At 35.5% G+C, this 576,716-nt stretch overlaps 22 protein-coding genes and 1 long non-coding RNA gene across 34 annotated transcripts in view; 12 read left to right on the top strand and 11 right to left on the bottom strand.

The window, feature by feature from the left end:
- LOC137407024 (glutamate receptor 2-like) overlaps positions 1–3,407 on the top strand; it is a 52,812-nt gene extending 49,405 nt beyond the window's left edge. Inside the window, exons 14-19 of the mRNA XM_068093628.1 lie at positions 101–269; positions 677–752; positions 1,645–1,759; positions 2,196–2,336; positions 2,505–2,642; positions 3,162–3,407. Of these exons, the coding sequence (XP_067949729.1) occupies positions 101–269; positions 677–752; positions 1,645–1,759; positions 2,196–2,336; positions 2,505–2,642; positions 3,162–3,407 (885 nt within the window). The remainder of the gene's footprint in view (positions 1–100; positions 270–676; positions 753–1,644; positions 1,760–2,195; positions 2,337–2,504; positions 2,643–3,161) is intronic.
- Positions 3,408–3,854: 447 nt separating this feature from the next.
- LOC137405899 (sterol regulatory element-binding protein 1-like) lies at positions 3,855–15,271 on the bottom strand. Its single transcript, XM_068092348.1, has 17 exons — positions 15,130–15,271; positions 14,538–14,617; positions 14,284–14,436; positions 14,017–14,172; positions 13,687–13,927; positions 10,653–10,870; positions 10,281–10,449; positions 9,936–10,125; positions 9,671–9,815; positions 8,765–8,912; positions 8,362–8,609; positions 8,033–8,194; positions 7,492–7,748; positions 6,858–7,071; positions 6,563–6,685; positions 4,656–4,934; positions 3,855–4,264 (listed from the first exon to the last, which is right to left on the bottom strand). Exons 1-17 carry the CDS (start codon positions 15,146–15,148, stop codon positions 4,073–4,075), a joined length of 2,994 nt encoding a protein of 997 aa, XP_067948449.1. The 5' UTR covers positions 15,149–15,271; the 3' UTR covers positions 3,855–4,072.
- A 2,933-nt stretch (positions 15,272–18,204) lies between these two features.
- Positions 18,205–36,987, bottom strand: LOC137407023 (BTB/POZ domain-containing protein KCTD16-like). Its single transcript, XM_068093626.1, has 4 exons — positions 36,721–36,987; positions 21,726–21,950; positions 20,413–20,578; positions 18,205–18,359 (listed from the first exon to the last, which is right to left on the bottom strand). Exons 1-4 carry the CDS (start codon positions 36,985–36,987, stop codon positions 18,205–18,207), a joined length of 813 nt encoding a protein of 270 aa, XP_067949727.1.
- A 14,683-nt stretch (positions 36,988–51,670) lies between these two features.
- On the bottom strand, positions 51,671–71,525 carry LOC137406430 (E3 ubiquitin-protein ligase E3D-like). Its single transcript, XM_068093013.1, has 10 exons — positions 71,387–71,525; positions 66,323–66,431; positions 65,877–66,049; positions 64,945–65,066; positions 59,170–59,301; positions 58,386–58,476; positions 57,805–57,913; positions 55,731–55,840; positions 54,705–54,843; positions 51,671–51,912 (listed from the first exon to the last, which is right to left on the bottom strand). The coding sequence occupies exons 1-10, from the start codon at positions 71,473–71,475 to the stop codon at positions 51,874–51,876; spliced, it is 1,113 nt and encodes a 370-aa protein (XP_067949114.1). The 5' UTR covers positions 71,476–71,525; the 3' UTR covers positions 51,671–51,873.
- Positions 71,526–73,816: 2,291 nt separating this feature from the next.
- On the bottom strand, positions 73,817–138,663 carry LOC137405640 (inverted formin-2-like). Of its 3 annotated transcripts, XM_068091965.1 has the most exons (21): positions 138,549–138,663; positions 133,697–133,789; positions 129,933–130,000; positions 126,463–126,585; positions 122,579–122,748; positions 120,804–120,967; positions 119,248–119,363; positions 117,416–117,581; positions 106,467–106,621; positions 105,579–105,655; positions 103,556–104,478; positions 98,196–98,341; positions 94,284–94,448; positions 87,771–87,855; positions 86,687–86,859; positions 82,182–82,363; positions 79,383–79,557; positions 78,127–78,240; positions 77,540–77,642; positions 77,214–77,230; positions 74,307–74,406 (listed from the first exon to the last, which is right to left on the bottom strand). In XM_068091965.1, exons 1-20 carry the CDS (start codon positions 138,601–138,603, stop codon positions 77,226–77,228), a joined length of 3,258 nt encoding a protein of 1,085 aa, XP_067948066.1. In that variant the 5' UTR covers positions 138,604–138,663; the 3' UTR covers positions 74,307–74,406; positions 77,214–77,225. The 3 variants fall into 3 exon arrangements, with proteins under 3 accessions (XP_067948064.1, XP_067948065.1, XP_067948066.1); XM_068091963.1 differs by lacking the exon at positions 77,214–77,230 and having other exon boundaries at positions 73,817–74,409; XM_068091964.1 differs by lacking the exon at positions 77,214–77,230 and having other exon boundaries at positions 73,817–74,406.
- A 576-nt stretch (positions 138,664–139,239) lies between these two features.
- On the bottom strand, positions 139,240–150,272 carry LOC137406307 (cytochrome b-c1 complex subunit 8-like). The gene is made up of 3 exons (XM_068092862.1): positions 150,208–150,272; positions 142,839–142,999; positions 139,240–139,467 (listed from the first exon to the last, which is right to left on the bottom strand). The coding sequence occupies exons 2-3, from the start codon at positions 142,990–142,992 to the stop codon at positions 139,373–139,375; spliced, it is 249 nt and encodes an 82-aa protein (XP_067948963.1). The 5' UTR covers positions 142,993–142,999; positions 150,208–150,272; the 3' UTR covers positions 139,240–139,372.
- A 270-nt stretch (positions 150,273–150,542) lies between these two features.
- On the top strand, positions 150,543–160,508 carry LOC137406143 (mitochondrial import inner membrane translocase subunit TIM14-like). Its single transcript, XM_068092674.1, has 6 exons — positions 150,543–150,635; positions 151,680–151,839; positions 152,186–152,317; positions 155,507–155,583; positions 156,401–156,471; positions 160,216–160,508. The coding sequence occupies exons 2-6, from the start codon at positions 151,837–151,839 to the stop codon at positions 160,281–160,283; spliced, it is 351 nt and encodes a 116-aa protein (XP_067948775.1). The 5' UTR covers positions 150,543–150,635; positions 151,680–151,836; the 3' UTR covers positions 160,284–160,508.
- Positions 160,509–160,560: 52 nt separating this feature from the next.
- LOC137407022 (adhesive plaque matrix protein 2-like) lies at positions 160,561–168,499 on the top strand. Its single transcript, XM_068093625.1, has 8 exons — positions 160,561–160,612; positions 161,367–161,511; positions 161,777–161,904; positions 162,401–162,503; positions 162,893–163,044; positions 166,144–166,305; positions 166,974–167,159; positions 168,405–168,499. The coding sequence occupies exons 1-8, from the start codon at positions 160,561–160,563 to the stop codon at positions 168,497–168,499; spliced, it is 1,023 nt and encodes a 340-aa protein (XP_067949726.1).
- Positions 168,500–170,276: 1,777 nt separating this feature from the next.
- On the top strand, positions 170,277–172,721 carry LOC137406008 (uncharacterized). Its single transcript, XM_068092511.1, has 4 exons — positions 170,277–170,383; positions 170,685–170,777; positions 171,867–172,040; positions 172,343–172,721. Exons 1-4 carry the CDS (start codon positions 170,298–170,300, stop codon positions 172,719–172,721), a joined length of 732 nt encoding a protein of 243 aa, XP_067948612.1. The 5' UTR covers positions 170,277–170,297.
- Positions 172,722–172,935: 214 nt separating this feature from the next.
- On the bottom strand, positions 172,936–190,830 carry LOC137406007 (xaa-Pro aminopeptidase 3-like). Of its 3 annotated transcripts, none has more exons than XM_068092508.1 (11): positions 190,725–190,830; positions 188,977–189,296; positions 188,594–188,701; positions 187,907–188,109; positions 182,278–182,381; positions 180,352–180,478; positions 177,221–177,308; positions 176,665–176,799; positions 175,488–175,678; positions 174,338–174,458; positions 172,936–173,136 (listed from the first exon to the last, which is right to left on the bottom strand). In XM_068092508.1, exons 2-11 carry the CDS (start codon positions 189,182–189,184, stop codon positions 172,973–172,975), a joined length of 1,449 nt encoding a protein of 482 aa, XP_067948609.1. In that variant the 5' UTR covers positions 189,185–189,296; positions 190,725–190,830; the 3' UTR covers positions 172,936–172,972. The 3 variants fall into 3 exon arrangements, with proteins under 3 accessions (XP_067948609.1, XP_067948611.1, XP_067948610.1); XM_068092510.1 differs by having other exon boundaries at positions 190,813–190,830; XM_068092509.1 differs by lacking the exon at positions 190,725–190,830 and adding an exon at positions 190,478–190,595.
- Positions 190,831–190,926: 96 nt separating this feature from the next.
- Positions 190,927–196,092, top strand: LOC137406342 (leucine-rich repeat-containing protein 51-like). The gene is made up of 6 exons (XM_068092912.1): positions 190,927–190,968; positions 191,402–191,542; positions 192,357–192,463; positions 194,508–194,630; positions 195,125–195,265; positions 195,712–196,092. The coding sequence occupies exons 2-6, from the start codon at positions 191,437–191,439 to the stop codon at positions 195,862–195,864; spliced, it is 630 nt and encodes a 209-aa protein (XP_067949013.1). The 5' UTR covers positions 190,927–190,968; positions 191,402–191,436; the 3' UTR covers positions 195,865–196,092.
- Positions 196,093–197,660: 1,568 nt separating this feature from the next.
- LOC137405609 (helicase POLQ-like) lies at positions 197,661–253,815 on the bottom strand. Its single transcript, XM_068091930.1, has 21 exons — positions 253,703–253,815; positions 252,207–252,342; positions 249,357–249,505; positions 247,775–247,949; positions 245,194–245,372; positions 244,356–244,556; positions 243,287–243,359; positions 242,849–242,946; positions 232,141–232,248; positions 224,182–224,327; positions 217,785–217,883; positions 212,422–212,559; positions 207,617–207,758; positions 205,982–206,086; positions 204,048–204,246; positions 203,294–203,451; positions 202,580–202,678; positions 201,891–202,061; positions 201,324–201,437; positions 200,368–200,502; positions 197,661–198,147 (listed from the first exon to the last, which is right to left on the bottom strand). Exons 2-21 carry the CDS (start codon positions 252,301–252,303, stop codon positions 198,058–198,060), a joined length of 2,676 nt encoding a protein of 891 aa, XP_067948031.1. The 5' UTR covers positions 252,304–252,342; positions 253,703–253,815; the 3' UTR covers positions 197,661–198,057.
- Positions 227,128–242,302, top strand: LOC137405610 (uncharacterized). The gene is made up of 5 exons (XM_068091931.1): positions 227,128–227,255; positions 234,672–234,912; positions 237,128–238,496; positions 239,636–239,818; positions 241,176–242,302. Exons 2-5 carry the CDS (start codon positions 234,719–234,721, stop codon positions 241,206–241,208), a joined length of 1,779 nt encoding a protein of 592 aa, XP_067948032.1. The 5' UTR covers positions 227,128–227,255; positions 234,672–234,718; the 3' UTR covers positions 241,209–242,302.
- Positions 253,816–256,131: 2,316 nt separating the features above from the next.
- On the top strand, positions 256,132–261,222 carry LOC137406664 (uncharacterized). The gene is made up of 2 exons (XR_010979935.1): positions 256,132–256,230; positions 260,696–261,222. It is a non-coding gene; the product is annotated as an uncharacterized lncRNA (long non-coding RNA).
- A 5,488-nt stretch (positions 261,223–266,710) lies between these two features.
- LOC137406062 (2-Hydroxyacid oxidase 2-like) lies at positions 266,711–274,745 on the bottom strand. Its single transcript, XM_068092583.1, has 10 exons — positions 274,683–274,745; positions 273,441–273,558; positions 272,169–272,320; positions 270,168–270,282; positions 268,714–268,827; positions 268,453–268,595; positions 268,210–268,313; positions 267,916–268,074; positions 267,667–267,736; positions 266,711–267,392 (listed from the first exon to the last, which is right to left on the bottom strand). Exons 1-10 carry the CDS (start codon positions 274,684–274,686, stop codon positions 267,325–267,327), a joined length of 1,047 nt encoding a protein of 348 aa, XP_067948684.1. The 5' UTR covers positions 274,687–274,745; the 3' UTR covers positions 266,711–267,324.
- Positions 274,746–275,958: 1,213 nt separating this feature from the next.
- Positions 275,959–285,256, top strand: LOC137407021 (2-Hydroxyacid oxidase 1-like). The gene is made up of 10 exons (XM_068093624.1): positions 275,959–275,986; positions 277,705–277,822; positions 278,619–278,770; positions 279,961–280,075; positions 281,061–281,166; positions 281,578–281,737; positions 281,858–281,961; positions 282,782–282,940; positions 283,072–283,141; positions 285,189–285,256. The coding sequence occupies exons 1-10, from the start codon at positions 275,959–275,961 to the stop codon at positions 285,254–285,256; spliced, it is 1,080 nt and encodes a 359-aa protein (XP_067949725.1).
- A 15,890-nt stretch (positions 285,257–301,146) lies between these two features.
- On the top strand, positions 301,147–303,515 carry LOC137406484 (uncharacterized). The gene is made up of 4 exons (XM_068093065.1): positions 301,147–301,336; positions 301,783–301,968; positions 302,479–302,547; positions 302,933–303,515. The coding sequence occupies exons 1-4, from the start codon at positions 301,187–301,189 to the stop codon at positions 303,143–303,145; spliced, it is 618 nt and encodes a 205-aa protein (XP_067949166.1). The 5' UTR covers positions 301,147–301,186; the 3' UTR covers positions 303,146–303,515.
- A 24,850-nt stretch (positions 303,516–328,365) lies between these two features.
- LOC137405946 (serine-rich adhesin for platelets-like) lies at positions 328,366–343,839 on the bottom strand. 2 transcript variants are annotated; one of them, XM_068092426.1, is made up of 9 exons: positions 343,589–343,839; positions 341,742–343,432; positions 340,496–340,765; positions 336,113–337,136; positions 333,199–333,295; positions 332,847–332,978; positions 330,521–330,652; positions 330,298–330,366; positions 328,366–328,589 (listed from the first exon to the last, which is right to left on the bottom strand). In XM_068092426.1, the coding sequence occupies exons 1-9, from the start codon at positions 343,729–343,731 to the stop codon at positions 328,488–328,490; spliced, it is 3,660 nt and encodes a 1,219-aa protein (XP_067948527.1). In that variant the 5' UTR covers positions 343,732–343,839; the 3' UTR covers positions 328,366–328,487. The 2 variants fall into 2 exon arrangements, with proteins under 2 accessions (XP_067948527.1, XP_067948528.1); XM_068092427.1 differs by having other exon boundaries at positions 341,754–343,432.
- On the bottom strand, positions 343,791–357,855 carry LOC137407019 (centrosomal protein of 63 kDa-like). The gene is made up of 11 exons (XM_068093623.1): positions 357,821–357,855; positions 356,818–356,913; positions 353,019–353,163; positions 351,542–351,639; positions 349,995–350,020; positions 348,662–348,714; positions 347,991–348,525; positions 346,672–346,779; positions 345,534–345,628; positions 343,995–344,769; positions 343,791–343,870 (listed from the first exon to the last, which is right to left on the bottom strand). The coding sequence occupies exons 1-11, from the start codon at positions 357,853–357,855 to the stop codon at positions 343,791–343,793; spliced, it is 2,046 nt and encodes a 681-aa protein (XP_067949724.1).
- Positions 357,856–365,890: 8,035 nt separating this feature from the next.
- Positions 365,891–373,287, top strand: LOC137407362 (cyclin-C-like). Of its 3 annotated transcripts, none has more exons than XM_068093993.1 (8): positions 365,891–365,956; positions 367,394–367,502; positions 368,424–368,530; positions 368,672–368,756; positions 370,296–370,365; positions 370,451–370,594; positions 371,598–371,754; positions 372,188–373,287. In XM_068093993.1, the coding sequence occupies exons 2-8, from the start codon at positions 367,471–367,473 to the stop codon at positions 372,397–372,399; spliced, it is 807 nt and encodes a 268-aa protein (XP_067950094.1). In that variant the 5' UTR covers positions 365,891–365,956; positions 367,394–367,470; the 3' UTR covers positions 372,400–373,287. The 3 variants fall into 3 exon arrangements, with proteins under 3 accessions (XP_067950094.1, XP_067950096.1, XP_067950095.1); XM_068093994.1 differs by having other exon boundaries at positions 365,909–365,956; positions 367,458–367,502; XM_068093995.1 differs by lacking the exon at positions 370,451–370,594.
- Positions 373,288–373,711: 424 nt separating this feature from the next.
- LOC137406665 (collagen alpha-2(IV) chain-like) lies at positions 373,712–471,030 on the bottom strand. Of its 3 annotated transcripts, XM_068093275.1 has the most exons (42): positions 465,944–466,006; positions 463,916–463,975; positions 462,043–462,198; positions 460,189–460,275; positions 458,366–458,500; positions 457,282–457,399; positions 454,613–454,807; positions 452,607–452,809; positions 449,464–449,580; positions 446,933–447,097; positions 446,332–446,536; positions 444,867–445,015; positions 442,939–443,071; positions 442,674–442,852; positions 438,816–439,016; positions 434,069–434,257; positions 433,544–433,634; positions 430,354–430,559; positions 429,533–429,629; positions 426,929–427,072; positions 426,552–426,740; positions 425,427–425,570; positions 420,753–420,896; positions 417,051–417,217; positions 415,593–415,746; positions 414,698–414,787; positions 407,216–407,395; positions 406,378–406,569; positions 402,477–402,674; positions 401,916–402,179; positions 400,653–400,796; positions 394,699–394,860; positions 394,444–394,548; positions 388,566–388,697; positions 387,920–388,072; positions 385,828–385,961; positions 384,961–385,090; positions 384,371–384,532; positions 382,613–382,759; positions 378,206–378,362; positions 375,561–375,690; positions 373,712–374,557 (listed from the first exon to the last, which is right to left on the bottom strand). In XM_068093275.1, exons 3-42 carry the CDS (start codon positions 462,157–462,159, stop codon positions 374,288–374,290), a joined length of 6,279 nt encoding a protein of 2,092 aa, XP_067949376.1. In that variant the 5' UTR covers positions 462,160–462,198; positions 463,916–463,975; positions 465,944–466,006; the 3' UTR covers positions 373,712–374,287. The 3 variants fall into 3 exon arrangements, with proteins under 3 accessions (XP_067949376.1, XP_067949378.1, XP_067949377.1); XM_068093277.1 differs by lacking the exons at positions 400,653–400,796; positions 401,916–402,179; positions 402,477–402,674; ... (2 more) ...; positions 463,916–463,975; positions 465,944–466,006 and adding exons at positions 470,590–470,668; positions 470,929–471,030 and having other exon boundaries at positions 394,699–394,878; XM_068093276.1 differs by lacking the exons at positions 373,712–374,557; positions 375,561–375,690; positions 378,206–378,362; ... (8 more) ...; positions 463,916–463,975; positions 465,944–466,006 and adding exons at positions 395,425–396,204; positions 397,597–397,883; positions 399,705–399,869; positions 470,590–470,668; positions 470,929–471,030.
- A 602-nt stretch (positions 471,031–471,632) lies between these two features.
- On the top strand, positions 471,633–576,278 carry LOC137407402 (collagen alpha-1(IV) chain-like). Of its 3 annotated transcripts, XM_068094050.1 has the most exons (41): positions 471,633–471,732; positions 476,822–476,884; positions 482,099–482,233; positions 482,532–482,576; positions 483,645–483,707; positions 487,236–487,316; positions 488,044–488,115; positions 490,977–491,048; positions 498,106–498,183; positions 499,973–500,060; positions 501,754–501,852; positions 503,821–503,991; positions 505,474–505,560; positions 506,031–506,171; positions 506,632–506,791; positions 509,904–510,058; positions 510,152–510,330; positions 515,973–516,162; positions 516,760–516,936; positions 517,017–517,121; positions 521,234–521,448; positions 525,014–525,155; positions 525,440–525,556; positions 527,710–527,880; positions 529,146–529,280; positions 529,442–529,654; positions 534,262–534,485; positions 536,167–536,311; positions 538,747–538,758; positions 539,765–539,926; positions 541,082–541,309; positions 541,475–541,489; positions 544,688–544,830; positions 548,094–548,238; positions 553,834–553,992; positions 557,858–558,038; positions 559,603–559,715; positions 561,935–562,096; positions 562,942–563,072; positions 573,874–573,976; positions 575,502–576,278. In XM_068094050.1, the coding sequence occupies exons 1-41, from the start codon at positions 471,667–471,669 to the stop codon at positions 575,648–575,650; spliced, it is 5,292 nt and encodes a 1,763-aa protein (XP_067950151.1). In that variant the 5' UTR covers positions 471,633–471,666; the 3' UTR covers positions 575,651–576,278. The 3 variants fall into 3 exon arrangements, with proteins under 3 accessions (XP_067950151.1, XP_067950152.1, XP_067950153.1); XM_068094051.1 differs by lacking the exon at positions 538,747–538,758; XM_068094052.1 differs by lacking the exon at positions 541,475–541,489.
- Positions 550,938–552,626, top strand: LOC137407403 (uncharacterized). Its single transcript, XM_068094054.1, has 4 exons — positions 550,938–551,009; positions 551,244–551,583; positions 551,833–552,006; positions 552,160–552,626. The coding sequence occupies exons 2-4, from the start codon at positions 551,344–551,346 to the stop codon at positions 552,331–552,333; spliced, it is 588 nt and encodes a 195-aa protein (XP_067950155.1). The 5' UTR covers positions 550,938–551,009; positions 551,244–551,343; the 3' UTR covers positions 552,334–552,626.
- Positions 576,279–576,716: the final 438 nt, after the last annotated feature.

Genomic DNA, 576,716 nt, shown 5'->3' with positions numbered 1-576,716 from the left:
TCATGCATAATGATACTTGTAGTTGTTGTAGGCAATAATACCAGTATCATTGGAGTTATTGACTGTTACGCTTTTAGTCAACAGTTCCTTTTGTTTACAGAATTCAAAATATCCAACATATGCAAAGATGTGGAACTTTATGTCAAAGTATCCAGAAATGGCAACTTCATCCAATGATGCTGGTGTGCAAAGGGTGCGCGACTCCAATGGCCAATATGCCTATCTTATCGAATCTACGACTAATGAGTACATCAGCAATCGACAGCCATGTGAGAAGCCTTGCCTTGCAAGTAGTCAAGTCATTCTAGAACATTCTGCATTTTAAGTGAAGGCGATGCGATCCAGTGCATATATTAGCGATATATTTACAAGCAATACAATAAAGAAGTAGCAGTGTATATACAGGCAATACAATGAAGGATTAGCTATGTATTTACAGGCAATACAATCAAGGATTAGCTATGTATTTACAGGCAATACAATGAAGGATTAGCTATTATTTACAGACATTACAATGAAGGAATAGTAATGTATTTACAGGCAATACAATGAAAGATTAGTTATGTATTTACAGGCAATACAATGAAGGATTAGCTATGTATTTACAGGCAATACATTGAAGGATTAGCTATGTATTTACAGGCAATACAATCAAGGATTAGCTATGTATTTACAGGCAATACAATGAAGGTAGGAGCCAACCTCAATTCACAAGGCTATGGTATAGGAATGCCCATTGAGTCGCACTTGAAGTAAGTGATGATCATCTCTTTACACAGAATGAAAATATATCTTTGTGGAACAGATGCATTTTAGTATTCTGTTGGATGAAGAGACACCTCTTTGGAACACAGGCTTATTAGAACTATGTAAGATGAGGAGATATATTTATGAATATGAAACACATGTTTTCCAGATCTCATAAGATGTGATCGATAGAAGTATTTCCTCTATTGAATGAGAAAATACTTCTATGGATCACATCTTTTAGCATTCTGTAGGATGGGAAGATATCTCAATAGATATGAAACCCGTTTTTAAGATGAGAAAATACCTCTATGAATATGAAATGTTTTTATAGTTCACTCCGGTTTGAGTGCTTGAGGCTAACGCTTACGATACTCATGGAGCGATTTCAAGAAAATATCCTGATAGCGTATACAGATTTATCTAAGATGCTAAAGTTAGATAGACAATGCGGTAGGGCAACGTTTAGCACCAACAATACAAAATAGTTTTCCTGAAGATTCTACTATCACTTTAATAATTAATAATTAATTAGATTTAAATTACTTGAGCATTTATAAAAATTAACAAAAACTTAAGTGTAGCAGTCTATTTTAGGAATAGTATTTAAATACAATAATTTTTGTAACCCAACCAATATGTAAATTGTTCTATTTGGCTCTACCCAGATACCCTGACAAAAGCAAATCTGAAAAGTAAAAGAATAGATACAGTATGAGCTTATGAATTCTGTACACATTCTGTAATGTATGTACAGTGTATAATATATGGCTTGGTTGATGAGAGATAATGAAAAATAACAGTGTATGTACATACTGTTTGGCATAAATTCGTTACTGAGTATGTGGACACTAAGGGACAACTCTCAAGGGAAAACAACTACCAATTTTGTTTCAGAAATAAGATAAACATAGCAATTCTGCAGCTGAGAGAACAAGGAAGGCTGGCAGAGATGGAAAAGAAATGGTGGCAGCAGGTTGGAGAAGTGTGCGAGGAGGAAAGCGCGACTGTGGTTAGATTTTCCTATGTCTATTCTATACTATTCTTTCTGTCTATTTAGACCCCACATTAAATTGATGCATCGCAGTTGAGATTTGAGTTAGATTATATTGTAGTGTGTTAGCGACAAGCAATGCACTACTTCAAGCAGATAAAACCCTTTTTCAAAACTATGGTTTTCATTTCTGTCGTGTTCTGATTTTACTACATTTAGGTGTTGGCACTGAATTTTGGTGCTAAGGATATTGTGCTTATCAACATGAATAAGGTTACCATATTAAACTTCGAAGTTGTTTTTATTCATAGTTTTAAACTTTACATAATTTATTTATCATGCTCTCTTATTAGTTACCATTAGTAGGGTGGTCTGAATCAGTCAGATCTATTCATCTGTTCACCTACTGACTCTTTGATCTATCTAATATATTTTAAAGAACTTTGGTTTGCAGGGATTGACGAGCAGACTGACTCTAGACAAGATAGAGGGTATTTTTCACTTGCTGGCTGGTGGAATGGGTGCCGGCATTGTTATTGTCATATTTGAGCTTCTCTGTACAGCTAAAATAACTTCTATGAAATCGTTGGGAGAGGTAAGCTACTAAGAAAAACTTTTTGGAGAATGCTTAAAACATTTAAATAATTTAATAAAAAGCAATAGACCAATTCATACCATAAATAAAATATAGACTAGCAATAAATCATTGTTAAAGAGTAGGCAACTCTTTGATGTAATAAATCTAGTTTTTACTATGTTTAAGATGTCCTTCAAAACTTCACTGCAATCTCACTTGTCACTCTTTCTCAACAACAAGCGAGGAAGCACTGGTTCTGGAGCCTTGAGTAATGACAAAACCGTACCAAACCAAGATAAATCCTACGACAAGCCAACAGATATGGTATTATAGTACTCTCTTTGCTCTTCTTCACATTCCAAGGAATGACAACTCTGTAGACAAAGAATGAACAAACGAATAACATAGAAAAATTTTTATACGTAAGACAAATCCGGCAACCATTGAGCTGCGCAATTTAACAACACTAAAGTAATGGCTCTGGTCTCACGAAAACTCAACCCTACTTTGACCATTTAAGTGCACCAGACAACATTTAGAGTGGTCCAACAAAAATTTATCTCTATAAGCTAACCAACAAATATGAAATGTTTTATAGTGTGTATGTCAGATTTGATTAATACATCAACTGATCTCCATAAGTTGCCATTTGTACTAGTACCTACACCTGAAAAAACCACCAGTGTCACAATAAAAGCATTTTTATTTTGCCAAAAGTTAGATTAGAACCTGATTAAAAATCACAATTACTATGATTACCAATGCCAGCTAGGTATGCAATGGAAAGCATGAATATTAGAAATAATATAATACATAATTTAACAATAATTTTGAATATTTTAGAGAAAGACTAGAGCCCAGTTTCTTTCTGTGGATGATGTGTTCAACTCTCCAACCTCATCTCATTCTAATTTTGTGTCAACTGTCGGTAATGAAACGAAAGTGAAAAGAGCAAGAGACAGCCCCACAATCTCTGATGCACAGCCATCTCCAAACCACAAGCTAAATGGCTGTGCTCCTGACCCTCCACCCCAGTTCAGAACTGAGAGAGGAAAGAAACTGGTTCACCGTAACCAGGTGGACATTTAACATAGACAGTATATTTAAGGGTCAACTACTAATCTCTGAACTAGTTAATCCTCAAGTAGCAACGAATGTTACACTGTGTACCAAAAACTACTTCATATTGCATGTTTATTGTACTATTGTTGTGCTCATTAGACTTCAGGGAGTAACAAAATATTGTTCATTGATACAGGCAATATCTTAATGTCACCACAGGTTCTACCAACTCCTATTGATTGCCATATTATTCTACTTGCTTGGTAACTTTATGAATGTATTCATGGAAGCCGAAGAAAACTGGAAAAGTAAGCAAGCCATACATCCTAGTTGCTTATATTGGTGCTACTATGAAAATGATGGTACACACCTTACTGGTTTAAAACTAAACAGCATGACAGAAATGCTTAAGGCTGATATCTCTAATCTAACAGTACGCAAAATAATGTCAGTATAAGATACATGTACACTGTTATCACTATTATCCAACATTAAAGAAGACAACTCCCAACAACAAACCATGGCTTGTGCATTTTTATTTAGGAGTAATTATAAGACTGCAGCGTTTAGAGTGAGATCATAGTGTATTATCAACAAACTATACAAAAGGCCATAATATACATAATAAATACAATTTTCTAATTCAGAAACTCATATTGAAGGAAAAATAAGTATCTACAGATAAACCTGAGCTATGAATGCAATGCACCAAGAGTCGACTTATTAACTAGCTGTCGGCAGCTCAGTGCGGCCTGTGCATTACCACACAGCTCGTATGTGTTGGCCGCTTTGTTGAGCAGGTACTGTCTGCTGTCAGGCCGACCATGCTGACTGGCTGGTATATATTTTGCAGACATTTTATAAGCTAATGCCTGAGTCATCGTCTACAAACAAGAATTGACAGGTTGTTGTTATACATGAGTACAAAAATAAACAACTCGCAGCTGAACTAACAGCTAAACGCTTGTATTACACTGATGAAGATGTCTTGGAATATTAAGGGAGATATATAAGATTGCGTTTCACTTAACTTTCGTGTTTAACCAAAGAGACATGCTAATCGTAAGACATAAATATAATGGGATTATTGATACAAGAGTTGTCTACTCTTAACGAAAACAACCATGTAATGAGAACGCTTACTTGTACCAATACCAATACAACCAAAACCAACTTGGAAGCAGTGTTAAAATATAGAATGAAAGACCAAAGGCCTTGAATAACACACAGGACAGCTAAAACTAACACACTGACCGGGCAAGCCAGAAAACCAACCTTGCTATTTTTAGAGTTAGCAGTTGCTGCGGAGCTGCTCTGTTTTAACAGCAGATGAGTTTTGCATGGGTTTGCCCCAAGCATCATTCTCAGTGTAGCTGTGTGCAGGTAGAGCATTTCCTTTGTACCCGCCATATAGTTAGATAGTCGCTGAAGAACATTGAGGTCATGCTTGAAGCCAGCAGCCGATTGAGGGGAAATAAAACCACTTGTCATCTCTTCTTCCCACAATTCTGTGCGTGTCATGAGTAGCCAATCACAAATGAGCAGCTGGAAACCCTGCAGAACAAGTAAAAACATCAATTACCGAGTAAGCGTCTACCGATCAAAATTTGGTGAGGTTTATATAAACGATGGTAGGAGGGAGACCCAGCAATTTTCATCTACATGTACACTGGGATCTGGAGATAAGAACTGCTCAACATACAAATTTGTTGGAACCCGAACCTAAAATCAACCTGAATGCTTGTTTGAAATCCAAGCTGAATTTAGAAGCACAAGCTTGGTTTGACTGACAGTTAGTGGAACGACACGATTGTTTTATGTCAGAATTTGTTCGCTAAGTTGTCAACATGTATCTCTCGCAACTGGTTTGCATTTGTTATCATCAATCGTCTATTGCATCGTGATCGATCGAACATTTAGAAAACCTTTCATGTTGCATCATTACTCCTAAGAAGAAGCCTATAGAGAGACTATCAACAACATTTTAATGACAATAGTAACGATTATTTAACGATATTTTTTAGCAGCATTTTCGTAATATCCTAGTGAGCAGGTAAATGCAAACATCTTTGCTAGTGTATTCGTCTGTTTTGAAGTTAAGAATACAGTAATAATTTTTGTTTGTACGAATAACTTATTATTTTTAGTGTAAACGTTTGGTTGTAAGTATGTTTCGCAATCAAATCTACTGTCCTTTAAAGGTCATACAACAGTCATTATGGGGTGGGTTAGGAGCGTTTTAAAAGGGTTCAAAAACTATCTAAATCTATTTCCTCTATTTTAAACGGGCCTTGATTGTAGTTATTAAAACTGTTTTAAACCTGCTGTTTAGGTGTGAAAGGAATTAAGTCCGTATCTCATGGTACCACAGTATATTGAGGCATGAACACAGGAGAACTACGCAAGCCAACATATAGAGATAGAGCTACAACTTAGAACCATGAAACAGATCGGGATGAAAGCCATAGAGCCGTCTATGAAGAGAGTCATAGAGATACAACAGTCATAGCTAAAATACTGTGGCCTGTCAAGTTGCAATAAACACTTGTGAGCAATATGCAAAATTCATGGAGACAAATTAAAAGAGATAAACTTTTGTATGATAGCTACATGCATGCACTAAAACCAAGATGTCACACATGAGTGTTGATTTCCCTAACACAACAAGAGCCGTAGGGTTTATAATAAAACCCGCACAAATGACCAGGAAGGGCATAGACTATGTACACAAAGGGTCACAGAGCTATGTGGTGGTCATTGTAATCGGAAGTAACATCAGTTGAATGAATGATACAAATGAAAATGTTTAATAATGCAATGGAGGTAGTAACTAAAACCAACCATAGACCTAGAGAGTCCTCCCCGGCAACAGCTGATCCGGCAGACGAGATGACAACTCGTCTATGGTTGCATTGCAGGAACACTGCATAGCGAAGGAAATGCAATGCAACTACAATGCACCACAGCAGAGTCTGTACCACAGTTTTGTCAATACAGGTTCAACTCATTCTTGGCAATCCAACCATCTCACACATGACGAGGAGTCCACTCAGTCCGTTACAGGAGCAATCCATGATTTAGAGAGAAACCATCTTTAAAATCAGCTAAAGACAACTCCCTGACAAGGCTAAGAAGTTGTCTTCTTTCACCGCACAAGGCTTATATAAATACACAATGCTCACCTTGGTCAGTGCATCTGCTTCTTCGATGGCAACTAGACTTTGTGCCAAGTAGTTGCTTGCTGTCTCTATCAGTTTCTTTGTCGCGTGAGTGCAGTTCTTGGAAGTCAAGTAGCCAGAGCGCGCCTGTGTAAAGAAACAAAGCCATCCTAAATGAGCTAGACACGATCGATAATTTGTATGCTGTTTTAGACATTTGGAGGTAGCATTCAAGACATGCAAGTAAACCAAGAGACAATATTTCATTGCTTTGACCAACCCTGAATATGCAATTGCGTTAATGTAATCTGACAATCACCTTGTAAGCATGCAGCATAGCTTTGGTGAGCGTATCTCCACGTATGTCCATGGGAGCTGAGGCTAGCAGCGTTGAGTATTTATCAGTATCAGATGTATTGCCGCAGGCCCAGTCTCTGGCACGAAGTACCATGGCTGCCCACCACCTTGTCCGGTCGCCGGAGACAGAGCAGTGTGACTGAGGAGACAATTCCAACGAGGCCAGATTGCTCTTGCTAAAAGCAGTAAATTTAGCGATATACGAGGTTCAGCATCTTTTCCATGATGATTGATTATGACTACTTTTACATTTCACATAAAAACACAAACTAGACTATAAATATATATAGTGCATGGCTTTTATAGCGCATGGCTTTTATAGCGCATGGCTTTTATAGCGCATGGCTTTTATAGCGCATGGCTTTTATAGCGCATGGCTTGTATAGGGGGAATTTGGCTGTCTCTTCCCAGTTCAGTAGAAATATGTGACAGATTACACTGTCTGACGAACAACTAAATCATTCGTACTATCTGGCAGAACTACTAAAGAACCTCAGCAGAAATATACTATATATAATGTAACACTTCAACAGCAATATACTATATATAATGTTACAAGAAAAGTAATAAGGAAATAAAATATGTAACAAGCTTACATGTTCAGAAAATCCTTTTGACATGACAGATGGCTGTAGAGGGCAGCAGCCAGCAGCTGCTCTTCGTAGGCTCTCGTTATGCAGGCAATTGGGTCACACGGAGCTCTGGGCACAGAGAACAAGCTCTCCTTGTCACTAGGTGAAAGCGTAGCGCAGCTCAGCAAGTACCTTTGCCCATCCCTGGTACGTAACCAACTCAACTTGCCAGCCGAATCGTGTCTCTCCCCAATTTTCACACTTTTTCCAACCATGTATGCCTGCATATCAGTGAATTAGTGCAACCACCAGTCACATGTCAAAGCATTCAAAGTCTAACAGCTAATCCGTTCATTTATTTCAAATTTTGATACTCCAGCAGAGGATTTGAAATACAAATATAGCATATGCTATTTGAAATAAAATGTTAAAAAGTGACCAGCCATATGGAAATAATGCTCAACTACACCGAATAACTACAAAGAATTTAGTTCTTTACATAAAAAACCAACAGAGACCTGACTCCTGAGATATCAGAGAGCAGCAAAGAGCAGTCAAGACGTACCGCGACGAGCTTGAGATGGGAAGACATGTGCTGTCTAATGGTGATGGAGACCAATAAGTAAACCTTCATGAGAAATCCTTTGTCTATCACTGGGTAACTCGCCTCCCCCAGATTTATGGCACACAGAGCCAGGTTAATCGTTTCTAGCTCCGTCATTCGCACCTGCACGATAAACACAGCCGACGTACAGAAGAGACTACAAGCGGTGTTAACCCAACACCCCAAGTGACATGACCAAGATCACACGGTCAGGCAAATCTCTGTAGATGAAAACTTGTGTCAACTCAAGCGCGTGTTCATCTTTCAAAAGAAGAATCAGTCGTGCATACCTTTCCTGTGAGGGCAAGTTCGAGCTGCTTGCAATAGACAGTCGACGCATCCCGTGAGCACTTGGCCACGTCGGGACAGATCTTGGAGGCCTGCCTGGCAAAGAGCCGTGCGATATAAAGCCTGTGCAACAGCTGTCTCACAGACTGCCAGAATACGCTGGTCCAGAGCTGCATCTTGGTTCTAGGTGGTGGCCGCCCGAGGGCCTGTAGACACTCATCCAAATTTGTGAAAGCCAAGTCATAGTTACCTGCGCAAAATCAGGAAATTATAGTATCCGCAGTGAAAAGAGGTCGTACTTTGTTTTGTAACATATCACAGGCATTGTAGCTAGCGCCAAATTGGTGAGTTCTCATGAGAATGGGAAAATAATACAAAGCTATTAGAATTCCTTCATATGCAAACCTGCATCGATATCAGCATCCGCCTGTAGCATGTGTCTCCAGTATTGCTCAGATTCCTTTCCCGTCGATGGGGTTACGGGTTCACCAAATATGAGAATTCTTGCGAGGATAAGGGCTATTATGGCAGCATTCAGTAACCATAGCAACACCTGAAGTACAAGGAGTGAGACATAGTACAGATTTATCTAATACATAAAGATGGGTTGACACTATGAAAGTGCACCTTGTAGCAAAAGCGAAACAAAATATTTTCACCTAAAATTCCTTTATCACCGTAATAATTCAAATAATGAGGCTTAAATTGCCTGAGCGTTTATAAGAATTAACAAGAAAACTTAAAATAAAAATGTATCAAAATTCTTTCACTAGTCTATGAATGAGTTAATCACGTCCGTGCTGAATACAGTGAACTAGTCTGTGTAGCAGGCAGTATAGCCTGAGCTTAACCATGAGAAGGGAGACCATACACAACTTTCATCTGGAACCGGTTTCAATGATCTGGATTAAACATGATAGCGATTCAAGTTTTAGTCTAATATGACTACAAAAATCAGTCTTCACAAACTTCATCAAAATTATTCTTGCCAATTGCTTCTCAACAACACACAATTTCAGACTATGAATAATGAATTATTTCTCATGTTGTGAATGCATGAGCGAATTACAGGAATGTAGCTCTAATATGAATACTATTTTAATAAAATAATTTTTGTAGACAAAAGTATATCTGTAAACAACAGGTATAGATAACATCCCTCATTCCGTGTGTATAACAACAGTTGTTTCAACATTTTTCTAAAGGTAAAACTACGGGCGGCGCACATATTAAAGCACAAGATCGTTGTGAGTTGACACTGAAAATATATCTACGCTATAACGCATAATAAAAAAAAACGGAGACACTTACAATTGAGAAGATAGACTCAGCCCCAGCTGCCATCCACTCGACAACCGAGGGCAGGCTCTCTTCTACCCCTTGTAGACTTCGTCCAGGCTGTTTTGCTGCATCCACAGATGCCATCAGCTCTGAATTAGCAGAGCCCATAAGAGAGCTACAGGAGATCAAAACAGAACATCTTAAGAAGGTTCCAGAAACTATCAGAGTGACAACAGTATAAGTGAAAGAAATTATTCCGTTCCAGCGTCACAAGGTTTTAAAAAAAAAAACAAACCTGAAGGGGTTGACGAGGAGGACAGCAAACATAAACATACACATCAGAACGCGTGAGCTGTCAACCATGCCGCTAGTGCTAGATGGGTGAGTGGGGTGGGGGCTCCCTCCGTCTTCACTGCTGCCCGAGTGGGAGGAAGGGCTGAATGAGTTGTCTGTGTCACTCTGGGGTGGTGTCAGAGGAGAGGCGCCTGCAACAGAAAATGCAACAATGTGAGGATTCCAACCGAACTAAATAATAAGATAAATCATATCCATATCATAGCGTCTGGTGGGGGTCACATCCAGCCCACAAGACGCTCAACAAAAATATTAGGGAATTGACAGCAAAAGGATATAAACTTACAACTCTCTGGTGCTGAGCAACGATTTGTAGCAATAATCTCATCAGGGTTGACTCCGAGTCTCTCCAGCGCCGTCCTCAAAATTCCATTCTCCTCTGTAAGTCGAGTGTTTGTACTACGTAGTTGAATTATATGGTCTGTCGCCTTCTTCAATACAGCTGACTTGTTCAGCTGCAATTACAGACTACACATTAAATCCGCAGATATCGCAAGGAATGACAGAGAATTACAGTTCATACGTTGTATGAGCAGAACTAAATAAAAGGAGTGTTAAGACAGAAAACCGGCTCGCGTACCCTCAAACTTCCATGTTTGGTTGTTCATTACCCCCGTAACTAATGAAACATTTAATGCCTTGGCACTACATTCTTTACCTTTGCGGAAGGCCCTATGAGCATGTCCTTGAGTTCGACAATCTTGTCATTGATGCTGAGGCGGTAGCGTTTCTCTATAGCATTGTGCGCCTTGTGTTTCTCAGGTTTCAGCATGACCGGCTCGACTGCTGGGTAGGTCATCCTGCTGATGGCAAGCTTGTCTGGAGGTGGAGCTGCCAGAACGTGGACTGGCAAGGCTGAAGAGATAGTTGAATGGGCTGCAACACAAATTATCAGTCAAATATTAAACAAAGATCCTATAAGTTCCATATTGACAAGGCCTAGCATTGACAAGGCCTAGCCACGATTACACATAGTGAGTCTACCTAGACAGGCGATCACAAACAGACTGTTCATCATCTTGTAATGATACTTATAAACAGAGAACAAGTTGCCGGATGAATGACATCTTTGCAAGCTTGCTCGGCCACTTTTAGAGTTAAACAAGAAGGTCAAAGCTGTCAAAGGTCAAACATCCGGTCAGAGCTGAGTGATTTTTAGAACCATAATTTGAAATATTTGAGGTAAAATACAATTGACTCAAGTCTTACTTCAAAGTAACAAAAACTATTAAACGCGGGATCTAAAAAAGAATACAAATCGGGCGAAATTGTGAGCTACCTGCCAAGCAGTGCCACACTGTTCGTGTAAACCACCTGCCAAGCAGTGCCACACTGTTCGTGTAAACCACCTGCCAAGCAGTGCCAAACTGTTCGTGTAAACCACCTGCCAAGCGGTGCCACACTGTTCGTGTAAACCACCTGCCAAGCGGTGTCACACTGTTTGTGTAAACCGAAAGCTTTAAATAGCTAGTTGAAACCAAATCCTTTCTTTATAAAAATTAGATTCTGTAAGTTTTCTGTGTAGTAATAATACGCAGTTAGTCATTTGTCGACCTCGAACGGCAAAAACTGAAACGGCTGCCTTTGTTCAGCTCAAGTTTTATACGATAGTAAAATAATTTTCATTTGTTTGCCTAAACTTAGAAAAATGAAATAATAGCGCCTCTAGAGATCTTTTTTATCATTAGTTACAATATAATTTGTCCACACATGTTATTGTACATTGATTGAAATCTGCATTAGGCCTGAAAAGACTGGCAGGAGGCATTGATTTTACCAGTGAATACACAGCTTATGACAGCACCCTGTCTGAATCCATAGAAATATTGAGAAAACTGCCACAACCTAATACAGTAGACCAGGGAGTGTCAAACTCATTTTCACCGAGGGCCATTTCAGCGTAATGGCTGTCCTCAAAGGGCCAGATGTAACTTATAATTGTAACGAAATGTAATCGAATAATGTAAAATAACTTTAACTAGTCTTTGATATTAAATAACTCTGACTTTATTACCTAAAGTATATTATTTATACATATACAGTTAGTAATGAACATGAAAATCACGAAACCCAATTTCGAATCTTTCCTCGCGAGTATTATCCTTCAAAGCACAGCAAATCTACATCCCAATATAACACAAATAAACTGTCATAAACATGTTTCAAATAATAAAAATATGTTCAGTAACTTTGTTATTGACTTTTCAGACTTCAGGGGCAGCTATAAGAATCAATATGATGCTATCGAGATTGAATGATAACTTTAGTCTGACTACGGCTGACAGCCTAAAACAGGCATTTTTATTCAAGCAATGCAGTCTTTCACTGTTTTACCCCTTCTGAATCTGCATATTTACTTCTGGAGTTGAAAAGAATTGATTACGAACAACAAATTTCAAAGTGACCGCGATGATTTTTGGTTTAGCTAGATGTCGAAATGGGTGTAGTGTTTCAGTTCTAACTTTTTCCAGAAAAATCATAGAGGCATATTTGTACGTTTGCTTGATTAGCCAGAAAATTTTATTTTTGACTAATCAAAATTATTCCTATGTAATTTAAAAATAACGATACAAGGAATAGATAAATGTTAGAGGCAAGATAACTCGCGTTAGGGTCCTAGCAACGTTATAAATACGGGAGTTAACTCCCGCCGCTAATGATTAATTAAGCTCTCGCGGGCCACATAAAATGACGTGGCAGACCACATGTGGCCCGCGTGCCATGTGTTTGACACCTGTGCAGTAGACGCTCCTATAACGTAAATAGTCCGTTCCAGGAACGTTTATGTTATAGGGAATTTACGTTTATGGTATAGGGAATTTACGTTTATGGTATAGGGAATTTACGTCATAAGAACATGTAAATTGCCTAATCCGTTCCATGATCTTTCCAAACTCATCTCCTTAGCCATGCAAAAAGGTAAACTTGACTCTTTTAATTTGTGGGCTGTACCGTAACTGCAGAATTATTGGTTTGCATCAACAACTTTTCTCTTTTTTATGATCAATCTCACTAGTTTTATTGACCCTGATTACGGTAAGTTTACAACAAGTTAATAGGGACTGCACATTTTCGACATTCATTTACAACGATTCGCTTATTTTTTTGAGCAGCAAAGTTTATTCTGCAAAGTAAAGCTAATAACAAATATTTTGTACGTCTACAACAAGACAACAAAATATATTTTCTATAAAAAGTAGTTCTACCTGTTCATCGTCTATCACTAACCAGTATTCAAGGTTAGGATAAAGATAATTTTCGACGATACTTCGACTAGTGACATTTAGATTGGTATACCGACGCTGTAACACCTGCACCAATCGATCGCCTTCGTATTTATGAACAATTGCGCAGCTATCCTATTTGCGTTCTTGTCGACACATTTAACGATCTATTACGATGAATAATATATACATAAATATAATATATTTATATGTATACAATAAATATAGCGCTAAATACAAGGCGTTTTTTTTTCCGCAAGTGTAGTGAAATAAACTAACATTCATATCAATTTTAAAAACTCACCCGACTTGACATTATATGGAATGTTTTTATGCAGTAGGAAGCAAAAACTTCACATAATTTTACGCTATCTGGAATTTACATTATAGGAGGTATACGTTATAGGAGCATCTGCTGTAAATAAAGACAGCAAACAAAAATACCATGCTGTGACAAAGTTGACTCACTTGGTTTGGTAACCAATTGATGAGCCATCGTTGAGTTATTTTGGAGTTGTACTCCCGCCGTAGGTCCAATGCTTGTTTGCACTATAACAGTTGGTTCAGGAGACGGTTTCACAGAACCCCCAAGTGGTGGTGGAGGGAGGGCTTGGGAGAGAATCTGTTTGAGTTGATCGACACTGAGTTGTCCAACCTTGACTGAAGAATCCTCGGCCGGACTCCGCTGCACTACTCCACTGCCGCATTTCTACGAGTTACAATTAGTCTTATAAACAGACTATCAACAAAAAGTTGCAGCAAATGTGTGAGAATATTCAGAGCGCAGATATGACTTACAGCCGAAAGCTGAGCACGAAGAGCTTCATGTGATTCTCTAACAGGTTGAGCTGATCGATTGTGAACATTGGTCTTACGACAGCCTTGCATTTCTACCAGCTTCTGACGGCTGTTATTTGTACATACATTATTACCAGCTAAGTGCTTTTCCTCTTCCTGTAACCATAATTTTGCATCAAAAACACAAATTCACAAAAAATGACATCTATATAATATAATGCAAAAAATAATTGAATTCTGCAAGAGTTGAAGAATAAGAGTACTCACTGAAGCCACAACGTTACTAGATCCAGTAAAAAGAGAGTCAAACAGATCATTGGAATCAAACATTCCCATCAGATCTGATTCATCAATATCTTGGTGTCCATAATCACTCAGGAACTTGTCATTTGTGGAACAAAGTATATCATCCAGCTCCATCTAAAGGTGAAAATAAACCAAGTTTGCAAATCATATGAAAACAGTAAGCCACCAGATACAACATATGGTGTGCAAGTAGAAGGTTGCTCCTAAAAACCAACCTTGGTTTGTAGAGGTGGCTCTTCATAGAATCCAAACATGGCAGACTGAGAGCCACTCACGTTGCCTGGTGAAAGAGCATCTGTCAAACAATTTAAAGATTGAATACCTATTTCGAAATTCTGCTCTATCCTTCAACATTCAAAAGTCTTTATTAACTACAACAAAGCCAGACAGCTCATAGGCTGTAAAGCGTTAGATCTTACTTCATAATCCCAGTAAAATGGTCAACCAGAGTTACAGAATAGAAACTTAGCTTAATGTAATCAAACAAATAAAATTGCACGTTCGTTGCAACATACTAACCATATTCCTAACTATCTTATTCCAAAATTAGCTCGTAAGCGACGCCATGTAAATGTGTCATGCGAATATTCTCGAATTCGTACCAATACTCTAAACGTAAGAAAGCTTTTAGGCAAAAATTAGCAAACTACTCAAATATATACCCTTATTGTTGCGCCAAGTTAATAATGAAGTCTATTTGGCGGTGTGAAACAGCTGACATGAAAGCAATCGCTGTCGAATCCATAAGGAATAAATAGAGCACAAAGGTAATGGAGTTGCATTTGGCAAAGCAAGTTTTAAAGTCACCTTTGAAGTTCTCCTCCATCGTGTCTGATAGATACTTAATATGGAGCAAGCACTACTATAAAACAACCGTACTTCTCAGCTACAAAAAATACATAACCGATAATGTCAGAACACAATAAACGTTTCCTCTACAAGTCCAAAGTTGTTTAACGCATTCGGCTTACCACATGGCGTGTAGCCAATGAGAAAGAGGCAAACGGTGGGGTGATGTAGACCGAAACAAACTCCCTTCAGGACGTATTCACTGACAAGTTTATCCTTTGGATATCGATGCGAACTAATCGTTCGGCATTGTTTGTATATTAAAATGTTTATTAGATAAAGAACTTCGAATCGGTATTAGACTTCGTATTATCGCTTCTATCGACCATCGTGCGACTCACATAACCGGGCTATACGCAAGTGGCACGATCCTACGCTTATGCATTTGCAAAGCAAAAATCATGGGAAAACCTAGCCTATTATTGACATAAAAACAGGAGTTGCTGTCACTCGTTCAAAGTCCACGCCAAGCGTGAATGACACGATTCAAGTTAGACTTGTTGCAACGATCGATCCAAGTACCGTATAATTCTAACAGCGTGCTGGTGTATACGAACCTGCGTTACGGTTGTCAAGTTAGTCCTACTGCAAGGATCAACAGGCTTTATAATGTCCAAGTCATAAACCTATTAACTATATTATTAGCTATTATACTATCAACTATTATACTAGCAACTATAACTATTATAAATTATTGTTATTAAACTATTAATTATTGTACCTATTAACTATTATACCAATTAACTACGTATATGTATAGTTAATAGATCTAAGGTCAGCAAAGTAGTTTACTGACGACCCATCTTTACAGCATATGAGAAGTATATATATAGCATGGTTGCTAATCTATTGGTTACTTGTTTACTTGATTGTTACATATGTGTAGGCATATTAGTTAGCAGGCCCTTTTCAACGCTCTTGGATGCTGTCCTGAACAGCTCACACTCCATGTCTGTATGAAATGTATGCGCATAAATGCTAACTCAAAATAAAAAGTTCCAATTATTTACTCATTTTAGCTATTTAACACAATTTGACAACTCTTTAACTGCATTTCACTTCAAGATCTACTACTGGACTTGTGTTATTAGGCAGAGGTATGACAACTTTACAGCCGGATAGCCTAGATAGTCTTCTGCACTTCGACAACCACTCCTGTTATGGGAACTCGTAACATTTCTTACTTAAGAGTAGCAAAAGCACAAGTTTAGCCAAATTATCAAATGTCTACATAAGCTGGAAGAATCTTCTTCAAGCAGTTTAAAAGCTTGTAACACTGCGTAACACAGTGAAAGATTCCGAGTTGTCTTCTCTTTGAGAAAGAGTTGATAGCTTCAGCCATACAGACCTCACCAACAATGTACATCAACTACAAGACCACAACATCTTGGGTATACTTAAAAAAATTGCACTGTAACTAAAGATCACGAGATATTTTGAAAGTTGGAGAGGAAATTGTTTACAGAATTTTATAAAAGCATTGCGTCTTCAATTCTGACACACAGGAGCTAGCGCATTAAGCCAATGCACTATCACACAATAATTAGATGAATGTCCAGCTTTGCTCAGGAAAAAAAAATTTTTCAGAAAATTAATTTTTAATCAAAATTTACAACATTCACCATTCTAACCTTTAAATGAAGGTGTTGTTTATGTTTGTGTGTACTATAAGTCACATGCTATATACAAATATATTTATAGCATGTCAGGGAAGTCTGGACACATATTTGTCTACTAGTAAATTAGTTCAAGCACCCTAGTTGAAACATAAAGCATGAGTATTTTAAGCAATTGCCATTAAAGATTGGCAGGAGTAATAAGTATGTGCACAAATATTCTGCAGTATGGCAAGTAGGCCGTGTGCCATAGTAAATAGCATGACTGTATGCAAAACCTGGATTTCCGACTCTAAATACAGTGCGAAGCCAGCCTTTCATTCCTATATTTTAATCGCCATAACTGGACACACGTAAGACAGAAAAACAAACACAGATGTATATACTTAGGTATTACACTTCTACTGTTCAGATCCTTATTTCCACTGTTTCCTGTATATACATTTATTACTGCTAATCAAACGTCTCTTATTATATGATAACTGTTGGATAAGAAAGTCAAAAACTGATACATTGATCAAAAGAATTCGGCGCAAACCCATGGAAGTCTGTCACTTTGTTACATGCCAGTCTTTTAAAGTATGTATCTTCTCTTCTACACACAGCTTTTTGTTGGAAAATGATATGTCAAAGCTGTGAATGACTACTCGAAGCTTCACTATGCTTTGCATAAGCAAAGAAGGTAAAAATGAAGTGTAACGGTTATAGCAAGGGCTTACTTGAGTGAATGTTTACTAGGGTGAATAGTTGCTTGTAAATTTGTGATTAACAACAGTTGTTTGGTCAACACACTCACTGCACAGTCTCTGATACTTACAACATACAGTCTCTGATACTTACCACATACAGTATCTGATACTTACCACATACAGTCCCTGGTACTTACCACATACAGTCTCTGATACTTACTACATACAGTCTCTGATACTTATCATATACAGTCTCTGATACTTCATACTGTCTTTGCCAATTACCATATAGTCTCTGGTTCTTACCACAGGCAACTTTTCATACTTACCACAAACAGTTTGTGATGCTTACCACAGGAAGGCACTGATTTGTTGAGCATCAACATTGATTCATATTTATTTTGTCTGCAGCAAATGAACAATTTAGCTGAAGGTTTGTACATTTACTTGATATCAAATTAATGACTTTTCATGGAATATTAGATGCCTACCTAAGCAGATTTTATATACTCATACTATTAGCAGACAGCAGGTCAGAAATATAAAGAAGCTTGTTTTAGCAACAATTTAAATAATTTATTGTTAATATTGAGGTGTTTGTTACAATATTCGTGTCAGTTTTATGTGAAACAATATGTAAGTAGAATTTTTGTTCACGTAGAATAGAACACCTTGAAAGAAAAAACAGCAACAACATGGCAGATGTAAAATATATAATATAACAGCAGTTAGTGAGATTTTGTCCAGACGAACTCATTATAGTGGTACCACCTGCCTTCTTCCGACTCTTGGTTCAGGACCTGTGGCACACCTTTGATGGCTATGGACGCCATGTTTAAGTTCTGTTGCGTGCCGTCATGGGGCTGGGAACTAGTTCCTGTACCTGCAGTAATTATACCAAAACATTTAAAGCCATGCTTGGTAAACTCATACTGAGTGTCTACATAACACTGGTCTCAGAGCTCACCATGACTTCATGTTAAACCTTAGCAATTGTATAGTCACACTACTTGCTTGGGTTTCAGCAGTTTCTTCAGTCATATAATACAGGTCAAACACATTTGTGCTACAAAATCAAGTCCTAGAATACAACTCAAACATACATTTCCTGTCAAAACATGCCATATGATTCTGCTCAAACATACTTGTGCGGTAACAACAATCCAGCAATGTTATACGTAGATAGACTCCACCTTAAATGAACACAAAGGCCATATTTGAAAACAAATATCTGTTGAACTTTGGTAGATGATGTTTAAGTTACCCTATCTAATCTCAATATGCAGTCGAATTTCAACATATGAAATTAATCTATTCTTATACTTGAATCCTACATTAAAAGGGTCTTATGTTGAAGCAAATATTCTTATACAATTACATTGTATTGTGTTCAATTTATTTTAAGGATGAAAACAGTGAGAAACACTTCAAGCAATTGCGTAACACATTAAAAAATATATTGTACAAAACTGTGTACGCTGAACTTGAATTAAAAATTAAATTTATAAAGTAATAATCAGTAAGAAGGTGTTTCTATTGTTGCATTACCTTAGAGAGGTAATCGGTGGTAGAGTGAGTGATAGAGATACATTACCTTGGAGACGTGATCGGTGGTAGAGTGGGTGATAGAGATACATTACCTTGGAGACGTGATCGGTGGTAGAGTGGGTGATAGAGATGCATTACCTTGGAGAGGTAATCGGTGGTAGAGTGAGTAATAGAGATGCATAACCTTGGAGACGTAATCTGTGGTAGAGTGAGTGATAGAGATACATTACCTTGGAGACGTGATCGGTGGTACAGTGAGTGATAGAGATGCATTATCTTGGAGACGTAATCGGTGGTAGAGTGAGTGATAGAGATACATTACCTTGGAGACGTGATCGGTGGTAGAGTAGGTGATAGAGATACATTACCTTGGAGACGTGATCAGTGGTAGAGTGGGTGATAGAGATGCATCACCTTGGAGACGTAATCAGTGGTAGAGTGAGTGATAGAGATGCATCACCTTGGAGACGTAATCTGTGGTGGAGTGAGTGATAGAGATACATTACCTTGGAGACGTGATCGGTGGTAGAGTAGGTGATAGAGATGCATTATCTTGGAGATGTAATCGGTGGTAGAGTGAGTGATAGAGATACATTACCTTGGAGACGTGATCGGTGGTAGAGTGGGTGATAGAGATACATTACCTTGGAGACGTGATCGGTGGTAGAGTGGGTGATAGAGATACATTACCTTGGAGACGTGATCGGTGGTACAGTGAGTGATAGAGATGCATTATCTTGGAGACGTAATCGGTGGTAGAGTGAGTGATAGAAATACATTACCTTGGAGAGGTGATCGGTGGTAGAGTGGGTGATAGAGATGCATTACCTTGGAGAGGTAATCGCTGGTAGAGTGAGTGATAGAGATGCATCACCTTGGAGACGTAATCTGTGGTAGAGTGAGTGATAGAGAGGCATTACCTTGGAGACGTGATCGGCAGTAGAGTGAGTGATAGAGATGCATTACCTTGAACACATTATCGGTGGTAGAGTGAGTGATAGAGATGTGCAGCTTAGCTTGCATTAAATATAATTTTTATTATCTGTATGTTTTACTTTCCCAAAGTTGTTTAAACTTTTACTTGCAAAAGTTTTAGCAAATTTTAGACATTTCTTTTTAGCTCAAACCAAGTATTTGCAAAAATTTTGTGTTGTTTGTTTAAAAACTTGCGTGTATGTCCAGGTTTGATTGTGCATGCAACTTTGAAAAATGGATACCTTGTAGGTAATAATATTACAAGTTGCGTTTATAGATAGCGATTCATATGTAGACATTTATAAGTAGGCGTTCATATGTAATCATTCATACGTAGACATTCGTATGTAGACTACATAGATTCATACTCAACAGTTGTATGATACTTACTGTTGGCAGACTCTGGTACTTACCACAGGCAGCCTTCAGCTCAAAGCCCGCATCCATGAGCATATCAAATGCTTGTTCTAGGAAATTGTGTTTAAGGTAGAACCTGGCAGAATATCGGTCATAGTCTCCCCTGTCAGCATCCCGTGTCTCATTCAGCGTTTCCCTGAAAACTGATCTGCAGAGGTTCACCTGTGGCAGATGTAAAGATGCTTTGCAGACTATAACCTCCACACTGTGGTTGATACCGCACTAGCTACATATAGCTATTAGGTACCAGCTGAAGTCAACTGTGGCATGGTAAACATAACTTCATTAATAATTTATGGTCTTTATATAGTTTATTCAGAACGGAATGCTTAATAAATTAGTTGTAGTTATTAGGTACAACGCTAAGTTCAATTGCCGTAAGTTGATTACCGGTATGATGTTATTATTTAGTAGCATTAACTAGGCATTACCCAGAATGCCTTTCATTTTCAATCAGATAGCTTGCTGCGCTCATTTAGATTTTTAATACAAATTGCTACACTTCATGATAACAATCCATGAATGTATTCATAGAGGAAACTTCATTGAATGTGAAGGGGTGCGCTTGAGTTTCTAATCAGGTGGGTGTTAAAAAGGTTGGTTCTCAGGAACCAGATGGAGTTTTAAAACCCTGCTGGGAGGCACAGAGCACATGCGTGTGAAGTTTGAACAGAATTCGTTTAAAAAAGTGGAAACTTAGAGTTTGCGTAGACTAACAGACCGACACACACGATGACAAATTGGTATTTATTATGAGAGACTAATTTTTGTTAGGCATTTATTTTATTTAAAACACTTAATTTATTAGCACCAACGAAAAAACCTTTCAAAGTGTGTACAGTTGACTAGGTCTATACACAAACTGTCAATCTTTGCTACCCAAACTGGTCATGAATGGCTTCTGAACTGCCTGCCTTGCAGTAGTAAGTTTATAAAACACCAACCAGCGCCATTTTGACAGATAGTAACCTGAAATGCTCAGGAGCACACAAGCTCAGTGCATCACAGTACATGCCACGTTAGGGAAACAATTGTTCGCAATGCTTTTTAATGCCCCAACCAACAGACTTAACCGGAATTTTGAGAACTATAAAAGCAAAAGAGTGAAATCATAGCAACACAAAAGTTGTCCGCTCTCTTCAAGTTAATTCCCAGGCTACACATGTACATGTTATGGATGCTTGTCAAGTAAACTAATTGTTTTCCTGATGTTTAACTATTTCCAAAAAGCAGCTTGCATTTTCGGACAATATTTCACCTTCTCAGTAATGACTCAATCAACTAATCACATGTATAAGGAACCACTGACCTTTCCACAGACCAAGATTCGACACAGCTTTCTAAATTTGACATCGGCCAGTCCATCACGCCCAAAGAAAAAGGTCCCGCGATAGCCAATAGTGATAGTGCCAGTTTTGTCCTTTATGTCGTGCATTGATGAAGACTTTTTCATAGTAGAGAGAGAAGGAAGAATGCCTGGTTTGGTCCTAGTCTCTAAAATCTTGCACATCTCTGGTAATCTGTAGTATTCTGCCTAAAAAATTAAATTACTATATTAATTATGACTACTAATATTAGGCAAACAGGGAATCTATATACATGTATATAAATCTCAAAGCCTGTGGGTGTAGTTCAGAATCTTTGACTATAGCTATTAAAATATTGGAATGAACAATCTGTATCATGGAAGATTTGATCCCATTCCCCAGACAATATGCTAAACCATTGAGCTACGCAAGGCTGATGGACTCATTTGGCGATATTTGTCGCTATGTGGGTGAAAATATGCATACTGCTCTGCATTATGGCGCAACGTCATTTTATGGTTGCTCTCACGGCTCTTATTAGTAAGTTTAGCAATACTAGCTTACTCAACTTAGTCATTGACAATGTGCCAGTCTAGTGGCAACTGGCAGGCAGCTACATTATCTGCTACTGTTTACAAGCTGTTTGTGATACCCACGCAACGCCAGGTGTTCAGCTAGTTTTTACTATAGCGTCAACTTCAGTATGTCTATTAGTCTGCCCATCTGTCCGAAGCCAACCTAAGAGTGTAAGGAAAAAGGATTGCACAACAAGGGAATCAAACCTGGACATTCAGATACCCAGCCAAGCACACCACCAGCTGCACCACTCAACCACCTTGCCACATGTAAGAATAATTATGCAAATAGCTATTACACATGAACATTTCTCACGACGCACAGGAATGTCAGCATTCTCAGCTTTACTGCAGTAAGGGCTGTGTTCGTCTGTCGGTCAGAAGCCATGACTAGAGATTCGTAAAAAGATCCCATCATACAGGACTCGAACCTGCAATAATTGGCTTCACCACCAGTTACAGCAATCATTCGCCTTTCAGGAGTGTAGAGTTATTCCGCAACATAGACCTATTAACTATAGTTAATAGGTTTATGTTGTGCATATACATGTACTTAAACTTTGTGGGTAATGGGCATACCTAATGATCATCCATGGTACACTAGTCTGTCAGAGTACTAGCATGTATAATATATCAATAGAATTAATAATGTCTTTACCATTTAGTTTTTAATTGAGCAATTATAAACTGCTGGCATTTTTGTTCACTACAAGTTTTACTTTTACTGCCTATAAATAAACCCACCCAATCCATTTATTTTACAATATTCAAATAAAATGAAAATTGTTTTCTTTGCGGAGCATATTTTGCTCAATAAAAGAACAAATGTATTTTTACAAATTAACATAATTATGTGTGAGTAGGCTTTTTGGCCTTGACCTTTGCTCTTTTACAACTAAAAAAAATTTGTTAGCTGCATCATCATTACTCAATTACTCATTACTCATTACTCGTTAGCTCAATATGAGTCAATGGCTTTTAAGTTAATAGCATCCAATTTTCCAGAAAACCTACTTCATGAGATTGCAAAGCAGATGATTTTAGAAGTTTATTTGAAAAGTAATATTTAATATTTATAGTTACTGGATTTAAAATTTAAGGTTAAGTTTTAATTATGTGTGAAAACGATTTTAGAATATATGTTTTAAAAACATAAATCATGTTTTGGACAACGAAGTTTTTTAATTTATAGATACTTTGTTGTCCAAAACATGTTTGGAAAGCTAGTCATGGTGCTAGTAGCAACAACAAACAGTTGCATTCTACTAGCTTCCTGCCCAGCCTGTTCTCTTCATCCTATCAGATTCCCCATCCAAGCCAATTTGCCAATCAGCAACCACTAACATCAAACTTAGCAAGTCATGAAGTATTTGCATGCCATTTAGATATATAAAATCAATACAGCCTGTATTGATACAACTATCAATACAGCCTTTGGCTATTAGGTAATTTCTCATGACGATAATATTTTGGTATTGCACCCGTGGTGATTCTATAGTGTATATGGTATGATGATAATATGTTGGTATTGCACCCTGGTGATTCTATAGTGTATATGGTATGATGATAATATGTTGGTATTGCACCCTGGTGATGCTATAGTGTATATGGTGTGATAAAAATATGTTGGTATTGCACCCTGGTGATTCTATAGTGTATATGGTATGACGATAATATGTTGGTATTGCACCCTGGTGATTCTATAGTGTATATGGTATGACGATAATATGTTGGTATTGCACCTTGGTGATTCTATAGTGTATATGGTATGATGATAATATGTTGGTATTGCACCCTGGTGATGCTATAGTGTATATGGTGTGATAAAAATATGTTGGTATTGCACCCTGGTGATTCTATAGTGTATATGGTATGACGATAATATGTTGGTATTGCACCCTGGTGATTCTATAGTGTATATGGTATGACGATAATATGTTGGTATTGCACCCTGGTGATTCTATAGTGTATATGGTATGATAAAAATATGTTGGTATTGCACCCTGGTGATTCTATAGTGTATATGGTATGACGATAATATGTTGGCATTGCACCCTGGTGATTCTATAGTGTATATGGTATGACGATAATATGTTGGTATTGCACCGTGGTGATTCTATAGTGTATACGGTATGATAATAATATGTTGGTATTGCACCCTGGTGATTTTATAGTGTATATGGTGTGATGATAATATGTTGGTATTGCACCCTGGTGATTCTATAGTGTATATGGTGTGATGATAATATGTTGGTATTGCACCCTGGTCATGCTATAGTGTATATGGTATGATAATAATATGTTGGTATTGCACCCTGGTGATTCTATAGTGTATATGGTATGATGATAATATGTTGGTATTGCACCCTGGTGATTCTATAGTGTATATGGTATGATAATAATATGTTGGTATTGCACCCTGGTCATGCTATAGTGTATATGGTATGATAATAATATGTTGGTATTGCACCCTGGTCATGCTATAGTGTATATGGTATGATAATAATATGTTGGTATTGCACCCTGGTGATTCTATAGTGTATATGGTATGATAATAATATGTTGGTATTGCACCCTGGTCATGCTATAGTGTATATGGTATGATAATAATATGTTGGTATTGCACCCTGGTGATTCTATAGTGTATATGGTATGATGATAATATGTTGGTATTGCACCCTGGTCATGCTATAGTGTATATGGTATGATAATAATATGTTGGTATTGCACCCTGGTGATTCTAGTGTATATGGTATGATGATAATATGTTGGTATTGCACCCTGGTGATTCTATAGTGTATATGGTATGATGATAATATGTTGGTATTGCACCCTGGTGACTCTATAGTGTATATGGTTACCTTATTTTAGTTGAAATGTAGCTGCTTGACATTACTTGATTTAGCTCCATTTAACTTTACTACTAATGAAACAAGGTTAGATTAAGTTTCCAACACTAACAGCCTTGAAGAAAAGTTTGAAAATTGTTGAAATATTGATAATAAGAATAACAATATTGATAACAGTAGCACTGATCAATTTATATGAGGAAAAAATTGAGACGCCTAAAGTACAGTTTGTTGCCTTCTTAGGGCTCGTGAAAATACTTAGATATATCTTTAATCTTCTAAGTTAGTTTTTTGCCCGAGCTCCAAAAAATTTATAGTTATCTAATTAAATATTAATAGTATTAGAAAGGCTAATAAATAATAATTTGTGATAGTACAGGATAAATAATAATAAACAACTCACATGTACTGGTGCTAAATGCTAAAAGCATATATTATGATGGTGGTTTAAAATTACTTGTAATAATAATGACACACTCAATAATAATAATACTAGAATAATAATAGTACTAAAATAATGATAGCAGTAATAAGATTGATAATAAAGAATGATAATAAATGCATTCTTACTGATATAGTTATTGTAGGGGATATCCATACTCTAGACAAGGGAGATTATCATATATAAAAACGAGACGACCTTGAAAAAAATGCTCAAGTTTTGAAGCTTGAGGACAGCGACTATCCGTGTTGTTTTCAAAAATATTGGTAACTTCTTTGGCATGTTTAGAATAAGACAGCAATTTGAGACAATACATTTATCGGTTTTTTTTTATTAGCAAATGTATGCTGAGAAGATTTCTAGAGAAAGAAAAACTTAACGAAAAAAAATCTTTTAGTTTCGCAAAAAAACTGGAGGTTGGAGAGGTTGGGGGCTCAGTCAATTTTTAGTTTCACAGATAGAATAGTTATTGCAATAATCATAGTAATAATAGCTGAGAGACAAGGACAACACCGAGTTGAGATATGTACATGTACATATCAGATGACAGAAACTTAAAGGTTGACTTGCAATAAAGTTCACATTACAGTTATTTGGTATCAAAAGATTCACTATGTCTTACTCTGTTGTGTTGTAGGTGCAAAATGTGTGGAAAGGTGACTACAAGCTCTTAAAAGTCCAAAAACGAAAAGCCGCCGCAGATTGAAATCTCTTTATTTCGATGACGTAGCCATGAAATTTGGTTATCGTCTTGTCAAGTGATGTTCTCACATGAATTAAAAGGCCAATAAAATGCTCAATATAAAACTTATTGTAGCACTAGTTTATGACAAACACTTCGGGTTTTACCGAAGACCCCGTATCAAATATAGATGCTCACTACTTTACAGTTTTGTTTCGGCATTATTCAATCGTCAAGTCGTAATCTGATCATGTGACCCAATACTTCGCAAATAATTTCTGCAGCACTTTTCGATTATCCCAAATGACCAACAGGCTCGTCATGATTATCAGACAACGATATGTATCCCTTCAAACTAAGGCTAAAAAATTAAACAAATTTTTACGGTAAGTTATAAGATATCACTGCTAAAAGTGACAGCATTACGATGACGATAAAACAGACGCGTAAGAACAATAGACATGGTTTTATTCAATGCGTGAAGTATATTTGTGAAAATATTTCGACGAATAAGGTTTCATGAAAGTGTAAACAGAAACCATCTCCCACAACTACGTCACATTTGAGCCGTTTTGAAAAGAAAATCCAAACTACGGCGGTCTCGTGTGGCTGCGATTTTCTGTTCGTTTTTGAGCTTTTAAGAGCTTTTGTAATCACCTTTCCACATATTTTGCACCTACAACACAACAGAGTAAGACATGGTGATTCTTTTCATATCAAATAACTGTAATGTGAATTTTGTTGCAAGTCAACCTTTAAGACTAATAAGATATCAGTTTAAAATATTTCATACGCCTGGTCAGAACATGTTCTTGGTGTAAAGAAAGCCAACTGCCTTTCCTCCACCTCTCCAAGGAAAGCCAGATGGCCTAAAGTATGGAGCCGATCCGACATGATGCAGCTGGCTAGACAAGGACCAGCCAGCCTCTATGACAGAAGGGGCTGAAGCGAGAAGTATATACAGACAGCTGCACCTCTGCTCAGGGAGACAGTGAGAGAGACGGGAAAGAGAGAGCGAGCAATACAATGCAGAATGGGAGTCAATATCAATGCTTCTATTTTACATCGACTACACTTTTGGATCTATTAATATATACATGTAGGTACCTAATTGAGCTCGAAACTGTTGGTATTTTGGGTGAAGATATGAGAAGGGTAGCTGAGGCAGACATAATGGTAATGCAGAGTGTAATGAGGTTTGCAAAGAGAGATGTAATGATTTTGAAGATTACACTAACACTGTTTCCTTCTCGTAGTCTGGTGACGCAAAGGAGGAGTAAATTATGCATGGGATAAACAGAGACTTGAATGCTTAACGATGTGTCAACTATATAAAAACTATTGAAGGAAAGAGTTGAATAAGCAAAAAATTTTCTCGTTATCTAAGACTATTGGAGAAGCTGTAGTCTCAGTCGATTTCTAGTTTTCCTGAACGAATGCATAACACAACAAGCACAAAAGATTGAGAGACAAAACAGAGTTGAGATTTGTACAAAAGGAGAGATTACAGAAGTGTTATGATAAGTTACTACAGAGTCAGTATTTTACTGGTCCCGAAGAACCCGGCAAAATTACAAAGTCATGATAATGGTTGATAACCATATGGTAGGTCTAGAGATGGCTGTTGGTGCCAGCCCTACCGACTTAAAATATTAAAATAGAGATAATTGCCAAGCTATTAGCTATAATTAATGTAGACTGTGTATCAAGCCAGATAAGAAGACGTTGGGCTTCCTCAGTTAGTGTGAAATTTAACACAGCTTGGGTATAAAAAGATAAATGACAAAATTGCTACAAGCATATGCTGGAAATTGAACAGAATTAATCTATTTATCCGTACTCGAAAATGGTATTACCACTGAGTGTAGAGATATTTAAAAGAGATATGAAAAATTTAATATTTAAAAAGAAATAAATAAAACTTTAAAATTTTAAATTTAAAGTGTAAAAATTTAAAAGGTAAAATTGGTAAAAGATAAAAACTTTAAAATAGTATTTAAACCATATGTAAAAATTATTTTGTTCTCTTTGGCTTTTTTATTTAGGGTCCACCACTGCAAATAGTATATCCTGATACAGAATTTATAGTGATTATCTGCGCGTGGGATTTGGCACAGGGGTGATAGTAGCTGGATGCCCTGCCTAACACAACCGATGGTCCTTCTGTGATTCGAACCACTGACCTACTGATTACATACCAGCGCACTAACCACTGAACTACGATGTTGTTCATGCTATTTCAATATTTCTATGGTAGAATGATTAAAACAAGGAGAGTTGACGTAGTTGTTATTGACAAGCAAAACGCTGTAACAAGAATTATCAATAAAGCTTTAGCGATGTACTACAGGGTGAAAAAAAGATTAGACAATACCAAAGTGAGTAAAGCGAATAAAAATAGCAATTATAGTGGTTGGTACAGTAGGAGCTATCCATCACCCGAATTACTGAATGGGGTTCTCCTCATTGACCAAAAACAGTTGTGTAACTTCTAAAATACTTGTAAAGATCACAAAAGAAGTGATACGTGATAAGTTAAACGTATGGAGTTGTGGTTCTAAGAAAACAGGCATAGAGATCAGGAGAATTATGAAATACCAGTTTAAGATATTTTACACATTTAATAAGGATATGTTCATGGCTGATGCTATGAGCAGACATAACACTAATATAAAGTGTAAGGATGTTTGTAAATAGAGATTTATTGATTTTATACTAACAGTATAGTTCTTTGTTGTTCTATGTTGACAAAGGAGGAGAAAATTAGTGGGACAGCAAGCAAGCAAGCACAGAATTGAATTTTTAACAGCACATCAATTATATGAAAGCTAGACTGCCTAGTAAAGTGGGAAACCTGTCTAGAGAGCTGATAGCGTGAAAGACTAACTATGTATAATGACTTATTATCACAAAACTCTATAGTATACATAATCACGTCTTTGACATCTAGATATTTGGAGGTATGTGTCAGGGTGACCAAAGAATTACAAGTGTTTTATGCAAGTGCAACATCCACTGGTAGCAGCCTAGTTTAGGTGAGACTATTGCAGATTTTGTTACAAAGTGCAGTAGGCCCTACTAGTATTATGAACTCTAAGGTTAAGTATTAACAATGGTTGAATATGGATTCCCTTCTAGACCTTGAGAGATTATTAGTTTTAACGTAATTGGTCTCAACCTTGTTGGCCGCACTTAATCTCATCAGTTTCTCCAAACACTTCTTTATTGAAAAATAAAATATGTTTTTTTTTTATTCAAGACATAGGCTTATGTTTTACTGGTGCACACAATAAACTGTGCATTAACATCACTGTGTTCAAAGATCAAAACCATTCCAATATATGAACTCAAAACAACTTACATATCTTTTCATAAAAACACGACCTTGTAAATCAGTGTAACTTCTGCTATTGCCTTTTAAAGACCCCTTATGCATTTTAAATTTTGCTGAACCGCTGAGACTGACTCAGTGAACCCTGATTAAACCCACAAGGCTCAGTGAATCAGAAAATTTGCATTTGAAGTAGAGTTTATTATAGTGACTAATAGACTTGGCTGTCTTGCTTTGAATAAGTTGGCTAAAAACTGGTGAACGACTATCTTTTTGATATGGTCTTCAGGCACGATTTTTTATCATCTTTGCAAGCCATGTTTGAGAGTCTGGTGGGTTATGAACAGTTTAAGAAAAATGAAATAAAAGTTAAAAAATGCTAAAATGAAATGGGACAAAAAAAACATAGAACTTCAAGAATTATAACCAGATCAGTTGACTATATCAAAGCTAATGCTGATAGCGGTATACAAGGAATTATTGTTAGACAAGTTAGTTTACTCAAGAATTATGGCGCACAAGTTTGCATGAGTGAAATGAAAAAAAATTGCACACTTTTGTCTGAGTTGACTCAAGCAAAAGCTGAATTATTAACTGACCAAAAGCATGATAAGTAGTTGTCTTCTCATCGATTTTGGTTTTTCAGGGAAAGGCGATTATTTAATTAATGATTACCTTGTGTCAAATGAATGTGATAGTATTGCTGATAACAGTACTGTTAATGATGATCTTATACTTTCTGTAAGACTGATCCTATCAATGGTATGAATGCTGCTGTTTAGCAACCGGCGAGTAGTCAAAACAGATGGACTCCTGTACCAATGCTTGAACTATTTGAAGAAAATGTTACTATCACAAGAACTGGTCAAGCTAGCCACTCGCTGACAAAAGATGAGCTCTTAATAGAAACTTGGTTTTAAGTTTTAGATTAACTGTTATGTAAGGTTGAGTTAGACAAGTGTGTAAGCAATCCCTCAAACATAGAGTATATGTTCCCTCAAATATAGAGTATATGTTCCCTCAAACATAGAGTATATGTTCCCTCAAACATAGAGTATATGCTCCCTCAAACATAGAGTATATGTTTCCTCAAACATAGAGTATATGTTCCCTCAAACATAGAGTATATGTTCCCTCAAACATTGAGTATATGTTCTCTCAAACATAGAGTATATGTTCCCTCAAACATAGAGTATATGTTCCCTCAAACATAGAGTATATGTTCCCTCAAACATAGAGTATATGTTCCCTCAAACATAGAGTATATGTTCCCTCAAACATAGAGTATATGCTCCCTCAAACATAGAGTATATGTTCCCTCAAACATAGAGTATATGTTCCCTCAAACATAGAGTATATGTTCCCTCAAACATAGAGTATTTGTTCCCTCAAACATAGAGTATATGTTCCTTCAAACATAGAGTATATGTTCCCGCAAACATAGAGTATATGTTCCCTCAAACATTGAGTATATGTTTCCTCAAACATAAAGAATTTGTTCCCTCAAACATAGAGTATATGTTCCCTCAAACATAGAGTATATGTTCCCTCAAACATTGAGTATATGTTTCCTCAAACATAAAGAATTTTTTCCCTCAAGCATAGAGCATTTGCTCCTTCAAACATAGAGTATATGTTGCTTCAAACATAGAGTATATGTTCCTTCAAACATAGAGTATATGTTTCCTAAAACATACAGAACTTGTTCCCTCAAACATAGAGTATGTGTTCCTTCAAACATAGAGTATTTGTTCCTTCAAACATAGAGTATATGTTCCTTCAAACATAGAGTATATGTTCCCTCAAACATAGAAAATTTGTTCCCTCAAACATAGAGCATATGCTCCTTCAAACATAGAGTATATGTTCCCTCAAACATAGAGTATATGTTCCCTCAAACATAGAGTATATGTTCCCTCAAACATAGAGTATATGCTCCCTCAAACATAGAGTATATGTTCCCTCAAACATAGAGTATATGTTCCCTCAAACATAGAGTATATGTTCCCTCAAACATAGAGTATTTGTTCCCTCAAACATAGAGTATATGTTCCTTCAAACATAGAGTATATGTTCCCGCAAACATAGAGTATATGTTCCCTCAAACATTGAGTATATGTTTCCTCAAACATAAAGAATTTGTTCCCTCAAACATAGAGTATATGTTCCCTCAAACATAGAGTATATGTTCCCTCAAACATTGAGTATATGTTTCCTCAAACATAAAGAATTTGTTCCCTCAAGCATAGAGCATATGCTCCTTCAAACATAGAGTATATGTTGCTTCAAACATAGAGTATATGTTCCTTCAAAAATAGAGTATATGTTTCCTAAAACATACAGAACTTGTTCCCTCAAACATAGAGTATGTGTTCCTTCAAACATAGAGTATATGTTCCCTCAAACATAGAGTATATGTTCCTTCAAACATAGAGTATATGTTCCCTCAAACATAGAAAATTTGTTCCCTCAAACATAGAGCATATGCTCCTTCAAACATAGAGTATATGTTCCCTCAAGCATAGAGTATATGTTTCTTTAGCTTACTGCTAGCAGAGGCTGGGGGTATTTTTAAGCCTGTTTTCAAGTGTTTTAGCTTGTGTTGTCTGTTATTTTTGTTTGTAAGGGCATGTTAGCGAGACATGGCAAGTCCAGTAGCAAAAAACATCAACGACTGAAGACATGTTCAGTTGCAGTGAGCAATTTAAGGTTGGATGTCATTGCTGTCATCGGCAGTTGCCTTGTTTGGGAATTGAACCTTGACCTGTAGTTTGTAAGTCAGGTATTCTAGACCACTAGAACACAGTTCAGGCAAAAAATAGAGAAGAAAGAAAGTACTTGGTAGTCCAGGTGTGTTTGAGTCTACTGTGGCAGCTGCTCCAGACTCTGGAATAGCTAGTGGCAGCTCTCAGAACCTACACATAGCCCAGCAAGCGGAACTAAATCTCATTTAGCACATGCAAGGGTTTGTTCCAAGCTGATGGCCCTGCTGAGCTACCCTCAAGTTATTCAATAGAAGACGGCTCCAATGGTTTTGGTTGTTTGATAAGACCAATGTCAAGAGGTCAAGAGTGCATAATCGGTATACGTTACAGTTAGACATATGCTTACACTGAACGAAAGTGACAAACAGGTCAGACCCAAAACCCCAACCCGCTGCTGTATAAGTAAGTAAAAGGAATAGCTAGGTCAAGACAGAATGGAAGCCATATGACTCTACGCTTGCAAATAGGGAAACAATGGACGATGAAAAGCTGTTAACCAACATTGATGAGACAACTCCAAATTTCAGGTTATAGTAAGTATACTAAATTCCCCTGAAGATGTGTGACAGCGAAACAAAGATGACCTCATACAATTTTTACTATAATAAGAGCCATGTTCGTCATTCTGTCCGTCTGTCTGAAGCCATGCTGAGCGTTAAAAATGCATCATATAATCAAACTCTGATATTCAGCTAATAAGCCTAGCATACGCCACTCGACCATTTTTCTGTATATAGTAATAACTGTGCACATAATTACTACACCTGATGACCTACCAGCGTACTAGTTTTATATAATTTTAATTATACAAGTTTCCGCACACTTTTATGGAGTGCTAAATACTGCTGGGCTTAACCATATTTCATTATACTTTTGCGACTCGAGTAAACATGATCGATGTATATGTCATTTAAGAATGAGCACGTGATATAACAGTAGTATTTGCTTGTACATAACATGAGACTTGGCACTGACATAGACATCTAGCTATGACATGGAATACAAAATAAGGTCGAGCTGATGCAAGCAAGTGCAGAAACTAACAATGATGTAACAGGATGTTATGCCTGGTATATAGGGCACAGTAAACTGACAATCGACCTAATATATCTCTGCACTTATATTAAGTAGATTGCACACAGCGCAGGTGGTGCAGAACATAGTTTTGCATATTTAATATATTCCGGAATAACTGTGCAGTTAATATTACACTGAAAATCTCCCATGGCACGCCGGTCTACAAGGTTACTGATAAAAATAATAATATCTATTATTCTGAACCCATTTGGGAGTGATACAACCGGTGAGCAGAGCCAATAACTGAGAGCTGAGATATGAAAATTCTTTTGGGATTACAATGGCTTGATATAAATGTTGTTGGTAAGAAAAATGAATTATTGACTCTGTTGTAGCCAGGTTCCACAGGATGAAGGAACAAATATGGAAAAGAATGAAAGCATCAATATCTAATGATTGAAGTTAGCAAAACACACACAAAAAAACTGAAAAACAAACGAAAAAACACAGAAAAAAAGAAATAAGGTTATACTGATCATGATTATCATACTTGTGTCTGTTCGTCTGAGTGATTGAATGTGAGTGCTCAGTATTGACCAGAAATAGCTGAGCAACCTTTACTTTTAGCAAACTGTCTCACTGGTAGCCGCAAACATTCTAAGGAAGGTTTTGTCTAAGTTTTAATACTACGGACAGTTAGCAAAGCAATTAACAGCACAAACTGAAAATCTTTATAATAATAATAGTAATAATAATGACAGAGATAGTGATAAGGAATAATAAGGAAGATGAGAAGATTGGTAAATACAAGGAGCTTGAGTTTGAGATGAACAGACTGTGGAAGGTGAAGACCGAAGTGATACCAATAATAATTGGTGCTCTCGGAACAATATCAATGAGGCATATAGCATACTTGGCCGAAGTGGGAGTGAACATGTCTTTTGAGACTATAGAGAAGACAGCCATCTAGGAACAGCTCACATTTTGAGGAAGGTCCTCTCTTAGTGGAATTGAGAAAGATGTTGGATCCTTTGGCCTTTTGTTAAGACCCGGACTCAACATGGACAACAGCCAGTCACCTACCACCACACGACTGTGAAGAAAGACTTTTACAATAATAATAATAATGATAATAATAATAGTAATGACAGTGATATGGGAATATCTATGACAAGAACTTTAAACTTTAATCATGTAGTTGAAGACCACCCATCGCATCTATTATCATCTTTACACAGGAAGTAGAAACACCTAGAAGGTGAACAAGGCTGTTTCTTTGGTGGAGCTTGTAATAAGACTCTTGCAGGAAATTACTACCTTCACAATAATTAGTGTGTTATGAACTCAAGGTGAAGATAGCCTCTACCTATAGAAAACTTGCTACAACTAGGATTCTGTTGTTAGATATATCCATCTAACTTACGTTTTTGTCTTATTTTGTAAAAAAAAATTTAATTTTCTTAGCTATAATTTTTTTTATTAAAAGTTATAGCTAAAGAACCTTTATGCAATATTTTTTTATTAAAAGTTATAGCTAAAGAACCTTTATACAATTTTCTATATTTAACGACGACACTCTTTGTAATTGTTCTGGATGTATCGTAGCGTTACAACTTTGAGTAATTTCTTGAAGTTGTTCTCTCTCGATTCAGAATCTTAATAAATAAACAAGATTCTATTTATTGCAGGCATCTTCTTTAACTTTGGTAGTTCATATTACAAGCTTTTAAAAGCAAATTGAAATGCATGTTTATAGCTAGCAACTCAACTTACCATAAAACCTCTAATTGAACGCCACCTTTATTTGGCCGCCTTTAGTTTTCAGTGTTTACCTGAACTTCGGTGACTCTCAATTTGGCATAGCCTACAGTTTTAAATCATTATACACTGCTGTTTATGTACTTATAATAAAAGTTGACACCAAAAGTTTAGAAAACATCTCTGACAAAGCCAGCAGCATTTAGCCGGTAGCGGTTAGGCATAGCTGTGTATTTAAATAAGTATGCTAATGATACACATGAGAGTAGACGACAATCAATAACAAGCCAGGTTATAATATATAGGCGATTGTATGCTGCACTCAAGTTAATGATTAGCAATTATTTAACCTTATCCGAGATGGAACATGCCAGAAGAACTTTATGCTTCCCCAAGTACTTTTTAAACATCTATGTAAGCGTAGACATAGTAATAAATACGGAGTATGTTTCGAAATCCACCTGTAAATCGTGTCAACCAATAAATAGTCGATGGCTCAGAGTGTTGCTATAACAAGTTTAGCTATAATAAGGGTCATGTCTGTCCGTCTGTCCAAAGTCATGAAAAGAGTGTTAGGAAAAAACCACCCCACACGGAAATAAAGCTCGGATATCCGGCTTCGTGGACCAACACATTAACCGCTACGCCACTCGGCTGCAGTGACATTTTTTGGAATAAATGTCGATATAATCATTACACATGGTCTCACAGGGCACAGACTGCCGGCGTACTAGTATAAATTACTATAATAAGAGGTTGTGTCTGTCTGTCCAAAGACATGATTGCCGGTTGGGAAAAGATTGCATCAATCAGGTTTCAAACTCTTGACTTCGGCGTTGTAGAGTGACACTCTAACAACTGCACCACTCAGTTATACTCAGAATAATTGTACATTTAGTTATTAAACCTGATGATCTCCTACACTGCAAGAGACTGCCAAATTACTAGTATTTATTATAATAACAGCTGTGTCGGTCCATCTGGCTGTCTGTCTGTCCGATGCTACACTTGGAGGATTATGGAAAAAACGCATTAGTGCAAAAAATTCAAAAACAACGCACCAATCCAAAAAAACTCAAAGATCCTAGATTTGTAGTTAAGCCCACTACCAACTGCATCACTGGACCACCTTGCAGCATCACAGAAATACTGTGCAGATAGTGATCTGCACTCTCTCCTGGCGCAAGAGACTTCCACGGTACTAATATTAACAAAAATGAGACAGTTTTCTGGGTGTTGCTCAACAGTACCTGGGCCACATCAACAATTTGACTCTGAATTTTTACTACAATAATACTCGTGTTTATCGATTTGTCTGTCTGAAACCTAGTTTGCCGGTTGATAAAAAAGATGGCCGCCTACAAGTATTCGAACCCAGAAGATTCAGTACATCTATCCGGTACAGTACCACCTGCACCGATGGTATGGTTTCCAGGTTTTTATAACTGCTGCGCTTGTAGTTATTCTGTGCACATAACCTTGACACATCTGACAATCTCTCACGGTGCACCAGACTGTCAGAGTACTAGTGAAAAACAACTAACTTTGAAAAGTTCATTGTTAGCGTACACAACTCACCTCCAACTTAAGCCTTGAGATTTCTGAGAAGTTCTCAGGCAATATGAGTCGACGATTCCTCAGATAGTCAAGAATGTAGCGAAATAAGATACCATCTCTGTCGAGGAACCATCTTCCTGATGAGTCTTTCCCTAATTTGCATGAGCTGCTATTCTCTTCACAGAAATAGGATGCCAGCAAACTGTCCTTGGCAGATGTCAAGGTTTCTATGGTAGTTGTGTAGCATACTCCTCCCACATTTATTTCGAGAATGTCCTGAGGGCCCATCCTGCCTGCAAGAAAAATTATGCTAAACTAAAAACAGGTTAGAAAATCTAGTGTTAAGAAGGCAAAAGATGGACAGGCCTGTATAGTTGGTGAGTTTGTAGTAAACTGTCTGTGTACACATGAAACGGGGAAAAAACACAACCCTGAACAGATGGTTAGCCAAAGGTACACAGGTAACCATCTGTTCAGAGACTAGGCACTAAAAGTCTTGACTTGATACTGATGACAATTGACAATGGCAATTGGCAATGGCAATTGGCAACGGCAATTGGCAATGGTAATTGGTAATGGCAATTGGCAATGGCAATTGGCAATGGTAGTAGCACCTAAAGGATAAGAACAAAAGGAAGTAATGGTTCTGTACAGATGGTAGATAAGTTTTCAGAGACAGTACAGATGACAGTTCGAAATACAGGGTCTATGAAGATTGTAGGCAAGAGTACAAATGTTGAATATATTGTAGGTAAAAGCACAAAATCTGTACACATAGTAGGTACAAGCATAATAAGGTTCTATACGAAAGGTAGGTAGAAGTATTACAGGCTCTGTACGAAAGGTAGGAGTATATGGTCGGTGCAGACTGTAAATAAGAATACAAGATCTGTACGGACAAGTTAAAGGACTACTGTAACAGGCACTGTACCAATGATAATCCAAAGACATGCATGATCTGCATAGATGGTAGGTCAAATGAGTACAAGCTCAGTAGAGCTTGTAGGTGGAAGAACAAAATCTACACTGATAGTAAGTAGAGGAGTAACAGGCTCTACTCAAACAGCTGATGAAAGTATAACATTCTTTGTACAGATGATGAAAAGAAGTAGATGGTTTTTACTTGTGGTAGGTAAGAGTGTATTGTCTGTACAAATAGTAGAAGTGCAGAGTCTGTACATACAGCAAAAATAAGTACGAGGTCTAGACTGATAGAGGAAAAAGTACAGGGTCTGTACAGATAGTAGAAAGAAGTACAGGGTCTGTACAAATGGTTAGAAGAAGTACAGAGTCTGTACAGATAGTAGAAAGAAGTACAGTGTCTGTACAAATGGTTGGATGAAGAAAAGGTTTTGGCAAAATGGTAGGCTGAAGGAATATAAGATGTGTACTAGTGCTGCATAGCTGAAGTACACTAGTTATTGATTAACACTGACGCTCACGTTTCAACAACCCTTATAAGGAGTTGATTGTTTCTTTAGAAGAACTCAGTCTTTTTTAGTTATAAGTAAGTATCACAGAATGTCAATTAATTAACTGCTATATGCTGACACTCAACATGAATTGTTAGCAAAACATTTTTTGGAGGCAAAAAATCCATTCTCTCCTCTTAAAATTACTGTGACTATATATTGATGATGTAATGCAATATTTACTTAGTAACTATAATATTTATTATAGTAGCTAAATATTAAACAATATGAGTTGATAAAGTCTACAAATTTTCTAGTTTATAATGCAGAACTTATAGTTTTTCATGTATCTTAGAAAGCATATGCATTTTAATGTTGATCAATATATGTTTTTATGCTAGAAATATGCAAATGTTAATATTATTATTTAAAAATAGAAAACATTATTCTTGGCTTTTTAATTTTATAAATACATTTGCTAAAAATATAAATGGTGGCAAGTTATGAATAACAAAAATCTAAACACTACAAACTTGTAGTTTTCTTCCTGCTGTTGGTCTTGACCAACTACTTCAAACTGTTCTAGTGATGTGTAGAGGTAAAAAGGTTTGAAGGAAAGGTTCTAAGGTCGATTGTTTGTACTATATATGATATACCGGCCTATGATATCTTTTCAGAGGTATCATAGTGGCTGGTATATCGTTGATAGTTTAACGATATATTTATAGACTAGTTTGATACTTCTCATTGGGCTTTTAGTAGCCATCTTTAAAGTATAAATTGTTCAACATCGTACTAGAATCTTGTTATGCAGAAAAAACTTCAGATTGATTTTAGCAATTGCCCACAATTCGTTTGACAGTTTTAAAAAATTATTTGTTTGAACTCCAAAACAATTGTCAGATAACAAAAACTTTTAATAATTTTAATTCATTTCAAGACTAGAAAATAACTATTTTTAAGCATGCTTACATTATTTGCTCAGTAAACTGTTTATAATGAGAGTAGATTTCAGAGCAAAAATGTCTTAAACTATTTATTTGAATTCTGACTTGTTTGAGACCGTAGACATGAAATAACTAAACTAGGACAGTACTTTGCTTTAGTAAAATGATTGATGCTATCACATCTGTATATCAAAGTCAGGCCATTGCATAGTCTGCTATATTAACCATTACGTGCCTTTGACTAGATGAGTACATACTACTAGTATTGCGAACGAGTTCATTTTAAACGGGTTTGCTGTGCTAGATGACAGCTGGAAGTATCATAAGGCTGTATATTAATATTCAGCCTTTAGACAAAATGGACAGTAGGCGTAAATGAATAGCCAATGTAATGTGGTTGCTTTTCGTATTTGCTCTTTAATTCTACTAAGTGAAGGCTGTGGAGTCTAACCTTTTACAGACAAGCAAGTCCCACTAATACTAGATAGTATTAACAAGTTTCCATCAACTATGAAAGGACTTAGAATAGTACATATCCTTTGGAACTGAATATTATTTTGAAGCTTTCAGCTTGTAGAACTCTATAAAACAACAAAAATCAAATAAAGTAAATAGTTTTTTCTCACTCTTCAAAAATGTGATGTTTTAGAGGCAACTAAAGAAACAACATGATTGCAGTACACTGAGTCTGATAGAGTCTGTATATTTGTTATGTACACTGAGTCTGATAGAGTCTGTATATTTGTTATGTACACTGAGTCTGATAGAGTCTGTATATTTGTTATGTACTCTGAGTCTGATAGAGTGTCTATATTTGTTATGTACACTGAGTCTGATAGAGTCTGTATATTTGTTATGTACACTGAGTCTGATAGAGTCTGTATATTTGTTATGTACACTGAGTCTGATAGAGTATGTATATTTGTTATGTACACTGAGTCTGATAGAGTCTGTATATTTGTTATGTACACTGAGTCTGATAGAGTGTCTATATTTGTTATGTACACTGAGTCTGATAGAGTCTGTATATTTGTTATGTACACTGAGTCTGATAGAGTCTGTATATTTGTTATATACACTGAGTCTGATAGAGTCTGTATATTTGTTATGTACACTGAGTCTGATAGAGTGTATATTTGTTATGTACACTGAGTCTGATAGAGTCTGTATATTTGTTATGTACACTGAGTCTGATAGAGTATGTATATCTGTTATATACACTGAGTCTGATAGAGTCTGTATATTTGTTATGTACACTGAGTCTGATAGAGTCTGTATATTTGTTATGTACACTGAGTCTGATAGAGTCTGTATATTTGTTATGTACTCTGAGTCTGATAGAGTGTCTATATTTGTTATGTACACTGAGTCTGATAGAGTCTGTATATTTGTTATGTACGCTGAGTCTGATAGAGTCTGTATATTTGTTATGTACACTAAGTCTGATAGAGTCTGTATATTTGTTATGTACACTGAGTCTGATAGAGTGTATATATTTGTTATGTACACTGAGTCTGATAGATTCTGTATATTTGTTATGTACACTGAGTCTGATAGAGTCTGTATATTTGTTATGTACACTGAGTCTGATAGAGTCTGTATATTTGTTATGTACACTGAGTCTGATAGAGTCTGTATATTTGTTATATGAATACTGAGTATGATAGAGTCTGTATATTTGTTATGTACACTGAGTCTGATAGAGTCTGTATATTTGTTATGTACACTGAGTCTGATAGAGTCTGTATATTTGTTATGTACACTGAGTCTGATAGAGTCTGTATATTTGTTATGTACACTGAGTCTGATAGAGTCTGTATATTTGTTATGTACACTGAGTCTGATAGAGTCTGTATATTTGTTATGTACACTGAGTCTGATAGAGTCTGTATATTTGTTATGTACACTGAGTCTGATAGAGTGTATATATTTGTTATGTACACTGAGTCTGATAGAGTCTGTATATTTGTTATGTACACTGAGTCTGATAGAGTCTGTATATTTGTTATGTACACTGAGTCTGATAGAGTCTGTATATTTGTTATGTACACTGAGTCTGATAGAGTCTGTATATTTGTTATGTACACTGAGTCTGATAGAGTCTGTATATTTGTTATGTACACTGAGTCTGATAGAGTCTGTATATTTGTTATGTACACTGAGTCTGATAGAGTCTGTATATTTGTTATGTACACTGAGTCTGATAGAGTATGTATATTTGTTATATACACTGAGTCTGATAGAGTGTATATTTGTTATGTACACTGAGTCTGATAGAGTCTGTATATTTGTTATGTACACTGAGTCTGATAGAGTGTATATATTTGTTATGTACACTGAGTCTGATAGAGTCTGTATATTTGTTATGTACACTGAGTCTGATAGAGTGTATATTTGTTATGTACACTGAGTCTGATAGAGTCTGTATATTTGTTATGTACACTGAGTCTGATAGAGTCTGTATATTTGTTATGTACACTGAGTCTGATAGAGTCTGTATATTTGTTATGTACACTGAGTCTGATAGAGTGTATATTTGTTATGTACACTGAGTCTGATAGAGTCTGTATATTTGTTATGTACACTGAGTCTGATAGAGTCTGTATATTTGTTATGTACACTGAGTCTGATAGAGTGTATACATTTGTTATGTACACTGAGTCTGATAGAGTCTGTATATTTGTTATGTACACTGAGTCTGATAGAGTCTGTATATTTGTTATGTACACTGAGTCTGATAGAGTCTGTATATTTGTTATGTACACTGAGTCTGATAGAGTCTGTATATTTGTTATGTACACTGAGTCTGATAGAGTGTATATATTTGTTATGTACACTGAGTCTGATAGAGTGTATATTTGTTATGTACACTGAGTCTGATAGAGTCTGTATATTTGTTATGTACACAGAGTCTGATAGAGTCTGTATATTTGTTATGTACACTGAGTCTGATAGAGTCTGTATATTTGTTATATGAATACTGAGTCTGATAGAGTCTGTATATTTGTTATGTACACTGAGTCTGATAGAGTCTGTATATTTGTTATGTACACTGAGTCTGATAGAGTCTGTATATTTGTTATGTACATTGAGTCTGATAGAGTGTCTATATTTGTTATGTACACTGAGTCTGATAGAGTCTGTATATTTGTTATGTACACTGAGTCTGATAGAGTGTCTATATTTGTTATGTACATGGAGTCTGATAGAGTCTGTATATTTGTTATGTACACTGAGTCTGATAGAGTGTCTATATTTGTTATGTACACTGAGTCTGATAGAGTCTGTATATTTGTTATGTACACTGAGTCTGATAGAGTGTCTATATTTGTTATGTACATGGAGTCTGATAGAGTCTGTATATTTGTTATGTACACTGAGTCTGATAGAGTCTGTATATTTGTTATGTACACTGAGTCTGATAGAGTGTCTATATTTGTTATGTACATGGAGTCTGATAGAGTCTGTATATTTGTTATGTACACTGAGTCTGATAGAGTGTCTATATTTGTTATGTACACTGAGTCTGATAGAGTCTGTATATTTGTTATATGAATATAAAAACAAATAATTTTAATGTAAAGCTCTTGTTGAAAATACAAAAATCTCAAAACAGAAATCAAATAAGGTAAATCGTTTTTTCACACTCTTTCAAAGTAGTGATGCTTTAGAAGCAGCTAAAAGAATTTGATGTTTGTGGCTTATTTCTCCGTCGGTCAAAAGTGCTTTCAATATTTTGCCGATTTCTCAAAAACTAATAAGCCAATCAACTTGGATCTCCAGAATTATATCGAAACTTTATTATGCAAAAAAACGACCCAACTTTCGTAATCTTACTTAAGCTAAAAGTACAGAAAACAAAGAAAAACTAAGCAGATGAGTTTACTCGGTTGTCGTATCAGGTAGGAAAACTGTTTCCCGTATCTCAGGCTCAGGCATCAAAGTATTAATCGTCAACTGCAATGATGTTTGTCTTTTATCAATAAAGAAGATATTGCCTTATTCTCCCTTTTACTATTACTACTACTCTTACTATTGTTATTGCTAGATAAGATAGCCTAAGGACCTAAGGGCTAACTAGATAGATGAAGAGGAAGGAAAAGCATAGCGAGTAATCGAAGCATTGAGCTAGCAGCTCAATAACGATGCCTTTGCTAAAACCAACACTTACTTTTGTGTGATGCAAACCTTCGACTTGTTGATTGTAGATCAAATACTCTACCCTCGACCTTCTCTTTATATAATTCTTTAAATCAATATACATACGCCCTTCTATTACGTGTTTCTTGTCAGAAGTGATGCGACCAAATGTATTATTTGCCGCAACCTGCTGTTATCCGTTAATCAGTTTTTTTATAGAAGTTTCAACAAAGAATATTAAAACTGAAAACAATACATTAAATCAAAAGTTAAAATATTTACACCGGAATGCGCGATTGTGATCAATAAATCAACACAGAAACATTACAGCATACGACACTATTGACAATGGCTAGTCAATGGCGTATTGTTCATTGAAATAAGCAGACAATGTGTAACGGAATCCTCTTGTTGAAATGCTAAACATCATTTTTCGAAGTTTAGCATGGCATGGTGGGTATAACCTCAACTTCGCTAAACCGTTCTTATTTATAAGTATGTTAAGTTTTGAGCTTAATCATGACATGGACCTTGCATAGTCAGCTTCATAGTAGCTGTAAGTAGGTGATGAAAGTTTGCTGATGGTAATAACATACATGTAGGTAGAGCAACTACTTGTGTAAGTAATTACATTTGAGAACTGTCCACTCATGGTTTTAGAGCTATCTGTCTTATGTTTGTCCCATTATTAAACAATAATAAATTAAACTCGATTGAAAATAAACATGGTCATTTCTTTATTTCCTTGTCTTTTGCGAATGAAATGTATATCAGAACCCATCTCGTACATTTCAACATAATACATGGCGGCAGCAGTTTAGTAAAAAAAAGCAGATGCAGAAGATGAAATTGATAAAGACTTGAAAACAAAAAATAAATGATATGTCATTCGTTGTTTAGTTCGCAAGTCAAACCCATCTAACACATATCAACATACAATAATATACTTCTAACACATATCAACATACAGTAAAATACTTCTAACTCATATCAACATACAGTAATACACTTCTAACACATATCAACATACAATAATATACTTCTAACTCATATCAACATACAGTAATACACTTCCAACACATATCAACATAGAGTAATACACTTCTAACTCATATCAACATACAGTAATACACTTCTAACACATATCAACATACAGTAATAAACTTTTAACTCATATCAACATAGAGTAATACACTTCTAGCACATATCAACATACAATAATATACTTCTAACACATATCAACATACAGTAATATACTTCTAACTCATATCAACATACAGTAATACACTTCTAACACATATCAACATACAGTAATATACTTCTAACTCATATCAACATACAGTAATACACTTCTAACACATATCAACATAGAGTAATACACTTCTAACTCATATCAACATACAGTAATACACTTCCAACACATATCAACATACAGTAATAAACTTTTAACTCATATCAACATACAGTAATACACTTCTAGCACATATCAACATACAATAATATACTTCTAACACATATCAACATACAGTAATATACTTCTAACTCATATCAACATACAGTAATACACTTCTAACACATATCAACATACAGTAATACACTTCTAACACATATCAACATACAATAATATACTTCTAACACATATCAACATACAGTAATGTACGTACTTCTCTAATTTGAAATAGTAATTGAGACGGTTATCTTAACAATGGCATTGGCATGAACAAAACATGCTTTTAGCGCCTTTCTAATGAAAAAAATCAGATTGCAGTGTTGGTAATCGTCTAGAATTAGAGGAACATTAAGGCAAGGATTAAAATGAATCAAAATGGTTGCTTGAAAATATTTTTTGCATGAAGTTTTGCTCCTGGTCACAGTGAAAGGTGTGACGTTTAGTGAATGTAATAAACTGACTGTAAGTAAGTTACTGTGTTTCTGTAAATCTCGTTACAGAAACACAGCCCAACAAATGAAACTACAAATCTAAACTAGTAGCGGAAGGATCAGCAACACAAACATTTCTGTTGAGATGCATATATCAACACATATAACGTCTGTACGAGCTAACATATGTATGCAAATGGTGGCTTCACAATATCTAATAGCCGCGATATTTAGCGTACCTGCAGTTCTGAGGCTGTACTGTCCAAAGTATCTTCAATAATGGTTTTTAATTCTTGTTTATTATGCAGCAAGTTATGGTCACGGCAGATTTATGTTTTTTTGTAACTTGTTAAATGCAAAAATGGTTGTATAAATAGGGTTAATCCCTGAGACGCCGCGAATAATACAAAAAAGTTTCTTAACAAACATCAACGTTGTATGCGAAATGCCATTGAAGGTATTTGCCAAAAGGCCGATGCCTGCATAGCCAACCCTGAATGTGTAATTTTTGTTAGATGATGCTCTTCCTAGAGAACTGAGGTGTTTGTATAGAAAGCACCGGAGTATTAAAATGTTGGAGTTATGGGGTTCTGGTGCTATGAGGATTTGCTGCGACGTCATTACTACAATAAAATACCTCCTAATCAGTGTTTGCCTCGTAATACCAAAGTGGGTAAGAGTGACTTTAGAGTTTGGAATTTAGCCAATCTACTAACAGGTCTATAAAAACAGCTCTTTAGAAAAATTTCCATAAAAACAGCTCAATAATAACAGTTCAATAGAAATAAATGTATAAAAAAAGCTGTATAGAAGCATCTGTATACAAACAGCTCTATAGAAACTACTCTTAAGAAAAGGCTCTCTAGAAATAGCTCCATAGAAACAGCTCTATAAAAACAGCTCTATAAAAACAGCTCTATAGAAACAGTTTTATACAAACAGTTCTATACAAACAGTTCCATAGAAACAGCTCTATAGAAACAGATCTATACAAACAGCTCTATAGAAACAGCTCTATAAAAACATTGAGCTATGGAGGTTTGTCGCTTGTTGTGGTGAAGACTTAGCAGAGGTTACTGATAGGTTATAGTTGTGATATTATTATATATATTATTATATATATACTGTATATATACTGTATATTACTTGATTGACAATAATTTTAAGGGTTCAACGATTAAGGTTGTCATGCACTGCGATATACAGAAGACAACACGGGAAATAGTTTTGTCTGTCTGACACCTTTTCTTTTTGTTGACAATTTTTGTTCCTTCAAAAATGCTAGTAGTGACTAAATGTGCTTAAGATCTAGTCACTTCTATCTCTGTCATATTTGATAGTTTCAGTTAGTCGTGTAACTTTTTTATCTTTATTTATAATTTAATTACAAACAGAAATGTTTTCTAAGTTGTGCTATACAAGAATCATAAAAAGGGCAACAGTTAATAAATAAAGTTATTACTTTAATTTTTTTTCTGCATGACATGATTAGCTTTTGCGGCATTGGCCGGTAAAATAAAGTTAAAGATCACAACCAATAAATGGTTTGGCGTATTGCATCTAAAAATACCTGTTTCTGTTCAGAGAAAAAAATTATGTGGTAGAGCATTGATAAAAGAGCTAGGAATAACATTTTAAAGCATTTATTAGAGGTTATATGAATTTGGTTCAAAAAACGTAAGCTGAACTGAGGTGAAAACCGGTAAATGTCATATAGAAACGCATTAAACACTCACTTCAACAATTTTCCACTATTCAGAAGCTTGAATTGTTGCTAATATTTGAATTCGCTCCAAAATTCTGTTTGAATTAATAAATTTTAAATTTATAAAAGTTTTAAAACAGAGTAACAATAGCTTCCAAAATTTTACTGCAGGGATTAGTGAGCCAACCGAGTATGAAGATTAGTAGGAATTTACATGAGAAGCAAAAAGTCATCTACTTTGCATAAAATCATCATTTAGTCAACTTCGAATCTTAACCTTAGGGTCTTTCTATGACATACATGGCAGTGCATCTGTGGCATGGAGTGTAGTTTTTTACATGACATAAAATACAGTGTTTCTGTGACAGAATATGATTTTGTTTTCATAACATAGAGTGCAGTGCAAAAAGCGATTACACAAACTATGAAAGATCTTAAAACCTTTAGTTGAGGCTAAAATTAACCTTTATCTTTAGCTGTGTCAGAAGATGCAAAGGTTTGTATAGGCTAGATCATTTTTTGCAGTAAAATCTGTCTATCAAAATATGGTTTATAAAAATATGGTTTTTAGAAATACAGTTTTAGAGAGTAAAAGGCACTCTCAGCTGCATTGTAACTGTTTTGTATGTACAGTAAATCTAAAAAGAATTATTTTATTATGACCGCAATCTGTCGTCTTTAACAAAAAGCTAAATGTCAGTCAACCAACAAGCACAGCTCCTGAACAGAAGGTGAGATCGTTACATCGTGCATCTGTTACCTGAAAGTCATCAATGTTTTTTTGAACTTTGACTGTCACAAATAATTCAGAAAATATGAAACTATAAAAAACATTAAACAGCTAACAGAAAGGATCTTTACTATAGTAAGAATCGTGTCTATCGAGAAAAACAATTGAATGCTGGGAAAACATATTGCATCACGCGGAATTCAAACTTGGGCATGCAGTTTAGCAGCCAAGCACGCTGCCATATTTTGCACCACAAGACCACCTTCCCGAATTCTAGAATAATCGTGGAAACAGTTCCTACACATGATGATTTCTTAAGGCACGCTGACTCACCACTGCCAGGGTATTACTGTAAATACTAACAAAACCAGCTTGTATGATTTTAAATAATATTGTAGTTTAGTGAGAGTTACTAACAGCAAATGGATACAGATGATAAAACAAGCATCAGTTTTCAGCTACAGCTTTCTTTGTACACCATCAGCTATCCTAAATAATAATGCTGTGATCTTTAAATAGAAAATAGAGATAGGCCTACAGCTGATCAGCTTTAAATAAGATATCAGACCATTTCTAGCAAGATCAGAAAACAGCATATCTGTACGACTATCTCTGTTACTCACTGATCATTTTACTAGCGACAAACAATGATTGTGCCTAACAACTAATTAAACATTCACCAGAGACACCGCAATCAGAAATGCTAGTTCTAGTAAAATATACTTACGATAGATTTTAACTATTTGTTAATGATTGTAATTTCTAGACTTTGTTTGTACAAGGCTAATAACATTTAGAGCAATATTTTCAATTAACTTGAATCAACACTGTACTTCTCAGCCTTACCTACTCTCTGTAGCGCGCGCCGTCTAATGGAAGCAAAAGCCAAGCGCAGACTGGAGAATCAATAAACTTGCACACAACTCATACCATGCGGGTTATAAAGTAAAACAATATTCCAGCATTTAATATTTTTAAGAACTCTTGCCAGATCAGACATCACTTGTATGAATTATTTATGCTATCATATGCCTGTTAGAATTTGCATGATATCGTGACATTCTATTGATTTAGGAGTCATAGCATTAACAAAGGCACTAGTTAAAACACGAGTCAATAATTCTAAGCCTGCTTTTTATTCTTGTACGACTTACTCGAACAGATTTGCTTCTAATCGCATATGAACTTATTCCGTCGTGGATAAAAAAGTTTGAACTTAACAGGTATCAGATTTTCATATTCTGCAAAGAAATCCCAGCTAAAAGGTAGTATTTTACTTGCCGTCAGTTGCTGACTTGCCGCGCTGGCTTCATTAATTTCAAAATTTACTTTATCGATAGCAACAAGTTGGAAGTTCCTAGATATTGTAAAAAATTTTTAACTCATTTGCATTATGGTGTTCACCTTTACCCTCTAGTATTTATGTTGGGTGAACCCGTAGCTGTCTGCTATTGCTGAATATTTGGTGACCAGTGTTTCCGTCAAAAAACTAAGCAATCTGACATTATACCTGACCTATATCTAATATCTTGTAGCAATTTTAAGCTGCTCAATGAATGTAAATTAATCAACATTACTCGCGCAAGTGACTATACTGACAATGCCATAACAAAATTGCAGTTTTAGCACCAGTGTGAGGTGATATGGTTACTTATCCCCTAACAGCGGCCACTCAGGTTTACATTCCGTATTAATAGTGCTAGTATAGAACAGCCAAAACAAACCTAATTACAAACCATGGCACTGGCTTACAGCCAAGTCAGCCCAACTGACAGACATATACAGTATTTATATAGCAACTTTTTCTCACTACAATCTAAAATATAGCAAAAATGTTAGAGTAAAATTACTTATTTTAATTGTAAAAGCTAATTATTTAAAGAAATGCCTAAATAATTACAAATGTTGATAGTTGACCTTAAAACATAATCATTTAATTCAAACTTAAAAATTGACTGCAAACGCGATTGTGTTTATAAATGAGAGCTTGGCTAATCAACCACTTGAGCATTTTTGTACCATTTTCAAACTAGTCACAGACAAAAAGAGGACATTTTAAAACAGACAAAATGTAGTTTCAATAAGAAAAAATTATTACCTGTTTACCTATTCTATAATTATTCAATAAATTTGAATTACAGAATCATCTCATCTTCATCATGATGAAGAAAGAGCAGATAACTCTTTGTTTCAGACTGTATATTATGGAGTTACCATTGTTATGAGTTACATTTTGTGAAAGTTTTTTCAAACTCATAAATCTAAAGATGATTTGGTTTGAACATTTGGTGAATGGGTCTACAGGAAACGCTATGAAAGCAGGACCTGCCTCACCAAGGTACAGCTACCGGCTGATGAACACAACTGTTATCAACAAATGCTACGAGAACAGTTCACTACGAGCGTTGAAGTACTTTCCACTAGTTGGAAGCGTACTCTAGTTAACCAGAAGCACCTGGTATTGACCTCATCGCTGGTTGCTTGTTGCACAAGGCGACAGTATTGGCAGGATGACATTATTGACTATCTAATTACATAAAAGTGTAGAGCAAAGCTTGTTATAAATATAGACAAACGAGAGAAATAATTACTATGATTAGGTAAGCTCATTTCCAGTTCAATAGATGTTTATGCAATGACTCGTAATGAAGACTAAAAACCCATAGAAAATATTAGTGTAGAGTCAATATAATACTGTAAACTAGTGGGAAGCGTTGTTGTCAATGTCCCCTGTCAATAATGGCTCACATTCCATGAGTTTGTAGTTTACAGGTTTCTGGAACAATAATTGCCCCACTCTATGAATATGTAGTTTACAGTTTTCTGGAGCAATAATTGCTCTCAGTCTATGAATATGTACATGTAGTTTACAGGTTTCTAGAAAATAATTGCTTTTACTCTATGAATTTGTAGTTTATGGGTTTCTGGAACAATAATTGCTCTCGCTCTATGAATATGTAGTTTATTGAATTCTAAAAAATATATTAAACCTTACATGAAGTCTTAGGTATCAGATTTATCTGCTACTCAAATACAACAGGCTCTTGATTCCAGCAAACCAAGTATTTGATGGGGCATTCTGGCTACGCATTTGCTATACATGTAGAAATAGAGATTTTGTAAGGTAAACTGTCTTTGTGCTAATTATCTAAAATTTCATTATAACCAGGTAATTAGATTTGCTGAAAGCTTGATATAAGTAACAATAATGTGAGCTGAGGCTATACAGAGAATAAAGTCTACAATAACTAATGGTTGACACTAATGACTTGGATACATGCTTTTCAGAGCCAGCATGTCAGAATACTACTGCATCTCTAGCTTTTCATTGGCTAGTACAGGTATCTCCAATTGTGTCATTTTTATTGATATATATTGTTAGAAACATGCCTACCACTAAAAAAATGTTTTTAGCCTAAAAGAACAAAATCCTTGAGTGAAGCCTTGAGAACTTGCGTTCAATGGACAATATACTTCCAGCACTGATACCATTAAAACTGAGTAATTAAAGCTTACCAAGGCCATAATCAAATTAAACTACATGTACAGGAGCAGTGTTGCAGGTAGTAAATAATTTAATAGATTATGATAGTTTTAGAGGCCATTAAATCTTTGTAAATTCATTCATTTATTTCTCCAGCATCCAGATTGTAAGTTTAAATCAAAAAACACAAGTCTCTGACCTTATATAGAATAGAAGCGATTGCTACAATTGTGGCCTTTTTTGCAAGAAATGTAGAAGTTTTCCATGTTGTATTAGGTCAATGATCCTGATATATCAAGAAGACAACCCTCAAAATTTATCTTGACTTTGAAGGATTTAAAAGATGTGTGTAGCTTGATTGCATGCAAGTGTGGTTTTATGTATGTGTAGCATATCTGTGTAAGCAATGTGCCGTGTGTACAGATGTCATGTGCAATAAGACGTATGTGTGCATTGCACGCGCATGAGTACGCTACACGCTGTGATTGCATGCGTTGAGACTTTAGAGTAAGCGTGGTAATTATGTACTGTGTGTGTAGGAGTGGCGCACAAAACAATCAATCAGCAAAGAAACCTAATAACTAAACCAATCAGTGGTTAACTTCAGCTCTGCATGATTGAGTCATATGATGGAAAGACTCACTCTACATTGCACAAGCTGACAACTCCATATAATAAAAAGTCAAGTGTATTTTACAGACATCCATGTACAAAAGAAGTTTACAGAGCATATTGACAAAATAGAAACTATATGACAAAATGTTGCCTCGAAAAGCACCTGTAAACTGATGGCACTCAACGGAATAGAGTTGTAGGATAATATGCCAGGTTATGGTGGAGTCCTAATGAAACAACAGATAATATCATGTCCTTATTCAGCTCCCTTCCAAATGCTCCTGCCTTAGAAATCCAACCTGCAAGCAAAACAAGATGGAGATACTAAAAACCTAATAACCAATGAGAAAGGCCTGACAACAATCAGCAAGTGCAAACCTATAATCCCACTAAACTTGGTTCAAACAATTCGGTAATAACTGAATCGAAGGGCATATTGACTTTATCCGCAGTCTATATGACATTTTTATCTAAAAAAACATATTCGAGTTGCTGAAGCTAATGTGTTTTATAATCTGGTGGTCACTAAAGAAAACTTAGTGAGACCTCAGTCGAATCTCAACTTACAATCACTTCAACATACAGTCAAACCTATACTTAGAATAACCTCAATTTACAGTCAAACCTCTACTTACAATCCCCTCAAAATACAACAAAACCTTTGCTTATTATTACCTCAACATACAGTCAAACCTTTACTTACAATCGCTTCAACATACAGTCAAACCTTTACTTACAATCGCTTCAACATACAGTCAAACCTTTACTTACAATCATCTCAGCATATAGTCACACCTTTACTTACAATCACCTCAACATAAAGTCAAAAATCTACTAACAATCACCTCAACATATAGTCAAACCTCTACTTACAATCATCTCAACATACAGCCCAGCCTCTACTTATTATCAAGTCAACAAACAAATGTTGCAACATAGAATGTAAAATTTGAGCAAATCTATCTTATGTAATTCGTAACCAATAAAATGTCACCTCAGAGATGTAAAAACGTTGGTAAACAAAACTAAAAGATTAAAAAAATACAATAATAAGCAAACATCGTCAACTAAGTTTGTGAGACTTCAACCACTCTAAGCTACAGTAGGTTATTCTACAGGTTAGCTACATATCTCTATCACCCCTACTACCTCTGAACCCACACCTCCCTTTACTTACATACATACATCTTATTCACTATTAGTACATTAATAATTTAGTTTTACCTTTACTTTTAACATAATTTAACACAATCCATTTTAATATTATAAGTAATTGCTTGAAGTATTTATAATTAGGTCTTTGGGCTTAAAAAACAACATACGGTGTCTCCTTGTCAGAACATTCACTCCAACATGCAAAAGTTGTGACATACAAATGAAATCTCAAACGCATAAACTTCCTATGTTGAGATTTGACTGAGCTGATTGCTACCACAAGCCTGCTCTCACCAGTCATATCCCTATTCTAACTGATAGCAAGAGACTAGACCTAATTAACATGGATTGATAAGTCCGGCAGCACCCTAATAATTACATATTAGTTTTGCTATAATGAGAGTGAGGCCCAGCGAGAGTTTCTCATTAGCTTATATTATCATAGAAAGCAAATCGCATATTTCTAAGCTAAGTTTACGAACAGGAGTCTTGTTGAGTCAAATCATATATGTTTTCAGGTGTTTCAACAACAAACCATTTCTGTTCATTGCATGTTTGCAAAAGCTTTTTGACCTTTAAAATACCTATTGAAGCAATAATTCTTACTTCTTTTTGTGTTCTTTATAAACAGCCTGATATAATATGAGCGAAGACTCATGGGAAAATTCAGTTTACATAAAATTGAACAAATTTAAGTTCTCAATAGAAATGATAACAACAGATATGGCGGAACCATAAATTAGTTGCACGCGAATAATGCATACCAAACTATTGAGCCGTGTGAAGCTCATTTAGGAAAGAAATCTGGGTGCTTCACATGAATTTCCATACAGAAATATTTAGAGTTAGTTTCTCACATTTAACTTCAGTATCACTGATACTAATATCAACAAGTAGACCTGAGGCTATAGCAGCAGTGAAACAAGCTGCTGTTCAGTTTATTCCAACAATAAATAACAAGACTAACTGCCTATCGTTATTCTTGTGAAATATTTTTCAATTGCTTGAGTTTGTCAAAAATCTGAGCCACTTTATGCATTATTCAACAAAGACACAAGACTCAACCCAAAAAATCTATAGTTTTTAATCATCAACATAAAAATGAATGCATTTGCCAATAACAAGGCCTTTAACCAACTTTTTAGTTAAATACAAAACATCACCAAAAAATTTTTTTTCATCTTTTTGCAAAGCCAAAAATCAAAGTAATTTTAGCTATGTTATGGAGAAATGCGCTGGGTCACTGAACTAGTAATGCATTCATTGCATCAGCTGGCTACTTATTGATTGAAATAATGAATAGTATGCCAATTAACTATGCCAGCCCAAAAATTGCATAGACAGCGATATTCAAATAAGCAAGAGCCAGTTTTAGTAAAACAAAATAATATGTCCTATAGAAGAAATACATAACAAGTAAGTTGAAGTAGGCCTAAAGCAAAGGTTATTCAATTCAAAACAACCGAAGCCTAGTTGAAAAACAAAATCTTGACAACCATATTAAATGGCAAAATTTGTCATGTTTATAAGTATATAAGTACTAATGACCTTTAGAACGGTCAACTCTCACAACTCGGCAGTTGAAACAAATAATTAGTGTGGTATAATTATCCAGTGCACTGCCTATAACTATGCCTGATTGAACAAATAAAACTTTTCTTAAATTTGAAAAAAGATAAAAATAAACTTTGAATTAGCTACTAATGAAGACACTATAGATGAAAATCTGTGACCTTGTGACCTAGCAAGAACTAAACTTCAAAACAAATCTCTAAACTATTTTATGGTATAAAAAAAAGCTTTTCAACGCTCGAAACAAAAGTGATGAGAGTTGGTAGATGAAGATTAAAAATATAGCGAGGACACCAGGGAAGGAGGGGGTAATCATGATAATTACCGCAATAAGCAGATATGCGATTGTGACAAAAGGTCTAACCTTCATATTGTTAACTTTTGAGGGAAGGTTGGATAGGCACCCTTGGGACTCTAGCAAAATCCGTTCAGTCTGCTCACAGGCCGATTGTGTCATCACGATTGTATTGACCTTGTTGTCTGCCATCCAATCAGCCACCATTCTAAAGAAGACTGACTAATTATTGCGAAGTTAAAACGTATTGCAGCTTTTAAAAGACAGTGCAAAATATACTTACGACTATGTCACTCTATCAACAGCTGTGTATGTCATACAGTGCACCCTCGGGATACGATTTTAATCCATTCCAGAGTTGGGATTGCAAGGCAAAAATTTCGTATAGAGGGTATAGAAACCCATAGTAAATATTTAATACAAACACCACTTGGTAAAAATCATCAAAGTTTTATATACATACTGTACATATTAAAAAGTAAAAACAAAATAGCATGTTAATGTTAGTAATTATAGTTATCTACAGTAACTTTAGTGTATTTAGTGGTTTTGATCTGCAATAAAATGTAACATTACAATGTACTATGTGCAGATTTAGTAATTTACCTTGCAGACTTACTTTACCTTACATTGCAATTTACCTTTGAGACAGACAAGTCGAGACTTGTGTTTAAAATTTACCTTCATTTCAGTGCTTTCTCAGTGCGTTATTTAATAATGTTGAGTGTCTCACACACTTTCCACTCACCATGTGCAGATTTAGTAATTTACCTTGCAGACTTACTTTACCTTACATTGCAATTTACCTTTGAGACAGACAAGTCGAGACTTGTGTTTAAAACTTACCTTCATTTCAGTGCTTTCTCAGTGCGTTATTTAATAATGTTGAGTGTCTCACGCACTTTCCACACACTACTTTGTGTACTTACTGAGGGCCAGCTTCAGTAGCACTACCTCGTGTACTTACTGAGGGCCAGCTTCAGTAGCACAACCTCGTGTACTTACTGAGGGCCACACACTACCTCGTGTACTTACTGAGGGCCACACACTACCTCGTGTACTTACTGAGGGCCACACACTACCTCGTGTACTTACTGAGGGCCAGCTTCAGTAGCAGATATAAACAAGACCTTGATGGCATCAAAGCAATCTATATATCCCTCAGATGCGAACAGCAACCTCGTGTCTAGCTCAAGCACCCAGATCTGAAACAGAGTGCGCATAGAATATACAGTAACAATATACAGTTCTGACTACAATATGAAGTTTTATCACGTGTATAATAAAATTTCATCACCAACGAAACATTTCAGAGATAATGCTTACAAACTGGTAATAATCATACCACCTGTAGCCATATCCAATAAGCAATAATCACACTGAGTGATAGCAGCTACACTGTGAGGGCTCACGGAGGGGGGAGGTATCACTCATGAGTTGGCAGCATCATAAACCAGCAGTAACTTCACACATTTGGCTATAGTCATACTAATGGCATCAACACAACTCATGAAGCAGTAACCATCCATCTGATAAAGCAGGAGCCCCACCAACAAGCAGTAACCCACCTACTAGCAGTGACCACCGATCACCAACAGCAACCTCGCCCACTAGCAGCCCGTCCGCCCACTGTCCACCCACAACAGTAATCTCGTCCATCAGCTGTAACTCACCTACCAGCTGTAACACTGCCCACCAACCACAACTAGAAGCACCTTCACTGTTATTTGTGTGTATTAGCATCATACCCTTTCTATGATTTAAACATTTTTCATGAAAAATAGCCACACCAGAAAATGTTTGGTAGGAATGGCTAAACTAGCAATAGGCCAGCATTATCAACTAGCAATGGCTGCCAAGGAATATGGCTGAGAGTCAAATTGAGGCAAACGCTTCTTCCCAATCATTCAAAGGCAGATGAACTGACAACAAACTTTTCAAGAATATCTACCCTTAAGTCAGTGAAATCTCTAATGAATAGAATTTAGAAAGAAATGCGGATGTGTTATAATGGCTGGAGAGAATCCAATCTAACTTTTCCCAATCAAAAAAAAATACTAACATATTAAAGTGGAAGTTATTGTACAATGAACAAAAACTGTAGAAGTGGACCAGGTGCAAAGCATGAACTTATAGACTATCCCAAATATATATTTTTACTTTTGGAAATTTGTTATTTGCAAAACTAAGTTTTGCAAAGGATATAAATAAAGTGTGAAAGTAAATACAAAACAGTCACATTAATTTACTTGAATAATTGCTGCCAGAGCTGGCAAGATGAGCACCAGTCGTGCATGCATTCACATATGAGAGAGAGATATTGTGAGACAGAACTGTTATGTAAATTGTATGTTAATTCAGACTTGAACAGTTTCAATTTTCATTAAGTATAGCGCATTGTGATATTACATTAAGAAGTTGCCTTCCTATAGCAAGCTGGCAACTCCAAAATTGAAATTCTCCGCATTAGTTTATTAAATGGCTGGCCCAAGGGATTTAAAATCTCGCAGAAACATCAGCTCACTTTCCTTAGTAAAAGATCTATTGCAACGCATTTATATGCCATACCTAACAGTATAAACCACACATATTAACATAGGCAACAACTATCTAGATAAGCCACACCTATCGGAATAAACCACACCTATTTCTATAAGCCACACCCATCAGTAAAAGCCACACTCATCAACATAGGCAACAACAATTAGAATAAGCCTCACCTATCGAGATAAACCACACCTATCTCTATAAGCCACACCCATCAGTAAAAGCCACACTTATTAACATAGGCAACAACAATTAGAATAAGCCTCATCTATCGGAATAAACCACACCTATTTCTATAAGCCACACCCATCAGTAAAAGCCACACTTATCAACATAGGCAACAACAATTAGAATAAGCCTCACCTATCGGGATAAACCACACCTATCTCTATAAGCCACACCCATCAGTAAGAGCTACACTTATCAACATAGGCAACAACTATCAGGATAACCCATATCTATCAGGATAAGCCACACCCATAAGTATAAGCTACCTGAGTATCCCTGAGTATAAGCCATACCCCTGAGTATAAGCCATACCCCTGAGTATAAGCCATATCCATCAAAAATGGTAATAAAAACTACTGAACAGCAATTACAGCCAAAAATAAGCTGAACTTACCAGCAATGAGACGGATGCTTTCTTACACGACTTGTGTTCAAGGAGGAATTTATAAGTCATCATCGTCTGGCACTGTTCTATGATAGTGGAAGATAATGACTTCTCCACGCTAGCCAGAACATGAAACATAATTAAGTTGTTCAATTGGTCCTGTAGAAAACTCCATTTACTGTCATTCACTAAATACGCTTCTCGTATTCGAATACAAGTAAAACAATTTTAATTAGCATGAAGCATCCTAAGCCTCCATTAGCATGAATGTTATCATCCATCTCATCCATGCTCAATCTTACAAAAAGTTGACAGAGCTTCGTGTTCACATTGAGAAATTATGTGATATGACTGTTTGCTAACATACATGTAGATCCAGTACATATGAACAACTGCATGTAGTTGAGAGTAACTAATGTGACTGTCACAATAGGTTAGTAGTAAGATAAGTTGATAAACAAGGTTAGGATAGTAGACACATTCTAACTATAAAAACTGAGAAAACATACTTTTAGCGATTATAGAAAAAGTAAAGTAGCTATCAAAAAAAGAAAAGAAGAGTAACAGAAACAATAATAATAAATATAGACCTGATGAGAGGAAGATGATCTTTTTCTGACTGCTGACTCTGTTGGTAGCTGATCTTGTCATTATGTAACTCTACTTCTCTCTCCAGTCCATCTCAACAAGTAAATATTAATACTAGTGAGTACACAGCACTATATGAATATGCACTGTTACGCATGGGATTGTCTGCCCTTATCTGTATATGCACTGCTACGCATGGGATCGTCTGCCCTTATCTGAATATGCACTGCTACACATGGGATCACCTGCTACTATCTTAATATGCACTGCTACATATGGGATCACCTGCTATTATTTGCATGCAGCACATAACTTTATTATTAGAACCTAGTTACACACACATCCTACAGAGGTATGTTGTGTAATTCAATATCCGCTTGCAGAAAGAATTCCGCCTATCTGATGTATTGGAACTTGTACTGTGAAAGATTACACCTGCATTTAAGTTTTACGAAGTCCATTTGTAATGTTAAGGCATATGTCAGAGCACTTCTAGTCAAGTCTGTTCAATTGTCTAGATAGAGAGCTAGAATGAAGTAACCAACTTCTCATCTTGTCCATTTTCCTCATCACTACCATATGATGAGGAAAATGGAGGTTATTTAATTTAGTAGAAAATCTCCTCCAAGAAACTCAAATTGAAAAACCTGTAAATCTTCGAACATTTACAGGTAAATGGTCATGCAAGCCACAGTAACATGATTCACACTAATTTTAGAGAATGGATATGTATTGCTGCAATAGATATTTCTCCTAGGATGACTAACATTGGTATCAAGAAATTACCTGTGAATGGTAGAACAAGTTCTCCTACTGTTGAATTGCAATGTTGGCACCTCAGGGTCGAAGAGTCAAGCCTTGTGTTGCAGACGTGTGAGAAGAGAGTGAGACATGAGAACACTCCCACTAGTAAGTCTCCTACCAAACATCATACAGACTAGTATGCTTGGCAGTTCTGTGCACCGTGAGAGATTGTCATAAGTAATCAGTATTTGCAAACTTAAATCATGCAGCAGCAAGGCGGCGGAGTGGGGTAGTGGTCAGGGTATTGCTCTATGATATGAAGTATTCAGGCTCAAACCCTGTGCCAGCCCGATTTTTTGTAATGATCTTATTGTGACTTCAGACAGATGAACGGACATAGCTCTTATTACCATAAGGATTTTTGTCAGATGCAATCCCTTGAGTATGTCTCATCTCCTTTGAGGTCACATAGTACCACACCAAAGTCAGGTTTGATCACAGACGAGTAATAGAACGCAACATTGCTAATTAACTAGCAAGAAAATATTAGCACACATGAGAATACCGTACATTTAGAATGTTTAGCCAGCTTTCTTTTTCTACATATATATATAAATATACTATAATTATATCAGATAATAGTACTAAGCCATCAGCTTTATAAAATAATTTTATAGCTTACACATTTTAGTCATTCTACCTGAAGATTGCATTGCAATTGCATGAAACTAATAGTAGTAATGATTTTAACCTGTAGTTTTTAATAAACATATATATACAGTATGTGTATGTATGTTTGTGAGTACATATATACATATGCACATATACATAAAATGTACTAGCTGATGAATGCCCGGCGTTGCACAGGTAATAAAGTTTTAGCAGAAAATGTATGTTTAATTCGTCAAGTTTCTTTACCCAATGAATTTGACTAATTTAAGCTAGTCTAAATCTATATACAGTCAAACATGGATAACTCGTCCACGGATAGCTCGAACACATGGTTAATTCGAACATTTCCTTTGGTCCGTTCCCACGTAATGATAAATTGCTATAGATAACTCGAACTCAACACTGTTAATTCAAACTGTTTTTTTGCCCAACGGCTACCGAAACGGTTGTTATCGCTTTAGAAAATCACTTTATTCAAAGCCATAGAGGTAAACTTCATCTTTTCGTAATTCATAAGCGTCGTTATTACCACCATCGGCAAAATATTTTTGTCAACGACTTTTCTAAAAGTTTGGTGAAATTTGATTTATACTGCGATACGATGAATAGCACGGGCTAGCCAGGTCACGCGTGCAAGGATTTTCGCCACGCACATACAAAACAAAAATCGCATGTTGTTTTTGTTTTGTATGTGCGTGGCGAAAATCCTTGAGTGCGTGGCGTAACCCAGCTAGCCCGTGATGAATAGTTTTCCAACGTTGATTCCGTGTTGAATCAACGTCGGAATGTTGAATGTTTAAATCGTCTTAAAAATTCTTGTAATTAAACGAATACGTTGTCTGAGCTACAAAAAAACTATTCATCGTTTGACTTAAACACAGAATACGTGTGTACATTCAATAAGTATCTATTAAAAAAGCGTGAGTGATATAGAATGTACCGTAAAACCTCGTAAAACTTCTAATTGAACTGCCTCGGAGTGTTGCTTTTAACGAATCCCAGGTAAAGTAAGGTAATCTGCATAAACTTCAAGAAAAAACGGCAAAATTGATCGTGGGTAAAACCCCAAAAGAAAAAAATGTCTTTTCTTTTGAGCATTTCAACAACGATCAAGTTTTGCCAATGTCAATCTAAAAAACGTCCTGGCAATAACATCACCTCAAACAACAAACCAATCTCAAGTGATAGAAAAATCTCTATACTTTTTCATGAAAACGTTTTAAACTTTACATTAGAAGCATTTAATTTGAAACAAGCCATTTGTGCTTTTGATTTATATTATAGTTTGTATATGTACATGTATCTACTAATAGATAAGTAAATATATGGACTTGTGACAGTGCTCTGATAACTTGAACGCTCTGATAATTCGAACACTTTTGTTCGGTCCCTTGAAGTTCGAGTTATCCATGTTTGACTGTATATATAAATCTCAAAGTTTGTCATTCACCTGTCCAGCTATAGCGATTAAAACCTAGAAATGAAAAATATCTTCGCACTGGATTTGAACTCATGCAGATCTCCACCACAAGTTTGTAAACACAAACACCTAACCACAAGACTAAGACGTTCTTTCTATTCCCATTGCTCTTATTATATGCTGTATACCCTTTTCGTGATTGCACACTTAAATTATTAATTAATACAGTGCACCCTCGGGTTACGATGTCCTGTTATAAGATTTTTTTGCTTTACTATATGGAACACGATGTTTTTCCGTCCTCTCCAAACGAGGACAAATTATTGCTTGACTTTTTTCCCGCCATACGATATCAACAAAGACTTCTCTCAAAATTTGGCAGTCGGTGTACTGATTATGACGAAATAACAAAAATGCCGATATGCTATTAGCTGAAATCCCTCCCACAATGCCTGAAAGAGATATACGATGCTTGCTATCTCAGTTCAGCGTTATTCGTTATAAGTTATAGTGAAGACGAATTCGAAAATAGATAAGTGATAAAATTATAGCTTATGACAAAGTTGAAGTTTAGTAAAGTACATACTAAAACTTAGCTGTAAGTATGTGTTTAGTAAGCTAAATTCATTTAAGTTAAATTCAACGTTTATATTATACATCTGTCTCGAAGGTAAGTACTCCCCGCGGTACGTACTGCATGTAGTGCATTGTAATGTTATATTTTCTTGCAGATCATAACCTCTAAACGCACTAAAATTACTGTAGGTAACTATAGTTACTAAGATTAACATATTATTTTGTTACTAATTTTTAACATGCACAGTACTTATATAAATTTTGATGATTTTTACCAGGGGTTGTTTGTATTAGATAATTACTATGGGTTTCTATACCACTCCACATGTCTATACGATATTTTCATCTTACGATGCCAACACTGAAACAAATTAAGATCATATAATTGTATACCAAATAATTTTTCATTGTAATCATAGCAAAACAGACTTTATTTAGCCATTACTTACTAATTATTTCACGTTTACATTTAAACACCTTTACAGTTGTTTTATTTTTCTCATACTTTATTTCAACAAAACCACTTTTTTCATGATATGAAATTCAAAAGTTACATTTGTTTAAACAAGTTTGAAAGCTTTGTTTTATTTTTTCTCTCAATTTATTTGAACTGCACAAAACACTCTTCTTATGATATGAAGTTTGAAAGTTAGAATGGTAACTGTTGTTATATGTTAAATAAAAACAAATTTCTGTATAAAGATTTTTTTTACTATCCGGGGCATTCAGCAAGTCTTTGCTATAATAAGAGTCGTTTTCGTCCCTCTGAAGGCAGCATTAGGAAAAATGATTGCGTCATGATCTCTCACGTAATCATGATCTTCACGAGTGCTAGCTGAGATGTGCTATTTCAACCAATCAGCATTAAGAATGGGCAGGTATAATAAGAATGGTGCGCACAATTATTCCATAGTATGACCAGTTGGATGTGTAGTGTAATGGATAGTACATCTGTCTGCAGAACTGGAGAGTCCGAGTTGAAGTCCAGTACAAAGTGAATTTTTTTTCCTAAAACTTTATCCGTATAACTGAACATACGGAAGACAAATGACAAACACGATTTATAGATGTAAGATGTATATATGTATATACATGTATATAATAACCTTGGAGAGAGAAAATGCGCAGGAAAGCTAATCTACTCAAGCCATCGTAACCTTTAGTTATTATATCCAACAATGCTGAAGAATAATTTAGAGCTCTCCCAGAACATAAAATCAAAATTGGTTGGTTTATGCATTGCTATGTTGCTGAAACTTTCTCTGAGTAAGAAGAAATGCAGAGGCAATGCATTTAAGAGAGGGCATCAGCGCAGGGGCTGCAAAGTGAGAAATCAGTGACAACCCAAAATGCCTTAAATGAGATCACATCTCCTCACATCTCCGTTTGCTAGTAGAGAGAGCAATAAAAGGCAGTATAACCCTCCTGCACTACTGTGGCCTTTCAGAACTGTGCAGGTGAGGCACTATACGCCATGAGGCTGTTTGTTACAGCTTCATATAAGTGACTAAAATGTACCCTCGTTTATCTATATATATATTTCTCAAAGTTTGTCCATGAATATGTTTGTAGGATTAATTGTCCGGCTATAGATCTTAAAATTTTGGAATAAAATTTCCGTACTGAAGAAGATTCGATCTCAGACCCTGCCATTTACCAGCCTGACACCCTACCCACTAGACTACAGGAATCAGATTGCTAGCTAGCCAATATAAGTCATTATATGAGAGCAAATACCTAACTGCTTTGCATACGCTGCGGGTCATAGCATAACGTCACGAGAAGCTGTTCGCTCACATTATTAAACTGGCTAATAGCCCGCAGGCCAAGAGCAAAAAATCTCACTACTTCTCATTGTTTATATGACAAAACGCTTTTCTCATGATACAGTATGTAGTTTGATAGTTGAATGGCCAATGTTGTTATATGTTAAATACAAATCAATTTTCTGTCCACATACTTTTATATTACCCGGGCAATGCCGGGTATCGCAGCTAGTTATTACATATACTGTACACAGGGGATATATTACTCTTCGAATAGCCTGTGGCAGATTGTTATAATGTAATTAAGCAACTGCAGGATCTTATGGATATTGCAATTCAAATAAAGCCCATAATTGTGTCCATCCAACCACTAACCATTGTGGCAACTAGTGAACAGGCTACATTGTAAAACCAATACTATCTGACCTAAGTGAAACCTGCATCACGATGGAGATTGTTAAAGGTTGACTTGCAACAAAATTCACATTTCAGTTATTTGATATGGAAAGATTCACCATGTCTTACTCTGTTGTGTTGTAGGTGCAAAATATGTGGAAATGTGGTTACAAGCTCTTAAAAGCTCAAAAACGAACAGAAAATAGCAGCTACACGAGACTGCCGTAGTTTGGATTCTCTTTCCAAAACGGCTCAAATGTGACATAGTTGTGAGAGATGGTTTTTGTTTACACTTTCATGCAACCTTAATCGTCGAAATATTTTCACAAATATACTTCACGCATTCAATAAAACCATGTCTATTGTTCTTACGCGTCTGTTTTATCGTCATCGTAATGCTGTCACTTTTAGCAGTGATACCTTATAACTTACCGTAAAAATTCGTTTAATTTTTCAGCCTTAGCTTAAAGGAGTACATATCATTGTCTGATAATCATGACGAGCCTGTTGGTCACTTGAGATAATCAAAAAGTGCTGCAGAAATTATTTGCTAAGTATTGGGTCACATCATCAGATTACGACTTGCCGATTAGACCAGGCCGAAACAAAACTAAAGTAGCGAGCATCTATATTTGATATGGGGTCTTCAGTAAAACCCGAAGTGTTTGTCATAAACCGGTGCTACGATAAGTTTTATATTGAGTTTTTTATTGGCCTTTCAATTCACGTGAGAACATCGCGTGACAAGACAATAACCAAATTTCATGGCTACGTCATCGAAATAAAGAGATTCCAATTTACGGCAGCTTTTCGTTTTTTAGCTTTTAAGAGCTTGTAATCACAATTCCACATATTTGGCACCTACAACACAACAGAGTAAGACATGGTGAATCTTTTGATACCAAATAACTGTAATGTGAATTTTATTGCAAGTCAACCTTTAACGGTGGGCTGCTTTGGAGCTCCTGTGTAAGACTGCCTGTTTACCGTGTTTAGGGGACAGAGTTTGTGAATGATCTGATGTGGTACAATTGGGTTGGTGGCAGTACCAACTGTCGGCCATCTCCATCCATCCTGAGGAAGGAAGCGGCATCACCCTCTCATATTTGCTATCAATATCAAAAGGAGAAGCTTTCAATGCTGAGCAGTTACAGAAGAGCAGTGTTAAGTTGAATACATGTATTTGAATATCTGTAGAATTATTTTGGAATATCATCTTTTTAATAGAAATCGTCAAATGTTAACTATTTTGCAAATATTAATTTGTTTCCAACAATTTTAAATAGTTAAAAATTTCAAATATGTGAAAATTATTACCTTTTTTATTTATTTTTCTATTACCGATAATTTCATTTCGAACAGAAATTAAATGATTTTCGAAATTATGCCATAGACGAATCACAAGGGTAACAGTAAGTCAATTTAAATAAAGGGTTTGACATAGTGTTTAAAATTCCTTTTTCTGTGAAGAGACTGAATATCAGGTGAAGCTTATAAAAGGAGCTGGCGATTGTATGCAATTTGCTCATATCATAGAAAGTAAATGAGGTAGAAACCTGTAATTGTCATTAAAAACCACCTTATACACCCACTTTTACAACTTGCGATTTCATGTTCAAAGGCCTGAGAAATTGACATCATTTGAATATACGCGTTAATATCAGCATTTACTCAACACTTAACCTTAGCGTGTCTCTATGACATGGAGTGCAGTGTTTCTATGACATAAAGTGTGGTGTTTCTATGACATAGAGTGCAGTGTTTCTATGACATAGAGTGCGGTATTTCTAGGATATATAGTGTGATGTTTCTAAGACATAGCGTGGTGTTCCTATGATATAGAGCGCAGTGTTTCTACGACATATAGTGGGGTGTATAACAGCTGACACCTAAATAAAGAGAGTTAATTCTGTTAGCACCTGCTATCTAATAGAGTTGTTTGACAGAAGTTGCAAACAACCTCTTTGCCTTCCTTCAGCAAATCCACAAGCCTCGTCTGGTACGCAGTTAGAGAAATGACAGGAAAAGGTCTCTCGCACTGTTCTTCCACCCTGACAAGCACTGATAGAACTTGGTCACCATTTAGAAGTTTCTGGAAACATATAATAAATTTAACCAATTAAATACACCTTGCAAAAGCAAGGCTAGTGTATGCCAGTTCTTCTAGTAGCTGATGCAACCGAATTGAGCCTAAAGATTAGCTATCTTACCATCAAGGTCACAAAAACAGGATGCTTTTTTAACTAATACTTTTGAATCCAATGATTCAAAACAGGCTTGGTTTCATACCTGGTTGACTGGATCAAACACAAACATTTGTATGAGTTACAATTTATTAAAAGGAGGAATTCAGAAAGATCTTTACCAATGGAGGTTGGTCTGTGGACAATTTATACTCGAGTAATGACAGATTCCAAGTCAATTCTGCATCTTTTCTGATAATACGGATGCTGTTTGGAGTAAGTTCCACTTTGCTAAAACAACCATCATATACTTCCAACTCATACTTCAGGAGCTGGATCCAGGCATTTACTAATATTTAGTACACTTTCTTAAAAGTTGAATACTACATCAATCCTACATACTATCAGGCATAAATTCTCTGCGATTGTTTAAAACCAAACTACAATCGAAGCCTTAAACGTAATTGGTCGCATAAACTAAACATGGACTACAGCAAACAACATTAATCTTATAACTTAAAAAAACTTGGCAGAATGCTTTACTGCGACAGATTTAATTAGAATAAAATGCTGTCTTTCTACGAGCCCACATTCTTTCGCAAAACTGACAAAACTTCTTCTTGGGCAAAGCCCTACATGTAAAGTTATGCCTATCAACACTTTAATTTAATAATAGTAAGGAAAAGATACAATTATATAATAGAACTTGATAAGACCAATCTTCCTATACATGTACTCAAAACTAAGATGACGCATCATCAACATCCCTTACACTGTTTTGAGTTGTTAGACCAATCGAATGCAGCATTTGCTACTGTCTAGCTGACCTGTCACAAACAACAATGAGAAGGTTCCATCAAACACTCTACTACATAACTCTATGGATTATTATAAAATGCAACCTAACCCACTTGCACAAATAAATAATGGCTTTTACCAAACCAACTTTCTCTTGTAAAACTTTACATGTGTCATCTTACTTTTGTTGTACAACCAACTGCCACAGCAAGGAATTGATTTTATAAATTTGCTTGAGATAATATGCAGCTAGTGTTCATCTTTTTATATGACCAGCTGAATGCCCTGCATTGCACGGGTAATAAAAAACAGCTTATAAACATTACATTACCTACTATATTACTTTTACACTGCATTACCTGCAACTGTTTATAGACTGTATTGATTACCCGCGCAACGCCAGACATTCACCTAGTGAGGCTAGCTGGTAATCGTTACATGTGACGCAATGTCATTTTGTGTATTTTAACCGCTGTAATGAATATCTTCACCATTATTGATCGTGATGCTTAGTTAAACGCATAGTCTAATGGGTAAGCTTGCCACCTCCAGAACTAGAGTTCCCGAGTCTAAATCCTCTACAAAGTGGATTTTTCATTCCTTAAACTTTGTCGCTATAACTAGACAGATGGACACTGAGATTTATATACAGTGAAACTCGGATAACTCGCCCTCGGATAGCTCGAACACATGGTTAACTCGAACGGATTTGTTTGGTATGTTCCTATGCAATGATAAATTGCTTTGGATAACTCGACCTTAACTTCTTAACGCGAACAGCTTTTTGCCCAACGGCTACCGAGACGGTTGTTATCGCTTTAGAAAATCACTTTATTCCAATCCAAAGAGATAAACATCAACTTTTAGTAGTTCTTAGGCGTCATTATTACCACTATCGGCAAAATATTTTCGTTAACGACTTTTCTAAAGGTTTGCAAAAAATCAAATTTTACCAAACATCCGCTTTGGGATATCCCTTCGAAAGCAAGGAGAAGCGAGGTAATCTTCGGATAAACTTACATAAAAATCGCCAAAATTAGTTTTTGTTAAAGCGCTCAAAAGAAAAATATGTCTTTTTTTCTTAGCGATTCAACCGCGATCAAGTTTTGCCTATTTTAATCTAAAAACGTCCTGGCAGTCACACCACCTAAAACAAAACAAACAAATCTCAAGTAATTTAGGAAAATATTTATACTTTCTGATAAAAATTGTTAAAACATTACATGAGAGGCCCCTTAACTTGCAACAAGCAATCCATACTTTTGATTTATACATAGTTTGTATATGTACTGATAAATACGTGCACTTGTGACAGTGTTCTCATAACTTGAGCGCTCTGATAACTTTCTCTCGGTCCCGTGAAGTTCGAGTTTCACTGTATATAGATGGACATGAAAGGTTGGCATAAAAGATGTGATTCCTTCACTAAATGGTCATGCTTATAGATTATTACATCAAAATTATCAGCAATTTCATCGATTGAAGATTTGACTTTTTGAGAAGTTTTATATTATGTGGTTATATTGTGTGAACTCCATAACGCGCTACAACAGCATCAAAGGACTTTGGTATACCATGCCTCACAACTTTCATGAAGCTTTTTTCACAAAATGGTATGGATTTACGATTACATTTGCTCAAACCAATATAACCCATATGCTGTGCATCTTTGAATTGCTATTACACAGCATTAGATACAGCATGTAAAAGCTCTTTCTGGTCTAGATGGGCAGTTACTTAGCTGAGAAATTACAAAATTGTAACCAAAATTAAAAAACAAAATCTCATGTATATTCCCATTTGAAGATGACGTTGAATATAGAATCGGTTGTTAGTTTAATGCTTGAGGCAACAGTGAGTCAAAACCTGTTATCTCTTTCAGTAATCCCAAATATACTCATGCTATATTATTATTATTATTGACAGATTTATCACATAGAGATCACAATTCTGATAATCTTGTATACCTAACAGACATATGTGAACACCTTTCAGCAAACTAGTACCTTGTACATAAAAACCAAATGGTTGCCAGGATACACTAAGAACTTATCAAACAATGAAAAGAAATAGAAAAATGTCCACAAAATCGTATTAATGATGAATCATTTACAATAATAATAATCTATTCTCTCATTGTTCAACTCCAAAGCTTTTCATTTTTTTTGTTAAAACTTTGAAAGCTTAAAACCATAGAAATAATAAGTGTCTCAGGTTAATAGTAGTTCTATGTTAAAGGTTTACTTGTAACAAAATTTACATTACAGTCATTTGGTATCAAAAGGTTCACCATGTCTTACTCTGCTGTGTTGTAGGTGCATAATATGTGAAAATGTGATTACAAGCTCTTAAAAGCTCAAAAACGAACAGTTAACCACAGCCATCACAAAAACGCCGTAGTGTGGAATCTCTTTATTTCGATGACGTACTCAAACATTGTGGTTATTGTTTTGTCACGTGATGTTTTCATGTAAATTGAAAAGCTAATAAAAGGCTCAATATAAAACTTCTCGTAGCACTAGTTTATGACAAACACTTCGGGTTTTACCAAAGACCCCGTATCAAATATAGATGCTCGCTACTTTACAGTTTTGTTTCGGCTTGGTCTAATAGTTTAGTCGTAATCTGATCATTAGACCCATACTTCCTGAACACTTTCTGCAGCATTTTTCGATTATCACAGGTAACCAACAGGCTCGTCATGTTTATCAGACAATGATATGTACTCCTTCGAGCTAAGGTTAAAAAATTAAATGAAATTTCACGGTAAGTTATAAGATATCAGTGCTGAACGTGACAGCATTAAAATGACGATAAAATAGACGCGCAAGAACAATAGACATGGTTTTATTGAATGCGTGAAATATATTTGTGAAAATATTTCGACGAATGAAGTTGCGTGAATGTGTAAACAGAAGCCATCTTGTACAACTACGTCCCATTTGAGCCGTTTTGGAAAGAGATTCTAATCTACGGCGGTTTTGTGATGGCTGCAATTACTGTTCGTTTTTGAGCTTTTAAGGGCTTGTAATCACATTTCCACACATTTTGCACCTACAAGACAACAGAGTAAGACATGGTGAATCTTTTCATATCAAATAACTGTAATGTGAATTTTGTTGCAAGTCAACCTTCAACAGTTTTTGTTTAGTATGTGCATTCAAGAAATTCCTATGAGACTTTTAAGCATCAGTTGGAATACGCTACATCTTCAAGTAGCACAGTAAAATAATCCCACAAGAATAATTTCATGGCAACTGCATTTCAGAAATAGCATGATAACAAGAAGAATTTCGATTTCTGTATGTAGATTATGTGATTATGAAAATACTGATAAAAACCAAAGCTGGGAACTCTCATAGGATATTGCGTCAGCAATTACGGGTGGAGACTAATCCTATGCTAGCTGCAAGCTGCTGTTAGCACTCAATCACTGCCTTTTAATATGATGCCTATTAGTGCAGCGGCTGACGCTGGCTTAGCAGTCATACCGGTGATAAGTAAATTTACGTAACCCAGTACAGTAAAGGTTAGTAGAATGAAAGTTAATTGCGCTACAAACCAAACTATACACAAGCAATCCGAATTCCAACCTTGCGAAGTGCATTGTAATTTTTAAGGTAAGTGTGTTAAATGTTTTTGTTTATAAAAGCTATTACCTCACATCATGCATTTCAAATGAAACTCTAGCATGGCATTATTTGATTACTTTTTACATCTTTACGAATCCAGAGATGCATTGAAGGCTGGTATATGTATAAGGTTAGGTTGTATTTGGACATTGTAAACGGTACAAGAAATTAAATAATCAATTTCTAGCAGTGGCAGTTGGTTAGAGAACAAAACTACGATGACGGATATAGAGTTCTGCGAGAGAAAGTCAGTTTGTTACAAGCCATTATTTTATTTGTGCAAGTAGTTTAATTTGAGTCTTATGCAAATCCACTGAATCATGTAGTAGAGTGTTTGATTGTATTTCTCATTGCTGTTTGCGACAGGCCAGCTAGACAGTAGCAAACGCTGCATCTGATAGGTGTAACAATCCACAATATGATATTGCCTCGCTATCATTGATTTGATTGGATCAGGTCACAGACAGTTTCTATTTTGGCTCATCAACGCTTAATAATAATAATCAAAGAAAGGTACAATTAAACACTAGAACTTTACAAGCCCAATTTTGCTATGCTCACAACTATGATCCCTTCTCTCCTCAATTTAATGTACTAATTCATACCACTAAACTAAGCCATCCGGATACACCATAATAAAAACATCTCTTATAATTGCAATCCTTCCTTCTAAAACTGATTAAATATTATTTGAAAGCATATAGCTGTCCCGACAATGGCATTAGCAAAATCTCACGTTGTTAATCTTACTTGCAGATGCTAACAGCGTCGATGTTGTGAACAAAAATACGTAACTAATATTTAGACAATAATAACCTGTCAATAAAATTTCCGCTGTCAGTAATGAAAAAGCAATTGGCCTTCTTTAACACTTTTTTGAGCTCGACATACAGGCGAATGACCATTATTTTTGAGATTCTTCACTACTTTCGCATGAGGTTTTCGCACCTCATGCGATTGGATTGCTGGAGAACTTTCAGCACTTGCTCAAAGATAGGGCTTTACGGGTTTTCCCTCCAACATTGTAGATTATTCATGAATTTAGCTTTCTATCAAAATAGACCAAAATCTATGTACAATTTTGACATCATTAGAGGACACTAAAGCATCGCCGGGAGCGTCAGTTATCTAGAAATGAAGAAACATGAGTGAATACATCCATTTAGCGAGTCTTGTATTACTTTAAACCCGCCTCTAAAGTGTGCCGTAAATCTCACTATTTTTTGTACTCGTACTATACTGATGTTCCATATATGTAATTAAAAACAGTCAAAGCTCACATCAAGAATAAACGCACGTGAGCTATTAATGGTGCAATGAAATAATGCTCAAAATATTTTGCAAACATAAAAAAGCATAGATAAATGTCGTTTTTAAAGTTTTCTTTTTCGCAGATGAGACATGTGTTGACACCAGCTCGTTCTGCTACCTTTGTAACATTTAATATTTTGCAATTATGCAGTTCAGTCTGACATGTTCACACACCAAGGGGAACTTTTAATATTTTGCGATTATGCAGTTTAGTTTATGTACACACACGCCCAGGGGAATCGGCGTACAAACTAGTTGTAAGAGAAGACAACGTCTCATATAACTATTCAGACAACTTAAATGTTCATGACGGCTTATGAACACTATAAAACTATTGAGCACTGAGACATAAGAAAGAGTCTCTACAAAATAAAGAACATAATTACAATCTATAAGTAATGTGCCTAGTCATTAAAAGGTTTGGCTTGGTTAAGTGGCCATTTCACGAAATCTCATGAAAAGCATATATAATCAGAAAAGATATACACACTTTCAATACAATGGCGAATTCACAAAGAACGCTTGCTGAAAAGGATGCACTCTACTGTAAAAAAGTAAACTTATTAAAACACCAGAGTAGTAAAAGAAAGTCATCAACCATTATTTAGTATCCAATGCCTATTCGATACACCCAAACTTAAGGATTAAAGACAAGTTGTAAAGAGAGGGAGAGGCAGAGAGCAACAGAGACACGCAAATAGATGCAGAAAGGGAAAGTGATACAACGAGATAGGCAGAGAGGGGGGACAGAGATTAAGAGAGAGGGAGAGGAGAAAGAGAGATTATTTAATCTCTTTCTTGTTTAAAGCACATAAATTACATAATTTTTTTTATTGTATACTTCAATACATCAGAGTCTTAGCTTTCGAATGAGCTATTGTTTGCCATGGTGAGACAGACAATGGTTGGTGTTTATAGGATTTCCCCAGAGCTCTACCGCAGAAATGTTTACTGGCATAGGCTCGGAAATTGTGACATCACAATTTTCATATGTGGTGTTGTGTGCTCTTACCACCTATTTTATTGCTTACCGCTTATATTTATCAACTACGATAATGACGCTAGTGTCAGGCGAAGACAGGACAACTCCAGAGAACAAATGAAGATGACAAAGGAATCAGTGTCATTAGTTCTCCATGTACAGATTATTTCTATGATAAATAACTCAGATTCCAAGCACCATACTGTGTTTTCCCAATGATATTATGCACTAGCCCTCTCATTTTATTGTGATGTTGAGGGTCGCGACTGAGACTAATTAGTTTCAAGGATTGCGTGATCTCGCGAAGGAGCGATTGACATATAGTCCTAGGGCCACACAACCGCAGGTCACAATTTAATCGATGTGATTTCATTACCTTTATCAACGACAGTACATTTATTGAAGCATAATTAATTAACCCAGAACATGTGTTTGTATTGGTCGGGTGTTAGCACGATCTCGGGCATTGTTGATTATCTAGAATCCTAGTTTATTATTAGCGCTCTCTGGGTTCAACAGTACCGGTTGTCACAGAAAAGCGCAGCCTCAATGGCAGCGTAAGGGGTCGACTACCTAAGGCTAAATAATAATTGTGACATCACATTTTGAGAACCTGAACCGAGTGTTTTTTTTGCAGGACATACTTTTGACACCCTGTTTTTCATAGTTCTATTATTCTTTTTGTATTGAATATAGGCTCATTCGAAAGCCAAAACTCTGATGTATTGAAATATGTAATAAAATATATAAATAATAAAATTTATTTAGATATAACGCATACTGCGGTGCTTTATATTATAAATATATAATAATATATTTATTATTTAAAGCACTGCAGTGCTTTAAATAATAAATATATTTAAAGCACTGCGGTGCATTTAAAGAACCGCAGTGCTTTAAATGCACCGCAGTAGCATCATCAATGCATCTATATAAGAAGCAGTTGCTTGCGATCATAGCATGTTAAATTTATTATTCAAATGATCTGATGTATAAACAGTTATAAAAACTACGAGACCAGAATTATATGATTAAAGACAAATTAGTAATGAAGAAGCAACTAAACTAAATGACAAGTATAAATGGCACAGTTGAATTATAGTTGAGCTTTAAAAAAAAACACTAATCAACAAAAAACAACAATATAAACATGAGCAAGAATACAAATTGATTTTGTAAATATTTTGACTGCTAAATCATATGGAATGTAGAATCAGAAATTTAGATAAAAATGTTCAGCAGATGTGTGCAGTTGGATTATATTTCAGTGTTGAACAACTTATCTAAACAGCCTAAATATCACTAAACCATCAAATCATTATGACTTCTAGTAAGATTATATGAATAATAATTCTACAGTTGATGTGATACAAGTATTCCTCATTTAAATTGTTCAGTGTTAAAAACAATGATCAAGAGTATAGTCTTTATCATGTAGATGTCTGCTATTATTCATCGTGACGGGCATGACGAAGGTTTTTAAAGTTTCGTATCTCACTGAGCAGCTTATCTACAAGGTCGACCTGCTCTACTTCCTCTGCAGCTGCTACAATAGATGTATTCTTTGCAAGGGCTATATATAAAACAGGATAGAGTGTCTAGTGAAAATAACATATTCATCACCAATAAATTTTAACACTAATTTAATTTTAGCTCACTTTGCACTGTTATTCTCAATTATATAAAACAAAAGAAAATATACTAGATTTATACACTATCAGCATTTAACATGTATTCCTATTACTTGAATATATGTTTTATTATTATATTATTCCATTTTTTAGCGATTAGTAAGCGGGTTTGTTTCGTGCTTTTATGGGCTAGGTCTCACTCCATAGCTGTTTTGCAGTGTAACCTGTATTCCACAAAATCTATAACAAATTCCAACCATGAATGTGATGCTATCAATAATGTATAATGTGCAAAAAAACACTATAATATTGGCAGACAAATTTGTTTCTTTTTACAATTTTTTTCTTTCCTATTTGCCTTTTCCTTATTTTTCTCAAAGACAAAATGGCCAACTAGTAAAAAAATAGACAAGGTTCAATAAATGTTCCAAAAGTGTAAAGTTTTAAGCAAACAGGTGCTACGCAGTTAAAACTAGCCTGTCTTGACAAACTGTTGTTTTTGCGGAGTTGTCCCCCTGTCGAGCGGGCGAGCAACGCAACAGCTTGCCACAAGACGTACTGCACTTGATGCATTAGTTGCAGTAATAGGGAGTTGTTCTCTTCCGTCTATGCGGCTTGGTTGGGATGTTATGTCGGTCGTTCCATTGGTAATCATAACAGATTTCGCGCAAATATTTATGGGGGTCCTCCCTTGTTTTGTGACGATTCTGACGACCCGACGACATTTAAAAAGTGACAGACGAGACGACCATTTATCAATGTAGGTGACGAAGTGACGATGATTGTGTAAGTAGGATTACCAAAGGTACAGCTACACGTAACGAATTTTTCATTGGTTCTGAGTTCTGGCTGAGATCACGAAAAACGCAGAATTAATCGGTCGAAATTCACAGAATTATTTGAGCTGTGCATGCCCACAAGTTCGTCGACGAAACGCTTTTAACAGATTAAACAAATTATTAGTGAGCACGATTCTAGCAGCTTTAGCAATTAGTATAGTCCAAGACATGTACCGCGACACACAATAAAAGTACGGAAGCAATTCAACATAGAACACACGATGTAACTGTTTAAGTTGCGCTATTGTTGGTGAGCGAGCACGACTCTAGCAAATTTTAAGATATATATGTAGTCCGAGAACATAATGCGACACGCAAGAAAAATATTACAGAAATTCACTATAGTAAATACGATGCAACCGACTTGATTGCGCAAAAGATGGCAACATTTTCTACCACAAAACTTTTGCTGCTAAAAAGGAAATAATAATTAAAATATAAAGAACTTGTAGCTATAGCGTCCAAACAATAAATACATACAATAACGCAATCTAAGCAGTTGCATCGTGTGTACTATGTTGAATTGCACTTATACTTTTATTGTGTGTAATTATACGTCTCTTGGACTATACTAATTGCAAAAGCTGCTGGAATCGTGCTCGCTAGCGCCACTCTAGAAGCGCAGAATAATTCTGTGTGTTTCAATCATTTCGTGATTTTGGTTAGAACCAACGAAAAATTTATTATGTGTAGCCGTACCTTTACTAACTTATTATTTGTCCATAAATCAACACGTTCAACAGAAACTTCACTAGTTTTGGTTTGAAGCATCTGGCCCAGCATTTATAAACTGCCAAATAATTAATGTAAACAGCAATGAAATGCCACGACATTGACAGCAAATCCGTTTCCAAGTCTGTGACTGACAGTGATTATTAAAGACAATCTCGGTCTTATTTCAGTACAAGAAATGTAGCCCTAAAAACCTAAGACGGCTGTCACTCTTAGCAGAGTAATCAGCAACGCTCCCAAACATCACTAATAAGTTTGTGAAGGTCGCTGGTTGAGCCATGCTTTTGATTAGCAGAAGTTGAAGCCGAGCAAGTTTCAGGTTTTTAACGCAACCCAGTGTCACCAGAATGGATATTTGTATTAAAATAACGAATGTGAAGAAAAAGGTTGTTTTGGTTACCAACTTGAAAAAGGTGACAGTGATTTTAAAAGTGACGACAGTGATTTTAAAAGTGACGACAGTGATTTTAAAAGTGATTATTCCGACGACAACTTTGTGTGGTAGGAGTACCATTTATGTAGAAAAAAATAAGATTACAACGTTTACCCTAACCAGCGACCAGTCTCTGCGGTAAACTTTAGTAGAACTTGAGAACTTACGCAACAACAGCGATTAAAAGTGTCGTTATTTGTGCGCTCATGCAGTTTTATTTCTATTTTTGTATCAGTCAGTTTTATTTGTTCTTATGAATTTTCTTTTCAATTTATTTTATTCTTAAGTTTTACTAAAGTTTACAACAGAGACTGGTCTTTGGTTAAACGTTGTAATCGTTTGCGCGAAATCCGTTATGATTACCAATGGAGCGACCGCCATAACATCGCAGCCAAGCCGCATAGACGGAAGAGAACAACTCCCTTTCAGTGCAGCTGATGGATCAGGTGCAGTGTGTCTTGTAACAAGCTGTTGTGTTGCTCACCCGTTCGACGGGGGGACAACTCCGCAAAAACAACAGTTTGTCAAGACAGGCTAAGTTAATACATGTACACAAATGCAACACTCATCATGCTCTATATTTAAAATAGAAAATACAAGGGGTGGGATACGGGATGAGGTAGGTATCTTGTAAAGCAAACCTCATGCTAGCGGTAGCTTCAGCAGCTAAGCAAAAGACAAACAAAGTACTGGCTATGAGCTGTGCGCTACGTACTGAACTATGGAATTACTCTAAAAAGATTTAAAACTTCAACGATCAGGATTTGTACCAAGAGCCACTTTACACCCAAAGCTCACAAGTTGAACAACAATCTTCAGCTGGATGATATTTCAAATAAATAAACTCATTCTAGTGATCAGTCATGTGAATATATTTGTATCTGTCTAGTTGCTTCAAAAATTATGTCTGTATCTTCCTCTGAAAGATTTTCTCTTCAGATTGATGCCAATGATAAGTACTGTGTCCATTCACAGAGATGGCAAAACAAACACACAGATTTGTACCTATACATCTCATCTGAACCCAAATGTTCCACTTACTGTCAGTGTGTTTCTTAGTTGTGTTCTTGAGCGCTGCCGCCGCCTCTTTTTCTTTTTTTCTTTTTTCATTTCTGATTTCTTGAGCTTTTCTTTTGTCATTGTCCTAACAGCAAATAAAATTTATAATATTTAATAAAAACTAAACAGAATATGCTGTTCATTAGGTTCAAACAACTGCAGCCCCTGAAAACAATGCCTCCTTCCCTTATTTGATGTTTTTATTTAATTCCACTAATGTAATGTAGGTTATACGCTGTTACTATCTGGGGTCAACCTACTCTGGTCTGTTTATTAGTCAATCATTGATAACTAGAGGACTTAGTGTTTGGCTTGCCAGATTTTCAAGCTAAATTCGACTACTTGTTGGCATGTCTCGTCTAAATTAGACGACCAACAAATTAAAATGCTGTAAGATAAACAAAACCTCATCGGAATTTTACAAGTTTGTTCACTTGTCAAACTCATATTTTACTCCCTCCCATCAAGTGCTGCCACTCATCAGTTAAACTGTACCAATCAGATCAAGCGAGTATAACTTGTTTAACACATAAAGATTATAATTCTAGTATACACACAGAAATGCTCACCTCCGCAGCTTGTTGACATTTTTCAATAAAGTTGAGAAGTTCTTGAAAAAACTCATCAACGCTGAATGTTCTTTGATCAGCACAAAAGAACTTTGCTAGGTCTGTGATCTTTTTCTAAAACATCACATTATGACTGCGTCAATTGAGTTAGAATGTACTTAATATAGTCAAAGTTATTTTATGTTCAAGTTAAACTCTTCAAAAGAAAAATTTAGAATGAAAAAGGTAAAATTGAATTTGTTTATATAAAGAACTTGAAATGATCACAAAATTGTTTAAAGTGGTTATCAACCATCATTTATAGTCTTACTACTGAATGTTCGGCGTTGCACGGGTGATAAAATAATTACGCAATGAATTTGAGTAGCTTAAGCTTAGTCTAAATCTTTACTATAGTAAAATCCGTGAAGCCAGCTTGACGTTACAACGTCAATTACGTCAATTATACTAGCGCTGCATAAGTATGTTCACAATTATCAATTAGAATTGCCAGTTGAAGTGGGTAGTGTGTCTGTCTGGAGAACTGGTGGTTCTGAATGCAAATCCAATGCCAAGTGTATTTTTTATTCCTAAAACTTTATCACTATAACTGGACATCCGGACAGACAAACACTGAGAGATATAGATTATAAATGTAGTATGAATTAGCAGTTTATAGTTTATACAGTGTAGCAATGTCTATTATTAGTAACAGGCCAGTAACTTAGTTTCAATTATTGTTATTCATCCTCAGTTGGTAAATTATGTTATATTACTTTATTGGCAGTAATTTCATTTTAAACATTGTTTTCCAAATTATACCATACACAAATCCTAAAACAAAAAAGAGCAACAGTTGGCCAAAGAAATCAAATGCATGTAATTATGGTTTGACATGATTATAGTGTTTAAAATACCTTTCTCGGCTAAGAAAACAGATATTAGGTGGAAAGTTTTTAAAGCAGGTAGTAATATTTTCAAAATAACAGTTAGATGCAGAATGCAATTTGTTCATATCACATAAGTTCAAAAGAGTTGAAAACCTGTAACTGTTCTGTAAAAAATGAGGATACAAAAGATGAAATATCTTGAAACCATCAATTCACATAAAATAAACATTTATCAAAGGCAGAATAAGAAGCTGCATGTTGTACGTAACATTTTAATTCAAAATCAGAAGCAAGAAAACCACGCTGACTGTCTTTTGCTACGATCAATCAACTCCTGCCTTTCACCATTTCTGTAGCATTTAGTGTTAATGTTTATATACTGCTTACCTTTACTTCTGTTAGAGTCTCATAAATATCTTCTATGTTCTTTTCTGTCTGTTTGATAAACGAGCGATACTGTTCTTTTACAGAGTCATCTTTTGATTTCTTTATACTCTTTGACATGCTTGATACCTTTTCTTTCAGTGTCTTCAATTCCCCTTCAAGACTATCTAGTGATTGTCTACAAAGTGCGTTAGAGTTACTATAGAGTTGGTTTGAAGATGACATGTTACTATTCTCATTTAGTTTTGGCTGGTACCACGAGTTCTTCGGTTAGGTATACACAGCAATTAAACACTTGCTTTACAGATTTGTGGCTAAATATTACAGCTATTTGGATGCTAAAAATAACTCATTTTTAGTTTTACAATAGAAAACAAATTTTTAAATAATCCTGGGCTATTCTTAATGAATTCCTATTCGAATTCACTATATGTGTATATTTAATCGATCAAATGATATTTGATCAATCAAATCAATCAATCAAAAGTTAACGAGTTATGATAAAGGGTATGAGTACAATGTAGGTGCATGTGTCCTGGGCTGTCATTCTCTCCTCTGTGTCTGTACATTGAGGGAAGGCATCGAGGTTTTGTATATACAGTAGTTTAGCGCCACCTCTCAATCCGGAGAGAGGTTGGCTGGTTATTACCCAACCGGCTGGTCTTTGTCTGGTTGGCCTTTTCCTTAAACCAACTAACCTGAGGTGATGGCAGGCCGGCTGGCTTCCATCACAATTCAACCAATCACAAAAATTACAAGATATGCTAATAGTCATTCTCATTAAGATTGGTCCATGGTCCTTAGCCATTAATAAGAGCAGTTTGAATATGAAAGTTTTGTTTTTTGTTTACTAATACATTTCAATAATTTGTAGCAATGCATTTATGGGAAGTAGGGAAACGGTGCAAAAATTAAATTTCAAGTTTTATAATCACTAGCTAGGGCTTGGCATGTAACCTTTAACCTTGCTCTAGGGTTTACCTGAATTTAAGACTATAAGAGTTTAGACAATGATGTCATAGCTGGTTAGACGTGGCGGTGGAAATGTCACGCCTCCAATTGATAACATATTACCGAGACACTAACTTTCACCTTCCAAAAACCCATTTCAAAAAGTAGCTAGGGTTGCTTAACCACCACAATTTTGCTTCTCCAACTTTTACTTTGTTGGTGATTCCCATATATTAAAAGTTTTCCTTTCCTTGATGTTTAAAAAAATTCAAAATTGTATATCAAATAATTGGTAAAATCCACTTTTTGAATAATAATTAATCTTTTAATTATTACAGTCATACTTCGACTTACGAGCTTAATGTGTTCTGAGACAGCTCGTATGTCAATTTACTCGTATGTTGGTGCAATTTATTTATATATAGAACAATTAAATATATATTGATTGGTTTCCATACTCTAAAAAATTCAAATAAAACACTCAAAACAAGATATTGTAACAGATATAACATGTTGGTTATTGTCCTAACTTACCATATGTTTTCAAAAAACAACAAATAAAAAATAATGCAAAGAAATGTGAGAAATTGAAATGTAAAATTAAATACATACAATAGCAGCTAACGCAAGCATTTGCCAGAGAGGGAGATATAAGTTATCCTTCATTACAACAGTTGACTTTGATAAATTTAGATTTTGTCAGTCTTAAAAGACAAACTTAGAAGCAAATCTAAAAGCAAACTTTCATTTTTAACTCAACGTAATTAAAATTTCTTCGGCGTTCATAGTTTTATGTTTCTCGCTGGTTAGCTAATTTTTCCTTTGTTTCGCTTTCACCGCTAGCCGGCCGTTTTATGATGAACCTATTTCAAGACGTTTGCTTTTGTCGCCCTTTCAACATGTTGCGATTAGGACGAACACAGGTGTCGCACAAAGGTTTAATGCACGACCACTAGCCAACTTGTCCGAATGTCTTTTTTTATCATTGAACTTAAAACCCCGGGGTTTTAAGTTCAATGATTTTTATAGTTTTGATAGATAGCACAGGCCTTTTCAAATAGCGTCGTTTCAGTTACGCTGTCACCAGCCAATTGTTTATCTTTTATCTAATGCCTGAGCGGTCTCTCCATCAGCGGTCGTGAAGATCGCTGCGCCGTTTAGAAACTATGGTTAGTCCTTTTGCGAGCTAAATGCCCTGAATATAATCCTTCAGTTTGATAATTGTGGATGTATTTCTGTCATATTTCTGAGCTAGCTCAATCACGCATACACATTTCGCATATTTTTTCGCATATTATTTTTTATTTTACTGGCAAACTTTCGGTCTACGCGCAGTACATGTACTTTTAATTCACACAATTTTGCACTGAAAAGCGCACACAAAAACACGGTTACAAAAGTATAGTCTGAGCAGTTGAAAAATACAGATTGATGCTGTTGTCATAAAACATCTCGGACATACTTGGCAACTGACTCACGTGCTCGTATCTCAAACATGGCTCGTATGTTAGTGCTAAAACTTGCTTAAAAGCTGGCTCGTATCTCAAGTTTCTCGTACGTTGGAGCACTCGTAAGTTGAAGTATTACTGTATTAGAATTTAAACTTCTTTGTTAGTTAAGACTAATATAAAAGTCCTCCAGTGAATATTTTTTAGCATTGGTCTAAGCTTCAAAATGTGTAAAAAAAATTCAGCTCAATGCAAGTGTATGCATATTTTCTGAACGTACGCTGACACCAGAAGTGATGCTTTATATAAAACAATGTTTACACGATTGTCTATACTCTTCTATGTTCTACTCAGGGGTTTACTCCTGAACAAGGTTATAATAGTTTAACAAGCCTTTACTGACCTCGAAACAGCCTTCAGGACTGGCTGAAGTTTGCCTACAAATTTCAGCACCCCTTCATCCTGTTCCTTGATCTCTTCTATTATGAAATGAAGGAGAGTGACTCGTGGTTGATTAGCCCTGGTATCTGTAAGTTTGAGTAGGGAAGACAGAGTGAAGCCCGCAGCATTTCCAGAGAATCGTCCCTATAAAAAATTTGAATCATGTTCATACATGTTTTTACAAAAATTGTTTAGAAAAATTTAAGATAATTTATCCAAAAACAAAACCCAGAAAAAGGGGTCTAACACAACAAAGAATAAAATAAGCTATAATGTAAGTATAACTTTTGATTGGCATTACTAATCATCAACAAAATGCTTTTTCATTACATGGCAAAACAAAAATTAGAGGACAGAAACCAGGAAGTGAGTTGAGTGAGTTGAACAAAGGTGTTTTAAAAGTTGGTAAATGTTTTAAAATAACTAAATAAATTAAGCTATAATGAGATAACAAGACTGTTCAAAGTGTGTTTTGTGATAACTTTATAAAGCTTACAGTTAAAGATTATTTGAAAAAAGAATAAACAAAAAAAGATTAAAATGTAACGTTATGTTTGGATATGTGATCAGCAGCAGGCTTATAATACATTATTTCTATTATATTATTATATGCTAAAGCTAATTGTCTAGACAAATTTTTGACACTTTTCTTATCAAGTATTCATCACCTGCTATGAATACTACTAGAGAGCTTAACACCTACAGATTAAATAGAAAATTATATAAAATTTTAGTAATGGTAAAAACCAGAACGTCCACAACAATCAGAGATGTGATAAGGGTCAGCAGGGTCAGCAGACTAATGTAGTGCTGCTAGCTTTTGTAACTTTCAAGTTCATTTTTTAAACTTTTAATTTTAAGAAGATGTTTAAATCCTGATTAGTAAGCCTTGTAAAGGTCTGCTGTTTATAGATACACTTGCTACATGGTACTATATTTTAAGTTTATTTCGTCCATTGCTAAGATTTCCCTTGCATTGAAGGCTGATAGTAGGGTTATTTTGGCTCCTTTCTATGCACTAACATTTAATCTATAATAATTTAATCTATAATAAAATCATCTGAGTGAAGTGCAATGTAACGGACACATGGTAAACAATGCACTTACCTAGTTGCAGTTATCTAAGCAAAACTAGGAGCATACCGTTTGGCTGTCCAAAGAAGATATAGTTTGTTGCAATATTTTATTATTTGAGTATAATTATTAGTTCAACTTTAACCTTATATTAATTATGTCAAATAATGTAAAAAGGAATAAGTGAATATTAATGTATTCTTTTTATTAATGTCTACAGCAGATCAAACGTATCTATTAACTTCTTTATTGAGGTTTTCATTCAAGTATATAAAAACATGTCTTTACAACTTTTAGACCTCAAAACGCACCTACAGTTATGACCAGGGTTGTTAAAAAAATTTTTTAAATTGATTTTTTTTTTTTTGATTTTTTTGTTTCAAAAAGATGTTTTGTGTTCTAAATTGCAAATTATTGCTATCAATTTTGAATTTATGATTAGCAGGGTTATTATGTAGTTTTATTACAATTAGGAAATGAAAAAACATTTACACAGTTAACACACGACAAAGAGAACAGCATAATTTATGCGTTGGACATTAAAACCCAGAAACGAAGATGAAGAATCACAGAGAACAGATCACAGAACCGAAAGCATTATTACATGTTAACATTGACATTCCCAAGTAAGAAACCAAAATACATAGACCTAACTCCTTAGTTCAATAGCAATTTATCTAGAATGCATCAAGTCTTAAGAATTTAAAGTTTTGAACAAAAACACTAGTTTTCCGGCCTTCTCAGTTCCAAGCTTATTTCCGAGTTTGCTATGTACTAAGCCAAATGATGAAAAAATTCTTTCCACATTCGCACTACTGCATATGGCACCAATCATTCTCAGAACTGCCGCTTTGTGTTCCTGATCTAAACCGATAGCCGACTTCCACCAAGTTACTGTGTCGACTGCTTCGACAACTCCTTTCTCAAACGGGTAAGCTTGAAATGGCCCAGTTCTGGCTTGGTAATTCATCACCATGGGCAGCAGTGTTAGCCATTCATCAGAAAGAGATGTGGTCACACTCTCTAGTACCTCATCAGAAAGCGTAAACGAGCTGGCATACTCAGGAGTAAGCATGTATGCCAAGTAGTGGTAAGCTGTTAAGTTTTTAGTCATTCTTAGTTTCAGCTTCTGCATTTTTGCTACATCAATAGCTCCCTCTAACTTCTGCTCCAATGACAGCCAGATTTGAACACCGTCAGCTATGGTGCAGTTTTTGGCTTGCGCTTGATCGATGGCTATCGCTACAGGTTTCAGGAAAATGATGACATCTTCGACATTCCGTTTCATGGACATGTCTCCTACTTTCTTAGCTATCCCCTTGTCAATCTTGATTCGATGCTTTTTGCACACTGCTAAGAGCTTTGGCCAGTTTGCGATATAGACCTCCAACGTATCTATAACACTGTTCCATCGAACATCGCAGACCATAGGCAGTTTCTTTCCACCCGCTGCTTTATAACAAGCATTGGGAAGATCGAAGTCATTAAAGATTGAAATCATTAAAGATTGAAATAAATTTAGTTATCTACCAGACGACTTGTCTTCCCTTCCATGAGTTAACGAAAGGTGCAATACTGTTTATAACCTCATCGTTATAAGCTATGGACATTAGTAGGCTTCTAACCCTTCCCTACCCACTGTATTGCTGCACACAATGAGCTAGATTGCTAGAATGGTCTGCAAAAGAGCCTTCAGTGAGCTCAAGATACATAGCAAGGTTTCTTTCAAACATATCTACCGCGTTATAGAATAAAAAGCAAAAAAATTGTGATTTTTTTGGGCGATTTAAATCAGATAAAAATCGCCTGATTTAAATCGGTTGATTTAAATCGTAACAACCCTGGTTATTCCCAACCCAACCACTGGCCAATTCAAGCAATAAAAAATTAACTAAAAGATGTCTAAATGCACATTTACTATGTTGCAGTGATGGACAAAGAGAGCCGCTATAATAAATAAAGAAGTACCCAATGACTTCATTATAGCTAGCAATGAAAAGGAAAAGGTGGAGAAATATCTTCCACTCGGAGAAGAAATTGAAAAGTGCTGGCATGTAAGAGCAACTGTATAACACTATAATACCCATAACTGTACAACACACATAACAACCTGCAACACCCAATAACTCCTGCGCATAAATTGTGGCTTGGCCAAATACCGGCAATAATCAACACAAGTGAGTTGCAGAAAAGCGCATTATTGGGGACTGCTAAGATCTTGGTGTGAGTGTTCAAACTTTTAGATTTTTAGTAGGAAATTCTGGTAAGCCAGGGTGAGGAAACAACTTTTTTATGTATATATAACACATAATTTTTTCTGCCATCCCTATTTCAAGAGCTATGCTCCGATTACTAGAGTTTCCCCGATTCTAATATCGGAATCGGTGCCGATATGGGTGTTAAGTATCTGAATCGGTATCGGCCGATCTTTTCTTTAAAAATCGGAAACTTCAGATACTTTTTACAGGCCAACTATTTAGCAGAAAACCGTATTTTAGCCTGCTACACTAACAACAAATCATCAGCTGCAAGTTCCTTCTTTTTACCTAATGAATTCCGAGCCTGTGACATAATCTATTTCATGCATATACCCTAATAAACATCCACACAGCTGAGGAATATTTTGGCTTTAGTCAGGACGTAATCACAAAATGCGGTATTTCCCAATTACAGCGATATGATTTATTGCAGCCAATCACGAACAAAAGAACAATCATGAGAAACAAGAATGCGGTGTAATGTTTCTACTTACTAGCATTACGAAAGTAATTTGAACAGCCGATGCATAAAGTTATCTATCTTTCTCCTGTATCGTTTGTATCGCATAAAATAACCTCGGTGGCTTATCAGTATTTAGCCTGTCCTCCATGATCTGTGGCAAGTGAGTCCTTAAGTACTACTGGCTACATCGATAGTGATAGAAGATAAAGACTGAGATAATCGAATCACTATCGGTAATTAAACGGAACATTTATTTGCTCTAAACAGTACAGGCGCAGCAGTTCGTTCAGCAGTAGAAGAAAGACTTAATTATCACAGATAAAGCTGTACCATTAACAGTAATTACCATTATTAATAACATATTTCAATAACCATGGACTGTTTTGTTACTAGATGCACGGTATGGCAGTATGTGAATGTATATACATGTATGTTTTTTCCCATAAATACAAACAAATAATACATCAATATTTATATTTTTTGCATTATATTTACATAATAAAATTAACAATTATCTATTCAACCCAAAAGATCTGAATCGGATTATTTTTCAATGAGAATCGGTATATTGAATCGGTATCTGAATCGGCTGGTGAAATTAGAATCGGAGCATCTCTACCGATAACAAAAGCTGTAAATTTATATTGTTTGACAAAAGGCACTAGTACTTACTTTATTCAAAAAGTTGCCAATCCGAAGGACAAGTCGCAGGAACTGTTCTAAGGTGATACTGCCGATGGTGAGGTCAATCGCAGACTTGTAAGCACCCAAAGCTTGTGTCATTTCCTCCGAAGTAACGCAGAACTCAAGCTTCAATATCATTGCTTCAATTCTAACTCGATAATCTAATAATTACAAAAACAAGTCAAACTCAATAAATTCACTCACATCTTGCAAATACAGCAGTCATACTCGGTGACAAATCGTATTCACAGTTTGGTGTAAGTTTGGAGAAATTAATACAAGCTAGAAAGAGAAACCACGAAGCAAAGATAGTGCAAATGTATTCGAATATAACCAATGAAACGGGTCTAATCAAGAAACACTGTTATCAAGCACTAGGAGCTACCGCGCAGGAAGATGGAAACTGCAGAAAATGGAGGAAATGAGGGAATAAAGGATGATGGAATAGAGGAAAGAAAATGTCAGGCACTATCTTCGATAGGAATGCATCAGCTAGATTGACAGGAAGGGTTTGCTAGACAGCATTACAACCGACATTTTGTACAACTTAAATACGACAGCAACATTGTACATCATGGATATGACAGCGATGTTGTACAGCGTGGATATGGCAGCAATGTTGTACAACATGGATATGACAGCCATGTTGTACAACATGGATATTACAACAATGTTGTACCGCATGGATATGACCGCAATGTTGTACAGCTTGAAAATGACAGTATTGTTGTACAGCATGGAAATAACAGCAAAGTTTACAGCAATATTGTACAGCAAGGATACAGCAATGATCGGATGACAGGAAACAAATCAAAATCAAAAGTTCAAAATAGTAGAGCTTAAAATGCTCAAGCTTGTTTTGGGGTGACAAAGAATGAACAAGATCAGGAATGAGTACTTCAGCAGGCGTTGAACTGGTGGAAATGAAAAGGAGACAGAGTTTAGTTGGTATGAATGCTTCGTGAGAAGAAGTGAAGTGTACATAGGAAATTGTGTCAAAAATGTAACTTCGCGAGACAAGGGAAGAGGGAAACTTGATATTCATAACGTATCTCGTCTGTTCTCTGCTCACCTGAAACTTTAAGTAGTTCTAGAAAGAAGGATTCAGCATTGCCGAGTTTTGTGATATCTCCATCAAATCCCTTTATAGTCTCTACCTATATAAAGAAGAGGTCATTAGAGAGACTAAACATAATGGAACAGTATGTATGTATAGCTCGTTATTAACATTACTAATCATCAACATAATGATGTTTTTTACTACATGCCACAAGAAAGGAAACAAAGACATGAGTTTGACAGCGTGTAGCAGGTAGATAATCATTATCATTATTGCATAGAATGCTTCAATGTGTGCAAGCTCAGTACACACTTTGGCGTGAACCACATGGAAAAAATACCTGAAATGTTTTTAATGCACACAAGTCATTTTCCTGAAAGACAAGTCACTTGTGGCTTGTCCTTCATGAGAAAGGCGTGAAAGCGCCTACGCTCTTTAGTTTACAAGACAGTTTGGTAGAAAATCACAGGCTATTTGCAATTTATAATCATAATTAAGAGAAAGACCAGATTTCCAGTCACTGAAAGTAATGACAACACTGCAATATCATGCTAAGAAAGAAACTATTGTGCGTTGATCTGCCATGATTAGCATTTACTATAAAATTATCTACTTGATATACTGTAAAGCATTTAATTGAACCCCACGGTGCCCTATTTTTCAACTCTTCCTCTACAGTGGCGGTCAAATAGGGGCTGGCGTTCAATTAGAGGTTTTACGGTATCTCCAAGAACCACTTTTTTTTTGTTCATGATCACAGTTGAATGATCAGATACCCAGTTGATGAAATAAATAGTAATAACAATACTAAGGTATTATGATAAAATAATAACTATAATTATCAACAATATTTAATATTTATAATGAGAATATGTCTATGTTATTCACACAGCTTGTTTCAAGTTTATTACTGGCTCACGCCATGTAAGATCTACCTAATAAGTAGATCAACCGGAGACTTGGTAGCAAGCATCTCTCTGGAGTTCCATGCAGCAACATATTATAACACAACTAATTTAGATGGTAACCTTTTTTATGTGCATCAGCCCTTTGTGGTATACATACTTTGATGTTAGGCTGCTGGGAAGCAGTCATACCTCAGTTATTTGAGGTATGACTCTTTAGGTTTTTACAAATTTCCTAAAAGGCCTGTTGAGAAATGATATAAAAGGTTAGACTAGACGTTGCATCAAGAGCATCTTGCGTACCATTTGAGATATGATTAGAAGCAATTAGTGAGCTTTATTAAATTGCTATGTGACACTCTGTAATGGTTATGTATGTGTCAATACTATTTTAAATATGGTCAATTTTTTCTTCAAAGTTTTTGGGTAGAATTTGTTAGCATTTCTGAAGATTTAGAAGATGACTGAGCTGAATCTATAATGGTGCTTACGTGCTTACTAAATTGTCTTCAAAACTCTAGATAGCACTTTTAGCACTGAGCTATTCAGTGTACTGAAACTGTTTTAAATATTTTGTGTTAAAAATATATAGTATAGTATAGTTTACAGTTATACAGTACAGTAGAACCTCAGTTCTCGACCATAATATGTTCCAGAAAGTTGTTCGAAAACCCAGTTGTTCAAGATCCGAAACAATTATTCCCATTAGAATTAATGTATGTAAATTTTAATCCGTTCCAAGTCGAGAAAACAACTTCGGTAAAGTATTTTTGTAACATTTTACACCATAAACTGTACTGTATACTACATACTATAAATAAAAACAGGTAAATATAGATCGCGTTTAATTTTAATAAAATATTTTCTATTTATGATGATTAAAAAAGAAAACAAAAAGTAAACATTTGGTATGTTTTGCTCTTAAAACATCGAAAACATTCTAGGTTAACATACAATACCAAAAATTGCAGAAACTGATAATGAAACAGCAAAAAATACAACAGATCATTGCCATCAAAAATCGTGTGAAAAGGAAATTATAAACAGCAATGGCACGTCTACTTCATCTTTGAAGGAGAATCCTCCTCCAAAACAATCTAGGATAACTCGACTGAAGGAGTTGTCTCCCTAGCAAATCTCTTCAGTAGAGGGACATCGTCCCAGATGACTCCTTCCTTCTTGTAAAGAATTTATGAAGCGTAACTTGCTTTTCCTTTTGTTAACGAATGTTTTTATGCTGTTTCCGGAACTGTTCCGAACGTTCAATTCCAACGCGCATGCTCTGGTTTGGTCGATAACCGAACTTATGTTCGAGATTCGAGACGAACAAATCTCCAATTTTTTGGTCGAAAACCGAACTGGTTGAGAACCAAAGCATTCGAGAACTGAGGTTTCACTGTATATATATACAGTGAAACATGGATAACTCGCCCTCGGATATAGCGAACACATGGTTAACTCGACTGGATTTGCTTGGTCCGCTCCCACGCAATGATAAATGGCTCTATATAACTCGAATTCAACACTGTTATAACGAACTGTTTGTTGTCCAACGGCTACCGAAACGGTTGCTATCGCTTTAGAAAATCACTTTATTCCAAGCCATAGAGGTAAACCTCAACTTTTCGTAATTCATAAGCGTCGTTATTCCCTCCATCGGCAAAACATTTTTGTCAACGACTGCTCTAAAGGTTTAGTGAAATTTGATTTATACTGCTATACGATGAATAGCGCGGACTGGACCGGCCACGGGCGCAAGGATTTTCGCCACGCACATACAAAACAAAAATCGCATGTTGTTTTGTATGTGCGTGGCGAAAATCCTTGAGTGCGTGACCCGGCTAGCCCGTGACGAATATTTTTCCGAAGTTGATTCCGTGTTGAATCAACGTCGGAATGTTGAATGTTTAAAACGTCTTAAAATTTGTTTTTGTTAAACGTATACGTTTTCTTAGCTAAAAAAACTATTCATCGTTTGACCTAAACACAGAATACGTGTGTACATTCAATAAGTATCCATTCAAAAAGCGTGAGTGATATACAATGTACTGTTAAACCTCGTAAAACTTTTAATTGAACTGCCTCGGAGTGTTGCTCTTAACGAATCCCAGGTAAAGTAAGGTAATCTTTCCATAAACTTCAAGAAATATCGGCAAAATTGATCGTGGGTAAAACGCTCAAAAGAAAAAGATGTCTTTTCTTTGAGCATTTCAGCCACGATCAAGTTTTGCCAATGTCAATCTAAAAAACGTCCTGGCAATAACATCACCTCAAACAACAAACCAATCTCAAGTGATAGAAAAATCTCTATACTTTTTGATAAAAACGTTTTAAACTTTACATTAGAAGCATTTAATTTGAAACAAGCCATTTGTGCTTTTGATTTATATTATAGTTTGTATATGTTCATGTATCTACTAATAAATAAGTGAATACATGGACTTGTGACAGTGCTCTGATAAGTTGAACACTCTGATAATTCGAACACTTTTGCTCGGTCCCTTGAAGGTTGAGTTATCCGAGTTTCACTGTATATATATATACATACAGTTTATAATATATATATACATTATATATATATATATATATATTATAAACCAGCCACTCAACTATTATCTAAGTTTAGTTGAGTGTGTAAAAGCTAGCAGCTGCAGAATGCTTGGCCAATTCTATGCTGCCGACTAAGCTGATATTCCGCTATAAAATACGGTGGCTGGTCCACAGAAGTCAGCTGCAATTAGACAATCTATCTTATATCTCTGATCTTGTAATCTTGAAACCATCTTGCTAACTAAAAATACTTCGTAAAAGTTGGCTTTTACTTTGGTCTCGATCTCATGAGATTCCGCTTTAAGCCTCACACTCTGCCACTTGCGCCTCCCCTTATGTTATTACTCCGAGAAGTTATAGTAGCAAACTCACTATGGATTATTTAATTTTCAAAAGCAGGTCCACTTCAAGCAATGCCGGATTCAATTGGCAATCTTAAAACTTTGGTTTTCCGTATAAATGTCCATCCTATGATTCATTTGATTCGAAGCTCAAGAATCTGTCTTTGCATGCATCAAAGTACAATTGGCCTCAATGAACATGTTCATGGATTTTGTCGCAAAACAATTTGTGTTGAAAATGAAAGAGATAACGAGCATCCATGGGTTGGATGCTAGTAAAAACTAAAACTAAACTGAGCTGATAGCAATTGAGGAGGTGGTTGTTGTGACACTTGTATAGTAGTTGCGTTCAGTTACGTTCAGTTACCTCGTGCGGTAGTTGTACAAACAGCTCCCATAAGTATTTAAACCATTCTTGATAGAACTGAAGCAGTTGTACTATCATAAACAGTGAAATGACGCCAAAAATACTACAAGGTTTAAGAGCTACATTTGTTTTATGCTTTTTGAATGATTTTGCAAAAACGCGAGTGTCGTATCGATTGTATCTGCAAAACTTGTTAGTAATCCATCGAGCTGGGCTGAAGCAGTTTGTGTAAAGGTAACTGCCGGCTCCCTTTACTGCTCCACCAGAAAAAAGACCGAGTGTAAGCAACGAGATGAACATATATTTGCACAATATGTATAAGTACATGTGATCAATGTGTGCGCATTACAATGAACAACATGCAGAAAGACTGCCACTATCTCTGGCTTCTTTCTCTCATCTGGGCTCTTTATGTAGGCCAGCTCATGCATTAGGCTCTGCCCCTTATGTTGGCTCCAGTCCTTCTTTAGCTCAGTTAGCCAAGCTGGTTCGCCTACAACTGAGTCTCCTGCTGTGACAAGACTCAGCCCGGCCCTGGTGTCAGTCGCAGGACCAAGACCAACTGGGCAGCCGGCCCTGATCTCGCGCTTTGCCGCCACATTTGCTACATTGTATCAAATGGCAAATATTTCCCTAGTGGTTATAAGTTTTTATTACCTGTATTATTGTGTAACCACATCTACCAGCACGCTCAGTCGGCTAGCAATTTAAAATACTGAGCATTGCATATTTGCTAGCTTTTGTTGTTCCATGATAAGCTCTTCTGCCAGCCCTGAATGTGACAAGTAACTGTATACAGCTGAATCACATGCTCACATGTATAGTGATTCTATTAGACTGAACTGCCAAAATCTTATGTCACAATCTCCTAGCATAGCTCCTCCTTGAAACAGTTCTGGGTAACTACCCTAAGACACTTATATTTCGCTAGTATTTAGTTTCGTGAGTAGCTCACAGAGTAAAATTTCGCAGCAACTTAATTTCGCAGCTCTGATGAGTGCGAAAATATAGTGATGTGAAAATAAATGCAGTGGAACAAACATAATTAGATTTCTCAGGTTCAGTTCACCGATAAAAAAATTTCAATTTGCGACTAGTTTGTAATTGTGAACCGCAGGTAGAATGGTGTGGGCAAGGTCGATAATGCAAGTTGATCGCTTGCTGCCATTTGTTTCTTGGACTATCAACAGGCCCGTTTTCTCTGGAGCGGCTGGCCGGTTGAGCCGCCCCAACTCTTTGAGAATTTTTTAAGGTAAGTGCAGTCCAACTCGAATAACTCGCCCTCGGATAAAATGTAACGTTTTATCTCAAACACAAGGTTAACTCGGACGGATTTGTTTGGTCAGTTCCAACGCAATGATAAGTTGCTTCAGATAACTCGACCTCAACATCATTTATTCGAAAAGTTATTTGCCCAACGGCCATGGACACGGTTTTTATCGCTGTAGAATATCACTTCATTCCAAGCCATAGAGACAACCATCAACTTCTAGTAGTTCTTAGGCATCATTATTATCATCATAGGCAAAATATTTTTGTTAACGACATAGAAAAATGTTGATACTTTCCGATAAAACTTTTTAAAACTTCACACGAGAGGCCCGGCTGAGGCCCTACATGAAAGAAACCTGTTGGGGGCTTACACCGCCCCCCCTCCACACCCTAGGTGTTCATAACTAGCCGCCTAAAATTAGCCACCCCAACTTGCAACCAGTGAATACAGGCCTGACTATCAATGAACAAAGCTATTTAGTTTCGCTTTTTCGCTCGTTTGTTATGATAGTTTAATTTCGCGCATGAAATTTTCGCGAGAGGATGACACCGCGAAAACGCGAAAGTTAGATGAGGCGAATACATAAGTGTCCTAGGGTACATGTGTATGTGCTAGCAATACCTCGAAAATGGAGTATGATGTCTGCTTAGCTTACTGCAATCAGAGGCTGTGCATGTTTTTAAGAGCCATTGTTACACAAACAATGGTTCTGTGATCTTGGTTGGACACGTCCTAATCCAGTAGCAAAGGAATCTCAATAACTGGAGACATTCCCAGCTACACAGAGCTATTTAAGGTTGGATGTCATTCCTGCCACCACCATTTGTCTTTTCTGGAAATTGAACCCCGACCTGTTGTTTGTAGGTCAGGTATTTTAGATCACTAGATTGTAGGTCAGGTGTTCTAGATCACTAGATTGCTCTCATGTGTGTACCATATGGTGCAAAACAAAAGTTACCAACCTTTGTTCTGTAAACCTTCAACATCACTTATAAAAAAATTGTGGTATTTTAATTCGCATATAGCATTATGACTGCATGCAGCCCTCAGTATGAATTACTATGTTAGATAAACTTTTTTGTAAAGTACCTCATCTGATTCTGGGAGTATTTTAAGGAGTCCAGTCAATCGTTCCGGACCAATTTCTTTGTCTGCTCCATCTCTGATGAGTCCAGCGAGGGCTTGGTTGTCCATTTTAAATTGCTTGAGAAAGATATTGATATTCATGCTTCTCTTACCATCTATCAGCGCTATCTGTAATTATATTCATCTGTCAAAGTTACAGCCATCATACTGGTTATATAATCATTCAATACTTATAGTGATACTTATCTGTAATCTATAAAGGTGTAAGTTGAAGTCATGGATTTGCTCAAGTCATAGATAGCAAGAAGACCTTCCTTCTTGCTGTGAGCCGTTAAGGCCATGAAACCATGCAGCCAGTTCGTGTGACATTACGCGTCACACAACATCATTATACGTATTTTAAACGATGTATAAATGATGTGTATCGTTATTCCATTGATCACAAATACACCGTGTGGCTCAATGGGTTAGCTCGCCTGTCTCCAAACCTGGAGGATCCAAGTTCAAATCCACTACAAAGCAGATTTTTCGCTCCCAAAACTTTATCGCTATAACTGGACACACGAATGACAGACCAACAGACAAACGGCAAACATTGAGATTCATATCTTTCACTGTTACTATATTAAGACCAGTGTCGGTTCAGAGCCAAGGGTGAAAGATTGGAAAAAAAATTGCATCATACCGAGTTCAAAATCGCAGCATCCAGCTTAGTAGCCCGACATGTAGATGTGGGCTAATTGACCGCTTTGCATGTTTCTAGAGGGACAGTACAGACACTTAGTCTTTGTAATTTATCAGCACACATGACAATCTCTCACAACACACTAGACTACCAGGGTACTAGTATATATAATGGAGATACCTCTATATATTATACAGCTACTTATTCTCTGTACTTTATCAGCACACATGACAGTCTCTCACAGCACACTAGACTACCAGGGTACTAGTATATATAATAGAGATATCTGTATATGTTATACAGTTACTTATTCTCTGTACTTTATCAGCACACATGGCAATCTCTCACAGCACACCAGACTACCAGGGTACTAGTATATATATTAGAGATACCTCTATATGTTATACAGCTACTTATTCTCTGTACTTTATCAGCACACATGGCAATCTCTCACAGCACACTAGACTACCAGGGTACTAGTATATATAATAGAGATACCTCTATATATTATACAGCTACATGTACTTATTCTCTGTACTTTATCAGCACACATGACGATATCTCACAACACACCAGACTACCAGAGTACTAGTATATATAATAGAGATACCTCTATATGTTATACAGCTACTTATTCTCTGTACTTTATTAGCACACATGACAATCTCTCACAGCACACTAGACTACCAGAGTACTAGTATATATAGAGATACCTCTATATGTTATACAGCTACTTATTCTCTGTGCTTTATCAGCACACGTGACGATATCTCACAACACACCAGACTACCAGGGTACTAGTATATATAATAGAGATACCTCTATATATTATACAGCTACTTATTCTTTGTACTTTATCAGCACACATGACGATATCTCACAGCACACTAGACTACCAGGGTACTAGTATATATAATAGAGATACCTCTATATGTTATACAGCTACTTATTCTCTGTACTTTATCAGCACACATGACGATATCTCACAGCACACTAGACTACCAGGGTACTAGTATATATAGGTAATAGAGATACCTCTATATGTTATACAGCTACTTATTCTCTGTACTTTATCAGCACACATGACGATATCTCACAACACACTAGACTACCAGGGTACTAGTATATATAATAGAGATACCTCTATATGTTATACAGCTACTTATTCTCTGTACTTTATCAGCATACATGACAATCTCTCACAGCACACTAGACTACCAGGGTACTAGTATATATAATAGAGATACCTCTATATGTTATACAGCTACTTATTCTCTGTACTTTATCAGCACACATGACGATATCTCACAACACACCAGACTACCAGAGTACTAGTATATATAATAGAGATACCTCTATATGTTATACAGCTACTTATTCTCTCTACTTTATCAGCACACATGACGATATCTCACAACACACCAGACTACCAGAGTACTAGTATATATAATAGAGATACCTCTATATATTATACAGCTACTTATTCTCTGTACTTTATTAGCACACATGACGATATCTCACAGCTCACTAGACTACCAGGGTACTAGTATATATAATAGAGATACCTCTATATGTTATACAGCTACTTATTCTCTGTACTTTATCAGCACACATGACAATCTCTCACAGCACACTAGACTACCAGGGTACTAGTATATATAATAGAGATACCTCTATATGTTATGCAGCTACTTATTTTCTGTACTTTATTAGCACACATGACGATATCTCACAACACACCAGACTACCAGAGTACTAGTATATATAATAGAGATACCTCTATATGTTATACAGCTACTTATTCTCTGTACTTTATCAGCATACATGACAATATCTCACAACACACTAGACTACCAGGGTACTAGTATATATAATAGAGATACCTCTATATGTTATGCAGCTACTTATTTTCTGTACTTCATCAGCACACATGACAATCTCTCACAGCTCACTAAACTACCAGAGTACTAGTATATATAATAGAGATACCTCTATATGTTATGCAGCTACTTATTTTCTGTACTTCATCAGCACACATGACAATCTCTCACAGCTCACTAGACTACCAGGGTACTAGTATATATAATAGAGATACCTCTATATGTTATACAGCTACTTATTCTCTGTACTTTATCAGCACACATGACAATCTCTCACAGCACACTAGACTACCAGGGTACTAGTATATATAATAGAGATACCTCTATATGTTATACAGCTACTTATTCTCTGTACTTTATCAGCACACTTGATGATATCTCACAGTACACTAGACTACCGGGGTACTAAGTCATGATAATAATCAAGTTCAGCTTTGGCAAAGGGATGCCCAAATAACATCGATGATGGTGCGCGGCAAAATCTTCTGAAAATTTAAAGATCTACTATGACTTTGAGCAGAAAATTAGAAAATAAATATGCCAAGGTACAAAAAACTTGAAGAATAATAGGTTAAAATTCAGATAACAATTTAAAAGGAGAGAATAAACTGGTGAATTTCAAAGATGCAATCTGAAAACTTGAAAGAGCATTTGAACATGGCTGCTATGGACCAATAGACCCATTGTCTTGTTTATATGAACATCATCATGCACAAAATACGTTCAGATATTTATGAGTGATATTTATAAGTTTACAAACAAGCTTCCCAATGTAATTCTAGCCTTCAAGCTTAAAAAAGCTGTTTAATTGCATAAAAGTTCATTTTACTAATTTGTTTTAGGCAACGCAAATGATGTAGAAATACAGTTCATAATGTTTTGCACAAAAACTGAAAAAACTGATAAATAAAATATATAGATGCGGCAACTCCAACGAAGACATAGTTATGCATGATAAGGAATCTGTCAGCAGTGTGCAAATGTTGGCCAACTGTGCATACTTTCCCCACAGTAGCTTTTTTTTTTTAAAAGAAGTAACAACACAAAAACAAGTTCAAGTGATGTAAATGTTGCTGGGTATAATAATGTTGTGTCGAATAATACACATACTCATAATAACACAACCATACAGCTTATGAATAGTCAGCACTCCTCCAATACATCTCTACACAATATTCATCACATTACCTGTACAATAACACAAGCTCTTTACACACTATGATGTCCTATAGACAGCTTCTTTCAATCTATCATATTGGATATACATGTACCTCTAGGAAATAGCACGCGAAGCTGAAAAATTATGTCTACATTTTGATTCCGTCTAAACAGGATAGTTGAGGCTCTTACAGTTTCACTTTTCTTCTTCGCATGAAGACCTGAGGACTCGGCAGCAACAAATGTTTTCTGACTGAACATATCCTCAACAGCGTGGAAGTCTGGGTGGACAACATCTGGGAGTGATGAGACCTTTGTCCAGACATTGCCTTTTGACTCTAAGGACAGGAAGTGAATACTGATTGTATTAACTTGTTGCTAAGGATTAATATGTTAGTTACGTACTGTAGTACTAAAATGATACAGCTCCAAATTTAAATGAAACACTGTAAACACAGGATGTAAAATAATTGAAATAATATTTATTATCTTTTTTGTTTCATATAAAGTATTATTTACTTACAATTTTCAACCTAACCCTTTGAACCCTAGCGGGCAGTTTTCCGGCCTTGCGTAGGGTGTGTCGGAATCCCTAACTGCCAGTTTTCCGACCTTCACATGGCTTTGTTTACAAAAGCTGTTTCTAAGTAACAACGTAAACTATGGTGGCTGATCGCGGCTATTTAGAAATCTTGTAATCTTGACCCACAGATGTTCATGATCTTGGGTCGAGAATTTACCGAGGAGGGGCGAGGTTTTAAGTCACTGCAAATGTTTGATGCATGATGCAAATGCATGATGTTGATGAGAAATTGAGTCATTATTCTTTTTGTTTTGTTCAACAAAATAAAACATGTATTTTAAAGGCAAATCTTTAACTAAAAATATGAGATCTTTCATCAAAATAACATGACGTATTTACATAGCTGTTTATCGTAGTTTTTTCGTGTTAAGAAGAAATAGTAACATGCTCACGAAACGGAAAAAAACTTCTCAAAAATACACCATTAAGTTTTCTGTATCCATTTATATATGATAAATATCCTACATACGTTGTAATATGATTGCCCTTTTGTAACGCGGTATTACATTAAATATTGACTCATTACGATTATGATCCGAACAAATAAAATGCACATTAAAACAGTTGTCCACTTTGTTACCATTATGAGAGCTTGGGAAGATTCTAGTTCATTTCACTGTAACTCTTTATGTTGCCGTCTCGTGAGGCATTGATTGTGAAAAGGAAGGCAACAGAAAACATCTCATATTTTTAATTAAAGATTTGTCTTAAAAAATGCATGTTTTGTTAAACAAAACAAAAAGATTACTGACTCAATTTCTCACCAACTAAACATTTGTACTTCCGTATTAAGCCCCATCCCTCCTGGGTAAATTCTCGACCCGAGATTATGAACATCTATGGTCGAGGTTACGAGATTTCTAAATGGCCGCAATCAGCCACCATAGTAAACCAATTAAACCAATTTTTGCACAGGATGTTAGACCAAAAATCTCACTTCCATTTGTAACAGTTTTTAAATATCTTTACCTACTTCTTTCGTTTTAATAACAAGTCTTATTAGACCGATATCGCGAAAAAATCGATACGACTCGTTTGTTAGTAGGTCATAAATGATTTTGATGCAATAAAAGAATTTTATGATACTAATTATAATTTTCCAGTATATTTTGAGTAATGAAATGATGATGAACAAGAGCTAAATGGATAAGCTGCTATTGTAAATGTTTTTACGAGTTTTGTAAAGTCGAACAAACTTTTAGAGTTTTAGCCCGAATAATGGTGAAGTACTGTTTTTTTTTCTGTTTGATGACATTTGCTGTGGGTTGCCCAACTTTTTTACTAGTGTTTTACCAAATATCATTGTATTATGAACACGTTTAGATATATTTAATACAGGTTTAAAAACTTTGGATCATTGGACAGATTGCCCAGGGTTACTGATACGAATTGAGAAAAACGGCGAGGGTTCAAAGGGCTAAAGATTGAAGCAGCTGATAAAAAGAAGTGTTCTTTAGCAATATTTTACATCATTATCTCAAAACTAAAAATAAATACAGTATTATTAGTTATATTACCCTCACCTACACGATTACTAGCAAGTATCAACACTGTCTACATATAAATAAGGCAACAAATAAAGTATGTACATATATATATTTATATATCCATATTTCTAGAGTTATATATATTTATATATATGTATACACATATATATATATAATATATATATATATTAAAATATATATATATATTAAAATATATATATTTTTCAATCTCTTGGAGAAGAGAATGAAAAATGCTGGAATGTAAGAACAACTGTAATCCCAGTAATCATTGGGGCACTGGGCGCAATAACACCGGCGCATAAAATGTGGCTTGCCCAAATACCAACAGCAATCAACTCAGGTGAGTTGCAGAAAAGTGCGCTATTGGGAACAGCTAAGATCTTGAGGCGAGTGCTCAAACTCCCAGGTCTCTGGTAAGAGACTCGAGTTAGAGCAGAAATTACCACCCATACGGGGTATCCGGGGTGAAGAAACAATTTTTTTTTATATAAATATATACATATATACAGTCAAACATAAATAACTCGCCCACGGATAGCTCGAACACATGGTTAATTCGAACAGTTTCTTTGGTCCATTCCCACGTAATGATAAATTGCTATAGATAACTCGAACTCAACACTGTTAATTCGAACTGTTTTTTGCCCAACGGCTACCGAAACGGTTGTTATCGCTTTAGAAAATCACTTTATTCAAAGCCATAGAGGTAAACCTCATCTTTTCGTAATTCATAAGCGTCGTTATTACCAGCATCGGCAAAATATTTTTGTCAACGACTTTACTAAAGATTTGGTGAAATTTGATTTATACTGCTATACGATGAATAGCAAGGGCTAGCCGGGTCACGCGCGCAAGGATTTTCGCCACGCACATACAAAACAAAAACAGCATGTTGTTTTTGCTTTGTATGTGCGTGACGAAAATCCTTGAGTGCGTGACCTGGCTAGCCCGTGACGAATAGTTTTCCGACGTTGACTCCGTGTTGAATCAACGTCGGAATGTTGAATGTTTAAAACGTCTTGAAAATTGTTGTAATTAAACGTATACATTGTTTTAGCTAAAAATAACTATTCATCATTTGACCTAAACACAGAATACGTGTGTACATTCAATAAGTATCCATTCAAAAAGCGTGAGTGATATACAATGTATCGTAAAACGTCGTAAAACTTTTAAGTGAACTGCCTCGGAGTGTTGCTCTTAACGAATCCCAGGTAAAGTAAGTAATCTTTGCATAAACTTCAAGAAAAATCCGCAAAGTTGATCGTGGGTAAAACGCTCAAAAGAAAAAGATGTCTTTTCTTTTGAGCATTTCAACAACGATCAAGTTTTGCCAATGTCAATCTAAAAAACGTCCTGGCAATAACATCACCTCAAACAACAAACCAATCTCAAGTGATAGAAAAATCTCTACACTTTTTGATAAAAACGTTTTAAACTTTACATTAGAAGCATTTAATTTGAAACAAGCCATTTGTGCTTTTGATTTATATTATAGTTTGTATATGTACATGTATCTACTAATAAATAAGTAAATACATGGACTTGTGACAGTGCTCTGATAACTTGAACGCTCTGATAATTCGAACACTTTTGCTCGGTCCCGTGAAGTTCGAGTTATCCATGTTTGACTGTATATATATATGTACTTTGAGAAATATATATATTTCTCGATGTTGGTGTGTTGTTCCAGCTATAACTATTAAAATCTTGGAATAAAGAATCCGTATCGCAGAAGATTTGATCTATGACACTCCGGTTCACCAGTCCGACTGCCTTACTGATTCAGCCACACAAGCTTGATAGATTTATTGAGCGATATATGTCGATATATCAGAGCAAATACGCAACGGCTTTCCATTACTATGTAGGGTGATGGCATAACGTCATGAGAAGCTGGCAGTTCTTATTAGTAAGCTTACTCAAATTATCCATTGGCAATGTGCCAGGCTAATAACAAGTGGCAGACAACTCTCATTACATCTCATTGTTTATCAGCTAATGTTTAATACCCAGGCAACGCCGGGTAGCACAGCTAGTTTATAAATATTCTTTAAATGCACAGGTGTGTCAGGACTGGAGGTCATTGGTTTATTCACAATTCTTACACCATGTGGATTAATGATATCATACGTAAGAGACAGTTGTTGTTGCCGACAACTGCTCGGCTGATAATAATTTTGTGGTCTGAAACCTCTTATATTTACTGCAGGAAGTATGAAATAATATGTAGTTATAAGATCAACTTATAGCTGCAAGAGTGAAATCCTTTGCATAACTAACGGCTGAGCTTTTACACGTTAATATAATTATTGTAAAACCGCTAGTCACTCTGACTATGAGCAGGACACTGATGCGTGATGCTACTGATTATTTCAGCTAGTGCAGTGTGTTGCCATTATTAATAAAGTTACCACAATGCCAGTTGATAAGGGTGAATGACTCTAAAGCTGTTAAGATGATATCCAAAACCGGTTGGGGCAATAAAATCATAAACGCTGAGAGGTTAAATTACACACATAGCATATAGAGAGTGTAGTAAGTACAGCATCTACTAGGATGGCATACACAAACATAATAGCTAGTACTCAGGGACTAGTACTAGTATGTGTGTATATATATATGTGTACACGCATATGTGTATATGTATATATATATATACATATACATAATGTATATACAGTCATACCTCAACATATGAGCCTAATGCATTCTGGGACTGAGCTCATATGTCAATTTTCTCCTATATCAAAACAACATTTCCAATATAAAATAACTAAATACAAATCACTCCACTTTTTTCATCTAAAAAACGACCTAAAAACAGGTCATTTGATGGAGAACATGTTTTTAATTGTTCTAATACACTACCTACGCTCACAAAGTGACAAATACCTGTCTGGTGGTAATGATAGGCGTAGCGGCTAGCAGTGATATGAGAGAGACTTAGCGGCTAAACGTTCGGCACACTACGTTTTTATGACACTACGTAACATTGCATAAACTTTAAATTTCACTTGAATGAATTTAGTTTACTAAACATACACATATAAATAAATTTTAATCCTAAAAATCTTAATGCTAATGTTGTCTTCATAGCCATAGTTTTCGTTACCTTTTTCCGGTTCAGTGCTTTTCGCTTTTCGCTAATGCTTTTAGCCAGCAATTTTAAAACTGATCCGGCGAGAAAAACTGAGCGATGCTGTTCTCAAAAATGGCCTCTTACATACTCGGCCACTTAGTGGCCGCATTGAAAACATTCTCATATGCTTGTATCTCAAATTTGTCTCGTATCTCAAGCTAAAGTAATGCTCAAAATTCTGTTGTCAAAAAAATGTTGGGGCACTCATATGTCCAGGCATGACTGAATGTACATGTCCAAAATTTTGCTTTAATAACTCCAGCGATTGGTAGCCTTGAATTTTCATCTGCTACTAAAAATAAAAAATTATATTTCTCACCACGCAGTTTTCTGTCTTGTATTTTGGTCCAGTTATATAACTTCATCTTTTTACTTGGTGTTGGTGTTGGAGGTATACTGATAGTGGGAGGAGCTGTTTGGTAGGAAGAGCTTGTTGTTGGCATTATCAAACCTGGTGGAGGCGGAACGCCTCCTGGAGCTAATGGCGGAGGTGGAACTCCACCCGGAGGTGGAGGCGGTGGTGGTGCACCTGGTAATTGTGGTGGAGGTGGAACAGCTCCTGGGAGAGGAGGTGGGGGTGGAGCAGCTCCTGGTGGAGGTGGAGCAGCTCCTGGTGGAGGTGGAGCAGCACCTGGTGGAGGTGGAGCAGCACCTGGTGGAGGTAGAGCAGCTCCTGGTGGAGGTGGAGCAGCTCCTGGTGGAGGTGGAGCAGCACCTGGTGGAGGTAGAGCAGCTCCTGGTGGAGGTGGAGCAGCTCCTGGTGGAGGTGGTGGGGGTGGAACAGCTCCTGGTGGAGGTGGTGGAACAGCTCCTGGTGAAGATAGTACAGCTTGTGGCAGAGGAGGTGGAGATGGAATTGGTCCTGGGGGATGTACCACCATTACTGGAGCTGGCGGAGGGCATGTGCATCGAGGTACAGTCAGCTCTGGTAGTTCAGATGTAGGTGGTACTGCATCTGTGTTTGTAGCTACTTCTTTTTGTGAAGGTGCAGCCATTTTTGTCAAGCTTGAGAATTCTGAAAGAGCAGTCTGAGTTTCCGCACTCACCAGAGATTTGGTAGACACATTCTTTGTCTCAATAATTGTTTCCCGTTCTTTGTCTACAGGACTTATATCACAGTCTAATTTTTCTTTTATTTTGTCTGTATTAAGACGTCTATGTTCAAGCTTTCGTACGGCTTCCTCATCTTCGCATTGAGATAGTGCAAGTAAGAATTTGCTGAGCACTTCCCACTTCTCGTCACTAAAAATATTGAAAGACGTTAACTTTATAGGCATTCATCACTCACTATGCATGCTCAGCTGGTGAAAAGAAAATGATTGATAGTGTCTGTTTGTATGGTCAGATTGATAGTGTCTGTTTGTATGTCTGTCTGTTTGTATGGTCAGATTGATAGTGTCTGTTCGTATGTCTGTCTGTTTGTATGGTCAGATTGATAGTGTCTGTTCGTATGTCTGTCTGTTTGTATGTCTGTCTGTTTGTATGGTCAGATTGATAGTGTCTGTTCGTATGTCTGTCTGTTTGTATGGTCAGATTGATAGTGTCTGTTCGTATGTCTGTCTGTTTGTATGTCTGTCTGTTTGTATGGTCAGCACTTTTAAGATGAACTTATACAAAGTTTTAGTAGATTTTACCAAAAAGTATCAGTACTTTTTATCCTCCGCAATGGTTTTTTATGTTTGAAGGGATCTGACTGTCAGAATGTTTTAAGATAAAAATCAACATAAGTTGGTTAAAACGCTTAAAAGAAAAATAAGTGTAAAATGACGTCACTAGCTGTTATCGTTGCGATAGTTGATATAAACTATTGCATTCAAGTTACAGAGTTACTCATCTTTATTCTGTCAATCTCTTTGCAACTATAAACATCATAATTGCACTTGTGATTGATCTGAGCATTTTACTTGCGATTAAGTTTTTTCGATTTTAATCATGAAAAATCCTGGCAGTCAGATCACCTCAAACATCAAAAACAATCGCAAATGATAGACAAATACCGATACTTTTTGATAAAGTCAACTAAATTTTTGTGCACGTTTATTTTTAATTAAGGCTAGTTCCGTATTACCGTATGTCGGAGTTGCCCTCTTAGAAATTATGTGTAGACTGCGTGCACCATAAAATGATAATATCGCGGAAAAAAATGTGTTTCCTGCAAATTTGCTAGCTAATTTTTACCATTCTTGCAACCTTTTATCAAGTTCACCTATATATATTCAATCTTTTACAGCTACTCTATATTTATCTGTATTTTTATGTTGACACTTATCATATTCACCTTAAATCAATACCGGCCATAGCTTCCATGTGATTATTAAACTGTTGACACGTGTCATATTTACCTTAGCTCACTACCTGCCATGGCTTCCATGTGTTGAAGAGAAGCTAAGAATTGGTCTGCTTCAGGAAAAGAACATACCTAGAAACACAGATGAATAGAGAATAGCTGTAAACGATTAAATATACATAGGTCAACTTGATAAAAAGTTGCATGAATGGTAATAGCTGGTAAAAATTAGGTAGTGAATTTTAAAGGTCACTAAAAACTTTGAAAGCTGGAAAATAATTCAACATTATCTCACTTGTTGCCAAAGATTTCAACAAGCGCCAAAACGTTGACAAAGCAACCAATTGTGTTAAATATTACACAAATATGAAACAGTTCACGCATTAGAGATAGACTATGGTACAGAAACAATTGGCCGATTTAAACTAAACCTAATGGATCATTTGCCATCTAGCTGGCACCCAGACCTGCCAACCCAAGAGTGGGGCAATGCGTGAGATTTGGTTTTGGGGCAATTGATGTATCAATGATAGTATATATAAAATCAAGGAAATTGGGGCAAAAATCTCACGCATTTTCATTTTTTCCTTTGGAGTCTCACGCCCAATGCGTGAGAGTTGGCAGGTATGCTGGCACCATCAGAAAAATGCTCTTGCTAGTAAGTTGCTAGCAGAGGTATTAGGCCCTGCTTACACAAATCAATAACATTCACTATGATTTCTGCACTGCAAATATTTCTATATAATTTGTTTCACTATCAACTTGATCAACATTTATAAATGATAGTAGAATAATCAACAAGTAAACCACAAATGCTAGAAAATCATCTTTACAGAAAATTTAGAATGTACTCCACATCAATGGTTTTCTAAGAATCAAAGGTTGTACGTTAAATAATGCTGCAATAGAGGCGTTTATTTCTTAAGATCGTCATTTTACTCACTTGTTTGTAAACTTTATTAAAAACTTCCACATGCTGAATATCAGAGGAGTCGTCTTGTATTTCACTAATTAGGTCGAGTAAACTGAAGGATTGAGAAGCTAGTTCATCATCTTTGCTGTCTATCAACTCATGCAGAGTGTCCAGTAGATTCAGGCCTGTTTATAAGCATTTAGACAATATAAACAAAGAGACATGGCACTTTTACCTAGTTTTGCAAACATGAGCTTAAACAAAATTTTAGTAGATTTTTTTTTAAGTATCAGTATCTTTTACCGTTTACAATCGTTTTTTTTTACGTTTGAGGTGATTTTATTGACAGGATTTTTCAAGATTACAATCGGTAAAACTTGACCCTGATTAACACACTCAGATCATTTGAAAAACTACAAACAGCAAAAGCATTCATAAATGATAGAAAAATAATGATACTTTCTAGTAAAATCTACAAAAAATCTGTGTAAGTTTATTTTCAAGTGAACATTCACGAAAGTTACGATCCAGCAGTTTTAAAGGTACTTTATAAAATAAGAACTTTAAACATATTTAGCGTTCATTCATAGTTAGGATATTTTTATGTCATTTTATGTCATTGTATTTCTAAAACATCTAGATATATTCAAACATACTTAGTTTCAAATAAATGTGGTATTATATAACCTTGCTAGAGTTCTGATTATTTAGATTACTGTGCTGTGAGAGACCATTAGGAGTGTCAATAAAGAACAGAGAATAAATGTATGCACAATTATTCTAGACTCTATAGCTATGGAAGGTAAGTGACCATACCTGCCAACTCTCACGCATTGAGCGTGAGACTCACGCAATCACCCCAAAGAAAAAATGAAAATGCGTGAGAAATGCGTGAGATTTTTGCCCCAATTTCCACAACTTTATATATACTATCATTAATACATCAATTGCCCCAAAACCAAATCTCACGCATTGCCCCACTCTTGGGTTGGCAGGCCTGTAAGTGACTAGTGATTTAAATACTGTAGCTTCAAATAATGTTTTAGGTCACACCCAAGCCACGTATAAATATATTATAATATCAGACTTTTTTGGCAGTTCTACAAGAACCTTTATTTTTGCTAATCCTCTGACAGTCCAGTGCACCGTGAGAGATCGTAAGGTGTCACAGCTAACTGTAGTATTGGCAGTATTATTCCAAAATATGGGGAGGTGGTTGATGGATATAAATGGTGTCAGACTATGAAACCAAAAGTAGCGAGATCAAATGCAACTGACACAAAGTTTTTCTAACCTGTAAGTGTGGCTCCAGACAGACAGATAAATACGGTTATTATTAAAGTTAAGACTAGATGAATGCCAAGCTGTTGAACAGGTAGTAAAGTAATTACTGAATGAATTTGGGTAACTTACCTGGTAAGCTAGAAACTTGAAGGTTGGCTTGCAACAAAATTTACAATTCAGTTACACGGTATCAAAAGGTTCACCATGTCTACTCCGGTGTGTTGTAGGTTCAAAATGCGTATGTGGAAATGTGATATGAAGCTCTTGAAAGCTCAAAAACGAACAGTTAAAAAACGGCCGTACGTTGAAATCCTTATTATTTAGTTTTTATTACTCTCAAACGTGAAGTTATCACGTGAAATAAAAGGCTCAATATAAAACGTCACGTAGCACTAGTTTATTACAAACATTACAGGTTCTATTGGAAAGCCCTTATCGACTATAGATGCTCGCTACTTTACGGTTTCGTTTCAGCTTGGTCTATTCAGGTAGTCATAATCTGATCATGTGACCCACGTTTATCGCCTAATGGCGCGAACAATTTTCGCAGCCTTTTTCTCGAACTTTTTCGACCATCACATATGACCAACAGGCTTTTCATATTGTGATGGATTTACTATACTAAGCTGAGCTGCTTTAATTTCCATAAGCATTCAGCTATTCTCAGATTAGCCCTATAATTTAAAAGCCAGTTTGCGCGGAAAGCCCGTTGATTAACACTCAGCCCTTGCTATATTAGCAAAGGTGCTTCAGTGTTAAGACGGGGGAAAACAAAGAGCACAGAGCTAGCGATACAGAGTACAACCGACTGAACTAAAGACTGAGAGTTACGTTCTTAATCTGCATTAAGAACAGTGCGGTAACATTAACTTACCTTGTGCAGCTTTGTATATCTTTGGTAACATATATATTGCTTAACATTCTTACATTTACAAGTGTAACTGTTTTGAGGATTTATTATTTAACTCATTTCAGCATTACGCTTGATTGTAGTGAATTGTTCTAATTGTTCTATCTTCTCATGTTTATAGAGCTTGTGTGAATAAAAGCCATTATTCACCAGACACTTTGTTTGCAACAATTACAGTTGTGCATGAGAGCTATTACTCATTCGGTATAAGACAACATGTACGCAGAACCCACTAGCTAGTGGCTAGTCAGCGCTGACATCCACAACATTGGTGGCAGCAGTGGGATATCTGTAATCCTGTTGCTACTGAAAGTTTAGCTGTACGCACAACCTAGTGATTGTTGAACAGCTCTCTGGAAAGAGATGGCTCAAGGCGGAGACTCCAGAATGTTTACTAATCCATTTCTGCCGATAAGTAAGCCATTCTTAGACGCGACTAATCCATTTACTGATACTGATGAGAAACAGCCAAAGCAAGTCATGCACTCCGATACATCAGTACACGTTGATGGGACGACCTTCATTGACGATATGTACCGGAAATATGTTGGAACTGCAGGACAGACAGGCTGCCAGCAGTCGCATATCTTCTTCAGCAGCAGAAGGACTCCACAATTTGGCACATCCTACTGTTTCCACTCCCCGACCAACAGAGCAGCTACAGTCAACCAGGTTGGTCGAGCCTACTTCAAAGAAGGCTGAGGTTCCTAACTCTACACTCAGTGGTCGAGTGGATCTCAGGTTACCACACTTTGATGGGCATGGAGATGTAAACTTATTTATACAACAATTTACTGAAATTTATGACGTAAGCCGATGGGATGACCGAGTGGCACTAATACAACTAAGATCCTGCTTAGAGCAAACAGCCAAAGACTGTGGAAGAGCTGAAACGGTTGCTGAGGTAAATAGGAAGCTGCTACAGATGTTCGGACTGTCTGCATCCGGAGCAAGAGAACAGCTGCACTATTTACACCAACGAGCAGGAGAAGATTACCTATCATTGGGTAACAGAGTAGAGAGGCCGTCAAAGTTAGCCTATGGTGGTCTTGGGTGTGCTGTCGAGAATGAGATGGCCTTAAAACACTTCCAGCGAGCCGTGAATGACTCTGCACTTCGGCGGCACCTGCTGCTGGTCAAGGCTTCAAATCTGGAGGAAGCCATGTCCGCAGCAAAACATTATGAAATAGCTGGGCGTCAACCAGTACCCTCAAGAACTAGAAATCCTCCAAGAGTTACCCAAATAAATAATCCAACCGGTACTAGTGGCAAAGCTGCAGAAGACAACTCTGAAACGGATCTGGCTGAGGCTCTGTTCTCCATGTCATTAGAACTGGAAAAACAGACAAAGCTTATAAACGATCAGTCTGCCCGGATTGCTGCTCTAGAGCAAAGAAGTGTTGACACAACCAATGTCAAGTCTCATAGAGCCAGACGTTGCTTCATATGTGGAGACTCTTCCCATCTGATGCGGAGTTGTACAGTACGGAAGAAAAGACCACCACCATCCACAAACCCGAATCAGGAAAACTGGCAAGGTTCACTCCTAAGATTACGGGTAAAGTGGGTGGACCGGTGTCAGATACCCGTTACAGAAAGCCAAATAGGCAGGGCAGGAGAGAAAACAAGGGTGAGCCAAGCAGACAGTCCTGGTGAGTTGTCACAATTAAACCCAATCATTAGGAAACCTGATTTGCTTCCCTTGCCTCTTCATTGCTCTGGAGATGCTGCGAACCCTCCGGTAGGTCAATCTAATTGCAGTACTAGGGTTGATGCAGAGCATCCTTGTATAAATTTTGCAGCCACTGCTTCTGCACTCTATATTCCAGGAAAAGTTGAGAGCTGTTCAGTACACTATTTAGTAGACAGTGGATGTACCCTCAACTTGCTGGCTAGGAGAATGTTTGATAGGCTGCCACGGAAGTTTCTTGGTGGATTGCTGGCATTTGGACACACTACAGGCACTCTGGCAGATGGATCTGGTTTGAAATTTTATGGGCAGATAAAATTAGCTGGCAGATTAAGGTCAGAACCAATCGAATTAGACTTTGTTGTTGCAGATATTGAACCAGATGCTATACTTGGAATGCCCTTTCTAGTAAGCCATAATTGCTTAGTTAGTTGTTTAGACTCTACTGTTGTGATGAATGGTAAACACCTTAGATGCACCAACCAGCATGGTATAGATTTTGTTAGTAGGGTACAGGTAATCGCTAATTAATCTATTCTCGCTAAATCTCAACAGTTGGTCCGGTGTCGGTTGTTAAATAACATTTGTACCCCTGTTGGCATAGTAGAAGACACAGGGGTTGCGGCTAAGCATGGCGTAGCTATTGCTGCTAGTGTCAGTACATGGAGTGAAGAAAGGAAATTTTTTGTTAGATGCATTAATCCTGCAATGCAAGTATGTCACCTTAATGCTGGATCTATTATAGGGCAGTGTGTCAGCTTGGAGAAGGGACAGATTGTCAATTCATCTGTTCATATGATGGATGGGAACCACAGGAAGCGTGTCTCAGATGAAAATATCCCTGCTATTCCATCTCACTTGGAGAGCCTATATGAAGAGGCAACTGAGGCATGTTCTCAGCTTTCGCAACGCAAAGCGATTGTCAAGTTGTTGCATAGCTTCAATGATGTCTTTTCAAAAGGTGACTCTGATCAAGGACTGACTTCTTTAATGAAACATTCTATCCCTGTTAAGGCGATATCAAAGCCAATTAAACAGGCTCCAAGACGTTTAGGGGTGGAGAAAGAAGCCGAGGTCAGCAAGCAAGTTCACGAGTTGTCAAAGCAAGGTCTTATTGAGCCTGCATATGGAGCATGGAGCTCTCCTGTTGTACTCGTAAAAAAGGAAGATGGCAGCTGAAGGTTTTGCATTGACTATCGCAGATTAAATGCTATTACAGTCCATGATGCTCACCCCCTGCCTCGTATAGATGAAAGTCTGGAGGCCTTGGCTGGCAGCAAACTTTTCTCCACACTGGATCTCATGAGCGGCTATTGGCAAATTCCACTAGATGAAGATGCTAAAGATAAGTCAGCATTTTGCACTAGAGAAGGCCTGTGGAGATGGAAAGTCTTGCCATTTGGTTTGACGGCAGCTTCGGCAACATTTCAACGAATGATGGAGCAAGTGCTACACGGACTGCATTGGAAGACTTTGCTGCTATATCTAGACGATGTTATAGTCATGGGTAACAGCTTCGAAGAACATTACCTCAACCTTGAAGAGGTCCTATATCGGCTTCGATCGGCCAAGCTCAAGCTTAAGCCCTCCAAATGCCATCTCTTTCAAGAAGAAGTGGCATATTTGGGACATATAGTTAGTAGTAATGGTGTAGCAACTGATCCAAAGAAAATATCTGCTGTTGCTACTTGGCCATCTCCGAAGAATGTGACCGAGCTACAGTCTTTTCTTGGAACTGTTGGTTACTATCGTCAGTATGTCCAGGACTTTGCCAACAAAGTCCGACCACTGACAAAGCTAACCAGTAAAACAGCCAAGTTCGAATGGACTGAGGAGTGCCATGCAGCTTTTAACATACTGAAGCAGTCGCTACTGACGGCCCCAGTTCTGGGTTATTCAAACCCGGCCCTTGACTATATTCTGGACACAGATGCTTCTCTTAATGGGGTTGGTGCAGTTTTGTCTCAAATCCAAGATGGCCAGGAACGGGTAATATCCTATTATAGTCATGCTTTGTCACGTGCTCAGCAAAACTATTGTGTGACTAGAAGAGAACTGTTAGCTATTGTTAAAGCCGTTGCTCATTTTCGTCCATATTTGTATGGTAAAGAGTTTAAAATTCGTACTGATCATGCTTCACTTTTATGGTTATGCAGGAGGACTACGCCTTCTGCCCAAGTTGCAGGATGGTTAGAGATCTTGAGCGAATTCACCTTTGCCATAGAGCATCGACCAGGGAGAAAACATGGGAACGCTGATGGGTTATCAAGGAGGCCATGCCACGACTGCACCAAATGCGACAGTCACCAAACAATGTGGAGGACCAAGCATGGGCCAAATTCGACATGAACTATCAAAGCGGGCACAAAATGAAAACCCTGTGTGTACTAAGATTGCTGGAGAGAAGTTGATTGCACAAGAGTGTGCCGATGACTTATTGGATGAAAACCGCATTCATGAAGTAGTTGGTACAGACTGTAAAGCATCAACAAGAATCAACAATCTCTGGATCCAGCTATAGTCAACCTTGGCAGTACAGAATTACGAAAGCTTAGCACCATGCTCTCTTTAATGCGAATAAGAGAGGATCAAGTGCTGGTAACTCGTATACTTGTTGGAAAAAGATCTCGGGAGGTGATACTTTGTCCTATGAACATGCGGAAGCAGGTGGTGTGGAACACACATACCCTTTCTCATGCCGGGATAATGAGGACCCTCCGGAGACTTAGACTGACATGGTACTGGCCTGGAATGACGTTTGATGTTCGACGTATAGTGAACAGCTGCGAAATGTGCCAGCGAGCGAAGTCTGGAGGGTTGCATCATTCTTCAAGTCATAGACCTCTGGGTTGGCCGTCCTTGGCAAAAGGTTGCGATTGACTTAGTTGGACCGCTGCCTTTGACCCCTCGAGGAAACAGATGGATTTTAGTGTTGACAGATCATTTCACCCGTTGGCAGGATGCTGTACCTCTACCTGATGCTACAGCTCCTATAATTGCTGAAGCTTTAGATAGTCGCATCTTTTGCTACTTCGGATTACCCAAAGAGCTCCATAGTGACCGAGGAACACAGTTCGAAGGTGACCTTATGGCAGAACTCTGCGTCATGTGGAGAATCACTAAAACTCGGACAACTGCCTATCATCCCCAATCTAACGGGGTGGTGGAACGTGGAAATAGAACCTTGGGCGATTCCCTTCGCCGTCTTCTACTTAGTCAGATGGAAGCGCAAGAAAACTGGGACATTGTGCTACCACAGATCATGAGGGCCTTTACGGCAACCCCACATGCAGCAACAGAAGAAACTGCAAACTATTTGATGCTAGGACGGGAATGTAGGCTACCTGACCAGCTAATAGGTGGGACACATGATGTCGATGAGACTACACGAAGTGAATACGCCTCCCATATGCAAAACCAGTTAGATACTGCTTACCAGTTGATTCGCACTCAACAAATGCTACCTCCTAGATTACCTGAACAGGAGGATGCAATCTTCAAAGAAGGAGATCTGGTGTTAGTGCAAAACAAACGGAGACGTAAAGGGATTCACCCAAAATTACTACCAAAGTTTAATGGGCCATTCATTGTAAAGAAGGTCTTTGACAACGGCACTTATAAAGTTGCTGGACAAGGAACCATCAATGAATGTCGTCTCAAGCTTTTCACGCCGGCATCTGATCCAGCTGGACAACTGAGAAGCCCAAGGACCAGCTCGGAGGTTGACCAGTCGAGGAATGATTCTCTCAGTGATATAGAAGAGCATATCGGGCTTGAAGAGAATCCAGCATCACCAGATGCTGCACTCGATCAGCATTTTGATGATTTCAGCATGTCCTAGGAAGAACAAGTTCCGCTTCTTGAACGGCCAAGGCGAGCCTTGAGAAAACCTCCCTGGTTGAAGGATCATGTGTTATATTGAGCTTCGAGGCCTTAAAAGAAGATACTGGTATGTCCGATGACACCAAGTTTGGAAACTCACTTGGGAAGTCTCGGATGCCTTTATCTACGGTCTCGAGCCTTGCTATAGCATCAACCATCACTCAAAACATTCAACTCACTCGACCCAGCTGTATTATTAGGACAACTAAGCATTGTAACCTAAGGTTACAACAGGGTTGTCAACATTGGAGCTGGATCCCTAATCCATCCTTTATCGACGCTTGTGAGCCAATATTAAAATACCGGCACTGCATCTAGGGGTGGAGAATGTGATGGATTTACTAAGCTGAGCTGCTTTAATTGCCATAAGCATTCAGCTATTCTCAGATTAGCCCTATAATTTAAAAGCCAGCTTGCGTGGAAAGCCCGTTGATTAACACTCAGCCCTTGCTATATAAGCAAAGGTGCTTCAGTGTTAAGACGGGGGAAAACAAAGAGCACAGAGCTAGCGATACAGAGTACAACCGACTGAACTAAAGACTGAGAGTTACGTTCTTAATCTGCATTAAGAACAGTGCGGTAACATTAACTTACCTTGTGCAGCTTTGTATATCTTTGGTAACATATATATTGCTTAACATTCTTACATTTACAAGTGTAACTGTTTTGAGGATTTATTATTTAACTCATTTCAGCATTACGCTTGATTGTAGTGAATTGTTCTAATTGTTCTATCTTCTCATGTTTATAGAGCTTGTGTGAATAAAAGCCATTATTCACCAGACACTTTGTTTGCAACAATTACAGTTGTGCATGAGAGCTATTACTCATTCGGTATAAGACAACTTGTACGCAGAACCCACTTGCTAGTGGCTAGTCAGCGCTGACTTCCACAACAATATTTATCAGCGGATAATATGCACCCCCTCGAGCCAAGATTAAAAAATTAAATTGATTTTTACGCTTTTCGCGGGAGTTTGTATCATTGGTTGCATCAAAGTGTAAACGGAACTACATCGTGTTCAACTACGTCCCATTTGAGCGTTTTGAGAGGGACTTAAACCTACGGCGTTTTCGTGATGGCTGCGATTGACTGTTCGTTTTTGAGCTTTTAAGAGCTTGTAATCACATTTCCACATGGTTTTAACTTACAACTCAGTAGAGTAAGACATGGTGAATCTTTTGATACCAAATAACTGTAATGTAAATTTTGTTGCAAGTCAACCTTTATTTTATAGTAAGAGCCGTGTTAGAAGCTAGCTTAATAAACGTTACGATAATGATCAAGCGTGCTAGTCAATAGCCAATAAGCAAGCGCTTTAAGATTGCATATTTTAATCCATGTAATGATTATACATACCTACAGGCTACATACACACTATTATTCATCGCTACTGCCATTTGGACACATAGTTTTACGGATTGGTTCACCAGTCTGCAGACCTACTAAAGGTTCCGAGATCAAATTTTCCGGAAAGCAGATTTTTCATTCCTAAAACTTTATCGCTATAACTGAACAAACTAACGACAGACAAACACTGAGATTTATATATACCGTAAAACCTTTAATTGAACCGCCACCTCGATTTGAACGCCACCTATATTTGTCCGCCACTTTGAGTGAAGAATTGAAAAATAGAGCGCTACCCTCTATCTTTGATCTTTTTGAATCCATAATATTAAGTGATCAATAGAAAAGTGTCCAAAATAATAATGAATCGTTTACATTAATAACAATCAGTTCTTTCATTGTCCAAGTCCAAAGCTTTTTGCTGTTTTTCATAAAATATTGAAAACAATACCATAGAGATAATCAATAACGGTCTCAGGCCAATAGTAGTTCCTTGTTTAAAACAGTCTTGATACTTCGAAGGTAATACCTAAGTTCAGGCATATAAAAAACGATTTAAATTTACGATGGTAGATGAACTTTGAAAGCAACACCATAGAAATAATTAATACAATGTAACTGTCTTAGGCTAATAGTAGTTCCTTAACTAGTATTAGCTTGAGCGCGTTAGTGGTTTAACGTGGGCTTAATATTTCGAAGGACATGCATATTTACACGGTTTGCAAGTTTTGGGTCAAAGGTTGCATTTAACGAGCAAACTTCTACGCATTGCATTTATGCTAAATGCAGCACATAAAAGCTTTGCTCTGCCAAAAATTGTTTGGACACTAATATCGACTAGTTCAGCTATGCAAAAGAAGAGTTGGGGCTAGAAGACATTGTGGAAGGTATTGGACAACTAGAAGATGTTCGCTCCATCAAAAGCAACAATCAGAACGCAGCTATCCAAGCAAACGATAAAAATATTTTTGTTTAAAAAACGTTAATTTTTTGTTTTTGAATGTGGTATAAGTATGATTCGCTTTTGTCATTTTTTCACTTATATATTTTTGTAGCATTAGGTAGATTAGCATTACATAACTTATAAATTTGCAAATTTATAGCATATTATTTGATAGCATCATTGCGGTAATCTGATCATACAATTGATCGACGCTTGTAACTCCTCTTCTATTGCACCTAATAAGCTAGTTTTAGCTGCTAACTGTAGTAAACATATGAGTGCAATGAACATTTATGCAACATTGGCAAATGAAAATACAAAATGAAAATATGTTTTTAAATTTAGAATGAATTAAAAATCGAAAGTGTTAGCAAATTACAAAGGACACAGGTTATAATATTATTGCAGGTCAATTGCGAGCATTAGATATCAACTGGTAGATATTTCTCAGTTTCTCAATGCATATTTATTAAGAGATCTTTGATGAGTTGGAGGTAAGTTAGCAGATTTATTACATCCAAATAGTTTAATATCGCTCCACTGGAGAAAAAGGGCAACATATAGGTGACATTCGCTTCGCCCGTAATAGTGCTAAATTTTCCTTCCCAAAGTTTTGACAAGTAAATTTGAAAAATACACCGCCAGCCTCTATTTGAACGCCATCTTCAATTGACTGTCACTATAGAAAATGGATTGAAAAATAGAGTGCCATGGCGTTCAGTTATGGTTTTTACAGTAAATTAGATTTGTACTAGAAAAGTCACAATTAGAAAAGGCGATCTTTGAGATCAAGCTTGACCAGAAAAAATATATTTCTACATCGAAGCATTATTAATCTTTTAATGGAACTTTACTGCTGGGTATGTGTCTATGTAATTATTTTTATTAGTAAGGGCCAACAGTGCTTGTCTCCACCTACCAACAAATTCATTGACAATAAGCAGAGCCTGCTCTGGTGGGAGTTCTTCGTGTCCATCCATGAGGCATGTAATCAGACTAACAATTGATGACTTGTAGGGATTAAACTCGCTGTTCTTCAGTTCGTTCACAAGAAGACTGAACCTGTAGCGTCCATGTTTAGTTACCTACAGTTGTAACAACAGCATATGAGCTGAATGAAATTAACTGCATGTTAGTGGCTACTTAAAGCGGAATGTGATGTGTGTTAGTCGCCTAGTAAAGCAACAATAGCAGTTAGTCACATAATGATAAAATAATGGCATGTTAGTCACCTAGTGACGCAACAATAGCAGTTAGTCACATAATGATAAAATAATGACATGTTAGTCACCTAGTAAAGCAACAATAACCGATTAGTTAGCCAATGACCCATTAATGGTGTGCTAATTAACTAAAATATAAAGTAATGCATGTTAGTCACTTAGTTAAAAAAAAACATGCTACCCAGAGAAAAACCCATAACATGGTAGTTATTTAGGTAAAAAAGTAATAGCAAGATAGTCACCTAGTGAAACAACTCCAAAATATTAATCACTGAATGAAAGAAAGTGACATGTTAGTTAACTAGCAAACTCACAATGGCATGCTAGTCACCTATTAAGAGAGCAACAACATATTAATTACCTTGCAAATGTCAAGTTCACTATGATGCGATGAAACAAGCATATTCTGACACTTGATTAATTACTGTTGCAGTAATGATATGTTTGTCACCTAATAAGCAATGACATGCAAGCAAGCAAATTGGTAATAGCTTGCTGGTTGCCTAATTAGCAAATAATAATTCCTTAGCAACCTGAGAAGTATGATTGATATATTGCCTACTGGTTTATCTACAATTTTGTTAAGAACAGCGGATGCTTTCTAGACATCTTAAATTACTTTGCTGTCGGATTCAAACTACTGAATAGTTAAACTCCTTCATATATCACTGATATGTTTCAATTTTCAAGTACCAGATATTCACAACATAACGATTTTTTTTACTTGCTAAAAGATGCACTCAACAATTGTATTGCTAATTCTTTTAATCTTTCGTCAAAAGAGATAAGATGCATGCCTAAACTTGGAAGTTTTAAGTCTTGTATAAATTTTAGTTCCTGCTTTTATGACACCACCATGCAATACCCTTCTTTCTTTTCATTTTTCGTTTATTAAACCTTGTTTCTATTAAAATAATTATGGACTGCCCAATACAAATATAGGTTTTATGGACCTATTCAACCAGTAGTAACATTTTATTAGTCTAACAAGCTTGCTAATGCGGTGCTGCAATGAGAAGGTCATTGCGTATCGAGAATCAAATATTAGGATATGAAATTGCATTAAAAATTATAGCTATACTGATTTAGGTTGGCATGAAACGTTACAAGGCAAGCATTTTTTTATGCTTTGGTTGTCTGTTTTATAACAAAAACAATCAAAATAATAATAACAAGCTAAGCTCTCATGTAAATGGATATTAATATCATATTGAAGTATTATAATATAAATTTTTCATAGTTATAAAATTATTCTGTGCTTATCTTACCATACATTTTCATGTACATTTTCTGCAATAGAGACTTATTGCTATTTACTAGTTCTTAAAATTTTAAGAACGGTAATTACTGTACTTTTAGCTCCTTGTCTGTTGCATCGCTGCTTTTGGGAATGTTTACATCAAGTTTATAAGCCTTCATTTGTTTTTTAGGGTTTTCTAAGCCTCTAGTTTGTTATAATATGGTGTTTAATCTAGTTTTGAATAAAATTAAATAGCTAAAATGATTTTATAAAATTTGTCGTAGAAACCTTGTAGAAGTAGAGCGCTTGCAGACAGCAATAGTATCCTTCCACAGAGTACCTGCTCATAGCTGTCAGTAGCTGCACCACCTGCCGCTTGACCATGCTGTTTGTTGTGTCCATACCTAAATTACATATATAAGCCCAACATCAGGCGCCGTAAAAGGTCAGTCATCAATCTCTATGTCGATCTACATGTATATATTTCTTAATGTTGGTTGTCTGTCTGTCCTTCGGGGTGTCCAGCTATAGCTATTAAAACCTTAGAAATCAAATTTTGCATTCTGATTGATTTTAACTCACGGAGATTGCAACCCCAAGTTTTAAATCCACACGCTCTACCACTGAGCTCTACAAGGCGTACTGACAGCATATACCGTATAGCGTATGCACACACTAAATGACATATTATTTGAAACTTTATGAAATCTATTAACTGTATGAAATATGATGCTTTGTTGTGTTTTCGTGAACTTCTACATGTATATCCAATTTTTCGTAAAGTTCAATTGCTAAATTAGGGTCAAGGCTTTTTTACGCGAACAATTGTATTATCTTTGTAGAAAAAGCCTCGACATTCTCTTTCCGTTCGGTCAGACAAAGACAGTACAATATCTCATTTTTACATCAGTACCAGTATCGCGTGGTACCAGTGTCATCGTATTTAAAGTTTTGATGGATAGCTTTTGGTAGAACAGTAACTTTCTTATATACACACACTTCTATGCACAAATTGTTATTATTAATTCAACATATTCAGGATTTTTATTTTGTTTTCTCAGTTCCTATTAATTGTATCATTACCAAATCATCTTTTGTTTTAATCGTAGAAAAACCGACTTAGGGCTTAATTTAACTATTTCTTGCTTATTATTTACATTTACACCCTCTTATAGTTGTTTTATCTTTTTAAATTCGTATGACCTGCACAAAACATTTTCTTTGTGATATGTAGTTTGAAAGTTAGAGCGGCAAATGCTGTTATATGTTAAATACAAATCAATTTTCTGTCGAAAGACTTTTTTATTTCCTGGGCAACGGCGGGTAGTACAGTTAGTCTATATATATATATATATATATGTATCAATCTCAGTGTTTGTCTGTCATCTGTCTGTCATTAGTGTGTCCAGTTATACCGATAAAGATATGGAAACGGAAAATCCACGTGGCACTGGATATCCACTCAGAACTTCTAGGTTTTCAGGCAGGTGTTCTATTTACTAGGCTACATTGCTATGCAATTGAATCATTGTGATCATACTCATTACACCGATTGAAACTTGCACACTTAAAGCATTCACAAAAATTCTATCGGTTGCTAAACGCTTGAAGATCATGATTGATCGCATGAGAGATCATGATGCGTAACTTAACGTTTGCAAACTGACTTCACGGCTCTTATTATAGTAAAGATTTAGACTAGCTTAACTTACTCAAATAGAACGCCTTTGAGTAATTATTTTGTTACCCCTGCAACGCCAAGCATTAAGTCGTACATATATACATTCAGGTGACCTAACCAAAACAAAGTAATTCAAAAAGTAACCACAAGTAGGCTGTCAAACCTTTTATAAGGTGCTGCGTCGCTTCCATGTCTGTGATAAAATATTCCAGGCCTTGCGCGTTGTTCATTATAGATCGTATGCATTCTATGACAGACAGTAGCTGCATTGTTTCCATCAGACCTGTGACTCTACCATTTCCGATTGCATCCACAATATCCAATAGCCTGTCAAAAAATTTACTAGCCAGTAAATCCAATAAACCTTTACACAAGTTTTGTGATTTATGATATAAAAATTTGCCATATTTTATTTGAAAAGTCATCCAACATGGTTTTCTAGTGGCAGCCATATCATTACAAAATGGTGCTTATATACAGTGAAACATCTGAACCTTTTTATTTTTAATAAGTTTGATCATTGGGCTTGTCTACTCATGAACAATTAGCAAATGGACAAAGTTTACTTTTGTATGTTGTTAAAGATATGTAGTTAAATTTTTATGTTAAAACCATTACTAACATTTTTGCATTTGAATGCTACGACATTGATTGTTACTTAATGGAAAAAAAACCTAAGTGTATTTTTAACATAATATAACGTAATAACATAACAAGTATGTTTTAACTTTAACATGATGACATGGCATGTATTTTTTAAATTCCAACAAGCAATTAATTTGTGTTGTAATGCACTTGCCTCTGATTGCTAGCTTTACTGTTTTCTTGATCCCAATAATCTCTTCCCAAATGAACAGAACTAGTTTTACACAAGTAAGACAATTATTCTGAAGGTTTTTGTGTCAAATATACTTTCCGAAGTCTGTAGCTGGCTTCTGTTTCTTATACAATCCTACCTCATCGGAATTCAAAAGTTTTCGAGAATTATAATGGTTCTTGTTGTAATATTGACAACACATTTATAAACTGAGCAAAGAGATCGAAGGTGACTAAAAAAGTGCCAAAAGTTGAAAATCTTTTACAGCAATGCCTTGACATATGGCTGTCGTGAACTATGAGAAATTAGAGATAAGAGGAAAATTCTGTGCAAATTTGTGCCTCGAGATACGTGACAAATTTGAGATACAAGCATATGAGACATGAGACAGTTCTCAATGAAGCCACTAGGTAGTCGAGTATGCGAAAGGCTGCTTACGAGAACAGCATTGCTTGGTTTTTATCATCGGTTAAGTTTTAAATAGTTTTTAAAAATCTGAATAAATGTGAAGATAACAGCAAGTCAACAAGCAAGGCAGAAAAGGGCCAAAGCGGAAGAAGAAATGTTAAAAACTAAAAATGGAAACAAAGTTAGAATTAAGTTTATTGTAAAGTAAAATTAAAACTTATTTTTAAGTGTGTATATAGTGAGCTAAGTTCATTTTAGTTTAGTGTGAAGTTTTTGTTATGTTACATCGTGTCAAAAAAGTGTAGCACACTGAAAGTTTTGCTGTGAAGTCTCTCACACCGTCATTGGCCACTACTGTCTGCCGCGAAGGTAAGAACTCTATACAGTGTTGTACATAATAATGTTACGTTGTATTGCAGATCATAACTGCTAAATAGGGACTAATAGATTTGTAACTTTGTGGGCATAGGTGGTAAATTAAAACAATTAAAAACATGTATTTCCAATGTAATATATTGTTTTGAGAAAATTCTTCAGAAGATGGGAGCGGATTAATTTGTATTTAGTTAATCTCTACATAAAAAATGATTTGAGATACGAATTAATATACAAGCTCGGTCCCGGAAAGCATTAAGATCATAGGTAGAGGTTTTACTGTATTTTAAAATTTGGCTTGTAATGCCGAGTGGCCATGTCAAAAAGTTGTGACTTGCCTGTTTATTCCTTGTTCATCGATGAATCCTTCAATCCACTCATTTGAGCAACTAGACAACTTCTTTTTTAAAGAGACAAGGGCTTTGAAATTTGCTTTGTTGGTCAAGATGTTAACAGCCAATGAAGGGCTACAGTCTGAGAGGTCTACCACTGTCAGTTTCCGCTTGATCTAGTCATAAAGTTATTAAATACATAAAACAATGATAACAATAAAAATTCATAGAGAAAGATATTTTATTCCTATTATTATAGTATTCCTATTATTATTATAGTAATTTTATTCCATAAAGATACTTTTTGGACAAAAAATCTAATACCACACCATAGAACCATACCGACTTTTTCATCATTCGGGTAAAAGTAAGTGTTGTTGAAGATCATTTTATTATATTATGTTGTTATTATATTTTACTATATACTATATTTATTTTAAATTATACATGATATATATATTATTTATTTTAATTATGTATTATATAACCAATATATATAATATTATCTTAATATATATTATATATAACTATTATCTCACGACCAAACTCGAGCGAAGCAATTGGTTGGGAGATTTATGATAAATGCACATGTGCACACAACTCCCGAAAATTATTCATTATTGGCTGTCGCAAACCCTTGTACTGAAATCTCATCAACAAATTTAACCATTTTTGTGTAGAGTCGTTTAAATATAATAACGATACAAAACACATATAAACCTATTTAAATATGTTACCAAGTCTTTGAAAGGATACCGCAAAACCCTATAACTAACCCATCTGATCGGATTATGCATAAATAGACAGATTAATTCGGCCTTAAATCGAAATAAAAAGTTTACAAGCCCATTGTAATTAAAATTAAGACCGGCATATGAAACGCCGATAAAGCCGTGCGACAGAGAGTAGAAATATTAAGTCGCCAGCATTTTATGAGGAAAATGTAGACATTTCACCAGTCTATAGCATTGTTTAATTGCCGAAGGTTTGTGTAATTAACGTAGACTGTCTGAGGCGTAGACCGATTTACAGGTACGAAAATGTGGTACACAGTTTATCAGCCTGCGTATTTTGTCCAGTTAGCAAAGGTTTTTTAAATTATCTAGAACATTAACCAGATTTCTTTACTTTTTATCTAAAAGCTAGGGCCGAACTACAATGCCCCTTTGTGACAATAATATTTCTTTATTTCACTCCAGTTTGCAGAAAACTTCCAGACGCGTGAATGCTAATGCTTGCTTTCTGTTACATATCGCTGTCAAAACCATTTTACATTCACAACACAACCAACTTTCAAACTGTATATTACACGGCAGCTTGCCGTTTTACTTTTAATATTGTATTTCAGAGATATAATAAACATATTTCTTATTGCTGTTGTTAGTTAAATTACGTACAGTAGGTTTGGTCTACAGCTTGAATTAATATTTATTTTATTGTTGTAAAACATAGGTTTGAGATAGTAGTAGATTAGGTCTGATTTTTATACAACCTTTTGTTTTGCATAATTGACGTTTTGAATTTCATTTCAAAACAACTTGACAACTACCATGAACATACAACCTCCCAGAACACTACGTCGTCACATTGGCCGTCCACTTGTCTCCCAATTATTACGGAGGAGGAGGAGAAATAGAAGGTCCTCACAGCAACCATCAACATCAAATGCTAATGTTCAGCAACACGCTACTCAAAATAATAACAACAACTCATCTGATTCAGAGAATTCTTTAGTAGATGTTGTAGGCGAAGCCTACAACATCTAACTAAAGAATTCTACTTTTGTAGAATTTTGACCTTTTGTAACTACTTTTTCAACAACCAGCACTACCCTTTCTTTTTTTCATTATTACTTTTGTCGTGGGCTGTATGACAGGGGAATTTCTAGTATATTATATTAATTATATATAATTAATTATATAATATATATATAATATTATATATAATATATTACCATACATTATTATGTTATTATTATATTACGCTATCGTATTATGATATATTGTACTATTCTATACTTTATGATTTTATATAGTTATACATTATATAGTAATATAGTATACCATGTTATATTATAATATATTGTGCTAAACTATATTACAGTATACTAGACAATCTTTGACTATACTATGTTTTGCTTTTATGTTTGATACTATGTCATATTATGTTATATTATGTCATATACATTAGATCTCATTATATCATAGCTGATTATATTGTATTATAGCATTGTATGTATGCTATGCATACTGTATATAAATACCTGTATATAATGTACATGTACAGTCATACTTCGACTTGCGAGCTTAATGCGTTCCGAGACTGAGCTCGTATGTCAATTTACTCGCATGTTGGTGCAATTAATTTATATATAGAACAATTAAATATATATTGATTGGTTTCCATACTCTAAAAAATGCAAATAAAACACTCAAAACAAGATATTGTAACAGAAAGAACATGTTGGTTATTGTCCTAACGTACCACATGTTTTCGAAAAGCTACAAATAAAAAATAATGCAAGGAAATGTGATTAATTAAAATGTAAAATTAAATACATACAATAGCAGTTAACGCTAGCATTTGCCAGGGAAGGAGATATAAGTTATCCTTCATTACAACAGTTGACTTTGATAAATTTGAATTTTATCAAAGTTTTAAAAGACAAACCTAAAAGCAAACTTTCATTTTTAACTTAACATAATTAAAATTTCTTCGGCATTCATAGTTTGAAGTTTCTCGCTGGTTGACTAATTTTTCCTCTGTTTCGCTTTCACGACTAGCCGGCCGTTTTAAGATAAACCCATCTAAGGACGTTTGCCTTTGTCGCCCTTTCAACATGTTGCGATTAGGACGAACACAGGTGTCGTCACAAAGGGTTAATGCACGACCACTAGCCAACATGTCTGAATGTCTCTTTTACAGTTTTGATAGATAGCACCCGGCCTTTTCACATAGCATCGTTTCAGTTACGCTGTCACCGGCCAATTGTTCGTCCAATACCATCAGCGGTCGTGAAGATCGCTGCACCGTTTAGAAACTATGGTTGGTCTTTTTGCGAACTAAATGCCTTGAATATAATCTTTCTGCTTAATAATTGTGGATGTATTTCTGTCATATTGCTGAGCTAGCTCAATCACACACATTTTGCATATTTTACAATAATTTTCCGTTTAATATCAATTGTTATCATTCGCTTTTTCTTTGTATTATCATTCATTTTACTGGCAAACTTTTGGTCTACGCACAGTACGTTTAATTCACATAATTCTGCACAGAAAATCGTGCACAAAAAACACGGTACAAAAGTATAACCTGAGTAGTTGAAAAATACAGAATGATGCTGTTCTCATAAAACACCTCCGGCATACTTGGCAACTGACTCACGTGCCTGTATCTCAAACATGGCTCGTATGTTAGTACTAAAACTTGCTTGAAAGCTGGCTCGTATCTCAAGTTTCTCGTACGTTGGAGCACTCGTAAGTTGAAGTATTACTGTATATATACATGTATATACAGGTCTATACATGTATATACAGATATATTCATGTATATATGCTAGCTGTGCTACCCGGCATTGCCTGGGTTATAAAAAAGTCTTTGGATAGTAAATTGATTTGTATTTAACACGTAACAACATTTCCCATTCCAACTTTCAAACTACATATCATGAGAGAAGTGTTTTGGCACATTGCCAGGCTAGTTAATAAACGCTAGGTTTCTCAAGATGATCCGCCATGACATTGCATCAGCATTGTCCAGCTACACTATTCTAATACATGTAATAGCTAGAGATGGAAGGACACACATACTTTCACATTTATATATATAAAAAAAGATATATATATACATATATAGATATATATAATTTGGTTCTTATTTACCCTTACCACTTTACGTAAAGCGTTTGATTTGGTCTCAAAATCTTTTGTCTCATCATCTGTGTTTTTAGCTTCTACTGTTGCACTCTTAGGAGGTGATAACTCCAGGGTGACATCTGATTCAGCCACTTCCTGTAAAACGACATTATAGCAATGGTTAGCTTAGTTCACAGATTATTTCTCTTATTTACAGTCCATTTTTACATTTGAATAATAGAGGTGAAAAGTTTCCATTCTAGATGTAAAACCTGTTTAGGATGGAGTGTGAACAACCTTTTATAAATGACAGTTCATAGAGAGAGTTATCTCCACTAGTACCCTGGCATTCCCAGGTGCTTTGAAAGATCCTCGAGTGTAATAGCTATGTGCCCACACAGTAACCTTTTTATACACACACTTCTATGCAATAATGGTTACATATTCAGGGTTATATATTGGTTCTACATATTCAGGGTATTTATCTCGTTTTCTCAGTTCGTATTAATTGTATTATTACTAAATCATCTTTTATTGTAATCGTAGCAAAGCCGACTGAAGTTAGCCATTACTTGCTAATTATTTCACATTTATATTTAAACACTTTTATAGTTGTTTTATTTTTTTGCTTTATTTGACCTGTAAAAAACATTTTTCTCATGATATGAGGAAACCTGAGTTTAAAAGTTGTTTGTCAAAGTTTGAAAACCTTTACAGTCGTTTTCATTTTCTCTCCTAATGTATTTCAATTCCACAAAACACTTTTCTCATGATATGTAGTCTGAAAGTTAGAATGGCAAATATTGTTATAGGTTAACTAAAAAATACAAAGAGAGTTGGTTCCCAAATTTTTTGACCAAAGACTTTTTTATTACTCGGGCAAAGCCAGGTAGCACAGCTAGTATACATATAATATATGTGATGCATATTTTGGTAGAATAGCAAATAAATTAGTCAGTTTTTATCTGCAAAGATATCTATAATAACAATTGTGTCTTTTATTATTGTAATACTCATATGCAAAAGTCTCAAGGGTCAAAATGACTGCAAATATATCTTGGCTTCTCAAATGACTAAATTCTATAACTGTATGTTGTAGCCTACATTGTTTACTATAGTAAGCACTAAGCAACGCTCTCGAAGTTTTGATTTATTTTCGTCAACAATAGTAGTTGAACAAAAGAAAAAAACTGGAACAGTGATGAAGCCGATAATACGCAGTAGTATTAGCTAGTCGCTGCATCGGGTTTGTCGTCATCGTGTAATCAAGGTCAATTTTATGGGTAATTAGGTTTTATTCACTTGTTAAAAAATGTAATTTAAGTTTTCTTGAAACTGGTCACCTTCTCTATGCTTTTTGAAATATTAGGGAGTTAAGTCCAAAAAATGGCATTTAATCTACTTTGCGATGGCCTGCACGGGAAGAAGATTGTGGGAAATTTAGACATAAATTTGATAATCGAGTTTGATATATTGTGCGAGGGAAGCAATGCTTGTTCTTCTCATGCTAAGATAACTCTCGTAGCATTTATTAACATACTAAAAATGTCACCCGCTGCATTTGTAGAAACAACATAGGCTACATCGATGAGTATTTCGAGGATGTAATTCCATTTCAACAGGCCTTTTGGCTCCGACTGGATACTTTATAACAAATCATTGACATAGATAAGACTAGCGTTATTGGGTACCATCATAGTCAAGTGAAAGATCACTAACCAAGTATCTTATTTAGCAGTTAACTCTTATCTCTTGAACCGGCTTTTCTTATAAATCCAGCTAATAAATTATCTTGAAGAAAGCAAACAATGTGGTTTGGACCAGCAGTGACGCGCGTGGAAGGCTTTTTATAGCAGAAGACGAGTGTGATAATTTGATGAAATAATGCCTGTACGAATTTGGATAGAGCTAGACTTTTGATGCATTGTTTTGAGAGACACATGTTTAAGCTCTAGAAGTTAAAGTCAAAACTGAAGAACTAAAAATAAGATGTTGCATTATGTTGGAATAGGAGATCCAATCATGTGAATCTTCTTGCAGAGACTAGGATTACTCTTCAAGATCATGATTGAGTGAGAAATCATGACGTGTAGCGATTATAAGTACAATTATTCTTAAGTGTAGCAAGGTGGCTGCATGGTATAGATGTAGTACGCTTAACTTTACCATCCATGCATTCGAATGCAAGGGTTCAATTCTTGTAAAGTCTGATATTTTCATGGTCTTTACAGTGCATAGGACTGCAAGCGAGTGTATTGTAACCGATCGCTATTAACTGGACATTTAAGAGACAAACAAACACTTAGATTGATGTATATAGATATACATATGCAGCCGAAAGCTCGACGTTGCTCGGATAAATAATAATTACCTGATGAATTTTAGTAACTTACCTGGAAAGCTAGATCTTCACGGAAACATTAACGAAGCTTGAAGCCAGCTTATCAATCATTAATCATTGCGTAATGGTCAATAGTGCTAGTTATTAACCCCAGACAAGAGCAGTAAGTTTGAGTACATGTATCTTAATCAATGTAAGGGCTATCTGCCAACTGAATTATATTTCGTGTAGCTTAATGGCTAAGTTCGCCGCTTTCAGATCCCAAGGTCAAATCCAGTGCCATGCGTATATTTTATTGCTAGATTTAAATTGCTATAACTGGACACAGGGGTAAACAGAAAGACAAACACTGAGATTTATATATATAGATATATATCTCCTATAAATTTATCAAAATTGTATGTGTTTGTCCAGCTATGGCTATTATAATCTTATAATAAAGAATTCATATTGCAGAAGATTTGATCTCAGACCTCTCTGACCCTCCCCTCGCCAACCCAATTCCTTACCAATTAAGTCCGAGATCGTGATGGATTCATTTGACGATGTATGTCATTATATGGGTGCAAATAAGCTACCGCTCTCCATTACGACGCAACATCATGAAGAGCGGTAGTGTAATTTTATGCGCGCTCAATCGTGAGAGCAAGTAGTTAACTCTTATTAGTAAGCTTACTCAAATTTTCCATTTGCAATGCGCCAGGCTAATAGCAAGTGGTAGGTGACTACATTACCTCTCATTGCGAGTCCTTTTCTATGAGTTTGTTGATGTCCACTGAATTACACCCTGATCAACAATGTAAAGACAAGATTTGATCATGACTTTTTTACAACAAAACTTTTTTCATACATAAATGTTCCAAAGAATCAATAGAGTCTAAAGTAATTACAATTGATTAGATAAGAATAAGATTAATAAGAAACAGTAGGCGTTTTTGTTCTTAGTTCACTTACTGCCGTAGAAATACCTTCATCTTAAAGGTCTAGATATGAAGGTATTTCTCTAACGGTCAGCGAACTAATGCCTACTGCCCTTCCTCAAGTTCAGTACCTTCTCTTTTAGACTCCAATGAGGTTACAAATATAGAATACTATCAACGTTTATAACCACCGTTATGCTCAAAGCCCGCATTCTTTTGCAATTCTCTTAAGACCTGCTCACCTCAGAGATAACCGGCAAAGGTTCATCCAAGCATTTTGCAGGAATCTGTACCAGCTCACTACTTCTATCTAAAACACCATCACATAGATGTACACATAGATGTACACATAGATGTACACATAGATGTACACACACATAGAGTTACACATAGATGTACACACACATAGATGTACACATAGATGTACACATAGATGTACACATATGTCTTTCGCGACTATTTTAGGCTATCGGGGGTGAATTAATTCATTTATTTTATTTATTTTCTATGCTTCCATAATACAGAATAAGGCAGTCTTTACAAATAGAGAAAGGCCAGTGCCTGTATTATGTATGATGCTGGCAGAAGCATTTGCCTTTACAGAGTCCTATTCCACTATATAATGTCTGGCAGTTGCCATGACAAAAAAATCGTTAAATTCGCTCAAATAATTTAAAATAATGACAACCAACTACGAGTACGTTAGTTATATTCTATAATAACAAAAGATTTGGAGTATTTAGCAGTCATAAGCGAGTAAAATGAATATTTACCATTTGACGAATTGATTATTTTTCGAGTGTTACTATATTACATTTTACTATTGGATGAAAATGTAAGCAACTAAGCGCAATTGACCAACCATAGTTACCCTTACAAAAAGACATCTTTAAATATGACATTATCATCGCTTTGTTTAGTTGAGCGACAAACATGAAAAAACAAAAAAAGACTACCAAAATATCATATTAATAAAAGAATGAGCTGCAGACGAATCTAATAACTTTGTTATCTGACAATGGTTTAATTACTGTAGCTTACAAACATACATGTACACTATATTTAATGATCTCAGTCTATAGCTTTTAGTGATGCAGTGAAAAGCACGCGTTTACCCGCTGTCAACAAAGCCTTCCCCAACGCAGTTATCATACACCGACACCACTAAAAATGTAAAATAAAAACTAAAATGACTAAAAACGACTAAAATGAGTAAAGTGAAAACTACTGGAATTGCTCTATGATCGTAAAGACAACATGAAACAATTCTAAAATTTACAAAGGGAGTCATAAAGCACCCATATTCTATTAGTTTGCAAATGCTCTTAGGAAAGAAGAAGAGGGCAGAAGTTTACACACCGTGAACACGCTTTAAATGGCCATTACACTAAATTTGACACTTGACTCAAGTAGGATTCCAAGGCAGTGAAGTCATCAGCTAGTTCTATAGAGACGAGTTCAAATCCTGTACCCCGCAAACCTTTTTTACAACCTTACCTTTGGACAAACATACTAGCACCCTAGCAGTCTAGGGCTCCATGAGAGACTGTCAGATGCAATAACTAACTACACAATTATTCCAAAGTTCGGCAAGGCGGTTGATTGGTGGAGGTGTTAGTGTCTGTTTACCAAGCTGAATGTAGCGAGTCCGAATCCTGTATGATGCAACCTTTTTTCCCAACATCCGCCCGTAGCTTCGGACAGACAAACAGACCCGGCTCTTATCATAGTAAAGAATAGTAAGCTGGCAGTTCAGCGTGCGGTGAGAGATCATCAGGTGTAATAGCTATGCGCACAATTATTCCAAAAAGACAACAAGGCAGTTGATTGGCCAAGTGGTAGAATGTCAGTCTACCGAGCCGAAAGTCGCTAGTTTGAATCCTGTTGACAGCAATATTTTTTCAACCTCCAACCTTCGGGTGGATGGAGGAATGGACACTGCTGTTATTATGGTAAAGCAGACTGGTGAAGGTGCTTCAGGTCACTAATCATGTTCAATGAGTAATGATCTGTGAGATCAGTTTCATAAACTAGCTGTCCATTAATAGGCAGAATTGCACTCATAAAGTCGAGACAGCTGCAGACCTCACTCTAGCTATCTGTGCTACTGTGAGACTCTGTCATGGTCTAGTTACTGTTATGTTGTATGAATTAGCATTGTCTGGGTAGACAAACACAAACACTCGTTCTCTAATGAGTGTAGCATACCCAACTGATTCTATATAATAGATTATTTTTAGAAATGTGAGATTGCTTAGCCAAGCGTTTCCAGAATGTATACTGTGAATAATCATTGTACAGGCGAGTCAAAGCCCAGTTGATAGTTTTATGGATTTTAGGCTATATTATAATCAAGGAATTTCAAAGGTGTGGGAGGAGACATTAGCTGGTCACAAATGTGTAATATACCTACATGTATAAGTAGCAGCCCTGAGTGAGAGATAGCAATAACTTCTAGAATGAAATGTGTAATATACCTACATGTATAAGTAGCAGCCCTGAGTGAGAGATAGCAATAACTTCTAGAATGAGGCTTTTAAAAAGATTATAGCATATTACATGTCATTACTTCAGCTAGAGATCTCCATGAGCTTTTTGCATTGGCTCCAGCTATATATTTCCAAAAACCAATTATTGTATTCAAAACTACGCCAGAGATTTCTAAGAATTGAATAATGTTTTCAAAACTCCATCAGATATTTCCATGAACATGTTTGTGTCAAGTCAACTGTAGCCTTGCATAAATTACTAATTTTAGCCAATTCTCCCAAAGCTTTACGAATAGCTTTGGGAGAATTATCAGCAATGACGAGTGAAAGGCCAATTAGCTACTTGATCAGAGCAGCTTTGGCTTCTAACTCAGTCGGCTTCTGTCACTGCACAGCGAGTTCCAAAACTAAATATTTATAACCTCTATTAATAAATCTCACCCCTGTCATTAAGTGTGTGTGTGCAGTGTTGTGTGTGTGCGTGGGTGTGTGTACGGTGCTGTGTGCGTGTGCGCGCGCGTTCGTGTGTGTGCGGTGTTGTGTGTGTGTGCAGTGGTGTGTGTGCATGTGTGTGCGTGTGTGTGCATGCGTGTGTACATGCGTGTGTGCATGCGTGCGCATGTGATGTGTGGTGTGTGTGTGTGCAGTGTGTGTATGTTGTGTGTGTGTGTGTGTGCGGTGTGTGTATGTTGTGTGTGTGTGTGCGGTGTGTGTATGTTGTGTGTGTGTGTGGTGTGTATTGTATGTGTAGTGGATGTGTGGTGTGAGTGTGTGAGGTGTGCACGCGGTGTGTGTGTGTGGGGTGAGTGCCAGTCTGCTTGTCAATCTGCATATGAACCCTACACATCTCTACAGCTTTTGCACAATTTCATTCAAACTCATAAGCAGATGCTCTGTGCCTTCCACCAGGTCGCCAAATTTATCTTGTTTTAAAACTCCGTCTAGCTCCTGAGAATCAACGTTTTTAACACCCACCTGATTAGAAACTCAACCACGCCCCTCCACATTCATTGAGGACAATTTTCCTCAATGAATGTGTTCATGGGTTGTTGTCATGAAAGCAGTGTAGCCTATTGTGTTAAAAATTTACACACGTGCTGTCATTTATTTGATTTAAAATAAAAGAAATCCCTGGCGACTCTACTACATGAATGTAGTAGAGCGTTAGTCAAATCATTCTATGGAATATTCCAGGATTTACAAGCCTCATAAACGCCCTTTCAACACTACGTATAACCGTCATTGGAGTGAAACAAGCTTTTTTACAATGTAACTGCTACAATGTTGAAAGTGAATAACTTGAACTCTATAAGGCCTCCTTCACCACCAGGATGTTGATTTAGGTTTTGAAAACAAACTACTCAAAATGTTTTGTTGGCTTCTCAGCTCGCAATAAAGCAATTTTCATCCAAGTCATTTTAGAAATCGGCAAATGTTAACTTGTTGGTATGGGAACCATGATTTATGACATTTGTAGATGTGGATGATAAGATGAAGTGCATAAACTAAAGACTTACCAGATGTTAGTCTACCATCTTTTTCATCACTTCCTGAACTCAACTTATCTTTTTGTGACTCTTTGCGTTTCACAAATTTGTGTTTCTTTTCCTCTAGAAAGACAGATTAAACAAAGTTCTAGTGACCATTGCTTACATTAGCTTCCTTCCTGCGGAGGACAGCCATGGAAGAAATACAAGGTGGGAACAGTTCTTCATTGGTACACCTATGAAAGCTGCTAAGATGAGAAGGGAGGGAATACATGTATTACTGAAATGTGCATAGCTAAAAATTTAAACTTTTGATTTTGATCAGTTTCATCATTCCAAGTGACATCTATAGCAAGTGACATCTATAGCAAGTGACATCTATAGCAAGTGACATCTATAGCAAGTGACATCTATAGCAAATGACATCTATAGCAAGTGACATCTATAGCAAGTGACATCTATAGCAAATGACATCTATAGCAAGTGCAAATCTGTTTGACTGACTTACAACTTTTTATGTGAAATGCAATCTGAATTTGCAAAGAAAATATTTAATAAAAATTGATAAACTTTCTCTACAATTCTTCAATCTTTCTAACTTCTACACCCAGGAACATCATTTAGTTCATGGTATATACAATGTATATTGCTATATTATGATGCCCTAACATCAAAATCAACTACCAATAACTAAAAAGGGAAGGTTTTATAAGAAACACTGTTTTCCTCGAGGCTAATTTTTTCCTTTACAATTTTTCAACACCCATTCATGCTGAATTTTGATATACGAAAGTAAAGGCCTTTATACTCAAAGCGGTTCTGAGATATTCTTTTAGGTAACATGTGGGCTGCATGGTATCATAGACTCATGACTGGTAACCAACCATAGAGGTAAAAACATGTGCTAATAAACTTAATGATGTGCATAAACATCTGATCAAAAGTATAGGAAAGTCAATGAAGTGATTGTGAGCTATAGCTCATGGTATAACAATCTGAGTTTGTACATTAGGTTAAACTTTGTACTGCAGATACAGTAAGTCACATGGGTCTGACTCAACATGGTGCTAAACTTAGCATCAACCCTATTGAGTCTTAGTTGATAAATAAATACAAAAGTCACCCCAAATATTTGTCTGCAACTGATCACACATATTTCCTTGAAGCTGCTGATGACTCTGATGAGTGCCTGTTATTCTACTAGCTGGCAGGGAGATCATCAAAAACTGTCAGGAAAAATGAGATCATAAATCAATTAAATGGAACATTTGGACTGTTTTATCAGTTTGAAATCAATCTTATAGGCTGGAGCAACTGGGTCAACTGTAACAACAGCTGCTGTGTTCCACCCAGCAAGTATCCACATACATGTAGATACTTGCTGGACAAGTATTTAAAATCAATCCCATTGTATAAGATTGATTCTAAACTGATAAAGCGGCTGGAATGCTCCATTTAGTTGATTTATGATATCATTTTTCCTGACAGTTTTTAATTATCTCTATTTTGAAATATTTACATACTATGTACATATGATACATCTCATATCTGTATACTATCTAGCCCAACTACATACCTAACTAGCCCATCGCATATTCTCATAGTATGCAGATATGGTATGAGCTAGGGAAGATGTTTCTTTCTGTATTAGCCCATCCCATATCTACATACTATGTAGATATGAGATGGGCTAATACAGAAAGCCAAAAAATAAATTTGAATTTTTTAAACTAAGAGTATTTTGTTCTTATTGAAATTGTAAAAAATGCCATGAGCTTGCTCAGAGTCTGATTTTGGAATTCTAAAAACCTCAGTCAAAAGATGATAGGTCTGTTTGTCACGCAAATACTTTTACTACAATATGAAAAATATTATGATAGTAGAGAAAGAAATCTTAGCGATCGAAATGTCAGATTAATGTGATTGGTGAATTTACACCAGCTGAAAACAGACACATTTAACTATGGTCAAACTTTTAGTTACAAATTTAAATTGTTTGAGATTTGCCTCAGCTGTTGAAATGGTTGTAGATTGGGGTAAATAATTGTGTATGAATGCAATGTGACTGCTTTATTCATTCCAAGGCCTAGAATGATAGACCTTTAATAAGTACTGCAGGTAACTAAATACACAAGCGCGTAAGTAGTAAAACAAATTCATAACACGTGAAATAATAACAAAATATCATCAAGTTAACGTTGTTTAAAAACAAAACTCAATTAACTGAATAATCATCAATAAGAACATATTTTTATGGTTTCTGTACTCTACAGATTCACAAACAGATGATGAGTAAGTTCAAAGGTAGAGGTGGTGACAGAGATACAGAGCCCAACCTTCTCCTAGCTTTAACTAGGTAAAACTCAAGCTAACATCTCTAATATATTTTAGCATTATTGATAAAGTTTTTGCTACATTTGTAATTTTGACAAAATAAAATTTGGTCAAAATTTTACACTCTTACAAAACTGCAACGCTTTGAGAAATTTCGACAATCAATAAGGGATGCTACTTTAAAGCCTGGTTTCCATATGACAGCGCAATGATCGTGTGCAATGCATTGCTTGGGCTGCGATGTAGTGTTTCCATAGCGCGCGTAGGCGCCATGCTTGCATTGGACAGAGTGGGTAATTTTCTTACTTTTTCGTACGGGAGACAGATTTCTTCGGAAAACAGACCTTCGTTTGAATTGTGGGATAGGTTGAAAAGGTCGAGCGGTGTATTATGGGATACATCATCGTGCGCACCCATCGCAAGGATCCATTCTGTTGGATCCTTGCGATCAGCGTACGCACGTCGCGCGATCGTCGTGCATTGACGTTTCCACATCACAACCGGCCTACGTACAACGTCGTGCGCCTTGTTGCGCACGTTGCGCTGTCACATGGAAACAAGGCTTAAGTGTCGAGGTATATATTTAGTCATACTGTTGTATGTTGTAGAGTTTGTATGTTGAGGTGATCATAAACAAAATATGACTGTAGAAACAAACTATCATAAAACGGAAACTGATCCAATTATTAATACAACTAGTAGCAGTTCGAGTAGGGAATTCTTTTGCATGCCTTCAGAGTGTTTCAGAAATTTAAAACTGGAATTCCACAACCTCTTAAGTATAATGACCTTGAGCATATCTTATAACCAGCAGACGTGGGAGACTTGACAAGTCAATAGCGAGTACATAGTAGGACTGTGGTCAAGTTTGCACTAGTCAGCAGTTCTAGTATTCCAAGAATGAAATTTGTCTGATGTAATTTGGTGCATTTACCTTTCGACCATTCTTGTTTTTCTAGCAAACGAAGAGAATTGTTAATGCCTATTTAACGATTTGAGGTATCTGGCAGCTTAGCGGTTTGGTCAAAGGGACAACAGTGACACGACATGAAGACACAATGTCAGTGTTGTTATTCTATGTCTAACGTTTTCTCATTCAATCAGACTAACACCCATTCTTTAAACAAGCCGCACGGTTTGACTGCCAATTCTCAGTTGGTTAAAATAACAATTAGTGGAGCACCAGATATTATACAATCATCATGGAAAGGAAATGGTATTTCCTCATTTCAGCCTCTATTCTAGTCCCTAATATTAACACTTTCAATCCTAGTCTTGTAAACACAAGCAAGTCTCCTGATCCTAGACAGCATTAGCAACATTCCATCGACTGTAAAAGCACTTAAAATAACACAATTCCTGTTGAACCGAATATCGTTTTGAAGCTCTACACTGGCAGAACTAAAAAACAAAATGAAACAATTAGTTGTTTTCACAATCTTTCAAAGATATGTTTTAGAGTTAACTGAAGAATCATAATGATTGCAGTACACGGAGTCTGATAGAGTCTGTATATTTGTTATGGACAGAAAAATGTGAATAATTTTAGTGTAAAGCTCTTGTTGCTGAGGAGGACCTCTCTGGCTTTGTCTATGTTTATCCTTCGTGACCACGAAATTCAATCAGTATGTCATTAGAAACTGATGCTTTGTTGGCAGCCATTTTTCATGTCTCGGTCAGTCAGAAGTGCCCTTGGTATTTCAATGATATCTCAAGAAATAACAATCTATCCTAAATTAAATTGTGGAATTACACTGAAAACATATTTCCCATTAAGTGACCAAAATTTCATAATCCTATATAAAATGGAAGTAGAATTATCTCGAGCTTGGGGCTTCAAAGTATTAAACATCAATTTTTGATAATTTACTTTTGATCTCTGGACTAAAGTGTTTGTTTATATAGAGCTGACTCCCGAGGTTACTAGCTATCACGTCGCCGGCTGCCAGTGTCAATATTGTTTTACACCATCACAATCAAAACTATACTACCTCTCTGTGTAATACAGTGCTAGGAAAAGCAGGCTTCCATAATAATAGCTAGAGAATGGAAAGCTAATGTCTGCATGCTCTTCATAGCCCAAATTACTCAACACCGGTTGACTTACATAGATAAGAGCCTTATTATCACCGGTAAATTTGGTTTAAAGTAAATTAGACCATGATACTTCATAATAAGCAGACAGGTAGCGCAGTAACATATCTGCAAATTCTTTTGAGATATTTTACAATAGAATTCCGAAAGCGTGAACTGTGTGTAATCATGCTGATTGTAGCGACAGCCTGTTTGAAATAAAATTGAAATGCTGGTAGACAACCAGTTGAAACAACGGAAACATCTGACCGCAATTGTGTCTGTGCTCAACATGCAAGCAGGTGTTAGCTAGCGCGACTCCTGACTGAAACACTAACATTGTTTTATAACATCAAAGTATTGTCTATTAGGCTGCTAAGACTGCACCGACTCTCGTCTTAACAAAATCTTCCAGATTTCAGCAACCTCAAGTCAGCAAAAACAAAATATTGAATATTTGCAAGCAAATACTTACCTTTTGTGTCTGAAGTTGAAGATTTGCCCCTACAAGCATCTACCTGGTTCCCCATGCTATCTCCCTACATGCTCCACTAGCCACTAGTAGGTGTAGTAGACCTAAGAGTGAGGGCAGCTTCAAGTTACTGATTCAAATCGAGTTGAGAGCAAACACAAAACAATTGATAAGATGCTTTTTATAGTCTCGTATTATGATAGAGTTGTTACGCTTGAGTGGAGCCGAGCTACTTCCTTCGGTAGAGCATTGGTATTTATGTATGTTCAATTCTCGGAATTCAATGTCAACAGAGCGTGTAGCGTGACAATTAATTATGGATATCAATTTAATTCTCAGGAGTAAAACGTCTTATTGACAGTTGGCCTAAAGTGCATTTGCTTTAGTTTGGTAAGAAGTGGGCTGTAACTACATACTATAATAACAGTTTTGAAACTAGATGCACCTAGACGTGAAGAATACTTTTTGTACCAATAGAACAATAACCTGTTTTGTAGTGGCTATAGTTACAATGCGAGTTCATTCGGTTTTTAAAACAATTTTTTTGCAATTTGTTAATTTAATCCAGCCATTGTAGACAATTACACAAGCATTGATAGGAGAATTCAAGTGAGTACCCATGACTATCTATCAGCGCTACCACTAAGCAAGCAATAAATCTGTAATTAATAGCCTTGGGTTGTGAAAGAAAAAATAATGACAACTGTATTTTATTAGAGGAAATCTTGATGATTTATAAACTGTTAAAACCAACACTAACGCAACATAGTTTGGGCTCTCATATAAGATATTATCCAAAAAACACATAAATAAATTCTATTCTGGGCTCATGAGTCATTCGCAAAGTCAGCAGGATTCTTCCTTGAGACCCGGGCATTTTCCTGCTCACACCAGCTGATCACCATGTAGGCTGCTATGAAGGCTGCAACAAAAGGCACATGATAATAGCCATAATCACTTGATAATTCATACATATACATGTAAATCTCTATGTTTGTCTGTCATTCGTCTGTCCAGTTATAGCGATTAAGTTTTAAGAATGAAAAATCCACTTCGCACTAAATTTAACTCGAAAGCTCTGGGTATGCACACACTGTCACTACATTACATTGTCCTTGCCATACTATGGATTAATAGGGCACATACTTATGCAGTGCTTGCGAAAATACTATTGGCCAGCTTGACATCAAACTTGCTTTACAGCTATTATTATAGAAAAAACATAAGTCACTAGCTTACCAAGTAAGTTAATTAAATTCATTGGTAATTATTTTACTACCCGTTCAACACTGGGCATTCAGCTAGTCTTTGCTATAATAAGAGCCGTGTCCACCGGTCTGTCCAAAGCCACGCATAAAGGTTAGGAATAAAATTGCTTTCAACAGCAACTTTCAGCTTGATAGATCAAACTCGATCACCCTCGCCAATCAACCGCCTTGCCACACCTTGGAATAATTATGAAGTTAGTTGTTACACCCGATGATCTTTCATGACGCACTAGACTACCAGGGTTTTAGTAGCCATCATAGCAAAGGCTGCAACAACCTATAAATGTACATTCACCTTGTCTGCATATTGTCTTTAGCTACAGTATAGTACACACGAGGACAAAACTTCACAACCTAGGATCAAACAAGAACGTTAGTTTTGTCGAGACAGTCGCATTTCAACAAAATGTTTCTGGCTGTTTCATCAGACTTACCGACTCAGCCAATGATAAGGCGATCTATAGTGGGGAGAGCCAGAACATCATGAATGTCCCGTGAACACATGAGCAAAAACATGCATCTAGCTTGATCCAATAAGAGGTAATAAAAACCATAACTAACCAATCGTATCGATCCTCCCCTGTAATAACTTTATGAAACCTCAAACTGCTTGATTGCCACAAGGCGTTAACAGATTCATTGTTTTGGCCAAAAAAATTGTTACAATGTCGAGTTGAAGATTCTGCGTAGTATTTCGCCAAGGTTTATCTTTCCTCCAGCCTCCTTTCTCAAGACACTTGTTTACGCCAATGAAATTCTATCCTCGTCCCGATAGAAACTCTAAAAACTATGCTTTTAGCTCAGCAAATGGGATGAAATATAACTACCATATGCATGGCTATAAGGCCTAGTTAACAAACAAGCATATAGTATAACTGAGTCGTTTTGATGCAACCTCAATAAATGAAAGTGAATGTTCACTGATTCTGCCACATGAACTGCTCACCATGACGCCCCGGGCCATCCTTAGAGATGTCGACAAATTTCTAGCACGTAATCGCAAATTTTGTACGAGTTAACATGGCCTACAGTAGCACCTGTTCTAGTCATGTGATAGGTCAGCAGATTGTATAATGCGAATATAATTACATAAAATTTTTTTTTGCTTTTGACAAGGGAATCGGTTTCTCCAAAAAAGTAATGACTCCAACGATCCAAAAAAGTGTAAACACACCTGCAGACAGTTGTAACTAGAGCCTATCTGAGAGCAACTGTACCAATTTAATGCTTTGTAATAGCAGAAAAACCTAAGAACACTGATGGCTAATCTATGAGAAACCAAACGGATAAGTGTCACTTTAGTTTTTGTCTTTTCAGGTGTTGAAAAATATGATATTGCTTATAACACCAATTCTATAACTACTAGATTTTTATTAATAAATTTGTTGATTTGATTTGTTTAAACGACTTGAATTACTTTGATCACTCAAAACTGAAAGATTTTATCAGTAGATGTCCTACTTACAAAAGCTGCACAAGCCACTAATGTGCTTTTGTACCACTATGCAAAGGGGATGTATATGTGACCTTCACACGAGGTGTTTGAATTTCTGACCTGTAAAGCTCACAGTTTTAGAAAATGTACAGTGTTTTTGTCTTGATTGCAGTGCCCAATGGCGGCCAATAACCGAGTTGGGTCCATTGACAATGGTGTAGCAAATTAGCTTTGCATCACAAGAAGTCATGGAAATTTTTAGAGCTATTTACTATTTTTATGATATGTTAGCCAAACGTTTGCTTTATAGCAACGGTGCAAATATGTTCTAATGGAATCATTTGCGGGTCAATGACTGAAGGATTGCACTATGTCTATCCCATATCACTGATAAGACATGCAGAAGATAACTCCAAGTTTATCACCGCGTGTTGGACTAAACAAATCCTTATAGCTTGTTCCATTCATGAACAAATATTCTGGGATGTTTGTCAACCGGCTGCTCCCTGGGGTATGCATAGCGAATCCAGAGATGCTTTAAGTCTAACACGAGCATGAAAAAACTTATCCGGGTAAACTGATAAAGAATAATTTAACTTATTGTGAGGGCAAAGTCCATGCGCTGAAGCGGAAGCCGTCTCTGAAACACCGAGACGGCAATGCTGGTTTGCATGAAGACGTTATCGCAGTTTGCTATCTGAACAATATGCAGCATAGAGTGTATTGCAAATCAGAAACAATAACTCAGACCACTGTATCTAGTAAGTACACATGATAACCCAGACCACTGTATCTAGTAACAGTACACATGATAAACCAGGAAGTGAAATGCAGTAGAACCTCGGTTCTCAAACACTTCGGTTCTTGATAAAAAAAATTGAGATTTGTTCGTCTCTGATCTCGAATATAAATTCGGTTCTCGACCAAACCGGAGCATGCGCATTAAAATTAAACCTTCGGAACAGCTCCGGAAACATTTGCTAACAAAAGGAGGAGTTACGCTTCATAAACTCTTTAAAAAAAGGAAGGAATTATCTGGGACGACGTCACTCTACTGAAAAGATTTGCTAGGGAGACAACTCCTCCAGTCAAGTTACTCTAAATTGTTTTGGAGGAGGATTCTCCTTCAAAGATGGGAAGTAAACATTGCTGTTTATATTTTCTTTTTCTTACGATTTTTGATGTAACTGATCTGTTGTATTTTTCGCTGTTTCATTATCAATTTCTGCAATTTTTGGTATTGTATCTTAACCTAGAATGTTTTCCATGTTTTGAAAGCAAAATATAGGAAATGTTACTGTTTGTTTATTGTTTTCATCATCATAGAAAATATTTTATTGAAAATAAACATGCTCTATATTTACCCGTGTTTATTTATAGGATGTACTAAACAGTACAGTTTATAATGTAAAATGTTAAAAAATACTTTACCCGAAGTTGTTATATCGGCTTGGAACTGACTAAAATTTACATACATTAATTCTAATGGGAATAATTGCTTCGGCTCCCGAACAACTCGGTTTTCGGACAACTCTCTAGAACGGCTTATGTTTGAGAACCGAGGTTTCACTGTAGTGAAGAAGCACTTACGAGGCAAAACCTTGAAGAACTGTGAGTAGACTCTGCCGGCAGTACGATTAATACCCTTGCTAATGACACCATGGAATACCTTCTGTTCATAGGGTGAGAGAGTGTAGCTGGTTTTCCATCGGACGTAGCCAATCTTGCCCCAGATGCGACCCATGCTGATGCTGGTAAAATACACACACACACATGCGTATAGATATGTAGTTATATTAGAACTGTAAACAATTATACATGGTGGTTCATCAGTGAATAACAACTCCGACAATCTTCTGTTTCCATGACAAGTAAAACAACAAATGAATGTGTAAGTGTATAGTTTAGTTAAACGTCAAATACGTAGATGATGCACATTAATGTCTTCAAGACCCTCACTTGATAGCCTGATGTCTGTCAGACATTCACTTTGTGATCTCATGAGTAGGGGTACAGTAGACTTTTCATAGTCATAGTCTACTGTAGCCCTACTCATGTGCGACAGAGTGACCAACCCTACGATAGTGGCAGCACTATGAAAATTAAACTACAGACCAGATAGTTAAGTTAGGTACAGTAAACAAGTTGTGTATTTCAAAATACACACTCAATTTTGCTTAGCTGGATGCGGTAAAAAGACACAAATATATTTTGATCAAAACTTGGTATGGCAGACAGAGTTCATCAAGCGTAGAAGAACTAGTTTTTTGTCCTTACCAAAATGTTTATAAAGCTAGTCATATGTTAGCCAACATGGCAGGTAGTATGCATAGTATGAAGCTAGATTGTGACCACTACAACATTTTTGTATGTTGCCTGTTTCACACATCATTTAACACATCATTTAACACTTTGGCTGAAGAAACCACAAGACGGTACATACTTTTCAGCTAAAACTGTTATGCATAGGCATCACTCCTACATAAAGCAGTAGAGAAAATTTTCAAAACCATGTTTTAATATCTCAACTTATTGTTCGACCTTGAAGCAACCAAAGTTACCTGTATGGAAGGAAATGATGAGCAAACAATTTGCCTAAAAAACTAACTGGCTTCTGCAAAAATCTTTTCGGATGGACACCATAATCAACTTCTTTTTCTTATGATAACTACAGCAAAGCTATATTTAGAACACATTTCAAATGCCAGAGTAGATTAGCCAAAATCGCATTGGTCGTGTTTTAACAAAATTGTATGTCAAATACAGTGAAACTCGGATAACTCAAATTTCAAGGGACCGAGCAAACGTGTTCGAGTTATTAGAGCGTTCAAGTTATCAGGACAGTCATAAGTGCACGTATTTATCAGTAGATATATGTACATATACAAACTATATATAAATTAATAGCATAGATTGCTTGTTGCAAGTTAAAAGGTCTCTAGTGTGAAGTTTTAAATATTTTTTATCAGAAAGTATAGATATTTTTCTATCACTTGAGATTTGTTTGTTGTTTTAAGTGATGTGACTGCCAGGACGTTCTCAGATTAAAATTGGCAAAACTTGATCGCGGTTAAAACGCTCAGAAAAATACATACGTATTTTTCTACAGAGCTTTTTAACCAAGATCAATTTTGCAGTAAGTCAGTTATTACAAAACTGCTTTACTATTACAAACCCATTATCAATTTTGCCGATTTTATTTTAAATTTATCCGAATTTTACCTCGCTTTTCTTGCCATCGCTAAGCGGATGTTTGGTAAAATTTGATTTTTGCAAACCTTTAGAAAAGTCATTAATGAAAATATTTTGCCGATGTTGGTAATAACGAGGCCTAAGAACTACTAAAAGTCGATGTTTATCTCTATGGCTTGGAATAAAGTGATATTCTAAAGCGATAGTAACAACCGTCTCGGTAGCCGTTTGGCAAAAAACTGTTCGAGTTAATGGAGTTTCGGTCGAGTTATCTAAAGCCATTTATCATTGCGTGGGAACGGACCAAACAAATACGTTGAGTTAACCGTGTTTTCGAGTTACCCGAGGGCGAAATATCTGAGTTTCACTGTAATTAAAGGCTTACCGTAACTTTTTATGACATCCCAGAAGATAACTTGTCTAAAACGAATGCTAGTAAATAGCTAATAAGAATCTCCTGGAGTCACTTTATGCAAAGGTTTGAGCTGTTTAACATTTGTTATAAAATTAATCTAAGCACAAAATGAATGCGCAATCTTTATCATCTTGAAACTTTCTCATCTTGGTACAAACTGATTTAAGTCTATTGAATAATAATGCTAGCATTCAAGAAAAATATCAAAGCATTGACAACTTTATGAAACTTGAAACTAGTTACTGGGTTATATAAAAACATCAACTTTTTAAATTCAACGGTGTTGTGTATGGTGAAGGATTTAGAAAATTTGCAACATACATGTACAGGGCAAGGCCAACCATTGTGTCACACAAAGGTTTTTCTGCCTTTTGCAAGTACAGTGAAACATGGATAACTCGCCCTCGGATATAGCGAACACATGGTTAACTCGACTGGATTTGCTTGGTCCGTTCCCACGCAATGATAAATGGCTCTATATAACTCGAATTCAACACTGTTATAACGAACTGTTTTTTGCCCAACGGCTACCGAAACGGTTGCTATCGCTTTAGAAAATCACTTTATTCCAAGCCATAGAGGTAAACCTCAACTTTTCGTAATTCATAAGCGTCGTTATTACCTCCATCGGCAAAATATTTTTGTCAACGACTGTTCTAAAGGTTTAGTGAAATTTGATTTATACTGCTATACGATGAATAGCGCGGACTGGCCCGGCCACGGGCGCAAGGATTTTCGCCACGCACATACAAAACAAAAATCGCATGTTGTTTTGTATGTGCGTGGCGAAAATCCTTGAGTGCGTGACCCGGCTAGCCCGTGACGAATATTTTTCCGAAGTTGATTCCGTGTTGAATCAACGTCGGAATGTTGAATGTTTAAAACGTCTTAAAATTTGTTTTTATTAAACGTATACGTTTTCTTAGCTAAAAAAACTATTCATCGTTTGACCTAAACACAGAATACGTGTGTACATTCAATAAGTATCCATTCAAAAAGCGTGAGTGATATACAATGTACTGTTAAACCTCGTAAAACTTTTAATTGAACTGCCTCGGAGTGTTGCTCTTAACGAATCCCAGGTAAAGTAAGGTAATCTTTTTATAAACTTCAAGAAAGATCGGCAAAATTGATCGTGGGTAAAACGCTCAAAAGAAAAAGATGTCTTTTCTTTGAGCATTTCAGCAACGATCAAGTTTTGCCAATGTCAATCTAAAAAACGTCCTGGCAATAACATCACCTCAAACAACAAACCAATCTCAAGTGATAGAAAAATCTCTATACTTTTTGATAAAAACGTTTTAAACTTTACATTAGAAGCATTTAATTTGAAACAAGCCATTTGTGCTTTTGATTTATATTATAGTTTGTATATGTTCATGTATCTACTAATAAATAAGTGAATACATGGACTTGTGACAGTGCTCTGATAACTTGAACACTCTGATAATTCGAACACTTTTGCTCGGTCCCTTGAAGGTTGAGTTATCCGAGTTTCACTGTATAATTGTCAGTTAATTAGCGAGCAAATATGTTCAGACATGTGGAAACACAAAAGTTTTCATAATGAAATCTTCTCTCATAAAGATATTGGGCATGCAAGTAGGTTTTTCCTGTATGGTGTGTGACGCCCGGGACAGTTTATCATATCCTCTCAAACTTTGCAATTCATTCTGAAATAATTTTTGCTTCCATTTTATAATCAATACAAGAGTAGATTTTCTAGCCCAGGTGTTTTTTTCCGAGCAGACGCAAATTTTTCCTTATAATTCAGGCGAGCAAAAATTAGTTTGTCCAGCGCGTTACAATTTAAGTGCATTCAGTTGCAACCTGTTCTTCCTAAGCTATCTAATAAAAAAATTCCTATCCAAAATTCGATTTTGGGCTGCTATAGTTTAGCCCAACTCGCCAATTTGCTGAAAATATGGCAAGTTTCAGTTTTATAGCTACATGGAAGTATTTGTGACGCGCGTTACATTTTTAATAATATGGTGATGTCTGCCTTTGTTTAGGATTTCTCTTTGATACCCTGGCATGTGAAAGTAATGTTAGATATTCCAAGTCTAAAAAGCCAGTTTCTTTACAAAAAATGAATTAGAATTATTTTATGATGCTTTGTAACTCAGAATATGGAGCTTGTCAATATTAGCGAAATATTAGAGAAATACATGTACATGTATTTCTCTTCCATCAAGGCTTAAAATACTTGCAGTAATTCCCATAGAACAGTTAAGATTTTTAAATAAGTTTATCAGGCTTGTAATGTGTTTTATGTCATATTTCTCAACATAAATTACAGTAAACACTTCTATAACGTAAATTCCAGCTTACGTAAAACCTTTATGTGAAGTTTTTGAAAAGTAAAGTGTCAAGTCAGGCGAGTAAAGTAAATCGTCGAATTCGATTTGAATGTTAGTTTATTTCGCCGCACCGGAAGAAAAACATCGTGCGTTTAGCATTAAATCTAATGTATTTCACTTTCGCGACATTCTAGTTCGTCGTAATAAATCGTTAAATATGTCGAAAAAAATTCGAATAGGATAGCTGCGCAATTGTTTATAAATACAAAAGCGATCGATTGGGGCATGTGTTACAGCGTTGGCTTACCAGTCTTAATGTCACGAGTCGGAGTAGTGTCGAAAATTATCTTTATTCTAACCTTGACCCCCGGATAGTGATAGATGACAAACAGGTAGAACTGATTTTCCATTGTAAAAAGATTTTTTTGTTTTTTTCTAATTGTAGACGTACAAAATATTTGCTACTAGTCATACTTTACAGAATACATTTTGCTGTTTAGAAAAATAAGCAAATCGTTGTAAATGAACATCGAAAATGGGCAGTCTTTATCAACTTGTTGTACATTTCCATCAATCATGGTCTATATAACCAGTGAGATTGATCATAATAAGTAGAAAAAGTTGTTTATGCAAACTAATAATTCTGCAGTTACGGTACAGCCCACAAATTAAAAGAGTCAAGTAAAGTTTTTCCTTTATGCATGGCCAAAGGAGTTAGTTTGGAAAGATCGTAGAACAAATTAGACAATTTACATGAATTTTACTGTTCTTATAACGTATATTCTCTATAACGTAAACGTTCCTGGAATGAATTATTCACGTTATAGGAGCGTCTACTGTACTGTGAAAATATATTCAGATTTTGAATGTTGCCATAATACAAATATGGCGTCACGCGAGGTATATTGAAGTTGTCACAAGTACTGTGCTAAACTCAAAATAAAACTGCTGAACTTGAGCAGACTCTCTATTAGACATAAGAAATTGCTAGTATCTAGCGTCGGCTATAATTAGTATTGGTATTGATTGTTTTAATTCATGATAAATATGGTTAAGCCAAACTCATAAACCATTGTTACAACTGGTAGCATTTAAAACTTGGATATAGTGAAGGCAATTGAATGTTAGTCTAAGGATAATAATATGTAATGTTAATATATTATAATGCAATGTTAAACGTTGACTTGCAACAAAATTCACATTACAGTTATTTGGTATCAAAAGATTCACCATGTCTTACTCTGTTGTGTTGTAGGTGCCAAATATGTGAAAAAGTGATTACAAGCTCTTAAAAGCTCAAAAACAAAAAGCCGCCGTAGATTGGAATCTCTTAATTTCTCTGACGTAGTCATGACAGTTTGGTTATCGTCTTGTCACGGGATGTTCTCACGGGAATTGAAAGGCCAATAAAAAGCTCAATATAAACTTATCGTAGCACTAGTTTACGACAAACACTTCGGGTTTTACCGAAGAGCCCGTGTCAAATATAGATGCTCACTACTTTACAGTTTTGTTTCGGCTTGGTCTAATGGTCAAGTCGTAATCTGATATGTGACCCAATACTTCGCAAATAATTTTTGCAGCACTTTTCGATTATCACAGGTGACCAACAGGCTCGTCATGATTATCAGAATATGATATGTACTCTTTCGAGCTAAGGTTAAAAAGTTTAACGAATTTTTACGGTAAGTTATAAGATATCAGTGCTAAAAGTGACAGCACTACAATGATGATAAAACAGACGCGTAAGAACAATAGACCTGGTTTTATTGAATGCGTGAAGTATATTTGTGAAAATATTTCGACGAATGAGGTTGCATGTAAGTGTAAACAGAAACCATCCTGTAACAACTATGTCCCATTTGAGCTGTTTTGGAAAGAGAATTCAAACTACGGCGGTCTCGTGTGGCTGCGATTAACTGTTCGTTTTTTAGCTTTTAAGAGCTTTTAATCACATTCCCATATATTTTGCACCTACAACACAACAGAGTAAGACAAGGTGAATTTTTTTTATATCAAATAACGGTAATGTGAATTTTGTTGCAAGGCAATCTTTAAAGCAACTAAAAGCAATGTGCCAGAGCACTTCGCAAACCTCGATCTGTTGATAAAGATAAATATTTCTTTACTCATAGTAATCACATGACCAGAACAGGTGCTACTGTTAGGCCACGGCAACTCGTGGTGACATATTAGAAAAACATGCCAACATGAGTTATGTTTTTCTCCGATGCCAGAAAAATGTATTAGAGCACAGGAGACATAGATATGACTGATAGTATTTACACCTATTGAATTTGCCTAGTGTAAGTGTTGACACAATTTGTCTGATTATAATTATTATTGTTACAGCGACGCATCAGTTTTCAATTTGCTTTTGGTTTTATTTATGTAATTTGAATAACATTTTAGTAACCTTTATATGTGACTATAACGATACTATGTCTTATACGATACCCCAAAATAGAAAAAGATCTCCCCATAATGACTTGACTATCAATTTATATATAATTCAAATACGATTAGGGCCTGTTTGTAAAAAGAATATACTCCATGTCTAAAATATTGATGTGTTTGTTTTACAGCAACATGCACCATTTAACGAACGGCCAGCACTGATTTAAAATGTGATATGTTTGATTATGCATACAACATCTTTAATCCTCGATCTATGCTCGATAGTCGGATTGTTGGTGTTTAGCCAGATCAGATAAAAAATTTTCGCAAAAAACCGGCTGGTAAAGGTAAAAAAATAGCAGAATTCGACTTAAAAGAATAAGCTAACTACGAAATCTTAGCACAGACTTCTCTCACCGTCTGAGGCCAAAATAAACATTTTATTTGGTAAAACAAATAAACTGAACACAACAAAAAGGATGTACATTGCATATGAAAATGTTAGTTTACGGTATGCTGTTTGAGAATGAGTATACTGTATATTTTTCATGATTGTGTAAGCCCTTGAGAAGCTAACAAACACCATTGAGACATACGATCAAAACTTTCAATCAAATATCCAAAACTATTACAATTACTAAATCTCGATAAGTACCCGTCTGAATGCGATGAACTCGGATACTGCGCAATATAGCGACCGGCTCTCAATTGCAAGGCTAGTAATTATACAAAAGGCAGTCATAATAAATAATTGACGTAGAAGTATACCATAGTCTGCCAATCCTTTTTGCCAGTCATTTATTAGGTTTATATGTAATCTAGTTTTGACTACCTACTAGGACTATGTAAAACAAAACAAAATTGCAATCGCTAAGATTAATAAGACTCGTATTATTGGCTACCAATATTACGGTATATATCAGTATACAACGCGCAAATCATAGTGAGTTCATAGAAAAACATCATAAATGTGTATTGTTTTTGGTTCTAAGGCTGACTGCGGGGAACTCTCCTACATTTCATCAGTTCTCATGCTCGTGAAAGCATATGGAATGGTTATCTGCATTTGTTCATAGGCTAGCTGTGAGATTTATTTTTAAGTTTTTAAACGAGAATTTTAAGAACTAAAAATCAGAAACATAGACCTAAATGCTAATGGATTTTTAAAAGCTGACTTTTAACCTGACGCATCATAGAAATCCTATTGACAGACTAGAAAGCATGCCTTCTTCTTCTGTAGGAATACGTGGGATAGACATTACATTTGTCTTAATTAAAGGACAATAAAGAAAAGGAACCGACTTCTGATGCAAGGTTTTTTTCGTGGCTAAAGTGCAGTCCTTAAAGCGTCTTTGTTGTTAGTTTCTATTCATTTAATTCTAATTCAATGATGCTAATTCCATCTCTAATTAAACTGAGTGTTACTTGCTAAAGCAAACTCAGATCAACACCTAATTTCTACTCGTGGGACCAATATTAAAGTTTGATGCTCAGTTCGCGGAATAATGAGATCAATAGAAAAACATTTTCATGTGGAATAACATGAAACCTGGCACATCACAGCCAGTTTTTTTTGTACCGGCCTATTTTTTATTTGATTTGTGACTTTATTTACATTACATTGTTGTCATTGTATGCATGGAATGTTGATTGAGTGAACTTTTTAATAGTCTAAAAGAGGAAAGCATTTAATGCAAATATCATTCAAATATAGTCAATGCGTGATACCTTGTTGACATTTTCTGTGTAGAGTTAGTGTCTATGAACACCTCTTTTTATATATAAGTTGAGGTGGGCAGTGCAAAAGAAACTGATTTGATGTTTTTATCAATAAAAAATATCTACTCAATAGTTATGCATACTTGGTTTGCTATGAATGCAAAAGGTGGTGGCTTAGGATTAGCCATCGATTAGATACCAAAATTTGATTTTTGTTATGGCATCTGGTAATGGGCAGGCCCTTTTTTTATACAAAACAGCTTGTTGGTAAGCACTTGCAACTAGATTAGGGTACTGACAGAAGTTATCTCTCTGATCCCTCAAGTTGCTACAAATTAATTCTGTTTAAAGATATCTATGTTTGCCAGTCTGTTCACTTAGATGTTTATGATCCATTCTTTGCTATAGGATGGGGTTTTGAACCAGACAAGACTCAGCTGTAATCCCCACATAGTTGCCCGTATTCCGCTTCAGACACCTGATATATTTGTGCCACCTTACTTCGTCACATAAAAAGAAGCAGTAGAAGCCTTTCGTTCACACTCTTCAACGTATTCCACTTACCATGGTACGTTAAGTCTAGGTGCATCATCCAGCTTTTCTACAACCGATATGTAAACTAAGATGCAGAAGGATTAGACAATTGTGTGATGTTTACTTAGTATTTGCTGTATTTTTAAATGGACAGCAAGATAAAGTTGGTGAGCAGCAATACATGGTGAAGTTATCAGGCTAGTTGATGTTTATTGGAAATTGTTAATATAAAGAGGACAAATATACAGTATATATATTTGTTACAGTCTGAAGCTAGGTGAGCCCTGCCAAAGCCTGCTACTTTGCATGTTCTTTGCCTTATAACTGTGACATAGAATTTCTCACTCTCTTTTTACTATTCTCTATATAATCTGTTGCAGTCATCAAGTCTGGTGGCTGCCGGTCTTGGACTGGCTGCCTTAGGGTTTGGTATGCGCTATATTGCCAGAACTATGCCTAAGTATGCTCGGGAGGCAGAGATGGCCATGAAAACTGGAAAGTTGCCTGTCTCGGTGAGTCTGATATATTGTAGTGCAGCACCTGTGTGTATTTGGCCAAAGTGGGGCTGTGTGTATTGCATATTGTTGCACATTTGTAACTCTTTTTTAGTACATAACTAGATGAATTCCCTGCATTGCGCGGGTAATAAAAAACATGTTATGCAAAGTCGTTATGTGTATTTTAACCAATTTGAAGTATTTTATCGCTATTATTGATTGCTACATACAATTGAATATGTAGTCTAATGGTTAAGCTTCATGCCTCCGGAACTGCTACGGGGATTCCGATATTGAATCCTCTGCGAAGCAGATTTTTTTGTCACTAAAAAATAATCTGCTACAACTAAACATACACACAACAGATTTTGCTATTTCTGTATATAGATTACATCGAAAAGTCTCACTTGTGAGCATCTGTATCGTCAGCAATGTTAGTTTAAAGCTTTTACCTGCACAGCGGTGAAGGAGTTGTGCACAGGAGGTGACACTAATTTGTCTATATGCTATCTTATGCGCAGTATGTTAGTTCTGTGTGAATAACTGCGAATAGAATTAATTTACTGGGAAGTATCCACAACCAATGTGTTGTACAAGTGACAAGTGTAAACTCAGACTAGCATCAATCCAATTGGACCCTTTTACACATATTATTTGTTCGCTTTATTTGCTTATTTAAGCAAATAATAATGTATTTGGCGCGGTCACATTTGTACAGGTTGTTACCTTCAATGATTGGAAAAAATGAAATGTTCAGTGTTTAGGCTACTAATAATTTTACGGCTTACATACCGTACTTTTCGGACTATAAACCGCACCCCTATATAAGCCGCATCTGCTTTATTTTCTAAAAAAAATGATAATAAAACAGTGCATAGGCTGCAGAACTCAGGGCGGTGCTTTTTAACAGGGCAGCAACTTTGCTGTTTACAACGAAACAGTGCCTAACGGCACTGTTTCGTACTAACTGACGCTTTATAACTTAGTGCCTAACGGAACCGTTAGGCATTGTTTCGTATTTTGTTTCACCGCTAGAGGCGCACTAACTGGAGAATCTGGTTAATGCGCCCTAGCGATGAAGGAAAAAGCCACAGAATAGCCGCACCCTTATATAAGCCGCAAGGCTCAAATCATCAGAAAAAAGTAGCGGCTAATAGTCCGAAAAGTACAGTATTTGAAATCAGGACAAAAGGAGGATTAATTTAACATGTAATTTATGTCTATTGACTAAATTTACGTTGCGTACAAATCTGTTAATGAGAGTTTTAGTTTATCAACAAGGTGGTCCAGTTGATTTCGCACTGCTATAAGTTTGTATGTCTCATACGGCGAGGTTCATCTACTCATATTACGGTCCTCCAAACAGCTGCATATGTTCGGCGTCGTGGGTCTAATTCCTCCAGATCATCTAAAATATATAATTTGGATTTATTGTATATATTGTATACAATAAATCCAATTTATATATTTTAGATAATACAGTATATATTGTATATATATTGTATTTATTCGAATGTGAGTCGCATTTTGTTGTACCAAAATATCACTCAGATAGTCAGGTGAGACTTATACATAAGTGAATTTTTGGAGGTATTTTCTTGCTATTGTTGCTTATGATCTATAGCACATGGCACACATACCTAATTGCAAAATGCCTTTGCATGGACTACAACGTTCAATTACGCGTGATTAAAGCCGTCAGAGACAAACACTTAATGAGCAAAATTTGCTTGTTGTTATGGTTTCTAAAGGAAAGCGTGCATGTTATGATGCTGCTTTTAAACTGAAGGTTGTAGAATTCGTGAAAGACTTTGGAAACATAGCTGCAGAGGGTAAACATTCCATGTTTTTGGATTGCAGTGAATAGAGGATTTAAAAAACTTGTACTGTTTTACATGTTAAATATAGCGGTGCGACTTTTACTTGAATAAATATGGTAGTTCCTATTATGTGGGGATTATTTGAAAAAGTTTGTTTGAGCTAACTATAATATTACCCTTTTTTGATTTGACTTATATTGCATGCTTTTTATACAGTTCTAAGCATTCATATATGTCTTATAGGGCTGCATGAGTCAATAAGGGATATGCAGGGGAGCCAGTGTAAACTATTGTGTGGAGTTGTGTACTCCTTTCACCACAGAGTTAACTCGTTCATGACATTAAAAAGAAATAGGATAATGTTTTCCCTCTATGTATGATTATTAGGTAATAATAGCTATTAACATGTTGACATATACAATAGAGCGAATATGTAGAATAATAACTACATAGAGTGGCGATAAAATAAAAAATGAATAATTAAAACGCTTAAGAATATTAACATTTAAAACTGCAGGTAGTAAATGTATAAATACATTGTATTGCGATGTGTATCTGTGCAATGGTCAGTTGGTAGTTGTAAACTTAGTGAGAAATAAGTTCAGGTTTTACATTTGGCATCTTGATAAGGATGCTCGCGTCCGATGAGGCAACTAAAATGATACAGGATAATTCCATCTGTAAACGGCATACCAAAACTATTTGTAATCTGCTATAGGAACGTTGTTAAAAGAAATAGGCACATTTATGGTAAGATGAGGAACTGCCATCCGCTACTTGCTTCAAACTAACAACTACTAACAGCACTTCAGAGTGTGAAAAACTTTATAGCTAAATATAGTGAAATTTAGACTATATCTAAATTTAGATAGTAAAATTTTATGATATTGTGCTTAAAATGAAGAGATTTTAATGAAGTCTAATTTACATAGAATAATAACAACATAGAGTGGAGGCAAAATAACAAAATTTAATAGTTAAAATGAGTACGATTATTAAAACGCGAAACTGACGGTAGTAAATGTATAGAAGGGTAGAGGTGAGCTTCCACATTCTATTTTGATTTTTTGACAGTGCCACGAATTATTGTTGTCATTGTAATGAAAAGGGAAATCGATGAAAAGGTCAAAGTTTTTGTCACCTCACTGAGCTATAGGAATATTTAGGCAAGTCAGTAGGTTTTGGCAACGTTACTTGAAACGAGTTAAGCTAGTATCAGTGTGTTCTCAGGTCATTTATTGAAAATACAAAACCTTTGTAACTCGGCTTTATACGAATAAATAATATAATATGAAGTGGTCATCTAGGTCTACTGGTGGTGGTGGTAGGCTTGCCACAAGAGAGGGTTATTCTCAGAATGTCTCATCTCTTTCCTTTTCTGCAGGGTATGAATGCGTATTATAAGGGAGGATTTGATACAAAGATGTCTAAAAGAGAAGCCGGTTTAATTTTAGGCGTGAGGCAAGTATTTATCACTCAAGCTCATACAGAACTTAACTCTCTGAAATATGACTTACATTGAATTGGCACCTGTATGTATCAGAGCCTAACATTCACTTATTAAAGTGCTGGCTGCATCAGCCTCCAGTCATGATAAAATGCTACTTGAAATTCTTTACTGATGCTGGTTCAGCTCCTTTTTCATTTGGTTTTACTATTATGTAATGTTTATCCTTGAACTTTGTCATGCATAGCTTGTTGGACATCTCCGTGGTTTTTCGTAAATGACTTTTATTTAACTTTGGCTCTCTAGTTTTCAGAATTTTTCCAACAGAGTTCTACACTGGTTCCAAAAGAGTATAGCCTTGGTTCCAATGGAGTATAGCATTGGTTCTAACATAATATTGCTTAGCTGTGTCTAACCGAATTTTTCTTTGGTTCTAACAAGTGTAGCATTGGTTCCAACAGAGTGTACCGGTGCTTCTAGCAGTGTTTAACATCGATTATACACAGTATCAGCAGAGTGTAGCATTGGTTCCAGCTGGGTGTAGCATTGGTTCTCATAAAGAGTAGCATTGCTTCCCATAGAGTTTCATATTAGTTCCTATGGAGTATGGAATTGTTTTTAATAATAACTATTGTTTTTCATCTGCTGCAGTAACTATCAGGCGCAGGCAAAATTTTACGAATTTGTCACACACTTGTATTTTGAATTCTGCATTTGTCGCCATACACTCTGGGATCTTAAAGAATCGCACTCCACATGCTAGTTGTGAGGGTGACTAGACAAAGTATCACTCATGTCTAGCTTTGTAATTACCGCTGTTATATCTTACAGTCCATCTGCGAATGCAAAGCGAGTGAAGGATGCACACAAAAGGATAATGCTGTTGAATCATCCAGACAGAGGTAAGTATCCCTCTACCATCAATACGTTTAATCCCTATGCATTCGCATTCTTTGAATTGCCCGTTCTCTGAGGAATTAGATTTACTTACACGTAGAGCCGACTATCACAATTCAAACTGCATTTCCTTCTTCTGTGGAAGAGGAAATGTAGTTTGGCAGCGCTACAAGTTCACACACTATTGGTTGCTGTACACGTGCTTCCCCAGTCAGCAAAACATGTAAAATATCTATCGGTTTGGGTGTGTTACGGCTCACAAAGTAAAAGGGTTTGAGATTATACAGGTAGTTTTAGCATCATCAAACACAGCTCTGTATAAATTAATTGTTGATCACATACATGTAGATCTCTGGCTGATTCCATTCACGCTCAAGTATTGAAATACTTGGTGCTTTTTTCCTTGAGTTTTAGTTAGTTGTTGTGGCTCAATTTATAGCTGCACTAGACAGGTGAAAACAGTTGAAGTTTTTAATTCTTTTGTTCATCTGCTTATATGAACCATTGCTTAAGCCAGACATGTCCAAAGTCCGGCTCGCGGGCCAAATGCGGCCCAGGGTCAATTTTCATCCGGCCCGCAGCCTCTATCATAAAATCAATAACGTCTGGCCCGCCCGTAGAATTAACCCTTTGAACCCTAACGGCCGATTTTGCAGCATTGTGTAGGACGTGTCAACATCCCAAATGGCTGGAATTCTGGCATTCACATGGCTTTGTTTACTAAAGCAGTTTCTAAGTAGCAGAGTAAACCAATCAGATTAATTCTTGCACAGGATGTTTGACCAGAATTGTCTCATCCATTTGTAACAGTTTTCAAATATCTTCACTTCGATTTAATAACAAATTTTATTAGAACAGTATCGCAAAAAAATTGATACAACGCGTTTGTTGGTAGGTCATAAATGATTGTGATGCAAATAAAGAATTTTATGATACTAACTATAATTTTCCACTATATTTTGAGTCATGAATTAATGATGAGCATGTGCTCAATGGATATGATGCTACTGTAAATGTTTTTATGAGTTTTTTAAAATCATACAAACTTTTATAGTTTTGGCCCGAATAATGGTGACGCACTGTTTTTTTTTCTGTTTGATGACATTTGCTGTGGGTTGCTCGACCTTTTTACTAATGCTTTACCAAATATGATTGTATTATGAGCATGTTTAGTCTCACGACCAAACACGAGCGAAGCGATTGTTTGAGAGCTTTATGATAAATGCATATGCGCACACAACTCCCGAAAAACTATCCGTCAAAGGCAGTGACCAAACCCTTGTACCAAAATCCCATCAAAAAATTTAACCATTTTTGTGTAGAATCGTTTAAGTATGATAATGATACAACACACATATAAACCTATTTAAATATGTCATCAAGTCTTTGAAAAGTTGACACAATATCCTAAAACTTACCCATCTGGTCGGATTATACGTAACTAGACAGATTAATTTGGCCTAAAATCGCAATAAAAACTTGACAAGCGTTTTCTAATCATAATTAAGACCGGCCAACGAAACGCCAATAAGGCCGTGCGACAGAGAGTAGAACCATTAAGTCATGCGCATTTCACGAGAAAAACGTTCACATTTCACCAGTCTATGGCATTGTCCAATTGCCGAATGTTTCTGTAATTAATGTAGAAGTACTGAAAAGTAACCGCTTCTTTTTTCCCGATTCTACCGGACTCTGACATTTTGGACACTTATAATGAGTACTTTGGTATTCCAACTGATGTCCAAAGCAGTGAAAGTAAAGGAAACGACGATGATATTTTTCTAACGATTCTTATAAAATTATTACAATATTCAATTGTAAGAATAATTATTCGATTTTATAAGGTTATTATAATATATAGTTGTGAGGATAGTCATTCGAATTTACAAGATCGAAGTATATAGTGACCGATGGTGTGCAATATGTTACTGTTATTATTTTTCTAAAGATTTTGTTGATGATACTGCGGCTGCGCCCAATATCGCGGTTCTGCCAAGCCATTTTTAATTTCTGCAAAATTTAGTAATAAGCCTACATTTTCTTATAGATATGCATCTATTGCTATGACAACCAGCTAAAATCTGTTTAGATTTTTAAATTCAGCAAAAATTTTTATATAAAAATACAGAAATCTAAATAAATATCACAACTTCTTGATATTGGTTGCTATGACCAATGATATACAGCCCCCCAGCTTTATATATAATTGTATATATGTATATGTATATTTCACAGCAGCTTGCCATTTTACTTCTAATATTGCATTTCTCCTATTGCAGGGAGATATATAAACATATCATCTTTTCCTTTCATTATTGTTGTTTGTTGTAAATAATAACACCCAGTACATTACAGTTACCATGGCAGCTACCATTGCAGCTACCATTGCAGTTCTCCTATTGCACTGCAGTGCCATTTGACGGCTAATATTGCATTTCTCAACTGGCAGTACCCTTTCTTTTTCCATTATCTCTTTGGTCGTGGGCTAGAACAGATATGTAAGCTGTGATGCAATAAATGCTGATGAAATCAAATGACTACATCACCTGCCCGATCATTATTTAAAGGTTGACTTGCAACAAAATTCACATTACAGTTATTTGGTATCAAAAGATTCACCATGTCTTACTCTGTTGTGTTGTAGGTGCCAAATATGTGGAAATGTGATTGCAAGCTCTTAAAAGCTCAAAAACGAAAAGCCGCCGTAGATTGGAATCTCTTTATTTCTCTGACGTAGTCATGAAATTTATTTGTCTTGTCACGTGATGTTCTCACGTGAATTGAAAGGCCAATACAAAGCTCAATATAAAACTTATCGTAGCACTAGTTTATGACAAACATTTCGGGTTTTACCGAAGACCCTGTATCAAATATAGATGCTTGCTACTTTACAGTTTTGTTTCGGTTTGGTCTAATCGGCAAGTCGTAATCTGATCATGTGACCCAATATTTCACAAATAATTTCTGCAGCACTTTTCAATTATCACAAGTGACCAACAGGCTCGTCATGATTATCAGACAATGATATGTACTCCTTTAAGCTAAGGCTAAAAAATTAAACAAACTTTTACGGTAAGTTATAAGATGTCACTGCTAAAAGTGACAGGATTACAATGATGATAAAACAGACGCATAAGAACAATAGACATGGTTTTATTGAATGTGTGAAGTATATTTGTGAGAATATTTCGACGAATAAGGTTGCATGAAAGTGTAAACAGAAACCATCTACCACAGCTACGTCACATTTGAGCCGTTTTGGAAAGAGAATTCAAACTACGGTGGTCTTGTGTGGCTGCAATTAACTGTTCGTTTTTGAGCTTTTAAGAGCTTGTAATCACATTTCCACATGTTTTGCACCTACAACACAACAGCGTAAGACATGGTGAATCTTTTCATATCAAATAATTGTAATGTGAATTTTGTTGCAAGTCAACCTTTAACTAAAGCTCTGTGCTTAGTCGAGATACATAGAGTAATAAGGAATGAGAAGTGTTTATAAATCAGAGCGCAAAATTAATATTTATGTGAACCCTTTGCGACATTTGTGTAGGTCGGCAATTGCTTTTATAATTTATCACTCGAGATACTCTCCAGACTGATTTTGACCAGATTCTACCACTGTCTGGTTGAAAACTTGTTGCTGGCTGTGGACGTAGTCATTCATCAGAACATCGTTTGTCTTTTCTTACTCGAAAACAATCAGGTGTAGCATAAAGTACAATGTAAGTTTTATCATCTTGTTTCAGGTGGCTCTCCATACCTAGCAGCTAAGATCAATGAAGCCAAGGACTACATAGACAATGTCAAAACATAATGCTCAAAACATCTTTAAAAAGTTATAATCCTTATGGAATTGTCCGCTCTTGATTGTTTATGTAAGGCCAAACTCCAAAGTGGCATTAGCCTGCAAATATTTTTCTACGATTAGGAATGAAATTATTATGGATTATGTTTATGGTTTGTTATGGAGTCCCTTGCTGTGTTCATTGCGTATAATTGTCATGAAGAAATACAATACAGTGCTTGGTGTGCGACGTTACTCTGAATTCCTCAGCTGCTGTTTGTTTGTTTACATAAAGCCTTGCAAAAGCATGGCAGCGCGTGTACTCTGGCTGTTGGTTCTCATCCCACCTCGACTGTATAGTAAGTACTTACTAATACTTTATATTTGACTCATTTGGTCCAGCACTGTATAGTATTGTTTAAAACTAAATATTCTAATCACGCGTATAGAACTGATGCAAGTATTTCCCTTCATTAATTCATTTTCCCTTGAGTAAGGAAATGTGAAGGATGTGAAAATCTTCTGGAACTATGCATTCAAGTTTTTTCTGTTTGAAGTGTTGGAAATTTATCCTGTAGAATAAAAAAGAATAATTGTGTATCCCAATTCTCCCCCAAATGCAAATAAATTTTCATTTAAATAGAATTAACCTCTTTTGTATCCTACTCGGCGAAAGACATGATGGGAGGTTTTTAGAATATCAAAACATACCTATTTAGATCTTGAAGTAGGTAAATATATTTAACTTGTCAAACTATCTGCTCAACAATTAAATGTTCTAAGTTGAGCGTTGTATATATGTATAACATTTTATTGGCTATCAATAAAATAATAATAAATATAATAGAATAATTTTATTGGTAATCAACAAAATAATGAGCAAAAAGCAATAAGCTATTTTGTTATAAAAGGCTGCCAGAATTTATAATGAGCTTTGAGCCTTGACCAATGCCTTTTCTGATAAAGTATACTGGCTCAAAAACATGTGTTTTTAACTATTGTTTTGGCATGCTTCTCAGTCCTAATTCTTTAAGAAAAATTCAACTCTAGGAATTATTTAATACAAAATTGCTCACGTGTTACTACCATAATGTCACACTGTTCACAATTCAGGTACGGCAAAGACATGTGATGATTTGGCATGCCCTACAGAGCAGACTTGTGTCTTGCTGCACAAAGCCTTGAACAGAAGGCCTGTACCATACTGTATAACACGAGATGACCTGACTACTGCCCTTGATACAAACACTGAGTGTAGGTATGCATGATAGTAAAATAGTTAAATGATTCATGTTTCTGCTATCCAGGTTAATACAGCATCTTGAAGAAATAGGTAGTTTGTCATAGAGATGCGTCTTATAATAGTTTAGACGAAGATAACTCCATATATATAGCTTTTCCACTTTATGTGGTATTTATAGGAAACACAACTCCAACTTTTTTAAAGTACATGAATGCACATTAGTCCTGGAAAGTTTTACCTGATGCAGAGCACAGATTTTTAGTCTATGTTTCTTTTACAGAAATGGAGGATACATAATGCCATGCTATAGCCCTGGATCAGACTGCCATGCCCCCAAACAATGCGTATGTCACCAGGAGTTCACCGGTGTCAACTGTGAATATAGGTATTGCAGCGAGAGCTTTGGAGGTAAGAGTCGTCTGCTTGTAGCATTTATGTACTGAATTATTTACTTTTGATGCTCTAACCAAATAAGTCATCTTACAATAGACTGATAATTCTCACTATAAAAGTTCACAATTAATCCTTGCTCATGACTCTGGTCAATGCATAGGTTCACAGTCTAGCTTACAGATACGAGTTGATCATCAGTAGATTTGACTCGCACAAATATTTTATTTTGACAATGCTGTGTTTAAAATAGTTTTACATAAAATCAAAATGAGTTTTTATACAGTTGCAAGTTTTTATCCTTTGCAATTCTACGCATAAAGAAACAAACATAAATTAACTAGCTTATTCGCCAAATGGCACAAAGATTTACACTCCTTAGGATGTTTTTTAGCGGGTGCATCGCAACCTTCATCTCTGCTTTCATTGTCATCATTTTTCACTGGCTACTCCAATATTACCTCTCACAAGTTTGACATAGTTAGTGAATATACACACTGATATAGTATTGTAGGAATGTGCGCATATGGTATTTGCGACGTTAAACTTGGTTGTCTGTGTTACCCTGGATACCATGGCAACCGGTGCGAGTATCGGATTTGCTCAATATCAGGCAGGTATGATATTTCACACATTGCTACTGGAAAAAGCACTGTGTTAATAGTAGAAAACATAGTTACATTTCCAATGTAAATAATGGCCTTACGAACATAAAAACTAGTTTCAGGTTTAGTGCAACCTGTTTACTCAAGTATCATTTTCTATGTGAGCTAACGTGTATTCTACATGTCGCATGGGGATGAATAAAGCTATCAACTTACGAACAAAAACCGTAGGCTATAATGATTTCATATCAGTAGAAGCTTTCACAGCTGTCAGAGTTGTTTTTAATCTTCAATAGATGTATCACCTAGGTCAATTGATTACATCAAGAGTCAAAGAGTTATCCCTTAATTATTATGTCGACAGGTTTTTTGGTATATTACAAGCTGATCTATTTTCATAGATGCGTTCATGGAAACTGTGAACAAGGAATATGTAAGTGTAACAGTGGCTATACATCCGCGTCGTGTGATGAAATTGAATGCAATGGTCTGACGTGTCTCAATGATGGTTATTGCCGCCTCGGAAGCTGCGTCTGCATGAGTGGATTCTTTGGTAAGAGTTTCCCATATACCGAAAACACTTTATAAGAGCTTCCTTGAGAACAATGTACGAGCCGACAACTTGATTTAAAAGAAAGAAAACTTTAAACTTGTAATGCCTACTCAACCTCGGAACAGTTTTTGAGCTGCGTGTGTGAGGATAAATGTGAGTTTCCATCTATTTAGGGATCTGTGCAGACACATAGAACACTACATACTTGGGTCATGTCATATTCAAAACTCTCTTAGAAAAGCATTATTATAGTTATCTCTTAGAAACAAATTGTTATAGTTACTACCATATCGTGTGATGAAATTGAATGCAATGGCCTGACCTGTCCCAACGATGTCATATAGTTCATATGACGTCTGTAGTAGTAACTATATGAACACTCTCTGCCATTATCTGTGTCAAAAAGTTACCATATTCAAATTCTACCATTATCTGTGACAAAAGTCACTGTATCAACACTCTCTGTCGTCATGAGTGACACAAAAGTAGCATATCAACATTAAAGGCCCAGATACATGAGCATGAAATGCATTATGTCAAATGAAAATTTTATGTTACAAAAACATGTGATTATACGATGTCGAAAGACGAGTTGTGTTCCAATTTGACCAATAGGGTGCAGCTCGACTAAAAATGTGAGCCAACTCCTCTACTAGTAAACTAAATTATCAAAGCAGGAAGACGATTAGAAGCGATTGTATATGTAGAAGACGATTAGAAGCGATTGTATATGTAGAAGACGATTAGAAGCGATTGTATATGTAGAAGAAGATTAGAAGCGATTGTATATGTAGCCCTTTAACTTGGAGCGATACAGAAAGAGCCTCCATGCTAATTTAGTGCCTGATTTATATCCCAGTAACGATGATGCGACCTCGCTATTTAGAATGTGCAAATAATGCTTTGATCATAGTTTATCATCAACTAGTAAGCTGGCAGTCCAGTGCACTGTGAGAGATCATCAGGTGTAATCAATATGTGCACAATTATTCTGAAATGCAGCAAAGTGGTTGATCGGTGCAGATGGTAGAGTGCCAGGCAGCCAAGTCGGTTCAATCTTTGCTGGTGTATTATGGCTATTTAATAAGAACAATCCTATGGTGACAGTAGGCACATGTATCAGATTAAAACATAATCTATGCATTTAATTAATTCAATGAAAATATTTTTGCTACATGAACAGAAAACAAACTCGGTGTTTTGATGTCAGGCGAAGATGCCATGCAAATTTTTAATACATTTTTCCTTTTTCATGCTCAGAGGCCTTTTATTTGTATCACAGATAAAAGCTACTCTATTATCTGTGATACAAAGTCACCATTAAACACTCTTCCACTTGTGTTGCAAAAACATATCAAAATCTCACATATTATTAAATTCTATAAGCAAGATAATTTGGTTGCTTCTCAAGTTGTAATTGACACAATTTTGTTCAAAAAATCCCTGAGAGTGCTACCCATTGATGCAGTATTATTTTGTATTCAGTCAGCAAAGAAATCCTTAGATTGACTTTCAAAGCTGTTCACTCATAGTGGCTTTGACCTCGTTTTCACTCTTCATTTGAAGTTCTCTTTTAAGAGGTTTTGGAGTTCAACAGAAGTGGTAGTCTAAAGGGTCTAAGTCAAATGTGTAAGGGAGATGGGGCAGCTCTTCTCACCCCAAGATATTGTTGGTTTGTGCTGCACAGCTGGCAGTTGTTTTGGCGAAAAATCACTCCGCGAAATTCCATGCCTCATCTCTTGTTCTTAATGTGTTTCATGATTTAGTTGTCAGTACCACTGTCCTCTAGAGAATTTGTTGTAATGGGATGTCTGTCTGGACAAACTGCAAACCTTACTATTATGACACTTCTGCCCTTTGAATTTTTGTGACTGAAGTTGCTGGGGGCTACTGCTTCTGCTCTGCACAGTGTGCTACCCAAGTTCCAATTCTGTTGAAAATAAAAATTTTCTTTTTTCCGGATTATTTTTATACATTTTCAAATGTTTATCGTTGTTTTTGAGACAGATTTTTAGCTCCTGCCTGCAGCTCGCTTTTGAGAATCCAAGGTTGACATGCAAAATGAAGTGCACCATTTAAATTGAGATGCTTCATGATTCAGCAGTTTCTTTAGATTTTAGCCTCCATCTGCGCTGACAAGTTTATTTCTGGCTCTATTTCTTCGATCTGGCTGCCTCTTTGGGTCTGCTTGACCTAAGCTTATTCTCAACCAAGGCCATCTCTAAAACTGTCAGTTCATTTGAAGACTACTTTAACTTACAGTTTCCTTTATATTGAGCATTAATTTTCCTGGAAATTTCACTCGGCCTAACACCTTCACTTCACAAAAATTTTGACGCTCCTGTCTCATTAACAGTTTAAGTAAATTTGACTCAAGAAAGCAGCCACTTTGAATTAGTCTCCAAGAATGTATAAGTAACTTCAAAGGTTAGTAGATGCTACCGTATAGATATGAAGATATTGAAGCTCTTGAAAGATTATAATTGTTAAAAATTAGGCGTGTTGCTACTATTTGACCTTTCACGGTGAAAGCCAATCGGACAGGCCAGCTGGGTGAAAGCCAATCGGACAGGCCAGCCGGGTGAAAGCCAATCGGACAGGCCAGCCGTATGAGCCAGCAGGCTAAGCCAGACGCGTAGTCCACTCCTAGCTAAGGGAGTAGATGAATAAAGCTCTTGGGACCGCCAGGAATATCAAAAGGATTATGTATAGAGTACAATTCCACCAAGGTGATGGACTAACCAAGCCTGCGACATATGCATTCATGTGTGCTATTTTCGTATTATATATCTATGCTACAAATATATTATCACACTATAACTACTCACTATTGCTGAAACGTTAGAAAAGTTGGTAAAGCAGCTAGATTCTAGCAGAGCAGGGTCACAAGACTGTCCGAAATTTAGATTTCCACTATAATAAACTAATAAACTTATTTTTATTTATTGAATAACCCTCATATTTAACAGAGTTAGTTATTACCAAAAGGCAAGTTTCCTACTTGTAAACACTTGGTTGGGCAGCTTCAACCAGCTCTTCATCATTGCTGTAATATAATTTTGGGAAGTTATCTTCACATGCATATATATGACAACGCAGGGCTCAATTGTGAGATGAAGATATGCCGTAAGACGCATTTGCCCTGCTATCAGGGAGACTGCTCGAGAGATGGTGCCTGCACATGTTATGGAGGTTACACCGGAGAACATTGCCACCACAAGGTCTGCTCATCCACAATTTGTAGCCAGTTCTCTATTTGTGGTGAGTTGGAAGGAGAGAAATGCCTATGTACCAGTCACTATAGTGGGTCTCTCTGTCAGATTGGTAAGTAGCCTACAGTAACTTGATATCTGATTATTTCTGTCTCTGCAAATGACAAACTGGAATCATCAAAATTTTTGAACAGAATTTTTCAGTGTATTTGCTATGTATGAATATTTTCTGTTCTCAGGCCATAATCCAAGTTTCATTGTTTTGTTAGTAATTTTACCTTTTCAAAAAGGACATAGTAATTTTACTATGATATCACAGCCACCTACCACTCATTCGATAGAGTTGCTATGGTGTTGTTTAGTGGCCACATGACAATCTTAGATTATGATGCTATGATGCCAAGGTACTGATCTTAAGAAAGATGGTAACTTTTCTAGCTGTAGAAATAATCCTTTGCATTACAAATTTGGCTTATAAAGTCACCAGTTATTGCTTCATTTGCATTGATGCAGTCAACCCTATTATACAAAAACCAAACTCACAACCTAATTAATTAGGAATCCTCCTAGTCTAACATAGAATAACATAATTCATGCTAATATTGATGAAGGTAATGGAACTTTGCTGGATAAAGGTAACAGTTCAGCATAATGTACATCCACATTACAACCAGTAAAGGACTGCAACTACAATTTTCAAATGTTCTCATGTCACAGAACCTGTACAGTGCGGCTCCAACAACTTCGTACCTCACTTTTGCCACAACGGAGGAGACTGCTTCCTCTTTTTTGAGCAATGTCGCTGCACAGATCAGTTCATGGGTGACTACTGTGAGACGAAGAAGGAACTCTGCGGTGGCAGACAACTCTGTCTAACTACAGAATTCTGCATCAATGGACACTGTAGGTCACAGTTTAGACTTGAAAGTTTACTGTTTATACTAGTAGATATTATATGTGCGTAAGTATTGCATGAGCTGAAACCACTCTAGTGAAAACAGAAACTCCTTCAACAAGAACCGAAACCACTTTATAGCAAACTGAAACTATGGTAGCATGAACCGAAACTAGTTTACTGCAAACTAAAGCTGCTGTAGAATGAATTGAAACCACTCTAATGTAAACTGTAACTACTCTACCATAAAGTGAAACTAGTTTGTGCAACTAAAAATACTATATCATAAACTGAAACTACACTATTGCGAAATGAAACTATCACACATGTACATGTGTGGTATATATATTACATGTGTGGTATGTATATTACATGTACGTTAGCAATGCATGAGCTGAAACCACTGTAGTGAAAACTGAAACTCCTGCAACAAGAACCGAAACCACTTTAGTGCAAGCTGAAACTATGGTAGCATGAGCCGAAACTAGTTCAGTGCAAACTGAAACTGCTGTAGAGTGAATTGAACCCACTCTAGTGTAAATTTTAACTACTCTACCATGAACTGAAACTATTTTGTGCAACTGAAGCTACTGTATCATAAACTGAAACTACACTATTGCAAAATGAAACTACACTATTACAAACTGAAGCTACAATTTTGCGAATTGAAACTGTTACTGCAAACTGAAACTACACTATTTCAAGCAACGGCAGTTCTATTTGAAATTTTATACCAAACAAACAAATGTAATGAAGACAGTTACACACTTCGGTATTATAGTAATGATTGTGACTGCTCAGTTTGAAATTATTTTCTTAAGTTAACTCACCACTATTAAAAATAAAGATACTGCTGAAAAAACTGAACAATTGCCAGTTGTTTAAAGCTTGAAAATTAGAAATGTTTGAAAAGAGCAAAATTATTCACACCAATGGGAACAGGATCTATGATGCTTTGGCTTTGTGCCAAACCAATTTTTTCCAGCGCTTTCGCAATGACACCACTTTTTATACAGTTGAACCAAACCGAAACACATTGGTATTTAAGCATAAGGTTTTACTCTTCTAAACAAAATTTGTAAGAAAGCCTGTGATAGTTGTGATACAAAGCAAGAGTGTGTTCCTACTGCATCATCAGTAATTGTTCTGGCTGTACTCTTTGGTAAAAGTTGTCTGAGAAACTGAACTAGAGTAAGACAGTTTTAAATGTTTATTAAATTTATTTTCCTTAGTTCTCTACCATAATATTTTAGGTTGCTCTGCTGACAAAGTGGCTGACTGCAAACCAGATTTGCAGAATGTTCCTATCAGCTTGCTTGCAGTACCAGAACCTAGCCTGCCTTGGTAAGTACCAGAACCTAGCCTGCCTTGGTAAGTACCAGAACCTAGCCTGCCTTGGTAAGTACCAAAACATAGCCTGTCTTGGTAAGTACCAGAATCTAGCCTGCCTTGGTAAGTACCAGAACATACCCTGCCTTAGTAAGTACCAGAACATATCCTGCCTTGGTAAGTACCAGAGCATACCCTGCTTTGGTAAGTACCAGAACATACCCTGCCTTGGTAAGTAGCAGAACATAGCCTGCCTTAGTAAGTACCAGAACATATCCTGCCTTGGTAAGTACCAGAACATAGCCTGCCTTGGTAAGTACCAGAACATACCCTGTCTTGGTAAGTACCGGAACATACCCTGCCTTGGTAAGTACATGTATACTCTCTACTTGTGTATGTATTTTAGTTCTGCCTCGGTATTCACATATAGGTATATGTACAGTTGTTACATGAATGTACACTCGCTACATATATGTACAGTTGCTACAGGCATTATGTGCACTTGCTACATATAAGTACACTTGTATGTACTTGTGTGCACACTTGCTATATATATGTACACTCGCTACTTATGCAAGTCTGTTAGTTCTTCCCTTATGTGTACATGTGCACTAACTATTTGTGATGCATGTAAGCTCAATCTTTCAATGTACATGTACTCACTACTGGTGGGTGTGTTAACTCATTCTTGGCATGTACATGTATATATACTATGGTTTGCTATTTGCACATCCTTTACACTGAGGCGTATATGTACACTCAATGCTTGTGAATGTATATTAGCTCTACATGTATTTATGCATGCACGATTCTCTCTATTATCTACCATCTGTCCAGCTTTGTACATCTTGCCTTCGCATATACATTCCGCCCTGTAGCGTACAATTTACCTACATTTCATGTAAGAACATTCTAGGATTAGTGTGTAAGCTCTCCTTTGATGTCTATTCCTAATAATCATATCAATCGTGATATTTAGTTCATGAACCTGGTTGTTTTTGACACTTCAATCCAGTATGTTTGACTGGTTTTACAGTTTGCCCGAAGTTTATATGCTGTATGTATAGATACTCTTTATTGCTATGTATAAACTCCATCGGTACGCCAACTTTGCAGACCTCACCTTCATACTGTTTCCAGCAATAATGAAACAATAGGATAGTGATTAATTAATGGTAGAGATAGTTGAAGTCACCTGAATAAGTGTTTACAAGTAGCAGTTTTATGTAGTTCTAGATAGCGGCTACCTCTGTCAAATATAAGATCTATCCAAAAATAATTTTGTGAAAATAATTTCATTATGATGTAAAGGAAATCTAGACTCCGGGCAGTTTTTTGACTCGGCTCTTTTGGAATCCAGATGCTCTACCAATGACACCAACTCTTGTTAACTTCAGCAATGGCTAATTTTCTGCAAACTATATTTGTTCTTTTTGTTTTATTTTAGTTCTTTTGCATTTACACAGCATTTCACTGTTTGTTTGACCAGCTACCTCTTATTTAAACAATGGTTGGATATTTTGTTGCTCATTCACTTGTATTGAAGGTCTTTCTTTATGATGGAAAGGTAATGCCACATGTCTCACCTTAATGCCCATACAGTTTGTGATAGCCAAACTTGTTTTCTAACTACTAATCCATATAAGTTATCCCAATGTAGTGATATAAATTATATTGACCATATTATAATTCATTATCTAGTAATAGTGATACTCTCAAATGCCCTAGTACAATCATGCCAACTATTTTTTAGGTACGTTGTATTGTTGTTCACCCTATTTCTCGTGACCTTATTATCTGTGGCTCTTGCGTACAAGATGGCTAATGGGCCTGCTGGTGATGACGTAAATGCCCAAGGTCAGCTTGTGCAAACAAACACTGAAAATAGGTTGGCATATGATGGGTAAGTACTTGAGTTATTTGAATTAAAAATTGATTTGGAGTTATTCGCTCTCCATTGTTTGTTTTCGCGTATGATCTGAAAGTACATTCAGAAATTGGCTTGTAAAGCTATTAAAAATGTCGAATTTTACGCGTTGAAATTTTAGCATTGTTGCAGTGCTTACCTGCAGTATCAGGAAGTTTTCAGTGTATTGAATAGGCTTTTGGAGTTATGTGCTCGATAGTAATTGATGCGTGTCGAGCATTCTGCTAGGCATTTTTGCAACAATTTTTTTAACTTATTACAAATTTACGTATTTTAGGATCCAGAGAATGCAGTCTTCGGTTTACCATCCGTTAAATATTGCAATGACCAGGTCTGCCTTCAGCCAGAAGTCTAGCGCCCTGTCAGCAAGGTAATGCTAAGTTTTACAGCAATACTAGGAGCATAGTGTGTCGAGAATGTGTGTATGTCTTTTGCAGTATTTAAGGCTTGAGAAAATACAGCTTAAAATGGAAAGTCAATATGTCATGCAAGGTTATGATTTGAACACGATTTGAACAATTTGTATGGAGAGCTTGCTGAACAATGAAGTATGTGTGATATTGAGCTCCACACGGAACAATGAAGTATGTGTGATATTGAGCTCCACACTGAACAATGAAGTACGTGTGATATTGAGCTCCACACGGAACAATGAAGTATGTGTGATATTGAGCTCCACACGGAACAATGAAGTATGTGTGATATTGAGCTCCACACGGAACAATGAAGTATGTGTGATATTGAGCTCCACACGGAACAATGAAGTATGTGTGATATTGAGCTCCACACTGAACAATGAAGTATGTGTGATATTGAGCTCCACACTGAACAATGAAGTATGTGTGATACTGAGCTCTACACTGAACAATGAAGTATGTGTGATATTGAGCTCCACACTGAACAATGAAGTATGTGTGATATTGAGCTCCACATGGAACAATGATAACAATAAAATTTAAATATATTAAAAGGTATTAAAAAGTATTAAGAGCAAGATCAATAGAGAAATGTCATTTTACATGTGTTATAAAATATAAAAAATACACGTACATGTATATGCAAATAAATAAATATATGTACTACATTGAAATGTACACTATACGTAATTAAAAAGTACCTTTAAAGTGTAGTAAATAAAAGGTTTGAGAAACCTGTAGAAATTTCATCATGAATCATCAAAAGATGGTTGTTCTAATGGTTCTAAGGAGATAATCCTAGAGTTTTTGGATAGTAATTTTTACCTTAAGAGTGTGAATAGTGGGGCTCTTCTATGTGTAGGTTGAAGAATTAATGGTTTCGTGTCAATGTTTGCTATGGTCTGTATTGCGAATCTTAATAACATAATCTTGATAATTTATGTCGCATCTGTTGACGACGATGCGAAAGTCATGTCTATGCTATGGAGCCCATTTTACGACAATATAATAAACCATGATGCTGGTATGTCTTTCTTCTGCAGGCTCAGCAGCATCCCGTCCTCTGCTCGGCAACCACCAGGCAGTTTCAGTAGAGCGAGCATGGAAAGCAAGTCCATACATAGTCAGAAAGAGGACAAGTCCACATACGATCACCAACCGACAATATCCATGCGTAGTAAGAGAAGTATCGACTCCTATAGTGCCAGCGAAACAAGGTAACCCATTCAACTACATATACCAGTAATAATAGTTTTGCAGCATATTTAATTATTTGCTGAATATAATTTTCTTTAGATCTGCCCCAAAACTTGTATAACTAATGGTAGGGTTCAACTTGCTTTAAGATTTCAACTAATGAAATATCTTTTCTGATATGATGCTTGGCCGAATTTCTTATAGCAAGAGTTGCTAGGCTGTAATTTACTGATTTATTCTACAGGTTAGCTTGCAAGGTAACTTTTTTCCAAAGCATCGCTGCATATACCACGAGACATTTTATAAAACTGCATTTTAATAGCATCCAAGAGTCTCATTCCAAACACTCCGCCCAGATGATCGACACCAACCACCTACTCAATTCACCAACACCATCCATTCCTGCTGCCTCTATTTCGGCAACAACAACTCCAGTAGTTTCCTCTCTGTCCGCCTCTATTCCACATCAAAAACAACCTAAGTCTCTCCCTGAAATATTCCTAAAGGCACCAACTGTGAAAGTGTTTCACATGCAAAACTCGGCCAAGACCTTAACGCCATCTTTAAAACGTGTAGCAAGAAAATCTTCAACAAAAAACAATCGCTCTAATAAGGCCAAAACAACCAAGGAGAATGGCAAGGAGAATGGCAAGGAGAATGGCAAGGAGAATGGCAAGGAAAAAGGAACTAAGACATCTTGAATTTGTATTTCCTTCCATGAAAATAAAAATCCTTTTGAGTAAGAGTGTGATCAACAATACCTCACCATGCCTTTTGCTATTTGAAACCCAGATCTTTGATCTGGTTAAATAAAGTTGACATTTCAACTCATTATCAGCACACATTCTTCGATTCATACCGATTTGCATATTTGGATTAGAAAACCTCAATAGCAATAAATTGCCTTTACATTGTTCTATTTATTAAAGTTATGCCCCCTTTCAAGTCCAAATCAGTCATCATTAAGTAGAGATTCAATCTCTTTGACTGAAGTAGGTAACATTGTGTTAAGGTTCTCATATCCATTCTCCGTGATGAGTATGTTATCCTCTATACGTATTCCTACACCTCTCATCTCTTTTGGTACTCTCTGGTCATCTTTGCCAAAATATAAACCTGTACAAGTCAGGGGAGAGGGAGTTATCAGCTGTTATATGTCTAGTAAAAATACATTCATTGGTGACCATAAGGTCCTTTTTGTAAAACTGGTAGCAGAAACCTTCATTTTGTGCGTAACAGGAAAGACATCAAACTTTTTGTTCTATTAATGCTCTGATCAACCAGATGATATTTCAAGTACCAGAGCAATAATGGTAGCTCAGTATAATCAGTATTTTGATGCAAATTGCAGCACAATAAAGCTTTCTTGCCATTCGAACCATTTTGCTAGTGAAAGTACTTTGAATAATTTTGTGTAACCCAAAAGACAAGCTATACCAGGCAAGGTTATCTGTCTATTGTTGATGAACTAAAACAAATTACTTTTAAATTTACCCTTTGAACCATGCTGACCAGTATTTCGGCGTTTTATAGTGTGTCAAAAACTGTGATGACCAGTTATCCTAGCATTCGCATGCCTATGTTTACATAATGCCATTTCAAAGTAACAGCACAAACCAGCCAAATTAATTCTTACATTAATTCTTGGGCTTCAGACCAAAAATTTAACCTACATTTATTATATATTTTTTGGATATCATCTTCCGTAGCTATTACAACTTTAGTGGGACAATAGCGTGAAAAAATTGATATGACTCATTTGTTGTGTGTGATAGATGATAGTGATGCGGATGAAGAATCATGTGATACTAACCACAACTTTGCTTTTGATTTCGAGTCAAAAAACAATGATCAACGTGTGCTCAATGAATATGATGATACTGGAAAAATTTTCAGAATTTGTTTGGCGAATAAATGAATTTGATGTTTTTGGTCTAAAATATTTTTTGATTAGGCAACATTTGCTGTGTGTTGTTGGACTTCCTTTCCAGTGTTAAGATTTAGATACAGTTACTGTAAGTTTCAAAATGCCCTACTTTTTGACAAATTGCCCCGGGATACTGACATGCATCGACTAGGACCGCCAGTGTTCAAAGAGTTAATAATTTCTTTTCATCATGTCATCGTTATCACTACATTATCACTATCACAACGTTATCACTATGACTACATTAAATTGTTAACGGTTTCAGTTTCATAATCTTGAAAATAAATACACTACGATTTTCTTGATACTTAGAGTGTTGAGAGAACTCTTGATAATTCCAAAGAATTATTTATAATATAAGTAATACGTCATACCTAACAAAACTCTTACCTGGTTCAATGCATATAACTTGGTGAGGTTGCAGCTTCATTGATCTCGAAACTGTAGGTGTGTCATGTACATCCATTCCTAACCAGTGCCCGACATGGTGTGGACACATCTTCTGCACTAACTGCAATTAACATAACTTAGCCATTAGTCTGCTGTGACTACCATGAAAAACGGGACATGCGCATAAGATGACAAACAACAAAAGGGATAATCAATGCGATGATCGGAAAAGATGATAACTGTGTAAAAAGTATATCACATGATCACATAGATAAGTTTCCTCATGACTACAATTGTCACAAGCAGAAATAAACGCGCGTAGGTATTTAAATGCTAAACCAGTTGAGACTTGACTGGTCTTTTGTTAGTCATGCTTTTAAAATGATCAGCAAGGTCCAGCTAGTATTGATCAGAATGACAGACAAAGACAATGATTTATATCCATTAGATAACTTCACTATTCATACTTGAGACGCTATAACAGACTTACCATGTTTTAAAGATGAACTTACACAATATTTTCATTGATTTTATCAAAAAGAATCGGTATTTTTCTACCATTTGAGATTGTTTTTGATGTTTGAGGCGATCTTACTCCCAGGATGTTTCGAGATTAATATCGACAAAACTTGATCGCGGTTAAAACGCTCAGAAGAAAAAGATGTGGTGAAAGACATAACTAGTTGCGCGGCTGTCTGCCTACCTAGTTATTAACATCAGCTACTGCGATCAAGTTGCAGCGGTACCTGTCTCCATTCTGCCGGTCTATTTACAACTATTAAAGATGTCATAATCACACTTTCGCTTGTTCTGAGCGTTTTAACCGCAATCACGTTTTGTTGATTTTAATCTTGAAACATCCGGGCAGTCAGATCACCTCAAACATCAAAAACAATCTCAAATAATAGAAAAATACTGATACATTCTGGAAAAATCTTTTAAAATTCTGTGTAAGTTTATCTTCAAGGGTTGAAAAGTTTAGATTTGCAATGATAGTAGATCATGTCTAGTTGTGTTGAGGAAAGGCATGTGTCCGCATTTACATACAAGTTAGTTTCCATCTGTGGACCTACTAAATAAGCTTGAACAACTACCTAAACAAACCCAGCAGCAATAAGCAGCTGTTAAGAACCTTCTGATGAGGCATCACCTTGGAGAGCTCATCATTTGATATGGAGCTTGTGACGATACCGAGTCGTTCAAGCTGCTGACCGATGAGGGCCATCATCACAGAGAAAATATCATTGAGAGAGTAAACTCCGGGTTGGCAAAAATGAAGGCAGCTTTTGTATACCTCTTCCACAGCTTCATACATCTCCTTTTGTGCTGAGCTAAACTTTCCTACAACACGCAGACACTCGAGATGGCGAGTAAAGGGCAACTTTAACCACAGCGTAGCATTTGTCTGTAATGACTTGTGCACATTCAAACCTCTACTTCCCCTGGCCGTAACATGGGCATTTACAACACGTAATTGATACTATTGTGTCAAAAAACTAGCCTTAGTGCTACAGATTGACAAACAAACTCACAGTTCTTTTCTTTAACATGTTCATAATAAAAATAAACTTTTTTAAAAGACTTATAAACCAGGCTTAGCTTTGTATGTCTTGACAGCCTTGTGAGCCGAGTGAAATCAACAGAAATAAAAGCACACGAAGAGCCACATATGTAACCTGACAGATATTGTATTTCATTGCACCATTGCTAGCATATGTGCTACAAAAGATTATTAGGTACCCTGCAGCTTACATATAGTATCATACAGATAAGATACACTGCAGCTTGCACATAATATTGGACAATTTAGATACACCACAGCCCTCGTACCCACACTACAGCGATACAGTACAGTATGATACACTACAGCTCTTGTACAATATCACTCATAACAGATACATCACAACTGTTGTATGATATCATAAATATTAGATACACCGCAGCGCTCGTATGACATCGTACAAATTAAATACATTCCAGTCTTCATATACATGTACTTATGTATATAGATACAATACAGCCTTCATACGATATGTTACTAATCAGATACACAGCAACTCTCATATGTTATCATATAGATCAGATATGCAACCTTCATAGTATACCGTGCAGATTATATTTTCTGTAACCCTTAAATGACATAGTATCTGTTGAATACACAAAAATACCTCCAACAGTGAAATATGGTGTTTTAAGAAGAATGTCTAGTCAATGTTTTACAAAATGTGAAAAACTAGCAGAAACATCAAAATTATGGTGATGGAATATGAGAGGTTAGCAAGAGTTAACGATCACTTCTATAGAGAGGAATAATAAAGACTACAAACCACTGACAGGCCAGGTACGAGTCACATCAGAGACATAACCATGTAGGTCACAGCCACAGTCGACTAGCACCATAGAGTCTTTGTCTATGTGTCGGTCATTTCTTATATAGTGAACAGCCAGGGCATTCGAACCGCCTAAAAGAGCACGACAGAACACCAGAAATTAAATACGTGATTTCTGATATTCGTATGCCAGAAACCAGCAGCTAAAGCAATGTAGACAGGCAGGGTAGATCCTACAGAATGTATAACATATGCATTATTTGAAGCATCAAGAAAAAAGTGTGTCTAAACAGCACATAAAACGTTTTTAGTGAATAAGGTCAAGTTATTTAAACGATCAGGTAAAAACTGTGTCTAAAAAGGTTTTTAGTAAATAAAGTCGATAGACATGAGTTGTTAGAGAGACAAGCTGTCATGTTTGTAAAATGAGTAGGAGAAATGTAGGTAACTTATTCAGATAATCAGATCGGTTAATTCAAGTAACAACTCATTTACAATGGAGGCAGTGAGTAAAGCATCACAATTTACCCTTTAACAACATAGCTGTACTCACCAGCTATGACAGGTAGGTATGCTAGGTTGCTAGCACCCTTTATCCTACATTCATAGTCAAACTTAGCAAAGAGTGCGTGTTCATGTGGCTGCAATACAAAAGATAAAGCCAATAGAATACTGAGATACTGAGCTAACGGCGGTGTGTACAAAATACGCTGATGAATGATGGGTATTCTAAACGGTAGTAAAAACCACTACATGGCAAATAGACAAACAAAAATAAATGAATGGAATAAATAATAAAATGAACAAAAATTAATTCAAAATTGTTGTAAATATGTTGTAATACCACAGTAACACCTTGAATTTAGGACCACAGCTAAAAAGAAAAGTAGTTACCTAACCCCTCTAACTAGATTACTTATTTATATATGTAATAGCACGCTACTCCAACTATGCTATCCTAAGGGGAGCTTCCCTTAGTAGCCCCGTTTTGCATTGAAATGTTGCTTCAGTAAAATAAGACGAAGTTCAAATTTACAGTATATTTGTTACAATATCACAAGCAGACGAGGCACGCAGGAAAACTGACACGCCAACAAAGGGTGGCATTGGCTTTGATATAAAAGTGCAAAACTAAATAGTTTTGGCTTGAGCCAACCACAATATTTGAGTAAGCTTACTAATAAGAGCTACCCTTATGACATTAAAAGAAACAGAAAAGAAACAGGCAAACGTATAGATATGTTCTTGTATAAACAAGTTCCATCATTAAGGCTGACAAGTTATGCTAACAAAGGTCTTCTCGGCATCAAATTAGATACATATATATACATGTGAATATATAAAAAAATTGTTTCCTTACCCCTAGTTAACCCATATGGGTGGTAATTTCTGCTTTAATTTGGGTCTCCTATCAGATACCTGGGAGTTTGAGCCTTCCCAGGTCTCTGGTAGGAGGTAGGTCTCTGGTGTGTGCATATACCCTATATATCTATATACCGTACTTTTTTATGACATTAACTTTAACATAACATAACAATAACATTACCGACTATTAGCCGCTACTTTTTTTCTGATGATTTGAGCCATGCAGCTTATATAAGGGTGTGGCTAATCTGTGGCTTTTTCTTTCACCGCTAGGGTAAAACCAGAATCTCCAGTTAGTGCGCCTCTAGCGATGAAAGAAAATACGAACCAATGCCTAACGGTACTGTTCCGTTAGGCACTAGGTTAAAAAGCGTTGGTTAGGCACTGTTTCGTTTTAACAGCAAAGTTGCTGTCGCGTTAAAAAGCATCATCCTGAGTCCTGCGGCTTATACCAAGGTGCGGCCTATGTATTGTTTTATTATCGTTTTTAGGAAAATAAAGCAGATGTGGCTTATATAGGGGTGCGGTTTATAGTCAGAAAAGTATGGTACATATTTCTCAAAGTTGGTCGTATGTATGTCATTCCAGCTATAGCTATTAAAATTTTGGAAAAAAAATCCGTAAAGCAGCAGATTTGATCTCAGTACCTCCAGTTCGCCGGGTTGGACACCTTACTAACTAAACCACGTGAGCTTGACAGATTCGCTAGGCAATACATGTCGCTATATTGGCGCAAATGAGCTACTGCTGTTGGTCACGATGCAAAGCGATGGCTTAACGTCATAAGGGTAGCTCATATTAGTAAGTTTACTCAAATTATTCATTGGCATTGTGCCAGGCCAATAGCAAGTGGCAGGCAACTCTCATTACCTCTCATTGTTTATAACCTGATTTTTGATACCCGGGCAGCGCCGGGTAGCACAGCTAGTACATACTAGGGATGGACAAGATAACGATAAATGATAGCGATATTCGATAGTTGTCTTCTCGATAATATAAATCGAAGTAAAACTGTCCTATCGTGTTATCTATCTTACCGGTAGTTTCTTTTTCTCATCGATTGTTCACACCTCAATATGTTGTTTGTCAATTTTTTTTGCAGCAGATTGTTTTGTTCTACAGTACATCCTTTCTATTCATGGATCACGATATCACGATTATTGTGGCTGCGATTTTGTTGCTGAATCAAAGGTAGTTTCATTATCCGAATAAATGCTGACTGAAGCCTAAACATCCAACTGAAACTTTTGAAGACTATTTTTCACACACACAATCTTATCATTTCGGTAGATCTTGTGCCATGACAGTCCTTGTTCCTTTGATAATTATTGAGATTTTTTAAATTCTTTTCTGTCAACTCAATGTTTTATTTGACCGATAGGTCAATAGTTGTTTTATTTTGGTAGGTAGTTGATTGCATCACCAATATCAGGTAGTTATCGGTAACGTGATATATCAAGAAGACAACTCCCAAACATAGGATATATCGTATCAGTATTCATCGTCTATCCGTAGTACATACATTGTATATATATTTATACATGTTTATATATAACACAGAACAATAAAATGTTAGAGTTCTAAATATATAAAACTCTAAAATGTTATTATTCTAATGTTCAAATGTTACTTGCATGTAGATAAAAAAGAGCTGATTAGAATTACTGTATGATAGAACAACTGTTGAGGTAATAGTTTAGTAGGGATGGTTTGATTATCAATTGTCATAGGAATCTACTTATATCACAGATATATCCCCTGAGCACATACAAACTACCCCTTTAAGTTCATGAAGAAACAATTACATTTCTCTAATCTTAATGTAAAATAGATATAAATAAGTATATATTCATGTCTTTAAAAAGCCAGTAAACAGGTAAAACACTCTAAAAAATTAAAATCGTGTAGCATGTTAAGGAGAATTCCTAGCAGTGATGCCATCAACTGTAAATGGAAAATACATGCTACCTGTTTAAAATGATTCCCAATGGCAATACCGTTAATGGCTACTGCAAATATCTATGTATTTTGCATTTTCAACAAACTATCAATAGAGCAGTCATAGAAAGCTAGAGGGAAACCTCTGTCATCAAGGATATGGCAATACTACAGATGTTAATAGATGTTGGATTTCAGCTATTTCGATAGCAGCACTGCAAATAGAAGCTATAAAAAGGAGTTTTATTTTTTTAAATGATGACATTCAGCCCTGGCCGATCAAATGAGCAGTGACATCGCTGATGTTATGACAAACAGTCAGTAGAGAACTCAAGAATTCGAAGCGGCCACATTGACAACGCAATCAAACAACCAACTCACATTATCCACAGAGAAGCGCATTGTTTCCATAAACATCTCAGCAGTCAAATCTCCACACTTTCTCATCAAATCTTCTTCAGCGGGTGACTTGAACAATCTTAGCCTGTCAACCGCACTATCCGCATTTCTGCAATAATCATCCCAACAGAGTTATCCATTTGTAGAGTAGATAACTCCTTAGTGTTTGTTTACTCTAAGGAACTGGTACAAAACTGTACTGAAACTGAATCTCAATGGTAAAGATGGACAGTCAGTAATCTTTTTACTTAGTCATTTATTCCAGTGTTTTAATCTGGAATATTGAATACTTAAAGATGATTGTAACACTATAAAGTTACAGAAAAAAACACAAACATAATAGAATGTATACAACAGCATTCTAAAGTGAGATGTAGAAGATATACAGTAGCATTCTAAAGCGAGATGTAGAAGATATACAGTAGCATTCTAAAGCGAGATGTAGAATATATACAGTAGAATTCTAAAGTGAGATGTAGAATATATACAGTCGCATTCTAAAGTGAGATGTAAAATATATACAGTAGCATTCTAAAGTGAGATGTAGAATATGTACAGTAACATTCTAAAGTGAGTTGTAGAATATATACAGTAGCATTCTAAAGCGAGATGTAGAATATGTACAGTAGCATTCTAAAGTGAGTTGTAGAATATATACAGTAGCATTCTATAGTGAGTTGTAGAATATATGCAGTAGCATTCTAAAGTGAGATGTAGAATATATACAGTAGCATTCTAAGGCGAGATTTAAAAGATATGGAGTGTTAAGTAGTACTCTCCGAAAGCACAGATGTCTGGCAAGTTCATCAACATTGAGATAACAAAATAAATGAGCTTGTAAATCTCAAGTAACTTAAGCTCTGTCAAGCTCTGTTCAAGACCTGCGACTTAGTTTTATCTCTTCAGCATTGTCAGCCATGACAGGTGTTTTCCTATACTATAATAGCATACTATGTATATAACACTATACAATAATAAACAATGGCCGTTGTTCGGCAGATGCAAAAGCTACGGGCTGAAGTAAACGCCTAAATAATATCGTACTAAAAAATTATCCGCTTATTTATTGGGATACAATGAAAAGTGCTACGGGAAGCATGAGCAGCATAGAAATTCTAGCAGCAGAAGAACAGCAATATACTGATCATAAGATCAGATACAATGTAATTATCTATAAAACTGCAAAGACACTTTTTAAAAACCAGAGTTTTTTAGTTAAATGAATACGACTCAATAAAACAGCTATAAGTGTCATACATTACAAAATAGTAGTGGCGATGTTAAAATGTAGCAAATCGCCTATTCAAGTCTTTTTTGAAAAGACAACATTTTATATTTCAGATTTATTTAATCCTTGCTATTATAAAAACTGTCTGTCTGTTTGTCTGAGGCCATGCTAAGAACATTAGGAATAAAAGATTGCCCGGCACAGGAATCGCACCAGAGGTATCAGATTCATAGGCAAGCGCGCTACCCTACAACATTCGGTCGCCTTGCCTAATTAAGTACGCATATACCAATGTTGGCATAGGCGTAAGGCATATACGCATATGCCTTACGGTCTCTCACGAGGCACAGAACTGCCAAGCGTAATACTATAAATAACAATAGAAAAGCACAATATGCTATAAGTCTAAATATGATAGGGAGATGGTGTTAATCTTAGATGTGCATGTTATTCCTTTCAAGTTCAGAAAAAATGTTTCTGCAGTCTGTAAAAATCTACTGTTTATTCATAAGCCGACAAAAATATCTGAAGTCAATAGTCAATTGTGAATAAAATTTACCATATCAGGTAATGAATCAGCTACTTCATTTTGCTCATTTGTACCTACAGTTGTTGTCAAAACTTGAACCGTGGGATATCACCAAATTACAGTAAGAAATAAACATATGGTAGTGACTCACCTCAGATGAGCTGGTGAGACTCTGGCAAGAAAAGGAAGTAGATATTTCTCATGTAGGGTTCTGCTGATTGGAGTCGTCTTATTATACCAGACCAAACTATCTGCCTAGGCAAACAGAGTTTCACGTCAGACCCGCTCAGATCAGCTCATTACTAATATAATGAGTAAAGACATTCTCAGCGTTAAACAAGAGGGAAAGAGAACATATATGATGATTCAGTCAGCCAATCAAAACAGTAAACATAAATACATAAAAATACAACAGATTAGCGTGTATTGAGTAAGCCTGACATTCCATGAACTCTTGGGCACACAAGCTCATGGGAAAAGATTCACAAATTGTAACTAAAACTTGAATTAATATTCAAATAAAACCAAAGAGCACAGCTCTTGTATTTCATATTGAAAAATATTATTGAGTCATTTGAACATCAAACTCTAGTTTTCATATACCTATTTGCATAGGTCTAATGGTGAACTGAAGCTCTCATACATCTATAATAGTTAATTCAAGCTTTCATCTATCCATGTATATAAATCTTATTGTTTGTTGGTTTGTCCTATGTCCAATTATAGGGATAATGTTATCTGACACAAAAGTACAAAACAATCGATTCACACTGACGTTGAATTCGGAAACAACAGTTTTGCAGACAAGCGTGCTATCTACTATGCCACACATCCTACTTGGGATAATATAGAATAATTAGCACACTAGAATGATTCTAACACGCTTGGAAGATCACAATTGCGTTAGAGATCATGACCCATAACGATTTCAAGTACAAATATTCCAACCTATGGTAGTGCGCTAGGTTTCACATCTGTCGAATTTGATTCTGGTGAGTTGCAACTTTTTTTCTTAATACCCTGATGTAAGGACAGGCACGGCTCTTATAATAAAGATTTAGACTAGTAAAAAAAACTTAGTCAATGGCAACTACGTTACCTGCCAGTGTTTATAAGTTGTTTAAATCTTGAACAAATGTCTAGCATAAAGAAATAAGAAATGTTTTTTAATAATCTGTTTTAGCTATGCCTCAAGAATTCGAATATTTGAATTATGTACTGGCTGGACACACACAGAAATATACAAATGCCTTCATTTAAAAGTTAGAATGATACATTCTTTATTACCCGTGAAACGCTGGGCATTCGCCTAGTATGTATATATATAAAATTAAGTGTTTGTATTTTTGTCTCGTGTGTATCCAGTGAATAGCAATTGGTTAAAATCATTAACCGCGGAGAAACTATTGGTTATTAAAATAATGGTTATTGCATTGGTTCGGCATATCAGAGTTGTATTACCACTTTTTGTAAGATAAAATTATTTTCTCTTTTAAATTTATTCGAGCTGTGATTGCAAGATACAAGCTAAGTATGTACTTTTTATTGCTTTTTGCGTTTGTTTTACTTTTCCGTTTCAATTTAAACGCCTTCAATTTCTTGTTCGACTTTCATTTGCATTGACTATCAACAAATCCCAAGGTTAATCACTGAAAAACTGAAATTCACCTATTACCACCTTGCTTTTCACAAGGACAGTTGTATGTTGCGTTATCTCGGGTAAGCAGTAAAAATGACTTATACATTCTGTCTCCATTCGGTCAGACAAAGAAAATTGTTTATCCCCGCATGCTTCAGCAGTGTATTTAATTCTGATATCTCATTTTTACGTGTGTACAATTATCGTTATGTCCAAAATTTTGATGGATAGCTTCTGGAATAGTAACCTTTTTTATACACACACTTTCATGTACTCCTTGTTATTATTTATTCTACATATTCATGATTTTTGTTTTATTTTCTCTGTTTGCATTAAATGTTTCAGTAGCAAATCATTTTAATAGTAATCATTGTAGTAGAACAGATTTTATCTAGCCATTACTGGTTAATTATTTCACATTCAAAAACTTTTACTCGCGCTTTATTTTTCCCTTAATTTATTTCAACTGCACAAAACACTTCACTGATGATATGAAGTTTTGGAGGACTTGTATTTTCATTTTCACATAATAAACTTTGTGTACAACAATCAAATTCTTTAGATATTACACATTGTATAAAATTTTGGTGGTTGATACACTACTGGGGACTGACCATCCTAAAAAATGGGCAGTGCACCTCTTGTCTTTAGCATAGGTGGGGTAGAAATGACAAACGTAAGTGTCAGCCAGCGCAAACATGCTGGCTAAATATAAAAAATAAAATATATAAATAAAAAAACACAAATGATGAACACTTTATTATACATATTTAGAATAGCTTAAGTTACTCAAATTCATTGGGTAAAGAAACTTAACAAATGTCAACCACATGTTTTGACACTGTTTGTAAGCTGTTTTAAGTCTCAAACGAATGTGTAGCATAAGAAGTAAGAAATGTTTTCCAACAATCTGTTTTAGCTATGCCTCGAGCTTTCCAATAAACAAATCCCTTCATTTAAAAGTTAGAATGGTAAATATTGTATATGTTAAACACAAATAAATTTTCTGTACAGAAATTTTTTTATTTGTTCAATGCTGGGCATTTAGCTAGTATATCCATCATGGTAAAATCAAGTTTTCATATATCTATCATAGTTAACTCAAGCTTTCATATATCTATCATAGTTAACTCAAGTTTTCATGTATCTATCATAGTTAACTCAAGCTTTCATGTATCTATCATAGTTAACTCAAGCTTTCATATATCTATCATAGTTAACTCAAGTTTTCATATATCTATCATAGTTAACTCAAGTTTTCATATATCTATCATAGTTAACTCAAGTTTTCATATATCTATCATAGTTAACTCAAGCTTTCATATATCTATCATAGTTAACTCAAGTTTTCATATATCTATCATAGTTAACTCAAGCTTTCATGTATCTATCATAGTTAACTCAAGTTTTCATATATCTATCATAGTTAACTCAAGTTTTCATGTATCTATCATAGTTAACTCAAGCTTTCATATATCTATCATAGTTAACTCAAGTTTTCATATATCTATCATAGTTAACTCAAGTTTTCATATATCTATCATAGTTAACTCAAGTTTTCATATATCTATCATAGTTAACTCAAGCTTTCATGTATCTATCATAGTTAACTCAAGCTTTCATGTATCTATAATGGCTAACTCAAGCTTTCTATATCTATATCTATCTGGCAAGCCACTAATTATTTCAGATGCTTTCATAATGAGACTATGCTACATGCTCGAAGGTGAAGGAGATGTCCGGATAACAGCTGATGAAACTGGTTATGTGAGACACATCTGTGCACGTATGGAAACTATGCCAGGATCAGGATTCCTCAATGACAGCTGTAAAATGGAGAGAGTGATCGAATTGCTACCGCAGCCTTTAGTCAACAGATGGAATAGATAGTCACACGAATAATGATAAAGCAAAGGTAAATAACCAGATTTTACAAATGCTGCAAACTTCATCTACAGTAAGGCAAACCTTTGGCGAACATTGATCCATACTTTGTGTCTTCTAACAAAAGAAGAGGCAACTTAATCTGTCCTAGACAAGGAGAACATGAACAAGGCGTAAATAAAAACTTTGAAATATCCAGACCATATACATGCCAGAACAAGAACAAGGTAAAGATAACTCTGAAATACCCAGGCCATATACAGCTCCAGAACAGGAACAAGGTGATCAGGAACAAGATGAAGAGGAACAAGGTAAAGATAAATACTCTGAAATACCCAGACCATATACAGCGCCAGAACAGGAACAAGGTGAAGATAACTCTGAAATACCCAGACCATATACAACACCAGAACAGGAACAAGGTGAAGATAACTCTGAAATACCCAGACCATATACAGCGCCACAACAGGAACAAGGCGACGAGGAACAAGGCAAAGATGAAACCTCCGAAATAATCCGACTGTATACAGTGGCAGAACAGAAACAACAATGAAAAGTCAACAATGAAATCTTTAACTGGCAAGTTCTGGAAATGGTGGGAGGTGGAGTACATGAAATCCTTACAAAGTAGAAAAAATTGTCAAAGCCACAAATGAGTCTTTCCGTTGAAGATGTTATAGTGCAAAGGAAGATGGCAAGCTCAAAAATCTTTGGCAACTGGGAATGATTGTAGCTGCCACTCAAGGCTCCGACAATCTAGTCGAAGGGTCATGGTCAGACTCGCTGATGGCACAGAGCTGAAAAGGTACTTTAGTGGAGTAGTCTTGATTGTGGCATGTAAGGAATAGTTGGTGGGATCACACCTACGGATGATCTGGAGAGTGTGATGAATGTATTTTGATCATGAGTGTGAGAGATAATTGCCCAATTAATTTGAGTAACTTAAGCTAGTAACTTACTATAAGTGCCATGTCTAAAGCCAACTTAATAATTGTTATGTTACAAGTATTGATCATGATTTTCAAGCCTGCAAGCCGAAGCGTGCTACTTTAACCAATCGGCATTAAAGATTGGCAGGTGCATAACTATGTGCACAATTATGCCTTTGTACAGCAATGCAGCTGGTTGGCCTAGTGGATTAGCCGCTTATCTGCAGACCTGGGGGTTTTAAATTCAAATCCAGTGCAAACTGGATCTTTCATTCCTAAACTTTGGCGCTATAACTGGACACATGAACAACAGATCAACCGACAAACACAGATTTATACATGTAGACGGTTAACGCAAGCCTTCATGCATCTATAATGGTTAATTCAAGCCTTCATATATAGTAAATTACGGGCAGGATTCTGCCTTGAGATACGACAAAACTTTGAGATATGAGCTGGTTCTTGATAGCCACTAAATGGCCAGGTATGCTAGAGACCACTTCCGAGAATAGCATAGCCTAGTCTTTCTCGTCAAATCAGTTTGAAAATAGTTTTAAAAAGGTCGGCTAAAAGTTATAGTGAAAGTGAGGCCAAAAGCGCCAAGCCGGAAATAGATAATAAAAAATTGAGACGAAGACAAAATTAAGGTCAAGTTTAGTAAAAGATTAGAATTTAGCTTCAAGTGCGTGTTTAGTAGGCAATATTTAGTTGGGTTAAATTCAAAAATTATGTTATGTAACGTAGCATCACAAAAGTCTAGTGTACCGAATGCATGTCTGTCAAATCTCTCTCACACCGCCGTTAACCACTACATATTTCTCAAAGGTAAAAATTCCATACAATACTGCAGATAGTAATGTTATACTTTACCACAGATCATAACCACTAAATAGGTATTTATTACTTTTTGAGCGTAGGTAGTGAATTACACCAATTAAAAACATATTTTTGCATCGTAATATCTTGTTTTTTGGTTGTTTTTCATATTACGGGAACATATTAATTTGTTTTTATTCGTTTATATAGGTAATAGTACTTTGAGATATAAAAAAAATTGTCAATATGTCAATTTTTTCATATCTCAAAGTATGAAAGAACTTGTTTCTCAAGTTTTGGGACTTGGCTTATACTATAAACTCAGTCCTAAACTCATTAAGCCCTTATGTCGAGTATGATTTCGACTATAATAACTAACTCAAGCTTTCATGTATCTATAACAGTGAGCTGTTGGGTGGCTAGTTTACTTATATAACAAGGCAGTGCGTTTAACCGTATAACTATGCTGTCTGCTGAAGCTGTCTACCACCAAGAGTCAACTTTTAGCATACATGCAAAGAGGACAGGAGATGTAGCTCTAAGTTCTTTATGTTATCTGTGTCATCAATCGCAGTGTGCTCAAGGGCACCGGCTCGCCCAGACCTCTCACCCTCCCACAGGTTCTCTTGTTCCGTATGTTCCTTCACAAAGAGAGTGCTTGTATGCCCAGACTTGTCTATGTTCATCACCAGTGCACTTTCATTTTCGAGGAACCCTTGAAAAAGAAGTTTGCTTAATTACAGCAAAAGCTTTTTAAATGTCCAGATTCCACAATTTTGACATGTATGACTTTCAATAATTGCCAGAGGCATGGCAACAGTAAGAAATAACTAGGACTATAACAAAGTCTTGCCAGTTACAACAATAGAGAAATAATAGACATAAGCCAACCAAATGCAAATTGAGGATTTCATAATGCAGCTCATTACCTGCAAGGGCTGTCTGATATTTTTAGGTACTTGCTGCACATAAAAGTTTCTATGCAGGTCTTTATTGAATAATATATCCGTTGGCGATAAAACAACATGTTTTTAATAAAAGTAACGAGCTTTATTTGTTGAATTTTCGAATAAAAGCATTATAACTTACACGAGAACAAATAGATTAATGGTCAAACAAAAATATTAAAATGTCTGACAAAATAAAATATTTCTATGCAATAGTTATTTGCACCGAGTTAATATTAAAAAAGACATTACCTGTTAGATACGTCATATTACTGTGCTGTCTATAAATGAAAGGAACACCAGCTGACATGTAACTTCTGTCATGTGATGGGATGATAACTACATGATCTCTCTGCTCATCTATTCAAAACAATATGAAATCAATTAAACAAAAGTTGGGATATGATTTGACTGCAAGGCTTTGTTAGGTTTATAGCTTAAACCTAATTCTGTGAATTTCAAGAATTATGAAAAAACTACACAGCAGGAGCAATTCGAGCAAACTAATCTTTTGTCCTCTGAAATTAATCGCAAAGGTCAAGCATTATATAATATCAACAAACTTAAATTTAATCTTGAGATTTGATGTGTGAATCCTAACAAAGGTCTATGGAAATGTGTGGTCTAGGACATACCATACGAACGAATAGCATTGGCTAGCTTGATCCTTCGAGACCGATATTCTTCTTGCGTAATCCTAGGCGTTACTTCCATTTTGCCGATTATATCTGGATGAGTGGCATGACATGGCTGGCCAAGTTGCGCCATAGTCGTTGAATGGAAAGACTGAACATTGATTCCTAGAGCTCTTTGTAATGACCTCCATGAGCAAACTCGTTTCATCTTTAGATTAGGAGTATGACAGTAATTCCGATGATGTATGTCCAATGCCAGAATAATTTAATGTCGACAGTGATATTGGAGTTGGTTAAGTCTTTTAAAACATCCTAGTTTGCTACAAAACAAATTCTAACTGTTATAAGCTAATGACTGATTGACAATCTATAATGCGCAAATATACAAAGAGTTGCACAGTATGACATTCCCATTGACAATTGAAATCTTCAAAAGAGGCAATAACTTCTAGCATGCTCTTCAAACATATTTTACTTCTTGCGTTTGTTCCCTGCTGGTTTGAAGCAAGTGTTTCAAATAGGCAGCCTTTTTTAACACCATCAATGATACTTTGCGACATTCAAATCCTGACTTTGGTGACTGCAGGGGCATACTCTAATTTCTAGGCCATTACTGCTCTATTTTGTTGTTGTTGAAGCTAGTTTTACTAAATAATCAATTATATAACTTCGTGGTTTTTTATCACAATTTACATTTTCATTTTAGCTTCAGCTTACAATTTTTGCAAAAGACCATCCAAGGAGGTACAAATTACACTTGTACTCATTTTATTCTAAATATCTATTGGATCTCAGTACGCAGTTTTTGGACAGTATGAGGCTAGAAAGAGCACTTAAGCTAGTCAGTTTTAGTAAAAGGTAGTTAGGAGTGGCTAAAATGAGTAGTAAATGCAGAAGACTTAGCCTCCTCTGACAAACTACTATCTCTAACCTTATCTCCTAATCTTAACTCCTCCAGCTATATGTATGTCAATATCACCACCCTAGAATTTTACTAAAACTATCATGACTAAGATTAACTCTGCCTCGCCCAAGGATTCAAAAAAATTAATTTCTCTTGGCTCAGTAAAACTAACTCTGCCTTTTTGTCTACATATAAATTTCAGTCCAATAATTTGAATTCGCTCTTATAAAATAATATCTTCTTTTAGGTAAGGGTTCAAAACCGTGCAGCCATACTCAAGACCAAGTCTAACCAGTGAAATATAAGCCATCGTTTTTGTCTTTTGGTCTGTATCTCTGAGAATCCAATTTATTGTTCTCAATGGCATTTAACTGTTACAGCAGCAAATTTCTATAAAAATTGTTTGTTATATTATACGTTTGTCTAAAAGACATACTTGAATCAATTCAATACTCAAAAATAATTTCAAGAAAAAGAGCATATAGGCAATTTAATGTACAATTATGCAAAGAATTAAGTTGCTTTGCTCAACACAGGAGGAAGTCGACGAATAACTATGACACTTGTATAAATAACCCAATAAATAACTACACTTACTACGAAATAATTTGGTTTTGTGGTGGCATGTCCACGCTCTTTGTCATTAAATACAGTTTTTTATACACATAGCTCCGCAACAAAAAGTCTAAAACACTGTTGAACACACACCAATATTTTATGACCCGCAAATACTTAGAGCGAATACGTCGTCACACTTAGAAATGCGTAGGGTTATTAATAAAAAAATTCAAATCACGAAACTGTAATATACGGACATGCAAAATTTTTACTATAAATAGCTTACCAAGTTCACAATTTTATTTATTTTAACAGTAAAAGAACTAGATTGAATAATAGAAACGATTGACGATAATCAAATGCAATATGCGTACCGTCGCAGAAAAAAGTTCTCATGTGCACAGAATAAGCGAAAGCTGTTTACTCGACTCGTCAATACGTATCTGCTTTTAGAACCAAGGTTAATCATAAGTACGCGTGCGTTGTAACCGTGACAACACTTACAAATGGCTGACACAGTGTGACATTGTGTGAGTATAACTAGTGTAGGATGCGTTTTATTGACGACAGTTGGTAAGCACTGAAACAGAAAATACAAAGTGATAATGTTAACTAAAACATAGAATTAACATTAAACAAATACCACAACCAATCTTACTTCATGTGAGACATAGCATTAGTAACACGGTAGTAAATAATTTTCCCTAGTATCAACATCATGATCAAGTTTGATGAGGACAAATCTTTGGCTAGTGATTTTTTAAATATTAGTTTGTGAAAAAAATATGATTTATAAAACATCCTTTTAAACTACTTATATTTGCTAACAACAAAACAATAAATTAACTTCATTTCTACGAACTAAGCTAGTTTGATGTAGATTATTAAGTACCAAGTGTTTGCCCAAACAGATGAATAATATGAAGGCTTGAAGTTGTATGTGTCTTTATATTTCTATTTTAGAAATGCAAATTGACCATTAATAAAGTTTGACAAAAATGCAAGCAGCAAAACCGCCAGCATCACCAAGGAAAAATATGGGCTACTCAACAGAGCTAGAGGCACCATTGGATTATTCGTTTTATGGAATGACTTCAGTGAATGGTAAATTTGTTGTCTTATTCTAGTTAGATATTTTGAACCAATCTTAAACTTAAAGTTTGTCATATATTAGGTCTTTAGAATTAGTTGTATACTAAACACAACAATGAGCATTTTTAATCAAAATAGAACTATCAGAAAACTGAAAGCTAAGCGAGATGGTTGCATAGCAGAGCTGATAATTGATTAAAAATAAATTTTCAATGCAAAAACGTTTTTATCACTTTTGCAACGCCAAGCGTTTAGCTAGTCTAACCTAAACTTGGTGTTGTAAAAGCACATCCTGGTGAACTTCAATGCAGCACTGACATTACATTTTAGTAATGCTTTGTTTTTTATACCAATTGTTTATGTTAAACATGTATATTGTTACGTTTGTATTCTCTAATCATTCCGTCACAGATTTCGAGAATTGGGAGCCCAGACAGGGTTACGCACCACCCCAAAGGAGTATATTAGAAACAGGTTATAATTTGCCCTACGCTGCTGTGCCGTTTGCTTGCTATTCTTCTGCCTTGTATGTTGTTAACTTTCCACTTGTGTTATTAGTTCCTCTTTCCAGAGTGTTTCAACTGCTCAAATTATTCCATCAGTTGTAGTTGTATAGCTTAAGTTTTAGTAACTTCCTTGAAAACAGTAGCAAACTTTATATGCATGCATTACTGGAATAGCTAGTTGCAAGAACACATTTAGCACATTTTGTAAAACTGCCCTCTAACTGACACGGAAGAAAAATGATAAGCAGATAGTTGCTTATTGTCAGCATGCATGTTTCAGCTTTGTACGTAAACATGTGATATGACAAAAATATTTTTAGAGGTACAAGAGAATGATGCTCGTCTTGGAGTCAAAGGAAACCCAATACTGCCAAAAAAATCTAGCCCATCAGCCAAACAGAAGCTTTCAAAGAGTAAATGTTTTAAGGTATGTAGTTTGTAAGGTAAGTGTCGTCAGATAGGAGTTTCTTATTGCCAAGTTTTTCTTTTTTGAATCCGGCTAGAACTACATGTGAATTTACTTAACTTGTCTATTACGCCTATGAACTGCCCATTGACCCTATGACCTGCTTATTGAACCTTTGACCCACCCATTAACCCTTTGACCTGTCTTTTCCGCAATGACAAACTTGGGCGTCAGTGACTCTAAGCATATATTTTTCAGCCAGCAGGACAGTTATTTATTCGAGTATATGTTACATCAGACAGTATCCATGTTATTTGGTTTAATATGAAATATTTTACTTTCAAGAAATTTTACTTACCCACTTACCTAAACAAACTATTAAAACTTGATTTGTTCGACTAGCAACTTTTATAAGAGCTATTTACTTGTTATGGAAGGTCTACAGCAGTGGTTCCCAACTACCTTAGAGCCATGGACCCCCTGAGCTCTTTATCTAAAAGTCATGGACCCCTTTATAAACATCATAATAGATGGTGTTTATAACAATGCATTGTAAATTGGCGTACATAATGAATTAGAATAATATAAGAGTCAATCGATTTGACATGTTTCTATTTATTTACTTATATAAAGCAGTGCTATACTAAATTGCTTTGACTGTTAATTTTCAGTTGTCAGTTTGTTAGTGGGATGGATTGTACTTCTTATTTTTCCCCAAATTCTTAATCTTTTGGTAAATGGTTGACAAAGCACATCGCATGTCGTCTTCAAGCCCCAGTCGATTTTGTCGTTTCGATTTGAGAACAACCGTGGAGGAGAAAGCGGACTCGTATAAGTATGTAGCCACAATTGGGAGCAGATCTCGAAGGGAGTGTTTGGTTGTTCGTGGATATGGATGAATCATGGAAGGCCAAAATTCTTCAATGGTTTTATCTTCATAAACATCTTTGGTTATTTTACCGATCTGCTAGTTTCATTTTGTTGTCAAATAAATATAGTTGCCAAATATTGTCACAATTATGATCATTCGGCTGCCATTAACAAGCATTCATGATATTAATAGTCGCCACTGTGAAATGACCCAAGTTTGGTCTTACATTTAGATTTTGAGTATGAAAACTACACAGCTTTGCCTGCTGTCCCATCTTATTGGTCGGGTCAAACAATTTATATTAGAGGTGGAAAAATATTAATTAAAAACTAGGGAAAAAAGGCCGTTTTTCAGGTGATTTCGGGTAAATTATATTTAAATTTAAGCATATATAAGACCCCTAAAAATCTCAAAATTGATCAAAATAAGTAAGTTGAAATGTTTTATTTTCCATGGATCTTAGTATATCGCAGATATTGAAGACGGAAAGAGAGAATTACGTGTTTGCTGGTTACAGGTTATGTTGTTTTGTACTACTAACCGAAAATCAGGTACTATCCAGCGATTGACGCACATAGGTGATAAAAGTATTGACTCAAAAACCTAACAGGACAACGCGACCACCCCGCGGGAATTGCATTAGCCCCGAAACCCAAGCTAGCACAATCCCAACAGACTTCGATTATTAAATCCCGCTCATATGATAGCCGTTGCCTATCCTTTTAGGGTTTTATATCATTGATCCAACCACTATGACAGAAATAGCTGTAAATATCTAACTAGAAAAACCAATACTGGCACCAGCCTGTGGGCACCCTCAAAACTTCCTGTGGACCTCTAGGGGTCCATGGACCACTAGTTGGGAACCACTGGTCTACAGGCTTATATTTTTTGCAACGAAGGGCTGTCGCTTTTTGTTGTATACTGCCATGTATTTCTTTTTTATAATCTACAAACTTGAACAGAAAATTATAGAAATGGATTATTTTAATGAATAAAACACAGAACTTGCATATTTAATTTCATACTTTCTTTAAAAGTGTCACTATTTGCATTAAAATTCTGAGTTATCTGACTAAAACAGCGATTAAACTGACAACAATGGCTGGTGGTTCTCAGCTATCCAGTTACCAAGTTGTGTGGTGTAATCTCATACCGGCCATAAACAACAATAATGGTGGTTTTCTTTTACAGCTAAATAACAACTGCTTGCCTCAAGTCAGCGAGCTCAAGGTAGTTGCTGAGCAACTCTTTGAGGACTGTGACAACATTGCTTGGATAGATTTGTCCTTCAACGAACTTACCAAAGTTGATGATGTAAGTAATAAGTACTATAGCCTTGCAGTAAAGTATTTGCTTTAACAACTTTTATCGCATATCCGTGACTATGACTACTACTCTCATGAATCAGAATAAATTTGTTGGATTGTACAACAGAAAGTATTTTAAGGAATTACCTTTATTGAAAATATGATGCTTGGAATACACTTAATAATAAATTGTAACGTGTCGACAGACTGAACAGTTTAAATTTATTTGTACTTTTTATAGAAACTGAATACAAACCACATAAATTATGAGCTGAGTTAATGACCTACACAAAAACCCAAAACTCTTAAAGTTACATAGTTACATGTAGGTTACATAACCTTACATGGGTGACTAAATGATTGCAATATATGTACTTATGGCAGACTAAATACAGACTGAAAGTTTGGTTTTAGGCTAAAGTAAGGTTATGACGTACTCCTCACTGTTTACTATGTTATTATTCTTTATTTTCGCATTTATTTATCTATTAATTTTTCTAGATATTGCTACACTTTCCGAATCTACAGATACTTTATCTCCATGGAAACCAGTTCACCGACATGGGTGAAATCGAAAAGCTTGCAAAGATTTCTTCTCTAAAGAAATTATCTTTACATGGAAACCCTATTGAGAACGACAAGGTAAGAGAAAAAACAGTTGTAAAAAAAGAATTCTTTTTAACTTTTAAATTAATAACATAGCTCCCATTATATATAGCAGAGCTAAAATGTTGCTGCCGGCAGGCATAATGAATTCACTATTTGCAGCTTAAAACAGAACTATATTGATAGAAGTCTGTCAACTGGTAGACCCCTTACCTAGCCAGTTTCAATGCAACAATGCTAGCTTAATGTGGGTAAGAAATTCTAAGCGAATATATTGCAGTGTGGTAGCGTTGCAGAAAGAGCATGGCCATTGGCCTAATAATAGTGATAATATAATAATAGGAATGATATAAATAATAGTAATTATAGTTGGGTAAAACAAAAACAATATTCAGTTTTTAATATTTTCAGAAAATAGAGTCTCACATAAGCACCACATATTTTAGAAATGTAGACATAACTTACAATGGTAACTATTTTAGGGATACAAGTACATGGTGATGGCAATGCTACCGCAGCTCGACACATTGGATTTTAGTCGAATCACGAAAGCTGACAGACGTACTGCTGCGACTCTCCAAGGAATGAACAAAAACAACAGAAAAGGAAAGCGTAAAGTGAAGAAAGAGGACTGAAGGAGTTTTTATGTATAGTCAGCCATATTTAAAATTTATTTTATTTTTATATGTATACGTCCGAATTCCTATCATTATTATTGCATGCCATCAGAGGCAGCGTATTATAATGCTGTTTTACAAATGAATGAGTAAAAATTGTTTTAGAATGGACACCCAACAGGTGGACAACCTTATTAATGTTTTCATATGTAAGGAAATTGTTTAAAGTAAATATTAAGCCCTATGCAACCCCACTACATCGACCTACTTATAGTTGTAACAAAGAGGTTGAATGGTTATAGCAGGAGTATATGACCGGGTCTACTATGCTGTCTTGTAATTACTTTTAAGCAATGTGTGTTAACGCTGTGCTGTCAGGTGTACAACCATGAATTTAATAATCACAATGGCTTTGCTGAAGTTATTAACTCCACCGATTATACCCTGGCTATTCTAAACAATGGAATTATTTTCAGGAAAATGTGTGCATAGAAATTAAAAATTCATAAAAATGTGAGAAACGTACAACAGGAATCATTGACTGTGATACAAAAAGTTCAAACAAACTTGAAACAGAAAAATAATATGCGTCCGCTATCAATGTGACCAAGAATATGATTATCAAATGATAAAGCAATAGAAGAAGTGTTAGTATGACTCATTCTAAGGTTCATGTCGGTGATTTCAGCAACCATAACATGTCGAATCTTACTGTATGTTACCAGTGTACATACCTCATTTTGTAAATATCTTCAGCCATTAAAAACTCAAGTAATTACAGGTGTACCTCTACTTACAAAATAAATATGTTCTGGAAATCATTTCATAACGTGAACATCTCTTAAGTAGAAATGATTTTTACCCTTTAAATACCTTGATCGGTTCGATGCCCCTTAATAATCGGGCATAAATCTATATATATATAAATCTCAGTGTTTGTCTGTCTGTCCACGCTGTGTCCAGTTATAGCAATATAGTTTTAGGGAAGAAAAATCTGCCTTGCTGAGGACTTGAACTCACAACCTCCAGGTCTGCAGACAGGCGAGCCTGGCTGTGGTGATTAATAATAGTACACATATACATTACATCGGTTAAAATACTCACGCTTAGAGTACTTGTGAAAATACTATTGGTTATTAACTAACACACTTGATCGTTACGTGTAATGTCACAAGCTGGCTTCCTATGTAGGACACGGCTCTTATTATAGTAAGTTACTAGTTTTACTACCTTAAGTTACTCAAATTTATTGGGTAATTATTTTATTACCCATGTAATCACAGGCATTCACCTAGTCTTTTACAAATTGCAGCAGAACCTGTAACAAGCACATGCAATAAATTGCTTCACATTTACCATAAAAATGATTGTAGCAGATAATACAAAAAATAAGTTTTTCATTTCCTTTTTACTTGCTCAAGCTGTTATCATTGTCAACTTTCACCTTCTTCAGTTCAGGTTTACTGTCAGTTGAGGGTCTTGCCTGACATTTTGTAAAGAACTGATCCAGAGTGGTCGAACATCGACCCTGGATCGGTTGGGACATCACAAATGTCCCATTATAAATGATGAGACAATTGTGATGTCCCATCATTTACGCATGTTGCACTTCATAGTTGCGGAACTACAATTTTGAAAGCAGTAAACTTTATATTATCTGAAAGCCAAGAAAATATGCATCAATTAATTCAAAGAATTTTATAATGGGAGCAAATGTGCATGTGCAGTTGGCATCAAATAACTCTAAATCCCATCATTATTTATGGACACGCCCATATGTAGCTTGGATGTGCACAGCACTCCAGTTGGTACAACAATGATTCAATGTTTTAGGTTACCCAGGAAAAAAGTCATGGTGACTACTAATATTCATATATGAAAAATAATTTATTATAGTAAGCTGAGAGCATAGCCATAAATAAAAATAGGAAAATAAATATATATGTTTTCAAATACTTTAAGAAATGGGTGTGATATAAGCATTTGATATTTACAATTAACCATTGTTAATGCACTGGTCCTACGCAATCATAAAGAATTGACAGCTAAAGCAGGTGCCTTACACCTAATGATGAACCACCAGTTGTTGCAGTTTCTTCCAGCTACTAATGACGAACCACTCGCGGCGTGTTCATCAACTAAGGATTACAAGGACTGATGCAGGTGCCTGCCCTAGTACTGACAGCTGGTGCATGTGTTTCCTTCTGCCTACTACGGACTGACAGCTGGCACAGGTGTAGGAAGAGCGATTACTGCATCAGCTTCTGCTCTCAGAGATTCAGACTTTTCATGTATCAGGAGCTGACAAAAAATAACAATAATAACCTTAGTCTTTAAATCTCAATGTTTGTTTGTCTGTCGTTCGTGTGTCCAGTTTTAACGATTAAAATTTAAGAACGAAAAACCTGCTTCACACTGAAATTGAACTTGGAAACACCCGTTCCGTAACAGGCTTTATATACACTACGCTATCATTGCTATATTATGGAATAACTGTGCATATACTTATTACACTGATTTAAATAAGCATGCTTGCCGAAAATATTATTGGTTACTATTAGCATGCTTAAAGATCATGCTTGCGTGAGAGGTCGTGAGAGGTCATGACGCATAACATAACAATTATAAGCACACTTATAAGCGCAAGCTGGCTTCACACAGACGGACACACCTCTTATAATGGTAAAGATTTAGACAAGCTCAAGTTACTAGCTCAAGTTACTAGCTTAAGTTACTCAAATTCATTGGGTAAAGAAGCTTAGCCAATAGCAACTACGTTACCTGTCACTGTTTATAAGTGTTTTAAATCTTGAATGAATGTGTAGCATAAGAGGTAAGAAATGTTTTTCAATAATCTGTTATAGCTATGCCTCAAGCTTTGAAATATTTGAATCATGCATTGGCAGGATACACGGCAATAAACAAACACATTCATTTAAAAGTTGGAATGGTAAATGTTGGATGTTAAATAACAAATGAATTTGCTGTGCAAAAACTTTTTATTGCCCGTGCAAAGCCGAGTATTCAGTAGTAACAGTAATATTGATCAATAAGTGTACAACTTGGAAAATATGAAAAAAAGAGTGGGTACCAGTTTAATAATTCGACTCCTACAAAACCGAAACATATTTTAATTTGATTTTTAGTAGAATATTAGTAGTTAGTAATAAGTAGTTAGTCAACTAGTTAGTAGTTAGTTGGACTATGTAGACTTTTAGTGAACGATATTGCTACTTGCCCAGCTCTTGAAATGAATTCATGTCGAAACACATCGCTACAGGTTATTCATGACTCAACAGTAACTAGCAACTAGTGTTGACTCCAGCCAAAACATGAAAGAGAAACGCAGGAGTATCCTAAACACAATTTTGGTACTTTCAGCCTGCTTCAAACGAGTTCTGATTAGTTAAGCTCTCTATTACTCTGTAGACTAAACGCCAACCAGAAACCGCTGAACAACAGATTGATTCAGTACAATTCCATTTAAGATTTTTACACACCTGCCTTTACAATTGCCCTTAAACAAATTATGTTTGTTAACACGTAAATAAAATAGTTTGGTCAAATAAAATGACAATCGAAAGGATAAATTAAGATTCAATATCACATAAAAACATTCAATATCACATAATAGTCAATTATTACAATATTTACCCTACGTTCTAAAATGGCTGTCGAACTGTTAATGTCTATTTTCACTTTTGATGTTTCAAATATTGCTAATAACAGATCATATTTATACACTCAATAGTGGATACAAGAACACTATGAAGCGTATGATCTGTAACACTTGCATCTCACACAAACTCTGAGTAACGATTAACGAATGCATGTAAATCCATGCAGCTTTACATCTCCACGAAAAAAAAAGCTAAGTATTTTCTACACCTATTCCCATCTTTTCTTTACGCGACTTCATCTATAAGTAGAGCACTCTCATTTAGAAAATACGTTATTAAACCTTTCTTTTTATGTTTCGTACTTTTATCCTTTTTTGTATACAAGTGGCAGAAACTCGCAGAATGCATCACACTGAATTTGTACATTTAATGCAGTTTGCAGAGTAGTGTGTTATCGACCTCCAATCCTAATAGGGAAACAATTGTACAACCAAATAAAGCAGCTGTATAAGGATGTGACATACATGTAGAAAGCAAAATATGCGCTGATGGCAGCTTATAAGAATAGATAAGTGTTGTCCAGACCACACAAGACTGCTCAACATTCACTCAGCATTATTCGTGCTGAGTGAATAAACTGCCACAAGAAGCCAACATTACAAATACTTGTGAGACATTATGATGTGAATAAACATAAAATTTTTGAAAGGAGTTAGCAGGTGCTTACTTTAGAGGGCATAAAAGTGAGATCACTGTTGGTTCTTTAGAATATCAAGAGATCTTCATAAATAGAAAAGAATGCCTGCTATATAGTGACTAATGACTGTGCTGTGAAAGAGGGAAGCGTATTACAAGTGTGGCAACGAAAGTTTCAGAAAGAAAAAATAAAATGATGATTTACCGTAGCTGAGGCCTTGAGCTGCCTAGCCTGTGCTCTGCTCATGTAATCAACTTTAGTGACAAGCTCTTGGGGTTCGGAGAAGGCTATTTGCTGAAGAGTGGCAAAGCCAGCCTTGTACAGAAGCCTCGCCTTGCCCTAGGATACACAGATGAAAGATTAAGTTCTGATGCATGCATATACACGTAGTTGTCTCCAATACAGAACGATCTTCCAGTTGAATAACATTGAGTTATATAAATCCAGTGAAATTCCTAACTGTGTCAAGAAACCTTTCCCACAATATATTATTACTGGCTATAAACATACGTTGTAGTCCTACCTGAGAGTTAGTAAGAGAAATAGGGATTTCCTGCTTCCCAATCAAAGTGCAGTGAGCATGAGAGTTACCCTTCCTCCTCCGATCTTCCTTGAAGATGAACTTTCACAAAATTATAGTAGATTTTATGAGAAAGTATCAGTACTTTTCCATCAGTTGCGATTGTTTTGGATGTTTAAGATTATCTGATTGCCAGGATGTTTCAAGGTTTAAATCGACAAAACTTGATCACGATTAAAACACTCAGAGGAAAAATATGTGCAAAATCACCTCACTGGTCGTTGTTGTTACTATTAATAGTTGACTATTGCGTTCAACTCGCAGAGTTATGCGTCTCTATTTTGTCGGTCTTTTTGCAACTATAGACGTCATAATTGCACTTTCGCTTGATCTCAGTCTTTTAACCGCCATCAGGTTTTGTTGATTTTAATCTTGAAACATCCTGGCAGTCAGATCATCCCAAACATCAAAAACAATCGCAGCTAATGGAAAAATACTGATACCTTCCGATAAAACTTACTAAAATTTTGTGAAAATTCCTCTTTAAGGACTGCCTACAACCGCCCCGCCATCTTACAAACCTGTCAAATGGTGCGGCGAGTGTGGTAGAAAAGTATAACAAACATAACTAAACACTTACTATTTTGACTCCAGGAAGTTCCATCAAAGCGTTTAGCTCAGGCCTTGCACACAAAGAAAACTTTTTCATGAACTGTTCGTAAAGAATTGAGTAAGCCCATAGCTGTTCTAGCTCCTAAAATAATAATTTGAATAACTTCTTCACCCAATCCTGACATGAGTGAAAATTACTAGTTAGTACTTATGAGAGAGGTAAACAATGCTTGCCAGTATTCATGAAGCAAGTTATTGAATTGAACCGATATTTTTTTATCAAGACAATTGCAAAAAATACATCATGAAAATCAGTGATGCTCCATGTGCACATTGACTTGGCTACTCGAGGTGCAGAGCTCAGTTGGCAGGCAGGGAGCAGGGCATGGACATGGATCACATGGACAAAACAGTAGTGAACGGTTCTTGTCAGTATTTGTGAGAGAGGTTAACAGTATTTATTGGAAGGTCTAACAAAAACACCAGTAGCTACAAGTAGAAGTAACTTGTGCTGGGCAGTTAAACCGACACCATGTTCCCTGCCAACCACTTGATCTGTCTGTCACTCGTTAAAGAAGTGAAGCTAAATGATTACCTTGCTGAAGTTATACACACAGCTGGCAAAGCTAATGGCTGACTGCAGCATGCTCTGTACGAAACCTCTGTTCTGGTGGTACTTATCAGCCACCTGCCACACGGGCATCTCTCTGTACAAGTCATAAAGCATTAAAGCTATGAAAAACCGTATGTGCACGTTCTCCAACTTCTGCAACAGTAAAACAGCATTTTAGCATAACTTTGTAGCAGGTATTACAATGACTTATGCAAAAACACTAAAAAATCAGTAATATTTTGTATTGCAGTGTTTGTATGACAAATCGAAAAAAAACCCAAACATTTTTTACCGCTTTCATAAGCTGCAGAAGATCAAGGTGATGTGATAAAGAAAGTTTGACCAATGAGATGCCAGAGTTCTAATTATATTTGTTGTTTGGACAAAGCCACTTTCATGCTTTTACACTTTTAAAGCTGCTATAAAAATATTGGTTACATCCAACTTGGTTTACTTACAGTAAACCTTATCACATTTCATTGGAAAACATGGCTTCCTTGTTTCATTGATCCACTATCACACAACAAAAGCAGTGCATAGCATTGACTATCAACAATGTGGTTTCTACTCATACTAAACTAGAGTCATATTTGGTTGCAAAAGAGGTCAGCACTCGTATGGATATTGACATGCAGATGGTAACTAAATGGGAAAATGAAGCAAATTCATACAAGATTCTTCTTTGAGTTGATTGTCATACGATGGAGGAATCGTTCAGAGACTCCTACTGCGTCTGCTACATGAGAATCAGGTTCACCTAACCTTCCATGCTAAAACAAATAATAGCCACGAGTAGATAACTACTGTAAGTCTATATTTGTACCTACAAGTACAGGCATGCTACAGGTATACAAGGCGATGAATGCATGTCTTTAATGTAAAAGTTAAGTGGCAATGAAAACCTTTTTTATTGATTATTATGCTATTTGCTTAGTTTTTTTTTACAAATAATTTAGTTAATGATGTAGTTTATATAATGCATTTGCTTTAATGTTATATATTATGAAGTATTTATCATTGGAACAAATTAAATGAAAGAGACTGCATGCTTATAAAAAATATTTGCTCCAACATGAGATGACTAACAAGCGGAAAAATCTCAGAACAGATTTATTTACGATTATATGATTATATTTGGAGGTTTGACAGAGATACATTAATAGTAAGTCATGCCTGAGATGATATGATCAATTATATTAGGTGATTCACACATTATTATTGAATGTAAGCAGGAGTTTTAAAAATACACACCCATGTGATAAACTAGATATGAATAATATGGCTACAAATGTGTACTGTATATGTCTAGATATAACCTAGACAAGCATATATAGACTCTACATTCATAAATTTGATATCCTTAAGTGGACATCATATATACTCACCATATCAAACATGAGTGACCAGTCCACATTCACCTGTGAGACAAGCTCATAAGGAGTTATAAGGTAAATAAGGTGGAGGTAATTCTGCACACTCAGAGCTCTCTGGGCAGCATAGAGATCTTCATATAGCTTATTGGCAATGTCAACATTTATAGTGCCTGTAATAGGGAAAGCACTATTGTGCCTTAACCAGACAAATAGGGCAGATAACTCTCATAGAGCTTTGCTATCTATTAGGAGTGTCAAATGCACCAACACCACTCTGTAAAATGACTAGTTTACCCCACAAAGTCAACAGCGTTAATGCAATTGCAAATATAAGAAAGTTCAACACTTTGCTCGGTAAACCAAAATGTGTATCTTATCTGACTAGTTGATATAGTTGGCTCTCTTTAAGCTATGACAAAAGTAAAAATCAGAATAAAATTAGAGAAGAAAGTTTTCTATATTTCCATGCTTGCTTATTACAGCTTTTCCTTATGACAGTACAAACGGTGTATCAAACACATGGCATTACTTAGGCTAGTACCAGCAATCCATGTACATGAAGCCACATCTATGTAGTTGGAAAGATACGCTATGCATGTTTGGAGGGGAAAGTTTACAAGTATTTTAAGATGCATAGAAAAGTAACAAGAGCAGGTTGAACTCTTGCAGTTGATACGAACATCATAAACAAATAAAGTTCTAGTCAAAAGGGAGAATAGAATGAGGGACTACCAAGTAAGGAATAGCTGAAATATGAGGAGCAAACCTTTGTAGGCAGCGATGCCAAGTTCAGACACCTCCAGTCTTGTTACACCCTCACTATTGCACTTTTGAATGACCAACTTGAGATCAGAAAGACTCGAAAGTGCCGCGTTACAAGCACTCAGCACTGTCTTTTCTTTGTGTTGTTTGGCATACAGAGTTGTCTGCACAGCGTCATACACTTCTTGTACGTTTGAAGCTAGCTAAAATAATCATAACCTTCTATGAGAGCATGCATCTATGAGAGAGCATACATCTATGAGAGAACATAAATCTATGAGAGAGCATACATATATGAGAGAGTATACATCTATGAGAGAGTATACATCTATGAGAGAGTATACATCTATGAGAGAGGATACATCTATGAGAGTGCATACATCAATGAGAGAGGATACACCTCTGCTATGATGAAGGTGAATTGACATGTATGATAGACTATCTTTTATAAAAGTGCATAAATCTATTCTAAAAAAGTGATATAACTGTGTGTACAACTATAATATAGCTTGTATCTATCAAGATCTATCATAGATCAGGGATTTATGAATTCGGATACATTTATGATAAAGCATGTAGCTATGTAGGTGCACAGACATACAGAATAGTTATTTATGACAACCTACACAATTCTATTGGAGTATGCATCTATAAAAGTTCATACATATTTAATAGAAAGCATATTTTTGAAAGTGAATCCATTTAAAAAAGTAAGAAATGTTTTAGACTGATATAGTGATGACATAAATCGCTCGTGATGATATACAATCATTTGGCAGCTACACGTATATGTAGCTGCCAAATAGCTTGGCTTTTACATAATATACGTGTATACACATATTTTATGATTGATGGCAGCATTATAAGATATTATCCTTCCTATAAAGTGCTAAAGACTTATCGCATTGTCTATTCTTATCTATCCATGGCCAAAAGCAAATGAGCAATCATTTTTAAAATTGATATGAAAAATAGGGAGTTGTCATCTTACCCTCCCTCATCGCGATGCGGCTCAAGTTGCAGTTATCAGCTGGCACACTACTACAATGAAAAACTAATCCTAAGACAATAAAATCTAATGTCGATGTATGAGAGTGTTTGCTTAATATTCCTTTTGACAGTTTAAGCATACATGACAAGCAGCTTGTTCGAATAAATTCCCATTTTACACCTGTTGTGACTTACAACAGTGAGGTTGCTTAATTCCATCGCTATCAAATTAATTTTTTTAATAGCACATAGTTAAACTTCCATTAAAACCTAAAATTTGAAAAAGACGGATATAAATTGTAATAACTCTTCATAGAGCCACACGCTCTATCTAAAATATTTCGATACCAAATTAATCGGCATAAAATTTTACATCAGCTGATACCATTAGAAAAGCTACAAATAAGTTACAGAATGAGCTCAGACACTTTTCCAATCCTTTGCGCTATGACAGTGAGCGTGTTTTGGGTTGGCCGAATTATCAATATTACTATAGCATAAGGTATTATTATTACTGTTAACAATATAATAACCATTCTCAGTAGTACTATTGTTCAATAGATAATCATAACAAGTCCATTGATCTACAATTAATAAAATCTCCATAGCTGTAACACATCCAGCACAACTGATCACTGCTAAGAAGTAATTTTGATAGTAAATAAAGATTTTGCCAAGTGAAACTAAGCTCAAAATGAAATGTAAACATACTTTATATTGGTTCAAAGAAGGCAGATAGCTGTTTCCTTTTGTTGACGTACAAGCACGATGGGCGGTTCATTAACTACTCACTAATCAGAAATGTTTTGTACGAAGTCTACTAAAGCCACACCAAACGACTCTTAGCCATACACAAACTTTGCATGAGCTGCACTACGCATCTCGCCGTATGCAAGGAGTTAACCCATAGACACTCTAAAGTTGAACGCGATAACTACAACTACCAACCTTGATGCCAATCAGGTTGAGTACAAGCTTCCTCATAGCAGTGCCATCTTGTACATTCAACTTGCTCTCGCAGCAGGTGCTTGGACCGGCCACGATAGTCTCTACCTTAAGCAAACATATGTGATTGTGATACTGAGATGGCATGATATCTGACCATACAATCTCCAAGGGTACAATAAGCTCACAGACAGTGTTGGTCATAGTTCAGGAACTGCTAATCTCACACAAGTCAGAGAAGATCGTTAGAAGGCCTCAATTATAATACAAAACATTTATTATTTGAAGATTTTAACACTGCCGCTCCGCATAAACGTACCACAGATTACGTTGTAACACTCATAACATGACTTTTGCTGGAGTATTTTATAAATTTTATAATCGTATAACAGCCAAAAAAACTGACCTTATGTGAAATCAATGGCGAGAAAGCCACTTAATTTTAATTTGAAAACATTGATTAATAAAATTTTGTCATTCTGTTTCATTGTTGACATATGGTCACACTAACAATAACAATATTTCTATGCTATGTGTCCTCATAGAACCTTGTCAATAGTAACTAATACCAGTCCAGTGGCAAGCTCCTCTTTCTTATTGATGCCTTATCGAAACTCAGTTTGAAAATTGATACCAAATTCTTAAGCAGCATACAGCCTAAAAAGATTTCAGTTTATTTATGATTATTGCACATGTTTGTGTGCTATAGTAATATTCCATAAGTCATAAAGGATTAAGGTAGTTTAGTGTTCAAATAGAGTTAATAAAAACATAGTTGGTCAAAAAACAGTTTCAAATCTCCATTTTATCGAAACAAGAAATATGAAACCAGTTGGATAGTTTTAATTCAAAAATTTATAAGAGCTATTGCATACACAGCAGCAAAAGTCATAGTCAAAAGCTTTTGCATATATTATTAATCAAATAACTTGCAAGAGGAGCCAAAAATAAATTTAGTGTCAACTTTAACTGAAATCTAAAAAGTTGTTCCCTTTTTGAAGATTCTTGAACTATCCTGTCAACTCTCCAAGAGCTCATACGATAAGCAAAGGATATGGCAAAGCAGAAACAGATGACTTGCATTGGTCAGCAAAAGGACTCTACGCTTCATGTTTATCATGCAATCATACACACAGAATAAATAAACTACAGCTGTGATGACTAGCTGGAATTTTCTTAATTTTTCATTTTTGTAGCAAACTTGAGATTTTTTCAAAACCAGTGAGCAAAAAGCAAAGATATTCAGCAGGTTGCTCTATTCCCATGCTTACTAGCATGAGTGGATAAGTATTTAGTGGAAGGGTGTGAGGTGACTTATTACGATATACTCTTTAATCATTTATCTGTTAAATCATTTTAAAATGTCAGTTTCCAAGTTTTTTTCAATAATGCTGAACAATCTGGGCATGATAAAAGAATAGTATGGCAATCGGAAACTATGGAAAAGTATGTTGCTAAAGTTGTCTTTAATTGGCTGGTGTAAACTGTAAATATAAAATTATAAAGGCGTGGCAGTTTACAGAAATGGTGTTGTCAATAATTATAACCAAAAAATGTTTTTAGAATGATGCACAAAAAAGAGATGCTACAATCACAGGATATTAAGCGTGGGGAGTGCTTGATAAATCGTTACCCCACCTTTTTACGATCCTTTGGCTGAATAATTAATATACTCTCTCCAGATGTGTCAATTCCTGCTCTGCCAGCTCGACCAATCATCTGTCGATATTGGCTCGATCCGAGCAATGATAATCCTACATATGGCGCCCTTATGATCACCCTTCAACACAATATTGTACAACTATAATAGCTTTTATTCAATAAATCGGCAGCACTTTGCATATCACGGAGAAATACCACGACCAACCCCTTTAATATGATAATAATATAGTATACAATATAAAATATATCATACTTAGATCTTTCAATAAATTATACCCATTTTCCTATGGTACCGTCTGGTGTACATATACGCTGTACATATACGCTGTACATATACACTGTACATATACACTGTACATATACACTGTACATATATACTGTACATATACACTGTACATATACACTGTACATACACACTGTACGTATACACTGTACATATACACTGTACACACACACTGTACATATACGCTGTACATATACACTGTACATATACACTGTACATATATACTGTACATATACACTGTACATATACACTGTACATACACACTGTACGTATACACTGTATATATACACTGTACATACACACTGTACATATACACTGTACATACACACTGTACATATACACTGTACATACACACTGTATATGTACACTGTACATATACACTGTACATATACACTGTACATATACACTGTACATATACACTGTACATATACACTGTACATACACACTGTACATACACACTGTACATATACACTGTACATACACACTGTACGTATACACTGTATATATACACTGTACATACACACTGTACATATACACTGTACATACACACTGTACATACACACTGTACATATACACTGTACATACACACTGTACATACACACTGTACATACACACTGTACATATACACTGTACATACACACTGTACATACACACCGTACATATACACTGTACATATACACTGTACATGTACACTGTATATATACACTGTACATACACACTGTACGTATACGCTGTATAAGGTAAAAAGAGGTTTTAAAGACGACATAAAATAAAACCTTTACAAACATTACACAATAAACACTTTTTAGTATTATAATTTACGGTATGTTAAAACGAGTTTCACACTTGCCTCCTCAATTATTATAATTTACGTGAAAACGAGTTTTACACTTGCCTCCTCAATCTGCCTTCTTACGCATTCAAATGCTGCCAACCAAAATTAAGAGATTTTACATTTGCTATTTATGCAATATTGCAACAAGTTGGACGAAACAAAAACAATTTAAATCGAAATTGGATTTTGATGATTTTCAAGCGATCGAAACAGCCATATAACATCGCGCATATTCATAGACAGCGACATAAAACTGATCTAATTACCTTTGCAAAGAATTTCCAAAAATTTTAAGAGCGATAAAAATGCACCCATAATTCATTAGTATTCGGATACATTTTTGTGATGAATATTAGGCTATCTTAAACAGAAATCTGAAGGAGTCCTACACAATATAATACATTGCCTCAAACGGAAGTTTTTTTAGTTAGCCAAGTAGGTATCTGGCTAATTAATCATAACAGCGACAATGCGGTACTACTCATAATGATGATGAACTGTTGGATGAAGAAATCCCTTTATATTAAAGGTGGGTACCTGACAGCACGAATTTTTATAACATTGACAGCAGCGAATAATATTACAGATTGACATTTTAATAATATACTTGTGTAACTTTGGCCAAATACCAGGTTCTATCAATATTTTCAAGTAATGAAAATAGACAGTAACATTTGCGATCGTTGCAAAATATTGACCAGAAACAACTGCAGTGCTATATAATTACATCATATTATAATTATATTAAAATCACTCACTTTTCTATTTAAATTATTTAAAAACTGTCTGTTCAAAACCTTATTTGAGAATAGCTAAATTTTACGAAATTATTTTATTTATGCAAAGGAAGAATTTCTAGCCAGCACTCCACTAAATGTATGCACAAGCCAAATGTCGTAATTCTATAACCAGCAGTCAAAAGTTAATGCGACTAAATATAAAGAGAGCACAAACTTTTTCGGTATTTGTGAGATCCACTTTGGCATTATAATTATTTGGCAAGTTGAGTAACCATAACGATGTAGCGTAGTGACTAGATGAAAAAATGTATAAGAATGGCGGCAAACACAAAACTTTAGTCTCACCTTCAAGAATTGGCTAATTGTTGGCATTGACATTGTAATTAAAAAGGTTGAGCTTTGCCAAAAATTGACTGCCTTGTGTTGGCACGGCTTCGAGCTTGCATCGCAAGCATTTTTGTCTACAAATTTATTTTTTGCTCTTTTAACACCAAAATTATTTTAAAATGCAAAAGAGTGAAATATTTTGATTATATTGGTATAAATAGATGTAACTTTCAAATGCCGTTGGCTAACCCTTAACGTAAGGATTTGAGTTTCATGAAACACGTGTTTGCGACTGTCTTGCGTCTTTAAAAATAATGACCACTTTAGACAGTGTTTTCATTAGTTCAACTTTTAATCAAAGACGTAAACCACTTTATGTAATTTTAACTAAGGTACAAAGAGAGCTGATTGGACAGAATGTAGTGTTGCAAGTATGGCAGACAATTCAACCTAGTTATTAGTAAAAGCTTCACCAGACATTCAGGAGCTAGAGTCCTATGTATCTGCTAAAATGCTGTAACTCAGCAACAAAAATGGAATCCTATTACTTAAAGATATGTTCGAATTTCTAAAAGAAATATTATATTATGACAGGAAATATGTAGCAAATCGGAGACTACATTTTGGGCTGTAATATATGACACCAAGAAATGAGCAGGCCTTTTACAATATGTCAGTGAATTGTAAAGTAATCCGTGCTCAACCTGGAATGGGCATTGCTTATAACCTGCGTTCATCATATAGCGTGCCTCCATAGCGGTAGCTGAAAAACACTTCAAGACTAGCATTCCAAAAACATTACTAAAAACTGATATCTAGCAGCAGTCTGTACTCATATTTGCAACAATGAGTAATTTATAAGTCAAAATACAGGATGACAGCCTTTGCATACGGTCAGATTCTCTATGCATACCATCGACAGGTACATTTGACAGCATGTTGAAAAAATATTTGTTGAGGCATGAGGTACATGATAAGCTTTGCCTGAGTACTGTGTATGTACTGTGTATCAATAAACTTGGAGTTATCTTCTATGAACCAGTTTTAGCTACGTGTGACCAACATGGCATAACCTATCAAAGAACAGTGAACAGGTTCAACATGCATCAGTATGCATGTTAGCATACATCTGATATGTTTGCTATAGATGGGAGTTTAGTTATCATAGCCGAAAACAATTACTTATAAGATCTTTATAAATAATTGTATAAAAATATATACAACTATTTATGAAGACTTTATGGTCCTTTGCTGATCTTTATTTATAAAGATCAGCAAAGGACTACAGCCTTTGCTGATGCATCGCCACAAATTTTCTTTTCCACTGTGAACTGACTTTTATAATTATCAATTACCATCGTTGTACCTCAATCAAGGCATAAAATATCGTATTTCTCCAAAACTTGTGAGAGGTACACAATTGGAACCGAAACACCTCATGTGTATCACAACTACTTACTCGCAACATGTAGGGAATCAGAAAACACCTTTAAGCCACTTTTTGCAGGGATTATGCAAAATTATCTTGTTGAGAATAATTTTTCTGATGCATCACATAATCCATGCTAGCTAGTTACCTTCAGTCAGATAACGGTTAAAAAATCCAACAGATTTGTCGGCAAGATCTTTACAGACAGGTAACACCAGCTGCTATCTAGGGCAGCATTCACTTCAGACAAACTTACAGTGGAACCTCGCCATATGATTTTAATTCATTTCAGTGTTGGCGTCGCAAGGCAACAATTTTGTATAGATGGGTATAGAAACCCATAGTAATTATCTAATGCAAATACCCCCTAGTAAAATCATCAAAATTTTATATACGTACTGTACATACTAAAAATTAGTAGCAAAATAGCATGTTAATCTTAGCAACTATAGTTACCTACAGTAACTTTAGTGTATTTAGTGGTTATGATCTGCAATAAAATGTAACAATGCAATACAATGCACAATGTGCAGTACGTACTGTAGGGAGTTCTTACCTTCGAGACAGACGTATAACATAAACATTGAATGTAACTTGAATGAATTTAGCTTACTAAAAACATACTTCAAGCTAAGTTTTAGTATGTATTTCTAGCTATTTTACTAAACTTCAACTTTTTCATCGCTAGAATTTTATCACCTGTTTCAAATTTCATTTTCACAATAACTAATAACGGATAATGCTGAACTGAGAGAGATCGAGCATCGTATCTCTTTCATGCATTGTGAGAGAGATTTCGGCAAATAGCATATCAGCATATTTGTTATTTCGACATAATCAGCACACCGACTGCCAAATCTGAATTTTGAGAGAAATTTTTGTTGATATCGAATGATGAAAAATATTGCATATAGAGAGGGCGAAAAAAACATGTTCTACATCGTGAGGCAAAACAATCATGTAATAGTGTCATCGTAACCCGAGGGAGCACTGTATATAATTTTCTGTCTATCAGCAAACAGGTGAGACAATCCAGCTTATAGGCACCTAACAAGCTTGGGCTTCTACGTGTTCTAGGTATCCAAAGTGAACCACAAAATTTCATACAATTAAAATATGAGCATCCCCAACCATTTTTTAAATTAAAAACTAACAAAAGCTACTGACCTTTTAGCTGGAAGGTTAATACCGGCAGCGAGTGTAGAAGTGCAAATGATACAGCAGAGAGTCCCGAGCACGTAGGCTTCTTCTATGAGTTTCCTTTCATCCATGGTAAGTCCGCTATGATGGTATGCTACTCCATAGCTGCCAAAAATCACAAACTGCTCTGTTGAATCATATCATAATAGAACTTTATAATTTCTGTATCAAATTCCTCAAGCGATCGTTTAGGGCTGTGACTAGGGCTGTCTCAACATTCTGTGTTGAGCTTCAAAACAACGATGCCAAACACAGAATGTGACTATAGTAACAAAATTTTAAACTCACAAATCAAACAAAAGCATTTATAGAATGACTCTTGTGACATTTATTGGCGACCCTAAGAAGGGACATTGGATTGGATAATAATCACACCTTGCTTGTGTCAAGATAAGGAAACATGTCTTCATACCTATCAAAGGCTCATAATTTTATTGGTCAACTTGTATTTTTATGGCTTTATGTTTTGATTGTTACGAATTGCTCAACCGCTTCTCGTAACCCCTTCAGCTCTTCCTTTGTTCGCATTTGGTTTTAGGCAGTATCATACGGTGGTCATTTGGTTTTAGGCAATACCATACGGTGGTTATTTGGTTTTAGGCAATATCATACGGTGGTTATTTAGTTTTAGGCAATATCATATGGTGGTCATTTGGTTTTAGGCAATATCATATGGTAGTCATTTGGTTTTAGGCAATATACGGTGATCATTTGGTTTTAGACAATATCATACGGTGGTCATTTGCTGCCACATTTTTAATTGGATTCAAATCTAGCTCTGTGCTGACCATGGCAACCTTTCAAAATTTTCTTTTGCAGCAATGTCAGTTTGGCATGTTGGCATGCAATTGGTGTCTCTTGGAACTGCCAATCTGATACTAGTTCACCAAATAAAGTATGACCGCTTGGAATTTTTTTGCTTTGCACAGTGAAAAAGTACTGCAAACAATCAACCTGTCCAACTTCAGAACTAGCCATTCAAAGCGATACCAGAAATGATATGAGAAGCCTAACTGTTACGGTAAGAATGGTCCGTCCACTTCATAAATTGAAGTTCAGCAAGATTTCCAAACTGTAGAAGCTGATTCATCATAGAGAACCTGTTTCCATTGCTTTACACACTATTATCTGTACTGACAAGACAACTGCAAGTTTTATTATGTTCACGATGACATGTAAATCAGCAGTGGCTCTTTTGTGCATTTCAGCCAGATGAGCCTGCAGGAATAGAGCTCCTCGTAGTCAATGGGTTAACAGCCCTAATGATAGTATCTTGCTTCCACAACTATATCATCACATGGGGGAGGGAGAGGGTAGAGAGTGGGATTCGGAGAGATTGGGTGATAATTACTTTTATCCAAATCTTATCACTCTTGCCTGAGTCGATGAGTGACTTCAACAACTCATCTCCATAAACATTTCCCGTTCTGCCACCTCACACACTGAAACTCTGTCAGTGCTATACTTGTTAGCAATACGAATCTTCTGAGAAGAAGCACTCTAATACACTAATCAGTTTGTTTCTACTTGATTAGGCATGTGAAACAATAAAAGCTTCAAATTAGTGTTCGACCAAAGTTAAGAGTGTTAATAATACAAAACCTTTCAAATCTCTCACACCAGTTTACAATTCCCACTATTTCATACACACCAAACCTACAGTTCAGAAGTTTTTCTCTCTTACCATTGAGATTAGCTCATTGAAAAAAGGAAACACTGGATTTGAATGCAATGCTAGTCAAATCTGTGAAATTCTTTGTCTTTGAATGATTGTCAAACTATTACATACTCTAAGCAGTAACTTACAATGGCATATTACAGTATTTAATTAGACAGCTAGTTTGTTCATCAGAAAATTTTAAACAAGGAACTAATGAGGATTATTTGAATGCTTTCAATTTACAATAAAATATTCTGATACACAAAAACAAATGGAATTCACATAGCATGACTGAAAGATAAAAAACTATAGTTATCTCCTCAATTTTTTCTCAATATCTACGCAACAAACATATGCTTATTTATTTGCTAGTCTATTTTTTCTGTTAAAATATTACTTTTCAAATATTTATTTGCTTGTTTGCAACAAAGAATGTTAAATGTTAAAAAATATAATGTAATATTTATTTCTCATAATAAATATATTATGAAAAAGAAATAAATGGAACAATGGTTGAAGCTGATGGTATCAGATTTGCGGTGTAACAAATTATAACAAATCAGCAAGAACAAAGGAAAAACCTGATAATAATAAAAAACTAATATTAAACATCCAATCTTTAGTATAAATAGATGAATGCCAGGCGTTGCCCGAGTAATAATAAGTCTTGATGCAGAAAACTCATTTTTATTCAAGATATAACATTTACCATTCTAACTTTTAACCTTCATAACATGAGAAAAGCGTTTTTGTGCAATTCAAATGAATTAAGAAAAAATAAACAACGAGTACATGGAATTGTGTGTATAAAAAAGTTTGCTGTTGCAGCAGAAGCTCGTTGTATTCAAAGTTTCAACAGACGATACAAGTACCTCTCAATAGTGGTACAAACGTAAAAATGAGTCCTTCTTTGTCTGATACTTTGTCTGACCGAATGAAGGGAGAATGTTTACTGAAACCGAATAGGAACGTAACAGTGCGATTGAAATTGAAGCGGCACATTTAAAAATTAAAACAATAGATGAAATGGGGAAAAAATAAGCTTTAAAAATGTTTTTTGAAAAATAACAAAAGTAAAAGGTGATATTAACTAATAATAGCAAGTACATATTCAGTATGTGCGATCGCGATAAGGATTGAGGCATCAGATTCAAATGTAAGCCCACTACCATTACACCACTAAGGAACCCTAACAATTTACTGGATAGTTCTCCAGATACATGTAGTTATTACTCATGACAATCTCTCACAGTGCATGAGATTGGTAAAGGGTACTAGTAAGTATAAATATTGATTTCAAAAACAATATGGATCTAGTGAATTTGTAGCAATGATTAGCAATCTACACTACTGAGACTTTCTTAAACCCACTTCTTAGTTTTTAGCTTATATGGCTGCATGCTTTTATTTTTGGAGCCATAAAAATAATATTTTTGTTTTCAAAGTCAAATTACTATACCTAGACTAGTCTATAGGAAATCAAAGTAGAACACCTAGGTTGGTCTATGCCGTTCATACTCAAGCATATGGCTCAACTAGTTTCGAACACACCCTAGCATAATGGCTAATCATTGCGGATGAGCTTGCGAACTTGAGTTAACTACATTCTATAAATAGTAACAGTTTCGTAATCACATCTAGTAATGCCTAGCAGCCTTGATCGTATCATCTAACACTCGCCAAAGATACTCAGCCTATATGAAGCCTGTCACATTGAAAGCTTGGAATAAGGCTGGCTAGGACATCCTAACAAACAGTTGCTACGGTAACCATCCATGGCTTCAATGGACTTCCTGTAGGTGACCAACCTATGCAATTAGCTGAAGAAGATTCGTTTGTCAAGAGGTTACTGACAGAGCTGGTACGCAGAGGGCATAAAAGGTAACGTAAGTCTTGTCCAGAATCATTCACTAACAGTACTAAGTCATCTAGAGTTGAAAGACTGCACTATAGAAGCCTTGGTTCATGTACGGCGCAAGATGATTTGTGTACAGCGAGCACTTGTTACCAGCGAATCTCTGTGGATAGTATTCTGTAGCAGTCCAACGTGAACTAGAATTTAGCTAGTTAGTGAATTGTTGGGAGAATCATTGACAATATCATCAACTTCATCATGAATCTTTCTTAAATATTTACTGTATTTTACGATTGTAAGATATCCTATGTGCGCTATATTGTTTTTTCCAAAAATAATTGCGGGCAGGTTTTTATACAGTCGGAAAAGATAATTCCACACTTCATTAAACTAAGTTCATTGTTTTACCAAAGGCAAAGTAAATTCAGCAACTGATAAACTGTCAAGCATATCTTAGCCGCTAACCTACTCCAGGTTTCGAAGACTCACAAACTTTCGAAGACTTCATATCTGACACCTTTTTACATTTTTCGGCGCAAATTAAAATTAAACTAAGGGGAATCTTGTTATAGCAAACTGACCAGAGTAGTAAGTGTAGAAAATAAAACAAGGTTTTGAATGCAAATTGGATATCATCGACAGTGGTTGAATTCTTTAAAGATTACTGTTTCAACTTATCACAAAAATCTGTTGAAAAACTGACTCTTTGCATAATAAACAACCGTAACAGGGTCATAGTTCTTTTTGGCAAGAAGTCTTTGCAACATGAAAACAAGTAATTGTAAAAATTCCTACCATCCACATCAAAGAATCTGCGAACACGAGCTATAGCCAATAAAAACATTTGTTTACTATGTGTGTCAGCGTCTTTTGTTGTATAAAAACACAGATTTTGTTTGAAATAACAGTTTTGCAATGCAGAGCAAAAACTGCTAAAATAGTTTCATCTACTGCTAGCTAGTTTTGGTACTCAATTTACATACTGATAGGTGTCACAGCACATGCTGATAGTTGTCACAGCACATGCTGATAGGTTTCACAGGACCTCTTGATATGTATCTCAGCAGACATTGGTAGGCGTCACAGCGCTTGCTAGTTGATGTTGCCGCATATGGTGTTAGGTGTAACAGCGCTTGCTGATAGGTGTCAAGGCACATGCTGTTAGGTGTCACAGCGCATGCTGGTAGGTGCCAGAGCAAATGCTAGTCGATGCCCCTGTCCCATGTCGATGTCTGCTGGTACATGTCACCATACATGCTGGTAGGTGTAATAACACAAGTTGGTATGTTACATCACATACACTGGTGAATGTGGCAGCACATGCCGTTGAGTGTCATCTTACATGTACATGATGGTTAGCTTGCAGAAGATGCAGTACATGATGGTAGATGTCATAAATATCATGCTGTAGACTCACAGCACTTACTGGCGAATGCCGTAACACTTTTTCATTGCATATTAGACTGTAGTTAGATTCAAATAACTATAGCTGTCGGTAGTTCCTAATATACTGCTGCCAGCAGAGAACGGACAGAAAACCTGTTGCCGATGTATGAGCAATGATGACTGGAATGATATTAAGTATTGGAAAAGGAAAGTATTAGAAAGCAAGTCGAAAATGTCAATGGATGGGTAGAACTACTGAGGCTTTACCATGACTCTTCCATAGTGACACTGTGAGAGGGGAGCAAGTGTCATGGTGACACTTGAAAGCATGTGGTTTCATCATTCCAACATCATTGAGCGTTTTAGGGTGAATATGAGTAGATGACATACGTTGGGTTTAGCATACATGAACCATAAGTATGTACTCACATCAAGGTACTGGAAAGTATTGGACAGAGATGACCACAATTATCTCTTATCTCATTACATAATGCATCCCTTTCTTCCTTTTTCACCTCCTTCAGTGACCTAAATGTACATATCCACAAGCCTAGAGTGCATTAATATACAGCTATGTGAATTACATACATATCATTAATTATCAATATAAAATTGTTGGATGGTTGCAGCGGTAAAAGGTTAGACTTGAATGTTGGTAAAAATAAATTGTCACAGTCAACAGTATTAGAGTATTAGCAAATAGGAAAGGAAATACCCATTCAAAGCGATAGATTTAATCATGACAATCACCTCATCGGGTTTTAAAACTATTTCTGAGTGGCAAATAATGATCATAGGAACTTTTATATCCCATTCCTCATTTTAAGTCCTAAAGTTTATTTTATGTCTGCTTCTCTTTTTATATACCCCAGTTCATAGTACGCCCTGTGCTTCCTTTTATTCCCGTCTCATATTATTACCAAGCTCCTATCTTATGACTCCTCATTTCCTGCATTATTTCTCATGTTATGCCCCAGCTCTCATTTCAAGCCTATTTCACACTTTTACCTTCGCTCAAAGCAATGAATGAACTGTAACAATATAAACTGTTCACACATAAACACTATAATGATCACAGAGTTTTCTATTAGTTATTTCATCACTGGGTTTCATTTTACTAATTCCTTTGAAGCATTCTCCACCTACAAAACCAAATTAGCGTGCATATGTTTTTATTTTATTGCGCACAATCCCTTTAAGTGAAATAAGTATTTGTAGCTCATTGGCTATGTGCAGAAGTACTACCATCAGCACTTCTTAGAACACGCTAGAACATGCAGGGAGTGTTTAACGATGCACTTGAATATTCTTAAAAAAAGAGAATGATTCTGTTTATTTAGTACCCTAGGACACTTTTATTTCGCTAGTATTTAGTTTCATGAGTAGCACACAGTAAAATTTCGCTGCAACTTAATTTCGCAGCTTTGATGAGTGCGAAAATATAGTGATGTGAAAATAAATGCAGTGCAACAAACAGATTATTAGATTCTTCAGGTCCAGTTCGCTAATAAGAAAAAATTTTCAATTTGGGACTAGTTTGTATTTGTAAACCGCAGGTAGAAATGTGTGGGCGAGATCGATAATTCAATTTGATCACTTGTTGCCATTTGTTTCTTGGACTATCAATGACGTCTAGGTCCTTCTATATGACGATTTTATTGTGGATATTAATGAACAAAGCTATTTAATTTCGCGTTCTCGCTCGTTCGTTATGATAGTTTAGTTTCACTCATGAAATTTTCACGAAAGGATGACTCCGTGAAAACGCGAAAGTTAGATGACGCGAATACATGTGTCCTAGGGTATGACTAAGATTTAAGAGCAGACGGTGACCACAGAGTTGGTATGACTTGATTACATAAGCAAAAATGCAGTCCTTTAAGCATAGTCATTAAAATACATTAAATTTCAATGTGCAAATACCTTCTATCAGTGTGAATAAAATTAGTCATTGAAAGCCCAGATTTGAATCGACTGTAATTACAGTCAAAACTATACATGCACAGTTGTATATGTTTGACTAATTACAGTCAAACCTATACATGCAAAGTTGTATAGGTTTGATTGAAATTATAGACAAACCTACACATACAAAGCTGTATATGTTTGACTGTGATTACAGTCAAACATACACATGCTCAGTTGTATATATTTGACTGTAATTACAGTCAAACCTATACATGCACAGTTGTATAGGTTTGACTGTAATTACAGTCAAACTTACACATAGATAGTTGGAAAGTTCTGAGGTATGCATATGTTAAAGTCACTTTATGTTGGATAAAACATAGCTACATGTATAAGAATAATATGTATTTTTAATTAATTTGTATCGAAGTCCAAAAGTCTCTGAAAACTCCTTAATAAACATTGCAAGCAATTATGCATAGCATTAAACCAAGTTCATTATATAAAACTAATGTATATAAATATTCATGGAAAAAGCTAAATTAATAGCTTAACACATAAAATGAAGTTTTTGTTGTTAATGGGCCTCAGTGACACTCAAATACAAGTTTAGACTCGCCTATGCGTAGGTTTGGAGGTGATAAAGATGCACAGAATAACTTACCCTGGATTAGATTACGTATATTTCAAACTAACTTAGCTCGCATACTATTTATAACTTTTGTATTGTTTTAACATTTTTTACCTGTATTTTTGTTACACTAACCAAACCGTGGTGTTTAGAAAATTTTGAATGTGGTGTATTAGAAATTACTCAAGGTGTAGCGGCAAATACTCGCCAATAGTTTACGCTGTACAATGTGAAATATAAGAGCTAAGGTAATCGTAATGAAATATTTAATTGTATTAATAACTAGAAATTCCACTGTCATACAGCCCACGACCAAAGTGATATTGGAAAAAAGAAAGGGTACTGATGGTTGAGAAATGCAATATTAGCAGTCAAATGACACTGCAGTGCAATAGGATAACTGCAATGGTAGCTGTAATGTACTGGGTGTGGGTGTTATTATATACAACAAACAGCAATAATGAAAAAAAAGATTATATGTTTATATCTCTCCCCTGCAATAGGAGAAATGCAATATTAGAAGTAAAATGCACTGATATTATTAGAATAACCAATATTATTAATATAGTAATACAGTAATAATAGAAAACTAATGAACAATTTTGTTTACATTTAAAAACGTCATAGCTAACAATATCAAGAAGTATCAAAAAGAATATCCAAACTTAGTAATAGTAATACAGTAATAATAGAAAACCAATGCGCAATTTTGTTTACATTTCAAAACGTCATAGCTAACAATATCAAGAAGTATCAAGAAGAATATCCAAACTTATAATTAAATATCGTAATCTCATAAAAATCGTTAGAAAAAAATATCATCGTCATATCCTTTACTTACACTGCGTTGGACATCAGTTAGAATACCAAAGTACTCAAATGTGTCTGAAATGTGAGTTAATTTGAAATCGGCAAAAATGAAACGATTTCAGTACTCCTACGTTAATCACCGAAACCTTCGACAATGCTATAGACTGGTGAAAAGTGCACGTTATTCTTTCGTGAAATGCGCACGATTTAATCGTTCTATTCTTTGTCGCTCGGCGTTTCAATTTTCGGTCTTAACTTTTATAAAAGTGAGGCTTGACAAGTTTTAATAACGATTTTCGTCCAAATAAATCTGTCTATTTGTGTATAATCCGATCAGATGGGTAAGTTTTAAGATAATAACAACGGTTTAAAAAGACTTGGTAACATATTTAAATAGGTTTGTATGTGTTTTGTATTGTTATTATACTTTAATGACTCTACCAAACGATGGTTAAATTTGTTGATGAAATTTTGATTCAAGGGTTCGTCTCATTGTTGAGTAATAATTTTCGGGAGTTGTGTGCACATGTGCATTTATCATAAATCTCCCAACCAATCGCTTCGCTCTGTTTGGTCGTGGGAAAACTGAAGTTTTATGTTTTTAAAAATAATTAATCACAAAAAAATCAGGTTATATCTTTACATCATGTAGGTTTTATTTGACCTTCAACTTTTTATTTCAGTCGAATTATAACCTGGAACTTGAATCTCCGCTAGAAACCATGTGCTTGAATACAGTCAATGAATATAATTCCTAAATCAAACAAATATTTTTTCTTTAAAAAATTAGATAAGAAAGTTTCCATGGAAATAGTAGCCAATATTGGATATTATAAGTCAATGATGTCATGTAAAACCGAAATGGACACAGATCCATTAATTCACAAAAAGCCATAGTCATTGATTGATGTGTACACCGAATTGATCTGTTAAACTACATGTACATCGATGTTGAGTACATAGAGTAGTTGTATTGATAACTTATCAGCAAATGAATGAGTAACGTGGAAAATCAAACAAAGGTTTAAAAGTGAGCCAATGCATGAACAGATAATATTATGTCAGGGATGCAGTAGCACTAACAACACTTGTCACACACTTGAATGTCAAAGTCAATATAGACAAAAGGGATAGAAACTCTCAGCCAGATATAATATTCAACCCTCTGATCTCAAACACCTCCATAGTGATCAAGGCTCGAGCCTATCAACTGTATTCATCGGCTAGCGCAAATTCCTTTTCTAAAAATAGATATCGTCTCCACGGCTACTGGGTCTAGCTCGGCATACTTTATCGGGACTTCAGACTGTCAGACCAACTGTCTGCAGCACCCTACTGCGCATCGCCGTACTAATTACATAATAGGAAAGAGTTTTATAGCTTATTAGTACTGTAGATGAGGGGACTATCTCCGAGTGAGCTGCTCGGAGCGCTAGGCGGGTCAGGGTCGACTCCTGTTGTGTATACATCTATCAACTTCTAGTTAGTATAAAAGCATATGATAACATTATCGGGCATTGCAGCAGGGCTGGAGTGATATTAGCTCTTATGATATCAGTGGGCTTCTCCAACCTCTTTAGCCAATCTTAATATTAAAATTTGACTGTTCGTTATCATCGCTTTTCTAATGCAAAAAGCAATTCTATTAAAAATAATAAGTCAGTCATAGGGTAGAGCGGAGGTCCAATACTACCAGTAATGCATCAGCATTAAAATAACAACAAACTATGGGAGTATTACAATCGGCTGCTAGTTCCACACGATCTGAACATTAGCGTGTCAAAAATATGTGTCGTCGAATAGCATATTCTCAACGCCGAGTCATTATCACTTAAACACGCAAACTTTCCAAAACGCGATGTTAAATTTGAGTAAATATTAAACTCTGCACCTAAAATCATTCTAACAGTGTTGAAAGTTTTAGGAAACATTGCAACTTTATTAGTGAATATATTGTAAAAAATAAAACACACAAAAAGATATAAGTAAGCAAAGCTGGTTTAAACTAGTCCAAGTTATAGCCAGAAGTAAGCAAAGCTGGTTTAAACTTGTCCAAGTTATAGCCAGAAGTAAGCAAAGCTGGTTTAAACTAGTCCAAGTTATAGCCAGTTACTTTGTTTATCTTGATCATTAACTACCAAGTCTATCCTTCCATCCATATTTTTTTTAATAAGATTAAGTATCTTTTGATTAATTATCATTTTGTTAATTTAGCGTATCACCAAAATTTCTAATTTAACTTGCTAATTTAAAGCGTTAATTTAGTGTATTTGCTTTTGTTTTTTTACAGAAGGTTTCGTACAACGCATTGGCTTCAATGCTATGTAATTACCCACCAAACTCACCACAGGTTGTTGAGCTTTGAAACAAATTAAACATGGTACAGCGTTTTATAAAAAGAATACTTTTTTCCATACACAAAATGTTTCAGCATATAAGGCAAATCTTGTGATGTATTAACTCTGTATGAAAAGGTTTGACTGAATACAATACTATGGCATCATCTCGGCAACCAGTGGTTTAGGGCAGCCATTTTAGTGATTTTGTTCTGTCCCAATAGTGACCTTATTAATAACGTTACTTCTGAAGGCATTGAACGTTCTCGCGAGACTAACAGAATTAGCTAATGAGATGAAACTAATGTACAAAGTCTGCTAGCAAACACTAACTCGCTCAGCCTAGCTCGGATTCCATCAAAAACTTCAAGCATTGGGACAATGTAGCTGCCTGCCTCTTTAGAAGTATATCAAAAGTTTCCTTGGATTTCAGATTATTAAACTGATTGAAACACCCAAACAGTTATTTAAGTTGATATTTCGTAACTTTTATATAGAAGCACTCATATAAAACAAGTTTTATAAATTTAGCCTTAATAATCACCTTCATTTACCTGCGTCTTTCCAATATTACCATTTCCATATCAAACGTTTTAGGTACCTATTCTCTTGATGAGGTTATCTGGATAAACAAATTGCGTCCTAGATATTATTATCTGAATAAGAATAATCATGTTGTTATCAGAACTTTTATTTAAAAACATTTGTATAAGGTAAAGTTTTTGTAAGTTCAGCTTTGTTCTTGGATGGAGCCATTTCCATGATGAAAATTTATATGTATCCTAACTGGGTTATCCTATCTTATGTGATCCAGATAAATAACAACATTAGAATAGCCTTTATCCAAATAAATATTGGGAATTGCACAGAAACCAATTTAACAAAATTATTTATGACAGCACGGAATGTTCACTAAGCCTAGAAATACCACGTACATGTAGATAGAGGGCAAGGCATCCACACACTTCCATCATTAACCTTTACACGTACAGCCTTATATAAAAGGCTACTATTTATAACCGTTTTTTATGATTACGTTTATCGACTGCTACCTTTAAATATTTACCCATTTCAACCGTTGCTACCCTTGCAAAGAGAATACAGCATAGACATAATTTCCAGCAGCTGTGTATGTACTTACCGAGGCATGAACGTGCAGACGAGCTGTGCAACTGATTCACAGTTCCTCTTGCTTGAGCAGAAGATGAGGCAGGAGTACTTAGGTATGACCTCTAGCAGTAGACCCGTGAGATAGTCAGGGTCTCTGTTTTTCAAGGTCGCGTCATACTGAAACATAAATTTAAGAGTAAGTGGATCACAATAGGACTTTTATGTCATTTAAAATCATTTTTTACTATCTGAAGTGCTTCTGGATGTACACTGGGAAATGAAAAGCCAGTCGTAAGATTTTAATAACCTGCATTCTCAAGCTTCATATAAACTTCATTGAAAACCATCTCTGCTTGAAAACGTTTTTGCATGTAACTGAAAAATTTGTTAATGGTATCAATGGGGAATGAGATAACCAAAATCCCTTATGTCAAACCTAAAGACTCTTAAGGAGTTGTATTTCCATGGTGCCATGGGCTTTCGAGTAACATTCCACTAAATTTCGATGACAAGGTACTGCACTTTTAGTCTACACAAACCATTCAAAAAGGCTCAACAATGAAAAGATTAGGTGCAAATAGATGTGAATAGCATCATGCTGCACAATTTTCAACTGAAAGTCATAAAATCAAATACCTCTAATCGAAACACCAAAAAAAGTTCCGAGGTTTCATTTGTCTAGAAAGTTCTTGACTACACTGCGATTATCTCCAAAACCAACAACTCTATGACGCATTTAGCGACATACACCAACTATGGTTTCGTGTTAAATACTTGTCTCAATTTCTCAAGACTTGAAACTTTCGAGAAAAAATTATTTTATCACATGGCAATAAGAGCACAGCCACGAGGCGTGAAGGCATGTGTGATATTAATATACGTAAGTGTTTGTATCACTCTAACATGTCTAGGTGTGCTGAAATGAAGCCAGTTATCAGCCAACTTCATTACAGATACAATCTATGTTTCATGTGTGAATCAGGTAGACATCTATTATTATTGCACACCTAATTGCCTGTTAATATTTCCTCTTGATTGGTTGAAAACGAAAACATGGAGCGATGACAGCATAGCACGATTTATGTTACAAGCGCATAATAGCAACCCGAGTCTCACTACATATTTTGCCAAAAATTGACCAAAATACAGCAGGCTGGAAAACGTGTGTTAAATATTGCGCATTACTACGCTTCCATGATATGGATGATGTGGATTTAGAGTTGCCCGCCCCCGAGTTACCATGCGATAAGTGTTTCAGTGGGATATTTGCGTGTTGTGGATTAACGCTGACCCTTTGTTAAAAAGGATAAGCATTTTTACGCCACAGACAATCACGGCGCATTGAAAACTGGTCAAAACGAAATAAGAATGACTACAGTGTGTAGATTGTTTAAATTAGAATAGTCGGCACGGCATTTTTTGAGCTTCAACCGCAAGTGCTATTTCCACCTTTGTGTATCCTGAAGAGTTTTCTCGTCATTCATCAAAATGTTTTAAAGTGAATATGAATGAATCTAAAAACAACAGATAGGATTTAGACTTTAGTGACTTTGAATCAGAGTGTAGACAAGGAAAAAATCAATTGTTATTGATGGAACTGACTCATATTAGTATGATTTTGTGAACACTTTTCTGCTGGTCACTTTCTATTATAAGTTAGTAAAGATCAAAAATGTCAAAGTGGCGCTTAAATAGAGGTTTTTCATTAGATGTTTTATCTCTAGATGAGCTTGTCGATCTCCTATGATGTCCATTAAACTTCAATCACCTCACGAGCATTAGTCAATTTGCAAGCATAACTGCAGTTTGAGGTCTGAAAAAATATCTCCTAGCATATAGATAGTAAGTGTTACACCGAGCATTTCTCAATGATTGTACACCTTTGACCAGTGATACTAAATAAATTTGAATAAAGCATTACCAATTTAAGTAGCCTCTCTAGAAAGCTTCAAGTAGTTGGAGGTCAACTGGAGGTCAACTGGTTGTTTAGAAGTAAAGAGACCTGTAGACTATTACTAGTATTAATATTATTAGTTCTGAAACTAGAATGGTGTGAGATGATTGAGAGTGCTATTGGATTCCCTATGAGTACTCATATGTTGTACACCAAGAGAGATATCTATGCCTGATAAGCAATTGTATAGGTCTAACATCTCTAAACTTCAAGTTTAGTGACATGAGCAATATACATAGTAATCATTCTATCTATGTGAGAAAAAGCTATAGATAAATAATAACACAACACTTTTAGCATTCACTATACACATTAGTAGTATATGTCAAGCATTTAGTTATTAAAATAACGAAATGCAATGACATATATATACAAGTACTTATATATGTAGCCTTCAAGTACTATGCGAATTATTTACAAAGATTGCAGGCGACAATTTTTAATTATGCAACGAGGACCAAACATTTACCTATTGCCAATAAGAATCTCAAAAACTACCGCGAGGCTACGATTCGGAGGAGCATGAAATTGAATCGCAAACACAATGCATGTATTCATCCACAGACCCTTGTAAGCATATTGAATGCAAAAGAAACTCCATGATGAAACATTCGTTAGAATATTTTTTATGAACATCAACCTCCAGCTTGGCACTTGAAGATGACATTTTTCATGCATCATTGAAGCTTTCCAGAGGGGCCTGGTCTACGCAACAAAACTTAATCGCTAATAAAAAGGGTGAGAATACAATTTACAGAAGGGAATAGTTGTTAGGTGAAACAATCTTGAGCTCTTAGCCTGCAAGTATCTACCTCGAGTGCCGTGACACTCACACGAGCCAAGCTAAAGGCAATAGCAATCTAGCGTAACCATGGAAACCTCATTGCAAATCTGAGATGCGCTGCAGAAGCGCTAGTAATGATAGACTTACTAAATGGCTAATTACCAGCGACTCGGTATAAATAACATCCATTTGTAATTAGTCTGTGATTACTAGGCATGCGTTACATCATAGATTATAAGGGCAGCCAGAGGGGAGCTCATATGAGTAGATAGTATATAGACAGGGGTGTGAGTGGAGTGTGTCTGTGAACAGCTGATAACAGCAGTACTGTAGAATAGGGACAAGCAGAGTGAACATCCCTGTGACGGTGAGTGGAGTGAAGAGACATTTACTGGTGAGGAGACAACTCTTACCCATTCTCAAATAATCGCTATATACGTTGCCTCTACATTATTATTATTCCGTCATAAAAATTTAGTATCCTAGTCTCGCAGTTATCTTCAAACCAGCTTGTCTTTCATTCTTACAACTCACACAACTTTATTGCCTAATTAAGGAAGTATTCGCTTTTTACAAGCATGCTAAACTAACTTCTAATCTTCTGCCAAGACATCTTAGCTTCAGGTCTTTTACAGATCATCAAAATTATGAAGCTGAAAGGTTGATATTACATAATTTTAATTAATATATAATAATACTTCTAATTCATAGACATGGAGGCAGAGAGTCAATAATGATACATTAAAGGTTGACTTGCAACAAAATTCACATTATAGTTATTTGATATCAAAACGTTCACCATGTCTTACTCTGCTGTGTTGTAAGTGCAAAATATGTGGAAATATGATTATAAGCTCTTAAAAGCTCAAAAACGAACAGTTAATCGCAGCCAACACAAAAACGCCGTAGGTTGGAATCCCTTTATTTCGATGACCTACTCAACTCGACATGGTTATTGTTTTGACAGGGGATGTTATTACGTGAAATGAAAGGCCAATTAAAGGCTCAATATAAAATGTCTCCTAGCACTAGTTTATGACAAACACTTCAGGTTCTAGAGGAAAGCCTTAATCAAATATAAATGCTCGCTACGTTACAGTTTCAGCTTGGTCTAATCGTCTAGTCGTAATCTGATCATGTGACTCATACTTCCTGCCAAATGGCGCGAACATATTCTGCAGCATTTTTCGACTATCACAGGCGATCAACAGGCTCCTCTTGTTTATCAGAGGATGATATGCACTCGTTCGAGCTACGGTTAAAAAATTGAAGTAATTGTTTTACTAGGTTTTGAGATATCAGTGCTCAAAGTGACAACATTACAATGATGATGAAATGATGAAAAGCCATGGTTTATGAAATATATTTGCGAAAAAATTTCACGAATGAGGTTGCATGAAAGTGTAAACGAAATCACAACGTGTTCAACTACGTCTCATTTGACCTGTTTTGGAGAGGGATGCCAACCTACGGCGATTTGGTGATGGCTGCGGATTAACTGTTCGTTTTTAGCTTTTAAGAGCTTGTAATCACATTTCCACATATTTTGAACCTACAACACAGCAGAGGAAGACATGGTGGATCTTTTGATACCAAATAGCTGTAATATGAACTTTGTGGCAAGTCAACCTTTAAGGTGGCTAGATACTCTCACAGTGACTTTAGCAAACATACTGAAGTCATAGTTAGATCGGTTGTCTGGACTATACAACACATCTGATATTCCCACAATTAATTGAAACCAAAACTTTGGTATGGGGCTCGTTGAGTGTGTTTTTTACACCATAGTAAACCCTATTCTAGGAGTCTACAATTGCTTTCTTCACAAGATTGGGCAAGTCAAAATAGATTTTCACGAACTTGTAAGCAAATATATGTTTGAGTCAAGCGTAACGAGAAATGAGACGATGAGAGGTTAAATAGCGGGGTGGTCTTAAGCTACCATCTACGGCAGTGGTTCTTAACCTTTTTCAGTGTATTTTCCACATTGGCAAATCACACATCGAGATTTCCCCCTCTCTAGCAGTCGAAAATTGTGGTATTTTTGCCTCTCTCAGATTGCAGGAGGAGGCTTTTCAGATAGCATTTTGCCATACAGTCAAAATAAATCAATTATTAATTGAACTGTGATAGAAATCATATTTTATGGATAGTTTGTCATGATATACTTTTTATTTATGGAAAAATAAAGTTCAAGATAAACACAACAATAGAGTAATTTAATTATAATAAAAACAGCACAGTACAAAGTTAGCAGTCATGATCGCTTAGTGGGCCCTCTGCTGCTGTTTATTTTTTACTAGCTCTGGTATGTTTGGTGTATGCTTGAGTGATGCCTCAGTAGTATGGTAGTGATGCATAGCTGATGCAATGTAAACTAAACATCCAATAAGCTGCTTGATACATCACCAGGCTTGGTTTCTGTATTAATACAGTTGTACCCAAAATAAAAGCATGTATCTGCACCATGTATGCGGTGAAAATACAGTACAACAGCTATATCCTAGCAATGCGCGTAATCGATATTCTCAATCTGAAGCTTGAGAATTTCCCACTTCTAATTTCCCACTGGTTAAGAACCCCAGATCTACGGAGTAATTCCTTGATAAACATCCTGCTACGCTACAAAACTATTTTCACTAGGGTGGACACAAGTGATTAGCTCTTAGGGCAGCCATAGACTGATGACGTTGCACTATAAATGTCTGGATTAAAAATAGTTGAGTACGCAGGCAGCATTTTGCTCCGATGCAAGCGTTGTGTGTTGAGCGCATGTTGTTGATGGTAATCACACTAGTTTTAACATACGGTAGACACTCGCCATTAATTTGTTCCAGTGTTGGCATCGTACGGTGAAAATTTTGTATAGATACCCATAGTAAATACCTAATGCAAACACCCTCTGGTAAAAACCATCAAAATTTGATATACGTATTGTGTATATTAAAATTTAGTAACAAAATAATACTTTAACCTGCAACAGTAACTTTAGTGAATTTAGTAGTTATGATCTGCAATAAAATCTAACTTTACGATATACAACATGAAGTACAAACTGTGAGGAGTTCTTACCTTTGAACCAGACGTAAGAATCATAAGCATTAAATTTAACTTAAATTTATTCAGCCTACTAAAAACATACTTGAGACTAAGCTCTAGTACGTATTTTAAATATTTTACTGAACTTCAACTTTTTCATCGCTAACATTTTATCACCTGTTTCCGGTTTTGTTTTCACAATGACGAATAACGCCGAACTGAGGGAGATTAAGTATTGTATACATTTCATACATTGTTAGAGAGGTTTCGGCAAATAGCATATCGGCATATCTGTTATTCCGACGTAACCAGCACACCGACTGCCAAATTTGAATTTCGAGAGCAATTTTTGGTGATATCCTTTGGCGAAAAATACTTCGTATGGAGGGCAAAAAATCGTAGTGCTCTACATCGGGGAGAGCAAAAAAATCGTATAACAGGGTCATTGTAACTCAAGATCGCACTGAATTGTTTGCCCTAAGAGTTCCGCCTGGTTCACGTTGAACACCGTTTCTAACCATGATTGAAAGTGCCTTTAAACTTAAATGTAAAACAATGAAGCCTATAGATATTCAAGATGCAAGCTTTTTTGGTGATTCGAGTGTCAGAAGCTTCTTTTCAAACATGAATGTCTCAAGGTTAACTGACAACATTTTAAAATTACATCAATTTATCTATTTATCCTTTATCTATATATATATTTCTCAAAGTATGTCCGTATGTATGTCGCATGTCTGTCTGCATTCCGGCTATAGCTATTATTAGAATAACTGCAGCTGGACAACAATGCTGACGCAATGTCATGGAGTACCGTCATTAGAAGCCTAGCAGCTTACTGCAATTTGCCATTGGCAATGTGCCAGACTAACAGCTTGAAAGTTACAGTTGTTTGACAAAGTTTTAAAACCTTTACAGTTGTTTTCATTTTTTCTCTTAATTTATTTAAACTACACAAAACACTTTTCTCATTATATGTAGTTTGAAAGTTAGAATTGTAAATTTTGTAATATGTTAAATACAAATAAATTTTCTGTCCAGACTTTTTTATTACCCTGGCAACGCCGGGTAGCACAGCTAGTAACAATATAAACACAATATTTCACTTTCCAGCAACGATTTTCATGCTGAAAGAACAAAAATATTCAAGATGCAAGCTCCAAGCTTTGACATAAAGAGGAAATTTCATCGACAAAACATAGACATGTGAATTACGATGCAAATGCTGACGATTAGTCAATTCATGAACATGAGATAAAAGCATTTCTGTTGGCCACTATTTGAATACATGATTGGTGTTGGTTTTCAAGCAGTGGTTAAATAATAACACCAATCGACTTGTGCATATCATCTTTGGAGCTCGCAAATGAAAAATTCTTCCTTTACAAAAATTGAAAATTCAAAAGATTGTTCATAAAAATTAGTCATTTTTCGAAGTCATCTGTTTAATACCTATCAATGCATCTGTTGCTTTCACAAATACGGATTTTCAACGGACCATTTTTAGATGATCTATCTTAAAAAATGGGCAATATTAATATAATATTGCCCATTATATATAAATAATGCTGCAGCCGTTTCCAGTTGATATTTTGCAAAAGACCACAAATCTTCCTTTCCATTTGTACAACCTAAAAATGTCGATAAAACCTCATATTTGGTAAAAATTATTATTAAAACCCATCTGTAATGTTATCCGCTGTTAATGAAATAATATTTTGTTCAATCTGTTAACATTTAAAAAGGGCCACAGGATAACTGAAGCAGAGCTATGAAGGTCAGAAGTTTCGGTTAAAAAAACAGGCAACATATAAAAGTCCTTAAGTTAGCAACAGAAAGGCTTTAGTCATGCTTAATTAGGTTTAGCAAGGAGCAATCAGAGCTTTCATTTGATTACGAAATTTAGTGCTAGTCAATGAAATTGTCACATGATTTTGTTGCAACCGAGTTATTTAAATACTTATGTTGAACGGCTAAAATTGAACTCTCCTAAATTAAACGAAAACAATCAAGGACGTGAAATTTGCGATATCATGATACATTTTAGTGAGTTTGATTGAATTGTTTATTAATAGCGAATGGAGTTATCACTTTGTGTTCTCCTTATCATTGTTTATCCTCATCATTCCTACAAACTGGTTGCTGCTGTTGAAATACGCAGACTGGTTGAGTTGCTGTGTGACCAGCCCTCTCGACAACAATTTGCATAGACCTACATTATAATTGAGGGTTCTGGAGTGCTTGAGTTTTTCCTCTATAGGCAGCGGCCTCGGGTCCACCTTAAATAGGTCCTCTCCCATCTTCACATACTCATCCAATTCCACCTACAATCCATGTCAGCTGTCAACTACAACTCATTTACACGTAGCAGATATTAAAATTAGTGAGGGCTTTTCTTAGACGCAAAGGGGTGTCTATTAGACAAAATAAGGCACAATTGACAAAAAGCAGAGAGTGACAGCTGAACCAAGCAGCAATGACGATAAATGCTTTTAAAAGCTAAGATAGATTTTTACTCTGCGATTGATTCTCCTTGGCTTTAGCGCATACAACACATTCAGAGACTCTACTTCTATCATTTGTGTCTTAGCGCAATTGAGAGTTACATGTAAGCATATACCATATACCATTGTATGCTCATTTATAGCATTGAAACTTCAGTTTATTGGAGCCCTATGGTCAAGAGTAATTCAGCTCTGTTATACCCTGAGTACTGTGCGTATCTTCAGAGATTGGTAAAAGATACTTGTAATAACAAATATAAATCAGGAATTGTATAAATTAGAATATCAGCAGAGTATCTATACACTAAATGTATTTTATTACACTTTGTTAAGATAATAATAGATCTTTCACCGGGCTTTGACAATCTACTGTTTCAGCCTCAAATACTTCACACAAAGTAATAAAGACATTTAAATCTCTCAAACAACAACAGATGTTTACGCTCAGACCGAAACGTTATAAAACTGAAATATTGATAACAATTTAGTAAATGTGCATGTGAAAATCTTTTAGTTACCTTCTCATCCCAGTAATTGCTTATTTTTTAGTAGTCATACTTTTGCTCTTTTGACGTCTTAAAGTTGTTGATACTTTTATACTTCTATTTTTTATATACTTGAATAAAAACCTCAAAAACATATTAATATTATAAGAATGAGTCTTTTATCAGTGCAGTTTATCATAAAATGGTGCTCCGTTATTTCATTACTAAACGATAAAAAAGCAGTTACCAAGATTAATGACCTAGAGTACAACTCTTGGGAAACCTCAGAGCCTGTTGCAAAATGTAAACACTTCATTAATTTTCTAGATTTATCTATCAGATGATTCCCAAATATGATCTATCTATGTATCATCTGAATCATGTCTGGTGTGCGTAACATAACACTCGTTCTAGTAAATGCCTTCTCTCTAGTCTATATAACATACCACTTATTCCAGCAAATGCCTTCTTTGTAGTGTATATAACGTAGTAATACTCATTCTAGTAAATGCCTTTTCCCTAGTTTGTGTAACGTAATACTTATTCGAGTAAATGCATTCTCTCTAGTGTAGGAAACGTAATACTCGTTCCAGTAAATGCCTTCTCTCTAGTGTATATAACGTAATACTCGTTCTGGTAAATGCGTTCTCTCTGATGTGTGTAACGTAACAATTACAGTCCAGAAAATGTCTGTCATGGTTCACAACCTTCACTCTTCTTTATGCCACACAATTTTTATCATATTCTCTTGACAGCTGTTTTACATGGCGCGTGCCTTGAAATAGGTCCCATAATATCATATGTCTTTTAGTTCTAGATTTTCTGCTTGTCTCGAAAAATACTTTTGTAGAATTGAAAATAACTGCTAAAATAAAAGATAACTAATTAAATAATAAAATTAAATTAGTAAGGGTAATTAATTAGTAATAAAATTAAATAACTGTTACTCAGCATACGGTCTGCTTCATGGTTTAACACGAGCAGCAAGGTCAAAGAGACAATGACTTGTTAGTGAGTGCCATTAATGTATTAACAGATCGATGAAGACATGATGACGACAGGACAGAACGAGTGATTACACTACCCAAATAGAAAAAAAGGCTATTTCAACACATTACCCAAATTTTTTAACTCTTTGGCAAAACTATATTTGTAAAAATGCTTTAATAAATTGTGCTGTCTCGCTATATTAGGTGTGTGAGGGGCGGATGTGAGGGGCGAATGTGAGGGGCGGATGTGAGGGGCGGATGTGAGGGGCGCATGTGAGGGGCGGATGTGAGGGGCGGATGTGAGGGGCGCATGTGAGGGCGGATGTGAGGGGCGGATGTGAGGGGCGCATGTGAGGGGCGCATGTGAGGGGCGCATGTGTTTAAAAGAATCCTTTGCTATTAGTTTCCAGTCAAGTACAAACTATTCTTTAAAAATATTTATAAACTTGACGTTGAGCATTCTTTATTACCATAAATTAATTATCCTTTGGATTATTATTTACCACAACAGCATATACCTACAGTATATACATCTATATAGACTGTAACAGAAAGAGACAACAACATTTTCTTGTAAATCTACCTATAGGCCTATACAAAACAATGCTTAGGAGGAAATTTCCTAATAAACACCGCCGTATTCAACAAACAACATTCCACACAAGTATGACTCATCCTATGCCAAAAAACAGCAAGATGATGTCAGATATGCATAAAGAAACCTGCATAAACTAGAATATATCTTTGTATTATATGATTGTTTGTTCAGAGAAGTTGGCAACATTACGAGTGACTGATAAATGAGATTGCATAGCCATGACACATGGTTACCATAGCTACCGATGGATACAAGAGATCCCAGTGAGACATGAGCAACCGTCAAGAGGTCACCATGTGAATCAAGGAGGCGAGACAAATCATTACGATGACAGTCAGTCAATAGCGTCATTTGCAAACGCCAATAAACCAAATATGCTAGTGCATTCTGGAACTGGACAGCAGACGAGGAGGTTCGTATAATTTGTATATTTTGTTGAAACTATTCCTGGTATATACAAAATTGTGCTCAAACTTCAGAGAATTCTTATTTATCCATATATTGCTGCATGAGATTGAGAATTTTGTTAAAGAAATCCTGTTGTAATTGGTTGAAAGTGATCCACAGAGGGCGAACGGTTGGAGATGTTGATTAGCGATGAAAGATTAACACAGACAAGTTGACAAGTGTAGCAGGTGAAAATTGTGCCGACAAACATTGGCATTTCAAATACGCGGATAATAAAATACATATCCTAATTCTGTAGTTTTTTTATATTTGTTGGACTATTTTCGTTCAAAAAATATAAAATAGCGAATATTTAGAGATACAACAAAAGATTTACCAGAAAATGCTAGTTGAATTGAAAAAAAATCAAAATAATTTTCTTGTTGACAAGCTTGACGAACACTAATATGTGAGCTGTAGGTAGCTAGAGTCAATGTAACCATTGTCATGAGCATCGATTGCACTAGAGTTCACTCTGACTATAGTTGACACAGATACATTACAAACTATGTAGGTCAATTCATGAGGTCAAATATCACTCATAAGCAGTGGGAGGCTTTTTATGAATAATATTATTAACATTCAAGTATCCATTGCTAGTATTATAGTTATCTAAATATAAAATTAACTTTGGTATAAGGAGTTTGGTACGTAACAATCTATCCCCTCTCTAGGAAAAAAGACTATTACAAACATCTTATTAAGCATTAGCTCTATCCTATCAAAACGGTACAGTTACTGATAGAATTGATTAAAATAATGTATGGTTACCTGCTTGCAAATTACTGATAAATATTTGAGTCCTGTCAACTTAGATAATCTCTTCACTTTAACCACTAGCTGTACCAAATCCAGCAGCAAGACAATGCACATTATGCTGATTTTTCATGTCGTACAACAATTACACTTAAAATTTCTAGCTGACAAGTCATTTTTACTAGATTTCTAGCTGAGAAGTCATTTTGACTAAATTTATAGCTGAAAAGTCATTTTGACTAAATTTATAGCTGAAAAGTCATTTTTACTAAATTTATAGCTGAGAAGTCATTTTTACTAAATTTATAGCTGAGAAGTCATTTTACTAAATTTATAGCTGAGAAGTCATTTTGACTAAATTTATAGCTGAAAAGTCATTTTGACTAAATTTATAGCTGAAAAGTCATTTTTACTAAATTTATAGCTGAGAAGTCATTTTTACTAAATTTATAGCTGAAAAGTCATTTTTACTAAATTTATAGCTGAGAAGTCATTTTTACTAAATTTATAGCTGAGAAGTCATTTTTACTAAATTTATAGCTGAGAATTCATTTTTACTAAATTATGGAAAAAAGATTAAGGTTGTTTAGAGATTCATCTTTGCAGATGATTTTCGTCTAAAGATCACAAATAATCAAATCACAGAATATGAATTTTAGATCGAGAGTGAGATGAGTGAGACCGAGAGTAGTGATTTTGTATCAGTAAAAAATAATTATACTCATACATTATTTTAGTTACTCGACAAAAGATGAACCGATTGTAAAACAGTCAATCGCTTGATTAGATTATTCGCACGAACATTAGGAGAATGCTCATAAAACAGAGGCAACATCTACGTAAAGACTGTACATAGATTTGAGATTCCCTATACAAGCAGCCCTAAAATGCTGCATAACCTCTGATTTGTTACATAATAGCTGATGAAGCCCCTATGTTCTATTGAACTATGGTGATATGAAAGAATCTATTAACGCTATATCATAAAGCAGTCTTTTACGAAAAGGAAACACAATTCAGGGCATCTAAAACATTAGCCTTTCTGTAACTTGATAAAATGCGCATAACCATTTTGCTACCAAAGGGAAAGCATCTTCAGTCTAAACAAGCTAACTGGTGACATGTGTATGCAAGTCTAGTCCCCTAAATGCTTCAACCAATCACCAGAGATTTTCAGAATGGCAACTGTTTCAAAAAGACCCGAATGGCCTGACATTTGGTGATGGTAAAACAAGGACTCAGATTCGTATAATGGCGTCAGCAGTTTTTCTACATAACTGAGTTTATTAACACTTTTCAACGTAAAATGTGAAATTTACTTGTGATTACGCCAATGCATTTATTGTCTGCACATTTCTCAGCAAATTCAGTACATGAAATTTAACCTTCCAAACAGTCACTAGTACAGAGTATACTATTTGCAGACTGAGATTGATGAGACATCCTGAAGTTTTAGAAAATCAAAGCAATCAAAACTATTCATCGAAGATTACACTACAGCCTAGGAAGAACTTAGCATTGCAACAACAGAGTACAGCACCCAGAGGTCAACTCGCTTTGACGAACCTAAAAACTTGGGAAAGTACAGGAAGTTTAGCGGGACATGATTCTCCAACATATGAGAATGTTAGAATAGAGAGATCTTTCAGCCATCCCAGAACCACACACTCGGTAGACCATCTTCAATCTCGGCAACCAGTTCTTCGCAATAGCGCTAACAACAGATCTCTAGCTAAACAAATGTCTATTATACCTGTTATGCCTATCACAGAGATACAAAGCAGAGAAAAGCCAAGTTTAGTCAAACGCCATAGCGCCAATCCATTTCATCATCCATTCTTTTACTCTAGTGATACAGAAGAACAAGGATATGGTACGGCAACTGCGGCAGAAACAGCCAAAACAAAAAGAACACAAGGAGCTCCCAAATGTCCAAACGTAGAGGAGAAACCAGGATCACAATATGATAACGAAACAGAATTTTTTACAATTTCAGCACAAAAGCCTACATTGTTGTATAAACCATCCGTTGAGACCAGCTACCCTAAAATTCCAGTCTTAAACACCATCCAAAGAAATGCAACTAGCAAACCTCCTCTCCAGCTTAAGAGGTCAACACCAAAACAAACAGTAGAAAAAACTAAACCATTAAAAAACCACATACCATCGACACAACCTGAAAAGCATTTAGGAACTCTGAGCCGACAACATATCATAGTAGATAGGCCAGTTGATGATGGTATAGTTTACACAGAAATCAAACCAGACACATTAAAAAGAAACAGCAGAGCATCAGAGCGCCCAAGCACAAGAATGAGATCAAGAAGTCCTAGTCCCATTATCTATGCCGAAATCGAACCCTCAGACAACCACGAACGGCTGCGCAAGTTTCCAATGCAAAATAATTATAGACATAACAAGAAAGTGTTTCCATCCTCCAATAACGAACAGTATATGCCAGTTACACAGAAAGAAATTAATTCTCTGAGATTTTCGTCACGAAAACATCAAAACAACAAAAATCTCTTTGATCAGCAGGATTCTCAATCACAAAATCCAAGCGAATACTCAATTTCATTAGGAACTCCGAGATTGGAATTGAGACGGATGAAAAAAGCTTATGACAACAACAATAATCAACTTCGACAAAAACACAGTGAGGAAAATGAAAAGACAAAGCCATTTCCCAACAGTTCCAGCTTAGAACAGATGCTGAGCGATTCAGGCTCATCTAAGAAAAGTGGAACAATCAAATCAGTATTGAAAGCCCCTTCTGACAAGTTCCCCAACATGGTAAGGCGATATAGTCTATTTTGTGTAGCTAATAAGTTTTAATCTAAAACAAGGCATCATGAACAGCTTGTTTAATCTAAAACAAGGCATCATGAACAGCTTGTTTAATGTGAATTTGCATGAAATTTAAGTAGATTTTATCAGAAAGTATCAGTACTTTTCTATTATCTGCGGCTGGTTTTGATGTTTGAGGTGGTCTGATTGCCAGGATGTTTCAAGAATAAAATCGATAAAATGCTCAGATAAAACAAAAGTGTGACTATCACGTCTATAATGGTAAAGAGACCAACAGAATAGAGACACAATGCTTCAACTTGAACACAATAGTTGATACCAACTATAATAACTAGTGACACCATTTCCTAGTTGATACTAACTATAATAACTAGTGACACCATTTCCTAGTTGATACTAACTATAATAACTAGTGACACCATTTCCTAGTTGATACTAACTATAATAACTAGTGACACCATTTCCTAGTTGATACTAACTATAATAACTAGTGACACCATTTCCTAGTTGATACTAACTATAATAACTAGTGACACCATTTCCTAGTTGATACTAACTATAATAACTAGTGACACCATTTCCTAGTTGATACTAACTATAATAACTAGTGACACCATTTCCTAGTTGATACTAACTATAATAACTAGTGACACCATTTCCTAGTTGATACTAACTATAATAACTAGTGACACCATTTCCTAGTTGATACTAACTATAATAACTAGTGACACCATTTCCTAGTTGATACTAACTATAATAACTAGTGACACCATTTCCTAGTTGATACTAACTATAATAACTAGTGACACCATTTCCAATGTATTTTTCTTCTGAGCAATTTAAACACTAAAGTTTTATTAATTTTAATCTTGAAACATCCATCCAATCAGATCACTTCCAACATCACAACAATCGCAAATGATGAGAAAATGCCAACACTTCTGATAAAATCTACAAAATTTTTGTGTAAGTTCATTTTTAAGGCAATATGTTGATGATAGAGATTAGATGACAAAACAGTTGATTATCACTTTGTTAGAACACTCATAAAATTAAGTTGTTGAATGGACACTAGCATAATGTATAGCAAATGTCAAGCTAGATCATTAATATCTTCATTGCAGGGAGATGCTCGAGGACTACAACGCTCTCCCAAAAGAGTAACAATCAAGGAACAAGAAAGTCAAGCTTTATCTAACTTGCATCCAAGCTTTAGAAGTAACCCTTCCAAAGGCTTTACTCGACCCATCCCAAGATCAAACCCTCAGATACCTCCAAATTACATAAGTCCGGACAACCACTTCAAGGTAATCTCATCCGACAATTCCTTCTCATAGTATTAAGCTAATGCCTTGTTAGTTATTAAAATTATCGCAGTACCTGGCAAGTATTTGCAACGAAAAAGTGTTTAATAATTGGAAATCGTGTTTGTGGAACTTTTCACTAGAATGTTGGTAGCCTACCGAGAATGCTTCAGAGAGTGTATTTAGACTAGCACATATTGAAAACAGCATGTACTCAAGTAATTAGAAGAACTTATAAACCGCTCCATAGAATGTTACGAAAGATGGTGAATGAAGGTAACAAATAAGACTAACAATTAGCCCTTAATGAGTTGTACCATAGTAACTCAATCAAGTTTTTGGTATGCTTTAAGCTTGTTAAACAGGATTTGCAAAGCCAAAGGAATTTTCATCAGCATGAAGAATCAGTCTCTGAGTCATTGTGTCAACTCGCTGTACCTAGATCTTTACATACATGCATTTAACGTTTTTTGGCGGTCCCAGTCAAAACAGGTTTCATAAATACAGCTGATACAGGCTGTCATGCCCTAATTTTGACTGAAGCTTTTGATCACTCAAGTCCATATACTCATTCATGCTTACAGTAGGCTGTTACTAGTAATACTACCTATCGATATCTGCGCGCAGTGGACCTCTTACTACAACTGTTTGCAAAGCACAGATTAGTTGATTGAAAAAAATTTACATGAACAGATGTTCCTACAACGTAAATAATCCGTTCCGGGTCTGTTTACATTACAGGGAATTTACGTTATAAGAACAGTAAACTACATGTAAATTGCCTAATCTGTTCTAAGGTCTTCCCAAACTCAGCTTTGGCCTTTCAAAAAGGAAAAAAAACTAGACTTAGTTCTTAATATTTAATCATTAATGACTGTACAGTGACTGTACAGTGACTGTACAGTGACTGTACAGTGACTGTACAGTGACTGTACAGTGACTGTACAGTGACTGTACAGTGACTGTACAGTGACTGTACAGTCACTGTGCTATTATTAGTTTGCATCGACAATTTGTCTCTTTTTTCTCATCACCTCCACTCGGTTTAGGGTTCCAGTAATTCCAGTTCATGATTGCAGTAATTTTACGATAAGTTAAAGAGGCGCACATCTTCAATATCAATTTAAATGGACTTTATTTTAAACTGTTCTTTCTATACTTATTTTAGACTTTTTTTGAGACTTTTTTCTAGACTTTTTCCAACAGCAAGATATATATGCTGCTAAAAGCTTCACATAAATTCTTTACGTTATAAAGAATCTATGTTATAGGAAGTATACGCTATCAGAGCATCTACTGTATATTAAACACGCCGAAGCTTGTAGAAAGGTATTTAGCATATTTGCTCTTATAATTTCAGGTGATCAACAGGAGGGTGGTGAGAGCTGTTTGACAAGAGAAACCTCAAAGGAATGCAAGCTATACATCAAACTCAAAAAGACTGCTGCTCGTTCTATATATAAAAATGTTTTCCCTACATAAAAAACTTGGCAAGGTTTTATGTTTATACATATCATAGGCTCATTATTGATGATGCGCTATACAATAAGTTGGACTTTATGTGTTGTAATTATAAGTAAGTGCGTCTTGGTGCTCAGCATTCTCTCTATACAACAATGTATGCAATAAGTGCATAGCGCAGGTTAAATATTTGATGTATCTCATCACTGTGAAACACACGAACTTGCCATCTAATAAGAACTACGTACAGCGCCATCAGAAATTATGAGACCACCTCACATTTTAAGAGAAATTTACTAGGAGCAATGATTTACTGCCTTAATTATGCTAGAAACAATTACAAACCATATAGCACTTGATGCAGAATTTTCTAGCGATTAATATAGAGTGAGTTTCCAATTATCAGAAGTTGACAATTACTTTTTTAATAAAAATGTGTATGCAGCTGACCTCGATGAAAATCTAAAAATAGCCTGGTTGAGAGCTTATTGTATTCTCGACGACTAAATTTCGTGATAATTTGAACAACTCTTGTAATAACTGGATGTACTGAAAAAGACCATTGATGGTGTGAAAAGTGGCTGGATTACCATTAATATTAGGATAACATGATTACACTTCTGATGACACTGATTCTATCGTTTCTGCTATTAATTGTGCCTGAGAGGCATTGATTTTGCTAGAACAAAGAAAGAATCTTTGCATCTGCAGTAATTAAATGGATTAACATGGCTCCAACGAAAGTGCCAAGATGACCAAAGATGTGAATTCTTGGGTGGTCTCATAATTTCTGACAGCGCTGTAGGTAGTCACTACAGAGAGTTCTAAGGATATCTTTCGACTATTTCTAGAAATATTTTACCTTAAATCCAACAATTTTCATTCATCTAAATGGTGGTTTGTAATCTCGATAGTTATTACTAAGGCAAGACATGATTATCTCTACACAAAACTTAAAAAGTGTATAAATTACTAGCTGGTGTTAGCATTTCATGTTCGTATTTCAAAGAAGATTTGCTTGAAATAAACTACCTTTCGAGAAATATGTATGGGAGTAATTTACTATAAACCGAAAAACTCTAAAATTCTTATCAACAAACTTCAACTACCCTAGGACACTTATATTTCGCTAGTATTTAGTTTCATGAGTAGCATACAGAGTAAAATTTCGCTGCAACTTAATTTCGCAGCTCTGATGAGTGCGAAAATATAGTAATGTGAAAATAAATGCAGTGGAACAAACATAATTAGATTCCTCAGGTCCAGTTCACAAAAAAGAAAAAAATTTCAATTTGGAACTAGTTTGTAATTGTGAACCTCAGGTAAAATTGAGTGGGCGAGATCGATAATGCAATTTGATCGCTTGCTACCATTTGTTTCTTGAACTATCAATGAACAAAGCTATTTAATTTCGCGTTTTCGCTCGTTCGTTATGATAGTTTAATTGGGCTCATGAAAGTTTGGCAAGAGGATGACTCCGCGAAAACGCGAAAGTTAGATGAGGCGAATACAAAAGTGTCCTAGGGTAGATAAGGATTAAATTATGACAGAACCTTTGCACGTATTACTCACCGGCCTGTAGTCATTACTGTAGACCTCAGCGTTAAGAAACCTCGCTAAGTCATCCATATTGTTCAGAGTTGCGCTCATTCCTATAAGCTGTGTGTTTCCTGTTTACGTAAACCGAGAAAAAGAAAATACCTGAAACCTAATAGTATGCAAATAGCCTGCATTCAACAACACTACAGGCATGTTAGACATAGCTGATGATTGTTTTCAAGGAAGTAAGATGCAACATAGCAACCATAAACAAAATGTAGCTATCATATCCATAGATCATCATATTTAAAAAGTATTTCACAATTGAATACATGCAGTTTTCATAAACTACTTGACTTTATATGGCAAACAACAAAAAGCCCATGACTTCAAGGGGGCAGGCAATTCCTACTAAATATTGCACAGAAATAAAACTTAGTTTAAAAACTATAGGCTCTCCATAACACTCACTATTAGCTAGAAGCAGCTTGGTCAAGGACATTTCAAGGGTCGCTCCACGCCCCGCCTCACCCAGCATGTGCAGCTGCAAATAAATAAACCTTGCTATATTATAGCATCAGCCACAAAGTAAAAGCTTAGCTGAGCAATGCTGGATTAACCGAGTGGAATATCTGAAGGTCATCAGATGCGTTCACTAATTATTTTAAAAGGATCGCCGCAGAAAAATCCAGACAGAAAAATAAAACTATTTACATTCTCTGGAAAACTATATATAGCCAGCTATGCTTTTATTCTCATCACTACTCCAAGACAGTCATGTTCGGCAATATCTGAGTGGAGAGCTAGGCATTGGCCATTTATCATGCATAATAGCGTAGCCCATTAAATCTAATAGAATTAACAAAACTTTGTTCTAGAACAATCCATTGGCAATATATCAACTTGTAAGTACATAACCTACTAACAACATCAATGATATATGTTATTGCTAGAAGCCATTATCACACATTCCACAAGTTTCCGTCAAGTGATGATAACTCCAAAATTCGGTCATGCAACACAATTTGGTTTGCATACAATCAAAACGTAACTTATAATGAATGGCATAGTTATTTTAATGTCAAAATTTAAGTTGCATTAAATGATCCTGAATAGAAACGTAGACATGGTGTGATGACAATGATGCATTCGAACTATGAATATATGAAGACAACTTCTCAATATTTCCATTCAACTTGTAAGGAAATTTAAAAGGTATGATATGATGTGAAAGCGTAAGGTTTTGTGCACTTTAAATTAGCTATTTCATAAAAGTTCTATTATTTGGAAAAATGAATGAAGCTTTTTTCTAGAACAATCCACTAGCAACATCAACTTGTAAGGACATAATCTACTAACAGTATCACTGATCTACATGATAGCTAGAGCATTATTACACATTCCTGGTTTCTGTTCAGTGATGATAACTCCAAAATTTGGTCATGCACTAGTGGATCAACAATCGCATGGTTCCCAAAACCTTAGTTTATTTAGAGATCTCTATTTCAAAACAAGATGCAAGCCATAAGCGCCAGCTTACCTCGTCAACAACACATAAACCGATGCTCTCCAGCCTGTTCACCTCTATCAAACTATTGATCAAGCCATTAGCTTTCTCTATAGTTGCAACATATAAGCTCTTTCTCTTCTGTCGCTTCTTTGGAGGGTAGCTCCCTCGACTCCCCGCATACTCCTCTACCAAAAAGTCTAGTTCCACAGCTAACTCAGACATTCCCCTAATCTGCATTAAATGTACAGCAGATAAATTATAAATAGGAACAAGGATCTTAACACAAAAGAGAAGAAACAATATCATAACTTGTTACACCTCAGCATGTACAGACGGCTCAGACAAACAGGGTTATGATCCAAAAGTGTTTTAATTAAGTATTATTATGCTAATCGAAGATGAAATTGAGCCGCAAGTGACAAAACCATTTTGAGATGAACTAGATTATAATATAAACATTATAGATATAAATATTAAAGTTATATATTTTCTAAAGTTGACTAAAATTTGGGTTGGTAGCTGTAGAATTGCCTATGAGAATTATAGAGCTGTCTGAAAAACATAGAGCTGTTTTTGACATGCATAGAACTACAGTAATGATGTAGTACATGCAGTCATTACTGTAAGTAATGAAAGTGCATGTTGTCACAAACTTGGTTAGACAGGTGCTAAAGTTGGGTTTTTAAAGCCTAGAATTGAGCGTTAACATGTAAATGCATAGAAAACATAAAAATAAAACTGCTGTGAGATTGCTATCAAGATTAAAAAATGTGGTGACAATACTAACACAAAAGTGGCACAACACATTAGAATTGAGATAACTTCATGTTACCATAAAGAGAGCTATACACTGAAAATCGTACCACACCTTTTCTTGCACAAGAGACACAAAGGGGAGTATAAGTATGCAATCCTTCCTCCTCAACAAAAGTTCCCTGAGAATAAGAATTTCGGCAACAAGAGTTTTGCCGCCGCTTGTTGGGCATGTGTAGATGAGGTTTCGCCTTTCCCGTAGCGATGGCAATCGCAGACAGGTGTCCTGCCAATCTATAAAACGTAGATTGAAAGTTTGATTAATTCACTACAAACATGCTGACAGTGTTGCTGTTGGAGGATAAATATAGTGCAACTATGTTGGTATATGAAAGTCTCGCAGAGCTTAGCCTTAGCCTTAGCTCTTAGCTCGTGTACAGAAGTGCAAGGGAGTTTTTAACTTGTATAGCAACGATGCTTTAAACCTTTTCTTAGTCAAAGCATGTCAAGGCACAAGCCACACAGTCTCAAAGATGTCACTAGTCAACAGCCTTAGAAAATAACTAATTCAAGCTGATATATCTAGTTGGAGGACATAGTGACACGATACTACATGTCATAAACAAGCGAGATATCTCAACCTTTCACAAATACAGACAAATATTATGAAAAACTCAGGCTATCCCAGCAATTGTATTAGCTGATGGTTGATTGCGGGAAAGTCATCTGCCACAATATTTCCAAACTAGAGATATAGTTGCAGATATGGACTCGAGTGGTGAACAGGTCTAGTTTTTTAACTCTTGAATCTTTTTTGTTAACTTTCACGGCAAACATTCACCATATTTTTTACCACAGACTTGATAAAAGCAGATTAGTGCAAAAAGTGCATCAAATAGATCCGGCAGCTTATCAAATCACAAGTCCAGCCTCCGGTGACAGGTCAACCCTCAAGTGACAAGCCAAACCTCAATTGGCAAGTCCAACCTTAACCCTTTCGTGGGCAGTGCGACGTTTTTGTCGCTTTGCGATACGGCTGCTAATGGGCAGTGCGACGTTTTTGTCGTTTCGGTAACGTATTTTATTATTGCCGTTTCTGGTTAGCTAAATGCTGTTTTTTGTTTACTTTTTTTACCAATAGCAAGCTACGATATAGTAGTTTCAGTTAGCCTCAAAAATTGACTTCAAGGTTGAAAAAAAACGATCGTTTTTAGCAGTGATTAATAAATAAACTTTCGAAAAAAATTAGAAAATTGTTCTAAATAATTTATCAACTTTTATTTTCCTTGCTTCGGTTTTAGCTTTTATTTACCGAATTTTTTGAGTTTGACTTTAGTTTACCGTCATGGCGACTTCTAAAAGAACCTCCCGAGATTATTTTCATAAAGCAAGTACTAGTACCGAAATTACTAAGAGATTCAGAGATGACAGTGACTTTTTAGATTTAGTAGCAAGAGATGACAGTGAATCAGGTTTGAATTGTGATTGTAATGACTTTACATCTGGAAGTGACAGTGATGAAAAGGCTGGTAGCAGCAATGATGAGGATGTGAGTAGGAGTGATGCCAGTGCCTGGAAGAATATAACCAACATAAACAGAGATAAATCTCCTACAATTCAGCAGTTTATAGCAGTGACAGGCCCAGTATTTACTCCAGTAGATGCTCAACCAGTAGAGTATTTTGAAAAGTTTTTTCAGCCTGTCAATCCAGGAAGTACATTTTTGTGGTAGCTCTTTGTTACACGAATAAGTACATGGTGCAAAGACTGTGATGTGGGCCTTTGTAAAAGAGAATGCTTTCGAAAATATCATTCGTAAATAGACAATTATTATGAAAAGCATATATTTTATGTTATAAATTTTTATTTGTTTATAATATATATATATGCCTATGGACATATACATGTATACATATGCACCTTTAAACATAGAGATATGCACATAATAACACACAGAAAAGTGTATGAACCTTTTGGAAAAAATTGATTTTTTGGAAAATTAATTCGCCCATGGGAGTCTGATTTAGTTTTGAAAATTCGCCCACGAAAGGGTTAAGTGACAAGTTAAGCTTTGAGAGACAAGTCTAACCTCAAGTAACAAGTTCAACTTCCAGTGACAAGTCAAACCCCAAGCAACAAGTCAAACCCCAAGCGACAAGTCAAACCTCAAGTCCGACGTCAAACCTTAAGTCAGTTTTTGAAGGTATAATGCAAGACACAAGTAAAACCATTTGGTAAAGTCCTAAGCATCCATGTACTTATCAACCAGAGAGCAGAGTTTTAATTGACTCCACTCTCATCTTATCCTGATCACAAGGTTTTGGTGAGCTCTTATTGGATGTCTAATATCTACTACAATAATAGAGTAAACATATGCTTTCCTAGATTGATATTATAAGAAATGATATAGTATAAGTAATATACTATAAGTAAGTGATATAGTATAGACCGGTTGCTAATCCACTAGCATAGACCTGCCTCAGGTACTTGGTAAGATGATAAGGCTTACCTATTGTTGCAAAATCGATGAGACATTTGGAAAGATACCTAATACTTGTTACTTGCATATATGTCTTCATATATGCAGCCACCTAGCCTTTTTATCATAGAGTAATTTACCTAATATCTATAACATTTTTTGACAACAACTATAATAGAGTTATCTGACATGTATACTAAGATTGCTTGATACATACCATACAGCTTTTTAATACCCCGCAGTCGTTCCAAAGCTTCTCGCACCGAGTCTGGCAGCCCATAAAAGCCGGTATCCATTGATGGCATCAAGTCAGTTAAACAATCTTTCTTGACAATAGAGTCAGCTAGCTTCTTTACATGATCCAGCCTATCCTTCTGCACATCTTGGGTTACCTGCCGCAGTCAAAACGAAAGGTGGAATCGTCCTCTCTAATATACTTGTATTGGCATAATAAAAACTGCAATTTTTTTAGACTTACAGATCAGAACTTTGAATAGCTACTATATATTTCACTGAAATGACATGAATCAAGAAAAACATGAGTGAATATTAGTGCAACGTTTACTATGTGTTTATGGATGTATAATAGATCAAAATAGTTATAACAAGGATTTTAAATTGCCCATTGTTAATCTTTGTTAAAGTAACTTTCCTGTGTCGTGAACAATTAAACAGCTAATCCAATTGAAAATGAGCTTTGCAAGCTCGTACCAACTTTTGTACAAATAAATGAAGTCACAACTTCCATTAACGTCGTTAACCATCGTTACCATGAGCAGCACAAGGCAGCTCAGAGCAGCATTTGCGTATGGCCAAGAGCCTCGTGGTACGGCTTTATTAGGCTTCATACAAAACATTTATGATTAGTGAGTAATTAACCAATTGGACCATCGTTTCTGTACTTGAATAAAAATAAACAACCATCTGCCTGCATTGAGCCAATAGAAAGTATGTTTATAGCTTACAGCGAGGTTACTTTCGCTTGACAGAGACTTTTTTATCGCACATTCTTCTTCGCGATGACCTCGTCAGATGCATTGCATCTACCGAGGTTTCACCAATCAAAGATCAATTGACTCGAATGATTATCTATCGAAAAAGATTACTACTGAGAGGGATTACATGTATTCTATTTTGAGCTGTAATGATAATGCAGTAAACTATATTTAATATTGATAACTTGGCTGATGCAGAACATGCTCACGGTAGTAGTGAAAATGGCCAGAAAAGGGTCCGAGCTGACTCTACAACACATTTGTAGCCTTTTTTATGGCATCCAGTGATGTAAAATTTTTGGTATCAAAATATTTTTCATAGACCATGTGGTTGAAAAGATATGACATTTTATATGCATCTTTTTCAAATATTAGGTTTCACCGAATATTTACATACATGTCTTGGCAAAAAAATCATGTTGGCAGCGAAAGAATGAAACAGCAGATTTATCATGGAATAGCATCTTATGAAAAACATGTGATTGACTGATAATCACGAAACTTACCAAACATGATCTGATGTGGCAAAGTTCAAACCAGAATAGAATAGGTGTTTAGCCTACCACAGCACCTGCTACTACACTTCTACTCCTACCACAGCACCTGCTACTACACTTCTACTCCTACCACAGCACCTGCTACTACACTTCTACTCCTACCACAGCACCTGCTACTACACTTCTACTCCTACCACAGCACCTGCTACTACACTTCTACTCCTACCACAGCACCTGCTACTACACTTCTACTGCGTGAGTAAAAGTAAAACACGATCAGCTGTGTAAGCAAGAACTAATGACAAACCTGAGTTGTGAGTTGAGTAATATTCTGGGAGGCGGCTGCTATGCCTCTTTTGTATCGGTTCTGCAATCGAGAGATAAGGCTAGACCCGGAGCTTCCCTGACTGTCCTTGTTAGATAACTGGCTTTCCAGAGATTGTGAGTTGCCGGACCCTAACAGCAGAAGTTGGGTATTTTACAATTGAGCATGATGGGAATGCCTTATGAGGCACGTATGCTGGTTAATTCAAATGTTCCGAAAGAAGCTTGATTAAGTGTTAAGGACTTGTGCTATTGGATTCAAGCTTTGCACAAATGTTGCTAAATCTCAACATCTGTTTGCACCAATAGATGATTCAATCTCAACATTTGTTTGCATCAATAAATGATTCAATCTCAACATCTGTTTGCACCAATACATGCTTCAATCTCAACTGTAGAACATGTAACACTCCCTAGCACTCACTACTACTACATATCCAACACTTGGAGGAAGAATATAAAGACCGAGATGAAGTAACACCTCATTTATTAGGAGAAATCTACGTCTATAAAACAACAAAAGAGAACTAGTAACTTTTGTCTCATGTTTAAAATGATTGCAAGAAACACCTATGTAACAAGCTTACAGGGAATGCCAATTCAGATCCTTGCATGGTTTAAGAAATTCTAGAAAATGAAAAAAATTGGCAATAATATAAGACGACCAGTTTCGGCTGGGAATGATGGCAAGGTGTATTTGGTAAAAGAAAACATTTCTGCTGGTCATCCGCAGAGTGCAAAGGCACTGTCTTCAAAACTTGACCTATTGGCCATGAAATGTTTCAGAGAATCTTGACAAACAGCTGGAGGAATTAATAAGCTACAATTAATAAGCTACAATTAATAAGCTACAGTGGTGTGCAAAATGTATTCAACCTTGATGTTGGAAAACTAAAATTCTCATTTACAGCATTATTACTCATTGTGAATATAGTCAATAGCCATAAATTATATATTAAATTAATCATGATTTTATCCTGATTTCAAACATATTAATCCCACAGCTCTAAACTATGTTTTGAACAATTATGAAAAACTATTATAAAATTAAATTTATTGGCTCATTTCAAGTCATAAGCATGTACAGTAGATGTTCCTATAACGTATACCTCCTATAACGTAAATTCTAGATAACATAAAAAATCTATGTAAAGTTTTGCTTCGTACTACATAAAAAATTCCATAAAATGTAAAGCGTCCAGTCGGGTGAGTTTTCAAACTCAATTTGAATGTTAATCTATCACACCGCACTTAAGAGAGAAAGAATGATGTGCGTATAGCGTAATATCTATGTGTATATATTTTCTAAAGGTTTGTGTATTCGTGGTTGTATATATGTCTACCTATAGCAATTATCATATCTTGGATTAAATAATCCGTAAACAGCAGATTTGATCTCGGAACCTCCCATTTGCCAGTCCGACACCCAACCGACTTAGCCACACAAACTTGATAGATTCGCTGGGCGATGTACGACGCTATGCGAGAGCGAATACGCTACGCTTTCGGTTCCGAAGCAGAGTGATTGCTTAACGTCATGGAGAGGGGTAGCTCTTATTAGTAAGCTTACTCAAATTATCCATTGGCAATGTGCCAGGCTAATAGTAAGTGACAGGCAACTCTCATTACCTCTCAATGTTTGTAAGCTGATTTGTAATACCGGGGCAACGCCGGGTAGCACAGCTAGTCTATTATATATACAACTTTCATGACATTCTAGGTTGTCGTGATAGATCGTCAGATGTATCAACAAAATGGATAATAGGTAGCTGCGCAGTTGTTCATAGATATTTAAAGGCGATCGATTGGTGCAAGTGTTACAGCGTCGGTCCACCATTCTGATGAATGTCCTGAGTTGGAGTATCGTCGAAAGTTTTCTTTTATTTTAACCTTAACCCCTGGGCACATATAGACGACGGACAGGTATTACCTCTTTTTTATAGCAAATCTATTTTGTTTTTTTGCTTTATTGTAGACATTTAAAATATTTGTTATTAGTTTTACTTGGCTGAACAAACTTTGCTGTTTAGAAAGAATAAGCAAATCAGAAAATGAACGTCGAATATTATAGTTCAACTGCTCCCCATCAACTTAATGCAAAATTATCACAATCATGGTCTATAAAACCAGTGAGATCGATCAGAAAAAGGAGAAAAGTTGTTGAGGCAAACCGATATTACCGCACGGTACAGCCAGCAAATTGATATTTAGGTCAAGTTTTTCCCTTTTGTATAGCCGAAGGGGTGAGGTTTGAAAAATCTTGAAACGGATTAGATAGTCTACATGTATTTTACTGTTCTTATAACATAAACTTCCTATAACGTAAAGGTTCCTGGAACGGATTATTCATGTTGCAGGGACGCCTACTGTATACGACTTAAAATAGGAAAGTGTATATCGTGTGATCGTATCTGTGCAGATTGTTATGTTCAACCATTAAAAAGTGAAATGTTCAGAATTTAGCCTACATAATCATTCAAAAACATAATTTTACAGCTGCTTGGTTTACATATTTGAAATCAGGCCAAAATGAAAATGAACTACATATATATAATTTAGGACTATTGACTAAATTCACAATGAGTAGCCTTTTTTTAAATGAGAATTTTAGTTGTCCAACAAAGTGGTAAAGTTTTCCAACAAAGTGGTAAAGATTTCCAACAAAGTTGTCCTGTTTATTTCGCACACCATTGTAGTACAAATTTTCTCCTTGTTTGTTAACGCAGAAGCAGCAATAACACGGGGTTTGGCAAAATATCTCAGGAGCAATCACGGATGGTCATCTCGATTACATGTCTAAGACACAACAGTAGAGAAAAAGGAAATGAATTACCAAACTTTGTAGACTTGGGTGTCTGCGAAGTGGCTGTAACATCTGGTGATCTTCTCACTGTTTTCTTCCCAGAAGATTTTATCAGATCATCAAACATGGAGTCTGTTCCAGTGGTGAAGGCATCAGTCGCATTTCCCTGAGTGTATAAATAGAGATATTAATTTTAGTAACGCACGTAAGGGGTGCAAACCACTTATAATAAAAAGTCTTTTTACTTATTTAACCACTTGTACTTGCCTCAGCTGGAAGAATGCAAATACTTGTGTAAAACTTCATGCAGTCAAAAAGAAAAAATTTATAAATAATTAATAGAATTTTGTATCTTTTTTTTATGTTTCTCAATTCACATGGAGGACACTTTTAATTAATAACTAGTATGCCTTGAGAGATACCCCCAGTGTAATAAGTAACTGCACAATCATTCTCAGATGTGCAAAGGTGATGGTGTGGTGCAGTGCGCGTTTAGCTTAAAAACTGAATTGTTGGGTTCGATTTCCACGCGGTGCAATTGTTTTCTCCTATCACTCTTAGCATGGCTTTGGACAGACAAATGTGGCCCTTATTATAGTAAAGATAACATTTCTAATTTTTTCAGACTGTAGTATTTGACAGTTCAAAGTTAATTTTGGAAAACAATATTTTGATATAGTGCCACAAGCAAATTATATATAACAAGAGGTTGAACCGCACTTTGTTTTCAGAGTTCCTTTATAGTTGTAAAAGCAGACAGTTATAAAAGGAATAAACTTAGTTTAGGGAGAGATCTCATGTTTTCAGCAGTTGCTTTGTGGGAAGAGAATTGTGTTTTGCCTATCTTTAGGAAGATGTAAAACAAATTGTCGTTTTGAGAATGTCCTCGTTAAAGAAGTGATATAAAATGTGGAAATAATAAGGTGTTCAATATGATCAACAACTATAGTCAATATGATCAATATGTTCAGTATAATCGAAAAGTTCAATGTGGCCAATATGTTCAATATGGTCATTGTGTTTAATATAATAGGTATGATCGGTGTTCAATATGATCAATACATCCAATATAATCAATATGAACAATATGTTACATATGATCACTATGATCAATTTGTTTAATATGATCAACATGTTCAGTGTGTTCAATATGATCATTTCATAAAAGTTGATTAATTATAATGAAGCCAAGTCATGTTGAACTGTTTTATTGTGTTGACTAAGTAGCTTGTCAGAATTATCTAAGTAGAAGTGACTACAGTGAAGGAGCTCTACAGAACCAGGCTTAGCAACAAGAGTATGAAATTTGTTGACTGATAACAACAGCTGCTCTCGATTCTGCGCAAAGGTGGCAGCTATGAACATAAACTGGCAAATTAGCAAGCGTATTATTCAGAGTTTATTATTCATTGTTTATTAAAATCCATAGCTCTACTAGAACCTATAAGAGTACATCAATAACGGATCAATAACAAATCATTGCGAACTCAATAGCCAGTCTAATGATGCCAGTAACTGACACTCACATGCCTCTTGGTGGAAGGTGAAGGCCGATGGCGTTGTATATCACCAAGTATGTCATCAAGAGATGTTGACGAATTAGCAGCGAAAAGGGAGTTTGTCCCAGAATGACTAGAAAGATCAGATTCACTCAAACTGCAGGGCAAAACCGAAGGTGAAGAATCTAGCGTCACCACCTACAGGATCAAGGGAATAGTGTCTATATTTAATTTATACATGTGTTAAATACTTGACTATAATTTAAATACAATTTTCAATTGGCTTTACTACCGCATAGCACATGCTATATAGGTAATCGTATTGCAATTACAACTGTTGTAATATATAACAGTTTGTAATATATATAACATTTAGTATTAATATCCTTCATTTTTTCGTGACGTCATTCTATCGTCGTCCGCCATCTTTGTAGACAAATTCTATCATTGAAAACACGAAGCTTCTGCAATTAATTTTGGCGAACGATGCTTTTGTTTGAAATTTGTTTATTATAATATCACACCAAAAAATACCATTAAATAAGAGAATGACTGTCGTTTTCTACAAATATGGCAGCAATTTCGCGAACGAGCGCATGAGCGAACAGATTGATGACGTCAAAAAAATGATGGATTGCAAAAATATAATTGTAGTATTATAACAGGTTTTATCATTGTTGTCCAGTACCAATAATACCTAACACTAACAAAGACACAAGTTGAAATCAAATAACTGTATGATAGCTAGCTATCTGATTGACTTAATAAACTCAGATGAGAATAGGGTGAGTTAAATTGTGCTTTATCAAGATACTAACAGAATAAGAGAGCGAGTTCACCAAAATTGAGGTCAGACCGATAGGTTTTATCATTTAAACTATTATTGCCAATAAATTACTATATATATATATATATATATATATTTTAAACTAATTGTCTCCCCTTTGCAGCAGTTTATAAGAAATATTCTTGTGAAACAAAATGAAAGCACCTGATGTTGAATATCCAGTGCATATCACCAACATCAAAACATCTGCCACCTACCAATGGATTAGCATGAGAAGCATTCCGAGGAGTGGATGTAAGCAAGCTTTCGCGAACACGGGGTGAATATACTAGGCCTTCCTCAAACGGCTAAAATACAGTTCATACAACAGCAATAAAAAACAGTGACAAAACCTTTTCAATGCTTATATAAACAAACTAAAAGAACAAAACAGCTAAATCAGAAACCTTTTGAGTGAACCAGTGACCCCAATCTTTCGGGTGTGTAGCAAATGATAAAACATCGGAAATAGGCCGTTACAATTTCCATAAATCCACAATTATTGCTATTATGTTAGATTTTGAACCAGTGTTTTTATACTGTAAAGGTAAATTAAAAATAGTAGCATGATGTTCTTTTTGGAACACAGATTTTTAAAATATTGAAAAGCAAGCAGCGATGACTTCTTGTGTAATAAAAATGAGCAACTTTTAGTCATAGCTTAAAGAATGTAACACAAACTTTTAGCAATTTAGTAATTTGTTTGAATTCTTGTTGCAAACAGCAAGTATATATTATCATTCGCTATTTAGGGTGATTGTGCATAGTTTGGTACTACTTAGCTTCAGCAAGTTTCACATGCCAATTAAAAATAATGTCCCATCCAACAAAATATGGTTTTTTCAAATGACTATTGATACTAATTAGTATTGTTTGGCAAAATATGATTAAACTATGATGCAAATAGTGGCATGGCAATGAAGAAGTTATGTGAAGAATGAATTAGATAACTGTTGCACGTTTACTGTGAAATGTCGCCTTAATCGGCAAAAATAAAATGATATAGGAAAAAGAGATGAGACAGACGCTGATACGGAAAATCTGGAGTACATTGCACATCCTTCAGTACATGTAGGCTACATTTTCAAGTTAACTTATTGATAGTTTAGCTGTGTATAGAAATCAAATAAAAATAACATAAAAGTGTTTTACATCTATATTGAGAGACATGAGTTGTTTGCAATTTCTACGGTAGGTAAGTTTAATTTGGAAGAATCAACCTTTGTGCGATACAGATGGTATTCGTGTTAGTTTTTATATACTCCCAACTGAATAATACGACGTTTACAAAACAGTACCAAAGGTGTGCCCGTCAATTTTCTTTTTCTGCGTGTTATAGCAGTATACAACGAGTTGTCCATTATAAGAACATGCGTATCCCGAGGGTTATTTACACAAATATCTTGAGTTATGTGCATTCCATTATCGGCCTTTTCGAAACAGACATCCAGTAAATTAAATCTCGCGAATGACCTTGCCCTTGTAGTGTCTTTACTTTTTACACAGTCTTAACGCAATCCATAAAAGTATCGCATAAAACTTTAGCTGGCGGTCGTTCCGTGAAATGCCAAGAACTACTAAGTAAGCGACATATTTAATGACTTGCCGTTCCTGACCCAGCAGAAGTGTGTGTTAATTTGCCATTATGTGTCGACCTAAGTTGGATGATCGTGAACCCCTAAAGCACTGGTTTCAACATTTTTGAAGACTTTTCTTGAAAGAATATCTTGTAGGTTTCTATCAACAATTCCTGTTTGCATATTTATTTACCATATTTATAACTGTTATAGCTGAAAATCATGTTTTTGAAATAGCTGTATATTAGCAATGTTCCCACAAACGTAAATGTCAAGAGATTAGTTAATAGGTAGGAAACTTAGCAGTTACAATACATTCCTACAGCATATATTATCTCCCACTAACGGAAACAAGTATGCATCAACAACCATTGCTTACATGCTGCATACGTGTACAATATTCTTACCATTTGATTGTGGAGTTGGGAATTATTTACTCAGTCCATAGAAACACTATAGTAGGAACACAACTCCTATTCAGTCTATCCATTTATATAGAAGCAGCTTTATAGTTATATTCATTCCATGTCTAGCAACTAAGGAAGCAACATCATTTAATTGTATACCAGAGTCCTCTGCGCCTAACGACAAACACAACTGAAGTGAAGACTATCCATATATAAGGAGATTTGGACTCATACTAATACTGAAGGTAGATAGCTCATTTACAACAAAATAAGCTACAACATAACCAAATGGTCTCACCACTGGTGCTGAGAAAATGTGTGCAGAAACTTTAAACTTTTTTTCACGAGCAGTTCTGCCAAGACGAGCTGATTTCAGATCTCTCCTTGATGGATGTATCACAAAAAACTTTGGAAGTTACAGCGAAATGAGTAAGAACACTCATCAAAACTTGAAAAATAATAAATTTCCTGGACCAGATAATATAAGAAAGTGTGCGATGCTAATAGCCCCAGACATTGTCTATCACATGCACAGTGTCTATCACACATATTCCAGGTCTCTATTGATAATGGCAAGCTGCTCAATTGGTGGAAGTCTGCTCATGTCACCCCAATTCACAAAAAAAGGCCCAACTGATGAACCATCAAATTATAGACCAATCTCGCTCACTAGCATTCCTTGTAAAATGCTAGAGCATATTGCTCTCCACTATCTAAATGCTGCTCTTGATAAAGTACTGCACAATCGCCAGCATGGTTTCCGCTCAGGTTTCTCATGTGAGACAGAGCTCTGCTCAGGCCTGCCAACCCAAGAGTGGGGCAATGCTTGAGATTTGGTTTTGGGGCAATTGATGTATCAATGATAGTATATATAAAATTGTGGCAAAAATCTCACGCATTTCTCACGTATTTTCATTTTTTCTTTGGGGTGATTGCGTGAGTCTCACGCCCAAAGCGTGAGAGTTGGCAGGTATGGCTCTGCTCTACTTATCATGACTTATTTAAGATCGCTGAGACTCGGTCCTGTACCCATGCTGTTGCCCTTGATTTCAAAAAGGCATTTGATAAGGTGCCACACCGACTGCTTATGTTTAAAATACATGTACGACAAATCTAAGGACATAATCCCCAAATAGCAAATTGGGTTCAAGATTTTTTAACAAACCCCAACCAAGCTGTAGTGCTTCGAGGAACATCATCTTCTCAGCTCCCAGTAACCTCAGGAGTCTCGCAGGGCTCTGTCCTGGGACCCACCCTGTTTCTTATCTATATCAATGACCTGCCTGCAGCTGTGAAGTGCTGAGTCAGTCTGTAGGCGGATGATACACTGCTTTACTCAGAAGTAAATTCTGCAAAAGACCAAAGAAATTTTCTGGCTGATATTGATGCAGTCTATAATTGGTCAACTAAATGGAAAATGCCTTTTAACTCAACCAAGTGTGAACTGATAGTATTTGGAAACTTGGAGCAACAACAGCCACAATATTTACTGGGTGATAGGACTCTTACATGTGTTGATACTGTAAAATATCTTGGTGTCACGTTACAGTCTAACCTACGCTTTGATGCACACATTACTGAGAAAACCAACAAAGCTTCCAAGGTTCTTGGATGCATCAAACACACCCTATACGATGCACCATCACAGTCTAAACAACTTGCTTATACAGCCTTGTGTCGTCCTGTGCTGGAATATGCTTGTACAGTATGGGATCCGAGTGACAGACAGACAGTAAATAACTTGGAAATGATTCAAAACCGAGCAAAACGATTTATAGCCAATCTTAAAGGTAGAGATAGTGTCAGCAACACCCGTGAAAAGCTAGGTTTACAATCACTTGAATCCAGAAGAAGAAATCAGAGAGTAGCTTTACTGATAAAGATTCTATCACATGAAAGTAAGCATAATGTGCTAGCTTCTGCTTATGATGAGCTTACTACTGACAGAAGGATACTGCCATAATCACACGTGCTGCTGCCCAGAGTGAACCAACATCATTATATGCCGTGACTCGCCTCTTTCATAACAGTTTCGTACCCAAAACCGTTAGAGACTTAAGACTTAAATCTCAGACTGAAACATAACTCAGCCTAATGCTGTAATCTAGGTGAACCAGAGTATTAACCAAATGTTGTACTTCTGAGACACTTTTTCAAGGCCTCTGGGGCTAATTACAAGTGTACTACTACTGTCGAGTAAGTATCGAGTAAGTATCGAGTAAGTACCCTGTGCATCGAAATTTAGATTTAAAATGATTTTTTTTAATTTAATCTTTCCAATGCTTACAGAACTTAACTTATATACTTGATCTGAAACTCTAACAGGTTTCGAATTGAAACCACATTTTTACTGTTTATTCATCAAGATTTTAAGAACAGATGAATTTTCTCTTGATAGCGTGTTATAAACGTAAAAATAAAGTGAGATATTCTAAAGAACAAACTCTATGAAAGGCGTGGTGGCCATGAAAAAGACCATGGGGGAATAACTCCAAAGAATTGTTTGATTTGGATGCTATCGGTCCCATGGACGTCAGGCTCATCAAGGCGCTTCGGACACTTGGCGCAGAAAAGCATAATAGACCGATAAAAGGAAAAGGTGACTTAGGCGATATATATAAAGAAGGGACTTCGGAGACAGTAGTTGACCTAGAAAAGATAACAGACGCCGTGTATTAAGATTTTTACGCAGTGAACAATCTTGTATAATTTATTTTTCACCGTTCACTCATTGGAAGACATTTTTTGTGTTCATGGTTACATGCCAAAATAATCTAAGTTTCTGTTATAATTAAGTGTTAGTGGTTTAAGATTACTTAAACAATATTGTTTCCGTTTTTGTTCTACGTTTTCTCAAGATAAGATTTTGTAATTATCCCTTTTCGTTATCGAAATATGTCTTATTGTGTTTTTACAATTACTGTTCGCTACCCAGTATATGTAGAATTTTCTGGGCTTTTTGTTAGTGTTTAGATTGTTACGCTACAATGGCTCATTGTCTAGCAATAATTTTTTATTGTTCTGTATGTGAAAATAAATTCTTAGAAACTAGGCAGTCAGCAAGACTATATGATTGGTCGGTTTGAATGATAACCGTCAATCTTTAGGCCAATCGCTTATGTAATATAAATACTGCCATTAGTTTTAGGCAGTTCAGCTTGGGTTTGACTCTTGAATTAGCCGCATGATTAGTATTACTATAATAAAGTCGTTATTGTTGGAGAAATATCGTTTATAATCGTCACTAACAGCAAGCTCACACAAAATTACTACAACTAAATTAGATAATTAAATAATTATCCTTACAAGAGTTGGGTTCTCTCCTGTTGGTTCGGCAGGTTGTACAGTCAGCAGCGTTGAGTTCAGCGCACTCTGTTGAGTTCATTAGAGCACAAGTGAGTTGGTTTCAGCTCTCTCTTGTTAGGTTCGGCAGGTTGTACATTTGGCAGCGTTAGGTTCAGCGCACTCTGTGGGTTTCAGCAGAACGGAAGTGAGTTGGGTTCAGCTCCTTTCTGTTGGTTTCAGCAGGTTGTACAGTCAGCAGCGTTGGGTTCAGTGCACTCTGTTGGGTTCAGCAGAGCACAAGTGGGTTGGTTTCAGCTCCCTCTTGTTGGGTTCGGCAGGTTGTAGCGTTGGTTAAAGCGCAGAGAGCTAGAGCTAAGGGTTGTCCCCACCCCACTCTTGCGAGTTTTCTTCAAGCGCACACAATTTGAATGAAACTTATCTTGTTTTAATTCACTTATTAAACAATAGGAGATTAGTTTTACATTACGATCCGACATTAGTAATGTGGACTAATGCTCCCAGTAACCTATGGTTTAGTACTTACCTGATCAATTGAAATATCATATTTGTGACAATATTACAGTTGCCAAAATTATATGTAGAAGACAATATCGTAGTAATTGTGATTCGTCAGAATGAAAGAGAAAAATATAGAAGCCTGCGATGCTACAAGATCGTACGACAGATCTTGTTTATGTGATAGATTGCTGTAATCTACCATTTCCATGAACACCAGCTACCGGTATATGTTTAAAATGCTTTAATGTTTAATGCAATATGTTTAATTTTTCTGAATAGACTCACACACACTGCAATATGTACAATAGTTCCCAATAAAGTTAGCACGGTCACAGGACTTTGCAAAACTGTCAGGCAAGGATTGCCTAATAAACTATCAGTGATTTCCTGTCATCCATATCTGTAGGATATTCTACGAAGATATTTAATGTCCTATCATCCATACCTCCGCATTAGCAAGACATTTCAAGAAGATGCTAAATAGCCTGCGATCTATATTTCCCTGTCAGCAGGATGTTCCATAAAGATATTAAATGTCCTCTCATCTGATATCTCCGTATCAGCATGCTATTCCATGGATGGTAAAATAATGTCCTATCATTCGTATCTCTTTATCAGCGGGATATTCGATGAAGATGTTAAATATCCTATCATTTATATTTGCATGTGAGTTATATACCTACATATGACACTCTTCCTTTATTGCCTAAGTTATATCTTCTTGGTCTACAGCAGACACCATGGATATTATGACAAATATAAATTTATTTTCCAATGCATTTGAGTTGCTACCACAATCTCTGCATGTACTGCATTTGTAGGTTCAGTAACTAACACATAAGGTTTATGCCCCATTTGGTTCGAAACTTCCTAGACACCATATTTTCTTTCTATCACTTGTATCTTTACGAGAATAAAGTACATTTAAACGTCTGCATGTCACCTGAATTTATTTTCAGATTTTCTTCAAGTAAACGTGCTTTCAAGGATCTAAAATGAAAACAGGAATGTGTTTTGTCTAACTCACGGTACAGACTGAAAACATCAAAAATTTCAGGTACTTCGCTACTGAACCAAAGTCATTGCATGAAACTTTTTGCAAAAGTTAATGTAAAAGATTAAACTAATAACAAAATAATACGAACACTTTTGTTGTTACTTTTCCTGGAAGACAACAAAAGAAATACAGGTTTTGCATTGTCTAGCTTCCAAGGCAGAAGTGTTGATAGAGATGCATGGTAAATCCTCTCTAACATAGACTAGTTAAAGTTTACATTAGCTTTCTTTATGCGGGTTTTTAGTATTGGGATATTTTTCATGCTTAATTTGTATTTGCAAAAGTTTTAGGTTAACAGTTACCGTAAAACCTTTTTTTGAATGCCATAGTGTTCTCTTTTTTAATCATTCCCTTAAAATGGCGCTTTATTAGAGGGAACGTTCAAATAAAGGGTGGTGTTGTATTTTTCAAACACCATGTCAAATGTTGAGAAGATGAATTTAATCTTTTCACGGGCGAATCAAATGTCGCCCATATTTTGCACTCTCCTTTAGGCGGTGCAACATTAACCCTTTTGGGTACAAGAAATTTGCCGACGTACCTCGAACTTGTCGTGGATATCTAAATAAATACGCATAAGGAAGCTGCTGATACATGTCTCTACCAGTTGATATCTATTGCTTGCAATTAACCTACAAGGGTCTTATAGCTTGCGTTGTACTTTGCTCGCATTTTTTATGTCATTTTAAATTTGAAGGCATATTTTAAATTGTAACTATAATTAACAAGGTTGCATAAATCTTATTGTGCTCATCGATATGTTTGTTACAGTTTGCAGCCAAAACTGATTTTTCATATGCTGTAGGACAACAGTTATGAGCGTCGATCCATTGTAAGCTGAGTTCAGATTACTGCAATCATGCTATTATATAATATGCAATAGATTTGCAAATTTATAAGTTTTATAATAATCTATCAAATGCTACAAATATATATTCAAGAACAAGTTACATAAACGAACCATAATTATAATACACGCAGGAACAGAAATTGACATTTTTGAAAAAATATTCACATTCTTTGTTCGGCAGATTACATTCTGATTGTTGCTTTCATATGAAACAATTTCCTCATTTTTAGCTGTTCATTACCTTTCACAATGTCCGCTGACCTGGACTCTTTTTCTGCATTGCCGAACTAGTTGACTATTTGCATCTAAACAATTTTTTAAGCCGAACAAGACATACGCGTTGTTATCTGAAAAGCTTTTCGCAAACATTATGATTTACTTTTAGCCGAATGCGCGCTTAGCACAGGTCGTCCAAAACATCATAATTGCTGAAGCGCTTTTTTTCACATATGTCAAAGTATCAAGACTGTGTTAAACAAAGAACTACTATTAACCTGATACAGTTACAAATTGCTATGAGAGTGTTGTGATTAAAATTTTTAACGAAAAAACCTAAAGACTTGGAGTTAGAAAACGGACTTTGATACGAACAGAAACAACAAACGAATTAATTTGTATTGATGTAATCAAGTAATTATTAGCACGTTTTTGTGAACGCTTTCTTGCTAATCACTTGCGATTATTAGGTCGTAAAGATTAAGAATGGTATTGGTCAAATAGATGTGGCGTCCAAATAGAAGTGGCGTTCAATTAAAGGGTGGCGCTATATTTTTGAACCCGTTTCCCATAATGGTGTTCAAATAGAGATGGCGTTCAAATAAAGGTGGCTTTCAAATACAGGTTTTACGGTACTTCAAGAGTTGACTCAAATATTCGCCCCAATATAACATTGCATTCTAGTTAGTTTGTATGTTGAAGAGGTCAGTAGTAGAAAGTGTATGGTACATACAACATTGTTTGTATTTTATTAATATTAATTGGATATTCAAATTATGTTTGCGTGTCCAATCAACATTATCAACATAATAAGGCATAATTTGAAAAAACATTTATAATTGAAATGAAATTATTGCCAATAAAGCAATATACAGTCAAACATGGATAACTCGAACTTCACGGGACCGAGCGAAAGTGTTCGAATTATCAGAGCGTTCAAGTTATCAGAGCACTGTCACAAGTCCATGTATTTACTTATTTATTAGTAGATACATGTACATATACAAACTATAATATAAATCAAAAGCACAAATGGCTTGTTTCAAATTAAATACTTCTAATGTAAAGTTTAAAACATTTTTATCAAAAAGTATAGAGATTTTTCTATCACTTGAGAGCGGTTCGTTGTTTGAGGTGATGTTATTGCCAGGACGCTTTTTAGATTGACATTGGCAAAACTTGATCGTTGTTGAAATGCTCAAAAGAAAAGACATCTTTTTCTTTTGAGCATTTTACCCACAATCAATTTTGCCGATTTTTCTTGAAGTTTATGCAAAGATTACCTCACTTTACCTCGCTTCCGAAGGGCGATCGTTAAGCGGATGTTTGGTATAAATCAAATTTCACCAAACCTTTAGAAAAGTCGTTGACAAAAATATTTTGCCGATGGTGGTAATAACGACGCTTATGAATTACGAAAAGTTGAGGTTTACCTCTATGGCTTGGAATAAAGTGATTTTCTAAAGCGATAACAACCGTTTCGGTAGCCGTTGGGCAAAAAACAGTTCGAGTTAACAGTGTTGAGTTCGAGTTATCTATAGCAATTTATCATTACGTGGGAACGGACCAAAGAAACCGGTCGAATTAACCATGTGTTCAAGCTATTCGTTGGCGAGTTATCCATGTTTGACTGTATATACAGTATATATAAACAACACCATTTGACTAATGTTACTAGTCAGTATTATTATACATTGATGTCAACATCGGCCAATAAGTGAGTGAAAAGCTTACACAGCCTTCCATAGTCAACAATTATTAATTCTCTCTAGCTAAAGTTAGCAAGAAAGTCCCGAACTCATGCCTCATACTTTTCTTCTGTGAAAATTCTGGAAGGATACAGTTCCCATAGTAGTCTTCTTTTCTAGCATCACGACTACATGTACCTGCTAAGTTACTGTGATATCTGCCATCAGTCTTTTTCAACTCATTTGACGTATTTATCTGTCATCTCCTTTGTTTCTAAAAGTTTAACTACGTTAGGCAACGCAGTCAACTATCTACAAATATTTATCGTCGCAAAGATCAAGAGAACAAACAAATTTTTTTACCATTATTGATGAAAGAGGAGCTCTTTGCCACCGTTATTTCAACTATCTCAATTTTGTACTTCATAACAGTAAAGAGACCAGCAGTTATGATAACAACAATAGGGAAGACAGGCACACAATCTGGTGAGGGGAAACAAAGCACTCTAAAAAAGGGAATCATCTTTTCACCTTCAATTTTAGGATTTTCAAAAATGGCTGTAGCAACAAAAATCTGTGGGTGTTAGAGATAAAACTGTTTGACGATTGCTTAGATTGCTAATCAATGATCTAACTTTTACGACTAACTTTTTTCAAGTTGATAACTTTTATTTAAGCATTTTCATTGCTGTGTTTAAAATATCTGGTTTTCCACATGGCATTACTGAAAAGGTTTTAGCATCTTATTTAGTTGCAAAAACATCAGAAACATAATAAGCCTATTGCATTATTGAGGGAGGTTCTGTAGGCCTCCCTCAATATCGTAAACAGAAATGATTAGGGTAGTGCAATAACATTGAAGCAAAATCAACCTTAATCAAAACGGACTGCAATATGTTTATTTTACTTTTTTGCTGGTTTAAGATTTTTATGAAGCTTCTACTAACTTACCAAAACCTTCATTTGCTCTGCTACCCACTTCATATCTATATGGTATAGAAAAGACACTTAAATGTATAGACTTAGAACACAGGCTATGTTTCAACCTAACAACAATGCAGCACTAAAAAGAGTTTTGATGGCTCAATGGCAATAACAGGCATATACATATAAGACGCCATAGCTTCAACAGGCAAGTTATACCTAATTAAGTTATGACATTCCTTACTAGCTGCTTATTTACGTACATGCACTTATGTGGAAGATATCTCTTAGCTTAGTTTGAACTTTTCTAAACACATTTAAGCGAATGCAGTTTGTATTTGTTGGAAATTGTAATGGTATGATCGTATGAACTGGTATTGTTATAACAGCCTGTGTTTGTTTGCATCTCATAGACTGAAAGCGTAAAGGGGTAACAACACAAGTCATTATTTAGCACCAACTGCATAGAGCACAACGAAACAATGTGCTTAACATAATGACAACAGCACTAGATTTAACAGAGTTTAATTGACCTAATGAGGTTTCATCAACTAATAGCGGAGTGAGTATAGAATACAAAACCGTTGGCATGCATTAACCAATACACATTCTCAAGAGTACTATTGACCAATAGCGAGCAGAGATAAAGCATTAGTATGCATTATCAACATGTGTGGCCACTGAAGCAATGGCCTAAAATCTTGGGTTGTATGACCCTCTCCCTAAATATATTACTCATATTACTCAGCACATCGTTAGCCAAATCGTGCTTATTCTAGAAGTTGTCTTCTTTTATAGGCAAATTTATGCTGTCATGTATGACAATGCAGAAAAATGTTATACAACAAATATTATTAATAGGTTTTTAGAAATGTAAGCTATTGATTAATTTAGAGGTAGTCAAGAACTCTCTCTGTAATAGTTTTGGAAAACACCTATCTGCATATATGTATACAATGAGTGTAATATGTTCTATTAACTTACAGCAGGTTTAATATACTAACAACATGAGGTATGCAACATTTTGAAAATGAAGTCATCTACATGATTACCTAGTGTTTATGCGTTTGTGCAAATTTCATTTCCGAGATAGAGAAAGTTGCATGTTGGGCAGCATAGACCAGCCTTATTTCCTCCCAACTTTGCACAATATGTCGGACAATTGGTATTTTGAGAGGTGATTTAATGTGTAAATGCGTTCAAGCTTGGATTCAGAAATTTAGATAGCATTACAACTTTAGAAACTAAAAGTTCTAAAATGATTAATCAATTCTAAGAAACTTGAGCACTTTCTCTCATTAGTTAACTGTTTATTTCACTGCATTTTAAATCAACTGTTTTGTTCTTGTGATGAAGAAGACTATAGAAAGCTGAAGTTCTACTCTAGTTCTACCATTTAGTGCACTCATACGCAGTCGTATGCGAAATCAAATGGACCTCTCTGTTGAAAAGCTAAAATTCTCATTTACAACATTGTCATTCATTAGTGAATATAGTACTAAACATCTCGAAAATTACGCTTTTGAATAATTATAGAGACTAAATTATGAACATTTACTTTTTTACCCGGTGATATGTAATCTAATCATTTTTATTACATTGGTTCGAAAAACTGCATCTAATCCGATTTGGGTGCATGCTACACATTATTTGATGGGATATTATGAATCTGGATAAAATTTTGAGTCTAGTAGCATATAATTTATATTTGTTTACCAGTAACCGAAACAGAAACAACAAATTATCAATAAGTTTGAGAAATTTGTTCAATAAACAAGGGCGGTCCAGTTTATTTCTCACACCACTGTAGTTAAAAATTGCAAAAGCATTTAAAGACTTAAGTAACCAATTCATCACACATATCTGCAATCAATCATTCAGAGCAAACGCAAAAACAAATGAATTTGTTAAACCTTTTGTATTCTGAAAATAACTTTAAGAATCTTTTGTGAATAGAAGGATGACAAAAGCCAAGAGATTTGCCAAAAGCGGTACTTTAGAAGCAAATTGTGTTTTGTTATTCCTATTTGACAGATCGTTGTGGTGTATCTCGAACCATAGCATTTTGTATAAATATTGTTTGCTACAACAGTGCATCCGCATGTAGTATAAAATTAATACATTTAGTTTGTTTGTAAGAATGAGAATTCTCAAAGCACCCCTTTTAACAAGTTAGTGATAACGCATGGAACAAACTGTGTTCTAATGCTAAAGACTGATAAGGGTAAGAAAACTCTGATTGCTGTGTATATGACAGAACGATAAGTAATGCTTTTAGATGGTTCCTTTTAGCTGACATCTTATAACTTTGCCAACATCTCTCGTCTCATGATCACATCTCCTGGTATCTTGTTCACATCAGCTACACCTAAAAATGCATAGATGAATAACTATATGATAGGGAGGCCTAGGCATATTAAGTTTATATAAATATATATATATACTCAAGTATAAAAATGTTTTTATTGTAGAGACATCTTTACACTACACTCATCATTGCTTCAAAGGTACATAGCACTAATATAATATGTGGTATAATATAAAAACATGGCTGTAGGGCACTTAATTTCTTCAACTTTTATAAACTCTAATAAATGTTAATAAGTGAAGTTATCAGATAAATATTTATGATCAAGTCATACCTGCCAAAGTCATGGTATAAGACAACTCCTGTTTGTAAATATCAATAACTTTTGATACTCCCTCCTCATCCTACAGTTGAAAGTTGCGTAATCAGGAAAATAAGTCCAGTCAAAATGGAGAACTGATGTGATACTAATTTATTATTAAGGCATGTAGTAACGTATTCTTTATGATAGTGAGTCAGATTTTACCACTTTGGAAAATTATTTTTTCAAGGAACAACTGTTTGCTAAAAATTTGTTACTGACCCCACATGCGTAGCCCCAAAATATTGGTCGACCCAAAAACACCGCCTTAGCTCCTAGAGCTAAAGCTACAAATAAGTTGGAGCCAGTTCGTATCCCTCCATCTATGTACACCTCACATCTGTTACCAACTGCTTGTACCACCTCTGACAGAACTTCAATCTACAAGGATAAGGGATGAAGTGATAATAGAACTACCAATATCCTTTTTGAAGATTTGTAGAGGAAGGTAAATAAATATATAAATTCTAGTTGAAATAATCAAACGTTTTATCATCGTTTCGATTTATTACAAACCGGAGCAGGAACACCTTGGAGTTGTCTTCCACCATGGTTAGAGACGAGGACAGCATCTACACCAGCATTGACAGCCTGTACAGCGTCGCGGGCTGAGAGGATTCCTAAAAAATAATCAATGAGTTTTCAGACAAAAAAGGAAGTAATAGGGGGAAGCTAATAAATAAAAAACAGCTACGTGCTGAAAACTGGCTAGCAGCAGATTTCAAGACAGAAATATTGTGACTAAGTATTCCAGTTCACCTTTAGCTATGACAGGCAGGGCAGTGATCGACTTCAGCCATTTGATGTCGGCCCAGCTACAGGATGGACTAGTCAGAGGGTAGTTTTCATCTCTAGGCGTTAGTCCAGCTGGAATCTTGTCTTCCAGGTTGGCATATCTACTCCTGTCATAAGAGTAAACACAGCTTTAGTTTTGTAGCTTGAAAGTACAGTGTAATTTGTTCATACAGTCATAAAAGTTTTAGCAAATATAAGTAGCAACAGCAGAGAAAAAACACCGACCTTTCAGCTGTACCAGTTTTGGAAGCAGGATTGGTTTTTGCAAATCCCACCACCAAGCCATGAAATCCACACTTTTCTGCTTTTCTTGTTAGATGCTCTACCCAAGACTTGTCTCTAAAATTTAATAATAATATAATAAGCTAACTTGACATACTTTTGTTTAGGTCACAACTTAGTAATAGTCAGACTAGTAGGTTTTATGAAGAACTGCAAGTAGTAAACTCCGGGGGATTCATGAAGAGAACCACCCCAGTTACTGCCATTATTTGTTTTGATTTGTTTATTTATTTACTGCCAGTTTTGATTGTCAGTATACCGTGGTACGCAATCAATTAAACTAAAGTTGTCTGCTCTTTAATAAAAAGATTTACACAGAAAGGATTTTGCTATTGAAGGATTGCTGAAAGGATTAGCTATTTCATTGCATGTACAAAAGGTCCCCTTTCCTTGCCTCTCCGACCCCGTTTTCTTTTTTCCGCTGACCTTTTCTCCCACCCTTCTCCTTTCTTCATTAACCATCCATTTCCTGCCATCTCTTTTTTCTTCCTTACACCCGTTTTTCTTTCTGTTTTGTGTTTTATTTTCAAATAGCATTTGGCATAAATAAATGCTTAGACCTGTGACAGGGTATTTATATCTGTCCCTTTTGATGATTTTTGTAATGGCATTGTGCTCACTGAGAACACTTATATTATGTCCCCTTTCAACCCACTTTTAGAGAGTTAGTCAACAAATTAAAGGGTCATCATACAATGTCTAGTTCATGCTTAAAACTACGTGATACCTCTATATCCTATCTTCTAGCGCAGCTAAGTCTACTTCCTGTTAGTATATGTAGATATATAGAGATAGAAGATCATTATTGTTAGTAGTAGACATGCTAGTAGTAAACCTGTTGTTGCCTGAGATTCCTCTATTTTCAATAGGATAGCTCACAGGTATGTGTTTAGGTGGCTGGTTCTCAGGAACCAAACAGAGTTTTAGGCCCAAATATTTGTGGTAATCCGGTCCTGGTGGAAAGCATGCAGTATATGCGCAGAAGGTTTGAACAAAATCAGCCAAAAAATATGAAAATACTAAAAGTTTTAGCAGACTAACATACATGCACAGACACTCATGCACACCGACTCGTGCACACACGCACGAGTACACTCACATGCACACACACTTGTGCATACACACTTGAGTACACTCACATACGCACAGACTCGTGCACACACGCATGAGTACACTCATATGCACACTCACTCGCACACACGCATGAGTACACTCACATGCACACACACGCATGAGTACACTCACATGCACACACACTCGCACACCCACGCACTAATGCGCGCCAACAAACATGCGCGCAAACCTACATCCACAATGACAAAAATTTTTTAACATAAACTATAAACGAATTTAAAATAGCAATTTTAAGACTATTGGCTATCGTATTTTTAACTTACTTGTAAATGTAGATATTTAGAAATTTAAGACCAGTATCTACATCAGCTACCAAGTCCTCCATTTTTATTGATGTCCAAGCGCTGAGGCTGAAACCAATCTCTTTCTGTTTAGCAACTGAAATAAACAGAACACTGAAATGAAGTGATTGGTAAATTGGGCAACTCCCTCCTTAAACAACAAAGTATTCTATGAAATAATTTTAGCTCTATGAAACACTAGCAGAGTTGATACAAAGCACTGATGTACACATAGATGAAGTCTTATGGTGTAATCTTTCACTTTTCGTGGAGTCCAACCTCAATTGCTCGGCATAATATCCAAGATTTTAAAAGGCAAAAAGTTCGGTCATTATTGTATGAAAATTAATTTATGTAAACATTGCGTAAACAATATTAAAATGATTTTTTTTCATACCTGTCGGCTCACAAAATATGGCAGGCCAAGCTCTGCAATAAATTTTTATTATTCGAAAAAATATTTCATCCATTCTGGCTATAATTATTCATGAAAATTTATCACATTGGTTGAGGCACATGACACGAATGAGTTTTGGAGTTATCATCACCTAATGGAAGTATAGTGAGAATTACATAGACTAGAGCAATCTTAGTTATTAAACTGCCTACTTGGCCAAATTGGAATGATAACTGATAATGACAACAGTTAATAGTGAGAATAATAATAATAATAATGAGAAAATTATACTTTTCAAGGTTAAACCAAACGCAGGTCTTTTGGACGTCGGATAAAATACTTTCGTGAGATTAAATTTATGTGAAAATTTTCGTATTTCACATTCTACTTAAAGGTTGACTTGCAACAAAATTCCCATTACAGTTATTTGATATCAAAAGATTCACTATGTTTTACTCCGCTGTGTTGTAGGTGCAAAATATGTGGAAATGTGATGACAAGCTTTTAAAAGCTCAAAAACGACTAGTTAATCGCTGCCATCATGAGACCGCTCTAGATTAGAATCTCTTTCCAAAACGGCTCAAATGGGACGTAGTTGTACAAAATGGCTTTTTTTCACACGTTCACGCAACCTCATTCGTCAAAATATTTTCACAAATATACTTAACGCATTCTATAAAACCATGTCTATTGTTCTTACGCGTCTATTTCATCATCATTGTAATGCTGTTACTTTGAGCACTGATATCTCAAAACCTATCGTGAAAATTCGTTTAATTGTTTAACCTTAGCTCGAAGGAGTACATATCATCCTCTGATAAACATGAAGAGCCTGTTGCTCACCTGTGATAGTCAAAAAATGCTGCAGAAATTATTCGTGCTGTTTGGCAAGAAGTATGGGTCACATGATCAGATCACGACTAGACGATTAGATCAAACCGAAACAAAACTGTTAAGTAGCGAGCATCTATATTTGATACGGGGTCTTCGGTAAAACCCGAAGTGTTTGTCATAAACTAGTGCTACGACAAGTTTTATATTTAGCCTTTTATTGGCTTTTCAATTCACGTGAGAAGATCACGTGACAAAACAATAACCAAATGGATTGACTACGTCAGAGAAATAAATTGATTCCGATCTACGGCGGTTTCATGATGGCTGCGATTAACTGTTCGTTTTTAGGCTTTTGAGAGCTTGTAACCACATTTCCACATATTTTACACCTCCAACACAGCAGAGTAAGACATAGTGAATCTTTTGTAACCAAATAATTGTAATGTGAATTTTGTTGCAAGTCAACCTTTAATTAAAGGTTATTTCATGGTGTAGCAATGCAGTTACTTGGCCTAGGAGATGGCCTGTCTGCAGACCTAGAGATTTTGAGTTCAATTTCACTGCGCAGCAGATTTTTCCTTCCTGAAACTTTGTTGCTATAACTGAACATATGGATGACAAATGAAAAGCACTGTGATTTATATAATTTAGATAGTACCATAGTTTCCTTTTATTACATACAATTACTATATGGCTCCAATGAAACAGTTTTAGCTAATCTCTTGTAACTGATGTGAATAAGACAGTCCCACCTGATGCTGTGACTCTTTCTGCTTTATGGCTAATATATTCGTGTCTACCCATAGGAGCCACACAAATGGGAACAGATACCGAGTGTCCAAGAATGGTGGAAGACATATTGATGTTAGTTGTGTCACATCCTATGTAAGGTCTTATAACATAGCTGCAATATGTGAATCATTACTATAACAATAGCCGTGTCCGTTCATCTGCCAGAAACCACTGTTGGATGTTAAGGAAAGATTTTGCATCGCATGAGATTCGAACTCACACATTCGGCTTAGCAGCCAGGCACGCTACCATCTGGCTGCCCGCTTTGGAATAATTGTGCACATAGTTATTACACCTGACTATCCCTCACGGAGCACCGGGCTGCCAGGGTACAAGCATCTATCAATGAAAGTACATTTTGCAACAAGCAATGTGCAAAAGCTGCGCATTGTTTTGGTAGTCTCGCATTATGTAACAACAAGCTTTTTATTTCCGTATACTATTGTTCTTTGCAAATACCGTTCATAGGAAAACTATTGATCTCTGCAGATATGGTGCACAGCCAGAAAACGAGATATGAAGGTGTGGTCAGCAGTATACAAAGCTTTCAGTACTCAGGGTTCGTGACAGACATATATAGTGTACGCATCTTATAACACGAAATTGGCGTACCTGTTATTAACTCTGTACAGTACCGCTAAAAATCTACAGCATTTTGTGCTCATCAAACAGTTCATGGCATGAAAATGTTAAGAGTACGCAGCATATATATGACCATCTACATGTGAATAATTATACCGATCTACATGTATAGATGGAGGGAAATGAAATTATGAATTAACTGGATTGGGAGCAAATGCGTTAAAAAGCATAATAAAATAGAAATTTAGAATTTTATAGGTTTTATGTATCTTGTTTTCAAAACCAAAATTTTGAAATTTTATTTCTATATACTATTTTTTATGAAAATTGTATTTGAAACATCCACCTTTTAAATGTTATAATTTTTTTGCTGAAAAATACTAATTTGAGAGTTTAAAAATTCAGCTACATTTGCTAACTTATGACCTTTGCACTTACTTCTAATGATTAGCACAATTGGTTGTGCTGTTGTTTCTGCAGCTGAAACCTTAAAATTTGCTAACTATAGAATATAATAAAGCTCTGAAAATGTGTAGATCAAAAATTACTTTTAAATTCGACACATGAACCATACTATCTAGAATAACACGAAACATCTAAAGACATGACTAACAGTATTGGTTGTACGTGCTGTTGTTTAATTTACTAACTTGTGGAAAGCTTTTACATTGTCATCAGTCTGTGTATTGTGACTTCCACTTATGTACTTCTCTAGAGATGGATCTAATTTCTCCTTGGCTCTCAGTCTAAAGTCCTCTACAGTCTTCACTGTAGTGTATAGACAACATAAAATAAATCTAGCTACATTGCATGTTTATTGCTTTATTGGCAATAATTTAATTTCAAATATAAATTTTTTAAACTATGCCATACAACATCATCAAACAACAACAAAAAAGAAAAAAGGGCTTCAGTTAGCCACTAAAATCGAATAAATAGTTCGACAAACAGTGTTTAAAATGCCTTTCTCTGCTGAGAGAACGGATATTAGATGGAAGAATGTCACTTATTATCACTACCCTCTATGCTCATAAGTCTTCCTAATTAAATGATAAATAGTTTATGTATATTTAATTCATTGAAATGCTTGGTTCTCATTAGATAGATTACCTATAGATTAACTCATTAGATAAGATAGATTACAATTTCCTATGCAATTCCTTCGATCCGAAGTCAGCTTCATTTAAAATTTGTTTTGGCTCTGAATCATAATTAAGTTGTCAAAATTGATAAAGTCTACAGCAATATGGATGCCAAAGCCTTTAATTTTTGAATAGCATTAGAGGTTGTTTTGAATGGACCAACTGTCAGGCAATCACAGAATTCCTTACATGCAATTAATGAGATGATTAAAATGTTTACCTATGTTGTGTTTGAGCCCATTACAGTCATCTTATTATGCTAAAGCTCTAAACAACTGAGCTAAACAGCCACAATATGAACTCTAGACTAACTGCGCCAATCTTTATTCTCTATATTTGTGAAAGAAACGACAGGCCGATGGACATATAGATGAACAGACAGAATATGGCTGGTATCAAACCTTATCAGACTAACACTCTTAACTAACCCAGGCACTCAACCATTTCCAAAGCTTCCCAATAATTGTGCCAATCACAGAATAAAGTTTGCATTTTGACAGAACAAGCGAACAGATGAATGAATAACAGCTTATAATAATGCATGGAAACAAAACTGACAAACGGTACCGTAGATGAAAGCAAAAGAATTTGGTTTGTTTGCAGCAACATCTTGTGAAATTCAGTTATCATTTCTTTCACCAAGAATGGCTACAAGCACATAGTACTGCTACAGGTAACTGGTTTCATTTTCAGTAATGGTGTATGTCTACCAACAGGTGGAGAGCAGTTCTAACATAGTATAGTACTTACTCATGACTTCCTGTACTACTCCAGCAACCTGATCAACTAGTCACACTCTCTGATAGTTTATCCACTCATGCGTTTAGTTATGTGTAATGAGATATGTGACAGCTTTAGGAATCTTATTAGCATAAAACATCAAGCACTCCATTTCAAACTTTGTCTGCCTACAGCTCAATAACTATGTACAATTAGTCAGTGGCAAGACAATGCTTGTAGTAAAGGCTTTCACTCCGTTTCAAATCATGACGATTACTAACAACAGATAGATGGGAGGCCTATCCATTTCTTTTTCATTACAAATTATTTCTTAACTCACAGTTCTTACAAAAACACAGAAGAGAAATCTCGCATTAACAAAAGTTAGCAAAAATCTGTGTAATTATTTCTGTATAGATGACCAGTTTGACATTTCTTACTTACTGTTTACACTCATCATTTCTAGAATGTTCTGTACTCTCTGAGACCTACAGTACTAAATGCTCATCACTGTTGTAAAAGAAGGGCAAGTTTGTGTAAGACACCGAGAGCTCCTCCGTGTTCACCCTAAAGAGCAGCTGCTGTAAACATGGGAAGTTAATTTTGCAGTGATTCCAAGAGACAATGGCAGCCAGACATTCTCAAATGAAACAATTATTTTCTGCTTTGCAACTTGTTGGCAAGTACTGGTATTGAGAAAGAGGTTTCCAGATGCTGTAGTTACTAGTACGCTAGGCAATCTCGTGCACCGTAAGAGGTGGTCATGAGTAGTCAGTGTATTGAGAGTTATCCCACCATGCTGGAAGGTGTCCGAGTGGGGTATTGGTAGCGTTCTTGCTTTTATTCTGATGCCTAACGTTTGATTTTCGTGTGAAACAATCTTCTTTCTTAACACTTTTATCGTGGCTTTGAACCAACAGACGTACACTGCTCTTATTATAGTAAAGATTTCCTCATGTCGTAGACCAGATGGTGACTACCACATACCTAAGAACATTTCTAGCTTGACGATTTGACACTTTTTACATTTTTTCAAATAAGTTGCAACGAGCTATGGTGTAAATATTATCTTAGTTTTCAGCAGGATGAAGGGGCGAACAGATGCATAAGATTTTTAATTATTCTTGGTTGGTTTACAGATTGTTATTAGACACACTAATAAGAGTCATAACTGGTCTCATTAATATCAAATCATATTCAGTTCGGCGGGCATGTCTCGGGTTTGCCTGCTGTCCCTGCGCTTGGTTGGTTCTGCTGCACACTCCGCAGTTTTGTCTGATTTTGGTACTGTTGAGGGCCATAAGAGATGGTGCTGTTGAGGGCCATAAGAGATGGTACTGTTGAGGGCCATAAGAGATGGTACTCAACTCTATTTGCATGTTGTTTAAATTATCTTGCCTGCAAATAGAGGCTGTTTATTAGGAATATGTTGTAATTTTTGAATATTTTATCCAATAAAGCAGAATAACTATAACTGACTAATATAAAAAGCTTCATAGACTACATGCAGAGATTATTGGACATCATTTAGTTTGAAGAAAGAGTTATAGTAGCGCATGTTATAAGCCCTAAAACTAAAAGTATGGCAAACAGTGTCTTCATGTTATATAAAATAATTGTAATATGTATAATTGATTAATATATATTTGTTAATATATATTAATTAATTTCTAATAATTGATATATATAATTAATATAATCATACGCTCCTTACAATTGAAATTTTGTTTAACTTGTGGTTCATATGCTGGATTTCCTGTGATAAATGATAAAAGTAGTGTGATACATTCTAAGATATTTAGAAGATAACTCTTAAACAGAGTAGCAAAGAGAGTATGGTTGGAGCTAAACAAAGTCTCTGATAATCTTTGTGGTAAACACAGTTTAGGGTTATAGTAGAAAAAGTCAGTATTTAAATGCATCTGTATTTGAAAAGATTGTTTGCGAACAAGATTAAATCAGCTAGTCAGTTAAAACATAGAGGAAATCGAAGATGTACATTCACTAGAAAGCGTCAACTGACAATTATTCCTAGAGAGTTGTGTGAGGTTAGGTCCTTTACACAGTGTAAGACTGTGCGACTTGTGATTGGAAACAGAACCAGTGAATGTTTATCTCATCTCCATTCTTTAAGCTGTCGGCGACTATCAAGTTATTCACGCTGTCGCTGCCGAGTTCACTGACTAGAGTCTGCAAGGTGGCTGACTATAGCAAAACAAGAGTAAGTACACTGCTTGGTGAATTTGGGAGAGACTATTAGTATGTTTGATTATAGTGAGTTGGTGCCAGTTGAAGATTATTGTAGCAGAGTTACACACGCACACACACACACACGGTATATTTTTTCATTATGTAATACTTGCTTGAGGCTAATTTTAACTTTTGCATTTGCTATTCAGTTGATTCTAACTTGAACCCTGAGACCCGCATGAATGTTGAAAAGATGGCTTGGTGGACTCTCAAACTACCAGTCTAAAGAGTATACCTAGATGGTGGCAATGTGTAAAAGGCATACCGAAATGGTGATAATGCCTAAAAGGTATACTTAAATGGTAGCAATGTCTAAAAAGTACATCTAGATGGTGGCAGTGTCTAAAAAGTATACATAGATAGTGGCAATGTCCAAAAAGTATACATTGATAGTAGCAATGCTTAACGGGCATACCTATATAGATGGTGACAATGTCTAAAAGGTATAACTGGATGGTGACAGTGCCTACAAGGTATACCTAAATGGTGATGATGTCTAAAGAGTATACCTGGACAGTGATAATGACTAAAAAGTATGTTGGTTCAAAGCATCAGGATTTTAAGATTTTGCTGGTTCATAGTTGTATGGTTTCACAATTCTACAATCTTACAGCTTCAGTTAGCAGTTTGACAGCATCAGAGTTTCATACTTTTGTATCTTGGTATTGCGGTAGTATTATAGTGTGAGAGTTGAAAAGTTATCTAATTTTTTTTTAAAAACATTTACTTCAGTTAGTTTTAATATACAAGTGTATCACAGTCATAACCTGCAGCTCTATTATAATTTGTATAAATATTACAGTGAAGAGCATAGAGGAATTTAGACTGAGAGCCGAGGAGAAATTAGATCCATCTATGAAAAAGTACATAAGTGGAAGTCACAATACTCAGACTGATGACAACGTAAAGGCTTTCCACAAGTTAGTATTCTAAACTTTCTATACCGCATGGCATGACTGTCTGTAAAAATATATATTATGCATAATCTGTTAACAGCGCTGGTTGAAATTAAGTTTTTAAGGTGTTTTGGAGTCATATTATTACATACATATTATACAACTTTTTTTGTAAAACTAAGATTTTCTAAAAGAAGTTTTAGCTTCATGGAAAATCTCTCATGTCAGGAAACAAATAAAAAACATAATTTTTGCTTATTTGTATTTAGAGTTATTTAATTGTTGAATATAGCTCTATGTTATTGTTAGCAAACTAAACATTTAGATTTGAAGATGTTTCCATACTGCTATCAAGAAAGCCTGTCTCTTAAGAATAAATTACAATACCTCTAAATTTTTACAAAATTCCAAAGGTGTGTTGAGCTAGGTACAGAATTTAATCCTAATAAAGGTCATCTTCATGTAACTCTTATTAAAGAGGTAACTCATTACACACACTCAGCATTTTAAATAGTAATACTCTGACAATTAGTAGAATTCAATCCAACACTCAACTGAACTTATGTATTAAATTTGATAGGATGAGAAACTGATATCTTCTTCCGACTTTAGCATACTTTCTTTCATGAATAAAAACATAGTTTTTGCAAAAAATTTGCGGTATAAAGCTGCTAAAAACTAGATAAATTCTACTTTAATTGCACAAAACATTGAGAAAGTTGAAGATTATTTTAGGAGGAAGCAACTCCAATATACAGTATGTAGATGTTTGTTATTTCCATGGAAGCACTACTGACACATATCTGAACATGTGTTGCAGCTACCTCATCAGACCTTATATAGGGTGTGACACGACTAACATCAATATGTCTACCACCATGCTTGGCCATCCCCTTTCTATACCCATCTGTATAGCTCCCATGGAAAGACAACAGTATATTAACCCAAAAGCAGAACGGATTACTGCTGCAGGTGGGAAACTATTGATAATGCATCCACTTGTACTTCCAAACCTGTATACCTGAGTTTATATTTTGACGCTTGTGTCTACTACCTTATCCCAAGCCTAGTGCCATGTTAGCCTATCTATGTCTATGGCCTACAGCTATAGCCTAATGGTCTAGAACACCTGACATACAAACAACAGGCTGAGTCCAATTCCTGATAAGAGCGTTTGTGAAGACAAGAATGACATCCAACCTCAAATTACTCTCCACACCAGAGCATGTCTCCAATCATTGAGGAGTTACCTCGCCACTAAACTAAGACATGTCTAGCCAAGATTGCAGAGACTTTGTTGGTACAAAATGCTCCTAAAAACACACAGCTTCTGCTTGCAGTTAGCCAGGCAAACAGCATCGTCGAAGGCGCACTCACACAGTAGTACTATGGTTCTCCTACTAGCAACAAAAGGGTTTGCACTCACACCATACTGTTCTCAAGACCTTGGGTTGGAGTGTCTCACATGAGCTACTTAGTGGTGTTAGCATCATCTCTGATATGGAGCTCGTCTTACAACTATTTTGTAAAAGATACAAATAATGAGTTACCTTTCCACTAACCCTCACGGGAAGATATGGTGGAACTTCTACCCACTATAGCCAACTCAATTCACTGGTTCAAAAGACTGTGACATCATTGAATATCTTCCCACCTTTTTTTACCTTTCTACACCACTTACCTCTCTTTTTGGTAATCATCAGTTCTCTCCACTTGTTGTATACCAGTGTCATTTCCATGGCCACTAACTCATTTGTAAAGTAACCTCTCACCTAGTCTACTTCACATATCTTAAATAAGGCAACTCTATTTACATCGGTGCTTGCTGGGTGATAGTGCTATACTGACAATCAGACAAATGACACTAGTGAAGTCATAGAGCATTTAACACAAGTGTGAGATTCAGTTCATATACATTTGATCAGTATTTCTGTTTACATACCACAACATATTCATCAAATTAAACTAATTGCACCTCTTATTTTGATTTTGCTGTACTACTTACCCCTGGTGGCGCGTACACTAGGGATGGATGAATAGGAACTGCAGCCCAATACAAGGCAAGCGCAAGAACTTGCTATGTTCTAGGGAGGAGCAAATGTTAAGAATTGTGTTTAATGTAATTCATGAAATATCTAACTCTATGCTTTTATCTGATTCAGCTGCTAAGAAGAATGGAATAGGATTCAGTCTCAGCGGTTGGACAGCAACAAAAATGGAGGATTTGGTAGCTGATGCCGATACTGGTCTTAAATTTCTAAATATGTACATTTATGAGTGAGTTAATTCAACGTCTAGCACTCTAAATTGAGGATATGCTCTGAGCTTAATTTTATGAAATGCTATCAGATAGCATAATTTAGCCTGTAAATATACTGTAAATATTCACTCTACCAAATGCGGGCTTTTTTGTAGGTTAATCTTGCTGATAATCTGTTAATGCCAGAAATGATAATTTACAAAATGGTGCCTTCACTCTGAAATTGTTGACATTGTTAGCACAGGCAGTCTTCACTTGATGACAACTCGAAGTTACAGCAGCGTGTAAAAAATTGTAAAGAATATGCTTAAAGATGCCAAATGAAGATAAAGAGAAAATACATTTCTTAAAACCATGAATGAAAGCAACCATGAATGTAGAGATATTACACGTGCGTGCTAGCTGTAATATTGTTTTTATGTAAGTACGATATTTGATATTTGGCTAATATCTGCCATTTAGGCACATATGGTATCGTTTGTTAGGCTAATATCTGCTGTGGTTGAAGCATTATAAAAAGTACCTATGATACATACAAATGTTAAATGAAAAGAAAAATGCCAAGAAATTAAACATAAAGAATAGCTAAAAATACGTAAAACCTACTGCAATGTACTTTACGGTAGACTAACATATATTTACATGCTTGTGCACAAACAAAAGCTAAAAAATGTTAAAATTTGATGTACCTCTTAAAAAAGTTTACGCTTATTATTAAGCAGTCAATAGAAATAGAAAAAAATGAATAAATACAGTAGTGTAAATAGCCTATACATACGCAATGGAGGCTTGAAAGGCCTGTTTAATGATGGATTCACTTAACGACAGAGTCTTCAGAAATTAACCTCATCATTAAGAGAGGACGACTACTTGTAATAGTTTTTTCTGAGAATCCAAACTTGGTCTTAACTTACAGAAAAGTCAGTGTTTTTATTACTGCTTTTGTTGCTATCGTTTAAACAGGAAGCTGTTGGTACATTATTAAACTTCTAATCTTTTCAGAGACAAGTCTTGGACAGTACATCTAGCAAGGAAAGCGGAGAAGTATGGTTTCCATGGGTTGTTGATTGGGTTTGCTAAAACAAATCCCGCTGCCTACACCGCTACTGCTGTCAGGTGTGCTTCTTTTACTTCTGTGACAGTTTATATATACTAGTACCCTTGCATTCCTGTCCACTTGAGAGATCTTCGGCTGTAATAGCTATATGCACAGTTATTCCAAAATGACAGAAAGTGGTCGATTGGTATGGGTACGAGAGTGGTTGCATGATGCGAAGTTGAACTCTGACCTTCAATTTGACCAACTGGTGATTGCTTGACTAACGCGAAAGTCAATGTGTCGCCAGGTCACGAGTTCAAATCCTGTACCATGCAACATTTTTTTCAAACTTTAGCTGTGGATTCAGACACAAACAAACTAAACGGCTCTTATTATAGTAAACATTTGAGTTGCCATATCTGTATGAATAAGTTTTATTGTAACTTTAAACTACAAAGGTAAAGTTAAGTTTAGAAAAAGTTACATTCATGCGGCAGGAGTCGTTATGCCAACCTGGAAGACAAGATTCCCTCTGGACTAACGCCTAGAGATAAAAACTACCCTCTGACTAGTCCATCCTGTAGCTGGGCTGACATCAAATGGTTAAAGTCAATCACTCGCCTGCCTGTCATAGCTAAAGGTGAAGTATCTCTATATACTCCTCTGTCTGGTAACATTCGCTCTGTAAATATTTGCTGTTTGCCATTTCATCATCACTTTGTTTTATTTTGCTATAATTAACCGATGGTTTAATTTTTAGGGATTCTGTCAGCTCGCGATGCCATACAAGCTGTCAATGCCGGTGTAGACGCTGTCCTGGTCTCTAACCATGGTGGAAGACAACTCCAAGGTGTTCCTGCACCGGTTTGTAGTGGTAACAGAAAATTATACAGTTCTGCTAGTAGCATGGTAATGATGATTTATAACCTAAAAGTTACAGACTACGGAACAGTGTCACAGACTTGACCTTGACAAAAAAAATTATTAACGTCATTACATTTCACACTTGGCTTCTTTTAATTTAAATTTATTTAAATTTTTTATCAGATGATTAATTTGTAATTTCGAATTGAGTTTCTTTTAATTTGTTTTTTCATTTATTTGTGGAAAAATGTAGAATATGTAATATTATATATTAATAAATTAAAGCGTACTATTATATATTATTATACATATTATGTAATATTGGATAAAATATATACTGTAGTAAATAATAGTAGTATGTAGTATAATATAAAAATCTACCTGCAAAAATATGTAAACAACAATCTTCAAATAAATAAGCTGCAAATGTTATTAGTGCTCTTTATTTTAATCTGCAAATATATTTTATCAAATTATCAACAATGAAGGTTGCTAGATTTTTATTGTTTTCAACATACTGAAAGTAGCTATTTAAGAGATTCAATGTTTATTACTTACTCAACAGACCTTGGACAAACTTAGTGCAGAAGCAATTGCGGTTGAATGCCCTTCCTAACACCATCAATGGTACCCATGTGACTCAAAGCACTGACTTGCCGATCATATACATGTATATAAATATTTGATTCTATAAATATATAGGTCAAATATTTATGTGCGTATATACATGTACATATCCCATAATCATTATTTCGGCTACGAGTATGACTATCATTTCATATTGTAAACTTACGAAAGACTTGATCACCTCTGTTTATAGATTGATGTCCTACCAGAGGTGGTTCGAGCAGTTGGTAACAGATGTGAAGTCTATATGGATGGAGGGATAAGAACGGGCTCCAACTTATTTATAGCCTTAGCTCTAGGAGCTAGAGCCGTGTTTATAGGCAGACCAATACTCTGGGGCTATGCATGTGGGGTTGGCATCATTTTTTTTATTTGTTGTTCATGTTATATGGTTATTCAGATGCTGAAAATCGCTAAAATATATACAATATACAACCCTTACTCTAGAATCCTTTCAATTTAGTATTTTCTATTTGACTGTAGGATGAAAAAGGAATATCAGATGTAATTGACATCTACAAGCAGGAGTTGTCTTCTACTATGACATTAGCAGGTAAACCTTATTTAGATTAACTAGTCTGCAGAACTTCCTCTAAGTTTCTACAGTCGAAATGTATTTATAATGTGTTTATGATGTATTTATAATGTACTTATGATACATTCATAATGTATTTATGATGTGTTTATAATGTATTTATAATGTATTTAAAATGTGTTCATAATGTGTTTACAATACATTTATAATGTATTTACAATGTACATGTATATACAATGTATTAATAATATATTTTTAATGCATTTATGCTAAATTTATAATGCATTTATAATGCTTCTGCAATGCATTTATATTGCATCGGCAATACATTTATAATGCATTTATAGTATATTTACAATGTATTTATAATGTATTAATAATATATTTATAATGCATTTATGCTAAATTTATAATGCATCTGTAATGCATTTATAATGCATTTGTAATGCATTTATAATGTGTTTATAATATATTTACAATGTATTTATAAGGTATTTATCAACTTTAGAAATACTTAAACTAATTAAAGCTATGTGTACCATTTTTACCATTAGACTTATGTCATGGTACCCAATTACAACAGGCTTTCTCACTGACTCATCTGCAAAGCCTTAGAATCAATATGGTTTGTCACTTTCGATTGATTAGTGCAAAGGCTAAGCTAAATAAGGTTGAAAACTTGAAATAGTCCAAGGAAATGTCTGTGGACTAGTGAGCCAGAGCACCTGGCTTGTGAACAACAGGTTGGGGTTCAATTTTCAGTAAAGAACTCTGGTCGTGACAGGATGGGTAACCTACCATAAATTAATCTCTCTGACAAACCAATAATGTGGACTAAGTCTGCTGTGGCTATCTCAAACAGGGATCTGGAGAAAATTGCTTTTATTATATGTAGGCTTTTACCTTTGTCTGATAGGAATTCTGTTGAGATAATATTGAGTGCTGGCTGCTATTCAAATAATAATAAAACATTCATTGAGGCAAATACTAGCTGCTAAATACACTAATGGCAGCAGATGAAACATATATAACGCTGAATCTAACAGTCGTGTATATTTATCACTAAGTGTTGTCTGCTCGGTGCTATAACAGTCACACTTCACGCCAAAAATTTAATTAACAAAAGGTTCATATAGCCAAATACTAACTTAATGCCCAGCATTGCACTGTTAATAAAAAAGGATTTGTACAGAAAATTTATTTTTAATTAACATTTTCATTCAAGATTTAAAACAGCCTAAAATAAAACAAATAAAAGCACATATTTGTGGAATTTTGCGAACCATGCTATCGACCTTGACACGGCTCTGGCTTGACTGCTATAATTGTTACTTTGACTTTCGTCAATGTTGAGACTTGTACATCATGGAACTAATGAGTGTACTAAGAATTATAGTCAGCAATAATTTGCTAATAGGTACATCTTGTTTGTGAGGCAGCCATGTTTTTATTTCAATGATGGATTAAAGACTAAGCTATCCTGGAGAGTAGGTTGACTCTTCCAGGCTGTAAAATGTTGCTTTAAAACCAATACTTTTTAAAGTGTGTCAGCTGTCTACCAAAATTTTGAGAGGGCAACTACCTGCATATCTAAATTAATTTATATATTACTTTTAAATTAGTTTTATTAAAAAACAACTTATTCTACATCATAACTTGACAAAACCGTATTATAGGGCCATCATATCCCGAGATTACCCTGTATAACCTTTAAATTAGTAGTATCAACTGCCTTCTTATTCAACTTCTTGTCAAGCAGGGGAATAAATTATTTTAGCAAAATTAAACTACGATATCCATTTGAATAACATATTGCCACCTTTCTTAATAAATTCGAACACCTTCTGTTAGGCCCAAACTGTAGTATATAGACCTTAAGTTACGTAGGCCCTCTGATTTTTACTATGGCTGTCCCCTAGCTCTCACTAGGCATGAGAACTCATGACAAATTACTGTTTTATCGTATCTATGTCTACTTGTACACTCTTTGTTCTTAGCTCCCTTGTTATAATTCTAAGTTATATATTGTTTGGGAGTCTAGATATCTAAGCATATACATTTGTAGGTGTACCGGACGTGAGTAAAATACCTGGAGATGTCGTAATCAGAAGAGAGAAAATAGCTAGGCTATGAGACTTTAGCAAAAAATGTGGAAGCCCCAAACACAGTTACAAAGCTACAGACACATAGACTGTAGAGCTTTCCTATCTTTAGCCCATGTGTATCTTTAGGAAAGTTAGCTAAAATATTGCTTGCTTGATAGGTTCATAGAAAGAGAATATGTTATGTTTTACAAATATATTCAACAGTGATAACACTCTTCTTGGAAGACCTTAGTCTTTTTATAGGTTTAATGCTACTAGAATGCATTTCATTTAAGAGTCTTAACAGCATGTACCTTTAAATCTGCTCTACCATTTTGTGCTTTTGGTTTGAATTCAGGTGTCTGTAACAATATGAATATATTGTTACAGACACCTGTATTCAAACTAGAAACAATTATCATATTAATATGTATATATTAATATGATAATTACTTTAATCAGGTAATAAAATAATAGAATTATATAAAATTGTTTCATTCTTGGGATTCTTGGGAAATGTAACAGCAAGTATGTATGCTCATGGCAGCGAAGCAACTTTTTTATCTACTTCTATGAGTGTCTTCTACCTATAGCATAAAACTTCAAGTATTTAACTGCTCATAGCTCACTGTTTATACTGTAAGGTCTGATGTTGCTTTACTAATTTCCTTTCAAAATGTTTCGAAGTTAAAGTCAATGTCCATAATACTTTATTCAAAGGCTAACCAAGTAAGCTGTGCCAATTTCAGTTACTAGTTATGTACTTCATGCCCAGAGCATACCTATTGTTTTCATGTTTGTTTCACATTCTCTCTATTGCGCTTGAAGTTTTATGGGTTTTGACAGAGTCATTTTTAGTCACAAGATAAAGGCCATTCCTCTGGTAAACCATCCTTTCACAAAATAAGACGTGTAAACGGCAATATTCACAAGTAACACTTGTAAATATACTTATACACTTCTACATACCTAACTCAACATTGCGTGCCAGAGAAAAAAAAATATTGGACTAGTTATTAGATAGTATTTAGTTCTGAGATAAATATATTTACACGAGTCTGGCATAATTACATTAACAATGAAAGACTGTGTTGAGCATTTATATTTACATGTATCTATATATATATAAATCTCAAAGCTTCTCGCTCGTCTGTCTTGCTATAGCGATTAAATTCTAGGAATGAACAATACGCTCCAGACTGGATTTAAACTCACGAAGATTGCAACCTCAAACTTGCAAACACGTGCACTTAACTACAAGGCTAAGGGACACTACAGGATGCTAAAAAGACCTGCATTGTCGAAGTTCAGTCTCAATGGTTAGTTGTGATTTAATACCAAACCTTCCTGTGCCCTGGTATAAAACCTCCCTTGTGACCTGATTTCGAACCTTACCTGCGCTCCGCTATCAAAGCTTACCTGTGGCCGGATATCAAATCTTACTTGTGACCTAACACTAAACCTTGCACATGAATCACTGGTATCAAACCTTGCTCGTAACTTGGTATTACACCTTACCTGTGACCTGATATCAAATCTTACTTGTGATCTAGTCTACAACCTTACATGAGACCTGATTTTAAATTTGGCCTATGACTCGATAAAAAACAAAGTCTGTAACCTGAACTGAAACTTTACTTTCAAACTGATCTTTTGCACTACCACAAGGTAGTGCAAAAGACCTCCGGTCTATAGTTACACGTGTCTTATAATTCTCTATTGAAAAAGGAGAGTGTTAATAATTGAATAACTCAAGTTGATTCAAACTCGAGTTATTCAATATTATTGTTCATTAGTACTCGGGCTTTCTGGTATGATGTGAGAGATCGTCAGGTGCACCGATAGAGTACAGGGAATAAGTATGCGTGCAATTATTCTAAAATTCTGAAAGTTGGTCAGTTAACATAGATGTTAGAAAGTCATGAGTGTTGCGAGTTCATATCCCGTATGAAGCGATTCTTTCTTCTAACCTCCAACCGAGGCCTTCGATGAACATGGCCCTTATTATAGCTCTTTATATTTAATAATATTAGATTAAATTATCATAAATAGCTATACTATTGTAGTAAAGTCGAGTGCCATGAAAGTCCTGTGTGATTGTCAGGTGTGCTAATCAAGCAAAGAGCAAGTATAAGAGCAACTATTAAGAAATTTTGTAACACAGTTGATTGGCTCAGGTGTTAGTGTCTTTGTGTACAATGCTACAGGTTGCGAGTTTGAACCCTGATTGAACCTCTAATCGTTGCTTCGCACAGACCAATATCCTGGTAGTCTAATGTATTGTGAGAGGTTGTCAGGAGTGTCAATAAAGTACAGAATAAATACATGCACAATAACTCTAAAATACTAAAAAGAGAATCATAGGCGCAGGTGGTAGCATGCTGGTTGGTGAGGCCAAATTTTGTGGATGCGATTCCCTAACAATGCAAGCTTTTTCCCCGACTCTACCTAAAATGAAAAGCTACTGTATTTAATGTACTCACTAATAATTGGAGTCGTCACAACAATGATTGTAGTAGCCAACTATTTCACTGCTGATTCTCCAGCCAAAGATCTTATACTCAAACTTAACAATGGACTGAACGTTACGTTACTAGTGAAGCAAATTATTATTTCTGACATATGTTTGCTGAAGGAAGTTATCTTGTCCTTTATTCATACTTCAACAGAATTGAGTAGAATCATAATGATGGAGTTTTTAGCTAAGATTGGATGGAATGAGTTCCTGTGTATTGTTACTAGGATCGTTACTCTAACCAACATCGGTAGGTGCAATATATGTATACTATGTTGTTAGTTGTACTAGTACTATAGAGTCTGTATGAGTGGTGTATGTATTGCTACTCTAACCAACATTGGTAGGTACAATATATGTATACTATGTTGCTAGTTGTACTAGTACTATAGAACCTGTATGAAAGGTAGATGTACTGCTACTCTAACCAACATCGGTATGTACAGTATATATAGCCTGCTATGTTGTTAGTTGTACTAGTATTATAAAGCTTGTAGGAGTGGTAGATGTACTGCTGTTGGAGAAGATAAAATGTAATACTAACTTTTGGTAAGAACTTGTGTGTGGTGCTACCTCAACTCCTACATCTTTATATAGAGTTTTCTTTTTTGCTTGTGTAATAGAGCTACAAGTAAAAGGAAATTAGCTTCCTATAGTTTCCACTTATTAAAAAATGTTATAAAACTTACAACCAGTGTACAGACTTTTATTATTTATATCAACTAGTAGACAAAAGCGTCTAATACCAATACTTGTAGATGTGTGCTTTCCAAAGCCCAAGAGTTTCACAGAAAGAGCTATCGACTATATGTGAGTTTACTCATAATTTATTATCAATAAAACTTTGTAAACTTAATTACCATTCAGTTAAAACTTTCTTATACAAAAAAGGAATATGTCCTTTATTTATTTCTTTAATATATCAATGATTATAACTTCATTTCAAACAGAAAATTTTTTTATGTAGCCAAAATTTAGCAAATGTTTGCTGCTCTTTTAAATTCTAATGAAAAATTTAATAGTAGGTTTAGCCTATTATTAAATTTCCTACTGCAATAGTTTCATTTAGTACGAATGTTACAAATTACTTTCATTAATTACTTTACAGATATGGAGTAGATAGCATCCCAGTTGAAGTCTCAGGTAAGTTTACATTTTTCATCCTTTAATTGATGAGTCCAATATTTTTAAATTTCTAAATTTAGAAATCAATAAATAAAGATTGTATAGCTGATAAGTTTTGTAGCATTTGTACTTCATCAAAAATATATAAGTTACTTAGCAAAGAAAAAGATTATAGTCAAAGTAAAATTTGGTATGCGAAACAAAAACTTATGAGTGAAGGAAAAGCTAATGAACAAAGCAAAACCATTTTTCCAATGGGAATTTACTGGCATCTTTGCAAAGGGAAACCTAGTGAACTAAGTGAAAGCCAATAAGCGAAGCAAAAATTTTTTGCCAATGTGAAACTAGTTACGTGAAGTGAAACCTATCTAACAGTCAGTTTAAAAATGAAGCATCATACATGCATTGTAACTCATTGATGAATATACAATGCCAGCCTAATTTTAAAACTAACTAGTAACATTCTATTTCTTGTTATTTCCATTTATAATAAAAATGCAAGAGTAGCCATTTCATTTTCTCCTGGAAGTACAATCAATTTATCTAAAATGTTTTCAAACACCTCATGATCTTCACTCAGTATCATGTAGTCAAAATAGCTATCGTTAACAATGCCCTTAAGTTAATAAAAACTTCATACAAAACCACATATAAAGCACATTTATGTTTTAGATTTGTGGAATGACATGTTAATCCACCTGGGAATTAGATCTCCTCCAGAACCGACGCTGTCTCACTATGATCTAGTAGTCAACTGTTTTTATTCAAAGTGAGTCTGGTCAATTATCATAATGATTGTCAGAGCGACTAACATGTTATTACTAAGGTGTGATCGGATGAAGTGGACAGTAGTAGCATAACTCCTCTTTTCACTGCGAGAGTAGGTTGATTACAATATTATATGACATCAGCGACTGTTTAACATTGTTATGTTATTTTTAGTTATTTATTATATCTTTCACATTTGGAAATTTATGAGGAGTGAAAATTCCGCAATCCGTTTAAGATACAAAATTAAGTTTAGTATTTCAAGCTTCGAGTTGAGTTTTTATGTGCTCGAGTACATACCTCACCTTCTACAGTACATGAGTACATACCTCACCTTCTACAGTTAGTCTATTTGCTTTTGACTTTATGATTATTAAGATTGATTGATGTCAGTTGGTGAAATAACTACTTAGTAGTATTACACACTCTGTGTTACACATTCTTTAGTATTGTAAAGGTTGTGTGCGCTACATTTACTGCTCCACAAGTGCAAGACTCGGTGCAAAAGTTAATACATATATTTGTCTGCTTTGTTTATAAAGGGTTACAATAGAAAGCATGCAACATGTAATGAACAGGCGCGGAACAGCTCTGCCTTCTGATCGCGGCGCATGCTCTTATATAGTGGGAGGCTCTGCCTCTCGTTCTACCTGGCTGGCTTGGCTTGGCTCTAACCGAGTTTGGCTCAGTATGACTTGTACAGTCCACAACACACTCCCCCATTGGCGACTACGGTCTCCAATTAATGTCCTGTGGGAGAGTCAACTGGGCCAGAGCCTCGTGTTAGCGAGCGCCACAGTGGAGGCGCTCTATTTGTTTTTTTTTTTGCAGTGCTCATGGCAGCCACTTAGCAGACCTCATCCACTCCTTTGTTAAGATTTTTTCGAATAGTGCCTCCGAGCCCTCGTCATTTATTTTTAGAACGACTGACTCAGAGTAGCTTATGTTAGATTTGTTCGCGGTCTCCTCTTCTCCTCTATTTTCCTTATAGGCTATGATATTTGCCGGCTTTGGTCCACTTAGCACTTCCTCAGCTTCTGCCAAGCTTTGTGTGACCGAAGTCAATAGTTCTTGCAGAGAGGCCTCGCAGGCGCTGTCTATGTTCTCTAGCAAACTGATAGCGCCCAGGGTGAGCGAGTGCTTTAATGGGAAGGCATTGGTAGCGGCTGTGAGAGCCGTTTTACCGCTTTCCCTTCTGACCTCTGGACCATTTTCTAATGACTCTACTGAATAACATATCTCACCTCTATACCGATCTGGCCTCCTAGTGGATTGGGTCGGCCTAGGGTTGTGCCGGACCGGTTCTGATGGTGCTACTTCAGACGGTATTTGCCCGGATTCAGTAGGAGATGTCACGGGTTCTGCCAGAGCCGCCTTGAATCAGGCCAGATCTTCTGCCAGGCTCGGTTCTTGACTGTTTTCTTTGCCTAGACCGGCTACTCTTTCTGCAAGAGTTGTCCTCTGGTCACGGTTTTTTGCGTACTTCCATGAGCAGTTTCTCCCAGTCGGTAGGTTGTAGCATTGGCAGGGGTTCTTTTAGAGCCTCCACCGGATTCGTGAGAGATTGGACCAATTTTGCTAATTGGCCAATAATTTCGGTCTCGGCTGAGCTCACTCGGTTAAGGGGCTCTCTTTTCATGGCTCTCACAGAAGAGCCAGCAGGCTTGCACTCTCCCCCATGTATTTGTAGGTAGTCGTTCTCGACCCGCACAGCATATCTGCTAGCGTGGAGGTTAGTACCGCCAAGAAGTGTCGTTGCAGAGCAGGGTCTCCCCCGTAAGCTGCAGAAGGCCTGTATGATCATGTTGATCTTGTGAGGGTTCGGGAGGTCTCCGAACGCGATGCGTACCAGCCTCTCCATGTCCATGGCAAGCTCCTGGAGTGACATTTTCTTGCCTCGCCTGAGTGTTGAGCAGGCTCAATGCCTGTTTAGTGGATAGCCCAAACCTTGTCCGAAGAGCGTTGAACACGTCCTCTGGTCTCTGGGCTTGTCCGCAGTCCTTGGCCTGCTTGCACCCCGCCTTTCGGAGGTGTACCAGAGTTGCGCCTTCCATCCAGTGATAGGTATCGACCACCTTCATGAAGCAAGTAATGAAGTATTTCACATCCCCTTTTCTTGTGTATTGGGAGTCTTAAATTGCCGTGCCGGCTCTTGGGGCCTCGGCATCAGCAATGGCTTACCCATTCCAAAGCTTCGGCTAATTGGTTGGGGCCTGGGCCGACACTCTTTGCCTGTCTGTTAGCCATGTGTTAAGCAAGGAGCCTTCAAGCAGGTTTTTGCCACTTCTATAGCAGTTCTACTGTCTTTTCTTGCTGGTCTACTGCTGCCTTGGAAAGCAGCTTAGTTAGTGAGAGGTTCCCAGTACGTTTCTGCCACTTGTATGGCAGTTTTTCTACTGTCCCTCTTCTTCCATGTTGTCGTGTGGGTTCTGTGCTGCCGTTTTGCTGACAGGACTTACACCGCTCTCCTGAGTTTCTTTCTACTGCCACTTTGAAGGCAGCAAAAAGTCCTTTCAGTATGAGCCTTTAGGTGGAGCTTATTGTGGATCGCTTTGTACCATTGTAAAGGTACCATTGTACCATTGTAAATACCACTCGATACCATTGCAAAGGTTTTTTGCGCTACCTTTACTGCTCCACAAGTACAAGACTCAGTGCAAAAGTTTATACATATATATTTGTCTGTTTCGTTCATAAGGGTTACAATAGGAAGCATGCAACATGTAATGAACAAGCGCGGAACAGCTCTTCCTTCTGATTGGGGTGCGTGCTCTTATATAGTGGGACTTGGCTGGTTTGGCTCGGCTCTGACCGAGTCTGGCTCAGCATGACTTGTACAATCCACAATAGTATTTCAGATTTTGTTATAAACATCAGCCATGACAGAGTATACCATGCTAATTGTCTTCTCTCTGATGTAGGCTCACAACTCCTCAAATATGGTTAAAGATTGCTAAAGCACTAATCACACTTGTCTATTGTTAAGATGTATTTTACATAGAATACTTTTACAGTGTCTTCGCTCTGATAAGAATGAATTGCCTGCAGCTTCTTCTCATCACTCTCCTTATGATCATATGTCTATTTGCAATGAAGTGCCAGAAGATGAAATGGAGAAAATCTGTTCCTGACAGCACTACTTCTGCTGATGCTTGTATGTTGGTTATCTTTTCATCTTCTCACAACTCTTAGTTAGACATTGGACAACTTGGCTTTGTATGAAACACATCATTGCTAGAGAACTCAGTACAGATAGTCAATAGTATTGACATGTATACTTACAAATTATATTGTTCAGGTCCATAGTGGGAGCCAGTTTTCTACTGAGACAACAAAGGCTTTCTTTAATGTTGGAGCCTGATAAAGCTATTGTGGTTTCTCAATTTGTTACTAGTCTGCAAATCTACATGCTATTTTCATTTAGACGTACTGTAGTGTGAGCAATCTCTCATAGATTGAGTATGATGTCTGCTTAGCTTACTACAAGCAGAGGCTGTGCATGTTTTATGAGTATTGTTGAACAAATAATGTATTTTTTCTATATGTATCATAAATTCCTATCTACATTAGTGATTCGTTCCCTGAACAAACATAGGTTCAAGATTGAAATGCTGTTTCAACACTATATCTGATTAATTATCATTTGTTTGTGTTTCATTTGCTAACTGGTTTTTGCTATAACCAATTAAAATGGTACTATATTTGGTATATATGGATGTTTATGGCAAATCAGGTGAAGGAAAGATGACTCCAAGCATGCCGGAAAAAATAGATAAAACCTATGATCCGTATTGTAACATCCTATCAGGCAGTGGAGATGGTGAGGAACGGTTTGATATTGTGAACTCCAACAGCCGTGTGCCTGAAATCAAAGAAAAGAGGTGCGATTTTACATTTTGAATTTCTCAAGGGTGCTTTCTACTTTTATTACTTTTGCAGAGAAGGGCAAAAATATATTTCATTAATGGTTGAAAAACATAACTGACTTCACAATTCTATTTTCTAAAAATGGACGTTTTATTTGTTAAAAAATGATCTTGGGAAAACAATGTAGATGAGAAAATATTTTGCGATAATTCAAAGTCTGCTGGCATAAACACTCAACATAGAAGTCAAAACACCTGCCATAGAATCGTCCAGAAAGTATTATGAAATTGACAAACGAATGGAATACTTGAGAGCATGATGCAACATCAAAAAGAATGATTTCACATTAAAATGTATTAGTTTACCATGTATATCATAGCTTATTCTATGTCTTTTGTTTACTGTAGATCAAGGAGATATAACTTACGTGATAAAGGAAGACAATCATATGTTTGTATATAACATTCAACATTTGCATAAATTATCCTGCTCACATGGAGATATGAATGACAGGACATTAAATATCTTCATTGAATATCTTGCCCTAAAATTTACATCATGAAATTAACTAAGATGTCAAGATTTTGTGCGTTATGTAGGTGTATATATATACACATTGTGTATGTTGTGGATTGTGGTTTTCTGATGGGACTTGGAGTTGTTTCCTCTAATGTTTTTCAACATTTTTTGGTTTCCATTTTCTGGCTCTTCAGGCTAGAACAGTTTGCCTTAGTTCCATATAGTTTTTGTTGTGTGCATGACTTGTTGAACCTATTTACATTTACACACTTGAACATAGCACAGACTTAATGCTGTGTCCGTTATATAATAGTGTGTACAGTTTTATTATTTGTGAAAAACACATATGCATATTATAAAAATTCTCTGCTCTGTGGCATATTACTTTTTTGTGTTAAAATACCGTAGTAGATGCCTTTGTTTGCATGGATAATTGATTCCTTTGTACATAGAAAATGCTTGTTGCATTAGTGTATTGTGTAATGTTCTTTTAATATACATGCATCTATGTATATATTATAATAAAATAGCTATTGATGGTTCCGCCATTTTTACTTGTAATAATCACTTTGCAGTAAAACATCGTTAGGTTTAATACCTCTGCGTACATTTGTCCTGCAATTTGCAATGGGTGGTTGGTTGGCACAGATGGAAAGGTGCTGTCCTGCTATGCTTATAGTTGAGTGTTTGAATCCAGAAAGATGCGATTGTTTTTATCAACTTGTAGTCATGGCTGCAGACGCAAGGGTAGACGAATGCAGCTCTTATTATAGTAAAGATTTAATTTCTTAACACATTTAAAAAATATGGTATTAGTTGACTCTGTTCCAAAACTGAGATTTGCACAAGGAAGTGGAACCAAACAGAAGCTTGGTTTCAGGATACAGGCCTTCTTATTGAAGACTCACAGGAGTAGACAACTGCTACCTGCAGAGTATGCCATCCAGCCGCCTAACATGACATCACTCTATGAACCTTCTGTTAGTGGTGTCAATTATATGAGAGAAAATCAGAAATAATGTGTTTTCTCTATGCTTTAGTCTGATTGTTATTCATCACATATTTAGACCTCACGATCTGTAGTTGCAAAACTATTTTATTAATGTAAAACCAGGTAAATCTGAAGTAAGAATCTTGTTTAACATAGATTAAATATTATAATACACAGTACATATTTATCATAATTAAACATTTGTTAGCAGTAAGGAATTCATAAATTTGAAAAAAAGCATTTGCTACTGATGTCAATGACACTCTTCAAGCTGTCATATTTTATAACATGATGCATACATATAACTGTAGCTGACTGGTTACATTGATTTAATAAGCAGCAGATTATTAAATTATAGCTGTTTAGTGAGAGGTCCAAGTAGATATGTAATTATGTAAGTGTGTGAGTACGTAAGTAAATAAGTATAAAAGTATGTAAGTGTGTAAGTATGTAAGTACCTATATAAGTATAAAAGTATGTAAGTGTGTAAGTATGTATGTAGGTAAGTACCAAAAAATGTAATTGACATTTGTATTGATGTGTGATATTAAACCTTCATATTAATTAATAACTTTTAATTTGAAAGCAACAACTAATTTAATTTGATGTTTAATTTGAATTTAATAATGATAAAAATGTTGTGGTAGGAAAACATAAACACTGATCAAATGTATATGAACTGAATCGCACAATTAGATTAAATGTTCTATGACTTCACCAGTGTCATTTGTCAGCTTGTTAGTATAGCACTATCACTCAGCAAGTGCCAGTGTAAATGGATTTGTCATATTTAAGATATATGAGGTGAATTAGGTGAGAAATTGCTTTACAAATGAGATAGTGGCCATGAAAAATGATACATGATTTTTTACCTCACGTCTGAGTAGTCATTGGCCACTTTTGCAGAGTGTCAAAGAACTTCTGACCAAAACCTATAACACAAAATCATTACTGAAGAGATTGCAATCTCTGGCTCTGCAGGTTTTTATTCTAATGTCCACCTACACCATACACGACACAAAAGTACCAAAGGTATCATTAACACAAACATAAAAACATTCTTTTTTGTGAGGAGTCTTAACAATTAACTCGCATTCTCCCTACTCTCTCATTTAATCCCTTCCCAAAACTTTTACCCCTAACCTGTTGTTTAATTCAAAAGTTCAATATAAACTGAGAGTTATCTTCTCATGTTTTAAATAAAAGTATCGCTCCAATGCCTCATTTGCGGGTAAACGCGATTACGTGTGTAATTGAATTGGCTCATTTAGCTCTATGAAACGCTATGATTTTCGTGAACTTCTATTTTCGGTTTTTCGTAAGGTTCAAGAGCTAAATTGCGGTCAGGGCCGAATCTGTACACGCGGATAATTGTATTATCTCCACTAAGAATCGCTTATACATTCTGTTTCCGTTGGGTCAGACAAGAACAGTACGATATTTCATTTTTACATTTGTACCAGTATCGAAAGGTACCAGTATCGTCGTATTCAAATTTTTAATGGATAGCTTCTGCTGGAACAGTGACTTTTTTATTCGCACTTTTATGCACGAATTGTTATTACTAGAAATTCCCCTATCATACAGCCCACGACCAAAGTGATATTGGAAAAAAGAAAGGGTATTGATGGTTGAGAAATGCAATATTAGCAGTCAAATGGCACTTCAGTGCAATAGGATAACTGCAATGGTAGCTGTAATGTACTGGGTGTGGGTGTTATTATATACAACAAACAGCAATAATGAAAGGAAAAGATTATATGTTTATATCTCTTCCCCTGCAATAGGAGAAATGCAATATTAGAAGTGAAATGCACTGATATTATTAGAATAACCAATATTATTAATATAGTAATACAGTAATAATAGAAAACCAATGCACAATTTTGTTTACATTTCAAAACGTCATAGCTAACAATATCAAAAAGTTGTGATATTTATATAGATTTTTAGAAAATCTATTTAACAAAACCATTTAGCAAAAATAATAACAGTAACATACTGCCCATCATCGATGTTGTTAGTGTGACTATAAAACGTCAATAGTCATCCAAACTTATAATTAAATATTGTAATAATCTCATAAGAATCGTTAGAAAAAAATATTGTTATTCCCTTTACTTTCACTGCTTTGGGCATCAGTTAGAATTTCCAAAGTACTACCAAATCGTTTTTATATCATAATCGTAGCAAAACAGATTTAAGTTTCTTTTTACTTGCTATTTATTGCATAGGCCTATTTACATTCAAACCCTTTTATAGTAGTTTTATTTTGTTCAATTTATTTGACCTGCACAAAACATTTTTTTCGTGAAATGAAGTTTGAAAATTAAACTTGCTTGACAAAGTTTGAAAACTACAGTTTTTGTTTGTTTTGTGTAATTTTTTTGTCTTGTCTAATTTATTTAAACTGTACCACACTTTTCTCATGATATTAAATTTGAAAGTTAGAATGGTAACCGTTGTTATATGTTAAATAAAAATAATTTTTCTTTGCAAAGAGTTATGTTACCCGAGCAACGCCGGACATTAATAAATCGAGTTGCAGTGAGTGAAATTTACTTGGATGGTATCGGCCTTGAAAATGCTCAACAACTTGTAAGTGTGCTCATACCTTAAGAGCCTTGTGAAGTCATGAATGATTTCACCTAATAAATTGGTTTGGGCTGTTCAAATATTTTGAGTTAACTGATAAGTCCATCCTTCAGATTGCAATTATGAACCCTAGCTTTTCAGCAATAAGCTCTCGACTCTTGACAAAAGATTCTGTATTTTCAACAGCGAGCTATAAGATTGTAACACTATGCTCTATAGTTACATCAAAATAACAGGTTATTTGAAAATAAATGTGATAATATTTCAGGCTGTTTCAGCCAGAAAAAAACCTTTTCTGTCTTACTGTGACAAGAAGTGAGATGAGTGACAATCTCTATTACCAATCTAATACTACATTTGGTCTATGCTGCCTAAGGAGGTCTACCAGTCTATGAAGGTATCGTTTGCATATCTATTGTAACACATAATTTTGATGCCCAGATAGTGAATATGGCAGACAGTCTTCAACAACGCCATTTGAAGTACTCAAGTGCAGAGAGCTCCCCAGCTACAAGCAATGGTTTCTCTGTGATGCAGTACAACTTACTAGGTGATGCAGCCGTTCCCAAGGGAGGAAAAGGCTTTCTTATTGATGGAGCGTATTCTTACTGCAAAGATCAGTTCAAGCACATGGATAGTGAGTATAGGTCAGAGTACTGATAGTCAACTTACTCTAGAGGTGAGAGTAAAGAGTCAGCAGACTTTGACGTGTAGTGAGTGTAGTGAGTGCTAGTACATCTACTTTTTTGAGAGTGAGTAGAAAGTCAGTGACTAGTAAGTATCCGTGACTCCCACGACTCACAGCAAGTGAGCAGGAAAAGGGAAGATTTTAAGTGAAGACTGAGTGAAGATTAGGTGACAATTAAAATTCTGTGTGCAAAAGCTAGTGAGCTGATAGCAACTCTGATGAGTACATAATAAACAGGCTGTGAGTAGCTCTCTTTACTGCTTTTACTTCTTTATGCACTCGTTTGACTTCAGGTCGTCATCCTAGGATTATGGGAGAAATACAGCAGCTAGCACCTGATATAGTGACCTTCCAAGAGGTTGATTCTCAGTATTTCTATGCATCGTTAGGGCCAGACATGGATTCCATGGGATACGACAGTGTGACGCACCTGCGGTAGGATTAATTTAGCTTTTCATGGATAGTTTGTGGTCAGAGTAATAAAAAAATGAACATATTTTTTGCCCAAATAAAGAAACCATCTGGAGATTGCTGTTAAAAAGCGGACGGGACATTTTTTATTGAGAGTTGCTTAGCAGTTATTGTAGTTTATTTTTTATTTAAGCGGCTTGATTATAATTTACTTAATTTACAGCTAAATTTCACAGCTTCAAATGTATGATTGACCTATTTATTTCCAGCTCATCAGAAGAGAGACGACTCCTTTACTGAATGCAGGAATGATTCACAAAACATCAATTCAAATCTTTTAAAAGATTTACCCAATGACAAAATTACTGAAATAATGAAAACAATGTTAAATATTATTGCCGTGGTAATATGATGTTGTGAAAGTACAATGAGTGTTATTAAAGAGGAATACCTACATTCATATCTGCTCATTCATATATTTCTGATGTCTATTTAACTTTGTAACAACCTGCAGACAACTTTATCCTTAAAAAGACAGTTGCCGATTTTTATCATATATGTACAGACAAACTTCAATTTACAGTCGCTTTGACATAAACCTTTTCCTAAGTACAATGAAATATAGAGTTAGTGTTTGGCTCTGCACCTGAAGTAATATTCAAAATACAACATTTAAACTTTTCAAAACATTGCAGCTTTATCAGTAAATGTAAAGGGAATAAGTAGGAAATGAGATTCAAACAAGAAAATATAAACAAAATGTAAACATAAAATAACATGCTAACAAGCTAATGTGGCTCAAACTTCACTTCTTCTGAATTAGAACAGGTTATGGCTGCCTCCATCATCGCTTTTACTTAAACATTCTAGTGACCTCACAATTACCTGGTAACACAATAATCAAAACCTCTTTTATTCATGATCACTTTACTAACCATTGCTTACCAAAAATTTAGCATTTTACTTCTAATTTTAATATTTTCTCTTTGTCGCGCATAGACATTGTTTTATATACGGTAATTCATTTGTTTCAACGCTATGTATAATCGTCTGCCATATTTGTTTCAATGCTATGTATAATCGTCTGCCATATTTGTTTCAATGCTATGTATAATCGTCTGCCATATTTGTTTCAATGCTATGTATAATCGTCTGCCATATTTGTTTCAATGCTATGTATAATCGTCTGCCATATTTGTTTCAATGCTATGCATAATCGTCTGCCATATTTGTTTCAATGCTATGTATAATCGTCTGCCATATTTGTTAATTGGCTTTAATCTACGTATACAAATCTTAGTGATTCTTTGTCTTTTGCTGGTTTGTCATCCCCGTGTCCTATTATAGCAATTAAAATCTGGGTAACCAAAACCTACTTCCAACCGTATTTGAACTCACAACATCCAACCCTCCAATTTTTTAACAGGCGCGTCTAACCACTAGGCCAAACCATCCTTATCATTCTTAATTATCTTATCCATCCTTATTGTGATTGCAGATTACAATCTAAATAGTACTTGTTACCTATTGCGTTTGTTTTTCTTTGGAAACGTTTTTTTTCTTTTTCATTTCAAGATTCGTTACCTATTTTTTAAATCTGTCTCAATTTCAAATATGTTACGCGACGCTTTCAGTTTCCAGCTTTTCTCGAGGGCTTATTACTAAAAGCTTAAGACTTTTCACTTAGACAGTTTTATGCTTTGTTATTTTGAGTAGGTGTTGCCTCCTCATTATCTCTCCATTTGGTCAGACAAAGTATCCTCATGCGCTTCATTGCTATATGTTGGTATTAGTATTAAGAGGTGCCGGCATCGTTGTATTCAGAGTTTGTATGGTTAGCTTATGCTACAACAATAACCTTTTCATACACACATTTCTATGTACTTATTGTTATTATTAATTCAACATATTCACAAATTTTATTTTGTTTTCTCAGTTTGTATTAATTGTATCAGTATCAAATTGTTTTCCATTGTAATTATTATAGCAAAAAAGACTGTATCTACCATTACTTGCTAATTATTTCACATTTAAACACCTTTACAGTTGTTTTATTTTTTACTTAATTTATTTCATCTGCACAAAACCCCATTCTCATGATTTGAAGTTTAAAAGAACAAAACTTGAAAGGTAAATGCTGTATATATGCTAAATAAAAATAAATTTTCTGTGCAAAGACTTTTTTATTACCTGGGCAATGCCATCTAGTACATGTATGCATTTAAAGTGTAGCATGAATTAACTGAGTTACAATGTAATCTTATGAATATCTGTGCTTCAACACACCAACTTCTCTAAATTAATTAAATTTACCCACTCATGTCTGTAGTTCTGTTTTTATTGTTGTTTCAGTTCATATGACTACCTCGGTATAGCGATCTGCTTCAAGAAGAACAAGTTTTCCTTAATATCCTTCAATGAGTTCCTTATTCATGACAAAATTGAAGAGTTGCTGACAGAACGATTAGAATCTGGAGTTATCTTTTCCTTGGTAGAATACATGAAGGAGAAATCAACATATCCAGGAATTGCCTTTCCTCCAGGCTGTGTAATGGCGCAACTTCAAAGTAAAGAAGGACATAAGCTGGGTGTGTGCAGCACGCACATCACTTGCAAAGGATACAAGTACCCAGCTTTGCAAATTTTACAGGTACTCCATAAAAGGAGTTATATTAACCTATTTATAGATACTCCATAAAAGGAGTTATGGAGTATCTATAAAATCGCTCCTTCGACTTGGACAGATTTGTATTATTTGCTTTCATCAATAGTTATAATATCTAAGTTTCATTTGGTGTAAAGCCAATTAAGGAGTTATTCCCTCATCAGAGTAAATAACTCCTCAGCAGAATCATCTGAGTATTGGTAGTGAAACTCAAATAGCAATTTCAGAAGCCATAGTGTGAATGCAGCTAATAGTATGGCTGCTCTAAACACAATGAATCAGTCTGACATCATGTATAGAGCTAGGATTTTTTAAACATAATCCCAAAGTGTTAGAGTGAAGAATGTTTTTATATAAAACATTTTATATTAAAAGCCTAAACTGGTCGTGTTGAATTAATAGCAACTTAACTATTTGATCACTGTTTCTAGATGTATTGTGTAGAGAAGCACTTTGAGATATTTGGAAAAGGAATTCCAGCAATATTTAGTGCTGACTTTAACTCACACCCAGATGGTGTCTCCTACAGCTACATAGAGAATGGCGCACTCTCTGAAGAAGCTTTACAAAACCTCCTAAGTGCAGACTTTGATGGTCAAGAACGAGTGCAACATCAGGTTGGTTTCTATAGTAACCAGATTTTTTTAAAATATAAAGTATATGGGGGAAGAATTATTTTTGTAGAGAATTCACAAAAATTTGGGGAAAGATTCCTTCGACTTACATAACTAAAATTTATAGGCATGCTAGCATGCTAAGTCCTTCACTCACTCTTTCACTCTCTCTCACTGTCTCCCTCTCTCACTGTCTCCTTTTCTCTTTTCTTTCTCTGTTAGTTTGATGATGATATTGCTGCTTTCTACATATTGTTGCCCAACTGTTTTTAGTTTCAGTGTGATGCTGATATGATTACCTCAGCTGCTGGAAGATCACCTCAACTAATTGTTGCTACTGATATAAATGGTTTTGCTAATCAGACATGATGCAACCCAACTTATTAACAGCTCTTGAATACTCATGTTGACTGATTCCTCACATCTCTAACGAAACCTTGCTAAGCTGCGTGTCTGAATCATATTGTAAGAAATATTTACTATTTATAAAAGCAATTCTGCATTTTGTTGTAGAGATTAGGTGACGTAGTGTACCCTCTGAGTCTGCCAAGGAAATACTTGAGCGTTTATAAATCTGTCATGGTGAGTCGATACATCATGAATTGTTGCTGATGTGATATTCAGAAACAAATGAGTGCTTGTCCAGCTAGCTTGTGATAAACTACATACGCTAAGTTGTACAAATGTATAAATTGCTTATCATGCCTGGATGCCATCTCATATACAGTTAGCATGACTAATATTGCTACAAACCTACAATGTCTACCAAACGTGACATCTCTGATGATGTAACATCTCACCAATGACTACGGTTTTGAGCCAAAGAACCATTTGTTAAAAATTGTAAACTAAAAATTCTCTTTCCATGTCTATGACACAAAACCATTTTAGCCATTTTTCAAAAAGGCTTCTGATAATCATTTCTTCATCAATTATAAGTCTTCATCAACATGTCTGTGATGTCTAGGGTCGGGAGCCTGAATTCACCAGCTGCTGTGAAACTAACAACCAGGAGATAGAAAGAAGCTGCTTGGACTACATATTATACACCCCAGAAAGTCTTTCTCCATCCGCAGTTCTGGATATCCCAGGGCCGCAGAACATTAATACATTTCCAAATGATGTATTCCCTTCTGACCACCTCCCTCTGTATGCAACCTTTAAATTCAAGGACTTATGAACTCCATCGAATTACATTCGAATAAATTATCGTGACTACCTCATCTTGTAGCCTTTTATACCTGAGAGTATGTTTGCTAATCTTGTGTAGCAGCTTTCACACCGAGTGTCATAACTAGTAAGCTCAATGAGTTGAAGGGAGTTCAATAAGGGTGAGTCATAAAGTCATTTAGCTGTGAGTTTAACATGAGTAAATCATAAACTCAATGAGTTGATGTTAGTTTGACACGATTGAATCATAAATTCAATGAGTTTGACAGGAGTAAGTTATAAACTCAAAATGAGTTGATGAGTGAGTAAAACTCATATCAACTCAATGAGTTGCTATGAGTGTAACAAGAGTGAGTCATAAAGTCATGTAGTTGTGAGTTGAACAAGAATGATAGTTTTTATATTATTCGTTTCAGCATTATATCTTGGAATTTTTTGAGTTATATAGGATTGATGATTTTCTGTTTTATTGAGCATTCCATAATCTTCGACTCGCTCAAAAATGACAAGCAGATATTTAGAGAAAGCCAGAGGTTAAGAATAAAATGCTTAGCTCTAATTTATATCACGGTAGCACCTCATATGATCACTTCCTTTATTTCTTTACTGGAGCTTCATCAAATAGGACTTCACTGTAGGAGAGGAGGGCGCGAGAAGACTGAGTAGGGGCTTCATCAGTAGAAGCCTACCTACAGTCAGCAATGACACTAATAACAACCTGCCCTTTGTTGTTAAGTGCATAACGATAATCAATGATGTTAAAGTGACACTGTGCTTCTCAAACTCGCTACTAAAAACTCTATGACTGAGTAACTGACTTCTAGAAGTTAGGATTCATAGATACAAATCGGGACACATAAATGATCAAAAAGAACGGTGATGCTCAAATAGGGTATTTGCCATTATGATAAAAGAAAGCCTAAATATGGTAGTCACTAGGTATGATGAATCATCTGATAGTTTAAACTACAAACTCACACAACTTACCAAACCGCTTTAACTGATTTAGAGATCAGTGGCCATTGCGAACGCAACAACACTAGCAAGCACCTCGGCTCCTGTTTCACGTTTGGTCAAACTGTAGTAGCGCCATTCACAACTTTAAATGTTTTCAAGGTCAGGTGAAAGTTACTATAAAAACAACCTCATTGACTCTTTCGCTATGGAAAGCCACTATAGTGGCTCATTTATATAGTACATATTCTGGTGGAAAGTCGCTATAAAGGCTCGTGGTGGAAACATTTAAAAAAAACTCATTATGAGCAACAGAGTAACTTGGTTCACCAGAAATTCCTTATAAAATATTGTAGCTATTATCTTTTTGATTTTGAATTCACAATAGTCATCAATTTTTTTCATACTCATTTCTAATAGATGAAAAAGCCCAAATGTTTAATACAACCCAACCATAATTCTGCAGAACAAAGTTGTCACTAATGCTTATTACAGCATGAGCAATGATCAACCTAGCACTGGTAAGTAAGTGCCTAGTAACAGATATGGGAACTACAAATGAAGCTATTAATGCAAAATCTCACACTGTTTTCATAAAGCTTCAGTCTGAAGCTCTTTCACAAAACTCCAACTTCCACGTACACACTGAATCTCTGTCAGCAAAACGCTTTGACAGAAATTATCTCAGTCAAAAGAAGAAAAGAGATTCCATAGCAAAAGAGTTGGGCATACTTCTTTAAAGCTAGGTTATACGTTATAAAGCGCAAACATACCGGTTGGACAAAGGTCTGTGGACCAGCTGCAAATGCATCAGGATCCATTAGTCTCTTCCTGTCCACATACTAAAAACATTTAACAAAAAATGGGATCGGTCAAGTCTCAAATGTCAGATACTAAAGACAGCAAGTGTGAATTCTTCCTTTAAACTAACTTGATCAAGAGAAAAGAAGGAATGTACCTGTACTACATGTTGTACTTGTACTATGTACCTGTATTCCATCAATGATATACAGCCCCCCACGAGGGGGTGTATATCATTGATTTCATGTACTTTTAATGTCACAAGTAATTTCAGGAACAAATTCGGTTCTATTCAGACAAGCCACAAGACTGTCTGAGTTTTCTAGACTGATAGCTGGCAAGATAAGGGAGTCTACAGCCAAAGATGTTCATCTACAAAACCGTAAACTTTTTCATATCTGACACTAACTAAAGTAAAACAATACACGATTTTGTGTACAAACAGGCTATTTGATTTGTAATTGTCTCAAAATCTTACCTTATTGTCAAGGAGTAGGCAAGTCTTAAAACAGTCCTTATGGCTTATACCAAGTAAATATATCAAGTGTTCTCAGGCTATTACACATCCAAGTAATTAACTTTCTACAAACAAATATTATAAACACAAATGAATAAGTGCAATTAGAAGTGATTTGCCTAAATATACCAGCATTAATATATAGCAAAGCCGTAATTACTGCATCCTCTCTAGTTCTACTATTAAAAGCTACTTCTGTAACCCTACATTATACTTCTGTGCCACTATACATTATACTTCTGTGTCCCTATACATTATACTTCTGTGTCACTATATATTATACTTCTGTGTCACTATACATTATACTTCTGTGTCTCTATACATTATACTTCTGTGTCACTATACATTATACTTCTGTGTCACTATACATTATACTTCTGTGTCACTATACATTATCTTTCTGTGTCACTATACATTATACTTCTGTGTCTCTATACATTATACTTCTGTGTCACTATACATTATACTTCTGTGTCACTATACATTATACTTCTGTGTCACTATACATTATACTTCTGTGTCACTATACATTATCCTTCTGTGTCACTATACATTATACTTCTGTGTCTCTATACATTATACTTCTGTGTCTCTATACATTATACTTCTGTGTCTCTATACATTATACTTCTGTGTCTCTATACATTATACTTCTGTGTCTCTATACATTATACTTCTGTGTCACTATACATTATACTTCTGTGTTACTATACATTATATTTCTGTGTCACTATAAATTATACTTCTGTGTCACTTTACATTATAGTACTTCTGTGTCACTATACATTATACTTCTGTGTCAATATACATTATACTTCTGTGTCTCTATACATTATACTTCTGTGTCACTATACATTATACTTCTGTGTTACTATACATTATATTTCTGTGTCACTATACATTATACTTCTGTGTCACTTTACATTATAGTACTTCTGTGTCACTATACATTATACTTCTGTGTCACTATACATTATACTTCTGTGTCGCTATACATTATACTTTTGTGTCGCTATACATTATACTTCTGTGTCACTATTCATTATACTTCTGTATCACTATACATTATAGTATGTAAGCTGTATGCATTTGATCCTTAAATTTCATAACTAGTACAACCTCCTATCACTGATTGTGGTCTAGGACCTTCTGGCACAGAACTTTTTGTTTGGCTTTGACAGCCATTTTGGGTGGTGAACAGAGAACCAACACTTTTAGCGACTTACCAAAATGGTGAAAAACGATTGCGAGTTTGAACCCTATACAGCCTATTATTTTCAGTCCACTCTCATAGTGCTGGGACAGATCATCACTTTGTGCTAATAAAGCACAGAAAATAAATATATGTAAAATAACTCTGAAACACTGGAAGGAGAATGATAGGCGCAGGTAGTAGGGTGACGGGTAGTGAAGCCAAATTTTGTGGATGCGAATACCTTACAGTGCCAGCTTTTTTTCCCCGACTCTACAAAACTGATGGGCTGTTGTATTTAATGCATTCACTAATAATTGGAGTCGTCACAACAATGATTTGTAGTAGCCAACTATTTCACTGCTGATTCCCCAGCCACAGATCTTATACTCAAACTTAACAATGGACTGAACGTTACGTTACTAGTGAAGCAAATTATTATTTCTGACATATGTTTGCTGAAGGAAGTTATCTTGTCCTTTATTCATACTTCAACAGAATTGAGTAGAATCATAATGATGGAGTTTTTAGCTACGATTGGATGGAATGAGTTCCTGTGTATTGTTGCTAGAATCGTTACTCTAACCAACATCGGTAGGTGCAATATATATACTATGTTGTTAGTTGTACTAGTACTATAGAGCCTGTATGAGTGGTGGATGTATTTCTACTTTAACTAACATCGGTAAGTACAATATATATTATGTGGTTAGTTGTACTAGTATTATAGAACCTGTATGAGTGGTGGATAAATCGCTACTCTAACTTACATCGGTAGGTACAATATATATACTACGTATGTTGTTAGTTGTACTAGTACTATAGAGCTTGTATGAGTTGTGCATGTATTGCTGGTAGAAAAGATAAAAATTTAGTACTGAGTTTTTGTAAAAAATTATCTGCGGTGCTACCTAGACTCCAACTTCTTCATATGGAAGTTTTTTCCTTTTTGTTTGCTAAAGCTACAACTTGAAGAAAAGTAGCTTCATATAGCTTTTCCTTTATAAAAAAAGTTAGAAAACTTACAACCAGCATACAGACATTCATTATTTATATCAACTAGTAGACAAGATCATCTAATACCAATACTTGTAGATGTGTGCTTTCCAAAGCCCAAGAGTTTCACAGAAAGAGCTATCAACTATATGTAAGTTTTTTCATCATTTAATAATAATAAAACTTTGTCAACTTATTTATCATCCAAAAAAGGAAAATAACCTTAATTTTTTAACACTTCATTAGCTTTAACTTCATTTCAAACCGAAAATTTTTCCAAATTGTATCATACAGTTATTTTAGTTTCCACAATATATTGCAAATTTTCGCAGCTCCTTTGAGTTCTGATGACAGAGTTAGTGGCAAGTTTAGCAGACTATTAAGTTTCCTACTGCCATAATTCCACATAAAATACTTTTTTTGATTCATTAGTTGAAGATGACAGTTTGAGGTATGAAATTTACAAATTACTTTCATTAACTCATTTACAGATATGGAGTAGATGGCATCCCAGTTGAGGTCCCAGGTAACGTTACATTTTTCATCCTTTAATTGATGAGCCCAATATTTGGAAAATCCTAAATCAAGAGCTAAGCAAAGAGAAAGATTATGGCCAATGCGAAAATGTGAAGCTTGCTATGTGAAGTGACATCTAGTGGTCAAAATTAAAATTGATAACTAAAAAGAAATCTACCGGCCAGTTTAATGAATGCACGGTATTGCACTGGCAAAATTACAATACTGGCTTAATTTCAAAACTGTCTAGCAAAATTTTATTTCTTGATATTTTCAATTATGACAAAAATGCAAGAGTAGCTTTTTCACTTCTCCTTTTTTTCTTCTAAAATGTCTCTAAACAAATGATATTTTTTATTCAGTGTCGTATAACTAAAATAGTTGCTGTCAATGTTGTCTATAAATTAATAAAAAATCCATACAAAATCCATACAAAATCCATACAAAGTCCATATAGCCACATTTATGTTTTAGATTTGTGGAATGGCATGTTAATTTACTTGAGAATTAGATCTCCTCCAGAACTGAGGCTGTCTTATTATGATCAAGTAGTCAACTGTTTCTATTCAAAGTGAGTCTGCTCAATTATCATAATGATTGTCAAAGCGACTAACATGTCATTACTAAAGCGTGTTTGGATGAAGTAGACAGTAGTAGCAGTACTTTTCTTTTCATGACTATAATTGTCGTAATAGAATGAAATTAAATATAAGTTTAATTTTCCAGGCTTATAGTTAAGTTTTTTCATGCTTAGATACATACAGTTGGTCATCTTCTACAGTTAGTCTATTTGCTGTCTGTAAGCTTGATTGATGTCAGTTGGTGAAATAACTACTCAAAAGCATTGCTCTGTGTTACACATTCTCTGGCATTTCAGATTTAGTTATAAGCATCAGCCATGACAGAGTTACTCTATATATTGCTAATTGTCTTCTCTCTGATGTAGGCTCACAACTCCTCAAATATTTCTAATGATTGCTAAAGCACCGATCACATTTGTCTATTATTGAGATGTATTTTACATAAAATACTTTTATAGTGTCTTTGCTCTGGTAAGAATGAATTGCCTGCAGCTTCTTCTCATCACTCTCCTTATGATCCTATGTTTATTTGCGATGAAGTGCCAGAAGATGAAATGGAAAAAACCTGTTCCTGACAACACTACTTCTGCTGATGCTTGTATGTTGGTTATCTTTTTACCTTCTCACAACTCTTAGTTAGACATTGGACACCTTGGCTTTGCAAGAATACATACCATTGCTAAAGAACTCATCACAGATGTTTATTAAAATTGATGTGTCTGGTTCCAAAGTATGTTCAGACACATGATGGGTCTGTTTAAAGATTTTCTATCATCACAACCAGCATGTTGTTAAGCACTTGAAGCTATTCCGATTGTTGCATGCCTTACTAGTCTGCAATGTTATTTTTATTCAGAAGTACCGTAGTAGGAACAATCCTTCAAAAATTGACTATTATGTCTGTTTAGCTTACTGCAAGCAGAAGCTGATCGTGTTTTTTTTAAAAACATTGTTGCACAAACAACGGTTTTGTGATTTTAACCCAAACTGACAGAGATAATAATAATGCCCAGTTGCCAAGAACAAATTAAGGTTGTATATCAGTTTTTTGGCAACAGTGGCCTTCTATGGCAATTGAATCCCAACTTTGCGTTAGCAGATCAGGTAGTGATACTATGATGAAAAGGAATGTCTAATAAGTTTATTTGTGTTACTTTTACTAAGTGTTTCAACATTATATATAATTAATTACCGTTAGTTTGTGTTTTATTTGCCAAATGGTTTTTGCTATAGGAAGTTAAAACTTCACTATATATAGCTCAAAGCTTATGTTTATGGCAATTCAGATGGAGAAAAGATGATTTCAAGCGTGATGGAAGAAGTCGATAAAAACTATGATACGTCTTGTAACATCCTATTAGGTTGTGGAGATGGTGCGGAAAGGCCTAATATGGTAAATTCCAACAGCCGTGTGCCTGAAGCCAAAGAAAAGAGGTGTGATTTTATTGTTTTATCTTCTAGAGAGTCATGTTTCATTTCTTCTGCACAAAAGACAAAAACAGTTTTTCATGAATGCTTGAAAAACATAGCTAGCTTAACAGCTTTGTTTTAGAAAAAGACAAACGATTAATTTTTAGAAAATCGTTATTAGCTTGCAAAAAGTGATTTTGTGAAAGCAATGTAGATGAGAAAACACGTTGAGATAATTCCAAGTCTGCTGGCACAGACACTCAACATAGGATTAACAACAACTGCCGCAGAATCTTCCAGAAATTACTATGAAATTGACAAAGAGAGTGAATACTTGAGAGCAAGATGTAATGGCACAACATGGTTTCACATACAAATGTATTAGGTTACCATGGTTATATGTATAGTTAATACTATGTTTTTATTTACTGTAGATCGAGGAGATATAACCTACGCAATAAAGGAAGAGTGTCATATGTTTGCATATAACATTCAATATTTGCATAAATTATCCTGCTGACATGGAGATATGAAGGACAGGACATTAAATATCTTCATTGAATATCTTGCCCTCAAATTTACATCATGAAGTCAATTAGGCTGCAAAGATTTGTGCATTATTTAGGTGTATATAGATGTATATAAATACATGTACATTGTATACACCATGGATTGTGGTTTTCTGATGGGACTTGAGAAGATAAATGGTGAAGTTGTCTCCTCTAGTGTTTTTCAACATTTTTTGGTTTCCATCTTCTGCCTCTTCAGGCTACAATAGTTTGCCTGAGTTCTATATTGTTTTTGTTGTGTGCATGACTTGTTGAACCTATTTATACTTACACACTTAAAAATACCACAGACTTGATGCTGTGTGAGTTATGTAATAGTGTGTACAGTTTTTTCTTTGTGAGAAATGCACATAAATGTGCAGATGTCACAGGCATAATATTAAAGTTCTATACAGTGTGGCATATTACTTTATTGTGTCGGAATAATAAACACTTTCATTTGCATAAATAATTTATTGATTTGTACATAGCCAATGATTGTTACATCAGTACATTATGTTCTTTAAATAATTATTATACATATATATTATAATAAAATAGCAATTGAGTGTTTAATCATTTTCACTTGTAATAATTGCTAGCACCCTGGCAGCCTGGTTTGCTGTAAGAGATTGCCAGGTGTAATAACTATGCATACAACTAACCTTCAGTGATGTCAAGTAAGTGACTGGTCAGATGGTAGCATGCCAGGATGCTGCGCTGTAAGTCGCGAGTTCAAATCTTGTATGATACAACCTTTTCCCCAATCTCCGGTCGTTGCTTCGGACAAACAGACGGAAGGACAGACGCAGCTCTTAGTATATAAAGATTTATTAATTATTGAAGTAGTTGACTCTGTTCCAAAACTGAGACCTGCACACGTAAGTGGAACCAAACAGAACCAAAAAAATAGAGGCCTTCTTATTGAAGACTCACAGGTGTAGACAACTAGTGAGTAATATTGCTACCTGCAGAGCATGCCATCTAGCTATACATTTAACATGACATCACTTTATGAGCCTCTTCTGTTAGTATTGTCCATTATATAGGAGAAAATCAGAACGAATGTGTTTTCTCTATGCTTAAGCTTGATTGTTATTCATCACATAATTAAATCTCTTTTTCTGTAGTTGTAAAACTATTTTATTAATGTAAAGCCAGCCAAGTCTGAAGTAAAAATCTTGTTCAACATGGTAGAACTTTTTTTATAAATTAGTTATAATTATAGTTAGAATTTCATTGCTTAAAATATCATTGCAAGCTACTTTAACAATCTTCCACCTAATACATGTATGTTCTTTCAGCAGAAAAAAGTATTTTAAACACTATATGCTCCTTGCTGTTGCTCTTTTTTCTTTTTTTGTTTTATTTTGTTGCATGACATAATTTGAATAAAATTTTTATTTGAAATGAAATTATTGCTGATGAAGTAAATAAATATATAGTAAATAATATATAGCAAGATATCTATACCGCTACATATATATATAAATATACATATATATATATATATATATACATATATATATATATATATATATATATATATATAGGACAGATGGCGCAGTTGGTGAAGTATCTGGATGGTGACCATCAGGTCCTAGGTTCAAACTCCAGCAACAGCACCCTTCTGCTGCTCCTTAGACAAAACCCTTGGTAATATAGAATGTCTAAAACCTCCATGATTGGTACAATAACCAAAGCCATACCGGCTCTGATGTCGCCCGATCAAACAAGGTCTTCGCTGCCCGTAGCTGAACCAGAACAAGGCAGTGAAAATTGGGCTACTGGAAAACAAAACGAAGAAACCAGTAGCCCGTAACCAAAGCCATGCGAATGAAATGAAATCGGACTAATAACACGACCTCATGCTGTGCTACTTTATGAGTGAGCCTCAAAGGTGGGGCTATATAGGAAGAATGCGTCAACTGGAAATAAACATGCGCTCTGAATTGCCTCTTACCGCTAAACAACATGTAGCTCAGATGAGTAACTTGAGGTAGATGAAATTAGTCAACAGTTCACACAAGTAACCTCGACCAACGAGGAGTGTAGTACACACGCACACGCGCATACACGCACGCGCGCATGCACACACGCACACGCACACACACGCACACACACGGAGCTAGCACTCACACGGAGCTAGCACACACACACGAAGCTAGCACACACGAAGCTAGCACACACGGAGCTAGCACACACGGAGCTAGCACACACGGAGCTAGCACACACACACGGAGCTAGCACACGCGGAGCTAGCACACGCGGAGCTAGCACACACGGAGCTAGCACGCGGAGCTAGTACACGCGGAGCTAGTACACGCGGAGCTAGCACACGCGGAGCTAGCACACGCGAAGCTAGCACACGCGGAGCTAGCACACGCGGAGCTAGCACACGCGGAGCTAGCACACGCGGAGCTAGCACACGCGGAGCTAGCACACGCGGAGCTAGCACACAAGGAGCTAGCACACAAGGAGCTAGCACACAAGGAGCTAGCACACAAGGAGCTAGCACACACTGAAGCCACATAGAAGACACACACGGAACTAGCACATACACCATCTTGTGTTGACTAATGAATTGAAGAAGACATGCACTTTGACCTTGACCCAAGGGTGAAAAAACTTATGGACAATATCATTAACAAGATGCCAGCTGCTAATAATTAGCAGGGTAACGAAAGCAGGGTACCACTATCACACTAGAAACGATCCTAGATACAGACTGTGCAAAGATGCACCTGAGACCATGCAACACATCACCAGTGGATGCAAGCAGCTAGCAGGATATGCATACACTGAGCGGCATAATTTGCAGATTTTGTGTGCAGAAGTCTATGCGATGAGTATGGCTTTAATAAACCACAACACTGATGGGAAGCTCCTAATAAGGTTAATGAAAATGACCATGCTAAGATCCTCTGGAACTTCTACATCCGGACTGACAAGCATATCCTAACAAACCAACCAGATATAGTCGGGGTGGATAAAGAGAACAAGAGGGTACTATAATAGATATAGCAGTACCCAATGACTAGAATTATATAGCCAGGAAAGAAAAAGTGGAGAAGTATCTCCCTCTTAGAGAAGAGATTGAAGAATACTGGGATGTAAGAACAACTGTAATTCCAGTAGTCATTGGGGCACTGGGCACCATAACACCTGCGCATAAACTGTGGCTTGCCCAGATACCGGCAGCAATCAAATCAAGTGAGTTGCAGAAAAGTGAGCTATTGGAAACAGCTAAGATCTTGAAGTTTCTACTGCCCAAGTTTCTACTGTCCAATTTTCTACTTGTCCAAAGATACTATTTCAATTCTATATTATACATATATATATATATATATATATATATATATATATACATGTATATATATATATTATATATATATATATATATACTCATGCTACAGACAGTACTGTTTCGGCTATTGAAGCCTCATCAGTGCAGCTCAGAGCTTAGGCAAGGGACACAAATCCCATTACCAATGAGAGTTGATTTCCTGCCATGAAACAACTACATGTAGGTTGCCTCACAGACTTTAAGAAAATCAATGTGCTGGCACCAGAGTGCTCAAATCACAAAAGTGATGAGTTTTGCACAAAGGCTAATAGTGCCGCACCTCTCACAGAGTGCTCAACCAAACCGAAGTAAGGGAGCATATACTCATGCTACAGACAGTACTGTTTCGGCTATTGAAGCCTCATCAGTGCAGCTCAGAGCTTAGGCAAGGGCTTTTTTTAAGTTAAAGCACAACAAAAAACAACTTGTGTTATGGTCTAACCCTTCGCATTAAAGTAATTGAATTAGATTAATGCAAGATGATGTTACCGTAACCCGCCCAAAGTAGGGAGTCGAACCCCAATCACCCTCTTCACTTTGTCTTGGGAGCCACAAGATTATGAAATCAAACTAATAATGACAACGAGTTAAGTCAAACGAAAAGGAACTGAGTATTTAAAGTTGAGACAAGCTGGTGAAACTGATCGGGAGGAGATAATTCTACGCAAAGTGGTGACATTCCACTGCAGGAGCTTAGGCAAGGGACACAAATCCCATTACCAATGAGAGTTGATTTCATGCCATGAAACAACTAGGTTGCCTCACAGACTTTAAGAAAATCAATGTGCTGGCACCAGAGTGCTCAAATCACAAAAGTGATGAGCTTTGCACAAAGGCTAATAGTGCAGCACCTCTCACAGAGTGCTCAACCAAACCGAAGTAAAGGAGCATATACTCATGCTACAGACAGTACTGTTTCGGCTATTGAAGCCTCATCAGTGCAGCTCAGAGCTTAGGCAAGGGACACAAATCCCATTACCAATGAGAGTTGATTTCCTGCCATGAAACAACTAGGTTGCCTCACAGACTTTAAGAAAATCAATGTGCTGGCACCAGAGTGCTCAAATCATATATATATATATATATATATATATATGATTATATATATATATATATAATCATATATATATATATAATATCTCAAACTCTCAGGTCTCTGGTAGGAGACCCGAGTTAGAGCAGAATTTACCACCCATACGGGGTATCCGGGGTATCCGGGGTGAGGAAACAATTTTGTATATATATATATACATATATATATATACACATACATGTATGTATGAGCATAGCAATCAAGTGGACAATACCTTTGAAACATGTTTTGTAAATAGTCTCACATCTTCCAGACTTGTGAGAAACATGTTTTTATGGCACTGAGTTGTACCTTAACACCTTTCGTCATTTTTGAATGGGTGTCATTACTGCCCCTACTAATGCACTTTTATAGGAGTTAACCAAACATTGCTGTCTACAGCTCACACACTAATCATTAGCCTACTGCAACTCACTAAACAAAACACTGGCTAAATGTTTTCTTTGAATAAACATACCATACTAAATAATGTGAAATTTAATATTTTCTCCCAATCTCAGATTTCCAGAACAACATTGTCCTTTTGTTAGAAGTAACGCTGAATCTTATACTGACGTAAAACCTTATAGGTAGCATTTGACTGGAGATTTGTACCATAGATACGGTAATTTCTATTCATTGTATTACTTACAGTTATTACAGTTTAGAAAGTTTGGTAATAACTGTCAAGGTATTTAACTGAATGACTAAAAATGCAAGTACAATGTGACAGCTTTTAACAGTTAACAGTTTCAATTGTTTCATTTGGGCAAATTTATGCGACAAAACTGTCTACTTGGTTTTCACATCGAGTCTTTACTTTCCGCTCTCTGATTGCTGCTAATAGAGAACTCGTTCTATAATAGAAAAAGCCTATTTTAAACAAAGCTTTTTGTAGATAGACACTGTTGGCCTGCCTTTATTATAACATGAGAAGAAACAGTACTATTATTTTCTAATTAAATTCATTCATTCTACTTTATTTGGTGCATTGTGTCAGTTTCAAAGGTATCGAGTTAGGCTAGGCTGTTGTATTCATACTCTGCTATCAACTGTGGTAGGTTGAGTTTATATTATCCTATCTCTAAGGAGTTACACTGATATACTCATAGTCTACTATCAACTGTTACAGTAGTAGGTTGAGTTTATATTATCATTTCTCTAAGGAGTTACCCTGATATACTCATAGTCTACTATCAACTGTAGTAGGTTGATTTTATATTATCATCTCTCTAAGGAGTTACACTGATATACTCATAGTCTACTATCAACTGTAGTAGGTTGAGTTTATATTATCATCTCTCTAAGGAGTTACACTGATATACTCATAGTCTACTATCAATTGTAGTAGGTTGAGTTTATATTATCATCTCTCTAAGAGGTTACACCCTGATATACTCATAGTCTACTATCAACTGTGGTCATTTGAGTTACTGGAGATTTTATCATGACTTGACTCAGTTGTTGGTCATACTATGACTATTTGAACTCCAAATCATGTTTTTTTCAGAATTATTTATTGCCCTAACATGTGGTTAACTACAAAACTGACTTGCTGTAGCTTCAGTTGTTATAGTGTAGTTGTTAGTTGATATTATTAAAGTATTTGGAATAGGTCCTTTGTTCTTCTATTGTCACATTATGAAAGCCACTCTATTCCATTACACAAGGCATTGTTTCTGAATAAGTTGTTAGATAACTGGTGACAGTGTGCTTACATATCTAATTTGAACTTTCTGCGGTTTGTCATCGTAGAATCAGTTTTGCATCTTATGATATTTGCTATTATCTGTCAGTTTTCTAGTATCAGCAGTAAAATGTCGTATAACACATCTTGCATGACAACTCAAAAACCTTGCATGGCAACAATCGTAGAACCACATTTATAAATATAAACTAAATATAAATGTACAACTTAAACCAAGAAATGATTTAAGATCGGTGTTATTCTATTTGCTTACAACAAAGATATTGCAAATGTAAGTTATAATTTGCTGAATAAATTTCTTTTGAGTATTTTGTTAAGGCACTAATTTAAGGACTGCTTAAGAAAAACCAAAAGCGGTGGTATGATTCTACCAAGTAAAAATCATACAGAATTGTTTTCACCTTACGATAAGGTCTTATAGTAAGTATATAATAGACATTCTAACGAGTTTTTGCTATCATTTTGTGTGAAAGGAATGCTCTCAGCATGGTAAGAAAATTATCATTTAAAGGCATTTGTAGCAACTTGATCTATATCCATCAGTAACCAATCATCGAGTTGTCAGTATGTTTCAACATTCTGCCTCGCAAAGAAACAAGGATGCTCTTTGCTCATTATTTTTAAACATGCTTAAAAAGGTGCTTGCCAATTGCCAATTGCCAATTACAAAATACAAAACAAAATAAAATACATTAATTAAGCAGCAAAAAGTTACAAATTGGTATAATGAATAAAATAAGTTGTGTTTACTTTGGTCAATCTCCATTAATTTTTGGCAATGAAGTACATGTATATCAAAACAAAGTGTCTGTCATAAATGTTTCAACAAATATTGTTCAGTTGTTAAATTTACAAAGTATTTTTGCAGTAAGACGAAGTTGGTTCATACAAAAATCTTTTAACATAAAATGCTTTGAGGATTGGTAGCAGTTAGCTGCAAATTTTTTTATAGATCAACCAATCAACTGGCTAGACACTTGGCAAGTTTTATGTCGACATTCGTTGGATAGAAGTAGATCGTGTTAGGTTGAGTGAGATCTACCCGTACAGCAGCGTGTTTAAAAACGGTTCAACCAGTTGCTAATGCATTCATATCGTGAGACTGTTTTTAAGTCATCAATGATTTCTACAAATAAATTTGTTTGGTTGCTTAAATACTTGTAGCGAGCTGATAGGTCCATCCCCCAGCTTGCAGTTATAACATACGATCTGAAAATTGGTCTGGTGATATTTCAGGCTTTTTCAGCCAGAGACTTTTTTTTGTCATTCTATGACAAGAAATAAGATAGGTGACAGTCCCTATTACCAGCCGGGTGGTGGGTTTGGTTCCATGCTGCCTAAAGAGGTCTATCAGTTTGTGAAGGTATCTATTGTATTATCGATAGTAACAAATGACTTGCATGCGCAGGAAGTCAATATGATAGACAGTCTTCAACAACGCCATTTGAAGTACTCAAGTGCAGAGAGCTCCCCATTTGCAAGCGATAGCTTCTCTGTGATGCAGTACAACATACTAGGTGATGCAGCCGTTCCCAAGGGAGGAAAAGGCTTTCTTATTACTGGAGCATATTCCTACTGCGAGGATCAGTTCAAGCACATGGATAGTGAGTATAGGTCAGAGTACTGATAGCCAACTTACTCTAGAGGTGAGACTTTGGAATCAGTAGACTTTGATGTTCAGTGCAGTGAGTACTAGTACATCTAGTGGGTAGTAGTACGTTCACTGTTTCTAGAGACTAAGTAGAGAGTCAGTGAATGTCAGTGATTCCACAACTTACAGGAAGTAAGCAAAGGATCGAAGAACAAATCAAAGATTGACTGATAACTAAAATTTGTGTGTAGGTACTAAGAAGTCAATAACAACTTAGTTAAATACAAAATACTGTAAAACCTCTATTTGAGTGCCACCTTTATTTGAACACTGCCTCCATTTGACTCCCATTATGACATTCTTCAGCTTTTACGAACCAATAATAGAAAGTGATCGTCATCAATAAAAAAGTGTCCAAAAAATTGTACAAATAATGACTTGGTTACATCAATAACAATTAATCCTTTCATTTTTCTATTCGTATTGAAGTCCGTTTTCTAACTACACGGCTTGACAGTTTTTTTGTTAAAACTTTAAATGTAGCACTATAGAAATAGATAAAAACTGTATCAGGCTAATAGTGGTTTCTTGCTCAACATGGTCTCGATACTTCAATGAATGTGAAAAATGATTTAGTAATTACTAAACTCTGAAACAGAACTTCTGTTTGCACACGTGTAAGCTTACATATGGCTAAAAGGTTTCTCTTAATTTGCGAAACTTGGCAACGCGTGAGCTCTGCTCTGCTAAAAATAGTTTGTATGCTAATATCAGCTAGTTCAGCACAAGAAGAATCGAGGTCAAACGACGCTGTAGAAAGTACTGAACAGCCAGATGAATAGGAAATGCTTCTAAATAAAAACAACAACCAGAACACAGTTAGCCGAGCAAAAGATGTTAATATTTTTGTTTTAAATGTGTCCATTTTTTGAGAGAAGTATCATAAATATGGTTTGTTTATGTGACTTGTTCTTGAATATATATTTATAGTATTTGATAGATTATTATATAAATGTACCATATACATGTGCAGATCTATAGCATATTATTTGATAGCATCATTGTGGTCATCTAAACTGGTCTTACAATGGATTGACGCTCATAACTTCTCTTCTATTGCACATAAAATTCAGTTTGTGACTGAAACCTGTAGCAAACATATCAATGAGTGCAATGAGCTTTTATGCAACATTGCTGAATATAGTTATAGAGTAAAAAATGCCTTCAAATTTAAAATGAACTAAAAAGTTGAATGCGATAAATTGCAACACAGGGCACGGACTATAATATCATCATAGGTTAATTGCAAGAATAGATATTAACTGGTAGAGATATTTCTCATCTTCCCAATGTATATTTATCTAAAGATCTACAAGTTGGAAGTAAGTTCTAGCAGATTTCTTTCAACCAAAAATTCTGATGAGCTTTTTAAAAAACACAATGCCACCCTCTATTTGAACGCCACCTCTAATAAAGCTCCAGTGTAGAGAAAAGGTTGAAAAATAGAGCGCCATGGCGTTCAAATAGAGGTTTAACGGTAAGCAGGCTGTGAGTAGGTCTGTTCGCTGCGTTTAGTTTGTATAAACTTATTTGACTTCAGGTCGTCATCCGAGGATTATGGGAGAAATACAGCAGCTAGCACCTGATATAGTGACCTTCCAAGAGGTTGATTCTCAGTATTTCCATGAATCGTTAGGGCCAGACATGGATTCAATGGGATACGACAGTGTGACGCACCTGCGGTAGAATAAGTTTAGCTTTGTGTGGATAGTTTTTGGTTAGTGTAACACAAAACGAGGAGCATGTTTTTTTCCTAAATAAATATACCATATACAATATATATGTATATAATACATAATATATATACAATACCGATACAGTATACCATCTGAAGATCGCTTTTGGAAGAAGCGGATGATTGTGCAGACAGAAACTTATTTTTTAGTTGAGAAGTGCTTAGCAGTTATTAAAAGTTACTTTTTTGCAATTAATTTAATTATAACTTGACAATTTGTTTACATAACCACTTAACCTACAGCTATATTTAAATGTTTCAAGTCGGTTTGCTGTCTAGATGATCATGTTTCAAGTCTATGATGGCTGTCTATGATTGCTGCAGTCTATGATAACAAGTTTTCTGTCGACATTTGTTGGATAGAAGTAGATCATGTTAAGTTGAGTGAGATCTACCCGTACAACAGCGAGTTTAAAAACGCTCCGTCGCTTGCTAATGCATTCATACCGTAAGACTGTTTTTAAGTCATAATTGATTTCTATTGGTGCCCAGTTCATCAGAAGGAGGAATCTTTTATTTTCTGTACGAATAATTCGCAAAACACTAATTCGAATCGTTTGAAGAATTTAGCCAATGACAAACTTACTAACATTGCCAGCATAAGGAAAGCAATGTTAAACAATTTTGTTGTGGTAATATGATATAACAAACATAAATTGACTATAATTATTAAAAGAACAATAACTGCATTTATAGTGCTCTGGCTTAAATTTCTGATGTCTACTTAACATTGCTAACATCTGTATATGGCAAAATATTTTGGTCATATACAGTCAACTTTAACTTGTAATTGCCTTGACATACAAAATTCTTTTAACTCAAACTCAGAAATTTTAGTCAGTGTCTGACTTTGAACCTAAAGTAATATGCAAAATACAACACCTAAACTTCTCAAAATATTGCAGTTCTATTGTTAAATGCAGAGAGACTAGTGAAAAACAAAATTGAAACAAAAAATAAAAGTATAAGAAAAACACAAACATACAGACATAAGTTAATGTGGCTCAAACTTCACTTGTTTTAAATGAAAAAGGGGCATGCTGTCTCTATCACTGGTTTCACCTTTGACCTTAAGCATCCCCTAGACTGCACTATTACCTGGTAACACAAATATCAAAGTCTCCTTTTAAACATGATTACTTTATTAGCACTTATTTAGTTAGCTTTTTCTGTTTGGAATTTTAGATTTGAGTTTTGTGTTTTCTGGTTGTAGTTTGACATTTGGTGCATTTGCAATATTTGCTTCAAAGTGACAAGTATGGCCATATATGTTTGAGGTGTGAAAGAACGAATTAACTGAATTACAGAGTAATTTTATGAATATCTGTGCTTCAACATACCAACTTCTCTAAATTAATTAATTTTACCCACGCGGGTCTGTAGCTGTTTTTATTGCTGTTTCAGTTCATATGACTACCTCGGTGTAGTTATATGCTTCAAAAAGAACAGGTTTTCGCTAATATCCGTTTGTGAGTTTCTCATACATGAGAAAATTGAAGAGGTGCTGAGAGAGCAGCTAGAGCCTGGGGTTATCTCCTCCTTGGTGGAGTACATGAAGGAGAAATCAACGTACCCAGGAATTGTCTACCCTCCAGGCTGTGTCATGGCGCAGCTTCAAAGTCAAGAAGGGCAGAAGCTGGGTGTGTGCAGCACGCACATCACTTGGAAAGAATACAAGTACCCAGCTTTGCAAATTCTACAGGTACTCCATTAAGGGAGTAATATTAACCTCTCTGTTGACCTATATTATCTGCTTTTAATGATATTTTTGATGTGTAGTGAATCTAATTAATATAAATTCTACCATGAAGTTATTTGTTCATTTTACCAAATAACTCTATACTAGAATCTCCTGATTATTGTCTGTGAAGCTCGAATATCGATTTTAGTAAGCATAGTAGAAATGCGGCAAGTACCATAGACGTTGCGAACACTATATGTGTGTCTGACATTGTGTAAAATGCTAGCATTTTGCAAACGTAATGCTAACGTGTTGGAGTAAAGAATATTTTTATATAGAACATTTTATATTGAAAGCCCAAACTGGTCAAGTTGAATTAATAGCAACTTAACTATCGGATCCCTGTTTCTAGATGTATTGTGTAGAGAGGCACTTTGAGATATTTGGAAAAGGAATTCCAGCAATATTCAGTGCTGACTTTAACTCACAACCAGATGGTGTCTTCTACAGCTACATAGAGAATGGCGCACTCTCTGAAGAAGCTTTACAAAAACTTCTAAGTGCAGACTTTGATGGTCAAGAACGAGTGCAACATCAGGTTGGTTTCTATGGTAACCAGAAGCTCCTGAAATTATACAATACTAAGAAAAAAATATTTTTATAAAAAATTAACAAAATTCTAACAAAAGATGCCTGCAACTTACGTAAATAAAACATTTGTATTCTAGCATGCTATGTCTTGTTTTTCTCTTGCAGACGGTCGTTTCGATGATGACTTCTTGTTTAGGCTTTATTACTGACCTACTTGTAACTTCGTTTTCCACCTTCTCTAGTCATCTGTTTGTGTCTAGTTGCCTCGACTTCATATTACACTTTATTACATACATATTTGTATCTCAGTCTAGGTCTGCCCTAAATCCTCTTTCATTCATAAAGTTGTAATAATAATAATTGTTTTAGTAATTTTTCATGACCGATTCAATGCACATGTCCACAATCCATGTCCATGATTCTGTGCATGGGTTGTGAAATGCTATGTCTCAAAATGGTATACAAAATTTGCAAAAGGTGGATGGGAAGTATAACTTTTTCAAAAGTTCAAAATTTGGAATATACATGTATGAGTTGCACCAGAGTTTTCGGGCTCAGATGTGCTCTGTTTAAACATTATTACAGACTATCATGTATATCATAGCTTTTATGCAAGCTTATCAGAACATCCAACATCAAATGATGAGTCAATCTTTAGACTGCATTGTAAATAGACTGATGAAATCATTACAAAACCTTAGAAAGCCAAAAGTTTGTCTAAAAGGATAAAGTTTGGTAAAAGGATTTTAGATAAAAAGTTACTAGTTACCCATAAAGATGGCTGTCACCACATTAGTATGTCTAATATTGCTGCTATAAACAGGAAGTGTCCTTTATATTGCAGAGTTAATGTATCATAAGTAGTATGTATGAGAAACCACAATAATTTAAAGGTTGCCTTAACTTGATTTTGTTTTAACTAATACCACTCTTGTTTGTAAAATATCTGGTGTAGAAATACTTCATCATTTTAGATTTTTTGATGTGCTTAATCAAAAATAATGAGCAAGGAAACGCCATAAATGCTATTGCCCGATGAGAGAAGAACTGTGAGACACAATAGTTAGCACCACATATCATACACACCGGTAGTTCACAAAGCTCAACTGCCACTTCCTCTCTGATTTCATACTAAATTCACACTCAGCCCGTCCAGCCTCAAACTTTCCTCAATTCAACAGTACTAGTACGTTGGAAGTCCCGTGTGCCGAGAGGGATCATCACGCGTGATCACAATAATCCATTAACCATTGTTATTTTGAGGAGCAGCAAAAAGGTTAAGTGGGATAGTGGTAGCATGCGTGTGCTTGCTTGGTCTGGGTTCAATTCCTGTGTGAAGCAATTTTGTTTTCCGTCTGTCCATAGCCACCATACAGACAGACGGATAAATGGAGACGGCTCTTGTTATATTAAAAATTGGGTTGATGAGGTGATGTTGCTGCTGTCTACATGTTGACTGATTCATGGCACATCTCTAACAAAACCTTGCTAAGCCGCGTGTTTGAGTAATATTGTGAGAAATGTTTTATTATTTTTAAGAATAATTCTACATTTGTTTTAGAGACTAGGCGATATAGTGTATTCACTGAGTCTACCGAAGAAATACTTGAGCGCCTATAAATCCGTCATGGTGAGTGGTGGAGATAAATCTTCCAACTTCTAGTGCTGAGATTAATTATTTTCACTCATCACTTAAGGTTACATTTTTTGTGAGTCTGTAATGTACCGCCAACAAGTAATCAATTCATGTAACCTTGGAAATTTTTCATTTTAATAACGTTTATCAAAATGTGCAGAAGCTGCGCCCAACCTTAACATCCAGTCACTTTGACAATTTTGGTTATCTATATTAGGTATGTTTAAATGTTCACATATAGCCATCCAATGCAATCATTTAGAGTTAAGTTAGTGTTAATGGGAGATGAGTCAGTGTTATTATGCTATCCTAGCAACAGCTTTAGCTGTGTTATATCAAAGGATAACATCAAAGCTTGGCTATTGGAGGCAGATATATAATGTAATTATACGATGCTAACATAGTGAATTTATCAGAATTGGATAGTGAGTACTATGGTATTGCCAGTTATTCTTTGAAATGTTATCCTAAAGGTTTCATCTTTTTAAGCCTTGAATTCAGCATGAATTAACATTGCTTATAAATGTTCTTCAGTCATATTTACAGTTGATATAGCCTGCGGCACCCAAGCTGAGTCGCAGCAAAAAATCTTCAGTAAACCTGCAAGAGCAGTGAATTTATTTAAGGAGCTGTCAGAGTGTGTTCGTTAAAAGAGCCATCCACAGTAAAAGCTTAGTTCATGTCAAATATAGAGTAAATCATTGGTTTTTTGAATCAGATAGAAACCAGGGAAAGTACTTGTATTTTAATACTTATAAAAAGCAACTAAAGTCAGGCTGATTTACCAAGTTGGAGTTGTGTTCCCTGGCAGTGCTAGTAAACTCAGAAGAGTGTAAGAGATGCAGAGCCAGCCAGCCAAGACACCCAAATACTGTGCCTCATTGAAATTTATTTGATTATTTGATTTTTTCTAGTGCAATGCTAGTATTTACATCAACTCAGCATCTGATGTCTTATATCAGATACCAACACGTTGCCAATTTACATTATTGAACATCGTAATGCGAAAAGAGCTTTCTCTTCTAATATGCATAATTTACTTTACTATTATTTATTATGTTTTTGTATCATTGTTTAATTTGTTTAATAATGACATTGACCAGGTATAAAGAAGTTTATATATATCTATCAATTCTATAACTATTTATTCTATCAATAATTTTAAAACTAATTCAGTAGAACTGCTTATATTTTAATCTATGCCTTCAGTGGACTAATTAGTTCAGTACAATGGGGACACAACTCCTGCTTGACTCAAGTCAGATTGCTTTCTGCGTATCCCGCCATTCATCTAGTACATACAAGGTTTTTATTAAAAGTACTGTACTTATTCTTAGCAGTAATTTAGATTCTGTGGTTCTGTCTAGAAAAAAGCTCTTTTCAGAGTCAACAAATTCTTTTATCATTAAAACATTTTTTCCAACCATAACTCCCAATTATATTGCAAAAATGGTGGATGTGATTTTTCTAGATAAACCAGCAGCTGCTAAGTGTTACTCTATGCACTTAGCTCTGTTTTAGAAACAGACCATTTTTAGCTGTGTTTGCGGGATGCTCCACGTCTACTGCGTGTCAGATGCTCACCTTTAGAAAAAAGTATTTTGCATTGAACTGCTTGCATAGTCAGTTATGTTACAGTTAGCATATAGTTATGTTAACATATTGGTGTTTCTCTAGAATTATTCTATAATACCTGGTATGTTTAAAACTGATTCAAATTTGTAGGCTGAATGTGTCGCTGAGATGAAGAAACTATTTTAGATATTGCTTGCCTGAATTCATTTGTTGAAATCATTCTTTTCTCTCTTTTGCTGCTTACATAGTCAGCCTTTAAGCTGTTTTATATTTTTGGCAGTTGAACTGAAAAAATACAGAAAAAGGTAAACAGGACAAATAATGGTAAATATCATTTCAAACATTAGCAGTTTGATTTTTTTTTCAACTTGGCAAGTGTAATGAATTCTGCTCACAGAAAAAAACATTTGATGCCTCCTAGACGTAACATTCAGAATGGGAAATTTAACCAAAAAAAACATTTTTGTTTGCAATACCTGTTGGGCTAATGGTTCCATCACCACTGCAGACAAACAGCAATCTGTGTATGAAGAAGGTTCAACAGCCGGTCAGTAATTGTATTCAGCATGAAATGCTGCTGTGATATTCAGAAACAATTGAGTGTTGTCCCGGTTGTATCAGCTCGCTTGTGATAAACTACACACACACTAAAATGTACAAATAGGGTGAATTGTTCATCATGACTGGGTGTCGTCTTATATAGTTAGCATGACTAATGTTACACGCCTACAGTGTCTACCAAACGTGACACCTCTGACGGTGTCACATCTCACCAATGAGTTTTTGAACCGAAAAAATTTTCTTACGTGTCTATGACAAAACCAAATTAGCAATTTCTCGAAAATATTTTTGATTCTATTTCACAAATAGTTTAATCTAGAACATGCTACCTGGAGCTATCTCCTCATCTGTTTTAAGTCTTCATCGACGTGTACAATGTCTGTGGTGTCTAGTGTCGGGAGCCTGAATTCACCAGCTGCTGTGAAACTAACAACCAGGAGATAGAAAGAAGCTGCTTGGACTACATATTATACAGCCCAGAAAGTCTTTCTCCATCCGCAGTTCTGGATATCCCAGGGCCGCAGCACATTAATACATTTCCAAGTGATGTATTTCCTTCAGACCACCTCCCTCTCTATGCAACTTTTAAATTCCAAGACTTATGAATTTTACAAAATTACATGTGCATGAACCACTATGACTATCTCATATTGTATGTAGCCTTTCATACATGAGACTACATTTGCTTTTTCTGTGTAGCAGCTTCTACACCAAGTGCCATAGGTAGTAAGCTCAATGAGTTGATGGAAGTTTAACAAGAATGAGTCATAAACTAATTGAGTTGATATGAGTTTAACAAGAGTGAGTAATAAACTCATTGAGTTGACATGAGTTTAACGAGAGTGAATAATAAACTAATTGAGTTGAAATGAGTTTAACGAGAGTGAGCCATAAACTCATTTAGTTGACATGAGTTAAACAAGAGTGAGTCATGAACTAATTGAGTTGATATGAGTTTAACAAGAGTGAGTCGTTAACTCAATGAGTTGATGAGAGTTTAACAAGAGTGAGTAATAAACTCAAAGAGTTGATGAGAGTCTAACAAGAATGAGTCATAAACTCAATGTGCTGATATGAGTTTAAAGGTTGACTTGCAACAAAATTCGCATTACAGTTATTTGGTATCAAAATGTTCACCATGTCTTACTCTGCTGTGTTATGGGTTCAAAATATGGAAAAATGTGATTACAAGCTCTTAAAAGCTCAAAAACGAAGTTAAAAAACAGTCGTAGGTGGAATCCCTTTAATTTGATGACGTACTCAACTCAACATGGTTATTGTTTTAGCACGACATGTTATCGTGTGAAATGAAAGGCCAATAAAATGCTCAATATAACACTTCTCGTAGCACTAGTTTATGACAAACACTTCGGGTTCTACCGAAAAGCCCTTATTAAATATAGATGCTCGCTACTTTAGTTTCGTTTCAGCTTAGTTTAACCATCTAATCATAATCCGATCATGTGACCAATATTTTCTGCGAAAATATGTACGAATGCCCAAATAGTGCGAATAGCTTCTGCAGGACATCTCCACCATCACAGGTGACCAACAGGCACCTCATGTTCATCAGAGGATGATATGCACCTCCTCGAGCTAAGGTTAAATGATTTAACAAATCTTTAGGCTAGGTTTTGAGATATCAGTGCTCAAAGTTACAGCATTACAGTTATAAAGAAACAGACGCGTAAAGACAATTATAGACACGGTTTTATTAAATGCGTGAAGTTTATTTGTGAAAATATTTCGACGAATGAGGTTGCATGAAAGTGTAAACAGAAGCGCATTGTATTCAACTATATCAAATTTGAGCTGTTTCGAGAAGGATTCCAACCTCAGCGTTTTCGTGATGACTGCGATTAACTGTTCGTTTTTTGAGCTTTCAAGACCTTGTAATCAAGTTTCCACATACTTTGTACCTACAACACAGCAGAGTAAGACATGGCGAATCTTTTGATAATAAATAACTTTAATGAGAATTGTGTTGCAAGTCAACCTTTAACAAAAGTGAGTCATAAGCTCAAAATGAGTTGATATGAGCTGAACAAGAGTGTGTCATAAACACATTTAGTTATGAATTTAACAAGACTGATACACTATATATTATTTGCATCAGCAATATATCTTAAATATTTTGAGTTTTATAAGATTAATAATTTTCTGTTTTATTGAGCAATACATAATCCTTCACTAGCTCAAAAATGTTAAGTATATATTTACAAAAATTCAGAGGTAGAAAAATTGTAAGAGCTAATTTATATCACGGAAGCACTTCATACGATCATTTCTTTTTTTTCTTTACTGGGGCTTCATCAAATAGGACGTCATCACTGTAGGAGAGGAGGGTGCGAGAAGACTGAGTAGGGGGTTCATCAGTAGAAGCCTACAGTCAGCAATGACACTAATAACAACCTGCCCTTTGTTGTCAAGTGCATAATGATAATCAATGATGTTAAAGTGACACTGTGCCTCTCAAACTCACAACTAAAAACTCTATGACTGAGTAACTTACTTCTAGAAGTTAGGATTCATAGATACAAATCGGGACACATAAATGATCAAACAAACAAAAAGAACGGTGATGTTCAAATGGAGTATTTGCCATAATGATAAAAGAAAGCCTAAATATGGTAGTCACTGGGTATGATGATTCTTCTGATACCAGTTTAAACTACAAATTCACAAAACTAAAGAAACTGCTTTAACTGATTTAGAGATCAGTGACCATTGTGAACGCAACAACAACACTACCAAGCACCTTAGCTCTTGTTTCACGTTTGGTCAAACTATAGTAGCCCCATTCACAACTTAAAATGTTTTCAAGGTCAGGTGAAGGTTACTATGAAAAAATCTCGGAAATTATTTTGCTAAGGAAAACCACTATAGTGGCTCATTTATAGAGTATATTCTGGTAGAAAGTCGCTATAAAGGCTCGTGGCAGAAACATTTTGAAAACAATCATTACGAGTAACGGAGTAAATTGGTTCCCAAAAATTTAACCACAAAGGATTTTAGGTGTTATCTTTTTTCATATTCAGTTCTGACGGATGAAAGAAAAACTGTTTGCTATGACTTAAACCTAAATCTGTAGCACAAAGTAGTGAAATGGACCTCACATATTCCTCATAATAAAACCATAGATAGTGACATCGATTATAATCATTCTAACCAATCCTCAGATGATTCATCATCCCCTTTTAATTTAAAAAACACACTCATGAAGTTCAGCGATTCCCATAGCAGCTTCTTGCAAATGTTACTACAAGTTAGCAAAATGCCACCAATCAACTGTTTGCTTCAACTATTAGCTTGGCTCAATGGAGACACAACTCCTACTTGGCTCATGCTAAATTTTGTATCTGTGTTTCCCACCATCAAACTACCTACAAAGTCCTTCTTAAGAATACTCGGACTTAGCATGAATTCAGTTTCCAAGGCTACAAAAGGCTCTTTTCAGAGTCAACATTTTTTGAAATTAACGACTTTTTTGTCAAACAACTCACACTTATATTGCTAAGATGGTGGAAACGGTTTCTAGCGAAACCGACAACGGTTAAGAATTATTCTATGCACTCAGCTCTATACTTGAAAACAGAATTTTTTCAGGTGTTGGGAGTTGCAATGACTCATCAAAAACACTCCTTTATATGAAGTACTTCAGATTGAACTGTTTGCATAGTTAGTTATGTTATAGTATATGATAAAATGCAAGCACAAGGCTAAAATATTGGTGTTTCTCTACAGATTTATTCTGAAACGTCTGGTATATGTGCTGTCTCTCTTTTACTTGTCACTGCAAGCTTACTCTTATTCTGGTAAAAGTACTTGTTAGGGCAATGACAAACCTAACATTAATGAGTCCCTGATAACAGCTAAGCTGGAAAAAAATGGGCCTAATAGTACAAAACCTTGTTGTGATTTCATAAAACTTTAGTTTGAAACTATGACAAAACTTCAATTTTGAAATTATAGACATCGATCATCTGTCGCAAAATGTTTTGACAGAAATTATTTCTATCAAAAGAAACAAAAAGATTCTGTATCAACAGGGTCGGACATATTTCTTTAGAGCGAGGTTAGTGCAAACATACCGGTCGGGCAGAGGTCTGTAGACCAGCTGCAAGTGCATCAGGATCCATTAGTCTCTTCCTGTCCACATACTAAAAACATTTAACAAAGAAAATAGGATCCGTCAAGACACAAATGCCAGATACTAAAAACAGCGAGTTAGAATTTATCCTTTAAACTAACTTGAACAAAAGAAATGTAAGCAAATTTGAAGTTTTCGGTAAGCCAAGAATAGAGATGACAAACCTTCATTCTTTTACCATTCTTGCGCCAATTCTTTTTTTTATTTTTATTAGATTTTTTCGAAGGTTGGCGTGCTGAAGAATTGTTTGCGTAGAGAGTTCGTGTTGCCAGTTCCTTAGCAACCACTGCTGAGGCCTAAAAGAAAACAAATAAATTGCCAGTTCCTTAGCAACCACTACTGAGACCTAAAAAGAAGACAAATAAAATGCCAGTTCCTTAGCAACCACTGCTGAGGCCTAAAAAAAAGACAAATAAAATGCCAGTTCCTTAGCAACCACTGCTGAGGCCTAAAAAGAAGACAAATAAAATGCCAGTTCCTTAGCAACCACTGCTGAGGCCTAAAAAGAAAACAAATAAAATGCCAGTTCCTTAGCAACCACTACTGAGACCTAAAAAGAAGACAAATAAAATGCCAGTTCCTTAGCAACCACTGCTGAGGCCTAAAAAAAAGACAAATAAAATGCCAGTTCCTTAGCAACCACTGCTGAGGCCTAAAAAGAAGACCAACGAAAAACATTAAGTAAAATGCACATCTTATATGAACATAAAGGTTGATGTTATTCAAACATGTACATCTTACTTGAATATAAAAATTGGTGATTTTCAGATACATATATTCACATCTACTGTAAATGGGCATGCCCATAAATAATAATTTGACAATTAGAGTTATTTGATGCCAACTACACATGCACATTTGCTCCCATTATAAAATTCTTTAAATTAATTGATGCAGTACTTTCTTGACTTTCAGATAATATAAAATTTACTGCTTTCAAAAAGGTAGCTCCGGAGCTATGAAGTGCAACATGCATAAATGATGGGACATTTTGTGATGTCCCATCATTCATCTGAAAGTCAAGAAAGTACTGCATCAATTCAAAGAATTTTATAATGTGCATGTGTAGTTGGCATCAAATAACTCTAAATGTCAAGTTATTATTTATGGAAACGCCTAAATATAAACATTGCTGTTACTCGAATATTAAGGATGTTCCTTTTATGCACATAAAAGGTCATGAAAAATCCAGTTTTCATTTGCAAACAAGTCAGTCTGTATTAATCATTCTTCCAGGTTACCAAGCCTGAGTGAATATATCATTTGGATGTAGCTCTAGTTTTGAGATGAGACCACCTGAGCACTCTTGCTACAATAAAATATAACATTTAAGGATTGAGGCTATGTACTGGCTATTGGGTTAGGTAGACTATGTACTTTCCATAGAGTGATATAGAGTATGTACTTGCCATAGAGTTAGGTAGACTATGTACTTGTCATAGAGTTAGGCAGACTATGTACTTTCCATAGAGTTAGGAAGACTATGTACTTTCCATAGAGTTAGGTAGACTATGTACTTTCCATATAGTTAGGTAGACTATGTACTTGTCATAGAGTTAGGTAGAATATGTACTTGCCATAGAGTTAGGTAAACTATGTACTTGTCATAGAGTTAGGTAGACTATGTACTTGCCATAGAGTTAGGCAGACTATGTACTTGCCATAGAGTAAGGTAGACTATGTACTTGTCATAGAGTTAGGTAGACTATGTACTTGCCATAGAGTAAGGTAGACTATGTACTTGTCATAGAGTTAGGTAGACTATGTACTTGCCATAGAGTTAGGCAGACTATGTACTTGCCATAGAGTAAGGTAGACTATGTACTTGCCATAAAGTTAGGTAAACTATGTATTCTAATCCTAAAACATCTTGGCAGTCAGATCACCTCAAACATCAAAGACAATCACAAATGATAAAATAATACCGATACTTTCTAATAAAATCAACTAAAATATTGTACAAGGTCATCTTCCTGGCTGTAAAATGAATTACAATATTATAAATTATACATACTAGTACCCTGACAGTTTAGAGTGCCGCCAGAAATCATCTGGAGTATCAATAAAGCACAGGGAGTAAGTATATGTACAATAACTCCCTATTATAGTAGAATCCATGAAAGTGAAGGATTACTTTCAAGGATTCTATTATAGGGACGCCTAGAATGATTAATGAGTCTGATAGTTCTTAGTGGTTCTGGTTCTAGAATGATTAAAATGATTCTCGTAAGGTGCAATGTTATTACCCAACCTCCAATGCTGGCTTCAGATGAACGGCTACAGCTTTTATTATAGCAAATAATATTATTTTTATAATTTTTGCTCCAACATACAACTGTAAGCAATTGCAGCAGACATAGAAGCGAATCAACTTCTTGTGCAGAGGGATGACTATATGTCAGAATGCAACAAGCTGACATAAATGCTGCAAATGAATGAATATAGGTGAATACAATTAACTGGATTAAAAAGGTCGTTACAAGATGTTACCTTGGCAGCTGCTGGTACCGGGGGCAGCTTTGGAGGGGATGTAAGCACTATAGTGTCCAGAGGCATAGATGAAATATTTTCTGGTTTCTTATCGATAACCACATCCACACCCACACCAGTAGCCAATCCAACCTAATATGTCACAACAAGAACAGGTTCAGTTCTAACAAGCCACAGGTCTGTCTGAGTTTCTAAACTCAAATAGCTGGCAAGATAAGGAAGTCCACAGCCAAGGGTACACATCTCCGAAACGGTAAACTTTCTCTCATATCTGACATTAATTAAGGTAAAACAATATGCTTTTTTTTGTACAAAACAGGCTATTACATTTGTGATTGTCTTGGAATCTTACCTTATTGTCAAGGAGTGGGCAGTCCTTAAAATCATTCGTATACAGAGTGAATATATCAGGTAATCCCAGACGATTACACATCCATGTAAGTGAATTTCTACAAACAAATATCATAAGTTTCTAAATAAAAAAGACAAATTGGAAATAATTCTATAAATAAATATAATTAGAAGCGATTTGCCTAAATATACCAGCAGTAATATATAGCAAAGCTGCAGTTACTGCATCATCTCATGTTCTACTATTAATAGTTACTTCTGTGTCTCTATACATTATACTTCTGTGTCTCTATACATTATACTTCTGTGTCACTATACATTATACTTCTGTGTCACTATACATTATACTTCTGTGTTACTATACATTATAATTCTGTGTCTCTATACATTAGGCCTATACTTCTGTGTCACTATACATTATACTTCTGTGTCTTTATACATTATACTTCTGTGTCACTATACCTTATACTTCTGCGTCACTATACATTATACCTCTGTGTCACTATACATTATACTTCTGTGTTACTATACATTATAATTCTGTGTCACTATACATTATACTTCTGTGTCACTATACCTTATACTTCTGTGTCTCTATACATTATACTTCTGTGTCACTATACATTATACTTCTGTGTCATTATACATTATACTTCTGTGTCACTATACATTATACTTCTGTGTCACTATACATTATACTTCTGTGTCTCTATACATTATACTTCTGTGTCACTAAACATTATACTTCTGTGTCACTATACATTATACTTCTGTGTCACTATACATTATACTTCTGTGTCACTATACATTATACTTCTGTGTCACTATACATTATACTTCTGTGTCACTATACATTATACTTCTGTGTCACTATACATTATACTTCTGTGTCACTATACATTATACTTCTGTGTCTCTATACATTATACTTCTGTGTCACTAAACATTATACTTCTGTGTCACTATACATTATACTTCTGTGTCACTATACATTATACTTCTGTGAAACTATACCTTATACTTCTGTGTCTCTATACATTATACTTCTGTGTCACTATACATTATACTTCTGTGTCACTATACATTATACTTCTGTGTCACTATACATTATACTTCTGTGTCACTATACATTATACTTCTGTGTCTCTATACATTATACTTCTGTGTCACTAAACATTATACTTCTGTGTCACTATACATTATACTTCTGTGTCACTATACATTATACTTCCGTGTCACTATACATTATACCTCTGTGTCACTATACATTATACTTCTGTGTCACTATACATTATACTTCTGTGTCACTATACATTATACTTCTGTGTCACTATACATTATACTTCTGTGTCTCTATACATTATACTTCTGTGTCACTATACATTATACTTCTGTGTTACTATACATTATACTTCTGTGTCACTATACATTATACTTCTGTGTCACTATACATTATACTTCTGTGTCTCTATACATTATACTTCTGTGTCATTATACATTATACTTCTGTGTCACTATACATTATACTTCTGTGTCCCTATACATTATACTTCTGTGTTACTATACATTATACTTCTGTGTCACTATACATTATACGTACTTCTGTGTCACTATACATTATACCTCTGTGTCACTATACATTATACCTCTGTGTCACTATACATTATACTTCTGTGTCACTATACATTATACTTCTGTGTCACTATACATTATACTTCTGTGTCACTATACATTATACCTCTGTGTCACTATACATTATACTTCTGTGTCACTATACATTATACTTCTGTGTCACTATACATTATATTTCTGTGTCACTATACATTATACCTCTGTGTCACTATACATTATACTTCTGTGTCACTATACATTATACTTCTGTGTCACTATACATTATATTTCTGTGTCACTATACATTGTACTTCTGTGTTACTATACATTATACTTCTGTGTCACTATACATTATACTTCTCTTTCACTATACATTATACTTCTGTGTTACTATACATTATATTTCTGTGTCCCTATAAATTATAGCATGTAAGCTGTATGCATTTGCTGTCTGCCTCACCTATCACTGATTGTGGTCTAGGACGTTCTGACCAAAACTTTCTAATGCAAAACCTTTTGGCGCCAGACCTTTTGTCCCTAGACTGTTTTGTGCTGCTATTTTCGCACTGAATAAATTATTTATGCTTATATACAGTAAACAAATAAAACGATGATAATAACAATGTATTTTGTTATTATCATCATTTGCTTTTGTAAAAAACAAAGGTTTTCTTTCATAAAACTTCACACAGAATACTTTTTTCTTTAAAGTACATAAAAAACTGCTCGTAAGCCGCATCTATTGTTTTTTGTTCACATCGCCAAAAATCCATTGAAGGATCTTGAGAATTGTATCTGTCAAATGTGTAAATGTAGCCATTATGGGCACATTTTTCCCTTCCACTTTTACTTGAAACTTATTGAGCCATGAGCCACGACGAAAGTTGGATAAATTCTGAACTTGGAGCCTGTACTAGAAATCGTTACACCAAAAGTCCGGCGCTAGAACGTCTGCGTCAACAAGTCCCACTGTGCACTGATTGTCATGGCAGGTAATTGAACCCAGTAAATGCAAAATAGAGTTTCATATGAACTAAGAGAGTGAATGCAGTCCAATGAAGAAGAGGTGGTGTGTAATGATACAAAAACATCATACTAGGGCTACTATTCTGAAATCAAAGGCAAATATGTCAAACATGTTCCATACTCTTACTCTTTGTTTTTTTGAAAAACAGTTTCAAGGTCAATGTCAAACTAAATATCTATAAATTATCGATCTTTGGCTTTGCCAACTATTTTGGGTGGAGAACATTAAACCAACCCTTGCAGCAACTTACACGATGGTAAAAAATGAGATTACTTACTCAGGAATGCTGTTTGTTTTATCTTTTGCTGAACTGCTAAAGACTTTGCCCTTTCCGCTCTGCGCATCGTCGTCACTTAGGGCACCCTTTTCACTGAGGGCATACCCTTTACTGAAGGCACCCTCTTTACTGAGGGCACCCTCTTTACTGAGGGCACCCTCTTTACTCAGAGAACCATCTTTACTGAAGGCACCTTCTTTATCCAAAGCACCCTCTTTAGACTGGGCACCCTTTTTACTAAGGGTAACCTTTTTACTCAAGGAATCTTCGTCAAACTGGGCACCCTCTTTGCTCAGGGAATCTTGTTCACTCTGGGCACCCTCTTTCCTCAGGGAACCTTGTTCACTCTGGAAACCCTCTTTGCTCAGGGAACCTTGTTCACTCTGGGAACCCTCTTTGCTCAGGAAATCTTGTTCACTCTGGGCACCCTCTTTGCTCAGGGAACCTTGTTCCCTCTGGGCACCCTCTTTGCTCAGATCATTGTCTTTGCTGTGGGAACACTTTTCATTATGGGCATTATCTTTGTTTTGGATAATGTGTTTGCTCTGTGCATCCTCTGCGCTCTCCCTACTTTCTGTCGTATTGAGAGGAGCTCGAATGATTTGCTCTGGTGAAGATTCTGGCAATTTGGAAAGGTATTCAAGAGATGTACCTTTGTTTGTATCATGTGTTAAGACTTGACCATTATCAACAGGTGACACCACTCCCACCTTCTGTACGCTCCTAATAAGTGACTGAGTGTCCGTTTGTGATGTCTCACCGCTATCATCTTCCACAGAATCTTTGGCCATTTGCTGAAGCCTGGAGGACTGCCTAGGCCTCACCATTGCTGACCCATGACTAGTCACAGCAGTGCTAACCGCTGCCGGATTGCTGTTCTGCAGACCTAAAGTACTGGCAGAATCCAGTAATGCTGAAGATTTTAATTTATCCACAGATTCTTCTGCCAGTGGACTTGACTTAGCTGCATCCCCAATGGCATTGATGTGACAGGCAGGAAGAGAAGAGTACAGAGTGCTTGCATCTATGAAAACGTGACATGAATAAGAACATGCATGGATTCACTGATTAACTCAACACACAAACTTACTAATATACAATAAATACTGGTACATGTTCGGCGTTGCCCAGGTAATTTAAAGTTTTTGCACAGAAAATTTATTTTAACTTGAAACAACATATACCATTCTAATCATTAAACTTTATATAATGGGACAAGTGTTTTGCGCAGTTCAAATAAATATAGAGAAAAAAGTAAAACATCTGTAAAGATGTTTAAATGTGAAATAATTAGCAAGTAATTGCTAGATAGTCAATACTACTACAAAAAAAATGATTTGACACTTATACAATTATTACGAACTGAGAAACCAAAATAAAAATCATAAAAATGAACAATTAGTACTTAGGAGTTTGCGTATAAAAAAGTTACTGTTGCAGCAGAAGTTATCCATCAAAATTATGATGTTGGTACAAATGTGAAAATGAGATATCAATTATTAGTGTTCACAACCTTTAGCGATTGCCCTCAAAAAGAACCAAAAATTGACGGAATGTAATGGCACATTTGACATTGAAACAGCACATTTAAAAACGACAAATCGAAAAAAACAGGTTCTGGTTATAATGCTTTTAAAAAACTTTAAAAAAACGCAAAAGGCAATATTAATTAATAAAAAGTACAAAGTTAGCTTGTAACCTGCAATAGCCATAATGATAGGTAAGACAAGGAAAATTGATAAAGATAGCTTAGCGTAATGGTCAGAAATGCCTGTCTGTAGACTGCGAAATTTGGAGTTCAAATCCAGACCATTGCAGACTTTTCATTCCTAGATTTTAATTGTTATAACTGAACAAACTACAGACCAACTGAACAAACTACAGACCAACAGACCAACAGACCAACAGACCAACAGACCAACAGACCAACAGACCAACAGACCAACAGACCAACAGACCAACAGACCAACAGACCAACAGACCAACAGACCAACAGACCAACAGACCAACAGACCAACAGACCAACAGACCAACAGACCAACAGACCAACAGACCAACAGACCAACAGACCAACAGACCAACAGACCAACAGACCAACAGACCAACAGACCAACAGACCAACAGACCAACAGACCAACAGACCAACAGACCAACAGACCAACATTAAGATGTATATTTATACAGTAGGTACAAGGAACAGTTTGAGTAAATATCTGGCTTTACGGCTAATATACAACCTTCATAGTTTCGTAAATGAAAGTGAGGCCAGGAAACTTAAAAAAATGAAAGATGTACAAGTTTAAGTTTTTAGATCTATTACCTAGTCTAAGTTAGTGTACGGTATATAGTTAGAATATTTCTATGACAACCTTGACCTATGAACCTACACAATGCCAAGCCTTCAATAAAGCAACAATACTAACTTTTTTATTTATCATTATTATTAATTTAGCTTTTGGCATATAATTTAGTTTTTTATATTTAACTTTCAATAGTTTTACATACTACATTTTGTAATGCTACATGTATGTGTAGAATTTATCATTAATTAAGATTTTGGGTTATAAAACGAACTAAATAAAATACAGGATATTTTTGTAAAAACATGAACTTCAACATACAATACCTTTTAAAATACAAAGCAAACCTCGGAATGCATTAATATTGAATATGAAAGTTTCATTTTATAGACATGTTGGGTCATTCTTTGGCTGATGACAAACATATTTGTATAATACAATAATGAGGTTGGACAGTTATTTTTGTTTGTTGCTAAATTTAGTTAGTAAGATTACCCTGACTTGGAATAGACCACAATCCTCTCTCCCTCCTTAGAAAAAAACAATGTGCAGCACACTAAACCCCTTAGCCATAACTGCTAGACAGAACTAGCCATCTTGCCAGATCAAAATAAAACAATATATTGCTAAATCAAATACTCTAACACATATAAACCAATGCCTCAAAACAGATGCAGCAAAACAACATACCAACAAACTAATACAATAACAAGCCTATAATGAGTGCTATAGTGGGTGCTTTGGTAGGTACTATAGTAGGTGTTATAGTGAGTGCTAATAGTGGATGCTATCGTGGGTGCTTTGGTAGGTACTATAGTAGGTGTTATAGTGAGTGCTAATAGTGGGTGCTATCGTGGGTGCTTTGGTAGGTACTATAGTAGGTGTTATAGTGAGTGCTAATAGTGGGTGCTATCGTGGGTGCTTTGGTAGGTACTATAGTAGGTGTTATAGTGAGTGCTAATAGTGGGTGCTATCGTGGGTGCTTTGGTAGGTACTATAGTAGGTGTTATAGTGAGTGCTAATAGTGGGTGCTATCGTGGGTGCTTTGGTAGGTACTATAGTAGGTGTTATAGTGAGTGCTAATAGTGGGTGCTATAGTGGGTGCTTTGGTAGGTACTATAGTAGGTGTTATAGTGTGTGCTAATAGTGGGTGCTATCGTGGGTGCTTTAGTAGGTACTATAGTAGGTGTTATAGTGAGTGCTAATAGTGGGTGCTATCGTGGGTGCTTTGGTAGGTACTATAGTAGGTGTTATAGTGAGTGCTAATAGTGGATGCTATCGTGGGTGCTTTGGTAGGTACTATAGTAGGTGTTATAGTGAGTGCTAATAGTGGGTGCTATCGTGGGTGCTTTGGTAGGTACTATAGTAGGTGTTATAGTGAGTGCTAATAGTGGGTGCTATAGTGGGTGCTTTGGTAGGTACTATAGTAGGTGTTATAGTGAGTGCTAATAGTGGGTGCTATCGTGGGTGCTTTGGTAGGTACTATAGTAGGTGTTATAGTGAGTGCTAATAGTGGGTGCTATAGTGGGTGCTTTGGTAGGTACTATAGTAGGTGTTATAGTGAGTGCTAATAGTGGGTGCTATCGTGGGTGCTTTGGTAGGTACTATAGTAGGTGTTATAGTGAGTGCTAATAGTGGGTGCTATCGTGGGTGCTTTGGTAGGTACTATAGTAGGTGTTATAGTGAGTGCTAATAGTGGGTGCTATCGTGGGTGCTTTGGTAGGTACTATAGTAGGTGTTATAGTGAGTGCTAATAGTGGATGCTATCGTGGGTGCTTTGGTAGGTACTATAGTAGGTGTTATAGTGAGTGCTAATAGTGGGTGCTATCGTGGGTGCTTTGGTAGGTACTATAGTAGGTGTTATAGTGAGTGCTAATAGTGGGTGCTATAGTGGGTGCTTTGGTAGGTACTATAGTAGGTGTTATAGTGAGTGCTAATAGTGGGTGCTATCGTGGGTGCTTTGGTAGGTACTATAGTAGGTGTTATAGTGAGTGCTAATAGTGGGTGCTATCGTGGGTGCTTTAGTAGGTGCTATTATATTCCAAGTTTACTGAATGTGATAGTGAAAATGAAAGTGACTTACAAGCTGGTATAGGCTGAATCTTAAGGATGTCCTTTGTGGCCTCCGACTTGTAGTTGACATCGAATGGTTTAGTAGGAGACGTTGGGATGATTGGTGTCTCAATATGTATGACAAGTGCATGTGGTGACTGATCAGGGGAGGATGTAATGGGTGAGGAAGGGGTTTGAGGAGATAAAGGGGTGTCTGGCTGGGCGACAAAGGGACAGATGTTCAAAGGGACAGATGATGCTGCTATAGAACCAGAGGAGCCAACTGATTCCTCATCATGGTCTAAAACATCGATAAGTTTTTTTCTATTTGATTCTTTTTGAAACTATAATGAGCTGTGATTGATTTTCCAAAACTATTGATAAATGAGCTGATTGAACTATTGATATACGAAGGCATTGTGTTTAAAGATTTTGTGGTGTGAACATCACAAATTCTCTGAAAATATTGCCTTACACCAAACTCGCTTTTTCCGCATTTGTGGTACAGGTTTCAAAATCCTATGTAAACTATGCCCCGAATATTTATATTTATCCTCCCACACATATGACCAACACCATTTTCTATTCCGTGACACCAACATACTACATCCATAATCGTATGTTTTAGTCTATGAAATTTTTATTACTACAACCTACAATTCGCTATATCGACTCCTCCACAATACTATTAGATTACCAATTTGTAAAACCCTTTAGTTCAGCTCACTCAATAATTCCTGATTTCTGCGTGTTCATTTTTCTTTCGGCATATAACGAGAAACACCATTTTGTTGACAATCACTAATGCCAATAAAATGTTATATATGCATACATGAACCAATTGGCCCTTCACATGCCAACACCAACTGATTTAAACAATACAATGCTCTAGTTTGAAGCAACCATACGATATTTTTTGACATATCATTATTGAAATTAAATGATGGATGAATGATGCCAGAAAGATGTAGTGAAACATAGGCTACTGACTTTCGTGCGCCTAACAAAAACTTGTTTTGAGCATCATATAATTACATAACCAGAAAGGCTTAGTACTATAATATTACCAAATCAAATAAAAACTGTCCATAGAAGCCCGTTGTAACATTTTATCGATTCATGAGAACAACCAACCTTAGTGATCAAAAATCCTTTTTACTGACTTGTCAATGTGAGACTTAGAAAATATACCAGAGCACATTGATACTTAAATTTTTCATTGACGGTCTTCAAGTAACAACCACAAGCAAGATTTATGTATTGGGCATAACTCTCACCTCCAGACATACCTTGTTCAGCTTTTGGGTCACATCCTTGAGGGCTTACTGACAGGTTCAAACTATTTGTAGTAGTATTTAAACCAGTTATTGGATCAGACATCTGTATATTCATCGAATGACTACTTCCTGATGATGAACCTTGCTCTTCAAGTTTGGCTGGCGGTTCTTGTTTTTGAGAATGAGCATTTAATTTAGAAGACGTTTCTCTTACTTCACTGTGCAGCAACCTTGGAGTGTCTTGTTCACTGCTTAGGGTTTTAGAGGAGGAATCAACAGTAGTAGGTGTTTTGCAAGCGCTGGTGGGTACCGTTAGGCCGCTTTCTTGTTTGTCTTCTTTTGTACCAACACATTCAATATTTTGTGTTTCAAGACTTGACAGGATTGTAGGAGCACAAGAAGCCATTTGACTTGTAGCAACTGCTTCAGAATTAACATCATTTTCCGTAACACCTATTCCCAAAACTGTTGAATTAGTTTGTAAGAACTTTATTTTTGAATTGGAGCTTTTCTTGGCAACAGTACTTATCTGTTTTTTTGTCGCTCGTTCTCTCAAAACACGACCTGTAGGCTTTTCTTCACAAGGGTTGTTACCATCAGCTTCTTCGACTATGCTAGTTGACAAAGGACTATTGCATTTCACCTTTTTAGGAGTGCTTTTCTCTGCTCTAGCTTTGGAGACGCCTTCAAAATGCACCCTTTTAACATCCTTGGTAATTGGTTGAGATTTCGCAATTTCACTAGCATTCAAAGACGCAGCAGCTTTTTGTTTTAAACGAGAAGATTTGCGAGATGGAGCTACAGTTTTTGTTACTTGAATGTCTTTAACGGAGTTGAAAGGTGGTAGCAAGTGTGAAGGTGTAACCAGCTTATTACTAGCACCCTCATCACTGTTATTAGTGTTGGTGTTCAGTTGGATTAGGGAGAATTGTAGTCTATCTTTGACTTCTACCTTGAGTTTACTCCTCAAAAAGTTCTGAGGCTTGACCTCTGGTGTTGAACTTGCTGTTTTATCTGTATTGATCTTTTCACATATTTTCAAACTTGAAATATTTGAATTTGAAATTGGGCTTTTCAAAAGTGAAGAATCTACCGTATCCATCTTCTCTGGATCAGAACTACTCACAGGTTTGCGGATCTCCGCTTCCATTGACTTTGAGCTTGGTGCTTCCATTACCTCAGCGGTCAATGTAGTTTCCATACTCTTTTCATGGGAACTTTTATCTTGCGCCTCAATTGAACTAGAACAGCATGAAACTTTTATGCTTGAGCCATTTAAAACTTCCCATTTCCCCAGTTCCTCTGATGTCAAACTATGTCTCCCCTTTACTGTTGTATGTTGCAGAGTTTTAACAATGAATGATTCTGTCTTCTTTGAGAACATTGTGTCCACAGTGCTTGTAGTCGAACCATTCAATAGATTTGTTCCCACACTTTCAGCAACAGTATTTAAGCTTTCTTTAACCTTGGAAACTGAATTCTCTGGCTTTGATGAACAAGGTTTCTCAATTTTTGTTGCTGAGCTATCGGTCATGGACAATGTTGAATTTTTTATTATTGTACAAATAGGTCTTTGTTCCTCATTCGAAGGGATGCGTTTTGGTTCAACATTCTCGAGGTCTGTAGAATTGTGAGAAGCTGATGAGATGGTTGTCAGAACAGAATGTGATGAATCATCTTCTGCAGTGGAACTAAAACAAAAAAATCAAGTCAACAATAACCTATTTAAGTTTTTCATCAAAGCCAATATGTCATGTCAAATAGTAGCTAAGAATTAGCCTTAATTCACACACATGGCGTCCTGAACTTTAGAGTCAGTTGATAAAACTAAAAAAATTCATTCAAACCTGTTCATTTTCCTACGTCCTTTCAATGCCTCCTCCCAGCCTAAACCCGCTTGCTTCTCTTTCAAAGTGATTTTCTCACAACTCTCACTAATGTGCTGCAATACTTCCTCATTAGCTTTCTCGCTTCGTTTCTTTCCATCCATTTTTCTCTTGTATGCATTGCTTTTAATGGCAGCCACAACAGTCACAGCCTTTGGCGGTGTCAAAATAATTTTACATGTAGTTTTAGGAGACTCTTGAATCTGGCAACTTGACGCATCACAAACGGTGTTGGCTTGAGAACTAGACATTTCAGAAGTCAGCTTATCTGCTGGAATAGGTGAAGAAAGCGCTGCACTATCAATCGTATTACTGGATCTGTTAGTTTGTGCTATAGTCTGTTTAGAACAGAGCTGTTTGACTCTACCTTCTGACTTGTTTATCTCCTTGCTAACGACTTCACTACTTTTCAAGGATTGTTTAATAGACTCTTCCATAGCTGCTTGTTGCTGTGGAATATCTTCAAATATTTTTTCGATAGGAATTGATTTATTAGATGGAAATGAGGTTGCAGAAGAAACCCGTGCTATCCTACGTTTAGTGCTAGGAACATCAACGACAGTAGTTGTAGCAATCTCATCACATCTACTCTCAACAGATTCAGACTGATCAGGTGTATGACTTGAGTCTTTTTTGTTTTCCTTCGCTTCAGAGATGCCTTGAGAATCTCGTATAGGATATTTTCTTGAGACTAGGTTCAAATCAGGTAACGCAAGAGCAGCTCTCCTAATGACCTTTTTAGGAAGTTTTGATAGCTGCAGCTTTGGCTCGATGGATTTGATTTCTTTTTTTTTTGAATTCAATTTTGCCTTATGAGCATCAATAGTTTCTGTGACCGTGATTGTTTCCGCAGTGTTGTCACTTGTATCTGACTTAATAAATTCATTTTGTAAAACCGCTGATTTGGATTCTTTCATAACAGTAGTTACAAAGTTTGAGGATGAAGATGTTGATGGCTTCTCAGGACTAATGGAAGGGTGAGGAGTCGGATCAGCCAAATCAATATTTTTCTCTGATTTTCCTAAGGTCGACACTACTTGCAATGGTTGCTGCTGATCGTTTTCATCTTCACTCGAGGAACTAGAAATTTCCCCCAATATGTCGGAGGAAACAGGTGGTTGTGGCAACACTTGTTCATTTTGCTGAAAACAAATTAGCATGACAATAATATTCGTTGTAGAATATATGTGAATAATTGATATATATCGTAATAAATATATGTATCGGAAAATTTAATAACCAAAACAGGACATGAAAGTCTTAACCTGGTAAAACAACAAGGTTGAGGCATTTGACTCTATGACTAGCTGCAATACAAGTTTTACTATCCACTAAAATCATAACCAAACATTAGTACTAAATAATAACTTTATTTGGTTGTGAATCTAGCTAAAACTATCTCCATGGCAAAAACTGTAAGGATAACCTTCTGATGCTACCAGCTATTGCTTGTCACTCAATGCTTTCAGCTATTTAATGAAATGAGTGTCTCCTGTTCCATCCTATTTGTTATTGCTCACAATGTTAAAGTGCTCACTTACAACTCCACAGTAACAAATACAGAAAGAAAAGTGGACCTTATTGAAAGGCACCGACGAATTAACGTAAAGATTCAAGGATATCATTTAATGCAAGTTTTTATTATAATAGACCATAATCATATTAATGTGTTTGGTAACTTTAGCAAAAAGATTATAACACAATCAAGCATTAACTATAAAATTATTTCAGGTACATCGGTAAGCTGCAAACTGTTGGAGAGATGACTTTGACTAGATACCCATTGCAAATAAAGTAATTCTCGCCCAGTTTCCCAGTGTACATAGAAATTTTATTGAGCAAACATCAACATTATTCTTCTGCAAATTTTCTTATTCGCAGAAGATAAAATAAAGTGCGAGCCTACCTTCAAAGACAGAGCTTGAGGCTCATCACCACATCCACTATCTTTCTTGTCCATGGATATCCTTCTGCAGTTACTGGGTACGACTTCCGCTGGCTCTATAATTAAATTAAATAATTTTAGATATGTCATTGACCAAATATATACAAAGTGATTTTCTGGCTGTCCGTCGAACTCGACGATGAAATGTATCTCAGCGATGCATGCTTGGTTCAAGCAGTATAGTAGAGTAGAAGTGACCCTGTTCTCAGTATCTACCACTTCTGGAACTGTCAGATTAACTTGAAGGGATTTCGCAACACATCCAGTTTGAAAGAGCTAGGTAGCCATTTCACTTGCCCAATGAGTGAAGGACAGAGGTGGATCATAGTCAGTGTGGTACACAGGGCCTCAAGTTATGGTCTAGATCCAAAAGACCCAGCAATTTAGGGTTGAAAGCTTGCTGAGAGCTTTTTGTCAGATCGGCAATATAGAGTGATACTGTGCCATAAAAAGAACTACATGTATATACAACCGACCGATGAACTAGCTGCTGAGAGACACTGAAGGTCTTATGTTGTCAGCAGGACTGTTAGTAGCTGGCCAACTGCCACTTGTATGTATTGATGGGAATTATTATCTCTGATCACAAATATGAACAAACATGAATATCTACGTTAAACCGCCCCCACATCAACCAACACATCAACCCACACATCAAACCACACATCAAACCACACAGTCACTTCCGCAGGTACCAACACAGTAACCCACAGCAATCACACATCAACCCATACAGCCAGCAAATATTGAAGCATACATTCTGAAGCAAACCAAATAACACACCACAGACAAATTCCTACTTGTACACTAAACTGCACCGCTACTTGCACATCACCACATAACCAACCATCCAGTTACTCACACTGACACACTCACCTTCAGGGAGTCACAAACCAGTCCAAAGACCATTCAATGCACCACCTCAACTCTGCTTGCTGTACATTTGGTTATACAGTTCTCTAAATTAAGTTTCACAAACTCATGTACAATCAATCATCCATTTCTTCATGTACTTTCCCTAAAAATGCCACAATTTTCAACTATAAATCGTTATTAAATAAAAAATAAAAGAAAGTTGAGGTCAAACAGCCAAACTCACTTGAACTCTTGGGTTTTATGGGTGACTTGATGAGCGTCTGCGATGGTTTAAACGGAGATAGCATGGGGTGATGAGATGGTAAAGTCATTTTTGACAGGACCTCATCCACTACAAATAAACGACTGGTAAAAACCTGAAAACAATGCATAACTTGCTCTAGAAACGGCACTAAAAAAGGTTAACATTCGTTTTGGCAAGTTCATAACTAGTTAAAACCTGTTCCAAAAATATGACATAACTGTCAGCACTTAAAGGCAGCACGTAACTAGTTGAAAATGGTTCTACGCTGTATGATGCTATAGAAGCTAAGCTTTGAAACTAGAGAAAGCGAGTCCTATATAGAATCAAGTTGAGTTTCAAGACAACCGTAAATAATCATTGTTCAGGGTCTGGAGATCCTTTAAAATCTGAACAAGAGTTTTTGTATAGTCAACAGTTAATGACTTTGGTTGACAAATATAGACAGATGTGGAAAGATAAAATAGTGAGTGCGAAGTGTCAGTGTATTTATTACTTTGGTATAAGAAGCTTAAACCTGTTTAGTTCATGTGAAAATACGCCCTATTTTAATTACACACTAGTGAGCCTACTTCCGAAATAATGTTGTGACAATGTATCATATAGTATGAGAGGAAAACCAAATGAGTCGTGTCAAGACTAGCGGTAGCAATGCTAAGTAGGTTACAAATGGTTTCAACCATATTATTTAATAGAACGTTTGGCAAATAGGTATGTATGCTTTTAAAATGACAAGTGTAATTATTTAGTAATTATATAGTTATTGGTGTAAAAGGTCATTTTACATAAGTTCTTAAACATTGCATGTGCAGTATCTTACAGATTAGTTATCTAATCAGAGAAATATCAGGAGTTATGCCATCTATATGGCACTTTTTTAATTATGTCAAAATCTATTAAATAAAAAATTAGCAGAAAGCTAGGGAAGCAATGTTCAACTAGTAACCTCTACCCTACCCTACAGTCTATAGCAAATCTATCCTGTGTCTATGCCACACCTACTCTGTTAATACTCAATGGTTAGTATAAAAATGAATATTAAAGTTCAACACTAAGCAAGACTTGTCTTACAAATCAACTTTTTTCATTTCTTTTCTCGCCCGAATCAACCACCTAGCCAAAACTAGTCACCTAGCTGGTGGCCTAGCGTTTACAGATGGCTGGCGGCCTAACGACCAACCATCTGTAAAGGCTAGAATAGTCAGCATATTAACATCGGTAAGCTCCAGAAGCACTCGAGCCTTGGAACCTCAAACAAATGCAGGAAGAACAAAGACTCTTAAAGACACTTAGGTACATACGATCTTCAACACTGCTCATGCTCAGTGTCCTCTCCTTTGATGCCTCATCTCCTTCTGCCTCAAGTGCTTCTACTAAAGTGATCTCTCTGCCTGTCTTCTTCTCAGCTGTAAGATCGGGGTGTACATGTTTGTCTGTAAATGCTTCAGATCTTTCCTGTTTGGCTACCTTCACAGGGACAAGCGTCGGGCAGGACATACTTGTTTCTTTAGGGGCAATGAACTCTTCTTTTGCTCTTAAACTATTCTGTCTAGGTGTCGTAATAATCTCTGAATTGTCGTGTGATGAAAGGATTTGCGAGCTGTCACCCATAAAATCAGAATCACTACCACAACTAATATCATCATCGGAGTCTGATTCTTTTGATACGGAACTCGAGGGAGGAAGGGGTAAGCGACCTTGAGATGCAGCCCCTAGCTCCGCTTCCTTTTTAGCGCTTTTAGGTTGGCAGAGCTTTCGCCTTCGCGCCTCTGCGGCTTTTGGAATTGTAGAAGTCTCTAGTTGTACTATACGGGTCTCATATTCCTGCTTCTGTTTCTGAAGAAATACAATGCAATATATAGCCAGATATCACAAAAAAGAATGATTAACCTTCTAACAAAAACACCTCTATTCACAATATGATCATACAGAAAATTATTTTAATTGCTAACAAATAACAACAAAAATTCACCTTCATTTCAGCTTTCAGCTTCTTAACTTCTTCTTTCAGCGTCGCTGTCAATTCTATAAAGACATTTAGAGAAAAACACTAGAATTAATGCTATAGTCAGTATAGGTTCGTTTACAAAACGTATCTTTCTCAACTGTATTCTCAGGCCATTCTCAGGCTCCAAAGTGTGAGACCATCACCACCTGCATAGACTATCCCTGATTTTCCCCATCTTATTAAAACTTATTTTAATTCACGTGGTAAGGAATTATTTTCTTTCCTACAGGAAAGTACATTTTTATATTATTTGTTATATTTTATTATGATACACCATAGTACCGCAAATAGAGAGTAATTTATTTATAATGTTCCGATATACGTTAGAATTCGGGTTACACCACGTCTTAAAAATGGATCAACGTTGTAAGTCGAGCAATGTATGTCAAACTATCTTTGACCAACCAACAGACAAGCTCCTTCACTTATACGCACTCTGTAACAAGTGCTCAGCTCAAGGATACACTCTGTAACAAGTGCCCAGCTAAAGGATACACTCTGTAACAAGTGCTCAGCTCAAGGATACACTCTGTAACAAGTGCTCAACTCAAGGATACACTCTGTAACAAGTGCTCAGCTCAAGGATACACTTTGTAACAAGTGCTCAGCTCAAGGATACACTCTGTAACAAGTGCTCAGCTCAAGGATACACTATGTAACAAGTGCTCAGCTCAAGGATACACTCTGTAACAAGTGCTCAGCTCAAGGATACACTCTGTAACAAGTGCTCAGCTCAAGGATACACTCTGTAACAAGTGCCCAGCTAAAGGATACACTCTGTAACAAGTGCTCAGCTCAAGGATACACTCTGTAACAAGTGCTCAACTCAAGGATACACTCTGTAACAAGTGCTCAGCTCAAGGATACACTTTGTAACAAGTGCTCAGCTCAAGGATACACTCTGTAACAAGTGCTCAGCTCAAGGATACACTATGTAACAAGTGCTCAGCTCAAGGATACACTCTGTAACAAGTGCTCAGCTCAAGGATACACTCTGTAACAAGTGCTCAGCTCAAGGATACACTCTGTAACAAGTGCTCAGCTCAAGGATACACTCTGTAACAAGTGATCAGCTCAAGGATACACTCTGTAACAAGTGCTCAACTCAAGGATACACTCTGTAACAAGTGCTCAGCTCAAGGATACACTCTGTAACAAGTGCTCAGCTCAAGGATACACTCTGTAACAAGTGCTCAGCTCGAGGACGCACTCTGTAACAAGTGCTCAGCTCAAGGTCACACTCTTCATCAACAACTATTGATAAAAAATTTTCTGCCTGTAGAAAACCTAAACTTACCTTTGTTGACCTTCACCTTCTGAGCTCTACAAATAGAAAAACGACAAAATGAAAATCATAACGTTTCCATTATATTAGGCTAGACGCTAGTTTACAAGACTTCTCGTTTGAATTCTGCTGATAGGGTGATGGAATATTTGACAGACTGAATGATAAAGTAATAATGAAAACATTCAACCTAGAGTAGCTTCTCATTTATCTTTGCAACCAGCTAAGTAATTCGTGATTGACGGCGGAAGACGAGGGTAAATTTCATCATATGATATCATCAAGCAATACAGTGGTGTATTAAAATTATGGCAGCCCCTAAACAATATGACAATGTTCTACATGTATTTCATTTTAAGAGTGCTGTACTGAAAATCACCAGAACGAAGCAACTTTGCATATCATTTTTATCCAAAATTTTTTCAATCAATCCTTGCAGAACAACAAAATTCGTTGGAGATATGCAATGATTCACAAGTTTAGTCTGAGTTTAGAATTACACCTCAATAGTAGTCAGAGAACAAACAACTTTTATTTTAATTTAATGAAAAGAGTAAAAATTAGGCTTCAAAATGTTGAATATATTTATGCACCAAGAGCCAAGAGGAAATATACGATGAGTTCTTTCCATCGACAAAAAACACACAGGGTTGCCATAATATTGAACAGGATTGTATCACACCCAGACATGATACAGATGCAATCATTTGATGCACCAACACTGCAAAGGTTATGACATACGTTTAAAAAACTGCATGAGTTATTAGATGCGACACGGTAAAATTCCTACATGCATCCAAATCTCTTAATTATTAGAAAAACCTGAATAAACAACTTTGCCATCAGCAGGTCATAAGAAACATAATGGACTGACACAACGGTAACTACTAATCAGGCCATATGTAAGACGTTAGGTAATAGTAAAACTTTGCTGCCAGCATGGCTTCTCGGTCATCAACAGAAAAAAACAAAAGATTCGACCAAATGCATCTTTAAAGAAACATTACCTCTAGAGTTGGCACGAATAAAATAACAAGTTTCCAGTCATTAATTTAAATTATGATTTAGATTTTGTTTTTTTTTGGAGAAATAGCACGATGTTTTTGACTTTTTCTTAATTTTGCATAAATCTGTGTTTTTTGACAAACAATCTTGGTTTAATGAGGACATGACAAATCTGTAAACACTCCTCTGTCATGAATCAGCAAGTGTGATGGAGATAATTGACTGCATGTTAGTACAATTCTACAGAAGGACCTTTGAATCTAGGACCTATGGGTCTATTTACCGTATTTAGTAAATCCCAAGTAGGATACTAGTAAGGTGACAGCTGCAACTGATTTTTTCCAACCAAAAGCCATCATAGATTAATTGCATGTCAACTCCACCATCAGGAGATCATAAGACAGCAGGAAAGTGATCTATCCTCACAATCTAACAACCTGTTTTGAATGCCACATAATAATACGAAAAGCTATGTACAGCGAGAGGGGAGGATGTGATACTATTAGCAGTGCTGTGGTCAGAATTAAGCTCTAGCTAGAAAGCAATTCACTCACTCCTTAAGTTGAGCCTGCATATTCTTCTTATCAAGTTGGAGTTTTTCTATCTGCTTTTCATATTCCTTGCAGCTGCTCGAGAGCTGCTTGTTGATACCCTGTAAACAGATAATCACATGGAGCACAGATGTTTATTAATTTAATCAGATGGAGCACAGATGGTTTATTACCATAGCTTCTTCCTCTACATACCCCTACAAGAGGAAATTAGTCAATGAATTTGAAAATCGCTAATTTGTAGGAGCAGACAATTCCGCTAATGGCTAAAATTTGCGAATAATTAGAGTTGTCGAATTTTTCTTGAAAGAAAAGGAAAAATAGCTACTGCATAAAATAAAAAACTAGTCACCAGGCGTAATCAGTAAACATAATCAAGTTCCAAAAACTTTTGAAACTATCATCGTGGGTTAGAACCATCATCATGCGCTTATTGCCAATGCATTACAATTCTTTACAAAATTATCCGAAGTTGTCACAATTTCTTCGGAATGTGGTTGTGAAAACTCGCTCTGGCAGTTTTCACTGTAAAATCGCCTCCAACAACTTTTAATACTGAAGTTGATGAAATGAAGAATGATTATTTTGATTTAGAAATGGTATGTATACGATTTGCTGATATGTTTACATATAAAATAGCAAAGTCAAATAGAAAGTTAAACACGTGCTATATGCGTGTGAAGGTTTTGCACTCTATCGCTAGCTGGATTCACAAATTAATTTATTCGCATATGTGTTCCTCCGCGGATAATATAGTCCATGAAAATACACGGAAAGACAACGTTTGCAAAATATAACTTCATGAATTATATTGTCCTGTTGGGTATATACAATCTGCATCTAGAGCTGTCTGTATTGAAGAGTGAATTAAAAAAGTGCTTCGAAGTGTAACGAAAGTGTTTTTCAGACTACCAATTACCAGCATGACAGGAGTTCTGAGAAACAAGAAGAGGGCAACTCCTACAGAGTTCAGTTGAAGACGAACATGGGGAAAATGAGCAACAAAATTTAACACTTGACAAAAATAATCCTTTTTTTCTGCAATCCGTCAACTTGATAAGTGTTTCGTCTGCCTGCTATTGCATGCAAAAATGTTTATGATATGTGCTGAAATGCACCGTAAAGTCCTATGAACTTTGGCTAAAAACAGGAGGCTAAATATCATCATATCAAGCATTAAAGCGGTGTGTTAAAATTATGGCAGCCCTAAACAATATGGCAATGTTATATTTCATTTATAACAGGGAACGGGGGTTTAGGAGCCTGTCCGTAAGGAAGGCCAAAAATAGAAACTATTGTTGAGAAGCAGAAAAAAGGGTATTTTTATCGTGGCAAAAAGTCGCGGGAGTTTAGAGTAGATGAGGCTGAAACATTGACCAGATCAAGTAAAACGTTGATATTACATTTGCTTTCATTTGAAAACTTTCAGATGTTGCAGCTAATCACACTGGGTATGACATCATATGAGTTATTACATTACCTCGAGTGATGTCAAGGTGTCTTGCAATCCTGACAGCTCTTTCTTCTGATCTTGACATACCTTTTCAAGAGCACTTTTGGCATCATTTGCCTTCTGTAGCCATGTCCTATCCGTGTGCAACTTCTTGTCAGCTATGGCCAACTCCCTAAAACAAACCATAAGTATATAATAGACCCACTCTACTGACAGACAACTGTCTGAACCCATATAACTACAGCACACCCATTCATCTGAGACACAATACCCCCAAACGAGCTACAAGCGTATTACAGATTTTTTGCACTGGAAGACAACTCCCTAAATAAACCATTGGAGTACACTCAACCCTCTGTTTACACTTCACAACCACCTTCAATTACAAAAGTTTTAGAAATGGCATAACATTTGATCAACCATTCACCTCAATTGGTATGAAAATTTCTGAAAAAATTCTTATTTATTATATAAAAATAAAACTTATGATAAAAATTAAAATATAACTAGAAATTCCCGTCATACAGCCCATGACCAAAGTGATAATGGAAAAAAGAAAGGGTAGTGCTGGTTGTTGAAAAAGTAGTTGTCAGCAGGAATTGACAGAGTATAGTGTAAATGAGACTTGTTTGAGATGATATAAAATAAATTTGAAGGAGCACGACTTCAAAAAGGTGCAACTAACAATTTCAACAAATACAGATAAGTTAGATAAGTGCAGTGTTCTGTTAAAGGCCGCACAATCTAGTATATCTTTATATTTTTCATATACTAGTAATATAAAATCCTAGGGATTGACTAATCCCTAAATTAGAGGTACATTTAATAGAATACTTAAATTCAAAAAGTCAATTATGCAAAACAAAAGGTTGTATAAAAATCACACCTGATCTACTACTATCTCAAACCTATGTTTTAAAACAATAAAATAAATATTAATTAAAGCTGTAGGCCTAACCTACTGTAATGTATGTAATTTAACAACAGCAATAACGAAATATGTTTATTATAACTCTTAAATGCAATATTAAAAGTAAAATGGCAAGCTGCTGTGTAATATACACAATTTGAAAATTGGTTGTGTTGAATGTAGAATGGTTTTGATAGCGATATGTAACAGAAAGCGAGCATCAGCATTCACGCGTCTGGAAGTTTTCTGCAAACTGGAGCAAAGTAAAAAAATGTTCTCGTCATAAAGGGGCATTGTAGTTCGGTCCTAGCTTGTACATAAGATGTAAAGAATTTTGGTTAACGTTCTAAATAATTTAATGAAACCTTCGGTAATTGGACAAAAAAAACATAGGTAGATAAACTGTGTACCACAATTTTGTGGTCTGTAAATCGGTCTACGCGTCAAACGGTCTACGTTTATTACAAAAACCTTCGGATAAATAAATTCAAATTATTATTCTTATAATTAAATCTTATAATTTTATAAAATCAAATAATTTTTCTTGTAATTAAATATTTTTGCAAAATATTAAAAATGGAAAGATATTAGAAACCGGCAATTGCACAATGCCATAGACTGGTGAAATGTGCACGTTTTTCTTGTGAAAAACCATGACTTAATGGTTCTATTCTCGGTCGCACGGCTTTATCGGCGTTTCGTTGGCCGATCTTAATTTTGATTTAAAAAAGCTTGTCAGGTTTTAATATCGATTTTAGGCCAAATTAATCTGTCTGGTTATGCATTATCCGATAAGATGGATAAGGTTTAGGATATTGTCTACAAATTTCAGACTGGGTAACATATTTAAATAAGTTTATATGTGTTTTGTACAGGGTTGGCTCGGTTTAAACCAATGGTTTAAACCGAGTGGTTTAAGCCAGCCGAAAAAACCGGTTTTTATGGTTTTTTCATATTTTTTTATGAAAAGCATAATATTTTAAGCTCCTACTGGTTCATGTGCAGTAGAAATGCAATTCTATGTAATTATCAGCTGTGAAAGTTTATTTAGGACACAGTAGTAAATTGATGGCAGAGCTCAAGTTGAAATTACATGAAATCCTAGCACAACAAAGAATTAATGAATTTCATTTTCAATTGGTTTTATCAAGTGATATGATGATCTCTTTACTGATGAAATATAAAAACCATGTGAAATATACTAATCCAATCATCGTCTCTAATAATGAATGAATACTTTCTCAAGTCTGGCCAGTGGGAAAGGATTACTTATAATTAGAAATTAAAACAATAAAATCCTTTTGGGCAAAAGCTTTAAGTTTGCAAACTAATATTTTATTTATTGGGCATAAGCCAAAGTAGTTGGATTATTAGAATTCAGTTTATCAAGTTTTGTAGGTGTTGAAAAGTTAAAGTTGTGCCTCAAATTTGCAACATGCCTCGCAAACAAGATCCCGTTTGGCAGTTTTTCACTTGAACTGCAAAAAGCGAAGGCAAAATGTAATAGGTGTGCTGTCGTAACGCGAGGTCACGCAGATAGGCTTAAAGCTCACATAGCAAAATGTCAAGCTGAAAATACCAATTTAGACAGTGATGCTAGTATTCAGGTGATAGAAGTTGAGTCATCTGCCACTGCTCCAGACACTAGCATTGCATCTGCATTATGCTTTGCTATATACACTACCACACGACTAATTACTTGGATTAAAATTCCAACTTATTATACATAGAGCTGTATGTAAAATATTCACTTTATGTAATAAGATTTCTGCTCTGTATTTCATCAATCATGTTTGATTGAAGATTCATTCCGAAATTTCCATGTTTTCTCTCTTTTCCCATAACAACTCCCACAGTACCATCCTTAACAGATGATTCCACATATGTATGTTCAATACTCAATCATGCAGCTACAGTAAGTGATGTTAATTAGACTTAAAATTGCAAAAACCTTGGTAAAATTATAAAAACCGGTTTAAACCATAAAAACCAATTTAAACCAAAAAAACCTGGTTTTTTCATATAAACCGCGGTTTTTCCAACCCTGGTTTTGTATCGTTATTATACTTAAAAGACTCCATTGAAAAATGGTTAAATTCGTTGATGAGATTTTGGTACAAGGGCTTGCGACGGTGTTGATGAATAATTTTCGGGAGTTGTGAGCACATATGCATTTATCATAAAGCTCCCAAACAATCGCTTCGCTCGTGTTTGGTCGTGGGATAAAAAAGCTATCAATTACTTTAAACTTTATCTATCAGATTTTGCATGACATAATCTATTACAGAACCTATGCATTTCTCAAGTTATACGTTTGTTCACATTTCTCTAGGAAAAAGTAACAATGATAATCACTTTTTACAATTATTACTCTATTAATTTATTTCCATAGTTTTACATAATAAACAGTTCTAATGTTATGTAATTACTTGAAGTATTTGTCGTTATATTGGCTCTAGAACAAATTTAAGAGTATAATGCATTCTTCTAAAGATATTTGCTCTGACACACAATTTTGATATAGGAAGCAAACATTGACATGGAGTAACTTTGCATGTCGAGGTTTGACTTTATAACAGACCCACTCCAGCAAGAGACAACTCCATAAACAAGCCGTATGAATATAGTAGTCATTCCCGCAAACGACACAGCTCCCCAAACAAGCCTACTCGAATGAAAAACAACTCTTGACGAATCATCAGGAACAATACACCAAATGAGAATTCAGGCCGCAATGAGTGAAAATTAGTTTTAGTTGGAGAAAAGAGGGAATCACACACGATCACTTGCATATGACAATAGCTAACAAGAAAATATAAAAAAACAGTTTAGAGTACTGCTTTGTATCAACTGCAAGAATATCATAGTAATACAAGAGGCAGAGTGTTAGCAGCGAGTAACCATAAAACTACTCACCCATCCTTGGCCTTGATTTTTGCTACAGCGACATCGAGCTTGTTTCGACAGCTGTTAAGTTCAGCTGTCTGCTCCCTGTACTTGCATATCAGGAGGCTTAAAAACAGCAATATTATGCTAACACATTGAAACCTTGTCACTGGATTACGGTTTTGATCCAGAAAAACCGAAGTCTAAAACTTTTTTTACAGACACTAAAACCTTACTACAAGCTAATTAGAAAAACCATTTGCTAATATTCTTTCTAGGATAGTACATCGATATATTTCACGCAGATACAAAGCTCTATAATACAGCAATTACATACAGCTGTATATCTAAATATATATTAATCTCAAAGATTGTCATCGTCTGTCATCGTTCAATGCCTGTCCAGCTGTAGTGTTTAAAATCTAGCCATTAAAAATGGGTATCACAGAAGATTTGATCACAGAACCTCCCATTTATATAAGCTAACCCATTGAGCTATAAAGGATGCATTAGAAACCTTGAGCCATACGAGTCATTACCTGGGTTAAAATACGCATAGCGACTTTGTATTATGCACAACGTCACTAAAGCTCACTCTCCGATTCCTGTTAGTAAGTTTAGCAATCCGGCTACTCAAACTAGCCAATGGCAAATACCTGCCGCTGTTTATAGGCTGTATTTTAAGGCCATTCGGCTAGTCTAAATATATAAATATCGCATGCGCTTTAGTAACTAGAAGTAAAACACGATTAAGACTCACTCTGTAGAGACTATCTTATTCTTTAAGCTCAGAAACCTTGCTGTATGTTCCTTTTCATATTTTTCAAAGTTCTACAATAACAAAAAACCACAGAAATTCAACCAGAGCGAAACAGCTTCTTAACTAATCAACTGTAAAGGCTTACAGAATCTCTAGCATAGGCTAATACAAACAGGTATGGTCAGGTACATTTGAACTTACAGTACCATTAACATCACACAAAATAAATAAAAACTTATATTTGTTTTCAGTTCAATTAAAATATCAACATACCATTTCTTGAGTGCTAAAACTCTCCCACTGCACATTCTTTAAAGATTCTATAGGTCTCAGTTTTGGAAGCAATAAAACAAATTATTCATCTTGATAAGAAAAAGGGTGCTTGATTAGAAGGTGTAACCAGTTGGCAAGCTTATACTGTACATGAAAACATTCTGAAGTGATTGTTATAAAATCAGCCCACAACCATGAAATAATCACAGGACCATGGAAAGGAAATTTTAGCCAAAATAATATGAGCAGTATATTACAACGGCAAAACCACTAGATAACTTGTTTTAAGATTGTTCTAGACAATAAAAATCATTTCGTCGAATTTTTAATCTTGTAAAACCAATTGCCAAAGCCTGATACGATAGATATCCAGCCATTATTAAAACAAAAACATACGAAAAATATAAAAAAAGCTACAACTCTCTCAGTGAAGTTCAACAATTGACTAAGGAAACATAGGAAACAAACAAACAAAAGATAACAAATTGTTAAAAGTTTTCAATTTTTTAAGCGCTGTAGTTGTCAAGTTTGAACTGCTATTCATTTGGTATACTAGTGATACGGCACGCATTTGGTTAAACTACGCAGTCTTATTAAGCTTTAATTATCACTCTTTTCGGCAAACTCATAAGTGAATGAGTAAATTAGCCTTTTCCCCATTCTTTTTTGCCTAACATCAAACTTGAAATGCTAGTTAATACGAACAATACCTATAAAAGCTAACACCCGTCTGCATCGCGACACAAACAGTCATAAGGTGAAGGCGTTAATATACATTTACAAAAACGACAATAAAACAATCAAATCCATCCAAATTTATTGTTTTTGTAAAGGTACTATTTCGACATATAAACAATATGAGATGTAGAATATTTTATCACAGAGGTACAAACATAAACGGTAATCTTACTAAGCAATATATTGTAAAGACTATAGTTTAGCTGCTTACTAAACGAAGAATATCGCAAGTGGGACAACTTATTCGTTCAGTAGACGCCATTAATTTGATACAAATAACAAACAAGATACACTAAATCACCAAATAAAATAGATCAACAATAAAAAAAGTCTTTTGTCAAACGAATTCGGTGCGATTTCACTACAAATCGTTTATGCGTGGGTAAAAATCGTAAGATGGTGTGAACAAGTACGTGCAATCTCCGTAATTTTGTTGATATCACATTGAAAAACGCTACATTTATGGTCAAGGTCATTTTATATCAGCTCTCTTTTACTAAAGAAGCAGACCTGCCATGTTGCGCTTATTTCTTTTCGTATATAACGCATTTGTTAAAATGTCACAATGTAAAATACAGGCTACAGACAATTTCCGTTTCATTCTCTATACAAGTTGTCCGAAGGTGTCGAGGAATGATTTAAATGGAATATATTGGTCCTTTGAGCACAAATATATGTAAAAATTAAAAGATGGTTTTGAAATTTCACATATAAGAAATACGTTCAAATCATACAATTGTTTTATTTGATACGTTCGTCGCACAAAATAACATTTAACGTTTTTGCTGTATTGATTTTTCTCCCTATATTTTTGCCAAACTTCAAGTTAGGCTAACGCTTGTTTACAAAGTTTGCTGCATTAAAGATATGTATAATTTTTTTATTCATCAATATTTGTGTAGTCTGGTTTATCCTGTCGTGTGTGGTATAAGGAGAAATTGGGTTATTCACAATTAATCTGAATCTACTCATACATCAGGGTTGAATTTATCCTGTCATTGTCTTCTTATTCTATTTTGACTATGTTCAGTTTGTGCACCTTTGCTTATCTTGTGTGAACTAATTTGATTAACTGTAGGTTGTATTACTGGTTTAGGCACTAGTGAAATGTTAGGCTATTATAAGCAATACTGCATTGATATTTACCAGCAGAATATACTTATTTATTCTTTAGGTCCAATATTAAAATACACAATTAACAAAATTTTAAAAACAGTAATATTAATAGCAATAGGTTGACATAGCCAATGAAAGCTCCCTTACGTTTGTCCATGTTCGTTTGCTCAGTCCCTTGAAGTAAATTCTACTCGACAAGGATAGACAACTCCCAACTCAAGAGCGAGTTCACGCAAACTCGATGAGTCAATAAACAGACTTGTGGGTGAGCCGATAAACAGACTCGATGGTGAGCTGATAAACAGACTCGATGGTGAGCCGATAAACAGACTCGAGAGTGAGCCGATTAACAGACTCGAGAGTGAGCCGATAAACAGACTCGAGAGTGAGCCGATAAACAGACTCGAGAGTGAGCCGATAAACAGACTCGATGGTGAGCCGATAAACAGACTCGATGGTGAGCCGATAAACAAACTCGATGGTGAGCCGATAAACAGACTTGAGAGTGAGCCGATAAACAGACTCGTGAGTGAGCCGATAAACAGACTCGTGAGTGAGCCGATAAACAGACTCCTGGGTGAGCTGATAACAGACTTGTGGGTGAGCCGATAAACTGACTCGATTGTGTTTTTTCTCAACTATTACACCCTAGCAAGCCAAGCGCAGTAATTCTTGATGTTCGGTCAATAGCACTTATAGTGAATGCAGCTATGATACGCTGGCTAATATCACAATGCTAAAGTCAGAAACAGTGACAAGAATGTTATACACTATTTGCTTTTGAAACTCAAGCAGAGCTTATTTGTAAAGAACGCAGTATCTTTATTGGTGTTATATCTCTCAGTACCAAGCAGTAACACACCAACAATGATCAAACCGGCAGGTTATATAGCAATCCCAAGAAAAATCCACAATTGATTGGCTGCACAGTAATCAGGTCAACCAATTCCACAATAACATATTTCGAATACAAAAACGATAGCATTTGTCACTAACTAATCACGCAATACGAGTATTAATAATTTTTTTAGTGTTTGTATAGTAACATGCAAATCTTTGAACAATATGGTAATAAATGGTTAACATAAAAAAATTGCTAGTATCACACATACACTCTACATTGGACAAGCGTTAAGCGTGCGACTTATAAATGACTATTCAAATTTGTCTGAATTACAATGAACGTAATATAGATCCATTGAGTTAGCAATTTGAAGCTGCCGGATTATAGGCTTAGAAAAGACGTCATCAACTCTCTTACGCATTCTGATGTCTACAAATACGGGTACACACTGATTGACAGCTCATTCGCTTTTACAAGCATGAAGTGGGGTCCAAGACCATTCGCCCATCGGTAGATCCTATCGAGGACAACAGTGACCCTCTCGGGCTACTGGACTCACCAGTCAAAATCGATTTTTGAGTGCCAGTAGTCTCACCAACCACCTCAGCCCTTTTCAGGGCTATCATTTCCCTTTTAAGGGTTTTGTTCTGCGACGACAATGGTGGAAACTCGGTGTCGTACTTGTCCACTTTTTTTATTACACCCTTACGGTTGCGAGTCTCGGCAGTCAAATAAGTCATGACTGTAAATATGTAGATAGAGAGGTTCAGCAGTTGAAATAGGTGTCTTGGCAGTGAAAGAGAAAAGGCTTAGTAGATGATGGAAAAAAGGCTCATAGACAGAGAGAAATAGCCTCAGCATGCAGAGGGGGAGAGAGGCAGAGTCATTAAAGCTGTTATATTTTTTAGATGTCTCTGTTGGCCTGTGAGCAGGTGTTTAGGTGCTCAGTTTCTGTTATTTATGGTGCACAGGGGTATTATTTGGTTGGGTTTGTCTTAACCCTTTTGCAGGTGAGTTTTTGAGCTTATTTCTGATCGCCCTGGGTGAATTAATTTTTTTTAAAAATGAAAATTTTGAATTTTATTAAAATGATATTTTTGCTACACTATGGTTGTATGATAGGTTTGTATCATATAACAAGACATTTTACAAACAGTTTTACACCCTTTGTGCCTGTTTGAGCTATTTAAACTACCCTTACACATGTAAATTTTTTTTTAATTGAAAAATTTGATTGCTGTTTCAATAATTTTATATTGTTGAATAAAACATATTCTGTATTTATGTTACAAATAAAGTATTTTACAAGTAGAACCACACTTTGTAATGCATATTAGCCACTGTTTAGACTTAGTCCATAGCACATATCCATAGTCCATACAGTCTATTTGTGGTCTATAGTCCATACTGTCTATCATCAGATTGACATAAGAAAAATTTGAGTCATTGTTTGAGTCATCAACTATAGAATCTGCCAAAACAAACTGGGCCCTTCAAGTTGATCTAGCAGGTCGTTGGGAAGATGAAGCCATGATTATAAAATGTTTTTTTTGTGTTCACAAAAAATCAAGGCTTGGTTCTTACTAAGTAAAAAAGGCACCTAGAAAGGGCGTCGACAACGATCATAAAGCATAAAAACCAATTCAGGGAAAAAGGCTTAATATCTTACTGAGTAAAAAAAACATAGAAAGGTCGTTTAATAACGATCGTCCAAAACAAGTTGAAATAAAAAGACACATGTCTAAAATGTAGTTATTCAAGTCCTCACATGTGTTTTTTACTTTAGAAAATTTTTAATTGGATAAAAAACGAACACAAACCAATGGCAAGTTCATTTGTTCACATAAAAGCATAAAAATCAATTCGGGGGAAAAAGGCTTAGTATCTTACTGAGTAAAAAAACATAGAAAAGGCGTTTGATAACGATCGCCCAAAACAAGTTGTAATAAAAAGATACATGTCTAAAATTTAGTTATTTAAGTCCTCACATGTGTTCTTTTACTTTTGAAAATATTTAATTGGATAGAAAAATGAACACAAACCAATAGCAAGTTCTTTTGTTCACATAAAAGCATAAAAACCAATTCGGAGAAAAATGCTTAGTATCTTACGGAGTAAAAAAACATAGAAAAGGCGTTTGATAACGATCGCCCAAAACAACTTGAAATAAAAAGATACATGTCTAAGATGTAGTTATTCAAGTCCTCACATGTGTTCTTTTACTTTACAAGGTACTTAATTGAATAGAAAAATGAACACAGACCAATAGTAAGTCTTAATACATAGTGCGTACGATATCGCCATTTATGTCGCGCTACCCACTAGAATCACTATCGTAAAACGACATTAATGTCGTATCACCTGCAAAAGGGTTAAGTACGTCATTTGAGTATACTTAGGTGTGCAAAAATATTTTTTTTGTTCAAGTCTCCAGCTGGCGTCAGCGATGTAAACATTGATGGTGGAACGTGTGACTAATTTTTGGTATTTAGGTCACGTCTGTCAGAGGATGGCAGAGATGTATAGGTATAATCATGTCTGTATTTTTGTGGTTTTCTGATTTGCTGAGTAACATAGTTTTTCTAATTTTGTCTTTGATTGTATCTTGCGAATGGTTTTTTTACGGCTCTCTAATTTGCTGAGGGATGTGCTCTTTTCTGGTTGAATCTTTTTTATACAGATGTTTTGAGGTTAAAGCAAATCGGGTAAGTTGTTGAGGTTCTCCCCTCGGTGTCTCGTTTTGCTGATGTTTCCATACAACAATACTGAGGTGATCACAGTTATGGAACCACCTAAAAATCTTTTTTGTCGAGTTCTTAGTCATTTATGGTATGAACTCACTTTATTTATTATCTCAGACCATACATACTATACATACCATAAACCTCTAATTTGACGCCATGGCGCTCTATTTTTAACCCTTCTCTCAGGGTGGCGGTCAATTGGAGGTGGCATTCAAATAGAGGTGACATTCAGTTTTGCGGTATGTGAAAAAAAAAGTTTTTTAGATACTCTATCCCAGGGGTGTGCAACAGGCGGCCCGCGGGCCACAATCCGGCTCACAGGCAAAGATAATGAGCCCCCTGCATTTTGGTGCTGGTGTTTTAGTGTAGTAAACAAACTCTCATTCACCTAGCGCCTACGGAATAGCCATGAGATCATCATCGCATTAAGGACAATATAATAGCTTAGTTAATGATGCTTGTTTATATAGTCAGTCCTGACCGCTATCAAATGGAGATGATAGAATTACAATCAGATGCTGATTTGAGGAGAGCATATACTAATAATGATTTAGTAACCTTTTATGAGAAATACGTATTTGGAAAGTATCCAAATCTAGAGCTGCATGCTAGAAACATGTTATCACTTTTTGGCAGTACGTATTGTTGCGAACAGTTTTTTCATAAATGAAGTTCACTAAAGACAGGTACCGAAGTCAACTCTACCTATGTACACCTGACCAGTCAACTTCGAGTTGCTACTACATCAGTAAAAGCGGACATTGATAAGTTGTGTAAAAACGTAAAATACCAAGTTTCACACTAATTATCTGATATGCACTTTATTTGTTTGTCTCAATTTCTTGGTCCAATATTACAGATTCATTCTAATAAAAGTTTGTATTTATTGTTTGCAAGAAATGTACTTTTTTATATTATAATATTTTCTCAGTCTCCTCAACTTGACACACAATTTTTTATTAGATTACATTATTTCGGGTTGCTGGCCCTAGGTGTTGTTCAAATATTGAAAAGTGGCCCTCAAAAGAAACATGTTGCACACCCCTGCTCTATCCGTTATCAATAGTCTTCTCAAGAAATATGTTCCATTTATTAGCCACCCATTTTACCTATTTCATGATTGACAATAATGAAGCTGGGCTGGGCAACTAAGGATTAAGTAAGATGCCACGAATACTATAAAGGCTACCAATTTACTTTCGTTCAGTCAGATGTATATTTTGTCAACGAATATAAACTTAGCTTTACTTTTCATTTGATCCTTTGTTTTAACGTGCAGATGCCGTTATGTTACACCAAAAACAGGCTGAAAGGCAAATGTCTGCTAATGTTTAATAATATTGGTGTGTGGAACATCCTTAGCTTTAATATGCATATTGCCATACTTCATCTAATAAATACTTAACAAACTATGAATTAATAACAAATAATGTGTATATTTTATGCAGTTCTATAATTATGATCGCCATGAAATTGCTTTGGCAATGATAGGTCATGCCCTTACATATGAATTCAATTAATTTGATTGATATGGTTAAATAAAACAATGATATGCTTGGATTTGCTGAAAATTTCGTAATTTATAAATATGCAATATTGTAATCAATATCTGTATGGCTAGGACACTCTATTGAAAGAGAATGTTCATTTAGTACAAAATTTATTTGTCTACAAATGTTTACCTTCAGGATGAACGTTACTCGATGTTTTTTAGGTTGTAAGCCTTAAAAAATGTATTGCTATAGTTGAACGTATAAGCTAAAGGGAAGTTGATAATTTTTGCATGTTTAATTTAAAATCATGTGCCAAAAATGTTTAGGACACGAATTCTAAGATAGAAATGGAAGTACGATGTCATTAAAAATATTGTTTAAATTATATGCCACTTGAACCTAGACATGACTGCACCAAAACAAGACCAATTATCTACAAGTGATATAGTGGAATAATTGTCTACAAGTGATATAGTGGAATAATTATCTACAAGTGATATAGTGAAATAATTGTCTACAAGTGATATAGTGGAATAATTGTCTACAAGTGATATAGTGGAATAATTGTCTACAAGTGATATAGTGGAATAATTGTCTACAAGGGGTATAGTGGAATAATTGTCTACAAGTGATATAGTGGAATAATTGTCTACAAGTGAAAATAGCATAGACGCACTCTCTGCATTCAAAAAGCACACAACTTCTAGTTTGCTTGCAGCCACGCTCGTAAAAACTTATACATATATTTGTTAACCTTATACTCTATGGAAAGGCCAACTCAGTCACAGATAAACTTCTAGGCAAGAACAAAAAAACTTGTTCAAAAAAGATAAAGAAGACTTACTGTGTTTGGCTATAAGAAGCATTTGCTATTTAAGAAATGAAACTCCCTCATGTTTTTGACTCAGAGTGATGCATGGGCTAGAATTTTAAAGTAAATTGGTATATAGACTAAAAACCTCCTAGTGAAGATTTCAATGGAAAGGGATAATTGATTGAGTGAAAATCATTTATGTTTGCATTTCATATTTATACACATGAATCCAAGTATTTATTTGGGTTTGTTCGGATGTCCTTTTGCATGCATGTTGTCTGTTGGTTTTTATTTATAGGCGTACATGTAATCAATAGTGTTTTTGTAGACAAAAGGATAAAGGAACTGTCTCTCAAGCAAAGAAGTTCAATTCAAGTCTCACCAAAGGTTAGTTTCCTGCTGTTACTAAATTATTGCTTTTTTAGCAAATTAACAAGCAACATATTTCACTACTACACTATTTTTTATTTATTTGTCAGTAACATCAGATATTTATGCTAGTACTACATGCAAATGCGCTCTTGCAATATTATACAATAGTCAATAGTGATTGACATACATGTATGTCAATCATTAAGGATGTAGGCATACATTGACATACATGTAAATAAATACATATATATTTACATAAATATAACATTGAGCTATATATCTCAATGTTACTGTCATTCGTCTGTCTAGTTATAGCAACAAAAAATCACCTTCATGCTGGATTTGAACTCACGACATTCAAAGCACAGTCTACTAACAAGCATGCATAGCCACAAGGCTAAGCCGTTCCTATCATTCCCATCGCTCTTACCGTAAATTATATCCTTTTTGCGATTGCATTCGCTAAATGTGCAATTTTTATTATTAATTAATATTACCTTTTGCCTGTATATATAAATCTCAATATTTGTCTGTTGTCCGTCTGTCCAGTTATAGCGTTAAAGCTTTAGCTACGAATAATCACCTTCGTACTGGTTATAAACTCGCGACATTCAAATGGCAAGTCTACTAACAAGTGCGTGTAACCACAAGGCTAAGCCGTTCTTATCCCATCACTCTGACCATATACTGTAAATATTTTTCGCAATTGCACAATGTACACGTTTTATTATTTATTATTATTGTTTTTTCATTTATTATTCTTAAAAAGCTAATTTTTCACCGTTAACTATTTTTAATGTTTAATTTTCAAATAAGCCTTTTCAATTTCAAATGTGCCGTTACACTCATATTTTCTGTTGCGCTAAATCTGTACAAGCTAAATGCTTTTCTCGTGGACAACTGTATTATCTGTAGTAGGAATAGCCTCTACATTTTCTCCCCATTCGGTCAGACGAAATACCAAACAGGCAGTCCTATATCTCATTTTTACCTTTGTACCAGTATCGAGAGGTACCAGTGTCATCCATCCAAACTTTGAATACAACGAGCTTCTGCTGCAACAGCAACCTTTTTATACAAACACTTCCATGTACTCATTGTTTATTATTTGCTTAATTTGTTTGAATTGCACAAAAACAGTTCTCCGATATGAAGTTTAAAAGTTAGAACGGTAAATACTGTATATATTAAATATAAATAAGTTTTCTGCGCAAAGACTTTTTTACTCGAGCAATGCCAGGCATTCACCCAGTATACATATATATATATATATATAATTAATTATAAAGTTTCACTTATCTTTTTCAATCTTCTTCAGTAACTTCCAGTTTCATGTATCCACACTTACCATCCTGCCGTGTTGAACTCATATAGCCACTTGACTGCAATACAGCTATTGATAACTCTATATGAATGTACTAGTCTGTTAGACTCTTTCTTTCCCATTTGTAGTAAGAAAGATGTTTTAGTGCTGAAAACATACAAAGTGATATGTTGTCTATCACAACTGTTTAAGGTGGAATCTAACGATGGCAGGCAACTTCTGGCAAAGTTCGCATTAGTAAGTGCAAGCCTTACAAAAAGCTAATTTATCCACAGAACAATTAAAGTGGTGACAGTTGGTGCATTCTGTGTGTTCTGTTGACAAGTTTTCTAGAAGAGTGTTGTGGTTTTTAATGAGTTTAATAGAATGTAACAGAAGGCAAGCAGTACTATTAGGAAAGTTACGTAGTTACTTAGTATTACTGGAAACTTCAACCACTTCACATTGTCAATTTAATAAGACATAGACATTCCAAGATCAATGATAAAATTATTTAGAATTCTATTATATCACATAATACAGCTGATTTTCATCAATTCAATCACAGGCTGAATCATATGTCAGCTAAAGTTGCACCTGAAGCCCATCGACATGTGTGTAAGAACAGTATCCTTGTCTCATAATCAAACACTTTATTATTCTTTGTAACTTTAGAAAGTGTGAGACAATATTTTTTCAACTAGCTGATGAATGACTTGTTCTGTTACGAGGCTCTCAAACTATGAGCTAACCTAGTAGCACTTTACTTATACATTCAAGATGATATTTGTAGAATTGGTGCTCTGATTAGCTGCATATGGCTCTTAATCTTTCACATAGCGAAATAGTCTTAAGATATGACATAAGAAGCTTTAAGTAGAAACTACCAGATATCTTTTGATGGTGTACTTCACCACTAATATCTCCAATATCTTTACTATTTTATATGAACATACTATATGTTAAATATTGCATAGAATTTTGCTAATAGTAAAGTGTCATCGGAATACCGTTATGTATTACTGCATAATATTTTAAAGTAATATACAAGTTATGTAAGGTACTAACAAACGCATTGCTATGCAACATTGTTACCATGGATTTGCATTTGGTTTTAAGATAAGCAGGATTGGAACGCTTGAGAATAGTAATAGTTACGTTGTTGTATTTGTCTTCTAGCACAGAATGGATTCTGGCTCGGCAAGACATTTACCTCAAAAGGAAACCAGACCTTACTGTTTTAACGGAGGAAGAATACCAGAAGATTATGATCTTCTTCGCTAACTGTGAGTTACTATGAAATATCTTCCAGCTTTTAAATGGTTAGCGTAAAGGTTGTATGTTTAAATTGAGCTGTTGATCAGATTAGCTGTTATTTTACCGTAATATCGATTGCTTTTCATGACTCAAATTTAAACTTTTGCCAGTCATACAAGCCATAGGAGAGTCTATGAAAGTGCCGCAGCAAGTTATTGCCACTGCTACCGTCTATTTTAAAAGGTTTTACGCCAGGTAAGTATTACTTTCACTCAGGAATTATAGATCGCTTGTAAATGTATAAGTCTAGTCAAGTCAGTCTCACTCTGAAGAAAACAAATAATGTTCAATATTGGCTACTACACATCAGATTTTCAATAATTATTGATGTCAATGGTATAGTGTTGTGCATATATTCAGGCATGAAAGTATAAGCACCATCATGTGAGCAGCAGTTGAAGGTGTGGTATAGCAACAAGTAACTTCAGTTCGAATTACCAGTTAAACCAAGACAAACTGGACCAAACCCTTTTTTGGCTGTATTAGATCAAGGTTTTGATGGTTTTGATGGGTTTATTATTTTCCCAAGCGAATAAATACAAAGATTTAAGCGTTATTTGAATTTTACTGATGAGGGCAGTTGTGGCCTGCCGGTCTAGAACATCTGACTTACCAACAACAGGTTGGGTTCAATTCCCAAAAGGACCAATGGTGGTGACAGGAATGACATTCAATCTTAAACTACTCTCTGCAACTGGACATGTTTACCGTCATTGTGGTTTCCTGGCTAGTAGACATGTCCAGCTATCACAGAGCATTATTTGTGTAACAATGACTCTCTCTTAAAAACACACACAGCCTCTACTTGCAGTATGATAAGCAGACACCATACATGATCTTTGAGGGATTGCTCACACACTGATGAAGTTGAGGGGTCATAATCTTCACTATAATAATACTTTGTCATAATTGTGCCCATAGCTATTTCACTTGATGATCTCTCATGGTGCATGGAACTGTCAGTGTATTAATATTTATGATGTATGGGTTGTAATTGGTTTAAGGTGAGATGTGAGCGTCAAAGACTATGTCAGTGTGTCGACATCGGTCTTACGGGTATACAAGAAGCATTGCTGGTCACTCTCCAATTTTAGACTCGTGACCGGTTGTAGATTATAAAATATAATTATTCAATTAAATGAAATTTTGTTTTCGTCAATCATACTAAAATCTAAAATCAACTCTAATGTTTGCTGTGTTGTTTTAAGTTAATCATGAAACTAACAACTTGACTCTTAAAGTAGGGCTTTTGTCATCAGCTGGAACTTTGGCTTTACCGTATATACACTGGTCTTCCAAAAATGCATGAATACTGGACTTGAGGACTCGATATAAATACAATCTCCCAAAATGTTTTGCTATTTCTGATACAAATTATTGATTTTAATAGTTTCCATTTTGCTGTAGCTTATAAACAATTATACTTCATCTAGCTAATCAGTGACCATCAGTGACCATTCATGCAACTCAAATTCAGCTTGGGTCTCGGCTGGCGCTCATTGCCATTGTCATAAGCTACATCATTTAGTGTTGAGTTTAGTATTTTTTGTCTAGTTGGGCTGGTTTGATTTATCTTTCTTTCAGCTGCTCTAAAAATCCACTTATTCATCAAATTTTTGGCCGATTCCACGTGTACCTCACGTAGAACACAAGTACCGCTGTACATCACAGCTACACGTGGAATTGTGAGGTAGACCGTTCCATGTGTATTTCACAATATTTCTTCTGTTTCAGGAGCTCTTTCAAATGTATCGACCCATTCCTAATGTCTCCGACTTGCATACTACTTGCGTCCAAGGTTGAGGTAAGCACCGTCTTTTTCTGTCTCTTTTTAGCATATTTTCATTATCTCAGCATCGATTGTGTACTCGTTCATGCTGTTCTTACAGGAGTTTGGATTGATCTCAGCGAACAAAATAGCTGCCATATGTGGAAGCATCGTTAAAGGAAAAATGCAATATGCGTTTAAACAGGAATATACATACAGACAAAATCATATCTTCGAGTGCGAATTCTTCCTCCTTGAAATGATGGTATATCACATTCCACTCTCGTTTTTGGTTTTATATTATATACTATTTTGCTTTGGAATTTTATTATTGTAAAATTCCTTAACTCATTGCGTACCAGGAGCCACGTAGTGCGGCTTGGCACAGCGTGTCAAGTGCCATATGGCCAAGAGCCATGTTGTGTGGCTTTAGTAGACTTCGTACAAAACGTTTCTGATTAGTGAGGTGTTCATTACTTAGCCTATATTTAGACAAAACAATTTTTTGCCTGCGTTAAGCCAATTAAAAACATGTTTACAGCCCAAACTCAGTTTAGTTTTGCTTTGCAAAAACTAATTTTTTATTGCAATTTCTTCGCAATAACCAGGCTTGGAGGTTTCACTAATTGCAGATCAATGGACTTCTAATGATTATTTAGTGAGCTATAGTACTAATGACAGTGATTGTTTCAATTTTAGCAGTAGTAGTTATATGTTAGCTTTAGTAACAGTGGTAACTTGTCTGATTCGGAACCTGCTCAATTTGTTACTCATGGTAGTAGTGGAAGGGGTTGAAAAAGTGTCCAAGTTCTGCAACACATTTGTAGCTTTTTCATGGCATCGGCTGATGTAAAAAAGGTGTCATTCTGCAATCTGTGCTATCATCAATTTTTTCCATTAGACCTAGCAAGCGCTTGCAGGTAGTAGACGAAAATCCTGCCGTCTACCATTTTTTGCTCTTGTCACTTGAAGGTTTATCAGTATTGCCAGCAGAGATGTGGAACAGTTGGCATTTTTCAGCTATTTATATTCACAGTTTCTGATAGAGACAATACTCCTTACTCTGTTTCATTCCCCTCCCCTCTTAGCATTGTTGTTCAACATATCCACATTTTTTCAAACTCATATTTAGGTTAGACACACATGTAGCTTAATCACTTGCACTGTATCATATTTTTTTCTACAAAGAGTATTCACACAAACATACTTTCAATCATTGTATAAGGCTGTCTTAATGAGAACCATCATACTATAATATCCAATGGCAGGATTGCTCGCTGATAGTTTTCCAACCGTACAGACCCTTGACAGCATATTGCGCTGAGCTCAATGAAGATGCAATACTTCCTCTTGCTTGGAGAGTTGTGAATGATAGTCTGAGGACAGATGCAGCACTCCTTTATCCGCCATATCTTATAGCCATAGGTTAGTGCCCCTTGGTATAAGCAATGCATATAAATGCTGTTGGAGTTGTGCTTCCTCGATGGGCTGCTCGCGCTTTCAGCAAGATATATACATATACTTTCATTGGGCTGTCCATAATCATTTTTATGGACAAAAATGTTTTACATGGTGCCACAAGAAAATAGATAAAATAGTATTGGCATGTGGTGTGATAAATGCAAAAAGCAAGTTTATACAATTTAAAAAAAATCATAGTAATCATTTACAATTCTCAAAATCCCTGCTGGTTGAGGGACATTCTTTGTTTGTTTTGTTGTTTTATTTTATGATAATAAAATCTTCTACTGTGTAATGTAGAGAGTCCGTATTGAAAAGAGAGTGTGAATTAGGTTATCTCAGATAGAACAGTTTTGGTTTCATACAAGTGCAGCTAGAATAATATTATTATTTACAGCCTCAATGCATCTGGCGTGTGTGATGCTTCAAAAGGACTGCCAAAAATGGTTTGCCGAACTTTCAGTAGACTTTGACAAAGTACTGGAGATAATGCAACTCCTTCTCACTCTATATGATCTCTGGAAAGATGGTTATGATGAGAAGAAAGACATTTATAGCATTCTTGAAAAGATGCCTAAACCTAAGACAAATCCCAACCCAGCCCGATAGCACAATAGCTGGTATTCTGCCATCTAGGCTAGATTTCATTTGTTTTGGTGGTTCGGCTCATAACGTCAAGGTTATAACTCTATTATTTTCTAGCATGGCGCGTGGTGAATGGTTTCTGTAGATATTGAGAACTTTGTATATATATATATCAATTGCATTATAGACTACACAAGTCAATTCTTCTAACAACACTCTCATCATTTTCATATTCGTTTCTAGTCCACCTTTTGCATTAATGTTTAGATTATTTTGGTTGTATTGTAAATAAATTGTGTCTTCTTTTTGTATGATTTGATTTCTACAGATGGCATTACTCTAGATTTGATGTATCATGTATGTACTACTATACAATTTTTGACCTGGTCACGAAAAGCCCTATTAGCTTTTTTTGTGAACAGTAAATGTGTTGTGGATAATTGGCATCCTTTCCATACCTACCAAATTAAGAATTTTTTCCTCCTTGATTTTGTCTGATATTAGGAATAGAGCAGAGAAGTTGTTGTATCACATATTTGTTGCATAAACTCAACTTGACAAATAGTCACAAGTGAGTCACAAATTTATTAAGCTGTCATCTTTGTAATAATAGTCTTGTCAATCGTCTTCTCAGGAGGGTGCCCAAATCCGATTCAATAAGTTCAATGTTTTTTGTGAAGTATTGTGCAATTGGCAAAATTGCACAACGTCTATTGGGAATTGCCAACTTCAATGATACGGTATACAGCCCCCCCTGTATACTGGGGGCTGTCTATCATTGCTTCAACTAATTTTTCGATGCAGCAAGTATTTTTTAAAATTAAACGATTGATTTTCACTATATCATAATTATGGTGATCACTAGGTTTATTCATTGCATGAATCGTAATAAAAAGATTAACGTCAGTCTTATGAAGCGACAAGTTTAATTTGCATTTTGTTGCATGTCATTTTGATGTTATCCTATCTTGTATGATAGTATATGATCATATCGTTAGTGCTTGTTACTAAAACATGTTATATCTCAAGTGTTCTAATATAAAAAATAATTGCATAGGTATTCCATAAAAAACTGCTATATATATTGAGCCAGAAATTACTCAAATGGTTTAATTCATTGAATTATACAAACAATGTAAATTCCAAACCCATGGCGTATCTTGTATCACCATTCATCTATTGTTGATTGTATCACCGAGTCACATTATATTGATAAGTTTATAAAGTGTCTGGGCTCTACATTCCTCTGCATTCTTTCAAATATTTCTCACTCGATTCATTTAAATTTAGAGCATAAGTCAATAAATTGTTTATAATAAATAAAGCAGAACTAAAATTCTAGTTGACAATTTATTGCTTGTCACAACAATGATCTGTATATAGTTTGACTAACCAGCACTAGAACGGACTAAGAATACTTATTACTTTGCAAAATATATTGTTTTCCAGGTATTTTCAATAATATATTTTTGCTGTGTATACTCTCACTAGTACATTAGTAAATTAGCGTATGGCAGATCAATAAAAATTAAAGACATTTTGTTTCAAAATACTTCATATAAATATATGCTTAGCACCTTTACAGCCAACCAAAGCTGTGTTTACACTGTGATTGGTCAGCTAACAGATTTCATGGTAAGTTTTTCAAGTAGAAAACATAAATCCCGTAAAAATTGATTTGAGGTTTTCATTAAGCTACAATACTACGTTCGAATCTTAAAATTATGTAAAAATAAACTGCTACAGTCATGTGATATTATGTTTCAACTCCTTGGATAGTATATACAGTTCAGCAGTATCACAAACAATGTCCAATATACAAACACAACCGTTTGAAGCCTTCTTAGTCTAATTCCATGAAACACATCTCTAATAGTAAGTTTTCGGAAGTTTAAGATGAGTTGTCTGTCATTCACAATCTCCTAACCCTTCCTCTCTGACATACTTGACACCTGCTGACTCGATCTCGCTGATTCGGTGGTTTTAAGGTTTCGCTGTCAGGTGCCTCCCACTGGCTGTTGTCATCTTGAGTTCTCAGCCAGAAGCTGAACTTGTCTGAGAAGTAATGGCAGGTACCCTGTGCACCGTTGCATTCTATGAAAGGAGAAGTCCTGAAATTCTCTAGACACGAGCCAGGAGAGGAGAGCATTTGTCCACCTCCGTTGCCACCTGCGGCTGTATGCTGCAAACAACAGTATTTACTATGCTGTGAGGTAATGGTGTGAGGGACTCATTGTTAGTAGCTGAGGTAACCTTAAACAAAATTGCAGCTAATCAACTAAATAAAAAGTGATTATTGTCAAACGTCTAGATATGAATTTCATTAGGTCTGAGACCTGCTTTGTTGTTAAAACCATTGTATGTTGGATCAACTGCAACATATGTTAAAACCATTGTATGTTGAATCAACTGCAACATATGTTAAAACCATTGTATGTTGGATTAACTACGGTATATGTTAAAACCATTGTATGTTGAATCAACTGCAACATATGTTAAAACAATTGTATGTCGGATCAACTACAGTATATGTTAAAACCATTGTATGTTAGATCAACTATACTCATAAGGCTATACTGTAATTAATTTAATTCATTTCATATTAAAAAAACTACGATGCATATGATTACCCATTGCAACAAAATTAATGTGTTCTAAAAATGTAAGGAAAATTGCATAAAATAAATTAAATAGGAAGCAGCAGCTGAAAAAAGATTTTTACTGTCGCTTTATCGTACACTTGCAGGTAGAGGTAGTGATAGAGGTAAGCAATGTATGTAACTTATTCTAACTTGTACCAAGTAAGCTTTAAACTAGCTTGGCTTACATATTGCTTATTATTTTTTAACTTAATGTATTAATTTTACATTTCACCCTCAGGCTCTTTACTTTTACTTGCAAAACTGCGACGTTTCGAGAACTTCAATTTTGTATGCCGAGAATCACCTCAAGTATAGTGTCAAATCTTGGCCCCATTTTATGTAGAATTTTGAAAAATTAAACCACATACTAATATTTTGCAGCTTTAATATCAAACAATTCTCAAACTTGAAATCACAAATTGTATGAAAAAAGTACAGCTTACCGAAGCAAGTTCATGGAAACTTCCTCTCTTACAAAAATAAAATCGGTTAACAAGACAGTTTCATTCACAAAACCAAATACACTAAAGCATTGAAACTCACCAAAACAAAGCTGTAACCAATCCAGAGGCCCTCCCATCCATTAGGACATTCCGGGATAGTATAATCCTGGCTATGAATAGCCATTACATTAGAGGAAGTCTCGCAGACAGCACACCGGCTTACATACGGCCTGCAAAGAGACACAATTGTAAAAAAGGTGCTGGCTTTTGCAATACTTGTTCAGTATCCATTTATGCTGCTTGGTAAGTGCAAGATAATTTTCTTGATGAAGAATGAACCTTGACCTGACTTTAACTTAACTTGGTTTGTTTCAATTATCTTAAGCTAATTCACCATATATATTATATATATCTATATATTTCTCAAAGTTTGCGTTTCTGTCGTTGTGTATTGCTGGCTATAGCTATTTAAACCTCGAAATATAATATCAAGAAAATTTAATCTCAGACCCTCTCCTTCGCCAGTCCAATGCCTTACCAATTCAGCCACACAAGCTTGATGCATTCGGTAGGCGATATATGTCGTTATGTGGGTGCAAATATACAACCGCTCTCTGTTACGGACGCAACCTGATGGCGCAACGTCATGGAGGGCGGTAGCATAATTTTATGCAACCTCAATTGTGAGAGCAAGTAGTTAGCTCTTATTAATAAGCTACTCAAATTATCCATTGCCATTTTGCCAGGCTAATAGCGAGTGGCAGGCAACTTCATTACCCCTCATTGTTTATAGGCAGATTTTAAATACTCGGGCAACGCTGGGCATCCAACTATTATATATATACATATATATATATAAGTAAATACGCATGCTACATATGCTATTATATATATATAGGTATATATATATAAATATATATATATCGCTTTATCAGAACATTTGGCAATTTCTCAGAGCGCACCGGACTGCCTGCGTACTAGCATACCTACTAGTATACCTATGTATAATTGCATTTGATGCAGCATATTTACATTCAGTTACAGGTAGCAAGATAAATCCTAGTTTTGGTCACATGCTACCATCTACTTTTCAGTGACACCAACTAAAACTTAAAAAACAAAATGGCCACTTGAGAAGAAGATCCAAAATCAAGGATAATGTGGTCAGTTTAGTTGAATATAGAGATGCCCTGATTTTGATATTGACCTCTAAGCCAAGTATCTAGCTGATGCTGATCTTTGATTGAATATGTTTAAAACTTTGGATGCTTTCTAGAAATATGCTATTAATCATAATAATATCCTACCTCATCTCACTAACGCATTTAACAAACACAAAGCTTTTACCCCTCGATTACAAATAACTAATAAGTTCCGAAACTGCCATGTTACATTCAATTGCTGCCAAACAAATTAACTCCTAAACTGGGTGAGTAATTGTCTCATTTCAGTTAGATGTTAATAATACACGTTGCAATTCCTATTTACATTAATTAAAAACTTTTACAACTAATCCCGATCTAAAAATGAAGTGTAATGTTTCTATTTACCAGCATCACAACACTAAATTTAAATTATATATTTTGTTATACTAACAAATAAAGAGATGCATATTTTAGTGATATGTTCTGAATGAAAAAAGCAACGTGCCATGAAATACAAAAAATATGTAATGGTATCTGAATCTAGTTCGCTTTTAATGAAAATTGTCAAATTGGATTGGTATCTGGAGCATCTCTAGTTTAATACAAAGACTACTGAAGATTTGCATCACAATTCAAATCACAAGTTAAAAAATGAATGAACGAATCAGCAAAAATGAATTTTGATAACAGCAACATCTAGATAGCTTGTAGCAACGAAAAGTCTTTCCTCCTCGCTAGGTTAATAACATAGCTCAACATTATAATGTAACACATTTCATGTCTTTTTGTTGTGATTACCTTTCAACTGGCAAAGTTTTTAAACAGCTTTGTTCAATTTTTGCTCCAGAAATCACGATTAAATATTACCCTACAGGATGAAAATATTCGCGGAGTAAAGGTTTGCTCAAATTGCCTTTTTCATGCATATTCGCGGACTAATTTATTCGCAGATGAACACCATCACTCTCTATTAAGGTTAACTCTATTGCCGCTAGCAATAGAGTTAACCCTCCACGTGTGTACATCATGTGTTTAGGTTTCTATTTAGCTGACAACTACAAGTTGATCATGGAAAGTATTTGGTTAATTATGGCAAAACGTATCTGGACTGCAAATCAAATACATACCATAATGTCCAGATCGGAATCATTATCATCATCAACTCTGTTATTAGAGGTTGATGAAGTCGATTTCAATGTAAAAAGATGTAAAAGAGATTTTTGCGATGACGACGCCATGCCGAATAACTTGTGACAACCTTGAATAATTTTGTAAAGAAGTGTGATGCATTGTCAATGGGGTTAACTCAAAGCCCGGCGATGATTTTAAAAAATTTGGAACTCAGCTACGTTTACTACTTCTGCCTAGCGACTAGTTTTTAATTTTAAGCAGTAGTTATTCTCCCTTGTGTTTAAAAATAGAACTAATTATTCGTGGAATTTAATAATTCGCAGAATAGACTGTTCGCGAAGTCGTGAATTATTAAATTTATCAAATATTTTCATCCTGTAGGGTATATTATGATTGGTCAAAACACATTTTAATAAGAAAACTACATATAACAAGATCGATTAAAATGAAATATGTTTTGCTTGCATACCTTAACGCCTCACCCTCTACTGGCATCATTGGTAGTGGTTCAGTTGTGGACATCCAATAGGAAAGACTGTTTCTCTCTGCATAATGGCAGACCGAGTTGAAGTCACAGAACAGGAATGGCATCATGGAGAATTGGGGGAGACATGAGCCTGCCAAACCTAAAATATGCATAGTAGCATGTGATGAACACACATCGTAGTAGCAAGTGATAAACACACATCATAGTAGCATGTGATGAGCCACATATCATAGTAGCACATGATGAACGACATATCCTAGTAGCACGTGATGAACCACATATCATAGTAGCATGTGATGAACAGCGCATCATAGTAACACGTGATGAACCACATATCATAGTAGCACATGATGAACGACATATCCTAGTAGCACGTGATGAACCGCATATCATAGTAGCATGTGATGAACAGCGCATCATAGTAGCACGTGATGAACCACATATCATAGTAGCATGTGATGAACCACACTTCATCGTAGCATGTGATGAACTACATATCATTGTAGCATGTGATGAACCACATATCATAGTAGCATGTGATGAACCACATATCATAGTAGCATGTGATGAACCACATATCATAGTAGCATGTGATGAACCACATATCATAGTAGCATGTGATGAACTACATATCCTAGTAGCATGTGATGAACAGCGCATCATAGTAGCACATGATTAATCACACTTCATGGCAGCATATGGGAGGAACTATGTGAAAACCCGAATCACTTTGCATTTAAAAGTAACGGAAAATTCAAAATAATTATAATACTTGAAAATGGCTAAAAATAGAAAGCATAAGTAAACGTCTACTAAACAGAAAATGAAAACTATGTACAAATGTCTTGCACCACTTTTACAATCTGAATAAAGCCTTTCACACACAACTACTTAATAAATACAGTGTGAACTTAAGATATGTACTATGAACCCAGATGTATGTACACCTCCGAAAACTATGAACGCATATCTATCTATATATATATATTTCTCAAAGTCTGTCTTCTGTCTGTTTTTTGTATTCCATATGTCCAGCTATAGTGATTAAAGTCTTGGAGTTGAAAATTCACATTATGCTGGATTTGCCCTAACCATGAGACCACGAAAGCTCTTGTGATACAGAGCACATACTACATAACGTATACATCCTTTCCCGTTTTCACACAAAAATGACGTATTAATTGAAACTCTACCAACTCCTTTAGCTCTATGAAACGCGATGCTTTTTCGTCCTCGCCATACTTGGGCTAATTTGTTTTTAGCAAAACAGTATCAACAATAGATTCTCTCAAAATTAAAATTTGGCGATGTGTGCACTGATTATATACAGTGAAACTTTAGTTCGCGAAAGCTTCGGTTCTTGACCAACTCAATTTTCGACCGAAGATTTTGAGATTTTTTCATCTCGGATCTTGAACATAAAATCAGTTCTCGACCAAGCAGGAACATGCGCATTAAAATTAAAACAGCTCCGGAAACAGCATGGAAATATTCGTTAACAAATGGAAAAGCAATTTACGCTACATAAATTCTTTACAAAAAGGGAGGAACCATCTGGGACGATGTCTCCTTTGCTGAAGAGATTTGCTAGGGGGATAACCCCTCTAGTCGGGTTTTGTTCTGGAGGAGGATTATCCTTCAAAGATGTGAAGCAAACATTCCATTGCTGTTTGTATTTTATTTTTTCTACGATTTTAATGTAACTGATCTGTTGCATTTTTGCTGTTTTATTACCAATTTCTGTAATTTTTGTTATTGTACCTTAACCTTCAATGTTTTTTGATGTTTTAAGAACAAAACATACGAAATGTTTACTTTTGTTTTCTTTTTCCATCATCATAAACAGAAAACCTTTTATTAAACTTAAACACGATCTATATCTACCTGTTTTTATTTATAGTATGCAGTATACAGTACAGTTTATGGTGTGAAATGTAAAATATTTTACCGAAGTTGTTTTCTCGCTTTGGAACGGATTAAAATTTAAATACATTTATTCTAATGGGAAAAATCATCTCGGATCGCGAACAACTCGGTTTTCTAACAACGTTCTGGAACGGTTTATGTTTGAGAACCGAAGTTCCACTGTACGTTATTAAAAAAATACACGTCGCTGAAAGTTTTGAAATTTTAAGTTTACAGTGGTTTGAAAACTATTATAATCAATTTATTTTTTTATTTATTTGACCTGCACAAAATGTTTTCCTCATAATATGAGGTTCGAAAGTTACAGTTGTTTGACGTAGTTTGAAAACCTTTAAAGTTGTTTTAATTTTCTCTCTTAATTTATTTCAACTACACAAAACACTTCTCTCATGATATGTAGTTTGAAAGTTAGAATGGTAAATGTTGTTATATATGTTAAAAACAAATCAATTTTCTGTCCAAAGACATTTTATTACCCGGGCAACATCGGATAGAACAGGTAGTATAGATATACAGTCAAACATGGATAACTCGTCCACGGATAGCTCGAACACATGGTTAATTTGAACATTTCCTTTGGTCCGTTCCCACGTAATGATAAATTGCTATAGATAACTCGAACTCAACACTGTTAATTCGAACTGTTTTTTTGCCCAACGGATACCGAAACGGTTGTTATCGCTTTAGAAAATCACTTTATTCAAAGCCATAGAGGTAAACTTCATCTTTTCGTAATTCATAAGCGTCGTTATTACCACCATCGGCAAAATATTTTTGTCAACGACTTTTCTAAAAGTTTGGTGAAATTTGATTTATACTGCGATACGATGAATAGCACGGGCTAGCCGGGTCACGCGCGCACGGATTTTTGCCACGCACATACAAAACAAAAATCGTCTGTTGTTTTGTATGTGCGTGGCGAAATCCTTGAGTGCGCGGCGTAACCCAGCTAGCCCGTGATGAATAGTTTTCCGACGTTGATTCCGTGTTGAATCAACGTCGGAATGTTGAATGTTTAAAACGTCTTAAAATTGTTGTAATACGTTGTCTGAGCTACAAAAAACTATTCATCGTTTGACCTAAACACAGAATACGTGTGTACATTCAATAAGTATCTATTAAAAAAGCGTGAGTGATATAGAATGTACCGTAAAACCTCGTAAAACTTCTAATTGAACTGCCTCGGAGTGTTGCTCTTAATGAATCCCAGGTAAAGTAAAGTAATCTGCATAAACTTCAAGAAAAAACGGCAAAATTGATCGTGGGTAAAACCCCAAAAGAAAAAAATGTCTTTTCTTTTGAGCATTTCAACAACGATCAAGTTTTGCCAATGTCAATCTAAAAAACGTCCTGGCAATAACATCACCTCAAACAACAAACCAATCTCAAGTGATAGAAAAATCTTTATACTTTTTCATGAAAACGTTTTAAACTTTACATTAGAAGCATTTAATTTGAAACAAGCCATTTGTGCTTTTGATTTATATTATAGTTTGTATATGTACATGTATCTACTAATAAATAAGTAAATATATGGACTTGTGACAGTGCTCTGATAACTTGAACGCTCTGATAATTCGAACACTTTTGCTCGGTCCCTTGAAGTTCGAGTTATCCATGTTTGACTGTATATATGTATATACATGTATATATATGTATATTTACGCCTACAAGAATTATGAACACACACGCACACACACAGTCATACTTCGACATACGCGCTTAGTGCATTTTGGGACTAAGCTCGTAATCCTGGGTATATAAATTATATATGTTCATGTGCATATATATATAAATATATATATATACATATTTATATTTATTTATTTATATATATATATATATGCACATGTACATCTGCAGACACTATCTACCTTCCTTTTAAATGACTGCTTATCGTTTTTATGCCATTGCTAGTAATTTCACCGTTCATTTTGACAGTTATGCCAGTACCAAATTAAACTTAGTCAGATATCATATTATGTAACTCTGTTATTTTGGTCTCTTACACAGATAATACATATATGTACAGTATGTCAGACATACATATGTATGTATGGCATACATATGTATGTCATACATACATATGTCAGACATACATACATATATGTCAGAGTTGTCCTCACTCTAACATTATACATCAGAGTTGTCCTCACTCTATCGTTATATTTCGGAGTTGTCCTCACTCTAATGCTATATGTCAGAGTTGTCCTCACTCTATCGTTATATGTCAGAGTTAACATGTCGCATATGTAACTCTGTTATTTTATTCCTTACACAGATAATACAACATATTATGTAACTCTGTTGTTATATTCCCTTATGCAGGTAATACATCATATTATGTAACTTTGTTATTATATTCCCTTACACAGATAATACAACATATTATGTAACTTTGTTATTATATTCCCTTACACAGATAATTCTAAAACACATAATTTTACTTTGCTTGTTACTTACCCAAATCTTGGCTCTTTGAGTTCTCATTCCCTTCCAAATGAAGAAGGCTGTATCCTGACCAAAGCAAGGTAGTTTCACGAGGGCATTGCGGGATGTTTCTTGATTGGCTATGACGAACCACAACAAAGCCAGTCTCATATGTGTTCCCTGTAAACATCGGATTGAACAACATGACTAATCCAGATTGCATAGCTGATAACAATAGGGGAAATATAACCAATTACATGTACTTTCATTTGATACAAGGAAAAATATTGATTATGAGCGGTAAACCTTGTCACACCTAAGGCAGTTCCAATTACAATTTTGTCAAGAGATTATATTCACCTATTTTCACAGCAGTATCTTTATAATAGCAGGTATTTTTCATAAATAACACTAATCTAAATGTAGACACGCAAAAAACAGGCAAAATGCTTCCAAAAAGCAAAGATGTTGAAGTCGTTTCATAGTTACTAATTTCTGCTCGTGATCAAAAGTTAAGTCACTTTCGGACTCCCAACAAGTATCCTACAAGGTGCGCATGATAAAATGTTGAAAAACACCTATCATATACTGAAACACCCGATAAGCTTTTGTTTAGTTCTACACATATCCATAAATTTAGAGCTATCTTCTACTCACAGTATTTGACTCAATAATTCATTTGTCAAAGTATTTAAACTTTTTAGCATACACAAAACCTTCTTGTTATCGAGTTAGCATTCAGTTATCGTAGCCTGAATACATTAAAATATTAAGATCTCAGGCTACGGTTTTTGTTGATACTTCAACACCCATGTGCTTATCTGCTGCCATCAAACGCCTGTATTGGTTATCATGTACCATTGTGTATTCTAATCAGACAATGACTATCTTATTTCTTTTGAAATTGTGAAGAACAAGTGATTGGAGTTGCATACCCATGCATGTGGGAAATCCAAAAGCACAGTTACTATTACCTTATGCATGTGATGATAGTGGCCTTGACGACAAAGCGGACAACTGAACGGCTAATGTTATTCAATGCATCTAAATATAGAAATAAATGAGAGAGGGACTTTTAAGGCATATTTGTGACACATAAACAAATATGGATGGGTCAGGCGCACTTTTTAATAACTTCACGTTTAAACTGTTGGTGTAACCATTGAAGCTTTGGTAGACAAAAAAAACAATGCTAAAATATTAGTAACTTTTCACGAATTTTTGGAAGGTTTAAAACATTTAAAATTCATTTTAACTAGCGAGTCTAATATAATTCTGTTTAAAAATAACTTCTGGCCTTATCAGTGTTCACATTAGTTCCACAAAACAAACATTTCCATTTCAGGTGTAACTCTATTCAGTCAGAACATGGACGCTGTTTCACTAGTTCAGCAATCTTCATGTAGAAACTAGGTATTAGTTCTGGCTATCACATGCATATCTATCGCATGAATGTTTTTTTAATTAAAGCAATAAGCTCTAAAGCTGTTAAAATGCACATGGAACCTCGTGTTCACAGCCTTCTTATAAAAACGAACTATGCTTGCATTCAATTCGGTTGTACGGAATTGGCTTTGGTAAGAGGAATCAAGACAGACCCAGACAGAAATATTAAGATGTAGCTAAGTATAACATGAGAAGTTGAAGGAACTAGAGACAAAGATGTGGCAAGAGAAAGTAGAAAATGTAGCTGAATGAAAATCAGCGTTAAAGCTGCCACCATAAGACAGTCAGTCATTGACACATCTGGCTGTAAAAAAGAGATTGACAACATTTTTTGCTGGGCAATACCTGGAGGTCCCGGATATCCTTTATCTCCCGGTGCTCCTGGTCTTCCATACTCGCCAATATCACCTATATCACCTTTCAGCCCACGAGTACCTGGATAGCCATCAGCTCCTTTGGCACCTTTGTTGCCACGTATTCCGGGTCTACCGGTGTCTCCATTAGAGCCTACCGAAAGAAAGCATTTATATCTAAGGTTAAAGTGTAGATAAGCGATTCATTATGCGATTCATTCAACATGATATGTTAAATAAATCTTTAGTAGTAACAGGTATAAGATAATAAATTGTTAATCATTAATAGTTTCATAGCATAAGTACGCAACACAGAAGTAATATCAGTAGTAGGTCTGCTATACAAAAGGAATACCGAAAGCTAAGCCTACCAAACCAAAAAAATGGCAGAGGTGAGTCTACTATAAAGAAGCAATACTAAAAATAAGTCTACTAAATCAGAGGAATATCAGAGGTGAGTCCACTATACAGAAACAATACCAAAAGTAAGTCTACTAAATCAAAAGATTATCAGAGGTACGTCCACTATACAAAAGCAATATCAAAAGTAAGTCAATAAACCAAAGGAATATCAGATGTAACCTTTATAGCCTTTCGGTCCTTGAACTCCATCTGATCCAGGCCATCCAGTGAAACCATCATATCCAGGCTGGCCTTTAGTACCATTGAACCCATCCAGGAGTTGCATGTTTCCCCTTGGTCCCCTCTCTCCCTGCATTTCAAAAGGTATTTTTAACCGAGCCTCAAACTAGTTCATGGAGTGAAAAGCAGAAGCAAACAACATGCTAAATCATGGAATATGAAGCAGAATGATTCAATAAAACATAACTTTCTCTCTACAAGTGAGCAACCAATAGAGAATGCGTTATAGATGACAGCGAGCTCCAAAATCACATCTTGGTGACAATCTTTTCAAAATAACTTTGCCGAATAAAATAACTAACAATTTCAATAACACTGCAACAATCTTCATTACTATAATAAGAGGTGTGTCCATTTGTCTGAAGCTACAGCTAGAAGTTAAGATAAAATATTGCTTTTAACAAGACTTTAACTCATGACATTAGCTTGGTAGACCGACACTCTAACACCTGCAGTAATCAACTTCCATCCAGGTTTTCAAAATAGTTCTGCAGATAGTTATTCTCTGCGCTTTATTGACTCTCCTGATGATCTCTTACAGCACGCCTGACTTCTAGGGTATTAGTTCATGATAATAACCATTTATTGTAATAGTTATGCATAGTTACCAGGACTATCACTACTAACAACCATAACAATAACCAGAACATTACCACAAGTCTTATTTTGATCACTATTCAATTTTATATGTTACGAACTTATAAATATATACAACTTATACGAACTTACATGTATATACTACTTACATAACTTGTGAACATGGCAAGTGCAGCTAAATTAGCTGTCAAGTAAGATGGACTGACTTACTGGTAATCCATCAAAGCCTGGTTGACCTTGCAGACCTCGATCTCCACCAATACCAGGCAGACCGACCAAACCAGGTTGTCCTTTCTCTCCTCGACGACCTACCAGTCCTTCAAATCCTTTGTCACCTTTTTCACCTACAGAAGACTACCTGCATGAGTCTACAGTAACAGGTAAGGTTGATGTTTAGAAAAACTATGACATGTTAAAGAAGTGGCTGCAGGTTTTTGACATCGGTTAAAAGCTGAACCGATGCAGGTGTTGTCACAAACCTAAACATAACAAGATTGGCAGTACTGTAACTGCAGTATGTATCATATCTCATGTGAGTTTGGACAAAAAAGGTAGCATATTAACAGCTGACATGACTGCGGTTCCAAATTACACAATCATCCATTCATAAAAGCATCTCGTGTTAACGATTTCAGCCAAAGCTTATAGAGGAGGGTTGAAATTGCTGTTCTTCTGAGTTTTTTTAACTACAGTCAAGTTGCTTCAATTTTAGTCTTAAAATATATTGCTAGTCAGGTGACCTCAAACATAAAAAAAACAATAGCAATTGGTGGAAAAATACCAATATTTTCTGATAAAACTTCATAAAATTTTATGCAAACTCGTCTTTGAAAGTCAACCTGTACAAGCAGTGCTGTTGCTATGACTAACTGTTAGGTCTGTCATTTCCCTGACCATCATATGTCACACATTGATTCCTTTAGGAAAGATGCAGTACCACAAATGATGAACACACAAACTGTACTTGGCTTTTACAGCCCTAGCAACCAAACTGCATTAGGATCTGACACAGAAAATATGCTCTACAGGTTAGTTGCCTGTTAAAACTTCTTCACGAATGTTGAATTTACAAGATTGAAATTACATACTGAAACGTAAAATACCAAGTTACTAATTAAAATTATATGACGCAAAATAGAAAATAAAGTAGTAGAGTTGCAGAGTAAAATACAAAAGTTTAGGCAAAAATATTGGTCTAGCACAAAAATAATAATTTTAGCTACACAGGCAGATGCCGGTAACAATGGGCACACACTACTGGCAGTGTTGATCCAGCATGTTAATGGTTGCTAAAATCACTTTTGTGCAATTTTCATGCCATAGCAATGTTCTGTTGAAAATGAGCGAACTTGTTTGGTCTACATAAAAACAACTTTGAACATGTAGGTTCCATAGTGAGTACATTGCTAGACCAAATGCCATTAAAAAGCGACAAGTATTTATCAGGCACCACGGATATAAGATAGTTCTGTGCAGTTACTCAGGCCTAAGCACAATACCCACTACTGAATATCAGCGCTGTAAAGCATCAGGCCTTGTACACAAGGCGTTTGGTGTTTGTTAGCAATGAAAATGAGCCAAGGTTATGCTGAAATATTGATGATACCACTTTGGGATCTGCACAAATACTCATGTAGCAATTTTAGAAAGGGAGAATGTTTTGCTGACAGGGTGATTAGATTAGACAGATTAATCAGATGAGACAGATTAGCTTGTCTAATCTGGTCAACCTTTAACTGATTAATAAATTTGAACAAATTTCCATGTCATTTCACTTAAATTTCAAGAGCAGGTGCTTTTTCCTATAAATGCATGCTAATAATCTTTAGCTCTGCCATCTATTTTTGGCAAGAACATAGTCTTGTTGGTCAAAAACAAAAGACGAGCGATGGCATATAGACCTTTGGTAAAGATCAAGCGAGAATACCAAGTCACAAAAAACTTGACTTGCTTGTTTCTGAATGAATTGCGGGACATTTGGTCCGAGCTTTGGAGATATTTGCTTATAAAACTGTAACACACTAAAAATTTAAAATGTCGTGTGGTGGAATCACTTGTGATGTGGAGTCGAGCATTTGATGGAAATTTACAAAGCATGTTTGTAAACTTGAATGTTACAATCTCAAGTAGATGTTTGGCATCGCTTAGTTAACACACTAGTAATTTAATAATTACAAAACTTGAACGACTACAAACTGACCATAATTGGTAAACATTCAAGTATGAAGTGTTAGGGTCACTACTATTAAAAATAAGCTACTTTCAGATTATGAGGTACATCTATAAATATCAAAGGTATTACCATCAGGCCCAGGAAAACCATCTCCTCCCTCTAAACCAGGCAGCCCATCTAATCCTGGTAATCCAAGAGGCCCGTCTTCACCATCATCACCTCGGTCTCCCTTTTCACCAGGGAACCCATTATAGCCAGTACGGCCCTTCTCGCCATCAGGACCTGAACATTTGCGGCACCATAAAACAGATTAGCTAATATGACCTTGTTGCTCATTTGGCAGTGCAGGGAGCATAGAATTGCTGAACTAGTATTGCAAATTGGTAAAATAGAGACTAGAATGCATACAATAAATATATAAACAGTAAATAGCTAGTATATAAGGCTATTCAACAGAAAAATTTGCTTAAAAATTCAACAAAAAATCATATAAAACGTACCAGGTATAATCTATGAGTCAACAATTTTCAATGTGCTACGACTTATGACCGTTTACATTATAAGTCCAAACGATCGTTAACCTGCGAGTTAAAACCTATCTAGGTCACAACTCAAACACTGTCTGGTCTAAGTTTGTACGGCAATAGATTATTCAAAAAGCTACAAAAACTATGAAAGAAACACAAAATATTATTGATTACAAGATTTCCAGAAATAAAACTAAGCAACGAGCCAATTATTGACTACAAAATGAAATGTTAGCACTTGAGCGTACCAGGTTCCCCATTTGGACTGCCAAAACCGCTATCTCCTTTCTCTCCTCTAACTCCTTTGAAGGCGATACCGAGTTCTCCCTTAGCCCCTTTGAAACCATTGAAGCCATTTTCCCCAGGTGGACCAACGTTGCCTGCAAAAAATATGAATTGATGGTTACTATAACATCGCTAATTTACTCTCATAGTACAAATTTACTAAAAACTCCAAAAATGAAACTACTAAAGAGATTAAATTCTTAACTCTTCTGCTACTGCGCTAAATTCGCTATTTTGACCAAATTAAATGAAAAGGATTTTGGAAAAATTTAGTAAAGAACGAACGCAATGAATTACTTATAGCCATGACGATAGCGATCTGGTTTTTTCGTTTTGAAAAATAATTAGTAATGAAATTGCTTAGCAAAAAGATATTTGAATGATTGCGCAGGATTGGCAACAAGGTTGTTTATTTGGAAACAAAATTTGATTGGTCTAGCTAATGTGTAGGCTTCGTAATGAAAGAAAAAGTGAAACTCTAATGATAAGCTGATTCATTGGCTTACGACCTGTACTTCTATAACCGCGATAGCTGATACATCGGCCGACGATAGCGAAAGAGCTAAGGAAAGTTTTTTTCTATTCTAAAGGCAGATTATCTAACGAAATGACAAATACGATAAGAATAATATGAATAATAAGAATGGAATAACTAAAGGCTGGTTCACTCTATCCCTATATGTCAGAGTTGCCCTCACTCTATCACTATATGTCAGAGTTGTCCTCACTCTATCGCTATATGTCAGAGTTGTCCTTACTCTATCGTTATATGTCAAAGTTGTTCTCACTCTATCGCTATATGTCAGAGTTGCCCTCACTCTATCACTATATGTCAGAGTTGTCCTCACTCTATCGCTATATGTCAGAGTTGTCCTCACTCTATCACTATATGTCAGAGTTGTCCTCACTCTATCGCTATATGTCAGAGTTGTCCTTACTCTATCGTTATATGTCAAAGTTGTTCTCACTCTATCGCTATATGTCAGAGTTGCCCTCACTCTATCACTATATGTCAGAGTTGTCCTCACTCTATCGCTATATGTCAGAGTTGTCCTCACTCTATCGCTATATGTCAGAGTTGTCCTTACTCTATCGTTATATGTCAAAGTTGTTCTCACTCTATCGCTATATGTCAGAGTTGTCCTCACTCTATCGCTATATATCAGAGTTGTCTTCACTCTATCGCTATATGTCGGAGTTGTCCTCACTCTATTGCTATATGTTAGAGTTGTCCTCACTCTATCGGTATATGTCAGAGTTGTTCTCACTCTATCGCTATGTCAGAGTTGTCCTCACTCTATTGCTATATGTTGGCATTGTCCTTACAGCAATTGTTCATCGATTATGTGCACCGTAAACCGAAGGCATCATCAAGACAATGCGAATACATCGAAAGAGATCTCAGCCGTCAAACTTTCCTGATATTTCGCTGAGCATCCCCGACAGCCTGTGCAAAATGTATCACTTCAGCAATGGTGTTTGGCTGTCGCGGATCGCTTAAACCATTATTTTATGACATTTGCTGTGAAACTAGCATTTTGTCGTTTCTGCGACCGCATAGTATAATGAGAACGAAATGTTGCAAAATTTCGCGAATGGGTTTGTGATAGAGCAAACATTGTTATCGCCGAAGTATTGTGTGATTAACATTGACCTATGGGGATATAGTGTATACCAGCCTTTATAGTACAATGTACATGTATGATAGAAGCACCATTGCCTAGACACAACTCCTTGAAGGTTGACTTGCAACAAAATTCACATTACAGTTATTTGGTATCAAAAGATTCACCATGTCTTACTCTGTTGTGTTGTAGGTGCCAAATACGTGGAAATGTGATTACAAGCTCTTAAAAGCTCAAAAACGAACGGCTGCCGTAGATTGGAATCTCTATTTCTCTGACGTAGTCATTACAGTTTGGTTATCGTCTTGTCACGGGATGTTCTCACGTGAATTGAAAGGCCAATAAAAAGCTCAATATAAAACTTATCTTAGCACTAGTTTATGACAAACACTTCAGGTTTTACCGAAGACCTCGTATCAAATATAGATGCTCGCTACTTTACAATTTTTTTTCGGTATTATTCAACCATCAAGTCGTAATCTGATCACGTCACCCAATACTTCGCAAATAATTTTTGCAGCACTTTTTGATTATCACAGGTGACCAACAGACTCGTCATGATTATCAGACAATGATATGTGCTCCTTCGAGCTAAGGTTAAAAGTTTAACGATTTTTTACGGTAAGTTATAAGATATCAGTGCTAAAAGTGACAGCATTACAATGACGATAAAACAGACACGTAAGAACAACAGACATGGCTTTATTGAATGCGTGAAGTATATTTGTGAAAATATTTCGACGAATGAGGTTGCATGAAAGTGTAAACAGAAACCATCCTGTCACAACAACGTCCCATTTGAACCGTTATGGAAAGCGAATGCAAACTACGGCGGTCTCGTGTGGCTGCGATTAACTGTTCATTTTTTAGCTTTTAATAGCTTGTAATCACATTCCCACATATTTTGCACCTACAACACAACAGAGTGAAACATGGTGAATCTTATGATATCAAATAACTGTAATGTGAATTTTGTTGCAAGTCAACCTTTAAACAAGCCATAGAAACAAGAAACACTACTTCTGTATGTATGTATTTATTTTCATTATTTTAATATGCAACATTTAAAAGATAAGAAATTTGTAGAAAACGAGGGTCCATATGCGCAATAGCAGAGCTAATCATGGCGCCGAACCCAAGTCAGCAGACAAAGCAGCTAAAAGTCAATAGACCTAAGCTATCCCAGTAATCCAAGCAGATGTTGTTTCAAAGTCACTTTAAATTTGTGAGCATTGGCAATCAAGCATAGACTGCCAGGCAATAGGTTCCAAGCCCGTGCCATCTGATAAGAGACCTGTCTATGTCCACATGTAGTAGAAGAAGACGGGAGTAGAAGAGATAGTAATGAATGTCTAGTAGGGTAGGCTGGATGTGATGAAGGACGGTTGTAGAATTTATTATGCGCTAGAATACAAATGCGTAAAGTATTAAGTTGATGAATAGGTAAAATGTTACTAAGTTTAAACAGTGAAGCATAAGAATATGTGGGAGGTTTATGATAAATGATTCTAAGTAATCTTTTCTGTATGGTATTTTATTTAGGTATGTAACAGGTGCATTACCCCATGCCTCAATACAGTATATTATTTTACTGTTTATCAAGCTGATGTATAGTAATATGAGGGTAGTAGTAGGAAGATAACTAGAAGCTAGGTAAATTAAACCTAAGCTTTTGTAAAGTCGTTGTCTTAAATTAGCTATATGAGCGGACCAATTTAGTGTTTGATCTATAGTTACACCGAGGAATTTTATGTTGTTTGTCTCAGAAATAGATAAATGATTCATTTTTAAATTTCCAGCTAGCAAAAATTTGTTTTGTGGGTTTTTTATTACAATATAATTTGTTTTATCAATATTTAATGTAATTTTATTTTGATTACACCAGCTTTTTATTTTGTTTAGTCCAGAGTTTATTGTATCAATCTAATCATTTATTTTATTTGAACAACAGAACAAGTTTGTGTCATCAGCAAAGAGGATTGTTTTAAAGTTTCTAGAAAAATCAATTAGATCATTTTTAAGCTTTTAAGTTTGTCAAGCAGAATTCGATGATCAATTGTATCAAAAGCCTTTGAAAAGTCTATAAATATGCCCAAAATAACCTTTCTCTCGTTTAAGGCAGCAAATGTGTAATTTGCAAATTCAATAAGAGCCTCACTAGTTCCTTTTTCCTTTTGAAATCCATATTGATTTTTGCAAATAATGTTTTCTGGATCAATATGAATGTGAATCTGAGAATTTATTTTTTTCAAATATTTTTGAAAAAACTGGTAAAACAGATATGGGACGGTAGTTATTACAAGAAAATGAACTTCCTCTATTTTTGTATATCGGTAAAACCTTTGCACCTTTCATAGCATCAAGAAAAGTTTCTGAACTAATACACCTTTTTATTATATCAACAAGTGGTGATACAATATAATCTGAACATATTTTTACTAATTTGGCAGGCTCTCGATCAATTCCTTCTGCTTTTTTATCATTCAATTTTTTTATTTCATCTAAGATATTTTGTTCATCAACTGGTTGAACATGAAAAGCTTTATAGGAAGCACTTTGATTTATTACCATATGAGTTTCTGTAGGTATGGCATTGGCTAATAGAGGTCCTATTTAAGTAAAATGCTTGTTAAAACATGAGGCAATTTGAATCAGATCACGGAGTTCAATATTAGTTTCAGGATCTGGCAGCTTTTTTATTTGTGTGGATTTTGGCATTTTTAATCTGCAAGCATTATTTATAGTATTCCAAAGCTTTCTAGGGTCAGATTCTTCTGAAATAGTCTTATTAAAATAGCTTGCCTTTGCTTGTTTAATCATAGTGGAAATTTCATTTCGTAGCTTAATGTATTTATCACGTAATCGAGGGCTAGAAGGAAAAGCTTTGAATCCTTTGTATAATTTGTCTTTGGATCTAATTTTAGATTTAAGTTTCCTCATTAACCAAGGACATGTTTCTTTTGATTCACCATTATTTCTTTCGTAGGTGCCAAAATATCAAAAGTTTCAACAATTTTATGAAGAAAGTTTTCGTAGGCTTGGTTTACATTTTTTACATTGTATACAGCTTCATTCCAGTTTATATCACCAAATACAATCTTGATGTCATCAGTTTTTATGTTATTAAAACATCTTTTTGCTATTTTTTCAGGCAAGTTAGTATTCAAATTTTCAAAGCAAGCAAATATCGGAAAGTGTTCGGATGTGTCTTTCTCAATTGTTCCGCAGACTATTTCATATAAACTGTATAAACAGTTAGCAGACTGTATAAACATGATAGCAAACAACTAAAATCTAACTGATTGCCAAAATACATCAGAGTTATTAAACAATTGCCGTTCCTAACGTCAAACTTGTTGACAAATTTCTTCTGTTGAAATTGTGTTTTTAGTGGTAAAATACAAAAAAAAAGATTTTTTGAGATGATATTAGGGCAAATGAAATTCATGATTTCATCTGATATTTTCCAAAAATTATCATGAATGAGATGACTAAATTTTACTACATATCAGTAACATTTGTAGAGGAAAACAGCCTGTTGGTTGCCAGGTCAGCGCAGATAAGCAAAACGGCCAGAAGTCCAGCTGGTCCAGACACAAAATAGATTGCGATAGACTTCGCAAGCGGCTGGCTGAAAGGTTGAGCCGAGAGCCTATAGAAAGGGGAGGACTCGCAAGGGAGAAACAGAAGTAATAGCACCTTCTCTGTATGATGTTATATATTGTACTATATGTTTATACAAATGTAGTCTTATACGTATTCATGATGAGTTATTCTGCGACATTAGTGTGGCAATTAAAAAGTCGGCTGACCTACTTTATAGAAGTCGCTATAAACGAGGTCAATCGATGAGATTGCTAGAAAGAGTTAAGATGCCATTATCTTAACATTGGTGAGCAGACTTTAAACCACACTCCAATTATTACTCAATTCCGAGCTCACGCATACATATTATTGGTCTGGAAAGCCACTGAATCATGCAAGTGCGTTGTTTACTTGACCATCTCTAACCAAAACAACAAATCATCGAAGACCTGTCAGAATCCCAATAGCTCTATCAGATTTGCTCTCCAACCAAATTTATTAAACCTACCACGAGTCTACTGTTTTGGAGTCTGATATGAAACCGTTTTCATAAGTTGGCCCTCAGCTTTAGTAACTTACTTCAATGAGTGGCTCACAATGTTGGAATTACTTGCATGTAGGTCAAACTTACCAGGAATTCCAGGATTTCCATTTTTTCCTCTATCTCCTTTGTCTCCTTTTGTACCAATGATTACAGGTGGGTCGTCTCCAGGTTCACCGGGCATGCCTATCTCCCCTTAAAGTTAAAAACGGATCTATTCACATATTGTAAAAACTAGTTTTAGTAACTTTTTGAAAATAGTTTTGTAGAATTGTTTATATACATGTAACATCAAATGTTTGTCAGCATTTTCTATCTGCTGCCTCAGATCTTTGGCTAGTTTACCTGCAAAGCCAGGAGGACCTTGCAATCCAGGATCTCCTCGAGCACCGACTGGTCCAATAATTCCTTTTTCACCAATTAGACCCGGAAATCCATCTAGACCTCGAGCTCCTTTCTCACCATCTCGACCCTTTTCTCCAGGCAAACCATCTAAGCCAGGTTCTCCTTTTGTTGCAACACCACCTTGCAACAAAAATCTTAGCTATAATCATTGTAAATAGACATGTTTTATACAGAACATGATTCCGTAAGTCTTGTGAGCAGAACTTTTAAGGTACAGTACTGGGCTTTAAGTATCTTTCTCAAAATGCTCTATACCAATATATGAAGAACATTGAGTGTAATATTATATAATGCACACATGGCACTGGAAGTGCAAGCATACTAAAACCAAAAAGTTATAATGAAATTAACTTGACACCCATGGTTTTTAGTTCAGTGTCTAATATGACCTTAAAGTCGTAGTGGTAGAAATAAAAGTACTAACTTCAACTTTCTCTCAGAATTTAGCCTCAGCTCGAAAAAGTAGAAGCTTGATTGCTTCACTGGCCAAGCTTGAGTTGACTGACAAAGCTGACGCAACGCTAAGTATAGTAAAATGGCTGATATAAAGAGGTTAGACAAAGATATACATTGTTAATAATTTAACATTTAATAAGGGTAGGCATTACCTGATGATGTCACTCTGATCAACATCTTAACTCACTGACTTAGAGAATACTCAAAAAGTTACAAAACAAATCTTGTAACATGTATTGTTCATCATGAAGTTGAGTGAGTAGCAAATAACACAGCCGCTAACACTTGATTATAGTAAATTACTAAGCAAAAAATGATACCGTCTGTAATATCCTATTTACAAAAAATATACTAGCACCAAATTAGACCCAATTTTAAAATAGAACTTTCATTTAAAAAAAATACATATAAAATTATTAGCATATCCTTGTTAAGAAGGAAAGGAACTATATCCGCTACAAGTCCTAGAATACATGTACATAACAAAAAGCTAAATTCCAGGGTATGCACTACTATTATAACACTATTACATAATCTATATCAATGGTTTATCAATAACAACCATAACTAAGGTCACTTCTCATCATATAAAATCACAACAATGCTTTTGATAATCTCAGTTCATAGTGGATATGGTCAGCAGTATTGATTAACAACTATTTTTGTTGAAGATGCAAATATATTCTATAAATTAGAATTTTTCCATCATTTTGACATCATGTCTAGAGCATCCATTGGCATCTTTAAGCAAACTTGGCAACGGCTGATTTGTTGCATGTGATTTGGGCCCTTCAATGTTGCAGGTTGAGGGGACCTAAAGGTGTCGCGAACATCCATGGCATTCAGCCAAAAACTGAACTCATTTGCAAAGTAATGGCATGAGCCTCTGGCTCCATTGCACTCAATAAAAGGAGACGTTCTGAAACTTTCCAAACAGGACCCTGGTGATGAAAGATCCTGGCCACCTCCTTGAGCACCTGCCCCTGTATGCTAAAATATAACATAACCGTAAACCAAACACTGATAAAAGATAAGATACTGAAGATGTGTTCTTACTTCTAAAATGGTGGCTTTGCGATGGTGGCTGAAGGATAAAATAGATTTATCCTATAGGTATTACAGCTAATGTCAAAACTAGGCAATAAGTAAGTCTTGTTACGCACACTAGCACCTGCAGAGCTTTGTCAGTCAGAACAGAATTTGAATAACTAATCATTTAAGATTTGTGGCAAGGAAGTGCTGACTTGATCATAAACACAAATACAGTAGTTTCTTGCTACTTCGTGGGTCACCTTTTGTGGTTTCAGTACTTCGTGGTTGAAAATGTTCATTGAAAAATAAAAAATAAAAGAAAATCATTCGAAAAAAATTTAAAATACATGACCATACACGCATAAAATACATAAATACAAACATGTGACTTCATTTGAACAATGAACCCAGTTAATCATAAATATGATTATTCAGAACAGATGAAGTCTAAGCTATGCGCGTACTACATAAGTGTATTCTCTGGCTTAAAATACTGGGACTGAAGTTGATATATAAACTGAAAATCAATCAAGATTTAATTAATTTGATTGAACTTGATTTAATCAATCAAGTTCAATTTACTTTCTTGAAATAAAATGAAAACAATATGTTAAGAAAGCAGTTTAAGTTTTCTGGCGCTAAAATTTTGGCTCATATGTATAAATTAGCAAATAAGTTTCTATTTTGTGGATTTTTACTTATCACGGAGGACGCCCGTGCCCATTAACCGCGAAAGGTGAGGAATTACTCTATGTTAGATATCTGATGCCTGCCATATTTTAGGTTGTCGCTATAATAGGATCGCAAGAAATTAGTGTACGGCAGACAAACCTCAAATATTTGTGAGAAATTTCATAAACAATGATGCAATATTACAAAACATAAAAAACTAGGTTAGTTTGAACATAACCTAGTGCAAGTTAGAGTAAGTTATACTGCATATTCCCACCTCTATCTTCGCAGTTAAGCATCTTCCAGTATACATTTTCATTCACATTCTCTAAAGTACAGTAAACACCTTTGTATCAATTGGTGTTTGTTAACTAATTTTTATATTTCTTTTTACATCTAACATGTAAAATCAAACCCACAGGTAATTGCTCAGCGATATTACCTGCGGGTTTGATTAAAAAATTATAGCATCTTCAACTGTGAAATGAACTAAACTAATTCCAGCGCATTCTTTGGGAATATTCACTCCAAAGTTCGATAGTATTAGAACACGAAGCAAGTTCCGGAACCGTTTTATTTTAAAGTAGACGGAGTGGTTTGACTAAATATAACTTTTTTTTACAGTGCAATAGCAGAAACAGATAGTCGTGACCGACTGGTGTGACGAAAGTGACTTACCATTGCAAAACTGTATCCAATCCAGAGTCCTTTCCAGCCGACAGGACATGAAGGGATGTTAGCTGTTTGGCTATGAACAGCTAACATATTAGTCGGGCTCTCACAGACCGAGCACTTGCTGATGTAAGGTTCTATTGCATCTTCTTCTACAGGCATCATGGGTATTGCCGCGGTCGTTGAGAGCCAGAAGGATTTGTCATTGCGACTGGCATAATTGCAGACATTCATGAAATCACAGAAGAGGAAGGGCATGGTGGAGAACAAAGGCAGGCATGATCCGCTTGAACCTGGTAATTAAAGATAAGAATAGTAGCCACATAGCTAATAATCATAGCTATATCACAGGTCTTAGATCAAGAAAGATAGCTACATAGCTAAAGATTATAGCTACTTCAAACCCAGGATATCAAGATTGCTATACAAATAATTAATGACCATCGTTAGGTCAATGTCTCATCTCAAGAATGCTAGCTAGATAGCTAATAATCATAGCAATGTCGTAGGTTTTGTATTAAGAATGCTAGTATGTAGCTATGAGCCATACTTATATCACAGGCATCATGGTAGGAATGCTAGCTACATAGCTAATAGTAATTGCTACGTAGAAATAATAAAATAAATGTATAACAAGGTAAGTGTCATCTTTAATGAATGAAAATAGGGTGTGATGCTCGCCTAGCCAACTTGTAGCCAACTCCTCGGATACACTGTAGGTATCAGCATGCGAAATAAAAACACTCCTAAAATAGCGTCCTCCATAGATCAAAGTTAAAAGCTTTCGAGGCAGTAACTGGTTTTCCTACATTGCACATTTAAAGCCTGAACCATAACTAAAACAATCTAGAACTTTCTGGCACAGATTTTCTAGCACAGACTTTCTGGCGCAGACTTTCTGGCGCAGACTTTCTGGCGCAGACTTTTTAGAACTACTATTTTTATACCAAAACTTTTTTTAGATTTATATACAGTAAATAAATAACACAATGATAATAAAAAGAAAACGGCAAAAAACATTTCATTCATGAAACTTCGACATAATACCTTTTTTTTGAAAGACATAAAAAATAAACTAAAAACTTATTTTAGTTTGGCATATTTCACTCTTTCAGTTCAGTATTTCTCTTAATGTTTAATTGCACATTTTCCTGATGATTCCTGGCCATGCTGGTTAATTTAATTAAAACACTGGATTGCAAAGTAACTCGACTTGCGCACAGCTCAAAATGAGTATCATGCGAGTCATGGAAATATAGTGCACAAGTCACACTGACATCTTAAGTTTGGATTCTCCCTTTATATAAGTTTTTACATTCACATCGCCCAAGTTTAATTGGAGGATCTTATGAAATATATCTGTCAAATACGTGAATGTAGCTGTTATGTACAAATTTTCTCTTCTACTTTTACTTAAAACTTATTGAGCCATAAGGTACAACAAAACATGGATAAATTCTAAACTTGTAACCGGCATCAGAAATCATCACGCCAAAAAGTACTGCGCCAGAATGTTTGCGCCAACAAGTCCCACTGTGCACGGATTGTCATGGCTGGTAATTGAACCCAGTGAATGCAAAATTGAGTTTCATATTAAATAAAAGAGTGAATGCAGTCCAGTAAAGGAGAGGTGGTGGTGTAGTGATACAAAAACATCATACTAGGGCTATTATTCTGAAATCAAACGCCAATATGTCAAACATATTCCATACTCTTACTCTTTGTTTTTTTGAAAAATAGTTCCAAGGTCAATGTCAAACTGAATATCTATAAATTATCGATCTTTGGCTTTGCTAACTATTTTGGGTGGAGAACATTGAACCAGCCCTTCCAGCAACTTACACTATGGTGAAAATTGAGATTACTTACTCAGGAATGCTGTTTGCTTTATCTTTTGCTGGTAGTCCAGCACTTGATGGAACGCATACACACACACGTGCGCGCGCACACACACACACATATATATACATATTTTTTTGTAAATATATATTTTATATATATATTAAAATATATATATATATATATTAAAATATATATATATTAAAATATATATACATTGACTTTTAATTATCAAACTATAGCGAAAAGTCTGGCAGTAGATTTAGTATATTTACCAAGGCTCTGGCTGTGGGAGCGTTCATTGCCTTCCATGTAGAGAAAACTGTAGCCACCCCACAACTTCTTCAAGCCGAGTGGACACACTGGCTCTCTGGCTTGTTGGCTGTGCCGTACGAGCAGGTAGCCTGTGGCTCGTGAGCGTCCTGGTGTTCCTGGGAATCCTGCAACACGCATTATGTGGTTTATTGTTGGTGAACCAGGGTCTTTGAGCGTAACTTTATGAACATTTAACGGGCGGGTATTCCAGCATTGAGTAGCATATGCCAAAAATCCTGGCCACCGGTATTCCGGCATTCATGTACATGTAGCTCTGTGTACAAACAAGTACACTGTCTCCAAGTAACAAATTAGTCAAATTAATTCTGACACAGAGCGTTAGACTGAAAATCTTACTTCCATGTTTTACCATTTTTGAATATCTTTAACATTTCCATCATTATTACAGCAATTTTAGTGGGATAATATGACAAAAAATTCTGATACGATTCTGATACGGTGTTGGAAGTGATAGAGATAACGACGTTAATAAAGAATTATGTGATACTAACTATAATTTTGATAATAATAAAAAAGATCAACAATGAATATGATGAAGAGCTCGATGAATATAATGAGACTGCAAAAATTTCCGGAATTTGTTAAAATTGTATGAATGTTGATGTTTTTAGCCGAAAAATGTTTAAACATTTTTTTATTTTATGACAAATGTAGTGTGTTGTTAGACTTGTTTGCTGATGCATCACCATATATCAGTTAATTATGAGCAGATTAAGATATATTTACATATTATATTTATATATTTAATTAACGTTTCAAAATGTCCTACTGTTTGGTAAATTGCCTGGGGATACTGACACATATTGATGAGGACGGCCAGGGTTTAAAGGTCTAATATTAATAATGCTGTACGAGTTGACTAAATCAATTTTTATGGAAGTAGTTACCTCTCTCTCCTTTTGCTCCAGGTCTTCCCTGAAACCCTTTGGCACCTTCACTTCCTTTCTCACCCTCTCTTCCAGGGAAGCCGTTTAAGCCAATGTACCCATCATCTCCTGTCATACCATCACGTCCAGCATATCCCTTGTCTCCTGATAAGAAGATAGCATGCTGGCTATAAGTTACCGTCAACTGTAGGATATTTCTGTGTTAGCACCTATTCTATAGAATCATTAAAGGTTGACTTGCAACAAAATTCACATTACAGTTATTTGATATCATAAGATTCACCATGTCTCACTCTGTTGTGTTGTAGGTGCAAAATATATGGAAATGTGATTACAAGCTCTTAAAAGCTCAAAAACGAACAGTTAATCGCAGCCACGCGAGACCGCCGTAGTTTGGATTCTCTTTCCAAAACGACTCAAATGGGATGCAGCTGTGAGAGATGGTTTCTGTTTACACGTTCACGCAACCTTACTCGTCGAAATATTTTCACAAATATTCTTCACGCATTCAATAAAACCATGTCTGTTGTTCTTACGCGTCTGTTTTATCGTCATTGTAATGCTGTCAGTTTTAGCAGTGATATCTTATAACTTACCGTAAAAATTCATTTAACTTTTTAACCTTAGCTCGAAGGAGTACATATGATTGTCTGATAATCATGACGAGCCTGTTGGTCACCTGTGATAATCGAAAAGTGCTGCAAAAATTATTTGCGAAGTATTGGGTCACATGATCAGGTTACGACTTGCCGATTAGACCAGGTCGAAACAAAACTGTAAAGTAGCGAGGATCTATATTTGATACGGGGTCTTCGGTAAAACCCGAAGTGTTTGTCATAAACGAGTACTATGATAAGTTTTATATTGAGCTTTGTATTGGCCTTTCAATTCACGTGAGAACATCACGTGACAAGACGATAACCAATCTACGGCGGCTTTTCGTTTTTGAGCTTTTAAGAGTTTGTAATCACATTTCCACATATTTGGCACTTACAACACAACAGAGTAAGACTTGGTGAACCTTTTGATACCAAATAACTGTAATGTGAATTTTGTTGCAAATCAACCTTTAACATTAGGGTTTGAGTTTGACAAGGTTTAACACATCATTTTAAGTACCTGTAAATTATTCCAAAACTTATAATATCACTCAAACTGCTACTGCTATGGTGCTATTAAATTAGAGTAAATTATTTTTATCACAGTATAATTTAAAATTTTGTTATTTATTTTGTACACATGAACAAAGAGTCCAATACTGACCAACTATTCCAGGAGATCCATTTTGACCAGGCATTCCCTTTGGACCGGGAGCACCATTTTCTCCACGGTCTCCTTCTTGTCCTGGTTCCCCTTGTGCTTGTTTATTATCTCCCGGCAGTCCAGGCTCTCCTTTTTCACCTGGATTTCCAACTGGTCCTACTGGCCCAGGGAGTCCTTTGCTACCAGGAATGCCTCGTTCTCCAGGCTCTCCTGGAAGCCCGATCAATCCCGTCATGCCTTCTTCGCCCATTTCACCTTTGATACCTGACAACATTAAATCAATGTGTGAAAATATAGATAAACTGCCATCAGCCCATGCTACACAAAAGAGCTCAGCTATTTTTAAAAAAAAAACTAAATAAAAGGTATCGTACTTCTTGGAAGATAGAGGCATAATTTATTTACTCGTATCACAGCATTATTTTTTGCTAAAATCAACCTTTTATGTTATCCATAATCCATGGAGGAAAGGTTTGAACCAAATACTTCTATTTTTAAAAACTTACTTCTAAAATCTTGCCTGCTAACAATCATTTATGCTCAGTTTATATTGCTATATACCTGGTTGGCCCAGAGGCCCCGGTTGACCTGGATTTCCAGGTCGACCCATTCTTCCTGGCTCTCCTTTTAATCCAAGTTTCCCTTTCAAACCTTTGAAGCCCTTTTCACCAACCATGCCATCAAGACCATCATTTCCAGGCTCTCCTTTTGGCCCAGGATCTCCTTTTGAGCCAAAAAATCCAGGATACCCTTTATCTCCTAGAAAATAAGAAACAACCATAACAAGAATGCTTCATAACAGGCAATGCTTAATTGATTACCAGTCTTGCTACAGGGCAGCGTAATCATTGCTAGACTTGAGTACATAATGAGATGCTAAAAATTTTCTTTTAGACGCACAAAAGCTAAACAGAATCTGTGTCACCATTTACTCTAAAAAAAATGTGGACGTTAAGGCATTGGTCAAATATTATCAAAGTTTCCATGAATCTAGCAAGAAAAATCATCAATGTAGTGTTTTATTAATTAGTAAAACATGTCAACTCGAGACCTTAATACTTTTGGATACATGAAAAAAATGTCCTTGTTTTATTTTCGTATAGCCAAAAGTATTGAGGTATTGGGCTGATATGGTTTGCTAATTAACAAAACTCTACATCGATTATTTTTCTTGCTAACTTCATGGAAACTTTGATAATATTTGGCCAATGCTTCAATGTCCACACTCACTTCTAGAGTAAATGGTGACAAGTTTTGTATAAACAAACAAGTTTTACTAGTAGTCGAATTGCTAGTGCAATTTGACTACTCATAGACACGAACAGTTTCTTCCCTATGCAATGCTAGTCTAAAACATATGGTTGCTTTTCTGCCTCGTTACCGGTTTCTCATAGTATGCAAGTTCAGCCATAGCATCCTTACAAGTCAGAGCAGAGCTAGCAAGTCATGTGTCAATTGTAGTGTGCCAAAACCCCCTCTCAATAAAAATACGAGGTTTGATCCAAAAGTTCCCGGAATGGAGTTGTATACACTTGCGTATTTGCATGAAGAGAAGTACTCAGACAGTTGAAATGTTAAATACTGCTTTTGGAGAGGCCGTTCTAAAGAAAACAGAAGTTTTTGAGTGGCACAAACGTTTTCGTGAAGGTAGAGACAGCACTGAAGATGATGTGAGGTCTGGCAGACCAGCGTCGGCAAGAACTTGCTCGTCAATTGACAGTGTGAGGTCAATAGTTATGGCAGATCGTTGTTTAACTATTAGAGAGATATCTGGAGAAACTAGACTTGGTTTTGAAACTGTCCAAAGAGTTTTATCGGACGATTTGAACATGAGAAGAGTCGCAGCAAAGTTCGTACCACGCTTGCTAACTGATGACCAAAAGGAGCTCAGGATGCACATTTGCTACGATTTTAAGGAAGCTTTATGGAATGATAAAACTTTCTTTTGAAAGTAATAACTGGGGATGAGTCTTGGATGTATGGTTACAACCCAGAGACTAAATTCCAACCTAGCCAGTGGAAGTCTCTGGACTCACCAAGACCGAAAAAGTTGAAGATGTCTCAGTCAGGTATAACAACCATGCTGATAACATTTTTAATCATGGAGTAGTACACCATGAGTACTTACCACAAGGTACTACTGTAAATCAATATGTTTATATTGAGATTTTGAGATGTTTTAGGAAAAGAGTTGGGCGCAAAAAACCTGAACTGTAGCACACAGGTTCATGGGTGCTGCACCATGACAAAGCACCCGCCCACACTGAAATTTCTGTAAAGCAGTATTGTGTTAAAACAACATGGCCGTTCTGCCACATTCTCCATATTCACCAGATTTGACTACCTGTGACTTCTGGCTATTTCCTAAGTTAAAACTTACTATGAAAAGAACCAGATTTGACAGTATAGAGTTGATTCAATGTGCAACAATGAGAGAGCTAAACAGCATCGACGCCGATGGCTTCCAGCACTGCATGGCATCATGGCAGAAGAGGTGGGACATGTGTATCGGTAGCCAAGGGGAGTCCTTTGAAGGGGAGTAATTAGATAGGTAAACTGAAGCAATGAGTTTTGAGTTATAGCTCCTTTCCAGGAACCTTTGGATCAGACCTCGTACATTTGCCGCTCAAACTTTAACAGTTAACTTGTAAATGTTTAAAGGTTGACTTGCAACAAAATTCACATTACAGTTATTTGGTATCAAAAGATTAACCATGTCTTACTCTGTTGTGTTGAAGGTGCGAAATATATGGAAATGTGATTACAAGCTCTTAAAAGCTCAAAAACGAACAATTAATCGCAGCCACACGAGACTGCCGTAGATTGGATTCTCTTTCCAAAACGGCTCAAATGTGACGTAGTTGTAGGAGATGGCTTCTGTTTACACTTTCAAGCAACCTCAATTGTTGAAATATTTTCACAAATATACTTCACGCATTCAATAAAACCATGTCTATTGTTTTTACGCGCCTATTGTATCGTCATTGTAATGCTGTCACTTTCAACACTAATATCCTATAACCTACCGTAAAAGTTTGTTTCATTTTTAACCTTAGCTCGAAGGAGTACATATCATTGTCTGATAAACATGACGAGCCTGTTGGTCACCTGTGATAATCGAAAAATTCTGCAGAAATTAATCGCGAAGTATGGGTCACATGATCAGATTACGACTAGATGATTAGTCCAAGCCGAAACAAAACTGTAAAGTAGCGAGTATCGATATTTGATACGGGGTCTTTAGTAAAACCCGAAGTGTTTGTCATAAACTAGTGCTACGAGAAGTTTTATATTGAGCCTTTTATTGGCCTTTCAATTCACAAAAAATTGACAAAAAAATAACCAAATGTAATGAATACATCACAGAAATAAACTGATTCCAATCTACGGCGGCTTTTCGTTTTTGAGCTTTTAAGAGCTTGTAAACACATTTCCATATATATTCTGCACCTACAACACAACAGAGTAAGACATGGTAAATCTTTTGATACCAAATAACTGTAATGTGAATTTTGTTGCAAGTCAACCTTTAACAATGGTTTTAGATTGCATCAGTCTAGCATTCGACAAAAAGACATATTTTTCCTCGATACATTGCTGATCGTGGCAGCAGAGGTGTAGAAGAAAAATTATAAGAACACCATATAACTGTGTCTTAATATTAGTGTTGAATAACATTATATCCTGAGACCCTGAAATTGCTGTGCCGCAACAAAATGCTGTAGCAATACATTCTGAATGGGTTTACATAATGCAGAGCAAATGGTTGTAACACACCATCATTGTGCCACCAATGTGAACAGATCCTAATATTTTCATTGCTTCAAACAGAAAGCTCTTTGCTGTATATTACCAAGCATGTAATATAATGCTATCTATAATATAAATATTTTCCGACTCTTAGCTAAGTTTGACATGATGACGAATTTGTGAGTTTACGGGAAAAATTGGTCTCACTAAAACTAGACTGACCATAGTACAGACATCAGCACTACTATCCCAACTAATATACCTACTACTATATCTAAAACCACCAAAACTTTTAAGGAGCATCACAAATCCATCTGAAAAAAACATGTCGATCATGCCACCCAAAATAATTGTGAGCATATTCGCTTTTATTCATTATTAAAATGCTAAAGTAATTTTTATTAACGCTATGTGCTTAATTTATTTCCCAAGCGTGAAAGTCATACATTTACTAGTGGCGAGGAATCAAATTGGATGATAAGGTCTTTAGAATGCTAAGGCTAGGCTAGCTAATGAAGTCCTTAGAATGCTAATGCTAGCTAATAAAGTCTATAGAGAGTTAAGGCTAGCGGACTCGTTGTGAAAGATTTGCTACCAATTTACTAACATCTAAGTGCTTTACTAAACAAAAAAAATGCTATTTAGTACAAATGTACCGTGAAAAGAAGCAGACTCAGGTCAAGGTCAATGAGATCTGTGTTATAGTGCTCACCCTTCATTCCTGTTATTCCAATGCCAGACTGTCCTTTCACCCCAGGATTGCCATCACGGCCTCTATCTCCTTTTGATCCAACAATGCCTCTATTACCATCTCTACCATCCCTTCCTGGTTCTCCTTTGACTCCCTTCGCCTCAATTCCCGCATCTCCTGTTTCACCTTTCTCTCCTTTATTTCCAGGTTCTCCTTAAAAGGTAAACATATGTGCCGCTAATGACAGTTTATCTTCACTTGACAAAACCTATTCTTTCAGCCTTTTCATTATCACATAGTCATTTGGTGTTCTTTACCATTTTCATCACAAACTTTCTTTGGAAAATAGTTTATGGTGAACTTATACTTAGAGCCCAATGGTTTCCAAAAATAGCCAGACAATTTGATACTGCAAATAGACAATTTGCAATATATCATGATGACATTATTATCATGAAACGAAACTCCTAAAATTTTGTTAATATTTTTTTGTATATTTTAACTTGAAAAAACTGTTTATGTTTGCGGTAATTAGAAATTTCATGAATGCCTGTATGCATAGAAGAGCATAAAATGGGCTTATTATAAAACCAGAAAGCTCGTGAATTTTAGTTCCAGTATCATCTAGCATACTCTAAAAATCCTCAGATGTGAAATAAAGCGCCATTACACAATTATATCATTTATACAATTGGCGATATCTTTTTAAACGATGACGATTTTAAAATCGTCTACCTTAAAAATTGCCACCAAACAGCTAAATTGCCATATTGTAGAGCTCTAGTTATAAGCAATTGACAGGTAGCGACAGGTCATATCCAACAAGCGTATAACCATGCCAAAATAAAAGTAATCATACCTGGCCGTCCCATAAATCCATATTCGCCTGACTGACCAGGAGGTCCCAAATCTCCTCTGTCACCCTTTAATCCAGGACTGCCTGGTATTCCACCATCACCAGGAATTCCTTTATTGCCATCGTTACCTGGAATTCCAGGCAGGCCATTTTCGCCAGGCTCTCCTTTCACACCATTAAAACCTACAAAGGTTGAAGAACCAATTATCGTGGAACAGAAAATTATTATACTGAATAAAAATAAAGTGAGTTTAAGGAAATAATTTAAGTTTGATAACCTACAAAGGTTGAAGAACCAATTATCGTGGAACAGAAAATTATTATACTGAATAAAAATAAAGTGAGTTTAAGGAAATAATTTAAGTTTGATAACCTACAACTAATAACACTAGAGATATATTTTAATTTATTTATTTAATAAATGCGTTATTTCTGTAATGCTTTTAAAACGATTGGAAATCTTTGAAATCTCTGTTCTGTAATAGGTAATGAATTGGGTAATTAACGACAGTTAAACAGTATTTGATATTTGTAGCATACAGGCATATAATATAGCATACCAATGCTGAACCAATGCTATCTTAAAAAGTCCAAATTCTTAACTCACTTCTTGCATGTAAAATGATATTTTTTAAACTTTATATTGTTACAATTTTGCTGCTGAAAAGGAAAATGGAGCCCGTGTAGTAATATAAACACTGAGATCATGATGCGTGATATAGTGAAGCCATTATTTCTTTGTTTAGATATTTTATTATAAACATATAATCACACCATAGGAAAGTTAATCACATTGCAGGTCCAGAGGCTAATCCTAGAAATCTCCGCTATGGCTACAAAAGAAAGAGGAGATGACAAGGTCAGTGACTACAACTAAAGCAACAGTTTCAGTGAGCTAGGCCGTTCACAGGAGAGAGAACAGTTGCTTTTTTATTTTCGTAATTGTTTCTTTACAAAGGAGGGAAAGCCAGCTCACTTAGACCATCACTTTAGTTGAGACGCCGTGTCACCTCTCCCCTCCTATGTCGGCCCAGCTCACTACTCGCTGTACACATACGTTTTAGCTTTGATGATTACATCATCACTTCTGTTTCATACTTTATAGAAATAATGGTCATGTGACATTGAAAGTTTGAAACTATTGAAAGCCTGTTTGTGGACGGATTAGCTTGTTTGTAGAAAAGACTAGCTCATAAGTGGATGGACCAGGTTGTTTATGGATGGGCTAATTGGTTTGTGGACAAGCTAGTCTGTTTATAAATCTAAAACTTTGATGGTAGACAAATATATATTATATACATGTATATATTACTTTATTGGCAATAATTTAATTTCAAATTGAAATGTTTTACAAATTAAGCCATACATTACAAACTGGTCTGTTTGGAGGCAAACTAGTTAATTTGTGGACAAACCAGTTTATTTATAGATGGGTTAGCCTGTTTATGGGCATATTATATTTTGAGGAGTTCATGATACAGCCATGATGACAATAACCATTGCGCAAGTATATGTCAACTGCATAACTGTTCAGATATATTTTAGCCGGCACAACTATTATCTTTTTACTAGCAGTTATCTCTGCTCAGAGTACCCCAAAAGCTTCACCAACTCTTATGGTCACAACTCAGTATTTGCTGTCTACCCACATACCTGAACCGTAGCTCAAATTGATCAAACGCACACATCAATTATAATTTATGTTAAGTTAAATGTGTGTATGTACATGTATGTTCACTATTCTAAGAAATTAGTTGAGAAAACTCTGATTTCTTCTACTTTACTTATCAGCTCAAACATTGCCTATATTTCCTATCTTAAAATAAGTCATATTCAATATTGTTTCATTTTAACATGTCTGTATTCAATGCTTTGGATTAATCAAGCGCATTTTAAGCCGCATACAGATTTATTATATAATAAATTTTTATTATATAAAACTAAATTTGCACATGCTTCAAGATTTCCCTTTTTAAAAGTGAACTTGAACAAAATATTTGTAGATTTTATTAGAAAGTATTGGTATTTGTATCATATGCAATTGTTTCTGATGTTTGAGGTGATCTGATTCCCTGAATGATTCTAAATTAAGTTCGATAAAACTATATAAAAACTCGAAGAAAATACATGCAAAATGATTTCACTAGCAGCAATCGTTCCGATAGTTGATATCGGCTATTGCGTACAAGTTAAAGCATTATGGGTCTCTATTATATCTGTCTCTTTGCAATCATAGACATCATAATTGCACTTTCGAGAAATTTGAGTGTTTTAATGGCGATCAAGTTTTGTTAGTTTTAATTGTGAAACATCCTGGCAATCACGATTGCCGATGATTCTAGCGATTTCATGTCTTTTGAGCGTTTTATCCACGGTCTAGTTTTTTCTCCATTTTAATTTATAAATATACTGGCAGCTAAATCACCTCAAACACCATCAACAATCGCAAATGATAGAAAAATATTGACACTTTCTGATAAAATATGCCAAAATTTTGTATAAGTGCATCCTTAACATTCAACCTCTAATATGACACAATCCGTGTCAATTACTTGATTTCTTCATCTTTGAAGCGGCATATACAACTGTCATTACTTGGTTCACTAGTTTTTGTCTCGTGGTCTAACTTGCTTTAAATGCCATTGACTAGTGTAAATGATGTTAATATTATTATTATGTTATCATATTATTGTATTAAATTACCTGCTGATCATTTTTCAGAAACAAAAAGAATTAAAATATATAAAAGTATAATAATAAGATAATAAAGATTTTGTGTGTGAATGATTCTCAAATAATGACAGTCATAAATAGAAATAAAGAAATCGCATGATGTGCATAAAAAGCATGGGCTAACAACTTACCGTGTTATATTTAAACAAGTCTTCAGCTTTCTTTTAAGCCATCCAGTAGGTTCCTGTTCATCCTTTTTGTGTAAATCCTTTTCTTTGAGTTTTTGAAAGATCCGATTGATGTCAACTGATTTGTTTTTAATCTGATTGTGGTTGATAAAGTCATAGATAAGATATCAGATAGAAAATTGCGTCTCACAATTTTCTAAGTGCAAAAGAACCTGTGATAGAGTGTCTTCAATACAAAGAAAGAAAATTTATTCTAATTTCTGTTTTCAAAATTATTGTGTAGGCTAGGAATTTCAATTTTCAAACCAGATTTTTTTAATTTTGTGCAAAATGAACAACTTTATGCATCTATGATAGTCAATCAAAATTGTGATTTTGCGATTTTAACCAGATAAAAATATAATGTGTAAAAATTAGGATCCAGACCCCGATCTGCACATAAGATCAAGTCTTAGCGCACTGCTCATTTTTATGCCATATCACATTAGAATGATATGACGAACACTCTGATGACTTTTAACCACTCATAAATAGATGCCGTTAATAATTGTTAGTAAGTTCTCACAAGTAGAGAAACACATCACAGCACTGTATAACAACTTTCCTATCAACAGCCATTGTTTTAACCAGGTCCCTATTCTCTGGGGCGGCTCAGCCGCCCCAAGTTTTTAGTGATTTTCGCTGGCTAAGTACTAAGAAATTCAGTCCATGCTCATTCACTTGGAATTTCCAACTACTAATTAACGAGCTCTAGCGCAACTAGCGATGAAGCTCACTATAATTCTAGTATCGGTTTTGCCTGCCACTAATGCAGTGAGTGAGAGATCCTTTTCTGCATTGAAGCTAATCAAATCATGAGGATGAGGAGCACTATGAGACAGGCTCGTCTAAATAATCTTCTAATATTACACATATATAAATGTGTTGAAATAGATAAAGAATCATTGTGAAAGATTTCTGCCATAGACACATTGACAGAACGAGAGCTATTGTAATAAAGAAGTAATAGCTCTTGTTCTGTCAATGTCCCTTACAGAAATCGGTAGTGTCATGAGTTTTATATCGCTCGTTGAATAAAGAAGTTTTGCCTACCATGAACCATAAGCAATATATTTATGTAGATTTTGATACTTACGATTGCTTTTATGTATACATTGAGGGTTGTTGATGCTTAAAATGTTCAGAGTTTCGGGGCACTGCCCTCCAACCCCCGTGGGGGATTACATCGCCTCCCCCCAAACCCCCAGGTATTTATAACTAGTTGCCTAATAAATATCGTGGGCACTTCTAACCGACAGAAAAATGTGAAATGGCTGCAGACAGTACATTAGTACATTAGTTTCTAATGTACTGTCTTTTGCTTTGTGTTTGTATTTTTGTTATTTTCACTATTTGTTATTGTTATTTGTTATGCTTCACTAACAATTTGTATACAATAAAACATTGCGCGCACACACATTTCTAGTATAATTAAGAGGTTTCCAGTCGATTGGACTATTGCTTCTTGAGATATTGCTGAAATACCGATGGCACTTCTAACCGACAGAGAAATGTAAAATGGCTGCAGACAGTACATTAGTTTCTAGTGGCACACTGATTGAATTTCTCGGTAACGAAGGGTCAGGAGTAGACAAACCTTAAAAGGTTCTTCTCGTCAGCAACAAGAGCTTTACAACTATTTGTTATTTTATTTACTAAAAATTCCCCTGTCATACAGCCCACGACCAAAGTGATATTGGAAAAAAGAAAGTGTACTGATAGTTGAGAAATGCAATATTAGCAGTCAAATGGCACTGCAGTGCAATAGGATAACTGCAATGGTAGCTGTAATGTGCTGGGTGTTATTATGTACAACAAACAGCAATAATGAAAGGAAAAGATTATATGCTTATATCTTCCCCCTGCAATAGGAGAAATGTAATATTAGAAGTAAAATGCACTGATATTATTAGAATAACCAATATTATTAATATAGTAATACAGTAATAATAGAAAACCAATGCACAATTTTGTTTACATTTCAAAACGTCATAGCAACCAATATCAAGAAGTTGTGATATTTATCTAAATTTTTAGAAAATCTATTTAACAAAATTATTTAGAAAAAATATTAACAGTAACATATTGCCCAACATCAGTCACTATATACTTTGATCTTGTAAATTCGAATGACTATTCTTATAATTAAATCTTATAAAATCGAATAATTATTCTTATAATTAAACATCGTAATAATCTTATACGAATCGTTAGAAAAATACCATCGTCATTTCCTTTACTTTCACTGCTTTGGACATCAGTTGGAAAACCAAAGTACTCATTATAAGTGTCCAAAATGTCAGTTACTTTGAAATCGGCAAAAAAGAAATGATTACTTTTCAGTACTTCTACGTTTGTTACAGAAACCTTCGGCAATTGGACAATGCCATAGACTGGTGAAATGTGCATGTTTTTCTCGTGAAATGCGCACGACTTAATGGTTCTACTCTTTGTCGCACGGCCTTGTCGGCGTTTCGTTGGCCGGTCTTAATTTTGATAAAAACAGGCTTGTCAAAGTTTTAATAGCGAATTTAGGCCAAATTAATCGGTCTATTTATGTATAATCCGATCAGATGGGTAAGGTTTAGGATATTGTCTACCAATTTCAAAGACTTGGTAACAAATTTAAATAGGTTTATATGTGTTTTGTATCGTTATTATACTTAAATGACTCCATTGAAAAATGGTTAAATTTGTTGACGAGATTTCGGTACAAGGGTTTGCGATGGCCGTTGATGAATAATTTTTGTGAGTTGTGTGCGCATATGCATTTATCATAAATCTCCCAAACAATCGCTTCGCTCGTGTTTGGTCGTGGGATAACTAATATACACACTCTATGAAACTCGGTGCGCTGCAATTATTACATTTCATCCGTTATCTTTACACCACACTTCTTTGGAAGAGTGTACAAGACTAAGTAGTGTATTTGATTGCTGTTTTTCACTGAGTTTTACTAGCTTAAACCTTCAAAATACATGTAGTATTCAGTTCAAAAATAATTATGCTATACTATGTGCTTTTAGAGTCAATGTAATGTTGTTTATATGTTCTAGTATCAAGGGGCTTGCTTGTACATACAAGACTTAGCTGTAGTAAACATTCAACTTTCTAAACAATAAACACTACACAATTTAACAACTGTGATAACAAGTTAACAACTGTTAACAAAGTTAACAATTTAACAACTGCCTCCAATTAGTTCAAATTTTAAAATGTGAGCAACTCTTACATGAAAATTGAAAGCCAATTGAAAACCAGATGAGTAAATAAAGATATATATATACAGTCAAACATGGATAACTCGAACTTCACGGGACCGAGCGAAAGTGTTCAAGTTATCAGAGCGTTCGAGTTATCAGAGCCCTGTCACAAGTCCATGTATTTACTTAATTATTAGTAGATACATGCACATATACAAACTATAATAGAAATCAAAAGCGTAAATGGCTTGTTTCAAATTAAATGCTTCTAATGTAGAGTTTAAAACTTTTTTATCAAAAAGTATAGGAGATTTTTCTATCACTTGAGATTGTTTTGTTGTTTGAGGTGATGTTATTGCCAGGACGTTTTTTTAGATTAAAATTTGCAAAACTTGATCGTTGTTGAAATGCTCAGAAGAAAAGACATCTTTTTCTTTTGAGCGTTTTAACCGAGATCAATTTTGCTGATTTTTCTTGAAGTTTATGCGAAGGTCACCTCACTTTTTTATGCCTCCGAAAGACAATCGCTAAGCGGATGTTTGGTAAAAATCAAAATTCACCAAACCTTTAGAAAAGTCGTTGACAAAAATATTTTGCCGACGGTGGTAATTACGACGCCTATGATTTGCAAAAAGTTGAGGTTTACTTCTATGACTTGGAATAAAGTGATTTTCTAAAGCGATAACAACTGTCTCGGTAGCCGTTGGGCAAAAAAAAACTGTTCGAGTTAATGGTGCTGAGGTCGAGTTATCCATAGCAATTTATCATTACGTGGGAACGGACCAAAGAAACCGTTCGAGTTAACCATGTGTTCGAGCTATCCGTGGGCGAGTTATTCATGTTTGACTGTATATACAACAAAAAACAGGTTTATATTTTAATAAATCTCAAAGTTCCTCAAACCGATAAACATCAGACATTTTTATGTACGAAAAGACCGATGGCCAGGGTAACAAATCAATGTTCAGATTTGGTGCAGGAATCAGGTCAACTACTTCTGACTAAATGAAAAATGTTGGTGAGAAAATTTTAGTAACTGTTTTTGACAACATTTTATGCAAGCATTCACACACAGCTTCAAGGTGTGGCAGAAAGTGATGTAAAATGCACTGTATTCCAATTTTACCAGTTTGTCATCTATCTTTTACATGATGTTTTTAAAATTTCTAACCATAAGAGCGAATAAATAACGTTTAGCGAGAATAACCATATATTAAACTCGTTGGTATAAAAACGTAAAGCTAAAATTGAAGTATTATATAAAGCACTACGATATTTTCTGTTCGATTCTTTTTCCCTGTGCCATGATTTTTGTGAACTTTATGCATGAAGGTTGAACGAAAATACTGACAAATCAATAGGCAAAGATTTTAAATAGCTACCTGGATAGCCACGGTCTCCTTTAACGCCAGGGAATCCCTTGTCTCCCTTGCCTCCATCTTTGCCGGGAGTGCCAAATACTCCATCCCGACCTGCCATAATCCGACTGGTTGTAGACATGAACATCCTCTTTTATATGCTTATATACAATGCTAATCATAAACACATGGCTGCTTTTCTGCCTCATTATAGGTTTCTCACAGTATGCAAGTTCAGCCATAGCATCCTTACAAGTCAGAGCAGAGCTAGCAAGTCATGCGTCAATTGTAGTTTACCGAAACACTTTTATTAATGCATCAATACGGACCGAGCTGTGTCAATACTATACACTGAATATTGGCTGAGTCAAATGAAGTTGTCTTCTCAATCAAAATACAGATATGCAGCACAAACTTTCATAGTAAGTGCTTAACAAGTCTTTAATTGTATCAATTCAGCATTCCATAAAAACAATTTTCCTTGATGCGTTGTTGTCTTTGGCAGCAACAATGTAGCAGACCGATCATAGGAACACTTCATAACTGTGTTTTCAAATTAGTATGGCATAGAGCTATACAATGTGACCTTGAAATTGATGTATCGCAACAAAATGCTGTAGCAATACATTCTGAATGGGTTTAAATAACGCAGAGCAAATGGCTGTAACACACCATCATTGTGCCACCAATGTGAACAGATCCTAATATTTTCATTGCTTCAAACACAATGATCTTTTCTACATATTATCATGTATATAACGGGTGTGAACATGTGTCGTCATCTATTTTTCTGCTGCTTACTTTAAATAAGCTGTTACAACAGCAGGTATAAGTTGGTAAGTATAACTTGCAAGTATAAGTATAACTTGCAGATATAAGTATAACTTGCAGGTGAAGCAAGCAAGAATTAATTCGATACCTCGTTCCCCTTTGTCTCCCGGGGCACCAGTTAGTCCAATAAATCCTCGGTCTCCTTTCTCGCCAAATCCGCCAGGAGATCCGTCTTGTCCTTTAGGGCCAGGAAACCCCTTAAAGCCTGGTGAACCCTTAATCCCGAATGAGCCAGGTTCACCCTGTAGGGCAAGAATGACCAGAATGAATAAAGTATACAGTAGACAGACCTGCTTTGTAAAAACTAGCTTGAGTAAATGTTGCGCCAATAATAATAATAACAATAACAGGGCTCATTTCAACAAAAGGAGAAAAATTGTACTACTGAGGTAAGAAATTTCTAGTGCAATACATACACAGATTTTTTGATTTGCTATACTAAATTTTAAAAACTCTATCATCCTTACACCGCGCATTTCTTCTTTTACACCACTTAATAAGAACATTTTTATCATATTTAAAGCTAATGAAACCTTGCTTAAAAGCCATCACAAAACAATCTTGAAAAGAGTCAATACTAACAATACCGACATTTTTTAACTTTTCACTTTAAAAAGATGAAAATGGCTGCTAACATCAAATACCTTGATAAAATAGTAAGAATATTTAGTATCAATGGAGACTGACTGGAAATCATTAAAAATGAAGATTAAATACACTGATTGAACATTAAATAAAAATAAGTATTACTGTAACTAAAACACATGTTTGGTTTGAAATGAGCATTCATTATAAGAGGTTACCTCCTATTATCATGGAAACTAACTCATTCGCAACCATCATGAGTATAATTGCAAACTTTGGTCATGGCTAGGCAACCAAAATTATCTCGCCTTTAAAATTTACCCAGTCCATGTATTGTCATTTTAAAGCCATAAAATAAAATTTTTGATTGGTTATATAAAATAAATTCTAGCCAATAATAATAAAATCAAAACTTTGTTTCAATGATATCTTTTGCAATAGTTACAATCAAAATACTAAACCTATCAATATTGACCTCGACCTAAACCAGGGAATCATGGCGACTTCGAAATTCATCGATTCCAATGAATTTTCTGTTGCCTCTGGAAGTGAATATGCAGAGTCGGGAGACCTAAGATGATGAAGGACCGCATAAATAAAATTAAAAAAAAAATTTCTTATTTTTTAAAATTATTATTAACATTTAGTCCTGCCAATTCGACTTGCTATGTTCTAGTAAGAAATGCACTTTTTTAGTGAGTGAGTCACAGGAATCATGTATAAATATACAAAGGTATATACTCAGGTATACGGGTCAAATAGCATAGAAATAAGTCGGCTGCGAGTGAGCAAACTAATGTTCAAAATCAGTACTGCTGTATTTTAGAAAAGATATTGGTTTCTTTCAGAACAGACTGTTTTAATATGTCATACGGTGCCTAAAATAGTGAGCTATAGCCATTAAGATATGCAGCTGACAGTCAGTGGCTGCAAGTCGATGCAATGGTATAATTGAACTTACCTTGTCACCTTTTTCACCATTCTCTCCTGGTTTTCCATTTTCTCCTGGAACTCCTGGTTCACCCAGAAAACCATTCAAACCATTTCGGCCAGGAACACCAGGTTCTCCTTTATCACCTGTTATGCCAAAGCCTGGGATACCGTCTTTGCCTTTTTCACCACGTGGACCTTCAAATACAAGTGAAATATAAAGGTTGATTAGTGTATAGCGGGTTAGCAGATGATAGCTTTAAATACTGATTCTTTAACTGAAGGTTTATTTTACAGAACATGAGGAGATGGTTCCGACAAGGGCAAGAAGGATGCTACGTGGGAAGCTAATGCATAGCAACCTATGCAAACATTGGCTATAGCTTCATATATGCCTGTTAAAGACATATTTTATGGTTTTTCTAGATTTTACAGTTTACACTGAGCAGAACTTTTACTCAAGTTATTTAGAGCGGCCTCACTAAAACTAGCACTATGAACTATGAACAATACCTGGTCGCAATTAACGTACTGCCTAAATAGAGACAGCTAATTTGTCTAAAATCTTGTAAACTGGATGGCTAACAAGCAAAGGGATCTAAAATACTGCGTATCAGCTCATTGGCCTGAACTACATGTACCTGTGTACTAACTCTAGCTGTGTACTAACTCTAATTGTGAACTAACTCTATCTGTGTACTAACTTTAATTGTGAACTAACTTTAGCTGTGTACTAACTCTAGCTGTGTACTAACTATAATTGTGAACTAACTCTATCTGTGTACTAACTCTAGCTGTGTACTAACTCTAATTGTGAACCAACTCTAGCTATGTACGAACCCTAGCTGTGAACTAACTCTAGCTGTGTACTAACTCTATCTGTGTACTAGCTCTAGCTGTGAACTAACTCTAGCTGTGTACTAACTCTAGCTGTGTACTAACTCTAGCTATGAACTAACTCTAGCTGTGTACTAATTCTATCTGTGTACTAACTCTAGCTGTGAACTAAATCTAATTATGAACTAACTCTATCTGTGTACTAACTCTATCTGTGTACTAACTCTAGCTGCGTACTAACTCTAGCTGTGTACTAACTCTACCTGTGTTCTAACTCTATCTGTGTACTAACTCTAGCTGTGAACTAAATCTAATTGTGAACTAACTCTATCTGTGTACTAACTCTAGCTGTGTACTAACTCTAGCTGCGTACTAACTCTAGCTGTGTACTAACTCTATCTGTGTACTAACTCTATCTGTGTACTAACTTTAGCTGTGAACTAACTCTAGCTGTGAACTAACTCTAGCTGCGTACTAACTCTAGCTGTGTACTAACTCTAGCTGTGTACTAATTTTAGCTGTGCGCTAACTCTAGCTGTGTACTAACTCTAGCTGTGAACTAACTCTAGCTGTGTACTAACTCTAGCTGAGAACCAACTCTAGCTGTGTACTAACTCTAGCTGAGAACCAACTCTAGCTGTGTACTAACTCTAGCTGAGTACTAACTCTAGCTGTGTACTAACTCTACCTGTGTTCTAACTCTATCTGTGTACTAACTCTAGCTGTGAACTAAATCTAATTGTGAACTAACTCTATCTGTGTACTAACTCTAGCTGTGTACTAACTCTAGCTGCGTACTAACTCTAGCTGTGTACTAACTCTATCTGTGTACTAACTCTATCTGTGTACTAACTTTAGCTGTGAACTAACTCTAGCTGTGAACTAACTCTAGCTGCGTACTAACTCTAGCTGTGTACTAACTCTAGCTGTGTACTAATTTTAGCTGTGTGCTAACTCTAGCTGTGTACTAACTCTATCTGTGTACTAACTCTAGCTGTGAACTAACTCTAGCTGTGTACTAACTCTAGCTGTGAACTAACTCTAGCTGTGTACTAACTCTAGCTGAGAACCAACTCTAGCTGTGTACTAACTCTAGCTGTGTACTAACTCTAATTGTGAACTAACTTTAGCTGTGTACTAACTCTAGCTGTGAACTAACTCTAGCTGTGTACTAACTCTAGCTGAGAACCAACTCTAGCTGTGTACTAACTCTAGCTGTGTACTAACTCTAATTGTGAACTAACTTTAGCTGTGTACTAACTCTAGCTGTGTACTAACTCTATCTGTGAACAAACTCTAGCCGTGTACTAACTTTAGCTGTGAACTAACTCTAGATGTGAACTAACTCTAGCTGTGTACTAACTCTAGCTGAGAACTAACTCTATCTGTGTACTAACTCTATCTGTGTACTAACTCTAGCTGTGTACTAACTTTAGCTGTGAACTAACTCTAGCTGTGAACTAACTCTAGATGTGAATTCATATGCTTGAAGTAAATCTAGCTGTGAACTGAATGAAACTTTTATATAAACTCCAAGTTCTTCTTGACTAACAAATAGACCAAAACTAGATGCTGTGCCAAAATTTTTTTAATCAATGTCATATTCTGATCATTCCGTTTTGCTCTACTGCGACCAGAAGCCTTTTCATATGATCAGACAAAACAAAACCAATTTTTTTATGACAAGCCTAGGTGCCACAAATGACAAACGCAAAAAATTATTACAATAAAAATGGAATCCTACATTGTATTGCAAAATACGGAAGCATGCCATTGCAATATGCTATGCAGAGTACAGTAGACACTTTTATAACGTATACCTCCTATAACGTAAATTTCAGACAACTTTAAAATTTATGCGAAGTTTTTGCTTCATACTATGTAAAAGATTCTATATAATGTGTAGTGTCATGTAGGGGCAACTTCTCAAATTCGATAACATATCTCGCCGCACTTGTGAAAAAAACCAGCGCAAGCAAGCTGTTTTATCTACTATATACATGTATACAACTTCCAAAAATCTTTAGTTCGTTGTAACAAATCGCCAGATGTGTTGACAAAAAAGAGAATAGGATAGCTACGCAATTTTTAATAAATACTTGAAAGCGATCAATCTGTGCAGGTGTTACAGAATTGGTTTACCATTCTGAATGTCATGATTTGGAGTATCATCAAAAGCTAGCTTTCTTTTATCCTAACCTTGACCACTAGATACAGATAGACGATGAACAGGTAGACACCACTCTTTTCATAATGAAAATATATTTTGTTTTCCTTTATTGCGGACGTATAAAATATTTGTTACTAGTTTTACTTTGCAGAATAGACTTTGCTTTATAGAAAAATAAACCAACTGTTGTAAATGGACGTCGAATATGTGCATTCCCCATCAAATTATTGTAAAATTACCACAATCATAGTCTATAAAACCAGTAAAGTTGGTCAGAAAAAGGAGATAAGTTGACGATGCAAACTAATAATATTACAGTTATGATACAGTCAACAAATAAAAAGTTAAGTTTTTTTTTGTATGGCCAAAGGAGTGAGTTTGGAAATATCTCGGAACAAATTAGGCAATTTACATGTATTTTACTGTTTGTATAATGTAAAGTCCCTGTAACGTAAACATTCCTGGAACGGATTATTCACAATGTAAGAACGTCTACTGTACATGTAGTTGAGATATGCAAAATATGCATTCATGCTCTATGGTTTACACAATCCTGTTTGTTGTAAATATTTGCACAGTAAACTTTGAAATAAAATGATTTTGCAAGGTGTGGCAATGCATTCTTACTATGGTATTTTTTACAACTGTTGAATACAACATTCTGAAATTGAATCAGGCATTTTCTAGTGCTATATAGGAACAGAGAAAGCTTGCTAGCATTCTTACCTGTAAGACCAGTAAGACCTTTGTCACCAGGATCTCCTGGAAACCCAGGTTCTCCTGAAGAGCCTCTCTCACCGGGGGTACCTGGGAACCCTCTATCTCCCTTAGATCCAACAGTGCCGTCATAGCCTTTAGGCCCAACCTCTCCTAATAATTGAATGACAACAAATATAAATTAACTATTTGCTATCGATGTTTTTATATTTGATGACTTTAGCAAAACATCAGACGTAGAAAAAGAAAACATTCGCTTTTTCTACTTGAGTAATAAGGCAGGATGTAACGAGCTGACAATGAAATAATGACGGTAGATTGAGCCGAATCACCATAGCTCCAATAGTGAACTTACATGCAAGCTCAACGTTAGCTACACATATAGCTCATTCAGCCAAAACTACAACCATACAAGTTACCTAATTATTATATCTTATGAGCTTCACAGCTAAAAAACTTTAAAATTCACTTTATAACAGGAGCAAGTAAGCGCATATTTTGCATTGCTGGCCAGTAAGTATTTCATATGCTGCACTTTGCATAACTGTCACAAGTTTTATCAGCAGTCTATGGAGTTGCCTGACCATGCCAAGTAAGCACAAGCACTTTACTGTTAAAGATGCATTTACTCCAAATTTCAGTAGATTTAATCAGAAAGTATTGGTATTTTTCTATAATTTGCGATTGTCTTTGATGTTTGAGGTGATTTGACTGCCAGTATGTTTCAAGATTAAAATCGACCAAACTTGATCGTGGTTAAAATGCTCAGATCTAACAAAAGTGCGATATGATAAGACATAATAAAAAGACAACATTATAAGTTTATCTGATAGCAAACAATGTGAAAATAGTGACTGACGTTATTAGTGTACAAGGTTTTGAATACAATTGATGCAAAAAATAGTTACATTGCAAGTCAACAGCGGCATTTCTACCCTTTTTAGTGAGCAGATTGAAACACAACAGGTGTCGATTGCAGTATGGGTTATTCTGCACTTACACAGAATGAGATAGTTGACTACAGCTAATAATATGATAAGGTTTAAAAATTATCTAACTCAGTCGGCATATCCGTATTTTTACTAATATGGAAACATCAGTTTTTAAACTTCTTATATACAGTAGAATCTCGGTTCTCTCAGCAAAAAATTTAAGATTTTCTCGTCCCGGATCTCGACCATAAATTTGGTTCTCGACCAAACCAGAACATGCGCGTTTGAATTAAATGTTTAGAACAGCGCCGGGGAAACAGCATGTTTATACGTTTAACGACGTTGTTATGAGCCCCTTTTGGAAGGTTCTCAAACAAAGGGCGAAGTTTCGCGTCATAAGTTCTTTACAAAAAGGAGCCATCTGGGAGGGCGCCGTCTCTACCGAAGAAATTTTCTAGGGACACAACTCCTCCAGTTAAGTTACCCTAAATAGTTTTGGAGGAGGATTCTTCTTCAAAGATGTGAAGTAAACGTGTCATTGCTGTTTCTATTTTCTTTTTCACACGATCATTGATGTAACCGATCTGTTGCATTTTTTGCTGTTTCATTATCAATTTTTTCAATTTTTGGTATTGTATCGTAACCTTTAATGCTTTTGATGTTATAAGACCAAAGCATACGAAATGATTAGAGTTTGTTTTCTTTTTTCATCATCATAGATAGAAAATCTTTTATTAAAATTAAACACGATCTAGTATATCTACCCGTTTTTATATATAGTATGCAGTACACAGTACAGTTTATGGTGTAAAATGTTAAAAAATACTTTACCAAAGTTGTTAAATCGACTTGGAACGGATTAAAACTTACATACATTAATTCTAATGGGAAAAATTGCTTCGGATCTCGAACAACTTGGTTTTCGAACAACCTTCTGGAACTGATTGTGTTTGAGAACCGAGGTTCCACCGAACATGTAATGCACTTGTTTTATTACTGTGTAAGTGCTTACAATGTTTTTTGTAAAGAAGTTATTTGCAATGTTATAAGTACCATATACCCTATGAACGCGATTGTATAAGACTACAAAATTGGAGCAAGTTTTTATGAATTTATCATATATCGGTTGCATAAAACACACCTGCTAAATTCATTTTGTTCACATTTAAAAAACGATGCAACCTTCCACTGATTCTTCACTTAGCTTAAATAGTATATGGTATTATATAGAGTCTCAGACTGCTTTCAAATTGTTTTAGGATTTTGGCCAACAACATATTCGCATCTTAGTAATTTTTTGGGTACATTGTAAGGCGTGGATAATAGTATAACCAGGGGCTAAAAACACTGTATTCCACATCATAACTTGAAAAAAAGCGTACCCTAGGTCCGACGTAGCCGAAGTTCAACTGTAATGTAGTATCTAATTTTATTGAGAAATAAAGGTGCATGTAATCAGCTATCAATATTTACAACCATAATGATACTGATTTTTATTGAGAAATAGAGGTACATGTAATCAGCTATCAATATTTACAACCATAACGATACTGATTTTTATTGAGAAATAGAGATACATGTAATCAGCTATCAATATTTACAACCATAACGATACTGATTTTTCATGTAAAATGAAAGTTTAATGAGTAGAATTCAAAGTTTGACTTTTATATCGTTTGTATAAAACGACTCCCAATTTTAAAGGGTGATTTTTTTATTTCAACTCTTTAAACCCTGATAGCTGGTATACCGGCATCTACATAGCTCTGTTCACAAATACTGTTTGTAAGTAACAGCGTGGACCAATCAAATTAATTCATGCGTAGAATTGATTTGATTGGTTGAATCAAAATTGTACTTTCATTTTCTACCATTTTCAAATATATCTTTATCAACTTTTTTCGTTATTATAACAATTTTGCTGGGACAATATCGCGAACAAATGATATGACTCACTTGTTGGTATGTGATAAATGATTGTAATGCAGATGAAAAATTATATGATACTACAGTAATACTTCGACGTGCGAGCATAATGCGTTCTGAGACTGAGCTCGTATGTCAATTTACTCGCATGTTGGTGCAATTTATGTATATATAGAACAATTAAATATATATTGATTGGTTTCCATACTCAAAAAAATGCAAATAAAACACTCAAAACCAGATATTGTAGCAGAAAGAACATGTTGGTTATTGTCCTAACTTACCACATGCTTTCAAAAAGCAACAAATAAAAAGTAATGCAAGGAAATGTGATTAATTAAAATGTAAAATTAAATACATACAATAGCAGCTAACGCTAGCATTTGCCAGAGAGAGATAAGTTATCCTTCATTACAACAGTTGGCTTTGATAAATTTGGATTTTATCAAAGTCTTAAAAGACAAACTTAGAAGCAAACTTTCATTTTTATCTTTAATCTTCAATTAAAATTTCTTCGGCGTTCTCAGTTTCTTCTTGCTAGTTAGCTAATTTTTGTTTGTTTCGCTCTCACGACCAGCCGGCCGTTTTAAGAGACACCTATCTAAGGACGTTTGCCTTTGTCGCCTTTTCAACATGTTGCGATTAGGACGAACACAGGTGTCGTCACAAAAGGGTTAATGCACGACCAATAATTAGCCAACTTGTCCGAATGTCTAATTTTTAGTCTTGATAGATAGCGCCGGTCTTTTCACATAGCATCGTTTCAGTTACGCTGTCACCGCCAATTTTTTGTATTTTATCCAAAGCCGGATCTGAGCAGTCTCTCCTTCAGCAGTCGTGAAGATCGCTACGCCGTTTAGAAACTACGGTTAGTCCTTTTGTAAACTAAATGCCCTGAATATAATCCTTCTGTTTGATAATTGTGGATGTATTTCTGTCATATTGCCGAGCTAGTTCAATCACGCATACACATTTAGCATATTTTTCAATAATTTTCCGTTTAATATCAATTGTTATCATTCGTTTTTTTTTGCATTTATCTTTCATTTTACTGGCAAACTTTCGGTCTACGCACAGTACTTTTAATTCACATAATTCTGCACCGAAAATCGTGCACGAAAAACAAGGTACAAAAGTATAACCTAAGCAGCTGAAAAATACAGAGTGATGCTGTTATCATAAAACACCTCCGACATACTTGGCAACTGACTCACGTGCTTGTATCTCAAACATGGCTCGTATGTTAGTGCTAAAACTTGCTTAAAAGCTGGCTCGTATCTCAAGTTTCTCGTACGTTGGGGCACTCGTAAGTTGAAGTATTACTGTAACTATAATTTTGCTGATTATACTGAGTCAGAAAACGATGATGAAGACGCGCTCGATGTATATGATGATACTGCAAACATTTTTAGAATTTGTTTAAATCAAACAAATGGTTTTAGCCCGAAGAACTGTGAAACAATTTTTTTATATTTGGTGACATTTAACGTGGGTGGTTGGATTTGTTTTCCAGTGTTTCACCAAATATCATTGGATTATGAACATATTTAGATGTATTTAATAACTTTTAAACACTTCTGTTTGAACAATTGCCCAGGGATACTAATACACATTGCCGAGGACAGCCAGGGTTCAAAGCCTTTATGCGTCATCTTATATGTCGAAATATATGGGAGTCATATAATTAGCCATTCTTCAGTGCTTGGCCAACACATTAACAAATGAGTTACAATTTTTCAAAAAACTGCTAAACACAGAGATAACAACAGCCCAAAAGTAAATTGTCTTTTAGATTTAAATAAACCTTTTTATTTAAATAGCTTACCTTTATCTCCATTTCTTCCTGGAATGCCAGGAGGGCCAGTCATTCCCTGATCTCCTTTAAATCCAGGCAGACCATTCATTCCATCCATGCCAGGTTCTCCTTTGGAACCGTTGTTGCCATTAAATCCAGGAGAACCTTTTTCACCTAAACGGATCATCCCAAAATTTTTCAGACACTAATAGAGCTTGTGCTAGAATTGTCAAAGACTGAAACATTTATAGGCACTAGTTGCCAAAAAACTTGAATCGCTCTGAACCAAAATTTGTAAAGACTTACCTCTTATGGCCACAATTTGCGTAGAACTGGTATTTCTGTTACAAGTTATCAGGTAATGGTACATTTTTAGTAACAAAGTGTCAAGTAATGGTAGCTCTATCCGAACAAACTGTCAGGTAATGGTAGCTCTATGGCAACATATTGTCAGGTTATAGTAGCTCTATGGTAACATATTGTCACGTTATAGTAGCTTTATGGTAACAAATTATCGGGCAGCGATAGCTCTATAGAAACAAATTGTTGAGTAATAGTAGCTTTATAGTAGCAAATTTTCAAGTAATGGTAGTTCTATGGAGGCAAGTTGCCAGGTACTAATAGCTCTATGGAACAAGCTGTCTGAGACTAGCATGACCACAGATACAAGTTGCCAATAACAAGTGTCTCTATAGCTATTATGTTATTAAGTTATTATGTATGGGTATTTTCATGGTTACATAGTGCTATAGACTAGTATTTTTATGGTTAGAACTTGTCATGAATTGGCGTTTCTATGACTTTATATTGCTATGAGCTATTATCTTTAAACCAGACGTTTCTCTGCTCAGAACGTCTATGCTTTTGAGATTATCGACATTTGATAGTGCTATTTCTATATTACTGTTCAATAGTTGACAAAGAAAAACTTTAAGATTGTATGCTTCAGTGAGCTTGCAATAAACATTTAGAGAAAAAAGATAACATTTAGATAATTAAATTTAATATAGTGCATTACTTTTTAGCTAAATATGTTGGAAAAATCATTTTACATAACATGAAAATACCGCATATGATTTTTAAAAGATGTGAACCTTTTGCCATGTTGTTGTCACAAGTGAACTAAGAGAAGTAATAAGCTACTATAAAAAATACCTTTAATTCCAGGCTCTCCATTGTCGCCAGGGAATCCTGGAAAACCATTTTTTCCTTGTTCTCCAGCATCTCCAGGGGATCCATGTTCACCTTTAGGCCCAGGAGTTCCAGGAATTCCTGGGAGACCATTTTTACCTTGAATTCCCGGTTCCCCGTTCTCTCCATCTCTTCCATCAACACCGGAGCGACCTACAGTCCCATGTAAATATGTGTAATATTACATGTAAAACTTATAACATAATAACTTAATGGTGAAGAAAAAGAGCTACATTCACAGCTATTCAGAGCTAATTACATTTTCTCAGCATTCCTTTCTATTGTTACAGGTGGATAACGCAGAAATACATTTTACAGTCACAAATATCAGTAAGAACTACCAGGGGTTCCTCTTTCTCCTTTTTGGCCAGGAGAACCATTTAATCCATTATAGCCTCTCTCCCCTTTTCTGCCATCAATTCCATCCCGGCCTGAAGTGCCAGATGGACCCGGAACACCAGGACGCCCAATCATGCCTGGTTCACCTTCAATACAGCAACATTGCTATGAACACATCTGAATGTCTACCGTGATGTAAGTCGCTAACCTTTGTTCAATGCATGCAAAAAAGATAAATTGCACTGATGCACGCAATAGGAAGCCAGATCAAAAGTAAATCAAATAACATAAGAATAAATCTCAGACTATGTGGAATGTGACTGCGTTTCCTTACAAGGTTAGAGTCGAAAGATAAAATAAATTGATACGTTTACACGCTTAAAGATATCCCACAATACTTAAGAAATTGTTAATCGTGTAAGGGGTACATCAGTAAAACTTGGTATGTCGCTAAATATTTTCTATATTATATAATCTAAACAGATATTTCTCAAAGTTTGTGTGTCTGTGTGTATTTCTGTGTGTGTTTGTGTATGTCCAGCTATAGATATTAAAATCTTAAAATGAAGAATCCATATCACAGAAGAGTTGATCTTGGATCCTCTTGTTTATCAGTCCGATCTCTTACCAATTAAGCCACACGAGCTTGATGAACCCTTGATGGATTCATTAGTCGATATATGTCATTAATCAAGTGCAAATACGCCACCGCTTTCCCTTACAGCGCAAGGTCACAGAGAGCGATGGCGTAATTTTGTGCGTGCTCAACCGTGAGAGCAAGTAGTTAGCTCTTATTAGTAAGCTTGCTCAAATTAGGCATTGGCAATGTGCCAGGCTAATGGCAAGTGGCAGGCAACTATATTACCTCTCATTGTGTATAAGCTGATTTGTAATACCCATGCAGCGCTGGGCATTCTACTAGTAATATTATATAATTGCTAATCTATATATAAATTTCAATGTTTGTCCGTCTGTTCATGCTTCTGTCTTTTCAGCTATAACGATAAATTTCTCAAATAATAAAGTGATCAGATGATGACAAAGGTGAATATGTAAATCTCAATGTTAGACGTCTGTACCTACAACCGTCTGTTTGTACTTCTGTCTGTCCAGCTGTATTGATAAAGTTTTAAGAATGAGAAATCCACTGCGAACTTTGAACTCACAACCTGCAGTTCTGTGGACATCTCCAATCTCCATCTTCATCCAATACACTACACTGTTCAACTGACTATACCAAGGAATTAATTTGGCACATACTAGGAATAGATGCCAATCTTTCATGGCTTCAAGTTAAACACTGCAGCTAGCCTTATGTATAAAGCCATAACAGAAGAAAAGTCTGTAAAGCCATACCAGAAGAACAATGCGTAAACTCATATAGCCAACAAGACTATTGCAATCAGTTTATGTAGATCTGTAATAGGCACTGCAGCCGGCACTGCATTTCTGCGTATAAATTACACAGAAATAAACACAGTGAACATAAGTAGCACAGTTCCCATAAATAAATAAACACCTTAATTTAAACGTTAGAATGGTAAATATTGATGTTGAATATTTTGATTAGAAGTAAATTTTCTGTACAAAAACCTTTTTCTTTTACCCGTGCAATGCCGGGCATCCAGTTAGCATATATTATTTATCTACTATTTTATAAAATTCTGATCCTGTAATCTTGAAACCATCACACTGAAAAAATGATAATGGTAACTGAAGTACTTTATAAAAGATTGCTCAGTACAGGTCTTGATCTAGTGACTTTTACATTGAAACTCGACCACTTTTGCCATTCGACTGCATTCAAAAGTTGAAGAATAATTTTTACTATAATATGAGCTGTGTTCTGTGACGTTAACAAAATCTCGTTTGAAGCATTAAGAGCAGACTCACTATGGCTTATTTAATGTATAAAATCAGGACCACTTTAACCAGTGCTGGCTTCAATTGACAATCTTAGAACTTTAATTTTCCATATAAATGTGCCATGATCAATCAGATTAGAAATCAAGAACCCTCCTTGACATGTATTAAGGACAATTTTAACCGTTCCGCTAAAGAAATAATAAAGATGGTATTAAAGTCAGGTCTTCATCTCCCCACATTCCATTTAGTAGTTGGCCATTCTACCAACTTATCTATTCAACTACCTTCCCAAGTTACTGAATGATCTATACTATTTACTTTGTTTTTACTAGGCAAGAGGGAAGAGTTATATAAAAGTAAACTGCTTTTGCACATTTATTTAATTTGCAAAAGCAGGTCGACTTCGACCAGTGCCAGGTTTAAACGGCACACTTAGAACTTTCGTTTTTTATATAAATGTGCCACAATCTATCTGACTAGAAACTCAATAATTTGTCTTAGCATGCATTATAGACAATTGTTCTCGGTGAACATGTTGATAAATCTTTGCATTGAAATTTAGAAAAATCCCGAGAAACACCGTTATTAATGCTAGTATTTTATCTTGGTGAAAAGGAATCTGAGAAAATCACCATGTCAAATGAAAGAGGACAAACAAAAGAGATGCTGATAAATAGCTGTGTAGAATCCACGAAATAGAATGCTACCAGAGACAAAAAGAATGCATCTTGGCAACTCACCCTTGTCACCAGGCAAACCATTTTTGCCATTCAATCCTGGAAAGCCCTTATCGCCTTTGTCTCCCGTTGCACCATTATTGCCAGAACCTTTGACGCCCTAAGAAAGTATGTATTAACATACATCAAGGAGTGTCAATATATATAACACCATAGAGTTAAAAATGCCACATAACATCCCAATATTTACTATGATAAGAGTTGTGTCTATCCATCTGCTTGAAGCCACGATAGATAATTTGAAAAAAATATCGTATCGCACTGCATTCGAACCAAGGACACTTAGCCTTGTCACCCAGCACGCTATCACTTGCACCAATCATCCACCTTTCAATAATTTTGAATTATTGTGCGCATACTTATTCTCTTTGCTTTACTGACACTCCTGACAATCTCTCACAGTACACTAGACTGCCAGTGTACTAGTCTTTATTACAACAAGAGCTGGATCTGTCCGTCTGTCTGTCTGTCACCATCTTTAGAGGTCAGGATAAAATATTCCTCCATATAAACTCAAGAGACTCAGCTTAGTAGCCCAACGCTTCAACATCAACCACTTGAACTGCCTTACAGTATTGCAGAATATTTGTGCTAATAGTTATTCTTTATGCTTTGCCAACACCCTTGATTATCTTTGACAGCGCACTAGACTGTCAGGGTGCTAGTTATAAACAATAAAGATAAACATTTTAATAAACAAACCACACAACCAAACAACTTCAACAATGTACCCCTTGGCCAGAAAAATATGCACATGTTAGTCTGAAGGAAGTAAAAATATAACTATAAATAAGATTAAGAATTGGTGAATGTTAGTGACTCACAGGGGGTCCTTGAGGGCCTGTTTCACCAGGCAGTCCCGTATCACCCTTCTGGCCCTCAATACCACCATATCCCCGTTCTCCCTTAATTCCTGGCAAGCCATCCATTCCTCGTTCTCCTTTCATACCATCTTTTCCGTCATAACCAGGCTCACCAGGAAATCCAGGAAAACCTTTGGCACCAGGTGATCCAGTCCGACCCATTTCCCCTAATGAAATACCAATCAAGCTCTAGAAAATTGCGAGTACCTTTTAATCATGAAATATGCATTCTTTGTAATGCCATCTACCGCCAAGGATAAAATTTTGTTGCTATCATGTATGAGGTCTGATCCAAAAGTTCCCAGAATGAAGTTGTATACTCGTGCATATTCGCACGATGGAAAAACCCATTGCAGGGTTGGCTGGGAAACACCTCTAGAGTGTTGTCACAAAATTTCAGGTTGCTATGACAATGGGTTCTCACGTGAACTAACAATATGTCAAGGTCTGTCCGGTTCTTCCGTCGGTTTTTTTAACAAATTTATCGTCATGTCAAATCAATCGGAACAGCGTATTGGCATTAAATTTTGTGCGAAATTAGGGAAAACAAGTATTCAGACAGTTGAAATGTTAACTATTGCTTTTGAAGATGCTGGTCTAAAGAAAGCACAAATCTTTGAGTGGTACAAACGTTTTTGTGAAGGTAGAGACAGCACTGAAGATGACGCGAGGTCTGGCAAACCAGCGTTGGCAAGAACCTGCTCGTAAATTGACAGTGTGAGGTCACTAGTCATGCCAGATCGACGTTTAACCATTAGAGATATCTGGAGAGACTGGACTTAGTTTTAAAATTGTTCAAAAAGTTTTAATTGACAATGTAAATGATTTTTTAACAATTTAAACGAGTCGCAGCAAAGTTCGTGCCAAGCTTGCTAACTGATAATCAAAACGAGCTCAGGATGCACGCTTGCAACAACTTTAAGGAAGCTTTCAGGAATGATCAAAACTTTATTTTAAAGGTTGTAATATCTTTGTTTTTCCTAATTTCACACAAAGTTTAATGCAAATGCGCTGTTCTGGTTTATTAGACATGACGATAAATTTTTTTTAAAAGCTACGGAAGCACCTGACAGACCTTGACATATCGTCGGCTCACGTGAGAACGCGTTGTCATAGCAGCTTGAAATTTTGTGACAACACTCTGGAGGTGTTTCCCAGCCAACGCTGCAATGGGTTTTTCCATCGTCCAAATATGCACGAGTATACAACTCCATTCGGGGTACTTTTGGATCAGACCTCGTACTCTTGTCTGATTTGAAAGGACAACAGAAGCAAATATACCTGCCAAGTTTTCATGACAGCATTTACAATATCAAAGTTCTTATTTGCTAACAATGCATATGAAAAGATTCCTTAGTGTGGTGCGAGTTAGTGAGTCTAGGAAATGGCTAAATGAAATTTAGTTTAATATTAATTTAATGAACAAAAATGAATTTTCAATAAATCGATCGATTGGCAAAAGCAGTTAAAATACTTTTTCAAACAACAATTCGTTCTTTAAAAATGTTGCTATTAATAGCAATTTTACTCGCTATATAATTGCTGTATAATCGCTATATACTTTCTATTTAATCGCTACCACAGAACTCAAGCTCGACCAAAACTAAACTTGGTGTATAAAATTTTTTACAAATTTGTTTCCGTTTTAAACTGCACGTCACAAACAACATTGGCAAACCGGAACGAACATGCTGATATTCTCGGCAATCAAACGATGAATGCTATAAAAATAACCATGTACACCCTTCTGAGGCCATGGTTTGAGGTTAAACAAATTGTATTAGAGAGAATTTAAACTTGACGCTTCTAACTTTACAGCTTGGCACTCTTACACCTCGTTTTACACCTAGGTGCTCTCTCACCTGGGGTAATCACCTACTTTCTAGCATAATAGAAGAGTTGTGCTCCCGTTACTTAGTCTCTGTGCTTCATCGGCACATCTGACCGTCTCACAAGGTACACAAAACTGTCAGCAAACTAGTTTTAATAACTTCATTTGTGTCATAAAGGTCATTAAGTTTTTACACGAGTCATTCAACCTCCATTGATTTTTAATCCTACAAGCTGACATGCACGTTAGCGCAATTCCTCACTCCAATTTTACATATTGCATGGAAACTTATATTTAAAGCACATCAATTACATAAGTACTGTTTTAGCTTATTCAGGTTCTTCAATATCTTGGCTTTCAAATAAACAATTGTTTGACATGGTGAGACAGACATTGGTTGGTGTTTATAGGATTTTCCCAGAGCTCTACCGCAGAAATGTTCAATGGTATAGGCTCGAAAATTGTGATGCCACAATTTTCAAATTCGGTGTTGTGTGCTCTTACCGCTTATTTTATTGCTTACCGCTTATATTTATCAACTATGATAATGACGCTAGTGGCAGGTGAAGGTAGGACAACTCCAGAGAACCAATGAAGATGACAAAGGAATCAGTGTCATTAGCTCTCCATGTACAGATTATTTCTATGATAAATAACTCAGATTCCAAGCACTGTACTATGTTTTCTTGATGATATTATGCACTAGCCTTCTCTTTTTATTGTGATATTGAGTGGCACGACTGAGGCTAATTAATTTCAAGCATTGCGTGATCTCATGAAAATGCGATTGACATATAATCCTAAGGCCACGCCACGGCAGGTCACAATTTAATCGATGTGATTTCATTACCTATATCAAGGACAGTATATTTATTGAAGCATAATTAATTAACCCAGAACATGTGTTTGTATTAGTCAGGCATTAGCACCATCCCCGGCATTGTTGATTATCTAGAATCCTAGTTTATTATTAGCGCTCTCTGGATTTAACAGCACTGATTGTCACAGAAAAGCGCAGCCTCAATGGCAGCGAAAGGGATCGACGACCTAAGGCTAAATAATAATTATGACATCACATTGTGGGAACTGCAACCGAGTGTTATTTTATTGCAGGGCATACTTTTGACACCCTGTTTTTCATAGTTCTATTATTCTTTGTGTATTGAATATAGGCTCATTCGAAAGCCAAGACTCTGATATATTGAACTATATGATAAAAAAATTATATAATTTATGTGCTTGAATTATATGATCAGTATAATCTTCACGTCAGAAATTCTGTAACTAGGATGGGAGCTCGTAAATCTCTTTTTATCCTACCTGGCACTCCTCGTTCACCAGGCAAACCATCAAGACCACGAGGTCCATCAGGGCCAGGTAATCCCGGTTGACCTTTTTCTCCTTTTACAACCTAAAATGTAAGATTCCACAAAGCTTTAAAAAAAATCTGAATTAAAATCATAACTATAAAAACATTTTGCAGAAACGAAAAGTCAATGTAGCACGTGATTCTATGCCTTTTAAGCCAAAAACATTAATTGATGGTCAACAGCACTTACCTTTTATGTTATAATCAATAAACATATAAACAATAATAATAATTTAATTCATATAGTTTACATAAAGCATATCATTGTGAGCAAGCTCGGGATTTACTATAAGCTTACAGGAGTTTTCCCATCGCTCACTTATATTTTTGGCAATATTGCTTGTCATCTGGTGTTTTACAAGGAGTTAAATTCGTCATACTGTGAATGTATAAGTACAGCGCAGTAGAAAATACATAAAAGAGAAAAGTAAAAAGGAACCTTTTTTGTTGTAAAAACACTGTATCAAGGAACTAACCAAAAACCGTCCAGGCACTCCTTTCTCTCCATTTTGTCCAGGTGGTCCTACCAACCCTGGATAGCCATCCGCTCCTTTTCCTCCCTTTGGTCCCTGCAGTCCGATACCGGCAGCGCCTTTTTCTCCTTTAACTCCATTGTCGCCAGGGGTTCCAGGTAGACCCGCTTTTCCGGGCAATCCATTTATACCCTACAAAGCAGTATTTAAAATGAATGGCTGATTTTCAGTAGATAGGTAGATAAACAGCTACCAAGGCAGATGCTGCTTCAAATAACAGCCCAGAGCAGCTGAAATATAGGGGTACGTCGAAATAACGAAAATACCAATTTGCTGAACTCCCTCCCACAACACCTGAAAGAAATACGATGCTCGTTCTCTCTCAGTTCAGTATTATAGGGGGTCCTCCCATGTTTTGTGACGATTCTGACGACCCGACGACGTGGATATTTAAAAAGTGACAGACGAGACGACCATTTATCAATGTAGGTGACGATGATTGTGTAAGTAGGATTACTAAAGGTACGGCTACACGTAACGAATTTTTCGTTGGTTTGGAGTTCTGGCCGAAGTCACGAAAAACGCAGAATTAATCGGTCGAAATTCACAGAATTATTTGAGCTGTGCATGCCCACCGAGTTCGTCGACAAGACGGTTTTAACAGATTAAACAAATTATTAGCGAGCACGATTCTAGCAGCTTTAGCAACTAGCATAGTCCAAGACATGTATCGCGACACACAATAAAAGTACGAAAGCAATTCAACATAGAACACACGATGTAACAGTTTAAGTTGCGCTATTGTTGGTTAGCGAGCACGACTCTAGCAGATTTTAAGATATATGTAGTCCGAGAACATAATGCGACACGCAAGAAAAATATTAAGAAAACTCACCATAGTAAATACGATGCACACGACTTGATTGCGCTAAAGATGGCAACATTTTTTACCACAAAACTGTTGCTGCTAAAAAGGAAATATAATTAAAAAATAAACAATTTGTAGCTATAGCGCCCAAACAATAAATACATACAATAACGCATTCTAAGCAGTTGCATCGTGTGTACTATGTTGAATTGCACTTATATTTTTATTGTGTGTAATTATACGTCTCTTGGACTATACTAATTGCGAAAGCTGCTGGAATCGTGCTCGCTAGCACGATTCTAGCAGCGCAGAATAATTCTGTGTGTTTCAATCATTTCGTGACTACGGTTAAAACCAACGAAAAATTTGTTACGTGTAGCCGTGCCTTTACTAACTTATTATTTGTCCAAAAATCAACACGTTCAACTGAAACTTCACTAGTTTTGGTTTGAAGCATCTGGCCCAGCATTTATAGACTGCCAAATAATTAAAGTAAACAGCAATGTAATGCCACGACATTGACAGCAAATCCGTTTCCAAGTCTGTGACTGACAGTGATTATTAAAGACAATCTCGGTCTATTTTCAGTACAAGAAATGTAGCCCTAAAAACCTAAGACGGCTGTCACTCTTCGCGGAGTAATCAGCAACGCTCCCAAACATCACTAATAAGTTTGTGAAGGTCGCTGGTTGAGCCATGCTTTTGGTTAGCAGAAGTTCAAACTGAGCAAGTTTCAGGTTTCTAACGCAATCCAGTGCCACCAGAATGGATATTTGTATTAAAATAACGAATGTGAAGAAAGAGGTTGTTTTGGTTACCAACTTGAAAAAGGTGAGAGTGATTTTAAAAGTGACGACAGTGATTTTAAAAGTGACAACAGTGATTTTAAAAGTGACTATTCTGACGACAACTTTGTGTGGTAGGACCCCCATTATAAGTTATATTGAAAACGAAACCAGAAACACATAGGTGATAAAATTTTAGATGATGACAAAATTAATGTTAAGTTTGGTAAAATACATACTAAAACCTAGCTATAAGTGTGTTTAGTAAGCTAACTCCCTTTAAGTTAACCCTTTCGCAGGTGAGTTTTTGAGCCTATATCAGCTCGTCACGGGTGAATAAATTTTTCAAAAAAAATGAAAATTTTGAAACTTTATTGAAATATTTTTTTGCTACACTATGGTTGTATGATAGGTTTGTATCATATAACAAGGCACTGTACAAACAGTTTTACACCCTTTGTGCCTATATGAGCTATTTAAACTACCCTTACACATGTAAATTTTTAAGAAAGTTGAAAAATTTGATTGTTTTTTGCGATAATGTTATATTGTTGAATAAAACATATTCTGTATTTATATTACAAATAAAGCATTTTACAAGATACCTCTGGTGGAACAAATACTGGCCCAATGGGACTGGTAAAATCATTGACATTGGGGCATTTTTCATTGGTAAGGTTTCTAATTACAGTCCAAACCACATCATTACTGATTGCATCTCCTCCACCATCCCTTGGCCCAACAACAGAAGCATCATCATCAGACCTGCCAACCCGAGAGCGGGGCAATGCGTGCGATTTGGTTTTGGGGCAATTGATATATCAATGATAGTATATATAAAATTGTGGAAATTGGGGCAAAAATCTCACGCATTTTTATTTTTTCTTTGGGGTGATTGCGTCTCACGCCCAATGCGTGAGAGTTGGCAGGTATGATCGTCATCACTAGACTCATCACTTATATCAAAGTCCATTAAATTCACATCAGAAAAATTTGAGTCACTGTCTGAGTCATCAACTAAAGAATCTGCCAAAACAATCTGGGCCCTTCGAGTTGATTTAGCAGGTTGTTGGGAAAATGAAGCCATGATTATAAAATGTTTTTTGTGTTCTCAAAAGATCAATGATTGGATCTCACTAAGTAAAAAAAGCACAAAGAAAGGGCATCGACAACGATCGTAAAGCAAAAATCATTTCGGGGGGAAAAAGGCTTAGTATCTTACCGAGTAAAAAACAACATCGATATTGATAACGATCGCCCAAAACGAGTTGAAATGAAAAGATACATGTCTAAAATGTAGTTATTCAAGTCCTCACTTGTGTTCTTTTACTTTAAAAGTATTTAATTTGATAGAATAACAAACACAGACCAATAGCAAGTTCTTTTGTTCACATAAAAGCATAAAATTCGATTCGGGGGGAAAAGGCTTAGTATCTTACTGAATAAAAAAACATTGAATGACGTTTGATAACGATCGCCCCAAAACAAGTTGAAATGAAAAGATACATGGCTAAAATGTAGTTATTCAAGTCGCCGCATGTGTTCTTTTACTTTATAACATATTTAAATTATTAGAAAAATGAACACAGACCAGTAGTAAGTCTTAATACGTAGTGCGTACAATATCAACATTAATGTCGCACCACCCACTAGGATCGATATCGCAAAACGACATTAATGTCGCACCACTTGTAAAAGGGTTAATATTCAAAGTGTATGCTATACGCCTGTCTCGAAGGTAAGAGCTCCCTCTGGTACGTACTGCACATAGTACATTGTAACATTACATTTTATTGCAGATCATAAACACTAAGTACACTAAAGTTACTGTAGGTATCCACAGTTACTAAGATTAACATACTATGTTGTTACTAATTTTAGTATGTACAGTACGTACAATATATGAAATTTGGATGATTTGTACCAGAGGGTGTTTGCATTAGATAGCTTTTATGGGTTCCTTACTTTTTTATAGAACATTTTCGCCTTACCATGCCAACACCGGAACAAATTAATGTTGTTTGGTGGGGGTCCACTGTTTTTGTATTTATGGTGTCAATTCATACAAATACAGGAAATCCTGTATTTGTATGAGTTGACACCAGAACTGCTTGAATAGAGTTGTCTTGAATGCAGCTTTAGCTTCTCATCACAAAGAGTCCAATTTAAACAAATGTTACTAAATATACAGCAGAACATTTGCAAATATTTTTACGCTTACATGCAAAGCAAATGCGATGCTTTCCAAATAAATACACCAGTGTATTTAGCGCAGGCTTTAGATAGTGTGTTAACACCTTTTATTAACATGTTGTGCAAAGCAAATGCGATAAAGTTTTCGAAATAAATACGCAAGCATATTTAACGCATATGACGCGTTAACACCTGGTATTAAAATGTTAATATTAGGTAATATAACCAATTAATGACAGGTGTTGTTGACACCTTAATAACGTGTTATTAACAATCTACAAGTATAAATAAATAACTTTTCACAGCATTTTGAAACTATGCTTTTGAAAATTTTGAAACAATTACAGGTTCTCAACTCATTTCAACTTACGTGATATGAACAAATTGCATACAATCACTAACAATCATTTTGAAAATGTCATTGCTAGCTGCTTTAACAATCTTCCACCCATAATCCGTTCTCTTAGCAGAGAAAGGCATTTTAAATACTATTTGTCAGACTATTTATTCAATTTTAATGGCTAACTGTTGCTTTTTTTCCCCCTTTTTTTTGTTTTACTATTGTTGTATGGCCTAATTTGAAAAACATTTCTATTTGTGAAATGAAATTATTGCCAATAAAGTACTATATATAATATGCTGGCTCACCCCAAACAGGATACACATTAATGTCAACTAAGTTGCTGTACAATGACATTTGCAATACCATGCAGGCAGAAGCCAATTCAATGCTTCATTTACTCTCAGTGATGATAGCATTTAATTAGTTGAAATGGAATTGATAAACTTCCTCTTGTTTGCTGGTCATTTGCGTTAAAAAACTTTTGCCAAAAGTTTAGTTTGATTTTCATCTATTGAAAAGTAAAAAAGAAATATCTTTTTAACCATGAAAGTATGTTCTTACAGGTTCTCCTTTATCTCCTGGATCACCAGCCATTCCGCTTGGGCCTTGCTGGCCATCTAGTCCAGGAAATCCTGGAGGGCCAGACACTCCCCGTTCACCTCGTGGGCCAGGCTCACCTGGATCACCTTTGGGAGGTTCCAGTTTAGATAGCTCACCCTTTTCACCCTTCGGCCCAGTAGTGCCATCCTTACCTCGTAATCCCTACATAGAAATGCCAAAATCGAATTGAAGTAATTGCTTTCTGTAAGTGCGGGTGATTACTATTGGACTGCTGGTAATCAAATTATATTGACTATGCAAAGTCAGCGAGAATTCTAAATGACAGCATAGTACAATCTCTACAGCCCAAATGTTCTTTTCTGGTCCAGATGGGATGGAGATGATTTTCATATGATTGGTGCAACATAACCCAGTTGCAATGAGAGTTAGCGCATTGAGCCCTGATGACCCGTATCCCAACATTCGCAAGGCTCTGTTTACTAATGTTGTTTCCACGTAACAGTGCGACCTAGTCAAATCATACGTAGAGCACGAGACCGGAAATTTCACTGTCTCCAAATGTCTTTACCAACTGCCATGATTGTAACAATTCTAGTGGAGCGATATGGTAAAAAAGTTTGATACGACTCAGGTGCTGGATGCGATAGATGATAGTGAATAGTGATGCATATAAAGAATTATGTGATACCAAATATAATTTTGCGAGTGACTCTGTCAAAAACAATGATGCACATGTGATCGATAGATACGATGATTCTGCAAACATTTCCAAAATTTGTTAAAATCATGTGAGTTTTGTAAGTTTTGCACACAAAAATGCCAAAAATCTTTTTGTGTGACATATGCAGTGCATCGTTGAACTTGTTTCCAGTATTTCACTAAATATCTTTTGATTATAAGCAGATTTATAGATACTTGATTAAAATTTCAAAATGTACTAATTTTTGGCAAATTTTCTTGGGATACTGACACACATTGATAATGACAGTCAGGGTTCAAAGGTTTCAATGAGCGATGTTACGGAATAGTCTGAGAACTATACACTCTGAACACTATGTCTGATTCAGAGTAGAAAATACAACTCTCATTCTATTGCTCCAAATCTATGCTGATTTAACACGGAAAATTTATAACAAACGCGAGGCGATGTTACTCCTGCTTGATGCTAACACTGAGTACTACTACCACTTATTGACCAAGGCGAAGCTCAGCTGAAATTAGCAACATGCCGGAGATCTTTAGTTATGATGACAATCACATCTTTATGGCAACTATGTCAACATGAAACTGTACATAGTTTGTGAATGTCTATAGCTTGACAAAAATTGTATTTATTGATATCATAATAATGTGATCATTAGGTGTTAAGTTATTATTATTTTTATTTTAGACTATACTTTTGTTATACAATAAGTTAAAATCTTCTCATCAATATTGCTACTAATATTTTGTCTCAAGGCCTATCTTGCTTTGAATGACATTGACCTTTGAATGACATTGACCAATGATATTTAAGTTTATATTTATCTAATTGTTCATATTTCTATATTAGTAATAATTTATTGGTATTTTTATGGTCTCACATATCCCCCAATATTTTCAAAAAAAGGAGTACAACCATTCAAAATTGACTATCGGTGTGCTCTATCTGATAGAAAATTGACTATCTGTGTGCTCTATCTGATAGAAAATTGACTATCTGTGTGCTCTACCTGATAGAAAATTGACTATTTGTGTGCTCTATCTGATAGAAAATTGATTAATTAAAGAAAACTTCAGTTCAAGAAGTATACAAACTAAAATATTCTTTTAATGATCAGGTTTATTAAGTTATGTTTTTCTGCTAGTACAATAATCTACTCACTCGTAAACAGCATTTAATTGGCATTTTATAGAAACTTGAAGTTTTTTGTTATCTTAGTTTAAGCATCTATAAGTAGATTACCACTTTATTATGTATGCATAACTTTTTATCAGCATTAGCAATCATCAACAAGCTGATGTTTATCGATACATGCCGAAGAAAATAACGAAAATATCTGTAACACATCTGATCTTGGTATAGCCAATTATGTACCTACACTACATACAGTAGTTCAGTAGAAAAATGCTTGGTGTTATTTTCATTTACAGATTCGTGATAATGTTTGATAATGATGAAGATATCACTACCCAGCTAAGCCTGATGAAGATATCACTACCCAGCTAAGCCTGATGAAGATATCACTACCCAGCTAAGCCTGATGAAGATATTACTAGCCAGCTAAGCCTGATGAAGATATCACTAGCCAGCTAAGCCTGATGAAGATATCACTACCCAGCTAAGCCTGATGAAGATATCACTACCCAGCTAAGCCTGATGAAGATATCACTACCCAGCTAAGCCTGATGACAGATATCACTAGCCAGCTAAGCCTGATGACAGATATCACTACCCAGCTAAGCCTGATGAAGATATCACTAGCCAGCTAAGCCTGATGAAGATATCACTACCCAGCTAAGCCTGATGAAGATATCACTACCCAGCTAAGCCTGATGACAGATATCACTACCCAGCTAAGCCTGATGAAGATATCACTACCCAGCTAAGCCTGATGAAGATATCACTACCCAGCTAAGCCTGATGAAGATATCACTACCCAGCTAAGCCTGATGAAGATATCACTACCCAGCTAAGCCTGATGAAGATATCACTAGCCAGCTAAGCCTGATGAAGATATCACTACCCAGCTAAGCCTGATGAAGATATCACTACCCAGCTAAGCCTGATGAAGATATCACTACCCAGCTAAGCCTGATGAAGATATCACTACCCAGCTAAGCCTGATGAAGATATCACTAGCCAGCTAAGCCTGATGAAGATATCACTACCCAGCTAAGCCTGATGAAGATATCACTACCCAGCTAAGCCTGATGAAGATATCACTACCCAGCTAAGCCTGATGAAGATATCACTACCCAGCTAAGCCTGATGAAGATATCACTAGCCAGCTAAGCCTGATGAAGATATCACTACCCAGCTAAGCCTGATGAAGATATCACTACCCAGCTAAGCCTGATGAAGATATCACTACCCAGCTAAGCCTGATGAAGATATCACTACCCAGCTAAGCCTGATGAAGATATCACTACCCAGCTAAGCCTGATGAAGATATCACTACCCAGCTAAGCCTGATGAAGATATCACTACCCAGCTAAGCCTGATGACAGATATCACTACCCAGCTAAGCCTGATGACAGAAGAAAATTACTTGTTAAAAATAAACTTACACAAATCTTTGGTTGATCAGAAAGTAATGGTATTTTTTTATCATTTGCGAATGTTTTTGATGTTTGAGGTGATCTGGCTGCCAGAAAGTTTCAAGATTAAAATTGGCAGAATTAGATCCTGGTTAAAACTATAGTTGCAAGAGTCAGTATCTACAGTTGCAAAGAGACCGGACAGAATAGATACGTGTAATACGATAACTTGAACGCAACGATCGATATCAACTAACGCAATAATAATATAATAACAGCTAGTGACATCATTTTGCACGTATTTTTCTTCTTAGCATTGTAATAGTGATCAAGTTTTGTTGATTTTAATTTTGAAACATCCTGGCAGTCAGATCTCCTCAAACATCAAAATCAACTGCAAATAATAAAAAATACCAATACTGATAAAATCTACTAAAATTTTGTGTAAATTCATCTTCAACTGCAAATAAAAGCGTAAGGTAACAGCGTAAGGTAACAGCGTAAGGTAACAGCGTAAGGTAACAGCGTAAGGTAACAGCGTAAGGTAACAGCGTAAGGTAACAGTGTAGTTTTAGATCTTTTGATCAACACATGCTGAAAAACACCAGAGTTTCTTACCATGATGCCTTTTTCACCTGGTGGTCCACGAGGGCCATCATCACCAGGAAGCCCACTAAAACCATCTACACCGGGCAGACCTCGCTCACCGACCAAACCATCTCTTCCAGGTTGTCCAGGTTCTCCCTTGGATCCTGGTACTCCAGGTACGCAAGTCCTGCACTCACCACCTTTGTCACCTAGTGTACCAGAAGCAAGAAAGTGTTACTGAGTGAGACGAAAGCTACCATGCTTTCATTAAGTAAATAGTTACATTTTTATTTACCTTTATAACCAGGGAGCCCAGTTCCTCCGGTCGGTCCCGGAAAGCCTCTTCTTCCTTCATCTCCTTTTGGCCCTGGAGGTCCTCTGGGTGTGGTACCAGGTTCTCCACGCATACCTGGAAATCCAGTACTCCCCTAAAAATGTTACAACAGATTTGAATGCAAAGTTTGTTAGTATCAGCTTACCAGGTTGTTTAACCGTTACTATAATAAGAGCCGAATCGATCTGTCTGAAGTCACGCGAAGAGTGTAGGAACAAATTGAGGGGCAAGGAAATCAAACCTACATATTCAGCTTCCCAGCCAAGGGCGCTACCATTTGCACCACTTAACCACCTTTCCACATCTAAGAATAATTGTGCACATACTTATTATTCATGACAATCTCTCACGGTGCACCAGACTGCCTGGGTACTGACATAATAGATGGTGTTTTCTTTGACCCTTACTATATCTCACCCAGCACTAGCAGTTTGTTTATCATATGTTAACACTCATAATAAACTTGATAAAAGTACAAAATGCTGTGCCATAGATAATAATTGGTACTGCGCTGGATGGCTGCGCTGCAATTTGACAAGCAAAGTTTTTTTTGATTATTTTTGCTATGATTTGCTAAGTCAATTTTTGGTAAAAACTCTGTGTTAGTGTGACCACAGACTTTCACGTAAACACTACTACTATATAAGTAGTAGTATGTACACAATTTCTTATAGTCTTCCTATACACTATGCACATAGTGTAGCTTAGAAAATGTCAAGCTTAGGAAATGTGAAGATAACAAATTATAATTTTAATTTTACACTAACAAGTTAAAACAAAAGTAGAAAATGTTGCTACAGTGTGAATAGTACATGAAAAAACTGCATTTGGGCTGCGATGCTACTTCCAATCTTTTTGATGAAATTATAACAATAATAATATAACAATTAATATAACTTAAAAAAACACTTTAAAAAAATTTGCACCTTACTAAAGTTAACAAGGGGTTTGGGTTGACATGCATACTTTGGATGGTTTTCCTAATTATAAACTACATATAAAAATGCAAGTCTTTAGTTGATGAGCAGTCAAATTTTGCCATTATCTCGATCAGGCAATAAATTTTAGAACTGTATTGATGCCCAAATAAAAGTGTACCTCAGTTTGCGATTGTTAAATTTTCAGACGATAATATAGAAGTGACAATCAATTGTGCGTGCAGTTCCACTTTCTTATTTGGAAGTAGATCATTTACTTTGCAAATATAATTATAGCTTCTATCGCTTTTTTGCAACATGCTAATAACCAATAGAAGCAATGATTGTACTTGTCTATCAATTGAACTGCTCATTGGTGACGCTAATTGGTTATCACAAAAAATCGACCAAACAACTAGCAACTCATCAGGTAGGGAACGCGCGGGTTTTCAGGTACTTGTAGCTAATAGTTGAAAGCTTGGCAGTCTTTTGGCTGGTTTATAATTTAAAATTTCCATATAAAGTTTCTTTGATTAGTGTTGGGCTAAAACTCCACAAAAATACTGTTACTAAAGTGACAGGCACAACGCCTGAAAATTATATGCATTGTATGTACCAGTCTAAGGCACTGCTGCTTTGAGTAGAAACCAACTGGGTCATGTGGAGAAGAACTAAAATTTAGTAACAAAAACACTTTAGACCTAAACTGGGCTGCAATTTTAGCATTGCAAGTTGAGAACCAACAGCTGTGCTACTTGGCATTTTCGATCTGAACGAAACTAAATTGCAATGTAAATAAACCTCTACTGCAAGAAGATTTAGTTGATAGATAGTGAACACAGTAAGTGTACTTACACCATCCTTGATTTTGTAAGGGAACGAGGGATGATAAAGCGATGTTTATGTGTAAGGGGTAAAGGTTTTTGGATGCCTTTAACGTTCAACAAGTTTATGATACTATTATGCACTGACCTTGTCACCTTTAAATCCAATAGGGCCAGGATCTCCATTAATACCATCTCTTCCTGGTATAGAAAGACCTTCAAGTCCTCTTGGTCCTTCATTTCCTTTTTCTCCCATAGGACCATCTCTGCCTGATCGACCATTGTCTCCAGGTAACCCTAAAAACCAATAACAGCATCCAATAGATGTAGCCGAGCTAGTTCTCTTCAATACACAATAAATACACAATCAATACACAATCAATACACAATCAATACACAATCAATACACAATAAATATGCATAGCAGTGCTCTTATCTCATCTTTCTAGAGGCTAAGCAGTTGCTAGTGACCTTTACACCGAAAGAAAGTAGTAAAAATAATATTTTGGATACAGTCAAACCTCTATTTACAATTACTTCGAAATACAGTCAAACCTCTAGTTACGATCACTTCAACATACAGTCAAACCTTTACTTACAATCACTTCAACGTACAGTCAAACCTCTACTTACAATCACTTCAACATACAGTCAAACCTCTAATTACAATCACATCAAAATACAGTCAAACCTTTTCTTAGAATCACCTCAACATACAGTCAAACCTTTACTTACAATCGCATCAACATACAGTCAAACCTCTACTTACAATCACCTCAACTTACAGTCAAACCTCTACTTAGAATCACCTTAACATACAGTCAAACTTCTACTTACAATCACCTCAACTCACAGTCAAACCTCTACTTAAAATCACCTCAACATACATTCAAACCTCTACTTACAACCCCCTCAACTTACAGTCAAACCTCTACTTATGATCGCCTCAGCATGCAAATGTTTCTAGATCAAAGAGAAATTTGTGACAACAAATGATTCAATTAAATTTTTAACTTACACCTTACATAGCTTTACACAATATATTTGTTCCAATACTGCATGTAATTTTTTGAAATTTTTTGTTAAATTTTTGGACTGTGGAATGGTTTAAAAGACTTGGTTTTATTTTCTAGAAATATTTGTTACGATCTTGCAACAAATTTGTTGGCAAAACCTGACATGCTGACGCGCTTCACAAACGAAGTGATATAATAGCGTAAGGTCGTATTCTTTTGATCAAAACTCTTAACAACTATAAGCTTAAGCTTTGTTTTAACCAATAAAAGCCAGCCTACTGTAACCAACGTAAACTACAGAACAAAATTTATCAGTTTACATGAAAATGTTTAAAATATGGCATTTGCATGTAAGAGTCCAATGAAGCCTGGCCTCAGGACCATCGAACTATATGACAGGGTAAATAATAGCTTTGCGTATGAAGTTGTAATCACTCTATGAGTAATTGAGTAACAATTACATGTAATCATTCTATGAATAACTGAGGTGAATCTTTAGCTAGCTAGATTGCCATCAACCGTCAAATGACTATAGCCACATCTGGCTAGACTTTCAAAGTAAATTTAGAAACTTTATAGAGAAACTAAGCGATTTACCCGGGAATCCTGGAGGTCCTCGTTCTCCTTTCTCACCAGGAGGTCCAACATCACCAGGCTTACCATTTGAACCAGGGTCACCCTGTTCGCCAGGTGGTCCTCTACTTCCTGGATAACCTGGGCGACCTGTCTCCCCATCCAGCCCACGAGGTCCTTCATTTCCTTTAGGTCCGGTGGGTCCAGGTTGCCCTTCTGTACCATTACCCTTAGATATTTAATAAGATGTTCAGACGCTTGCGTGCTATGAAGAAGTGATGCAGAATTATCAAAGGCTCTTACCATTACTGCAGGATATTGATCTTTTGAGGACCTTCAATTTGGGATTCTACAGTACACTTAGTTTTATGGCAAAAACATCAAATACTTTTACCTTGTTTCTCCTAAATTATGAATGAGAGACGTTGAAACTCTGAGAGATCTTTAGTAATCAAAAAGTAAATTTTAAAGCCCAAACTTGAGGTTCATTCAATCTTATTGCATTCACTTAGTATAAGATGTAAAATTAAAGCATTTGGTGACATCAATTTTTAAATTGCAGGTGTAGATTTAACAAATCATAAAAAAGAATGTTGATTTTTGATACGAGATAAATTATACATACACCAGGTCGACCAGCAGGTCCAGTCCTTCCTGTTGGACCTTGTCGTCCTCTGTCTCCTTGCTCTCCCTTCTGGCCATCATATCCATTAAGGCCTCGCTCACCCTTGAAGCCTCTCTCACCCTTCATACCAAGTTGGCCTGAAGAACCTGGATAACCTCTTGGACCCTGTGAAGTACAAACTAGCCACATTATGAGTAGCCAAAAGATATGAATGCGCTATCTATATTTATAAATCTCAATGTTTGTCTGTCATCTGTATGTCTGTCGCCTGTATGTCGTTTGTCTAGTTATAGCGATAAAGTGTTAGCAGCAATAGCAAGCTCTTGGAACCACAAAGTTAAGCTGTTCCTATCGCCAATCGCTCTCACCATATACTGTATAGCCTTTTCGCAATTGAATACGCTAAAATATTAATTAATACAGTGGGCCCTCAAGTTACGATGCCCCTGTTATAAGATTTTTTTCGCCTTCCGGTATGGAACACGATGTTTTTTTTACCCTTGCCATACAAAGGCGAAATTGTTTTTACTTTTTGGCGCTATATGATATCAACCAAAATTTCTTTCGAAATTAAAATTTGGCAGTCGGCATACTAACTACGATGAAATAACAAAAATGCCAGTCTGCTATTTTCTGAAACCCCTCTCACAATGCCTGGAAAGAGATATGATGCTCGATACTTCAATTCGTTATAAGTTATAGTTAAAACGAAACCAAAAACAGGTAAGTGATAAAATTTTAGCCTATGACAAAGTTGAAGTTTAGTGAAACACATGCTAAAACTTAGCTTTGAGTATGTGTTTAGTGAGCTAGATTAAGTTAGGTTAAATTCAACATTTATGTTATACGTCTGTGCCGATGGCAGCAACTCACCTTGGTGCGTAATGCAAGTAGTGAATTGTAATGTTGCATTTTCTTGCAGATCATAATCACTGAATACACTTAATGTTACCGCAGGCAATTATAGTTACTAATGTTAACATAGTGTTTTGTTACTAATTTTTAACATGTACAGTATCGCATATAAAACTTTGAAGATTTTACTAGCGGGTGTTTGCATTAGATAATTACTATGAGTTTCTATACCATTTTATACAACAATTTTGCCTTACGATGCCAAAACTGAAACAAATTAAAATCATATGATTGTATACCAAATAATTTTTATTGTAATCGTAGCAAAAAAGACTTTAGCTATTACAGTGCAACCTCGGTTCTCGAACACAATCCGTTCCAGAAGGTTGGTCGAAAACCGAGTTGTTCGAGATCCGAAACAGGTTTTCCCATTAGAATTAATATATATAAGTTTTAATCCGTTCCAACACCCTGAATGTTTACCTTTTTACGCCGCTTTTACATTATTTTATGCATGAAATTGCACATTAAAATGCTGACCAACACATAAAAAGCAATGTATACCTCAGAAAATGTTAAGAAAAATGGCAAAGACACAAATAACATAAACATAAATGTAACTCAGGCTAATCGTACGTTTGCGTTGTCGTAATCTTCCATACGAAAGATTATGCTAACATGAACGTGTAAAAATTTAAAAAAAGGATAAAGAAAAGAATTATGAATAGGATTTTTTACTCGGCTATAGGATGTTCTTTTCTCTTAAAATATCTATCCAATGACACTTGCTTCTGCCTTATTTTTAGCACTTTTCGGAAGTGGTTCATGATAGTGTCGTTAAAGTCATTGATGACTGGTGGCTGCAGCTTTATCGGGGTGGTGGAGTTTGACGAAATTCTGTAACTCGGCCCATTTGCTACACATTTGTTTAATCTCGGACAATGCGACAACAGTTGGTCACGGAGAGAACGATCTACACCCGTACGCCGCTCAGCATCCCACCCTCACGTACGCACTCACGCGTCGTACCGGCGTTCGAACTCCGATTTTTGTTCGAACTACGAAGCAAGAATTTCTTGAATTTTTTGTTCGGACTCCGATTTGTTCGAACTGCGAGTCGTTTGAAAACCGAGGTTGCACTGTACTTGCTAATTTTTTCAAATTCACACTTATGCATCTTTACAGTTGTTTTATTTTTTCACTTAATTTATTGCAGCTGCACAAAACATTTTTTTCATGATATGAAATTTTAAAGTTACAGTTGTTTGAAAAAAATCAAAAAATATATATAATGACATTGCGCAGGAAGGTTTAAAGATATTATGAAAGGAATCTCAATCTCTTATACATATAAACTAGCCTCATGGAACAGAACTAATAAACTAGTTTAACCTTTCCATAAAATCTTGTTTTTAACCCCTATTGCATCTTTATGCAATGATTGAATTGAGATCAATGACCAGATCACGACAAGGAGTCACAACACCTATTACGATATATATATATATATTATATTACTTTTTAATATAGTATATATTAACATTTTAGCAATAATTTCATTTCAAATAGAAATGTTTTTTTACATTAGCCCATGCAACAATAATAAAAAACCCAAACATTCTTCTATGAAGAATTATCTAACGAAACCTGGACATGTGTATGATTGATTAACATACTGTTGGACCTGCTGGACCCCGAACTCCTTTCTCACCCTTTGAACCATCATCACCATCGAATCCTGGCATACCCTTCTCTCCAGCTGTTCCAGGGAAACCAGCATTTCCTTTGTCTCCCTAAAATATACCGATATCATTTGACTAATTCAGCTCTACTACAAGTGAAAACTGCAGATTGGATTCAAAATTAAGTCAGAGTGCAATCTGCAGAGTGCAATCAGATGCAAACTGCAGAGCACAATCAGAGGCACTCAGCTAGCGGAGTACGCCATTAAATGCTTTTTTGTATTATTATGACTTTATTGGAAGAAATAAAGCAATAATAATGATTTTCAAATTATGTCCAATAATCAATCAAATCAAAAGTATAGCGTTTAAATACTTGTCTATTTTAAGAGAATGGATAATAGATACTAATGTCATATATCCCTATCAAGGACCTGCTACACTTGTCTGTGAAGAATAAAACAAGACATTTAAATTGGCCCCAGTTTTTCTGGGCCACCACAGAGAGTTTTAATAAGACAAATCTTTATTCCTGAACATATTATATTATTAGTTCTTATATAACAAATGGTAAATTCAGACCCTTTGCACTTGACTGGTAACACCTCTAGCAATTCAACTAATAGTCAATGCAATGCAGACCTTTAGTTTTAACAAAATGACAGCATGCATTACCTTACAAACTAAAACAATTACACAATAACACGAACTTTCTTCTCGTAGGTCATATGGATAATGCAATAAAAAAATATATCAATGCATACAAAAAATGCACTATGATTTGTAAGCTAGAGTTGTAATCTCAACATAGAGACTGAATTAACATCTTAGCGTTGACATCCGTCAAGTTACCTGTTTAGTCACATTTTAGTCAAATAATTTCAATCGATTATTCATGCACATAAAACTACTCCACTGTAAAACTTCAGCACTTTTTCAGCGACTGGAAACTGCACAATTAAAAAACAAATTATAATAGATATCCATTTTAGTAAAACAAAACTTAGTTATTCTATATATAATATAGATTAAATCAGTTTGCTTTTGTGATGCTGCAAACTCCATGTAAAAGCATGTAAGTCACTAGGATTATATTATGTCACTATTAGCATACTTTATTTTTATATATTATATATTATATAATTCTGCTACACTATAGTGAACGCTCCTATAACCTATACCTCTTAGAATGTAAATTCTAGATAACATAAGAAAATTATGTGGAGTTTCTGCTTCGTACTACATAAACAATTCCATATAATGCAGAGTGTCAAGTCGGAGGAGTTCTCAAACTCAATTTGAATGGTGAACTATCTCGCTGCACTTGTGAGAGAAAGACTGTGCGCATATAGCGTTATACCTATTATATCTACAACTTTCATGATATTCTAGTTTATCGTAATAGATCATCAAATGTGTTGACAGAACATAAAATAGGATAAATGTGAATTGGTCATAAATACATAGAGGGGATCGATTGGTGCAGGTGTTACACCGTCGGTATACCAATCTGAATGTCACGAGTTGGAGTAGCGTCGGAAGTTATCTTTTATCTTAACCTTGACTCCTGGATACAGATAGAGGCCAAACAGGTAGTACACTCTTTTTATAGTACAAAGATTTTGTTGTTTTGCCTAATTGTACACGTAAAACGACTTGTTATTAGTTTTACTTTGCAGAATAGACTTTGCTGTTAGAAAAAATTAGATAATAGTTGTAAATGAGTGTCGAAAATGTGCAGTCCCTAAACACTTGTTGTAAAACTATGGTCTATAAAACCAGTGAGATTGATCATAAAGCGGAAAAAAGTTGTCGATGCAAACCGATAATACTGCAGTTATGGTACAGCCTACAAATTAAAGGAGTTAGGTCATGTTTTTCCTTTTTGCATGGACAAAAGGGTGAATTTGGAAAGATCGTGGAATGGATTAGGCAAGTTACATGTAGTTTACTGTTCATATAAAGTAAGTTCCCTATAGCTTAAACATTCCTCGAACGGATTATTTACGTTGTAGGAGCGCCTACTCTACACTACAATATTGGCCAGAGATGTGCACTACTTCGCCATGTATGAATGAGTGATTCACTTGAGTTAAATTATCATATCTTTCTGCAAGCTAATTACTTATTATTATACATAAATATCGATGGATTAAAACAAATGTTTTACACAAAATTTTAATGAGAATAACTTTACCCAAAAACCAATGTTTAAAAATTAAGAAAAAAAATCTTTAAAATGAATGCCAAGTTTTAAACTAGCGTATATATAAACCATGTGTGAGAGCTTAATTTAAACTTGAAATAACAATGATAAACAGCAATGATATATAACAATGATAAACAGCAATGATATATTATAACAATGATAAATAACAATGATAAATAACAATGATAAATCACAATGATAAATAACAATAAATAACAATGATAAATTACAATGATAAATAACAATAATAATTAACAATGATACATAACAATGATATATAACAATGATAAATAACAATAAATAACAATGATAAATAACAATGATAAATAACAATGATAAACAACAATGATAAATAACAATGATAAATAACGATGATAAATAACAATGATAAATAACAATGATAAATAACGATGATAAATAACGATGATAAATAACGATGATAAATAACAATGATAAATAACAATGATAAATAACAATGATAAATAACAATGATAAATAACAATAATGCATAACAATGATAAATAACAATAATGAATAATAAATAACAACAATAAATAACGACTATATATAATAATGATAAATTTTCTGCCTTGCAGCAAAAATGCTGGTTGAGCAAGTAGCAGATTGAGCTGGAGTTGTTGTCACTATCATACCCAAATAGAAATACACAAATAGTTTAATAACATTTAAAACGACTACCTACTAATAATGAAATTATGCACAAATAGAATATTACGAGTGATCAATGCGAAAAATTCAGCTGAATGCAGCTGGATTTAACAAAAATATGTTTTTGCAGTATTTATATGTTTAACGCATACTATAAATTATTTCTGTTTCATAAGCATTAAACTTTAACTTTTGAAGAGAAGGAAGTTTTGTAAAATCACAATTTTTAGCAAGAATTTGCATGTTGACAACTACTTACATTGAAGCCCCGCTCCCCCTTCTGTCCCTTAGGACCAACAATTGTGCCATTTGTGCCTTTAAGATCTACGAATGACTGTCCGGGAGGTCCAGGCTCTCCTTTTGGCCCCACAGGACCAGTTGGACCAACAATGCCAATGCCTCGTTCTCCTTTCTGACCATCCCTTCCATACTTTCCCTTATCTCCTTTTAAGCCCCGGGCTCCTGGTAATTTTTTAACAATGTCATTAAATTTCTTCTATTCGACGAGATGTGACTCTTTGGAAAACTTGTTTTCGCCAAACGGACTTGATTTATTATACAGTCATACTTCAACTTACGAGCTTAATGCGTTCCGAGACTGAGCTCGTATGTCAATTTACTCGCATGTTGGTGCAATTCATTTATATATAGAACAATTAAATATATATTGATTGGTTTCCATACTCTAAAAAAAGGCAAATAAAACACTCAAAACAAGATGTTGTAACAGAAAGAACATGTTGGCTATTGTCCTTACGTACTACATGCTTTCAAAAAGCAACAAATAAAAAATAATGCAAGGAAATGTGATTAATTAAAATGTAAAATTAAATACATACAATAGCAGTTAACACTCGCATTTGCCAGGGAGGGAGATATAAGTTATCCTTCGTTACAACAGTTGACTTTGATAAATTTAGATTTTATCAAAGTGTTAAAAGACAAACTTAGAAGCAAACCTAAAAGCAAACTTTCATTTTCAACTAAACGTAATTAAAATTTCTTCGGCGTTCATAGTTTGAAATTTCTCACTGGTTAGCGAGAAATCTTTCCTTTTTTTCGCTTTCACGACTAGCCGGCCGTTTTAAGATAAACCTATCTAAGGACGTTTGCCTTTGTCGCCCTTGCAACATGTTGCGATTAGGACGAACACAGGTGTCGTCACAAATGGTTAACACACGACCACTAGCCAACTTGTCCGAATGTCTATTAAACAGTTTGGATAGATAGCGCTGGCCTTTTCACATTGCATCGTTTCAGTTACGCTGTCACCGGCCAATTGTTTGTCCAATGCCATCAGCGGTCGTGAAGATCGCTGCACCGTTTAGAAACTGGTTAGTCCTTTTGCGAACTAAATGCCCTGAATATAATCCTTCTGTTTGATAATTATGAATGTATTTCTGTCATATTGCCGAGCTATCTGAATCACGCATACACATTTCGCATATTTTTCAATACTTTTCCGTTTAATATCGACTGTTATCATTTGCTTTTTCTTTGTATTATCTTTCATTTTACTGGCAAACTTTCGGTCTACGCACAGTACTTTTAATTCACATAATTCTGCACAGAAAATCGTGCACAAAAAACACGGTACAACAGTATAACCTGAGCAGTTGAAAAATACAGAGTGATGCTGTTCTAATAAAACACCTCCGGCATACTTGGCAACTCACTCAAGTGCTCGTATCTCAAACATGGCTCGTATGTTAGTGCTAAAACTTGCTAGAAAGCTGGCTCGTATCTTAAGTTTCTCGTACGTTGGAGCACTCGTAAGTTGAAGTATTACTGTAGATGAATGAGAACAGAACTGCATGGAAGTCAGCAATGAAACCAAAACCATAAAGCAGCAATTGCCAAAATGACTAACTGCAAGAGAAAGGGAGAGAGATAGAAAAAAAGAGAAAAGAAAAAAAGAGAAAGAGAGAAATAGAGAGAAAAAGAGAGGAGAGAGCTATAACCATTATTTATTGCGGAAAAAGAGCTAAGCAATATAGAACATTTATAGAACATTTATAGAACATTTATAGAACATTTATAGAACATTTATCGAACATTTATAGAACATTTATAGAACAATATGATAAATATTTATGACAGAAAAGGAGATAAACAAGGATACGCTGTAAGCTTACTGGGTTTATCTAAGTAAAAATATTTTAGCTAATAAGATACAGAAATCTCAGAAGTTACAACGCTTGGTAGCACATGCCTTCATTCATCACCGCCATACAGACACTGATTTACAACATAAGTGATACTCACCCACAAGACCGGGAACTCCACGCTCTCCCTTCGAGCCAGGTCTACCAGGATCACCCGGATATCCATCCCTGCCAGGAAATCCCAGTTCACCTTTGATACCCTTAATATTGCTGGCTGATTCTCCTTTCGGGCCGGGATCACCAGGATAACCTCTGGGGCCTTCTCGACCAGGTACTCCATCATAGCCTTTTTCACCTGCAGAGCAAAAAAAGTAGTAGTATTGTATCGTTACTAAATCTTTCAAGGCATTGCTACTCCTCTGTGTATATAACACTGAGAAAATAGGAAAGAAATCCTTGCTGCTTCTAGTCTGTATGCATATGATATAGCTTATTACAAATCGTACATTAGATCGTACCAGAAACTTTGCAAACAGCAGTTACAGGATGAGCTGATGCAGCAGAGCCCATATTTATCCCTTTAGCCCAGTCAAAATTGCCTAAAAATGACTGGAAAGCGTGTAGTTTGTTGTTGAAAGGAAAGATTGGAAATGGCACTTGCGATTGTGGAACAAAAAAATGCTGTGTAAGCTATTCTATTTTAAACATTTTCTCCACTTCAGCTGTTCTTATTTCGATTTGACGAGACAGAAATGGGCCACTATGACCTCTGGCACAAAATTCCTTTTTTTAACAAATCACCCATGTTATTCCAAAACATGTCAATGTCTGTTGAAACACTTATAACATGGTAACTTAATGTGTGCACAACTCCAAATCAGCATAATCCGTACAATGTCAACGTAGCGATTGAAGAAGTCTAAGCGATTGGGTGTGTAATAATGACAGGCAGCATTGCAGATGACTGCCTAAAATATTCTTTCTCCTGCATCGATATTAAACAAGCAGATACAACATGCTCCATTGCTCTAAGTTTATTTGTTGTTTCAGGAGGGCAGTTACATCTATGTTTACTCGTTAGAACATATAATAAGAACATAGCGTTTGTATTACATGTACAATGCAGTCACCGAAACCATGAAATACTAGTCTCGCAATAACTGTCTTGAGACAAAATATAGATCAAGTAATTCAAAACGGCCAATTGCAATCGCCAAAGTGGTACACATTGCACAAGATGTTGCGGATGCTTGGCAAACTATCGAGAAAGTTGGACAGCTGCAATCTTCGCCAACGTATCGGCCTTGCCCTAACAATGCCATCCATTTACGATGCATATATTGACGAAGGTTTGCCAAGAGAACAACTCTGAGATACAGCGATAAAGCAAGGACAGCTCCGACATATAGCGATAGAGTGAGGACAACTCTGACATATAGCGATAGAGTGAGGATAACTCTGACATATAGCGATAGAGTGTGGACAACTACGACATATAATGATAGTGAGGACAACTCTGACATATAGCAATATAGTAAGGACAACTCTGACATATAGCGATAGAGTGAGGACAACTCCGACATATAGCGATAGAGTGAGGACAACTCCGACATATAGCGATAGAGTGAGGACAACTCTGACATATAGCGATAGAGTGAGGACAACTTTGACATATAACGATAGAGTGAGGACAACTCCGACATATTGCAATAGAGTGAGGACAACTCTGACATATGTCGATATAGTATGAACCAGCATTAAGTTCAAACTCTTATAAACATCTGCTGTTTGTGGTGAAAAGCACAAGTGCAGAAATATGGCATTCTTTACTAAATAGTATTTTTACAAGCTACAATAAAATTCTACCGCACTTTTTTCCAGAGATGTGCTCTATTTAGACATGTATAGTAAATCGCTTGAATTAAATCATATCTTGATGCTAGCTAATTACTTGTTAATATTATACAGAGAAATCTAAGAAAAATTATTTTTCTAGTGATTTTAATTAAAACAAATAGTTTTAATTAAAGTCACTGAAAAAATAATTTTTTCCAATGAAAGTATTTCCTTTCGCTGAAATTTTTTTCACTATTAGTGATAATGAAAAAAATTAATTAAACTTTAATTACTTTCAGTAATTTAAGTAATTTAAAGCTTTATTTACTTAATTGAAATGGTTAAATTTGAAGTAAAAAAATATGCTTCTGTGTTTCATTAAAACTTGAAACAATAACGACAGCTTTTTGAATAAGTTACAAAAATTTAATAATTTCAGGTGTGCATGTATTTTAGCCTCACACAAAACTCAATTCACATCGCTTTACTATAATAAGAGCCGTGTACATGGGTATTTTTGAAGACACGCTAAGAGCGTTAGAAAAAAAAGTGTCTCACACTGGTATTGAAGTCCAATTGTCCATTTTACAGACATATGCACTAATCACTCTACCAGCTCTCCATTTTGCCACATCACAGAATATTTATTCTGTAATTATACTGATTACTCATGACAGTCTCTTTTGGTGCATGGAATTGCCAGTGTACTAGTTTACATGGAATGCCAGCATTTGAGTTGACATAATTGCTACATACATGTAGTTCATATGGCTTATACAAAGTCTATAACTCTCAACCTCGTTATAATATGAGACACTAAATCCTACAAGAGTGCACAACTACTAAGCAATGTACAGTAAAATCTCATGTAGAAATACACAACTACAGCTGAGAAACATTTTGGTGGTACTCACAGCTGTTAAATTTATAAAAACCATTTGATAGGCTAGTATTTAGTAGCATTTTGTTGAATATGTGATTAGATATTCATACCTGGTTCTCCTTTAGTGCCATTACATCCATCAATACCAGGCAGTCCTCTTGGTCCAGCTGACCCTGGTAAACCTGGAATGCCATTAAGGCCAGGAAAACCTGGAACTCCAGTTTTACCCTAAAATATGTACCCATTTTTATGCAAACTAAATGTTCTAGCTCAATGTTGAAAAAGTACCATAAATAGCAAATAACGAGGGACTTGACCAAAAGATTTTAAGCTATGACATGTTGTAATATCTACATAGAACTGAAGGTGTTAGCAGGTGCTCTTTGTAATTTCTATGATTAAGACGTGTATTATCAGTACACGGCTGGGTTTCCCGTTCGAAAGGTGCGCACTCGTGAATTGTGAAGACAAAGAAAGTGTATTGGTAGTCACAAAGAGTTCGAGTTAAGATTTTGTTATAACTAGTCACAACTTATCAGCAGTTTGTTACATGTATATGTTGCTGCGAGTGAAAATGTTAGACTCTTTTTAGAATGAGCTTCCAATAACATATTGTTTTCATTTTTTCCAAATATGTTTGTTTCTCATTATGTTTTGACCCATTTTTGTTTCATTTAATACAGGGGGTAAGAGGTTGCCCTCATCAATCATAGGGGGTTTGGAGATAAAAACAATAGTCTGTTCAACACAGCAGTATAATCGGAGTAGCATCAGCTACTCCGATTATAATGCCTGGTCATGAACTCATTGAAAGTGTTGCTATTTTATACAAAAGTAACTAATTTTTATTGCACAATAGTATATCTATTGTTTAATAAATTATATTTATTTATTGTATTTGTTATATATACATTAACTATATTTATTGTATAATAAATAGTCTTTATAACATAAAAGTCACGTTCGTTTGTCTGAAACCAAGATTGCAGGTTGAAAAAATGATCATGTAATATAGGTTTCAAACCCACAACATCCTTCTTCACCACCAAGCATGCAATCAATCACCATCCAAGTGCACATGTGTATGCTTAATGTGTTATTATGCATACATTTATTCTTTGATTTATTGAGACTCCTGATGATATCTCACAGACCACGAGACTGCCAAAGTACTAGTAATATATAAAGACTTACCGTATTTCCTTTTACTCCTGAAGGCCCATCACGTCCTGGCTCTCCCTTGAATCCTTTTGGACCAGGGAGACCTTCAATGCCTCTTGGACCAGTCAAACCTCTCTGCCCTTGAGGACCGATTGGCCCAGAATAACCCTAACAAAACAACTATATTGAAACGAAATTAATTAAGCAGACAAGTGTAACAAGAGTTCACGGAAATGTGTATCGGTGGCTGACTTGAGATTTGAGAATTTTGAGCGGACCTTAATACAAGATAAAATTGGGAGTACTATGTCAGCGACGCTATTCATGTTTATGATGTATATAAGTATAAATATATAATTATATATATTTATAAATATGTATAAATAACTAAATATATTTATAAATATTACAAATTAGTATAAATTTATACTTTTTATATAAATAAGTATATATGTATGTATATTTGTATACATTTATATATTTACATGTATTTATATAATAGAGGGAATATTTACAGTCTCTCACGTAAAAGAGTTTAATAATAAAATAGAGCAATGTGAAATAAAGTAAGATGAAAGTTTAAGTTCAGTTTAAAACAATTTTATTACTAATAGTTTCATATTGCAAGCAATAATCATTATTATTGCTTGATTATTGCTTTGCAATATGAAACTTAGTAATAAAATTGTTTTAAACTGAACTTAAACTTTCATCCTACTTAAACCATAACTGTCACGAACAACTTTTATTGTATTTTTTAGGTAAATCAGACACGCTGATTCCGATTTTGTACTCAAAATAAAGATTAGTCCACTAACCTTCAAAGTCATTTAGGCTTTTTTAAAGCGTTTCAATATCCGTTTCGAAAACAACACAATCGGCATTACAAGCTCCGCCCATAAATATGTGACGAAACCTAGCTTTTTCAGAAACGGAAGTTAGGAATGTTTAGTCCGATTTAAAATAATAGAGATGGGTGTCTTAAAACCCATTATTATCTAAATCCAGCCTGTAAAATAATTTCAGTTTTTTATGAAAGGGATATAAACTATTTAAAATTGCTTGCAGCTTGTTACATGACGTTTAAATGGGCTGGACGCTGAGAAAAATGAGCTCAAAAAGCGCGGTTTTATCACGAGCTAGCGTTGTTATCACGCTTTTTAAATATGCAATGCTAAATAGCTTATCTACCTTTCAGAAAAGACTGATATTATTTTAAAAGCTGGATTTAGATATTAATAGATTTTAAAACACCCATCTCTATTATTCTAAATCGGTCTAAACATCTCTACGTAACTTCTGTTCCTAAAAAGCTAGGTTACGTCAAGTATTTATGGGCGGAGCTTGTTATGCCGATCGTGTTGTTTTCGAGACCGATATTAAAACGCTATAAAAAATCCTTTATTACTCTGAAAGTTAGGGGCCTAATCTTTATTTTGATTACAAAATCGGAATCAGCATGTCTGATTTACCTAGTAAATACGATAAAAGTTGTTCGTGGCAGTTATGGTTTAATTTTATATATATATTTATAGATAAATTACTTTATAAGCAATAACCTCATTTCAAACAAAAATTTGTTCCATATTATGCCTTAGAAAAATCATAGTAAAAGGAACAACAGTTAGTCAATCAGATAAATGGTTTGACATAAAGCCTCTACCTTTAGTTCTGGCGCTTTTTCTAATCCTCTACAGCCTTATGATGTAGACTTGGCTAAATTGATTTAAATTGGCTAAATTGTTTCATAAGGTTTAGAAGATATGTTTATGATTAACTGGTTGCCTAAAAAGACGCAATGACATAGTCACTGTTGCTAATTATATGCTTCATGATCTATTATATAAATAATATACCCTGGCTCCCTTTTCGGCAATACACTTGCAATTTCCTCCAGCTCCTCCACTGCAGTTGACACCATTACAAGGTTCATCTGGTTGAGCCTGCAACAATGCATAGTGCTTAAAATAATTTAAGAAGTCTGTTAAATTTAGTTGCTAGTCTAAACGAAAAAGTGACTCCTCTGCCCTAAAAAGCGTGTCGTTGTTGACAAGATTTATATAAGTAGGTGATTGTGAAAGAACTAGGGTGAAAGCTAAGCTAAGGCTAGTTTTTGTAATCGCTCCAAGAATACTAGGCATCGTCATTATGATGTCAAAAGATTAAAAGCTGTGTTTTATAAGCAAATCATCAAATAAATTTAAGAAATCTGAGAAAGTTGGCAGAAAAAATTTGTAAAAAGTTTGTTTTGGGTTGTGATGGACTGTTCATCAGCCATTATAAAATCAAAGCTGTTCTAATGTAGAAAGTTGTTTGGACGGAATTAACTAATTTTATCGAGGTGCTAGACAGTCCATATAGACATGTGATCAATATTTTCTTACTACCACAATGAAACCTCCCCCTCTATACAACTTGATTTTTCCTCAACTTTTGTCTTAGTTGAAGTCAATTAACCCTGTGGAGGCTAATTTATTTCCGAAGTTTTCACTTTGTGAACAGATTAATTTTGACAATATTTATCAATATTTTTTACGCTCACTATTTTGGTCATAACTCAAAAACGGTTTTTGCTCTTAGTGAACCCCTAATAAGTGATCAAAAGAAAATTCTCGACAAAACTGTACTAATAATAGCTAGATTACATCAATACCCATGAATTCTTTCACTGTTGTTGCCGAGGTTTCGGTCACGAGTGTGTCAGAACAACACTCTGATTCAAATTCACTAAGGTTTAAATCCGATCCATTGTCTTTAGATTTGTCGATATGGTGGTTTACAACCTGATCTGAAGACTTTCAATCATTCAGATGATTGATTAGAATGCTCTTTAGGAGCAATGTACCAGCATCACGAGTGGCCATATGCTTGCTTTCTAAATTCAAAGTTTTTCGGTTTTGTTTCAAAAATTTTGAAAGCACCATGATCGAAGTAATAATTCTATCAGCCTACCATGCTATACTTGAAGCAGTCCCTTGTTTAACTCGGTCTGAGACTTCAACTTATATGAACTAGCTGTGCCTACCGGCATTGCCCGGGTAGTAAAAATCAACTTATAAACAATGAGAAGTGATGAGAGTTGCCTGCCACTTGCTATTAGCCTGGCACATAGCCAATGGAAAATTTCTGTAAGCTTACTAATAATAGCTAGGGCTTCTAAGGACGGTATGTCAAGACTTTAGGTCATGGTATTTGTTCCCATATAGCGACATATATGGCCTAGTGAGTTTATCAGTCTCTGTGGCCGAATCGGTATGACGTTGGACTAGCGAACGGGAGGGATTATCAAATCTTCTTCGGTACGGATTTCTTACTCGAAGATTTTAATAATAGCTATAGCCGGAATTCAGACAGACATACGGACACACTTTGAGAAGTATATATATAGATATCATTGAAAAAATTCTGATTCTGGGCAACATTAATGTCAACCCCTTAAAAAGCCTCTCTATTAGCTAGGCCAGGGCTGCTGCTGGTATTGGCCAGGAAGAAACACTAAGCATTGTTTTTATTAGGCTAAGAGATGCACCTAGGGTGCTAATTGTCACGCAACCATACATGTACATGTACGTGTTACAAGCTCAACTGAAAAGCTATTTTAAATTCATAACTTCAAACAACAGAGACTAAAAATAAACTAACAATTGAAAAACATGCATCTCACTATGAATTCAAAAAAATGTTTTGCAAAAGAAATATTAAAAACTTACTACAAAAAACTGCGCAAGAAGCCTTTCATTCTCCTCTCTGTTCCTCCGAGATGTGATCTGGTAGTCGCTATCTGATAGGAACCCTTTTTGCCACTGCTCTAGAATTTCTTTGTACATGACTTCATTAGCGTCTATCTGCCTGCGCAACTCAGTGGCCTGTGTGATGAGGAGGTTTAGTCAGCACAAGCTAATCTCTCAATATAATAGCTATAGTTGTTTCATATTGAGAAGTACATGAGTTAGTATGACAAGAATAACACAAAAAACAACATTAATGTATTGAAACGGCTAGATGCACTGAGAGGAAATAGTTGTCTTTTGTTCAAGAATACATGCTTCATAGTATAGCCATCCAAATGTAGAGCTGATGCTCACATTTGTAGACAGAAAGACAGATGGTAACGTACTTCCTGTATGACACTTGCAGTTATCTGTATATCAGGTATGTGATCCACATTTAACTAGTATTAGTAACAATGGTGCCTATAGGTGCCAGGTGAGGCCTGGTTTCCATTAAAAAGTACCAACAGAGTATGAATTTAGTTACTGTAACATAGCATTCATGCTAAGCCATTCAAACGGCCAAAGCAAAGTAAAAGTGATCATGCAGTTAGATGGGTAGACCTTTATTAGCAGAATATCTCGGCACTTAATTGAACAATAACTTCGGTTTAAAATTACAAATGCAGCTGTCTTCAGGAAACTCATAACAGTTTATGCGCATGGCTACCTGCTTCTTCGAAATAAATTGCTAACAAAATTGGCTAAGATACGCCAATCTACAAATAGTGACTACGCTATGATTGAAAGAAACTGCATAATTGGTGAGAGACCATTCTGAGAGAAAACAATTCTTAAAATTGCAGCTTCTGTTTGGTATAGCCTACTGTATTTCTTTGCATATTAGGAATACAATTCAACAACCTGCAAATTTACAACTTTTCTAATCCTTATTTCAAAATTCATGAAATTAATAACTTGAGAAATGGTGGCATATCATTGTTTCTTGAAAAAGTGTCCGCATAAGACTGATGATGCTCTTAGGCAGAATGTAATTGAACTCAAAAATGCCAAGAGAGAATAAGCCTTTCTTCAAATGAGTTGACAATGTACAAGGTAAGATAACTTTTACATTAGCTATTAGTTGCTGACCCATAACTATCAGAACAATGCAACACAAGACACCCGAGCTATATTAGAAGAGCACAACAAATACAGTTGTTGCATTTTTGTGTAGCTTGTACAACAAGGTATAAAAAATTATTTCTGAGTATATAATTATAGCTAATTAAGCCTAGTAAATACATTAAAACTAAAAAGTCTGCTCGTTGAATAATAACCAACATAATAGCATAGCGTAAAAAATGCCATTCAAGAGTTATGTGCTAGTCCCTATGAATTGGTAAGACGACTCCTACCAAAACTATACCAACTACCAATAACATTCAGCATTGTGAAAGTATGTAATAAAATGTGGAGTTGTTCATGGATATTATACATAGCTCTCAGGCTATTGTAGGCATGCCCTCTGTTAACACAAAAATGATTGCACCTGGCAACGAATAATTGATCATTAAAAAAGCTGTAGACCAACCAGGCAAGATCTTACAAGTATAAAATAAAGAATGAGACAGCAAAATTAATAAAAAATAAGGAAAACAGGAAGCTGGATGCTCTACAACAGACGCCATAAACAGAGAGATAGAGAGCTTGAAGTGAATGGACAGTCGAACAAACGACAAGCAATAAAACAAACATATATATAGAGTACTAAAATAGACACATATGGACAGACTGATAGAGAAAGAGCTACAGACTGGAGAACGAACAAAGAACTTTTAAAATGAAAGATAGCAAGCAAGCTCTTCCATACCCTCACTTGCTGCGCTTCCAGCCCTGCCTCTTGTACTGCAAGCTCTTCCGCTGATGAGAGCTGCCAATTGTAAATGCATGTTGTAGGCACGATTGTCAACAACTTGCCTTGTACATGTTTAGACTATTTTAACAGGAGCTGTTTATACTAATAAAAATGAAATCGATTCGGTTAACTCGAAAACTGACCAACGAAAATCTTAATTTTTAAAAGATGATAGAAGTTCTGAAGAATGTTGCCCATCTGTTATACAATAGGTTCTAACTGATTAATCTGCTATTTTATTTTAAAACAAAAATACATTTTATTATAGACAGTTGACTTGTTGTACATTGAAAGCTGTATACCATCTTCTCAAACAAGTTTGATAACAGCAATAGGGAATTGTATTAAAGAAACTTTTAGATTAAAGCTTACAATGATGATATCTGCTTCATTACACAAATTTGAGGCAGTCTACGCCCAAGGCTAATATTGTTCTGCAACACCAGTGATTCCAAAACGCATTTATTTTTTGTGGGCAAGGATGAATATACATTTTATCCCATTTTGTGTTGATTGTTATCAAGTTTGATAACAGCTATAATTGATTTGTGATATTTTAAAATCCACATCTCAAACATAAACTTTCCTTTGATCACTGTTGCCAAAAATATGCTACAGGTTTGAAGTTTGAAAAACGAATAAACAGTAGGACCAGTTTGGCTTTTACTAGTGCCCTTGATCCTTAGCTTTTGTGAAAGTTAAGAATCATGGGTTGCTGCCTTTAAGGTTACTGTACCAGTTAAGGAACATTGAAATGTTATGACAGATAACCGACTTTTTGCCGCTACAACTAGAACTGTCAATCAAAGTGTATTTCTCACCACACTCCAATATGAATTTCGTCAGATTGGATTCAAGGCTTTTTAGATACACAATTGCAAAACGGAATCATTTTTCTTGCATTCCTTTCAAACAAATTCAAATTTAAAACTGGAAAAAGAAAATATTTTCATCTTATCCATTCTTTACAATGCTTTGTACTCAAAAAGTTAGAGCGATTGAGACACATTGAGTCCTACATTTAGAGAGGTCATTAGCAGGGTCGAGAGCAGACTGAAAGGATGGCCGCCAGCTGTCTGATTGTTTTATGAAATAACAGATCTATTGTTTGTTGAACAATCTGCCAGTATCGTCTAACAAGATGTCTGCACTGTAAATTTCCTTATTAGCTTTCCAAGTTTTCAGTGCTTTATGGAAAGACTTACCTACTAGTTTTAGTAGGTATTTTACAATCACTCCTAACGGCTGATTCACACTATATCGCCAGATGTTAGGGTTGTCCTCTCGGTGATTACCCGCTGACTATGTGCACCGTAAACTGATGGCATCATCGAGGCGATGCGAATACGTTGTAAAATATTGCAGCTGCCAACTTTCCAGATAGTTCGCCAAGCACTTGTGACAACCTGTGCACTGTGCATCCCTTTGATGATGGTGATTGGCTGTCGAACTGCTTGATCTTTATGTTCTTTTATGACAGTTGCTGCGGGATTAGTATTTCATCGTTTTCGCGACCACATTGTATAACGAGAACACCATGACGGAGACTATTCACTGGCGTTACCGCAGATGGGTTTGTGATAGTATGAACAGTGTTATTACAGACGATCACTGAAGTATTCGATAATTAACACCGACATACGGCAATATAGTGTGAACCAGGATTTAGTGAGAATAAAAAGGTTTGGATTAATTATTACAGCGAGCCTATATAATATGCATAGCGACGATTTTGCTATAGTTAAAGACACAGACACAAGAGTCTTTGAAAAACTTTTCTCATTCTTGTACGCGTACCACTAAACTATTTTTCATCAAGTTATCTATACAATCAGCCAATTTTAATTACAATGAAGGAAAATGCTAAAAAAAAGTAAATACGAGAATTGATTTGTAAAGTTATATAGAATTCTCCATAATTTCTAGATAGTACAGACTGAGCAGAGCAGGAGTAGCCGTCAAACAAAGCACCAATAGACACACCTCTTCTATTTTAGCATCCACCCGAGCGAGCAACACTGCTGTCTCCCATTTCACCCCATACTCGGCAGCATTTTGGAGACGTATTACATCCTCGTTGCTATAGTAACCACTCTGTTGGGGTTGGGGCAAAGGATACTCCGCAGAGAGGGAGCTGTCATAAACTGTTTGCAATTTTAGGCGTTGCCCTTCCCAGCGTTCAAGAAGGTACTCGGTATCAGCAGCTGATTCCAAGCGCTAGAGCGAGGCGTAGAGATACTTGCAACTCATGTCAAACAGGTGCCAGAGAAGTTGATACACAATTTACAATGCAAGCGTACCCTAAATGTGATGCCCTGTTCTTTAACATGCTTCAATATGACCAATTTGACTTTAAACGCTTTTTAACAAAAATCTAACGAGCGAGAATTCGTTTAGAGATTTGAAGTTATTATTGCGGGATCTACATAAAATAAATATGCATAAACAGTTTTTACTCGGCTATGTATTGCAGATCAGCAAACCAGGCTGGCTGTCAACTGATTTAAGCACATTTAATATCTATTGACAGATAATCATTCAATTGGTGTTGCTGTGGATGCTTTTTGTTATTGTTCATTATTTTACAAACACAAATATATAATATACCATATATAATAAATATTATACATATTATACATAATTATATTATATATAATATATATTATAGATATTAAATATAGATATATTAAAACATCTATTATATGTAAATAAGCTTGTACACTGATCTTGTAAGATTTCTTATTAAAACTCTTTTATCAAAAGAAAACCTATCATTTACAAAATTTCAACAAAAAATATTATTTCAAAAGAAGGAATTTTGTAGTGACTGATTTGACAATTTCAAACATTTTGCAATAGCAATTACAAAAACTTAATTCGGCATGTTTTACTTTGCATCAATATTGATGAAATCATGGATGCATTTTCATATTGTCCAAAAGACATCTAAACAGATTTAAAAATACCAACGCTGAGTAAAATAAAGTTTTCATTTTTTCTCTTGGCAGGAATAAAAAGTAGTTTGTGAATTTCACATCTTTCTAAACAAATTCATCACTGAAATGAGCAGCAAACATTTAATATGACAAGGAAAACCTATTTCACGAAGAATACATGAGAATAGAGGAAACTTGGCAGACTATATTTGTTATTGTTTGTACCTCAAGTATGGCCTCGAATAAGCGGGTGTTTGATTGCTTGACACCCTCAATGGCATTCAGTGTTGCCGTATTAGTGAGCCCAAATGGTGTCAAGAAATTGCGATAAGCTGCGATGAGAACTTCGTCGTTCTTATCGTATCTCTGGTCGATATCAACTACTAACGCCGAGACAGATTCTGGTGTTTCATCCGCCAAATATAGCGAGATGGGTTTTGCCTCCTTAGTGTTGTTAGCCTGAGAACTGAGTGAAGCTGAAGAACCGAGAGCTAGGTTCTCATGCTTAGCGGGCAAAGCTTTGTCTACGTCTGCAATGAAACTACCGCTTTCTTCCTACAAACATTATCTAATGCAAATAGAGTAGTACAAACCATGAAAGAAAGGAACACATGCCTCTCAGCTAGCAATAAAGGGGAATAATCACAGGCTACATAAGCACCTATACCTCTATGGCAGAGAAGTCATGTGTAAATTTATTCAACTGATCGAAAGGCTCATATCCATTTTTAAACAACTGTAATATCTTCTTTTGAGGAAAGGATTCTGGATTACTACAGCAAGCTTATAAAATATTAATAAGGATATTATAATAATATAATATAATAATATGTATAGCAACAACCTTTTTCACGGTCTTTTATCACAATTACTTGTCAGGTGAAATGTTCTCTCATTTGAAATAATCCAATCCTAATTTGTAAACCATTTTTCATTAAGTTCTCTACATAATTCAGACTATTTTAGAAGAATAAAGGAGCACTCGAAAACAAATTATAATATGAGAATCGATTCATGAGGTTCACCATCAAATGTAATGTTTCAACTACAGTCTAGCCTCGACATAGATAAATTATGTAGATTGAAATGTTACAATTGAGGTTTTATACACTCATAAAATGCTTAGACATTTTGCAGACAAAGATTTTGAGCAGCTTGTATAACTTCAGGAGTGACAAAAATTTTCTTTTCTAGCAGAAGGCTGTTGCAAAGAAGCTGTTATAGCAATACCAATATCTTTTTTACACAAAGCTTTTATTCTTCATGGATGTATTAGACACACAGTATGCGCAGGGAATTCACAATTGAAAATAGTGAATTGAAATTCTAATTGAAACTGCATTAGGTTGTTGGGTACAGTCAGTGCCTTATCATGTGACCTTATCATATGACTTGACTAGCCCACGTCACTAACACAAAATATGTCAAGTCGTTTAAAATATTTTACTTTAGGAGGTCGAAGCCATTCCAAGTTTAAAATGTAAAAAGCTTGTGGAGATCAAAATTATGTTGTTCAACTGAAAAAACATTCTAACATGGCGATTTCTGGTTGGTTAAAAGTATAATTAATCTTGACAAGGCACAAGCTGATTGGCTGTTTGTGCTTGAAGATTCCTGAAATACTGCTTCAAAAAGTAACTGGATGAAAAACATTGCACTGCAGCTGTGTACAAACGAGAGGAGAATAAAAACAGTGTGATACCATAACTCCTACGCATCAATTAAAACAGTTAATTGGCTATGAATACCCATGGCCACGAGCTGATTACTTTCACGAAAGGTCAATGTAAGGTCAAGTATGGTAGTTTAAACACACCAAGATAGATAACTCTCACATTTTTCAACAAACTAATTCGAAAGAAATGTGAATTGGTATTGGTAAGAGTTCACTTTTCTAATTCTTTAAAAGCAAATAATAATAATAGGAATAACAATCTGCATCTGAACACGTTCATGTTCTGCTAGCTTTGCCAAGCCCACTCCACGTAAATCGAAGTTTGTAAGGGAGGCGTGAAACTGACAAAGTTTGTTCTTTTTGTGAAAGCAGTTATAGCAAAGACAACATGACTCCAATCAGGAGTTATAGAAAAGACAACATGACTCTAATCAGGAGTAAAGCCTCATAAAATCCTATGGTAGCCATCCTATGTCATGTTTGCTCAGGGGAAGTAGTGCAGGTCAAGGGTAAATATGGCATGTGATCAATACTGTCATCTAAGTCAACTATAAAAAATGCTAGCAAATAATCATCGGAAAATCAAATATTAGCAGAGAAAATAATATATTTACTGGTATAATTGTGGATGCTTTTTCTTATCAAACCTAATTTTGCAGACATGCATTGACAAGGAACTTAGGCCTAAATCTATTTTATATTGCAATCTATTTTTTAGATATATCACATATATATTATAATATATCACACTGATATTACAGTATTTCATGAGTCAGTTAACTTTATTCCTACGTAACTTATAACCTTGATTTGACAAAGTTTATCTAAATGCTATAACAAAAATAAAATTTACCAATTCTCCTTTTTTATTTACACAAATGAATTAATGCAGTGAGAATATGAAGTGAAGAGTATGTATTGTTACATTGGATTAAAACGAGCCTAAGAAAGAAAATCTAACTTTGAATATTCAAACACACCAGAAAATGAAAAAGTTATTTTTGATCATTTTTTAAACACTTCAGCCCAACCTATTCTAATATGAAACTGTGAAACTTAACAACCAACGGAAGCAGTTGAAATGCTGCGGTTCTAAAACTTGAGTTTTTTGTGTCAAATAGACTTTATGATAATCTTACATTTTATTATCCAATGAGTAGAAATGCAGGAATAACGATTATGTTCAAAGATTATAAGATCTCAAAATTATTTAAAACCCAATCAGCTACAATGTTGAGTACAGATTTGATCTGACAACCAACTAAATAATAAGAATATATTTTAGTGCCGCCAAACATATAATGAGCTCATTATTATCCAACAGTTGCATTTTTAAAATAAAATTACCCAACAGAAATCTGTCATTCATTACCAACATAAAGACAATGTGCTCAATTACATTTATTTGGTTTACATCGCAACTATTTCCTGCAGCAAGCACCCGGTCCCACCTGTCCATTTATCTCATAAACACACTCTGCTCATATATCAATGAGCGTTTATAAAACAAACTGCAGCCGTATCCTTTTGAGGTCTGAGGTTACTTGGAATGTTGCAGGATGACAATGTAAACTATGCATATGAAAATCTCCACAAATCTTAGCAATGGCTCTTCATATATCTGTAAAGACTGAGCCTAGTATAGCAGCTTAGGATGGATCGGCGCAAAATAATTCATTTGAAGCAGCCATGCTTTTGCCGAGGGAGATAATAAAAGATAGCAAACGCAGGAAGCCTACAGCAATCCTTGAACAATTCTTATGGTGTTGGTGAGATGAAATCAACTTAGTGATAAGCTTTCTATCATAAGTGTTGCAAACATGATTGAAAAATATAGTGTTAACATTTGGTTATCAAGCATGTCCTCCCGTGCCACAGGACATCTTAGTATATTATCCCTACAACCGCTAATTGCTATAGGATACCCTGAATCTTGTGAGGTGAGTAGATGTGTTACACTAATCCAATTTGCTTTAATGAGAGAGGCCCTTTTAGGGTGCGCGCAAAAGGAGGGTTACCTTGGATTCCCCGATGCTAGACAGCCCATCATAAAATTGACCATTTGACATCAAGACAAGCAACATCAAAAGATACAATCTAAAATAGAAATACCACAAAAAAGACTTTTACCAGGAACACTATATATTTTAACAATTATTTAATATAAAATAACTACTATATAGGCAAACTCTAACAATAAAAAACAATTAAGTTCATCAGTTGTTAATATTTTGTCTTTTAAACTTTAAAAAAATAAAATGGAGTTTATTAAAATTGACTCAGTAGAGTGAAACTAGCAGAAAACAGTTGAGGAGAAATTTGTTTTTCTAACAAGACAGACAACTGTAAATTCTTACCCAAAAAAGCCCTTCATTGCTGCTTTGTATTATAAAATCAGCCAGTCAACCCTCCCGCAGTAGGTACTGCTGATTCAAGCAGCCTTCGTTGTCTCAGCTGACTCCTTTAACTCAGCGCAACAAACCAGTCGAAGGCTGCACCTTTCACTAGGTATACAGCGAGTCTGGGCCTGCTTAGGTAGTCTGCTGGTGTACAGAGCATTACTAGGCGTGTCTTCAACTCTCAACCTTGTTTAGGAGGTTGCTTCTGTCCAATGATTATTAAGATAAACAATGATCGCTTCATCTATTAGTCAAAGATACTGTATTAATGAGCGCAGCTAGCGAGCACGTGCTTACCTGAAATAAGTCGGTGCTAAAGAAAAAAACTCGATATTTCAACTTTAAATTTTATTTAAAACAGGTAAAACAGTATAGAAAAATGTTTTCATATGAAGAAAAATATTTTTATTTGTATAATTAGTTTTTGCTTTAAATTTCAGCATAATTCAAGAGCCAACACCTAAAAAATATTAAAAAACTAAAGGGTAGTGATTAGGCTACTCAGTTATCTACCTACAGCAGTGTCTCTGCTGCAGTGGAATTTGAAAATATAGGCAAGTCGTGGCTTCTGCATCTGACTGTCGGAATTGACTGTGCAAGTTACTGACTCTGAAAGCTTGCCAGCTCACGTTCCTTTGGTTTCTTTGCTTCTGGTGAAGCAACAGAGCCAGGCTCCAGAAGAGTCACGAGACGAAGATGAACTGGACTATAGCAACTCTTTGCATACTCACCACCTTGTTCAGCAGGAGTTTGGTGAAAGCTGTAAGTATCCAGTGATCACTACATATGGCAGTTTATTACTAATTATTAGTTTGATAGCATAAAAGTTTATGTTTAAAATACGGTTCTTGGTCACCGTGTCAAGTTAACCAGCGATGTTTGTAACCGCAGCATTATTGACATTGTTGTGGAAGTGTAAGATTTGGTTTACTTGGCTTGAGTATAGAGGCGACGAAACAAGTATTTCATAGAGTATTTTATGAAAGCTGATGTACTGATGAGCAATTTACCATCTGGTTTGAAAAACATGATAGCATTTCGGCTATTGCTAACAAAAAGTTTGTTAACTTGTTTCCGATTATGAATAGGAACTTGTAGCAGAAAGGGGCGTATATATAGCACATTATTTAGCAACCTTAATAGACAAGCAGATAGCTGTGACTGAAATTTTTTTAGTAGAGTAAGTGAATTTCATAGCAAATATCAAATAAATCAATAGATCTAGTATTCATGAGAAAGTTCAGTTATTATTGACATGGCTGCTGATGTTGTAACCCACCTGGTTTGTAAAAAAGAAAATGGTAGCAGTAGTATTGTTGGTCGAACAATAAGTATCGGAATTAAGCTATGGCAGCCACCAATTCTTCAACATGTCATCAAAAAGTGAGAAAAACAATACTTTTATGGATTATTGTTCCTTAGCTTGCTCATTTCATTTTATAAAACTAAATTAAAAGTAAAATCTGTAGGTATTTTTTTATTAGAGTCGCTCTTTTTTATCACAACGTAATCTTCACCCTCTAAACTACTTGATTTTTATGCAATTTTTCTCTTAGTTGGCAAGGAGTCATCTCGGTGAAGTTGATTAAATTTCACCTTAAAAAGCCTCTCCATTAGCTAGGCCAGGACTGCTGCTGTGTGTAGGCCAGGAGGATAAACTAAGCATTGTTTTTATTAGGCTAGGATCTGCACGCAGTCACCTCGGGTGTTAGCTGTTACGCAGCGTTTCGTGTTAAAACATAGGCCTCGACTGAAGAGACACTTGTTTTGTCTTGAAATGGAACGCATCAAGCAATGAATTGTTCCTTATTGCTCTTCAGTTTCAACTCCTGTGAGATATACTTTTTTTAGCATAGTATGTAAACCAGTAGGTAATGTTTTAGCATAGTTTGTAAACCAGTAGGTAATGTTTGTAGCATAGTATGTAAACCACTAGGTAATGTTTTAAATGTCGTCTTATTTAGCTTGATTTTCAATATGAAACTAGCCGTCTTTCATTTAAAATGTTTGAACCTCCAACTTCGCTAAAACTCCAACTAAAATCGCTAACCGTGGTTCTCTGTACCCATCTTGCATCCTCACACCTTCAAGGCTGAATTATATTTCACGAAAAAGTATTTTTGGTCACATAGCTTAACTTTACAGCTTCACAGCACAGCCAAGCTGTTCACAAATATAATTTGATATACTTCATCCGAGATACAATTAAACACGTTTGTAGCACGCAACGCTCTTTGGTTTTCTGTCTCTGTTCAGACAGTTAACAAAATCTAGCTTCATATCATCTCAAACAATAACTTTAGCTTTCTTTTTATCATATAGAAGTCAAATGTCTCTGATTCCACTAGCTGCAATAACATACCCTAGGCTATAATCCTAGTTTTGACTACACCAATGCCGGCACTGATATGTACCCTTCTCAGTTCTGCACATTGTTATTGTTACTAGGTCCAACGGGTTGGCAGTTCTTAATTGCACAATGTGAGGAACTAGTTTGTAAATACAGCTTGCTAAAATTTTATGATCTGCCATTCTAAAACCATGAAACTTTAAACAGACTTGTTTCACTGGTTACTAGCTAATTAATTATTTGTCATGTTAAGGATACTGTCATTTCTAATTATTTTTGGATGGCCCATTGTTTGGGACCAGGCAGAAGAATCTTCTGTGAACAGGGGCCACTGATTCGCTCAGCTAATTTTGTTCAAGATGATTCATTGGCTGATTCTCTGGTCATTCATCATCCTGTTGGCAAAATGACCAGACTGTCATAGGGATACTTTCTTACTACTAGGAAAATAAAAAATAATCATTGAAAATATTTCAAAGCTTAACATCCATTGCCAGGATAGTGTTAGCAGCGTAGTATCATGAAATAAAACTTCAACTGTGTCACCACGAAGGCCTCAGCATGGCATGTACCTTGCTAGATATTGGTGCTTTAGCGCATATGCCTGTGTAACCAGAAACCACAGGCAAATTATAAAACATAACATATTGATCACAGCCTACTACAAGAAATACTTTATATCAATCAATTTTGTTTTGCAACAGTTTTCTAGTCCTGCTGCCAGTCACTCTAACACACTTTGAATAGGATTAATAACAGATCTACCTGATTATTTGAAACATAGTCAAACTTCATCATACGGAGTTAATCTGTTTTGATACTCACTTCATATGTCAAAACTATTGTGTGTTGGAACAAATAAGTCGGTAAGAATGCATTGTATTAAATTCAATTCGTTCCAGAGTTCAAAAATATATAGAACTAGCAGCAAGCCTAGAGTTGCTCGATATATCTTTCGTTATCAACGCAAATCTCTACACAGCTTTCATGAAAACAAGCCGTGAACAGTCTTTAATGTCACTGAATGTCAAGCCTTATTATAGTAAAGATTATTCTCTAACACTTGGAAGGTGGTCGGTTATCGCAGGTGATGGCGTGCTGGTCGGTCGAGCTGAATGTCAAAAGTTTGAGAAGCCATCTTTGATAAAGCATTTCAATTACAATTATCATTTGTTCAGTGCGAAGACGGTTCCGAGCAAGATTACAAGATAAAAGTTTCATAAGCGTACAGATTAAAACTGCAGCATTATTTTAAAATATATAGACAATCAAATTCTATGTAAATCTCTTGCTTGCCATATATTTGTAAATATTTCAAGTATTTTGTCGTGTGTCAAACGTGGTCGAACGTGTGTCGTATGTAGAGGTAATCGTAAGTCGAGGTTCAACTTTATGAACACTAGTACCTTGACAGTGTAGTCTGTATTTAGAGGTCGCCATGTGTGCCGATAAAGCACAGAGAATAAGTATGTACAGAACAATGCTAAAATCCATCAAGGTGGATGATTAGTGCCGTGGAGGTAGTGCACCAGACTGCTAAGACGAATCCTGTGCAATGCAATTTTTTTCGCAATCTTCAACTGTGGTTGTGGACAGACAGACAGACGAGCGGCTCTTACTGTAGTAAAGACTAGATGAATACCCAGCGTTGAAAGGGTGATAAAAAAGTTTTTACTTAACAAATTTATTTTTAATCAACATATACAACAAATTACGATTCTAACTTTTAAATGAAGGTGTTTTGTTTGTTTTTGTGTACTGTGTTTATTTATGTATACCTTGTTCGTTTTTGTGTAGTTCATACTGTACCGGCTGTACCTACTACAGATTTATAGGCTACTGATTGCAATTATAGTCTTGTTGGCCATTTGAGTTTAAGCATATTTTTTCACATATGGACACACATTTTTTTTTTCTGGTATGGCTTCATGCATAACTCTTGCTGCAGTATTAAACATGAAGCGATGAAAGGTTGGCATGTGTAATAAGTATGTGCCCACCATATTCCATAGTATACCAAGCTGGACAGCGTAGTGTATTGGATAAATGCCGGTATGTAGAACGGGAGATTGAGAGTTCAAATCTAGACTTTTCATTCCTAAACCTTCATGTTTATATCTGGACACGCGGACAGACAAAAAGATTGACAAACATTGAGATTTATATATATCGATTAAAGTTCTCATTCCTTGTATAAATCCCTCACAGATAGTTTCTCAGCAACTTCTCAGTTGCAATCTATTGATGACCAAACATTAACCCACAAAGTATTTATTGGTAAAACAAATTTGCCTAATAATAAAGCTTTTGCCTAATGATAAAACCAAAACCTTTAGATTTGTACAAAAGTTGTTTCAGATGTGTTTCCATTTTTGTTTTTGGTCGACCAAGGATTAGAGAGACTGCGGACAATTATTTTTAGGCAGTTATTTTTTAGATCGACGACATTAGCTTAATCCGCTAACACAAATGTTCAGAGTTTTGTTTGCTATAATATTGTTATAGCTATTAAAAATTACCGAAGGTTTTCTAGCTAATTTAGAGAGCAGCTCCATTAATAAAATGCATATATACACAAAATAATTCCTATTACTTGCAGCGAAATTTCAAACTAAAAACTGTCTACTTTCTTTTTATAAAAATCACAATTACAAAATGGACAGACCACACTTTGCATCATTTTTATCATTTTAGCGCTTAAACTTCATGGACCCTTCACTAGGCCAACATTTAAAGGTTGACTTGCAACAAAATTCACGTTACAGTTACTTGGTATCAAAAAATCCACCATGTCTTACTCTGTTGTGTTGTAGGTGTCAAATATGTGGAAATATGATTACAAGCTCTTAAAAGCTCAAAAACGAACAGTTAATCGCAGCCACATGAGACCGCCGTAGTTTGGATTCTCTTTTCAAAACGGCTAAAATGTGACGTAGTTGTGAGAGATGGTTTCTGTTTACACTTTCATGCAACCTCATTCGTCGAAATATTTTCACAAATGTACTTCACACATTCAATAAAACCATGTCTATTGTTCTTACGCGCCTATTTCATCGTCATTGTAATGCTGTCACTTTTAGCACTGATATTTTATAACTTACCGTAAAATATCGTTTAACTTTTTAACCTTAGCTCGATCATGACGAGGCTAATCATGACAAGCCTGTTGGTCACCTGTGATAATCAAAAAGTGCTGCAGAAATTCTTTGCGAAGTATTGGGTCACATGATCAGATTACGACTTGACGATTAGATCAAGCCGAAACAAAACTGTGAAGTAGCGAGCATCTATATTTGATACAAGATCTTCGGTAAACCCGAAGTGTTTGTCATAAACTAGTACTACGATAAGTTTTATATCGAGCCTTTTGTTGGCCTTTCAATTCACGGGAGAACGTCGCGTGACAAGACAATAACCAAACTATCCTACTAATTATCTTCAAATATCCTCCTAACAAGATGGCACCTTTATGAGCAAACTGAATATGAGATTTGATTGTAGGAATGCGGTCAGAGGGGATGTGACGTACCGTGTGGGCAGTGTAAAGGTGTTCGGGGAGAGAAGGTGAGTTTCCAGTTTTCATATATCATACAATATGTATATATATTTCATATAATCATATACTTCATATTTATGTATATTTATAGCCTTTAATAAAATCATCTATATCAACTGCAAAATATTGAGAATTTTTTTACTGTTAGTTTTTCTAACGGTAAAAAAAATAACCCGAATAGGTTTCAGGAAATTTTTAAAATTTATTAGTGTAACTATATTTATAAAAAAAATTGCAATACAATCTGCTATGAAGTTAGCAATAAAGACCAGTTAACATTAAATAATCAAAGTATGTAGTTCACAAATACAATTTATTTTTATACACATCCCAATGACGGATATTAGGTAGGATGGTCCCATCTCAGATTATGTAGAGCTTGGCGATTTCCATAAATCTTCAGACGATACGACTCGATAATCCAAATTTGCAATATCGAATGGTGTTATATTGCGAATTGTCTGTTTATAGACGATTCACAGTATATCGCGATGTTATTATGTAACATCTCAACACAATCTCTCACAAAGAGCAGGACACAGTCTTTTTTTAACGCTGGCTTAAGTTATAATAACAGCTCATTATATAGTAAGACTAGCTGAGCTATCCGGTGTTGCCCGGGTATTAAAAATCAGCTTATAAACAATGAAAAGTAATGAGAGTTGCCTGCCACTTGCTATTAGCCTGGCACGTTGTCAATGGATAATTTGAGTAAGCTTACTAATAGGAGTTACCGTTTCTCAGAACATTACGCTATCGCTTTGCTTCACGACCGAAAGCGGTAGCTTATTTGCTCCCATATCGCCTATTGAATTCATCATCCTAGTGTGGCTGAATTGGTAAGGCATTGGACTGGCAAACCAGAGAGTTCGAGATCAAATATTCTGTGTTAAGGATTCTTTATTCTACGATTTTAATAGTTATAGCTTCAATGACACACATAACAACTTTGAGAAATATATATATACTAGCTGTGCCACCCGGCGTTGCCCGTGTAATAGAAGAGTCTTTGGACAGAAAATTGATTTGTATTTAACATATAACAACATTTGCCATTCTAACTTTCAAACTACATATCATGAGAGAAGTGTGTCATGTAGTTGAAATAAATTAAGAGAAAAATAAAAACAACTGTAAAGGTTTTAAAACTTCGTCAAACAACTGTACCTTTCAAGCTAGTAGCCTGGCATATTGCCAATGGAAAATTCCACTAAGCTAGTTAATAAAGTTAGGCTTCCAATGACAGTAAGCCATGACTTGAGTCTGCATTGTTGTCCAGCTCAGCTGTTCTAATAATAGCTATAGCCGGAAAACCTACACACATACGACAGACATACTTTGAGAAATATATATGGATATATAAGATATATACAGATTAATGGTAATTAAACTAGTTTACCTACTACAATCGCTAGCTTAAGTTACTCAAATTCACTACATAAAGAAATTTAGCGAAAGTTAAACACGAATTTTTATGCAAAAACTTTTTTTACCTGCACAACACTGGGCATTCAGCTAGTTTTCAATAAAACTGTTTCAAGCTTCACAATGAAACTATTTTCTGTCTTGAAGCTTCTTGTATTGTGACATTTCAGTAATACAAACACTTCAAAGAAGTCTCGTCTATCGAGTTGAAACAAGTTTATTAAATCTAATATAGAACTTATAGTCCAAAACTAGATTTTAATAACAACATAAACAAGTAACACTAAAGATATAACAGTAGAGATGTGTGTTTTTTTCTCCCTAAGCATCAGGAAAAAGAACAGACTTATGAAAATATGACTTTAAAGATTCTTGTTAGTATTGTCTGCATCTGATACAATTGCTATGAAGTTTTCTATTTTACAATTTAGTAGCAAAAAATATTAAATATGCTATATTTATAATTGCACCCTGCTGCTTCTTGGGAATTTGTAGGTGTTGTTGAATGGTAGTAAAGACTTGCGGCCAGCAGTAAACATGTCTGGTCACTAGCATTTGACAACATCATAGCTTGAAGGGCTGACCAAGATACACAAACATCGGGTTAAATAAATAAAAATATGAAAAACAATAGATAAATAAAAATATGAACAATTACAATGGTTTAAAATTTGACAAATTCCCATGTTACACCTCCTTCAAAGGCTAGTTTAGGTCTGGACCTCAACTCCTTTCTACGGGCTGATACCTTTCTTTTTAGGTAATTCCAATGGCCATATATCTAGCGTGGAATTATGTTATAGCTCCTATAACATAATTCCAGACAACGTAAAAAACTGCAAAGTTTTTGCTTCATACTACTTTAAAAATTCCATGTAACGTCAAGTGTCAAATAGGGGCAACTTCTCAAATTCGATTTGAATGGTAACATATCTCGCCGCACATGTGAAAAAAAGATGTATGTAGCCTATAGCGTTATATCTATTATATAACTTCTCTGACATTCTAGTTCGTTGTGATCGATTGTCAGATGCGTGGACAAAACAGAGAATAGGTATCAGCGCTACTGTTCATAAATACTTAAAGGTGATTGATTGGTGCAGGTGTTACAGTGTTGGTCTATCAATCTGAATATCACAAGTTGGAGTATCGTCGGAATTCATCTTTTATCCTAGCTTTGAAACTCTGGATACAGATAGACGATGAACAAATAAACACCGCTCTTTTATAGTAAAATATAGTTTTATTTTGCTTTATTGAAGGTGTATAAAATATTTGCTATTAGTTTTACTTTCCAGAATAGACTTTGTTGTCTAGAAAAAATGAACAAATCATTGAAAGTGGGCGTCAAATATGTGCGCTCCCCATCAACTTGTTATAAAATTACTGCAATCAGAGTCTATAATGCTAGTGAAATTGATCAGAAAAAGGAGAAAAACTGTCGATGCAAACTAATAATATTACAGTTACAGTGCAGCCAACAAATTAAAAATTTAATTTGTTGGTTGGGGTGAGTTTGGAAAGATCTTGAAGCGGATTAGGCAATTTAAATGTATTTTACTGTTCGTACAACGTAAAATCCCTCGGAGTGTCTTCTGTATTTTGACCGATTTGAGCACAGAGACTGTCAGACAGATGTCAATTTAGAACACATTGATATCGAAAAATTCTAGAAAAGTCCTACAAGCGAGGAATGCAGCTAACTGTACAGATATGAATAATGCGTAGAATAACTTTTATCAGCAGTCCTGAGTCTTGACTAACATTTAGTAACGCGGAGTGGTTTTATTTTATACAAGAGAAAATGGCTAATCATCTTAGTTTTATTTTTATTCACATCAAACATAGCGCTGTTCCTTCTAGATGTTTCCTCAAAGTCAGCGATTTCTAGAATTACTCACCGTTGTAATCATAGGCTTCGCCTTATGTCTAAAATGAGTGGTTATGTGTAGCTGTAATGGTTCACTTACTCAACTCACCTATAAAAGGTAATTAGTACGTCTAACTAATGAGTGATTACCTAACTGTTTTTTTATTAACCTTATGGCTAGTTAGACTAGCTGCCTACATCATTAATAGTAACATAGACTAGACTCATGATGGTTGCGTGGCTAGCTCAGACAAATTGGTCAGAGAACAAGCTTTCTACCACAGTGGCGTAGCGTTGATCTTGTAATAGTAAGATGCTCGGCTGCAATGTCAGCGAATATGATTAGACAGAAGATACAGGTAGTTGAGGTCTGAAACCATTGGCTGTTAGGCCAATAATGCTTAGCCAATTAAGTCATGGAAACAGATGGTTTATGACCTGGCAGTGGTGAGAGCGTAAGTTTACGCAGCAGCAGACAACTCTTAGAAGGTATAGAGCACACAAACATGACCTTATGTTGTAGCTGGTGTTCTTTATTCAAAATAAAGTCTTTGGCTGTTGTGCTTAAATGTGTGACTGCTCGACCCATCAACAAGTTAAAACTACAAAGACTTGTTGATGCAAAGTGAACATTGAAATATTGTTGTTTGTCTCTTTGTGGTTGATCATGTCTCCTTCTGTTGATGATCATAGTAACTGTTTTAGCACAACAAAAAAGCTGAAACGCTTTAACAAAAGCATTTTAAAGTGTCTTAATTTTTTACCAAATATATAAGATGCAAAAAAACATTATCATGGTATTGCCTACCATCATCATTAGTATTATTATTATTAGAATGAAGAACTCTTTGACTTCCTACATACTCTTTATTAGTTGCGTTGATTGAGGTGGGAATTTTTTTAAAGTTCCGATGTGGCTGTCATATTGCCACCCTCTAAAGTTCTAAACTCTGCTTTCTTCTTCCTCTCCTTTATAACATGCCAATGAAATCAATTGCTCGTTGCAGTCTGTAACTAGAAGAGCATCATGTACTTACATGTAAATGGCTATAATAAAGCTCCTTGCGCAATTATTCCTGTAATATCTACTCAGCTGATTGCATGTTAATGTACACTCTAGTATAATAACATATATTGCTTCCTTTTATTAGATGCGTATTACGATTAGCGTCAAGGGCAAAGATTGCAGCATCAACTTAATGCCTTTTATGTTGTTCCTAAAAGAATTGCTTAATGAAACTTCTCAGACAAGCTTTTCATGTCGTGATGAGACACGCTGGGAGCTTTTTACTTCTTACTTGGGTAAGACACAGTTTTGCTTTGCAAAACAGGTTGAACGCAAGCCCTTTCACACCTAGAACCACAAATAAGGAAATAAGGAACTTTTCCGAGCCACCTGCAAACTACCGATGATCGTTTACTAGCTTTAGGTCGATTTTGTGACTACCAACTTGCTTCTCGATTAAGCATGTTGACCAATCAACACTGGTGATTGATATTACACGCCCAAATATGTTCTTCATTTTTATTGGTTATTAGCGCATGCTAGCTTATTCTGCTTGAGGATGTAGAATTGAACTCAATGTGTTCTGATGAGTTGTCACAATTGAAAACTCGTTTGAGAATTGAACTTCTTCAAATTCAGTTCGACAAATTTTTTAAGTTGTTTACTCAGCCAAAAATAAATCTTTTTCAAAATCTGCCGGCTTATTAGGATTTAGGAATGAGTCTGCCTTACTATCGACTAGTTCGCATGCTTGCCAATATTTTTATTTACGCAATGTAGGAAATACTACTCCGCTGAAATGCATTGCATATTTTGAGCCCATTGAGTTTTTATAAGATAAAAGCATCAGAACTTTTTGTGCAGCGTCAAAGTGTTTTTGAACGGGGCAGGTTTTAAGGTTACTATGTACATTTGCTTTAGGGTAGCCTTGGACTCCCTGGCTTGAGAGGATTGTCAGGTATGCCTGGAGAAATTGGTCCAGTTGGCTATCCGGGTCCTCTCGGAGAAAAGGGAACACCAGGAGATAACGGAGCTGTTGGTTCCAAAGGCGAAAGAGTGAGTTTCTCATCTCATCGATTTTGTTCTCATAATAGTTTTGGGTTTACGTCATCAAATGCAGTAGTCATGTTCAACAGATAGGCAGCTAACACATTTTTGACATTCTTTAGGAAATTTTTGTCAATTCATGTGTCTCCCAATATGTATAAACTGTCTTCTTTTGTGTTTGCCTCTAGTAGTTGACCATCCTGTTTGATTAGCACGCATACTGTTACTCACATTTACAGTTGAGGCTGTCAAAAATCTTCTCAACTTCATTAAGAAAGTGCTATGACTTTCACCATTGTATTTGCAGGGTTCCGTTGGACGTCCCGGAGGAATTGGAGTACCAGGAAATAAGGTAATTTAAGATGTGAACATGAGAGACTTTGTAGGCAGCTTTCCATGCTTGCACATTCTGTGTACATTTTTATGATTGAGATGTCCGGCATCAGAAATTGGTAATATGCTTGCTGGAGAGAGCAAAGGAAGAGATGAGCTGTTATTCAATTTGCCTATCAAACACGGTGAAACGCATAACTATAAGGCTATGACAGACATAGTACCATAAACTTATATGATGACAATTGAATCTATGGAAAGAAAGTTAGCGTCCTTAGATAATAGAGAAAAGTTATTACTAGCTCACCATGTGGGGACAACTTTTACAATATTCCATACTATGAATCAAATATTATCAGCTAAGCTGGTAACATTTTGTAGACTGAGACTTCTTGAAGGTCTTGTCTCGCAAAGGCGTTTCTTCCTTCACTCCGTATACCTTCTTCTCTAAAACTTTTCTTCATATCAGGACCCTTCAAAGGAAATCTAATTTATGTATTGTCTCAATAGTTCAACTTCAAGGCTGGCAAAAAGAAATTAATCTTTTTAAGCTTATTGTTACTCATGACCTTGACACTTCTTTTGCTTGGTTTTGACCATTTCACTATTTTTATTCAATTTTATTTTCGTGTTTCGTTTTCACTAGTATTATCCCTGCCATTGTTATTACTGCGAGTTATGTATACCATTAATTTTATTTCAATCAGTCATACATGATACACAAGCTATTTTACAATCTAGTTATTCATTAATAGATTTTCAAGGATGATATCAAGAGTCGCCTATACATGTATAATGATTGCCGTGATTTTCATCAATGTGAGCCACACCCTGCTCACTGCCTGCCAACTGGGCTCTGCCCCTCGAGTAGCCTAATTATTGTGCACATGTAGCATCAATGATTTTGCCACTATATTTCTTAGCAATTGTCTTACTTTAAGAAAATATAGAATTCAATTCAAAATTGCAACTGTCTGACCAGAGAATTTCTAAACCCAGCGGAAAACGTTAGCTAGCCTGTCATTTTAAACTTTTTGCTTAAAGCCACTTTAGCATATACATGTAGTTCCTTGTTTTTTTTTGGCAGGGTTTGGCAGGTATGGAAGGTCCTTATGGAGTACAAGGTTTTCCTGGATGCAATGGAACAATGGTGAGCAAAGGCTCTATTTCCAGTTAATTTATGACTAAGGGTAGAGGTGATATTTCTTCTCAAATGCACAGCATTACCTCCATAAACTTGTTTGGGAATCAGTTGTCAAGTTTGTAACAAACTGGTAACAGCAATTCACTCTACATTCTGTTTTTGTACACAAATCAGTCTTACGATATACGTGTAAATAGCTATATTAGGAATGGCATAGACAGCTTCTAGAATTTTTGAGATCTTTTGTTTGGGCCATCCTTGAGTGTGCATAAAGGTAAATATTTCCCATTTCAAAGTCTAGTCGGAGAGCCTATATGGGCAGACACCGCTAGCCATCTGTGTTCATTATGTTTTCTTTCATGTAATCGGAGACCAATGAAGGCATACTAGTCATTTCCTAATGACATTCAATGGGAAAGATGCACATGCTATCTTTGTGTGAAAGAGAACTATGACTGTGTGTGGGTATATTGGCACGCATTCAAGCTTATAGACAGCTGAGTAGTCAGGCATATTACAGGATGTTTCTTGATGTCATCATTTATCAATCTTCATTTCCAGTGCTTGCTTGTATAAACCTCTTTTTGTCATACAAAACAAGTAGTAGGATCTGTTTCTATTTTCGTTATTTAAATTGTACAAATTGTACTCATTAGGTTGGTGGTTAATATAGTACATTTACAGAGAGTGAAAGTAAAGTTTACTTAACTTACTAACGCTATGTTTTCATGGCACGAATAACCCGCAAGTTCGCGTCAACAGCGAGATGAAAACAGCAGAAACTCACGAGTCAATGGAGTTTTATTGTTTGCAATTTTTGGTTGGATGTTGCATGCTTGCGAAAAATGGAAACGACACTTGCGAATAATGCCTAAAATAATGTCCCACAGGCTATTCCAGTTTAAACATTTTCTACACTCACTCCGTTTCCATTTAGAAAGCGTGCTGCTAAGTGAGACAGCACAGCTATGACCTCTGGCGGAGAATTCCTTATCTTGTTTAATAAAGCGCCTGCATTAATCCACATCATGCGAAAGTCCATTTAAAAACTTGTTGCATGGTAACTCAATGTATGCACAAATCCAAATCCACATCGCCCGTACAATGGAAACTGTGTAAATGGTTTGCGCTGCTAAAAATGCTGATACCCAAAGGAGACTAAAGGCCTGATGTATAGATCGATCATAATTATTTACATTGTATTCGGAGCAAGCCAATAACCTACAGCCTCACTTTAACTGAATAAAGCGATTAGTGCTTGTACAGCAAAAAGAATTAATCTTTATATGCTTTATTGTTCAATGAAAATACATTTGCATTACATTCATTACAAGCAGGTTGGCAGCCAGAGCAGGTTGGCAACCATAGGCAGGTTGGCAGCCCTGTTAGACTGTTTGTGTGCAACCCATGTTATTGTTATTGCTAGTAGTAATGCTTTTACTAGTACCTTTTTGGGCTCACTCGTTTTCTGTCAGTGTTAACGAATGAAAAGTCACACATTTTCAAGGGGCACTTTAAAAGATACTAACAGGAAAATATTTAGTGTGCTTCGGTAATATTTTTCCGAACTAGATTGTGAATGTGTGTAATCAACTGTGAATGTAAATGTCTAATCAAAATGTTACATAAAATACAATTTGGTACACTGACAAATAACTAAACACTGTGTTTAAAATCTTCGCTTTAAGCTGTTAAGCGCATTTCCGTAAATTTTCAGTTTAAACTCTGAAAATTATCTCTCGATTTTTTTCAGCAGTGGGCTATGCATAGCTATTATCAGATGCTTCTCATCCATCTTCCTTCAGTACATCTTAATATAATCAATTCTTGTGAATATCAAATAACAAAATTGTGTAATTATCTTGTTCACTAGCTGTTAGAACCATTTATTCGCATTTAAACTTTGAACAAGTGCTTGCTAACAATCTAGTGGAACTGATATACTCATAAAACCTCAAAAAGATTAGCTACTTTTAATTAAATCAAAAGTGTTATTTACGAAAATGACAAACAATTATTTCAAACAATTCAACCTTGTCTTAATCAAGGCCGCTTGTTCATTAGAAATAGCACTAAGGCAACAATGTAGCAGCAAATTCATTTTTTAGAAAGTTAAAATACTTGCATTCACTGAGTGAGGTGCATGTCAACTACTGTAACCTCCGAGTAAGTGACAGTTTTTAATTTTTAACTCGCTAGTAAAATTGATGCATCTCAGACATAAAGTAGCTAGTTGATCTCATAGTTGATCTCAACTATGGGAAACTTGGCAACACCAGATATACATGTATCTAGACATCCCCAGACATGTGTAACTGTACAAAACATATTTAGACATTACCAGATCTGACTAGATATAACCAGATATAACTAGATGTCACCAGTTATGACTAGATATAACCAGATATAACTAGACGTCACCAGATATGACTAGGTACATAACTAATCATAACATTTAGATGTGATCTAGATGCCCAGCTAATCAGCTATTGCACAAACTATTCAAAAAATCAGTTTTCACCAAAACTGAAGGTAAGTTGGTTGCGGTACGATTAAATTCATTAAAGTAGCTTGTGAATAGTAGCCTTGGTGTTCAAGACTAAGCGCAGTAAAGGTTTGTGACAGCCTCACGGTATAGTACATGTAATATCAATTTTCAAGCTCACCTCAAATATTTAGTTCAAGGCTGCCTTACCTTAGAGTAAGTAACAGCGAAGCGAGCACACCGCCAAGTATCAGAAAAGCATATTGACGTATTCAACAAGGACTTTTATGGCTTAATTACTATCCTTTTCACACTAGGGTATTTTCCCAGGAGTTGTACAGCTTATTGCAGACATGGTTGTTCTAGATTTTCAGTAGTTCAATGCTATTTATTACTATTGCCAGTCACGTTTGATTTTCAGACATTCTGTTACTGTAGTGGTGAAGAAAACACAAATTGGGACCATATTTCTGTAATGGGACCAATTTATGGCTCAATGAGTAAAAGAAATGACTAGCGGTGCTTTTACTTCACCCAAAATAAAATTTGTTAGAATTGTACTCATTTCTAAACGCAAGCAATTGCTCAAAAACTATTTGTTTGTGGATCGCCCAGAGTATGTACTGTTTCATACGCATTGCTAAATGATGAGATCTATTTGTGGGACAGCTTTATTGCATGCCAGTGACGATAGCGTACGACCTTATCCCGTCTCAGAATGTACACATTGATCAGACCATTCAATGCTAGTTGAAATAACATGTTAGCTAGTTACTAAAAAGTTTCGGTGATGTTAAAGCCGCCGAATTATCTCATTCATTTAAAATTTTGATGAGAAAGCTCAATTAATTCAATGTTTTATTTATAACGCAGCTGACTTATATTCTCCATTTCAATATTTCTTCATTTCTATTAGAATATAGAAAAGTATTTCATATGTTTTTCTATATTCTATGATATTATTACTCGGTTGCATCATTGAACTGTTTTCTGTTTTTAATGCTTCTGTTTCTACGTTCCACTTACACTCATAAGCGATAATGTTCTAGGGTCTACCCGGAGATTTTGGATTTTCAGGAGACCAGGGAAACCCTGGACGGCGTGGTGTGCAGGGACCACGAGGATTTAAGGTTGGTCGCTTGCGATATATTGTTAATACCTAACTCTCAAGCCACCAGATACTTCATGCTAGACATATTCTTGTTCTAAAGGTCCACTCATATCAGTGTTAACAAGGCATTTTCTCAAGGTTAAAAATAAGATATGTTTGTATAACCAAATATACAGTAAGTCAGGGAGGCCTGTTGCGGTAAGTCAAACTATTAGTGATTTGTATTATCAATACATAAGATGATTCTAAGCGCATTATGTTCAAGATCAAACATTTACGCTTATGACAAAAGACAGATATACAAATAATTTCCGTTGTAATTCCACATGTGCTATGTTGAGCGTAATCAAAGTAGTCTGTGATGTATGAGAGGAGGGAATGTTAAGGTGCCATTTGTTATGATGCTCTTGTCTCGATGCTGAGCAGAAACAGCGGTAGACTACAGGTTAAAATTATCTCTCTGGTATGCCGAGCCCATATGCTTCTCATCACTCAACATCCTGAGCTACGTCCATTGCATTTTTCCAGTTCCCTTTAAGAATTTATTTCAAGTAAGCAATCAACACTGGGTAACTGGTAATTTCTTTTTGGGACATGGATATTCGTGTTAAAAATTATAGACTTCTCAGTACTATTACAACTCACCTTTTTTAATAAAACTTTGAATACATAATGCTATCGATTTTTAAGCTTTGACCTTTTTTCAACTTATTTCTTTTGGTTAATATTTATCTAATAAATTCTAGGGCGAGCCTGGTGATGTATTTGGATCTGTTTTGCCTGGAGATAGGGGAGAGCCTGGTATTCCTGGATCACCTGTAAGTAATAAAATGTAGTCGATTTTGTTCAGCTAATTCATCATATTGTGACATAAGGACATTTAAAAAGGGTGGCAATTCACTAGAGCCAAATGTAACCTGTTGCATTGCATCATCGAGTACGGAATTTGTGTCACACCTTGTTTGCATATGTGAATAGGTTTCTATGGTATTTCCATTTTTTTGAAATAAAAAAATATTTTGCTGACATTTTTTATTCCTAGGCCTATAGTATTTGTTCTCATAATAATCATTTGCAGACATATTTATATGGCCTACGGTATTTATTGAGGGATATAACTCCTGAAGGTCAAATTTTACAATGGCACAGAAGATCTCAATCTCATTGATAAACACTTTTGCCAGTTTGCTAAAAACTGGCCGCAATAACTTAAGCTGCAGAAATCTTTTCAAGTATTTGTTTTAGAACTATCAACATATTCATCATTAAACAAAAACAATGTCCTTTGTTCAGTTTTGATTTAGGAAAATTTTGGGCTAATTTTGTTGCTGTGCTCCTTATTCAACCACGAAATCACGCAGGTGTATTAAAAGGTCTTGACTTCACAGAAGATAATTATTGCTTGCGCCTGGAGCCTGAAAGTTACTTTTAATTAAGAATAAAAGAAATTTTGGTCTCCGAAAATGACTTAAAATGAACAAATCGTATTGTTACCGGTTAATAAATTTTGATAGTGTTGAGAGTAAATACCTTTTCGTCAACTAATTTTGTTTGACAAATGCAAATGCTTTAGTTTAATATTTCCGCAATAATTTTTTTTCTTTCTTTATGTTTCTTGTATGGCATAAATTGAAAAAAAACTTTGGTTTAAAATAAAAGTATTGCCAATAAACCAATGTGTACATGTATATATAATAAATAATACAGAACAAATAGCGCCTTTCAAGAGAAGAAGGTGATGAATGGACAACTCCAAGTTCTTATGGCTTGGCTGGAAGGAATTGATGAGCTAAGCCATATCATGCTGAGTTAATGCCACCTGCAGTATTAATTACCCAGCTATTTTCTGATCCCATTTGGATCAATTTCTGCCAACATAGCCATAATTGGTTTGTTAATTGTTTAAATTATTAGGGGCTTCAATATCAACATAGTCTTGGCACTATTTATAACGCTCTGCAGTTCTACGCTCTGCAGAGACCACCCTAAGTGCTTTATTACTTAATTAAGGTACAGCATATTTTTAACAGGCCCTTATTCAGGCCTTGTGCGCTGACAAATTTGTGCCTGCAGTATTGTGTGCAAATAGGTGAACGTAAATGCACCGATTTGACAGCAGTGCTCTGCTATCAGCCTAGCATGCGTTTTATTACTAAAAGATCTCAGCTATTGTTTTCATAGCGGTTGATTCAGTTTTTAATGCAGGCTCATGACTCAATTGCAAATCACCTAGTAGAGTCTACAGTCTCAGCTAAGTTATCTTTGGGAAGTAAGGTGGAGACACTCCGCAGTTGCGCAATGAAACAAGTACATTCATCTTAGAGATCTGCTCCCAAAATTTCCTCTGGCTGTGAATCACATGTCAGTTTGTGGCGTGTTTGACATTTAGTGTTGAAGCAATAATCATATTAAACTACTGCCTCCAGGGTAAAATGAGAGAGAAAGAATGCTCTCATTTTTTTCTGTCAATTCAAGTAAAAGCTTGTGCGCAGGATGGGAGTTGCATTTCCTTTCACTAGATTTTTGTCTGATAATGGCTAAACAACTCGTAGTGCCGATTGTAATGAAATTAAATGCGTGTATTATTTCTAGCCATTTCTTAAAAAATATTTCTAGTAAACATCAGCCCCAGACTTCTTTGTTTTCAAGGTATAATAGATAATTACCTCAACAGATGTGTCACGACTATAAAACAGGTACATTTTTAATAAATACTAATGCTTTTTCCAGTCTTTGGCTGTTGGGATGAATAAGCTTGAAAGCTGCTGCTGCGGGCGTTGGAGCGCGTTCCATTAGCGATTGGCGTGGCTAGGACTACGACTAATTTAGGGTCCGAGATGTGCACTAATTTTGTCTAACTTTTTTGCATTCTCGGTTCATCTTGGTCAACTGTCTTCTCTAGAACTGGTCAGTAGAGCAGCAGTCTTTGTTCTGAGCAGTATGGCTCAATAAGCTCACCATTATTGGTGATAAAGTTTCTAAGTTTATAAAGTTGTTCTTTTAAAAGTTCTCAAGTCTACAATATTTTCAAGTCTATTTTACCAAGACAAGCCACGGAAGGCAACAAGGTCAGTTTTTGCCTATTAATTTGCGCATTTCATTTTTAGCAAACTGTTAAACTTTTACACACATTAGGATTTGTTACATTTACTGTCTATTTCTCATTTTATGTTTATTTCACAATTTATGGCTAATTCTATACATTTGATTTGCCTCTAAAACATTTGAATCAATTTGTATATTTTATACTGTTATTAATAATTGCAACTGTTTTATATTAATGTACATGTCATGCAATTCGAATTGCAGACTTCATGTTGAGCCAGTTGGGTTAAATAAAGTCTCATGAACCACAACTACTCATCAGTAAAGCTAGCTCTCCATTACGGCTTGTCGCCCTAGATAGTGCCTGTCGCTACACCGATCATCTCTGTTATATGTATATGCTTTTATTGGGCAGTCCATAACCATTATTATAGAAAAAATGTTTTACTTATGGTGCCAACCAAAAAAGGTTAACGCTGGTATAAAGTGTAAGCTATATCTAGTCTCTAATATAGGGCAAGTCTGGACTTGCCCATTGATTTTAATTGTGCATTTGAAAAAAGGCGATTTGTGCAGAAGGTTGTTTCGATAGTGAAACAGCAACTACTGATAGGAAAAATTACTCACTTTTTAGGGTCGTGATGGTCCGCCTGGCAGGCCTGGATTTCGAGGCGATGCTGGATATCCTGGGTTTACCGGCTTCAAGGTGAGTCAATTAAGATTCATACCTCAGTAGTTTTCAAGCAAAAAACGTTTTTCAGTTTCTTAATTGCAGTATCAACATAGCAGCAGAAATTTAAAATGTGTTAAAACACATTTACCAATTTTTATCTTTTTTCTTATCATTTTAGAATTTTATTAAGAAACTTCATTTCGCTATAGTTCATGGTCTACCAACATTTAAAAGTTTCAAAGCAGAATGCTATCAGCAAAGGAGTGTATCCAGCAAATTTATAATGATGTAGTTGGGACAAATGTACATAAAAGATTCTCTCGACTGTCGAGTAGTTTAGCTACACTTGCTGAATAATGATCGATGCCTATTGTTCCTCTCAATGAATATCAATGCCTATTTTAACTTGCAAACATGCTCACTACCCACTCATAAATGTATATTTTAATGGGGAACATAATACCAATTCTGATGACCTTCTTTCACACAAATTTTCTGCAAAACCTGTTGTTACAGGCCTAGTCTAGGCTAGCACTTAAACTAGACAATTTAAAGAAGTCATGCGATATATGTGAGCATAAAATTTCGAATGAAGAAACCAAAATGTGGTTTAGGTTTGGTTCAAAAAGTTTAAATCAGGTTTAGGGGTAGCTGGAGACTGGCATCACTTGTGCGGAGTTGACTCTCTCAAACTGATAGGCAGCCATATTGATTAGAAACCACTGAAACCTTTTCAGAGACATTAGCGGATAGTAAGATATTGCTATAAGAAGCGTCGGTCGTCGTATATTAAAATATCAAATTTCCTAATACCGTAATACAGTCATAATATGTCGTAATCGGTAATTCATCAATGTGATTAGCAAGATTTGCTTTTGTAATCCAGATGCAAAAGCAAAAATTTTGCATACCTGGTCGTTCATTTTTATTATAAATAAAGTTTTTTGGAAATATTCTCCAACAATATACTTAGAAGTTTGTTTGAAAAAGAAGTTTTAGTGGTCTCTTTTACCTGGTATGTCTCCGACCTTTGTTCACTTTTTAGTTTCTCACGTTGATATTCATTCAAGGTCGTAAAGTCGTTACCATTACCTGACCTTAGTGGCGTCCTCTTAGGAAGTGCATAGCTCACGAGTGATAATATTTATATTGAGATGCCACGAGCTGCCTCAGTTATTTCTGATTATTTCTTAACCAACATCACACTAATTGACATCTCACCCAGTCCTGTTCATTCAAGAAATTTATCTTTTTATGTTTATATTCTACTCTTCTGTGGCTATTGCATCTATTGTAAATTTTTATAAATAATGTATTGATGGCTGCTTTTGTATATGGTACTTGACCTGTGTTACATGTACTTGCAGATGATGTAATTATCTCTATTTGTATATGCTACTGATAATCATTGAGTGCATAAAATCATATTTAATAACCATGGCGCCATCGGCAGCTGGCTTGCTTCAAGTTTGGTTCATGTCAAGTTTTTCGCTTGAATTCTTTGGCAATCCTACAAGTCAGAGGTTAAAAGTGCCACAGAGCCCAGATACGCCGTATGCATGCCAAATGCTCAACTCAGGTCATATTTGATCTCAAGTCGATTGGGTCAGGTCTCACACCCGTCGCTTACTGCTATTAGGTGCTTATTCTTAATATTGTTTTAAGAAATTTTCTGACCTGTTACAAAGAAAAGAGACAGAGGTCAGAGGCAGACCAAAAAAGTTCCTTTGACTATTCAATTGTTACGAGTGTGAAATATTTTGTTAACAGACTTGTTTTCATATTTTAATAGTAAAATTCAATCATCACTGGCTGACTTCTGTTTTATGTAACAATACATGTCGGATAATGCTACTCATTACCATGACAGTAGCTTTACCAAACTGTTGCAAATGCAATTAATAGGACCAGTTTTTATGTGCGAGTTTGCAAATACTTCGGTAATGTAAACGGAATTTCTCGGTAAACCCATAGACACATTCATACAGTTAACTAGCTGGGTAAAATTAGCTTTAACTGTTGTTAATTACCCTATACTAACGCATAATGCTTACTCAAGTGTAATACTCCCCACAAAAAAGTAAGTGCAGCATATGTTGTATCATTGTGTTCCAACTGAACGACGGTTTTGTATTTTTTTGGTTAGCCTACAACTGAGCATCATTGAATGTTATTGTTAATTCAGTAACCTTTGATTTATCCGACACCCCTTATCGCTTGTTGCACTTTATAATCCAAATCGCATTCTATGTGGACAATGACAGAAGTTGACATTAATTATCGTATATCGTTCATCTTGTATTACGCTGCTCCAAGCTGGTATCCCTTGGTATACAAAACTGATAAAGATAATTTAGAACGCTTTCAAGAATTATGTTTCAGGGTTATGCTACCTAATATGAACAGATATGAACAGTTATGACCAGATATGACCAGTTATGACCAGCGTCTAAATGCCCTTAATGCTGAGAAGCTAAATGTTTTTTCAGAGATTTGCTGTTAAAAATACTCAAATCCTATCTCCATTCTGCCTGATCATCTGTTACATTCTTACTTCCCTAAAAATCCACTACACCTTATACTAGACACCAACATCTCACCTATTTATACTATAGAACAGCGTTACGCATAAAGAGCTTTCTTCCAATACACATGATTTATTTTACTATTTTTCGTTTTTGTCTCGCGGTCATGGCATTGACCGGTGATAGTAAAGTTAATATCTATAATTGATGCTGCGCCTCATAATCCGGTGCATAATACAGCTTGAAAATTACGTTTGGCAAGCAGATTTTTTGACTCCAGCACCTTCCCTCACCGTATTATACTGATTGATAAATTCCACAAACGTACCAATAACCTCTATTAAATAACTTGATTTTCTCCTTCCACAGGAAGTTGTCTCCCCTCGCACAGGAAGTTGTCTCCCCTTTCACAGAAAGTTGATTTCGCAAATTGGAATTTCTCATATACTCAAGTATAGTGCTCCCCAACTTTTGATATTTTTATTACTTTTAAAAAATATTGTTTTATTAGGACAAGTTCTCAAGTATATGCTTGCAAAGACTGCACAGCTGAATTTTGGTGACATGTAACTTTCTTTACTTGCGTCTTTCGGTAAACCCATAGACACATTCACACACTGAACTAGCAACAATGGTTTGCGAAATAAACCGGATCCCTTTGTTAAAAAAGTAAAAAAAAATTTTACAACATTGTTACTCATTGTGAATTTAGTCAATAGTCATACATTATATATTATATTAATAATCATTTTGTCCTGGTTTTAAATAGCTAAACCCAACAGCTTTAAAGTTATGTTTTTGGATTATTATGTTGACTAAATTCTGAACATTACATTTTCGAGGTTGAAGATAACAATCTGTACAGATACGATCACACCACATGCGTTTTCATCTGCCTATTTCAAGTCATATACATTTGAACTTATAGACACATTCACTCAGTGAATTAGCTTGTAAAATTAGGTTTAACTGCCGTTAAATACATATAATTCTTATTTTAAATATCTAGCTTTACACTATTAATTGTATGGTGAAGAGTAAAAACAGAACCATTTGGCGTAACCACAATTGTTTGTTGATTTACTCATCTAGGAACTATAGAGTTGTACTGTTCATAGATATGCTAAGATCTGCGTTGGAGTAAGTCGTAAGAGTCATCCTTTCCTAGTTTACTTGTAATGCAATAGAGAGCAGGTGGTTGGTATCTGAACTCACCTTGATTTCCTCAAACGCGTCATGCAATTAAATATGTCGTGCAGGAATAGTTGATTTTATTGTTCATCACGTAACCTATATTCTTGTACTGGTTTAGTCATGAAATAATTATGAGAGCTTTCAAAGAAGCATCTTAATTGTAGTCATCTGTTACGTCTTCTGCACTTGATTGTGTCGTTTTAATCATTCCCTGATGATTAAAAGAGCCTGGCTTCTACCTACATGTATATTGAAATGATGATGAATGAGCAAAGGTCAGAGGTCAAACCAGGGTATAGTGCAATGGAAAAAGGTTAGGGTCCGTGGTTTGAAGAAGGGAACATAATTGATGGCCATGTTTCTACCAAAATATTTGCTTTACTGTACATATTTTTGTCATAAACACTAAATGAATAATCTTGAAACAAAATGTGTTAAATCATCTACTTATTTTACCAGAGCTATGAAAGATGCTGTATTAGTGTTGGTAATTTAACCATCAACATCATTCTCAAGTTCATAATGTAACTATGGCGGTTTTGGAATGGCACTTCATAACATAGTTGTGGACAGCAAGTAATGAATAAGCAAGTGGTGATAGTAAACTTAGTAAGAGCAAACAATTTTAAACAATAACTCTTAATGGGTGCGATAAATTTGGCTTAGGTCACTCCCAGTATTTTCCTATAATTGACATATTTCAAAGCTGTACGATATGCTGGTCTAGTCTGGAAAATTAAAAAGCATCACGGTAAAATGCCTCGGTGGAAACATTCTCATGGTAGACACCAACAGGTCTGGCACATTTATACGAACAATGAAAGTTCTAAAATTGCCATTATGACTCTTTTTGTACATTAAATAAGCCATAGGTAATGTGTGTAACTTTAGCAGTTTACTCTTATATAACTTTCATGCCTAGTATAAACAAAGTAAATAGTATAGATAATTTAGTAACTTGGGAAGGTAGTTGATTAGCTAAGTTGGTTGAGTGGCCAACTACTAAATGGAATGTTGGGACATGGAGACCTGACTTTAATACCATCTTTATTATTTCTTTAGCGGAACGATTAACATTGTCCTTAATACATGCCAAGGAGGGTTCTTGATTTCTAATCTGATTGATCATGGCACATTTATATGGAAAATTAAAGTTCTAAGATTATCAATTGGTCCTGCCTTATATTAAATAAGCTCTATGCCCGGTTTTATAACTCTTCTTTCATGCTACGGTTTGTCAACATTGTGTAACACAGATCTTATTATAGTAAATATTATAAGACCGTGGCGGTCTGAAGGCCATGAGTTCTAGTCCCAATCTAAGCAATCTTTTATAAAGCGATTTAGTTACTGCCTATACCATTTCTTCAGCATGACGGTTTCAAACGTGATTCCAAGATCCGGGCTTTATAATATCAATAAATACATGTAGATTAACTCTTAACAGAAGAGCATTAGAGTTACTATAAGCACTCCATCATAAAAGTTGAACACTTGAATAAAAGTTAGACACATAATTGTTGGGTGATTTAGGAATTCTCTCTGCTAAGATCTTGTCATTCTGGTTAGTTTGTCAAGCAAGTTTGAAATTTCAAGTTTTCCGCAAGAAGCTATATTATAGCACACTTTTAATACCATTATTTCAGTAATTTATACTATAAATGATAAGAAGTTATGGAGTTTTGCAAGTTGTGAACATTAGATTTGTAGTCTATAATATATAGTAACTCTTTGCAGAATAGCATAAAAGTTACTGTAAGTTCTCCATCATAAAAGTTGAACACTTGAATGAAAATTGTTGGATAATTGAGAAGTGCCCTTTGGTATGATCTTGCTATTTTGGTTAGTTTGTCAAGCAAGTTTTAAATGAAGAAGTAGTGAAGCAACGAACATTAAACATTATTATTCTGTCGTCTAGCTAAGTATCCGAGGAGTGAATAACTTCAAAATAACTTAAAAATCATATAAACAACGCTCCCACACATTGTTCCGCATGTATTTCTTGGCTTTGTCAAATAGAGCAGACGGGTCGCGACCTTGAATAACCTGGGGTAATACAGGCGTAATTATAATAGAGGGTCTCTGCTTGTCAAATTTTTTTTATGATGTGAAATCAATAAAAGTAATTCACGCTGACAGAAATGGGGCATCAGCTGTTGACCTGACTGACCTGACCTGACATGCCATATTCTTACATAGCTTGAAACGCAACACCTCGCAACACCTCGGTTAAACCTGTCGCCTGTTGTTTGAGAAGGTGTCAAATTATACAGAGGCATTCAGTGATTACGTCTGCTTCATCTCACTATTAAACTCAGCTTATTACACAATAAGCTGTTATTTAATGTAATTCAAAAATTGTGGCAACAATTTATGTCGTTGAAATAGATGGCAGGAACAATGAGTAGAATCATACGCTGGCAAGATTGTAAGGATAAATTAGAGAGCGGAAATGTCATTTTCTTAGTTCCCTTCAGGCATTGGGCTCGGAAATGTCATTTTCTTAGTTCCCTTCAGGCATTGGGCTCTGCGCCTTTCAAATAAATTAGATATTTTTATATATATCATCTGTCGGCTTGGCAGATGCTGAAAAAAGACAGATTAGGTTAAGAACTTGCGTCCTTGTAGTTGAAGTTTGTAAATTCTGTCAATATCATCAATATTAATATACATCCATCTATCTAGTAAGGAATCTTTTCAGGTCAGAGGTTCCCAAGCTTTTTCATTCAATTCCCCCTCCCTTATACCTTTTCAAAAATTTGATTCCCACCCACTTTTAACTAACATGACTAAAAGCAACCGATACAAATTATAATTCAACTTTATTGTACATATCTAAACATATAACAAAATATTATTAGTTTTTATACAGCACACATACAGCACACAACAATACATGACCTTCGGCATGGCGGTGAATTGGTTTATGACTAGCTTAACTTACTACCCATTCAAAATCTGGATGGATGTGTTCACATATATCTGTGTTCTGACTAGTGGCTCATTATTAGCAACTAGTACTAGTGTTATAGATAAAACCAAGGTGTTAAATGATGAAACCCAAACTCGCATTAAACTGCAAGACATGAATGAAAAATTTAACAAACCAGACACCTCTCTGTTCCCCCTTTGTATATTCAAAATTCTCCCGAGGAGGAATTCCTCTCTGGTTCGGAACCCCTGTTTTAAGTTTTATGTTGTGCCTTTGAAAAGCCCAATTTACTCCAAATTTACTAACCACTCTTTAGCAAAGAGTGATTTTTGTATTTTCTGTTCTTGTCATATAAGATATATCCAAATTTTTTGTTTTGCCAAATACCAACTTTGCTGAGCAAATGTGCATTTGAAGAATGCTTTGAACTATTTTCAAGGGAGAGGAAGGTATGGACGGGGAGCCTGGAATGAAAGGAGAAATGGGAGAAGATGGTATAAGACAGCGCGGTCCCCCGGTAAGAATATTTATCCATTTGTTTTCTATTATACCTGGTCAACTTGGTTGCTTTCTGAATTTCATTCATTTACTTCATCCACCAATGTGCGTAGATAAAGCGTGTTTATAATTCAAGTTTATTTCTTTTCAAGGAGTCTCTGGGAATCGTTATAATCAAATAAGTACAAAAATTTGCATAATAGCATCATTAATGTTGGGAATGCATAAATTGTGTGTTATTCTGAAAATAGCTTACACGTACTTGTGATATACAGTGATTACAGAGTGATTACAGTACAATATGATATGAGTAATAAAAATACTTCTGCAATCAAACCTCATCCTTTGAGAACCAAAAATTACCTGTACAAAAGGTTGCTGATATCATGAATACAACGTACCTCTGAGAATTAGCGCATGGACCTAGAACACTGGCTCCAACAGGACAAGCATCTAAACAGAGTATAGAAATATCGCTCGCTACTTGGTTGTCTGCATGTTCAGAAGATACCAACTGATTGCATATGCGCTTGTTTTACTACAAACGCTTTGTACTGTTTAATTTATTTCAGGCAGATATAACCTTTCAAGAACATCATTGTATTCACAACTAAAAAGCTTAACCCGGAAAGTTAACCATTTTAAATAAAAACAGGTTAATGTATACAGTATTTCTAAAGTATAAATGTAAATCAATTTCTAAATTAGTCTATACGCATTTTATTATTGATTATCTATAATTGTTTATTTAATTGTTTAGAATTACTAGTACAGAATTACTAACTAAAAGTTTCACATTTAATCAAAAGATGAAGGTGTACACACTTGGATACAAAGTGTACACACTCGAGTACAAAAGTGTGCACACTCGTGTACAAAAACGTACACACCCGGGTACAAAATGTACGCACTCCGGTACAAAGTGTACATACTCGGGTACAAAGTGTACACACTCAAGTACAAAATGTACACACTCGGGTACAAAGTGTACACACTCAGCTACAAAGTGTACACACTCTAGTACAAAAGTGTAACCACTTAGGTACAAAATGTACACACTCAGGTAAAAAGTGTACACACTCAGGTATAAAGTGTACACACTCAGGTAAAAAATGTACACACTCGGGTACAAAATGTACACACTCGAGTACAAAAGTGTACACACTCGGGTAAAAAGTGTACACACTCAGGTAAAAAGTGTACACACTCGAGCACAAAAATGTACACACTCAGGTACAAAAGTGTACATACTCGAGTCCAAAATGTACACACTCCGGTACAAAGTGTACACACTCAGGTACAAAGTGTACACACTCAGGTACAAAATGTACATACTCGGGTACAAAGTGTACACACTAAGGTGTGTGTGAGTAATCCCTGAAAGATGGAGTATGATATCCGCAGAGGCTGCGTGGTTATTAAGAACCAGCGTTGCACAAACCATGGCTCTGTGATCTTGGTTAGACATGTCCGAGTCTAGTGGCACGAGATCCTCAATGATTGGAGACATGCCTAGTTGCAGAGAACAATGGCTCTGTGATCTTGGTTAGACATGTCCGAGTCTAGTGGCAAGATATCCTCAATGATTGGAGACATGCCTAGTTGCAGAGAACAATGTAAGGTTGGATGTCATTTCCTTCAATAGCAGCAGCCTTTTTGAGAATTGAACCTAAACCCGCTGTTTGTAGGTCAGGTGTTCTAGACCACTCAAGTATAGAAGAGTGAAAGAAATTGTATGGGATAGGGGATGCCAATCTTGCTATGTCTGCCAGCTAATAAATATGATTGTATTTTGCGGCGTTTTTTAGGGTCTAAAGGGTATGATAGGTGAACCTGGTCCGGATGGCAAAGACGCCAGTGTAGATACAACACCTGAACTAATATCAGGACCTGTTGGTAATATTATATGTTTTCTCACAAGTACACTGTAGATGGTTTTTAATTGTTTAACAAAGCCTCACATGCATCTATATTATCTCCGCTAGTACCCCAGCGGTCCGGGGCGCCATGAGATTATCAGGTGTGCCAAAAGAACAGCGAGAATAAGCACACATATATTCATAATACTTCTTATACCGTAGAAGGAGAACGATTAATGCAGTAAGAAGAGTGTCTGACTTGTATACCAAAGGTCGCAAGTTCAAATCCTGTTGGTTGCAATAGTTTTTTTCGAAGTTTTTACCATGGCTTCAGACGGATGGCAATAGCTTTTATTATAGTAGAGATTAAAGGCACTCTAATAAGAATTAGTTTTAAAATTTTCTTAAAGTTTGTTTTATTTACAGCCCTTTACAAAATAAAGAGTACATGCATCTGGTTTTTTAAAAGTATACCATCTAAAACAGCAAAATTAAAAAAATTAAAATTCAAAGTTGGAGCATTTTTGTTTAAAGCTTTAATCTCAAACTTGAAAGCACAAATTTTATTATCAATGTAATGATACATTTAAATTTTGGCTACGACAGGCTTCAACATTAACAGTATCAAAACAAAACGTACTTTATTCAATTGACATGAAAAAGTATAACTAACAAGAAGCACGCCTCTATATGGCTTGTTTCGTACAATATGTTATTTTCTACAAAGCTGAAGGGATTTTCTGAGGTGCTTTGCAAATCGATATTTAAACTAACTTAAGCATGCTGCAGCTGCTGAACATTGCAGAAATTATATTGTTTTTTATATTTGTGAAGCAAAAGGTTTGACGTAATAAGATTCTCGATGTACAGAAAGCTGAAAGATGGACTTGTCCAAAGCAGAAGTTACATCACGAAGCCATAAACAAATAATATCAACATTCCGAGTGACATCAACTAGTCTTGAGTTGATTTATATTATGGCTAATTATAAAGTGAAAATTTAAATTTTAAATTTAAATACATTTAAAATTATTATTAAAAATAATAAGTTTTAAATATTAGCTTTTTGCTTTCTCACTAGTATCATGGTTATAAAAGCTATATGACCCGAAATTTGACGATTGTGTGTGAGATGGCACGTTTTTTACTTTATACCTTGACATACTCTTGTTGTCTTATTCGGAAACTCTGCACTGTAATATGCAATGGGTAAGTAATATATATAACATGTTCCCAAAGTTGTACAAAATAGCAAACAAATTTAAAACAATTTGAACAGCTTTGATAAACTATTCAATTTTTTTCACTGCAAGATTAAATAAAGAAGGTCAATAATTTTAGAAATTAACAAGCATGCTAGTCAACTATTTATTTTGTATTTTATTTTTTTGTAAATCTTTTATGAAAATACTAGTTTCTCTTCCTGATGGGCCAAAAGGGATCATCCAATATTTTTGCAATAAAGCTGCTTCCCTAACAACTTGTAGTGGGGAGGACCTAATATGAACGGTGACCTCTACCGTCTCCTGAAAATTTTATGTTTTGGCTGTGTCAATTTTAATGTTTTTTACTTTCTCATCTAGTAGACTGAGACAATATTATGTCTAGCTGAATTTTGTTGTGTAAAACTGCAAAAGTTTAATAACCTTACATGTATAATTATGTAGGCAGTTCTGCGTAGCTGTCAAGTTTTATGAGTAAAATTTACATGCATGTTTTTTGACTGATAGGTGATAGAGGAGAAAAAGGATACCAGGCAGGGGATGGTGATAGAGGCAGTCCTGGAGTGAAGGGGATGACAGGCATGGATGGACTCCCAGGGCGACCAGGTATTGAAAATACATATACTGTAAAACCTCAATTTGAACACCTTTTATTGAATGCCACCTCTATTTAACTGCCACTTTGACATTCCTTAATCTTTACGAATCCATAATAGCAAGTGATCAGTAGAAGTGTCCACAAAATGGTTCTAATAATAACTCGGCTACATCATTAACAATTAATTCTTTCATGTTTGCTGTTTGTATCGAAGTTTGTTTTCTAACTCAATAGCTTACAGTTTTTCCTTTAAAACTTTGAAACCATCGCCACAAAAATAATTAATAACTTTATCAGACTAATAGTAGTTCCTTGTTCAACGTGGTTTTGATACTTCGACATATTTAAAAAACCCATTTCGATAGAATCTGTACTACTATTTTCAGACTATAATCCATGCTTAGCACAAATGCAGCTAAAATAATTAAAATGAATTATTTTCGCGAAAAGTTTTTCAAATAGCAACGCGTGAAGGCTTTACTTTTGTTATATTACTTGGGTGCTAATATTTCCTAGTTCAGCAGTGCACAAGAAGAGTTGAGGTCAACAAACACTGTGGAAAGTATTGAACAGCCAGACAAAGATGAAACAAATCTGTACTAAAGCAACAATCACAAAGCAACCTGCCTAGCAAACGATGCAAATATATATTTTTTAATTTTAACTTTTGTTTCTGCATGTATTATAATTATGGTTTGTTTATGTCATTTGTAGGTCAAGTAGGTGTTAGTGGTTAGGTGGTCAATTTGAAGGTTGACTTGCAACAAAATTCACATTACAGTTATTGGTATCAAAAGGTTCACTATGTCTTACTTTGTTGTGTTGTAGGTGCGAAATATGTGGAAATGTGATTATAAGCTCTTAAAAGTTCAAAAACGAACAGGTAATCACAGCCAACATGAAAACGTCGTAGGTTGGAATCCCTTTATTTTATGACATACTCAACTCGACGTGGTTATTGTTTTGACACGTAATATTATCACGGGAGTTGAAAGGCCAATAAAAGGCTCAATATAAAACGTCTTGTAGCACTAGTTTATGACAAACACTTCAGGTTCTACAGAAAATCCTGTATCAAATATAGATGCTCGCTACTGTACAGTTTTGTTTCGGCTTGGTCTAATCGTCTAGTTGTAATCTGATGATGTGACTCATACTTCCTGCCAAATAGCGCGAACAATTTCTGCAGCATTTTTCGACTATCACAGGTGACCAACAGGCCCCTCATGTTTATTAGAGGATGATATGCACTCATTCGAGCCAAGGTTGAAAAATTAAACAAATTTCTCGGCTTGGTTTTGAGATATCAGTGCTCAAAGTGACAACATTACAATTACGGTGAAATAGACGCGTAAGGACAATAGACATGGTTTTATTGAATGCGTGAAGTATATTTGTGAAAGTATTTCGACGATTGAGGTTGCATGAGAAAATTTAAACAGAAGCGCATCGTGTTCAACTACATCACATTTGAGCCATTTTGAGAGGGATTCCAACCTATGGCGTTTTTGTGATGACTGCGATTAACTGTTCGTTTTTGAGCTTTTAAGAGCTTGTAATCACATTTTCACATATTTTGCACCTACAACACAGCAGAGTAAGAGATGGTGAATCTTTTGATACCAAATAGCTGTAATGTGAATTTTGTTGCAAGTCAACCTTTAAGTAGGTATTAGTTTGGTGAAGTTGTCAAAGCATGAGGATGATATGCTGAAAGTTGTGTTCTCACATCCTGTAAGATACAATTGTTTTTTTTTTCTAACCTGTAACCATGGCTATGGGCTTATAGTAAAATAATTATACATATTATGATGTAGAATATGCTGTATTTTGTTATGTAATACTGTATGGCATGGTTTATTAAAAATATGAGATTATACCATATGATATATTGTTATATAATATTAATCTATATTGAATATTGACCTTTTGTTTTAAAGATACAAAATATGACAAACATTGTTATAATATTCTAGGAGTCAAAGGTGCTATCGGGCCTGTTGGTGTTGAGGGAAAGACAGGCAAGCCAGGTTACCCAGGTCAAGATGGGGATAAAGGCCCTCAGGGAGAAGATGGTTATGGTGGTGACCCTGGACTTGATGGACGACCTGGACCTAAAGGAGAACCTGGAGTGGAAGGGCCACAAGGTCAGTTTATAATGTATTTGTAAAACTGAAATTAGCCAATTTATTTTGTGAGCTGTTGTGAAGCATACATGGTTTAGAAACGCCCTTTATCCTACAACTTCAAAATGTGTTTGAACTGTTTCTTGCTGGCTAACAAAAACATAGTAGTCAAGTATGATATGGTAATAACTAGTACACAAAATCTTCATGATTTTGTCCTAGCAGTACTTTTACCAGGTAAAAGATATAACTATGAAAATTAATTACATTCAGAAGTTTTAACATAGAAAATTTATTTCCAAGAGTGACAGCGCACTTAAAAGCTGTGATATAACCTAGAAAAGTTTACTAAAATTGCATGTCTTTTTCTCAAGTTTGAGGTTCTGAACACTTCAGCTCTTTTATAGGAAGCAAGTGTTCTGAAGTAATGATGAAATGCATCTTCACTCTTGAAAGAAATCATTTACACACGTGAACCAATTAGTATAAAATTAAGTATTTATAAAGGTATTGCAATGTAGTCAACTGCAACTCTCCTTATTGCTAACACTAAGGAATCCTGATATATCCAATGCCATATTAGCTACATGTATCTAGCAAATTTAGATTTTTGAATTTTAAGCCAAAATATTTACTGCTTGGTCTGCTTTTGATGATTTTTGTCACAACACAATGGTGTTATTGTTTATAGTTTTTTTGACAACCATAACCCATGCTTCAAGACATAATTTTTCAATGAAGGATGGCATGAGGGTATCAAGAAAATTGTCGGTATCCAAAGAATGAAAATGCAGTATACTGATTGTAAATTAGTAGTAGATTACTAGTGTACTGATTATAGATTAGTAGTAGATTACTAGTATACTGATTGTAGGTTAGTAGTAGCTTACTACTATACTGATCGTAGATTAGTAGTAGATTACTAGTATACTGATTGTAGATTAATAGAAGATTACTAGTATACTGATTGTAGATTAGTAGTAGATTATTTGTATACTGATGGTAGGTTAGTAGTAGCTTACTAGTATACTGATTGTAGATTAATAGTAGATTATTAGTATACTGATTGTAGATTAATAGTAGATTATTAGTATACTGATTGTAGGTTAGTAGTAGATTACTAGTATACTGATTGTAGGTTAGTAGTATATTACTAGTATACTGATTGTAGGTTAGTAGTAGATTACTAGTATACTGATTGTTGGCTAGTAGTAGATTACTAATATACTGATTGTAGGTTAGTAGTAGATTACTAGTATACTGATTGTAGGTTAGTAGTAGATTACTAGTATACTGATTGTAGGTTAGTAGATTACTAGTATACTGATTGTAGATTAGTAGTAGATTACTAGTATACTTATTCTACATCAATAAGTGGAGTACTATTATACTGATTGTATACTAGTAATAGAGTACTAGTATGATGATTGTCAGCTAATAGTATGCTAGTAGTAGACTGAGCAAGGTCATAACACGATGTTAGATAAGTTGATCTGCGTTTAGGTGAAGATGGTCCACCAGGTCCTGATGGAACTTTACAGCCTGGAATAAAAGGTTCAAATGGAACGCCGGGTCCAGTGGGTCGACGAGGTTAGACTGTTCTTTACATTTTCGTCAACTCTCTTTGTTGGGAAGTGTGACTAGACAAGACATATGGCTCGTATTTAGCTTATATTGAGACAAGCTATATGTCTTGTATCTAGCTTATATTGAGACAAGCCATACGTCTTGTATCTAGCTTATATTGAATTGTTTTGTGTATGCTTAATAGAGCTTACTTTGGCTTTTCCCAATAACAATGGCGAATCAATTTGATTTTAAATTAATTGAATTGGGTATTTATTTTAGTTTGAAAATGTGTGATGCGTTTATTTCATAAATGTACTGCAAATGCTTGTATAGAAACATTGTGTTCTTTAATATTGATATGATAAGAAAGGCATCCTTATGTAAAGTCTGAACATCTTCAAAGATCAGTAACAATTTTGTTATCATAAATTCCTTGTTTGTTAATATAACTTTGCCGTTTTATTGCGAAACTGAGTAGTAGTTTTTTACAGGCTTGGATGGAGACACGGGACCCAAGGGTTATCCTGGGTTGGTTGGTGTTAGAGGAACTGATGGAGATAAGGGCTTCAAAGGTTATCAGGGCCTGAATGGACTTACTGGTCGTCCTGGTCCTCAAGGCCGCTCTCTCAGAGGTTATTCTCAGTGCTTCAACAATTGTCTAAAAAGAAACTCATGGCGTAAAATAGTTTGCAATAGATAGTCTCATAACAACTGTTACAACAGCAGTAATGGCTGAAGGACTACTTTGTTACAGCATGGTGGTTAGTGCAGACTAGGTACCGCAGCAATAGCCGTAGCAGAATGTAGTTTAAAAACAGTGAAGAACAATCTAATGCTGCTTCCCAGCAATTAGAAACCCAAGAAACAGCTTTTTGGCATTGCGCCAGAACATTCTGAGGAATTTTTAAACTTGATATTCTGCTGCTAAATTTCTGAGTTTTAGTTACAAAGGGGCCTGTTTCAGTGCTTCACTGCTTGACTGACATGAACAGTTTTATTTTTCTTTAGTTTTCTTTAGTATGTTCTATTTGTTCAATCAGTTTCAAGTGCAGGTTTTTATAATTTATATATAGTGGCTCCTTTCTCTTGCAGGAGATACTGGGTCACCTGGTGATCCAGGTGCCAATGGTGAACCCGGAACACCTGGTTTACCAGGTCGACGTGGAGAAACTGGTAATATTGGAGAGCCCGGTATTACGACCGTCGGGCGTCCTGGCAAGGACGGGCTTGACGGATTACAGGGACCTAAAGGGTATTTTATAATTCAGCTTGAAAATTTCCTGATAAGAGATAGTTGGTTGTGCATGTTTTGTTTGTTTTATGTAGGAATGCTGCTTTGTTAGCTTTTCTATTTTAAGTCTCAGCTTGTTAATGGGTATAAAATGAAAGCTTTGGTTTTGTGTGCCAAATTAGGGGTTGTTTTCCCAATTCCGTCAATTGCAGTTTTTTAATTTTTTTAGTTTTTTAAATTTTTTCTAGTTTATTACAAACCTTTTTCTGTACCATTGAAATGTTGAACCTTCATATTATTGTTCTGTGTAAGCCACTTACTGACTGTTCTAAAAACCACACATAGTTTGTAACATTTTGAAGCATTTAAACGCCCTATTGGCCGTGTGGGTTGAATATTAGGTCATTGGGTCACTTTGGGTTAAATTATTGAAAAGGAGTCGGTTCAGAGATGAGAAAGTAGTGCATAAGTTCTGCAAAAGTAGTGCATGTAGTAATGAGTTTAGTAGTGCACTTAGTAATTCATGTGGTAATATTAGTTTCTAAGTAGTATTCGTACTCGGAACGTTACTTGTGCGGTCATTATTGTTATTATTATTATATTTCTCTGATTTCAGCATCTATATAGGCATGTCTTATATTATTATTTTATATATTCGAATCTATATTATATATTAACTTTTTACATAATAGCATTAAGGTTAATGTAAGTTCCCCATCATAAAATTTGAACACCTGAATGTAAATTAGACACTAGAATGTTGGATGATGAAGGAGTTATCTCTGATATGATTTTCCCACCCTGATTAGTTTGCTAAGCAAGTTTGAAATGTCCAGTTTTATGCAAAGGCTTTTATAGCGCGCCTTTTAATATCTTAATTTATGTAATTAGTATTCTAAATGATACGATTCGAGATAGTAGTGTATTAGTACTATCTCACAATTCTACAATAGTTGTAGTAGTAGTTACTTTGCTGCGTCGCTGTGACTGCGCATTCTATTGCTTTACACTACAACTCTTTCACACTTCTCCTTTATGCTACAATGTAGACATGCAATCGCTTGGTAACAGTTAGTAACTAAAATTAAATATACAAAAATTAATATTATTTAATGTATCGTAAAATAGTTTGTTTTGGTGATTTGCGCGGTGTGGCTGTTAGTAAAACCAACGTTTAATTGCTACAAAGTTAAGCAAGTGAATTTTAAAGAAGCTTTATGTTGCAACTGAATAGCCTCAGAAAAGATGGCTTATTATAATTTTGAGTTTTCAAATTTAAAATGAGATTTAAATTTAAAAACTAAAATTTTTTAAATTTAAAGATTTCAAAAGTTAAATTGTCATGTAAATCAAAACTAAGATTTTTTAAATTAAAATTTTTTGACAAATTTTCAATTGTCTCTAAATGGTGTAAGTTTGGAGGTGACTGATAAACATTTGTGACCTAATCTAACCTACTCAAGCTATCGTGTAAATTAAAGTACATTAAATATTTTTCATTTTTATGTTTTCTCTACTACTTAGAAGTTAATTTCTACCTTTTATTTTTACCGTTACGTTCGTTTACAGAACTGCACTGTTTTGAAAAATAATGTTCGTTGTAAGCTGGACATTGTAGTTTAAAACAAACATTCATTCAAATTTTGTGTTGAGTGTAGAAATGTACAGCCATATGCGGAAGTGATTGTAAGTCAAGTGTAATTGTACATGACATTTCTTATGAGGATCTCAGTCTAACAGTATGTACAGTGGAACCTCGGTCCTTGAACATAATCCATTCCAGGTTGTTCGAAAACCGAGTTGTTCGAGATCCGAAACAATTATTCCCATTAGAATTAATGTATGTAATTAATCCATTCCAAGTCGAGAAAAGAACTTTGGTAAAGTATTTTTTAACATTTTACACCATAAACTGTACTTTATATTACATACTATAAATAAAAACTGGTAAATATAGATCATGTTTGAATTTTAATAAAAGGTTTTCTATCTATGATAATGAAAAAAGAACAAAAAGTAAACATTTCGTAAGTTTGCTCTTAAAACATCAAAAACATTCTAGGTTAAGATACAATACTAAAAATTGCAGAAATTGATAATGAAACAGCAAAAATGCAACAGATCAGTTGAATCAAACACCGTGTGAAAGAGAAAATATGAACAGCAATGGCACGTTTACTTCACATCTTTGAAGGAGAATCCTCCTCCAAAACAATTTAGGGTAACTTGACTGGAAGAGGGGTCTCCCAAGCAAATCTCTTTGGTAGAGTGACGTCATCTGAAATGGTTCCTTCTTTTTTGTAAAATATTTATAAGTGTTACTTGATTTTCCCTTTGTTAACGAGTGTTTCCATGCTGTTTCCAAAGCTGTTCCAAACGTTTAATTACAATGCTCATGCTCTGGTTTGGTCGAGAACTGAATTTACATTCGCGATCCGAGACGAACCAATCTCAAATTTTTCGGTCGAGAACCGAAGCGTTCGAGAACTGAGGTTCCACTGTAATTAGTTTTCTCAGTTAATAGATATCTCCAGTATGATTAAGAAGATTCATTTACAGATGAACTTGCTCAAAACTTTTAGTAGATTTTATCAGAAAGTATCGGGTAGTTTTTCTATCATTTGAGATTGTTTTTTATGTTTGATTGATCTGACTGCCAGGATGTTTCAAAGTTAAAATCGACAAAACTTGACCACTGAATAAAAACGTTCAGAATAAAAATGCATAAAAAATTTCGTCACTAGTTGCTATAATTGCTATCGGCTATTGCATTCAAGTTAGATCATTACGTGTCTCTATTCTTTTGGTCTCTTTACAACTATAGACATAATAATCATCTGAGCAATCTAATTGAGATCAAGTTTTATCGATTTAGTCTTAAAACATTTTGGCAATCAAATTATCTCAAACATCAAAAACAATTACAAATAATAGAAAAATACAGATGCTTTCTGATAAAATCTATTTAAATTTGGCACAAGTTCATCTTAAAAACGTTCATATGACCCACTGATAAATGCTTGCTCGCAAAATGCTACCAATCATTTTTTTTATAATGTTGTTTGTAAAGTAAATGTGCAAGACGTGCAACCAAAGAACGCATAGTCAAATACGCACACCTTTCTATACATAGTCCTGCTGGAGATCGAGGCGAACAAGGTATAAAAGGTCAAAAAGGTTCATATGGTATACCAAAAGGTCAAGAAAACATAGCTGGACCAAAGGGAGAACCTGGAGAAGATGGAATAACCGGATTTCCAGGTCCAAGAGGTTTTCCTGGACCCAAAGGTTAGACAAGAAATAAGTTTAAACTTTTATGACTCGTATGTGTGTGTAAAGTTTTCCCTCAGATAGTTGCAAGCTGACTAAATCATATTATAGGAAGGGCAGGCGATAACTGCTTGTTCTGTCCGGATGGATTCCCTGGTTTAAAAGGAGAAGTAGGGAACTTAGGCTTTCCTGGACTGCCTGGGAAGCGTGGTGAACAAGGTTTCCCTGGAAAGAGAGGTCCAAAAGGGTTTCGTGGAAGGAGGGGCATGCCCGGTTACAAAGGATCTCCTGTAAGTGTGCTCTTATGCGGAACTAATCTAAGCTTTCAATTCTTGAGTTGTATTTCTTTTCCACGCTTTAAAAATACTATATAAGAAAGCTATTACTTCTTTATAGAAAAGCAGCAGGGGGGTATTGCCTATAAAAAGAATTTCATTATGTTGGTCAATTGTCGTGCCAACCAAAGTAGATTCACATAAGCTACCAAACACACGTTGCATGTTACTTTATCTACTGTTCATCTCTATCAATTGACAATGTTACCTGTTCTGAGGCTATTTTCAAACTAAGAGTTTTTCACAATTTAGTTTTAATTTGAACTTACTTTGGATTAATTTGTTTGGTCGCAGACTGAATGTAAATGGTTGCTCCAAAAAGATTGTACCACCTCTCTCTTTAACACCTAATAAATATCTCTTTTGACTTTTGACCCCTTTAATCTAAATCACTCTGAATCAGTTAATTAGTTTTTCTTTTCGTCAAAGAATTCTTCTTAGAATTCAGTCCTTAATGGGTAAACATGAAGCTTTTGTAGTTGGACACATTTCTATTCGCTGAAGTGCGCTACAAAGGAACCAATCATCGAGCATGAAAACGCAGTGATACTGTTTGTGCGTGATCTCTCAATATCTCAATATTGTCTGTGTACTATCTCTCAATATTGTCTGTGTATAATCTCTCCATATTGTCTGTGTACTATCTCTCATTATTGTCTGTGTATTATCTCTCAATATTGTCTGTGTACTATCTCTCAATATTGTCTGTGTACTATCTCTCAATATTGACTGTGTACAACCTCTCAATGCCAGGTGCTTTTGTTTTAGCTTACAAAATGCCCCTGCGGAATATGGCCTCAAAATAGTTAAAATTTGTGTACACCTTTGTATCTACAATGCTGTTTCATACCAATTCTTAATTTAGTTTTTTTGATATACAAGATTCTTCATCAAAATCTATCAGCGAATGATGTAACAAAGCTGTGAGAAAACACAACTCTTAGAAATCTTAAAAAATGTGTGCGTCTTTTCGAAAATATCCAGTCAGCTTGATACATCAACACTCATTTTACTTGCAGTATGCAAGAACCTAAATTTTGAGTGCACAAAACACAAGTTTTTTAGCTGAGTCACTTGAACCTAGAGCAATCATAAAATGATCATAGAGTGATCATAGAGTGAACCTAGAGTGATCATAGAGTGACAGAGCTACTCACAATATTGATGATATAAATCGGTCTCAATTGGTTTTTCTTTTTACTCAATCCAAAGTTTATGTTCAAATAGGAGCTTGGAATATTTTTAACACCGTAAAACAGACTTTCATAGTACAAAAGTTTTTAATTTAAGTTTTTTTGCTTACACGAGTAGCAAGGATAACAATGCAGCACTGGAACAGTCATTGCCTGACTCATTATTGAAACAATTTAAAACTATCCAAACAAATGTGTAAAGTATGTGTTTGCTTTTATTCCATCATTAGCACATTTTTAATTGAAATTTTTAAAAATTTAGCATTAAGCAAAGTTATAAAAATCTTTTAATATTTGTGTTCATTCTTTATCATATTATTGAAAAACAAATTGAAAAAAACCGGTGTTAACGTTTTGTTTATTTTAAATAAAATTGGCTTTGTAGCCTCAAAAGCAGCATATATATTCTCTGCTGGCTCTGGTAAAACATTAACAAAATGAAAGAGTGTTCATTGCAATGAAGTAAGGCAATCGCATAAATATATATATATAACTAGAAATTCCACTGTCATACAGCCCACGACCAAAGTGATATTGGAAAAAAAGAAAGGGTACTGATGGTTGAGAAATGCAATATTAGCAGTCAGATGGCACTGCAGTGCAATAGGATAACTGCAATGGTAGCTGTAATGTACTGGGTGTGGGTGTTATTATATACAACAAATAGCAATAATGAAAAGAAAAGATTATATGTTTATATCTCTCCCTGCAATAGGAGAAATGCAATATTGGTCAATATTAGAAGTAAAATGCACTGATATTATTAGAATAACCAATATTATTAACATAGTAATAATATAAAACCAATGCACAATTTTGTTTACATCTCAAAGCGTCATAGCTAACAATATCACGAAGTTGCGATATTTATATAGATTAATAGAAATTCTGTATTACGTAGTCATTGTTCTGTAGTCATCCAAACTTATAATTAGTTATTGTAATAATCTCATAAGAACTTTTAGAAAAATATCATCGTCATTTTCTTTACTTGCACTGCGTTGGACATCAGTTAGAATACCAAAGTACTCCAAATTGTCTAAAATGTCAGTTACTTTTAAATCGGCAAAAATGAAACGATTTCAGTACTCCTAACTTAATTACAGAAACCTTCGGCAATTCGACAATGCTATAGACTGGTGAAACATGCATGTTATTTTTTTCGTGAAATGCGCACGACTTAATCGTTCTATTCTCTGTCGCTCGGCGTTTTAATTTCCGGTCTTAACTTTGATAAAAGTGAGGCTTAGCAAGTTTTAATAACGATTTTCGGCCAAATAAATCTGTCTATTTATGTATAATCCGATCAGATGGGTTAGTTTTAGGAATTTTCGGTAACCTTTCAAAGGCTTGGTAACATATTTAAATAGGTTTATATGCGTTTTGTATCATTATTATACTTAAACGACTTTACTGAAAAATGGTTAAATTTGTTGATAGGATTTCGTTACAAGGGTTTGGTGACGGCCGTTAACAGATAATTTTTCGGGAGTTGTGTGCACATGTGCATTTATCATAAATCTCCCAAACCAATCGCTTCGCTCGTGTTTGGTCGTGGGATAATTTATATATAATATATATACACTAATAATCTATATACAGTCAAACATGGATAACTCGCCCACGGATAGCTCGAACACATGGTTAATTCGAACGGTTTCTTTGGTCCGTTCCCACGTAATGATAAATTGCTATAGATAACTCGAACTCAACACTGTTAACTCGAACTGTTTTTTGCCCAACGGCTACCGAAACGGTTGTTATCGCTTTAGAAAATCACTTTATTCCAAGCCATAGAGGTAAACCTCAACTTTTCGTAATTCATAAGCGTCGTTATTACCACCATCGGCGAAATATTTTTGTCAACGACTTTTCTAAAGGTTTGGTGAAATTTGATTCATACCAAACATCCACTTAGCGATCGCCCTTCGGAAGCAAGGTAAAGTGAGGTAATCTTTGCATAAACTTCAAAAAAAATCGGCAAAATTGATCGTGGGTAAAACGCTAAAAAAAAAGATGTCTTTTCCTTTGAGCATTGTTTTGCCAATGTCAATCTAAAAAAACGTCCTGGCAATAACATCACCTCAAACAACGAACCAATCTCAAGTGATAGAAAAATCTCTATACTTTTTGATAAAAACGTTTTAAACTTTACATTAGAAGCATTTAATTTGAAACAAGCCATTTGTGCTTTTGATTTATATTATAGTTTGTATATGTACATGTATCTACTAATAAATAAGTAAATACATGGACTTGTGACAGTGCTCTGATAACTTGAACGCTCTGATAATTCGAACACTTTCGCTCGGTCCCGTGAAGTGCGAGTTATCCATGTTTGACTGTATATAGTAAAGTTGAAGACTTTAAGTCTGTCATTTGTCCATTTATAGCTATTAAAATATAAGAATAAAAAATCCATGTTGGTGATGCTTTGATTTCGGAACTTCCTAGTCAGCAGAACAGCCATCTAATCTATGACACTATAATAGCAAAGGTGTCAATGACTGGTTCACATTCATTACATCAGTTAAAATAATCACGCTCGCAGCTCTTAGGGTCATTAAACCATAACTGCCACGAACAACTTTTATCGTATTTACTAGGTAAATCAGACATGCTGATTCCGATTTTATAATCAAAATAAAGATTAGGCCACTAGCTTTCAGAGTAATAAAGGATTTTTTATAGCGTTTTAGTATCGGTCTCGAAAACAACACGATCGGCATAACAAGCTCCGCCCATAAATACTTGACGTAACCTAGCTTTTTAGGAACAGAAGTTACGTAGAGATGTTTAGACCGATTTAGAATAATAGAGACGGGTGTTTTAAAATCTATTAATATCTAAATCCAGCTTTAAAAATAATATCAGTCTTTTCTGAAAGGTAGATAAGCTATTTAGCATTGCATATTTAAAAAGCGCGATAACAACGCTAGCTCGTGATAAAACCGCGTTTTTTGAGCTCATTTTTCTCGGTGTCCAGCCCATTTAAACGTCATGTAACAAGCTGCGAGCAATTTTAAATAGTTTATATCCCGTTCATAAAAAACTGAAATTATTTTACAGGCTGGATTTAGATAATAATGGGTTTTAAGACACCCATCTCTATTATTCTAAATCGGACTAAACTTTCCTAACTTCCGTTTCTGAAAAAGCTAGGTTTCGTCACATATTTATAGGCGGAGCTTGTAATGCCGATTGTGTTGTTTTCGAAACGGATATTGAAACGCTTTAAAAAAGCCTAAATGACTTTGAAGGTTAGTGGACTAATCTTTATTTTGAGTACAAAATCGGAATCAGCGTGTCTGATTTACCTAGCAAATACAATAAAAGTTGTTCGTGACAGTTATGGTTTAACTAGTACGGTTGACAGGGATGAGCAACATAATGATTATTAAACCACTTGCAAACACGGTGTTTGTTTTAGTAAAAGCCATAGATATATAAACCTAGATTGGCCAATAATAGCTCTTCCTATCGGTTGCCTTGTCAGACTTAAATAGCATGACGTAACGTCATTGTATTGTACCTCACGCTTGACTGCACTGTTGGTAACAATGGAGCTTATGAGGAGGATTTGACAAAATCACATTTATTTTCACATAAAAACCTTCTTGGATACATAATCCAGTAAACTAAAGCAATTATGTGATAATATCTGATAAACCACCTTAGATTAAAACTATGAAAGCTATGAATTGTTGCAAACAAATCATGAGCCATCAGGGCTTTATTTGCCACCCTCTCCTATCCCTATCCTTTCTTTTTCCCTTCTCCAAAGAAGAAGTGAGAAGGGGTAAAGAGAGAAGGGAGAAAGGAAAGGGGGGCAAATAGCCCACCCACTCAAAGAGCCAGACCCTGGCTAGGTAAATAGACTAATATCATGCTGAACTAAACATGACTAAATATGATGAGTATGCAAGTATGTCTTAAGTCAAAAATGAGACAGAATGATTATCTTACAGCTGGCTATGTAGCTGGCTAGGTCACCAAAGCTGAAATGTAATGATTGTATCACTAGCATCGTAGATGTTACCAACTATGATGTAAACCAAGCAACGAATTCCCTAATCCCAGTTAAGAATCGTGGTGGCTTGACTTTGTCTTCGCCTGTGGTGATTGAGGTTTGCAACCACAGTGAGAAAGCGACGAGAGTGTTGCTTAGTAGTGCTGAATTGGTGAAAAACTTTCCCAGGCTAGCACTACGTGCTACTATGGAGAAGTTGCTGAGGTTCAAAATCATGCTATTGTTTAAAGGTTGACTTGCAATAAAATTCACATTACAGTTATTTGGTATCAAAAGATTCACCATGATTCACCATTCACTTAAACTGATTTGACATACCGTAGGTGTAACGATTTCTGCAGTTTGTTTGGATACGTTCTATGATATTGTTTTAGGGATTAAATGGTTTACGTGGAGCGAGGGGCGGCCGAGGACAAAAAGGTGAAATTGGAGACATGATTATTGAAATATTTTATCCCATACCTGGACCGAAAGGGGAGAAAGGTTTTCAAGGCCCAATGGGCTTTCCTGGCCGTCGAGGAAGTGTCGGTCCAAAGGGGGCAAAAGGCAGAAAGGGTTTTTCAGGTTGGGTTCCTTTGCTTGTAATAGTACCATTTCTTGGTGCACGTGTAATAGATTTTTTTGTAGTCATCATAACATGTCAGTTCCTTTCAAATATTTTATTTTACTTTGCATCAATACTCTGAAAAATCTGATTTGCTAAATTTTTGTTTTCTGTTAGGCTTCTGTTACTTTTTTGTTTTTTTTAGTTCGTTTCTGTGTATGTACTATTATATTCAAATCAGGTTTTTCATGTTAAACTTTTTTGTCACATGAAGGAAGTTGTCTTTCTTTATAAATCTATAGAATCTAATTTCATTGTAGAGCCTTTTGAGGTCATGTTTAAATACTTGTTTTCAATTACCCGTGTAGCTCAAAAATATTTCCCTTGCTTGGTGTTTAATTTCATGACTTGTGTTCTCATTTTAGTAATAAGAAATCAAGTATTCTTTTTTACAAAGTTGATTATAACAATAGTTTGAACAGCTGAATGTTGACAAAAGATGGCATGGTGCGTGTTTAATAAAATTATTAATTCAACGTTTTTATCTTTTCCAAATCATTAAACATAAACGAACAACTAAAAATTGTTGCAATACTTCCTGGATTCTCGATTTGTAGGACTTAATGGAGATAGAGGTCTGAGTGGCATACCTGGTCCAGATGGTCGCCATGGAGCTCCTGGAATTCCTGGTAAACGTGGTGATCGAGGTGACAGCTACACTGGAATGCCTGGTAGCAGGGGAGACGACGGTATGCCTGGGATACCTGGAGTCAGAGGTCCACCGGGTGATAAAGGTATGCGCTGTGCTCAATCATACAGTGTAAGACAAAGGTGAAAGAAATGTGATTAAACTTTTCCTTTTTTATAACTTTAGGTCAACCTGGTGAGACACCACTAGTAAGCCGAGCTCCATCAGGCGATATGGGTTATGAGGGTTTGCCTGGAACACCCGGTAACCCAGGCTCGCGCGGACCACAAGGTAAGGCTTGCTGACCATCTTTGCACAACTAACGTCTTGGACTGGGAAGATTTTGTCTAATCAAGCTTGGATAACACAGAAACTTCAGTTTGTGGTTTCCAGGCTTACTGAAAAGATTGTTTTCAGTAAGCCATAACAAGAAACTGTTATTGAGTTACTTAATTTTGTTAATCAGTTCCAATTGCAAAAGGTATCCTATTTGCTTACAACATCATACAGACATTCCATGAGTTATACATGTACTAGTTTTACCACACAAACAAAGAATAATGTAGCAAATAATTCATCAACTAGCTAGGGAAGTGACAGGCAGTGAGCAGTGTCCGTAAGCGACTAAACAAGTTGAGTGCACACTAGCCTGGGCATGGCTCTCATGGGGGATTGGGAGAGAGAGCCTGGGACACATAGTGAACAAAAGGTAAGATAAATTCTGCAAAACTAGCGACATATGTTACATATGACGCTCAGACTGATACTAATGGAAGCGTGTCGTTAGATTCGGATCTCACGATGTATTAGATGTGGCGCGTTTAAAAGCCTATTGTCACGGTCACGTGACTTTATCTAGTAAAAAGCCCTATACTTTTGATAGACTGGGTGGTTACGTAACGCCCTGTTTGATAATAAAACGATAAGAACCATAAGTTACTATTCTCTTGCGTTTTCACGTTAGCAGTTTCATTTCCTATACTGATACAAAATGGAGCAATTCAAAAATTACTATCAAAGCTAGGCATTGTCACACTGAGACCAGAACAGTTTCAAGCTTTACAACATATTATCACAGGTTTTCACCAATTTATAGTTCTTCCTACTGGCTTCGGAAAGAGTATTTGCTTTCAGATGGCACCGTTTTGCAGTGGTAGGTTCGAGTTGTTCATAATAACTGTCGCGAGTAATCATAATACTGGCGAGTAAAATAAAACTGAGATTACTTTTTACTAGATAAACTTTTCTTTACTAGTAGCGTGCGATTCATTTTTGTTATTCTATTGCTATTCGTTTGCTATGTTTGTATTGTTATTGTGAATTTTTTTATTCAATTGATTTAATTATCTATTAAATCATATTAAAACATAATGAATTAGTTAGTAATCTTTTATTTTGCTGATAACAAAAAGCCTCTATTTGCAGGCATATTATCCAATAAAACGGAAACTGTAGAAAAATCCTGAATGCAAGATAGTAGTGAACAATTCATATTTAGTTAGAGATTATTTGTGTAAAAGTTAAAAGAAAATTTACATAATGAATTGAACATATGAAATAATATAACTCTCGTGATTGATTTATTATGCAACCAACATTTCACACTTGCTAACCAGCGTTTGTTTGCTACCAATTCAGATTAACAATAATACATAATTCTCGCGTACATCATAAATAAGACCGTCACATAATACTCCTTCGGAAATAACGATTGTGATATTAGCGACTTCAGAAGTCGACTTTCAGAGTTGTCTTCCCCGCGTGTTGCTATGTGTCCCAGGCTCTCTCTCAATCCCCACGAGAGCCATGCCCAGGCTAAGTGCACACATTTTGCAAGCGTATATGTTTGTGCTTCAAATAGGCAATTAGTGTGGGAGAAGTAACATATTCTTTTTGTATTTGTATAGAGTATGTATGTTTATAAATATCATTGTATTATTATATTGTGATATTGGCATCGTAATATTATATCAAATCCATAAAAAATCTTTTAATTACTCGAACATGTGCATTAAAGAATAGAGCAGTAACTCGTAAGTATTAGCTCTTCTATTGGTTAAGGGCTGGTCACATGACAATGTCCATGTGACATGGTCACATGGACATTGTCACATGGCCAAGTCTTGACACAATTTCTTACCATTAGTTAACTAAGACTAGTGATCACACTAAAGACAAAAAAAACGGCCTTCAAAATGCTAGCACTAGCCGCTACCTTGCAATGAACCTTCTGCAAAGCACACTAGAAGCGTCGAACGCAAGTCCAAAACCATTTGTTTTTGACTTTCAGGCTGATCTGTTTCTATTTTGACACCTATAATATCAGTTTTATATATTTTTAATATTTTTTTTAACAACTGGTTTTTTAAATATTTTTATACTGTAGTAGTATTTTTTAGTAATTATTTTTAATTGAATTACTTTTTAACATTTTAAAGCATACTTTCTGATAATTAAACAGCCAATCATGACAAAGCTGTTGATGTACATGTAAATACCAACCATTCTTAACCTGGTACCTTAGCCTAAGAGAGTTTGGCATTGGTTAGCAGGTGACTACCACTTTCTGTTTTTGCTTGGTAGATTTTGTAACTGCTTGCTGCCTTTGTGGTTGTCAGGCTACAACATTCAGATTATCACAGAATCAAAAGTTTGTTTTTCTTCTTTAGTCTAGTTAAGCTAGTAAGGTATGATGAGATGAGCTGTATAATAAATATATACGCTTGGTTAGTTGGCTAGGAGTTATCAGCTCAATATTGCCATTATAACATAGTTTCGTTCTAATATTGTAACTAATCTCCTATTGAAAAGACATTCACAACTTTGATTTATTGAAGGGAATATGTATATGTAAAGCTTTTTCATGGGTTGCGTATGCTTGAACAGCAACCTTCCGGCGTAATATAATCTATTACAACAGAATGGCTGAAATTGTTAAAAACAGCAGTTTAATCAAGTGCTTGTTGATTGGTTAAAAATAAGGATAATGATAATAATTAAAACGTAATTGCATTGAAACAATATATTTTTAGAAAACATCAACCAACATGAATGATTAGTATGAACCGAGTTGCTATATATTATTTATATTATTTTATTTTATATATATTATATTATTTTATATCAATAAAATATTCAATGCATATCTTATGACGTTACTTCCTTAAAAATGAACTCCTTCAACAAACCAAAGGGTGAGCGAGAGAAGTTTTCAGAAATTTTGTAAGCATTGTTATTATTTATAAGTGCTTTTCCTTTCTCCAATTAATAGTTGATGAAAAACAAAATGTCATTATGTCGATGACAACACAAGGCGTTTGCAATGCATAGACGGAATCCTATGAACTGGTGAACATATAGTAGACATTCATATAATGTAAACCTTCTTTTACGTAAATTCTAACCTCTAAAAAGCGGGCAGACAAATACTGTTCTTATTCTAGTGACGATATTTTTTTGTTTTCAATTTAGACATATACAATTATTTTCCTATGCTACGTATACATTGCTGTCTATAAAAAAAGTGAGAACATAGAGTTGCCATCAGAGTTGAGTCATAGAGTTGCCATCAGAGTTGAGTCATAGAGTTGCCATCAGAGTTGAGTCATAGAGTTGCCATCAGAGTTGAGTCATAGAGTTGCCATCAGAGTTGAGTCATAGAGTTGCCATCAGAGTTGAGTCATAGAGTTGCCATCAGAGTTGAGTCATAGAGTTGCCATCAGAGTTGAGTCATAGAGTTGCCTACAGTCATCACACTGAGATCTTTAGTCTCATGAAAGCCAATTGTGCTTTAGAAGCTATTCCCACATGGTGGCAGTTATTTCCAATAATCATTACCGGCAGACTGACTGCATCTTCTGTATTTTTGGCAACAGAAATGGTTGGGTTTTGCCCACTTCGGGTTACAAAAAACAGATAAAAAACAGGTCTTTTGGCTTATACTATGACTAGGTGAATGCCTGACTTTGCTATGGTAATAAAATAATTACCCAATGAATTTGAGTAATTTAGGCTAGTAGCTTAAGCGATTCTATATTTTTATTATAACAAGAGCCATGTCTGAAGCATGCTTAATAATCGTTACATGTTGCATCATGATCTCTCAGGCAATCATGATTTTCAAGCATGCTAGTAGTAACCAATAGTATTTTCTAAAATGCTTGAAGCGTATGTACCACACGTATTCTATGTGTAGCAATGTAGACATTTGGCTTAGTGGATAGAATGTCTGTCTGCAGATCTGGAGGTTCCGACTTCAAAAAAACCAGTGTGGCGCGGACTTTTAGTTTCTAAAATTTTATCGCTATAACTGAACACACTCAACAAACGACCAATGACGCACTCTGAGATTTATATATATATATATATAGAGAATTAGTTAAACAGTATATTCACCCTTATAGGTAGACCTGGCGAACCTGGTCCAGATGGGTTCGAAGGGCTTGTAGGAGCTCGCGGAGAAAAAGGTTACCCTGGCTCCAATGGAATCTTCGGAAAAAAAGGAGATAAAGGAGAACGTGGCTTGGATGGACCACGTGGTTTAAATGGAGATTTTGGGTTGCCTGGATATAGAGGAATGACTGGGGAGAAAGGAACACAAGGGCTGCTAGGTCCAAGGGTGCGCATGCTATTCTAAATCAGAATTCAATGCATTGTTATTTTTAAATGAGCTACTGTTCTTTAGTAATTGTCTATTTCTATATTAGATACCGGGATTCCTGGGCAATTACCTATTTTTATATGAGACTAGCTGCATTACCCGCCTACAGTAACAGATTCACGTGCAGCATAAGGTTTATTGAGAGTTGGCTTTCATACTGTAAAACAACTCCAAATATGCAGTTACATCTCCCTCTCTCCATCTCTGCCTCTTTCCCCTCTCTCTCCGTCTCTCCCCTCTCCCTCCCTCTTCCTCCCCCTCTTTCTCTCCCTCTGTCTCTCCCTCTCTCTCTCCCCCCTCTCCTCCTCGCTCTCCCTCTCTCTCCCCTTCTCTCTCTCCCCTCTCCCTCTCTCCGTCTCTCCCCTCTCTCCCCCTCTCCCTCTCTCTTCCCCCTCTCTCTCTCCCTCTCCCCCTCTTTCTCTCCCTCTCTCTCCCTCTCTCTCCGTCTCTCCCTCCCTCTTTCCGTCTCTCCCCTCTCTCTCCCCTCTCTCTCTCCCTCTCTCTCTCCCCCTCTCCTCCTCTCTCTCTCCTTCTCTCTCTCCCCCCTCTCTCTCTCCCCCCTCTCCTCCTCGCTCTCCCTCTCTCTCCCTTTCTCCCCCTTTCTCTCTCTCTCCCTTAGTTCAACGCAACACTTGCGGATAGACAACATTTTTGGTTTTTCTGTCGGGCATATGAAGAAACAGTTTTCGGTGTGTGCTTACTTTTGAGCAGGCGACGTATAGCTAGTCATGGCTGATGCAGGGTGACAGTAAGTCGATAGCAGCTGCTCTTTCTTTTCACAATAGCGTATCGCAACACTCGGAGTACTCGTGAAAGTTCTGTAATAGTAAGTTACAGTAGGCCTACTCGTAGCTGGAAAAAATTAGTAACTCGGCTGCTGAAGGAAATGAACATGACCCACTATCACGAACAGCGGCAAATCCAATGTTATTAAGTAGTGGAGATGTGGCAATTCATAGACAATACAACATCGTATTAGAAACACTTACCTTTTTGATGTGGAGATTTAGTAGGTGAGAAATGCGTTTTTCCAGTGGCTCCAAGAAACAAACGTTTACGTGACCTTCTCGGTACACGTTGGCAGTAAATATTAATTGCATGTAAATAGCTACTCGTTAATTTATTTTATTTAACGAATAGTACATTTGTATAGCTGTATAGACACCTTTGTATAGGCCGCAGAACTCAGGAAAGGTGCTTTTTAACACGGCAGAAAATTTGCCGTTTAAAAAGCGTGCTAACCGGGAATTTCGGTTAATGCGCCTGAGCGATGAAAGAAAAACAACAGAATCGCCACACCTTTATATAAGCCGTTTGGCTCAAATCGTCAGAGAAAAGTAGCGGCTAATAGTCCATATTACGAAATTACGATATTACGAAATTACGATAATTAGTACTCATATTAATTCGGTTGGCTTCGTTCGACCGAATGGAAAAAGAAAGACCGCTCTATAATTTATTTACCGTTACTACACATATTAATTCAGTTCGCTTCGTACGACCAAAATTCGTACGACGATTATACTGCTCATATTTGGGAGTTATCGGTAACTCAATATATCGAGAAGACAACTCATACTATTAGCGTATCAGTATTTATCGTCCATCCCTACGATGAATAGTAGGTTACGTATTATAATAGAAGCGTGTACTAACCGAAGATTCCCGTTAATGCGCCCTAGCGGTGAAAAAAACCACAGAATAGACACGCCTTTATATAAAAGTAGCGGCTAATAGTCCGAAAAGTACGGTACTCTATAAAGCGGACAGACAGATAGACAACGATTGTCGTTTATATAGTAGATACTGATCCCAGGGTAATTAACTATTTCTATATTAGATACCGTGATTCCTGGGCAATTACCTATTTTTATATGAGATACTGATCCCTGGGTAATTATCTATTTCTATATTAGGCATTGATCTCTGGGTAATTATATATTTTTATATTAGGCATTGATCCCTGGGTAATTATCTATTTCTATATATTAGGCATTGATTCCTGGGTAATTATCTATTTTTTATTAGGCACTGATCTCTGGGTAATTATCTATTTCTATATTAGGCATTGATCCCTGGGTAATTATCTATTTCTATATTAGGCACTGATCCCTGGGTAATTATCTATTTTTATATGAGATACTGATCCTGGGTAATTATCTACTTTTATATTAGACATTGATCCCTGGGTAATTATCAATTTCCAGCATTGATCCCTGGTAATTATATATTTCTATATTAAGCATTGATCCCTGGGTAATTATCTATTTCTATATTAGCCATTGATCCCTGGGTAATTATCTAGTTCTATATTAGCCATTGATCTCTGGGTAATTATCTATTCCGGGCATTGATCCTAGTAATTATATATTTCTATATTAGGCATTGATCCCTGGGTAATTATCTATTTCTATATTAGGCACTGATCTCTGGGTAATTATCTATTTTTATATTAGACGCTGATCTGTGGTAATTATCTATTTTTATATGAGGTACTGATCCCTGGGTAATTATCTATTTCGATACTGATATCTGAATAATTATTGGTCTGTCATATGTGCAATTTTAGGTGAAAGCATAAATTATAACGAAAATCCTTTGCTCAAATATGGAGCAACAAGCTGGTAGTTTGGTGAAAGGCTCTGAAAGGTGCTTCATGGGAGCATGATATGAAAATGTTGTATTGCCACTTTTAAACAATCTAGTTTCACTAGATCTATATTCAGTTGTAATCCATGTTGCGGAGAGTAAAACCTGCTTTGCTAGAGATTTCAATTCACTATAGTATGAGTTAAAAAAATAGTATGAGAAGTTTCGATTTGCCATTATGATGTTGCTATGTGTAACAAATATACAAGTAAAACCTTGAGATACGAGTAAAACCTTGAGATACAAGTAAAACCTTGAGATACAAGTAAAATCTTGAGATACGAGTAAAACCTTGAGATACGAGTAAAACCTTGAGATACAAGTAAAACCTTGAAGGACGAGTAAAACCTTGAGGTACGAGTAAAACCTTGAGATACGAGTAAAACCTTGAGATACTAGTAAAACCTTGAGATACAAGTAAAACCTTGAGATACAAGTAAACCCTTGAGATACAAGTAAAACTTTGAGATACGAGTAAAACCTTGAGGTACAAGTAAAACCTTGAGATACGAGTAAAACCGTGAGATACAAGTAAAACCTTGAGATACCTTAAGGTGTCTTAAGATACACAAGTATCTAATGATGTTCAGCTATTAGTGCTTTTTTTTAGAATGAATTTACTATACTTTATCTTTGTCCACATTTTATATTTGAAAGGTGTTTGATCTTGGCTTAAATTTTTAAGTAGTGCTGTCCGGTTTTTACACCACTTTGACTTAGGTTTTATTAGCATAATATTAGTTGCCGTATTGCAGGCTGCTGCCAGTCACAAATGTACGGTACAACCACCCCTAGATTGATCACAGAGAAGATATTAGGCAGGTTTTTATGGCAATCATTAGTTTTCTCTTAAGACTTGCCAATTGTGTTTTAGGGTCTTCCTGGTCCTTCAGACACTAGTCCAAAAGGACAAAAGGGTATCCGTGGTGATTATGGCATGAATGGTTATGACGGCAAGAACGGTACCAAAGGAGACAAGGGAGAGGATGGCCTGCCTGGTAACATGGGTGAAAGAGGTAAAACAACTTCAATTATATTTTGTAGTTAGAAGTAGTAGCTAGTTGTCTATCTTGGTTGAAAGTGGCAGGTGTTGTATCTGTATTCATTGTCTCCAAACATTTCTGTTCCATGTCAGATTCTGGCAGGATCAAAGGGACATTTTTCTGTTTTTCAGTTTCCTTTTTTACGATTCTCTAAATGATAGGAATATTTTCAGTTTCGTGCTCACTGCTTTCATCAATGACCCACTTGTGTATGTATGTCTAAAGGTGTGTATTTAAACGTATTATTATTATTCCAGGACCAAAGGGATTTGATGGTTTTAATGGAGCTAAAGGAGAACGAGGTGCAAATGGAGTAGATGGAAAACTTGGTCGTCTTGGTGAAAAGGGGCTGCCCGGGGAAGATGGGAGAAATGGTGAGTTGTGGTATGGGTAAAAAATTCTCTTTTGTCTTTTGAGAACACTGAAGCTTGTTTGTCGCATATCTACTACACTTTTCTACAAGCTTCTACCGCTTATATAATGACTAACTGAAAAACCATATATATTTATTATTGTTGGTATGAATGATATTGTTATTGTTTATTGAAAATTGGCATAGCAAATGTGGCTGAGAAACATACAATCAACAGCTTTGCTCTGACTTGTTAAAAGTCCTGTTGGGCTATGGTCAGGTGAAACAATCTGTTTACACCAGGTTGTTAAACAGTCCTTTATGCAGGATCACCAGATTTCATATTATTTGAAGCATCAGCTTTTTGAAACTTGCTATAATTTACATGTATATTTGGTCTCCCCTTAAAAAACAAATACGGTCTTAATCAACCATTTGATGATGTATACAAATCTGTGTATTATTGTTTATGCACTGCTGACGTAACAAAACCATTTTCTGAATTACCAAAGAAGTACAAACACATGTGAAAAAAAGGGCAACACGCCACCACTAATCAAGTTTCAAGACAGTGATGTGGATAGCAGCTTACAAGTTTTTGTTAGTAATTAGTAGTCGTGATCAAAAGACGAGAGTTTAGTCACTAGTAATAATAACCATGCTATTTTATTATGGTAATTATTTTATTATTATTTTATTATTACAGTAAGACCATCTCAGTGGCATTCAAATGGCTCGATTGAAATCTAATACTGGCTTTTGCCAAGCAAGATTTCTCAACTACTAGTTTCCCCCACTACTGGGTCTGCAAGAAATTCGCTAGTTGGCACTAGTCCAAGTTTTCTTTGTAATAAGAGATTTGACAAATAATGCTGTTCTTCTGTACTAAGCTGTTTTTATGCAATGCTAGTATTAGGCCAGGCGATGTTCAGGATTTTTTCCATTTCTAGCACAAATTATTTCACGACAAAAATCCATTGACGCTTTCATTGAAGACCATCGTTCTTAATGCAGGTGAAGATGGGTCCTTGAGTTTCTAATCAGATGAATTATGGTACATTTATACAAAATGAAAATTATAAGATTTCCAAATGAGCCTGGCACTGTGTGAAGTTGGCCTGCTTTTAAAAATTATATAAGCTGAGTGAGCCTATTATACTTATAACTGTGTCTTCACGCGAGATTTTTTTTAACGTTTCAAAACATCACTCCTATTATAGTAAAGATTAGTTTATAATATGACCAAATAGCTCGGGTAGTTACGTGTCAGTCTAGCAATGCTAAGGTCATGATGTAGAAAACCTGTAGACAATGATATTTTATAAAGCACTTTTATTGCCGCCTATATATTGTCAGTGCGACGATTTCAAGCAAGGTTATTAGACCAGAGTTCAATAAAAACCGAATTTTTGCATTTTATTGCTTTAACCTGACACAAAACATATAATGCTTTACTTAAAAAAAGTAGCAAGAAAACTTTTGGCCAGACAAACTCAGCTTTTTGTTATCACTATAATATGCGTTGGCAATGTTGATTTTTAGTTCTCACGGTGCGGTGCAGCTTACTTATAAAGCTATAAAGCTATAATTTCTCAGTGCTAAAAAAAACTAATGGAAATCTTCAGTGATGAAGTTCACTAAATCTGTTTATGGAGGAGCAAAAGTTTGAGAGAAAGATACAGTTTTTGACAACTTATGAACACCAACAAGCAGTGGCCCTGAGAGCACCCGCTGTCTACTGACAACTGCCTACTTGCTGAACTGTAATTTCACAAGCAATTATTCTCAAAACGTTAAAAATTTCGGGTTTATTTTCAGTGAAGTTGGACTTCAACTATTCAGACTTTGAAAAGTTTTAAAATGAAGCAAGCAAACTGTTAGTAGTATGGCTCATTATCCTATACAAGGGTTTTCTTACTTTTTGGCACTAGCCTTTACTGGGCATTTGCACCAGATTCATCTGCATCGTAGAATCTGGTGAACCGGCAGAAGAATCCACTGCCACTGAACCTTTACAAATTAATCCCCGATCGGTTGTTGTGTACTAAGTTCTATCGACTACTAAGCTACCGCACCATAGAATTTGAAGAGAAATTTTATACAAATGTAGCCGAATGGCGACCTTGCACTGCTCAGGTTTAGATTATGTTGACGCGGCGTTTTGTTGGTTTCCAGGTCAACCAGGTTTTGATGGTCAACCCGGTGACCCTGGTCGAGATGGATTTGATGGTCTAAGAGGTGAAGATGGTGCCTTCGGGAAGAAGGGAGATAAAGGAGTTAGAGGGGTAACAGGAAAAAGTGGTAGAGTTGGACCAAAGGGTAAAGATGGATTTCCGGGTTTGAGTGGTAAGCAAATAAATTATGTAACAAACTATATTACATTTCTCATAAATGTCTGAGCTTCCTGTATCATAAAGCTTTGCTTTTGTGATCAAAATCACGTGAAAGTTGTCTCACCTTGCCCAACGATCTGGTATATTAAAATAAGATTCTTGCAAAATGCAGACAAGTTTCATGACTCAGCAGAAATTTCTGTTGACCTCAGGCGATGAATCGCTTCTTGAAATGGTCAAATGTACATTGTAAGTTTAGCAGTTTTCTTTGTTTTTAAATTTCTATGTATTAATTTAGTTCATTAGTAGTCGTCTGCTCATGTGTTGCTGAAAACCATTGAAAGTTGTCTGCTCATATTTTGCTTTAGATCCTTGTCAATTTTCTTTTTAATGTGTTTTGTAAATATAATATTGTTTGACGTAATTGACAGCTGTCGACTCACGTTTTGCTTTTCACAATTGATAGTTGTCTGCTCATGTTTTCTTGAGACTATTAACAGTTGCCTGCTCATGTTGTGTTTTTTAAATTGAAAATTGTCTGTGCATGTTTCCCCTTAGACCATAAACGAGTGTCTGGAGTTGAAGATAGTCTCAACGTACTAGCAAGTGTTGCAGGCTTCACTCAGTTTTTTGCAATTAACTTTTAATTCAATTTTTAATTTTCAAATTTCACCATCTTCATTTTTTGAAGTTATTTTTTTGATGTTTTTCATTGGTTCATTTTCAATGTTGCAATAAAAAAGCATTATGATAGATTGCGCCACAGATGTATATGGCAAGAGTAGAAGGTATGACAGCGTACAACAAATTTCGTGATGTACAGTAATGTTGAATGTGAACAGTCCTACCAAAACTCACACCCAGAATATTTGTATGTATCCTTCCACGCATATGACAAACATCATTTTCTATTACCAACATACTACATCCACCATCGTATGTTTCAGTTGATAAACTTTCTGTAGCTGCAACCTTCAGTTCACTATCCCGACTCCACAAAACAATTAGATTACGACCTTTTAAAACATTTGGTCAACTCACTCATTAGTTTCTGATTTCTATCTTCTCATACTTTGTTTTGGCATGTAACAACAAACATCATTTTGTTGATGATTAGTAGTTCCAATCAAGAGTTATACGTACATACATGAGAAATAAAATATTAGCAACAATAATTACGTTTCACCCATTATTAACTTGTACTCAAAACTTTCAAGAGAGTTAAACTTAGTTTGTGTTGCTGATGGCCAGATTTTCCAATAATAATTTCATTCAAAGGTGTGATTGGAGACACTGGTACACCTGGAGTGCCTGGACCTAATGGAGAAAAAGGTCTCAATGGCATTAATGGCAGACATGGGGATCAGGGAGTTCCTGGTAAAAGAGGAGATGTTGGACCCCCTGGTGTTGACGGTAAACTGTTAAATGCCTACAAGCGATTGGATCTTTGCTACCAAAGATAGTTTTTTTTATACATTGAAATTACAAATGGCATTCAATAAAGTTTCAAAAAAGATTTCATCCTTAGCAGCTCATAAAAAACATAGATATCGTGACTATTCATTGTACTCCAGGGTTGCCCGGACCAAGAGGAGACAGGGGACAAAGTGGAATCAGCTTCATTAAAGGTCTCTCTGGTGATGTTGGCTTTCCTGGGCAAAAGGGTGAAAAAGGATATCCTGGTATGAATGGTCTAGATGGTAATCGTGGACCACTAGGAGATGAAGGCCCTAAAGGGTATCCCGGCATACCTGGACAGCCTGGACAAAGTTTCAAAGGAATAAAAGGTACGGTAGACACTCGTAGGATGTAAACCTTCTTTTACGTAAATTCAACTTAATGTTGTAAGATTTCTACGCTTGGGATCTTGCCCTGCCACTTGATGTTCATGATGTCCCTCAAGTGTCTCATCATCATGGCCTGTAGTTTCCTTACTTTAGCTTGATAACTCATCCTGGCCTTTATGCCATAGTAGATGATTAATAGATATAGTAGGTGCTCCTATGATGTAAATAATATGACACGCGGTATATGTATGCAGGCATAGGTTTATGTACTCGTACATACATGTATATAAGAGCATGCGTGCTTCACAACACTTTATGAACTCTTTAACACGCACAGGTTTTTATAGATGTGTACACACAGCTGCTTATACACTTGTTGAACAAATGTTCGCTGGTACAGAAGAGTGTACATGGGTATGCACAGATGTATGCTTCACAATGGCCTGTTTGTTTCACACTACACAGGCCTATATAGATGAGTAGGCCTATACACCTGTACATAAATGAACATTGATGTAAATGAGTGTACATAAATTTTTTGGAACTGTAAGCAAATGGAAACCATATCTCATAGTTTCAATAGTTGACACAGAAGTCGGTTTTGTTTCATTCTGTGTACATGGCCCAACCATCTTAGACTTTTTTTAATAAGAATGTCAGCCATTGATGATAGGCCTGTCCGTTTTAAGGTTTCTACGCTTGTGATCTTGTCTTGCAACTTGATGTTCATGATTCCCTCAAATGTCTCATCATCATGGCATGTAATTTCCTTACTTGAGCTTGATAACTCATCCTGGCCTCTGTGCCATAATAGATGTATAATAGATATAGTAAGCGCTCCTACGACATAAATAATCCTTTCTAAGAACGTTTATGTTATAGGTAATTTACGGTATAAGAACAGTAAAATGCATTTAAATTGCCTAATCTGTTCTAAGATCTTTCCAAACTCCCCTTTGGCCACACAAAGATTAAAACTCAACCTAACTTTTTAATTTGTGAGCTGGACCCTAACTGCAGCTTTATTGGTTTGCATCGATAATGTTTCTCCTTTTTTAATCAACTTCGCCGATTTTATAGACTATGATTACGGTGATTTTACAATAAGTTGATGGAGAGCGCACATCTTCGACATTCATTTACTATGATTTGCTTATTTTTTTCTAAACAGCAAAGTCTATTCTGCAAAATAAAACCAGTAACAAGTATTTTATACGTCTACAATGAAGCAGAGCAAAAAAATATTTTTACGATAAAAAGAGTGGGCACTATCTGTTTGTCCTCTATCTGTATCCAGGGGTCATGGTTAGGATAAAAGATAACTTTCAATAATACTTTAACTTGTGACATTCCGACTGTTAGACTGATGCTGTAACACCTGTACCAATCAATTGCCTTTAAGTATTTGTGAACAATTACTCAGCTATCCTATTCTCTGTTTTGTTGACACATCTGACGATCTATCACGATGAACTAGAATGTCGTGAAAGTTGTTTATAGTAAGTATAACGCTATATGCACACGTCATTCTTTCTCTCACAAGTGCGGTGAGACAGTTTACCATTCAAATTGAGTTTGGGAACTCATCTGACTTGACACTTTACATCATATAGAATTTTTTACGCGGTACGAAGCCAAAAATTCATATAAATTATTTACGTTATCTGGAATTTAGGTTTTAGGAGGTATATGTTATAAGAGCATCTACTGTACATACCATGTGCAGTAGATGCTCTTATGACATATGCCTTCTATAATGTAAATTCTAGATAACATAAACGATTCATGGAAAGTTCATATTCTGTAAGAAATTCCATATTGCGTTAAGCTTCAAATCCGTGAAAGTTATCAAATTTGGTTTGAATAACGAGAGTCCTGTATTTAGCTTTAAAATATTGCTTTCTCGTCGCACTTGTGATAGAAAACGATGCATCTTTATAATTATACATACTAGTTCCTGGCAGTCTGGCGTGTCGTGAGAGATCGTCATGTGTTACTACAAATTAGACAGAATAAGAAGCTTTGTAATTATTCAGAAATAAGGTGAAAGGTGATTGATTGATGCAGGTGTTAGAGTATCTGTTTACCAAACTGAATGTCACAAGTTTGAGTCTCGTTGAAATCAATCTCAGTATAGTAAAGGCATAATTTTGTTTTACTCTATTTTAGACACATTATTATATTTTTATTGCAGCCTAATCTTGCTGTTTAAAAAATGTGAAAAAATTAATTTAATTTGACATTGAAGGTTTGCGCTTCATTTATCTTACTGTATTCATTGTCATAATCATGAGCCTTACACCTAGTGAATGTGAAAAGAGAAAAGAGATAAGTTGTTGATACAAACCAACAATACCACAGTTACTGTTACCCAACAATACCACAGTTACTGTTACCCAACAATACCACAGTTACTGTTACCCAGCAATACCACAGTTACTGTTACCCAACAATACCACAGTTACTATTACCCAACAATACCACAGTTACTGTTACCCAACAATACCACAGTTACTGTTACCCAACAATACCACAGTTACTGTTACCCAACAATACCACAGTTACTGCTACCCAACAATACCACAGTTACTATTACCCAACAATACCACAGTTACTGTTATCCAACAATACCACAGTTACTGCTACCCAACAATACCACAGTTACTGTTAGCCAACATTACCACAGTTACTGTTATCCAACAATACCACAATTTCTGTTACCCAGCAATACCACAGTTACTGTTACCCAACAATACCGCAGTTACTGTTACCCAACAATACCACAGTTACTGTTACCCAACAATACCACAGTTACTGCTACCCAACAATACCACAGTTACTATTACCCAACAATACCACAGTTACTGTTATCCAACAATACCACAGTTACTGTTATCCAACAATACCACAGTTACTGCTACCCAACAATACCACAGTTACTGTTAGCCAACATTACCACAGTTACTGTTATCCAACAATACCACAATTTCTGTTACCCAGCAATACCACAGTTACTGTTACCCAACAATACCGCAGTTACTGTTACCCAACAATACCACAGTTACTGTTAACCAACAATACCACAGTTACTGTTATCCAACAATACCACAGTTACTGTTGCCCAACAATACCACAGTTACTGTTATCCAACAGTACCACAGTTACTGTTATCCAACAACACCACAATTACTGTTACCCAACAATACCATAGTTACTGTTACTCAACAATACCACAGTTACTGTTACTCAACAATACCACAATTACTGTTACCCAACAATACCACAGTTACTGTTACCCAACAATACCACAGTTAATGTTACCCAGCAATACCACAGTTACTGTTACCCAACATTATCACAGTTACTGTTACCCAACAATACCACAGTTACCATTACCCAACAATACCACAGTTACTGTTACCCAACAATACCACAGTTACTGTTACCCAAAAATACCACAGTTACTGTTACCCAACAATACCACAGTTACTGTTACCCAACAATACCACAGTTACTGTTACCCAACAATACCACAGTTACCGTTACCCAACAATACCACAGTTACTGTTACCCAACAATACCACAGTTACTGTTACTCAACAATACCACAGTTACTGTTACCTAACAATACCACATTTACTGTTTCCCAACAATACCACATTTACTGTTACCCAAAAATACCACAGTACTGTTACCCAACAATACCACAGTTACTGTTACCCAACAATACCACAGTTACTGTTACCCAACAATACCACAGTTACCGTTACCCAACAATACCACAGTTACTGTTACCCAACAATACCACAGTTACTGTTACTCAACAATACCACAGTTACTGTTACCTAACAATACCACATTTACTGTTTCCCAACAATACCACAGTTACTGTTATCCAACAATACCACAGTTATTGTTATCCAACAATACCACAATTACTGTTACCCAACAATACCATAGTTACTGTTACCCAACAATACTACAGTTACTGTTAACCAACAATAGCACAGTTACTGTTAAACAAAAATACCATAGTTACTGTTACCCAACAATACCACAGTTACTGTAGACTCATTAAATTAAAAAGTTAGGTTTGGTTTTTTTCTTTATTAAGTGCTAAAGGGGTGAGTTAGGGAATACTTTGGAACAGATTAGGCAATTTATATGTATTTTAAGATTCGTATAACGCAATAGCACTATAAACGTTCTTTAAATGGATTATTGCAGGGGCGTCTACTGTATGTGTAACATATGCCACACAATTTTTAGTGCATATGCGACCCTATTTATATAGTCACATGGCCACCCTATTCATGCAACACATTCACGCTATTTTCAGTACCATATATATGCTATTCGTAGCGACAAACGCAATGCTAACTATAGCAACATATACCATGCCATTTGTAGCTGTTTTGACTTGAAATCTAATTGTTTTTATTATTAAGGGTCCAGTGGAAACACTTCAACTATTGACAATTTTACTTGTTTTTATCTCGCAAAAATGAGCTCAAGCGGTCACATCTTTTTAGTAGTATAAATTTGTTTGTTTTACTGTTTTTATGTTTAAAGGCAATAACTTATAGGCTCCTAATTTTTCATGTCAGGCGAACCGGGTGAACAGGGAATAAATGGGGTAAATGGTTATCCTGGATTGGATGGCCCACCGGGCCAGCCAGGACAAAATGGCGAGAATGGGCTAATAGGTCGACCTGGTGATCCTGGTACTGATGGTAAAGCTGGCGATCGTGGTGATCGTGGCCCATATGGTGATCCTGGTTCCCCAGGTCTAGAAGGACTACCAGGTTCAAAGGGAATGCCTGGTGATTCTGTAAGTTATCAGTTTTATACTTTCATCATCGCATCTATTTTATTTCAAAGAGTACCCTAAAAGAATATGCTAACTACATTCGATAGCGTTGATATATATATGTATATATATATACCATATATATATATATCTATATCTATATATATATATATCTATATATATATAAATATGTATATATATACATATATATGATATATATATGTATATATATAGGCTATATATACATATATATGTATATGTATATATATATATATATATACGTTGATATATATAGGCCTGTATATATATGTGTATATATATATCCCCATCTCACCAAATCGACAGCAGAAAAGGATATTCTTACAGTACAGAAGTGTTACTAAGACTTGTGTACTACCGATTACATATTCCAGCTTACCAAATTTCCAACCCATCTCATTACAAAATCCGTGACAACATTATACTACATCCACCATTGCATGTTTCAGTTTATTAACATTCTGGTACTAAAATCTTCCATTCACTATCCCGGCTTTTCCGCAATACAATTTGATTGCCAACTTTTTATGTTCGTTCAACTCACTCAATAATTCCATATTTCTGTTTTTTCATTTGTGCTTTTCTTTCTTTTCACGTGTAACAAAAAACATCATTTTTTGATGATTACCAATAAAAAGTTATACATACATAAATAAAATATAAATGTTTAAAACGCACGACAATAAATATGAATTTTTTTCACTAGTTTTCTCTAAATAAGCCGATGATGTATTCTTCTCAGAGACTTTGCAAACACGCAAACAATATTCTGTTTTTTATCTGGACCGTATCTGATAGAAAGCTGGCCCAAGGTGCTGAATGAAAAAACCACTTTTGTGCCGTATTCTTCGGTTCTAGAGTGACTACCATTTTAGAAAACAAGATATTGTCTCTGTTTGTTGTCAATCACAGCGTAATTTTAAAATAATTCTTCAATTGGCAACGACATCATATTGCGCTGATAATTGTTCACCCCTTACTGAAACTCCATCATTGTCTGACTGAAGTCTAAGCATGCAGCTTAGACTTCAGTTAGCTTACTGAATCTTCTGTGTGTTTTATCAGCGTTACGGCATGTTTTAGCGGTATGTTATTAAGATATGCCAGTGATATCTTATTAATATACTGTCTTGTGGAACAATTGACTAACTATTGAATGCCTCCGTAAAAGTATTTAAGCTGTTTTACTGTCTAATAGTTTGTCACAGTGAGTTTACTATTTCTTTTATTACTTGAATTTTTTGCACAAGTATTCATGCTCATCCAAACTTTGAAATTTTTTTTTGAAACAATATCTTTTTATTTTATTCATCTGCTGGATAGTTTTAAATCTGAATACCTGCAAGCTTTTACACTTGGTTATAACATTTGCAAAAAATTTACATGAAATACAATCAGTAAAACAGACTATTACTTTAGATAAAACACTTCATTACTAATAGTTTCATGCTTGGTAAGAGCAATCTTCAGGTAAAATGTTTATACCAGTTTTGGTTACTTTATAGATAGCTAAAACTGTTAAAACTTTGTATCTAAATGATTATGGTCATTAAAGGCTTCATAGAAACATCAGATTTTATAATTTGGTAATAAGAATCGCCACTCCGAATTAAACATATTTTCTCAGCACTTTTATTTTCAAGCATGTCACACTTGGTCACAGGGCTTGAGAGGGGTGAAAGGCTACCCTGGCTTACCTGGTAATAAAGGACGAGATGGTCTTCCCGGATTTAACGGGTTAAAAGGAAAGGCAGGAGATTTTGGTGATAAAGGAGAAAGTGGGGAACAAGGTCCTCCCGGACCTAAAGGTACCATATTGCACCGCTATGTAACTAGTACTTCAGGTGTTTTAGGAATTGAAAAAGTCTTTCCTTACAAAATTATGATTTGTTGCAAAGAAATTATGGCACTACAAAACAGTCTTGCGTCATAATTTTCTAGAATCGTATTTTGGACAATACAAACTGATTTTCAACTAGAAAAAAGTTGTTATATATTGGCAAAATTGAGCTTTTTCAATATATCCATTTAATATATATATAGCTAAAGTTATTTACCTGTATTTTATTAAAAGATTTAAGCATCTAGTGATAACATATGTTATTGTAAATTACGTTATGTGGCCGATTGTTTTGACATTTACTCATTAGTCAACCATGGAACTCCATGATTAATTTGAACTGGTTAAAGGTTGACTTGCAACAAAATTCACATTACAGTTATTTGGTATCAAAAGATTCACCATGTCTTACTCTGTTGTGTGGTAGGTGCCAAAGACGTGGAAATGTGATTACAAGCTCTTAAAAGCTCAAAAACGAAAAGCCGCCATAGATTGGAATCTGTTTTATTTCTCTGACGTAGTCATTACAGTTTGGTTATTGTTTTGTCACGTGATGTTCTCACGTGAATTGAAAGGCCAATAAAAAGCTCAATATAAAACTTATCGTAGTACTAGTTTATGACAAACACTTCGGGTTTTACCGAAGACCCCGTACCAAATATAGATGCTCGCTACTTTACAGTTTTGTTTCGGCATTATTCAATCGTCAAGTCGCAATCTGATCACGTGACCCAATACTTCGCAAATAATTTTTGCAGCACTTTTCGATTATCACAGGTGACCAACAAGCTCGTCATGTTTATCAAACAATGATATGTACTCCTTAAAGCTAAAGCTAAAAAGTTTAACAATTTTTTACGGTAAGTTATAAGATATCAGTGCTAAAAGTGACAGCATTACAATGATGATAAAACAGACGCGTAAAAACAATAGACATGGTTTTATTGAATGCGTGAAGTATATTTGTGAAAATATTTCGACGAATGAGGTTGCATGAAAGTGTAAACAGAAACCATCATGTAACAACTACGTCCCATTTGAGCCATTTTGGAAAGCGAATCCAAACTACGGCTGTCTCGTGTGGCTGTGATTAACTGTTCGTTTTTTAGCTTTTAAGAGCTTGTAATCACATTCCCATATATTTTGCACCTACAACACAACAGAGTAAGACATGGTGAATCTTATGATACCAAATAACTGTAATGTGAATTTTGTTGCAAGTCAACCTTTAAATGAATTGTTGAAAATGTAGAATATGTCATATCTAGCTGACTAGGTAAGCTTACAAATGGAAAGATGAAAAAGATGTAGTTTATTTAGATGAAAAATCATCTTATGATGAAAAATGAGAGGGTAGAACTAGTGCCCAGATCTTCTGGCCAACATATATTTTTTTCGTTGGAATAAGGGATGCGAATATTCCTTTTAAAACTGTTTTTATGGAATCACTTTCTCCTTGTTAACTAGGAATTGCTTTCTCTTTGTTCACTAGGAATTGCTATTCTCCTTGTTCCTGCTCTCTCATCACTGCTATATTCATTTGATAAGTCTTTATTTTGACTAGAAAAAGTAACAGTCTATTTAAGCCTGTTTTCACTTTCACTATTCTAATTTTTAATCAGCTTTTTCCTTGTTGTTTTGAATACTTGGTTTAAATTACTTTTGCAGTGACAAATCTAGCAGAATCAGTTTTCAAGAAAGAAGTGTCTTTCAAATTAACTCACAAGTTGAAACAAGTTTAGTTTCTTGCTCAACATGCTTGAGCTTGATCAAAAATACTAGCTGTGCCTCCTGGCATTGCCCGAGTATTAAAAATCAGTTTATAAACAATGAGAAGTAATGAGAGTTGCCTGCCACTTGCTATTAGCCTGGCAGATTACCAATGGAAAATTTTAGTAAGCTAACTAATGACAATTACTTATTTATGCAATCACCCTGTGTGGTATGCAAAGCCGTTGGGTATGTGGTCTCACATAGCAACTTACATGTATATCGGCTTGCTGTCAACTCATTCTCTGTGGCCTATTGGGTAGGGTGTTGAACTGGTAAACAGTAGGGTTTGAGATTAAATCTTCTTCGGTATGGTTTCTTTATTCCAAGATCTTTAATGCATACATACGACATACTTTGAGAAATATATATATAGTAGATGTGACTTCTTTTATTGTTCTGAGAGAGAATCATGGCTTGTGTTTTTTTAAGGGTTTTACAAGGCTTCATAGAATTCACGTTAAATAGCTCTTTATAAAATGGCATTACTTACCTAACGTTTCTGATAGTTGCACTTGATTTATTATCCTATGAAGGTTTTCTTTACTGGGATATTTAATTGGTGTCGCATGGTTTGTTTTACTTTTAACCAGTTTTTATATAAAAATAATTTTGGTAATCATCTACCATTAGGCAACCTTCTCGGTAAGTATGCAGCATATCAATTGTTTGATTGACTTTAAATTATTGATTGTTCCTTGATTTACTCTCACTCCCTTCTCTACATGACGCTATATCTATAGAGAAGTGTTCCAAGCATAGCTAGATTCTGTATCAGGATGTTTTTAGGGTATTTCTGTAAGACCCTTCTTCTTATGCATGTGCACACAAACACCATGCACTCATAGGTCAGATGTTATGTGCACACAGACACTATGCACTCATAGGTTAGGTGTTATGTGCACACACACGCTATGCACTCATAGGTTAGATGTTATGTGCACACACACCCCATGCACTCATAGGTTAGGTGTTATGTGCACACACACCCCATGCACTCATAGGTTAGATGTTATGTGCACACACACCCCATGCACTCATAAGTTAGATGTTATGTGTGCACAGACACCATGCACTCATAGGTTAGATGTTATGTGCACACAGACACCATGCTTTCATAGGTTAGGTGTTATGTGCACATACACCACATGCACTCATAGGTTAGATGTTATGTGCACACAGACACCATGCTTTCATAGGTTAGGTGTTATGTGCACACACACCACATGCACTCATAGGTTAGATGTTATGTGCACACAGACACCATGCACTCATAGGTTAGGTGTTATGTGCTTTTTTTACTGCATCAATTTGTTAAGAAATTTAAAGAAACCATTTAATCATGTTCAATCGTTGCTTTAGTCGTCTTTAGCCAATATTTACAACTGAAATTCTTGTAGCTTTATTTAATATGATGAAGTTTGTATTTTCCATTATTTAAAAATATCAAATGCGTTTGTTAGTCATTGTGTTGGAGCATGTTTTAGGTGGTTACTGTTTTTAGCATCTTCAAGTCAAGATATAATTTGTGACATGTTTTAGGTAGTTACTGTTTTTAGCATCTTCAAGTCAAGATATAATTTGTGACATGTTTTTCAACAAGGTTAAGACCTTCAACTAACACTCAAATTGTACTTTCTCCCATTTTTAGCTGAAAAGGGTGTGCGCGGCAGGAATGGATACCCTGGTTTGGATGGAAATCCTGGTATGAAAGGAGCTACAGGTTTTAATGGGTTTCCCGGTATGAAGGGAGAAAAAGGTGATATTGGACCAGTGGGACGTCCTGGTAGAACTGGAGATGATGGATTTCCAGGCAAGAGTTAACATCTGTAGTCATATTCACTATATCTCATCGCAGTTCCTTCCATTACAGTTACAATTAAGTTACAATTCAAACTGTGTACCAGTAAAGAACCTCAATATTATCATACTGTACTTGTATAACATTCAAATTGTGTACCAGTAAAAACTCTTGGAGCACAGATGTACCATAGCGTAGTTGATCTTGAAATTGTTTTATTGAAATTTATTTTTGAGAAGTTAGTTTCGTAGGTGTGAGATTATTGATGAGTTAAATTCGTGACATCATATGTCAAGTTCTTCGAACACTGAATGACCTTCACTCAGTAACACAAAGTTCAATGAAGAAACAGCCTATAGTGTTAGTGATAAATATAGTGTGTATGTTATGTCGGTCTAGCTCTGGGATTTACCCTCACTTGGCAGGCTTATTTGATTTCTTGACATAAGCAACTCTGCAGAAAGCTATTTCCTTTTTTTATATGAAAGCGTTGATTCCTTACCTTAACTCATTCACAATCGACTAATTTTCATGCGATTTACCCCAGATACCTTTGACTTACTAAAAGTTCTATTTTTTATTAGAACATAACAGTTCAAATTGACAGAATTAAATCTTGAGAAAATTTAAAAAAATGAAAAATAATTTTTTGAACATGATTTATGCAATTTTTCAGTCTTGCATTTTCCAACTTTGCATACATATTCACTTCCACAGTCAACAGAAAATTCATAGCAATCGATCAAGTTTGAAGTTGAAATAATGTTTTCCGGTGTTTAGTTAATGTCAACATAGATTTAGTATTTTGATTAAACTATTGCAGAAAATATCATTGAAGCAGAGTTTTGATTTTTTTCTGATGAGCCATATTTTATTTCATATAACCAATCAAAAAGTTTTTTATAATTCAGAAATGACAATACTTGAAAAGGGTAAAGTTCATAGGGGAGTTAATTTGTGTTGGTTGCCCAACTACGATTAGAATACGTGAGTCTACCCGTCGTGCTTACGAATAAGTTAATTAGTTAGTATGAACAGTCTCTACTAGGCAGCTCAGAACTTCAGGTTCAATCAGAGTTGCCAAACAAACCATTTTTCAGAGTTATTTCCACCTGGGCATGTTTGCTTCTTGGGCTCCATTTACAGATGTTTTTAAATTGCCTTTAGGTAGTAAAGGAATGTCTGGAGTCAAGGGTATTAAAGGCCGATCAAATCAACTAGTTATTGGTGAACCTGGAGAACCTGGAGAGCCAGGTTTTGATGGACCTGATGGACAATATGGTCCAAAAGGTTTTCGTGGCTTGGATGGATTGCCTGGTGCTCCCGGTGATGTTGGTGATTCTATTGTTGGTGATAAGGGTGATAGGGGTCCTTCTGGGGACAATTTCCCTAAAGGTGAGTGGCGCCTTTGTATCAGTGATTAGAGCGAGTCAGGAACTTACATGTATTCTAAAAAACTTCATATTGTACTGGCATGCAAGTCGCTGCTATATACATTACTTGTTTATTATACCTTTTTATTGGCTGTAAAATGTGACTTTGTACATTTTTTTGTTTCAGGAGGGGTATCTAAAGGTATTCAGTTGTATAATAGTGCATGAAGAGCTGTTCACAGGCATTATCTTTGCTTGGGAGTTTGGGTTGTTTTGAAGGCGTCTGCTATTTAAGAACACTTTTGGTCCAAGATAAATGGTCAGACTTATACAGATTTTGAGTCGCCATGTTTCCGCATAAAAATCAATCATGCGTATGCATATTTTATAATCTGTATAAATAAATGTGTGCCTGAACTGAGAAACTGATCATAAAAATTTTTTTAATTTTGCAACCTGTAAGCCAGTTACAAATTAAATTCTTTTGCACTGAATAACTTTATCGGAAGGTAATTTTCAAGCACAGAGACTGCACGTGAACAGCAATAAATTGTTTCTTTTTTCACTACACATATACATCACATGACTAGTCTGTCTCTATATATATATATACATCACATGGCTAGTCAGCCTCTATACATATACATCACATGACTAGTCTGCCTCTATATATATAAACCACATGACTAGTATGCCTCTATATATATACATCACATGACTAGTCTGCCTCTATATATATAAATCACATGACTAGTCTGCCTCTATATATACATCACATGGCTAGTCTGCCTCTATATATATACATCACATGACTAGTCTGCCTCTATATATACATCACATGGCTAGTCTGCCTCTATATATATACATCACATGGCTAGTCTGCCTCTATATATATACATCACATGACTAGTCAGCCTCTATATATATACATCACATGGCTAGTATGCCTCTATATATATACATCACATGGCTAGTATGCCTCTATATATATACATCACATGGCTAGTCTGCCTCTATATACATCATATGGCTAGTCTGCCTCTATATATATACATCACATGACTAGTCTGCCTCTATATATATACAGCGCATGACTAGTCTGCCTCTATATATATACATCACATGGCTAGTATGCCTCTATATATATATACATCACATGGCTAGTCTGCCTCTATATACCTCACATGGCTAGTCTGCCTCTATATATATATATATATATATACATCACATGGCTAGTCTGCCTCTATATACCTCACATGGCTAGTCTGCCTCTATATATATATATATACATCACATGACTAGTCAGCCTCTATATATATACATCACATGGCTAGTCTGCCTCTATATATATACATCACATGACTAGTCTGTCTCTATATATATACATCACACGGCTAGTCTGCCTCTATATATATCACATGACTAGTCTGCCTCTATACATATACATCACATGGCTAGTCTGCCTCTATATATATATCACATGACTAGTCTGCCTCTATATATATCACATGACTAGTCTGCCTTTATACATACACATCACCTGGCTAGTCTGCCTCTATATATATCACATGGCTAGTCTGCCTCTATATATATCACATGGCTAGTCTGCGTCTATATATATACATCACATGAATAGTTTGCCTCTTGAGATTTGTCACTCAATTATGTGTATGTATATATACAGTATATATACACTGTATATACAGTGTGTATATACTATATATACACTGTATATACTGTATATATACAGTATATATACTGTATATATACACTGTATATATACAGTATATATAATATATATATGCTGCATATAAACAATATATTTATATATATAGTGTATATATACATATATACAGTGTATATATACATATATACAGTGTATATATGTTGTATATATACCCTGTATATATGTATATATACACTATATATTGTATATATACAGTGTATGTATATATACAGTATATATATAATATATACACCGCAGATATACAATATATACAGTGTATATTTACATATATACAGTATATATATACAATATATATGGTGTATATTTACATATATACAGTGTATATATACAATATCCCGATGTTGCCCGGGAATTAAAAATCAGCCTATAAACAAAAAGAAGTGATGAGAGTTGCCTACCACTAGCTATTAGCCCGGTACATTGCCAATGGAAAATAGTATTAAAAATCAACTTATAAACATTGAGAAATAATGAGAGTTGCTCGCCACTTGCTATTAGCCTGGCACATTGCCAATGGAAAATTCCAGTAAGCTAGGTAATAAGCGATAAGCTTCTAGTGATGGTACGCCATGACGTTGCATCAGCATTGTCCAGCTACAGCTATTCCAATAATAGCTATAGCTGGAGGGACACACATACATTCACACATACTGTGAGAAATATATATATATTTCTGTGAAAGCCTTCCTGCGTATAACATAAAATAAATGTAAAGTGAAAGTGAAAACCTTCCTACGTATAAAATAAGATAGATGTAAAGAGAAAGTGAAAGTCTTTCTGCATATAACATAAAATAAATGTAAAGTGAAAGTGAAAGCCTTCCTGCGTCTAACATAAGGTAGGTGTAAAGTGAAAGTGAAAGCCTTATTACATATAACATCTGACAAATGTAAAGAAAAAGGCATCAAGCATAAAAAGAAGTCTCGAGCATCACATCAAATGTAAAAGGAAACGTGAATACTAAAATATTTTGCAGTTTGGATTGTTTAGTATTGTGGCATGGAGCCTCAGTATTTCAGCAATTATATTGTCAGTGACTCTGTTTATCTGTATTAGCTTACATATAGTGCTACTACTACTACTACTAGTAGGTCTAACACTAGCGTCATCTGATTCACAGTATATTCTGTCATTTAACAGTCAAAGTATATGCTTGTGTACAAACTTTGACTGGCAAAATGATAGACTGCTTGAAGAGGTTTTCATCAAGGCAGTCTTAGGGTCAATAAGCAATCAGTATATTTTTTAAACACGTAGTCACATGATTGTCTCCCTTTCGCACTGATTGATTAGCCTGTGCACCTGCCCCACTGCATGCCCTTCATATCACTCTGAACTATAAACTTTGTAGTTTTTGATTGTTTTCTTATTAGTTTAGAGAAAGGTATTATACTGAAATTTGTATTAGTTTTATTTTGATTTTAACACTGCTGGTTTGTAAAAAAGAAGACAATCGACTCCAAAAAAAGTATTTATTACTTTGAACCAAACCAATCTGCTCTTAATATTTTGACTGATTTCTCAGGTCGAGTTGTATTGCTGTTTTACATTATTTTATTGAAATAAAATTGAACTGTAATTGATCTTCAAATACTGTTTAAAATTAACATGAGGTGGTTGAAACTACTACTACACTGATTTGTCCTGTTACAGGATTGCCTGGTGAACCTGGACAACGAGGTGAGCCAGGGGTGTTTGGGTTGAAGGGGCAACGTGGTCCTTCTGGCATGGATGGGTACTCTGGCAGGCCTGGACAATCTGGATATAGGGGAAAAGATGGACCACCTGGCCCAAAGGTATGTCGGCTGACAGTTTCTTTACAACATTTTGTGTTCTTCACATTATTACAATCTGCTTACAGCTACAGCAAGTGATGTGAAATGGCCTAGTTTATTTCAAGTAATATATATATATATATATGTATATACATGTATATATATCACAAAGTTGAATTTTCGTTTAGTAAAATACATGCTAAAACTTAACTTTAAGTATATGTTTAGTAAGCTAAATTAATTTAAGTTAAATTCAACGTTTATGTTATATATTTGTCTTGAAGGTAAGAACTCCTTATGGTACATACAGAACGTAGTACATTGTAATGTTACATTTTGTTGTACGTATATATATACATTATATATATGCTAGAACGCGTATATATATATATATGTATATATATATATATATATACGCGTTCTAGCAGTGCTTCCTGGCGTTGCCCGGGTATTAAAAATCAGCTTATAAACAAAGAGAGGTAATGAGAGTTACCTGCCACTCGCTATTAGCCTGGCACATTGCCGATGGAAAATTTCAGTTAGCTTACTAATAATAGCTAAGGCTTCCAATGAGGGTACGCCATGATTTTGTGTCATGTTACTGGCTCCCATATAGCAACATATATGGTCTAGTTGGCCTATCAATGTTTGTGGCCAAATCGGTGTTGCATTGGACTGGCAAATGGGATGGCCTGAAATCAAATTTTCTTTGGTACGGTTTTTTTGTTTTTGGATTTTAATAGCTATAGCCGGAGGGACACACATACAAACACAGATACCTTGAGAAATCTGTATAGATACAGTGGAACCTCTACTTATACATTAATTTATAAATATATATGTTATATATTATTGAAAGGAATGTGAAGGTCACAGAAGTTAATAGTAACAGACACAGAAATTAGTGATCGAGCGTATTCAATGATTGGTAAATTAATAATATAATAATATAATTAATAATTATATTATTATTTTAATGGCAGAATGAGTCGTCACTCATAAATAGCAAAAGAATGGTAATAATTTGTGATAACAAGTGATAAACTTGACATTGAACAGCCACAAATAATGTTAATATCTATATCATATATCATACGTTATCGTGATTAAAGAAGATTTCCACCATAACTCTCATCTGTGTCAGTCTAGGAATTTTTTTATAGGTAAAAACAACATAAACATCGGCAATGTTGGTACATCTATTAATATCGGTAAATAGTGTGCGATGTGTATAGCGAAAGTTACTTGGGCATTTCATACAATATATATATATTAATAATTAAGTATCATATTATATATCAGTATATAATATAAACCTCTACTTATATATAACCTCTACTTGTATGTGTTGTATCAGTATTTGGTCAGTTATTTTTACAGCGGTGCAGTTTTGCTGCATCATAAAAATGTTAAATGTTTTCTTTTGCCAAGTCTGTTTGTCTGTCTAAAGCAACGCTAAAAAGCGGTTGGAAAAAAATTACCTTGCATAGGAGTTGAACTCAGATACTCCGTTTTACAGGCAGCGCACTAACCACAACACTAATCAGCTGCAATTCCACCATGATTTAATTATGCACATACTTATTACTCATACGATCCTCACGGTGCACAGGACTGCCCAGACTACTATTAATGAATAATATTATATAACATATAATATTATATAATATATAATCCCACGACCAAGCATGAGCGAAGCAAGTGTTTGGGAGCTTTATGATAAATGAATTTGTGCACACAACTCCCGAAAAGTATCCACCAATGGCCATGCCCAAACCCTTGAACCGAAATCCCATCAAACAATTTAACCATTTGTTTTTCGACTCGTTTAAGTATAATAACGATACAAAACACCTATACACCTATTTAAATATGTTACCAAGTCTTTGAAAATTGTCAACCATATCCTAAAACTTATCCATCTGATCGGATGATACACAACTAGAAAGATTCATTTGTCCTAAAGTCGCCATTAACACCTGACAAGCCTTTTTAATCAAAATTAAGATCAGTCAACCAAACGCCCATAAAGTCGTGCAACAGATAGTAGAAAAACGTACACATTTCACCAGTCTATGGCCGAAATTACCGCTGGGATATCGTTTGTTGCTCTCTCTCTCAAGTTTGAAACATTAATGACTTACTTGTTAATAACTTCGCTAGGGAGCGCATCATTCAATTAGCTATCAATGACCAAATCCTACAACGTAGAAGAGAGGAGACTAGACTGCGCTACCTTTAACAGAACACTGCACTTATGTAGCAAAGCTATTTCTATTTTTTTCTATATGAACTTTTTCTAAACACTATATGTCTCCGTTTCTATATTTCTATTATTATACATGTATATTTTCTTTGTTATTAGTTCGTATACAAAATACATGTACTTTACATATACTTATATAGGGCCTACATATAAATCTATTTACAACATTATTCTATATCATATACCATTATTCTATTTCTATTACTTTGTATACAACTCTACATTGCCCATATACTTTCCATTTACTACATTCCTAACATTTTTTTATACTTACACTTCTAAAATAGAAATTTTTCGCCTTTATATATCTATTTATATTAAACTACCAAATACAACTGTAATATCAACAATTAACCAATTACTCATATACCTGGTTTCAACCCAACTTTACCTCCAAAATAAATTGTTAGTTGCACCTTTTTGGAGCCGTGCTCCCTCAAGTTTATTTTATATCATCTCGAACAACTCTTATTTACACTATACTCTGCCAATTCCTGCTGACAACTAATTTTTCAACAACCAGCAGTACACTTTCTTTTTTCCATTATCACTTTAGTCGCGGGCTGTATGGCAGGAGAATTTCTAGTATTATAGTGATACTAATCTGGTAAATAGTAGTACACGAGTGACTAAAGTTGAGTCATTTTTGAATCCGTAATCGCGTTGTTCAAAACTAACCTGAAGGAAAAACCAGATTTCTTAGCATATCATCTCACAGCTAGCAATTAGTTGTGAGCAGTTGATAAAAACATCTAGTATTATATTACATAATGTATCATATTACATAATGTATCATATTACATAATGTAAGGTTTTTAGCTGCTTTAATCGGTTTTTGCATTTATCAGGATTGCTGCTGGTATTATTTTAGATTATATAACAGAAGTACATGTAATAAAAGTACTAAATTTTTCATGATGTCTTGTCTGTTCTATCGTCTTGCAGCAGCTTTCACATTCTTAGTATCAGTAGCATAAAACGCTAGTCTATTCACAAAGGTTGTCTTTTTTAATGTTAGGGAAGGCCCGGCGCTGATGGTCTGCAAGGTCTAAAAGGTGAAATGGGTGACATGGGACCAGAGGGATTTATGGGTTTGAAAGGTGAACCAGGACAGATAGGGCGTAATGGTGAACCAGGACTTCCAGGTCCACAAGGTTTGGAAGGTATGTTAAGATACATCTTGTGTCATCTTACCACCCAGCTATTTACCTATCGCTGCAAGTAAAGGCGCTACTAAAAACGCTTGTATGAAGTTCTCAGCTGTCGCACAGAGCACCTAGTAGTAGAGGATACGAGAGAAAGACATGTACAATATGAGAGAACGTCTGATCAGCTCTTTCATTTTTACAGAGAGTAGAAATAGTGAGAAGCCTAGTTTTGCATATGCAAGTGGCTCCCTTGATTCTAGACGTTTAACGACCTTCCATTGACTGTGACATCATTTAGAATAGCTCAATTCCTGCTAATTGAGTGTCTTCATGAAGCTTCAAGTGTATAAACTCAATGGGAAAAAAACAGAAATCGAGTAGAGTAAACAGTTTGTAACACTCGAAGAATTGATGTTTAGAGGTAACTGAAGAAACAACGATTGCAGTACACAGAATCTAATATATTGTGTATATTTGTCATAAATAAAAAACAAATAGTTGTAAAGCTCTTGTTGCTGAGGAGAAGAACCTTTCAAGGTTTGTCTACTCCTGACCCTTCATTACCAAAAAATTCAATCTGCGTGCCACTAGAAACTAATTTACTGTCTGCAGCCATTTTAAATTTCTCGGTCAGCTACAAGTGCCATCGGTATTTCAGCAATATCTCAAGAAGCAATAGTCTAATCGACTGGAAACTTCTTAATTATACTAGAAATGTGTGTGCGCGCAATGTTTTATTGTATACAAATTGTTAGTGAAGCATAACAAATAACAATAACAAATAGTGAAAATAACAAAAATACAAACACAAGGCAAAAGGGACTGTCCGATATTTTGAGTCTAGCAACAGGACAGCCCCGCTGGCAGTTTGCAGAAGAACAGATGCAGTTATGGCATCACACAGATGAGTTAGCACCAGTAGCACTACTGTCACCAGCCGCCCACAAGCTCTCCGCTAACTTCGCTTTTATAACATTTGAAGCCGAGTAATGAAATTCAAATAAGCAGTTATTGAATAATTTTGCAGTGCGCAACATAGATCTTTGACTTTTATTTGTCTTAACTATTGTAGTTAAAAAGCATTGCTTGTTTTCGATCTGGTACAGTAGCTGCGACCATTGTGATCAATTACCATATTTAATAATTAACATCATTGTGATCAATTACCATATTTAATAATTAACATCATTGTGGTCAATTAACATATTTAATAGTTAACATCATTGTGATCAATTACCATATTTAATAGTTAACATCATTGTGATCAATTACCATATTTAATAATTAACATCATTGTGATCAATTAATCTATCAACGTATTACGTACAAAGTGACCAAAACCGGATGTAGGATCAGGTTGAAGAACTCTATGCTGTATTATCTCTAGCTTCAAAGTGTTAGTTTTAACGTTTCCTATATTTTCCTTTCTCCTATCCTTTTGTTTGTTATTAATTGATATTCTTAAAGGTTGACTTGCAACAAAATTCACATTACAGTTATTTGGTATCAAAAGATTCGCCATGTCTTACTCTATTGTATTGTAGGTGCCAAATATGTGGGAATGTGATTAAAAGCTCATAAAAGCTAAAAAACGAACAGAAAATCGCAGCCACACGAGACCGCCCTAGTTTGGATTCGTTTTCCAAAACGGCTAAAATGTGACGTATGTGTGCTAAAACGGCTAAAATGTGCGCGAGATAGTTTATGTTTACACTTTCATGCATCCTTATTCGTCGAACTATTTTCACAAATATACTTCACGCTTGCGATAAAAACCATGTCTATTGTTCTTACGCGTCTGTTTTATCGGCATCGTAATGCTGCAACTTTGAGCACTGATATCTCAAAACATAGCATAAAAATATGTTTAATTTTTTAAGCTTAGCTTGAACGATTGCATATCATCCTCTGATAAAAATGATGAGCCTTTTGGTCCGCTATGATAGTTGAAAAATGCTGTAGAAATTTTTCGCGTCATATAGCGGGAATTGTAAGTCACATGACCAGATAATGTTAGTTTCAGTTCAAGTTTGATCTATCGCAAATAGCAAACACGCTTTCTCATATTAAACTTGTTTATTTCAATTCGTCATAATGTCTAACGCGCCACATAGTGTTTGTGCAGCTGCCAAGCTGAGAAGCACCTTTTTGGCCAAGAGCTGAGAAAAGACCAGACCTCCACCGGGCGTGGAACAACTGGGTGAAGCTGGATGTGACAAACTTTATTTATTCGCCTGCTTACTCTTACCTTTGTTTTCGCCAGTTCAAAGACGACATGTTTTCTAACCTGTTTGCATACTCCACATGTCACCAAAGCACGTGAGTAATTTATTTTATAAACTACTTGTATTAGTAGTTGTAACTCGGGTTATTTTCTAGTATTCTCCTAATAGTACTGTATTAATCTATATTTAATATAACAATATTAATGTCATTTAATTGTAATATTATATTATTAGTATTTTATCTTTTTAATTACGTGTATTATCCTTTTTATAATAACAAAACTAATTCATACTGCATATCTATCTGTAAAACGTAATATATTAATATATAATTGATAAAATGTTGTTTCACGATTAATTTCGCCAAATTTCTTAACCCCACTCACTTATAGATATGTTATATAAAATAGTTATTGTCATTTTCTGGTATCATCGTTAATAGCATATTAATATTATTAGTTGATTATTATTATTATTAGATGAAGAATTTGTGCCAACCACTGAAGACTGGGAAGAGTTTGAGCGCTATGTTGGCCAGCGTCAAACGCTCTCCAATTACATGTAAGATAAAGCTGAACTAAACCAAACTTGACAAAATATAAAAAATATCCATAGAGTTATTACTCACATTTTATGTTTACAATATCATGGATTCTGATAGGGTTTTGTAAAATCTGTGTCATGATTGCACGGCTATATATTTATTCTTTTTCTGATCAAGCAAATATGATATAATAACAGGAAATGATGTTGTACAAATCTTATTGCAAGTCAACTATTGTGTCGTGATTTCAGACCCGAATCCTCCTTCAAAGAGGAGAAAATAATAGTAAGTGTGACAGCACTCCAGCGACTATTTCACTGCCACGCCTGCGCCCTCCCCGGCTCATTCACGATGGTGCGAGAAGGCGGATGGGTAGAGTTCAAGGTTACATGTGCCTCCTGTCACCGATCGTACACTTGGGAAACAACTGCCAGGGTGAACAGAGCTCACGTCATCAACCCCCTGCTGGCAGCTGCATCACTCTTTTCTGGCGGATGCCTTACGCAGAACCTCCGTTTTCTGTCGCTCCTGAACATCGCAATACCAAGCCACAGCGTTTGCCTCTACCAACAAAGAGAATACTTACATGGTGTGAGTGTTAATATTTACTCATAAACTTGGAAAATGTGAGTAAAAGCTTGGCACACTAATTGAATAACGACATTTAGAAACAATTTTTTTCTTGAAATGAAAATATGTCATCCTTCAAGCAAAATATATTATAATTCAAAATTCTGATTCTTCATCATAATATAGCACAAAAAGGGGAAGAGGATTCTACATTCTTAGACTAATGATACAAATTAATCTTGTATAATGAAGTTTTACAATATTTTACAGTGTATTGCTGAGCAGTACACCCTGCATAACGAGGGATTGATGGCAGCAATCGATTGGGAGCTTGATTTGGCAGGTGACGGTAGATGCGATAGTCCGGGGCATTGCGCACTATACAGAGCCTACACTATGATGGATCAGAGCTGCGGTTTAATAGTCAGCAGCCATCTTGTCAAGGTAAAACTTTGACAGTTTTTACTTCACAGCCTGACAAAAACCCAAATTTTTTAGTAGTTATCAATACATAAACATGAAGTTGCTCATCTAGCTAAATAGTCCATTCAAATAATGTGAAAGTAATTGTTGGTCGTAACTTTCTATATTTTGCAGTCAACAGAGACCACCAGCTCTAACACCATGGAGCTGGAAGGCTTCAAGCGATGCCAGTCCGATCTAATTTCCCACGGCCTGAGAGTGAGGTCCATTACAACGGATGTTGTTACAAAGGTTGTGTGCATACTGCAAGCTTGTGTTTTGGCTTATGCCGCAAATTTGTCGCCGTGAGCGACGGCCTCTACCTGCCTGCTTGGTGTCTAAGATTCGGGCTCTTTTCCCACCAACGGATGATGAAGAAGAGTTTGCAGACTTGCAAACAAGATTTGCGGCATAAACCAAAACACAAGATTGCGGTATGCACACAACCTTTTCCGAGCATTTGGCGATGGCTCTCCAAATGGGAATAGATTATCTACCAAAACAATTATTGAAAAACAATAATTGCTGATCATCAAAATAATCTCGATCTTTATATAATAAAATCATAAAACTAATACACTCTCTACTGTAGTAAGTGTACAAGCCAAATATACCAGTTCTCCTTGTGTTCCACGAGTTCAGAATATGTGTGTTCAACTGATGCATTAAATGTGTAACACAAGAATTTTAGATAATGCTTGACACATTAGCATAGCCTTGGTGTTGTTGGCATTAAATGAATATCCAACTCACTATGATATCGCAGGTAATTATTCCACCTCAACTCAAGGGGTGCAGACGCCACAAATTCGTTTACACCAGGATGCATACGCAGGCATTCATGCTCCCCTCGGTCAAGGAGACAATGCGCAAACTCAGCATAATGGCAGCACAAACATTCAGGAAGAGATGGCATGTCTTGACAACGCTTGCAGGCACACCACTCTGTAGCCGGTGGTATTAGCTCCTAAAGAAATGAACAGATATGTCTATGCAACCATAGCTAATACATCAGGTCGATGTTATCCAACAGTATATCAGTGCAGCACTAGATTTAAATATTAAAATTGTTAATGTTGTCATTCGAGAAAAATCTGTAATTATTTTTTCGCAATATTGAAGCGATAATTATCATCATTAAAATCATATATAATAATATTCGTTCTATCACTCTCAAGCTAAAACTATTACTACTAGCTAGCTTGGCACATAAGAGCTGGCTAATGGCGGTGCTTACTTGCTGGGAGGTTTGATTCTGTTGAGGATCTTCTTCAGATAGAGCGTCAGGCTAGAAACGCCAGGGTCTTAACTTTTCAGAATTTGACATTTTTTATGAACGCAACTCAGACATGAATAGTCGAACGGAATGGCCAAGCCGAAACTGTAAAGTAGCGAGCATCTATATTTGATACGGAGTCTTAGGTAAAACCCGAAGTGTTTATCATAAACTATTGCTACGATAAGTTTGATATTGAGCTTTTTATTGGCCTTTCAATTCACGCGAGAACATCACGTGACAAGACAATAACCATACAGCGCGGATACGTCATCGAAATCAAGGGATTCCAATCTACGGCGGCTTTTTGTTTTTGAGCTTTTAAAAGCTTTTAATCACATTTACACATATTTGGCACCTACCACACTACAGAGTAAGACATGGCGAATCTTTTGATACCAAATAACTGTAATGTGAATTTTGTTGCAAGTCAACCTTTAATTTTCATGCATTCCTACGCCTTTGTTTCCTCTTTTTGCCTGCAAAGTGGTATACTTGGCAAGGCCTAAACTCGCTCCTGTATATGTATCTAGGTCTAAAGGGGCAGCCCGGTCCGAAGGGTTATCAAGCTGATGAGGTGGATATTCCCAAAGGCCAGAAAGGGCAGAAAGGAGAGCCTGGTTTGATTGGATTCCGCGGCCCCTCAGGCAGAGATGGATTACCCGGTCTTAAAGGTGACCGAGGAGACATAGGTGAGTCACTAGATATAACACTTGAGCAGCCTTCAGAGGCCATTCTTAATAATAAGGTAAATATATTTTGGTAAAGCTGATGATTCCACTCAAAGTTCATCAAAATAACAAGAGGTTAAATAAAACTGCTGTCACATTTTATTTTAACAATTATTTTTTGCTTATGTTGAAATATCTGGCATAAAAACATGCTGTTTGATAAACATCATAGTCATCTGTTGTAGATTTAATAAGTTAAGCCTATAATAATAATGATTTAATAAGTTGATTGTATAATAATAATGATTTAACAAGTTAGGTCTATAATAATAATGATTCAATAGGTTAAGCCTATAATAATAATGATTTAATAAGTTGATCGTATAATAATAATGATTTAATAAGTTAGGTCTATAATAATAATGATTTAATAAGTTAGGTCTATAATAATAATGATTTAATAAGTTGGGCCTATAATAATAATGATTTAATAAGTTAAGCCTATAATAATAATGATTTAATAAATTAAGCCTATAATAATAATGATTTAATAAGTTAAGCCTATAATAATAATGATTCAATAAGTTAGGTCTATAATAATAATGATTTAATAAGTTAGGTCTATAATAATAATGATTCAATAAGTTAGGTCTATAATAATAATGATTTAATAAGTTAGGTCTATAATAGTAATGATTTCATAAGTTAGGTCTATAATAATAATGATTTAATAAGTTAGGTCTATAATAATAATGATTTAATAAGTTGGGCCTATAATAATAATGATTCAACAAGTTAAGCCTATATATAATAATGATTTAATAAGTTGGGCCTATAATAATAATGATTCAATAAGTTAAGCCTATATATAAAATAGAAACAGAGCATCTTGCCTTTTGAGATAATCGCTAGACAGAAATTCAATCTAAAAAATTTACTTAGCTGTAAGATGATGTTAATGACTAAGTTGGCCTAAATTGCTGAACTCGATCATGTGACTGTGTCACATGATCACATTATCAAAGAAGTCACTGTCGACAGCAACACCGTGAAAAGTTTAAGGTTTAAGTTTAAACATTTCAGTTATGTGTTACGCTGTAAGTTGATTGTAATTGTTGATTTGTAATTATCTCCTTATTGAAATGTTCAGTTTTGTTTTAATTGCTCAATTTTGCTTGTTACCTACATTGTATGTATTAATTTTGAGTTATATGTCATTATTAAATAGTGTACTCATATTTTATTGTTAAAAATCTAAACTGTGTGTCTACATACAGAAGTTATAGTTTCCTACTCCCATTTGTATTAGATTGATGTCAGACTGGTTGCACCATGTTTGCAATACATAGGAATGTTACTCTTGAAAACTTTGTTGGCCAAGCGCTCGCTGAGTAGAACATAGAAGTGTATAGACAATCATGTAAAAATCGTTTTATATAAAGCCTCACTTCCAGTGGCGGCGTACGTTCAGAAAATTTGAATACACTTGCATTGAGCTGAATTTTTCTTACACTTTTTGAAGCTTAGAACCAGTGCTAAAAAACAAATATTGACTGGAGGACTTTTGTATTAGTCTAAACTAACAAAGAAGTCTAAATTTGATTAATAATTAAAAAATTGTCATTTAAGAATTCCTATTTATTGCACCATGTTGGCAATAAATAGGAATGTTACTCTTGAAGACTTTATTGGCCAAGCACTCGTGAAATAAATAAAATAAATAAATTGTGCTTTTGGTAAAAAGAAACTTGCACAAAGTTTTAGTAGATTTTATAAAAAAAGTATCAGTATTTTTTTTGTTATTTGCAATTGTTTTTGATGTTTGAGGTGATCTGACTGTCAGGATGTTTTAAGATTAAAATCGACTAAACTTTGTTGCAGTTAAAACGCTCGGAAGAGAATACATGCAAAATAATGTCACTAGTTATTATCGTTGCGATAGTTGGTATCGGCCATTGCGTTTAAGCTACAACGTTACACGTCTCTATTATGTCGGTTAGTCTCTTTGCAACTATAGATGTCATAATTGCACTTTTACTTGATCTCAGCGTTTTAACCATTATCAAGTTTTGTCAATTTTGAAACATTCTGGCTGTCAGATCACCTCAAACATCAAAAACAATCACAAATGATAAAAAGTATTCATACTTTCTCATAAAATCACTGAAATTTTTTTACGTTCATCTTTATATCGAGAAAGGCTAATTTTTGAGTAAGGTCTTAAAGAATAGAGAAAGCATGATATTATTATGCTTTATTAGTTATCTTGAGGTGTTGACTGATGTTCCAAAAAAAGAATCAAGGAGATTGACCCACTAGAAGCTGAGATATAGCCAGCCAAACACAGGTCTACCTAATAACGAATCAGAGGCAAACCCTTCGAAAATCCCGAGAACTGGGACGTATGAAATCGACTTATTGGTAATGTGCCGGAGTTGCACACCCTTACCGCCGTTACGTATAATGATTGTTTTAGGCTACGAGATGTGAAACGCTTCTCGCGATAGTAAAGAATTTACAGGCTAGCTCTGGTTTTTCAGGAAAATCAAGCAAACATTGTGTGGTAAAGGCATTTGCCCACAACCCCTCGCCATGATTTTTCAAAACAGAAGAGCAGATTTTGACTATTGTGCTTCAAATTTTAACTCGATCTCCACGGATATGCTCCGAAGATCCTCTGTTCAACGAACGGCGCGTTTATAGTCTATATGCGACATCCGCGATTTGCAGTTTGTGTAGAATAAGAAATGGGAATGTGAATTTTTGTTCATTCATCATTTTTCTACTGTGTACCTACTGCAGCATTCAGTTGTCACTATTAACAGACTGTAAGTTCACTACAGTCATAATTTTAAAAAGAATAACTTGACCGTGCTGCTCTTGCTGTAAGAAAAGTAAACGATAACTTTTGATTTGATTATTCTATTTATCTATTATCTTATCTATGATTATTTTTTATGATTAATATAATAGTCATAATGCATATTATACAAAATAATAATATAACTGCATATAGAATAAATGATGTCACTAATATAATTTGTAGAAAATTTTAAATGATAACCGGGATTGATGATTGATTTAATTGATTCCATTTATTAGCTATAGATAAAAAAACTGAACAGCGCTAAAGATGAGTCTGAATAGGGAAGCTAAGTGGGAGAACAATAAAACTGAGCTGAACTAGCAAGATAGCGATCTAACTAACTAAAGATATCGAAATGTTGCGAAATAGTAGATGCGTGTAATTATTTTATGCTAAAACTAATCTACACGTCAGAGGGACTGGTTCGGAATTCTCAGAGCAATGATTGTTAGGCCCAATTTGATTGTTCTATACTTCCAGGGATTAAACCAATTAAAACGCCGTGATTGTTATAGGAGAGCGCATTAGTTGGCTTAATTGACCAATGGCACACAAGTCGATTTCATACGTCATATATTGATGATTACCAAAACACTTATGTTTTTTGGTAGACCTGTGTTTGGCTGGCTATATCTCAGCTTCTGGTTGGTCAATCTCCTTGATTCTTTTTTTAGAACATCAGTCAACACCTCAAGATAAATAATAAAGCATAATAATATTTTGCTTTTTCTATTCTTAGAAGAGTCAGAATAGACATAAACAATAGGCCCTAAAAGACAGTGGAACTTCACAGATATTTGCAGTCGGTGTTATCAACTTTTTGATGTTCATAAGATGGCACTATCTTGTTTTCAGACTGATTTAAAAGCCTTTCTTTCGAAATATTGTCTTCTCATCAATCACTCTAAACTATTTGTGAATGTCTGTGAAACATATGCTATGACATCCTATTGAGTAACAAAGACTAAACCACTGAACACGACTATCAATAACTCGGTGTCTTCTTGTATTTATTTTAAGGTTTGGACGGCATAAAAGGCGAACGCGGATACCAAGGCGAAGCAGGAATTCCTGGCATTATCGGTCTCAAAGGTTTTAAAGGTGTTGATGGTCCAGATGGTCGGGATGGCTTTCAAGGACTTGATGGAATACCTGGTAACCCAGGCGCAGTTGGCGGCCATGCTGGCTTATACATTACACGGTGAGAACAAGACAGTATATTAGTCCGTGCAGATGTTTTGTAGTGGTTTTTAGTCAAAGGGCTTACACTGCTTGTGATAATTTCTAGCAAAGGATCCTCTACTACTCATGAGCTATTATTAATTCAATTGTACACTAAGTTAAATATACTATTATGTACATACAAGTATCAGCGAGAATACAACGCAAAGTCTTTGGTTTTGACACTATGCTTTACGTTACAGATATCTTAGTAGTTTCTTTGGTGTTTACTTATCAGTTTCCATGCTGCCTGCTTTCAATTGTTTGAGGGTAGATGTCTTTCCACATGTTGTCTCTCTTCCCACTTTTAGAAATTATCAAGTACTTTACGTATATAGTTTTTATATCGAGAGTTTTTATATATTATGAGATATCGTACTGTCTCTGTTTGCTACTTTGTCTGACCGAGCGGAGAGAGAATGTAAAGGCAATTCTAACGCGAAATAATACAAGTGTCTATGTGAAAAGTATTTAGCCTTCACAGATTGAACCTTAAGAAAAACTGGAAATAGGATTGTAACGGCACATTTAAAATTGAAATGGCACATTTGCGAGTTATACTTTAAAAAACTAGATAATCGTACCAAAAATTAGCTTTTAAAAAATTCAATAAAATAGCAAACACAAAATGTAATACAACGGACCTCGCCATGCGATTTTAATTCATTCCAGTGTTGGCCTCGTATAGCGAAAATGTCGTATAGAGGGGTATAGAAACTCATAGTAATTATCTAATGCAAACACTGCCTGGTGAAAATCATCAAATAGCACTGAAATGAGATAGAGAGCGAGCTACGTATCTCTTTCAGGCGTTGTGAAAGGGATTTTGGCGAATAGCATATCGGTATCTTCGTTAATCAGTACACCAATTGCTAAATTTTAATTTTAAGATAACTTTTATCGATAACGTATGGCGACAAAAAAGTTGTATGGTAAGGATCAAACCACATTGTGTTCTACATCGTAAAGCGAAAGAATCGTATAATAGGGGCATCGTAACTCTAAGGCACACTGTGTTAATTAATAATCAGAGATGCACATTTAGCGTGTGCAATCGTAAAAAGGATGTACAGTATATGGTATGGGCCACGAGTATGATAAGAACAGCTTATCCTTGTAAGTATGCGTACTTGTTAGTAGACTTGCTATTTGACTGTCACGAGCTCAAATCCAGTACGAAGGAGTTTTTTTTGTTGCTAAAACTTTATCGCTATAGCTGGACAGACAAACGACAGACTACAGAATAACACTGAGATTTATTTCTATAGATAAATACACTGTACATCTTCAGCTTCAGACTCTTAATTTTCGATTTTCAGTTTTAGCAAAGATTTTGATTTTCTAGCGTCATCTCAGCCTGTATACTACTTATCAACTAAATTTAAACTGAAACAAGGAACTCAGGTGTCACTCTATTTCAAAGGATTGTTTTTCAATCAGTTTAGCCAATTAAAAATTTCAATCATATTTTCATCATGTTCTTAGATGTGCATACTCATGTTCAATCGCATAGTGGGGACAACTTTGTAATCTTGTTATTCCAGGCACAGCCAAAGCACTCAAAACCCTTTGTGTCCTGATAACACTATCCGCCTTTGGAGTGGCTACTCTCTACTTTTTATCCAAGGCAATGGCTACACACATGGGCAAGATTTAGGTAAGCATGTCACCTAATCTATAATTATCTTCAAGCAATGCCTCATTAAAAATATCTTTTGGTGCACCATTGTCGTATGCTGATTAGTATTTAGGTGTTAGTTCCGTAAATGAATTTTAGTCAGTGAGAGGACAATTACTTAAAGATAATGTGACTAACTTTGTAAGTAATAGCTTGATTTTATTCTAGTTTATATTAAAAAATAAGCTTGTCAAATTCTGGCCTTACATGCGATAGTTTGTTCACTCGCTGCCAACCACACTTCGTTATTGCTGCCAATGCAATATTTTATGTAAACAAATAAAACACAAAAACTGGACCATTGTTAAATTTCTGTGACAGCTAAAAATAAAAAGAGAGATAGAGATTCTGCGTGTGCTGTTTTTGTTATGTTCAACAAGTTCTCTAGTTTGATAGTTGGCTGCATAACAATAAAAATACTTTGCACTTTCTATTGACCTACATTAAATTAAAACAAAGTAACATTTTCAGTAATCACTCTTGTGAAAAAAATATACTTTGGTGCTATCATGCCTTCTGTATAACTCTGCAAGTGATTTTACATTAATTTACCTAATAAACACTTTACTACTCCTGAAGTGGCTCCACGCGTATTTACTTCTCTTCAATGTCTTTCCATCTCTTTGGATAAGCACGTGTTATTATACTGGGGCTTAATTTTGTATGAAACATTCTAATACAGCTTATTTACAAAAGACGCAAATATTTCTGTCTCAAAGCTTCAGTAATTATTGATTAACTGATTAATTATTGTTTAGTCACTTTAGGTTTGTCTGCTCTTTACTTAACTCCGCATACTATCTACCACCTTTCACCTCTATGAAGGTTTTTAACTTACAACAATAAAGTTTAATTATATTTTCATAGTCAATACCCTACAAAACATCTGAATATCATTTAAAAAACTGTTTCTTGACAGTCTATAGTTACCAATATGGCGCATTCCTTGTGCTATTCCGATCTCAAAAGAGGTGAGACATACAAATAATTTTAGTAATTTCTAGTTTTCTTTGTAAAAACTTTTGTTTTTGCATTTATCGCACCACATTTTATAAAAAAATTATCACAGGTTCATTGTAACCCGTGGGCGCAATCTATTACTTACTTAATACATAATTTAGCGTGTGCAACCGGAAAAACAGTATATGGCATAATATGCCATATACTGTAATATATAATAATAATAATAATAATAATACCATAATATGCCATTATGGTAAGAGCGATGGAATGCTAAGAATGGCGTAGCCTTGTGCCTAGATGCGTGTGTTTACAAAATTGCGATTGAAATTTTGTGAGGTCGAATTCAGCATGAAGCGAATCTTTTATTCCTAGATTTTAGTTGCTATAGCTGGACAGACAGAAAGCAAAAAATGACAAACTTTGTATAAATAGATTATAAAGATTTTTATATATACATGTATATATACAACGTACATTTACCATTTTAACTTTTACTGTAAATAAAGGTGTTTGTTTATTTCTGTGTACTGTGTTTCTTTTGGTGTACTACTGTGTATATTTCTGTGTACTGTGTTTATTTGGGTGTAATTCATACTGTACCAGCTGCAGTGCCTACTACAGCTCTATACTGATTGCAATAGTCTTGTTGGCCATGTTAGTTTAAGCATTTTGTTTTACTTGTGGGCATGCATTTTTGTGTAGTATGGTTTCACTCATAACGCTAGCTGCAGCGTAAGCGTAAAGCTGTTAAAGATTGTTCGGTATAATGAGTATAACCACAATTATTCTTCTATTAGCTAAGTACCCAATTAGCTCAGTGGATAGCATGCCTGTTTACCAAATTCAAGGTTCTTAGTTCAAATCTAGTGTGCCGCAGATTTTTGTTAATAAAACCTTTTCGCTATAGCTGAACACACAGACAAACAAACTCTGAGATTTATATATATGTTTACACGTATATTTCAATACAAAAGCGAATTTTGTAACTAAGCAAATTCACCATTCAATTACACTGTATCATTGATCAGTAGACTTGGGCACTCATTCAAAAACATAGTAAAGTTGGAGTTGTTATACTCTGGTATTTTAAACAGTTTTATCTTTTCAAGCTTTCCTTTCTAAAACTTGACCTTTCACAATAACTCTAAATATTCATCTTATATATAAATATATTATATATATGTGTGTGTAAATATTCTGTGAACATAAACCAACAAAGTTTCCTTTTTATTTAGGTGATAGTGGAAGCTGCCTACGAAAGTTTAGTGTAATGCCATTCATGTTCTGCAATATCAATGGCCGGTGTACAATTGCTAGCCGTAATGATTATTCTTATTGGCTGGCAACAGAAGAACCGATGACACCTAAGATGGACCCTGTATCTGGTCGAGCCATTGGTAAGCTTTCCAGTTCAAGCTTCTATCATACACTTGCTTGATGATTCAAATTTTTAACATATTCAGCATCTTCGGTATATATGCAAAAAGTCAAGTTTTACTTGATTGCAGGCATTTCAAATACAGTGTAGCCTTATTCTCGTTGAGTCAGTCGTTTGAGTCAATGTTTTAGTCAGAATATTGACCGCTATTTATTATATTTACATATGAGAGGACAACTTCCAAATTGGTGACATGGCCAGGCAAACATCTTTAGTACATTGAAGCCTAACCTTGTTATGAATAGGAACACAAATAGTTTTAGTGTAAAACCTTTGTTGGCAATAAGAAGGTTTTTAGCTTAGTCTAATTTTGATCGCTCATTACCAAAAATTTTAATCCTTTGTCATTAGAAACTAGTGTTCTGTTCTGTTGGCAACCATCTTCCATTATTTTCTCATTTGGTTAGAAGTGCCTTAATATTTCAGCAATATCTCAAAAACTAACAGATCAATCGACTTGAAACTCTGGAATTAAACTGAAAACATACCATAAAAATCTAAAAAAATTAAATAATCGTTCATAAACCAGAAGTACAATAAAATAAGCAAAACTGCGAAGCCGAATACGCTCAGGTGTAGGACTAGGTGAGAAAACAACTCCCTGAATTATCTCATGCCCAAGCTTCAAAGTGTTAATCATTCGTGTAGAGTAGCAGATCTCTCTCCTCATGATAATTTTATGCTATTTTTTAATTATACTATTCCTCAACATAGCTTAGCGGAGGATGTCTTATCCTCTTTCTATTACATTATGACTGTTATTATTATTATCCACTGTCCGTATTTTGTGATTTATACTTGCAGCCAAGTATGTCAGTAAGTGTGTGGTATGCGAGGCACCATCGATGTCTATAGCAGTGCATAGTCAAAACGTAAGCATTCCAAATTGTCCTGAAAACTGGACATCAATTTGGACTGGATATACATTTGCTATGGTAGGTACATAATTTACACGTAACTGAATTTAAGCGAAAACATTTTGATACAACTTGACATGGCTGTCTCCTAATTTAGCCCAAAGTGTCTGCTAATCCGATAGATTTATTCAATTGAGCTGATGTTTTAAATGCTTAGTTCTGTCTAGTAAATCCTTGTCTTTCATGTTTATGCTTCATAACCTTTAGCCATGCCTTAGAAATGAAGTACTGCACTGGCTCAACCATTGAAGGAAATAGATAACTCATTGGTTAAGGAATTGATGCAAATGCACAAGCAGCAAAAAGCGTATTGAAAAAACAGTTTTCTTGTTATAATGAATAAAAGGGCTGAGCTATTTAAATAAAATGCTGTAATCTCTCGATTTTTAGCAGTTAACCAAGACCGGGGCACCCCGCAAAATTCGCGAAATAGACACTAATAGCTAATAGAGTCACATTTTTCTTAATTGTAAACATTATCCTCTGTTTCTTGGGTTCATTAAACGATTTTAAGGGTCAAGGGCATTTAAAAGCATAAAAGGCCTTTTTTACATCACAAAACTTAGCAGGAAAACAATGAATTCCCTCTTTCTGTCACTGTTTTTTATTATCTTCCTCTGCCACTGTTCTTCCCTACCTTTATATGACACTAGTACTCTGGCACTTTGCGGTGCCGTGAGAGATGGTCAGGTGTAATAAATATGTGAACAGTTATTCTTCAACTTGGCAAGGTGGGCGGGTGATGAGTTGACAGCGTGCCTGACTGCAACACGGAATATCCGAGTTTGATTCCTATTTGAGGCAGTCGTTTTTCCTAACACTCTTAACTTAGTTTCTTACAAACAGATGGACAGATGGATAGACACGGCTCTTATTATAATAAAACAGATGGACAGATGGATAGACACGGCTCTTATCATAATAAAACAGATGGACAGATGGATAGACACGGCTCTTATTATAATAAAACAGATGGACAGATGGATAGACACGGCTCTTATTATAATAAAACAGATGGACAGATGGATAGACACAGCTCTTATTATAATAAAACGGATGGACAGATGGATAGACACGGCTCTTATTATAATAAAACAGATGGACAGATGGATAGACACGGCTCTTATTATAATAAAACAGATGGACAGATGGATAGACACGGCTCTTATTATAATAAAACAGATGGACAGATGGATAGACACGGCTCTTATTATAATAAAACAGATGGACAGATGGATAGACACGGCTCTTATTATAATAAAACAGATGGACAGATGGATAGACACGGCTCTTATTATAATAAAACAGATGGACAGATGGATAGACACGGCTCTTATTATAATAAAACAGATGGACAGATGGATAGACACGGCTCTTATTATAATAAAACAGATGGACAGATGGATAGACACGGCTCTTATTATAATAAAACAGATGGACAGATGGATAGACACGGCTCTTATTATAATAAAACAGATGGACAGATGGATAGACACGGCTCTTATCATAATAAAACAGATGGACAGATGGATAGACACAGCTCTTATTATAATAAAACAGATGGATAGATGGATAGACACGGCTCTTATTATAATAAAACAGATGGATAGACACGGCTCTTATTATAATAAAACAGATGGACAGATGGATAGACACGGCTCTTATCATAATAAAACAGATGGACAGATGGATAGACACGGCTCTTATTATAATAAAACAGATGGACAGATGGATAGACACGGCTCTTATTATAATAAAACAGATGGACAGATGGATAGACACGGCTCTTATTATAATAAAACAGATGGACAGATGGATAGACACGGCTCTTATTATAATAAAACAGATGGACAGATGGATAGACACGGCTCTTATCATAATAAAACAGATGGACAGATGGATAGACACAGCTCTTATTATAATAAAACAGATGGATAGATGGATAGACACGGCTCTTATCATAATAAAACAGATGGACAGATGGATAGACACAGCTCTTATTATAATAAAACAGATGGATAGATGGATAGACACGGCTCTTATTATAATAAAACAGATGGATAGATGGATAGACACGGCTCTTATTATAATAAAACAAATGGACAGATGGATAGACACGGCTCTTATTATAATAAAACAGATGGACAGATGGATAGACACGGCTCTTATTATAATAAAACAGATGGATAGATGGATAGACACGGCTCTTATTATAATAAAACAGATGGACAGATGGATAGACACGGCTCTTATTATAATAAAACAGATGGACAGATGGATAGACACGGCTCCTATTATAATAAAACAGATGGACAGATGGATAGACACGGCTCTTATTATAATAAAACAGATGGACAGATGGATAGACACGGCTCTTATTATAATAAAACAGATGGACAGATGGATAGACACGGCTCTTATTATAATAAAACAGATGGACAGATGGATAGACACGGCTCTTATTATAATAAAACAGATGGACAGATGGATAGACACGGCTCTTATTATAATAAAACAGATGGACAGATGGATAGACACGGCTCTTATTATAATAAAACAGATGGATAGATGGATAGACACGGCTCTTATTATAATAAAACAGATGGACAGATGGATAGACACGGCTCTTATTATAATAAAACAGATGGACAGATGGATACACACAGCTCTTATTATAATAAAACAGATGGACAGATGGATAGACACGGCTCTTATTATAATAAAACAGATGGATAGATGGATAGACACGGCTCTTATTATAATAAAACAGATGGACAGATGGATAGACACGGCTCTTATTATAATAAAACAGATGGACAGATGGATAGACACGGCTCTTATTATAATAAAACAGATGGATAGATGGATAGACACGGCTCTTATTATAATAAAACAGATGGACAGATGGATAGACACGGCTCTTATTATAATAAAACAGATGGACAGATGGATAGACACGGCTCTTATTATAATAAAACAGATGGACAGATGGATAGACATGGCTCTTATTATAATAAAACAGATGGACAGATGGATAGACACGGCTCTTATTACAATAAAACAGATGGACAGATGGATACACACAGCTCTTATTATAATAAAACAGATGGACAGATGGATAGACACGGCTCTTATTATAATAAAACAGATGGGCAGATGGATAGACACGGCTCTTATTATAATAAAACAGATGGACAGATGGATACACACGGCTCTTATTATAATAAAACAGATGGATAGACACGGCTCTTATTATAATAAAACAGATGGACAGATGGATAGACACGGCTCTTATTATAATAAAACAGATGGACAGATGGATAGACACGGCTCTTATCATAATAAAACAGATGGACAGATGGATAGACACGGCTCTTATTATAATAAAACAGATGGACAGATGGATAGACACGGCTCCTATTATAATAAAACAAATGGACAGATGGATAGACACGGCTCTTATTATAATAAGACAGATGGACAGATGGATAGACACGGCTCTTATCATAATAAAACAGATGGATAGATGGATAGACACGGCTCTTATTATAATAAAACAGATGGACAGATGGATAGACACGGCTCTTATTATAATAAAACAGATGGATAGACACGGCTCTTATCATAATAAAACAGATGGACAGATGGATAGACACGGCTCTTATTATAATAAAACAGATGGACAGATGGATAGACACGGCTCTTATTATAATAAAACAAATGGACAGATGGATAGACACGGCTCTTATTATAATAAGACAGATGGACAGATGGATAGACACGGCTCTTATTATAATAAAACAGATGGACAGATGGATAGACACGGCTCTTATTATAATAAAACAGATGGGCAGATGGATAGACACGGCTCTTATTATAATAAAACAGATGGACAGATGGATACACACGGCTCTTATTATAATAAAACAGATGGATAGACACGGCTCTTATTATAATAAAACAGATGGACAGATGGATAGACACGGCTCTTATTATAATAAAACAGATGGACAGATGGATAGACACGGCTCTTATCATAATAAAACAGATGGACAGATGGATAGACACGGCTCTTATTATAATAAAACAGATGGACAGATGGATAGACACGGCTCCTATTATAATAAAACAAATGGACAGATGGATAGACACGGCTCTTATTATAATAAGACAGATGGACAGATGGATAGACACGGCTCTTATCATAATAAAACAGATGGATAGATGGATAGACACGGCTCTTATTATAATAAAACAGATGGACAGATGGATAGACACGGCTCTTATTATAATAAAACAGATGGATAGATGGATAGACACGGCTCTTATTATAATAAAACAGATGGATAGACACGGCTCTTATCATAATAAAACAGATGGACAGATGGATAGACACGGCTCTTATTATAATAAAACAGATGGACAGATGGATAGACACGGCTCTTATCATAATAAAACAGATGGACAGATGGATAGACACGGCTCTTATTATAATAAAACAGATGGACAGATGGATAGACACGGCTCTTATTACAATAAAACAGATGGACAGATGGATACACACGGCTCTTATTATAATAAAACAGATGGATAGACACGGCTCTTATCATAATAAAACAGATGGACAGATGGATAGACACGGCTCTTATTATAATAAAACAGATGGATAGATGGATACACACGGCTCTTATTACAATAAAACAGATGGACAGATGGATACACACGGCTCTTATTATAATAAAACAGATGGATAGACACGGCTCTTATTATAATAAAACAGATGGACAGATGGATAGACACGGCTCTTATTATAATAAAACAAATGGACAGATGGATAGACACGGCTCTTATTATAATAAGACAGATGGACAGATGGATAGACACGGCTCTTATTATAATAAAACAGATGGACAGATGGATAGACACGGCTCTTATTATAATAAAACAGATGGACAGATGGATAGACACGGCTCTTATCATAATAAAACAGATGGACAGATGGATACACACGGCTCTTATTATAATAAAACAGATGGATAGACACGGCTCTTATTATAATAAAACAGATGGACAGATGGATAGACACGGCTCTTATTATAATAAAACAAATGGACAGATGGATAGACACGGCTCTTATTATAATAAGACAGATGGACAGATGGATAGACACGGCTCTTATCATAATAAAACAGATGGACAGATGGATACACACGGCTCTTATTATAATAAAACAGATGGATAGACACGGCTCTTATTATAATAAAACAGATGGACAGATGGATAGACACGGCTCTTATCATAATAAAACAGATGGACAGATGGATAGACACGGCTCTTATTATAATAAAACAGATGGACAGATGGATAGACACGGCTCTTATTATAATAAAACAGATGGATAGACACGGCTCTTATTATAATAAAACAGATGGACAGATGGATAGACACGGCTCTTATCATAATAAAACAGATGGACAGATGGATAGACACAGCTCTTATTATAATAAAACAGATGGACAGATGGATAGACACGGCTCTTATTATAATAAAACAGATGGATAGACACGGCTCTTATTATAATAAAACAGATGGGCAGATGGATAGACACGGCTCTTATTATAATAAAACAGATGGATAGATGGATAGACACGGCTCTTATTACAATAAAACAGATGGACAGATGGATACACACGGCTCTTATTATAATAAAACAGATGGATAGACACGGCTCTTATTATAATAAAACAGATGGATAGACACGGCTCTTATTATAATAAAACAGATGGACAGATGGATAGACACGGCTCTTATCATAATAAAACAGATGGACAGATGGATAGACACGGCTCTTATTATAATAAAACAGATGGACAGATGGATAGACACGGCTCTTATCATAATAAAACAGATGGACAGATGGATAGACACGGCTCTTATTATAATAAAACAGATGGATAGATGGATAGACACGGCTCTTATTACAATAAAACAGATGGACAGATGGATACACACGGCTCTTATTATAATAAAACAGATGGATAGACACGGCTCTTATTATAATAAAACAGATGGACAGATGGATAGACACGGCTCTTATCATAATAAAACAGATGGATAGATGGATAGACACGGCTCTTATTATAATAAAACAGATGGACAGATGGATAGACACGGCTCTTATTATAATAAAACAGATGGACAGATGGATAGACACGGCTCTTATCATAATAAAACAGATGGACAGATGGATAGACACGGCTCTTATTATAATAAAACAGATGGATAGATGGATAGACACGGCTCTTATTACAATAAAACAGATGGATAGACACGGCTCTTATCATAATAAAACAGATGGACAGATGGATAGACACGGCTCTTATTATAATAAAACAGATGGACAGATGGATAGACACGGCTCTTATTATAATAAAACAGATGGACAGATGGATAGACACGGCTCTTATTATAATAAAACAGATGGACAGATGGATAGACACGGCTCTTATTATAATAAAACAGATGGACAGATGGATAGACACGGCTCTTATCATAATAAAACAGATGGACAGATGGATAGACACGGCTCTTATTATAATAAAACAGATGGACAGATGGATAGACACGGCTCTTATTATAATAAAACAGATGGACAGATGGATAGACACGGCTCTTATCATAATAAAACAGATGGACAGATGGATAGACACGGCTCTTATTATAATAAAACAGATGGACAGATGGATAGACACGGCTCTTATCATAATAAAACAGATGGACAGATGGATAGACACGGCTCTTATTATAATAAAACAGATGGACAGATGGATAGACACGGCTCTTATCATAATAAAACAGATGGACAGATGGATAGACACGGCTCTTATTATAATAAAACAGATGGATAGATGGATAGACACGGCTCTTATTATAATAAAACAGATGGACAGATGGATAGACACGGCTCTTATTATAATAAAACAGATGGACAGATGGATAGACACGGCTCTTATCATAATAAAACAGATGGACAGATGGATAGACACGGCTCTTATTATAATAAAACAGATGGACAGATGGATAGACACGGCTCTTATTATAATAAAACAGATGGACAGATGGATAGACACGGCTCTTATTATAATAAAACAGATGGACAGATGGATAGACACAGCTCTTATTATAATAAAACAGATGGACAGATGGATAGACACGGCTCTTATTATAATAAAACAGATGGACAGATGGATAGACACGGCTCTTATTATAATAAAACAGATGGACAGATGGATAGACACGGCTCTTATCATAATAAAACAGATGGACAGATGGATAGACACGGCTCTTATTATAATAAAACAGATGGACAGATGGATAGACACGGCTCTTATTATAATAAAACAGATGGACAGATGGATAGACACGGCTCTTATTATAATAAAACAGATGGGCAGATGGATAGACACGGCTCTTATTATAATAAAACAGATGGACAGATGGATAGACACGGCTCTTATTATAATAAAACAGATGGACAGATGGATAGACACGGCTCTTATTATAATAAAACAGATGGACAGATGGATAGACACGGCTCTTATTATAATAAAACAGATGGACAGATGGATAGACACGGCTCTTATTATAATAAAAAAGATGGACAGATGGATAGACACGGCTCTTATTATAATAAAACAGATAGACAGATGGATAGACACGGCTCTTATTATAATAAAACAGATAGACAGATGGATAGACACGGCTCTTATTATAATAAAACAGATGGACAGATGGATAGACACGGCTCTTATTATAATAAAACAGATGGGCAGATGGATAGACACGGCTCTTATTATAATAAAACAGATGGACAGATGGATAGACACGGCTCTTATTATAATAAAACAGATGGACAGATGGATAGACACGGCTCTTATCATAATAAAACAGATGGACAGATGGATAAACACGGCTCTTATTATAATAAAACAGATAGACAGATGGATAGACACGGCTCTTATTATAATAAAACAGATAGACAGATGGATAGACACGGCTCTTATTATAATAAAACAGATGGACAGATGGATAGACACGGCTCTTATTATAATAAAACAGATGGACAGATGGATAGACACGGCTCTTATTATAATAAAACAGATGGACAGATCGATAAACACGGCTCTTATTATAATAAAACAGATGGACAGATGGATAGACACGGCTCTTATTATAATAAAACAGATGGACAGATCGATAAACACGGCTCTTATTATAATAAAACAGATGGACAGATGGATAGACACGGCTCTTATTATAATAAAACAGATGGACAGATGGATAGACACGGCTCTTATCATAATAAAACAGATGGACAGATGGATAGACACGGCTCTTATTATAATAAAACAGATGGACAGATCGATAAACACGGCTCTTATTATAATAAAACAGATGGACAGATGGATAGACACGGCTCTTATTATAATAAAACAGATGGACAGATGGATAGACACGGCTCTTATCATAATAAAACAGATGGACAGATGGATAGACACGGCTCTTATTATAATAAAACAGATGGACAGATGGATAGACACGGCTCTTATTATAATAAGACAGATGGACAGATGGATAGACACGGCTCTTATTGTAATAAAACAGGTGGACAGATGGATAGACACGGCTCTTATTATAATAAAACAGATGGACAGATGGATAGACACGGCTCTTATTATAATAAAAAAGATGGACAGATGGATAGACACGGCTCTTATTATAATAAAACGGATGGACAGATGGATAGACACGGCTCTTATTATAATAAAACAGATGGACAGATGGATAGAGACGGCTCTTATTATAATAAAACAGATGGACAGATGGATAGACACGGCTCTTATTATAATAAAACAGGTGGACAGATGGATAGAGACGGCTCTTATTATAATAAAACAGATGGACAGATGGATAGACACGGCTCTTATTATAATAAAACAGATGGATAGATGGATAGACACGGCTCTTATTATAATAAAAAAGATGGACAGATGGATAGACACGGCTCTTATTATAATAAAACAGATGGACAGATGGATAGACACGGCTCTTATTATAATAAAACAGATGGACAGATGGATAGACACGGCTCTTATTATAATAAAACAGATGGACAGATGGATAGACACGGCTCTTATTATAATAAAACAGATGGACAGATGGATAGACACGGCTCTTATTATAATAATACAGATGGACAGAAGGATAGACACGGCTCTTATTATAATAAAACAGATGGATAGACACGGCTCTTATTATAATAAAACAGATGGACAGATGGATAGACACGGCTCTTATTATGATAAAACAGATGGACAGATGGATAGACACGGCTCTTATTATAATAAAACAGATGGACAGATGGATAGACACGGCTCTTATTATAATAATACAGATGGACAGAAGGATAGACACGGCTCTTATTATAATAAAACAGATGGACAGATGGATAGACACGGCTCTTATTATAATAAAACGGATGGACAGATGGATAGACACGGCTCTTATTATAATAAAACAGATGGACAGATGGATAGACACGACTCTTATTATAATAAAACAGATGGACAGATGGATAGACACGGCTCTTATTATAATAAAACAGATGGACAGATGGATAGACACGGCTCTTATTATAATAAAACAGATGGACAGATGGATAGACACGGCTCTTATTATAATAAAACAGATGGATAGATGGATAGACACGGCTCCTATTATAATAAAACAGATGGATAGATGGATAGACATGGCTCTTATTATAATAAGACAGATGGACAGATGGATAGACACGGCTCTTATTATAATAAAACAGATGGACAGATGGATAGACACGGCTCTTATTATAATAAAACAGATGGACAGATGGATAGAGACGGCTCTTATTATAATAATACAGATGGACAGATGGATAGACACGGCTCTTATTATAATAAAACAGATGGACAGATGGATAGACACGGCTCTTATTATAATAAAACAGATGGACAGATGGATAGACACGGCTCTTATTATAATAAAACAGATGGACAGATGGATAGACACGGCTCTTATTATAATAAAACAGATGGACAGATGGATAGACACGGCTCTTATTATAATAAAACAGATGGATAGATGGATAGACACGGCTCCTATTATAATAAAACAGATGGATAGATGGATAGACATGGCTCTTATTATAATAAGACAGATGGACAGATGGATAGACACGGCTCTTATTATAATAAAACAGATGGATAGACACGGCTCTTATTATAATAAAACAGGTGGACAGATGGATAGACACGGCTCCTATTATAATAAAACAGATGGATAGATGGATAGACATGGCTCTTATTATAATAAGACAGATGGACAGATGGATAGACACGGCTCTTATTATAATAAAACAAATGGACAGATGGCTAGACACGGCTCTTATTATAATAAAACAGATGGACAGATGGATAGACACGGCTCTTATTATAATAAAACAGATGGACAGATGGATAGACACGGCTCTTATTATAATAAAACAGATGGACAGATGGATAGACACGGCTCTTATTATAATAAAGATTGTTTCCTCGTGTTTTTTAAGCTATTGCTCGAACCTTTGGTTTGTTTGAATATCAATGGACTACGGACTACAAAATACTCATGTACGCAGCTCTAACATATTATACATGTGCATGACTTTCAAGACAAGCTAGGGTACAACGAACCTACAACTAGTGATGGTATTTGTTTCCAGTTATCATATAAACTCTTGTTACAGTCATCAGGAGCAGGCGCTGAGGGCTCAGGTCAGGATTTGCAGTCTCCAGGCTCTTGTCTAGAAGAGTTCAGACCCTCACCATTCATTGAATGCCACGGCACAGGTAGCAGCATTATCAATGCTATATATTGTACTAGCTGAATACCCGGCATCAATACTATATATTGTATTAGCTGGATACCTGGCATCAATACTATATATTATATTAGTAGGGTACTTATTGTTACTAAAAGGACTATTTGCATAGTCTGAAACAGCAAATGCATCGCCAACTAAAGTTGTATAGCAAGCAGTGTTACAGTCAATTAGAAATGTATTTCAATGATTGCATGAAATTACTCGTTAAATTATTAATTAGAATATAGATTCTTAGGTATAGTAGTTCAATATTAATCATTACTACAGGTTTTTTGCGAGTAATTTAATAATTCATTTATTAAGGCAGATTTTTACATGCTTATTTGTCAATTTAGTGAGTAATTCAGCTATTAAAAAATTAATTTCTTCATTCAACTATTATTGTACTTATTTGACAAACTAATTTTGTAATTAAATGCAAAATTCAATTTAATCTTCATTTAATTAATGAAATTAACTATTAATACAACTATTTTGCAAATTAATTTGTCAATTTAATGTATAATTTAATTTGAATGTGAATTTATTTATTAATTTAATTATTAATGCAATTAATCTTCAAATTACACTGGTAATTAATACTTAATTGAATTTTAACATAAAATATTTTGTTAATTCAATTATGAATGCAAGTTCCAAACCCAAAAATTATTGATTTTAATTTTTAACTACCAAGTCATTTTTAAAGTACCACTTAATTTAATAATTTAATTACAATTTCTGCCATTGTCCCAACCTTGATAGCAAGTCTCAAAAGGAGTTAAATCTCTCATTTAACTTGCCCTATGAATGATGTTATTAGATTATACCATACAAAAGGCACTACACTCTAGCAATGTATCATGCACAACGCAACCCACAAAACTTTACATCTTAAATATTTAGTTCAAGTTGCAGCTGAATACACATACATCTAAGTAAAATATTACATGTCTCACTATATGCCACAACTTGCCATATTTTACTCCTTTTCAAAAAGCCTAGATGGACTGCTGTATTATTTCTTTGTTTAGAGTATTTCCCTAGATTCTTATAAAGCAATCTATATAAATGTACTCTAAAAACTAGAAGACTATTCCAACAACAATAACTCTCTTATCTAGTATATTTCTATGATTTTTATGTTAATTGCACATACTGTTTGTGAAGCTGCAAATTACGTTCTTGCCAATCGAACTGTTCATAAAATGTTTGGCCAGTATTTTTGAAAATTTTTGTAGTTTGAAAGAAAAATATATTTTCAGAAAAGAATTTTTTTTTAAATTTTCAAATCGTATTTTTAAAATTTTGTTCAATTTTCAAAATTTTAATTTAAAAAAATAGAATTATATGTGTTTGCTTAAAAATAATTTTGATAAAAATCCTAAATAGTAATTTTTAAAAAGCACAAATTTGGATTGTGTACTTTTATACATATTTTTAGAATTTTGTATGTTTTTAAAAAATGATTTTTTGCAGACTACTTTCATGACCTTCACAATGTTTAACAGGCACATGCAACTACTATGCTACTGGACTTGCCTTCTACATGAGCTCTATAGATGCAAGTAGACAGTTTAGCAAGCCAATTCCAGCTACAAAGAAACTGAATACGCTGCGAGAGAACGTGTCACGTTGCAATGTATGCATGAGAGACTAACAAAATAACTAGCAGAGTGCCACAAAGATTTTGCATTTATCTGTAAGAAAAAAGAATGGTTGCACCGTTAGTGTGGTAAATTGTATTTTAAGGTTTAAGTATTCTTGTATTGACTTTATACTGCTGAGTTGTTAACAACATTTTATAATCATGCAGGTTCATAACAATTTATAGAATGAGAATGTATTCTAAAAGCTTTTTTTAAAGTGGTGCTAAAAGTTTTTAATGACTTTTATTTGTATAATATATTATAGCAATTTTATCAGCTTGCGGACTGTAGCTACTAGTTATGCTTCTAGATTCACGTAGAGTTTCCCAAACGACGTTATTTTAAGCAATGACATATTTACTTGCTTTTCTAAACATTGTCAATGTTTATTTTTCTTGTAAATCATCTATTTACCACTAAACATATATTTTGCTATGTTATATAACCCGTGTTACAGTAATATGGCTGCACTACTAGTAGGTAAATCTTACTATAAGAAACCGAAGTCATCAATTTGCATCTAAATTTCATTTGTAAAGTTAAAATGGTTTGTTAGAGTAGTATACATGTAGAGTTTTGAATTGCCATAAGCAATATTGTTAGTAGAATAGATTTATGAGGAATATATAGAATTTATAGTTCTGAATGTTATTCACTACTTTGATGGCATCTCTAATGAGATAGCAGCTTCTACATTGGGGTAGTACTGCTAGTACTAGTACACACTGCACTAGCACACACTGCGCTAGTATTTACCCTGACAGTGAAGTGTGCATGACTAACTATCTGCACAAACTATTCTGTAATCCTGAAAATTAGTTGATTGGCACATGTGTTTGACCATCAGTCTACGAAGATGAACGTTGTGACCTTGAATCCAAACAAAGCAATATTTTATACTAACCTCTAATCGTAGCTACGGACGGACATGGCTCTTAGTATAGCAAAGAGTAATACTGACCCTTAAAATGAGTAACAATATACACATGCAGCACACATACAGCACACATACAGGACGGACACCAATCTTAGTATAGTAATTGCCCAAGTTGCTTGTGGTATATTTCATCTGTACTA

This window comes from Watersipora subatra, chromosome 10 (genome assembly GCF_963576615.1).
Source record: "Watersipora subatra chromosome 10, tzWatSuba1.1, whole genome shotgun sequence".
NCBI lineage: Eukaryota > Metazoa > Bryozoa > Gymnolaemata > Cheilostomatida > Watersiporidae > Watersipora > Watersipora subatra.
The sequence above is the reverse complement of the archived record's forward strand: the minus strand, read 5'-3'. Positions and strand labels throughout refer to the sequence as shown.

Excerpts from the sequence above, each read along its gene's own strand:
- LOC137405899 (XM_068092348.1), bottom strand. Across the intron at positions 14,173-14,283 it reads CTAGTAACGTTGTGGCTTCA|GAAGAGGAAAAGCACTTAGC; the intron begins GTGAGTACTCTT and ends TTATGGTTACAG. Across the intron at positions 8,195-8,361 it reads AACTTGCCCTCACAGGAAAG|GTGCGAATGACGGAGCTAGA; the intron begins GTATGCACGACT and ends TTTATCGTGCAG.
- LOC137407023 (XM_068093626.1), bottom strand. The coding sequence starts at position 36,987 with ATGGGCCCTCAGGACATTCTCGAAATAAATGTGGGAGGAGTATGCTAC. Across the intron at positions 21,951-36,720 it reads TCTCAAGGCTTAAGTTGGAG|GCAGAATACTACAGATTACC; the intron begins GTGAGTTGTGTA and ends TTAATTTTTTAG. Across the intron at positions 18,360-20,412 it reads TGAGCTGAAGGCTGCCTGTG|GTACAGGAACTAGTTCCCAG; the intron begins GTAAGTACCAGA and ends TAATTACTGCAG.
- LOC137406430 (XM_068093013.1), bottom strand. The coding sequence starts at position 71,475 with ATGGTCATTCGCCTGTATGTCGAGCTCAAAAAAGTGTTAAAGAAGGCC. Across the intron at positions 66,050-66,322 it reads CCACAGACCAACCTCCATTG|AAACTTCTAAATGGTGACCA; the intron begins GTAAAGATCTTT and ends ATATGTTTCCAG. Across the intron at positions 55,841-57,804 it reads AAGCATCCGTCTCATTGCTG|ATCTGGGTGCTTGAGCTAGA; the intron begins GTAAGTTCAGCT and ends ACTCTGTTTCAG.
- LOC137405640 (XM_068091963.1), bottom strand. The coding sequence starts at position 138,603 with ATGGGGAACCAGGTAGATGCTTGTAGGGGCAAATCTTCAACTTCAGAC. Across the intron at positions 117,582-119,247 it reads AAGCGCTCTACTTCTACAAG|GTAACTAAACATGGACGCTA; the intron begins GTTTCTACGACA and ends TTACAACTGTAG. Across the intron at positions 77,643-78,126 it reads AATGTCAACAAGCTGCGGAG|GACAATGACAAAAGAAAAGC; the intron begins GTGAGCATTTCT and ends ATTTGCTGTTAG.
- LOC137406307 (XM_068092862.1), bottom strand. The coding sequence starts at position 142,992 with ATGGGTCGCATCTGGGGCAAGATTGGCTACGTCCGATGGAAAACCAGC. Across the intron at positions 139,468-142,838 it reads GTTCTTCAAGGTTTTGCCTC|CCTTCATAGCAGCCTACATG; the intron begins GTAAGTGCTTCT and ends CTTTTGTTGCAG.
- LOC137406143 (XM_068092674.1), top strand. Across the intron at positions 152,318-155,506 it reads CTGGAAAGTTGCCTGTCTCG|GGTATGAATGCGTATTATAA; the intron begins GTGAGTCTGATA and ends CCTTTTCTGCAG. Across the intron at positions 155,584-156,400 it reads GGTTTAATTTTAGGCGTGAG|TCCATCTGCGAATGCAAAGC; the intron begins GCAAGTATTTAT and ends TATATCTTACAG.
- LOC137407022 (XM_068093625.1), top strand. The coding sequence starts at position 160,561 with ATGGCAGCGCGTGTACTCTGGCTGTTGGTTCTCATCCCACCTCGACTG. Across the intron at positions 160,613-161,366 it reads CATCCCACCTCGACTGTATA|GTACGGCAAAGACATGTGAT; the intron begins GTAAGTACTTAC and ends TTCACAATTCAG. Across the intron at positions 162,504-162,892 it reads ATTTGCTCAATATCAGGCAG|ATGCGTTCATGGAAACTGTG; the intron begins GTATGATATTTC and ends CTATTTTCATAG.
- LOC137406008 (XM_068092511.1), top strand. The coding sequence starts at position 170,298 with ATGGCTAATGGGCCTGCTGGTGATGACGTAAATGCCCAAGGTCAGCTT. Across the intron at positions 170,384-170,684 it reads AATAGGTTGGCATATGATGG|GATCCAGAGAATGCAGTCTT; the intron begins GTAAGTACTTGA and ends TACGTATTTTAG. Across the intron at positions 170,778-171,866 it reads TCTAGCGCCCTGTCAGCAAG|GCTCAGCAGCATCCCGTCCT; the intron begins GTAATGCTAAGT and ends TTTCTTCTGCAG.
- LOC137406007 (XM_068092508.1), bottom strand. The coding sequence starts at position 189,184 with ATGAAACGAGTTTGCTCATGGAGGTCATTACAAAGAGCTCTAGGAATC. Across the intron at positions 180,479-182,277 it reads GTCTCACCAGCTCATCTGAG|AAATGCGGATAGTGCGGTTG; the intron begins GTGAGTCACTAC and ends TGATTATTGCAG. Across the intron at positions 177,309-180,351 it reads TGCGCTTCTCTGTGGATAAT|CCACATGAACACGCACTCTT; the intron begins GTGAGTTGGTTG and ends TTTGTATTGCAG.
- LOC137406342 (XM_068092912.1), top strand. The coding sequence starts at position 191,437 with ATGCAAGCAGCAAAACCGCCAGCATCACCAAGGAAAAATATGGGCTAC. Across the intron at positions 191,543-192,356 it reads TGGAATGACTTCAGTGAATG|AGGTACAAGAGAATGATGCT; the intron begins GTAAATTTGTTG and ends AAATATTTTTAG. Across the intron at positions 192,464-194,507 it reads CAAAGAGTAAATGTTTTAAG|CTAAATAACAACTGCTTGCC; the intron begins GTATGTAGTTTG and ends TTTCTTTTACAG.
- LOC137405610 (XM_068091931.1), top strand. The coding sequence starts at position 234,719 with ATGACACATGGTTACCATAGCTACCGATGGATACAAGAGATCCCAGTG. Across the intron at positions 238,497-239,635 it reads CTGACAAGTTCCCCAACATG|GGAGATGCTCGAGGACTACA; the intron begins GTAAGGCGATAT and ends TCTTCATTGCAG. Across the intron at positions 239,819-241,175 it reads GTCCGGACAACCACTTCAAG|GTGATCAACAGGAGGGTGGT; the intron begins GTAATCTCATCC and ends TTATAATTTCAG.
- LOC137405609 (XM_068091930.1), bottom strand. The coding sequence starts at position 252,303 with ATGTTTGATGATCTGATAAAATCTTCTGGGAAGAAAACAGTGAGAAGA. Across the intron at positions 232,249-242,848 it reads ACAGTAATGACTACAGGCCG|GTGGAATTGGATGAGTATGT; the intron begins GTGAGTAATACG and ends CATGGATTGTAG. Across the intron at positions 203,452-204,047 it reads TGGCATCGCTGCCTACAAAG|GCACTATAAATGTTGACATT; the intron begins GTTTGCTCCTCA and ends TCCCTATTACAG.
- LOC137406062 (XM_068092583.1), bottom strand. Across the intron at positions 268,075-268,209 it reads TCCAAGGTGTTCCTGCTCCG|ATTGAAGTTCTGTCAGAGGT; the intron begins GTTTGTAATAAA and ends TTATCCTTGTAG. Across the intron at positions 267,393-267,666 it reads TTATACCATGACTTTGGCAG|GTGTAGCTGATGTGAACAAG; the intron begins GTATGACTTGAT and ends ATGCATTTTTAG.
- LOC137407021 (XM_068093624.1), top strand. The coding sequence starts at position 275,959 with ATGGTGCTGTTGAGGGCCATAAGAGATG. Across the intron at positions 281,962-282,781 it reads TCCAAGGTGTTCCTGCACCG|ATTGATGTCCTACCAGAGGT; the intron begins GTTTGTAGTGGT and ends CTCTGTTTATAG. Across the intron at positions 282,941-283,071 it reads TCTGGGGCTATGCATGTGGG|GATGAAAAAGGAATATCAGA; the intron begins GTTGGCATCATT and ends ATTTGACTGTAG.
- LOC137406484 (XM_068093065.1), top strand. The coding sequence starts at position 301,187 with ATGAAGGAGAAATCAACATATCCAGGAATTGCCTTTCCTCCAGGCTGT. Across the intron at positions 301,969-302,478 it reads AAGAACGAGTGCAACATCAG|AGATTAGGTGACGTAGTGTA; the intron begins GTTGGTTTCTAT and ends ATTTTGTTGTAG. Across the intron at positions 302,548-302,932 it reads GCGTTTATAAATCTGTCATG|GGTCGGGAGCCTGAATTCAC; the intron begins GTGAGTCGATAC and ends TGTGATGTCTAG.
- LOC137405946 (XM_068092426.1), bottom strand. The coding sequence starts at position 343,731 with ATGGATGGAAAGAAACGAAGCGAGAAAGCTAATGAGGAAGTATTGCAG. Across the intron at positions 343,433-343,588 it reads GGACGTAGGAAAATGAACAG|TTCCACTGCAGAAGATGATT; the intron begins GTTTGAATGAAT and ends TTTTTGTTTTAG. Across the intron at positions 328,590-330,297 it reads TACAGACCTCTGCCCGACCG|GCTTCTACTGATGAACCCCC; the intron begins GTATGTTTGCAC and ends TGCTGACTGTAG.
- LOC137407019 (XM_068093623.1), bottom strand. The coding sequence starts at position 357,855 with ATGTGCAGTGGGAGAGTTTTAGCACTCAAGAAATG. Across the intron at positions 353,164-356,817 it reads AAAATCAAGGCCAAGGATGG|GGAGTTGGCCATAGCTGACA; the intron begins GTGAGTAGTTTT and ends GGTTTGTTTTAG. Across the intron at positions 351,640-353,018 it reads ACACCTTGACATCACTCGAG|GGTATCAACAAGCAGCTCTC; the intron begins GTAATGTAATAA and ends ATCTGTTTACAG.
- LOC137407362 (XM_068093993.1), top strand. The coding sequence starts at position 367,471 with ATGGCAGGCAACTTCTGGCAAAGTTCGCATTA. Across the intron at positions 368,531-368,671 it reads TATGATCTTCTTCGCTAACT|TCATACAAGCCATAGGAGAG; the intron begins GTGAGTTACTAT and ends AACTTTTGCCAG. Across the intron at positions 370,595-371,597 it reads TCTTCCTCCTTGAAATGATG|GATTGCTCGCTGATAGTTTT; the intron begins GTATATCACATT and ends ATCCAATGGCAG.
- LOC137406665 (XM_068093275.1), bottom strand. The coding sequence starts at position 462,159 with ATGTACAAAGAAATTCTAGAGCAGTGGCAAAAAGGGTTCCTATCAGAT. Across the intron at positions 442,853-442,938 it reads TGGGCTCCCTGGTTATAAAG|GTGACAAAGGTGGTGAGTGC; the intron begins GTAAATAAAAAT and ends CTGGTACACTAG. Across the intron at positions 433,635-434,068 it reads GAGTGCCTGGACGGTTTTTG|GTTGTAAAAGGAGAAAAAGG; the intron begins GTTAGTTCCTTG and ends CTTACATTTTAG.
- LOC137407402 (XM_068094050.1), top strand. The coding sequence starts at position 471,667 with ATGAACTGGACTATAGCAACTCTTTGCATACTCACCACCTTGTTCAGC. Across the intron at positions 501,853-503,820 it reads TGGACTCCCAGGGCGACCAG|GAGTCAAAGGTGCTATCGGG; the intron begins GTATTGAAAATA and ends ATAATATTCTAG. Across the intron at positions 516,163-516,759 it reads AGGCAGAAAGGGTTTTTCAG|GACTTAATGGAGATAGAGGT; the intron begins GTTGGGTTCCTT and ends CTCGATTTGTAG.
- LOC137407403 (XM_068094054.1), top strand. The coding sequence starts at position 551,344 with ATGGTGCGAGAAGGCGGATGGGTAGAGTTCAAGGTTACATGTGCCTCC. Across the intron at positions 551,584-551,832 it reads AAAGAGAATACTTACATGGT|TGTATTGCTGAGCAGTACAC; the intron begins GTGAGTGTTAAT and ends AATATTTTACAG. Across the intron at positions 552,007-552,159 it reads TCAGCAGCCATCTTGTCAAG|TCAACAGAGACCACCAGCTC; the intron begins GTAAAACTTTGA and ends TATATTTTGCAG.